The 543,679-nt window shown below is 50.1% G+C and overlaps 10 protein-coding genes and 2 long non-coding RNA genes across 39 annotated transcripts; 6 read left to right on the forward strand and 6 right to left on the reverse strand.

Annotated features, from left to right (window-relative positions):
* Positions 1-318: 318 nt before the first annotated feature.
* On the forward strand, positions 319-62,682 carry CAMK2A (calcium/calmodulin dependent protein kinase II alpha). Of its 7 annotated transcripts, none has more exons than XM_036424045.2 (19): positions 319-590; positions 15,051-15,145; positions 22,109-22,168; positions 27,685-27,739; positions 28,514-28,579; positions 28,674-28,746; positions 32,044-32,146; positions 33,447-33,530; positions 33,644-33,738; positions 34,773-34,895; positions 35,473-35,556; positions 37,447-37,489; positions 39,992-40,032; positions 44,830-44,862; positions 45,839-45,887; positions 52,840-52,915; positions 55,358-55,452; positions 58,972-59,200; positions 59,459-62,682. In XM_036424045.2, exons 1-19 carry the CDS (start codon positions 529-531, stop codon positions 59,460-59,462), a joined length of 1,470 nt encoding a protein of 489 aa, XP_036279938.1. In that variant the 5' UTR covers positions 319-528; the 3' UTR covers positions 59,463-62,682. The 7 variants fall into 7 exon arrangements, with proteins under 7 accessions (XP_036279938.1, XP_045432297.1, XP_045432298.1 ...); XM_045576338.1 differs by having other exon boundaries at positions 353-590; positions 34,740-34,895; XM_045576339.1 differs by lacking the exon at positions 44,830-44,862 and having other exon boundaries at positions 355-590; positions 34,740-34,895.
* Positions 62,683-69,611: 6,929 nt separating this feature from the next.
* SLC6A7 (solute carrier family 6 member 7) lies at positions 69,612-88,635 on the reverse strand. The gene is made up of 14 exons (XM_036424044.2): positions 88,320-88,635; positions 83,307-83,490; positions 81,562-81,693; positions 81,171-81,405; positions 79,240-79,378; positions 77,607-77,741; positions 76,623-76,726; positions 76,380-76,504; positions 75,601-75,713; positions 75,152-75,283; positions 74,591-74,690; positions 74,226-74,326; positions 73,514-73,681; positions 69,612-71,055 (listed from the first exon to the last, which is right to left on the reverse strand). Exons 1-14 carry the CDS (start codon positions 88,350-88,352, stop codon positions 70,846-70,848), a joined length of 1,911 nt encoding a protein of 636 aa, XP_036279937.1. The 5' UTR covers positions 88,353-88,635; the 3' UTR covers positions 69,612-70,845.
* Positions 88,636-94,060: 5,425 nt separating this feature from the next.
* CDX1 (caudal type homeobox 1) lies at positions 94,061-111,181 on the reverse strand. The gene is made up of 3 exons (XM_036424460.2): positions 110,629-111,181; positions 95,617-95,762; positions 94,061-95,076 (listed from the first exon to the last, which is right to left on the reverse strand). The coding sequence occupies exons 1-3, from the start codon at positions 111,068-111,070 to the stop codon at positions 94,858-94,860; spliced, it is 807 nt and encodes a 268-aa protein (XP_036280353.1). The 5' UTR covers positions 111,071-111,181; the 3' UTR covers positions 94,061-94,857.
* Positions 111,182-121,835: 10,654 nt separating this feature from the next.
* On the forward strand, positions 121,836-160,900 carry PDGFRB (platelet derived growth factor receptor beta). 2 transcript variants are annotated; one of them, XM_036424253.2, is made up of 23 exons: positions 121,836-122,308; positions 139,539-139,584; positions 140,730-141,053; positions 141,576-141,842; positions 142,515-142,642; positions 142,747-142,912; positions 143,384-143,576; positions 144,226-144,341; positions 145,662-145,785; positions 146,153-146,364; positions 147,162-147,256; positions 148,158-148,290; positions 148,810-148,914; positions 149,268-149,378; positions 151,304-151,463; positions 152,507-152,658; positions 153,201-153,319; positions 153,912-154,034; positions 154,841-154,952; positions 155,371-155,470; positions 156,039-156,144; positions 157,218-157,450; positions 159,014-160,900. In XM_036424253.2, the coding sequence occupies exons 2-23, from the start codon at positions 139,545-139,547 to the stop codon at positions 159,207-159,209; spliced, it is 3,315 nt and encodes a 1,104-aa protein (XP_036280146.1). In that variant the 5' UTR covers positions 121,836-122,308; positions 139,539-139,544; the 3' UTR covers positions 159,210-160,900. The 2 variants fall into 2 exon arrangements, with proteins under 2 accessions (XP_036280146.1, XP_036280148.1); XM_036424255.2 differs by lacking the exon at positions 121,836-122,308 and adding an exon at positions 135,747-135,758.
* Positions 160,901-175,834: 14,934 nt separating this feature from the next.
* Positions 175,835-203,775, forward strand: CSF1R (colony stimulating factor 1 receptor). The gene is made up of 21 exons (XM_036424256.2): positions 175,835-176,062; positions 179,777-180,037; positions 180,475-180,759; positions 182,503-182,639; positions 183,328-183,487; positions 185,068-185,254; positions 188,403-188,518; positions 188,657-188,777; positions 188,861-189,051; positions 190,579-190,694; positions 196,325-196,451; positions 196,562-196,666; positions 197,180-197,290; positions 197,835-197,985; positions 200,097-200,185; positions 200,267-200,361; positions 201,163-201,285; positions 201,363-201,474; positions 202,386-202,485; positions 203,224-203,332; positions 203,427-203,775. The coding sequence occupies exons 1-21, from the start codon at positions 176,014-176,016 to the stop codon at positions 203,553-203,555; spliced, it is 2,874 nt and encodes a 957-aa protein (XP_036280149.1). The 5' UTR covers positions 175,835-176,013; the 3' UTR covers positions 203,556-203,775.
* A 692-nt stretch (positions 203,776-204,467) lies between these two features.
* HMGXB3 (HMG-box containing 3) lies at positions 204,468-250,040 on the reverse strand. Of its 14 annotated transcripts, XM_045576974.1 has the most exons (21): positions 249,237-249,374; positions 246,507-246,645; positions 245,111-245,285; positions 240,256-240,753; positions 239,252-239,350; positions 237,562-237,693; positions 232,706-232,852; positions 232,434-232,609; positions 230,676-230,851; positions 230,444-230,541; positions 228,383-228,481; positions 226,708-226,857; positions 222,775-223,076; positions 222,145-222,272; positions 215,732-215,863; positions 214,816-215,000; positions 211,343-211,562; positions 209,667-209,800; positions 208,540-208,656; positions 206,779-206,988; positions 204,468-205,824 (listed from the first exon to the last, which is right to left on the reverse strand). In XM_045576974.1, exons 2-21 carry the CDS (start codon positions 246,641-246,643, stop codon positions 205,357-205,359), a joined length of 3,783 nt encoding a protein of 1,260 aa, XP_045432930.1. In that variant the 5' UTR covers positions 246,644-246,645; positions 249,237-249,374; the 3' UTR covers positions 204,468-205,356. The 14 variants fall into 14 exon arrangements, with proteins under 14 accessions (XP_045432930.1, XP_036280135.1, XP_045432934.1 ...); XM_036424242.2 differs by lacking the exon at positions 249,237-249,374 and adding an exon at positions 249,557-250,040 and having other exon boundaries at positions 232,434-232,852; XM_045576978.1 differs by lacking the exon at positions 232,706-232,852.
* Positions 250,041-250,130: 90 nt separating this feature from the next.
* LOC123651804 lies at positions 250,131-255,167 on the forward strand. The gene is made up of 2 exons (XR_006740741.1): positions 250,131-250,506; positions 254,702-255,167. It is a non-coding gene; the product is annotated as an uncharacterized LOC123651804 (long non-coding RNA).
* A 3,126-nt stretch (positions 255,168-258,293) lies between these two features.
* Positions 258,294-272,865, reverse strand: SLC26A2 (solute carrier family 26 member 2). 5 transcript variants are annotated; one of them, XM_045576985.1, is made up of 5 exons: positions 272,611-272,865; positions 268,504-268,681; positions 266,069-266,798; positions 263,217-264,798; positions 258,294-262,241 (listed from the first exon to the last, which is right to left on the reverse strand). In XM_045576985.1, exons 3-4 carry the CDS (start codon positions 266,771-266,773, stop codon positions 263,269-263,271), a joined length of 2,235 nt encoding a protein of 744 aa, XP_045432941.1. In that variant the 5' UTR covers positions 266,774-266,798; positions 268,504-268,681; positions 272,611-272,865; the 3' UTR covers positions 258,294-262,241; positions 263,217-263,268. The 5 variants fall into 5 exon arrangements, with proteins under 5 accessions (XP_045432941.1, XP_045432942.1, XP_045432943.1 ...); XM_045576986.1 differs by lacking the exon at positions 272,611-272,865 and adding an exon at positions 272,085-272,238; XM_045576987.1 differs by lacking the exon at positions 266,069-266,798.
* A 10,788-nt stretch (positions 272,866-283,653) lies between these two features.
* Positions 283,654-330,823, forward strand: PDE6A (phosphodiesterase 6A). 2 transcript variants are annotated; one of them, XM_036423441.2, is made up of 22 exons: positions 283,654-284,291; positions 290,959-291,111; positions 291,770-291,859; positions 292,492-292,632; positions 295,416-295,490; positions 300,301-300,365; positions 302,833-302,899; positions 304,703-304,750; positions 306,191-306,340; positions 306,912-307,055; positions 308,060-308,125; positions 308,354-308,500; positions 309,375-309,482; positions 311,709-311,818; positions 313,138-313,225; positions 313,403-313,503; positions 314,150-314,257; positions 325,842-325,905; positions 326,190-326,264; positions 327,926-328,009; positions 329,047-329,194; positions 330,497-330,823. In XM_036423441.2, the coding sequence occupies exons 1-22, from the start codon at positions 283,815-283,817 to the stop codon at positions 330,574-330,576; spliced, it is 2,589 nt and encodes an 862-aa protein (XP_036279334.1). In that variant the 5' UTR covers positions 283,654-283,814; the 3' UTR covers positions 330,577-330,823. The 2 variants fall into 2 exon arrangements, with proteins under 2 accessions (XP_036279334.1, XP_036279335.1); XM_036423442.2 differs by having other exon boundaries at positions 306,257-306,340.
* Positions 330,824-331,106: 283 nt separating this feature from the next.
* On the forward strand, positions 331,107-351,188 carry LOC118710766. Its single transcript, XR_004985520.2, has 3 exons — positions 331,107-331,245; positions 333,413-333,415; positions 351,176-351,188. It is a non-coding gene; the product is annotated as an uncharacterized LOC118710766 (long non-coding RNA).
* Positions 339,558-435,966, reverse strand: PPARGC1B (PPARG coactivator 1 beta). 2 transcript variants are annotated; one of them, XM_036423439.2, is made up of 12 exons: positions 435,814-435,966; positions 364,873-365,046; positions 358,355-358,570; positions 354,819-354,935; positions 353,182-354,328; positions 352,285-352,321; positions 351,619-351,683; positions 349,755-350,553; positions 346,924-346,999; positions 344,961-345,082; positions 342,017-342,171; positions 339,558-341,160 (listed from the first exon to the last, which is right to left on the reverse strand). In XM_036423439.2, the coding sequence occupies exons 1-12, from the start codon at positions 435,892-435,894 to the stop codon at positions 341,060-341,062; spliced, it is 3,090 nt and encodes a 1,029-aa protein (XP_036279332.1). In that variant the 5' UTR covers positions 435,895-435,966; the 3' UTR covers positions 339,558-341,059. The 2 variants fall into 2 exon arrangements, with proteins under 2 accessions (XP_036279332.1, XP_045432789.1); XM_045576833.1 differs by lacking the exon at positions 435,814-435,966 and adding an exon at positions 434,209-434,531.
* Positions 435,967-503,667: 67,701 nt separating this feature from the next.
* Positions 503,668-534,790, reverse strand: ARHGEF37 (Rho guanine nucleotide exchange factor 37). 2 transcript variants are annotated; one of them, XM_036423964.2, is made up of 13 exons: positions 534,548-534,790; positions 524,100-524,296; positions 521,949-522,072; positions 521,142-521,289; positions 517,907-518,106; positions 516,032-516,162; positions 515,242-515,346; positions 513,159-513,269; positions 511,936-512,265; positions 509,906-510,034; positions 508,776-508,971; positions 507,211-507,368; positions 503,668-506,537 (listed from the first exon to the last, which is right to left on the reverse strand). In XM_036423964.2, the coding sequence occupies exons 2-13, from the start codon at positions 524,283-524,285 to the stop codon at positions 506,331-506,333; spliced, it is 2,025 nt and encodes a 674-aa protein (XP_036279857.1). In that variant the 5' UTR covers positions 524,286-524,296; positions 534,548-534,790; the 3' UTR covers positions 503,668-506,330. The 2 variants fall into 2 exon arrangements, with proteins under 2 accessions (XP_036279857.1, XP_036279859.1); XM_036423966.2 differs by lacking the exon at positions 534,548-534,790 and adding an exon at positions 523,430-523,475 and having other exon boundaries at positions 524,100-524,238.
* Between the last annotated feature and the right edge of the window lie 8,889 nt (positions 534,791-543,679).

Genomic DNA, 543,679 nt, shown 5'->3' on the forward strand with positions numbered 1-543,679 from the left:
CTTTTTGCCCCTATTTAATCCCATCTGAGGGCCCCACAGTTGGAGGTGGGGGAGGTGGGAAGAGAGCAGATCACTTGTGGATGAAGTTTGTTCTCCTCCCCCTCCTGCAGTCATTCCCCCCTCCTCCGCCAGCCCCGTTCCCCCACCCCCCCCACACCTACGGGGTGCTTTGTCCACCTGCCCCAGCCCACACATGCCTGCAGTATTGTGTACAGGTCAGGCCAGGGCGTTCTGGAGCAGGTTTCGCAGTGGAAGGCAGGCAGGTGTTGGGGAGGCAGTTACCGGGGCAACGGGAACAGGGCGTTTCCGAGTTGGTTGCCATGGGGACCTGGATGCTGACGAAGGCTCGCGAGGCTGCGAGCAGCCACAGTGCCCTGCTCAGAAGCTGGGGGCTCCTCAGTTAAGCCGGTTCTAGGCTCTCACTCGGCAGCAGGGGCAGGCGAGTGGCTCCTGGTTCTGGGAGCAGAACAGCAGTGCCCCAGCCCTGGTCCTCCAGCCCTGAGCCTCGCCTGCCCGCCCGGCACCAGGATGGCCACCATCACCTGCACCCGCTTCACGGAAGAGTACCAGCTCTTCGAGGAATTGGGAAAGTGAGTTACACCTTGGAGAGTCCCGGAGGGCCCAGGGGCGCTGTGCCAGGGGCGGGGGTGTGCACCTGGGGTGTTTCCCGTGCTCACAGAGGGAGGAAGGCTGTCTGTGTTTGGGGGGCACTTGCATGTGCAGAGTGTCCAGTACTGGCACGGGCATGTTTGTGGGGACACAGAGGTGCCCAAATCGGCTGGACGAGTGTGTGTATAGAGGTGAAGGGTTGCTGATGCAGGCCAGTGAGGGCACACACATGTATGCGCACATACACATCCCATGACCTGGGTGCACACGGATTCTTAGAAACTCGGGGTTAAAAAGGGGTTTTCCTGTCAGCCGAGTCCAAGGCTGGGATTCCCTGTGAATTTCTCTTGAGGTGGCCAACTGGCATCCCTTTGGGTACCTCTGGTGACAAAGGTACCTGCCAGGTGGTCCTTCCTGACTTCAGATAGCTCCCACGACTGCAGAGCAGCCAACTTCTCCCTGGAAGCACAGCCTTCCCCCCCCCTCCCTTCCCAGCTCCGCTAGGAGCAAGGGCATCGGCACAGCAGGGGTTAATTGCTGAGCGAAGGGTGAGGCTCTCTGGGTGTTGGGAGGAGGGGAAGGGCAGCCGGGCAAGTTGGGAGGGGGCACTGCAGCTGCAGGGGCTAGTGGTGTGAGGTGCACCAGTGCTGGTCCTTGGCAAAGTTGTCCAACCCCAGAGCTCATGTTCTGCCTATGATGACTGGTGTGGAGAGCAGGGTAGGAAGATGGGGGACGAAGAGCCCCTTGGGGTAGCCCTAAGGTTATGGAGTGTTAGGGAAGCATTCCTGGATGCCCCCAGTAGAATCTGTGGAAGATGCAGGAATGGATCCAGGGTAAGGGTACAGTTCGGAGACAGTTTGCCCCTTGGGCAAAACAACTCCGATGCCCTGGGTATAGCGGCAGGAGTGCAGGGAGAGGGGCTCTGTGAGCAGGGCTGGACTGCTGTGAGGTCTGGACTTGCACACACAAGTGTTCACTTGAAAGTGTGGTGTATAAGGACTGACTCTGGCGTACACTCTGTGCACCGAAAGGATGTGCGAGTGTTCAAGTGTGTGCACCAGGAGGGGCTGGTGTGTGAAGCCTGAAAATGCAAGTGTGCCCTGCAAGTGTGGATGCGTGCAAGCGGCACAAGGAGTGCTGTTGGCTGGTTTGCACAGGAGTGAAGGTGTGAGCGTGCGTCTCATGTATGGCAAGTCAGCTGTGTGCACATCAGCAAGCAAATGTGTGTGAGGTCTGGGCATGTGCAAACATATGTTTGTATAAGGATGCACATCTGAGACGTAGGCACAGTGGTGTCCCTGTGAGGTCTGGACATGCATGTGAGGACCTGGGAACATGCACACAGGAAGGTTTATGTGTGTGCGTGTGCGGCCTGAGCCCACAGGCGAGGGTGGGAGTGTGGGTGTTTTGAGTTCTTGCTGGTGTCTGCATATGTGTAGGAGGTGGGCCTGTGGCTGTGCACAAGTAGGCTGCCTGCATGCACACATTTGCACACTGGGCAAGCCTGACACCTACAGGTACACGCCAGTTCCTTCGTACAGACACCCCTGTGCAGACCTGTGCTCACGCTTGTCTGCAGACTACCTGTCTTTCTGAGTGTGTTTTTTTTGTGCTGGGGGAGGCAGCAGGAACAAAATGTGTAAGGCTGCCCTGGAGGACGGAGGCTGTCTGCCAGACTTGCGTGGGGACCCCCTTCTCAGCTGGTTCCCAGTGCCCACTGGCAGCCGGGATTCCCTGGTTAGCGGAGAGCTGCCTGTCAGGGGGCGCTGGGAAGACTGCGTCGCAGAGTGCGGTGAAACGGAGTTAAGATGTGACTCAGGTGCTCAGCATGACAATAAAAGTGATGTTTTGCCCCGCGAGGAGATGGAGACCATGACGACTGGGTACTGTGGGGGCGACTTGGCAGAATGCCTCCTCAGCCCCGCAGCCTGCCAGGGCGCCTGGAGGGACCTGGGCCATGGCAGCTCCTCGGGGGATGGGAGCCCTGGTGTGTCCATGGCAGGAGCACCGAGGGGGGCAGGCGTGGCCAGGCCTTGTTTAATCAATTTCAGACCTCTTCCTTCCAGAATCATCAGTGCTCTTAACCTTTTCTAGGTCACATATTCCTCCAGGAATCTGACGAAAGGCTAAGTCTACATTCCTCAGGAAAATGCGCAAAACTAAGATATGTTGCATGCGCTGTCAGGAGCTTGCAGGACCTCAGGAAGGCTGGGGCTGGGCCTCATGTTAGGATGCTTGCGTTAGAAAAAAGGGGACGAGGACCCGCACCTCTGATGCCTGGCTTAAGAAGGCCAGGGTGCCACAGGGCGGACGGTCTGCTGCTCTAAATTATCATAACAACTTTAGCCCAAGAGGCCAGGAGGGGACGTGCCCAGCACAGGGTATAGGCTCTGGACCTCACCACCCACAGCTCAGTGATGTTGGGCAGGCTGTGGCACTTCTTCTCCCCTGCCCCCCACCTAAAACCTGGAGATGAAAAAGGGCTGAGGATGAGATGAGATGGTGCGTGTGAAGACGTAGTGACAAGCCGGGCACACAGTGGGCCTTCCAGACGGCATTGCTTCTGGGGACTGGAGCACGGAGCATGCGAGCAGGGCCCATCCTTCTGTTTGGTGACTCAAGGTCCCCGCCAGCCGGGACACTGCAGTCACCACCCAACGCTGAGCCCCTGTCCCAGGAGCCCACTTCCAATCCCCGGCAGGGTGACTGGCAGAGACCGCTGGGTGGGCCCTACAAGGGGACATGGGAGCCTTTAGACCTCCTTTGGTGGGGCCCCGGGCTGCCCAGCTGGAGAGGAGGGCACGTGCCTCTTGAGGGCTTCCCGGGGGCCTGCCCGAGGTGGTCTGGCTCGTGGCTGCAGGCCTTCCTTCAAGGTGCCCACTGGTAGGGCTGGCTGTGGATGGAACGGAAGCTGCCCCTCTCCCTCCTGCTGGAAAGCCAGCTGGGGGTGTGGGCTGGAGTCAGTGCCCTGGGCAGGGGCTTCTCAGGGCCTCTCGATGCCGCTGGAGGCAGGACCCACGGCAGCGTGTGAGTCGATAAACCAGGAATTGATTCCAGGTCGCTGAGAGGGCTGAGGTGAGACTGTCTCTTGGACCCAGAGCCTCCCTCACTCTCCCCTCCCTTGACCCCAATCCTCCTTCCTCCCAGGGAATGAGGGAAATGAAAGCCGGACCCTGGGAGCACAGTCGCTTGTTGGGAGGCAGGCTGCAGCGACGCCAGCTCAGGGTCCGGGGAAGGGGTTAGTTTCCAGGAGGTGGACAAGGGGGATGCCTCCTGCAGCCTCTGGCGCTCTCTGGGCTTTGGATCCCACGGCCAGAGGAGGGGAGGGAGGCCGAGAATTGCCCTGCAGCCTGTGTAATCAGCAGGCAGTACAGAAAGAGCCTCTGAAGGAGACAGTGCTTCAGAGAAGGAGAGGGAGGGGGACTGGAGAGCGGGTGCAACCCACTCTTTTCTCTCTAGACGCAGAGATCTGAAATTGTCTCAAGGGCGCGCTGGGGTGGGGGAGGGCTCCCGAGGGCCAGTGAGGTTGGCAGAGGGAGGGCAGAGAGCTGGCTCTGGAACCGCTGCCCCCTCTGCTTTGTATTGTGAACCGGACGTGGGCTGGGCTGGGCTGACCAGGGGTCCACACCGGGGCCCAGAGGCAACTCCCTGCACTTGGGTGTCCAGGGTCCTGTGTTCCCCTCTGGGGACCCACACTCTAATGTCTGCACAATGTTTAGCTCTCTGGTCCTTCCCGAGCTGTTAGGAAGATCGATGATGTAACACTGGGGAGAGAGGGCACCTGGGCATGGGAGCGCCACCCAAAGCTGGGCGTGTGCTTTTATTTTGCTCCTAATAACCTATTACATCCACAGCACTTTGGGGCCGGTGAGGCTGTTCTCCACCCATGAGCTCATCTGGGCGGGAGGCAGGGGGCTTACCTATCCATCTCCCAGATGAGCAGACTGACGCTGGAGCAGGTGGGTGGCTGGCTCGGGGACGGGGGACGGGGCTCAGGCTTGCCTGTAGGTCTCCGACACCTGCATACGGGGGAGGCTGGTGAGAGGGTCCCCGCCTGGTGCTATGTCTGGGAACACTACTCGGAAGAGGGATGGTGGCCTGGTGGGTGAGGGGACTCTGAGCTGTGGTTTGTTTTCCAATCAGGATTCTGCCTCTCATTTACCAGGCCACCCTGGATGGACCCCTTGTCCTCGGTGTCCCTCAACTTTGCCATCTGTATAATGGGGTTGGAATAGCTTTGCAGATGCTGAAACGCCCCTGTTAGAGTTGCTGTCCTCTTTGGGCTCCCTCTGTGGGAGGCACACACGGGGAATTTCAGACTCCCAGAGCTTCAGGACGGAAAGGACCACAGCACAGATGGTGAAGTCAATACCCACAGAGAAATGGTTTGCCCAAGGCCACAGGGCGAGGCCGTGGCAAAGCCAGGGGAGGGGGCCCCGATAATGTGCAGGAGCCAGGGGCCAGAGGCCAAGAATGGGAAGTTGGGGGCGCAGGTCCTCAGGAGGGGGTGGCAGGGACAGGGGAGGGTACAGCCTCTCCTCCCCCACTGCAAGCCACCCGAGCGGCAGGCACGCACATGTTCTGGTGCATGCGGCAGCCCTCCGCCCCCACGCAGCCGCCCCCGCACAGGCTGAGACACACTGACACTGCTGAGCCGCCCGCCTGCCCGCCTCCCTGCACAGGCACACAGTGGCACTGCTGCCAGCACCCCTGCAGGCTGGGGCCCTGGCTCTCTCCGTGAGTGAGGGCAGAGCCCTGGGAGGCAACGCCAGCATCCTTTCGCTAGTGTGCGTGGGCACACACACGTACACACATGCACACATGCACACACACGTGCATATGTATGCATGAGGGCACACACACACTGGCTCCAACTGGGCTTTAAATACGAGTCTACCTCCCAGTGCAGAGAGAGCAAGATGATACTTGGCCTGGCTTCTGGGTGGCGCGCTCTCTCTCTCTCTCTCTCTCTCTCTCTCTCTCTCTCTCTCTTTCTCTTTCTTTTCATCTCCATCTCTATATCTTGATTGCTCCTTCCCTTTCTCCCTTTTTCTCTGTGTCTCTCTGGTCTCTGTCTCTTCTATCTTGTTTTCTTTCTCCTCCCTGCCCTTTGTGTGGGTCTCTTGGCCACAGCTCACCCTCTCCTGGTGCCTGTTGCCCATGTCACATTCTCCTCGGAGCTTCTCTGGGGCACAGTAGGAAACCCCCTATCCCAGGCCAGCCTGGGGCAGCCCCTGAGGATGTCAAAATCAGGCTCTCTGGGTGCTGGTGGGGCATGGCTGCCCCACAAGATGTCAGGCGACGCTGTAAGGCCAGTGGGATTTTCTGTGCTGGAGAAGGTTGAAGGCCTTGGTGTCTTGGGCATCGTGTACAAGGAGGAGCGTCTATGACTCTGGCATCTACTCAGCAAGTGTTTCCTGAGCCTATACTCTGTTCCCAGCAGGCGCCACGTGCAAGACTTGCGATTTAATGGGAAGCTGACATTAATGAAGTCACCCCAGAAATTATTTAAATGCAACCGGACAAGGACTAGGAGCGCAAACGTGGAGCTGTGAGCTACAGAGACCCCCACTAGCTGGGGTGAGGAAGGTATCAGGGAAAGCTCCCTTGAGGAGGTGGCATTGGGAAGCTGGAGGCTAAATACGTTAATCAGAGGACGGAGGTGGAAGAGTGTTCCCCGGAGTGGAAACAGCACAGGCAAAGGCTCTGAGTGTGCATTTGGAACATGTCAGTCCTGGGGAAATGGAGGGTCTCACTCGTCTTAGACCTGCTCAGCCTGCCCCCCACTTTTGGATTCCCAGTGCCTCAGAAGGAACATTAAAAACCTGCTGATTGTCTAGCAGACAGGGCCAGGCAGGCTGTCGGAGGTCTGGAAGCCACATCCAGTAAGAGAGGGCTGAGGGGCTGGGGGGCTTTAGCAGGAAGAAGGGATCCCTGAGTGGGGGGTGTCCCCTCCCCTCATCTCTGCAGGGATGTCCTGGGCTCTGGGGCAGAGAGCAGACTGCCCTGTGTGGCCCCAATGTGTAGAGCAACAGGGAGGTGGATTTCAGCTCAACGAAATGAAGAGCCTTCTCATGGTCAGAACTGCTTCTCTGCCCCCTACATGGACATGCCCTCAGGAGACAGGGGGCACTCACAACCCTGTCCTACCCCCGCACCTCTATTCCCCTCCTGCCCACACCCTGGCCCTCGCCTGGTGAGATGCTTTGCTGCTTGTGTGAAGTGGGAGATGGCTGAGGGGCCAGAATACCCCCAGTCCCTAGTGGAGTGAGGCGTGCACCCTGATGTACAGATGGGAAACGGAGGCCCAGAGAGGGCCAGAGACTCGCCTGAGGTCACACAAGCCAGTGACACAGGAGACTGGGGCACATTATTTGCCTCTTCCCAGTCCTGTGTTTGGCCCTTGGGGCGCCTCCCTCTGAGCCTCTGGGAGCCCTTGGGGTGTGCAGGCGGACGGAGCCAGCCGAAAGGCCACCTGAGGCTGGGAGGGAAGCAGCCCCTCAGCACCCCCTGTCCTGCTCTGTCTGCTCTGGTCCAGTCCCCAAGTCCTGTGACCATTCCTTTCAGTTCCCTTTCTGTAACCCATTCAAGAAAACCCAGGCACAGCCCAAACAAGGAGCTCCTGTTGGTTCAATGTTCCCTGCAGCAAACAGAATCTTCCGGTCCCCAGGCCTTCTGTGTCCCCCACGGGACTTCTGCTGGGTTGGCGTGGGGCAGGCCCGGGGGTGCGGGACAGCTCCAACACACAATGTCCCTGCGGCATCTTCTGCAGCCTGAGAGTGGGCGGCTGCAGCCGGGCGGGAGGAGGGAGGCGCGGTGTCTGTGATGGGGCCTGGGATTTTCTGGCTGCAAAATGCTGTCATTTGTGGAGTTCTGGGCAGAGCTGCTGCCGTGGCGAGCTGGGGAAAAGGGAGAGAAAGCCAAGCAGAGGTGGTCCTGAGCCCCCAACCCCTATCTCCTCTGCTCTTGGCCATTCGGGGACTTGCATAGCTATGTTTTGTTTGTTTGTTATCAAGAAAGGGTAGTGTTGCTTAAAAAGAAATAAAGAAAAGGAGAGAGGGGGCTTAGACATGATCAACAGGTGACTTCACAGATGAGTACACTGAGGCCCACAAAGGTGAAGGGATTTGCTCAAAGTACACAGAGGTTGATGTTGTGGGAACAGGGTAATCCTTTTGTTTCCGAGCAAACCTGACGCCAGTTTTATTTTATTTTATTTATTTTTATTTTTATTTTTTATTGTTTGGAGCATCCAGGAGCCCTCACAGACTCTCTTATGAGCCAAGGCCACTGTTCCCAGAAAAAAATGCACCACCCTGCGACTCACACAGAATGTCCCCCTACTCTAAAGCCTACCTGTGGACCCCCAAGTGAGGGGCCCCTCTGATCTGAGAGTATGGGTATTGGAAAGAGCCCTGGAAGGTGAAGCAGGAATACTGGGTTCAAGGTCTTGGCCTCAGGTTCTCCATCTATGGAATGGGGAGATGGCAGACCTCTGTCGTAAGGTAGTATAAGGCATCCACGCTTCTGATGCAGCCACCTGGAGATGGCCCCTTGTGGAACTGCTCCCATGACCCACCCCAGCTCTGTCCCTTTCCGCGGACATTCTAGCCCTGCCTGTTCTGGGTTCCAAGTGCCCAGGCCTTGCTCTGTGCAGAGTGATCCGATCCGCTGAGGTGGGCCCTGAGTTACTGGCCACCAGGAGGTTTTGGATGCGAATCCTCCCACAGAGAGCAGGTCTGCCTGCATTTGACCAGGCACTTCTGAAGCCACCCTCACCTCAGAGAGGTGGAATACTCAGGTATCTTCACTGATGGTGGGGAGGAGACTGGACATTGGTTGTCAGTGCCTGTCACCACCAGCCAGACAAGATGGAGGAGCTGGGAATCCGGGGCTAGAATTCTGGAGAGAGGGTGCGAGCTCGAAGCAACTTTCCATCTTGAATGATGGCCAAGGGCTTCCATCATTTTTTTTTGGGAGGGGGGGTGTTCACAGTTGTGAAACTGACGGAGAAGATGCATTCTCTGCTCAGAACAATGCACAGACACAGAATAATTGTATTAAAATTGCCCGTGTGTTCACGAATGCCCAGAGCCTCCCCAGAGATCCCTGCTAATGGCCTGGAGGGGAAATGGTAGGAGAATGATGGAGAGAGAACGGTGTTGGGAGGAAGAGGACGAAGGGAACACAATGTCAGGGAGCAGGAGGGGGAGGGGTGCCAGGGAGATGCCATTACCCAGGAACCAAAAGTAGAGGGTGGGGGGGCTTGAAGCTGGGTGGTCAATGGGGCCAAATGCCGCAGGCAAGGCTGGTCAGCAGCAGTGGGGCTGAGGCTGAGGTGGGGTGGGGTGGAGAGGCACTGGGTGGGCGGGCCTGGCACAGCTTTTCTCCCAGGGAGCCCGGGGGTGGGAGCCAGATTGTGGTGGGTGCACGGAGTGTGGGAGGTGGGAAGAGGAGGCGGCGGATGTCGGACGCTTGTTCTGGAAGTTTGGCAGCAAGGAAGGGAGGAAGGAAGTGGCCCAGTCGAGAGAGAGGTTCTTAGTTTTAAATTTATTTGTTTTTAAATACTGGGGGCAGGGTGGCTGTTTATTTTTTCCAGAATGAGGGAGACCTGGGCGTGTTGGGGTTGGTGACTGTGCGGTGCCCACGGGCCCATTAACCATGTCCCTGTCCACTGAGACCCGCAGGCTCTGAGTCCTCGGGGGAAGGTCGGGGGGGGGGGGGGGTTCTCGAGGGTGTGTTGGCAGTGACCGTCTTGGGTAGCGGAGTAGAGGCTCCCACAAATGGCTCAGAAGGAAGCAGGATTGGGGCTCCTCATCTCCATCTTTCAAATAGGGAAACTAGGCCCAGAAGGGTAAGCCAGCTGGTAACCGAGCTGGGTGAGGACCCAGGTCTTTCCACACCCCATGGAATGCTCCCGGTGCTGCACCGAACTGCCATGTCAGCAACCTAGGGTGCTTCAGGCCAGAGAGGGTGATGAGGCCCTGTGGGCTGGCAGCCAGCGATTCCCAGGACACGCGCCTGCCAGGCAGCCAGAGGGCCATTTCCCGGTGTGTGATCCCTGCTTTTCACAGCCCATTAGCACGTTCCCACATTCTCCGATGTGCCGGACCCACCCTCACCGCGCACGCCCTCTCTCCCTCTCTATCTGTCGGTTGGAGAGGTTGGACAGCCCGGCAATGCCCCTTCCCACTCACATTCATGCCCGCACACACCCCAGGGCAGGCTGCTGTGTTTGGGGGGGCAGCCCCTCCTCCCCACGGCCCCCACTTCCTCTACTAGCTGGTCCTTCCCTGAGCCTGGCAAGCAAGGTCCATTTTGTTCCTGAGGATGCCAGCTGTTCGCCTCACCTCGTGGGTAATGATGCCTACAACAGGCGTTGTTTCCCGAGCGTTTACTGTTCTCCGGGGACAGTGCTAGCCCATCGCATGCCTCATTATCACCGAGTCACTGAGAAGGCTGCACAGGGGGGCCCTGCGCTTACCGGATTTCACAGGGCACAAGGGGGCTCCCCAAGGTGAAGGCACCTGCTGGTAAGCGGCCGGACCACGATGTGAACTCTGCTTGCTCTGGTTCTGAAGAACCCGTCATCTACACAGAACGTCACTATCCAGCGCGGATCACTCGCCACACACAGTTATTACAGGAAGCTAGCGACTGCCAGTTGGACAACGCAGACTCATTCCGTCGCCACACACAGCATTTCTGCTGGGCGGCGCTGGTGTAGAATATTAAAGACAGAAAGGCCTCTGCTGGTTAGCCTCCTCCAGATCCCAAGCCCATGCTGCAGATGAAGAAACTGAGGCCCATGGATCCACCCACTTCCCAAGACCTCCCAGCACGACCAAGGCCTGAGATTCTGACCCCCCCACCCCCAGTGTCTCTCTGTCTCACACTCACCCCTCCCTGCCCACACTCTGTGATGCTCCTGATAACGTGGATGCACACATCAAACCCAAGGGTGATGTTTCTGTGCGTTGTCCCACCCAGAGCCATGTGGCGTTATGGACGCCAGGGCACTGACAGGACTGCCGACACACACCTGTGAGCAGACACGCTTTCTTGACCCCTTTGCAACCAGGACACTTTCCCAGGCGCTCCCGGGACCCTCCCATGACACCCTGCCCCCACACAGAGCCTTCCCAGGCAGGCCTCATCCCTTCCTCTTGGGAGCCCTGGTCACTTCCTCCACCCTGCCCTCCCCTCCGGGGCCTCCTCCCTCTCCTTCTCAGTCCCGGTTCCAAGCTCCTGCCTACCCACTTGCCGGCCACCTGCTCCGCTCAGGGCCGGGGGAGGAGTGGGCTGGCTCTTCTGTTTGCCAAGGCAGCTGCCTGCGGCCACTCGCTCACGCTGGACCAGAATGCAGAAACATGCCTTCGGAAGCAGAAGATAAAAGAGGAGGAAGTTAGGGCAGCAGGCTGGCTGCCCCCGCTCTCATTTTCCCTACAGATTTTCCCCTGCCCCTCCTCTCCCTGATCCCAGCCCCTGGGCAGGCGCGGGGGAGCCTTCCCACTCTGGACACGGGTCTGAGGCTGCCCAGGTGGGAAGAGGGGCTCAGGTCCTTCTTCGCCCCGTTTGCAGCTTCATGTGCCTGGCACTGTGCCCAGAGTTTTGTAGTTTTCTCCCTGAACCTCCCCAACATAGCCAGGAGGCGCACACGCTGTTATTGTCCCCATTTATTGGAGGAGACAGAGAGGTGCGGCACCAAGTTCAATAGCACACAGTCAGGTGGGGTGAGTTGTGATAGGACCACAGGGCTTTGTGAGCCCGGAGCCCCTGCTCCTGAGCCACATTCTCTTGCCGTTGGTGACATTGGAAGAGCATATACAGGTGACCCGGGTTCTCTCCACAGCTTTACTAGGAATATGCCTGCTCCCTGAGGCCTCAGTTTCCCGATCTGTTAAATGGGAGACCAGAATTCCAACGGAGGGTCCAGAAGGAGGTTAGCAGTGGAGGTGCATTGAAGGGAGGATGCCTCCCGGGTGTGTGAGGCCCGGGTGCTCTGGATCAGTAGTTCTGCACTGATTTTGATAAACTCCTCCCTCTGAGCATCTGCTGAGAGCCATGCACCTTTGCCCCAGAAAAACAACCTTGGGGGTACAGGACCCTCACACCAGCCCCATCCCCTGCCTGGACCTTGAGTCAGAACATGGGGTTTACTCCAAAGCTCGGGGCTGTGTTTTGAGGAGGAAGTCGAGCCCTCCTCCTGTTTTATGGGCGATGCTCTCGGACCTCAGCTCCTGGAACAGAGCCAGGTTCACGGGGCCTCCGTGCTCAGAGCCCCGTGTGACTCCCACCAAAGCTGATTTCTAGGACGGGGTGGGCATCAGGCAGGACTTCCCCGGAAGGTGGGCAAGACAGTGCCAAGGTGGCTGGGACAACATGTTAGATTAAAATAGATCCCCTGGGCCCCACGCAGAGGTCTGAACAGGGCCTTAGAAGACACATTTTTAAAACACCCGCAAGGGGCTCTGAAGCAGCCCGTAGGAGAACCACTGATTTAAGGTCTTTGCCTAGCATGGGGCTTTATTTCTCGGGTGGGGAAACTCTCTCCCTCCCTCCCAGAGGAATTGAACTCCAGCTCGGACCATGCAGGGCCTGGAAGCTGGTGAGCAGCGCAGAACCCGGCCCTGCACTCGGGAGCTTAGAGCCTCCTCCTCCGTGGCCCTGTCTCTGCCTAGAGACCTGGGAACCAACCTTTCAGGAAGTGGCCCCTTGCCCCGGTCTCTCTGCTGGGGCCTTTGAAAATGGTGGCTGAGCAGGGGACCCGAGCAGGGGCCTGAAGGTCTATGGGTCCATCTCCTGCCTGGGGAGCATGGGTACCTTTGAGAGGCACGTTGGGCCCAATGCTCCTCAGACGCCTGTTCCTATTCCTGACACCCTTGACTGCAAATCCTCTCCCAGCTCATTTCAGTTCGGCTCACTGTTGCTCAAATCTAACTCCTGTTCCTGCAAGAGACATCTGTGGGGAGCAGCCACTGGGTACCCAGGCAGGGGTGGGTGGGTGGTGGTGGTGGTGGAAAAGCTACGTCAGGCCCTGGACTTCAGGAGCTCATTGTCAGCCGGGAAGACCACCTGACCAGCAGCCACACACCTGAGCTGGGGGAGTGGGGGGGAGGTATCGTGTCTGGGAAAGCAAACCAGAGGCTCCATCACAGGAAGCTCCCCAGGGAGGGCGACCGGTCCTGCTGCTTTCCTCTGGGTGCAGGGCGGGCAGGGGGTGCGCACCCCGGGGAGGGCCTGTTGTTGTGTGAGACTCTCAGTCTGCCCGTGAGTCCTGGCTTTCTCTAGCTTCCTCCCAGGTCATGCATCCTAGTCTCCAGCTTCTCATCCTTCTCCACAGTGTCCCACCACTCCCTGCAGGCTCCCTCCTGCTGCCCAGACACAAAGCCAGGGACACGATGCCCAGGGTCTGTGCAGAGAGGGCATCTGTGCCTGCCGGCTGGCTTCCTCGGTGCCTGCCAGCGTCCTTCTCTGTCCCCACCAGCCTCATCTGGGTGGCTGAGATCTGCTCATATGCTTAGGAGGAGACCAACATTTGGAGGACACGACGGAGTGCGCCCACGGCAGAGCCTGGACATGCAGGCCCGGAAACGGCAGGCTCAGTGGTGGGGGGAAAGCCAAAAGCCTGGGAAGGCGGATAGCCGAGTTCTTTGTGCGGCCCCGCCTGGAACTCGCAGTGTGACCTGGTACAATCTACACCGAGCTGCACGGAGGCTGAAGTCCTGCGTCCCACTCCGTACTTAACGCATCAGAATTTGCATTTTAGCAAGACACCCCGCAGACTTGCTTCTTGCCATTCGTCAGCCTGGGTCCAGGGTGGCAATGTTGGCAGCCACGGCCAGTTCCAGCCCCCCAGCCGCCACCTCTGTGAGAGGAAGGGGTTGGACTAGAGGACCTTAGTGGTGGAGGTGTCAGCTCTAGCCCCAACCTAGTTTTGTTTGGCCAGAGACTATGTTTATACTTACAAAGAATAAGGTGCCAGTATTTTTTAAAAAAAATATTTTATTGATTTTTTTACAGAGAGGAAGAGAGAGGGATAGAGAGCTAGAAACACCGATGAGAGAGAATCATCGATCAGCTGCCTCCTGCACACTCCCTACTGGGGATGTGCCTGCAATCAAGGCACATGCCCTTGACCGGAATCAAACCTGGGACCTTTCAGTCCACAGGCCGACGCTCTATCCACTGAGCCAAACCGGCCTTGGCAAGGTGCCAGTATTTTTAAATTGAGACATTTCACATCAATACTTCAAATTCTCTTCTAATCACCAATATTTAGATGCTAAAATCCCAGGAACCTCCTAAAACATATAAAAAGATGTCCTGCCTTACTCTTAGTATGAGAACTACAAATCAGATCTACACGGAGCTGCCATTTGTTCCCAGTCTTGCGAACAGAGATAAGAAAGTTTAATAGCATACCACGTGGGCAAGAGTGAAGGAAAATGGGCCCTTCACCCTAAGTTGGTACCATCTCTAGGACGGGAAGTCTCTCATTATCTACCAAAATTACCAAACAACAACCACTCATTGACCAAACAACACAGGTTCTAGAAGTCTGTCCACAAACACTTGCACACATGGGAAACGTAATGATAACATGCACATGGATGGCTAGTGGTTGCAGCGGTGTTTGTAATAGCCACAGGTTGGAGCTAACCCAATGGCCCATCAACAGAGATTGGCCGGGTACATTACAGCCATATGATTAAATGCAGCATCGCGAGGAGCTCTTTGTGTAATGGGAGGAGGCTCACCTAAGTATCTAATGAAAAACAGAGTATGCAGAGCAGCTTGCAAGATCTAGTAGCACTGTGGTCAGCAAACTGGCTCGTGAGCCACATGCAGTTCTTTGGCTCCTTGAGTGTGGCTCTTCCACAAAATACCACAGCCTGGGCGAGTCTATTTTGAAGAAGCGGTGTTAGAAGAAGTTTAAGTTTAAAAAATTGGGCTCTCAAAAGAAATTTTAATCGTTGTACTGTTGATATTTGGCTCTGTTGACTAATGAGTTTGCCGACCACTGCTGTAGCATTTGCATGGGGGAGAGTGTCTGGAAAGATGCTCTGGTAAGACTGGCTGTCTCTGGGTCCAGGGGTGAGAGGGAGTCTCTTCACTATCTACGCTTTTGAATTTTTTTGAGCTTTGAACAAAAACTATTCAAAGAACAAAAAACTAAACACTTTCAGGGGCCTAGAAACTCTACATGGTTCTAATGTGTTATGATTTGGTGAGCCTAACTTACAGGCCTCTGGAAGGCTCATCCATCACCCATGGTTCTCCTGGGTCTCAGTCCTTGCTTTGTCCTTGGGTCGGCCACAGCACTCCCTCTGAGCTCGGGCATCTCCGAAGGAGGGCTATCTACCCGCCATGAGGAAGCTGCATCAACGCCAGCATCTCCGGGGCCTTCCCTCACCCCTCTGACTTCTCTGTCCTCCTAGGGGAGCCTTCTCGGTGGTGCGCCGGTGTGTGAAGGTGCTGGCTGGCCAGGAGTATGCTGCCAAGATCATCAACACCAAGAAACTCTCAGCCAGAGGTATGTGGGAGATCCATGCCTTCCCACCTTTGGGGGTCTCCTTCCCTTCACCCCTCCCTCTGCCCCTTGGCTTAGAACCAGAACCGGAGTCTGTCCCCTGGGGCGATGCTGCAGGCAGGGGTGAGAGCTCTTCTTGTGGGTCCTACAAAAACAGATCCCTCCCTCCATTTCCCATCCTGACAGATCTAGGCTGGAGGTCAGACCTTTCTGATAGGCCAAGCTCTCTGCCTGGACATCCAAGTGAGCTAGGGTGCCAAGTGGGACTTCCTTTCCCTTCTTTTCTGCCTCTCGCCCCCATTCTCACCTCTAGACCTCTGCACCTGCTGTTCCCTCTGCCCGGTTGCCCTTACCTGGCTCCTATGCTGACTATCAGGTCACATACTTTGAGACACTTCCCTGATTCCCAAATCTGAGGGCATCTCCCCCATTTTATATCTCTCATTACTGTTTACTTTCCTGTGGCCCCCCTCCCCACCCCCCAACCTGGACTTAATTCATTTACTGGCTTGGTTCCTTGTTTGACACTCATCTTCCTCATGACTTGAAGTTCTAAGAGGGTAAGAAGGAGGGGTCTCATTCCCTGTGATATGCTCAGTACCTAGGACAGCGCCTTGTGCAGCCAAGGTGCTCGGCTAGTGTCCATCTAACTCCAGGTGCTCATGGCAACCACACCAGTCTGATCTCTGGTCCCTGATGCCCCCTGGGACAGTGGCTTCCAAACCTGTTCTAGCCATGGGATCTCCTGGAGAGCTTCAAACACTCCTGACGCCTGGGCTCCACTCCTGGCGCGGGGGTGGGGGTGGGGTGGGGGTGGGGATCGTGATTTAATTAGCTTGGGATGTGTGACCTGGGAAAGATCCACAGGTAATCCTAATTTGGAAGCGAGCCTAGATCAGCAGCAACATCGTCACTGGAAGATTGGTAAACATGCAAATTCTTGACTCCAGACTCAGAGTCTGCATTTTAACAGCACATCCAGGCAATTCATGTGGATGGTAAAACTTGGGGAGCTTGCCTAGAAGTCTTGCTTCTTCACTGTGGCAGTAATGACTCGGGCAGTAATAGCGGTGGCCATGGTGAGGGTGTTGGGTCTTTGGTGAGGGTTACCTTCAAAGATTCAATCCCTGGTCTGAACAGTGTCTAAGCTACCTTGAGGGGGATCACTGGGTGGTGGAGGGGATTCTGGCAGGTGGCATGGTGCAGGTGTGGGCTGTGCAGCCCAGGGCTTGTGTGGTGTTGGAGACACCGTGTGCAGGACTGGCATAGTCCAGGTGTTTGCCTGGTGCAGGTGACAGCTGTGTCTGGGTGAGGGCCCAGCAGGTGCGGGGATCATGGAGGCTGAATCAGGATGTTCACGCTGTCCCCTGCAGGCCTTCCAGCAGTCCCTTGTGTTGCTGCTTTTCATCTCTCCGACTCAGTGTGGTTGGGCGCCCAGCACTTTCTCCTAGTTACCACGCTCCCCTATAGGCCAACCAGCGTCCTGCCGGGAGAAAAGCCTAGAGTTGGGATGGGCCACATTCTTCGAAAGCCCAGGGCCCCAGTGGCACGTGGCCATCGTGAAAGCCTGTGTGGAAGGAAGGGAGAGACCTGTCCTGCGAAAGGTCTGGAGCCAGAGCCAGGGGGAGGGACCAGGACGGGCAGGAGGGCCACCTAGAGCGCTGCCTCCTGTCCAGATGGTGGAACTGGCCTTGCTGTTGCTGTGTGACTAGGGGCAGCCTGGTGCCCTCTGTGTTTTGTGTCTCTGACAATCGAGGAAGATGGCCCAGATGTCCCTGAAAAAGAGTGGGGGCAGGACCAGAGTTTCGACTTGGGGTGACGGGTTGATGTTGCCTCGAAACAAGGGAGGATCAGGAACCGAGGTCCTTCCTGGGTGCTGGGCGTCTTGAGTGGGTTCAACACACACACACACACACACACACACACACACACTCATGTATGGGGGAGAATGGAGAGAAACTGCCTCTTTTTTAGAAGGTGACTAAGCATTCCTGGGCAGTGTGTGCAATGGGCTGTGCCAGGCAGTAACTGCCATGCCCCCTCTTTTGATTTCTTGACCCTTTGACTTCCTGGGAGGAAGGTGGCCCAGGCCCAGGTGAGCCTGGAAGGTGGGAGTGGGGATGTTCTTGGAGGAACCTTTCCCAAGGAGCCTGCCAGCTGCCAATGCTTCCCCCCCAGCGGGAGGAGAGCTGGGCTCCTTTTTAGCCAGTTCCTTTGTTTGCTACTCAAGGTGCCTGGAGTGGGCAACATTTTGAGACTGAATATTTGGCAGTGCACGCGAAGTTGCTCCTGCTGGCACTCCCAAGTGCCTTTGGCTGCTCCCGGAGTGTGTGTGTGGGGGGGCGGTAGTGCCCCCCTGGGTGTCTGTCCAACCGCCAGGGAGCTACACTTCCCCTTCACTGGGGCAGTCTCTTCTCTCCAGTGGTTCTGAAACCCAGGAGATACTTGTATATATTTTTAAGTTAGTCTTTTCAATAAAATGCTCATAGGATAGATGATTCCAAGAAACCAGATAGACACGAAGTGAGAAGTAAAAATGCTGCCTGTCCGGATCCCTGCCAAATGCCCTGGGAGCCTTTATAAAACTGCAGCTGCCCTGGGCGGCTCCACCCCCGGACTTGGATGCAGTAGGTGAGGCCCAGGCTCAGCGTTGACAAAACCCTGTCAGCGAGCGTCTGCTCAGCGAAGTCCCTGCCAGGGGCTATGTGTGCTTTCCAGCCCCAGCTCACTGGGCACACCCAGAAAGAGTTCATTGCCGTGGTTGGGCACAGGGGCCTGGCTGGTGCAGCCAGAGGTGACTGGCCTGGGTGCAGCGATCTCTATAGGCCTCACTGTCCACCCTGGCCCTGAGGGGCCACTTCTCGACTCCCTGGTGACCAGCCTCAGGACAGGGGGTAGGAAGCAGGGCCTGTGCTCATTCAGCTGCCCCAGAGCTGCAGGCCCATGTGAGGGAGCATCTCTCCTCTCCTCCTCCTTTTCCTCCCACCCTGCCTGGCACTCAGTCCTCGGGATTATTTATCCAACCTCTCAGGATCAGGAGCCCTGCTGAGGCCTGTGGAGGATGGGGCACTTCCTGTTCCAGACTCCTGGTTCCCGTGCCTCTGGTCCCAATCCCACCACCCACCTGCCTCTGGAGCCCATCTACCCCTGGAGCCCACCTGGGCAGGAACCTGCCCCTCTGCAAGCAGAGAGCCCTGGAGCTGCCTGATTATACTCCCACCACCCCCTCCACCTCTGCTCTGTCCCACCACACCCTGCTGGCCTCCATAACCTACCTCCAGAGTACCTATCTACCTCTGCCTGCTGGTCCCCACAACCCCAACACCTGGAGGCCTGCACCCAGGAAGGGATGGGGAATGTTCACAAGACATGTTGTGGGCACTGGGGGTCGGCCCTTCCAGGGCTGTAGACTTGCTTCCTGCAGACCTCTCACCAGTGTGGGGCTCTACCTACCTGGATGGGTTGATTTAGCAATGAATTAATTACTAGAATGGGAGGCAAGATGGGATAGTCTTTGTGAAGATGGATCGAGGTCCGAGCTCTGCCCATTCTCAGCTATGGGATCTTTGGCCAGCTGGGCTCTAAGCCTGGGAACACGGTAGTGACTGGTGGGCAGCCTCGTGTTCTCATGGCACCTGCTTTCAGGAAGCAGGACCGAAAGAGCATTAAACACAGACAAGCTGGGCAATCTCAGGAAGTGATGAGTGTTGTGAAGAAAATAAGACAAGGTAATGGGGAAGTAGATGAGGCAGAAAAAAAGAAGGCTGCAGTCACGAGAAGGCCCGGGATAAGAGCATTCCAGGCAGAGGGCACAGCAAGTGCAAAGACCCCGAGGTGGGAAGGGTTTGGTGTGCTTAAGGCTCAAAAGGAGACCAAGGTGGCAAGGCCAAGATGAGGCACTGTCTTCTTGGCTATAGTGAGGAGTTTGGATTGTGTTGTAAAGACATTAGGAAGCTATCGGGGAGTTTGAAGCCTGGGAATGACAGGATCTATTTTATATTTTAACTAGAGGCCCAGTGCACAAATTTGTGCATGGGTGGGGTCTAGCTGGCCCGCCCTGATCGAGGACTTTTGGGGCCGGGCCAATGGTGGGGGAGAGGCCACAGGATGTTGGATGGTTGGCCCCAGCCCTGATCAGGCCCGTTGGTTGGACCCAGTGTGTGTCATAGCAACCAGCTGTTCCAGTCATTCTGGTCATTTCTGTCACTTGGCTTTTTTATATATGGATAAGAGCTCCTTGGCTGCTGAGAACTTTTGACAGATTAGGGTTAGGGGTGTGTGTCCATGAGTGGATTCTCAGGGCTTTGAGTTCTAATAAGGCTGGACCATCTAGCTGAGTGAGTTTGATAAAGTGACTGCTTCTTCTTTTTTTAAAATATATTTTATTGAATTTTAACAGAGAGTAAGGGAGAGAGATAGAGAGCTAGAAACGTCAATGAGAGAGAAGCATCGACCAGCTGCCTCTTGCACACCCCCTACTGGGGATGTGCCCGAAACCAAGGTACATGCCCCTGACCGAAATCGAACCTGGGACCCTTCAGTCCGCAGACCACTGAGCCAAAACAGCAATTGACTGCTTCTTTATCACCGTGCCTCAGTTTCCCCATCTACACAACAGAATGAGGCCTCAGAGGTCAAGAGAAATACAATCCCTACATTTCTTGAGGTTTCCTGTATATTATTAGAAAATGAGAACATTTTCAAACAGAGTTATAGAAATCATTGTGTAACATGTATGTTCCCACTTAAGTTAATCCTTTTAGCAAATTGCAATGCAGTGTAACTGTACTACACACAAGATGATTACAAGATTTATAAAAACAACGTGTCCCTAGCATTTTCCACACTGAGGTCTGGTAACCAGGCACAAGTTAGCTGCACGACCAACGGTTTCTTCTTTCAATCCTGGGTATAATTTTGATCCTGGCTAAGCTCACATGGAAGAAACACCAGAATTCTGAATTTGCCCTCCCCCCCCCCCCCCAAGGAGGCCCAATTTTGACCTGCCTCATTTCTGCTTCTGCTGGAGATGGAGGGTGGAAGGGACAGGGTATGGAGCAGGGGTGGGCCCAGCCTTCCTCAGTACATGGGGGATTCCCCTCCTTTGCTTTGGAATTGCCCTTCCCCCACCCTAAAGGGTAAATAAAGAAGGAGGCTGGGAGGGAAGGGGAGTTAGGCCAATGCCCCTGGGCCTACCTCCCCTCCTTAGCCTGCAGCTGGTCGTTAGCTGGGGAGTTGAGCTTACACTCTATGAAAACTTGATTGGATTTAATTGCTTTGCTGATGGAAAAGCCACATTTTGGTATTGATCTTGGCTTCTGCAGCCCTTGGAGGATGGGCAGTGATTGTTCCCATGGAGGGGGTGGGGAAAGGGGAGCTGGCTAGGACTCCATCCTCATCGCCCTCCCTGGTGCTTACCTGCTCTGAAGAGGCCCTTGGGAGACCAGGGTTCCAGTCCTAGCTCCACCTCTGAGTCTTTGTGAGAACCCTCCAGTGGGGCTCGATTTTCCCCTTTGAGAATGGGGGGGCCGCGGGGGAGCAGGCAGAGGTGGTGGAGATTAGTCAGGGCATGGAGAATAGTACAGCACAGGGCTTCAAAGTCACTCCTGGAGTCTGGCTGCTTGGGTACAACACATGGCTCTACTGCTCACGACGGGTGTGACTTTGGGCAGGTGCTTAACCTCTCTGAACCTCTGTTTCTTCCTCTTAAAAGGCAGAAGAGTAATTACACCTCCCTCAAAGGTTTGTAGTGAGGGCTTGAAATGCATATAAAGCTCTGCAATGTGCCTAGCACATGGTAAATATTCTACGTTTGTAAATGGCTCCCCTTTTATTGGTGTTGTTTTTTTAATTAAGGCATTAATGACTGAACAGTGCGTAAAGCACCAGGAAGGGAATTAGAAAATACATTTCCAGTCCCAGTTCTGCCATTGATGAGGCCCTGGCTTCTCAGGCTACAGTTTTCTCATCTGTAAAGTGGGGGCAGCGATGCCCAGGGCCAGGGTGTTGGGAGGACTGAATGGGGTATGACTTGCCCAGCAGCCTCAGGGGGCAGATCCTGAACCGGCCTCTGTCCCAGGTGAGCGGGGAGACCCAGAGGGTGTGGACAAAAGTCCGGGAAGGCAGGTGTGAGAGCTCTGGCTCAGCCACATACAAGTTCTACCCTGCGTGTTTTGCGGGGCTCTCTGTGTTCTCTGCTCGGGAGGTGTCTTCTGCAAATTAATACAGCTCTTCCACAGAGAATACCCACTCCTTCAGAGAGGTTCACTCATTTAATCATTTGTTTTTTCATGCGGTTATTTTTTGAGTACCTACTGGGTGCCAGGCATTTGGGTAGATGCCAGGGGCACAACAGATCAAGTCCCCGTCCATACTCAAGGGTAGAGATAGCAACAAGACAGAGTGAGATGTGCTATCCAGGGGCCCTGAGAGCACAGAGGAGGGGCCCACCAGACTGGCAATCAGGGCAGGCTGCCAGGAGAGGGCGACATTAAGAATGGGTACAAGTGAGTGTTGGCCAGTGAAGGGCCAGTGGGAGGTTGAGGGGGAGTGTTCCGGTGTATGAGGGCCCCAAAGTGAGAGGACTGAGCAGGGTGTGCCCAGAGAAGTGGATTTCAGCGGTTCGTCGTCGGGCGGGAGTGTAGTGTGAGGGGCAGCGCTGGAGGAGGGCCAGCAGGAGCCGGGCCCGGCTTCATGGCGTTTGGGTCTAATACAAGGAGGGGCTCAAGGATGCTCTTCCTTTGAGAGCCCTGGCGCCTGAGGCCCACAGGGACTTCTGCATCATCTCAACCCGGCCTCTCCGTCTTCTGTTGCGTCTCGCTGCCCTGAGAACCCAGCTCTGCCTGAGAGGGCCAGGGGCTGCTCTGGGAGATGGTTATCCTAAGAGGCTGTGGGAGGGGGACATGGAGTGGGTGGAGGTTACTCCTCACCTGGGACTCACCCGGGATCTACCTATTCCTGTTTCAGACCATCAGAAGCTGGAGCGTGAAGCCCGCATTTGCCGCCTGCTGAAGCACCCCAACATCGGTAAGTTCTTGGAGAACAAGAGAGGGGTGCAGGGTGGGGCTTGGCCCTGCTCCCTTGCCCAACCTGGTGTGTGTGTGTGTGTGTGTGTGTGTGTGTGTGTGTGTGTTTTCTGATGAGGTGGGGAGGCAGCTGCTCTCTTTTCTGGGGATGGTGGTAAGAGAGATGGGACAAGAGGGTGTCTTTGACGGTTTCCACGCTCCTCAGAGACCAGCTTGGCTGGGGGGAAGGTGAAGAAAGGGCCCTTCCCCGCGGCCCACGCTGCCGGCAGCCTCCTTCAGAAAAGCTGTTTCAGGAAAACTCCCGGAGCCTTCCATCTCTCCCGAGAGACAAAAATAGGCCAAGCTTGGCCTTGGCCGGTGCAGCCCACTTCCCTACCTCACCCCCATGCTGAGTCAGCCTGCACGGTGGTCCTGCCCACCTGCCCAGCCCTGTGGCTGGCCTCCCCATTCCAGGCAAGCAGCAAGGCGGCCCCTGGGCAGGGATAGAAAGCATGCAGGCTGTGTGGAGGGGCGGGACCCAGGGCAGGCGGACTCCCCTCCCCACCCCTGCACAGACTGAGGGGCTGTTTCCCTGCCCATCGGAGTCCTGAGTCCTGAGGGAAAGAAGTACAGATTCCAGATAAAGTTCTGCAGGAAACGGCTGTGTGACCTTGGGGAGGAGCACTACCCTCTCTGAGCCACTTTCTCCCAGCTTCACAAGGAGAGTGCCGTCGGAACCACCTGAGTGTCGTGTTAACAAGTAGATTCTGGTTCGGCAGATCTGGGTCTGGGTGGGGCCCACGATTTAGCATCTCTAATATGCGCCGAGGCAGTGCCAAGGCTGCTGGTTCACAGACCACGCTCTGAGGAGCGAGGAGCAAGGCCTGGGTGCCCGCTAAGGAATATTCCAACCCTGACAGCCACCACACCTTCTCCCTCCAAGGAAGTGTTTCCCGGTGTGCAGGGCCCCAAGGGTTAACTCTTCTGCTGGAGAGAAGCATCTCCATCTGCTATTTATACCCAAAAAGCACCTCCCCTTCCCTGAGCCCGAGCCTGGGAAGGGGAGCAGGGCCGCACAAACAGCAGCAGCAGCAGTGGAAGCGCCAGAACCAAAGAAGGGGCAGCTGGCAGCTGCGGGGGGCGGGGGGGACACACTCTGATTGGACGCTGGTCCCTGATCTGCTCCGGCCTCACTGTGTGGTGCCCTCCTGTGCTCCAACCCCCAATGGTATCATGGAGGAGATTATGAGTGATCTCTGTCTACAAAATCCCACAGGTCCTATAAAGGAGGCGTGTGTGTGTGTGTGTGTGTGTGTGCACGCGCGTGTGTGTTTTGCTACTTCCTTGCAGCTGTCTTAAGTCAATGCTGCCTCCTCCGATTTGCACCCCATCTCCCTCTCATTCCCAGGTCTAATGGGGAGCAGTAAGCATGGGCTCTGGGGCTGACAGACTAGCTCTCTGTATCACCACCACCTGCTGATGGGGCAGACCCCAGAAGGCCACCCCAAGGAGCAGGGGACAACTTGAGGGGTTAGCAAGTCTTTTTGGGATGCCAGGTACCCTTGTTGTTAGGAAAAGAGGCTCGGAGAGGTTACGGAATTCACCGGAAGTCACACAGCTTGTAAGAGATGTCGCTGGGAGGTGAACCCAGCACGTCCGACTCCAGAGCCTGTTCTCATTCTATTCAGCTTCCCAAGTGGACTGTAGAAGTGTGCTGTCAGCAGGGGTAAAGGGGGGGTGGGGGGGGGCATGTGTGGGTAGAGGGAAAAGTACCTTCCTTTAATTTCTAAGAGAAAAACGATAACTGTTAGAACTATGTCAGGAATGTTAGAGATTCGTGATTTCAGTTACATACACGAAAACTAGGTTACAGAATTTTTGTTCTCTGACAACGTTTTAAAAATTCAGAACAGTGACAGCATAATTCAATGGGCACAGACGTGCCGATCTCTGCCCAGGGGAGGGACTGTCATGTCGCCTGTGGTCCTTGGATTCCGCTTTCCTCCTGGGCGCTGGGCTGAGTCTGTCCTCAGGGAGGCCTCTACCGATGGGCGGAGGTTTTGTGTGTAAGAACATCAGTGAGAGAAGAGGCCCTGTCTGCTGGGCCCGGAGCGGCGTCGGCCACCCCCAGGGACGGAAACTGACGCCCGTGTTCTGCGCCTTGGATGGAGGCTGGAGTCCAGCCCGTGTGGCCCGCCTGGCTGCTCAGAGGGGCAGCCTTTTACAATCAGCACAAAGACACCTCCTGAGCGGAAGTCAGCTCTTCAGAAACAACCCCTCCATCCAGTTCTGTCCATTTCCCTGAACTCCGAGGACCCTCTCTCAAGGGGCTGGGGCTCCTAGTGAGAGGGTGGACCTGGAACCCTAGTTTCTTTGGAGCCCCCCGCAAATGGCTGCTGGGGCAGACCGCAGAAGGCCTTTCTGAGATTGTTCTGGCTGCAACGTGGCTTCTTAGAGCTTTTCACTCTCAGAAAAGGGAAGTCAAAACCTCTCACACCCGCCGGAGCAGAGGAGATAGGAAGGAGTCTGTCACCGAGAGTCCACCCAGAGGATGATGGGAGAGAAAAGGGTCTTTTTTTGGTCATTAATCCTCACCTGAGGATATTTTTTCCATTGATTTTTTTAGAGAGAGTGGAGAGGAGGGGAGAGGTAGAAAGGGGGAGAGAGAGGAAAAGAGAAATATTGATGAGAGAAAGGCATGATTGGTTTCCTCATGCCCTCACAGGGCCAGGGATGGAACCCACAACTTAGGTACATGCCCTTGACTGGAAATCAAACCCAAAACCCTTTGGTGTGTGAGCTGGTGCTTTAACCACTGAGCACACTGGCAGGGCGAAAAGGGTCTTTCCCCACACTTGGCCTTGATTCACTGACAGTGTAGGCTTATGGCCCATAAATGAGAAGACAAGTAATTTTTAAAATATCTCCTAGAACCTCAGCATCAAGGGCTAACACTGTATGATCATGCTTCCATATGATAGCTAATGCCTGTGCCTCTCAAGGACACCTATCCATCTCTTCTTGCACAGGTTTCCTGGCAGCGGAGCCCCAGGCAGGGATTGAGGTACCTGTAAGGGATGGGGATGGGGGCACAGGAAGGAGAAGGGGAAGGAATGGCCTGAGGTCAAATCTAACTGACTTAATCCCAGGTGTGTGTGTGTGTGTGTGTGTGTGTGTGTGTGTGTGTGTGTGTTTCAGGGGGGGGTGAGGAAGGGGTGCAGTGGGGAGGCCGCTGGAGCATAAGTTCCATCTTGGAGTTGTCTCTCCTTAAGACAAGGAGACTGGACCTTTGCAGCGACCTCACCTGCTCACGTTCCTCAGTCATTGGCTGGAAGCTGCAGGTCACCTGCCGGGCAAGGTGGCTCTAGCAGCAGTGGGCGGCGCTCCAGGAAGGAGAGGCAGCTGCGCCGTGAGCAGGCCACCTTCCCAGCAGCGGCAGGTGGCTGCACCGTCTTCCCGAGGGGCCCGGGCAGAGCCCCGGTGCAGGGCTGCTACAGTCTGCACACAAGACATGCAGAATGCTTCGTTCAAAACACATCCACCTTTTAAAAATTATGCCTGCATTTGCTCCGACATGCACTCAAAATCAAAATCAGTGAGTGGGTGGAGGGAGGGATATAAATGTAGTTAGGCTAGAATAAGGAAATGACCATGGTAGAACCCAGGTGGTGGGCACATGAGTGTCCACTTGACTATACATTTAAAATTTTCCTAATAAAATGTTGATTAAAAAAAGTCAAAGCAGGATTATATGTCCTGGGAGACAGCCTGCTTTTTTTAGCTTTGCTTTAAAATAGATTCAAAACGTCTTTCAGGCATTATTTATAAATATATATCATCACTTAAGAATGAAACATTTTATTTATTTGTTTACTTTTTTTTAAACAGAATTTTTATTTATTTATTTATTTTTTATTTTTATTGATTTTTTACAGAGAGGAAGGGAGAGGGATAGAGAGCTAGAAACGTCGATGAGAGAGAAACATCGACCAGCTGCCTCTTGCACACCCCCTACAGGGGATATGCCCGCAACCAATGTATATGCCCTTGACCGGAATCGAACCTGGGACCTTTCAGTCCACAGACCGACGCTCTACCGGCTGAGCCAAACCGGCTTCGGCAAGAATTAAACATTTTTAAAATGTAAATTTGTGTCCCTTTCTCCTCCTCCATCTCTGGTCCCCAGCCCGGAGTAGGCACCCAGTCCAGGGTATTGGATGCCTGTTTCTCTAAACTTTATGTGCAGATATGAGAGCCATAAAGAATTTAGGGAAGTCAATATTGAGTCAGAAATCCACGCACATGGCAAAAATCCCAGTGGCATTAGGGTTCACCGTGAAGAGTAAGTCTCACCTACCCATGACCCCTGTTCACACCTCCAATTCCCCTCTCCACATCTCCATCTCCTCCGGGGAGACCTATGACATACAAGCTTAAACGCATCCTTGGGAAAAGGACAACGTTGGCACACGGTTTTGCATATTGCTTTTCACAGAAACACATGATTGAGAGCTGATTCCGAACGAGTGAATAGATAGCCGCCGCGTGATCCGCACAGCTGTGTAATTCCCCAACGTGCGCTCCATCCTAATCCTCCGGCCCGCACCCGAGCCGTGCACAGCTCCAGGTTGTAGCGCAGGGGAGGGTGTGAACCTGTCCGGCTGGCAGGGTGCAGGCCCCCGAGTCAGCCCCAGGCCTCAGGCCCCTTGTTTCGGGAGCTCGGAGGCTACTTTCGGGCGCTCTGGGCTCCTGGGAGCCTGGCTCTGTCCTTGGGAAACGAGGAGTGAAGGGAGGACAGTTTTTCAGCATGCCAGAACCGGGGGACTGCTGTCACTCCCGCCTCCACATCCTCTATTCTCTGCTCAGACCGGGAAGCAGATCGGGGCTATTCACAGCACTGAGTGAGCACCAACTGTGTGCTTCCAATCCAAGAGTCTCATTCTCATCGTCCAGGCAAGGAACGAGGGGCCCAGAAAGGTGTGGCACCTTGCCCAAAGGCACACAGCTAGCAAAAGGCAGAGATGTGAGCGACAGGATCATCCCATGATGCTTGTTTGCTCAGAAAGGAAACGGAGAAATGGAGCGGGGGAGGAAACCGAACTTTGACCCAAAAAAGAGGTCTGGTCCAGCCAGCGTGGATCAGCAGTTGAGTGTTGACCTATGAACCAGGAGGTCACGATTCGATTCCCAGTTAGGGCACATGCAGGGTGTGGGCTTGATCCCACATTTGGGGTGTGCAGGAGGCAGCCAATCGATGATTCTCTCTCATAATTGAAGTTTCTATCTCCCTCTCCCTCTTTCTTCCTCTCTGAAATCAATAAAAATATATATATATTTTTTAAAAGGGTGGGGGGGAGGCTTAGAGACCACAGACCCTCTCGGCAGTGCGTGAGTGAGTGAGCCCCTGTTCACCTGCATTCGTCAGAGCCCCTGGCACCTCACTGTGCTCAGTGGCTGAGGAATTGCAGTGCTGCTGCCAGAGGGATGAGGGAGGGCAGTGGGCGCTCCTGTAACTGGCTGCCTTGGCTCCTCCCACAGTGCGGCTCCATGACAGCATCTCGGAGGAGGGGCACCACTACCTGATCTTCGACCTGTGAGTTCGGGCCCACCCTGGGATGCACAGGGCACGTCAGGGCGGCCGGAGCAAGGAGGGCTTCTCTGGGTCCCAAAGGCCCCAGACCGGGCTGAGCTCCCTCTTCCAATAGGGTTTCCTAGAAGTGATTGCAAGTGGGTGATCCCGAAACACCAGCACATTAGCTTTGTCTCTATCTGTGGCTACCGGTGATCCAAAGCTTCCTTTTGGAATAATGTTAAAGTTTTGAACGTCAGTCGATTGAGTGGAAAACCATAATTAAATGAGAGGGCTGGTGGTTCCCGGGCTGCCAGAGGCTCTGTGATGACACTGGGTTCGTCCGTTAAAAAAACCCAACAGCCCTGGAGGTGTTGGTCATGGGGGAGAGTGTGCGTGTGGCAGGGACAGCGGTGTGTGGGAAACCTCTGTGCCTTCCTCTCAGCTTTGCTGCGAACCTAAGTCGACTCTAAAAATAAAGTCTATTAAACAGCAAAATCGAGACCCGGCCCTCGGGCTTCTAGGAACCTAATGAATCCTAGTGATGTGTTCTGAGGGTCCCACCCCAGCTCCCACCTGGGCTTGGCCGGGGAAGAGCCAGGGCTGGAGGGAGGGAAGGCAGAGGAAGTGTGGGCTGGAAGCCAGGAAGGGGGTGGAGCGGGGGACATCCCTGTGAGCCCCTCCTTTGAGGCTGAGGTTCTGAGGTGCCCAGGCCCCGCCCTTAGCTCCCTGGAGATTCTCCCAGCAGAGGCGGCACCTGGGGCCTCTGTGGGAGGGTGACTGAGCCTGTGTCCCCAGGGTCACCGGCGGGGAGCTGTTTGAGGACATCGTGGCCCGGGAGTACTACAGTGAGGCTGACGCCAGGTGAGTTCCCCAGGTGGCCTGGCAGGGCATCTCGCCTGCCAGCTTCCCAGGGGAGGCCTGCCTTCCCATGTGACGCCTGCCTCTCTCTCCCCAGCCACTGCATCCAGCAGATCCTGGAGGCCGTGCTGCACTGCCACCAGATGGGGGTGGTGCACCGGGACCTGAAGGTGAGCCGCCAGCCCGAGGGGGCAGCTCCCCAGGGACTGCCCCTCCTCCCCCTGACCTTCCCTCCACCTGCAGAGCCACCAGTGGTGTCAGGTCCCCTTGTTGGGCTGGAGGGAGGCTATTCCCCTCACTGTTCAGATAAGGAAACTGGGCCTAGGGAGGGGGAACATCTGGGCTAGGGACCCAGGCCTCCCGAATCGCAGCCCTGCGTGCTTTGTGCCAAGCAGGTGAGACACGGTTAGAATGCCAAGCCTGGCTGTGGTCTGGTCCAAATCCCAGCTGGGACACTTTCTAGCTTCACAGTGTCAGCTTCTTTATAGTGGGTGTTGCCATAGCAACCTCTGCACAGGTTGGTGAGAATGTCAAAGGAGACAGCACAGTGCCTGGTACACAGATGCGGTTACTCTTGTTTCCAGGTCTCTGGCGGCCAGGGGCAAGGGGAGAATGAAAAGGGTCCTGGGGCCCTCGGGTCCTCTCTCTTCCCACCTGGAGAAGGAGATGGACAGGACAAGCCGATGGGACAGGGGTGGCATCAGCGCACGGTCTTGCTGGGTCAGCACAGACTTCACAGCGCTCCTCTGCTGGGCCTCGTGGCCTCAGCAGCCGGTAGCTCATAGCATCACTCCTTTGCAGAGCAGGAAACTAGGCCTAAAGCGTCCCAGGGATTTGCCTGAGAACATGCAGTTCAGTTGTGTCTGAGCTAAGACCTGGGTGGTCTGAGGCCAAAAACCACTCAATCCAGCTCCTGCTTGTGCAGTAGCCCCTTGAGACAACCCTCTGGGTCCCCATCAAACTTCTGCTTTTTGGTCCTCAGTGACTACAAATTCACTTCTTACAGGGTAGCCCCTGTACTGTTGGGAAATGCTCCTTCATTCTTCCCTGCTATGGGGGTTTCCCCAGTTCTACCCTTTGGGGCCACACACTTCAAGCCTCCAGCTCAGAGCAGCCCTGGAGGCACTTGGGTGGCTTTGTGGTGGCTCCTGAGTGATCCACAGGCTGTTCCCCATTCCCACTCAGGATAGGACTTCCAGGCCCTTCTCACCCAGGGCACCCTCCTTGGGCACCCTCTAGTCAGGCCTGGTTCCTCTTTGGGCTGAAATGCCCTGAGCAGAACCCCTGCCTTCCTCTGACTGCCATGAGTAGTCCACGGCTCCTCACCCGAACGCAGGTGAGCTCCCTATGGCTCAGTCTAGACTCATAGGCAGGAAGGTCTCTGGCCAGACTGCAGGGTGGCTCTCCCCGAAGGCCTGTTCCCATTATAGCTGCGGCCCCTGCACGGGCGGAGGGGGCAGGAGAGGCAGCACAAATTTAGGCCACTCTGGATGGAATAATTAGCGGCACATTCATCAAATCAGGGCAGGACGGCTACTGAGACCCAGGACACGTTGGGAACGCAGTCCCCAGAGGACAAAAGGGGCCGTAAGGAGCTATATTTGTTTGTGGCCCATCTCGCTCTGGGCAATGAAAGGTCAGAGGTGGGGCCCTCTTGGAAATCCAAGTGGCGAAGTGGTCCGAGGAAGCCAGCTGTCCCCAGAGACTTGGCGCCCCAGCCCCTCCCCAGGCAGAAAATGAGTTCGGGTGCCTGTCAGGCACTTGCTGTTGCCACTGTGAAGTCCTCAACGTGAATGATGGAAACTCATTCGTCTGCCACCCAATGATAGGCACTATCCTCCTGTTCTGGGAGGTAAACTAAAGCTGAGAGAGGTGAAATAATTTATCCAAATCCCACAGCTGGGGTCAGAAGCTAGGGCTATCTTAACTGGGAAGTCCACACTCTTACCTTCTCTCCGTCCTAATGAGGGCGATTTCCTGTCTTCTAGACCCAGCAGGAGACAGCAGCCTCAACTCCCCAGAGGCCAGGAGGCATGTCTGAGGCCCCCATGACCTCCATTCCCCATCCCTGTCGCTCAGCTTAGAGTAGCTAGGGGCATGGCTTGGGAACCAGACTGTGCTGTGATTCTGCATCTGTCTCTTATCAGCTCTGTGATCTCTGTCAAGTCACTTTACCTCTCTGAGCCTCAGTTTCCTCCTCTTTCTTCATATGACAAATGCTGACTGCGTGCTTGGTATGTGCGGGCCTCTGTCTTAGGTGCTGGCAATGCAGTGGTGGACAAGACAGATAATTCACATACCAGAGGGCGACAGGTCATGTACAAGCACATAGGCAGATGGGGGAAACACCGTTTCCCTGAAAATAAGACAGTGTCTTATATTAATTTTTGCTCCCAAAGATGCGCTAGGTCTTATTTTCAGGGGATATCTTATTTTTCCATGAAAAAGAATACGGTACACATTTATTGTTAAATGAAAATAAAGGAAATTTATTACCTGTATATGGTACAGTAGTACGGTAGTTGTTAACACAAACCAGACAAACTGTGAATCCTACAGTATCAAGAATTTACTCATTTATTCAATGACAATCATGTCATCATCTTCTGGAACACCATCATATAACAATACAATTCCTGAATTTCTTGGTGAATTTCTTGTGACTCCATTTCTTTCAGAATCAGTGGACCAAATCTCTCATGTTTAGCCTAGGGGGGCCTTATTTTCGGGGGGATGCCTTATATTTCACTCAGAAGGAAACCTGGAAGTAGGTCTTATTTTCGGAGGATGTCTTATTTTCAAGGAAACACGGCATTACAAATCACGGTGAAATCTGTGAAGGTAACAACAAGAAGCTAAGAGAGGAGATACCTGGGTGCTCTTAGGGTAGTCATGGAGGGCTTCTTGGAAGGGGTGGCATGAGGGTGAGAGCCAGATGAAGAGTAGAGGCCAGCACCGTGAAGCTCATAGGGAGGACAAACGAGGCAGGGGGAACAGGAAGTACAAAGGCCCTGAGGTGAGAACTAACATGACTGTTTCAGGGGCTATAAGAATGGGGATAATTATGCCTACTCCAAAGAGTTGCTGAGATGATAAATGAGGTTATGTGTGTAAAGCCCTTAGCCTAGTGGCTGGCACATTGTAGGAACACAGTAGATGTTGCTTCTTCTTTCTTACTGTGGTGGTGCCTGTCCCCTCACCTCAGCCCCAGATCCAGACCCTGAGGGAGGGAGAGGAAGGAGGGGGTGGCTGGTGGAGGAAGATTCTTTCTGTTGCAGAAGACTTGCAGTGGGGTAGTCCTCTCTCTGGGGACTAAACTCAGGGTCCTGGGGTTGGAGCTGGAGGCAGGGGCAGCGTGCCTCTGCTCGCCTGTAAGCCGAGGCCCCTGGTGATGAGGCTCTGGACCTGCTCACTGTCCTCTGGCCCTCTCCTCCCCACCTTTCCCTCTTCTCTCTGGACCTGGGAAGCCGGAGAACCTGCTGCTGGCCTCCAAGCTCAAGGGCGCTGCGGTGAAACTGGCAGACTTTGGCCTGGCCATAGAGGTGGAGGGGGAGCAGCAGGCATGGTTCGGTGAGTGGGGGCAGGGGGGTTGGGGGTCAGCCTGGTGTTGACATGTTGACCTCTAGGGACCTCCGCCAGAACAGGGGCGGGTTGGAGAAGGTGTTAGGCCAGCCCGGGCTCAGGTAGCAGAGTTAGAGGTCCCTCCTCACACAGCCTCTGGGTTGGTGGGTAGGGCAGGTGCAGGGACATGGTTATCAAACAGAACACAGCTTCTTCACATGCACATAGACCTACACTGTTGGCTGGAGGCTTCTATGGGTTTCCCCCACATCCTGGATGCTGGAGACTATTATCCCGATGTTACAGATGAGGAACAGAGGCTAAGAAACCTGGAAAAGGTCAAAGGTGATTAAAAGGGGCAGAGCAAGGTTATAAGCTCAGAGGATGCAGCATGCTCTGAGATTTGGGCATAATTGAGTCTTTCCCGCTCTGCGGGGACGCTTTTTAGTGGGCAGTCTTGACCAGTGGTTAAGAGCCAGAGCTCTGGGTTCCAGTTCCGCCTCTGCTACAGATGGGGCGTGTGATTGGGCCTCATGGCACCTCTCCCAGCCTGTTTTTCTCATCTGTAAAATGGGGGCAATGATAGAATGTTCCTCAGGGTTGTGTGAGGGTTAAATGTGATCAGCATAAAAAGTGCTCAGCTCAATAAATAGGAACACACTCAATAAATTCTTGTGATCACTGTTGGAGTACTTGGGGTGTCCATTATTTCAATCGATCCTTCCAACAATGCTGGGAGGTATTTAAGGGGCCACTGGTCATAAGACACAGGAGTCATCCTGTACATCCTGCCTTAGGTATTTAAAACAGGAATACCTAAGCCTTCATTTGTCAGATGAGGAAAAGGAAGCCTAAAAAAGAGACCTCCCCAAGGGATGGAGGGTAAAGCCCGTGAGGGACAGCCTCCTGCCATCCCAGGACCAGCTCCTCAAAGAGGTAGAGCCAGGGTTCATTCAGCTCAGCATGGGGCTGACTGAAAAGGACATTTTGTCTTGAGTGTCCCCAGGAATTGGTTGGTAGTGGCTGCTGGGAAGATTTGCTAGAAGTTCATGGGGCTGAGTCGGGACCCCATGGGAAGGGCACTGGGTTTGGTCAAAGTCTTCTGCCGTAGGCTCTGGAGTGGGGGTGGTGCCCAGTGTACTTTGTACTTGTGCCCCCTGGTCTAGAGGCCTTGCCCGCCCCATCTGAGGGCAGGAGGTGCTTCTGCCATCTCCAGGGCAGCTCTCACCCCTCCTCCAGCAGGACCTTGCTTTGGTTTACTTATTGCCACCCTCGGTGTGTGTCTGCCTGTCTGTGTGTCTGGGAGCAGGGTTTGCCGGGACGCCTGGATACCTCTCTCCAGAAGTGCTGCGGAAGGACCCGTACGGGAAGCCCGTGGACCTGTGGGCCTGTGGTGAGTCCTTCCAAAGGCACCTCTGGTGTCCTCTCTCCCTGTTCCCATCACTCCCCTCCCCATCGCTTCTCCTCACAAGGGCTGACGTTCCCCTCGGCGCTTTCTCTCCCCAGGAGTCATCCTGTACATCCTGCTCGTGGGCTACCCCCCGTTCTGGGATGAGGACCAGCACCGCCTGTACCAGCAGATCAAAGCCGGCGCCTATGATGTGAGTCTCACTCTTCTCTCCAGCCTCCCTGCCGTACCCTGAGCCCCTTCCAGAGAAAGCCAACGGCTGGTGAGGTCAGGACCCAAGGATGCCCCTCTCCTGCCCTCCAGTCTATCTGGGTCTCCTTGCCACTCTCTAGTTGTGGGCCAGGGGTGAATGACAGGCGGAGTCGAGGGCTGATTGAGGCCAGGCGATGAGCTGCCTGTGTCTTATGACCAGTGGCCCCTTAAGAGGTGGGCTCCAGATGGCGAAGCAGCAGCAAAATGAGGCAAGAGGTTGGGGAGGGGGAGGGGGGGAGTAGGAGTGGGGGCAGATCCTAGAGCCAAGTTCTCTTTCTCTCTCTAGATATAGATTTAGATAGATAGATAGATGATAGATAGATCTATACACACACAAATGATAATAACTGACATTTATATAGCATTCTTCTAATGCTTTCTATGTATTATTATAGTTAGTCCTCACACAAATCTATGGCATAGGTACTGTTATTGTCTTTGTTTTACAATAACAGTGAAGTACTGCGAGGTTCAATAACTGCTCAGCACATACAGCTAAGAGATGGTAGAGCTGGGATTTCAACTCAGGCAGTCTGGCTCTAGTGTCTAAGCTTCTGACTACAAACTATACTGCTCTTTGACATGGCTGGTTTCTATTAAGCTATGTGCCATGTGTTTAATACCATACTTAACCCTCACAGCACCTCCAGGTCACATGACTCGCCCAAGGTCACTCAGCACAGGCAGCAGCCTTGAGCCCAGCCTTGTGATCCTGAAGCCTGGGCTCTCACCGCAGGCCTGCTGCTTTCCAGATAAGGCACATCCTCAGAACAGCAGAGGGAAGCCCCCTTTTCCTAGGCCCCTCATTCTCATTTCTCCTGGGTCAGGGCGTCCTGCCCCAAGTCCTCCTGGTTATGGATGCCCAAGTGGATGGGCAGTAGAACCCCTGCCTGCTCCCCTGCCAGTCAGGGGCTGGGGGATCGCAGGGGTGGCCTGGGGTAGGCTGGGCAAACCTGGCCCCTCTGCCCCTTTCAGTTCCCATCACCAGAGTGGGACACCGTTACTCCAGAAGCCAAGGATCTCATCAATAAGATGCTGACCATCAACCCGTCCAAACGCATCACGGCCGCCGAGGCCCTCAAGCACCCCTGGATCTCGGTGAGCCTTCCTCAGCAAGACCCTTCCCAGGACCCACCTAGACCTCAGGGTTACGGCCTTCATGAAGTCCTGTCCCTGTCCCTGTCCCTGTCCCTGGGGTGAGGGGCTTTATCCAAGAGACACTGACCCTGCTGTGATTCCCAGGGGAAATTCCAATTGGAGATTGGCATCACGACGGTGTGTATTGGCACTGAATGTCTGGTGCACCAAATGCTAAGTTCCTGAAAGGTTTACCAACATCCCCTAGAACAGTGGTCGGCAAACTGCAGCTCGCGAGCCACATGCGGCTCTTTGGGCCCTTGAGTGAGGCTCTTCCACAATAACCACAGCCTGAGCAAATCTATTTTGAAGAAGTGGCATTAGAAGAAGTTTAAGTTTAAAAATTTGGTTCTCAAAAGAAATGTCAATTGTTGTACTGTTGATATTTGGCTCAGTTGACTAATGAGTTTGCCAACCACTGCCCTAGAACAAAGAATTATTCCCTCAACATGGCCAACCACAACCATAGGACGCCCTGCTGAGGGGCCCTTGGGTAGGTCTGCCTTCTACTCACAGACCTCTTCCCTGATCCCTCCAGCACCGGTCCACCGTGGCCTCCTGCATGCACAGACAGGAGACCGTGGACTGCCTGAAGAAGTTCAACGCCAGGAGAAAACTGAAGGTAACGGGTCCTCACCCTCCAGGCCCCCAGTCATGGGAGTAGCGTGGCCTTGGTCTCCACCATGCCCAGGAGACAACTCACTGTCCTTTCCTTCACTGAGTCAACAAACGTTTATTGAACTCCTGCTGTCTGGGTAGGGTGGTGAGCAGTGGAGACAGACACATAACCAGGACATGATGGGCCGTGGTGAGTGCTGTGATTACACGCCCCCAGGCTGTGGGTGTACACAGCAGGGCCATGAGCCAGGTCTAGAGGGACCAGGGAAGGCTCCAGGAGGCTGTCCTGGGCAAGTAGCATACAAGCTGAGGCCCCAAAGGAGAAGCAGGCATCGCAGGGTAGTGTCAGAGTGGGCAGGTACTTCTGACAGAGAGAAAAGCCTGTGGAAAAGGGAACAAGACTTGAGCTTGATCCCTTAGGGCACATGTGTCAAACACAAGGCCCGAGGGCCAAATCCGCCCCGCCAGGCCTTGCAATGTGGCCCGCACCGCGCTGTCATCACTGCACTCCGCTGCATTTCCATCACAATGACAGTTTATGACTGTTCAGTAAACCATTCGGCCCGCAATTTAGGCTGGATTTTAGATTTTGGCCCCTTCTCTGATTGAGTTCGACACCCCTACCTTAGGGCATTGTTTCCCAAACTTTTGACATATGTGTACCCCTTCTATAATTTTCGTAACGCTGAGTACCCCTCGTACTCATGAGCACATAGAATTAGGCGCAGCTAAGCACAGTGCAGTGCATATCCCCACCAAACTCCTGTGCAACATGTACCCCCATCAAATTCTTCCCGTACCCCTGGGGGTACGCATACCGCACTTTGGGAAACACTGCCTTAGGGGGACTGCAGTGTTTCAGCAGAGGTTTCAGAAGTGACATGTGACTAGGAAGGAGGCCATGATGGGGGTGAGGAATGGCCCAGAGACCTGGATAACGGTCGTGACCCTAAGGAAATTACATGGAGACCTAGGTGGGCCCTGAGCTGCAGCCTCTCAGCAGGTCCTGTGTGTTCTCTGGGCCATGACAGCTCCTGGCCTAGACCTTGCCAGGGACCCCATGAGCAGGCAGAAAAAGCGACCGAGGGGTCCCCATCTGGTCGGAAGAGAGAGAAGCCATCAGCATGCCGAGTGACAGATACTGAGGCCCCGGCTCATTGGAACCTTCTCACCAACTGCTCCCGAGCTTGGCACGGAGGCTCAGGATGGGGACCTGGGCCAAGGGTGGTGGCCAGCATGATGCCAGGAAAACGGAGTACTACCCCTAGCCCCTAGGGGGTGCTGTCACAGAAGAAGTCTCGAAGAGTCAGAATCAGGGGGAAAACCATGGGCTGTCGGACTCGGAGTGTCCAAATCAGAGAGCGTCAGACTAGAAGGGCCACTGCCCCCAGCCCCCAGCCCCCTTGTTGACAGAAAGGGCCTTTTCTGCATTAACTTTCCAGGGTCTCAAGCCTAGGGATGTGCAGGTACTAGAGTGAGGTGCTGAGTGCCCCGGAGCGGAGGGCAGACACGGGAAGGGCCCTGGGGTGCAGGGTCTCCTGTCCTTGCCCAGGCAGGACACCTCCTTGGCCTTCAGCAGCCCCCAGACAGGTGTCCCCGGGCCCATGCACCAGCTCTGGCCAGGCCGGTGGGACCTATTAATATCTGCGTCTAGAATGGCCCTGTCCCTGGAGCGGAGCCAGCTAAGGTGGAGTTCACCCTGATTTCTCCAGTGAGGTGGGGGTGGCCCCTGGGCTGTGGCATGGGGGACTGATGCGGGGCAGAGGCTTTGGCTTTGTGTATGAGTGGAGCACCTGACTCTCCTTCGCCACTCATCACCCATCTCTCTGTCTCTCCTCTCCCCACTCACCTCCGGCTTCTCTCCCCACCACACCCTCTCCTCTCACCTGTGCAGGGAGCCATCCTCACCACGATGCTGGCCACCAGGAACTTCTCTGGTAGGTGGTAGGACCTCAAAGCCCCAACAAACACATCCTGCAGGAGGTGGGGACATTGCCACATCGGATACCTAGGTACCCTCCGGCCCAGGGGCCTGGAAGAGCGGGGGCACAGAGGACCCCGTGACTGGGGGCTTTGCTCACGTGATGCAAACCTGCACCCAGAAGTGGAGAAGGGTCAGAGGTTGGCAAGCTAAACGGGCCCATGAGGAAGGAAAGGGTCAGGGGTTCAGTCTGTGTTTCCTGCCTCACAGGAGTGCTGGGGTTCTCAGAATGAGCCAGCCAGAGGGAAGGCCTCTCAAATGTGGGTCCAGGTCCAGGTGGGACTGAGCAGTATTCCTGTTCCCTGTGGTTACAGAGCCCAGTGAGGGCCATCGCCATCCCTGCTTTCTGAAGGAGGAAGCTGAAGCTGGGGGTGGGAGATGGGGGGTAGAGGAGAAGATGTGGTAGGCCCAGGTGGCATCGCTAGGGGGAGGCAGAGCCTGTGATCAGCGCAGGTTTGACCAACCTCAGTGCCAGCGCCCTTAGCCAGGGCAGGAGCCTTCTGCCTTGGCCAGAGCCAGGTTGGTTAGGGCAGGGAATGCCCAATGACCTGTGGCATGTGGTCCCCGAAGAGAGAAGGGGAAGGGATTAGTGTCAGGGTTTAACAAGAGGCTCCCCCTGGCACACTGGAGAGTTCCAGGACCAGCGCTGCCAGAGGCTTCTCTCCGGGGAGCCCGGAGGCTGAGTGGGCAGCTAAGCAGATATGGCAAAGCTCACCCGAGGGGCCCTCTGCCTGGGGCTGCAGCCAGCCTGAGAAGGTGGCTGTGGTCACGTGGCTGGCCCCGCAGCAAGGGGCCGACTCTGGGCGGCTACAGCCCAGGCCTCGTGAGAGGGACCCCCTGCCCATTTAGCGAGCTGGGAGAATGAGACCCAGCGTGGGAAAACCCTGGGACTTCAGATCTGAGCTTTCGCCACTGCCTGAACTGCCTTCCCATTCTTTCCCCAGACAAGGATCCTGCGCTCCTCACACTGAAACATGAGCCACCCAGACAGAGTCTTTTTTTAACAACTGAAGTGCCCCTAGAGAACTCTAATCCAGAACTTAAAAGATGGTGCCCAGGGGTTACTTCCAATCTCTAGAAGTGCTTGCAGGGGGGTGGGGGTCGGGGAGTGGGACAGTGGTGTTTCAAAAATTTTTGGAAAGTGTTTCCAGCACTTAAATATCAGGAGATTTCCTGGAAAAGCCCAGATCTCTGTCTTCTCTTGAAAATAGAATATATGGCCTCACAGAACCCCCCCCCCCCCCCCCCCCCCACACACACACACACATACACACACAGTTTTGCCATAGTGGCTGGATCTGAGAGGGCCCCCTGGAGGCTGGAGGGGCAAGCACTCCTGGCCTCTGAGCAGCCTGGTTCAGCCCACAAGGCCTGTGGGGGAGGGACAGCCATTCCTTTTGGCTTCGGATCCAGAGGTACCCACTTACTTACAAGAGGGAAACTTTGAACGGGAGCCCGGTAGGGCTCATTGGAAATGTGAGGGTGATTGGGAAGCTGGACAGATCAGGAGCCCCCTCCTTCAAAGCCTCTGGGGCTGCCACATCTTGTACGCCCCTTGTCGCCAGCGCACTCTGCAGGCCGCCAGGAGAAGTGCAAGTGGCGCCATTTATTGAGCATCTACTGCACAGAGGCCAAGCGCTGTGCTGAGTAAGCACTTTAGAGACACCCCCATCTCATTTAACACAAAGCATTTGCTTGAGGTCTGAGCAGCTGGATGTCAAGCTGGGCACTCATGCCACTTCCTGTCTGATGCCCTCCCTTCCCACAGGCTCTGGCCAGGAGATGAGGGGAGGGAAAGGGGAATGACAAAAGTGGAACCTCCCTGAGATCTGTTGCTCTGCTTTTCCGGGGGGGGCGCGGGGGGGCAGCGCCAACCCCAGCCTGGAGCTCTGGCGTTTGAGGGGGGAGGGGGAGCTCCGCCAGGATGGGTGCTCTGACAGGGTTGGGCCCCACAAGGGGGCATCTGCTTCTTGTCACTGGCAAAACACGGCTCGCAGCTGTCCAGCGTGAGTAGGCAGGGCTGACACATGACCTCTGCAGCAGCATGGGGCTAAAATTAGAGCAGGCTGGGCTGGGGAGAGAGCTTCCTGATCCGGCCGGGCAGCCGGGCCTCCGGGTTGGCCACACCACACGGGTGGTGACCGGGATCCAGAGGGAATCCCCGGGCTCACACAGCTACTCACAGCCCTGGGACGCACTGGATACCTTCCCCAACCTCAACCCATGGGGCTGGGGGGTCACACTTGCTATTGCTGAGAACTGTGGGAGCCCGGGCCCACTTGGTGGGCCACTGGCAGTCCCAGGCTCCGGAGGAGGGAGGAGAAGCGGGAGGAGGTCTCCCCAGATCGCTGAGCCGGCTCCCTGCCCTCTGGCTGCCCGTGGATGCTGCTCTTCCTCGCACTCTGGGCCCTGGTGCCCTGCCTGGTGTTGGTAACCCTCTACGTTCTCTCCTCCATAGGAGGGAAGAGTGGAGGGAACAAGAAGAATGATGGTGTAAAGGTAAGCCCCCTGGGAGCCACCAGGGCCTGCCCTGGCAGCGTTTCCTTCAAGAAGGCCTGGCTTTCTGGCCTGGCGAGGACCCAGGCCCTGCTGGTGGCGTTCTGGGCAGATGTGGTCTCTCCGGCAGCCGGGCCATCTCAGACCCAGAGACCTGGGCTTCGGTGCCTACCTCTCACCAGGATCAGGGGAGGAAGCCGGGGAGGGAGCGGGAGCGGGGGAGGGTTGAAAGCTGGTGGGAGATGCAGATGGCCTGGGGTGGGAGTGGGCACAAGGAACTGGGCTGTCAGAAGGAGGTTTCTGGGGTTCTCTGGGGCTGGAGGACTGGTGAGCAGGAGGTACAAGGAAGGGATAGAGATGACCATAAGAAAACTTCCCTTTTTCCGAGTATGGGCTGGCAGGAATGGATCCCTGACCCAATACACCCCAGCCCAAAAGGATGGACAGCAATTCCTTTCCACTTTGGGGTCCAGAGGTGCTCTCTTCCCCTGAAGACCTGCTGGTTCAATGCTAAGCATCCCCTAGGCCTGCCCTGTATCCTCCCTCCCAGTCCTGAAGCCCGAGCTACTTCCACACACACACACCCCTGACCCCGCTCCCCTCCTCTCTCTTCTCCCTCTTTCTCTGGGGCCTGGTCCCACTCTCTGCAGCCCCCTTCTGCCTGCCACTGGCTTTCCTTGTGGGTTCTCCTTTCTTGAGACCCTGCCTTTCTCTGGGCTCAGAGCCCTGCCTGGCCAGGGCCCCAGGGCTGGGCTGTGCCCAGGACACTGGAAGGTGTGGGACGTTGTCCAAACACAGCCACCAGGTGGGCTGGTGGCTCCGTGGCTTCATTTGTAGCGGCATTTACAGTCTCGGGTCGCGGGCTTTGGTCTGTCACGGTTACATGGGAGGGATCTGGGCTGGCTCTCGGCGGCCAGGGTTTGGGCCTCCCCTCTGCTCTTAGCCCTCTGCAGGCTTGAGTTTTCCCGTAGGTACAATGGGCAGGTGGAAGGGTGTGGACTCCATGATTTCTAGGATTTCAGCTCTAAAAACACACCAACAAACAAACCTGACAAAACCCTGTCTAATCACTCTCCCTCTCGTCTTGGGTACTGGAGGAATAGCTAAGTGTTTGGTTAGCCGCTGAAGTCTGTGGTTTTCAAACTGAAGTCCTTGGAGCGCAAATGTCCCGGGGAAGCATCTCCAGCAGCAGATGGGGGTGAGATTAGAAGCGGCAAGCAGAGAAGGTTCTGGGCTTCCCATGCCCACTTCAGCCAGAACGGCTCCATGTCACAGCCAGCACCGTGGTGAAGAGATCCTGGGCGGACTTAGCAGCCTCGGACCTTGGCTGGTTATTTGAATCCCCGGAGCCCGTGTTTCCTCGTTCAAGCAAAGAGGGTCAAGGGGTGTCCACCTCGCAGCGCGGCTTGTGAGGATGAGCCAAGATCACGTGAGTCGAGGGCTTAGCAAGGTGCAGGATGTGAGACACATGTTCATGAGGTGCCAGCCGGTGTGTTTATCTTTTTATATCTGTTTTTTTTTGCATTGGACTTCTGGCTTAAGATTTGTCTTGAAAACAAAGTTTGCTCAAGAGAGTATTTGGTAATCCACAGAGCTAAAGCTGACACAGTTTCTACAGTTGACATGCACACATCCCGAGTCCTGCAGTGGGGCTCAGGATTGAGTTTTGGCTCGCCTGCTGTTTGACTTGCCATTTGAAAGGGTAATGGGGGGATGTACCACGTGGGGTGGCCGGTTTGGAACCCCTGGAACTCTCTTTGGCCCTGATTGGTAGACGCTGGGGCACGGGGTTCCCCGGGGAAAATTTTATTTGGGAGATATGGGGCAGAGGCCACAGGGGCTGGTATGCTGTGGCCCAGGTCAGTGGAGGAGGCGGCGGCAGAGGGAGGGCTGTCCCGGTCTGCTTGGCTTGTGGTGTGGCCCTGGCAAAGCCTAACCAGAGCCGCTGCTGTGAGGTCAAGGCCTCCCTCAGGCAGGGTCTTGGGACAAAGCTCTGGTCTGGCTCTTCTCCGGCAAGGCCAGGAGGCGGAGCCTGTCCGAGGGCAAGGCCACGGCATAGTGAGGCCCTCGCTCACTAGTCACAGCGGATGCACTGAGGGAAGTGCCCCTCCTTCCGGCAGCTACGACAGAGACTTCTCAGGGCGGCCTGGGTGGGTGAACAGAAGCTCAAAGGCTATTCCTGGCCCGGCCGTCTCTCTGTAGTGCAGCCTCCTTCCCCTCCAGGGGGTGGGCCGAGGGGAAGTCCAGCCCAGAACTCAGGGCGCCCTGCCTGCCACATGCCACTCTGGGGTCCAGTCATGTTTTCAACGTGAGTGAAACTGGCTCTCGTCAAAAAGCCAAGGGTTTGAATCTGAGTCCCTCCCTTGGGGACCAGGGTCATCGCTTCCGTCATCTGTGCAAAGGAGGAATGGCAATGGAGTCATCCTGTGCGTCTTCAACTGACACATGTTCAGCCAAAGTGAGGAAACATAGATTTCCTACAGCCAAACACCATCCGGGCTTCGCTGAGGAGGCAGGCACTGGTCCTGCCCCGGGAGGACCGCTGGCCAGTTGGAGTTAGAGATACGGGGCAGCACTGTACTGCAAGGGCTTTCAGTGGCTCTTGAGGCTAATTTCGAACATACTTCTCCTTTCCATCATCCTTGCTAACCTTAGAACCATGCTTTTTTCCAGGTGGTTCTAAGAGATGTGACTCTACTTTTGGTGAAAGATTCTTGTAAAATAAATGCTGGCATGCTGGTCAGTGTGGGACTATTGTTAGTATCGTCATTTGTGACTCAGGGAAATTGAGTCTTCCCATTATCAAGAAGCGATGCCCCCCCCCTCCCCCCAAATCACCCCAAGGCCTCCACTGCTATGAGGAGGGGCCGCCTGCTCCCACCCTCAATCCCACTCACTGCCCCTGTTGGTGTCCCATCCGTGCCGTTGTGACTTCTCTCTCCCATGTCCCATCCTGTCACTGTACGTCCGAATCTGATGCGGTCTCTGCTCTGTGTTCCCTCCTCGTGTCCCGCCTGGAACCTCCTGGCCCCCTGGGCCAGTCCTCAGGTTTCTGCTGTCAGCCAAGCTGAGAGGGCCTGTCCCTTCCCCCAAACACTGTGCCTGGCTTGGCTCCATCCGGGAGTGAGGCTGACTCTAGGAGGAGAGGAGAGGAAGAGAGGGAAAAGAATGGCAGAGAAGAGGAAAGCAGAAGAGAGGAGAGGAGAGGAGAGGAGGAGAGGAGAGGAGAGGAGAGGAGAAGAAGGGAGGGGAAAGGAGAGAAGATGAGAGAAGAGGAGAGGAAAGGAGGAGAAAGGAGAGGAGAGAAGAGGAGAGGAGAGGAGAGGAGAGGAGAGGAGAGGAGAGGAGAGGAGAAGAGGAGAGGAGAAGGAGGGGAAAGGAGGAAGCTGAGAGAAAGAAGAAGGTAGGAGAGCGAGGAGAAAGGAGAGAGAGCTCTTGCTTAGCTTCTCTTCGGATTCTCTCCTGAGAGGAGAGGAGAGGGAGAGGAGAGGAGAGGAGAGGAAGGGCTGTCTGAAGGCTGCTGGCTTTGGAAGTCACACTGTCCGGCCCAGCTGGAGCAGGTGCAGGGGCTGTGTCTGGCGAGCCACCCCTGTCGTGTCTGCAGAGGCCCTGGAGAGAGAGCACAGGATCTCAGCCCAGAATTAGACCTGAAGACCCTCAGAATATTGTGTTTCTCCCTGGTGGACCCACCCTAAGGGCATCTCCAATCTCTCCTCTGCTCCCCCCCACCCCCTTCAGTGCAGCAAGGAGAGCAGCCTCGGGTGTGGATGGTTTGGGAAGGGTAAACCTTAGAAGAGCAGCCAGGCTGTGGGTGCCTGAGGCCCAGACAGAGGAGAGAGCAGCACTCAGGGGTTCTGGCCTCTGCTCTGCTGACGGCAGCTGAGAGACCTCGGGCAGATTACTGCCCGTCTTTGGGCCCCAGCTTCTTCTCTGTGCAATTCAAGTGTCAGTCTTGAGCTGCAACCCTCTGCATGAGTCTTTAAGACTCTTGGCTTAGAGCTGAGAGAAGAAGATAATCTACCTTTGTCCGTTCTCTTTCCTTCCCTTGCTTCCGCAGCCAGTAATACAGGGAAAGCTACAAACTCCCTCCAAAGCTAGCGTGGGCTGAATGGCAGGACCCGACGGCTCAAATGTCTGGCTGTGCCTTGGGTTCTCTCTCAGCATAAAGGAGCTGGCTAGGCCAGGCACTGGGAAGCTGTGAACACAAGCGGAAGTCCAAAGGCCAGTTAGAGGACTGGTTCCCGCACTTGGCCCTGCTCTGGGATCTCCTGAAGATACTGTTTTAAACGGAAATCCCAAGACCCCACCCTAGACTGAGTTCCCACACTCCTCGAAGGGGCCTGGTTATATGAGTCTAGGACGCTTGGGGTCCTTTCAGCAGGGATGCATGGGAGTCTAGGAGAAACTGGACCTCACCCCCCCCCCCTTCCCCGACCCGAGCACCCCTTTGTCCTTCAAGAGCTTTAGATTCTGGAGGCCTTAGGCAACTGGCATTGGAGAACCAGGGTTGACTTCCCCCCAGCGGAGCTTGGCTTAGAGGGAGCCCTGGTCCAGGGGAGGGTTGGCCTGGAGCTTGGTGATTAGACTGTGAGACCCAGCAGCTGTGCATGAGGCCCCAGAACTTTAGGCCGAGAGAGGACTGGTCCCACCAGGTGAGCTGCTGCTGGTGGCCCTGATTCCTTGCCCCCATGCCCTGAGGCCCATCCTCCTTCCGAACCTGCCCTGTCGTCCATTCCTCTGCTCTCTGCCGTTTTCATGCTGTGTCTTTTCCTGTCCCATCTCTTCTCCTTGTTTTTCCAGAAAAGAAAGTCCAGTTCCAGCGTTCAGTTAATGGTGAGTGTCTGCCGTCTCCCAAACGCCGGTAAATGCTGGGCCTCGACCCCTCGCTCCTGCCTCCCTCCTGCAGGCTGCACAGGGAACCCGGGGCGGGGAGAGGGTGCTCAGGGCGTGCTCGGTACGTGTGCCTCGTGTGACAAATATGTGTGTTGCGTGTGCGTGTTGTTGGCGTGTTTCTGTTGACACCTCCAACTCCATGGCCCAGACCAGCAGCCCGACCGTAGACCTGAGAACGCTGTTGGGTAGGAAGCTTGATTTGAACCCCATCCCACATCCAGCCCTTGGCTTCTCGCTTCTCCCCGCCCTCTGCTGTGGAACTCATCTCAGGGCTTGGTTTGTGCCAGTTGTGACGCAGGGTGGAGGGGCTTGGTTTGGCCAATGCAGTGGGTGCCGGAGAGGCCCTTCTTGAACAAGGCTATACAGGGCCTGCCGGTGGCAGAGGAGCCACCAGCCCTGCCTCCAGTGGTGGCACAGTGGCCCATGTCCCTCTTCTTCTGATTCCAAATGCTGTCTCCCTCAGGTGTGTGGTTTTTCTCTCCCTGAAAAGCCCAGCTCTCTCACACTGGGCCTCCCTCTCCCTCTCTCTCTCTCTCTCTCTCTTCCTCTCTTGCCAATGTGTGTATTCCTTCCCCATTCTGTGGCCACCATGTGCCTCTCTGCCCCTCTATACTCCCTCTATGATCCCCAAGCAAAACGGCCCAGGGACCCCTCCCAGCCCGTCCAGAAAGGCCAGGGTTCTCCTTGCATCCATCCCTCCATCCACGCCTCCATCACCAGCCACCTGCTTAGCTGGGCCCTTCCCCTTCGTAGGTTCAGAAGTCTGACAGGTTTTCAGTGGAGCTTCCGGATGGCAGAGCCAATGAGGCTTACAGAAACCAGGCTGCAGCATCAGGCAGCCGGGGCAGCCCCCCACTGGCCGCGCCCCCTCCTGCTGGCCAGGCAGGCCTCAATGCCTCCCTGTTCTCTCTGGCAGGAATCTTCAGAGAGCACCAACACCACCATTGAGGACGAAGACACCAAAGGTAGGGGGGCCTTGCGTCTGACGCCTGGGCCCCAAAGCCTCCTCAGGCCCCCTACACTGACAGCCCCTAGTTTGATGGTTTGAAAGGGCCCCAGTGCCAACCCCGTCCTGCTGCTCTGCACAGAACCTCACTCTGGTTCCTTCCAGACTGAGCACACTGTGCCCGGCGTGGGATACTCAGGCCACTCGTGGTACACAGCTGGGCCTTTATTGTAGAGGTTATGCGTGAGCTTTCATATGTGTCAGAAAAGATTAACGTAACACATTCCTGCCATAAATGTATCGCAGCGGTATGCATTTTCCTTTTGAAATAAGCATGTTTGAATTTTTTTAAGTGTGCTGATTTTGAAAACATGAAGTAATAACTGTGAGGAAAGGGAAAGCAAAATGCAGGATGTTCAGTTGTATGGGAATCATGGGAAGCTCTGCCTAGGAGCAACCTGGGATGCAGGTCCTCAGAGGGAGCAAGCCGCATGTAATTGCGATCGGATAGTAAGAGGCGGTAATGAGGACCGTGATAGAAATAATGGCTGTGTTGTGGGCTAACCTGGAAGTGCTTTATGTTGATTTGAACTTCATCATAACCCTCTGGGGAGGTTGTTGTTAACCCCATGCATCCCACAGCCCCAGAAACAGAGGAGTCGAGTCAAGTGTCCCCAGGCCCTATAGCTCATAAGGGTGGAGTCAGGGTTTGAATCCGGGCAGCATGGCTCCAGGGCCTGGCTCATAACCACCATGCAGGGGGCCATGGTGTGTGGAAAGGATGCGTCTTCTGGCCAGGGGACACCGAATAGTTGGATGCGTTGGTGACATTCTGTGCTCCGTCTGCACCCTGCCCTCCTCATCCCCCTGGGACAGGGACACCAGAGAGCTCGGGGTTCCCGCACCTGGGCACGTGTCAGAGACGCCTGGGAGCCTCTGAAATCTAGGAAGACACCGTTGACCTGAAGAGACCGCAGCTGGGCCAGTTTAGACATTTTTCAGTGGTTTAGATAATTTTCCTTGAATAGAACATAATAATGGAGAAAAGACCATTTTATTATGCAATAAGTATTTTTGCACAATTGCAATCCAGGTTTTAAGACAGCTTTGATACAGTAAATGCCATGACTACCTCTTGCGTCTGCCAGGGTACCCTGGAAGATCAACCCCACCTGTGTATTGCCCTCTCTGATCAGTCCCCCTTGTGGGGCACAGGTCGGGGGACTCACTAATGCCATAGACTGGCACTAGAGCAAATTCATTTTCCACGAAGGCACTAGTGCCAACCTTTAAAAATACATGGCCTTGAAGAAGAATCCCTTGTTAGGGTCAAATCAGCATTCTAAGTCCCTCAAGTATAATTCTCCACCCACCCATGGCCCTGCCCCTGTGGATTCGGATTCTATGGTTTTGCATTGGCCTGAGACATGGTGTTTCTGTGACCGGCCCCATAGTTGAGGCTCACTGTCCTGATGGTAAGATTGGGATTTTGGGGAGACTCGCTGTGGTCTCATGATTCTGGTCTCACAGTAGTTAGGGACCATGGAGGCACGCTAGCTCTGTGCTTCTTCACTGGGGTCCATTTGCTGGTTGACCTTGAACAACTTACTCAACCTCTCTGAGCCTCAGTTTCCTTAACAATAAAGAGTTGATGATAATAGTTCTAACCTCCGAGGATGGCTGTAAAGATGAGATGAGATGCTGCATATAAAGTGCTTACACAGTGTTTGGCACATGGAAATTGTTTCATAAATCTTAAATTTTTTTTTGAGGCTAGAGCTTGTGGTTGACAGGAAGCCACATGCCATTTTTGGAACATCCATTTTACTGAAAGATTATTTTAAGACAAATATTTATATATTAAACAGACAGAGAAATATTTGGAAGAGAATGCAAAACTTGTGTGCGCTATAAATGTAAAATATGAGCTGCCACAGACATTTTCCACCTGGGGGAATAGCTCTGGGTTGCATCCCTGAGCCCTACACTTACAGTCATCATTCTCTGTGTTAGATCACTGGGGACATTTGTGAAGCCTTGAATATTATTTAATTCATCTAGTCCCCCCTTTGTTTCCCCTTCTTTTTTAAAAATGTTATTGATTTTAGAGAGGGAAGAAGGGGGAGAGAAAGAAACATCAATGTGAGAGAGAGATGTTGATTGGTTGCCTCCCTGACAGAGGATTGAACCTGTAACTTAGGTATGTGCCCTGACCAGGAATCGAACCTGAGACCTTCCAGTGCACAACCAACTGAGCAACACCAGCCAGGGCGAGGCCCCTTTACAGGAGGAAGTGTGAGCTCAAGGATGAGGAAGGGCACATCGGGTTATCAATGGCAGAACTGGGAGCCACTCCCTGCCTCATTCCCCCACATGTCTGATGGGAGAGACGCCGGCTCAGCCAGGAGCTTCTCCCGTGCTTGGCAGGAAAGAGGAGCCCTGTGCCTCCCACAGCTTCTCCAGGCCTCAGAGAAACTTTCCAGAGAACCATTTTCCGGTGTTGATCTGTTAAGTCTTCTTCCTAAGTGAGAATAGCAGCTGGTGGGGTGGATTCTGACCTACCATTAAAATTAATTAGAAATGTCATCCTCCAGGGAACATTTTCCCACGAGCAAAGGAAGGGACATTAATATTTCAGAGCACCTCAGGCCTTATGCGCAGGCCTCTCCCCCTCCAAATCTCACTGGGCTCTGCCAGGCCTTCTCCCCACTTCCTTACCCCCTCCCGGTCAGCTCCATGAAATATTCATTTCCTCTATGGCCCCAAGAACTGCCTCAGAATCTCAGCAGAGACATTCTGGGAAATATCAGCCAGGAATGCCGATCCCATCACAGCCTTGGCATGCTGTGTGATCTTGAGAGAGTGCCTTAACCTCTCTGGTCCTCAGCTTTTCCATCTTTAGGGGAGCACTCCTGGGCTGTCTGGGTGAATGCCTGGCAGGTGGACGTGCACAGCTTGCTCCTGAGCAGCTGCTGAGTAAACCCCTCACATAGCAATGGGATTGCTGAGGGCACGAGAGGGGCCCAGAACCAGAGTGAATTTATCCAGATTTAAGGAACACTAGACTCCCAGGTTTTTTAATTTATTTTTTTAATTTTTTGTCCCAGAGAATGAAGCTAGGGAGATTCCTTCCCATTAGGCATTGACTGTTGGCATAATTGGTGTCCTGAGTGGCTGGAGGCAAAACCAAGTTAGGTATTATCTCAGGCTATATTAATAGAGGTAGTGTCCGAAGTGGGGAGGGGATAGAGAATGCTACTCCGGACCTGATATTGTGTAGAATCCAAGCCACACCTGGGATTATATGCTTACACTCAGTGAGGCCTCTGAAGAGTAGATGGCCCGCTTGAGTCAGAGCCTCAAACCACATCCTGGAGGCCTTCAGCCCTGAGGAGAGAAGACTGGCAGGGCAAAGGCATACATCCAGGGAGCAGACAACTCAGTGCAGGGCCCCGGAAGGCAGAAGGGAACCAGAACCATAGCGAGGGGCTTCAGGGTGACAGATTTCAACTTGGAAGAAGAAGGAAGCTGGCACCAATGGTGAGAGCTGTCCCATAATGCAGCGGGCTGCCCAGTGGACTGCAAGCCCCCAAATGAAACCCAGACGAAAGCCTCACACATGAGGCCGCTGGGAGGCAGCCTGAGGTCAGAGGCCATCCTCAGGAGGAACTTCCAATTCGGAGACTTGCACACGATAATAAGTAGCTGCTGCAGCTCAATAGTTGATCATCGACTCATGAACCGGAGGTCACAGTTCGATTCCCAGTCAGGGCACATTCCTGGGCTGTGGGCTCGATCTCCAGTGCGGGGGCATGGAAGAGGCCGACAGTCAATGATTCTCTCTCATCATTGATGTTCCAATCTCTCTCCTCCCTTCCTCTCTGAAATCAATAAAAATATGTTTATTTTTTTAAAAAGATATTAACCACAGCTCTCATGTAGGGAGTGCCAGCTTCTGCTCTAAATGCTTTTTATATTGCATCATTATTGACATAAAAGGAGTTGATATAAAGGCCTGGGAACAGTAGTTGGTTCTTAGTGAGGACCACATATGTATCAGCTATTTCTTTTGCTATATTCTTAACTCACATAATCCTTAGAACAACCCTATGAGGTAAGTGCTATTGGTAGCTCCATTGCACAGATGGGGAAACGGAGGCACGGGGAAGTCCCTTGCCCAAGGACCCAGGGCCAGGATCCAAACACAGGGAGTCTGGCTACCGACATCATGTCTTTGACCACTTTGCTAGCCTCTCTGAGATGGCATGAGAGGCAGTGCACAGGGGGCAGGGCATTACGCACAGGCTCATGGGATGTCAAGTTGGAAGCATTCTTAAAATCCAGATGGAGGAGGCCAGGGCCGTGGCACTGGCCCCATGCCTGCCGTGAGCACATGGACCCGCTCTGGGTCACCACCTTGGTTCCGCGTGGGAGAGGCTGGGTGACGTGTCTCCTGGCAGCGGTGGCTTTTTTCCATCCTCAGTCTCCAGCATCTATGCCGGAGGGCAGAGTTGACCAGGAGGTCAGGCTCTTGGGCTCCCTGGGACAGGCCACTAGGCAACTGGGGCAATTCCAGGAAACAGGGCAACATAGCAGCCTTGGTTTGGTGCCATCCACTCACTCTTTCCTTCTTGCTGCCGCTGTCCCAACCCCAGGCAAGGCCCCCGAGTGACCTGGCAGAGCTCACGGCCTCAGATGGACTCATCCCCAGCCCTGGTGATTATTCAAAAATAATTTGTGGTTCATGGTGGTAACAGACATTGAAGATGAGCACCCACCATGTGTCTAGGGCTGTGCTGGGCAGGGGCCCCTGCCCTGAGGGGCATGTGTGGTGAGGAGAGTGTGATGGGCTTTGGAGCTGCAAACGCCGGGCAGTTGGTCCACGGTGCAGACAATAACGTCTCTCACCTCCAGATTGCTCACCTGTGATGTGGAGGTGATAGCCACGTGAAGTGGTGCTGTGAGCTTTCAAGATCCCGCAGGTTGAGCACACAGCACAAGGCCTGATGTGCTCATTAATTTAATAACGAGTTCCCCTGGGGGCAGGCCTGTTCTAGGCGCCTGGGAATCCAGCAGCCAAGGGCAGCCACAGCCCAGCCTCCGTGGAACTTGTATTCGAGTTGGGGAGAAGACGGCATACAGGCTCTGAGTGTCAGGGAGCATGGTGGGGTGCTGGGGCCTCCTGGAAAGGTCCTGGGCTGGGAGCCGGACTCTGCACCCTGTCTGCTCCGTGTCCCTGGGCAAGTCACAACCCCTCCCGGGCCTCAGTTTCCCCAGGAGTGTGACAGGAAGGCTGAGCCCCAGTCTTCAGGGGTTCTTCCAGCCTGGCTGTTCTGTGACTCTGTGTCCTCTGGGTCTGAGGTGAGCTCCTGGTGGGAGATGGGGTGGGGTGACTTGGGCAGTGATGAGGAAAAGGGCAGGGACAGCCTCAGCCAGCATGGTCTCTCTCTTTCTCTCTCCCACATTCCAAACTGAGAAATGGCTGAGTGTCCATCTACCTCACCTGCAGCTGCTCCATAGGCCAGTGAACCGACCGGATTTGGAGCTGAGCTTGAACCTGGGGGAGGAGGGGAGGAGAGGAGGGAGAAGGAGGGCATACCCCTGGGAAACCATGTGAAGCTTCTGGTAGAACTGTCCTTCTGGGACCAAGAGTCCTGGCCTCAAAGTCCTGCATTACTGAGGCTTCATGTCCTCAGGTGTCGGCTGGGGGAAACGGGCCCCACCCGGCTCTCAGGTGTCTGTGTGGCACAGATGTGGCACCATGTGGGAGGATGCAGGAAACGATACCTACACCGTGTACCGACTGTGTGCCCGGCTTTGGTTTGAGTGCTTCGTGCTCATCACCTCATCCCAGCTTCATGCCAAGGAGGGGAGCACTACCATCTCATCGGACAGACCAGGGACCTGCCTTGTGGCCCACAGTCTCACATCTTGTAAGGGCCTTGGTTGGAATTTATTTATTTATATATTTTTAAAAGAGTATAGCCTAAAATGAAAGGTCCTTCTGCATATAATTGCTCCCAAGCTTTTTTTTTTTTTTTTTTTTTTTTTTTCTTTATCAATTTTTGGAGAGAGCGGAAGGGAGAAGGAGAGAGAGCAAAACATCGATTGGTGGCCTCCCTCACACACCCGACCGGGGATCAAGCCTACAACCCGTGCATATGCCCTGACAGGGAATTGAACGGGCACAGGACAATGCCCAATCAACTGACCCACACTGGCCAGGGCCTCGGTTGGAAGTTAGATGAAGCCTTTCTGGTACTGAAGCCTGGGTTCTTTCCACGAGACTTTTGGCACTGAATGAATGAGAGGTGATGTTGTCCCCATTTTACAGATGGGAAGACTGGAGCTCAGAAATCACACATATAAGAAAAGTGACGTCTAACCCTCTGCCGGAAAGACAGCAGCTGTTTGTATTGTTTCGATGGTGGCAGGGGAGGCCAGGTCTCAGCAACTTGGAATCATTATGCCTAGAAAGTTCTGGAAAGCTCAGAGCCTGATTCCTACAGGCACCCACACGGAGCATAAAGCTCCCCATACCTAAGGGCTGAATAAGCCCTGAGACCTTTGTTAGCAGCTCCAGTTTGGGCATGGCTGCTAGGGACAACCCTGACAGTTGACTGTTTTGATAGGAAATTGTATTTGAAGTCAAAACAGGCCTAGGGTGGGAATGCCCTCCATGGCTGCTTTTAGGGGGCAAGGGCTGTCAGCTAAGACACTGGCTCTGTCCCTTGTAGCTGAGGGAACTTTCATACCGTTCTCACCTTTCTGGGCCTCAGTTTCTTCTTCTGTGAAATGGGAGTAATGATACCTACCTGTCATGGCTACTGTGAGGATAACTGAGACGATGTACACGAGGCCTGCAGGCCCCAGGACAGGGTCCAGTCCATGACAAGGACTCAGGAAATGGCAGTTGGTGCTTCATTGCTGTCACGATTGCTACTATTTCTGTGTCCCCTCCTGCCTTTCAGTGCGGAAACAGGAAATTATAAAAGTGACAGAGCAGCTGATTGAAGCCATAAGCAATGGAGATTTTGAGTCCTACACGTGAGTCGGCTGAGCCCATCCTGCATGTCCTGCCTGGATTGTTGTTTCGGGGGGCTGATGGCTAACTTTGGGGTCCGCGTCTCTGACTCGCAGTCACTCACTCTGCATGTGCTGTGAATCAGAATGAACTCGAGTTCCTGTTTTGCCTTCAGACTTTATGCTCTTATTAAGCTTTCTGTTCAACATGCTTCTCCATCCCTCAGTCCTGCTCCTCCTGCTCCCCGTTCCCGTTCCCCAGGACTCTCTTGCTTCCCTGAGGAAAGAGGGGGTGATCTCCACTGCAGCACGGGCCTCCTCAGGAAATGAGCTGGGAAGGAGGAGGGGGAGGCAGGTCCTTCCTTAGTCTTGCCTTGTGGGCCTGGGTCTTCACCCTGGACCTTCTCAGACCTCTGACCTCAGCTGGGCGGGAGTGGGCAGGAATCCACAGAGTGAGAACCTCCAGTGAGCAACGGTGAGCAAAAGAACCTCAAAATGGAACCTAAAATTCTCTAGGGAATGAGGCAGTGTGCAAAAATAACATAAGAGGAAACAGGTGGTATAAGATGTTCTCTCCACACCTGGGCCAGCCCTTGAGGGGCAGCTGTGTGCAAAGGCTGGGATGGAGCGCCCCCTGGTGGTCACCCAGACTACCCTTCCTGGTCTAAAACCCAGAAGCAGGCTCTGAGCCTGTCTTCAGTTGCTCCAGGGACAGCTGGGATTCCAGGCTGAGGCCTCAATCTCTTGGTTAGGGTTGTTAAGGTCTGGGCCCGGAGACCCCACGTATGCTTTCAGTGGACAGAAACTGCCAACTGAGGCAGAATAACCCTTGTCTGCTGGGTTCAGGTGAGGGGAGAACAACCTGGCCAGGTTTGCTCCTTGGGCAGCCTGTTCTTGGTTTCCACTGTGCCCAGGAGCTGAAGTAGGTTTCCCAAGGCCTGGCAGTCACTGTGGGAGGGTTTCCACAGCGATGGGTGGCAAAGCCTCAGAAATCTATTAGTTACCTCTGGAGGAGCAGGACCTTGGAAGGTGCAGGTGTTAGACTGAGGCCACAGGTACACGTGTGTGCATGCACCTGTTCATGCATGCAGGTTTGCGATTGTGTGCACAGGGGTGTGTGCACTGGGTGTTGTATAAAAGCATGGAAATGCGCTAACTCAGTTTTGCAGCGGTCCTAGAAAGAGGTCAGTCAGCCATGGGAGAACCAGAGAGTGGCGCTGGTAGAACACAACCGGAAACGGGGAGAAAGAAAGGTGGCTCCTGTGGACCCCAAGTCTCTCAGTGCCATTTCTGGGGACTCCCTCACTCTGTGATGTCACTTTCTCTGGCATCTGTAGTGTACTCTAGGTTTTGACCCCTTGCCATGCCCTCTGGGGGCCATGGGGCCCTGTGTACCCCTGGATAAGTCCCTCCATGTCAGGAGCCTTGGTTTCTCTACATGTACAGTAAGGTTGAAGCAGATAGTCTCTTTCAAGGGCAGGCATGCCCAGAGACCTCCTGGAGAGGGGCTTCCCCAGGGGTGCTCAGTCTCCTCGATGTTGACAGATCAGACTCCCATGTGGTCTGAGCACAGCCCCCGGCCCCTAGTTAACCCACCTGGAGAATTTGAGGTTCTGCGTGGAAAAGCCAGTTGCCTGAAGTCACAGCAACAGAGCAGTGAGGGCAGCACAGGGACAGAGTGCCCTGCACTTGCTAGGAAAAAACTCCTCCAGTTGTCTTCCGTTCCTCCCCAGATCGGGACCTCTGCCTTTCCTGGGATACTTTCTGTCCCTGGCTTCATTGTCATTGTCACAGGAGTCCACGTTCTGTCACAGAGACCTGGGGATGGGGGAGTCCACTCTCCCTCTCCCCCCAACCCGGCTATCAGGGTCTCTCAGTAGACTGAGACCTGGAAGGGAGCATTGCCCTGAAAACACACAGCCATGCCCCTGCCGCCCTCCTCCCAGGCATTGCTTCGTGGAATGCTGTTTTCCTCATCTCATAGTGAGGGCTGCCGTTCACAACAGGGAATCTTTGTTTAAAGTAGCAAAATGCACGCTCTCCAGGGGCAGACCTTCTTGGTGAGTGCAAGTCACTTAAATGTGAGGGAAAAGGCTCCCAGGAACCCAGGATGAATTAGGAACTCCCCACCCTGGGGATCTGCTGCCGGGGCAGGGACGGGGTGCAATTGGGAGAATAGCCTTTAGGCTGGTCTGTGCAGGGCCCAGCTCTGCACGCACTCATGGTGCTCTTGATTAGAGAGGTTAAGCCGCCTGGCTGGTAAAATGGCAGAGCCACAGCCTGAACCTGGGCCTCCCGGTTCTAAATGGCATCAGCCAGTCAACGGTGTCCCACACTACACAGTTCGCAAAGCCCCTCCCCCACCCATCGGCCTCATGGATCTGGTGAGGTGGGTGCCGTTACTCCAGTTTCACAGGCTCACCCAGGCCGCCCCAGCCCCTCTTTCCTCTGACTTCCTCCCCCCAGGAAGATGTGTGACCCTGGGATGACAGCCTTCGAACCTGAGGCCCTGGGGAACCTGGTCGAGGGCCTGGACTTCCATCGATTCTATTTTGAAAACCGTGAGCAATTCCTTCTGTCTGGGGTGCCTGTTGTCTGCTCTCGTTCCGTGTCCCGCCGGATGGCACAGCAGGGTGACGGGCAGGGCCCCCGGGGCGGCTCAGGAGCCAGCGAAGAGGAGGATCCCGTGTGGACAGGGGTTGGTACCGCCTTGGTTCCCTCTCCTAACCCTGGCCCGCCCCACTGCCAGCTGCCCCTCCCGTGGCTGAGGATGTGGACCTGGGATAAGCGTGATGAGCCCTCTCAGCCCTCTCCTTGCCCGTGACCCTTCCCACATCCAATTTATAGTCATCTTGACCCCTGGGACCACCCCAGCTGCCCAGCTGGTCACAAGCTGGCTTGTGGGTTGTTATGCAAGTGCCCCCTCTCGGTGGGCAGCCTGGGGAAGAGGAGAGGCCCCGAGCTCACACTGCTGTGCCCTGCCTGTCTGTCTGGGTCTCTGTCCGCACGTCTGTCCTCTCTGGGCCTCTCCTCCGCAGGAGAGACCCGGCAGCTTGGCAACCAGGGGCTGTCGGGGCTGAGGCTGGGCCTGACCTCGGGTGCTTTCTGCCTGTGTCCGTGTCTCACCTTGGCCAGGGGTCAGACAGGGGTGAACCACAGCGCATGCAGGTTAGGGTCACGCAGCTCGGGACTCGGAGGAAGGCCTCGGGAGGTGGCATGGCCACCGTCTTCCCGAGGGAAGGCATGTACCACTGAGGTTTCACCAGATGATTTCCGGGTCACGTGGGCACCCCTCCAAACCACAGTGGCTCTCACAGTGAGAGAGTTGGTCCCTTTCTAAATTCTCCTTCAGTACATCCGGCTCCATGAAGGGGAAAGGCCCGGTTGGGTGCTAGTCTGTCTGGAACACCCCGTAACACTTTCTAATTTCCCTCTTCATCAGGGAGAGTGGTCTCCGGCTCAGATCTCTTGCAGGCAGGCGTGCGGAGCTAGGATTACGTAACTTCATTTAATTTCTGCTGGACTTATTAAAATCGGGTTCTGTGATTCTGGTTGACACTGATGATTGCGCCAAAAAGTTTTCTTTTAAAATATCAAATAATAAAGTGAATCGGTTTAAGGAAATATTTTAATGAAGTATAGGTGGCAGTTGTAGGTTAAAATGAAGGAGGTATTTAAATGGCTGATGTAGGATCTAGTTCAATTCTTCATCACACAGAGGGGGAAACTGAGGCTCAGAGAGGGGAAGTGACTTGTCCAAAGGAACCCAGAAAGTCAATGGCAGACCCCAGTCCTGACTCACTGCAGTGCCCTTCCCTTCCTTCCCCTCCCCTCCCCTCCCCTCCTCTCCTCTCCCTTCCCTTCCCTCTCCTCCCTCCCCTCCCCTCCTCCTCCCCTCCCTTCCCCTCCCCTCCCCTCCCCTCCCCTCCCCTCCCCTCCCCTCTCCTTTCTTCCCTTTCCCTTCCTTTCCACATGCTGCCCCTCTCCTCTGTGCATCAGTAGCCATCAGCTGGACACTGCTACCTGCATCCAATCTGACTGAGTTTTATAGGGTACAGAGGCTCAAGAGCACCCCCAAAAAACTGTGAAGAAGAACATTGCATTTTTCTTTGATCAGTCGGACTCTGATTCTTTAAGGCTAGCAATGCCAGTTTAATTTTCACGTGAAGAGAGGTGGCGGGACTCCGCCCTCTCTCCCACTGGTCCCCATGACCTTAGAGCTCACCAAGGCCATCTCTCTACTGGTTTGTCCCCTGAAGATACTGGTTCCCCATGGTGTAATCCAGCCTCTGTCTGTCCCTCTGGGATTGTTCTAAGATTGCTCTAATTCAATCCCACAGAGATACTGTGGGATTGGGCACCACTGTTCTCAACATGTAGAATGAAGGAAATTTGGGGAATATTAAAATTGTAGAACCTTAGACTCTTGGAATTGTAAGGATAAGACTACTTTTAGGTTCTACTGCTATTCTTTCAAAACCTAGCCCAGCTTAGAACAAGTCAGGTTGCTTCTCTGGACCTCAGTTTCCAGGTCTGCTAAATGGACACATTAAACTAGGCCATCTTGACTGCCTTCAGCTCTGGATGCTGTCAAGGATGCTTACGGAGGCTTCCTTGCATTGGGAGGAGGGACACTGGTGACTTCTGACCTCTGAGGTCACTCCCAAGCCTACAACACGAAAGCTGTACATTCTCTCTACAAGCCCAGAATTGTAAAACTACATTAGTCTACAGACCTAAGACCCCGTGATTTTGAGTCCTTTATCCAAAGCCTGGGTAGAGTGTGATTATAATATTAGGGGTGGAAACTATTGGAGGCTTTCTACAGTCATGGGCGGAGGGGTGGGGGGGGAAGAGAGACATTTTAGATTTTTTCAGAAAATCAGTGACTCACAAACCTGGCTGGGCATCAGAATCAGAGAGGGTGGGGAAGGGGACAGGGGCTTTTTAATACTATAGATTCTTGAACTGACATCTCCAAGGATTCACGTGTGCTTTCTGTGGTGTTTGGACTTACCTTTGGGCTATACTAAGGAAAAGCATAAGGGTTATTCCTGTGACCCTGTCCAGTCCCAGCCTGGCTTATTATCATCTTCCTGTGCTTTGTGTTTTATCTTGCTGGGAAAAATTAAGAATTCCTAGAATCAAAATAAGTAGTAGTAGCAGTAGTAGTAATAATAATGGCTAATATTTTCCATAGAGAAAGATGTTTCAGATCTTTCAAAAGGCATGTCTGTCAGGTCTATGATTATAAGAGCTATGCATTTCTCTCTAACTCTGCAAAGCTCCGTGACCTCACCCTACGAACCGCAAATACCATCCTTCCAATCCCAAGTCTAAGGTTCTACAATTTTAATATTCCCCAAATTTCCTTCATTCTACATGTTGAGAACAGTGGTGCCCAGTGAGGGGCCCACAAGCCGTATCTGGACCGCACACATGTTTTATGTGGCCTGCATGTTGTTTTAAACTTGAATTAGATGCCAATAATTAAAAATGAGACATTTCCACATAAAAACTCAGATTTCCTGATTTTCTTGAAAAGTCAGCAAGTATGGCATTAGGGGTCCCGGTTACTCAGATAGCAACCACTAGGGGAGCTGTGTACAGGGCGCCCCCTGTGGATGGAATGTGGTCAGCTAGTCACCAGTGTCCACCACTCTCTATTGTCTCCCTCACCCAGAGGCAAATGGTCAGTTGTCATTTAGCATTTTGTACCCGGCTCAGCCCCTCATTTGTGTACTTGCCTGGCCTCTATAGGGATCGGGGTTCAAGACTAGTCTCAACTGATTTGATCCTATAATCATCTATGTTGTATTTTTCTGTGTCTGAAGACACTATGATTCTAAAATCCCATTTCCCTGTGCTTGAAGTGTCTGAAACCTATTACCCCTAAGCTGGGCTGTGACCTAGTCATCTAGGAGTTCTGCCTTGACACCCAGGTGGCTGAGCCCTGTCACGGAGGCTGCTCCTCGGGAAATGAGGCAGACGGAATGTGCTGGGGGTTGGGGGAGTGAAGGGCATGAGGCAGGAAGTCCCTCAGCTGCATCTGCTCTGCTCACTCCCATCCCCGCCTGCAGTGTGGTCCCGGAACAGCAAGCCTGTGCACACCACCATTTTGAACCCCCACATCCATCTGATGGGCGACGAGTCGGCCTGCATCGCCTACATCCGCATCACTCAGTACCTGGACGCCGGCGGCATTCCCCGCACGGCTCAGTCGGAGGAGACCCGCGTCTGGCACCGCCGGGATGGCAAATGGCAGATCGTCCACTTCCATAGATCTGGGGCGCCCTCTGTCCTGCCCCAGTAAGAGCCCCTCCTTCCTGCCTTGTCATTGGGACCCTCTAAAGGGAGGCCATGGGACGGGGGCGGGTGGACCATGGGAGGAGACCAGGCCTGCTGGTCCCAGGGGTAGAGCTGGGCAGGTCCCTTAGGGGGTAGCTACCTCCATCTAAGGAGGTAGGCCGGGGTGGGTGCCTAGGAAACGGGGGGGAGGGGGGGGGAAGGGGGGAGGCGGCGCCTTGGATGCACCTGCATGACCCATTGCATTATCGTGTCTTACAGTTGAAGGACCAGGCAGGGGCGCTGTACTGCAGAGAGCTACTGGTGTCCGTCTGTCCGTGGAATGTCGCCGCTGGTTCTCCCACCTTGGATTTTGCTGGAATTCCCCCACTCACATCCTCCCACCACCACCATCACCGCCACTGTCATACCTGCATCAAGAGCACCTGCCCACAAAGCCTTCACGTCTTCAGAGCAAATGGCCACATCTCCCTGCCGCCCGCCAGTCTCAGTCTCCGTCCCCAGCCAGGGCAGAGCTTCCTCAGGCCTGGGAGCCCTGGGTGCTGGCCCTGAGGACCCCCCGCCTGGCTGCCATTGGCCTGATTTGCCTTGGCGGCAGAATGCCCAGCTGTTCGTGCACCCAGGAGCTGGAGAGAGGAAGAGGTGGAGTCAGGAGATCCCTGATCTCTCTCCTCTTCCAGGATTCCTCTGGGGAAGGCAGATGAACCTGCAACCCCTGAACCCACTTCCCCCATGGGAGAGAGAGAGAGAGAGAGAGAGAGAGAGAGAGAGAGAGAGAGAGAGAGAGGAGAGCGGAGCAGATGCCAGGAGCCTCCTGCCTCAGACGGCCTCCCTACCTCTTCTCCTGTCCCATCCTGGCCTCCAGGCCCAGCCTGACACTTCTCCCTCAGTGTGCAGAGCGCGATCCTCTCAGGGTGCCCCCACTCTCCTCCTCCTTCCTTCTCTGACGTTTACCTCCATCTCTAACCACCCATTCCACCCCCCCCCCCCCCCCATCGGGCCCGGGGAATTCCAGCTTCATCACAGCCGAGGGAGAAAACCTGAATGCTTTTTGGGGGCAAAAGAAAGCAACGCCTAGGTTATCTCTTCTCCTTGGACCGCATGCCTTTTTATAGCCAAATCCTGTGTGTTTCGTAAATGGGTTTCACGTTCATTGATATTTATGTCATAACTAGACCTCTCAGTGATTGTAAAGGAGGGTTGGGCTGGGTTGGGAAGGGCAGAGGGAAGAGGACAGAGGGATAAGCTCTTTTTCTGTCCGTTCACTTATTATTTTTTTTTAATATCATCTCTGAAATGGGTGTGGTCACCATTGGTTCCCCAGCCTCAGTGAGAGGCACCTCCCCAGAATTTTGGACCCCAGGTTCTTCTCAGGACTGCGTCAGGTGTGAGTGCCGATAAGAAACAGGACGTGGGGGCAGAGAGCCTGGGGGAGGTCCTCAGGATGGAAGGACCTGGACTTTTCTCTGTTTGCCTCCCACACGGGAGTCCTCACGACCACGCTTCCCGAGCGTTCATCCCAGCTCATCTGTGTGCCACCCCCGGCGGCCTCCCCCGGCTCTGGCGGAGGGCCGTGAGCATGTGTCTTCCTCACCCACCCCCTCGGTATCCGCCGGTCTAAGCAGAGCACCGGGACATCTCCTCTCCACGCCTCGTCCTGCCGCCGCCGTGGGCCTCATCGCTCCCTCCTCTTTTCTTTTCCTTCCTCTCGCCCTCTTCCCTGGGGCGGACTCTGATGTAGAAGGCCTTGGCACATCCACGAGGACCTACTGTCTGCACTATTTTCTTTGCATGACTTTATATGCAGTAAGTATGTTGAAAAAAAACACAGAAAAGAAGAAAAATCACAGCAAAAAACAATCTACATGTTTTGGACAAAAAAAAAAAAAAAATAGAGGCTGTATTCTCAGTGTCTGACTCAGAAATATGTCGCTGCCTCTCTGTGCTTCTGGCCTCTGTGTGGCCACATGTTGCCAGCATGAGATACCGTCCCGTCCGGAGGATTTTAGGGGAGGAAGAGCCACATCCCCAAGGCTTTGGAGGAGGCACTGGTTCCCCCAAACCTCCCGGGAGTCCTGGGGGGTAGGTGGAGCAGGACTGATGGGGATATTTGATCCAGACCTTTCTGAGCTTTCCCCGATTGTGGGCTCTTCTCTCAATGGCCGACGCTCTGGGGACAGGTGAGGCGGGCAGGTTGGGGCCACAGGCCAGTACAGAGGCTGCCAAGGCCTCCTGGTCTCCAAGCTGGTCGATCAGTAGCCTCCGTTCTTGGTAGAGACCCTGCTGCCGAGGCCCAGGGGTGGGCAGTGGCTTGCCCCGGGCCCAGAGGGTTTCCCAGTAAGGCCCACTGATCCCAGCATCCCAGCCGCAAAGATGCCTGCCTCCCAGGGAGCTGGGAGCCGCCAGCTCCCACGGCCATCCCCAAGCCAGAGGTGTGGCCTTCACCAGGGATGCTGCCACCCTCAAGGTCAAGTCTGGTCCCTCCTTCAGCCTTGGTTTCCCCTTCAGGTATAGGGGTGACATATTCCTGCCCGGCCTGTGTCGCAGGGCTGATGGGAAAATCCAATGGGGTGGTACCATTGATAGGGTTAGTCACTGGCTGGACTCCCATTCTGAGCCTTGCCAGTCCCCTCCCCCGCCTGCCCTGTCATTCTCCTCGTTGGTGCCTGTCAACTGCTTATCAGCAGTGGACTGCGGGGGGCGCAAGAGCTGTGGCTTGGGGCTCATTGGGATTCCAGTCCCAGCTCTGAGCAGACTTGCTGTGTGGCCCTGGGCACATCCTTTCCCCGCTCTGGTCCTCACTTCCCCACCAGAGGAAACGGAGCTGGAGGACACCAAGGTCCTGCTGACACACCTGCCTGCCATGTCCCTCTCTACGTACCAGGGAAGTGGAGGCAGGCCCCTTTCCCAGGCTGAGACGGCCCCGGAGTGAAGGCCTCGCCTGCGGGGGCGGGGGGGGGGGGGCTGCCAGCCGGTGTGGGCTGCAGGCACCGGCACTGGCACCGGTGTGATCCGGAGGCAGCAGGCAGGGGAGACAGTCAACTCTGTGCTCCTTCCAAACATCCTATAGATGCAAAAAAAAATAATAAAAAAAAAAAAAAATAATAATAATAATCCAGACCTAAGACCTGGCCTAGGTTCCAGCATGCAAACACGTTTACAGGAAAGTGTTGTCCCGGGTTCGGGCCCACGTGGCGCTGACCCTCACCATGGCCTCCCGTCTCCCTTCATGGGAAGACCCTCTGGGGGATGTGTTTGCCAGACTCCCCATGCTGGTTTCTTTGTTACTACTATTTGTTTGGGGTTTTGTTTCAGTTCTTTCTCTCTCTCTCTCTCTTTTTTTCCCTTTTCTGTTTTTAAAAAATATGTGGCTGTGAACTTGAATGACCACTGCTCAAACTTTATGCTATTGGGGGGGTGGGGGGGAAGGAGGGGCGTCTGTTTTATTCTTGGTGTTTTCAGTGCAATAAATAGCTACAAACTTCTGTGCGGGCTGTCTCCCTGTCTGAGTCAAGCACACACTGGGAGGTTGTTTCTAGACCTTCCTAGATGCAAAATAAAAAAGCCAGGTCTTCATTTTGATTGGACCAACGTGGTCACATACTCAGGGCTGAGCAATCACTGGGAGATGATGCCTAGACCACCTGCCACAACCTTAGAGACAGGGATGGGGCTCTCGGGCACCTGGGGGCCCTTGACAAAAGCAAAGGGGGTGGCTCTAAAGAGCCAACAGCAAAGTCTCCCTCAGGGGCCTGGGGCCAGGCTCTTCTCCTCCAGGCCTGGGCTCTTGAATAAGGAGGAGGTTGTTCCAGAAGTCCCTCCCCACCCCTTTCCCTCAGCCCAACATCACAGACAAGCCCCAGGCCTCAGGGCCCCTGGAGAGCAAATTTTTACCCACAAACTCTCTGTGGACAGAGTGCCTGGGAACAGGGGTCTTGGGGCTGGAGAGAGGAAAGGCGGGAGAGGTTCCACTGGCCCATTGGAGGCCACATTTGAGGCCACATTTGAGGCCAATTTGGTTCCTTGAGCCCAAGATACTCAGGCTGAGCCGGGGTAATGCAGAGGCTTTGGTGGCCCACCGTCCTGGTTTGCTGGCAAGGGACTTTCAGTGCCAAGCCTGGGACCATCTTGGGCAAACCGGATGGCATGGTCGCTCTAAGCCATGTCCCCTCAGAGGTATAGATTTCACAGGACCAAGGAGTGTGCCTTCTGGAGCCCACAGTCCCCCCTTGACCATGCTCCCGGTGTCCTGGGGTTCCGGAATTTTTGCACCAGCCACTTTCTGGGTCTATCCTCACTGCTGCTATGTGGGAGGTGGAGGGGCATGTCATGGGCATGTACCCCTATCGCACATGTGAGGACCTTCTCAGTGAGAGCAGAGACCAAGGCTGATTGCAGAGGGGCCTGGGGGCTTCCATGGACACTGTTGCCCTGGAGCCCGCAAATCCTAGTGCCAGGCCGCCCAGCTCTGCCTTCACGAGCCCTGCATCCACAACCTGGGCAGAAGACAGGGCTTGAGGCGTGGGATGCCATTGCAGACACTGGCCAGCAGGTGGAAGCACAGGAGCAGGTTACAGGATGTCCTGGGCCCGTGGGGCTACTGCGCTCTGGACGCTCCCAGCTGACCTTTAACTCTCTGGCAGTGCCAGCTCCATTTAAGACACTATTATTAGCTAACGGAGCATGGTCTTTTATAGTCCACAGGCCTCTCGTCACGCCTCTTGTTCCAGTCACAACAGCTCTCTTCTGAAGATGAAGGCAATGAGAACAGATGCAGAGGCTTCTTGCGAGACAGTCAGGGCTCCAGGGCAGGGTTCCGCTTCCTCCAGGATCTCCCTGCCCTGGCCCGGTTTCGTCTCCGGGCTGCCAGCGCATAGTGACTGGGGTTCTTAGGAACTCATTTGTCCCTTCCAGCCATTGCCTCATGTCTCAGTTGTCTACATCCGCCGGCTCCACCTCCTCACTGCCCCTGTACTCCACTCCAAAACCCACTGTAGATGCTGGCTAGCCCCCTCATTCTCCCGCTCAGCCCAACACCTCCCGCCCTCAGGACACAGCTCTGGTATCTTTTTGGGGAGTCTCCTCTTCTCTCCCAACACACATGGGGGGAGGTCCTTTTAGGGGCTTCCATGGCTCCTCCACCACCTCACTCAGCCTCTGGCTTGAAGTTGCGACCCCATCTTATCCAGGCTCAGGCCACATGCAGCAGGGTCGTCACTCTTGCACGGAAGAGACCCCTGGCAGATCTCTGCTGCTGGAATGGGGGAGAACTGTATGCTGTGGGGGCTTGAGCGTTACACCCACCACTGCAATAACGTCTGCACACCCCACCTCCTCTACGTGAGCTCTGGGCATGGCTTTTCTCTTCACCCCATGAATGAGGAGCCTGTGGTGCAGATGGGGAAGGAACCAGCCCAAGATGGCCCCACATGTGAGGGAGGGAAGTGAGATTCTGAATCTTGGCCACTCTAAGGTCCAGACTGCAGCCAACTGGGCTCCTGTCCCAGAAATCCCTGACACCGCCCCAGTAAGCACAAGCCCTGCAGAGACCCAGAACTCAGGGCAGGCAGGGGCGGGGGCTGGACCTGGAGGTGCAAAGTGTGTGGAAGCCAGAAGCAGCAGGAAGCACGTGGCAGCAGCTGGGGGTTCTGGGGGGGCTTTGTGCAGGTGCCCATAGGTTGACATGTGAGGGGGAGTGGAGGCAAAGGCTGAGAGCTCAGGGCTGGGGAGGAGGCCGAGGAAGACTGGAAGTGTGCACCAACCTAGTGAGCTGAGGGCATGCATGCCTGTCCAGGACACGGGTGGATCCCCAGCAATGGAGATGGCTTTTCCCGCCCTGAGGCCCTAGTAAATCTTTTAGGAAACACTGCCCTCCTACCCCCCAGCAGCTTCTGGGAATGTTTGCACAGGGCAAGGCCCAGCAGGTCCAGTCCAGTGGGAATGGCCTCCTCTCCAGTCCTTCCCCCGGGATGAGCCCCACCCTCCCTTCTCCACCTGGGCCTGCCAAGGTCTCAGAGGCCACTTCCCTCTGGGCAGCCTGGCTCTGCCATCCCTTCCTGGGCCCTGCGCCACGGCTGGGGTGGATGGAGCTATCTGAGGTAGATATTTCTTCCCCTCAAGGAAAGGGGGGAGGGGATTATCATCAACCCCCGCCCCCCACCGTGTGACCTTGGGTGAGTTACATTCCCTCTTTGGCCCTCAGTTTCCTCATTATTACTACAATGGGGTTGAACTTGTGTCCCCGAATATGGGAACTGGGATGGCTGCCGCAGAGTCGTCCGGGGAGTTTGCTAAAAATACAGATGTTTTAGGCCCTGCCCTCAGAGAGTAGGCTATGTTACAGCTGGGCAGGGCTCCAGGCAGCTGTAGTTTTAGTAAGCACCCTGCTTGGGAATTCTAAGCACCCCCTTCCCCAGTTCCCACAGTCACCCTGGAGCTGGGAGATCCAGTTATCGGCAAGCCCCACCCCAGCCTTCCCGCTTCCCCATGGGGCTCTCCTGACTCAACTAGGTCAATATTGACCATAGGCCCCTCCCCTGCCTCTGACTCCCGAGCCACCTCAAAGCCCCATAGCTGAGACCTTGACCTTGGGTCAGCAGAGTCAAAGTCAAAGGAATTCGTGGGGCCCAGAGGGTTTCATTGCTGTCCCACCGCCATCTCCTCCTGGTTTGGCAGGGCATCCAGGCTCCCTGGATAAACCACAGGGCCCCTGACCATGAACTCCATCTGGCAAGAGGAGCCAATCCCTGAGCCCAGCTTCAGAGAAGGGGCTCTGCTCCCCCTGCAGCCCTCCGCGGTGGTCAGTAGCGGAAGGCTGGATTGGGTAGGTGGCTCCCTTCTGTCCACTCTCTTCCCCCAGGCACCTCTAGGGGGCACACTTTTTCGGTCCAACCATTCATTGCAGATGGACACACTGAGGACCCACTTCCAAGGCTCCTTGTCATGGACCTGAAAGGTGCCGGCGAGCCCTGTGCCTCTATCTCGGCTGTTTCTGGCTCAAAGCAACACCACTCCTGCTCTCCTTCTGCTGGCTGGCTGGAGGCAGGGGATGGGCCTGTTTCTTTCTTTCTTTTTTTATTTTTTATTGTTGCTGTTAATCCTCACCCGAAGATATATATTTTTTTCCCCATTGATTATTAGAGAAAGTGGAAGGGAGGGGAAGAGACACAGGGAGAGAAACATTGATGTGAGAGAGATACATGGACTGGCTGCCTCCCGCACGCTCCCCAATAGGAGCCAGGGATCAAGCCTGAAACCGAGGTAAGTATCCTCAGCCGGAATGGAACCCTCAAAACCTTCAGTCCAAGGGTTGCCACTCTCACCACTGAGCACAATGGGCTAGGACAGCTTCTTTATCTAAACAAGGGCCAGCAGGCTCCTGAGAACCCACCTGGAGGGTTGCTGCCTGCCGTGTTTTTCTCTGATCACTTTTTGAGCAGTGGATCCCAGACGGGCTCTGACCAGCGATGTCCAAGGTGGCCTCGGCACCTACCTGCGACTGCTCTCAAAGGGTTGCAGCTCAGAGACGCTCTGAACTTTCCCGGGAAAGGCATCCTTTCCCCCAAAGAAAAGGAATCTTGGAGAGGGTGTTGGGAGGAGGCCAGAGGGGTCAGGCTGCTGCTCGGTGCTGGGGAAGAGGGTCAGGTGGAGATGAGCAAGGGGGTGCTGAAGGAAGCGGGGGGGGGGGGGGGGGGGGGGGAGGCAGGGGGGGCGGCGGTGGACGCCCTCCCAGGGCAGGGCCGGCGTCAGCGAGGCCTCAGCCCCAGCCCCAGCCCCAGCCCCAGGGGGAGTGGCCTGAAGCTCAGGGAGCCAAACTTTCCATGAGCCACCAGCAAAAAATGAGTCTGGAGCAGAGCGTCCACCGCAGACCTGACGGCTCAGCAGCCCGGGGTCACGTGGAATTCGGAGGGGCTGGGAACATCTTAACTCCTTGCTGGCTGTCTCTAGAGCCACCGCCACCAAGCTGCTCTCAGCGTGATGCGGCTTTGTGCAAAGCTGTGAACTGGCATTGTGGGTCCCCAAGGACACACAGGCAGGGAGGGGCAGAGCAGGGAATGAAGCTGGGCGTATGGCTGAGCCGCCTGCACTCCCTGCCGCTAAGCCCTGTGGGGTCCAAGGAACGGGATAAGGCCTTAACTGCCCAGAAGGAAAATGGGTTGTCTCAGAAGGTGGTGAGTCCCAGCGGCCCATGCAGGCTGGCTGGGCTGTCCGGGCTCATCAGAGGTAGGACTGAGCGAGCCCGCTCCCCTTGCCCCCAGCCCAAGACTCTAGAGGTCCACATTCACAACTGGTGGGAAGGGAGGGGAAAGGACTCAAGACCTACATGAACGGCAGGATTCCCAGGGGTGGATGGGGAAGACACTGGATCAAGAGCCTAGGCCTGCAAGGATGAACTTGGCCGGGCCAGCGGGAGGAACACCTGGGGCAGAGCCTACTGAGGATCAAACACTAACCCTTGTGACCCCTGGTTTTGTCTGTTGACCCTCACTTGACCTTGGGAATGCAGCAGGCCCTCATGGTAAGGTTCTCTTCCCCTCTTTCCCCTCCCCCCGTGTTTGCTCTCAGATCCTGGGTTGGAAGTGATGACAGATTTCAGTGCATTCCAGCACCGCTCGAGGGACCACCTTCTCTGCCTTCTCTGACGAGTCCCAGAACAGGAATGAAGGGCCCAGGGCACCCTCCACCACACCCAGCAGGCCCAGAGGCTGCCTCGCAGGGCCCCCACCAGCCTCTCAAGGTCAAGGGGCTACGATCACAGAGATGAGCTGAGGAGACCAGAGCACTGAATGGAGTGGGGAGCCCTGGGACAAGCCCCGCCCCTCTGGCTGATGATCCCCCTAAGGTGGCAGGAGGCCCTGACTGAGCCATGCCTCTGCACATCTTCCGAATCCGTCGCTCATGTTTAAAAATGGGAAATTTCTCATAAAACTTCAGGCATCCAACTCCTCCTTAAAAGCCTTGATAGCTTCCAACCTGGGCCCAGTCTTCTGAGGGTAACTCTCTCTGAAGAGAGGCAGGCATCCTTTACTAGCTCACCACAGTCCCCACCGCTCCCTTTTGCCTCTCCAATCAATGCTAACAGTCAGCTGCCACGTATTCTTCTGCTCACACCTAGCCTTGCTCCCCTGGGCTCCCCGCCAGGCCCTGAAGGCACTGGGTTTCATTGTTGTCAGGACCATCCGGGATTCCTGGCTGAGCTTCCACTCCCGACAGGGCTGTGTTAACTTTCAGGTGCCCACTACGCTGTCATGGAGTCCTCTAGCTGAGGGTCCCTGGTCCCTAGTCAGCTCCCACTGAGGCCTGGGATGGGCGCAGCGGGGAGACTGCGGGCGGCAGAGGGAGGGAAGGGTGGTGCAGAAGGCCAGGCTGTCTGGGAGCAGCGGAAATGGGAAAAGCAGGACAGCCTGGAGGACTGGGCCAGGCAGGGCAGTCCAGGAACCACAGGCCCAGCAGAGGGTAGGGAGCAGGGGGAAGGGAGGCAGGAGGAAGCAGGCAGGGAGATGAGGCAGGGAGAGGCAAAGCTGGGAGTGGTCCAGGTGCCTAGGCTCCTCCAATTGCAAATGCAGAATCCAGGGAGAAGCCTGGACTTGTAGGATCTTCTGGTTCCTGACTCCTAATAAGCATCCGTGTGAGGAGCACAAGCAAGGCCATGGGGCCTAGAGTCTGTCTGAGAGCTGGTGGGAAGGGCCAGAAACAGACACAGGGACAGGGTCAGGGTCAGGGTCACTCTCAGGGTCAGTGCCAGAGTCTCTGTCAGCAAGGCCAGAGCCTACCCCCTGGGTGTGGGAAGAAGCCCTCTGGATTGTGAAGTCCATTCTTACATCCTCTGCAAATTAGCAAGCCCACCTCTCTTCCCCCACCTAAAGCCCCAAACAAAAAGGAGTGGGAGGGGGGCCTGGCCCTTTGTTAGGGGAAATTTATTAATATCCGAAATATGCAGCATGCAGGCCCTTCCTTTCCACCCCCAATCAAAGCCTTTGTGAACACCTGGGAACACCTCGCATTTGAAAGGCTCTGGGCTCTTTTATATGGCAGGTCCCGCCAGGAGGGGGTAGGGAGAACCAGGACGTTCTTCCAGCCTGGGAAACTCTTGGCTCCTCCCAACCCTGGTCTCCCAGCATGCTGCAGGCCCTGGTTGGCCCCAGCTCTGCGGCCTCAGCTGAGTAACCCTGACCGGGTCTCTTCCTCTCGGAGGGCCTGGGCTTGTTCGTATGTATAATGGGGGACCAAGTGGTCTCCTGGGGCTTTCCTCATCTTCTTCACCCTCCTCCTTCAGCCCCACCCACCCACCATTGCCAGAGAGAAACGGCGTGACAGGAGAGAAGCCAGGAGAGCCGGGACAGGAGGCCGCTGAGTCTGTCTCCTTATCTGAGCTGCTGCCCACCTCCTGGCTCTCTGCAGTAAGGAGACAGGGTGAGGGTGACCTCATTGGGTTTTATTGACAAGTAACCAACAGAACACAGGTGGGTTGGGGAGACACCAGGAGAGAGACGGGCGCGGAGGCAGGCATAGCCCCACTGGTGGGGAGACCGCCGTGTGCAGGAGACCTGCTCAGGCATTTTCACCCCACCCTCCTCTCTCAGGGAAGGAGGGACCAGGCAGACCCTCCGTGCCTGGGCATTGAAGATACCAAGGCTTCTGGCCCCAGGCTTGGGGTGTCCACTGCCTTCTGCTATCTCCATCCTCAAGCTCTGGTGACCCCCATCACGCTTGCTGCTTGGGCCACCAGCCCCTCTTGCCCATCCTCCACAGGCCTCTCCCCTCCACCCCGTCCCCTCTCACCACAATGCACACTGACCCAGAACAACATTCTTTCTGAAGCACACACAGACCATGCCAATCCCCTGTCCCCTCCCCAATATCCCTCACCCCTACTTGGATTTGTTGTTACCTAGTACCTTCTCCTCCTGCCACTATTCCTGCTCCTCAGCCCTTGGTCTCCGCCCCAGGCAGTCAGCCCCCTCCTGGGCCCGGGGCAGGAGGAAGAGGCTACATGCTGATCTCCACACTGGCAGGGTCAGCCCCTTGCCCAGAGGCCTCCCCCATCATGCCTTCCTCTTCCTCTCTCTTCCCAGCTTGCCCACCCTCCAAGAAACCTGACCTGCGCACACACAGGAACCAGGAGGGATCTTTCTCTCCCACTCGACTTGTTAACTCTCGATGCCCGGGGCCCGGTGGGCCTGGAGACACCGAGTGTCTGCCTGCTCAAGATTCTGCCTGTGGGAGGCTTGGGCCAGGCTTCCTGAGACAAGGGAGGGGCCTGTGCTCTGGACACAGACGAGAGGGTAGTGCCAGCTGCCACAAGAGAAGGGGAGCTGGCTGGTCAGGAGGCCTGGGGTTCAGTGCTCCCCCCTGCCATGAGACCCCAAGCAAGTCCTCCTCCCTGGCCTCGGTTTATCCATCTGTGAAGTGAGGGCCAAGCTAGATCATTCTCAGCCTGGAGTGTGCGTGTGTGTGTGTGTGTGTGTGTGTGTGTGTGTGTAGGGGGTAGATAGAGGTTTCGGGAGAGGCAGAGACCACAAAGAAGGACTTGCATAGAGGACTGGCATCACCATGGCAACCTCCCACAGCCTCAGGCCTCCCAGAACCCCAGGGGTCGCAGCTGCCTTTGCCCTGGGGCGGGACCTCCTGTCCACCTGCTTCCTGCCTCACATCATGGACTCCTCCTCCTCGGCGATCTCTCGGTCCACCTCGATGGCGGTGTTCTCGAAGCTGGTGATGCCCCCGTACTTGCGCATGTGCACCATCAGCGGCTTGGGCGACTGGCTACCTGGCAGCGTGGCCACGTACATGCCCGTCCGGTTCTCCTCCAGTGACGGGCCCCAGTCCATGGTGGGCCGGCTGGCCTGCTGGAGCCTCTGCAGCAGAGCAGAGACAGCGGTGGAAACAGCCCAAACTCGAGCAGTGCTTCCTGGGGCCCAACACCCGGCACCCGGCACCAGGCACCCGGCACCCGGCAAAGACCTTCCACATCACCTGGGCTAGTCCTTGCAACAGCCCGGGGATGGGGGTACTGTTACCCACCCTGAGGACTGAGTCACACGGCTGGATGAGAGTCTTCCTCTGCCTGCCACGCTCGGCCTGGGTAGAGTTTGGGCACAGAACGTAAGCTCTGTTTCCTCATCTGTAACTGGGACTCATGATGCCACGTTGGGGTGGCTGTGCAGGGTGCTGGGAATGGGGTCAGGCCAATACAGGAGCCCATGCTGGGTCCCTTTCCCTCAAATGCTCAATCCTAAGGAGCTGGCAGCTTTGGGGAAAGAGCCGTAAACTTGGAGAACTGAGGCAGGGATTGGCTCTGACCTTCCAAGTATCGGACCTTCGGCCGCATTCGGACTCTGACGTCTGACCTTTCCCTCTCCGAGGCCCCATTTCCATGGAAGGAGGAAGCTGACTGAGAGGATGAGTAAGCCTGTATGTTCTAGGTTCCTTCTTCCTCAAACCACATTTCTGAAGCCCCCGTCCTGCCAGGAGAAGGGGCTCCAGACTCTCCGAGGAGGAAAGACAACCGGCAGTAAGGGGAGCCCAGGGGGCGCGGGTTCAGGGGCGAGAATGTGTGCTGTGCCCTTAGCTCAGGGCCCAGCACAGCTCTGCACTCAAACATGGCGACCCTTATTAAAACCTACGGAGAGCATGTCACCCCGTTGCGCAGAAACCTGTCCCTGGCCGGGCACCTCACTTGGAATGAAATCCTAAGTGCTCATCACGGCCTCTGTGTCCCGGCCCCTGTCTTCCTCCCCGACTCAGCTCCTGCCACTCTCCCTCCACCCTCTCTGATCCAGTCACACTGACCTCCTTGCTGTCCCCAAACATGCCAGTCCCTCCTGCCTCTGGGCCTTTGCACTAATTGTTTTTCTGCCTGGGACGCTCTCCCCTCTCCATACTGACCACCTTGTCGAGTTAGCCAGGCGTCTGTCAGGACTAGAAGCCCTGGTCTCTGAAGGTCCCACTCTGGAGCTGGACAGGGACTCCTCTGCAGTGCCCCCAACCCCACCCCACCCCCAAGACATGTCTCTCCAACAGGCTGTGAGCAGCTGGGGCAGCAGGGCAAGGCTTGGGAACCACAACCTTCGAGGGATGGAGCCCTTCACCTGAGCACCCCCTCTTCCTCCTTCCCTTCACAGACACCCTGGCTCTCAAGCAAGAAACTGTATTTTCTGCAGTAGCACGAGTGGGGCTCCCGAGGTTCAGAGAAGGCAAGGGGTTTGCCCCCAGTCACACAGCAGCTGGACTCCAGGACCCCTGTAGTCTGGGCAGAGTGGCCACAACCCACTTCTGCCAGGAAAGGGCTCTGAGCCCTCTGCGGACAGCGGAGGGGCAGTGCAGCTGTGTGGGGAGTGGGGAGAGGTGTGCTGGTAGCAGGCTGAGGAGGAGGGTGAAGGGCACAGGAGGCCTGACGGGTAGCCAGGTTCAGTGGTGCAAATATCCCCACCAGTGTCCTCGGGCTATCAATGGCTTGACAAGCAGCTAACGATATTCTCAAATATTTCACAACTGGCTCTCCTGAGGCAGTGCTAGCTGGATCCACACATCTCTGATGGGGGTAGGAGGTGGGGTCCCTGGCTCTCTCTGCTGGCCTAGAGGCTCATTCAGCTTTGGTCCCTATAACAGCCTCTTGCCACCAGAGGACTCCACACCCATGGCCTCAGAGGTGAAGGGCTCAGTATAGAGGGCACCCTGAGGCTCAGAGAGGGACAGGATCTCTCTGTGATCACACAGCATCCCAGCAAGCCCACGTGCCTGCAAAGGATCACTAATCCCCTCTTCTGAGATGCCCAGGGGTCTCTCCACTAAGCCCTGGCCATGAGGAAGGCTCCCGCCATCATCCCTTTCCCAGAAGCCCCACTGCATGGCTCCTGGACACAGGAGGAGGGAGACAGCCCCTTCTCACCCCCACCCATGGTCCTTCAATGTTGCCTTCTGCCCCGAGTCCCATAGGGAAGCTCTGGGCTGGTGACCAGAGTTCAAATCCTGACCGTGCCTGACTCACGGTGGGGCAAGCCCCTTGTCCTCTCCGCAAGACAAGCAGTCGTTGGCTGACATCGGTGGTCTCTGGATTGTGGCCCCCAGAGTCCCTGAGAGATAAGAGGGGTCACGGGGCAGAACTGCAAGCCTACCTCAGCCCAGATAGGTTTGAGCTGATTCATAGCTCAGGGTCCGGGTTAGAAAAGCTGCTCTTAAAAGAAGCCCGCTTAAAAGAAGCCTGCAAAGCCCCGGAGAAGGTATTGGTGTGAATCTTTTCTGTGTTAGCAGGTGAGCCAGGGCCCGGCCACAGATCAGGGAGGCTGGGGGCAGGCAAGGTTGTGGCTGACTCACCTCCCAGAGCGAGCCCTCCTCTCGAAGCACAGCCACCAGCATGCCGGCTGGGATCAGGAGGCAGGACAGCAGGCCCATCAGGATGCCCAGCAGCTCCGCCCAGGCCGGGAAGCGGTAGGTGCCGTACTCTGAGGGCTGGTACTTGACGATGCTGTACACCAGCAGGGCCTGCAGGGAGGGGGCTCCCAGCATCACAGTGCGCCTTCTGGCCCCGGGGCTTAGGCCAGCCCAGGGCGGAGCTACCTTAAGGCCCGGGGCCATCCCAAGGCCTGAGACAGCCCAGCACACCCAGTGTCTGAGGTAGCCCAGTCCTAAGTGGTGCCAGAAACCGTGATCGTCCGTCTTTGTTCTGGAGCCAGGAACTAGCTCTGCTCAAGCTCACCCAATGGCCAGGCCTGAGACAGCCCAGTCTGAAAAACCCTAATTTCTGGGATGGTCTATCCCTGACCTGCTCCCACCCCAAAGCTGAGAAAGGAGAGCCTCAAGGCCCAGCCCTAAGACCCAGAGGCCTGAGAAAGCTGCATTCCTTTTGCCAACCAAACTGAGGACGAGGCCCAGCACAGACACAAAGGCTGGGGACATCCCGGGGGAGGGGAGTAGGCCTGATCCTGGTGCCCAGCCCACCCCTCAGCCCTACCAGACTTAATGCCCAGAGGGACCCTGCTCTCGGCCCTGGGCCCCAGCCAGCAGCCCTCCCACCCACCCCAGTTACCAGGAGGGTGGCCGGGGTCAGGAACAGCCAACAGGCCCTGAAGTAGATGCCCGGCTTGAAGCCCAGCATCATATGGATGTCCCGGCAGAACCTCTGGATGCCTGGGAGGAGAGGAGCAGGTCCCAACCACAGGTGACTCCCATAGGCCCCACCCACAGGTCCCTCCCATAGGCCCCACCCACAGGTCCCTCCCACAGGTCTCACCCACAGGTCCCTCCCATAGGCCCCACAAGTGCCAGCAGCCCCTCCTCCACCCAATGGCCCCCACCCAACACCCTGGCCTTTGGGAACAGGGACCTAATTGCTGGGGGACTCCCATCTCCCACAGGGGGAGCCTCAACTCCGCCTCTCCCAGCCCCTCTCACCATATACCCGGGTGACAGCGAGGCATGTGGTAATCACCACCACCATGAGCCCGAAGCTGGCGCTGTAATCGTCTAGAAGGACCAGCCAGTACATGCCCCCCTGGAATACAAGTCACAGCTCTGGGGTCCCCTCACCATGGCCAGGCTCCCTGCTGTAGCCCCTTCTCTAGGCAGGAAGCAGCCAGGCTGGGGAGGGGAGCGAGGTGAGGGGGGAGAGCCAGCTGATGTCAGCAAACCCCTGTCCACCCGCCACGCCTATTTGAGTCTGACAGCAGCCTTAGATGCAGGCCCCCGTTTAACTGATGGGAAAACAGACTCAGGAAGGTGAAGCCACTTGTCCTGAGCTTACTCAACAAGTGCAGGAGCGAGGCTTGAACCGGGTCTTTCAGACTCCAAAGCCAAGACTCTGGGTCATAGGCCAAGGTGCCCCTTGGGAGAGAGGGTCTGGGATGCTCTAGGTTCCTCCCAGAGAGGTCAAGAAAGTGGGTGGTTCAGGGAGTGCCCAGCCAGAGATGTCCTCCCAGCCTCGCCCACCAGCCACCGGCCCCCACAGCCACTCACGTCCGTGGTGAGGACCAGCCCCATCAGGTACATGGCCACGCAGATGAGCCCTGAGAACACGACCTTCTTGGGTCGCAGGTAGTAGGGGAACTCATCCGTCACAGCTGTCACAATGGTCTCCAGAAAGGCAAACTAAGGGAAGGAAAGGGGATTTCAGAGTTTTGTCTCCACCACACACATATACGCTCACACAGATATGGACATACACCACACAGACACAAACATATATCACACTCCAGACACATTACACATTGACACTCAGACACACAGATACACAGACACACACAAACATCACACACATCACACACATCACAGAGAGACACAGACACACATCACACCCACAGGCATCACAGACACACACAGATCACACACTGTCACACATCTCACGCACACACAGATACACACAGCGCACGTGCCAGGAGGCACCTATTGGAATGGACAAGGCTCACCTGACTGTCCAAACCGAGAGTCAGCAGCATGAAGAAGAAGAGAAAGGACCAGAAGGGCGACAGAGGCAGCATGGTCATGGCCTGCGGGTAGACGACAAAGGCCAGGCCTGGGCCTGGGCCAAGGGCACACGGGGTCAGCAGCCTGGGGCACGTGGCAGGCCCCCACATCCACACTCACACACTCATGGTCGCTTACACCCACCTGAGCAAACCCAAAGATGTCCACTAACTGTACACTTGTGACACTTTACTAACTCCTAGGACACATGCCAGCACATGTCAGTGCTCAATAAACATAAGTTGATAAAACAAATGAATTAGTCATGAATAATGAATAAATTAGTAATACCTCGTTTGAGTACACTTATGTACACAACCATTTGCACAAACAATCCCACTAACACACGTGCTTAAACATGTCCCGTGGCACAAGACACGGATTCCCAAGATCCCTCACAACATCGATTCACTTGCACACAGACATCTCAAGTCAGGATATGACTCATTTGGACAAGCAAAGGGAGTTACTCATGTGACAAATACAAGACAGTCTCATACAGACGTTCCTTCATCTCCGGACACAGGCTAATGCACACTCACTTGTACATGGCCACCCAGAGACCAGCCGAGACACGTTCATTTGTGCGTACTTGCGTGCATGTGTGTACACACTCTCAGCACGCCCATCCACAGCCTTGCTGGTCCACACACAGGCTCCCTTTCCACCCAGCTGTGCCTAACACACATCCTTGCCTACCAGGCCCAGGCAGCCTGCCTACCTGCTTTGGCAACTTGGCCCACAGGCACGTCCAGCTCCTGAGACATGTAGCCCAGCACGGAGAAGATGGCGAAGCCAGCCAGGATGCTGGTGATGGCGTTGCCCAGAGTGACGATGAAAGTGTCTCTGCCAGAAGTTCAGGCGCGGGCGGGGTGAACCTCACCCGGAGAAGCCCTCCCCGGTCCACCCCACCCCGCCCCTCTCGGCCCAGCTCCGGCCCTGGGGCCCGGGAGGCGGCACTGACCGATAGATGTTCTGGTGAAACGTGTTGTAGGAGGCAAAGGTGAGGAGGCCCCCGAAGCCCACCCCCAGGGAGTAGAAGATCTGAAGGGCAGCTTCGATCCACACCTGTGGCAAGAAGGGTGCAGATGGAGGACAAAGAGAAGCAGCTGGCACACCGAGGTGTCAGAGTACCACGGAAACAGGAGGAAGGAGGTGGGGAGAGAGCCAGCCAATAGGTCCAGGGATGGCATAGGGAAGGGCCTGGCTCACAAGTGACTTGGGCTGGGAGCAAACCCAGCTTCACCACTCAGACTGTGCCTCTCACATTCATCTGTGTCTCTCAGGGCCTCAGTTTCCCCACCTGGGATCTAGAAGGCAATCTCTAAGTTTGTTCTCATAAAATTTTCAGGAAATTCACATGGACAACAAGCCTGTGTAACCTTCAAACTTCCTTCCTGGAGTCAGAGGGACCTGGGTTTGGACTCCAGCTCTGCCACTCTCTGGCTGTATAGTGTGGGAAAGACACATCACCTCTCTGGGCCTCAGGTCCCTCTGCAATAAGGAAATGGGAGTAGGCTGGTGATGAGGACTGAATGACTACATATATGCAAAGTGCTGAGAGCATGTTTAGGCACAGTCATTTGTCAATAAGTAAGAAATGATAGCCATCGTTGACTAATATTACTAATACCCTCCATGGGGTTTGGAATCAAACAGATCTAGGTTAGAAGCCCAGCTTTGTCACTCCCTATGTAACCGTAAGCTGATCACTGACTCTTTCAGGCCTCAGTTTTTTCACCTGTGAAATGGGAGAATAATGTCTACTTCATAGAATTGTCACAAACAATAAATGAAGAAGACAGGACTGAGCACAGTGCCTGGTCCTGGAAGCTGACCACGTGAGGGATTCCTACTTCCTGCCCACTCTCTTCTCCAGGGAGCCCTATTTCCACTTCCCAGGTCAGGCCTGGCCCCTCCCTGCACACCCCAGTCCCAAAGGCCTCACCTTGGAAGACAGCAGGTAGTGGAACTGGGGGGTGAGATAGAACTTGATGCCCTTCCAGGCCCCAGGGAGAGTGACTCCACGGATCAGCAGCATGACCAGAATGAGGTAGGGGAACGTGGCCGTGAAATACACCACCTGCAAGCAAGTAGGAATGGAGGGCAGGGTGACTTCCTCTGCCCTGCTCCTCTTCTAGAAAGCCCCATCCTACTCCCAAGATGGGAAACAGCCATCAACCTATGATGCTACTTTTCCCTTCCCTTCCCTCCCTACCTCCCTCCCTCTCTCCCTTCCTTCCTCCCTCTTTTTCTCTCTTCCTTCCTCCCTCCCTCCTCACACTGATCCCCTCAGCAAAGTCCTGTCACTGCTTCCCAAGGCTGTCCCAAATCCATCCACCCCCTCCGGCTCCACTGTGGCCGGGTCCAGGCCACCATCACCCCTCCCCTGAAGGTCAGAAGAGCCTCCTGCCCTCTACCCCCCAGCAAACCCACCCCATGTGGTCATCGGCCAGCATGACCACCAGACTGGACACTCCCAGACTCCCCGCGGTCTTGGCTCGCACCACGATGACCTCTCCTCTCTGTCTAAAGGCTTTCTGCTCCGGCTTCCTAGTCTTTCTGTTAATGGTTCTCTTCCAAACGGACATCACTTCTGAGTACGTTGCAGAGGGACAGTTCTGATTTATAAATGATTAAGTAAACCATTCGGATTTTCAAGTCCTTCCAAACAGCGTTATGGCCTTCTTGCCCTTCACAGCCTAAAGTGGACACCTGTGGCTTCATCAGATGACAGCCCCCTGACTCTCCCCAGCTGGGGCTGACTCCATTCCTGGCTCCTGGGGCAGGCAGGTGATCAAGGCCCAGCACTACACCGTCCTGGCCACAGTGACTGGTTCAGGGATGGGTATGGCAATCAGCTCACCCAGTAAGACTCACTTCTAGGATTCTGCAAATGGGGGGAAGGGGGAACCCTTCAATAAGCATGTAAAGGGTAGCCCAGAGTTGCTGAGCAACCACATAAAGAATGAAGCCTGAGAACACAGCTGAGAGACGGGAGAACCACAGTCCTAATAACATTCATTGAACCCCTTGACCTCTTTTCTGCTGAGGCCCACGTGGCTACTTACAACATCATCCAAGGGCCATACAAAATTACCAACTTCAAATGCGCCTGCTCTGTTTGGTCAAACGCTTTATTAACTCACCCCTAATGCTCGGGCAGGGCCAGACCAAATGGTTTCTCAGAACTTAGGCGGCCCATGGGCCGGGATGTTCCCTCCACTTGCCCCCTAGACCCAGTCATGCCTGAAGCACACACTCTGCATTTTCCAACTGTGACAACTGGGTTCTGGCCACTTGCCTCTCAAAGGGCTCTGAGTCACAGCCACCCTCCGAGCTTTCAGGAAACACGTGCGGAGCCTCTTCAGAGTGCCAGCACCGGGTCAGGACACAAACCTGAATAACACATGGGTCCTGCCCTTGGCAAGTTCCTAGTCTAGCCAACCAGCCTAGCCACTGCCCATCCTCACCTCCACATCTTCCCCAGCTCCATGCCCTTCCCCTTCCCCTCACCCTCCTAGGTTCAGTCCATGCCCTGCCTCTTCCTTGAAGCCTTCACCAGCCCCCTGGGGCCTCACCTTGCCTGAGGACTTCACACCCTTGAGGATACAGAGGAACACGATGACCCAGGCGAGCAGCAGGCAGAGGCAGAGGTTCCAGCGGATCCCCCCGGGGCTGCCGATGCCCTGGCTGCCTTGGATGTGGAGAACGTAGCGGCTGTGGGAGACGAAGGTCTGAGTGTCCGCTGGTCACGCTCCATTAACATGGAGGAAAGCAGCGGCCAGCCCGCGAGGTGATCCTGGCTAGCTTCCGCTTGATTGGGCCTGTCCTCAGACAGCTCTGCACCTGGAGGCTGCCTCTACAGACCACATCGCCCAGGCTGCCCATCCCCTTTGATTTCCATTTGGATTTGGCTAATGGGAGGCCACAGTAGGAGACTGGAGGGCAGGAGGAGTGAGGGGTTAGGGTATTTGCACACACGTGTGTGTGCACATGCTTACACATGCATGCACACACACACATGCATCAGAAGGCCTGGTCTGGCTGTGACTGCCTTCTTCATAGCAAGCTCTGGTTGGGCAGTCTTTCCTCCAAGGCCCCGGATCTCCCTGGCTCCAGTTCCGTGGGTCCCTCTGCTTGCTCCTTGGCTCAGGGGGGTTACAGCTGACCCCCTTGCTAGTTCCTAGTGCCACGCCATTCCGTGTGGATCCCCTCATACTGTCACCTCCCTCCACTGAGCTCCCTTTGCTAAAGTCTTGGGCGAGTGCTGTCTGCTTTCTGCCTGCACACCCCCTGACGCAGTGGGTCCCGGTGCTTCCATGGAAACCCCGGCAGCTGCCCAGCCCCCACGCTACACTTTGGCTTTAAGTTGCAGACCCAAGCTTCGCCTTTCCCACTGGCCAGACATACTCCTCAGCAGGGGCACACGCTCTGGGTGGACTTGGCACGGACAAACAGGGGAGCGGCATAATAAATGTAGGCTGGAGACCAAAATATTTCAAGACATGGGGTCCATCTGGGGGAAGAGTCCTAAGAGCAGCCGTTGGCAGATGAAGGGCTGGGGTCCCTGGTCTGTGTCCTCTGGTCAGCCAATGGATGACATCCTATGGAGGAGGGACTATTTTCATCCCAAACCTTTTACAGAGGCAGAAACTAAGGCCCCAAGAGGTTACTATCTCTGCCAGTACCTTCACCATCGTCAGTATTATCAGCTAGCATTTATTGAGCACTTGCTACCCACCAGGCTGGATGGCAAAATTTATATGCTTTCCTTCCTTTCTTTACTCCTCGTGGCAACCCTCTGAAATACTATTATCATGCCCACTTTAAAGCTACAGCATCAGGCCCTAGCCAGTGGGTAGAGTGTTGGCCTGTGGGACTGAAGGGTCCTGGGTTTGATTTTCTGGTCAAGAACACACGCCTGGATTGCCAGCTTGATCCCCAGTAGGGAGTGTGCAGGAGGCAGCCAATCAATGATTTTTCTCTCATTATTGATGTCTCTGTCTCTCCCTCTCCCTTCCTCTCTGAAATCAATAAAATATATATACACACATATTTTTTTTAAATATAAAGCATCATGCCGAAACTGGTTTGGCTCAGTGGATAGAGCATCGTTCTGCGGACTGAAGGGTCCCAGGTTTGAATTCTGGTCAAGGACATGTACACTGGTTGCGGGCACATCCCCAGTTGGGGGTGTGCAGGAGGCAGCTGGTCGATGTTTCTCTCTCATCGATGTTTCTAGGTCTCTATCCTTCTCCCTTCCTCTCTATAAAAAATCAATTTATATATATATATATATATATATATATATATATATATATATATATATATATGATAAAGCATCAGAAGCCAAATAAATTGTTGAAGGTCACATGGCTGGTCAGGTGAACAGCTGGGATTAGAATGCAGAGTCCACCAAATACTAGCATCTCTGAAGTGAACACTGGGCCCTTGGGGACTCAGGCTCATTTCCCCTCCTCGACCCCCCAGCGTGTGGGCCCCCCCAGACCTCCAGTACTCCTCGCTGGGGCTGACGGTGCTGGTGAGGTTGAGGGGCAGGGCCCCGTTGCCATCCTTGGAGCCTCTGTGCTCAAGGCAGAGGTCTGTGTTCCACCAGTTGCCACAATGCTGCCAGGGCAGGTCGCTGGTGAGGGAGGCGAAGAGGTAGAAGAGGACGTAGGCGATGATCATGTTGTAGTAGATGGCCACCAGGCCCACAATGAGCAGCATGGCCGCGCCGGCACCTGGCGTGGCGACAGGGGCTGCCCTCAGGCCGTGCCCTCCTTGGGGCCGGCTGTGCTTCCCCTCAGAAGCCCTCCCTTTCTGGAGGTTAAAGGGTAGGGGGCAATCACCTGGCCTCCCCCAGGCCCAGACCACTCCGGGGACCCCTGCGGCCTCACCTTTGAAAAGGGGGCTGATTTTCCAGACGGCCAGGGGTCCCAGGCTGGAGAACTGGCCCAGAGAGAGCTCGAGGAAGAAGAGAGGGATGCCGCAGATGGCCAGCATGAGGAAGTAGGGCACGAGGAAGGCACCTGCGGGGAGGGGTGGGGGCAGGGCTGCAGGGGGTCAGCTCCCCTAAAGCCCAGCTCCAGCCCTGCCCCACCCCTGACCTGTGGACACCACCTGTGACCTGAGGGAACGCTTCTCCTGTGGCTTGGGACTGTCTTCTTTTCTACCATCTATCACTGAGGGCCAAGGGTTGGACAGAGATTCACTCACCTCTACAGCCCCGGTGCCTAAACCGGGCTGGGGTCAGAGCAGACACTGAACGAACAAATGTGTGAATAAACGAGTGACTTCCTGCTGAAGAAAGGGCAAACTCCTCAGCGCCGAAATCAAGCCTCCCATCTACCAGGCCCCCACACTCCCACTTAGCCACCTCAGGTGCTTGTGGCTGCCACCTATGGTCCCACGTCTCCCCCCTTTCTTCACATTTTGGCAGCTAACTCCTTAGAGAACGTCCCACCACCATATGGCTCTGAAGGGGCTGCCAGTGGCAGCAGCCAACCCCTGCCCACCTCCTCACTGGCACATATCCCAAGCCAGGCCAATTAGAGACCTTCTCTGCAATTACATATAGATTCATCGGATGGCACTTCTGAGGAGGAAGTCATTCCAGAGTTGTCTCTGGCCACCCAACTGCAAGGAGAAAGCCTGTCCCAGTGGAAAATGAGGCCAGCATACAGAGGGAAAAAGAGTCGGGAACCGGGGGGTTGGTGGGAGGCAGGGGGGTGTGTGCAGAGAGAACTGGGGATATTATGGAGTTCCTGGAGCTTCAGGGCCCAGCTCCAGACCTCCCCTTCCCAGTGATATCATTCATTTGTCGTTGCTTCGTGTACATTTATTTGGATTTCCGTCGCCCTGACAATATGAGCTTCTTTAACAGGTTTGATAGAGATGGGAGGAGATATGGATTGCTGGTGGGCATGCACCGGCTCTGCAGAAGGTAGTCCTGGGTGGGATGTTGGGTCGGCCACTGTGTGACCTTGGGCAAGGAACTGGCCTCTCCAAGCCCAGGCTTCCTCATCGGGACAAAGGTGCCCACCCAGGAGTCTGTTGTCAGGGTTGAATGAGACAGGCCATGGAGAGCATCAAGCCCGAGACTGACAGATGGTGAGTGCTCAACCCCAGCTATTGTAATAAGACGTAGAACAGTCACTTGATGGAGAAGGAGGGACCACAGATAATTTGTTTAAGATGGAGAGACTGTGTTCGCAGTCAGAATAGAAGGAACCAGGAGAGGAAGAGAGGATTCACGAGCGGGAATTATTGATAGAGTAAGGATCTGGAGGAGGTGTGTGGGGGGGAGGGGGGATAATGGGAGTGCAGTGATCACTGACAGGCAGATACAGCTCTTCCTCATGAAGTAGAGGCAGCCCTCCGCCCATCACTCAGGGCCCAGGAGATGCCAAGGCTTAGGGCTTACTGGGTCACACCCATGAGAGAGAGGGAAGAGGAGCCTGGATGATGAAAGGAACAAAGCAGGTGACTTCCTCTTTCCAGTCCCAGGTTGCTATAAAACCACATCCAGCTAATTCTGCTCAAGGTCCAATAGGAGACAGTAGCTAAAGCCACTTCAAACCTCAGTCCACCCGGAGCCTTGACCCATCACTCGGCCACCCCTCAGGCAGACCTCAGCCCGTACCTCCTCCGTTGGTGTAGGCTCGATAGGGGAAACGCCACACGTTCCCCAGACCCACACAGTAGCCAATGCAGGACAGCAGGAAGTCCAGTTTGCCTGTCCAGTTCCCCCGGTCTGCAGCAAAGTCCACATCCAGGTCTACATCACCCTGGTCACTGGGGGTCATCAGCAGGTCTGGAGTGACGGGCTGCCAATAAGAGAAACCAAAAGGGTGAAAGAGCAAGGTGAGGCTAGGATGGAACTGTGACCACCAACCAATACAAGGATATAGACTTGAATAGGGCTCCAAGAAAGACATTCTGTTGGTTCAGATCAGTGGTCAGCAAACTGCGGCTCTCGAGCCACATGCGGATCTTTGGCCCCTTGAGTGTGGCTCTTCCACAAAATACCATGTGCAGTGCAATTGAAACTTCGTGGTCCATGCACAGAAGTTGGTTTTTGGCTCTCAAAAGAAATTTTAGTCGTCGCACTGCTGATATTTGGCTCCGTTGACTAATGAGTTCAACCGACCACAGGTTCAGATGATCAATTCCTCTCATCTGGGCTAACATGGCCCATAAGCAGGAACCCCTCGAGGTTTCCAGTGACTGCAAACTTATGAGACCAGCAAGGTTGCTCGGGCACTAAGAAACCCACCTTGATCTTTGTTTGGCTACCACAGAGGTTAAATCAAAGGATGGTCCTATTTTGAAGATGACAACAATGATGATAATGATGGTGATCTTACCACAGTCGCCATGCATTGAGCATGTACTATGATTATGCAATAAACATTTTACTCCCATTACTTGATTTCATTCTCAAAACAACCCTGTGAGCAAAGTATTCATCTAAACTCCATTTCAACGATGGGGAAAACTGAAGGTCAAAGAGGAGTCCTGCCATGCCTGAGGTTTTTACAAGGCTGGGGAGTGGAAAGCTTCCTGCAGTCCAAGCCCAGATCTTCACACACAGGGCTGAAGTTCAGCTGCTCCATTCTGGGCACCATATTTTAGAAAGACACAGGGAGTTTGGAGCCTGTCCAAAGGGCGGGTGGCCAGACTGGAGGTTGCTCAGAAAAAGCGGTTACTTGAGGACAAGAGGAAGGAACTGGGAAAGCTGGGCATAGAAAGGAGAGGGCTCGGAGGGACCCTGTGCTCCCCTGAGGAAGGGAGTAGATTTATGCGCATGGGGCCTACAGAGGACTGTGGATTTTAGTTCACCAGCAGGAAGTCGCTATTTAGACCCCGATCTGTCTCAGAAGTCATAATCTTCCTGTCACAGGAGGGCAGATGTATACAGAGGGAATGGAGGCCAGCTGTCCCTGAGGGCCCCCGAGTGATTCAAGGAGGGCGGGAAGTCCACCGGCATTCTCCCTTCAGGCCGAGGCTAGGAGATGGATCAGCTGCTTGGAATCCTGGCCCCAAGGGATGTGAGTTAGCACGTCCATGGACTGCCTGGGCTTAGGGCCTGGAATTAAGCCCAGAGCTACCAGGATGGTCTCCTAAAACCCAGAGAGCAGCTTCCATATGTGGCTCCAGGAATGGGCCGGGAGAAAGGGGCAATCCTACCTTTCCTGCTTGCCTCTGAAAGTCTCACCTTATGGCGGAAAGAGATGGAGCTGCAGAGAAGGCCAATGATGAAAGACATCCATGGTTTTCAGAGCGAAAGAAGCCCCTGCTTCCCACTGAGGAATGGTTGTGGGGAAGCAGTGATGCCACAGGGCTGGGAGTCAGGAGACCACAATTCCAGTCCCAGGTCTGTGCCAATTCACCATATGACTTTAGGGACGAGTCTCTTGGGCCTCAGTTTCCCATCCGGACACTGGAGGGATTCGATAGCCGAGTGTTTCACAAAACACACCCTTTGGTAGTCAGTGGAACAAATGATCCTTGATTCAAAGGACGTGGGAAAAGCTGGGTTAACACAGTAAGACAGGCTTCTCTTCACGGACTTGTCAGATCCTTTAATGGACCAATAGGCACTGTGACTCTCCAAATAGGGGCTGGAATAGACAGTATTTCCCAATCCTACTTAAGAAAAGGGTTTCAAGGAGCCGGCCTGCCATGATAGACGTGGGGAAATACAGGTCTAGACAATCTCTACCTCATAGTCTCTGGCTCTGATGAGTGAGGCAAGATTCTTCGCTGGAGACACCTGCAGTGGTCCAGGACCAGGCCAGAGTCGCACGCAGGGGCTCAGGAAAGAGCTACTAATCAGGGCTGTGCTTTCCCCTAACATCGCCCTTCCTGCCACCGGGCCAAGCAGGTGTCTACACACAAATCAGCTGGCGACAGAGGAGGCTTCGCTGGGGGTTTGTCACATGAGCACTGCTGGGATGAAGAGTGCAAGTGTCAGGGACTGGATGTGACTGGCTGAGGTGACAGGGTTGGTGCAATAGGCTCAGGTGGCAGAAATGGGGTAACCATGTTGGGGTGACTCTCAGTGATAGTGAGGAGCATGGGGTGATCCTGCCTGAGGAAAGGTAGTGGTGACTGGGACAGCCTGGCATGATTATGGGTGATGGTGGCAATCATGAAGAACACGAAAAGCTGCTTTTTAAGAAAATGGGCTCCCAGGGTTGAAATATATGCCAGGTGGTTCTTCGGCTGTGAGCTCGGCTCAGGTTAGGGTAGCAGCAGCTCTCAGACCTATCTGAAAACTGCCCCTTCCCCCTGATGCCTTTTCCCTCACCAGCGGGGTGAGCATCAGCCCTCCAGAACCACGATGCCCTCGGAGATAAGCTCCAGGAGGGATGGGATAATGCCAGGTGACACGGGCGGACAGATACTGAGTGGTGAGGCAGGCCTGTCACCCTGAGAGCCCCCCAACCCCATCCTGGCCAGCTGGCAGGAAGGCCCGATAATGAGGTTCCTCTGATCCCTTCTGAGAAGCTGCTGCCCTTTCTATGTTCACAGAGCGGCCCGGCTCTCTGTTTCCATGGTGACAAGAGTTCCAAGAGCTGGATGCTGCCAGCTCTCAATCCCTTCTTCCCCCAATCAGAGGAAGCCTGTTTCTGCTCCAGGGGCAGGGGATGGGGTCCTCCATCGCTGGAGGAGCCCCCAATCCCACTATGGAGTGAATCCCAGGGGCTGGAACAGAGGACGGAACCAGTTCGGAGACAGCGGGAAGCAACCGCATCAATGGGGCAGGACTGGAAGCTTAATGAGTCAGTTCACACTTCGGCTGAGTGTGATTGAGGCTCCCACTCCGGATTACCCCTCCCCTCCACTCCCCACCCAGAGCCAGAAGGAACACACCTGAGTTTGGCAGACCTACACCTCCTCCTTTAGGGACTCGCAGATATAGGTCACCAGCAGCGCCAGGGGCTGGGAGAGGTAGGACCGCCTAAGCCAAGGCTCTCATACCTTTTTCAGGATGAGAGGAGCTAGGAATCCCGAACCCGCGTCATCCGTGTGCAGATGAGTTTCAGGGAGGAGGAGGAGGGAGGAGCCCAAGGTCAAACAGCAAGTTAAGGGCAGAGCAAGACCAGGACCCAGATCCCTGATGCTCAGCCCAGTGCTCATTTCTGAACACTGTTGCTCCTTGGCGGATAACCTGGCATTTCCTGCCTCCCTGCCCCCTTCCCCTTCAGACCAAGGGAGGGGACCCTGAGGCTAGAGGGCCCCACCCCTGCTCTAGGCTGCTCAGCCCACCTTCAGGAAAGCAGGAAGCGACACCCCTCTCTGCCTCGGTTTCCCTGTCTATAAAGTGGGGATCATAAGCCGTGGCTCCCAGAATGGTTGGGGGATTACAGGAGATAAGGCTTCACAAAACATAGCTATTTACATAATGTGTGGCCACAGCAATGAGGGGAGGGATTGCTGTGGGGAGGGGAGGAAAGGGAAGAGAGGAGGAAAATAGCCAGGCAGAACTCAAGCCCCAAGAGACCCTCCAATGGCCCAGAGAAGCTACTCATGTCAGGAGGAGAAAGGACCCACTTATCACCGCGGTCCCACGCAGCTGACCCAGGGTGAGAGCTTAAATACAATAAATAGGGGAGAGCCTTGGAGGAGGAGAGTGGTCAATAACGCCAGCCCCGATGGACAACTGTCTCACATCCACCAGCACCTATGACAGGTCCTGCTTTGGTGCTGACGCGGGGGATGGACAGACAATGGTCCAGGTTAGAGAACATGCCCAAAGCCACAGGGAAAGGGGCATCTGCAGAAACAGTGCCCTGGAGTCCTGACTCCTTGGCTGGGACTGGGAGTGTTTAGCCCAAAGCCAGAAAACATGGCCAATACTCTCCCTCCCCAGGCCGGTGCCACTTGGCTGGGAGGTCCAGCCCCACAGGACAAGGTGGGGAGGGGCAGAGGGCCGGGCTCAGGGCCCAGGAACACATAGGTTTGGCCGCCGCCTCTCGCATGTCAGCTCTCATCCCCACATCCCTTGGGTGTCCAAGTTCCTCACTCCTTGCCTTTGCCTCCTTCTGCCCTGCTGAGGGGCAGCCCGGGTCTTAGCAGGGACACTAAGCTGCCTGGGGAAGGCAGTGGGGAGGTGGGGAGGAAGCAGGTGGAGGGCCCCTGGCAGGCAGGGGCAGGGGCTGGATGGCAGAGGCTGCTTCAGCTTAGAGTGCACAGGGGAGGACCAGGCCCATGTCGGCACCGACCCCTCCTCCCCCATGGAATTAGTCCAGCTCAAGGCTGGTGCTCAGCAATTCTACCCACCCTCACCCCTACCCCCGCCATCATCCCAAGGCGGAGGAGAGATTAGGGGGATTGGAGAGGGGTGGGTGCCTGGCCCTAGCCACCCCTACTTCCGACCTCCTGGGCTGCAGACACCTGTTCCCAGGACCTGGTTCAATGAACCCCAGGCCTAAACACACTACCTCCCGACCCTCAGCCGGGGGTGGGGTGGTATGGGATGGCCCAGGCCGTGACCCGCCCCTCCCTGCAATCCCACTCGGCCCGGCCTTCCCCAGAGCTCAGAATTGGGTCCTGGCGCTCCCCCTCCCCCTGCCTTCCCGGGCCTCGCTGGGGGCGGGCCTCCGCACTCCCCTCTCAGGGGCGCCCCCAGCCCGCTCTGGAGCCCTACCTTTCGCAGTTGAGCTTCCTGGAGCTTCTTCATCTTGGAGGGCAGGCTGCCGGCTTCCCGGCTGGTCTTCCCTTCAGCGCAGCGCGCAGGGAGCGAGCGGCGGAACGGGAGCTGCGCCGCCGGCCAGCGCCGCGCCTTCGCCCCGCGGCTCCTGCACCGGCTTCGGGGGCCGAGCGCAGGCGCTGCCGTCTGTCGGCTGCGGGTGCGGGGCGCCGAGCGGAGCTGCGAACGCCGGTCTCTCCTTACGCAGGGCCGGAGGCTGGGGAGGGGTGCACGGCTGCGCCCGCAAAGACACCCAAATGGACAGGCGGCGGAGGGGTAGGGATGGGGGGATGCGCGTCCCCTCGCGCAGAACTACGATTGGAGGGGGCCAAGCGCGCGTAAGGTGGGGGTGTCCGCGATGGAAATCCTGGGAGGTCTGGAGGCCTCCGTCACCGTCTCCTGCGTGACCTTGGGCAAGTAACCTCCCCTCTCTGGGCCTCTCTTTCCTCAGCTGGGAACGAACAGTCAGTCCGTTGTGGGTCCCAGCGTCCCAGTGCCTCCTCTTTTTGGCTGTGTGACCTTGCCCACATTGCTTAACGTCCCTGCACTGCCACTTCTGCATCTGGAAAATGGGAATAAGGATCTTACTTCCCTGCCCTACCTGGTTTGGCTCAGTGAGCGTCAGCCTGCGGACTGAAGGGTCCTGGGTTCAATTTCTGTCAAGGGCACATGCCTGGATTGTGGGCTCCATCCTCAAGAGGGGGTATGCAGGAGGCAGTCAGTCAATGATTCTCTCTCATCATTGATGTTTCTATCTCTCTCTCCCTCTCCCTTCCTCTCTGAAATCAATAAAAATAAAAATTAAAAAATAAAAGAATCTTAGTTCCCTTATGAAGAATTCAGGGAGATGGTGCATGGAAAACATTTAGCACGGAGCCAGGGACATAGCAGGGGCTCAACATTTGTTACCCACTCCTGCCATTGGTCAGATATTTACCCAATCATCCAATCCACTAACATTTATTGAGTACCTAAAGTGTATCAGATCCTAGACTAGGTCTTAGTTCATCGACACAGTGACCTGGGGAGACAGAGGGTATTATCCCTATTTTGCACATGAGGACCCTGATGCACAGAGAGTTTAAGTTTCTCACTCAAGGGCACACAGCTGGTGAATGACACCAGTGGCAGAGTCAGGCCTCATGGAGATCCCAGGCCAGGAGTGGTCCTGAACATTCCCTTTCCCCTTGGGATGAAAGTGAAGCAGGGAGGTTTGGGCAAGCGCCACCGTGTCATTGTGATGGTTTGTGACCTGGGCTCCTGTCCACCATCAGCAGTATGACCATGGTAATATTATGATTTGCACATCTGTCAAATGGGCCACCTTTCATACAGCAGCAATTTTCAACTTTTCTTCATTTCATGATACATATACATTCATTACTAAAAGTCTGCGGCACACCAAAAAATATATATTGGCTATTGTCATTTTTTTATTGACAATCTAAGGGAAAAGAGGTCAGTGCCCCTGACTAGTCAGGTATTACACATTTGAAAAATTCTTGCAGCACACCGGTTGGAAACTGGTGACTCAGAGTGTTGTAAGGTTCCAGAGAGCCTGTGGCTAGAATGGGAAATTATTAGCTAGAGTGATTATATGTATTGGTTTTTGTGGGACTGAACCAGTAATGCTGGTGAACCCGACATATGCATTAAAAATTGTTCCCCTTTCACTCCTAAAAAATTTTTTTTTATTGATTTTAGAGAGGAAGGGAGAGGAGGAGAGAGACAGAAACATCAATGATGAGAAGGAATCATTGATCGGCTGCCTCCTGCACATGCCCCACTGGGGATGGAGCCTGCAACCTGTGTATGTGCCCTGACCGGGAATGCAAGTGTGATCTCCTGATTCATAGGTCGATGTTCAACCACTGAGCCTTGCCAGCTGGGTCCCTTTCACCCTTAAGAGTGTCCCAGCTCAGACAGTATTCCATAGGGTCATCCTACCATCAGCCAACACGGGGAGACCATTGAGGAGAGTGAAGATAGGAGCTGCTACCCACACCCCTGGAGCCTGGCAGGAGGTGGGAGGGGTTAAATCAAAGCAAGAGCTTGGGGAAAAGACCTGGCCTGGTCCATCCCAAACCCACCTCCCCTCCCCAAGTTCACCAGCCTCTCCTTCCTTGACCTTGGCCCCTGGGCAGGCCAGGGGCTCTCCGGACCCAGGAAGAAGCCGCTTGGCCATGAGTGTGAAGGGAAGGAGCACTCACCCAGCCCTACTGTGTGTACTAGATGAACTCGTATCCGATATAGATTAACTTTTTCTAGCAGCCTGGGAGGACAGGTTTGTGCAGCCCCATTTGGCACCTGAGGACACCGTCTCAGAGGCATGAGGTCTCTAAATCTCTGAGTTTTGAGATTAAACAAGAGGGTCATGGGCTGTGCCTGGGCATCCCAAGGAGGCCCGGCCAGTACCCTCCTTCCTCCTCCCTCGAGGCAGCTTTACTGAACCACCCCCTCCCACTGGCACCCTGGTTTCATTAGAGCCCACAGAAGGCACAGAGAACCAGAGGAACAGGGAACAGAAGCACGGCATTAGCTCCAGAGCCTCTTGTGGCCCCTTCCCAGCAGCCCCTGCTCTCCCTATATCCAGCCCTGGAGGGAGCCAGCCCTGGGGGACCGGGAAGGAACAGGGCCGGGGCTTCAGCCTTCCTGAAGCAGACCTATCATGGGGTGACTACTGAGCATCAGCCGTAGTCACGGGGCACGCATGGTCCTGGGCCCACACCTTTCATATGGGGAAACTGAGGCCCGGAAGAGGAAGGACTTTGAAAACTCACTCTGTGGAGTAGAACTGGGTCAGGCCTAGAGTCTAGGAGTCCGACCCCATCTAGGCTGTACCCTCAGATCACACCTTTCTGCCGTCCTCTCCCCACCAACAGCCACTGTGGGGAAGATCTATACTTTGTAGAAGAAACAAAACCCCAGCATTGGAAGACATGGTCCATATAAGCCAATCTACCCACTGAAGCCCCAGTTTTAGATCGTACAACTGACCACGCAGTCAGCTACCAAGCATGGCGGACCACTGCTAGCACCCCAGAGGAAGTCGGGGTACTACTTGGCAAAGGAACTATTTAGGAAACCAAACCAGTGAGTGCTCCATCTATCCCCCTTTTCCCCTCCCCTCCTCTCTCTCTTCTGATCTCACATCAAAAGTGAAGTGGAGATGTGTGCTAATTTAAGGAGAGTGCCAGATGAAAATGTACTTCCTGTTATTATATAGGGAGATATTTTTAAATGCACATAAATAAACATTTTTAATTTGCTTTAATGTTCAGACTTTATAGCTGTAGAGCATGTGTTTTGTTATACCCGAGAGTGGCGACTGTGAAAAATGAGGGTCCAGATTGCTAGCCCATCTGGAGTGATTCCGAGGAAGTGGTTCCGGAGCAGCCACACTAGGAGAGGACGGCCCCCCAAACTGCCCTGTCCCAGGCCTGCTGTGCCCCAGGCTCTGCCTTCCACCAGCTGGGCCTCTCAGCCACCCAGAGCCAGGATGGATTTCTTGGAGCCCCACAGTCCTCTGTCCCCCCGCTGTTACACACACACACACACACACACACACACACACACACACACACACGGGCTGCTGGAGACTTCCTGTGTGAGAACATGCCACCCCCAGCCCTGAGCTGGGTCCTTCCGAGAGCTGGGCTGTGACCCTCTCTGCTCAGCCCACACCAGTCTCTGGCAATCAGTGATGGCCTCCACCAGACTGACGTTTTCAGCATGGCATGAAGGGTCGAGAAGGGAAATCATGGTGCTGACAGGCATGTTTCTGGTTCAGTAGAAGCCGTGAACAGGCCCAGAGTCTTCAGGAGCCAGGCCAGGCTAGGCCAGATCTGACTTTTGTCTGGACCCCGGGTCTCCCGTATCAACGCAGAGCCTGCCAACCAGCTGGAACCTCCCTTCGCACGGGGGTCTAGGAGGACATGAGAGGTCCCTTTCCTGAGTCTTACACCTGGTGGGACTCTCCCGGTGACGGGGAACTCTACCTCACAAGCCAGCCCGTGGCGCTGCTTAGAGGCAGGTTGTTTTAGGGAAGTTTCCTTTTTCACAGCATTCACACTACCAGGCAGGTGATCGCCAACCCCGCCTGTGGGCCCCACCCAACCCCTGGTCTCCCGTGTAGGAAGCAGCTGCGACTCACCCAGCCTGGCAGGCCTGGCCACTGACCTCCTGCCAGGAAGGTCTCCCGGAGGCTGGGGACAGGCTGGCCCCGCCTCGGATCTCCCCAGCCACCATCTGTCCTCAGCATTGGGGGTGGGGTAGTCAAAGCATCAGTCAGGCCTGGCAGCCTGTCCCACGAGTATGCAACAGCTCTGTGAGCAGGTGGCAGAAACCCAGAACTCACTGCGTGCGAGGCCCTGTTCTGAGGCAGGTTAGAGGGTTTCTCTCCTCCCCCACCCACCCCCCCATTTGACAAATGAGGAAGGAGGCTGTGGCTCAGAGAAGCCAAGGACCGTGCCTGAACTCACGGCTTGGAAGTTGTGAGGCTGGAGCCCAGGCCACCTGACAAAGCCCGCTCCTGAACACTGAGCCACAGCGCAAGTGTGGCCCTCCAGCCCACGGAACCCCACCCTACAGAGCGTGGGGCACTGGCAGGCGCTCACAGGGGGGCTCCTGGGTGGTGAAGCATGGGGAACGCTGGACCCAGAAGGGTCGAGTCTGTAGGACTTCCCAAACATATTGGACCAGAAACACTTGTGGCAAAGCAACTCCCCGGTTCTAGATGGGCACGAGGCCCAGAGAAGGGAAGTGTTCATCTCAGGTCACACAGGAAATGTTTCTGATGACCAGAAAACCACAGTCACTGCCAGCCCCCCTCCCGCCAACCCTCTTCTGCTCCTGGGACCCTGGCCCTTCCCCTGGTACACCTGGTTCCCCTGCTCCAGGTGCCCCCAGCACCTTCAGTGGGGCCACCTCTCCCAGGCCACCACCAGGAGGAGAGAGGAGAGCCTGCCGCCTTGCAGGGCTTGTGTGTGGGAGGGATCCACCTCGTGCCTTGTTGTCATGTGCCCGGAGCAAAGGGCAGGCTGTGCACACCTTTTATGGCCGGGCCACCTCCCAGAACAGTAAACAGAGGGGCAGGCAGCTGGCACGGGAGCCCTCCAGTAGCAGGCTCCTGGCCACCTCTGAAAGGGAGCTGAGAATGGCAGCTTTCCTCAGGGGGTTAAAAAATTATACGTTAAGTTCACACAGCTCAGACTCTTTATGACCATTCCTCCCTGCTTGGCCTGATGGCATCCACTGGTCCTTTAAGCACCTGCTCAGACCTCACCTCCTCCGGGAAGCCCTCCGGACCTTCCAGGAGAAGCTCAGTCCCCGAATCATGCTCTGCTCGCTGAGGCCTAGAGCAGAACTCGGACTGGGCACTTCTGGGGGCACAGCCAGGCCTGGCACGTGCGGGTGCCCAATGAATATTGTAAAATCCTGACCTAAAAATGTTTGAAAACATTCAGAAGACTGCTATATCGAGTGTGATGATTCTGCTGACAAAACAGACTTAAAACTTTACCTGGTCTCCTAGACTTACTCTAACAATGCCATGGTTTCATCGTTCAAATGCATTTTAAAGGTGACCTTGGTGTAGGCCAACGGAGACGGAAAGGGCTTACGCAAGTGTCAGGAAAAAGGGAGGCGTGACTTATACTTAACATTCCCTTTAACGCTACGCAAAATGATTTTGATGCATCTTTAAAAAGAGGGAAAACGTTTATTCTTGAAGCTGTATCCAAGAGATTCCACTCTATGTACAACACTTGCCCAGCCGTAAGCTCTGCTTGGTCCAGAGAAAGTCCTCCGAGGGCCCACCGCGGCCTGGGCCCCGAGGGACAGCCTGGCGAGGTGGGACTTGGCAGGGCAGGCTCTGACCTCTGACCCTTCCAAGGGCCGCCCCCACCCTGGAGCCCCATTGAGAACACTAGTGAGGGGATATGGCTCTGCAGCCCAGAGGGGACACTCGTCAGAGCCTCCCGGGCCCATTCCCGTGGGCTTTTGCTCTGCGTCAGCCTGGAGAGGTTCGGGGTGTTGGGAGGGGGGCAGGTAGAGGCGAGGCTGCAGGACCAGGCAGGTAGGAGCTGATCACATTCCTCCCCACAGGTCAACATTCCATCTTCCCTCAGCTCCATCTCCTTTCTCCAGGGTCGGGCTAGTCCCTAGAGCAGCCTTCTGCCCTTGAACCTACGGAGAAGGAGATAGGGATGGGGACTTATCTTGACTCCCTCACCCAGCCCTCTAGGGATGGAGACCTCCCACCCTGGGTTCCTTTACTCCCCCTGAGGCCTAGAAAAGGAAAACGCCCTTCTCCAAAGAGCTCCCTGCACAAATTGGCCAAGGGCACACACAGGGGCTGGGTGGGTGACTCGTCCAAGGTGACTCAGAAGGTCAGGGACAGGGCTGGGACTCAGACAGGGCCTCCTGCGCCCCGACGGGAGCCACATTCCCAGCATCCGAGTCCCCAGACCCCCAGCCCACAAGGCTGGGCAGGGGGCTAAGGCAGATACTCCTCCTTGACTGGCATTGGGGAGGAGGCCCCCAGGAGGCCAGCGGAGCTGGGGCACAGGCCCCCCAGGGGCGGCCCCGCGGCAGGGGGCGTGACTTCGTGGGCTGGCAGTGGTGGCTGCGGGGGCTGCTGCTGCTGCTGCTGCTGCTGTTTCTTCTTGTTCACTTTGCGCTCCTTGGCCCGCCGGTTTTGGAACCAGATCTTCACCTGTGGTTGGAGAACAGCGGTGGGTGGTGCGGAGACCCAGGGACAGGGAGAGGGAGAGAGGGAGGACAGCTGAGCTCTCACTTCTGGGAGTGGCGTTTGTGGCCTCGCTCCTGCTCCCGCCACCCAGACCATTCGTGGACCCTGAACACACTCTCCTTCCTAAAACACGCTCCCCAACTCTAATGATGAGCTCTCCTGTAGCCTTCATCTTCCCCATCTCCCAAGGCTACACTCTGACACCCCTCCTCCAGGAAGCCCTCCTTGATCTGCCTGTAACTACTCCCTTGTCTGGATTTAAACAGCACTGATCATAGCTACTCAGACCCCCTATTTCCCTCCTGGGAGTTAGGGACATTGGGTTTCGTTGAGGCAGAAGAGGATTTGGCAGCAGCTCAGAGTTTTTGCTGTGCTGTGTGACCATGGCCAGGAGACTCAACCTCTCTGTTCTCCCCCTTTGACTGAGCTGCGTAATCTGCCTGACAGCCTGGAGGCCAGACCCCCCCATGCTGCTCCTGTGGCTGAGGTGGGGGTCCCACACACCTGCCGCTCGGTTAGGCCCAGGTTGGCAGCCAGCTCCGACTTCCGCCGGATGGTGATGTAGCGGCTGTAGTGGAACTCCTTTTCCAGCTCCAGGCGCTGGTGGTCGGTGTAGACCACGCGGTACTTGTCCTTGGTCCGGGTCTTCCCTGAGAAGCAGAGGGCCCAGGAGGAGAGGTGAGTGCGGAGGGGCAGTCTTAAAGGCACAGGCAGGGCCCCCGGCCCTTAGAAGAAGGTCCCTGAAGTGGGGAGGGAGGTGCACCCCAACCCTGGATGTGACAATCATGCCCCCCCAGGCTCAGGCTTGGAGACTTCCTGAGAGGCTAGCACTTCCGGGAGGTGCCGAGGCACAGAGAGGGAACACAACTTTCTCCGGGTTACACAGCAAGCTGCTGGTGGGGTTGGGTTTCAATCCTGGTCTCCTGACCCAGGGCCCTACTCTGATCACCAGCTCCTCCAGCTTTAACCCAGCCGCTTGTGGCCGTGGCCGCGTGACAGAAAGTCCAGGAGCCTGTGGAAAGCAGCTTCCAGGGCGTCCCCGGCCATGTGAGTCAGAAAGCCTGGGCAGACAATCTGCATTTTTAAAAATATATATATTTTATTGATGTTTTACAGAGAGGAAGAGAGAAGGAAAGAGAGTTAGAAACATCAATGAGAGAATCACGGATTAGCTGCCTCTTGCACACCCCCTACTGGGGATGTGCCCGCAACCACGGTATATGTCCTTGACCGGAATCGAACCTGGGACCTTTTAGTCCACAGGCTGATGCTCTATCCACTAAGCCAAACCGGTTTCGACATACAATCTGCATTTTTAATATGTTCCCCAGGTGGTTCCATTCCAGGTCCTCAGACCACAGGTGTGAACACCAGTGAGATGGAGGGACAGCTGGCAGGTGGAGACTAAGGATGGCGGCTGTTCCTTTCTCCTGTGCAGAGGAGAGCAGGGAAGAGCCACTGTAGGCAGGGCGGGCACTTGCCAGACTGTTCTGGGGTGTATGGCACCTCGATTCCTGCTGAGGGTGGCTGCTGGCAACACTTGAGGACCTAGACGTTACCTTAAGAAGAACACTAAGCCCTGAGCTAGGGGTGGATAGGGGCTGGTGTTCCTGAAGCCATCCAGCCTTCTGCCTGTGCCTGGGCACAGAGCGGGAATGACTGCTCAGCTCACAAATACTTACTGAGCCCCTGCTGTGAGTCAGGCACTGGGGTGCATCCGTAAAAGCAAAACGGAAAGATTCAGGGCTCTAGGCGGCGTGAACAGCACGTGCAAAGGCCCTGAGGCAGAAACATGCCTGACGTCTGACGTGTGTGAGAAACAGTGAGGCGTGGCTGGAATGCACTGAGGAAGGGGGGTGGGGGGGTGTCTGCCCAGAGCCTAACAGACCATTGAAAGGACTCTGGCTTTTCCTCTGTCTGGGATGGGAACCATTGCAGGGTCCTGCGCAGAGGAGACTGAAATACGTTTCAGTAGCTGCTGCATGGAGAACAGACTGGCAAGAAGAACCAGGAAGCACAGAGAGACCTGCAATAACCCAGGAGACAGAAGGCGGTGGCTTGGCTTCTACATGGGGCTCAGCCTGGGGCCAGGAACTGGATGGGAGGACCGACTGGGGTTAATGTCAGGGCTTATTTTGGGGCTGGGATCAGAGGTCTGTCTGGAGAGAATATTAAGAGTCATGCTTGGCCTGGCTGGTGTGCAGGCCTGACTAAACACGAGTTTTCTTTGTAAAAAGCTGAGCACATGGCTATAAATAGGAGGCACATGCAAGCACTTTCAGACCGACACATGCGTCCCACCAGGGGATGGGTGGGTCTCTGAATCCCTGTCAATCCCCTCCTGCCTCACCCACAAGTGCCCCCACGACACCCTAGCCTTTACCTCTGTCTGGGTCACAGCACCCCTGTCCTAACTACCCCATACCCCGATCCAAACCCCACCCCCCGCCACCAAGCCCACGCAACTTGGCAGGGCAGCACTGGGCTCCTCAAGAGCCAAATGGTTTTGTGGAGAATGGGAGACAACAGATATTACTGGGCTCTTTTCCCTGGTTTCCTGCCAGAGCAGCGGAACCGCGCCGGACGCTCCCACATGCACGGCCCTCAGCTCCCTGCCCGACGCAGCACGGGACAGCCTCGGCTGGCCGCCAGGCCTGGCCCAGGAAAGGGACAAGGGAGTGGCTGCTAAGGCATGGGTCCAGATGGAGCCCCTCCTTGGCTAGAAAATCCAACGCCAGCTCAAAATCACTTCTGCCTAATGCCACCACCACCAGAGCCCAGAGCTGTGCCTCCACAGCCCTCTGGGCTCGCCGGGCTAAACCCAGAGGCATTATGGGAGTTTAGTCTCCTCCCGTTGTGTAAATGAGGAGCCCTCGGTTCAGGATGGTTATACGGCTGCCAGGGATCCAAATAAGAGAGGCCTGGTGGGGCCGTCCAGCCCAGCCTCCTTGTGCAGTCAGGGTCACTGAAGGCCCTGGCATTCGAACTCGCCCAAGACCACATCCCGTGGCCCAGAGCGCTTGCTCTCCATTCTCATTCACGACTCCCCACCCACCACGTGTCGGGGCTGCAGAACTCGCCACGGAGCCCACCTGAGCGTTGGCAGCAGAAGCTCCAGCAGCACAGCACCCATTTACTTGTACTTCTGGGAAGGGAGGGGCCCGTCCGCAGTGAAGGCAGAGCCCCGGGAGCCCCTGGGCTGCAGCCAGAGGGCCCAAAGGCTGGGGGCCCTGGAAATGCCAAGAAGACCCACAGCCTGAGGTGGGGAACGAGGCTCCCTGCCCACCCAAGCCTCAGCCTGAGGTTCCGAGCAGCGGTTATGCCGTTACCTGTCCCCCGAGACACCCAGCTCTCGCTCCCAGCCTTTCTCGTGAGCAAGCAGGGATCCCTCACACCCATTTCATAGATGGGGGAAACGAGGCTTCAGAAGGGGCCCTTGCTCAGGGCTATTCTGCCTGGGAGTGGTATGAACCTGGGCTCAGGTGCCCCAAGCTCTAGCCCAGCTCTTCCCAGAGTGCAGGCTGGGGGGAGGGGGTGGGACCAGTGGGGAGGGAAGACCCTATCTGCATAATTAGTCCTCTCTGTTCTAGTACGGCTGCCAGTAAAGACAAGACGGAGCCCATAGACCTGGTCTTCCTCGTCCCCCTTCCCCCTCTGGGCCCGGAAGAGGGGCTGGTGCGCTCAAGAACCTACTGACGAACTTCTATTGATAGAGCTGCTCAAAGCACAGAGTTTCATTGCTAAGAAAATGGCTCTGCTTTTCTTTCTCCTCCTCTTTCTCTCCCTCATCATCTTCCTCTCTCTCCCCCCTCCTTTTCCTCTTTCTCCTCTTCCTCCTCTGCCTCCCCTTCTCCTCCTACCCCTCTTCCTCCTCCTCTTCCTCCTCATCCTCCTCACTATGGGGAGGGCAGCATTTTTCTGCACCAGCGGCCTTTTTACCCCTCCTTCTTCTGAGCCAGCCAAGCTCCCTTCTTCCTTGCTCTTGTCCCCTGGCCCTGCCTGCCCAGCACCAAAGTGTGCTTCTCCTCCACCCCTGGCCATTCCATGGACCCTGACAGATCCTTCCACTTCCGGCCCCACATCCCTGTCTGATGGAGTCTGCCTGTCCCTGGCTCCCGGCGTCAGAGAGGAGTCCGCAGGCTGCCGTCCTCTTCTGCTGCCACCATCTCCTCTTAGAGATGGCGAGGCCTCTGTGCTGCGCACAGAACAGTGAGAGCCCAGGGGACGGGCTGAGCGTGGGTGCTGGCGCACAGAGGGCACGGTCCGGGGCTGTGGTCTGGGTGCATGAATGTCCAGAGTTGCCCACAGTGGGAGGCACTGGCCCCAGAACTCCAAGGAGGACGCTTCCCGCCCTGCCAGCCGATCACAGTGACAAGGGGACTGCATGAGATTAAGTGTTCCTACTCCCTTAACTCTGGCTTCAAATCCTGCTCCTTTCTAGTTTGTGTGTCTTGGGGTGTTTGGTAATAAATTATGCTATTATTTCAAAAAAAAAAAAAAAAAAGAAAGAAAGAAAGAAAGAAAATAGCTCTGCTAAAGAACAAAATGTTTGCTGTCACACCGTGTGGTCGGGGAGCCAGGGAGTCCCACAGGAGCCCAGCTCGGCGATGTGTAGTCCCATTGAGCATCGCATATCTCTCACCCAATCATCCCGCCTCCAGGAGCTGATCCCACAGAGAAATGTCCAAAGCTGCAGCTGTTTGAAGCGACATAAGACTGCACATGCTACAAGTAGGGAACATGTTAAATAAAAGATGGCACATCCATGGAGACGAGCTTTATGCAATCATTCGAAAGAGACGGTAAAGCTCCATCTGTACCAATCTGGAGTAACGCCTGAGATATCTTGTTGAGTAAAAATAAAATCAAGATATTGAATGCTGTGACTAATGTTACTGGTTTTGTATAAAAATGGGGACACACACACACAGGCACCCCATCACACGTTTGTGCACCCACAGGGTTCTTTCGGAAAGAAGAGACAAAAAGCCATGAGCAGGAGCTGCCTCTGGAGGGAGAACTGGGGAGCCCCAGGTGGGAGGGAGCTTTAGGGGTGCTTACATTTTTACCACGTGCAGATGTGCACTTGTGTTTTTAATGACAGGATCCCTGGGCTCCAGTCACACAGCTCTGGGCCAGAACTCCCGGATGCCCGAAGCTACCCTCACTTCCTCCCTCCCCCCTCTTATGCGCACCTGTGCCACCCTGAAGCCCAGGAGGGAGGGAGCAGGGAGGTGCGTGAGAGTGGCGGGGTGGGGAGAGGGCCCGGGATCAATGATTTACAGGCCGCTGGGATGCTGGGGCTGAGGGGGGAAGTCCAGGCTCCAGTAACAGGTGTCTGATGGGGGCCTCCTCGCCCAGCCACCTAATAAATAACCCTCTGGGCCAGATGCCAGTGTGAGTGGGCAAGGGGAGGAGGGAGCCCCCAGATCTTCAGGGGTGAGCATGGCAGGGAGAGCCTTGGGTAGCTCACCCAACTGAGAGGCCCTCTCTCTCTCTCTCTCTCTCTCTCTCACTCTCTCTTCTCCCCCCCTCCCCCCCCAGCTTTGGGACTTGAGGAATGGCCACCTATGTGCACCAGATTGCCATGGAGGTCAAGTTCCCCATCCCCTCCATGTGCACAGCACAGGCCCTGGAAGCTACAGGCTAATGGCACAAACACCTGAGCGGCAGCCTCAGAACTGGCTGGGGAGCTGCTTCTTCTTTTTAAAAAAAATATATTTTTATTGATTTCTTACAGAGAAGAAGGGAGAGAAAGAGAGAGTTAGAAACATCGATGAGAGAGAAACATCAATCATCTGCCTCGTACATACCCCCTACCGGGAATGTGCCCACAACCAAAGTACATGCCCTTGACTGGAATCAAACATGGGACCTTCCAGTCCACAAGCTGACGCTCTATCCACTGAGCCAAACCGGTTTCGGCAACTGGGGAGCTTTTGAGAAAGCACAGATTCTAGCCCAGAAGTTCGGACTCAGTGGGGTTGAAATGGGGCTCAGGGATCTGATAGCAGAAGAGCTCTCTGGTGACCCCGACACGTGGCTGTGCTGTCCAGCTTCTCACTGGCTGGGTGACCCACAACAGTCACCCCACCTCTCCGAGCCTCACTTTCTTTATCTATAAAATGGGGATCACTTTTATTCTGGTAAGGGCCAACATGTCCATGGCTCAAGCAGTATGTATACTCCTCTCAACAACCTATGAAGTTGTGCAACTATTATCCAATTTTATAGATGGGGAAACTGAGGCTCAGAGAAGTCCTCACCATCTGCCAGGTGGGATTTAAATGCAGGTCTGGCCTTAGCTGGTCTGGCTTGGTGGATAGAGCGTCGGCCTGAAGACTGAAAGGTCCCAGGTTCGATTCTGGTCAAGGAAGGCACATGCCCAGGGTTGCAGGCTCGATCCCCAGTCAGGGGCGTCCAGGAGGCAGCCGATCAATGATCCTCTCTCAGCATTGATGTTTCTATCTCTCCCTCTCCCTTCCTCTCTGAAGTCAATAAAAGTATATTTAAACCCAGGTCTGTCCGGCCGCAGAGCAGCACCAACACCTGCCACAAAGTGTACGTTCTCCTGTAACCACCCAACCGTGGTATGTCCGGGGGATCGCTGGAGATGGATGGAGGGTGCCCAGCACAGTCGCTGGCGTGCAGTGGGTGTGTGGGGAAGGACAGACCGCATTCGTTTCCAATAGTGGCAGGACAGCCATATGGCAGGAATGTCGGGGAATGATTCGTGCAATGGGCGGTGTGTTAGACAAGACTGTTTATTTATAAGGTCCCTTCCAACTTGGAAACGCAAAGCTCCCAATGTTTGTTGATTCTCTGATTGTGTTTGTTATTGTTGCTGAAAGAATTCTAAGGCCGACTTCCCTGTCTGAGAGTCTAGATGCGGAGCCTCCCCAGCTGGAGGACAGGGGGCAGGAGCCACTCGGCCTTCGCTGGGGCCTCCGCATCCAGCCGGGGCCAGGGGAGGACAGAGTCCAGACGCTGCCTCAAGGGTGGGGCGGGGAGCTCCAGGAAAACCAAGTGGACTCTGGGTCAGCACTTCCTTTGCCCTCCTGTGGCCCTGAGGGATGACACTGCCAGCGCTGGCTCTCAGAGCCTGGGACACAAATCCAGCCCTGGACCCTCTGTCGCCCCTCCCTGGGTGGTCCAGCCCTGCCTGTGCACCCAAACCCCCCCAACACACAGGAGGCCCATCCCAGATCTCCTGCATCTGGACCATCTGCTGGAGCCAGCAGGGCCTCATCCCAGTTCTGTGTCATCTGTGTGGCCTTGAGGAAGTCCCTTTCCCTGTCGGGGCCTCAGTTTCTCTTGTGCATCAGAAGAGGGTTGGGTGTCAGCTTTGAGGGCCCTGTAGTTTGAGGGCCTTGTGCAGCTCTGAGCCCTTCCATAAGAACCAGAAGCCCCTCCTCTCCCCCACCCCTCATGGGCAGCACCCACAGGGAGGGCATAGCCTGCACATCCTCCGGCCAAGAGCCTCAGACACCTGAGGGGCAGGAGGCACCTGTCTGCAGCGCTGGTCTGAGGAGGACAAAGAGAAAGGCAAGCTTTGGGACCTTTGGCAGGAGGGAGCTCAGGGAAGAGGAGGGAGTCCTAAAACTGGGGTGGGAAGGAGAGCCGTACTTCACTGGAAGGGTGGGCCGTTTTCAGTATACTGAGGAGGAGGAAAGAATTACAGATATGCTGCACATGCAAATAACTTTAATATAAAACACGTGAGGTGCTATCCAGATGACATATATAAGAGGGCTGCAAAGAGGGCTGCAAAGAGGGCTCCTGAGGTGGTGGCGCTTCTGGAGACGCCCTGATCCTAGCAGCTTTGCCACTGTCCTGAGATTTGGGGAAGGCTCACTACACGGGGGCGGGGAGGAGGGGGAGGCGGGGATGGGGGGGAGGGGGAGGCAGGGGATGGGAGGCGGGGAGTGGTCCCCAGACCTGGCCCCTGTTGGACCACCCTTAGCTGAAGGAGTTGACAAGTGGCCGAACCTCTTCGGGCTCCCTTCCCCCTGGGGAGCAGATGGATGTGGAAGCAGTTTGCAAAGGGCAAGGAGACCTGAGCTATTTGCAGACTCGGATGTTGGAGGCTCCCTGGGAGAGGGAGGAATGCCGCCTGATGGGGAGCAGCAGGGCAAAGAACACGCCGGCCTGGGTGCGGGGAGATCTGGCCGGGCCTCCGGCTGCACATGTGATGTTCGGTTTGGGGCCGTTTCCTCATCTGTGCTGCCAGGGGCGGGACCTCTGCTGTGGCCGCCCTGACCCGGCCAGTTCCATGATGGATAGACATGTCTCGTGGGCCGTGAAGCTTTCTTTTGGGCTCCAGCCTGGGTCCTGGTTCCTGCTGATTTGCAAGTCCCAGGATGCTCTATCGCAGTTCCTCATTCAAGCCCCGGAGCAGGGGTGAGGCTGGTATGGGGTGGGGAGAAATGGCCTGGCCAGCCACACCAGGATCCTTGCAGCCTCGGGCAAGGTTCTCCTCCCCACTGTCCCCCTCCCCCTCCCAGGCCACCTGTGTGTCATCCCTGCCCTGTCTTCTTCCTGGAGGCCCACAGCTCTAAGAGGCAGTGGAGAGGACAGAGCCTTCAGAGTAAGATGGACCCGATGGCTCTCACCCCCCCTCCTCACCCCCCCATCCCCCCCCGTCCCACCCACAGGCCAGCAGTGTGAACCCAGGCAAGTCACTAGACCTCTTTGAACTAGATCAGTTTACTCATCTGTGAAGTGGGGATAGGAATTCCTCCCTATACACCGTAGTTGTGGAGATCAGATGTGACAATCAACTTAACAGGTAATTATTGAAAGCTAGCTGTGACGAGGAAGATAACAACAAAGAGCACTTCAGCACTGAAGAGACCAGAGAGATTCCACCACGGAGAGTAAGGACCCGTCTGGAGTGGACTGGCACCCTCAGAACTCGTGAGAGGGACTTCCCCACACTTTCCCCTGTGACAGCTACTAGCCACACTTGGCTATTGTATACTTAAATTAATAAAAACAGAATTGAAATTCAGGTCTTTGGTCATATCAGCCATAGTTCAAGTGCTGGAAAGACACGTGCAGCAAGTGGCTAGCATTCTGGACAGCCCAGAAGGACAGCATGCTCATCACCCAGCAAGTTCTACTGGACAACCCTGCCCTTTTCTAGCTTATATGTGACCTTGGCAAACCCCCTTCCCCCGGTGCCTGGCCCCGCCTATGCTCCATGAGGGCAGGCGCCGTGCCACCTTGCTCGCCCCGTCCGGTAGCAGTGGCTGGCACACTGCGAGTACTTGCTGGATCTCGTTGAATGCATAACCCAGACCTGCTGACCTAAGTCAATAGCCCCATCCTTCAGCTATTCAGCCAAAAGCCTTGCTGGCACTTCCCCACTCCCCACATCCAATCCATCAGCTGGTCAGCTCCATCTCCAAAGAACTCCTGTCTGCCCACCCGCACTGCTCCCACAGCCGTCTTCAGAGCCACGAATCTAATGCACACATGCGCTGTTCTGGGGTCAGTCAATAGATGCTAGTTCTATAGATGCTGAGCAGTCAATAGATGCTAGTTCATATAGATGCTGAGCAGTCAATAGATGCTAGTTCATATTATTACCATGGTAGATGCTTGGGATGTATTTATTAAATAATTCATTCCCCTCTCTCACTGGGGGGGTGGCACTGATTAAAAAACACACAAATGAAATAATTGCAAATGGACTAGTATGAAGGAAAGCAAGCATAGAGCTGAGAACTAGGTTCAGTGGCTGGAGGTGGGAGGCATACTGTGTTTAGTTTGGGCGAGGTCTCTGGGAGGAGACAACATGAAGCTAAGACTTGAAGGTTGAGAAGGAGGTTCCCATGCCACCGGTGGGGACGAATATTCTAGGAAGGGAGAAGAGCATCTACAAAGGCCCCAAGGCAGAAGCAAGCAGAGTCAGGGACAGACAGTGCCAGCTCCGAGGGACCCTGTCTGCCTTGTTCTGAATGGAATCCCCAGCATCCAGAAGAATGTTTGGCACAGAAGAGACACTAGAGAATAGTATTGCCCACAGGCCGGCCTGAATGAATGAATGAATGAATGAGGCACATAATGAGCCTGGAGAGGCTAGCAGAGCTGAGCCCTGGGATAAGGGGTTTGGATTTGATCTTAAGAGAAACAGGAAGTCGCTGGAGGGTGTTGAGCCTGGAGCCTCAGCCTGGGCTCTCACTAACACCTGCTCCCTCTCCGTCATGCAGCGGGATCTAGACGGCCCCTTTACAAACGTAAGGGGTGAGTGTGGAAAGAGGGTTTAGCTTGTTAACCCAATGATGGACCTGACTCCAGACGCAATTGTTTCCAAATCCCAGGAACTCCCAGACAGCCCATGAGGATAACTTCCTGCCGACAAGTCAGACACTACTGCTAACAAAGCCGTTTTGGACCTGCGGAAAGACTCCCTCGGCTCTCCGCGGCAGTGTCTGCCAAAATGGGGGCGAGAAAACACTCGACCAAAAACAGCCTTCTGCCACCTCTAACTGGGTCATCCCCCTTCCCAGCTACATCTGAGAGATGAGGTGTCACATGGAGCTTCTGCCTTGAGAGTCAGTTTTAAACAGCTCGGCCCCTGCTGTGCCCACCCTCCCCCTCCAGCCTCTTCTCGCTCTTCCCCGACTGGCCTCCTTTTCCCCACCTGGGCTGGGATGCACATGGAGGGGGCTTGGGCTCCTGTGCGCCCGGAGTTTGGTTTATTAGATAGGTGCTCCTCAGGCTGCAGTGTCTGGGCTGGAGCCCTGTGCTGCCAGTATCAGCTGTGTGAGCTTGGCAAGCCACCTTACCCTCTCTGAGCCTCATTAAAGTTATCTGTAAAATGAGGCTAATAATAGAACCTCACACCTCTCAGGGTTGTTATGGGGCTTAGGTGGAATCACTCAGGCAAAGCTCTTGGCACAGTGCCTGGCACAGTCAAAACCAGTTATCAGGTTTATCAATAGCTCCTACTATGGGCAAGGTATGGCAAGAAGGACGGAACTGATAAAGGTAAACACAGTCAGTGGTCAATGTTGTTAATACAAGGGCCTGATGGAGTGCCGGGAGGGGGGAACCAAGGAGGGCTTCCTGGAGGAGGTGACCTTGGAAAAGGAGCAGCATTGGAACAGGTGAACAGAGGAAAGGGAGGTGGTTCAGGTTGAGACACCTAGACTGGCGAGGCAGGGTGTGTGCTGGAATGCACCTGCTAAGGACGAGAAGAGATGGTCAGAGGTACTGATGGTCACTGAGCACCTACTATGCCAGGCTCGGGGATCTAAGTACCATTGCTTCAAGGTGCAATCCTATTGTTATCCTTATGTTACAGCGGAAGAATATGAAGCTCAGAGGAATGATCCAGATTAGCGTTCCCGATGCTAACACAGCTTCTAACGGAAATTCATTCACAGTGAAGGCCCAGATCTTAACTGTTGCAATTAAGCATCTCTTATCTAGGCAAACCAGTGGGACAGTAGCTACAATAGTGGGTAGGGGGCCAGTTCTCAAAAGGGCTTCAAATGCCACCAAAATGGGGCTGGGTTTTATAGCCATGAAATGCCATAAAATGCAATGGTGATGGGGAGCTATGCAATGCTCTTGAGCAGGAGAGGTGTCTGGAACAGGTAAGTCTGTTAATGGTTTAGAAGAAGACAGCTGGAGCGTCAGAGGCCGGAGTTGAGGGGCCAGTGTGGCTGTGGCAATGGGCCAAGGGGAGGGCCTGGAATGGGGTGGGGAAAGGAGTGGTTCATGCCTCCATGGGCCTCAGTTTCTCCATCTGAAAGCTGAAGGGGTTGGACCAAGATCTAAACCCTGTTGCTGCCGTCTCATCATCTGAGTGGACATCTCCCTGGTTGTGTGGGACCTCCGTCACCCTAACAGGTCTTTAACCCGTGAATCCCTTTGTATGGACAGAATGCTGATCTAGAACCTTCTTAATGGAAGGCTGGTATGTCTAGATGCAAAGGGGAAAGGCAAAAAAAAAAAAAAAAAAAAAAAAAATAGAATCCCCTGTAGTTACTTCCTACCCTGGCCTCAATCAAGTGACCATAATCCCTTGGAACTGTTTAATACTTTGATTGTGGGCTGAAGAGCAACAGCCTCGCCCTTATCTTCTCCATTTTCACTGGCACCTCCTTAGAATAAAGCCGGGACTTAGTCCCAGCCTTAGCCATGCCAATTCCCAGGGGAGGAAGGCTGAGCCTCAGGGAGAGAGGAACAGCCTTTGGCATGAGCTGCCCGCCTGGACAGTCACAGGTCCCATCTCCAGGGTCGGGACCTCAGAAATCGATGTCAAAGCCAAAATGTCACACTTGCCCTGTTCATTCATTCATCCAGCAATATGCATTGAGCACCTGCTAAATGCCATACACCGAGCTGGGTGTCTGGAATGTAGTGGCAGGCCAAATGGTCATGGCTCTAGACCTCACAGATGTTTACCTTCGTGAGTGGGTAAGGGAACAGGCCACCCACAAACACACCCAATAAGTGGATAAATTGCAGTCAGGATTAGTGCTCTACAGGAAACATGGTAAAGATTATTGGTGGGTATGGGGGGGAGGGGGCTCTTCCTTGAGAAATCATGGAGGACATCTCTGAGGAGGTGACCATTAAGCTGAGACCTGAAGGGTGAGAAGTCAAGGAAAAGGTTTCTGGAAAGAAGGAACAACACATGCACAAGACCTGCAGTGGGACACAGCATTTCTGAAAGGCCAAAGGAAGGCTGGAGTGGCTAGTTTGGTGGCCCAAGGGAGAGTGGCCTCGGATGAGGTCAGGAAGGCAGGAAGCTCTACAGTCTCAGAGCTCTCAGGAAGGAGTGAAGATTTTGCCCTAGAAATGATGGAAAACCTTTGGAAAATTTTTAACTGACTCATCCAACATCTATTCTAGTCCAACTTCCACTTGTGTGAAACTAGAACATGCCTTCCAGACTCTGGGCTTCAGTTCTCCACCTGTATGTCTGGTCTCTACATGTCCAGTGCAGATATTGTGAAGGCGAGAGCCTCACAGGGAGGGAAAATGGGCTGGTGACCAGTGAGCCACACTTGCAGGAAATCCAGCTAGGGGCAGGGGAGGGGGACATGCACTGACCTGCCCTCTGCCATCTGAGACAAGAGCACGGACACAGCAAACACCCCTGAGAGAGCCTGTATCTTCCTTGCCCAGAAGGAAAAACTGAGGCCAAACAGGGGAGGAACTTGGCCTCTTTTTTAGGGAGGGTCTGTAACCCCACCCCAATTCTTCCTGACTCTCAGGAGCTCTGGTCAAGAGCCAGCTGCCCCCCACCCCCACCCCCCGGGGCTGACGGGCAGCAGTGTCTAGCTTTCAGAAGGCCAAGGCTCTTGCCTCTCTGGCAGAACGGGTCCCACCTGACTCCTAGGGGCAGCCACTGTCCTCAGAAGCCCCCATGCCTCCCTTCGCCCTCTCGTCTCCGGTCTGGGAGAAAAGGGAGAGAGGTCTTCTGCCTTTAGGCAGAGTTACTCCTTCACCCTTTTTTCTGCCTGAGAACAACAGCATCCACCTGACTTTTGAGGCTGAGTTGGGCTCTCAGCTCCTGTTCTGAGAGAAGAGGTGATTTACCTGACTGACATCACAGGGCCTGCAAGCTCCCCCAGGCCTCTGACCCTCACTGGCCCACTCTCTTTGCCTCACACAGTGAGGGCCTCTCTGCAAGCCCCGCCCCTAGGGAGCCTCCCCATCCATCTCCAAAGCCACCCAATCAGCAGGAAGCAACAGCGGGACTAGTGGAGCAGGAAATGCGGGCTTCCTTCTCCGGGGAAGGCACACAGAACCGCAGGACCCTAAGGGCGTGGCCCCACAAGCCCTCTCTCCTATAATCCAATGCAAGGATCTCAACTGGGGTTTGTGGATAAAGCTTCCGGGGCCCCTAGCACTCCTGAAATGGTCTACGGACTTAGGCAACACTCTTTTCTAGAGCCAAGATTTGTACTTTCCATTCATTTTACAAAGGGGGTCCTCTGGTAACTCAAACAAAGATTCGAGACCCTTCCTTTCCTGTCAATGCTAAGACTGAGACTCAGAAAGAGATGACGGATTTAAGAGAAGCTGTTTAGAGAATTAGCCCAGAGGCTTGGGGGTCAGACTGCCAGGTCTCAAGTCCCAGCCTCACCATTTGCTGGTTAAACAGCTTTGGGCAAGTACTGAACCTCTCTATGCCATCATTTCTCCATCTCAACACCGGGGGTGATAACAGTACCTACTATAACGTAAGAATTAAATGAGCTAACCCATGCACGATCTTGGGTCAGTGCCTGGTCCGTTGTAAGGGTTCTGTAAATGTTAGCTGTCATAATGTAGCCAAGGCCGCTGAAACAAGGGGCGAAGCTGGGCCATAAGTCCCAGTCCTCTGAGGCCTCTGGGGGGCAGTGAGGAGGTTATGTGTCCCTGAGCCTCCCAAGAAGGTGGTCTGACTACAGCCAGACCTGTAGCTACTGATCGCGCCTTCCCCAGCATCTGCCCCCTGGGTGAGCAGGGCATGTGTGGAGACACGGGGGTGAAGAGAGAGAGGAGGTGGGGAAGTCCCAGGCTCCCTCCCAGCTGGGGGAAGGGGAGGAGGGACTGGACATCAAAGGGTGGGCAGGCCAACTTCCCGCCCACCCGGCCAGGTGGCCTTTGTCAGGACAGGCCCCACCACAGTCAGGACAATGGGGTATCGTGTTCACTTTCCGGCCAACAGGAGTCACTGCCGAGCCGAGGCGCAGCCAGTTACATGACAAAGGGGGGAACCTATAAAGGAGGTCAGGCCGCCCCTCATTACAGCCGGGCCTTTGTCCTGCCCCCTCCCCTGCCTTTGAAGAGGCTGGATCAGAGAGGTCTGCCTGGGGGCAGGAGGTTCACAGGCTCAGGAGCCAAACAGCAGCCACCTTCCCAACTGCTCCTGCTTTCCCCTCCCCCAGGGTCAAGAGTTCAGGAAGGACCCTGGGATGGGAAGGTAGGGAGCCCTCCTAGCGCAAATCTAACCAAAGCGACTCTTTTTTCGTCCAGATGATAGGATCCACCGATGTCTTCATTGTCGGGGGACTGGGACCGGGAAAGGAAAGGGCCCTGTCTGCATCCTTACAATCAGGGCACCTTTCCTTCTGGGCTGGGTGTGCAGCCTCCGCTTGGGGTGGGGATCCGGGAGAAGGAACCGGTGAGGACCAGGGCCGGTGTGGCTAAAAGAGCTCTAGGATAAGCGTCCGGAGCAGTGTTCTGGTTCCAGCCGTGCCCGTACCCACGCTGCAGGTACCTCTACTCCTCAGGGCTCAGTTTCCCTATCTAGACAGACAGACAGACAGACAGACAGGCTGTGCTTCCGCAAGCTGGGATTCGGGAGGAGAAGCTGAGAGCGCAGTCCCCAGGGCCAGAGTGGTCGGAGGCTGCACTCCAGGGGCCCAACCCAAGCAGGGCCCGAGCAGAGGTCAGCTGGGGACAGACAGGGGGTCAGACAGGGGGCAGCCGGGCCTCGCCCTGGCACCTGCCACTGAAGCACCCAGGGGAACCGCAGTTGGCACACCGCCGGGGAGGGGTCCTTACCGCTGCCACCGCCGCCTCCGGCCGCCACGCTGCGCCGCATCCACTCGTAGGGCGTCCGCCTCTGCGCTCCGGGCGAGGACGGCGCGCCCGGGCCGCCCAGGGGCTGCGCCAGGAGGCCCGGACCGGGCCCCGGGGGCGCGGGCACCGCGCTAAAGTCCGGAGGGGCCCCGAATGCCAGCGGGACCGGGCTGGCCGCCGGGGCCGCGGGGCCCGGGCCATAGGCCGCGGCCCAGTCGTCCTTGGGCACCGAAAAGGGCGCGCTCCAGGCCGCCGGAGGCGCGGGGGCCGGCTCCGCATGCGAGTAGCCGCCGGTGAAGTCGGGGTACTGCGGGGGCCCCGGGGCCGGGGGCCCGTAGGCTTGCGGGCCCAGGCCGAGGCTCGGGGGCCTGGCGGGGCCGGGGTACACGGGGGAGTCCTTGTCCAGCACATAGCCCACGTACATGGTGGCCGCAGGGAGCCCCGCGCATGCTGGGCCCGGGAGCCGCGGCTGCGGGCCGCCCCGGCGAGCACCGCTCACCTGAACCCGCCGCCCGCGGCCGCGCCCCACCCCGCCTTTTATAGCCCCGGGCCCGCGCCCCGGCCGGGCGGGTTTGCATTTCAAAGCCGGGGGGAGCCTCCGGGCCGCGAATCAAAGGGGGAAACCCGTCGGGGGCGGGGGGTTCAAAAGGAGACAAATTGCCACCCCAAGTGGGAGGCGGACGGACCGGGGTCTGGAGAGGTGGGGACGCGGAGGCGCCGCCCGGGCCCGCGTCGAGGCGCGCGGAGGGCCAGAGCCTCCGGAGGGGCCAGCGGCCCGGCGGCTGGCCCGGCACCTCCATCTTCCCCGGAGGACAGGGACCCGGGCTGCGCGGGGACCCGGGCCAGGGTCACACAGCCACCCACGGGCCTGCGGCACGCTCCGCAGGGACCAAGCTCCAGGGGAGGGCGCAACCCGGCTTCAAACAGGGTTTTCCTGTCTGGAAGGTAGAGGAATTCCTAATCTTTTGGGGGCAGGGGTCATGACCCTTCCGAGTCTCCGATGAAAGCTGTGGATGTTTTTTAACCGGGAAAATGCACATATGCACATACACAAGTTCTTTCAAGAGGTGGGGCAGGGGCATATTTCGGGAGGGACACACATTCCAAGGAATTCTCTAGATTCTCTTGGAGATCCCTGCCCCCTTTATTTTAAAGAGAGGTCACACGAACGTGGAACTGTATAGTGAGTGGCTGTGTACCCGTCACCCAGCTTCAGCCGTTATCAAGATTCCTTTCATCTCCTCCCTTCCTTTTTGTGCTAAAGTATTTTAAAACAAATTTTAAACAGCCTGTCATTTTACCCCCCACCTACTTCCGCCTGCAGCACGTGGGCATTTTCTTATATAATCTGCCATTGTCAAATCTAATAAAATGAACATAAATTCCTGGGTCTTACCCAGCACCCACCACTCTAAGACTGGCAGGCATTTCACCGCAACCCAAGTGGAGGGGCAGGTGGGCAGTGGAGGGGCCATGAGTGGAGTGGGGTCCGAGGAAGAATTCCTGAAAGACAGGGCTTTGGGTCAGAAAGGCTGCGGAAGGAGCCAAGGAGCTGCTCAGGAGCCCACTATGGGGTTGGACCTCTGACATTTCTTGGGGCCCCCAAATGTGCTGGGACCCAGAAGTAGGCAGAATGAGACAGATGCTTATCTATGCAGCCTGTCTCTCCCTTGAGTCACCACATTGGCCCCGGGCAGGTCAGTGTATCTCAGGGCTGGACAGAGGTGTCAGGATTAGGACACCATTGACGGGGCCCAGTGCAAAATGACAATGTGAGGTCCCGCATTCAAACATTACTAAGGGGGAGAGATCAGCCAAAGGACTTGAATGCATGCATATAAGCTTAACCAATGGACACAGACACCAGGGGGGTGAGGGCATGAGTGGGGAGTGGGGTGTGGAGGCAATGGGGGGATAAAGACACATATGTAATACCTTAATCAATAAAAAAAAAATCACTTTAAAAAAGAAAGAAAGAAATTATTAAGAATTTCAAGATGGCAACAGCAGGGAGTTTAACCAAACATAGGGCACTTCTAAACACGGGGCCCAGTATGACTGCACAGGTGACCTTCCCATGAAGCTCGTTTGGAGGGTGGGGAGCTCTGATGAACACAGAACAGGGACAGTAGGCCCAGGGCTCCTCTTCCTGCTCAGAGGAACTTATCCCATTATACAGGTGGAATCACTGAGGCCTAGGAAGGAGAGAGACAGTGCCCAAGTTTATGGGACAACACGAAGGCTGCTTTTGGAGAGGGGAGCAGAGACCGCCTGGGCTGTGGCTGACATGGATGCAGACATGGCTGCCTCAGCAGGGAAGGCCCTCTTCCGTGTCTGGAATTGGATGTGTGGGTAAAATCTTGCTCAGAAGTCATGTAAAATCTTTCACAGGGTCAGCGAGAAACTGGAAAGGCACAGAGAGAGGAGGACAGGGCTCCACTCTCTGATCTGAGGTAACTGGGACTGCTCCGGCTGGAGGAAGAGAAAACCCGGAGTGGCACTGGAAGGTGTGAGTGTGGGGAATGGGACAGGGCAGAACTGGGACCTGAGAAAGAAAGGAAGCTGCAGGCACAGACATAGATTTCAACCCACCCAAAATAAAGTGCTCTCTAAAGGGCCATCCATCAGGAAATGGATTGTCATGAAAAAGAGTGAGCTCACCATCACAGGAGGTATGTAAGTGACTGCTGGAAGCCCCTGGTCAGGGATGCTGCAGAAGAGGCCTACCCTGGGGGGTTAGTGACCTCTGACTCCAAGAATATGCTAATTCAGATCTAAATGGAAGGCTTAAAGGCTGGGAAAAGGCATAGGTATTCATTTGTGTTTATTCATTTGGCAACTATGTATTAACACCTCCTCCTTTGTGAAAACACTGTTAGGTACAGGAGGAGGCCCTGCCTCAGGGTGCTTACAGAAATGGGAAGGGGAGTTGCAGAGATGAACCAAATAACCACAAATAAAGGTAAAATTACATCTTGATGAGGGCCAGGAATCCACAGATTTAGCCCCATTGGAGGAGACAGGAAAGTCTTGCAAGAGAAAGTGACATAGGAATCAAGGCCCTGGGAATAGGGAAGGACATTGTGGGCAGAGGGACAGCGCTGAGGCCCAAGGGGACACTTGGTCCCCGGGAACTGAAGCACCAGTTTGGTGTGTGTGATGGGGGCAGGAGATGGGGGCAGGAGATGAGTCCGGAGAGGGGTGGGGCAAGGCCCAGCAGGCCAGGCATGATGAAGGATGTTATCAAGGGTGAGAGTGGGAAGATGGCTGGGGCTGAAGTGTGGAGACTGAGCCAGAGGAATGAGGAAGATGGTGTCCAGGATTTGGGAAGTGGCTGAGAAATGGGGGGATTTTTCAGCAAAGCAGGGTCTATTTCCCTGATTAGGAAGAATGCAGAGCCAGGGAGCCCTGAGGTGTAGGGGAGCCATCCCAGTTGCTCTGTGGTCCCCTCATGCTGTCCTCTCCCAGGGTGAAGTCTGGACTTGCCTCCTATTCCACACACACACACACACACACACACACACACACACACCCCTGCGCCAGGGTGAGCCTCCCCAGCCCCTGCTCCCCAGCCTGCCCTTCCCTGAGCCCTGGACGTTGGGAAGGATGGGGCAAATTCATTCCACTTTATGGGCGATGAAAGGAAGTACAGAGAGGTCCGGGTCCTTGGCCAAGGTCACACAGATGCAAGGCTGAGGACGGAAGCTGGGTTTCCTGGCCTCGCTGGCCGTTCTCAACGCCCAGATCACCTGAGGTGTCCTCAGCCCAGCCCTGCTGATCCTCCAGGCCACCTCGGGTAGCAGAGCAGGGGCGGCATGGATCCGGAGCATCCTGACCATGGGAGACCCTCAGAGAGCCAACCCACTCACTTGACAGCAACATGAAGGCCCAGAAGCTTCCAGAAGGAAGGTGGAGTTTTTCCTAGGATCCCACAGCAGGTCAGTGCTGTATTAGAAACAGACCCAGGTATTCTGACCCCCAGCACTGTGCCCCTTCACTGCATCTCTCTGAGATCGCAGGGTTGACCCCTTCACCTGTGCTGGATCATAATAACCATAGAATGACTATTGAGCATCAATACGTGCCAGGCACCATGCCAAGTAGTTTGCATGTACAGGTATCCCCCACTTTTTAAAAATATATATATATATTATTGATTTTTTTACAGAGAGGAAGGGAGAGAGATAGAGAGCTAGAAACGTCGATGAGAGAGAAACATCGACCAGCTGCCTCTTGCATACCCCCTACCGGGGATGTTCCCACAACCAATGTACATGCCCTGACGGGAATCGAACCTGGGACCTTTCAGTTCTCAGACCAACGCTCTATCCACTGAGCCAAACCGGTTTCGGCCCCAGTTTATTTTGTGCATCCGTTAGTAAGGCGTGTCCCGAGGTTAACTGCTTCTCTGCTTTGCGCTGTCTCCGCTTTAAGAAATGTTTCACGGGAACATTCTACTTTCCTGTGGGGGCGGGGACCTGCCTGGCGGGGATCTCATCCTCCATGAGGCAGAGTTGGATTGTTATCTCTCTTTTGCAGACGAAGCACCTGCAGCTCAGAGAAGTGAAGTCACCTGCCTGAGGCCACCCAGCCAGGCAGTGGCCTGCGTGGAAGTTCTCTGCTCTCCAGCTGAGCCAGCCCGGGAGGCCAGTGAGCCTGTGTGTGCCTCCCAGCACCCACCACGCCCCAGTCCCAGGGTTTCGCTTAAACAAACAGCTGGTTCTTCCTCTTTCTCTGGCTTCATCACACAAAAAACCCTCAGGAATCACTTATAACTCCCTCTGGGTGGACCTCCCCCCCCCCCCCCATCAGAGACCTGAGCCAGCCTTGATGTGACACCCCCAGCTTCTTCCCAAGGACACTGTGACCTTGTTGGAAAGTCCCAAGGCTGGGTGGCTGCAATGGCAGGGCTTCCCTCTGACTTGCCCTTACCTCGCTGGGCCTCAGTGCTCCCAGGTGGCCACTGGGGACTGGGTGGTTTCGACGGTGGCCCAGTGAGAGCGCTGTGACCGTGTGTGGGTGGAGAAGCAACCCCCCCCCCCCACTCTGTCCACCAGGGCTCGTTGGCGCAGCCTCTTCCTCTCTGACAGCCCCTTATCTCTGGGAGCGGCTGTTTATTGGACCGCTCCTTCCCGCTGGCTCCCCGGGAGGGCCCCTCTTCCCTCTGGAAGTCCTCCGTTAGTTCTTGTTGCTCCCACACCCTCCACCGGGGCCTCCTGGGTGGGGTGCAGAGAGGATGGCCTCATAAAGATCTGGGCGATAACTGAGTTTTTTAATCAGGTTTATGGCCCTGGGAGAGAAGAGGTTCTGGGCTCAGCTTTCTGTGGGAAGTGGTTTACTTAAGAGTAGCTGGTCGGCACCGGGGCCAGCATTGGGCTGACCTGGACTGCGGGCTCGTCCCAACCACCTCACTCTGTGGCCTTGGGCTAGGAAATCTCCCTCTCTCGGCTGTGCCTGAGGTGCCAGCGGGGGTGGTAATCCCCACCTTGTCCACCTTCAAGGGGCAGGTGTGAGGCTCCCCCGTGGGTGCTGGGGCTTCTGTCAGGTGTCTCTGCAGCCCCTCCCTTCCCCTGGTAGTACCTTTCCTTTCCTCTTCCTGCCCCTCCAGAAGCTGGGGCGCCATCTGCTGACACTGCCAGGTACTATGGGAGGGCTCACTGGCTGCCTGGTCTCAATCATGGTCCCAGCTTTGCTGATCCTCCTTCCGCTCCCTGTGGGCAAACAGTGCCCTGGAGGAGGGAGGAAGCCCCCCAGAACACTGCCACTGAGGGAGCCTAGGGGACAGAGTATCTTTATCCGAAGGAGCACTGTGTCGGGCCCTCTGTCCAGAGGAGATAGAGAAGTCAGGGGAGGAAAGACAAAGATTCCAAGGTGAGTCAATGGGCCTGCATGGACTGGAGCCCAGAAGTCCCATCTCCCTGTCAGGTGCATTCCTGCAGCCTCTCAGATGGCTGGGAGCAAGCAGTCAGCCCATGCTGGGCTTCAACAGCATCCCTACCAGCCCCACCCCCCTCGCCTCTTGCCCCCATTAGCAAGTGCACTTCAGTGACCTGATCTCATTGGTCTCCTGTTTAAAATCTTGCAGGGGCCCCTCCTGGCCTTCAGGATTAAAGTCAGACTCCTGTGGGGCCCAAAGGCCCTGACTCCTGGCCCCTGTCTATCTCTCTAGCCTATAACCTGCCCCTCCCCATGTCCTCTCTCTGGGTCTCAGCCATTCCTTTCTTTCTGTTCAAGGACTCCAAGCTCTTCCTGGCCTCCTCACTTCTGCCAAGTTTCTCTACCTAGAACACGATTCCTGTCCCTGCACTATGTGTGTCCTCTTGACCCCAGGCCTCCGTTGAAATATTTCTTCCCCAGGGAGGCCTTAATCTGCCTACACAAGAACCCCCACCTATCCAGCCCATTATCCTCTCTCTCATCACACATCACAATTTGCTATTAGTAAGCTGTGGTTTCCTTGATGTTATCTGGTGAGCTGTAGGAAGACAGGGCACACAGTAGGTGCTCCATGAACTTGGGTTGCATGGATGGTCTTGGAGTCAGAGTCAGAGGCCCCATTCTAGGCCCCATTCAATTGCTGTGTGCCGTGGGAGCAGGTTCCGGCCCTCCCTGGGACCCAGTGTGTCCGATGCGGGGAGAGTTGTGGCTTCTGAGGGTCTTGCTGTTCTGATGACCCTGAGACACCTGTGTAAGGCACACAGGACACACCCTTGTTCCCTGGGGCACTTGGGGCTGAGGCTAGCTGGAAGACTGAGGTAGGCAAGGTCTTTTAAAATTATTATTATTAAGTATATTTTTATGGATTCAGAGAGGAAGGGAGAGGGAGAAAGAGAAATCTCAATGATGAGAGAGAATTATTGACCAGCTGCCTCCTGAACGCCTCCCTCTGGGGACTGAGCCTGTAACCTGGACATGTATCCTGACCGGGAATCAAACCATGACCCTCTGGTTCGTAGGTAGACACTCAACCACTGAGCCATGCTGGCTTGGCAGCAGGTCTTGACGCTCTTATATCCTGGGACCCTGTCAGATCCTTGGTGGCTGCAGTCTGGCCCAGTGAAAGCAGTCCTAGGGGTCTGGGGTAGGACTGTGGCCTGAAGTCCCCACTGGTCCCTGTGCTCAACCAGACAGCCACTCTGCTTAGTGTCCAGGAGGGAAAGGGGCAGTCCCCACTGCATGCCTCTTCTGGCTCCCCAGCTGCAAGAATAAGGACCTTCCTGCTCGGGGTGGGCAGTGGGGAAGCACACTGAGTCAGAGGTCCGGTGTCCTGAATTCCAGGCCCCTTCTCTCTCTGCTAACCTCCTCTTAGTCCCCTGTGTGCTCGGGCCCCAGTTCCCATGTCTATACAATGACTCACTCTTAGGACTCTTGGGGCCCTGATATCCATCCAAAATGACTGTGCTGATGCCTGGGACATGTGTGCTACTTCCTCAGCCCAGGAGGAGCCTGGGGTGGGGGGCGGGGGGCGCGGTGCTGGGAGCGTGGGAGAGCCAGATGTGGCGGCTGCTGGCCCTGCCTGAGTGAGTGCTGAGCGGCCTCCTGGGAAATCTCCCACTCAGGCGCCCTTTCCGGACCCCGTCCCCCCCGCCCCCTGAGAACTGTGGCTTCCGGCTCTTACAAGAATGGGGGTGAGAGGGATCGAGTTGGGGGTCAGTTCAGCTTGGTTCCCTACTTCAGGGAAGAGCATGAGCCTCAGAGTACAGACACAACAGTCATTCCCAGTCCTGCTCACACAGTCACTCCAGTCACTGGGCCCCGTCATCCTGGCTGTAAAGCGAGGGGTTGTCTCAGCTTTCGGAGAACTTCCATGACAGCACCTCCCTGAGAATCTGTCCCCTCTCGTGGGTTGTTCTTGCTTTTCTCTGTTCCTTGCATGAAGTGCCTTCTATGCATCACTTATTCAGGCCTCTCAACAACTCTGTGAAGTAAACACTGGTATCCCATTTGACAGCTGAGAACACTGAGCTCAGATCAGGTCATCTGTCCAGGGTCCCACGGCCAAGAAGAGGCAGAGCCGAGTGGAACTGCCCACACCAGAGCTCCCCTCGAGCGTGCCATTGTGAAGTGGGGAGGGGAAGTGCTGAACCCCAAAGCTCAGAGCTCCTTTCTCCCTCTCCTCCGCATCCCACTCCACCATGGGCAATGCTCCCCACACTCTGTGCTCACCCACTCGCAGCCCAGCTTCCCCTAAGACAGGGCTCCCGGCATCTGGGCAGATGGGGTCCTACTAATGGCTCCTCCTGTTCACAGTGGGGCTGGGGCCATGCTGACCCCCCTGGAATGTCGATGCTATATGGCCCACAGGCACTGCCCATTGCCCACCCTTCAGAGTGCACAGAGGAAAAGGCCCAGAGAAGGAAAGCTCAGCCCAGGGTACACAGTGACGGGTTCCAGCCAGAATGAGGGAAACCCACTATTCCAATCATAACACTTCCAGACACTGTGCTAAGCCCTTTAAGGGCATTGCTATGGCTTTCCTCTCCAGAAGAGCAAACTGAGGCTCAGGAGTCTAAATGACTTGCCTAAGATCACGCAGCTTGGAACTGCACAAGCTGGGATTCGAACCCAGCTCAATCTCCAGTTTCCGAACCTGCCCTGTCAGTCAGGACCCTTCTGCCTCAACTGTCCAGCCCTCAGAGAGTGTCCTATGATGTTCTGGGTGACTCTGCACCCCCAAGCCCCATCCCAGCTGAGAGGAGGTGTAACAGCCCTGATGCCTGCCAAGGGTTAATGGTAATAGGGGCTAAGTGATTCCAGATGGGCCAGCCGGACGGCTGGGCTGGCCGGAAACTGGCGGCCGCCAGCTTCCCAGGGGAGGCACCGCCAGCCACCCCCTCCCCTCTGCATCTCTGGTCCCCAGCTGTCCCCTTGTCCTGGGGCCCATTAGCCTCCTCTCTTTAGCCAGAGTCCCCCAACTCCAAGGAAGTTTCAGATAGGGCGTCCCAGGGGCCTACCGGCACAGAGAGTCCCGTGTACAGTTGGGGAAACTGAGGCTCAGGGAGGACAAGATACAGGCCACATGACAAGTCCTCGGCTAGGTCTCCCAACTCCAAGACTAGTTTAGGGGGGACTAGGGATTGAAACACCTCCTTACTGCCCCTGAGCTAAGCTGTCCCAGCAGATGGGCCATATAAGCACATGTATCCCCATTTTACAGCTGAAAACACTGGGGCTGAGACAGCTCAGATGAGGTGATTTGTCCATGGTCTCACGGCCAGGAAGAGGTGAATGTGCACTTGTCTCCCCATTTTACAGCTGAAAGCACTGAGGTGAATGACCAAGGCAAATACCAGCAAGGCGAGTGGGGGTGGGGGGTTTGTAAAGACTGATGGAGTTTTGGGCACAAGAAATCCCTGTGCGGGCTGACCCTATGGTCTTTAAAGTGCCCTGTATTCCCCTATGGCCCGCTGCCACAAAGCTGGGCCAGGCCCCCGCTCCTGGAGGCTGTCTGGGGTCAGACTGAGAACCCCTCTCCCTGTGTGGCCCAGCCCAGATGCTCTGCTGGGCAACCCCCTCTGGGACAAGACCAAGCAATGACTGCAGGAGAGGTTCCTGTAGTTGACACAACATCCCAGCTCAGGCAGCCCCTGCCCTGTGAGCAGGGCTCGGGAGGAGGGTAGACAGAGGAACAGGCTCTGTCTTGTGTGACCCGGACACTTTCTTTCCCTCTCCGGACTCTGTTCCCTTGTGTATGGTAGTGGGGGTAGGGCGGGACTCAGATCAACGCTCTAAGCCCTTGTAATGGTGCCTGGCTCAGTGGTTGAGCGTTGACCTATGGACCAGGAAGTCATGGTTCGAATCCCAGTCAGGCCATATGCCCCGGTTGCGGGTTTGATCCCCAGTGTGTGGTGTTCAGGAGGCAGCCGATCAATGATTCTCTCTCATCATTGATGCCTTTATCTCTCTCGCCCTCTCTCTTCCTCTCTGAAATCAATAAAAACATATTTAAAAAAAATAAATAAAACGATGCCCTTTGGCATCTAAGGCCCAGGCATTTATGACTGGAGACATCTTATCTGAGGGGATGAGGCTGGGAGAAGTGAGGGGACGAGGACCCAGCAGTGGTCCTGGAGGAGATGCTGGTGGAGGGGATGAGGGGAGCAGGAGGATGGAAATGGAATATAATAGGTACTCAACATACCTGTTGAGTGACTGGATGAGAGTCAGAGAAAGGGATAACCTAGAAAGAAGGCAGACAGGAGAGCAGGTTACCCTGCAGTGTGGGTCTTCTGCTGGGTCAAGTCACCTGTGTCTGCTCCAGCTTGTCACTCACGAGACCTGATTTCTGCCATTGTGGTGTGAGCTTGGGAAGCTCCTTTCTCTCCTCTGAGAGTCAGTTTCCTCATCTATCAAATGGGGGAGGAATCCTTCCCTGGAACCCCAGGAGCTTTGACATAGTAAAAAGAAAAATGTCTTGAAATCTGAAGTAATGCTGCTGACCTTAGACAGGTATTTCCCCCTCTCTTCACCGGTTCACCCCAGGGCCTTGGTTTCTTCCTTTGAGAAGTGATTGACCATCTTGGAAGGTCTTTTCATCTTTTCCAAGTCACCTCTTCCCAGAAGCCCTCTCTGATTTCCTCCTACCTCAGTGAGAGGCCCCTCTCTGCCCCCTGCCCTCCCTGGGAGTACCTGCCTGAGCATTGTCTCTCTCTTCCACCAGCCTGGGTGCCCCTGAGGTCAAGGACTGTATCCTACTGGCTACTGCATTTCCAGCACTCAGTACAGCCTCTGGCACACAGTAGGTATTCAACATACTTGTTCAATGAATGGATGTTGAGTGAATCAACTGTGTAAGTGATTAGAGGTCTCTTTATAGATGGGGAAACTGAGGCACAGAGAAGGGACCCACCCCCAGGTGCCATGGCGAGGGGAGGCTGCCCCCAGAGACAGGCATTAGGCTAGTGGGGCTGGGGCACTCTTTAATAAAAGTGACTCAGCGGCTGGCTGGCGTGGGCTGTGGAATTTCTAAACATCCCCTCACATCCTGAGAGAGCAGGCAACGGGAGGGAGCAAGCCGAGGGAAAAGAGGAAGAAAAACAAGAAACTTGGGGGAAAAGAAAGAGAGGAGGGAAAAAAAACCCTAAAATTGAAAACAGACACACGCGGCGTCCACCCTCCCCGCTCCTCCACCCCCCCCCTTCTCCAGCTGGGCCAATCAGAGGCCGCCCTGCAGCCTTTCCCCCTGAGTAGGGGGGCAGGGAAGCCCACAATGGTGTGAGCTCCGGGGGCTGCCAGCCGCCCCGCAGTCCCCGGCCCGCCCCGTCTGGGACCCAGGATCGCTCATTGCGGAACTTGGACCGGGAGGAGGAGGAGGACGAGGAGAGAGCTGGGCCCTTCTGACCAGCACCCTCCTGGGGCAGCAGCCTGCGTGGAGCGACACCGACAGCCAGACCCAGGGCGGCCCCTCCTGGCTACCCTGCTCCTCCCGAAGGATGCTTTGGGCGTGAGGCCACTCCTCACCCTGCAGCCCCCCACTCTCTCCCCTCTCCAGAGGCTCCCGTGGCCCGCAGCGGTCCCTCCTGCCCTCCGACCCAGCGGCTTCCCCATTTCTGGCTAGCAAAGACTTTCTGGATAACAGGAGAGGGCAGTGAGGAGGACTTCCTGGAAGGGGTGACAGCCCAGGGCCTGGACCTTGCCCACACCAGAAGGCATCATCAGCAAGGTAAGTGCTCGTATTGGGGGGAGAGGGGGGACGGGACCCCAGCCCCTTGTCCTGTCCCCCTACCCCAGCCTGTGCCTTCTCCAGTAGGTCAAAAAATGTAAAATATTTTTAACAAAACCAGATGGGAGGAGACTGGAGGCAGTGGGCAAAATCAGGGATGGAGGAACCAGCTTTCTCCTCCTTCCTGCTTAGGCTGCTTCTGGGGGAGAGTGGCCCAGGACCCCTCAATCCTGCTATCCCCCCCCTCGTCAAATAAAAATAAATCCCGGAAGTTTCTGGGTGGCATGCTGAGGGGGGTCTCCAAAGCACAGCAGCGCCTGGTGGAAACAGGGACTTCGGGGAGGGGAGCAAGAAGGAAATTGGGAGATGGCAAGCAGGGCACACAGAAAGGGGAACTAGCAGGGGACAGGGGACCCCAAAGCCATAGCCCTGTCCCTCAGCCCAGGCCTTGTCCCTAAGAGTCCGTTTGGCTTTCGGCCAGTAGGGCGCCAGGCAACCTCTGGGGATTTAAATGGATTTGCAAATTTTCCAGATTCCTAAGATGTCCTTCCAAACCCCCAGTGGCTGGGAAAGTTCGAAGGGAAGGCGAGGGGGCTGGGGCTTGGCAGGCCATGTTCACGCAGGTGGGGCTGGGGGTCCGGGACCCGGCCCTGGGATGTGGGGGCCCCTCTGTGAAGAAGGGGGATCCGGAGCTGGGCCCTTTCCCCTGGCCCCAGGCCTCAGCTCAGGCCTCGGGCCAGCTCCCTCCTTCCACTGCTTCTCCACTCGACCCTGAAACAAACATCGGACCACAATTCCGCTGTGCATCTGTAGAAAGCCCAGCCCCCTCACCAAGCTTCCCTTGATGGGCACTCACTGCCACCCAGGACTATGTGGAGGGCTTTATACGCGTGATCCCGTGTAATGCTAACCAGCAACTCCCGTCTTTCGGGTGGGGAAACTGAGGCTCACAGCAGCAACACGACTGTACCACACAGCAAGTCAGTGGCAGCGAGCTGGTACAGAGTAAGCTCCCTGCCCTGTCCCTCCCAACTCGTTCCTTGTGTTCCTGTTAACTTCCGGTCAGACACCAGGATTCCCCCAAGGAACTGGCACAATCGTACCTATGGACACGTCCTACACATTCCCTCCAAGGAGCCTTCCCACTCCGCCTCCTCCAGGCAGCCTTCCCAGGTTCCCCCCGTCTTCCAAGTGCTCGCCAGGCCCTTCTCCCTGGTGACTTGTTGCTTGGCCCTTTCTTCCCCTTTGTGTTCTGTTTGCCTGTCATAGATCTTTCAGGCCCTGGGCTTCCCCGTCTTATGTTCTGTCCCTCGTGTCCTCCTCTCCAGCAAAGGGGCTAAGATAATCTCCTCGTGACAGGGAGGAGGGACTGGCTGAAGAGCCTCTGTTCTCCAGTGTGAGTCCAAGAACCCCAGGCCTCCTGCCTTCGCTCAGGTAGCCTTCCAGAACACCGTGCAGTTCCTCCAGGCTGCGTTTGTCTCTGTCAAACGAGGAGGGGTGTCCCTGCCTGCATCTGTGATCCCACAGTGCACAGAGGCCTCCAGCGACAGCTTCTGAAGTCACGCAGCCCTCCTTGCCTCCGCGCTGAGTCCACAGCACACGGGGACAGGAGGACCCCGTTGGTCACTGTCATTAAGTGCTGAGCCCATCCAGGCACAGGGCAGGCCTTCGAGTCAGTATTGCCCCCCCTGCTTTGCCGACAAGGGAGCCAAGGCTTGGAGAAGCTGAGTGGCTTTCCCTGGGTCACACGTTAGAGTTGGTCGTGGGACCACGGTCTGCCTGAATCCAAAGACTTAACCCCCACGCTACCCTGGTCGGAGGGGAGCGTCTCCATCTTCCCACAGAGCCTCTCCTGGCTCCAGCGCCATCAGCAGCAGGAAGTTCTGTGTCGGGCCTGACTTGCTCCCAGGTCCACCTGGCCCTGGCTTGGTCCTGAACGAGGGCCATCTGGTCAACACCCCCCCCCCTTCAGCAGTGCTCGGGCAGCCCTCCCGCCTCTGTGGGAAGAAGAGCTGAGACTTGTAATTGCCCACAGATGTGGGCAGCGGAAAGCACCATGGATTCAGAGTCAGGAGACCTGGCGCTTGCCCTGGCTCAACTCAGATCCCTTGTGTGGCCAACCTCAGGCCCATGTCTTCTTTCTGGGGCTGCATCCGCTTCTGGAAGGCAGTGGGCACCCTGGGTAAACAGCGCCAGGTTTGGGCATCCGCCGACCAGGCATTGTCCCCCATTCAGCTTTTGGCTGACTGCGTGACCCTGGGCCAGTGCTCTGCCTCTCTGGCATTGGTCCCCCACTCTGTGAGCATCAAGCCAGTGTGTGAGCTCCAGGAGCTAACAGCGTAGGTAAGACTGTCAACACGGTCCCTGCACCTCATGGGCTGGACCCAATGTCATTGTCTGGGCAAGGGCCACGCTCTCCTGCCTCCTGCACAGAACAGCTTGGCCATGAACTTCATCTGCAGTCTGCAAAAAGCTATGCCCGTGGGAGGGACCTGGCCACCATTGGCATTCTAAAGGCTCACCGCCATCTTCCAGGCACAGTCTGCCTGAGGCCCAGCTGCTTCTCGGCTGAGGGAAGGGACTCGGGGTGTTTTGCTCAGGACAGGCAACTGAGGGTGGTAAAGAGGGAGGAAGGAAGGAGAGGGTCCCCAGACATCCCTGAAATACATCCCCTGCCTACCCCCCATTTTTTGCACATGGTTCAGACCCTGCAGTCAGTGGACCTGGGAAAAGGGGAGACCTTCCTCCACTACTTTCTGCCATCCCCTACCCCACACGCACCCCCAGGAGCCACCCAGAGGCTCCTTGATTGGAAAGCCGTGTGCACGGGATAATATAACGGACCGGCCCTTTCTGAACACTTCCATCGAGTTTTACATCCGTTCCCTCGAAGCTCACTGAGTATTTCTCAGCGCTTAGAACAGGCCGGCATTCAGTAAGTGCTTAAATATTTGCCCGAACTAATTTAATAATTACATCAACCTCCAGGAGCAGATATAAATTCTCTCTGGGTTCCAGATGAGGACATGCCCAGAGAGGTTAAGTCAGTTGTCCAAAGTCCCACAGCGAGGAAGTTGTGGGGCCGGGACTTGCACCTGGGTGTCTGTCACTCCAGCGCCCTGAGGAGAGGCTGGATGGGACTTAGGTCCCCCCTACAGACCCAGCCTAAACTCTGAGAATGCGCCTCAGCCATGGGGGTGGTCCTGAGACCCTGAAACTCACCTCGGATGCCTCTGGGGGAGTCAGTCCCTCTCGGGGCCTTCGTGTTCCCATTGGTAAAGTAAGGAAGTTGACCGAGGCGATCTCTTAAGCTCCTTCCAGCCCTAAAACAATCCCAGGATTCCAGGCCGATGCAGCCCAGGCTGGCAGCCGCTGTGTACTCAGGGATCATGCATATTTAACTTCACGGTGGAAGGGTTTTTTTCTTACCCTTTTTCTCTGTGTTGCAGAAAGTGGTCAGGATCGATGACCACTAATGGAAAACTGTTCCCTGCAATAACCGGGAGAACTTTCGGACAATGAAGAGCAGCCAGTTAATGCGCTCCGTTTCTCAGGGAGCAGAGCCTGCGTGCCCGTTGTCCCGGGACACTGAGGGAGGAGGGTAGGGAGGTGGGCCTGCTAGGGCGTGTCTGGGATGCTGTGACCATATAGGTCTTTTCCAATGCTCACTTTTTTTCTTTTCTTTTTTTTACCTCATATGCTCTGATTTCAAGAGGAAATAAGGCTTTGGCCAGTGGTAGATGGGCACAGGAGGGAGTCCAGAGGTGAGGGAGGGGAGGCCAAGACGCACTTCTGCTGTGAGGGCTGCAGAACTCACACGCTTGTTGATGCCGGTGCAGAAGTACACCTCCTGTCTTAGGAGGTGGGGGCAGCAGAAGTTGCAGGCAAACGAGCTTCCTGAACCCAGGTCTCAGGCCTGTCCCCCCTTCCCAGATGTTTTCTGGGCACCCCGCCCCGAGTCTAGCCATAAAAGAGTATTTATTGCTTTAGCTGCATTGTTGCTTTCTCTTCGCCTCACTTCAGATCAGCGCTATTTGACGTCTCGGTGCCCGGAACCTTTCATCTGGGACCGGCTTCTCCGCTCTCTGATGGGAAGGGCTGTCCCTGGGGAGGTGGGGGCAGCAGAGCCAAGGGGTCAGACAGCTCCTGAAGGTCAGAGATGAAAAGGATGTTTGTGGACACCGCTCAACTTCCTTATTATATGGGTGGGACACGGAAGCCCAGAGAGGGGAGGATGTGCCTCGGGTTGTACAGATGACAGCGATAGCACTGCGCCCAGGGCCCGGGGCGGCAGGCACGGCCTTCGCTCTATGCCGCCCAGAGTGTGCAGGCTGCATGCAGCTCTCCCTGCGCCAAGGCCACAGGGCAGAGCTTGGGTTGACTAGGAGCGAGGCCGTCCTGATAAGCGGTGGGAATCCCCCTGGGTGGTTTTTGAGCCACGTGGCCTTTGGTTACGTGGCTTCTCCATTCTGGCCATACTTTCCTTTTATGTAAAATGGGGAGGAGGGCTAGGGAGCAGCAAAGTGACCCTAGAGGTTCCATCCAGCTCTGCCCTTAGCCCCTGAGGACCCCTAGCAAGCACCGAGAGGGATAAGCAGACTGGCGGGTGGATGGAAGGGTAGACGGACAGATGGCCTTCCCTTTAGTCCAGGGGGCAGGGGTGACTTCATGAGCACCCCACCAGCGCAGTCCCAAAGGCTTCTGTGCTCAGGAGGGCCTGCACGTGAAATCCTTCATCCTTTTTTAACAAGGGGCCCTGCACTTTCGTTTTGCATGTGGCCCTGCCAGAAGGTTCAGGCTGGGTCTGAGATGGCGTCACCCCCAAACCTGGTCTCGTTGCCTCCTGTCTCCATTCTAATCCATGCCTGCTCACAAAATGCCAACCTGCACCTGCCACTCTCCTAGTAGAGCCTCCCACCCCCCCATAGTGCTTGGGGTTGCACCATCATGGCTGCCCAGCCAGTTGCTAGCCCCCAACCCTCACTGTCAACGTCCTGAAAACTGGCTTCCTTGTACCTTCAGGCAAAGCCCAAATCCTGGCTTGGCACCCCAAATCTTTCCCAAGGTGACCTCTGGCCTCCTTCCCTTCCTCTTCATGGAGGAGCCCCAGTTTCTAGCCTCACAGATGCCTTTCTGCCATTTCTCCCAGTTGACTTGAGATCGCCCACTTCCCTCACCCATGTGGAATGCCCTTCCCTGGCATCATCCCCCAAAGACCCTAAGCCTGAAGGCCACACTCAAGGCCACCCTGTCTCCATTGGAATCATCGTGAGCATGCTGGTTACCACCTACTGAGCACCTGTTGTGTGTCAGGAGCATTTTGTCATCATCTTTAGCTCTCACAGCAGCAGAAAAGCAATCCCTTCTGCCATTTTCCGGGAAATTGGAACTTGGGGAAGTTAAAGTCAGAGGTCATGCAGTTGTGAGGGAGCAGGACTGGCACTCGGTCCTGGATTAAGTGGCTTCGAGCTGGAACTGCTGCCCTGACCGGGCTGGGATCCTGTGCACGTCAGTGTCCTGGGTGGCATCAGGCACAGCGGGCTGGCCTCAGGGCTCCAATTGTCTGTTCTGTCCCCTCCCCAGCCAGTCTCATCACCTCCCTGGGGGAGGAGGGTCGCCCTCGCCTGCCCACCCCAGTTCCCCAGCCTGGTGGTGAGTTCCGACTGATCAGGGGCAACTGAGGCCCCAGGCATGAGGACCAGAAGAGCTGACCCTACCTGGCCATTGGATCTTTCACTCTGTGTCAGCATCTATTGAGCACCTACTGTAAGCCTAATCTAAGGTGACCAGACGTCCCACTTTTGGCGGGACAGGCCCAATTTTTAACAATTTGTCCCGCGTCCTGCGGCGTTTTAAAAAAGTCCCAGTTTTTGGCCGAAACCGGTTTGGCTCAAGGGATAGAGCGTCGGCTTGGGGACTGAAGGGTCCCGGGTTCGATTCCGGTCAAGGACATGTACCTTGGTTGCGGGCATATCCCCAGTAGGGGGTGTGCAAGAGGCAGCTGATCGATGACTCTCTCTCATCGATGTTTCTAACTCTCTATCTCTCTCCCTTCCTCTCTGTACAAAATCAATAAAATATATATATATAAAAAAAAAAAGTGCCGGGATGCGGGACAAATTGATAAAAATCGGGACTGTCCCACCAAAAGTGGGACGTCTGGTCACCTTAGACCCTAATTTCTTCTTAGAAACTTGGAGACATCCCCAAAAATTGGTAGGTAGGTTTCCTCGTTTGTGGGGAAAATCAAACCGAGGGACTAAGACAAAGGTGCAGGAAAGAGCTTGCTGACAAACAGCGGGTTGGAAGGGTCATTAGACGTGGGTCCTGGTCCCGGCCGGGTCTCTGAACCCCTGAATCCCTGGGAGGAATACCCTGCCCCCCACCCCAGCCGTGCCTGCTGACAACACCAATAACAACAGCAGCGGCCCTTCCCGAGGAGCCCTTCTGGGGAGGGGTTTCCTGCGTCTCATTTATCACACGTATCCCTTTGCTGACAAGTCTAACCGGCAGGGTCTCGGCCGTGCACTCCATGCCAAGTGAGTGAGTGAGTGCCTCTCCCCTGAGTGAATAAAGAATAATAATATCGTGACCACTGACTTTGCAGAGGGCTGTACGCCAGGCCCTGCTCTGAGCCTTTTACTTGTATTAACCCCTGCGAGGCCTCCACAAGCTCCCACTTTCAGATCAGAAAACAGAGGCCCAGGGAGGCTGAGGAGGGGTAAGTGGGCGGATTGGGGGTGAATGACGGAAGAGCAGCTGAGCGGGAACAGAGGCAGAGACGGTGAGAAGGAAATGAGACATGGGAGCTTTCTCGCCTCCGGCTCTGCCGCCCGGGAGGGCGCTGAGGGGAATCTCAATGCTCTATAATTGGCACCAATTAATAGCCGGCTCCCCGGGGCCGCCTGCGGGCTCCGGGCTGGTGGGGGAAGGCCGCGTGCGGGTGGGTCAGTCCCAATGGCCTGAGGCCTGCCTGCCCCTGCCCACTTGGCTCTGAGAACCCATTCTACTTGTGGCCCCCACCCCTGCCCTGGGCTGATCCGGGGCTGGCAGCAGCCCGGGGAACAGAAGGTTTGCTTGTCTGTGCCTGCTGCACCCCCACCTCCTCGCCAGCCTCAGCCAGGGACCCCTCTCAGGGGCTCCGTTGGCTGCCAGGGCCTGGCGCTCTCCGTTGCCATGGCACCGCCGGAGATGAGGCTCTGGGGGTGGGGTGTGAGGCAGGGCAACCGAGGGATGGCAGAGGCCTGCAACTCTGGAGCTAGAGAGAGGCCTTTGAACAGTGGTAAGGAGTGCTGGGCCCAGCGGGGCCGGGCCTGGACCCCGGCACAGAGGGCCTACGGCAGAACTGGCACACACCCAGCCCAACTGCTGGGTGCTCCATCTCAGAGGCCCTTGGGCACTCCCCCTGCCGCCCCAGGCTGTCCTCAGGAAGACTCCTCGCATGCACCCAGGGCTGACCCTCAGGCTTTGCAGTGAAGTTGCAGAAAGACTCTCTCCCCAGCTTGACTTTCAAACTCCCTGGTGAGCTGGAGTAGGCCCCTTGTCACGCTGCACCCAGTGAGGGGAGGGACAGGGCTCTAGCTCTGAGGTCCTTCCGTCCCTGAGAGCCTGGTTGAGGGTGAACACACGTAGGAATGTTCCTCGGGAGACAGACCTGCTTCTGGTGGGAGACAAGCAGGCTGGCATGGCAGTTAAGAATGCAGGTTTGGCCCTAACCGGTTTGACTCAGTGGCTAGAGCGTCAGCCTTTGGACTGAGAAGTCCCAGGTTCGATTCAGGTCAAGGTCATGTACCTGGGTTGCGGGCACATTCTAGTGGGAAGTTTGCAGGAGGCAGCTGATCCATGTTTCTCATCAATGTTTCTAACTATCTCTCTCCCTTCCTCTCTGTAAAAAAAAAAATCAATTTTATATATATACATATATATATATATATTACAGGTTTGGAGTCAGACAGGCCTGAGTTTGCATCCCAGTTCCATTGCTTCTGGCTGTGTGACCTTGGACAAGTTACCAGACCTTTCTGAGAGTCAGTTTGGAATAAGGATCATACCCACCTCACAGAATTGTTGTGAAGATAAAACAGAAGTGCGGGGTCCTCTCCTGAAGCAGAGAGCTTAGTCCCAAATTAGTAGGGACCTCTGTTTGTTCTCAGACTGTGGGGCATCAGGACAGAGAATGAAGAAAGATGTCCTGGGTCGGTGAGGTGGTTGGTGGGAAAAAGCAGGACCCGTGAGTAGGAGATACAAGGAGACAAATTGCGCTCCATGTAATGAAAATTTCTGAGGAGCCTAACATCTGAGGAGCCTGAGCTGGCCAAGAATGGAATGGGCCTCAGGTGAGGGGGTGAGATCCCTGTCACAGGGAGGTGCGCAAGTGTAAGATGGATGACCTCTCTGTTTGAAGAGATGGTGGGGGAGATGAGAAGGGGGAGTATTTACAGCCCTCCCAATTCTAAGGCTGTGGGACGCTATGAAAGATGGCACGACTATCTTACCCCCCTTGCCTGCCAGCTTCAGCTTCACCCAGCTGAAAGGAGAGCACAGACTGAGAGGCCAGGAACCAGGGTCAAAGAACAGGGCTGCTGACTCGTGTATTGAGCAGGTACTGTGAGCTGGTACTGCCTTCGCCTCCTGCCTTAGAGAGGCTGTCACCTGGGCGTTGAGCCTGTGTGCTCTGAGGTCAGTCTGCACAGGATTGAGTTCTGGCCTCATCCCTGGCCAGCTCCTCCACCTTGGGAGGATCATTTAACCTCTGTGTGCCTCACTTTCCTCATCTGTAAAACGGAGAAGCAACACTGACCTCATGGATTGCTCTGAGACCATTCCCATAAAGGGCTCAGCCTGGGGGTGGATGAGAGGAGCTGAATTAGCGGTAGCTGTTATTATTAGGTCTAGTAATAATTAATGTCGTTTTCTAATACTTTCTTAAAATCAAATTTATTTAAACAATACAACAAAATTTAATCAACAATATAGTTGCCGTTGTTTTCTACTACTTGTGCCCAACGCTCAGGAAGCATTTTAATCCCTCTGTTGTAAAATTCTTGTGATTTTGATGCAAAAAATTCGGTCAATGCATTTTTGAGGCATTCTTCATTATTAAATTTTTTTCCAAGAAGAAAGTTTTGCAAAGAACAAAACAAATGGTAATCGGAAGGGGCAATATCAGGAGAATATGCAGGTTGAGGGAGAACTTCCCATTCCAACTGGCGCAGTTTTTCAGCAGTGATTCTTGCAGTATGCGGTCGTGTGTTATCGTGGTGAAGAATTACGCCCTTCCGATTAATCAGCGCGGGTTCTTTTTCTCTTAAAGCTTGGGCTAACCTTTCCAATTGGGCACTATACACTGCACTTGTAATGGTTTGGTTAGATGGTAAAAGTTCATAATGAAGAATTCCTTTAAAATTCCACCAAACACACAACATCACTTTTTTCGCATGCAAGTCAGGTTTTGGCGTGGGCTGCGGAGCCTCATTTTTGTCCAACCATTGAGGCCGCCTTTTCAAATTAACATAGAGCACCCATTTTTCATCTCCGGTAACAATTTGCTCTAAAAACGGCAAACGGTTTTGACGAGAGAGGAGCGAACTGCAAATTGTGACTCTTTGATTAGGGTTGTTGTCGGTCAACTCATGAGGAACCCATTTTCCAAACTTTTGGACTTTGCCAAGTGCACGCAATTGATTGGAAATTGTTTTTTGTGAACAATTTAAAGTTGTCGCAAGCTCTTATTGGGTAATTTGAGGATTTTGCACCAAAAGAGCTTGAAGAGCTTCTTGATCAAAATTGGACACACGGCCTCGACCACTCTTGTCATCTAACGAAAAATTTCCCTCGCGAAATTTCTCAAACCAACGCTGGCATTTTCTGGTGCTAACTGCATCTTGACCAAGAGCACTACAGATGTTTTTTGCAGCCTCACTTGCTTTTCTTCCTAATTGGAACTCGTAAAGCATGCAGTGCCAAATATGCTCTTCATCCGCCATCTTCTTAGCCCTAGTTTTGCAACAAAAACCAAACCAAACACAAACTTTTTCAAGCAAAACTTGTTAATTGCACTTCACACGTTCTGTAGATACCACGTGTTTGAAGGTTATGTCAATACAAGTCAACGCCAAGCAAGATTTTAAACGAATGTTAAAACGACATTAATTATTACTAGACCCGACTATTCTTGCCGTTATTGCCAAGGCCTGTAGGTCCTTGTTCTTTTTTGAAGGGCCTGTTGGGGGCTTGGGTTGGGAGCCAGAGGACTCCGGCCCAGGGATCCACTGGGCCTGGGCTCAGCCAGGCCACATGGCCTGGAGGGTGGCTGCGGGGACGAGCAGGGAGGCCGGCGAGGCGCCCGAGGGGGCAGGAAGTGCCTGCTCTTCAGCAGGTGGACAGGGACGAGCAGCTGGCCTCCCTTCCTCAGGGGCCTCCTTCTCGGGCCGGTTCCCAGCCTGTGTGGGAACCCAGGCCCCCTCCTCCGGGTCACCGGCGACCACGAAGCACACACTGAGTGCTTTCCCACGAACCGTTCCAAGTAGCAGGGGCCCACACGGCTCCCCTGCCCCCAAGCGCTCACACTCCAGCAGTGGAGGGGGCGTGCAGCAGGAGGGGGGGGGGCTCAGGCTGGGGGGATCAGTCCGTTCTTTATCAGCCTGGCTCCGATCCAGACAGATGTTTCATTTTATTCTGAACTTCCAGAAAATAGGTCATTTCTTTCCATTGTCTCCCTGGGGAGGCCTCCCGGGGAGAGGAGCACGGAGTGAGTGATGAGTGGGGGGGCCTCACAGGGGCTCTGGGGAGCTGGGAGGGCAGCACCCTCCCTCCCTCAGTCATGATGAGCTGTCTGCAGGGCCAGGGCGCAAAGGCACTTAAAGACGGGGCTAAGAAGCCGCCTCAACAGTGGTCCCCCCTTATCCACGGGGGATGCATGCCAAGTGGGTGCCTGAGACCCCAGATAGTACCGAACCCTATATATGCCATGATTTTCCCTGTACATATGTACCTGTGAGAAGGTAATTGATCAACTAGGCACAGTAAGAGAGTGACAACAATAACTCATAATAAAGAGGAACAATTGTAATAATGCACTGCAATGCAAGTTATGTGACCGTGGTCTCTCTCTGATCACTGCTGATCTGATGATAACGGAGGCAGCTACTAAGTGCCTAGTGGGCAGGGAGCATGTCCAGTGTGGACACGCTGGACAAAGGGATGATTCACGTCCTGAGTGGGACGGAGGGGGGAGGTGCAATCACGTGACTCAGGATGGTGTGCAATTTAAAACTTGGGAATTGCTTATTTCTGAATTTTTCATTGAATATTTTCAGATGGTGGGTAACAAATCGCGGGAAGCAAAACTGCAAATAAGGGAGGCCGACTGTACCCAGGGGTGATGGTGAGCCAGAGGCGGGCCAGGGAAGGGCATGGCCAGATGGGTGTTTCTGAGAGGCTGAGGTGTGAGAAGAGGAGGGAGGGGACAGACCGGAGGGGAAGAGAGGGATGCAGTAGGGCAGCCAGAGGCTGCCTCGCTTATGCTGGAGGGGTAAGGGTAGGGTTGGGGGATCAGAATGATGGTCCATGAAACTGGCACTGTTCTTATACCCACTTGGACGTCCAGACCAGCTAGAGTCCGTGCCAGGCTCTAACTTAGCAAGTTCTGCTGCTTTGTCTGGGGGACCTGGCAGGCCCCTGGCAAATGCGAAGGGCCGCTGGTCCAGCTGCAGCATGGCAGGTCAGGCCTGGGTGACCGAGCTGCATCATGTGTTGTTTGGCCATGTTGCTCTCCCTCTCTGGCTTCCGTGTGATCCTGGGGCTCATGGGGAGATTCATTGTGTGGGATGGAATGCTGAGCCTTCCCTAACAGATAGAAGTGGGTCATAGGATTGATGGGGGCAGGTGGGAGCCCCACAGCCTCAGCCCCTTCCCAGGTTTCTGCCTCCCACCTGTAGCTGACCCTGCTCTCCTGCCTGGCTCCAGGCTGCGGGCTCACACCGGCATCCCAGTCCACTCTGGGTGAAGCCACACGGGCACGCGCGGCCACGCCCAGCCTGTGCTGCCATCACCACCATCACTCTCGCGCTCTCCCGGCTGCTGGCGGGAGGCCTCGATCTCTGGCTCCAGAAGCCTCTTGCCCCCACACACTCCCAGGCCTGGAACTGGCTGCCTTCTCGGAGCTGAGTCATGACATCCTGGCTAGGGCCCCTCCCCAGCATCCCTCCTCCACCCCCCACCCAGCATTCCAACTCGGCACAACTGCCTTCTAGAGCAGGGACCTGGGAAGGGCTCCCAGAACAGCCCTGCCCACCCCATGGACAGATGGGGAAACTGAGGCCCAGAGTGGGGCAGGTCCACACTATAGGTGGGTGACAGAGCAGAGACTAGCACCCACATCCCCTCACTCCCAGCCAGGGATCTGTCCCCTGAAGTGTGTCCCAGAGGCTGTGAAGTGCCCCTGGCATGGAGGAGAGAGCACTGGCCTGCTGGTCAGGAGACCGGAGTCTGTCCCGTTCCTGCCAGCATCCTAACAAGCCGCTCCTCTGACACTGTCTCCAATCCCCGCTTGGCTGGGGCGGTGCAGGCAGCGTGACTCCGATATAAAGGTCTGTGCGTAGCAGAGGAGGGGGACCCTGTGTGGAAGGAAGGGGCAGCCACTGTCCTCTGAACCCTGGGGCCTTGAGCCACCAGATTCCCATCCGAGGCCCAGGCTGGAGGCAAGGGCTGCCCCAACAGGTGAGCTTCTGCTCCCCACTAGCCACCTGAGCCCAGTCAAAACCCTGGGACCTATTGCTGTTCTGCTCCCAGGCTCAGTTTCCCTGTCTGTACAATGGGGCTGGGGAAGGGGTTTGGATAGATGGATGGTCTCCGAGGGCCATGGAGCTCTGACATTCCAATACTAACCCCACGACCCCATGCCAGGCCTCCTCCTCCCTCTGGCATCTTATTCATTCAGAGCATCCCTGGCACCCCCTTCCTCCACAGAGCAGGGCTCCCTCCCACCCCCAGCTCAAAGCCATTCCTGCCCAGCCTGCTCCCTGCTGCCGGACGGAGTGTCCCTGTTCCCTCAGGTGCCCACAGGCCCTCCACAACTCTAACCAGCTCAGCGGCAGCCCTTCACCCTGCCCCTCTGCTTCATTCTCATCTTAGCATTGCCCCGGTATGCACCCACCAAGCCAGAGGCAGGGGTGGGGCTCGTTATGACACCTCTCCCTTTAAACCCCCCCCCCCCAATATCTAACCAGCAGGTCCTGCCGTTGCCAGCTAGATAAACCTCAAACCCAATTGTTTCTCTCAGTTTCACCACCCTCTCCCCGGCTCAAACCAAGTCAACAGAGAAATGCTGGTAAAGCTCAGTCTCTGCTCTCTGTTTCTTGGCAAGTTCCTTAAGTGCTCCCTGTCTCAGTTTCCCATCTGAAACGGGAATGATCACTGTATCTGTCTCACGGAGTCTTCTGAGGAGCAAGTGAGTCAAACGCAGGTCAGGTGCAGCAAATTCACAGCACCCTGGCTTTGCGGCCCGCCTGCACACATATGGATGTGTGTTCAGAGGAGTTTGGGGTCCCAGGTGCACATGTTCTGTGCGCATGTCGTACGTGCACAGGTTGTTTGTCCTGGGTACATATGTCATGTGCCACACACATGTGCACCTCCTGTGGGTGCTGGGAGAGCACACAGGCTGTAGTCTGCTGTGTGTGCATGTGTTAGGCACAGTGGGAGCTGTAGGCGTGCGTGTTTTGTGGGGACGTTGCAGGCGCATGTTGAGGGTCTGCCTGGGGGCCGGCGCTCACATGGCCCGCCGTGCACGGACGTGTTTCTGAGGAGCGTGTGAACGAGTGCGTGGGCAGGAGCCTGTGCTGCGTGTGCACGTGCTCGCGGCGCGCGGCCTCCGCCGCTGGCAGCCGTGCAGGCCCCCCTCCCCGCCTGCCTGTGTCGTGGGAGCCTCAGGACCCCGAGGGAGGGAAGCTGCTGTCGGCGGATGTGGCCAAGATGGACTGGATTTATTTAGATTAAGGCGGTGGGAAAGGAGTGGGGACTCGTGTGTGCAGGAAGGAAAGAGGGCTGGGGCTCTGAGAAAGCTTCGCTGAGCATGCTTGCTCCCCTGGATGTGTGGTCTTTGCTCTGCTCCCCCCAGGGTTCCCCCCTGATTCACTGTGAGGAGCTGGGCAATGGATTATTCCATCTTTGGGCCTCTGTCCCCCAATCTGGCTAAAATACAATAGAAGAAATCATGAGGGCTCCCTGGCACACGGCATTCTTCTCATGGGCAAAAGGGGACTCCCTCTCTCTGTTTCAGGGGCCTCCCTGGGCAGGAGAGTACGGCAGGTAGAGGGATGTCTGTTCCCTGACTGGGACACCCACCTTGTCCCAGGTAACTCCTCGCTGGATGTGCAGCCCTCCCCCTGAAGAAGGGAATTGTTGCAGGCAAGCCTCTCCCTTCCCCTCCCCTCATGCTCCCCGTCCCTCAAATCAGCTGCCTAGCCCTCTCTGGGGTTGGCCGGACCCATGGCAGCCTCTGGGAAGCCCAAAGAGGTCCACACGGTGCTGGGTGGACAGCTGGGGGCATCAGGGGCTCATTGGAGATGGCCCAGGAGGTCATGTCCATGTGCCTCAGGCCACACTCTGGTCCTTCCCAGGCCTGTGGCCTGTTGTCCGTGCCACCCTTCCCCTGCCGCCTCCTGGATTCCACGTCACCAGTTTATCTGTCTGGAAGTCACCTGAAGAAATGAAGCCCAGAGAGGGAAACAACCTGCCAGACTTCACACAGCGAGCGTGTGGCTGAGTGCTCGGGAGATGCAGCCCATGAAATGAGATGGTTACGAATTCTCACATGACTCCAGCCTCAGCAATGCAGCCCCTCCTCCTCCTCACCCCCAAACCACCCAGCAGCGGGAATCACAGCGGCGAGAGCCTTCCCCTGGCAGCTTGAGGGCAGGGATGGCTCTTTGAGACGGGCCTTTGTGAGGGAGGGCTGCTGGCTCCCTGGATGGAGACACAGAGTCCCAGAGCGGGCTAGAGACTCGCCCAGTCTCACGGGGGTCTGAGGCTCCTGTGACCAGAGCCAAATGCCCATTTCGTAAAGAGAGAAGCCGGTCCCAGACCCCTGGGCCATCCACCCTCTCTAAGATGTCTGCACTTTCCCTGAGCGCCTTTGGACAGCCTATCTCTCCTCTTCCCAGAGTCCGATTCTTCTGCCTTTCCGCTGTGTGACTGGGCCATGATTCTCTCCATCTCTGGGCCTCTGCTGCTGGTTCAAGGAGACCCCTCCCAGCAGAGAGCCTCAGGAACTCTAAGCCGCCCCCAGCTTGGGCCCAGCAGGCGAGGAGCCAGGGTCAGGGGCTGCTGGCCCAGGGGGCCCAGCCCACACAGCCCAGGCTTCCAGAGCCAGGCCAGCCCCAATCGCAGTGACCTCCCATCTCCAGGCCAGCCGACCAAATTCCTCCTTTAGAATAATAAACAGTGTGGCCAGCCAAGGAGGCTGAGAGGGGAGGGGCAGGGAGCCTGCAATGGCCCCCTCCCCCAGCCGCGGCTGCTAATGATTTTCTTTGGCTGAGATCTCTGGCAGGAAGGGGGGAGTCAGAGGGGCACCCACCGAGGGGCAGATGGGCCTCTGTGGGGGCTGCTGGCTCCACCATGGCGCTGCTCCCTCCCGTTGGAGGAGGCCTGGCATCCAGCTGAAGGGGCTGGGGCAGGAGGGCTGGGGAAAGGAGAGGGTGCCTCAGAAGGGCTGGAATTTTAGCCTGGAACAACTGGGAGAGGGGAGCAATGAGGGGACCCTTAGGCAGGCTGCTCTGAAGGGATGGGGAGAAGGAGGAGAAGAGTAGACACACTCAGAGAGCTTATCAGGGTACCGGGCAGAGCTGAGACGGGGGTCCTCATGCCAGGATGCTTACCTCTGTCCCAGCAATGAGGAAATGCAGCTTTGTAAGGGGTACACTCAGCCCCATGTCATGTTGAGAGCTGGAGACTGAGGCCACAGAGAGAGTGATGGCATAGAAGGTAACCCTGCTGGGGCTCAGGCCAGGACCACAGCCTTGGACTGGAAACTAAAAGGGGTGAGGTTGGGGGTGCCGTGGGGGTGGACTGGGTGTGGGCTGAGGAGCAGGCCAGGCTGGGCAGCCGCTCAGGGAAGTCAGCAGACCCGCGGCACCAGGAGGCTCCTCGATGCCTCGTCACGTGGCCACTGCCCACGTTTCTTGCTGTGACTCCCATCTGCTCCTGGGCTCCTTCCCGCCCACGCTGCAGGCAGACCCTGGCGAGCCTAGCTCTCGCTGGTGGTTTGGGACCCTTGGATGCGGCGGCCTCGGGAAGAGATGGAACAAAGACGCTCCCAGTTCAGCCTGACTTTCTGGGAGTGTCCCTGCGGTTGCTGCTTTCTGACTCCATCACCGTCTCCCCTCTCTCTGTCTCTCTGTGTCTCCGTCTCTCTCTACCTCTATCAGGTCAGTTCTCTCTGACTCTCTCTCAGACAAGCTCCGCTGTGTAACCACGGCCAAACTCCTTTTTTCCTCAGAGCCTCAGTTTCCCCATCCGGACACCAGGGGTGGGGTGGGTTCAGCAGTCTCCACCGACCTCCCAAGGCTTGCTGTGCAGCGGGGCCGCCCCGGGGCCCAGCCCCCAGCCCCTCTCCCCTGGGCCTCCCCGGGCAGCTCAGGACGGAGGGAAGGGGGGCTAGGTGTGGGGGTACTCCCCCCACATTCCACAGCCCTGACTCCCCCGCTTCCCTTCCCACAGCCACCTCCACTTCCTGTTGTGCTTGTGGAGCTGTGGGAGTTCTCTGGGTTCTGGCTTACCCCCTCCTTCTCCTCCAGGCCTTTCATCACACTTTCCCAAATATTTGTCCTGGCAGATAAGAGCCTGGTATTGGAACTGTCACCCGGAGGACGGGCTGTTAGGGCTGGCGGGCCCCTGGACACCATCCAGTCCAAGCCCCCACTCCCACTCCCGCCCCCATGTATATAGAGAAACTAAGGCTCACAGAGAGGTGGGGGCTCAGCCAGGGTCACCACGGAGCCAAAGAAGGGTCCAGGCTCCTCGAGGCTGTGCCCTAGAGGCGGGAGGGGACCTGTGAGCAGGGGAGACCTCTCAGCCATGGGACCCGGGTAGCCTTTGACTTCGGCGCCACGGACACGAAGGCTCTGAGGCCCAGGCTGGGGCTCTTTCTGCAGGACCCAGGTGCAAAGATGGGCCCTGGCACTGCCTCTGTCCGCCCTGGGCCCTGACTGATCCCTGTTTAACTCTGCAGGACACCATGCTGCTTCTGCATGCCATGCCAGCTCCTGTCCTCAAAGGTAGGTAGACGGGGGGCCTGGGAGGGGCCTGTGGGAGTCACTAAGCAGGTCCCTGGAGCTGGGAGGGTGGAGCACCAGAGCCTGGGAGCCCAGGGGCACTGCTGTGCTCCCAGCCTCCGTGTCCTGCCCTTCCCAGTGGTTCTCAGGGGAGGCCCTTCCGCTGCCCACCCCTCAGCTCACTAACGCCAGTGGGTGCCCTGCTTGCCCAGAGCCTTTGGCCCAGATCCTTTGCTCGGCCTTCCAGCCCCATGCCCCTTCACCAGCTTTCCCACCACTCACTACGAGCCACCCAGCCTCCCATCTCTTCTCAGCATTGCTGGTATTGGTCTGGCATTGGTCTGGCCGGCCTGCTTCCGGTCTGGGACTCCCCACCCTGCTTGGCTGTGCACTCGTTGGCTGTGCACTCCCAAGTCCTGGCTGGGCTTCTCTCAGCACATGCTCCCCTCACTCCTGCCCGGTACATGTACTCGGTTCTCCAGGGGCTGGGCAGCTGACCAGGCAATCAGTGGTCATTGGCCATCGATGACTAGGTAACAGCTTACTAATGATGGCTGACTGGCTTGGGGGTGGGGTGGGGTGGGATGGGGTAGCTGACAGAATCCTCCCCTCGGGGATGTCAGCATAGGAAGTGGAACCAGTCGCTTGGCAACCCCTACCTCCCATCTGCCTGTGTTCCCAGAGGCCTCAGCATCTCTCCTGCCTCAGTCTGCCTCACTCTGAGCTACCTTGCCCCACCCTCCCCAAGCAGGGCCACCTCTGGGCTTTGGGCAGAACCTGGGCAGCTGAGGCAGCTGCAGGGAAGAGGCTCCGAGAGTGACCTGGGAAATAATGCAGGAACTGGAGGCTGGGAATAACTTCCCAAGGATTTCCTGCCGCCTTTGTGAGGACGTGCCCCAGCCTGAGGCTGCTGCTGAAGGACTCCTAGGCTGGGGGTGGACGGGCACTGAGGCCAGGAGGCCAGGAGGCTCCGGGCTGGGGAGCTGGGCCCAGGGAGCTGAGCGAGCTAGGCCTCCACACCATGGGCTCCCGGCTGTGTTTTGATTAGGGGGTTGTGGTTTGCAAGGGCTGTGCCTGTGTGTCAGCTCTGGGAGGGGTGCGGGGGCTCCTGGCCTCTGGCATCTTATCGGACGCCTCCTCTCCCAAAGGCCAGGCGCTGTTGCTGCCCCTGCTGGTGTTGCTTGCACCACAGGCTTCCCCAGGTCTGGTCATCACTCCTCCGGGCCCGGAGCTCGTCCTCAATGTCTCCAGCACCTTGGTGCTGACCTGCTCGGGCCCAGACCCGGTGGTGTGGAGACGGACGTCCAAGCAGCCTCCGCAAGAAATGGTCAGGACCCAGGATGGCAATTTCTCCAGCATCCTGACGCTGGCCAACGTCACTGGGACAGACACGGGAGAATACTTCTGTGCCTACAATAGCTCCCAGGAGCTGGAGGCCGGTGAGCAGAAACGGCTCTACATCTTTGTGCCAGGTAAGGCCCCGGGCCTGCGCTCCCGCCCTTACTCCTCCGCTGCAGGCATCTGGGGAAGCTCAGGGAGTACTTCAGTGACGCGGTGAAAGGCAGCCAGCTTAGACATGCAGGCGAATCGTGGAATCCAGCCTGGCTCAGCCCAGGAGTACGTTCATTCCCACCCCTTGGTCTGAATATCCATCTGCTCCCTGCCAGCCCACCCCATTCCTGGCTCCCAAGAACTCTGCATTCTCAGCTGGTTCCAATACACTCCCTCTTGGCGTCCACGTCCCATCATCCCCATTCTACACATGCCAGGTGCCAGCTGCCATCCAACCGGGGGCCTCCCCACCCTGGAACGGTCCGTGTCAAATGTTAAAGCTCGAAGGGACGTCTGAGAGCATCCTTGTTCTGGAATGGGAAAACTGAGGGCCAGAAAGGGAAACAGGCCCGCTCAAGGTCACACAGCCATTCAGGGGCGCTAGCCGGAAACCCAGCTCCCCCTGACCCTCATTTTTAACCCCACACCCTCACCCCTGGCAGATCCCACCATGGGCTTCCTCCCGATCCTCCCCGAGGAATTTTTCATCTTCCTCACGGAAGTGACCGAGACCACAATCCCATGCCGAGTGACGGATCCGCAGCTGGTGGTGACGCTGCACGAGAAGAAGGTGGATGACCCACTGCCCATCCCCTACGACCACCAACGTGGCTTCTTTGGGACCTTTGAGGACAAGACCTATGTCTGCAGAACCACCATTGGGGACAAGGAGGTGGATTCCGAGCCCTACTATGTGTACAGCCTCCAGGGTGAGCCCCCTCTCTGGCCTGAGGCTCAGCAGGGGCAAGTAGGAGCGTGCACAGAGGTAGAGCCCTTTCCAGCGTGCAGGGCTCCATTTGTCACGGGATTATCATCGCGGCCTTTGAAGGCAGCTCATGTTTCTCCATCTTACAGATGAGGAAAGCGAGGCTCAGAAAGAGGATGGAATTTGCCCAAGGTCCCCGGGATGTGTTCGTGGCAGGGCTGGGTGGTATGTAGGAGTGGGCGAAGGCACAGGCTTTGGAGCCTGTGGGGTTCGAATCCCAGCTCTGCCACTTCCTGCCTCAGCGACTTTGCACAGAGCACACCATCTCTCCAAGCCCGCTTCTCTGCTGTAAAATGGGATTACTGGAAAGATGAAATAGAGCAGAAGACGGAGGGGATCTGGTGTGCAGTTAATTGCCTGGAGAGTACTTTGGCTTCCAGAATGTTATCCCTTCTGGAATGTCAGCTCAAATTTTATCTGTTGTGTTTACTGCGAAAGCCCCCGTGCCTAGAATAGTACTTGGCATAGAGCAGATATTTAATAAATATTTGTTGAACAAATGGATCTTCCACATCAACCATCCCTTCCCTCTCTGGACCCCAACCCCATCCCCACATTGAAGTGCTGGTAGCCAGCTGGTGGTGACTCCCTAACTAAGCCCAACTCTCTCCACCAGCATCATCCATCAACGTCTCAATGAATGCGGCGCAGACGGTCGTCCGCCAGGGTGAGAACATCACCATCACGTGCATTGTGACCGGGAACGAGGTGGTCAACTTCGAGTGGACATACCCCCGCGAGGAGGTAATGCTGGGCCAGGGGCTGAAGGAAGGAAGGGCTGGGCAGTGATGGCCTGCCTCCTTGGACGCTTCCTGATTTGGGGGTTCTTGCCCTGCCTGTCCCCACAGAGTGGGCGGCTAGTGGAGCCAGTGACCGACTTCGATATTCCCCATATCCGCTCCATCCTGCACATCCCCAGTGCTGAGCTGGGCGACTCGGGGACCTACATCTGCAATGTATCCGAGAGTCTGTACGACCATCAAGATGAGAAAGCCATCAATGTCACCGTGGTTGGTGCGTTCCTCAGGCTCAGCCCCAACCCTCGTTCTGAGCTGGATCCACACCCGGTCACAGCCCCGCGGTACCTTCAGCCCAGCTCTAGCCACATTTCAAACCAGAGCTCCATGTCCAGGAGAAACCCAAACCAAGACACCGTGCCAACCCTAATCCCATCTACACTTTCTTCCTTGCTGGAGCCTGGCCCCACCCCAGTGTCCAATCCCAGACTCCTCCCCAGGCCCAGGAAGCCCCGTCCCTAAATTCAACCAGGCTGCAACTCATCTCAGCCACCAGCCTGGGTGAGAACTCCAACTCCAGCCTCCATCTTAAACCTGGTCTCCAAGCCAATGTCAGCCCCAAATCTGGCTCAGTTCCAGCCCCAGCCCCAACTTCAATCCCAGCTCAGGTAGCTCCTACACCCGATGCCCCGCCCCCAGAAGCCCCGCCCCCGAGGCTCAGCCCCGCCCTGACAGCCGCCCCTTGCAGAGAGTGGCTACGTGCGCCTGCTGAGGGAGCTGGACGCTGTACAGTTCGCGGAACTGCACCGGAGCCGGACTCTGCAGGTGGTGTTCGAGGCCTACCCGCCGCCCACTGTCATGTGGTTCAAGGACAACCGCACCCTGGGCGACTCCAGCGCCGGCGAGTTCGCCCTGTCCACGCGCAATGTGTCGGAGACTCGGTGAGCAGCGGCCTACCCGCTCCGTTCTGGGCGTTAGGGTCTGCAGCTGCCAGGCAGCCCACAGCCTTCAGCTACTCCACGAACCTCGGCCCATCTTTCCTGAGCGCCCACTATGTGCCAGGCACCCTGCCAGGCGCTATGCCAGGCCCTGGGAAACACACAGGTCCATGCCTCTTAGAGTTTCCTGTCCAGTGGGGAAGCAGACACTGGTCAGATGATCTTCCAGATGTTTAGTTGTTCTTGCGATGGGTGGAGCCACCAGGAGGCAGCTGAGGAGAAAAAAAGCAGAATGACTGTCCACGAGCAGGTGGACATGCACGTGGGAGCCCTAAGGCTGGAGGTGAGCAGGCTGGCCTGAGGTGCCAGTGTTGGGACAGAGCAGTGTCAGGCCGTTCTGAAGGAGAAGAGATGTGGAGGAGGAGGGACATGCTGCTAACCCTTCATCCCCACCCTCCTGCCCGCCCTCTGGGCGCAGTGGAACTGCCTGTGGGCGGGGGGAGCCAGGAGACTAGTTCTATGGGTGTGAGTCCTGGCCCTGCTACTGACACTGTGTGACCTCCCGGGCCATGTCTGTACGAGGAGGGCAGGGAGGGCTGTATGCATTCTTCCAGCGCTGAAAGTGGGTCTCCTGGCCTGGCCTGCTCCCCAGGTATGTGACAGAACTGACACTGGTGCGGGTGAAGGTGGCCGAGGCTGGTCACTACACCATGCTGGCCTTCCACGAGGACGCTGAGGCCCATGTCTCCTTCCAGCTGCAAATCAACGGTGAGGAGCCCTCCACCCTGCTTTCCCTCCCCTGCCACCCCCCCTCCCCATTTCCTCTCCCTCCCTACACTGTCCACCACTCCTCAGAGGAGCAGGAGAGGAGCCCGGGACTCAGGAGACAGGGTTCTGGTCTTAGGACCAACGCTGACCCACTGGTCTGTGCACACCACCTCTCTGGGGCTCAGTTTCCCCAGCTGCACAAGCTGGCCATTGGGCTAGACTGGTGTTTCAAAACCTCAGGCCTTCATGGGCCAATGCCATGATTTTCCCTTCTCACGTGCCCCTTACACTACACTACTCATTAAATAGGTATTTATTGAACAACTCCAGTATGCCGGTCTGTTTAAGGATCATGAGGCCCTGCCTTTATGGGCTAGTGGGGGAAGACAAACATTCGACAGGGCTAAAATCCCCAGCAAATTATGTAGAAGGTTAGAAGGTAACAAATAAAAAGCAAAAGCTGCCGGGAGGGGTGTGGGGGAGGATGGAGAGCTCGGGGGCAGGGACAGTGAGGGCTACCCTTTTACCAGTAAATAGCAGTGATGGGGTTGGCCTCACTGCGGTGACAGGTGCGTGAAGACCTGAAGAAGGTGAGGGCATTAGCCGAGTGGCTATTTGAGGAAAGGGCAGAGCAGGCAGTGTGGACGGGAGTAACGCAGACAGGAGGCAGAAAGGCCTGAGCAGCCGGAGCAGTGTGAGGGGTAGAGTGGTGGGAGACAGGTCAGAGCTGGGACAGGGCAGTGGTGGGGTGGACAGGACAGACTGTGTAGGTCCTCATGGGCTCTTGGGTGGACTTTTTCTGCGACTAAAACGAAGAGTCACTGCAGGGTTTTGAGCAGAGGAATGACATGATAGTGACGTAATGTTTTGGCCATTGGCTTTCTAAAAATGTGTTTTGAAAGAGAATTTAACCTCTCAGTTGTGGATGGAAAACACTGTTAAGTGTCATAAACATGAAGCACCACTAAATCGACTCCAAGACAACAAAGCAGTGCTATTAAATTCGAGCTCCCTGCTCTTGCCTTCCCAGGGCCCTGATCCGGAGGCCTGCTCTCTCTTTGTTAAAAGGGAAGATTAGCAAGTCTCTGAGAGGTGTTAAAGACAGACTAGCACCCTGCCGGGGCTTCCCCTTTGAAGTACCCAGAAGGGGAACCCGCCGGTTTTCACACGGGGATTCCTGGTATTGAATGTTCACCTGCAGTCTGCGGCTCCCCTCCCCCAGGGGAGACTCTGGACCATGCCCTTCCTCCCTGAGGATCATGCTCACTACCTGTCTGTTCTGACCTTCCCTCCACCTGGCCCCATGCCTTCTCCATGCAGTGCCTGTCCGCGTGCTGGAGTTGAGTGAGAGCCATCCTGCCAACGGGGAGCAGACAGTCCGCTGTCGCGGCCGGGGCATGCCTCAGCCGCACCTCACCTGGTCTATCTGCAGTGACCTCAAAAGGTGAGCAGTACACCTGTCTCAGTCTCCCAGGGAACCAACCCACAGCTGGCTGGAAGGACCCACTGAGGGTCATCTGGTTGAGCCTCTCCCTTCCTCTGGGCACATCGCTCCAGGCTAGCGTCACATCCTAGAAGATGTGGCTTCGTGGAGATGCCCTGCATGACCTAAATTGCCCGCTTTTCCTTAACTTTATTCTGAGGGTCAAAGGGAGGGAATGGAATTTGCGAACCGGGACTCTCAGTTGTGGGGTAGGAGCGCCCCCTGCTGGTCAGTCGAGGGACGGCAAAAGAACCCGCTCAGAGGAAGCGGGAAGGATAGCCCAGAGAGCACAGGGCCTGGAAGCTGATCTGGCTGGCACCCTGGGCAGGTGTCCGCGCGAGCTGCCACCCACGCCGCTGGGGAACAGCTCCGAGGAAGAGAGCCAGCTGGAGACCAACGTGACATACTGGGCGGAGGAGCAGGAGTTCGAGGTGGTGAGCACGCTGCGCCTGCGCCGCGTGGATCAGCCGCTCTCCGTGCGCTGCACGCTGCAAAACCTGCTGGGCGATGATGCGAAGGAGGTCACCCTGGTGCCCCAGTGTGAGTCATCCAGCCCTCGTGGCCCCCGGTGACCCCTCATCCCCACCTCAAGCCTGCCATACTTGTGGCTGTGTCAGTGTGCCAGAGTCAGCATGTCCGCGGGCGCTCCGGAGCCCTGTGAAACTCACCAGAGTATGTTCCTCTGCTTACACAACAGCACAGTATTGCCACACATGTACACTCACAAGTGTATGTTTGTAAACCATGGCTATGCATAGCACTGTCTCCTTATGCCCGGTGTGTGTACACTCTGTGTGTGTTGTAAGCCATGCCCATGAGCATGCCTGACCCTTGGACATGGGTACAGACCCTCCAAGTGTAGGTTTGTAAACATGTAGTGAAGAATGCATGCAGATCCATGTGTAAACCCACGGGTGTTTGTCTATGCATGTACTTGTGGGTGCACAATCCCATACAAGTGTGTAAGCATGCATGTACAATTCCTATGCATGTGGGCCACTGGGCTGGTGCATGTCTGTAAGCATGGGAAGGTGAGCCACAGACTGGCCACCAGGAGCTTACATCTGATCTGGAGCCATGGCAGACAGGCCACACTGACCCCTGCGAGGGCTGAAGGGACAGGGAGGCCAATAGTGATCTGAGCAGCAGGTAGTTACATGGGTATTTACGGGAGACGCTGAAGGTGTGGCCCAGAGGGAGAGGCTGAGGGTCTGACACTACAGCCTGTGGAAGGGAGTGAGAGGGGGCTTCTGTTCTGGGCAGGGTGGGCAGAGGGGGATTTGTGGTACAAGAGGTGAGTGAGAAAGGCAGCTGCCAAGTCTTGTCTCTGCCTCCAGCCCTGCCCTTCAAGGTGGTGGTGATCTCGGCCATCCTGGCCTTGGTGGTCCTCACGATCATCTCCCTGATCATCCTCATCATGCTCTGGCAGAAGGTAAGCCCTGCCCTGCCTAAGGGATACAGATTAGCACACCATTGTATCATACGCCCATCCCCCAATCCTGTCCTTGAATCCCATAGGATCTGGCCATGTCTGGGGCCAGCATGGAGTTCAGGTGTAAAATGATATAGAGTGACACTGGATGTCTGAGCTACCTCCATCCCCAGCAGCCTGATCCAGGCCATCAGGGTTCCCTGCCTCTATGGCTCCCCTGTCCGGGTCCTGCTCAGACATCACTCCTGCCCATCCCAGACACAGGGTTTAGGTTCTGCCGGGAAGACTACATGGGCCTCAGGATCCTTCCAGCTCTTACCCACTGAGACTTCAGGATCCTGCTGAGCTGCATTCTGATCCTATTACTCTGTCATTCCCATGTTCTGTCCTGAGATTTCATCATCCTGTGCTTCTGACATTTTAAGATTCCTGAATTAGGATTGCAGAACCGCACAGTCTATCTTTCTAAGATTCCAGTCCAGGGATTCCAACACTTCATGGTTTCAAGATCCCACCGTTACATCTTTCTGAGATTCCTGCTGTGACTGACCCAGCATGGAGAGGGGCTGTCCACACCCCGCAGAGTACCACTGCCTTGTGCCACGTTCTGGGGCTGTGTGCTCCCTTATTCCCATCTGAGGAGCAGCTGAGGCTCTGGGAGAAGCTGGGGAGGAGGTTATGAGGAGCTGGGCCCTTGGCTGTCAGCTACTCCTCAGCCACTTCTTAGCCCCTTGGCATTGGTTCCCACTGAAGGCCTTGGCCCTAGCCATAACTCGCTGTGTGACTTCCGCTGACCCTCTCTGGGCCTCTGGGTCTCCTGCCTTATCCGTTCCATAAGGGACTGGGCCTCGTGGGCCTCAAGACCCCCTCTGATGACCCACCCCTGGTCTTGGTCCTGCAGAAGCCCCGCTATGAGATCCGGTGGAAGGTGATTGAATCTGTGAGCTCCGATGGCCACGAGTACATTTACGTGGACCCTATGCAGCTGCCTTATGACTCCACCTGGGAACTGCCCCGGGACCAGCTTGTGCTCGGTCAGTCCGAGGAGCCCTCACGTGGCAGTGTGTGGACTTGAGGCGGGCGGGAAGATGATCTGAGGTCTGGTCCCAGCTCTGATGTGACTAGCTTCGAGACTCAGGGCCGAAGGATGTCTTGCCCTTTCTGGCTCTTAGTCTCCCTGTTTGTACAATGGGGACAAGACGATCCCCCAGGAACCATCCAGCATTGAGGTCCTATGATCCCGTAACTGTGTGAGATGAGACTCTTTGTGATGAGAAAGAAAGTACTAATTGAGAACAGGGCTGTGCTTAGTCTACTTGGGAGGCTGGGGGGTGCGGAGAAGCAGTGCTCCCCTCTGGGGAGGGAGGGCGGCTTCCAGGGACTAAGACGGGCCAGACAGCAGCTAGGCCTTGAATGAGGCACCAGGAAGGACTGTGAAGCGCTGTGATTTTAGGACCCTCCTTGGGGGGAACGCCTTGGGGGGAACCAGGGTGGCTGCTGGTGGGAATGCAGCTTCCTGGTGGGCCGGGAACTGAGGGGTCATCTTTTCCCAGGACGTACCCTCGGCTCCGGGGCCTTTGGGCAGGTGGTGGAGGCCACGGCTCACGGCCTGAGCCATTCTCAGGCCACTATGAAAGTGGCCGTCAAGATGCTGAAATGTGAGTCCTGGGAGCGTCCCACCTCCCTCCTGCCCTGCCCCACACCCCCGGCACCCCCAGAGCAGGCCAAGCCCGACTTGGATTCGGATTCGCTGGCACGAGGAGTACAGTCACTCTGGGGCCAGCCTCACTCCAAGGAAAGAGACTTCCAAACCCTGCTCCCACCTCTGGCAGCCTCTTCCCTCCCCTGCCCCCCCCCCCCAGCTCTTCCCCTCTCCTTGCATGTGGGTCCTTGCCACCCTTGGCCACCTGTGTCTGACAGCACAGACTTGGGCAGAGCCAGAATAGGCTCCAGTGGGATCTGCATGGGGCCTCCATGATGGGCCCGGCCTGAGCCCCCCTCTCTCCCTCAGCCACAGCCCGCAGCAGTGAGAAGCAGGCCCTCATGTCAGAGCTGAAGATCATGAGCCACCTTGGGCCCCACTTGAACGTGGTCAATCTGCTGGGAGCCTGCACCAAAGGAGGTAAAGACCCAATTGCCCAGAGGATTCTGGGAAATGCCAGTGGAAAAGGCCTGGCCCTCTCCACCGCTTCTCAGTCCAAGGACATCAGGGCACTCCAGTTGGAGCGTCCAACACCCTCACTTGACAGAGCCAGATGGCTATGGGATTTAGAAACGCACAGCATCACAGCACTGCCAAGGCCAGAGGACTGTTCAGGCCATCAGTCCATGGTTCCCAAATGAAGGGATCCTCTGACTTTTTAAAATTTTCACAATCTATTTTATAATTGAATTTATTGGGGTGACATCCATCTATATAAAACCCTAATATGCAAATCGATCAAATGGTGGAACAACCAGTCACCATGATGTACATTGATCACCAGGGGGCAGATGCTCAACGCAGGAGCTGACCTCAGCCAGCAGGTCCTGACCAGTGGCGGTGGTGGGGGCAGGACTGGCAAATGGGCAGCACCAGGTCAGCCAAAGCGGGTGCAAGCAGGCTACCCTCACCCCAATCACCCTGCCGGTCACCCCACAGAAGGAAGTAATTGGCAGTGGGGTGGCGGGGCCAGTGAGTGGGTGGCACCAGGTCAGCCAAGGTGGATGCAAGCTGGGACCCTGATCACCCCACTGGTTGCCCCACAGATTGGCCCTGATCGCAGGCCAGGTCAAAGGACTTTACTTGTGCACAAATTTCATGCACCGAGCCTCTAGTTGGTTAATAAAACCATACAGGTTTCTACTAGGCAACTCAACAAACATCATCTGCACACTGCATTGTATGCTCACCACCAAAGTCAAGTCTCTTTCCACCACCATTTACCCCCCCCCCCCTTTCCCTCTGGCAGTCACCACACTGTTTTCTGTGCCTGTTTTTTTGTTTTGTTTTGTTTTGTTTTGTTTTTCTTGATATATTTTAACAATTGTCATAAATGATTGCTTATGTGACACAGAGTTGAGTTATGTCCCCAGGACTGGAGACCACCAGCCTGCTAACTGGGAGCTGCCTTCATTCAGGTCACAGAATCAAGCCTTTCTGGCTACGGATGTTTACTTGAAACTGTGATTACAAGTTAGGCTGCAAAAACAGTGTTATTGCCATTTACATTTGCTTATTGTGAGATTTGGGATTTTCCTCAACATTGCACAACTAAAACAAAATACAGAAGTACATGGTACACATAGGCCAGTTTATGTCTGTAGTGATCACCCCATTTCACAACGTTTGTTCCCACTAGTATCTTCAGGTTCCCACAGATTGACTTTAAGTAAACGTATCGTAGTTGAATTTGAGCAGTAACCTGATGGTGAATAATTGCCACTATTTGCTTTATACACTGGGCTCCAACATAAGCTTTAGTTGGAAAACCTACCAACAACAGCTATCATGGAGTGCTTGCTACAGACCAGGTACCGAGCTGAGCCGACAAAGGCATTAACCCATCAACACTCACAACTCTTTGTGTTGGGTATGACTGGCCCCTTTAACAGATGGGGAAAGCAAGGCCCAGGGAAACTCCGTACCTTGCTCATGGTTACAGAGGCAGGTAAAGAACCCAAGTTTGGCAGAAACCAGTTTGGCTGAGTGGATAGAGCGTCAGCCTGTGGACTGAAAGGTCCCAGGTTTGATTCTGGTCAAGGGCATGTACCTTGGATGCAGACACATCCCCAGTGGGGAGTGTGCAGGAGGCAACGGATTGATGTTTCTTTCTCATCGATGTTTCTAACTCTCTATCCTTCTCCCTTCCTCTGTGTAAAAAGTCAATCAATCAATCAATTAATCAATCAATTAATAAAAGAACCCAGATTTGCCTGGAGCCAAAGCCTCTTTGCCATTGTACCAAGCTGCCTATCCCATGTGCAGCCTGTCACTACTCTCATGGTCCTTAACGGGAGCCGCAGCCACCCTGGGGATCGTCCCTGAGCCTGACCCTCCCTCCGCAGGACCCATCTACATCATCACCGAGTACTGCCGCTACGGGGACCTGGTGGACTACCTGCACCGCAACAAGCACACCTTCCTGCAGCACTGCCCCGACAAGCGCCGCCAGCCCGGGGCCGAGCTCTACAGCAATGCTCTGCCCGGCGGGCTTCCGCTGCCCAGGTACCCGGGGGAAGGGAGAGGCCCGAGGAGCACCTGCTCGCTCCCTCCTTGTTCAGTACAGGAAGCGAAGGCTGGGGAGGGTAGAGTGAAGCTGGGGCGTGGCCACCCCAGAAGGTGTGACGGTCACGCTGATGACAGTGGTGGGATCTGCTGCCACCTCCTGGCTGTCTGCTTTGTGCTAGTCCCTGTGCTACACACTGCAGGTGGGACCCCCTTGTCCCTCCCATGCTCCCCAGGCCTGACTCCACCCCTACTCCTCGCTGGAGCTCCCATGCCCTCTGTACACTAACCTCTCAGTGCCCTGAGGTCAACCTAGCCCCTTCCTTCTTCTTTTCCAAAAATAACACAAAAGCAGTATGCAGTTATTGCAGAGACCAGAGTAACGTTTAGGAAAGCATTAAAGACAGTAAGATGCATCCCTGTCCTCCCCAACATTTTTAAAAATATATATATTTTATTGGTTTTTTACAGAAAGGAAGAGAGAGGGACAGAGAGCTAGAACCATCGATGAGAGAGAAAGATCGACCAGATGCCTCCTGCACCCCCCGCCCCCGACCCGGGGATGTGCCCGCAACCAATGTACAAGCCCTTGACTGGAATCTAACCTAGGACCCCTCAGTTTGCAGGCTTATGAGCCAAACCGGTTTCGGCCCTCCCCAACATTTTGACCCATTTTCGTCCAGTCTCTTTCCTACCTGTAGAGACATGTGTTTTTAGTCCCACAGCTCTTCAAGGGGCTGGTGCTGCAGGCAGAGGCTCCATTCAGATCATAGCTTGGCCTGAGCCCTCTGAGAACACACACTGGGTCTTGTGTCATCTTGGCAGGCCCAAGGCCCAACTCAGGGCCCCACAGGTTGGTTTAAAGGGCTCTTGAGGTTATTCACGTGACTGAGACAGCCTGGAGGAGGATGGCTGAGTGAGGGAGAGGAGGAACACCTGGGTGATGGGGCTTTGAGGCCCCCCGCGGTAAGCGGAGGGGCAGGCAGGGGACAGGAAGGGGAAGCCTGTGACCTCTCCTTCGGTGACTCTCCTCTCGCCCTCAGCCACACAGGGGAGAGTGACGGCGGCTACATGGACATGAGCAAGGACGAATCGGTGGACTACGTGCCCATGCTGGACATGAAAGGGGACATCAAATATGCAGACATCGAGTCCTCCAATTATATGGCTCCTTACGATAACTACGTCCCCTCCGGTGGGTGCGCGGTGTCCTCTCACCTGTGCGGCCCTCGCACCTGCGCAGGGATGCCTTCTTGTCAAAGCCTTTCAGATGTCCCACTGGAGAACAACCCTGGGAGGCAGCTGGCCTTGTGCCCATTTCATAGATGCAGACACTGAGGGCAGCCACCTGCCTGAAGCTGCTGTGGTGGAGTCCCAATACGAACCCCAGCTTCTGGGTCCTGACATATACATGCAGCCTACGTGGAGGGGAAGCTGGGGTGGGGGAGTACCTGGCCTCCTGGGCCTTGGGGAAGGGTGATCAGCTCGGAGTAGGCCCCAGGCTGATCTGGTGGCCCTGAAAAGGGCAGGCCAGGCCGCGTGGTCCCGGGCAAATGCTGACAGTTTGTCCGCACATAAAGGCTCTGGCAAAGTAGGAGAGGTTCCAGTTCGATATTTGGAAATTGCTTTCCTTTGGGGGGAGATTACTGCCCTGGACAGTAAGCCTCCAGGGGCCAAAGAGCAGAGGGCCGTGGGCCGTGGAAACACAAGACGTGCTGACCTCCTGCTCTCCTCTAGCTCCCGAGAGGACCTGCCGAGCCACCCTGATCAACGAGTCCCCAGTGCTTAGCTACACGGATCTTGTGGGCTTCAGCTACCAGGTGGCCAACGGCATGGAGTTCCTGGCCTCCAAGAATGTACGTGTGGTCCCAGTGGGCAGATGGAGGTCCTGGGGAGGTGGGTCACCCAGCCACCCAGGTCTTCCAGGTACACGGTCTATACAGTAACTTCGCCCCATCGGGTGGATGAGGACAGTGAATGCCCTCACCATGTGGCCCCTCTCACCTGTGTGCTCCCCCACACCATGTGGCCCCCCTCACCTGGGTGGTCCCCCACATCACGTGGCCCCTCTCAGCTGGATGGTCCCTCACACCACGTGGCCTCTCACACCTGTGTGGTCCCCCTTACCACGTGGCCCCTCTCACCTGGATGGTCCCTCACACCACGTGGCCCCTTTCACCTGGGTGGTCCCCCTCACCACATGGCTCCCCTCACCTGGGTGGTCTTCCACACCACGTGGCCCCTCTCAGCTGGATGGTCCCTCACACCACGTGGCCCCTCTCACCTGTGTGGTCCCCCTTACCACGGTGCCCCTTTCACCTGGGTGGTCCCCCTCACCACGTGGCCCCTCTCACCTGGACAGTGATGCATTTTTCCCAAAGCACTTGACACAGAGGGTCTTTCCCCACAATTGCCCAAGGCCTCAGCTCCCACCCTCCCCTCCCCCAGTGTGTCCACCGAGACCTGGCAGCCAGGAATGTGCTCATCTGTGAGGGCAAGCTGGTCAAAATCTGTGACTTCGGCCTCGCTCGTGACATCATGCGGGACTCCAACTACATCTCCAAAGGCAGCGTGAGTACCTTCCCCACCCCTGTGCGTCTCTGCCCCTCGCGGCAGCCTGGCTCAGAGGGGACCAGGTCAGGGCTCCTCGTGGTCTGACCTGCCCAGCAGTGACGGCTTTGCCCGCCCGGCCGTGTGTGCAGGGACAGGAAGGGAGCCATGAGCTGTGCATGGGGTGGAGCCGGCAGAGATGCTGAGGCTTGCAGGGTGAGCTTGGGCTCAGGTTTGCTGGTCATGACAGGAGGCAAGGGGCCAGCTGTAATGGGTCCCGGGGACTTTGGAGGGAGAGCAGGCCAAATGTGTTCTCCCAACCGTGGCAGGAGGCAGAGGAAGAAGCCGAGGTGTCAGCTAAGAAAGATGAGTAGGTGGCAGGCGGTATTTGGGTAAAATATGATCACCTGCCTCCCATGCCTGTGCCCACTTTCTGCATTGGGGCAGTGAACCCCAGAGCTGGAGGGACGCTGGGCCCCAAGATCAGAGGCAGCCAGGATCAGAGCTGGCACCTGGGCATGTCCCTGGCTCCCACGCTGCCCTGCTAGCCCAGTCAGGGGCTCTCCCTGTCAGGAAGGAAGCCTGTTCCGTGAGGAGCCTCAGACCCTGGAGTGACCATGACCGCAGCTGCGGACAAAGAAACAGCCTCCTGACCCTCTGGCCAGCACTGGGATGGACATGGGAACCGTGTGCCAGCAGATAGGCCCTCAGGGACCAGGGAGGGAGAGGAGCTGTGGGGGGGAGGACTGCCAGGTCTCCCCGCACCGCCCAGGTGCAGGGTGGGGCTCGGCCCCTCCTCACCCTCAGACGGACCCGCCCTCCCGCAGACCTTCCTGCCGCTGAAGTGGATGGCCCCTGAGAGCATCTTCAACAGCCTCTACACCACCCTGAGCGACGTGTGGTCCTTTGGGATCCTCCTCTGGGAGATCTTCACCCTGGGTATGCCTCCTTCTCCCCACAGTCCTCAGCGGCCTGGCAGGGCTCCCTCCCTGACCACTTACACCTCCAGCCTGGAGGGGCTGTGAACAGACTCTGGGTCAGCGATCGGGGCTCAGGTTCATGCCCCAGCTCTGCTGCTTTCTTATTGTTGTGTGTCCTTGGCAAGGATCTTGCCCTATCTGGACCTCTTTACCTCCCCATCTGAGCATCTAGGGATTGGGACAGTGACATCAGAAAGCCTGCTTGGTTCTGGTATTCTTTGGTTCTCTGAATCTGGGGAGGATCGTAGTCTCTCCAGAGCCATGAAGGAGCCATATTTCTCAATCCCAAGGTCACCTTCCCTTCCTCCCAGCCCTGGCACGAGGGTTTCTCATGCCTGAGCCCATGTATCTCTTCTCTTGTCTTTGCCCCCTGGCAGGTGGCACCCCATACCCGGAGCTGCCCATGAACGAGCAGTTTTACAACGCCATCAAGCGGGGCTACCGCATGGCCCAGCCTGCCCACGCCTCTGATGAGATGTGAGTGGCGCGTTTGGGAGAACTTTCTAGGTGCAAACCATAGATACCCAACTTTACCAGCTTAAGCCAACAACAGATTGATCTAGGAAAATCTAGGTCTGGCTGGATCCAGGTGTGCAGCTGAGGTCATCAGCGATCTTCCTTCTACCCTGGGCTCTGCTCTCCTCGGCCCAGCCTCCTATCCAGGCCGGCAATGCCCAGTGGCCGCATCCTGCTGCTTTCACCCCAGCTCCAGCAAAACACCCAGAGCTGGTTGTTGAGGCTGAGCTGGGGTCACATGCACACCCAGAACCAGCCACTGAGCTGAGGGGATGCAGGCTCCTACCAACCAGACCTGGGTCACGTGCTCACCCAGGCGTGGTCAACCCCACTGAACCACTGAACCACGGAACCGGGGCCGGAGGGAGGGCTTCCCAAGGGGATATCCAGGCGAGACAAGGGAAAGCAACACCTATCCACCTCCCTTCCCCAAGTCCTTCATGGCTCACCTTTCTGGGGTGGCAGCCCCCCCCCCCGCCCCCAACCATGCCCTATGTCAGAGACCCTGACCCCTTGCGCCTCTCCCCAGCTACGAGATCATGCAGAAGTGCTGGGAAGAGAAGTTTGAGATTCGCCCCCCCTTCTCCCAGCTGGTGCTGCTTCTGGAGAGGCTTCTGGGCGAGGGTTACAAAAAGGTATGTCGAGGCACGGCAGGGGAGGGAACCAGAGCGTTCTGGTCCGGAAGTCAGACACCGGTACAAGGCTGGTGTAACATGCCGGGATTTGGGGGACCGCCCCGTATCCTCACCTGACCTCAGTTTCCCTGCTGGTACCAATAAGGGATGGACCGGAGACAGGAGTTTATTTTAGCAGCACAGAGTTCTGAAATGAATCCCACGTGGAAGCTGATGCGTTTAAAGTAGAGAAGGGAGCACCCTCCTGCATCCTGCCTCATGCCATCTCACCAGGGCCAAATCTTGCGTCTCCTTCAGAGGCGTGAACTTCCTGAGGCTGGATGACTGCTGAGGGCCTGGCCACTTGGGCCCCATCCAGGCTCCGACAGGGCAGATGGAGCCAGCAGGGCCACACCTCCCTGCCCACAGCAGGAATTAGAGGAGGGAGATGCCTGTCTCCTTTGGCTCAGGCACAGCCCATTCCCGAGGTCCGTGGTCAGCAAACTGTGGCTCGAGAGCCACATGCAGCTCTTTGTCCCCGTGAGTGTGGCTCTTCCACAAAATACCACGGCCTGGGGGAGTCTATTTTGAAGAAGTGGTATTAGAAGAAGTTTAAATTATAAAAGTTTGGCTCTCAAAAGAAATTTCAATCGTTGTACTGTTGATATTTGGCTCTGTTGACTAATGAGTTTGCCGACCACTGCCCTAGGCCCATTCCTTACCCCGATCCCACCCCGGGTCTGGTTACACTCAGGGACCAGTGAGCCGGAGTGGGGTGGTCCCCATTTGGAAGTTTGGGAAACAGGACCCACTGAAGGAGGTTGAGGCAGGATGAGACAGCACCTGTCTGGTCTGAAGTGGGTGACATGTCAGCATCTTGGGTGCTGGTCCACTGACAGCCCCCTCCCTGGGTGGTGCTAAGCTCACCTTGTCTTGTGTGACTTTGAACAATTGTCCTTTCTCTCTGAGCACCAGTTGCCTAATTTCCACAAGATGCGAGGGGCTGGGTCAGCATCTAACTGTTAGACGACCCCTGAAGGCTTTCCTGACCTGGCCTTCTCTGTCTCTTGGGTTCCCCCTGGCCCTCGGAGCAGAAGTACCAGCAGGTGGATGAGGAGTTTCTGAGGAGCGACCATCCCGCCGTCCTTCGGTCCCAAGCCCGCTTCCCTGGCTTCCATGGCCTCCGATCCCCTCTGGACACCAGCTCAGTCCTCTATACTGCTGTGCAGCCCAACGAGGGCGACAATGACTACATCATCCCCCTGCCCGACCCCAAGCCCGAGGCTGCTGATGAGAGCCCATTGGAGGGGTCCCCCAGCCTTGCCAGGTAACCACTGTGGCCCAGGGTATGCAATGGTGTGCGCAGTGTGTGTGTGTGTGTGTGGCACCAGGCTTGCCTTAGAAATAAGTTACTAGAGTGAGCACTTATTCCTGCCAGTGAGTAGAAGGGAGAATTGAACTTGTTTGACCTCTGATGCCCTCAAGTGGAAAAGGCAGATTGGTGAGAGAAAGAATGGGCTGGGATTTATCTGCAAAGTAGTTGTTTCCTTTAAAGGAGCCCTTGTAGGCCTGGCCAGCGTGGCTCAGTGGTTGAGTGTCAACCTATGAACCAGGAGGTCATAATGTGATGTTGGTCAGGGCACGTGCCCGGGCTGCAGGCTAGTTCCCGAGTGAGGGGCATGCAGGAGGCAGCCAATCAGTGATTCTCTCAAATCATTGATGTTTCTCTCTTGCGCCCTTCCTCTCTGAAATCAATAAAAGTCTATTTGAAGTTGATTGATTGATTTCAAAGAGGAAGGGAGAGAGAGATAGACAGAACCTGCAACCTGAGCACGTGCCCTGACCAGGAACCAGAAAGTGCCTTCCTGGTTCATAGGTCGATGCTCAAACAAGAAGCCACACCAGTCAGGCTCTCTCTACATATTTAAAAAACAAATGAAGGAGCCCTCACAGGCCATCTGCTCTCTCCCCTCCAGGCCCCGTCCTAGCCATAATTAGCACCCCAGCTCCCAGGTGTTACTGGGACATGGCCAACTCCTGAGGCCTGTCTTTAGAGCCATGTCTTGGGGGCTCTGGGGAGCTGGTGTGGTTGTAGGTGGTGCCTACAGTTCAGGCCAGAATTCAGACTGGAAAGCAGATTCATGCTTTCCTTTGCCTCGGGATGTGGTGACATTAGAGACTGGGGAGGGCTTTGGAGGAAGTCCCAGCTGCTGTCTGGACGTGCCATCCAGGCAGCGTCCCCCCTTGGCTGGAGAGAAGGGTTCCCCATGAGGCCAGACCCCCACTCCCTCCAATTCAGACCCAGCCCTCGGTGAAGTGGCAGGAGCCCCACCCAGGTCCCAGCTCTGCTTGGAGACCTGCTGGCGCCTGCTCTCTCTGAGTGCTAGGAGCACACAGGACTCAGAAGGCCCCTGGCCTGTGGGAGCAGCTAATAGTCCACTGCAGACAGTGTGCAGAGGACTTAAGCTCAGGGGTCAAGCAGCTTAGGATGTGCACGCTGTCCCAATTTGTGCCCTCGGGCAAGTTGCTTGCCCTCTCTGAACTTCAGTTTCCTCATCTGTAAACTAAAAGCCATAAGCACTTCAGTTTGGAGGTGGTGTGAGAGTTAAATGAGAAAGCATATACCGTAAGGAGTGCAGGAGGTGGAGACATTGATGAGTGAGGAGTAAGCTTTGAGCAGCCGGAGCTGCTGTGAAGCACTGTGTGTGCCAGACAAGGACAGACCCTCTCGGAGGGGCCCTTTCCTCTCCATGCTGGCCCTGCTTAGTCCTTACAAGGACTCAGTGAGCCAAAGTGTGTCACGTGCACAATGCCAGTTCGGACACAGAAAGCTCTCGAACGCCATTGTCGTTTTCCTTCAGCCTTTCACTCACGTGCCTTCTCTCTCTAGCTCTACCCTGAATGAAGTCAACACCTCCTCAACCATCTCCTGTGACAGCCCCCTGGAGCCCCAAGAGGAACCAGAACCAGAACCAGAACCAGAGCCCCAGCCCGAGTCCCAGGTGCAGCCAGAGGCAGAACCTGAGTGGCTGCCGGATTCAAGCAGCCCCGGGCACTCGGCTGAGGCAGAGGACAGCTTCCTGTAGGGGGCTGGCCCCCGCCCTGTCCTGCCCGGAGCTCCCCCTCTACCTCCCAGCACCCTGCGCCTCCCGGCCGGGCCTGCCAGGCCTCCCATTGCTGTGCTACCAGCTTTCGCTCCTGACACGTTGCACCCCAACCCCTGTAGGGGGCTGGCTTAGGAGGCAGGAGACCTGCAGTGGCCATGGCCAGCCCTCTGCTCTGGGGAGGCCATGTGACTCTGAGCCAGAGTTCTCTCAAAGGACTCAGTTGGCCCATCTGTAAGATGGGGAAGTCGGATTTGGTGACGCACAACCTGGGATTCTTCCCCTGGCTGATGGGGGGAAGGAGGTGGAGCTGGAATCCCAGGAGATTCTCAGAGTTCATGAAGTGAGAGGGGAACTTCTTTCTGTTCTGCCAGCTACCCCCCAAAGAGCTCAGCTCTCTCCTTGTACTTTATCTGCCCCAACGCTGGGGAGGGGACCTAGTGTCCCTGGCTCCCGGCTTAGCTGGGGCCTGGCCTCGGACAGTGTTGCCTTCTCCCTGAATGCCCGTCTCCACTCTCCCAGGCCCAAGCTGGTCTGGGGCCGTCCATGCTTCCTGAGAGCTAGGGACCAAGCCACGGCTGGGACATTCTGGTCTGTAGCCATGGGGAGCCACCTCCCCCTACAGAGTGCCCTGTCCATGTCTCCGAGCTCCTGCCTCATCACTGCCAGTCTTACTCCGCCACCAGTCTCCAGGGCCGGCCGGACCCACATCTGTGAGGAGTGTGTGACGTGCTGTGCGAAGTGTCCGCACGTGAGGACCAGTTTGTGGACCGAATGCGCGCCGGACCCGCCAAGAGACCTCGCAGGAATCCCTGGCCCTCGCTGGGCCCGTGTTCCCTGTTGAAATGAGCAGGGTGGACTCACTGACTTCTGGTGCCTGCCAGCATGAACATTCCTGGGGGGTGCACACTTGCCACCCCCCACCCTCCCACAAAGCCAAACACCCCAACCCTCCATCCCGGGGGTCAGCTGGGACCTGAGATTCCAGTCCACATACCACACTCCAGGCGTTCAGCAACCATGCCCCTTCCCCAACTCCAGCATGTCCCAAAAGGCTCGCTGCCTGGGCCTTGACTTGAGAGACAGCAGGGACACGGGAAGACCAGCACCCACAATGACCCCCGGAGCTGCCTGGGGCCAAGGAGGCAGAGAGGGCAAATCAGCACTGTGCTGAAGATTGCCAGGTCTGTGCCGAAAACAAGGCACAGTTAGGGGCCCCAGGGGACCCTGGAAATGACAAGAAGCCTTGGAGGGGAGCTAAGAAAGGGGTACAAGAGGTGGGTACTCTGAGGGTTGCCTTCTCACCTTCCAGCTGCCCCATCCCTGGGGTCTGGCTTGTCACTGCCCAGGCCCACTCACTTCAGTGTCTCTGCCAGCCCCCCAGCCCAGTGGGCATTGAAAAGCTCCAGGAGTGAGGGCTGTGGCCAAGACAGCAGCAGGTAAAGGGGGTAAAGAGGGTGGCACCACCCCCTGCCCCGGGCCCCCAAGGAGAGGGACTGTGTTCTCACTACGGTACCAAAGATGTAATCACCTAGGTTTACAAGTATTTTTAGGACTCACATTAACTCACATTTATACAACAGACGTGCTGTTTTATACGCCATCAGAATTTCCTATCCGTGTACTATTTTGTAAGGGGAAGATTTTAATATTAAACTGGTGCTTCTCACAGACTCGGAGGTCTCTGGCGGCGTTGGGTCCCTGCGTCCGGTTGGTGGCAGGAGTGGAATGGGGCCAACAGGCCTCACCCCGGCCACAGGGACCCCACGCAGGTCCCTTCAGCACTGAGTTCGGCATTTTCACCCCATCACACCCCACCCTACCCTGTGCTGTTAGCTGGGTGACCTGGACCCTGGGCTTCGGTTTTCCAAGTTGGGAAAGGAGAGGGCTCCTCTGGCTCTGCAGGTGCCTGGCCCGGGGTGGGCAGGACTGCTCACAGGCTCAGAAGCCTGAGCCCCTCCCGCCGCCCCACCCCACCCCACACCAGGCCGCCATGTGCTTCGGCTTTGGCTATTAAGCTTCCCCCCGCCCCACCCTCCCATTTACTCTGCCTGGGGCCAGATTGCATCCGCAGTGACTCCGGAGAGGCCGCCAGGACAGCCCAGGATCCAGGCCCTGAGAGCAGTGGTGGGGTCCCAGGTAGGAGGAGGGCAGATGGAGCACCCAAGGGGACAGAGCAGGAAGAAGTGAGGAGACAGGGTGAAGGAGAGAGGAAGAGGAGCGAAGAAGGATGTTGGGGACGTGCAGCCAGGGTGAGGCCAGGGGCGGGAGAGGGGCCTGGCGGTGGCTGTGAGGGCAGGCTCGCCAGGCTGGGCAGAGGGGGGCACACCTGGTAGGCCCTCCGCCCCTTAGTGGTGTGTGGGGCTGCCGGGAGCCAGGCGCCCCGGTACCTGTTGGTCAGCTCAGTTCCTCCCATCGGCTGCACTGCCCGCCCCAACTGGGAGACCCTGGCAGGAGCAGGGGCCAGAGGCCATAGAGCTACCAGGAATAGGGGGCCAAATGAGGGGTTCTGGGCCCAGGTTGGGCCTTCCTGGGCCTCCCACCTGGGCCGTTTGGGAGAGGTCATCTGAGGAAGAACCAGGTTTGTGACTTGGCCGTCCCTCGCTTTCTCTGAGCTGGGGAGGAGCATCTTGTTGGGGGAGGGTACCTTGTTTTGGAGCCTCTTCCTGGACTGCCTCCAGGAGTCTGGGGCTGTGGCTGGTCTGGGGAGAGGAAGGGAGACAGGGCAGCTCTGACTCACGTCCCAGCCCAGCCGCCAACTCAGGAGCAGCTGAGCCAGGTCAGGGGGAAACCCCGCCAGAGGCAGGGCCCAGCCAGGCCAAGCCTACCCTCCCAGGGTCCTGACTTCAGAGAATTCCAGAGTCCGTGACCCCTTCTCTGCTGGCAGTGCTAGCCGATGAAACACATCCACCCTGTGACCCTGTGAAGAGAATAAACAAGCACATTCCAGACAGGGATTACCCTCTCTCTGGAAAAAGCCTTTGTCTGGAGGGCAGGAGGCCTTGCTCCTGCCGCCTCAGGCTGCTCCTTACTGGATCTGGGCGGTTCACCTCCGCAGGCCTCCTTTACCCCAGCTAATGATGCAGAGATCAGGGATGATAAAACACAGCTGAGCAGTTACTATATGCCAAGGCTGTCCTGCCTCATACACGTTTTCTCATTTGACCCTCACAGGAACCCTATGAGCCAGGGACCACTATTATTCTCATACTAGTGACCCAGTTGCATGGATTGGTGCACACTAAAAGGAAATTAATTAGAAGAAATATTTTAATATCGCTAAAATATTTAAATTCTCCCTTTCTCTACAATAGAAATGTCAACCAAATCCTCAATTGACAATGACAGATGGAAAGACATGTGCGCGATTGGCGTCGTTTGGTTAAAGTGTAAAATGTTTGCACCTGGCTATAATGCAAGTTGTGTTCCTGGGCTGAAGGAATTACAAAGAGGCTAGTCACTAGGGAGAGGAAGCTTGGTGTTGCTACATGATGTCATTACCCATGCCCACAGCCACTGTTTCTGGGCTGGGCTGTGGGCCGCATTTTGTGCCTTACAGTCTCAGCAGCGTTGGTTGCAATTTGGTGGGCTGTCACTCCAGGATGGTGGTGGGACCTATGTCCCACTTGAGGGAAGCTGAGTGTTGCTTTGTGGGTGCCAGAACCAAGGCGCTGTTTCTTTGTAAATGGCCAGTGCGCATATTGGCAGATGCTACGTTGAACATCTGCCCCTTGGTGGTCAGTGGATGGTCAGAGGAACACTTAGCATATTAGCCTTTTATATACATTGAGTGGCCAGATTATTATGATCTCTGAACACATAAAAAACTGGCCACTCAGTGTATTTGTATCTCAAATGGGTACCAAAGTATTCTAGACTTTTGCTGGAGATCAACCACCTATTTGCCTTGAGCTTTCTATCAGCCAGTGCAAAGGGGAAAACTGATCAGTGCACAATTTATAGTATCTTTGATATCAAATAAATGAGGTACTCAAGAGAAGTACACTGAGTGGATAGATTATTATGCATTCAGAGATCATAATAATCTGGCCACTCAGTGTATATAGACTAGAGGTCCGACTCACAAAATCATGCAAGAGTAAGGCCTTCACAGCCACAGCAGCTGCCTCGGCCCTCCCAGCCCCATCTTCACCCGGAAGATGGTCTGGATGATCATCTGCTGTTTGGCAGTTCGGTCGATTTGCATATTATGCTTTTATTATAGATTACAAAGGAGAAACCAGTTGAGGGAAGTTGTGAAGTGTCTTCTCAAGGTCATCTGGTCAATATGACAGGGACGGGATAAGGGCCTGGTCCTGGCCAAGTCCCATGTCATTGCTCAGGGAGGTAAAGCACCCAGCCAAGGTTCTAGGACCTGGGAGTGGAGAAGCCTGGGTCCCAACCTGTCTCCTGGCTCCAGGCCTCCCTGGTGCTATGTCCCCAAGAGAGAGGTAGGAACATGCTGGTAAGAGGAAAGAGCTAAGTGAATCTGAGGGCTGGATAAAAAGAATAAAGAAGAGTTTGCTGGCGGGTTTGGACCTCCCCTGTGCAGAGGGGATGGGAGCTGGAGGAGGAGGGGGAGATGTTACCCCAGGTCAGCCCCAGCTGGCTCCTGCTCCCATCTCACCACTCAGGCAGGCCCAAGGGAATGGGTGAGCTGGCATTTTCCTCACAGACAGATGAGCCACCTGAACTGCACTGTTCTTCCGCCAGCCTATTCACAGCCAGGGCCCTTGTTCCTGGAAAAAAAGGGAAAGAAACTGCTGCTCCTGGGCCCTGACCTTCAGTGGATAAGGTGCCTTCCAACCTCCCATTTATGTCCTTTTTTTGAATTAGGGCTCTGTCTCTGAAAGTCCTCTTTTATTTTCGTTTCTTATTCAGCATCAAAATAATGAAAAGTTACCTTTATAAAACATGCAACATTTGCCTGCATTTAAAATATCTACTACCAAGAAACATAATAGAGAAAGAGAAAGTCTTTTTTTTTTGTATTTTAGTAACCTTTCTAGTGCTTGTCTTCCTTATTCAGCAGCTCTGTGTGTAGGAATCTGTCTATGGAGACTCACTGGTAATCATTTAGTTATATTCGTCCAGGTCCCCCATCCCTTATAGCCATACTAACATTTGCATTTTGTGTCTGTAGTTAGGTATATAGAGGCATAATGATAATTTAAAACACAACCAGTACTACCATTCTGCTACTTTTTTTTTAATATATATATATTTTTTTATTTATTTTTTACAGAGAGGAAGAAAGAGGGATAGAGAGAGTTAGAAACATCGATGAGAGAATCATTGATCAGCTGCCTCTTGCACACCCCCTACTGGTACATGCCCTTGACCGGAATCGAACCTGGGACCTTTTGGTCCATAGGCCGACGCTCTATCCACTGAGCCAAACCAGTTTCGGCCCATTCTGCTACTTTTCAATTTCCACTTAATACATCATTAACACACTCCCAGGTCAGTAGTACATACAGATAGCCATTCATTCATTCTGAGAGCTGCATATAATTTAAAAACATGCCTGTGCCATACAATCTTTCACCAACCCCCTACTGGTGTAGTTTAGTGTTCCAACGTTATAACTTAGGCTGGAATGGCCACTGTTTATAAAGCACATTTATAATTGCACAAAAATGATGAAAATGGCATTGTTGAATTCTAGGGAGGTGCTATGGCCTTCTGGAAAAGTCTGGAACCTCTTCTGTCTGAAACACACACAACACACACACACACACACACACACACACACACACACACACCTGCCAACAAGGAAAGAGAGAAGGGCACCTGGCAGAACCAGAAGGCTTCCGAGGCGGGAGCTTTCCAGAGATTCATCTATGGAAGGGGGGCTCCCAGCTCCATGCCCAGAGAGGGCATCGCACCCACTGGGAAACCCCAAGTCCCCCCTCTGCCCTGGACCCTCACTGTTTAGAGAGTGTTGCTATTGATGGCCCAGGTGACACGATAAACCTCCGAGACCAACCAAAGGGAGACCAGTTCCCCATCTGAGGTGAGGAGGCTGCGGCTCAGCCGTGGCATGCTGGTCCGCAGTCACACCCGGCCAGTGTCCTGGCTAAGCCTCCCTTAGGGAGTCTCCAATCCAGTCCCTGGACTAGCGGGAGCAAACAGGGCCCTGGGGTCAGGGTGTTCGGCTGCCTGCTCAGGGTGTGACTCCTGAATTCCTATTGGGGGAGAGGGGCAGTTCCTCCTGGATATGGGCTCTGGGGTTCCTCTGAGCTGTGACAAATTCCCACAGCTTAGAGCCAATCTGCCCCTGCAGCACAGGGGCCGGATGAGGGGGCCTGGCCTAGGCCGGGGACCGTCTCTTCACAGGATCCAGCAGAGACTCAGGGACATCACAGATGCCAGACGTCTCCCTGTGAGCCCCTCCCACCGGCTGTGCCCCTGCCCTGCTCTCTGGGCCCCCTTTGCCTGCCCTGGCAAACAGTTCCCCTTGGGATCCTCTCCTCCCAGCGGCTTGGAGGCAGTTCCATAGTCTCTGGTTTGGGGTTTGAGGGTAATCACGGCAAGGAACGAGAAAGACAGCACGGCAGGGAAGTAACAGCTTCTGTAAAATCACGGAGTTCTCAGAGGGCTTGTTCCCTTTCTGCGGGGACAGGATGGAAGCTCCCACACATGAGCGCTTCTCCTCTCTGTGGCTGGCCTTCCTGGAGCCATCTGTGATCCTGGCCCTCTTCCGCTCAAGCCCCTTCAGGGGCAAAGTCCAGACTCCCTCCTGTGGCCTTCCAAGCCTTTCCTGACCTGACTCACACCTCTCCTGCTGCCTCCTCCGAGAAGTCTTCCTGATCAATCAGCTGGAACTGATTTCTCGTCCTAGTCCATTATTGGTGCCTTTGATGGGCCCTTTTGTTTGACACCCTTAGTCCTTAGATGTCCTATGCACGCTCTCACATTTGGGCTTTACCATGTGTCTCTCCTTCCTGAAATATCCCCCGCTCCTCCCTGTACCTCCTCTCACCTCCTCATTCTCCCGTCTCAGCTTAGGCAGGCTCTTCCTTGTCTCCCCTCTTCAGTGCTCCCAGGATGTCCTGCATCTGCCCCTGTCCTGGTTCCTCTCCTGGCTCTGCCTCCAGGCTGAGAACTCCAGAGGAGAGGGCCATGCCTACCACTGTGTTTCTAGGGCCAAGCACAGAGTAAATGCTCAATCAGTGTTTGTTGGATGCATGTCACCTGCATTAGTGTCTCACTGGAACTGAGTCAATAACATCTCTCCCATTTTACAGACGAAGAAACAGAGAGGCCAGGGACCTGGCTGGGGTCACACAGGTACGAGTGGGGAATGCAATTCCTGGTCTGTCTGGCTCCAAAGCCCAGGCCATCCCTCTCTACTTGACCTTTGAAGTCCCTGGCCATTGCCAAAGGCAATTGGTTAAGCTCTGGGACTGAGCTCCTGGATTCAAGTACAGCTCTGTCACTTATCAGTATGTATGTCTTTCATCACCTGGAGCATGAGATAACTGTAGTGCCCCCTAAGGTGAGAACTAAGCAAGAGGATCTGTGCAAAGAGCCTAGTACAGAGTCTAGTGCAAAGAGGGTGCCCAATGGACAGGGTGGCTCAGAATGGTCCCTCTTCAGGCCCCGGAGTTAGTGCGATTATTAGTAGCATCCCTTTTGGTCTCAAAGGTTCCCAATGTAAGGATAAATCATGTCAATATCAATCCATGTCAGAGTCGTCATCTGCAATATAATCCCACCACCTCGGTGCCAGCAGGACGGTGAGGGCCCTGCCAGCAGGAAGAGCCCTGAGCCTTCTCCTTCCTGGGCCCCAAACAGGGCCCAACCCACAGAGCATTTGCCCAATGTTTTCTGAGAGGAAAGAATCCCTTCTATTTGTTCATCCGTTTACCCATTTATTCACGTGTCCAGCACTGACCGAGATCCCATCTGCCAGGATGGGCTGTTCCAGGGCAGTGGCTGGGGCTAAGGTTGAAGGATCAGAAGGGTGGGCCTAAGCTGCCCCCACCATGGGGTCTGGAGTTACCAGGAGCCAGGCAGGGAGGTGAGGGTCGGGCCTCATTTTGGGCAGGAGCGTGACATGGCCCACATAGTCGCCTCTGGATTTCCTAATCCTTGGGCTGCCGTGCAAACCCTCTCAGACTTCCTCTGCCACAGGAAAGAGTGATGTCAGTCTGGGATCTCTGCTCGTCACCATCCTGACAGCATGGCTGTGACTTCCTCAGCCAGGGGTCTCTAGCCCCAGAACTTCCACCCTTATCCTCTGGTGGTTGGTCATGTTTGTTGCTGGGGGAAGATCCGGGGTCACCTGGGCAGCGTGGTGGTCATTGGCATAGGCCAGATCTCCATCTGCCAGCTCTGGGATTTGGGGCAAGTGGCCCCCTGAGCCTTGGTTTCCTTGTCTGAAAAATGGGATAATTAATAGAACCAGCTTCATGGTGGACAGAAATAAAGAAGGTAAATATGCAGAGTCTGGCATGGTGCCTGGCTCAGAAACAACACTTAGGCAATGTTGAGCCTCTGAATGCCATATTCCCAGGAGGACCGAGTACCTTCCTGCTTGCAGAGCTTTGCAACACAGCATTCATTTGTTCATTCATTCATTCATTTACTCATTCATCCTTCAGACAGCTAAAGTCAGTGGGTCAGAACAATCAGGTACACCACATGCTCAGGAGGCAGAAACACCCTCCCATCTGTGTGATCTCGGGGAAGTGACTTAACGGCTCTGAGCCATGGGATAATAACCGCACGTACCTCTAGGGTTGAGGATTCAATGAGGAATCTCCAAGGAGCGTTTGGCACACTGCGGGACACACAGTGAGGCTGTGATCAACCTTGGAGGCCTGCCAAGTGAGAAATAGGGGTGAGGCCAGGAGGCCTGGGGTGCATAGGAAGGATACCTGCCCACCTGCCAGGGGCAGGGAGGCCTCCTGGAGGTAGGGAGTCTAAGGAGCTCCAGAAGTTAGCTGGCTAGACAGGCATAACATGGCTAGCAGCTTCCTCTAATCTTGGGGACAAAGGTGGGTTCTGCTGAGGTGGCCTAGGCCCTCCCCTCAGGGCCACTGTGGCCTCCACCCACCTCTTCCAACCACATCCCTTCTTCAACTCAACACCCTCCACCTGAGAAGGAGCTCTGGCAGCCTGGGTCAGGGACTTTGTGAGAATCCCATAAAAGCCAAGCATCCTGTCCTGAGAACAGACACAAACCTCACCTACATGTTGGAGATGGTCAGGTTTCCTCAGGGCCATCGGTGAGCTTTTAAGGGCAGTGGCCTCAGCTGAGAAATGAGCATCGGAATCTCCTAGAACCCATTACCTGTGCAAATTCCCACCTTCCAGCCCTCATTCAGGAGGCCTGGAATCTGCATTTTAGCAGGTCCCCCTGTGATTCTGAGGCTGGAATCTCTGGACTATACTTGGAGTCCCCCTTCTCTAGAAGCTCCTATTAAGAACCACAGCCTACAGGATGCAGCCTGAGCTCCCAGCCAGGTGGGAGCTCCCACCTCTGCTCCATTCCTCTGGCTGGCCACAGGGAGCCCTGACTCTTCACCTTCTCTTGCTCCCGCTCCAGTCCCTCTGCTGGATTTCTTTTTAACTATAGGACTCAGCCAAGGCCCAGCTCTAAAGCTGCTGCTCTGAAGCCCTGGCAGACTGTCCATCCTCTGTCCCCCTGTGGCATCCAAAGGTACTCGTGTCACTACATGAAGAGGCTCCCTTTAAATGGTTGAACTTGAAATAGTGAATGTCACATTGATGAGCCTGTGCATTGCTGAAGATCTGATGAGAGTGACGATGACCAAATGTGTTTGGGAGACCAGGTCCCAGGAGGACCTAGGAGATCAGAGTGCTCAACCTGGAGAGGTGGTGCCTCCTGGAACCACAGGGTGCCCTACATTGCTGGGGGCCAGTGGAGGGACAGGGAACAGAGTTGCCTGGGAGTCCAATGTGCAGCAGGCAGGTGCCTCAGGGAAGCAGATCTGTCCCCCGCAGGGAAGCAAGGGCCCAGCTCTCCAACAACAGGAGGCACGCAGGTAACCTCTCAGGAATGCTGTGGGACTTTGGGGAATGGAATTGCCCAATGACCTAGGCAGCAGGGAGTAGTGACTTGGGTGTGAGATCCCAAGATTCCCAATTCCGGCTCTGAGTCTTCCCCAAAGTAGCTATGTGACAAGAGATGTGACCCTCTCTGACCTTCCCTTTTCTTATCTCTACAGTGGAGACAATATGTACTTCACTGAGTCCCTGGTCCATATGAAAAAAATCAAAATGAAAGTGCCGAATAAACAATAAAGGGTTCACTCCTCCTAAGCCAGTCACGAAATTCGGAAGCCAGAAATGAAAAGAGAACAGATTTGACTACTTGCAAAGAAAAATCTGTGTAAATAAAGACACGGAAAAAGGAAGGTAAAGGAGAGGTCATAGGGTTAATAGACATAATGCAGAATATAAAAGATCCCAACAAATCAATAAAAGATAAGCAAATAGAAAAATGGACATAGGATATCTGAAGAAGACATCCAAATAGCCAATACATACATGGAAAAAAAGTTCATTTCACCACCAATCCGGGAAATGCATATACAAAATCTCAATAAAATAAATTTTTTCCTACAGTTTGGGAAATACTGTAAAGGTCAATAATATCTGATATCAGCAGTAATATAGTGAAGCTAGGTTTCCCACACACTGTCTACATTCATACCGTCTTATTTTTGGAGGGCAATTTAACCATGTTCCGCATTTTAATGTACTGACCCTTTGACCCAGGAACCCCCCTACTAGGGTTGGATCCTGCTCAAATGATGGGAAATGTACACAGATTCATGTGTAAGGATGTTGTTTACAATGGGAGGAAATCTAAAGTAACAAAGGCATCCATTCAGTAGAGGAATGGTGAAATTATGATAGCTTCCTACCATGAATACAGTGCAGCAATTTTAAAAACAAGGTATATATCTATGTACGGACATGAAAAGATTTCTAAGACGTGTTGGTAAGTGATAAAACTGAAGCCCCAATGCGATCAATAACGTATGATAAAATATGGAGATGTGGGTGGATGGATGAATGTATAAATGGATACATGGATGAGCCAGTTGTTATAGTAATAGTAATAAGGATAAATACAATATTGAATAAGTATTTGAGTGTAGAATTGAAGTGTGATATCTGAAAGAGTGGAATTGAAGTGTGATATCTGAAAGTATGGAATGGAATGTAAACAAACTGATAAGCACCCTTGAGTGACCTGTATGTAGGAAATAAAGTGATCTGTACCCCTTATGTAAGACCAGAGAGCAGGGCTCCTGTGATCCACTGATATGACACACTGAAGACACCTGAGCACTGAAGACACATAAAAAGAGCAAGCGTTTTATGAGATCAGAGACATTCCTTCTGCTCCTCCACAGAGGGTTGCTCTCCACCTCCCCTGCCTGCACCAGCCAAAGCTCTGCCCGAGCCTCGAGCCCTGAACCCTGAGCCGCACACTGTGAGCTGTCGTGAGAGGCCTCAACTCAAGCCAAGCTGCAGCTGCAAAGTCCTTCATGAACAGTGTGTGTCTGTCAGTGTGGATTCCCGGGTGGCCTGCCCAAGATTCTGGAACCCACCAGGACTCAGGTAAATAAACCGTGAGTGATTCGTGCATTGCATGTTCGTCTCCTGTGTAATTTATGCTCGGTGGAATTGCTAATTAAGTACCTAGGGTCGTACGTGTCAGATTTCTGGCTGAGGCACCCTAGGTCACCTGTGCATACATCCCTTATGGAATTATTGGGACACCAGTGCATGCAGTGCAAACTTTGGGAAGGCTGCATACATACTAGTAACTCTTAGCAATGGTTGTTGCTGGGAAAAGAGCTGTGGTTGGAAGGAGAAGCATTGGGGGGGGGGGACTTCCATTTGGGGGGGGCTAGATCCTATTTGTATATGAGTATCTTACAGTGAGCATTCATGTAAAAAAAAAAGGGGGGGGGTGGGGGGGTAGGGATGTGAAAGTAAATAGTACTATAGAATGGTGTTTGATGCTGCATCCTAAAAGAGTTTGTATAGAATTGGTATTCTTTCTTTTTTAGCTATTTGGTAAACTTCACCAGCAAAATCACTGGGCCTGGAATTTTGTGGGGTTATTTTTGTTAGAAGCTTTTTAATTATAACTTTTATTTCTTTGATAAATATAGGACTATTCATGTTATCTGTTTCTTCTTGAGTGAGCTTTGGCAATCTGTATCTTTCAAGGGATTTGTCCATTTTATCAAACTTGTTAAATTAACTGGGCTAGAGTTCTTCATAGTATTTTCTTATTATTCTTTTAATGTCAGTAGGTTTGGTAGTTGTCAGGGTCGCAGAAGGAGAAATACACGAGGCCAAAAGGGGTAAAGAATTATGAATTTATTAGGTCATCTGAAAAATCAGGTGGCTGAGCTCCAAACTGGGCACCAGCACCCAGGCACAGAGAGTCAGAGATTTTAAAGGATGGGCTTTTTCTGGGCAGAGAATTCTCTGGGCGGGTATGCAGGGGGGAGATAATGGTCTGAGCAAGTGGAATGTGGTCTAAGCGAAAGGGAATGTCAGTGTGAAGTGTTCTAAAGGTCAGTTCCCAGGGGAGGGGATATCGATTCCATTATTTGGACTCAGTTATTTGATCAGATCTAATAGTAGTGAGGCCAATTCTTTCATTCTCGGTATTTGTAATTTGTGTCTTTTAATTTTTTTCTTAGATATTTTCTAATTTTTTTTTTCAATGAAACACGTTTTAGTTTTTTTGTTTGTTTGTTTGTTGTTGTTTTTTTTTTGTGTGTGTGTGTGTGTGTGTGTGTGTGTGTGTGTTTTGTTTTGTTTTTGGTTTCTCTTTTTGTTTGTTCTGGATTTCACTGATTTCTGCTCTTATCTTTATTTCTTTCCTTCTAGTTGCTTTGGGTTTAATTTGTTATTTACTCTCCTAGTTTCTTCAAGTAAAACTCAGATGATTACTTTTTCATTCAATTTAAAATATTTTCCAATTTACCCTGTTATTTCCTCTTTGACTCAAAGTTTATAAGTTTATTGTTTGTTCAATTTCCAAATATTTGACATTTCTCAGATATCTTTCTGTCAATAATTTCTACTATGGTACAAGAAATACTTTGTATAATTTAGTTATTTAAACTTTTTATGTTTTTTGGGTTGGCCCAGAAATGGTCTATCTTAGTGAATGTCCATGTGTCCTTAATAAGAACGTGTATTCTGCAGTTGTTAAATGGAGTATTCTTTCCTGAGCTTTCTCCTGCTCTTTCATTTGGGATATGTTTCTCTCTCTCCCCAATTTGGCTGCCTCTCTCTCTTTGTTTCTATGTATTAGGGAGATCTGCTATGTCTCCCTGTCTTGGCTGGGTGGCCTTATGTAGTAGGTATCTCGTGGGCCCCAGTGACACAGTCACCTTGATCACCTGAGCTGTGTGCTCCAGAAGTGTCTTTTGTGTGAGTGGCGTTTGCCCTCCATTGCAGTTGACCTTTGGTTGCTGTTGTCACATCAGTGAGTGGGACTGACTCTCAGGCTGACTGGCTATGAGGACTGGTCTGCTGTGGGGGCGCAGACCCCATGAAGAGGGACTTGCCATGGCAGGGTCTGGTGCCAGCTGAGACTAACTACCCTGTGGGTGTGCTGCTTGTGGAGCTGGCCAGGTGGGGCTCTGTGGTGGTCTGAAGCTGGCCACCAGGTGTGTTGGTTTTGGGGGGACTCTTGTGGGGCTCCATTGCAGTTCAGTGTGATATACTGCCTGTGACTGGTTTGGGGCCACCTGCTAGGAGCTACAAAGCCATCCATGGCTGGTCACTGCCTGTGCTGGGCTTGGACATCCATGGAAGAGGCCATGTGAACCAAGTGAACTGAGGCTGGCTGCCACCAGGACTGGGCCCGCAGCAGGTCACCAAAAGGCCCAAGGCACTCAGAACTGTCGCGATCGGCCAGCTGCCGGCAAAACTCAGCTGCCTGAAGAGTATAATGTGTTACACAAGCTGAGTGAGGCAACATGTCAGGGAGTTGCCAGGGTGGGGTAAGTGGTGTTTACAAGGTTGATACAGATTTAAATTTGGCCCCGGAGGCCACCCAGCAAAGGTCTGGGAGTACACCAGCATGGGGCCTGCAGACCTTTGCAGGGAAGGGGTCAGTGTCTCAGGGAGCCATGAGGGCAGAGCGAGGGGAGCTCGCCAGGTTAATGCAGAATCAGATGGAATGTGTGGGAGGAAGGCTCCACACAGGGACAATGGAACTTGTCCCTCCTGCTCTTGCCCTTAAGTCACACAACTCAGTTTCCCCCTGTATGTTTCTGGAACCTTCATGCTTGGCCAAAATTCCTTGAGATTTTTTAAAAAGATTGCGGAAATTCCTTGAGAGTTTTAAGAACTACGGCAACACAGGCCCAGACTGATCGTCATTGGAAGAGCCTTGGGTCATGCAGGAGTAGTGACAGGTTTCAGATTGGGTCATACGGACGGAGGGAGGGCTCAGCACAGGAAAACAGTGGTTATCCCTCCTGCCTCACGCTGAAGCCATACATCTCAGGTCCCCCTCTATGTCTCTGGTGCCCCTGGAGCCACTGTTTCTTTGCTGGAGCCCAAGGTGAGTGCCTGCAAGTGAGGATGTGTGCACTGGCCTTTTAAGAAGATGCCTGAGTTCTCACCTTACCGGGACAGGTGACATATCTCTGACTTTCACAGCCAGGTGTTAACGTGGGCTCCTCTTCCTGGCACTGGTGTTCCAGGCTGGAGAGCCGGCCATGGGGCTGAGTCCCCTTGCTTCTAAGGAGGGACCACTGTAGCTGAGATACCCCTTCAGATTCTCAACTGTAGGGCCAGTTTGTCTCAGCCGCCGCCCTACCAGTCTCTACCTGGCTTCATTATATCCTTGTAAGTTATAGGACTTCTGTTCAGGTAGTCTCCAGATAGTCATTCAGGTGATTGTTCTGTAATCTAGCTGTGATTTCGGTGTGGTCCTGGGAGGAGGTGAGTACAGTGCCTTGACCAGAACTTTTTAATTCCATTTGTTGAAAAGATGGTTCTTTTACAAGGAATGGTCTTGGCATCCTTGTTGAAATCAATTAACCATAGATATGAAGGTTTATTTCTGGACTTTCAATTTTATTTTGATGATTCTATACATCTATCCTTATGCTGATACCACACTCTTTTGATTTCTGTAGTTTTGTAGTGAATTTTAAAATTGGGAAGTGTGACTCCACCTTTGTTCTTTTTCAAGATTGATTTGCTTATTTGGGGTCTCTTGAAATTTTATGTGTATTTGAGAATCAGCTTTTCCATTTTCCAATTTTTTTTTATTTTAAAAAGGCCATTAGGATTGCATTGACTCTGTAGAGTACTTTGGGGAATATGCCATCTTTATAATATTAAAGATTCCAATCCATGAATATAAAATGTCTTTCCATTATTTAGTCTTTTTCATTTCTCAGCAGTGTTTTGAGTGTTCAGTGTATATATCTTACTTCTGTTTGGTTAAACTTATTCCCAAGTATTTTATTCATTTAGATGTTATGGCAAATAAAATATATAAAAAAATTTTTTGATTGCTCATTGCTAGTGTAAATACCATGTGGGTTTTTTTTAATGTGTGTGTTGATATTGTATCCTGCAATTTTGCTGAATTTGTTTATTAGCTCTAGTAGGTAGAGTTTTTCTGATAGACTAGAGGTCTGATGCACAAAACTTTGTGCTGGGGGAGGAGGGGTACCTCAGCCCGGCCTGGGCCCTCTCATACTCTCATAGTCTGGGAACACTCGAGGGGTGTTCAACTGACGGCTTTGGCCCACTCCCAAAGCCGCAGTCTTGAAAAAAAAAAAGTATATATAAAATACATTACATATAATTTCAGTACATGGAAAGAATAATCATTTTCCTGAGTTAATGTTATATTGGGAATTTTTTTTTAGTTTTAGGAAATAACTTTACAACCATGTTATTTAGAAATAGGAAAGGAAATACTAAGCAATCAACTAAAAGGAATAAAAGCAATTGTCTCCAGGAAAGGGAAGGGCAGAGGAATGCTATTTTTTCCTAAGAAATATAGCAGCACAATTAGACTCCTTGTTAAAATAAGTAACTTTATGCATCCATGAAAAGGCAGTTCTACAACCAGGCTGCCTGGATCCAAAGCCCGCGTCCACCATTTGGAACTGTGTAATCACAGCAAGTTTCAAGTGTTTGGTCTCTCTGCACCTGTTTTTCCATCTGTGAAATGGGAATGATAATGGTACCGACCACACAGAGTTCTTGTGGGGACCAAAGGAGGTCATGACTGTAAAGGGCTTGGCTGACTGTCTAGCAAATGGAAGCTTCTTGCTGTTGTTGTCAGTTTCTCCCAAACCAACCCAGCTTCCCTTCTGTTTCAGCCAGGTCACCCTGGAAACACGTATCTGTGCTACTGACCGGCTGACTGCTTGACCTTGGCTTGTACCTCCTCCACCAGGGCCCTTTGAAGGTGACTTCAGAGGGCACCAACCTTCGCCAGCAAACTCAGACTCCAGCTGGCCCTGCCCCAGACTCCAACCCCTCCCCCCGGGGGTCATGGCTTTGTTTTCTTCTAAAGACCCAAGATTTCCAAACTCTGTGGTTGCCTAGCCTGCTAAAAGGGGAAGAAAAGGATGAGCCCAGGAGGAGGAGGAGGAAGAAGAGGGAAGCTAGACAAATAGCTGGTGCGTGAGAGGAACGTGTCCAGCCAGTGTTCCTGGTCCCTGCAGCGCTAGCAGCCAGTAGCCCAGGGCCCGCGCACCCCAGCCCTGCGCCAGCCTGCTGCCTCCCTGCAGAAGCCATGGGCCCGGGGCCTCTGCTGGTCCTGTTGGCGGCCACAACTTGGCCTGGTAAGTGCAGAACGGAGGGCCCTGGGTGGGGGGTAGGGGGTGGGGGCTGTGATAGAGAGGTTCCCTGAGGGAAGACTCGAACCCCTGCCCCTCACTGGGTATACCCGCTCTGTGCTTCCATCTCCCCAGCCTGGGCTGCAGGTTTGGGATTATTTGCCTCGGAAAGGTGCTGAAGGGGTGGAAGCAGCCTGGCCAGGGCTGTGGATCAGTCCCAGCGCAGATGTTGACTCGCTGTGTGACCCGAGCAAGCCCCTGCTGCTCTTGGGTCTTCGGTGTCCATACCTATTGGATGGCAGGTGTCGGGGGTGGTGACAGACTAGACTGAAACAAAGCGTTTCAAACGTCACTGTGCATACAGATCGCCCGGGAATCTTGTTACGGCACAGATCTGGCTCAGTAGGTCTCCGGTGCTGCCTGAGATGGCATTTCTACCAAGCTCCGAGGAGATGCCAGTGCTGCTGGGCCAGACCCACCCTGAGCGGGAGGCCCCGCAGAGCCCCGAGGGCTCAGCCAGCTCTGCAGGCCTGCGCTCACTGGCTGTAGGCAGGGCCTGAGTTGGAAAGGCTTGAAGAGGCAGGGGTCCTTCTTTGAGAGGCTTGGGTAAAAGGGTCAGAAGGAGACTGAAGAGGCGAGTGAGCAAGGCTATGGGGTGCTACTGCAAGCGAGTCGGAGGACGAGGTCAGAGCACCCTAGATGGGGAGAGGCTTGCTGTGACCCTGGGCTAGGGATGGTGTCCCAGGCCTTGGTGTGTAGTGTGTACGTGTTTTGTTTTGTTTTTGTTGTTGTTGTTGTTTTGGGGTGTGTGTGTGTGTGTGTGTGTGTGTGTGTGTGTTAGAGATAGGAGTGAGGTTGAGAGAGCTGATGATGGGAGGGTCCTTCAAATAAGTAGGAGGAAGGGACGTTTGGGGCATAGGGAGGACGGAGAAGCTGGGGAAAGAGGGTGAAGCCTGGACAGGTGTAGGAGGGGCCTCGCTCAGCGTTCACTCTGGAGGACGGGGCCTGAGCAGGCCTTCCTTTCCCAGCTAAGCCAGCAGGAGGAAAACTGGGGAGGGGCAAAGCATGGGATGTCAGCCCTGTCCTGTGTGAACACCCAGGGCAACAGGGCAGGACAAAACAGGACGGTGCCTCTGCCTGGCCGCATCTCCAGGAGACCAAGGCACCTGCTAGGTTAGCAAGACGGGGCCAGGGAGAGGGAGAGGGAGGAGGCGCCTGTGAGACCTGACGAAATCACAGATTAGACTGACTCTGACCTTTAAAGGTTGAAAACTTGAGACATCAGAGTGTCAAGACCAGAAGGGAGGTTAGAAATGCAGCAATTGAGGCAGCACTGGGACAGGAGCTGTAGCTCACTGAATTGTCCCAGAGGACGGGGGGCTGAATTGCCCCAGAGGACGGGGTGCTGAATTGTCTCAGAGGATGGGGGGCTGAATTGCCCCAGAGGACGGGGTGCTGAATTGTCCCAGAGGACGGGGTGCTGAATTGTCCCAGAGGACGGGGGCCTGAATTGTCCCAGAGGACTGGGGGCTGAATTGCCCCAGAGGACGGGGGCCTGAATTGTCCCAGAGGACGGGGGGCTGAATTGTCCCAGAGGACAAGGTGGCCAAAGGACCAGACGGGGGATGGCACATACCCAGCCTGTGAGGAAGAACCAAGTTTCCAATGCACACCGTGTAACCCACAGTCCAAGCTCTTCCCTGCAAGAAGCGGCCAGCCCGGGGCCTGCGTGGCTGCAGCTGCACCAGGGCAGCGCCAGCTCTGTGGGCTTAGTGGACAGCCTGCCAGAGTGACACTGCTGCCCTCCCCGCACTGGTCACACTGCACAGGAGGGCTGCCCCCCCCACCCCACCCCACATTGGCCCTGGCAGTATCCACCAGTTCCTCAACCCCTTGTGTTGATCAGAAGCTCTGGCAGGCCCAACCCGCTTTGACTCAGTGGGTAGAGCGTTGGCCTAAAGTCTGAAAGGTCCTGGGTTCGATTCTGGTCAGGGCCACATGCCTGGGTTGCAGGCTCGATCCCCAGTAGGGGATGTACAGGAGGCAGCCAATCAGTGATTCTCTCTCATCTTTGATGTTTTTGTCTCTCTCTTCCTCTACCTTCCTCTCTAAATCAATAAAAATATATTTGGGGTGGTGGGGGGAGAATCTCGGACAGGGAGGCTGCCCACCTTCTGATGGGTACAAACTCAAAATATAAATTAAACCTCCCAGAGTCATTTTTCAAAATCCTCACCTGAAAATATGCTTTTCATTGATTTTAGAGAGAGGAAGGGAGAGGGAGAGAGAGAAGCATCCATCAGTTGCCTCCCACACATGCCCCAACCCAGTATGTGCCCTGACTGAGAATCATGCCTGTCACCTTTTGGTTCCAACCCACTGGGCCACACTGGCCAGGGCCAGGGCCTTCTGCAATCTTTGGCAGAGAAGGAACTTCTGACTCTGGGACTGACAGCAGGGGTGAGCTGGACAGATCCATTTAAGATGCTTGTGGGAAGGACGGTGGAGATACCCTGAATGCCCTCAGGGCTGAAGCGTACGGCTTCCCACCATCAGAGCCCAGCTGTTGCTCTCACCAGGGGCACCTATTGGGTCCGCGGCAGAGCCAGGCCCGAAGCCCAGGGTGCTCTGCCGCCCGGCAGGTGGCATTGCCTCTCCTGGGAGTCTGTGCCCAGAGAGGGGTCAGGGGCCAGGAGGGTCAGGAAGCAGAAGTGAGAGCATCCCCGGGAGAAGGGCCACAGGTGGAGCGGAAACCGGGGGCCCGGCCTGGCGCCAGCAATGTGTTTCCGCCGGCGCGGGCCGGGGCGCCTGGCAGCCCCTTCGAGGCCTTAGATCAGCTCTCACTTCCTCCGCCGCCCCTATTTTCGGCCATGGAGAAGCGCTGACACTGCAGAGGCAACGGGCCTCCTTCCTGGAGGGCCTGATACGGGTTTCAAGTTCTCTTTTCTCCCTCAAAAAAAGTTTCCTTAAAAGAGGTTGGCTCACTCGTACTGAGCACTTATGGGGTGACCCTCTAAAGGCTTTCTATGCATTTAAACATCCCGGCATCCCAAAACATGGGTACAATTATTGTCCTTGATTTAGAGGCAGGGAAACGGAGGCACAGAGCCTCTGAACCATCCCACTGGGCTGCAGACCAGACGTCCAATGGTGGGAGTGGGCACACAGAAGAACTAAAACCTTTTAAATTCTGCTGGGCCACGATCCTACACCTCTTCGTCTTCCCTGTGTGAATTACGTCGGAGGACTTTGCCATGAACTTCCCATCCATCGGTCGCCTCCTTTCCTTGTCTGAGCCCCTGCTTTGAGACAGGCCCTAGGTGGGGCACTGAGTGTGCAGCCCCCTTCAGGAGGCGGGAGGACTCTGCTCCTGGGAGAAGAGCGATGCGGTGGTAGCTGGGAAGTCTGAGCGAGGCAGGGGCTAAGGGCCCCCGAGGGACAGTGGCTGGTGAGAAGCCGAGAACGTTTCCAGCCCTTCTTTCTCAGAGGAGGGGCCTGCTGGGGGCCAGAGACATCAGTCCATCCCGAGCTGGTTCGGGACCGGGGTCTGAGCAATGACCAGAGAGGGGCAGAGACTTGTTTAAGGTGACCCTGCAAGTCACAGCTGACCCCCTGCCCCAGCACCACCCCTGCCAGGGCACCACCCACGTCGGAGGCAGGGAATAGCCCGGGGGCTGTCACCGGAGGCCTCACTTCCATCTGTTCTCTCCCCTACACCAGCTCAAGGGGTCCCGGTGATAGAACCCAGTGTCCCAGAGCTGGTCGTGAAGCCAGGCGAGACCGTGACCCTGCGATGTGTGGGCAATGGCAGCGTGGAATGGGCCGGCCCCGTCTCCTACCCGCACTGGACTCTGGGCCCAGATGCCCCCAGCAGCATCCTGACCACAAACAACGCCACTTTCCAAAACACTGGGACCTATCGCTGCACGGAGCCCGGAGACCCCCTAGGGGGCAGTGCCAGCATTCACCTCTACGTCACAGGTGAGGACTCGGTCCGTTCCCAAGAGGCCGGCCTAGCAGCCCCAGCAGGAATGGGCAGGAGGGCTGGGCCTTAATGCTGCCAATCATAGGTCACCAGCTCCGCATTTATCAAGTGTCTGCCACGATCGAGGACCTGTGGCAGTGCTTCTAATTCGATGTAGTCCCCACAATAGCCCCGAGAGGTAGGTTCCACGTTATGCCCACTTTTCGGAGGCTCCGAGGGGCTGAGTAACGTGTGTGGGAGCTCACACAGCAGCAAGTAGCAGGGCTGGACTTGGCTCCGAAGCCCCCGCTCCTAAGCACCAGCGAGCTTCCCTGGTGTTGGGTGACCACAGGCTAATGATCCCTGTCTCTGGCCTCCCTGGCACTAAGGTCCAGAGTCTGTTGGGCCTGGTAGAGGGAGGGCAGTCGTAACCCTGCATCCCGCTGTACCCCAGACCCCGCGCGGCCCTGGAATCTGCTGTCCCAGGAAGTGGAGGTGTTTGAGGGTCAGGACGCCGTGCTGCCCTGCCTGCTCACCGACCCGGCGCTGGAGCCGGGCGTCTCGCTGCTGCGGAGCCGTAACCGGCCCGTCTTGCGCCAAACCAACTACTCCTTCTCACCCCGACACGGCTTCACGATCCACAAGGCCAAGTTCTTCGAGGATCATTATTACCAATGCAGCGCTCAAGTAGCCGGCAGGACGGTAACATCGCTCGCCATCCGCCTCAAAGTGCAGAAAGGTGCGTGGGCAGGGAGGGGCAGGGAGGAGCAGGGAGGGGCGGGCCAGGCCTGGAGGGCAGGGGCAGAGGCTGGCCACCATGCCCGGGGCAGCTGGGCTGGGCCTGATGGGACGTATGGGTACCGTCCTTCTTGCACGTCTTCCTTCCAATTGTGTCACCGTCACCTGGGGGCCACCTGGTGGGGCGAGACAAGCAAGGGGTGCTGGGCGGGAGTCAGACCACATGCACGTAATTAACTCAGTGGGCAGCACCAGCTCAGTCTACGGAATATGCTAGGAAAGCCATGAACAAGGTGACGGGATCCGGTGTGTGGGGACAGGGGAGGGGATCCTTGTTGAGAGAGTGGCATTTCATTTGAGTGGAAATGTGACTGATGAGAAGGAGGTGGCCCTCAAAGGTGTGTCTCAGCAGGGGAAACAGCAGGCACAGAGTCATGAGGTGGGAAGAAGCTTTTAGGAATGAAAGGAGGGCCTGAAGCTCTCCCATACCCTCAGATGTGGACTTCCCACTCAGTGCCAGCCAGGTGCTGGGCACTGGGCGAAGGAAGGAGGGGTGATGAAGGGGAGGTGGTGGTGGGCAGGTAGGACAGCTTGAACTGGGGCAGGGGAGAGGGAGGGGTGCTGGGGGCAGTGGTGGTGCAGGCTCACTGTTCCCCATCACCCCTGCTGGACTGGGGAACGAGATTCTAGTTTCGGGAAGGACTGTGAGTAAGGCGGCCCCAGGCTCAGGGTCAGAGCAGCATGGCTAGCCCAAGGTCCTGGGCTCAAGGCCACAAAACCTGCCCGGGAAGTCAAAGGACCCCACTCTGCAGACAGAGGCCGCTAGGGTGCTTTCCCCAAACTTCATCTTGCAGAGCCCTAGGCTGCCCTGGACCCCGGTTCTGTCATGACCCCTTCAGACACCTTGGATGTGTCCTGTAGGATTTCTTAGGAAACTGGCTCCGATCAACTTTCAACCACAGATAACAGATATTAATTCAGTGCCTACTTTGTGCCAGGCACTGGGCTAGTGGCTGGGGATACCCACTAGAGAGAAAGTAAATAATATACTAGTCGTGATGAACAAGAAACCCAGCTGGAAAAAGCTGGCTGTGTGTGCGTGTGTGTGTGTGGGGGGGGGGGGGGGGGGGGATAGAGGGCAGGTAGGGAAAGGTGTGAGGCTAACTGGTCACACAAGTCCTTTCTGAGGAATTTTTGAGCTAAAGATCTGAAGAGTGAGGACAGGTGCCCATTCAGAGTGTGGGCGAGAGAGCGAGCATTCCAGGAGGGAGGGCCAGTGTGGCTGCTGTGTGAGCGCAGGGTGGCAGATGGTTAAGAGCAGGGCCCGGAGCCTGGGGATGTGGGAAGGACGTTGACTTTTACTCTGAGAGTGACAGGAAGCCACTGAATATTGGCACAGGAGAAAGGCCCGACCCAAGTTCCCTTCTCAAGTGCTCACTTTGGCTGCTGTGAGGGTCCTGGTGGAGAGGGGTCGGAGGGGAAAGACGGAGACCTTCCAGGTGGCTGCTGCAGGAGCAGAGAGGGGGTGAGGCTGGGGAGAGGTGGTGAACGAGGGAACTGGACTTTTCAAAGTCTCTTTAGGAGGTAAGACCTGGTGGCGGGGAAATGGAAGCATCAAGGGTGCCTCCCAGGATTTTGGAGTGGAACGTGGCAAGGGGGCCCCTGGCCAGCAGCCTGGCCCATGGCAGGGAGCAGAGCAACAGCTCTGGCCTGAGTGCTCACGGGTCCCTTCCCCTGGCCTCAGTTGTCCCAGGACCCCCGACCATGACCCTGGAGCCTGCGGAGCTGGTGCGGATCCGAGGAGAGGCCGCCCAGATCGTGTGCTCAGCCAGTAACGTTGACATCAAGTTTGAAGTCTTCCTTCGACGCGGAAACACCACGGTCAGCCCCCCGGGAGATAGGGGGAGACAGCAGGGTGGAGCCTGCCCATCTCCCCAGGACCAGGCCCTGCAGGATGTAGCCCGGCCCCACCGTTAGCTGGCCCTCTGGGCTGAGCATGTGGCCATGTCCGGAGAGGGGAGTGCACTCACCCAGCATGTCACTAGCCATCATCCAAAACGAGGACTCCGGCTCATGCCACTGAGGATTGTGGGGTGGCAGGGGAGGTGGTACACTACTCTCTGGACCCATGACCTCTGCCCCAGCCTGTAGGCAAGAGCCAGGTGTGGATTCACTTCTGACTTAGCAAGGGGTTCCTGGGCCACCTGTGAAGCCCAGGGATATAAGAGTTACTTCAGAAAGACCTTCTTTGGGAGGGAGGGAGGAAAGGGAATGTTCCCACAAGGAAATGGCATTAGGCTGCTTCTGAGAACTCCCTGCCATCCCACTGTGCCTACCGTGCGTCCGGCTGGGACATTTGCACATAACATCTATTTTCCTCTTCACTGAAGCCCTGGAAGCACTGGGCCAGTATTAGTCCCATTTTACACATGAAGAAATGGAGGCTCAGAATTCAGTCCCTTGCCCAAGGAAAGGAAGATAATAATATTTAAAGGATGAGGATTTGAACCCAAATCTTTCTAACCCCTAAACAACCTTGATATACTATTTCCATTTCTTCTGGCTGCAGCTCAAAATCTTTGAACACAATGACTTTCATGATGACCGTTACCATAAAGTCTTGACCCTCAACCTCGATCAAGTAGACTTCAAAGATGCCGGCAACTACACCTGTGTGGCCAAAAATGCCCAGGGCATCAGCTCCACTTCCATGGTCTTCCGGGTGGTAGGTGAGCATCAGGATGGTGGGGGAGAGTAAGCAGGGATCCTGGGGTGAGGGAGGCAATCAGGGATTGAGGAGAGAGCTGATGGCAGAGAAGAAGAAGGCACTGCTCAGAATATCACTGCTGGAAACTCCTTACCTATGCCTGGGACACTCATGAAACATAAACATGTGAACTATGCTCACCCAATGGGATCATGGGGGAAGTGCAGGGTGATCTACAACAATGAATGGACTTAGGGCCTCTGGAGCTCCCTCCCTCTTCTGCTTCTCCTTTTTTCCTCAGATTCCCAGAGTAGCTTGATTTTAATTTATGCAAGATGTAATTAGAGGAAACTAGTTATGGCTCTTTTAGGTACAGGTAACAGAAACCAACTCAAATGGGCCTAATCAAAAGAGTATATTATAGGCCTTATAGCTAAAAAGGCCATGGAGCCAAAACCAGTTTGGCTTAGTGGATAGAGCGTCAGCCTACGGATTGAAAGGTCCCGGAAGGACATGTTCCTTGGTTGCGGGCACATCCCCAGTAGGAGTGTGCAGGAGGCAGCTGGTTGATGTGTTTCTCTTTCATCGATGTTTCTAGCTCTCTATCTCTCTCCCTTCTTCTTTGTAGAAAATCAATAAAATATATAAAAATTAAAAATAAATTAAAAGGCCATGGATATTAACTTCAGGTACAGTTGGGTCTAGGTGTTCAGATGATGTGGACAAGATTCTATTTCTTTCCAACTCTCAGTTGTACACTTTTTTTGTAGAACACCCCCCAAAAGCACCAGGGATGATAAACCCAGTAGAATGAGGTCTCCTCTTTTCCCAGAGTCCAGACACACATCATGAAAATGAGTGTCATGAATTCATAAACTCACATGCCTACCCCAAACCAATCAGTGGTCCAAAGGTGACGTATTACTCTGATTGGCTGGCCTGAGTCACATGCTCACTTTAGAGCTAGATATGGAAGCTACATTGACTGAATTATCAGAAGAAGGGGAAATGGTTGGGGGCATGTGATAAAAACAGAGGTTTTTTTTTATAGCTATAATATATATATATATATATATATATATATTGTATATTGATTTCAGAGAGAAAGGGAGAGGTAGAGATAGAAACATCAATGATGAAAGAGAATCATTAATTGGCTGCCTCCTGCATGCCCACACTAGGGTTGGAGTCCGTAACCTAGTCATATGCCCTGACCAGGAATCAAACTATGTCCTCTTGGTTCAACCAATGAGCCACATCAGCTTGGAATTACTGCTACAATTTTTTTTTTCAAAAAGTGATAGCCACAGATATATTCAAACTCTTAATTATGCAAATAAGGAGAGAGGATAGGAGTTTTTCCAGGGACTCAGTGAGGAGAAGAGTTTGAAGCCCTGGGCTTCTGTGGTGGGTGGTGGGAGGTGGGAAGATAGATGTCAGAGGGCAAGCACTGGTTAGGGTTGGGGTCTGTGGGCCTGAGATGTTGTAGGCACATAGGAAGTACCAGCTGAATGACTGGATCAATGGGTAGATGACCAAGTGAACAAACAAACCAGGACACCATCCCACTAATCCCAGATTTCTGTGTGTTCTGCTTTCCAGAGAGGGCCTACTTGAACTTGACCTCTAATCAGAACCTCCTCCAAGAGGTGGCCTTGGGTGAGGAGCTCAATCTCCAAGTCACAGTGGAGGCCTACCCGGACCTACAAGGCTTTAACTGGACGTACAGAGGACCTTTCTCTGACCAACAGCCCAAGCTCAATTTTCGCATCAACAAGGAGACATACAGGTACCAACTACAGCTCCCATCTGCATAGCCCCACAGCCGGATGGGGAATACTTCAGCTAGGAGTAGGACATTTGGGTCATGTCTCAACCTTGCTATGTGACCTGGAGTGAGTCCCTTCCCCTGTCTGTCACTTTCCCTGACTATAGACACTAAATCTTAGTCATCTGTGTTTGAGATTTAAATCAAATTTGCATATCCCTCTATCCCACATCTTTGGGGAAATGCCCTCAAGAATTCTACCATTTCTTGGGGATGTGCATTCTCATGGTTATGCAAGGACTCTCAGTCTCTTTCCTCCTCCTCCTTTGTGACTGGTCCAAATGTAGAAGACAATACCTGTGATTTCCACACCTCGGCATGTTTCTAATAATGACTGCACAGGGTAACTGTTGGGATGCACAGGTTTCGGAGTAGGGCAGAGGGAATTCACACCACCCAATCACAGACACATCTAAAGTTCTTTAAAGGCCTGTGGCTACCCAGCCCTGATAATTTTTCACAGGCCACTCCACAGCAGGCTCAAACTCTTCTCATAAAGTGCTATCTGACAGCATCTTCTCTTCTCTAAGAATCCTGTTCTTCCCACATGCACAGCATTCTAGGAATCCCTTTGTCCTGTCTCTTTGTGGACTGTGTTTTCCCACTGGGCCTATTTTCCCACCCAAAGTGGTCTAACCAGATAGCTTTCTAAACAAGTGTTTCCTCTGTAAGGAGAACACTAATAGTCTTTGGTGATTTAAAAAAAAAAAAAAGGTTAAATCAATATTTCTTTACCCTGATCTATTTGAATGAGAGCATATAGTTCGATCAAAGACAAGTATGCAGTGTGTGTGTGATAACATCCCCTTTCATACTCATGACAGATGTCTCTACGCTGCTGCCTACAGAGTCTAGATGTAACCTCAGAGTCCTTCTCAACAGTTTCCAGGCCATATTTCCATCACATTTGGCTCATGAGAGCAGGCCTGTTTGCTATCCGTGGGCTAGAGAATCCCTTAGACACCTTTCTAATCCCAAACTCTCTGGGGTTCTTTCTAGCTCCTGAAGCCCAGACCTCATTGGCTCCTGGACTCTTGCTTGTTAGTCATTAGAATCTACAAGGATGTTTCCTTGTCCTCATCTTCTTCCTCCCAGTTCCTTTATCCTTTATGGCCAGAATTCCTAGCTTCCTCTCACCTAAAGCAGAAGTTCTGAATCTGGAGTCTGAAGACCTCTAAGAAGGGGGTTTATGGACAGATTTCAGGGATCTGTATGCAACAGGAACATTGCAGAAAGGAACCAGGGGGAGCCCTCAAACACAGTAGTCTGGGGCCATCCATTGCCTGCACCCCAAACAGCCACGGCGCTAGGCTCATGTGATGGGTGTGTTACTAATGGTGACTTTGAGTCATCCATAGAAGTTTAGTTTTTTCAGTTTAAGAGGCAAATATTAGTTATAAAAAAAAAAAAAAAATGACCCATGCCAAAACCTGTTTGGCTCAGTGGATAGAGCGTCAGTCTGCGGACTGAAAGGTCCCGGGTTCGATTCTGGTCAAGGGCATGTACATTGGTTGTGGGAACATCCTCAGTGGGGGGTGTGCAGGAGGCAGCTGATCGATGATTCTCTCTCATCGATGTTTCTGGCTGTCTATCCCTTTCCCTTCCTCTCTGTGAAAAATCAATAAAATATATATATTTTTTAAATGGCCTATGTAGAGAGGTTCAGCCAAAGGTCTGGGTGAGAACTTTGAATACCACCCTATATAATAATACTAGAAGCATAACATGCTAAGTGTCTGACCAATCGATCGACCGTTCAGTCAACCCTCAACCAGTCGCTATGACATACACTCACACCCAAGGGGCATACAGTCCAAGGGTAGGTTAGGTTGTTGCTTGGGTCTGGCTGATCAGGACTGGGCAAGAGGGCCGGACATAACCTGGAATCTTCTCACAGTCCCTCTTCGACTGGCTAACCTCTCACGGTTTCTCCCTGGCTGGCTGGCCGGTCCCCACCAGCTCGATCAGGACTGGGTGAGATGGCCCCAATGGGCCCCGATTGCCGGCCAGGCCGAGGGACCCCCACCCGTGCACGAATTTGTGCACCGGGCCTCTAGTGTATTATAGTCTTGGTTCATGGCGGCAGACATTTTATAAAGAAGAGCTGGTAATTTGCTATAATTTATTTTTAAAAATGTTTTCATGGCCTAACAATACATGCTCATTATGGATAGATTTTATTTTTTAAAAAATATATTTTATTGATTTTTTACAGAGAGGAAGAGAGAGGGATAGAGAGTTAGAAACATCGATGAGAGAGAGACTTCGATCAGCTGCCTCTTGCACACCCCCTACTGGGGATGTGCCCACAACCAAGGTACATGCCTTTGACCGGAATCGAACCTGGGACCTTTCAGTCCACAGGCCGACGCTCTAGCCACTGAGCCAAACCGGTTTCGGTTCATTATGAATAAATTTTAAAATAGAGAGTAACAAAACAAAAAAACAAACAAAAAAAAATCACCTGGAATCAGCTGTTTAAATTTAGTGCATACAGTGAGTCAGTGTGTCAAGCACTCCGAATACATAGCCCTTTAATCCTCAGGCCGAGTCTGTGAATTAATTTCCATCAGTGTTGCCTCACAGGAAAGGAAGAGAAGGATCAGAGAGGTTAAGTACTTGTCTAAGGTCACACAGCTGGGAACTGACAACACCAGGATTTGGCCCCTGGTCTCTATAGCCCCACGGCTACATCCTGCTTCTCATTCCTCTCCCAGTCCCTCTGGGCAGGGCTGGAGCTTCAGGGAGGGCAGCTGGCCTGGTGCTAGCGTTTTCAGTAGCGACGGCTTAGCCCAGTGGTGGTGGCGGAAGCAGGAATACTTGGTGGGGCCTGGGATGTGCCTCCCAGGGTCGGTCCTTTGCAGACCTCTCCTCTACTTAACCTCAGAATAAAACTGCTTTACAGATTAGAGCGCCAATGAAGAACATCGGGTTGATGGTTTTCCCATGTCTCCTGGCACCCAGCCTGGGTTCCTGGCTCAGCCAAGGCTTCTATGGCCTGGACACGTCACCAAAAAATAAAAGAACGCCTGTTAGGGTGGTTGTCTGAGCCCGCTGTCCTGGTGGGGACCACACTGGGCTCATCCGGACGTCTGCCCCTCTCATGCAGGTACACCTCCACCCTCCCCCTGCCTCGCCTGAAGCCCTCCGAGGCCGGCCGCTACTCCTTCCTGGCCTGGAACGCTGGAGGCGAGGATGCCCTGACCTTCGAGCTCACCCTTCTGTGTGAGTGATGGAGTGGGGGCTAGGGGCATGAGGTCCTGGAGAAACACGCTAGGAGAGGAAGCTCAGGGCCAGGGGTCAGGCAACCGGTCTTGGGGGCTCTGGGCTGATCCCTCCCTCTTTCACTCCTTTCCTCCTCAGCACCCCCTGAGGTGAGGGTCATGTGGAGCCCTGTCAATGGCTCTGGTGCCATCCTCTGTGATGCCTCTGGGTACCCCCAGCCCAATGTGACGTGGTTGCTGTGCAGGGGCCATACTGATAGGTAAGTGGACCCCTCTGGCCTTCCTCACCTGGAATGAGGGGCTGAGCACCCTGAACCCCTGAACCACACCCTGCTCCTCCCAGATGCGACGAGGCCCAAGCGCTGCTGGTGTTCGAGGACCCACACACCAAGGTCGTGAGCCAGGAGCCCTTCCACAAGGTGACTGTCCAGAGCCTGCTGGCCATTGGGACCTTGGAACTCAACAGGACGTACGAGTGCAGGGCCCACAACAGTGCGGGGAACAGCTCCCACGCCTTCCAGCCCATCTCTGCAGGTGAGCCTCCGTCCGCCCCTCCAGGCGGGACCGGAGCGGGGCCCCGGAAACTGCCCGGCTCAGGGAGCCAGAGTTCTAGCATGGAGCTCGTCCCAGCTGAACCGAGTCCTACCTCTGTGGGTCCCACTCCAGGCCCCTCCTGAAACAGCCAGATGGGGAGTCCAAAACCCCCAGGACTGGAGGTAGGGCTAGAGGGGAGGGGAAGTAGATCGATGTCCAGGGAGACAGCAGCCTGAAGCCAGCACACCCTCACTGGCCCCTCTGCTCATGCCCTGCACTTGAACTCATATATTCCTTTGAGGGTGCGTATTTGGCACCTGCTGCGTCCCAGACCCTCACGGGGTGCAGGGGAGCCGCCACCTCCATGCAGCGGAGAGTCTGGTGAGGGAGACAGGCAACGGCAGGTGCACACAGTCCAAGCCCACCCCAGGCCAGCCTTGGCGGCCTTCTCCATCCTTCCCCGAGCCCCTTCCTGCCAGACACTGTACTATCCTCTGGGGCCACTGTCTGAGTGTGGGCTGTCCGCTGTCCAGCCCCGGCTGACCCAGGCTGCCCCTGTAGAGAGGAAGGGACGCCTTTCTCTGGGTTGCTCAAAGGCTCCATGTGGGTATCCGATCTGTGCAGAGGCCCACAGCACCCTCGGACTTCTGACAAGCAGGTCTTAGCGCCCGTGTGCCGGGCCTAGCAAGCTCTCTGGGCCCAGAGGGGACAGAGTGGGAACCTCTGCCTGGCTCAGAGCTGGCCCCTGAGCAGGGCCAACGCCTCACGCAGCGGCTGCGGCCGCCCTTCGTCTCCCTGTGCCAGGCATTGTGCTCAGCTCTCTGCAGGCATTGTCTCAGGAAATAAGACGATGAACTTGAGGCTTAGGGAGAAGTCACAAGTTCAATGTCACACCCCGCCTACAGAGCAGAGGTGAGAGTTGGCTTCAGGCTCATGCTGTAGGTCCAGGCAAGGTGATGGAAATTACATCTTTCGAAACATTGAGAGAACTGGGGTTACTGGCCCGGGAGGAGGAGACCCAGGGGCCAGGAGCCTGGCTTTCAGACCCTCAGAGGGCCGCGTGGTTCCAAAGGGCACGCAGGGAAGCAGCGGGGACAGCAGGAAGGTGGACTTCGGTCTAAGTCTTGGTCTTTCTGTTCAAGCTGCCCAGAGGTGTAGGTGGTGAACCCTGTCAGGAGGGGTGGTGTGTGTGTGTGTGTGTGTGTGTGTGTGTGTGTGTGTGTGCAAGCCAAGGCTAGACACTAGGCCAGGCTACTGCAGAGGGGATCCTTGCCTTGGGGGCGGGGGCTGGAGGGAGTGGGTACTGTGTGATAAAGGGCTCCCCCAGACACGAAAGGCTGTGGCTCTGGGCATGAGCAGAGCTGGGGGCCCATCCTCCCTGCCCCTGGCTGGGGGTGGTCTGAGAGGATACTTCGTTCAAAGCATTTACTGAGAACCGACCGTGTTCCAGGCCAGGCACTCACCTGTCCTCAGTGGAATCAGGGTCACAGAGGCCCACTCACTCCTCTGCCTCCCCCCGCCCCCCAGGAGCCAGCATGCAGCTGCTGGATGCGCCCCTCTTCACGCCCGTGCTGGCCGCCTGCATGTCCATCATGTCCTTGCTGCTGCTGCTGCTCCTGCTGCTCCTGTACAAGTACAAGCAGGTGAGTCCGTGCAGGGCGGGCAGCCAGGCCCGAGGATGCGGCCCTGGGGCAGCACCGCCAGGCCACCCTCACCCGTCAGCCCCTGAGCACCCACTCATTCTGCCAGCCAGTCATTTAGCCTACAGCTCCTTAGTGGGTGCCTTCTCTATGCCAGGGTGGGCTGAGTGCTGAGATCCTCTGCCCTCTTGGGGTTCACTGTCTAGTGCAGGATGCAGTCGATATAGTCGATTCACCAGGACAGGGAGGAGGAAAGATGCTCTGGGGAGAGGGACAACGGGTGCTGGGAAAGAGTACCGTATTTTCCGGCGTATAAGACGACCCCCTAATTTTACAGTTAAAACATAGGTTCAGGCCTATATTTGCTGTATAAGACTACCCCCCACTTCCGAGGCAACACCAGTTCTTTTTTTAATAGACCGCCTCTCTGACTCTGGCCAATCTGAGCAGGCTTTTTACTAGAACACAGTAGTTGTCTTATACGCGGAAAAATATGGTAAGCACGGGATCCTGGAGGACCACACAGGCCAGGCCCCCAGGCAGCAGGAGGTCTAGAGTAGGAGGAAGGCCGCACCATCATCAGCCTCTTCCTTATTTAATATCATTATTCAGAGCTGTTATTTATCGCACATTGACGTTTAGTGCACAGCCCGTCACGTTGAGTGCACCATCAGTAACAGGGCATTTTTTATGAAGTGTGTTACCTACGCCCTCTCATTCAGTGCCCTCCGCAGCCACGGTGGCGTGCAGATAGTATCCCTAACCCCACTTTACGGGTCGGAGGCTGAGGCTCCGAAAGGTTGAGACAGCTGCCCTGGCCGACTCCTGGTCAGTGGCAGAGGCTGGTCTGTGAAAAGCCAGTGAGTAACCATGATGTGAAATGGTGAGTCACCTGGTTTTGTCCTCACAACACCCCGAGGCAGGGACTGTCGCAGTCAGCACTTTACCATAAGGAAACCGAGGCTCAGGAAGGTTGAAGAACCTGCCTGCCGGAGGGGTTCCAGGCCCCTCCCACCCCAGCTCTGCCGCCTCAGCACCTGGCCTCCCTCCACTAAAGGTCCGGTGTGACCAGGTGCGGCGAGGCCAGGCCAGAGGGCAGGGGAGGGATCTCCTCGCGGTGGGGAGGGGGACTGCTCGGAGGAGGTGGCGGGCATGGGTGGGAGAAGCTCTGGAGGAGGAGGGGAGCAGCAGGAGAGGCAGCCTCGGGAAAGGGGTGTCTCTGGGGAAGGGGGCAATGTGTGTAAAGGGTGGGGAAGCCCGAGGCGAGTTCTGGAGACGTTGGCACCTAGAAGAGGAGGCAGTTGGGAGCAGGTTGGGGTTGGACCTCATCCTGTAGGCTCAGGGCTGTCAGGGGGTTGAACAAGGCAGTGCTATGATCTAGGGGTGAATCACTCCCCCACACCTACCTTGGGGTTTTCAGTGTGAGAAGAGGACGTGAAGAAGATAGGCTGGGTGGATCATGGGGGCATCCGGGGGCTCTCGATGGGTTTGGCTTTCGCTTTCATGCCAGCACCAGCTCAGAGCAGAGCACCCCGAGAAACCAGGGCCCCAGGTCAAGACTTTGGAGATCTGGGTCCATCTCTGACACTGTTTTGTCATATGACCGCGGCTGACTCGCGGCTCTCTCAGGCCTCAGTTTCCCCACCTGTACCTTGGAACTGGAGACCTTTACAGCCCTCTTCCTCTGCTATCCCATGAGCCTACTGATGGTCCGGGCTAAGAATTGGACGGATCTGGGTCTGAATCCTTCTTCTGCCTGTGTCTCTGGCTGTGGAACTTGGAAAAAGTGTTTATCTCCTACAAACCCTCGTCCCAGGAGGAAGTGGCCCGGGGGCCCAAATGAGCTCACGCATCTGGGGATCGGAGGGGTGTCTGAGGTGGGGCATCTCCTTGACTACACACCCACAGTGGTGTAGGGCCTGCTCGCCCACCTCCGGGGGCAGGGCCTCGGTCACTCTGTGGCCACCCGTTCCTTGTCTGAGCGGCTCTGACTTCCGAGTTCCTCCTCATGTGGAACTGAAACTGCCTCCCAGTGCCCCACAGAGCAGCCTCCTCGGCCCAGGACAGCGGCAGAGGTTCCAGAGAAGTGTCCAGTTCCCCTCCAGCCCTTTCTGCTGCGGGCTGCCAGTCCCCGCGGCTTAGCCGTGGCTTAGGGACACGTTAGCCTCTCTCTGTGGGACCCTTTTGGGAACATGGAATCCCAGTCAGCTCATTTCCCACCCAGGAAAGTAAACGGCTCGCTGAGCCCACGCAAGGCCGAGGAGGGCATCCCATGGGACAAGACGGTCCATCCCCGTCTCAGGGCCTGCGGTCCAGTGCTCCTGTTTTGCCCCCTGGGGTTCTGACAATTTGCCCCTTCCCTGGGGACTCAGCCTGGTCCGTCCTCACTGTCCAGGCTCGGGGTTGGGTGGCCCCATCGGGAGGAAGGGCTGTTTCTGCCTCAGGCTGAGTCATCGCTTTTCTGGGCCCTAGAGAGACCGCAGGGTGGGAGGCTAAGGGGGAAGAGAAAGGCCGGAGTCAGCAGGCAGGGAGGCGGGCACAGGGGGACAGGCGGAGGCAGGGAGGAGCGAAGGGGGTGGGGAGGCTGCGGGAGAGACCGGGATTCTGGGGGTCAGAATTGAGCTGTGGGGACAATGGACAAATTGGGGTGAAAGGGGGGGTCCTCTAGGTATCTGCGGGAATTACGAGGTCTCTACCTTCCTGAGACCGAAAACATCCACCCGCCCAGAGCCAGCAGGCCCAGTGGGGAGGCCGTAGGCACTGCTCCGGCTGCAATGACCGCCACTGCTGGTGGGAGTCTGGCTTCCCGTAAGGGTTCTCCTTCGGGGGAGAGGCCCTGGGGATGAGAGCCCTGGAAAGAGTCTGAGCCCTTTCCAGGTGTAGGGCAGAGCTGGGGCCGCCGCATCCCCCCACCCCCACCCCCCGTCTCCCTGAGAGGTGAGGAGGTGCGAGAGGCAGGTCGGAGAGCCTCCTCCTCCAGGTGTGGAGCCTGGCATCCAGGGACCTGAGATCCCAGCCAGACCTCCTCTTTCTCCTCACCCTGGCTGGGCAGCGGTGGGGAGGGGGCTGACTCAGGCCCAGCTGCGGGGGGATAGAGGAAGGAGAAGTGGTGAGGAGACCAACAGGCCTTGGCCACAGGGGCTCCTGGGGATGGAAGTGGCCTGGGGAGGGGGTGGAAGTGGGTCAAAGACCACCCCCCTCTTAGCTCCCTCGCTGTCTTTGGGTTGGAAAGGCGCCATGTGCAAGGTTTGAGTCCTCTGAGATTCAGAAGTCCCTCCTTGCCCTGCCAAGTAGCTCAGTTGGTTAGAGGGTCAACCCAATATGGCCAAGGTTGTGAGTTCGATTCCCCAGTCAGTACACATACAAGACCCAACCAATAAATGCATAAATAAGTAGATAAACACATAGATGTCTCCCTCCCTCTCTCTCTCTCTCTCTCTCTCTCTCTCTCTCTCTCTCTAAAAATAAGTCCCTCCTCTGTCCCATTTCAGACTTTCCTCCCAAGTCCCAGCATGGGAGCATCTAAGTTCCTCTGTGGTCTCCTCCCCCACCCCACACCGCCACCCCCACCCCAGCAGAACCCGGAAGCTCTTCCTTATGTCTAAACGCACATTTCTTCCAAACGACCTCGGAAGTTCTTCCCCGTGGCTGTCCGGAGTCTTGCTTCTAACCCAGCGAGACCCACAGCCACAGGCCCCCTCCTCCCCAGCCCCCACTCATTTACCCTGGAGCTCCCGAGCCGGGTGTCCGGGAAGGAGCCCAGCTGGGAAGCGCAGCCAGCTGGTCCCGGGTCCGAGGGGACTGACAGGAAAGAGTGGGACTGCTGACCCGAGGCCTCCATGTCCTCCACTGCCCCAGGCCAGCTTCCACTTTCCCCCTCCATGCCGTCTTCCATCAGCACTTCCCATGGGCAGCCCCTGGCATGATGCCCCAGCAGCTGCCACTCTGGGCAGGAGAGAGAGAGGCCCCCACTCCTCCTCCCCAGAAACAGCCCTGTGCCAGCCGGTGGTCGGCACAGTATGAAGAGCCTGAGAAAGGGCCAGGTCCTCCAGACACTGCCTGAGAGCTGAGCCTCTCACCACAGACCTGAAGGTCTTCCTGACTCTGGAACCTTCCACTGCTCCCCTCCAGCTGTGTGCATGGGCACCTGGCAGGTGCCTGTCACTCAGACTTGACCGGACCCTTCCCACCCCAGGCCTCTGTGTCTGTCCACTGAGCTCCCTCCCACGGTCACGCGGCTAGGCTGTCTCCTCGGCTCCTGGGGCCTTCCCGTCACTCTCTACCCCACTTCCCTGCTTTATTCTCCTCACAGCACTCTGAAAACCCCCTGCGTGTCTAGTTGCTTATTGGAAGTGATTGTCTGTCGCAGCCACTAGTAGGCAGACTCGGTGGGTGCAGGCACCTTGTCTTGCGCAATTCTGAGTCCCAGCGCCTGGCACAGCGGGTGTTCAGTGCAGGCTTTGAAAGGACATGCTATTCAGATTTAAAAGGAAGGACATTCAGTCCCAAGGTTCATAGTGAACCCTGGAGATGTGCTAAGTGTCACACAAGCACAAATACTGCTTGGTTCCGCTGACAGGAGGCACTGGAAGAGTCAGAGCCCTGAGCTGAGTGGAAGGAATGGTGGGCTGAGTTGTTTGGAGTGTGGAGTTTCAGTTTTGCGAGATGAAGAGTTCTGGACGTCGGCATGAGTGTGTGCGTACTTAACACTAGTGAACTGTACCCTCCAAAGTGATCGAGGTGATAAATTTCATGTGTGAATCTTACTGAGATTAAAAAATAAAAACAGCCAAAACCAGTTTGGCTCAGTGGATAGAGCATCGGCCTGCGAACTGAAAGGTCCCGGGTTCGATTCCGGTTGAGGGCATGTACCTTGGTTGCGGACACATCCCCAGTAAGGGGTGTGCAAGAGGCAGCTGATCGATGTTTCTCTCGCATCGATGTTTCTAACTCTCTATCCCTCTCTCTTCCTCTCTGTGAAAAATCAATAAAATATATTTAAAAATAATAACTAAATAAATGAATGAATGAATGAATGAATAATAAAAACAAACAATATTGCCGAAACAGGTTTGGTTCAGTGGATAGAGCGTCGGTCTGCAGACTGAAAGGTCCCAGGTTTGATTCTGGTACATTGGTTGCAGGCACATCCGCAGTCGGGGGTGTGCAGGAGGCAGCTGGTCGATGTTTCTCTCTCATCGATGTTTCTAGCTCTATCGCTCTTCCTTCATCTCTGTAAAAAGTCAATAAAATATATATTTTTAAAAAATTAAAAAAAAAACACAACACACAAACAATATTTGGATGAGAGGATGGATGGGTGGATCTCGAGTTCCAACCTCCCTCCCAGCTCAGGAATTACCTAAATTATCAGATCCATCGAGGCCCTCAGAGGAGATCCCGTCCACGTCTTGGAACTGAGATTTGGGGAAGGGATGGTCACACGGGGACGCCAAGCCAGGAAGGGTCTGGACTCTCAGCGCCATGAGCACGAGAAGACACGGCCGCTCTCACCAGATATCTCGGGCCCCACGCTGCCTCCTCGCACCGAAGGCCATGGGACTGCCCACTCCCCCTGCCCTCAGGGGTCAGAATGAGATCCAAGAACGTGCCTCCTCCCTCTCCCTCTGCAGAAGCCCAAGTACCAGGTGCGCTGGAAGATCATCGAGAGCTTCGAGGGCAACAATTACACGTTCATCGACCCCACCCAGCTGCCCTACAATGAGAAGTGGGAGTTCCCCCGAAACAACCTGCAGTTCGGTGAGATGGGGTCTCCCGTCTGAGGGCAGCAGGGGCTGCAGGGAGCCCGTGGCCCTTAGAGAAAGGGCCCTTTGGCGCCTAGGGACCTAAGGAGCCTGTGTGTTCAACAGGTAAGACCCTTGGAGCCGGCGCCTTTGGGAAGGTAGTAGAGGCCACAGCCTTTGGTCTGGGCAAGGAAGATGCTGTCCTGAAGGTGGCTGTGAAGATGCTGAAATGTGAGTGACGGGGAGGGGCCGGGGGATTTAGGGGGCCGGTGGGAGGTGCTGCAGGCTAGGCGAAGGGCCACATGCCCTGTTGTCACAAGAGGGATCACGCTCATTTTTGGCCTGTCAGAGCCCGGGTACAGAACCTGGGGTTTGCAGTGAAGCCTCCTGGGTTCCTTCATAAATTCCAGGCTCCCTTTAACTCTTGGGTGTGGGGGGGCTTCTAAGCAGGGGTACATAGAGGCTGGGGTACACAGAGGCCAGCCTGGGCCATGGCCTGGCCACAGCTTGACTCTTTGCCACTTGAGACCAGCTCAGTGACTGGCCATCTCTTCTCTCTCTCTCTCTCCCCCTCCCCCCCTCCCCCCCAACACCCACCTGTGTGCCCACATCTCTCCTCCCTCTTTTGGCTCCTGATTGCTTCGGCGCTCTGGGTACCCCTGCCTGCTCCCCTGCTGTCTGTCTATGTGGCCCTCCATGTCCTGTTCTCCCCCCATCTGTGGGACCTGTGGTCCCTCCTTGCAGCCACGGCTCACGCCGACGAGAAGGAGGCCCTCATGTCGGAACTGAAGATCATGAGTCACCTGGGCCAGCACGAGAACATAGTCAACCTTCTGGGAGCCTGCACCCACGGAGGTGAGGGGTCCTGGAGGGCAAGGGGCCCGTGGGCTTGGGGCCTCCCCGGTTTCTGAGGGCCCCAGGGCACCTCAGTCCATCTTCCACTTCCCACCTCCTCCTCGTGAAGGTGGGGCCCCTGCCTCGGCGTCCTGTAATTCTAGACACCTGAGCTGGTCGAGCTGCTTGTGCAGGCAGGTGGCTCGGGGAGCTCTGAGCAGTGGCTCTCAGACACAGGGGGCGTCAGTCACGTGGAGATGGAGCTAACAGTGCAGATGCCTGGGCCCTGTGGGTCCGGAGTGAAGCCCCAGGGCCTGTCAGGACTCCATGTCCACCCCATCCTCTTCTAGAGCAGCTTGGACCTTTATGGAGTGGCCACAGATTGCCTTTGAGGGAAAAATGCTTTGGCTATAGTTTTTTTTGTTGTTGTTCGTTTGTTTGGTTGTTGAGATTCCTCTGCTTTGGCCAGATGGGCTCCTAAGTCCCAGTCCAGGGTACCTCATTGCCCCTGTCCCATGGGGATTGTGTGAAGGGGTGCACTCACCCCACTTTCTTGGCTCTCTAGGCCCTGTCCTGGTCATCACTGAGTACTGTTGCTATGGAGACCTGCTCAACTTTCTGCGGAGGAAGGCTGAGGCCATGCTGGGGCCCAGCCTGAGTCCAGGCCAGGATCCCGGCTACAAGAACATCCACTTGGAAAAGAAATATGTCCGCAGGTAGGACCCTGGCTAAGGACAAGAAGGAGGGTACGACTGGGAGATGGGGGCTCAGATCTGTCTCCAACACCAGCTCAGGATTGGGTAGCTAATGGCCCTAACATTCCCAACTGCACCATGGGAGTAATCATACCACATTAGATAGGCAAGTGTTTTTCCACTAATTTGAGCACCTACTATGTTCTAGAAACATCGAGGCAAAGATAGGCAGCTCATAGTCTGGTGGGGACAGATGTTAATGAAATCTTCACTGTAACGTATGTAAAAGATCCACCAAGATTGTTCAGGGCCCTAGCCAGAGACGGGCAGATCTTGGGGTAATCGCCCTGCTTCTCCCATGGCTTATGCTGCTGAGGGTTGCAGAAAGCCCTTTGTACTAAGGCAGGTCCTTGTACCAGTGTCAGGTCCCCATACCACCACCAAGTGGGGACAGAGTCTGTGGGTTGCTGGGTGAAAGGGGTACTTGGGCCTCAGTTTCCCCAGGCGACTCAGCAGGAAGATAAACCTCTCAGGGTCTTTCCAGCCTTGTTCTGTAACGCTGATGTTCCTGGAAACCAAGCAGATGGACAGAGAACATGGGGAACCAGGGAGAGGAAGTGGTCAGTTTGTCACACATGAGTCAGAGGCAGAGGTGGAGCCTGGACCCCATGCTGCTGTTTTGACTCCTGGTCCATGGTACCTGAGCCACACTGCTCTCCTGCAAGTCTGTTTTGGGGCTTGTGGAGTCTCAGGACCAGGCTGTTTTGGGGCTGGGACAGGATCAGAATAAGAAGGGTGTACTCTGGGCCCCTAGCCTAGCCACTGTCAGCTGCTAAATCTGGGGAGGCAAAAGGGGAAGGAGGGTATTGCACCCATCCAGTGTCCTTGAGAATGGGGATTGGCTAGATCTACTTCCTCTTCTGATTCTCGGACACCCCTCTGACACTGGGCCTCTGCAGGCTGGAACCTCAGGCCAGATCAAATCAAAATGAGAACCAAAGTAAATTATCATCTTCAATCCTCAAATCTTCAGGTGGGAAAAGGATTCACAGAGTGGAGTGATTAAAGGGCAAATGTTATGTGAACCAGTCTTGCCAAAGGGATTCCAGGTTACATTAATAGAAGTATAGTTTCTAGACCAAAGGAGGGGATGCTTTTGCCAAGGTCAGCCCATAAATGAAACATTAGGTTCTCCTTTGGGGAACACTAGAGCATGGACATTGTCAAGGTACACATCCCTCCTGCACAAGGGACAGGAGGGTGAGAGACCCAGAACTCGATTGGTTGCTATCTTAGAAGCAACCAATCTAGAGCTGTGGTCGGCAAACTGCGGCTCTTGAGCCACAAGCAGCTCTTTGGCCCCTTGTGTGTGGCTCTTCCACAAAATACCATGGCCTAGGCGAGTCTATTTTGAAGAAGTGGCGTTAGAAGTTTAAAAAATTGGCTCTCAAAAGAAATTTCAATCGTTGTACTGTTGGTATTTGGCTCTGTTGACAGAGTTTGCTGACCACTGTTCTAGAGCAACGACTCTCAAACTTGCCTGCCCCCCAAAGAGAGCTGTTAGAAATGCACTCTCAGGCCCACCAGACCGGCTGAATCACAACATGCATTTAAATAAGACTCCCCAGGTGAGTCAATGCACATGAGTTAAAGAAGCATGACTTTAGACCAGTGGGCCTCCATCCGGCTGCATGCTGGAATTGCCTGGAGGGAATGAAAAGATGGAATGGCTAAGCTTTGCCCCTGGGCACAGGCGTGTTTGAAGCTCCACAGATGATTTTAATGTGAGGCCGGGGGTAAGAGTCACTGTCTAGACAGAGAGCGCTCACAGAAGCTCTAGAATATGCTCAGAGCCCTGCAGGACTGTTGTGAGGAAGAGGGAGCCCACTTCTCTGTCCCCTTAGGGCAGAGCAAGGACCAGGAGGAGGAAAATCCAAGGGGCTGACTGGCATTAGAAGACATTTCTAACGGGTGGAGCTGCCCAGAGAGAATAGGCTGTTCGCTCCCACATGATGATCAAGCAGAGACCAGTGATCAGAATGTGGCAGGTCTCTTCCCTGCTGAGTGGCTGGAGGCCAAGGCCCAAGCTAGGCAATGCGTAATGGGGACTGCCCGTGGCCCTCTCTGTGTAGGGACAGTGGCTTCTCCAGCCAAGGTGTGGATACCTATGTGGAGATGAGGCCCATTTCTACTTCTTCAAATGATTCCTTCTCTGAGCAAGGTGAGGAGGAAGAGGGAGCGGGGCTGCTGGGGGGTGGGCAGGGGTTGTGGGGGGCTGCCCTGATGCCTGTCCCCACACCAGACCTGGGCAAGGACGAGTGGCCACTGGAACTGCAGGACCTGCTCCACTTCTCGTGCCAAGTGGCCCAGGGCATGGCCTTCCTTGCTTCCAAGAACGTGAGTTGGGAATCGGGTTCCCCATAGGGTCATCCAGTGGGGTGGGGGCTATGGAACCTCCATGAGTCTGGGGGGTGTGGGAGGAAAGTGAGCACAAAGGGGCAGGTTAGGAGTCAGAGGGCCAGAAGCAAATGGGCAGTGGCCACAGCATCTCGGCTGCAACCTCAGAGCTTTGGGGGTGGGAGCCTGCACCGGAGCCCTGCAGGCAGTCTACGTGCAGCAGGCTGAGGCACACCCATTTCCAACAATAGGCTTTAGTTTTAGTCAGCAGTGGTCATGTGTCAACGGCGTGCAGCATACAGTCTCGGGATAACAGAACTGCATAAATGAGGGCACAATACACTGGCCAGGAAGCAGTGCCAGGGAATGGGAGCAGTGACCAGGTTCTGAGCCTCTGCCTCTACATCAATTAAAATGGGCACCATCACAGGGCTGAGATCAGAGTGGTACAATGTGTGCAGATGCTTAGGGAAGGGCCTGGCAGGGTAGGACTCTGGAAATGGCAGCTGCTGTCGGCCAGCGAAAGTTTAGTGCCAGGGCTCACTGCTTCCGGACCCATGTAGATGCACACCCAGCTCTTAATCAGCTATTGGTCAGGGCAAAAGGCCCCGAGTAATAGTGGTTTCTAAACACTGCATTGTCTGACCATGTGAAAGGTAGGGGCAGGAACCAAGGTAATGGTCAGGACTAGGGCTGATGCTCACTCCCTCACAGAGGATTCTGAGGCCTGGCTGCTCCTCCTGCACTGTGTATCAGAGAGGGGACGGAGAGGCCGAGACTAACCCTGTCTCACTTCCCCAGTGCATCCACCGGGATGTGGCAGCCCGAAATGTGCTGCTGACCAGTGGGCGTGTGGCCAAGATTGGGGACTTTGGGCTGGCTAGAGACATCATGAATGACTCCAATTACATCGTCAAGGGCAACGTGAGTGCTGGGAGGGATGGACCCAGCTGGGGAGAGGGTGAGCCAGGGCCCAAGGTGACTGGGGTCTGCTGTGCCAGGCCCGCCTGCCCGTGAAGTGGATGGCTCCAGAGAGCATCTTCGACTGCGTCTACACGGTTCAGAGTGACGTCTGGTCCTACGGCATCCTCCTCTGGGAGATCTTCTCACTCGGTGAGCACTGGCCTGGTGCAGGCTCAGCCACGGGCGTGTTTGGTTCCCTGCAGTGTCTTGTGCCTCGAAGAGACTGTTAGCCAAGGATGCTTAGGGCCATGGGCAGACCATCCACCCTGACCGCAGGCATTCCCTCATGTCTGCTTGTGCCATTCTGCTTCCTAGAATGCTGTTTCCCCTGGTCCACAATATACGTTACCTGAAGACACAGCTCCCTGGTGCTCTGGAGTGCTCAGCACAGGGACTTGGGCTCAGCCCTTCAACACCCTCTTCTTTTTCTTTTTTTTTAAATGTATTTTTATTGATTTCAGAGAGGAAGAGAAAAGGAGAGAGAGATGGAAACATCAACGCTAAGAGAGAATCATTGATCAGCTGCCCTACACCGGGCATTGAGCCTGCAATCCAGGCATGTGCCCCGACCAGGAATTGAACCATGACCTCCTGGTTCATGGGTTCGACACTCAACTGTTGAGCCACGCTGGCTGAATAATTTTTAATTTCTTTTACTTTCCTTTCCTATCAGAGTTATTCAGTTGGTAAATCCTGACCTTTCTATCTTTTCCCCCTCTTATTCAGCCATTGTTATCCCATTGGGATTGAGGCTTTTATCTTTTCACTTGGATTTATGATTTTTTTTTAAAAAAAATTTTATTGATTTTTTTTTGCCCCCCTCTCAACACCCTCTTCTAACAGCCTCCTTCTCCTAGGGCTGTGCTAGAACTGGGAGGTGTGATGAGGCTGGGTGATGGCTCTCGGCTTCCTAGGACCTAAGCCCTTTGCAGTGCCCAGCATATAGCTCTCACTAAGAGGAGCTGCTGTCTTATCGTGGAACCCCAACCTCATCAAGACATGTGTGGGATGGGGATGGGGATGGAGGAGTACTGAGCATGGTGTGATCTTGACCTTTGCAGGGCTGAACCCCTACCCTGGCATCCTGGTGAACAGCAAGTTCTATAAACTGGTGAAGGACGGATACCAAATGGCCCAGCCTGCCTTCGCACCGAAGAATATGTAAGGAGGGGCCCCAGGGAGGGAGGACACCCGACTCTGGTTGAAGGGCATGGAAAGACATGTGGCCCAGCTTTCCCAACCTGTGTCCCAGAGCCAGGCCTCGTCTCCCAGCAGTGGACTACATAGCAAGGCCCTGTTGAGTTCAGGCTTACCTCTGGGTTCCCAGGCAGCACAGGCCGGTCCTAAATCAGATAGTTTTTGAACTCAGACTCTGTTATTACGACCTCAAGGAGACTCTCATTCTTTCTCTGTCCTGGTGATCTGTGGGGTAGCCGGATGCCTCCCCACAGCGGCCCACCATGGGGAGGCTGCTCCCTGGCTCCCTGCATTCACCACAGGCCCCCTGGCTGCTGTGAAGTCACCCGCTCCCTTTCTCAGGCCCCTCAGCGCAGCCTCCCGTCTCCCAGCCAGGGTGCATTCATGCCGCTGGCAGCCCCCTCTCTCCACTTTAGTCTCTTGCTGCAGCCAAACAATTGCTCATTCTTCCAGCCCACCTTTCATACCTGCTGGTCATAAGGGTAGCCCCTCTTGTTTCAGGAGCTTGAGCAACATGGCATCTCTGAGCTTCTCCCCAATTGTCACAATGGGCACGACGAAGATGCCTTTCTCAAGGGCTTACACAGGTCTTGTGCTAAGCTCATTTGACTAGGGTTCGAGACCTCTGCTGGGCAGGACTTTGTAGGGGACGTGCACGTGCAATGATCCCCAGATCAACAGGTGGCCTCTGTCCTGTCTCAGATACAGCATCATGCAGGCCTGCTGGTCCCTGGAGCCCACCCACAGACCCACCTTCCAGCAGATCTGCTTCCTCCTTCAGGAGCAGGCCCAAGAGGACAGCAGAGAGCAGGTGAGTGCAGCCAGACTCAGGATGGGGCTGGCAATAGGAGGCCACGCGGGGCTGTCCAGTCAGGACTGACCATCCCCGCCTCTCCCTCCCTCAGGGCTATGCCAACCTGCCCAGCAGCAGCAGCAGCGAGCAGGAGGAGAGCTCCAGCGAGCAGCTGGCCTGCTGTGAGCAGGGGGATGTTGCCCAGCCTCTGCTGCAGCCTAACAACTACCAGTTCTGCTGAGGTGACACCGGGGGCACTGCCTGTCCCCTCCTCCGAGCTTCAACTCCTCCGAGGATGGGGCGCCACAAAGACGACAAAAACTGTCTCTCTGGTCATTTCAACAGTCCAGCCCTGAAACTCAGGAATGTGGGACCCAAGAGATATCAGAGGACCCGCTTTCAGGGCCATCACTGCCAGTCCGGGGCTGGGGCTGAGCCCCGCCCCTCTCTCTCTTCTCAACACTGTGGCATGTTCGCTATGCCAACTGGGAGAACCCCCAGCTCACCCTCTTAACCTTAGTCCCATTTCCAGGAATCCCTTCCCCACCCTCTCCCGTCTCCATGGAAATAGACTGGTTTCGCACCTATGACATCCCCAGGAACTGTCCCAATACTGAGAAAACAAGGCTCCTGGGCCTTAGAGTGGATGGACCGCCCCCCCCCCCCCCCCCCCCCAACCAAGTGGAACAGCAAGAGCAGACAGCCGCTCAGACTCCTCGGAGCAGGGAGGCTCCTCTGTAAGAATCTAACTTACAAGCTAGCCTCTGCCATCCGGTCTTCTTCCCACAGCCCCATCCCACCCTGGATCTGGTACTGCTGCAATGAGCCAGTTGGCAGCTAAAGTTTGGGGCGTTCTGCCCAGTCCCCCGTCCTCCTGAGCTGGAAGACGGGCGACCCGTGTGGCTGGCCACACCAAGCAAGCAGCACGCACTTCCCCAAGTTGACTCATCATAACTAACGGTCACGCCGCGGGATGCCGCCGTCAGCATTAAACTAACAGCATTAACACAGCTGGCCTCTGGTTCTCTGCCTCATGGGGGACTGCGGACGCCCTGGGCCCTCTACCATCCCTTCTTCATGTCAGGTGACCAGCTCAGCACTCCAAAGCTGAACCACTGTGCAACCCACAATGAGCATGAAACTGACTCTTGTTTCACCAAAACCAGATAATTTAATAAACTTTATCCTTGCTGGGGAAAGAGGGAGGGGGAAAAAGCCACCTATTCCACTCCTCTCAATAAATTAAATAACACATGGCCAATTCCCGTGCCCTAAGCAAACCCCGGGCACTTGAGCCAGTCCCGCTATTTCCTTACAGCCCATCTGCTTCCCCTTCACAGAAGGGAGTTTTTCCTGCTGTTGCCAGGTGATGTCATGCCACGGCCACATCCCCTCTGTGGTGAGGGTCCAGTGACCAGGGAAAAGGAGGAAGAGGACCCTCTTCCTCAAAGCTCGGGAAGAGGACAGTCCTGGAAGAGAGCTGTGGCTGTTTCTCCCTCCTCTGTCCCCCAGTCTGGGTGCAGGAAAAGTAGGAAGGAAGTGCGTGCGTCCTTCCTTGGGAGAGCCCAAAGGAGTTCCTAGGGCTAAGGAGGCCCCCAAGGCCCTGAGTCAAAGGCAACAGGCTAAGGAGCTCACGAGGCTGTGGAGCAGGAAACAGCATTCCCAGAGGCGGGAAGGGCCACCTTAGCAACCTGCCCACCTAGCGCCCAACTCTGCCTTGGCCCATCCTGCGACCGAGGCCTGACCCGCAGCAGGCCCCAGGCAGCCTCCCCTCAGCCTCCCTTCCCCTGTTGAATATACTATGTCCTCCAAGTGCTTTCTCGGGGCTGTAGCATCCTGGTACCTCTCTCGACCCCAGAAGGTGAGAACCAAGAACCCCAGGCCCCACTGTGCTCAGAAAATGGGAGCTCTTTGGTCAGTGCCAGCATCAGCGGCCCTCCCCACAGGTGAATGCTCCTGCCGGTCCCCTGGATGGATCTGCCTTGGGAAAGGGCATTGCTATGGCTTGAGAGAGATGGTGCAGTCCCTGTACAAAACCTGGCTTATTCTGTCACTGCGGCCACCTCCTCGTCCTCACCCTCCTCCTCCGTCTCCGTCTTGATCTGAGCGACCCCAAGGCGGTAAAGGGTGTCGCGGATGACCACCTCGCCAGGCTGGCAGCTCTGCACGATGTCGTGGATCTGCCGGTTGACAATCTCACGGCTGGTGAGGAAGTCCATGAGGCGGTTGTAGAGGTAATAGTGAGTGGCATTGTCAAAGGCGATGGGCCGCTGGCGGACGCTGTTGGGTTTGCTGTCTGTGATAGAGGCCAGGATAGTTGCGTAGGGTGTCAACTCAGGACACAGGGCCAAAGAGTGGTGCCCAGCACTGGAGTCACCAGGACTGGGCTGTGCACCTGCATGGACGATGCGCCGTGTGGCAGTCTTGGTGACCGGGTGCTGGACAGAGTGCTCGGCCTCCGTCATGTCCACAGTATAATGCTGATCCAGGAGTTCCGGGCAGGACACACTCTAGAAGAGAGATAAGCTGCTCTGACATGAGGGAACGACAGGAGGGACCTGTGTGATGGGTGAGAGTGAAGGCTGTGGGAGGTCATCAGCTCTGTTTAAATCCTCCCGTCAACACATATCATGCCTCCTGGGCAAGTCCCCTCTCCTCCATCTCTGTGCCTCCATTTCCTCATGTGAGAATGGGGACAGTAATCAAAGCAGATGTTGAGTTACCTGAGCTGCTGCTGTTTACTGCAGTGCCTGGTCAACTGAGGCAGGGCTGCAAGGCAGTGGGGAGGGAATGGCTCTCACTGAGGCTCAGACATCTACTGCAGTGTTCAACACAAGCCCCAAGCCAGTGAGCCCCAGGGAACAAGGAAAAGGTGAGTGTGACAATGATGCCCCCTTTCTCCTATTGTCTGTTCTGGGTTCAGCTGGCCTTGGAGGGTACATGCCTCTAGTAAGAGCCATTGCTTCGTACAATGTACCAAAACACAGACATGGGCTCTGTCACGAACATGCTGTGTAACTCTGGACAAGTCTATTTCCCACTCCGGGCCTTACTTCCCCCTTTAATAAAAGGAGAGGGTTGGATTCGGTGTTTTCTAAGCCATTGCGTCTCCATATCATAAAAGACATGCCATGCAGTATATTCATGGTTAAATCCAATTCGGGGTTGATTGGGGCCTTCAGTATATCAAGTGTCCATGATGACTATCAAAGGAGGCAATTTTCTAGGCTTATCAGGAAGGCAACCCTGACCCCTAAGATAACTGTGGCACCTTAAGAGACATGCTGTGGCCACACACACACACAGGGGCTGGTCACTAAAATTTATGGAGTAAATAGTTCCAGAACATCAAGGCAAATACTGATGGAGGAAGAATGCTGGAGAGAAGGACTTACTGAAAAACCTGGGGGGGGGGGACGACATGACCTGCAGAATTTATTCCAGGTCCTCAGAATAAAACTCACCACAGGCGGCTCCATGGGACTAGAGAAACAGCCCTGGTTCCTGCCCCACATCTGATTGGTCAGCTCTGGGTAGCAGAGGTCAGCACAAAGGGCCACCGGTGTGGCCATGTCCACCACATAGACAGGTGGCCAGTGGCGGGAAGAGGCCAGCAGATCCACATGGTCCCGGGCACTCTCGCCCCTCACAAGGTACTTGGAGCCACAGATCACCTACAGGTAGATGGAGGGCACAACACAGAAAGACTGAGTGGAGTCCTCATGGCTTAATCAGGTTTTGTGACTGAAGCCACAGCCATCCTGCCAAAGCCCATAACATCCTGCTTCTGTCTTCCTTCTGTCCCTAAATATGAAGTCGCCAGCTCATCCCTGACCTCCTGAGCAGAGTTGGGAAAGTCCAGTCCTTAGCTGAGGCTTAAAAACTCCCAGGTCATCCGGTCCAACCTCTCCCCCATCCTGCCACCACATCACCCTACCCAGTACACCACCCGGCCTAGTGCTTCCCTAACTGGCTGCATAGCACTGGCAGCTAGAAGCTGGTTAAAAATGAAGTTCCTGGGCTCTATCCCAAAACCAAGGCAGCTGTATTCTAAGCAGCTCCCAACCAGACCCTGATGCAAGATAACACTTCCACTGACAGGGCTCCCAAACCCTCTCCACAGCCAGGCAGCTGTGTGTACACTGGAGCATTCTGCCTCTGCCTCTGCCTCTGCCTCCACCTTCACATCCACCAGACCTGGCTGCCGCCTCCAAGTGATACGGCTCCTACATCACAGCCCTGCGATCTCCAGCTCTCACATGTGTCCCTGTGTTGTCGTGAGATGGCCTCAGGCACATGAACACACTCCTGGGAGCAGGCTCCGCTCTGCCAGGGTGCAGGCATCCAGCGTCTCCCACAGACACAGCTTTGTTGAAGGAGTTGACAACTTGGCTTTTTTTGACAGCCAGGTCGCTCTGCCCACTCACACATCTCAGTGAACTGAAGCTCTGCCAGTACGCGCGTGTGCCCCCCACCGCCACGCCACTCTCCCCCTGCTATGTAGTGCTTGTGCACAGAGTGTTACCCCCTTGTGTTCCTGTGCCCACTCTGTCAAACAACACGAGCTTTCCAGAGTGATCCCAGAGCCTGCCCTTTCCACACCCCCTACAAACAGACAGTGACCTCACACCAAAACCAGGCCATGTTTATCCCATTCCCCATTCAAAACCATTCAGTGGGCCCGTCATTGGTCTCAGAGAAAAAAATCCAAACTGTTGCTCTGGCCTACAAAGCCTTACATGATCTGGTGACCTGGTGACCCCTCAGCCTCCCTTCTCTTGGCTCACTAGGTTTCCCCACTGAGGGTTAGTGGCTGCTCTTCTCTCTGCTGGAACATTCCTTCCTGCACTCGTCACTGGGCTCTCAGTCTTCTCTGGCTGCCGCAAGGACAGGAGGTCCCTCACTGTCACTTCCCTTGTCCAAAGCTGTGGTGACTTTGTTTCCTCACTAAAATGAGGTCCACTAGGAAGGAAAGACATCATTGCTCACCTCTGTACCTTCAGCAGCTAAGGCGGGGCCAGCACACGGCCGGGAGCTCAGTAAAACTCACTGATGATTAACCCCGGCTCCCCGCATGGCCTAAGTGTGGCACCTGACAATCTGGACTTACTCCACAATCTGCCCGTGAGCTCAGTGCCAGCTCCTACGGGACGAGCTGGCTCAGTCAGACGGTGGGCAATGCGCCATGAGCATTCCCCCCAGGCTCCTCCTTGTTACCCTCTTACCTGATGGGGGCACACCTTGTAGATTTTACCCCCTGTGAGATGAGGCGGGGGCTGTCTGCTTCTGGCTCCATTCTGTACAGATTCATAGAGGGCCAACAAGGAGAAGCAGAGCTGGTCCTGGAGAAATCAAGATTAAAAACAGCAGTGAATGCTAAAGGGCCAGGCCTGCGCCCAGCACCACGTCTCCCTTCAATACCCAACGCAAAAGAATCAACCGTCAAGACCGCAGTGGGCCTTGAGCCTTGCCAACCCAATGTCCTCAAGGTAGAGATGAGGACCCCGAGGCCCAGACAGGAGGGTCACAAACAGAGCCAGCCTGGCTGACAGAGCTGCCTCTCTGAGACTTGCATTCCTACTTTTCTAATATTTGAGTCTAAACTTGAAAGAAACATAAAATGTTCAACAGCTTTATCAGTATGAAGGGAAGTAAATAACTTATGAATAAAGCACTCCTACACACACACACACACACACACACAATGAACCATCATAGCACTCACTCTTTAGGAGCCTGGATAGGTGGCAACCAGGCACTGTGCAAAGTGCTTACTTCCTGATAACAATCTCTCGAGGTCGGTATTTTAGTTATTTCCACTTTGCAAAATGAGAAAAACAAAGCTCAGAAATATAAGGTGCTGCCCCGGCTGGCATGGCTCAGTGATTGAGCGTCGACCTATGAACCAGGAGATCATGGTTCGATACCCAGTCAGGGCACATGCCTGGGTTGCAGGCTTGATCCCCAGTGTGGGGTGTGCAGGAAGCAGCCAATGAATGATTCTCTCTCATCACTGATGTTTCAATCTCTCTCCCTCTCTCTTCCTTTAGAAATATATATGAAATATATATATATGATATAAGGTGCTTACCCAAGGTCACACACAGTAGGCAGGAGGCCAGGATGCCCAAGCCCACATTCTGAACCCACTACCATCAATAGATGAACGACCGGAGGGAAAGGCCTCACATGCATGTTACCATCTGACTGCTAATTATCTCCCAGGCCTCCCTGACTGCCAGCACCCTCTGCCTAACACAGGTGCCCAGTCACAGGTGTTCGTATTCCTGGCTAGAAGAATGGACCACCAGCCTGTTCCCAATGTCCCAGTCTACTGCTACCCAACACTCACCTTGGAGTCTTCTGCCCCAAAGGGGATGCCACATTGCCTCAGCAGCTGCTGCAGCTCCTCCTCGCTGTAGGAGCCCATCTCCTCCAGTTTGCAGGTGCCCTCCTGCAGCAGCCTCACCAAGACACTGCCATTGCCTGCAAGAGACAACATGCTGAGGGGAGGGCACTGCCTCAGCCATAGAGGTCACGGGCAGTACCTGATGCGTGAGGATGAGAACAAGGAGGCAAGGCCTACAGTACAGCAAGGATTGGAAGCAGGCTCTGCCCTGGGTGCTGGGAGAGGTGGACTCAAGGCAGATCTTATGACTTCTGCAGAGATCTGAAGTTTCTCAGACTGCTTTGTGCCCATGAACATCTGGGAGATCTGGCAGAGTGCCCTTGCAAAGAACTCCAAAATGGGCCAGCTTTAACCTGTGAAGGTTTTTCAGAATCTCAGGTGCTTACCACAGCCACAGCAACAAGAAGTAGCAACTCCCATTTAAAAATGTTCTCTATACAAGATTCCTGAACCTGCCTCATCAACAGAAATATGTGGGGGCCTTAAAAAAACACTTCCTGCCGAAACCGATTTGGCTCAGTGGATAGAGCCTGCGGACTGAAAGGTCCCGGGTTCGATTCCGGTCAAGGGCATGTACCTTGGTTGCGGGCACATCCCCAGTGAGGGGCGTACAGGAGGCAGCTGATCGATGATTCTTTCTCATCGATGTTTCTCTCTGTCCCTCTCCCTTCCTCTCTGTAAAAAAATCAATAAAATATATATTTTTAAAAATACTAAAAACAAACACTTCCTGGGCCTTGAAGCAGCAAACAGGAGGTCGGCCTCACATCTAATGTTTGAAAACCAGTGGATCACAACATATTAAATACTGAGAAAAATTATTTCAGTGGGTCATATATATTCAGAATTTTAAAAACGAAGTATAATGCACTTGGTAAGGAAAAATACTGTTTTATGAAAGTTTTGCTTTAGTTACAGATACACACACATGTACCTACTTATGAGTATCATGCTGGGTCATGATGCAGAACCTATTTCTTATTGTGAGTTGCAGGTTTTTTTTTAAAGTAGAAGGCTATCCTCTAATTAGATCACTTAATCTTCACAACAGCCCAGGAGATGGGTAACCGTATCATGCTCTGTTTGTCAATGAAGCAACAGAGGCTCAGGGCAATGAAGGGACTTGATGGAGGTCACATGGCTACCAATGCTAAGTGGCAATGCTGGGACTCAAACTCTTGGTGTCAGAAACCTATGCTCTCAACAGCTAGTCCAGGGTGTCTCAATGTATATGCCGCAGGGCATCTGTAAAACTGTCTAAAGGACTGTTTAGAAAGCAGACTCCCTGGCCTCCCCCACCCCCCCACTTATCAGCGAGAACCTTTGGGTTTGGAGCCTTATCAGCATTTCTCGGAGGACTTCCACTGTTCAGCGCAGTGCATCCCTGAAGGCTGACAATGGGCTATGTGAGTCAGTCTTATACAATATGGCTGGCAGCACTTCGAAACTCCACACCATGACTTTCATCTCTAGGAGATGTCACAGGTTGTTTTCTTTCCCGAAGGAGCCCAGGGTGGGCCTGGGCCCGGCTCTGCCATTTGTGCACCTTGCCATGGACAGTGTTCTAGACTCTTGACTGGGCCCTTCCCTGACCCCAGTCAGCCACCAGGTGGCCTTACCAGGTACTGGCTGTACATCCAGGTTTTTGTCTTTCTCAGTGTTGACGACCACAGCTCCTCTCATGAGTGGTGGGAAGAAGGGGGCAATAACAGAGGCATCAAACTTGGTGATAGGGATGCTGGCAGGGAAGGCCACCTGCTCAATCACCTCTGTCTCCATCGTGGCCCAAAAGTCCTCCACGTTTACCTCACTAGAGCCCAAGAACTCAGGCCAGGTGAACTAAAAGGTCAGGATAAAAAAGGTCAAACTGTAGGAGCCACAGAATATTAGCAACACAAAAGCCTACCCTTTTGATACGCTCAGGGCAACCAAGGCTGGGGAGAGGGTTTACAACAGCCATGCACTGCTAGGATGCCCCCAAATCTGACATCTCTGTTACTAACTGTCCTTTGCTACATATAAGCCTGAGGTGTCTGAGTGAGACCACTGGAGCAAGATAGAACAGAATGCAAAGGTCTAGTTCCAAAGCCCATGCCCTTTAATGCCTATATTGGCTGGCAGGAATCATCAGAATAAAATGTAATGATATTCTACCTACTTCCAAGGCCCCGTTGATCTGACCTCCTGCAGAAAGGTCTCCAGGCCTTGCCAGAACACAGCTATCTCCTCTACCTCATGCAGCACTTACTCACCTATTGAAAAAACCTAGTAGTTGAGTTACTCAGTTTTTCTCCTGGTATCCCCCTTATATGGTCCTCAAAGTGTGCCCTAGATCCTATTACTTGGTGCAGTCATTTATGTTACTTATCAATGCTAATACCAGGGCACAGATCTGTATGAACTATATTTATAAGTGTGCACTTTACACAGACTCCCCATGTGCGCAGTTCTCAAAGTATAGCCCCTGGACCAGCAGCAAGAGCATTAAGCACGTGGGAACTTGTTAGGAAGGCAAATTCTCAGGTCCACTCCAGACCTACTAAATCAGAACCCGTGTGGGTAGGGTTGAGCAAGCCCTCCACACTAATAAGACTGAGAGCCACTGTCCAACGTAATTCCTATGTCCACTAATCCTGAGGATTACTGCTCTACAAAAGACATCTATCTCCCCATCTTCCTCCCCTTTCCTTCCCCACCTCACAGGGCACGAGCACATGCTGCGAGTACATGACAGTCTCCACCATAATTTCCTAAGGAACTGAACCCACCCTCTTCATCAACAAGGGACAGGAAATGCCAACTAATATGCTGTGTGAGCAACTGACATGGCTGCTGTCCAGAGGGTCCTCCTCTATAAAGTCCCTGAGGGAAGGGGCCAGCCCGGCAGTGTCCTCATAGACAATTGCATATTTAAGTTTTGTTAGTAACTATCCCATTTTCCCCACAGACACCACACCGCTATACAAAAGGAAGAAAATAAAGTAAGCTCTAGTCTCTAGAAGAAATAACCAATGCCATGGAAGAGAAGACTCATGCACACTGAGAATGAAGGGAAGGCTTGAAGAAAGAGCTCTGGTAGGACTAAGAGCCGTGAGCTTCGTGGGAAAGGGGGCTTCTGTCTATTCTGGAAACCTCTGCAGGCCAATGTGATTAGAAAAATCAGAGCTCAGAGACCCAGGAGGTACAGGTGAGCATGGCAGTCTTTACGAACTCAGACTCTGGAGTCAGACATCCAGAATGAGGCCAAGTCCCAGCACCTCTTCCTGTCTGTATGAGCGTGGGCAAGACCCTCTGGGCTTCATTCCCTTCATCTCCACAAACCTCACAGAATTAGGGTGAGAAGTCAGTATATATTAAAGCACAGAGTAAGAACTTGGCATATGTAATAAAATGCTCAATAAATCGTAGCTGCATTATTGTTAATATTATGATTAGGTAAACAGATTTGAATGAGATCACACACAGAAGCAAAAATTTTTTTCCATTCATTTTATCAACACTTAGAAACCTCCGGCATGCAGTATACTTGTTTTCATATGTCTTATTATATTATATACTACCGTTCTTCAAGTATAAATACTTGATCAACATATGAATTTTTTTAAATGGGAAGAAAAAGAGAATATGAACTAAATCTCAAATATATGCAGCTCGACAGGCTAAAGCTTTTCTCGGAAGAGCCACACCTCCCCTGGTGGTGAACAGGCAGAGCTACAAGCCTGGTGCCTTAAGAGTCACTTCCTGTTCCAGTCTTCGGGTCAGAGTTCAGAGATGGAAACTCAGAACATCTATGAACTCAATAGCAACTATGTGCAGACTCAGACTAACGGCACATGATTGTGGGAAAGAGCTAATCAAACTATGGGATTTTTTAAACCCTTGTACTAGGTTAAGGAAGATTCTCTATTATTTCCAATTTGCTAGGAGATTTATCATAAACAGGTGTTGAACATTGAAAGCCTCTTTTACATCTATTAAAATAACCATATGGCTTTTCTCCTTTAATCTGTTAAGGAGTGAATTACATTAGTGTATTTTCTAATATCGAAGCAATCTTGCTTTCCTGGAATAAACTTAGTCACAATGGATTACTTTATTTGTTGTTAAAGTTGATTTGCTATTATCTTATTCAAGACTTCAACATCTATATTCATGAGTATAATCAGTTCCAATTTTTTCTATTATAGTAAACATCTGGTTTTGCTTTAAGGTTATATGGCCTTATACAATAAGTTGTATATTTGCTGTTCTTCTATTATTGGAATCACAGGTTTCTTGGATATTTGTTAGAATATGCAAACTTATCTGTGTTTGGTGTTAGGTTCTTAATTAAAAAATGTTCACACAAAGATAATAGATCAGATCAGATCCTCAAAACCCTTAAGAGACTCTCATTTCCCCCAGAGCATATTCTTAAAATGGCCCACACGACCCCACACAGAGGCCAGCCTCCTGAACCTCACTTCTACCACTTTCTCCATGGCCACACACGCCAGCAGCCTTGCTGTTGTCCTTAGTGTTCCTCAACCATGCCCCGCAAACCCACCTTAGACCCTTCCTGCTCCCTCTGCCTGGAATGTCCCCCCCCAGAGGAGAACACAGGCTCCAATCTCTATTCAAACACCCTGCTATCAGAGAAGCCGTCCTCGACTACTCTATATAAAAGAGGAATTCCCTTTCCCACCACACCCTGGCTTCACTGTTACCACATTTCTTGTAATTTATTCTTTATAATATAGGCATGTACTTTATTATTATAATAAATTGTTAATGTTTTCTTCCGTTTTACCCAAACCAGAAGATGAGCTCCATGAGCACAGAAACTCTGTGGGGTTTTTTTTAACTGCCATTTCCCAAGTGTCTAAAAAGTGTACCTAGTTCATGTGATAAACTTGTTGAATGATAACAAATGCCTCTATTTCCATCTGACCTTCCTTAGATGAAAACCTGGGCAGTGCCAGGAAAAAGCCACTCTTCTCACACAGGACAGGACTGGAGTCATCTGTCCCTGGGGACATACATCATGCAGGAGGTGGCAGCAAAGTGTGAGGATAGTTCTAAAGGCTAACCCCGGTGACAGAGAGACACTTACCTCCACACTCCTCAGTGCCAGCACGTTTTCTTCACTCCTCTGGGCCAGTTCCACTTTGGGGGCCACACCACAGATGCCACAGATCATGTCATTGTAGTCTCTGACAGTGAGGCACTCAAAAGCCCAATAGCCATTGCATAGCAGCTCTTGCAGCTGGCTTAGCTCCTCTGAGGCCAGCGTCTTCTCTGGAAGAAGAGCAAGAGCTCTCTGAGTAGGTCACCGAAAGAGACCCCGAGGCCACTGGGGATGAGCTAATGGCCAGCAAGAATAGCAATTCTGCGATGGCTTCTCTTGCAGAACACACAAGAGTACTAACCACCCTAAGGGTCAAGCACCCTGGCCTTCAAGTGCTCAGGTGCAACCTGGAGGGCAATTCCAATCAGTTATGTCTGCCTGTACTAAGCACCTACTAGGCACTAGACCATGTGCAGAGCTTCAAATTTTCTCATTTAACTCATGTCTTTCTGAACGAGGAGCTATTATTTTCCTCATTTTATAACTGGAGAAACTGAGGCACAGAGAAAATAACTTGGTTAAAATCACAGTGCCACTAGTGGCAGAGCCAAGGCTCAAACATAAGCCTGCCTGTCTGGCTCTAGTACCTTTGATCTAATACCTCACAGCAGGAAAAATGCAGAACTGGAATCTGTAAGAACGGATGGGATGGGATGGGATGGGATGGGGAAAGCACAAACAGAAATAATTTCTAATAGTAAGGAGGATGGTACCTCAGCATGAGCCTTGGGACCTCCAGAAACTGTGTATTCAAAATGAGTCTGATTAACATGCAGTTGGGCCAAGTTTACCTATGACCAAAGGACAAACTCTTTGGATGACTCTTTCAACCCAAGCCCATCACTGAAAATCCCCAGGGAGCTTAGCCCTAACCTTGGGAAAGGAGGGAGCCAACCTTTACCTGCCTGCTCCTGCACGGACTTCAGCACAGCACTGACAGACACCCTGGGGTCCTCTCCCAGCTTGATCTGGTTTCGGATTGCAAAGAGCAAGTCCAGGCTCACTAGCACCTTGTTCCCCACATTGAAGAGACCTGAAGGTTAAGAAAAGGCAGCAGGGAAACTCACTATAACATCATCCACAATGACAAAAAACTGGGAACCAAAAGCCCAGTCAAGGAACAGTTAAATAAACTATGGTGCAGTTTATAAAATAGCAAATTCTGCATCATTACAAAGAATATGGTAGACCTAAATGCTATGACATGCTGTTGTCTATGATACATTAAATGAAAAAAGCAAATAGTAAAATAACACAAGAAAAAAAAAAGAAGCATTTTCCTACCAACCAGTTCAGTCCTCACAACCTCGCACAGCTGCACGGTAGGGAAAGACCAGGAGTATCTTTTAGCCCAGGGGTGTGTAGAGAATGTGAAACAGTAAAAAACCACCCAAATTTTTGTTAAAAGACTCAGAGAAATTTAAATGTAGTCAGTTTAAGACAAATAAAAGAGGGTGATTTTACATTTGCACAATACATAGTGCACAAAAGCATATTATGGAATATGTGCTCGTATAAGGAATGGGGAAAGTATTACTCATGTCTCCTTTCACCCCCTTTCTAAGCATGATACATTGTGAAGCCATAAAGATCAAAACAATGATTACATAAAAATTAAAACAAAAAACAAAAAGCAAAAAAAAAAAAAAAATCACAATTTTAAAGACAACAGATAATGAGGAATCTCAGAGGGAAAGTGAGGGGTGGGAAGGGTGGGAGGGTGGGAAAGCAGATGGGTGGGAGGTAATCAATCAAAGACCTTGTATGCATATAATATACAATAGGGTGCTGAAGGCCTAGGGTGGGGGCGAGAGAGAGGGGGAGCTGGGCTGGAGGGGGTCAATGGGGGGAAAAGAGGGCATGTGTAATACTTTCAACAATAAAGATTAAAAAATAATAATAAAGTTAGGCTTGCACCAATTAAAATAAAAAAGGAATAATTAATAAACTGAGGAAGAGTTCTGTCAACAAAATAACCCAAAACAGAATGAAAATATTCACAAAAGAAAGTCATGGAGAAAACAGAAAACACATAAAAGACAATCTTCTTAGTAATCAAAGAAATTAAGAAATTATATACCAGCTTTTACCTATTAAATTGATAAAAATTTAAAAACTGCAATATAATAATCTATAAAAAGTTACTACAAAAAATACTTAGGTATAAATCTGCCTTGGCTGGTTTGGCTCAGTGGATAGAGCATTGGCCTATGAACTGAAGGGTCTCAGGTTTGTTTCTGGTTGAGGGCACATGCCTGAGTTGCAGGCTTGGTCCCCAGTGGGGGGCATGCAGGAGGCAGTTCATTGGTAATTCTCATAATTGATGTTTCTATCTCTCTCTCCCTCTCCCTTCCTCTCTGAAGTCAATAAAAATATATTTAAAAAAATAAATCTAACAAAATGTGTAGACCTATAAGCTGAAAAGTATAAAACAATAATAAAAGAAATAAAAGAAAACCCAATAAAACAGAGAGACAAGTCATGGTCATAAATAGGACAATTTAATATTTTTTAAGCATGTCAAACTTCCCCAAATTGATGTACAGATTCAATATAATCCCAATTAAAATTCCACCAAGATTCTGTAGATACTAACAAGCTAATTCTTAACTTTATATTGAAACTAGAGGCCCAGTGCAGGAATTTTGTGCACGGAGGAGGGGAGTCCCTCAGGGGATATCCTACTGACGGCTTAGGCCCACTCCCGAGTCTGGCCTCCCTCTGCAGGAGGCAACAGGGCTAATCCGGGGAAGGCGACACCCTCATCACCCCATTGCTGCTGCCACTGCTGGCTGCCCCAGCTGCCAAGATGTTTTCATCAACACGAATACAGTCCCTTCACCACAAAAAAAAAAAAAAAAAAAAAAAAAAAAAAAGACAACTTTCTTTAGGCATTTTCAAGATGTCTCTTTCATATTTTCTTTTCTTTTTTTTTTTAATCCTCACCTTACGATTGTTTTCCATTGATTTTTAGAGAGCGTGGGAGAGAGGGAAAGACAGAAACATCAATGTGAGAGGGTCACTTAGATTGGTTGCCTCCTGCATGAGCCCTGACCTGTGCCCCAGCCAGGGAGGATCTTGCAACCTAGGTACATGCCCTTGATCAGAATCAAACCTGAACCCTCTGGTCGGCAGGCCAAGGATTATCCACTGGGCCAAACTGGCTAGGGCAGGATATGACATTTCTTAGCCCCTCCAGCAGTGGACCTTCATTTTTTCCCTCCAGGAGTGAGGTGAAAAAACCCTAGATCACCTTCTTGGGTTCTTATTATGCAATTACCAAGAACACTGCAAGTGGTGTATCGGGAGCTTAGCCAATGAGCAGTCAGAAAAGGTGTTCACATGCAGAGGTGGGACTGCTGGCACACCCTGGCTGATAGGCCCTGCTCCCTGCAGGCCTGTGCCACTCATAGCTTGCCTCACCACACAGCAGTCCCCTCCCACCCACTTGCGCATGCAGCCTCCTATTGAGTGTTTGTGACTGTTATGGTGTCCTGGCTAATTTGCATTATATATATATATATCTCCAAAGCAATTCAGGTAAGGTTAAAAGACTCACACTACCTAATTATAAGATTTGCTATAAAGTTATACTAATTAAGAGAGTGTGATAGGGACAAAGAATCCTACCTAATAAAAGAGAAACATGCAAATTGACCATACCTTCGCTATGCTCACAAGCCACGCCCACCAGCAAATCAGGGCAAGTATGCAAATTAACCCAACCAAGATGGTGGTTAATTTGCATATCCAGGCCAGAGCAAAGACTGAAGACAGCATAAAGAAGTCAAGTGCTACAGAAGGGAGTGAAGCTGTGAAGAAGCAAGCAAGCGGGGCGGGGGAGAAGGGCGGGGTGGTGGAGAAGGGAGGGAAGCAGGCAGGGTGGCAACCACAGCAGGAAGCCTGGCTGCAGGAATATTCCTGCAACCAGCCTCTAGTCTATAATAATAAAAGGGTAATATGCTAATTAGACTGGGTTAACTGGCCATCTTCTGGACATCCAACTTCCTTCTGGACAAAGCCATGGTGGTTGAGGGCTAAGGCAGAGGCAGTTAGGGGTGAGATCAGGCAAGAGGTTAGGGGCAAGATCAGATTGGCACGGGTTAGGGGCGATCAGACCAGCAGGGGAGAATAGTTGGGGGTGACTAGGCCGACGGGAGGGCCGTTAGGGGCATTAGGCAGGCAGGTAAGTGATTAGGAGCCAGTCCTAGATTGTGAGAGAGATGTCCAACTGCTGGTTTAGGTCCAACTGCTGGTTTAGGACATCCCCCAAAAAGTCCCAAATTCAAGAGAGTGCAGGCCAGGCTGAGAGACACCCCTTCCCATGCACAAATTTCATGCACCAAGCCTCTACTAAACAACATAAAGAAATGGAACAGAATAGAATGCATAAATAGACCCATATGTATATGATGAGTTGATTTCAACAAATAAATGAAGGACTACTTTTCAACAAATGGTGATATTGGAGATCCACATGCCAAAACAAAAAATGAACTTGATCTCAGACTCACACTTCTTACAAAAATTAATTCACAGGCCTAAATGTAAACCACAAAATTATAAAACTATTAGAAGAAAACAAAGTATTTTTGACTCTCACCCAGGTAAAGAAACCTTAGATAGAACATCAAAAACAGGTTTCTATCCCTGGCCTGGTGGCTCAGTTGGTTGGAGCATCGTCCTGTGCACGAAAGGAGTGCAGGTTCAATTCCTGGTCAGGGCACAAACTTATGATGTGGGTTCCATCCCCAGTCAGGATGCATACAGGAGGCAACTGACGGATGTTTCTCTCTCTCCCTTCCTCTCTCTTTCAAATCCCTAAAAGAAAAAATTGATCAGACAAAATAAAAATTTTGATGAGTTGGCCTTTATCATAATTAAGAATGTCTGTGAAATATTCTATTAAGAGAATGAAGAGAAGCTAAAGATCCTAAGAAAATAACTGTAAATCACTTATCTGGCAAAGGACTTGTATCCAGAATATACAAAGAACTCTCAAAACTAAACAGGAAGAAAATGAACAACCCAATTCAATGGGCTAAAGATCAAAAAGATACTTTACCAAAGAACAAATACAAATGGCAAATAAAACCCATGAAAATCTGATGAACATTAGTCATCAAGTCAATTCAAATTAAAACCACAATGAAATACCAGTCACATACCTATTAGAATGGTTAAAATACAAAAACAAACAAAAAATAGACAATATCAAGTGCTGGCAAGTGGAGCAAACCAGAATTCTCAACCATAGTTGGAGCACATGCAAAATGGTACATACATGTAATCAAATAAATGGTTTGGAAAGTTCTTATAAAATTAAACATACATTTACCATAAAGCCCAGCAATAATCTGACTCCTAGGTATTTATCAAAAAGAAATGAAAATTTATGTTCACACAAAAGCCTGCCCATGATTGTTTATTGCAGCTCTATTCATAACTGCCAAAACTGGTAACAATCCAAATGTCCTTCAATTGCAATGAGTGAACAGATAAACAAATTGTGGTACTGCTTACAATGCAAAACTACTCAACAATTAAAAGGAAAAAAAACTATTGACACATTAAAAAATATGAGTAACTAAAAGGCCTTATGCTTCATAATCAGACTAGAAATTCTATGTTCTATGGTCCTATGATTGAGTTTATGACATTCTGGAAAGATGAAACTATAGAGATGAAGAGCATATCAAATGGTTGCTAGATGTTAGGAGTAAAGAATGGGCTTGATCACAAAGAGAAAGTAGAAGATAGTATTCTGAGATGATGAAACTGTTCTATACACTGAGTGGGCAGATAAGTATGATCTCTGACACATAATAATCTGGCCACTCAGTGTATATCCTATATAATAAAAGGCTAATATGCAAATTGTCCCCGGCCAACTGCCTATGTCCCATCCCCTTGGTCAAACTGGCAGGACCCCACTTATGCATGAATTCATGCACTGGGCCTCTAATACACACATACACACACACACACACACACACAGAGATTGGGGTGGCAATTATACAACTCAATGCATTTTTCAGGACTCATAACTATACACTCATAACTATATAATAACGAAGTAAATTTTACTATGTATAAATTTTAAAATAAAGTTAAAATTAGAAATATGTACATATACATATATATACACACACACACATATATATATACACATATGTATATATACACATATACAATAAATATACATATAAGGTACTACTTACTGGCCTAGACAGAATGCAGGGAAATGGCATTCTATTAATTGTGGGCAAGAGCATAAAATAGTACAAACTCAATCTGGCAATGCAAGACACTGAAAGCATGAATTCAAAATGAGGCACCATATGGTTGTGAGGACAGAATAACAAATACTTTTTAATCTTCAGCACCCAATTCTACACATAAAACTGAAGATTCAAATTATCACAATGGTTGGTACATAATGAATATTCAATAAATGTTTGATGCTGATGAACAGAGAGGAAATGAGTGAATATGTAGCAATTTCACTTTTGAGCATTTGCCCTAGGGAAATAAGGCTGTGTACACAAGATTTAATTATAAAGAGGACTTTAAGTTGGAGTGCCACTTCTTTAAAATGGCCATGTATTTCTCTACTTCCTCGCACAAGAAGATGCCAATGATATACTGCTAAATTTTAAAAAGCACATTCCAAAGCAACATCCAGCACAACCACATTTTTGTTGGAAGAAAAGCTATAAACCTATAAATCCTTCCACACTTTCTTATATTCTGCAGTGATGAATAACAAACCTGGGGTTAGAGGGCATAATGTTAAGAGTTTATCTCACAGTAGTATTAATAATGATTTTCAGTTTCCTCTTTCTACTTGTTGGCATTTTCCAGTTTTTCTATAATCACGATCTATTATTTAAAAAGTAATTTTGCTTAAAGATCCTGAGCTCGGTTGCGTGGCTCAGTTGTTGAGCATCGACCTATGAACTGGGAGGTCATGGTTCAATTCTCAGTCAGGGCACATGCCTGGGTTATGGGCTTGGTCCCCAATACGGGGTGTGCAGGAGGAAGCAGATCAATGATTCTCTCTCATCACTGATGTTTCTATCTCTCTCTCTCCATCTCCCATACTCTCTCTTAAATCAATAAAAATATATTTTTAAAAAAATCCTGGATAATCCTAACACTTTACGAGGTACATGTATACTGGGGCTGAGACATCCAGGAGGAAAAATCCCCATCTGAGAGAAGGTCTAGGGCTCACAGGACCAGAGTCTGACCCCAGGGGCTGTTCTCAAACCTGCTTTGGGGGCCACTGCGGGAAGAAAGGCTGGCACCCACCTGTATAGATGTCCATGAAGCTATGCAGGGCCAGACAGTGGGGATTCAGACACATCTTCACCTGGGCAGTCACCACCTGCAGCCGGTTGGCTGTCAAAAGCCAGCACTCTTGGGGCCCAGCTGGGGAACTAGTACCCAAAACATCACCAACAAAAACAGAATATCAACCTCTTAATCATTAATCAGTCTCCAAGACTCAGTGACGAATAGCAAAATTCTCAAGGCTTTACTGCAATAGGAAAATGAAGGTGCTAGAGCTTGTCACCCAAGTTTTTTTAGGTGAGTGTTCCACTTTGTTGAAACCTGGTCTGTGGAATCATCCTCAAATTTACTATAATTCTCAATTTGTTACCCAATTTAACTAATCCCACTGAACTCCCAAATCCAAGCATTATGCTGAGCAGTCCAGATGTTAACTAAATCTTAAATTGGTGACAATAACTTTTAGGCATTTTTCAATGAATAGATGACTAATTATTAATTAGCAATTGGAAAAGTAAAGGAAACCTAAGAAACACAGAGAATAACATATTCAAAGGTTACAGCTTGAACGTTGTTTGAGGAAAGAAAGTTGTACAGGCCAAGTGAGATGGGGCAGTTAGGAGCAGAAAATGTAAAAAGGCTGCTTACTTTTGTTCCCCTTTAAATAATGGGCTGCTACAGAGAAGGCACTGCGTGGATGGAGACTCATAATAATTTGACCAAGAGGTTTGCTCGATGGTGACTGTCTCCTCACTGACGCTGGACAGAATGAGTCGAGAGCTGTTGAGTTCGTGAATCAAGGCAAAGACCTCGGTCAGCTCAGACTCATTCTCAGGAATCTGCAGGACTTTGCGAAGCAGCTGCAACGTGGACTGGCGTTGGATCTCCCTCTGGGCCGCGCTCAGGGGCTCTGTGACACTCAGCACATCTGGGAGTGCTGAGCTTGCCTCCTGGGAAGAGAGTGGATTGATCACCAAGCACCCAGGGCAAGAAGAGCCAGCTGTGGGCTACATCAGGAGAGCTGTGAGTGGCAGAGGGATGGGCGATAACAGAGAAGTGGGAAACCTAGGTTCCTAACCAGCTCAGCTAATAACTCACTTGTGACTTATGGCAGGAGTTTTCTCCCTCTGGCACTCAGTTTCTCTATCAATAAAATGAGAAGACTATACACAATACACCTCTTAGTAAAGGTTTCAAGTGTCAGCTCACATTCACCAGGTAGGGGATTTGGAGGATAACAGACCTGGTCTTCAGTTCTGCTTATGCTACTTAACAACTGTATGTGTGTGACCCAAAGCAAATGACTTAATCTTTCTAAGCTTTAATTTCCTTGTGAAATGGAGGACCAAAATACTAATAATCTCCTAGAGTAGTTGTACGGAGTAAAGATGATATTGTAAATAAAGCCTGGGATGCAATGAAAATACTACAAATGGTAGTTTTCATATATAAACAAATATCCATAGTAAAGTATCTATCTATATATATAAAAGACTAAGCGACCATTTGACCAGTAGCTATGACATGCACTGACCACCAGGAGGCAGACGCTCAATGCACAGGCATGTAAACATGAAACAGACTGATGAATCTCAGAGGAAGGAAATAGGGGGAGGCCAGGAAGAAATTTACCAAAGGTCTCATGTCCATACTAGAGGCCAGGTGCAGAGGTCCCTTGGCCTGGTTTGTGGAGATCGGGCAGAATCCATGCGCCGGCCTCTGACATCTCCCAAGGGGTCCTGGATTGCCAGAGGGCGCAGTCCAGGCCGAGGGACCCCACCAGTGCACGAATCCGTGAATGGGGCTTCTATTTTATCTTTAATGCTTTGTGGCTTCTAGGTATAAGAGGACTTTATATACTAATCAGAGGCTTCCAGGAACAAGGTTCTGAAATGTTCATTAGGTTCCTTCTGCCAATGCAGCCTGAATATTCCCTTCTCCGTGCTCCCAGAGACCATTCCTTTATTGCAGAATGCACCTTCTCACAGCTGGTAAACTACTGTCTCCCCTCTTAAGTGAGTATAGGGTCCCTGCTTATTTACTAAGTCTCAATACCTGCATGAGGCCAGAGTACACAAAAGATACTAATTTATAGTTGCTGTACATAGTATACATTGCTTTATAGAAGTTATGTGTTTAATAAAAAAAGCTTTCTATTAACTCTACATCCTATAACAACTCATCTCACTGTCTTTAATAGTTTGGTTCCTTATCTTTCGCCTGCAGTAGAGCATAAGCTCCTTAAGCGAAGGGACTATGTCCTACTCAGCTTTGTATGTCCAAAAGCCTGACCAGTGGTAGGTATTCAGTATATGAAATGCCTGAAAGAATAAAGAAGAGCTGAGTAACACTAGAAATGCGTTGCCCTGGGAAGTGTGTGTTCCCCGTATTCACTATGTTGAACCACAGGCTGGTCTATAAGTTGGCTATCCTTTGATACTATCAAAGAATACTATCCTTTGGCTCTGAGCCACAGTTGGAAGGTGGAAAGGAATGAGAACTGTTCCAGCCAAAGATGTTGCAATCTTAATTACAGCTCAAGAAAAATTGCATAGGAAATGTATGGCTGTCAGGAGGTTCCAAAGAGCAATACACACCAAGTTCCTAAGTTTCTGATCTATGTTTTATGTTGTGGAAAACCATGACATTTATTTCTCCTAAAATTAAGGATATTGGAAGATAAGGGAATGGCTGAAGATGAGGGTTCTTGGTATAGTCAACTAATCAAAGACAGAAGAACATAAATGAGAGTGGAATTTGACATAAACTGGCAAGAGGTCCCTAGACAATTCCTGCCTGACCTGGAAAGTGACCTCATCATCCAAGACCTAGAGACCAACACCCACTTCCATGCTGCAAACCAATAATTATAGAAAGGAATGTTCAGAGCATCTACCCACACAGGATGCAATTCCATCCCATAGTTACTGATCAATACATTATTGTATTGTGAATGCAAGCTCCAGGGTTAGAAGGTACGAGGGAAACAGATATACTTGGCCTAAAGGAGATTCTAGTCTCACGATGAATTAAAAAAGGGAGTCAAGACAAGGTGTGATGCTAATGAAGAGGAACAAGTAAACACAGAGAGAATTTGGGAAGAAAGCTCACTGCCAGCAGAGGGCACCAGTGGAACAGCAGAATGTGATGGAAACTGTGGAGCCATTTACATGCTATTTTCTAATTACTAAAATACTATAAATACATGCTTGATGCTCAATTCTGAGTCTTCTCTAGGGCTCATGGCCCTGAGAATAAAATGCCCAAATCTAATACACTTTGCCACCTTACTTTATTGATGGGGAAAACAAAAGCTTCCAGCTCAGGGTCTATTGGTTCCTAGTCCCAGTGTTTTTTTTCCACTAAGCCATGAATGTTCACAGACTTTAGTTCCACTTCCCTTTCTCACAAAGATGGTAACCTCAGAATACCACCTCAAGCACAGAAACAGACCTAGAGACAAGGGGATGAGACTCGCCTGCTAGAAAGGCCCCTCCCCATATGCAAAGAAACCTTGAAGCCTGAAACAACTCTACCCACTTCTCAGTTCTATCCATACAGGCATCCCTCCTCACCTAACCTTCTCCTGGGCCTCTCTCTGACTCAAGGACATTCAGTGGGACCCCAGGACTAAAAGACACCCTGCCCAGTCTAGCATTAAAGATCTTCTATGATAGGGCCCTGACGTGCCTTTCAAGGCTATTTTCATACTCCTCCCCATACACCCTCTCTTCTGGCCAAGTGAACACCCACCAACTCTCTGTCTCTTCACTTTTGCTCAACCTTGTCCGTGAGTACAGCATGCATTCCCCTTCCATCCAAATCCTGCCCATTTTGCAAGACCCAGCTTAGATGTGGAGTGGCCAGGCTCCCATTCAGACCCTGACCATGTGTCATCCTTCCCCTGCAAGGCAGATCAGTTGACATTCCTCTAATTACTCTCAACCTAGTCATTCTATTTGCTGCCAAAGATGTTGTCACTTTCTGTTCACTTAAGAAAACTCACATATGGAAATTCACAAGACCTCTGAAAAAGCCCATTTTTCTCCTGGTTCTAATAATAAAAAGCAAGCCCTAAGGATACCACGTGTTTTATTACTCATATCCTTTGATTCAACTTCAGAGAGTAGGTTTGCTAACAAGGCTGCTAGAAGTAAAGCTCTGTGATTAGCCAAAGCTCTGCAAGGAATGTAAGAGGCAGCATCTAATCCAGTCTTGGAGTTGGCATTCTCTAATTACTAAAATACTAGTAACAGGCCCTCTATCAGACCTCAGAGCTAAAAGAATGTAATCTTTCCATCTCTTCTTCTGAATCCTATTTAAGGCCTGTGTTACCATTCTCTTTGGTTCATGGGGCCAGAAGAGTTTGAGATCAAGGTACCTGGTCAATCCCCTCACCCAGGCAATGGTAAGGAGGTCTGCAGAGAAGGCACCTGCTCAGGTTCAGAACCTGTACCCTGTTCCCCGCTCTGGTGCTCTAGGTACTACCATGTACTAAGGAATCCTTTTATTTCTACCAAAATAGTTTCATTAACAGAGCCCAACCCAAGGCCAAGGGATGTGTTTGGGGAAGGAACTCACGAGAGCCTTGGTGGTTTTCTCAGTCCGGTCTCTGGCAAGGTTAAAACCACAACTGGGGCAAATCCGTGGTTTATGCCGGTTGGTGTAGACATAACTACAAGAGGGATTCTTGCACTTTCCCCGGCCTCTTGATGTAGCCAGGCCCAAATCCTAAAAAAGTAAGACCAATGTTCAATTCTTAAAAAATTGGACAGAGCCAAGAACCAGGATGATCAGCTATCAATAAATCAGAGAAGAAAGTGGCAAATGCAAACCCAGATTTCGACTAATTTCCAAAGAGACTTAAAGCAAGATCCCTTTTCTGCAGTTTCCCATTTACTCTTAACACAGCCTGTATAATTTGGTCAAGTCCTTCTCCTGCTGTCAAATAAGTGAGTTGACTCTCAAAGGTCAGAGATTTGAATGCCTCCAAGGCTCAGGCAACTAGCAAAATGAAGCAGGCCTGTTCTAATGAAGTATAAGAGACTGTGGTGTACTAAAGACTTCCAGCCCTTCCTAAATACAAATTGTAATTTCTAAAATACTGAAACTAAAAGCTCTAGCATTTAGTCTCCTATGACGAGATGCTGTCTAATCAGTCAAGAGAGGGTCAGTCCTGGGCAGTTTTCACCAGATGGTAACCAGAGTGGCCAACTGTAGCCAAAGGGAGGGGGTGATGAGAATATGCATGGCATGCAGAAGGTAGTAATTAAGCCTTTGGAAAAAGAAAACCGAGATCTCAGCGTAAGAGACACATTCTTCTTTAAGATCAGGCCAGACTAGTACTAACCTACCATCCTGTGCTGTTTTGTTTACTACTGAACCCCCAGTACAAAGCCTGGCACAGAGCAGGTGCTCAATATACCTTTTTTTGAGTAAACGACTCTGTATCTGGTAAGAATTTATAAAAATGTAGCTCCTCTATCAAAAGCTATGTATCTTACTCAACTTAGCCAGAGAACCTATCAAAGGTATTTGGCTGGTTGACATTGTAAGGATCAACAAAATTAGAGAATGTTAAGAGCAAGAGAAACCAACGCAGCATGTTAGAGACAATAAAAACTGAGGACCAGAGAAGGAAAGAGCCTTGCCTAAGATGAGAGAGCATGCTAGCAGCAGAGCCAGATCCACTTCTGGACTAGGAATTTTAGACATCAAGTGTTTATTCCACTGTTCCACAATGCTTACCCTCCAAAATAATGACCCCAAAGTCACAAACCTGTGTTATGTTAAAAATAAAAGAGAGGGAAAGGAAAAATCTTGGTGGGAAATGCCAGGCTAAACAAAATAAGTAGTTTTACTAAAGTACTTTTCAAACCCTTTGAAATACTAGGATTGACTGTGATTCTATTTTGGGGAGGAAGAATACATTTCCCAAACTTGTATATGGAACACACTTTTGAGGCTAAAAGGTCCAAAGACTGCTGAGTGCTAAACTGAACCAGATTCTCATCTCCAACTACTTTCAGTGAAATACCCTGATCTCAGCTTTATAGATCTCTCCTGGAAAAACAATTCTAGCTGATTCGCCCAGGAGCTATTATTTGTATTAGTGACAGGGCTTCAGAATCAATGATCTATCCCTGACCCTCTTTTCACTCTTGACTACCACTACTCCTACCCACCAGACTTCTACTCACCCTAAACCACAAAATCAAACCACCTCTGGGTTAACCCACCTCCTGGCTGCACTTACCAGTGTGACAGTGCAGCTGTACTTATATGGAGGAAACATATCAGGCTTGACTTCTACAACTTTCAACTGAGATGTCCTGTTGGCTGAACCATTTGGTAGCTGTGGATCAGAACAAATTATTTAGTGTGTCTGAACCTCAAACTCCTGAGGTTCTGTGTTTGAAAACAGCTTGAGGAAATAGTTCCCAAGGAAATTTGCAGGGCCACACTCCAAATGAGCAGGTTCAAAGACTGCCACACTCTTCTGTGCAGCTTCTAACACTGCACATTAGGAACACTATACATCAGATTTACAAATACTATCAAGTGAAAAAAGCATATAATAGCTATGTGGTTGAATAATGTTGGCAAAGAAAGAAATCTGAAGGATTATTCACTAAAGTACTGGGGGTGAGAGAATATCATGATTGTTTCCCTTTTACCACTATCTATGAAATGTCAAATGTTCTATACTGAATGTAGATGCTACTTATGTAATTAAAAAAGAAAAGATAAAAAAAAAAAATTCTAAATTGAAAGTATTTTGTAATACTGAAATTAAGTTGATTTACAGAACAAAACAATTTCATGTATTTAAAGTTTAAGACTAGAAAAAGGACTTATTTTAACAAATAACAATTTTTTTAAACCAAAGAAAGCTATTTACAGAGAAGACTAGAAGTTTACAAAGTAAAGGGACGAATCTAAGGGCTGGAAATCTACCAAGTGGTGCACTCAGTGCTGACAACACCTGGAGACAAGCAGGTTAGCTTTCAAAGTATAATAAAAGCCAGTGGATATTTTTGTTGGGGCAAATTCAGAACTATCACAAAGGAAGTTACTCAACAGTGCACATGGCAAGGGAGATGGTAGACCAATTTTCCTGTTTTAATTTTGTTCATGACAGGGTTTTCAAACTATAAGCCAGAATCCACTTAGGGGTTGTGAAATGTAATGAGCTAAAACTAGCACTTTGAAAAAAGAAATGGAAAACACCTAAGTGACTGCGAACAATTAAGGGCAATGCTTCATAAAACTTTTAATGTGTGGCTATATGCATATTTAGTGGGTTGTAATGCAAAAATGTGTTTCCTATTGGGGATCTTGGTCAAAAAGCAGTCTGGTGAACAATGCTGATTAAGGGAATTTTGATTATTACTATTCTAGCCACATATGGCAAAGGAACTAAAAAATAAATCTAAGAATAAATGTGCTTGAATAAATGTGCTTGGAATTTTGACACCTGGGAAATTTTAAGTCACTATATATTGTTAAATTGGACTGAACTGACTACAAACCAGTACACAGAGCAAGAGCTATATTTTTGTAGTTTAAAAAATTGTATTAAAAAAGTACACATACACTAGTGCTGAAATGACTTGAAGGCTAAAGGAGTACACACTGGACTGTTAACAGTAGTTAGTTCTGGGTGGCAGAATCTCAAGGGACTTACGTATTTTCTTTCTGTCTTACCTGAATTTTCTGTATTTTCTAGAACCATGCAATCATTTTATAAAGGAGGCTAAAGAGACATGACAACTAAACACAATTTCTAATCTTAGACTGGACCCTGTACTCGAATAGAAACATGCTATAAAGGACATAATTGAATAAAACTGACAGGACTGGAATACTGTATCAGTGTTTCAGAAACAGAATATCCCTATTCTTAGGAAACATATGCATTAAAAAGTAAAAGGCCATTTAGCCATAACTTATGTATATTTTATACATACACATATATGGGAGGACACATGAGTACATTATAAAGCCAAATGGACTAATACGTTATCAATAGGTGACTGGGTGATGAGTACATGGGTGCTGTGTTTTTGCTAATTTTTACTCGTGCAAGTGTTTTTCTAAGTTTTCAATTATTTCTAGATAGTTTTAAAACAGACATTTATTTTAAAACAAGGAAATAAATTAACTAAAAAGCAGTAACTCATTTACGCTAAACTTCCTCCCAGAGGTCCACAGTATAAGAATGAGGACCTGCTTTCTGCATAGGTCTTTAGGACACTAAATGGAGCCCCTGTCCTTGGAGCAACCCCTCCTCCTCAGGGAAGGGAATGCATCTTACCTTCACCTCACCAGAGTTAGATGGCTGTTGGATGGGCTGGCCCAGCTGCTTCAGCGTGCTTGGCTTCAGGCCACAAGTCCTCACAGAGGGAGTCTTATCTGGGACAACCAGGAGCCAAACTGGTAACTTAAGTGCATTCTGTCTCCCTAAGTTTCTCATTACTATTCTCAACCCACCCGCTCCTGTCCCCTTCCCATTACAGCCCCTCTTCCAGGTCTGCCCCACTCCTTACCGCTCAGGGGAAAGGCCTGCCTGGCCCTGGGCAGTCCCATGCTGCTGCCTCGGCCCACGTTAGCTGGAGCCGGGAGAATTGCTCTCATGGGTCTTGCTGCAGCCAATAGTGAAGGTTTGCCCCGTGCTCTGCCTTTAAGCTCTGAAGCTCTGGGACCAGGGTTGATCAGGTCAACTCTGAAGAAAACAAGAAGGAAAATCTAGAAATTCAGGACCAAGAGAAAAAAAAAAAGAAAAGTGCAGTCTCTAAATAGCATTTTATTGGCGGGATAATTTAGTGGTTAAACTGTCAGGCTTTAGATAGAAGGGTTCAAATAAAACCTTGAAGTGCTGTGTGGCCCTGGGCAAGTAATTTCACTCTTTAGTTAACCTCGTTCCTAATATGTAAAATGGGGCAGTAATTACAAATACTTCGTGGGGCTATTATTAAGATAAAAAGGTGGGATTATAAAAAGGTGCAAAAACAGTGCCTAAATAATATAACATCTAATCTGCCTGTAATCAATCTCCCATGTGAGAGTAGAGACCCAGGAGAACAGTCTGTTGTGTGTTTTTTTCCATCCTTGTAGCTCACATATTGAGCACAGAGCTTGCACCATAGAAGGCCTCAATCCACATGTGCTAAAGTGATTTACTTGCCCTAACAAAAGGTCTGAAGTGCACAGCTTCATCCTCTAAGGATACAGAACCATCTCAAAACATATTGTTCAGGATGTTGAGAGTACTGATTGTCTCCAAGAAATGGAAATGGATGACTGAGGATAGGACAGAAGGGTGACTTTTCCCCCAGTATATATTCCTTATAACTTCTGAGTTTAACCATGTGAATACATTTCCCACTCAACAATAAAAAAAATTTAAATTATAATAACATAAATCAGAATTTCTAAACATGGGCAGTATTAAAATTATGGGCCAGAAAATTCTTTGATGTGGGGTCTATCCTATTGTATTGTAGGATAAGTAGCAGCATTCCTGGTTTCTACCTGCTAGATGCTACTAGTAGTAATCCTTACCCTGAGACCCAGTTATAACAACCAAAAACGTCTCTGAACATGGCCACAATGTCCCCTGGAGGCAAAATGTTCCCCATTGCGAACCACTGTATGAATAAATAAGGGCTTTCAGTTACAAGACCACAACCCCCTCTAGGAAGGGGCTATATGGAGAATCCAGTCAAGCCTTAAAAGAGGTAAAAGGGGGGGTGAGGGGGGAGAATTAGCTGACACTTACGGATTTCCTCCCATCTGCAAGGCCTACAATCTTTTTTGGTTTATATGGTCAGTCACTGAGAATAAGATTTTTTTTAACACTCAATCCAAGATTTTTCAAAGATGAAGTGACTATACCCAAGGTCAAATGGAAGCCAGGGACAGAGTCACAAACAACTGAATTCTCCGACCACCATGACAGGAATCTTTTTATAAGGTAGCCTTAATAGAGCTGCTTTTTCCAAATCTAGTATCAGGACTGAATAGTAGTTTATAATATTGCCTATAGCCTGTACCAGCAAGATCCTGATAACAGCTTTAGGGAAACTGACAGGAGAGATGTATAAGGACCTAACAGCAGGGCATGGACAGCAGGGTATAAGGGGAAAGGCAAATCATTCCATGTTTCTAGGCCTTGGTTTTTGTACCTCCAAAATAGGAGCCATTAAGGGCTCTGTGGCCTCCTAGGAATGCTGTAAGGACATGGGACAAAACAAACATGAGTTAGTCTAAAGGCAATCCTATCATGCATAAACACAGTGGTTTACCCTGTAAGTTTTTTAGAAGCAGGGAGTGGGCTGGAAGTGCTGGTCCCCTCGGCTGGTGGTGGTATGTCTGGGCTAGGACTGTCATTCTCAGTTGTCCTCAGAGAGATCTCAGGCTGCACACCACTCTTGACCACTGGTGTCTTAGTGACTGCTGTGCCACGATTCCCAGGAGATTCCTTGACCAAAACATGGGCATCTGAGATGATCACTTCTTCCCACTCATTCTCCTCACCCACTTCTCTTGGAGGAGCTACACTTAAGAGCTGGCTTACAGCTTCCGAGTTCTCCAGAGTCAGTTTAGAGGTGGTTTCCTTAGAGGAATTTTGCTCAGTGAGGACAGGCTGCTGATTTCTTTTAACCACAGAGCCTTTGGAGGAGACGCCAGAAGTCAATTCCACTTTGACTTTGGCTGGCTTTTCCTAGAAAAAAAATTAAAATGCCTTGTATGCATATGCCATTTTACAACTGACAGCACATTCACAAATATTCTCTCATTTGATCCTCATAACAAGAATGAATGGGCAATAGATAAGGAAGCTGAGGCCAGAGAGAGGTAGAAGCTAATGTGAGGTCCCAAGTATGAAACTGGTCTGAATCTAAGTCTTATGACTCCAGGTCCCTTTCACTACGGTATTCAATGCCAGAGTTAGGATAAAGCTCTTCTCCTAACACACTTCTTACTGGCATGCCTCTTTAGGTTTCAGCAAACAAACACTGGCATTTTTTACCTTGACCTTTGACTGTTCAAAGCCTACTTTTCTCTATGTCTATGCTGTCATATTGAGCCCAGAAGTCTTAATTTATCTTGGTAGTCCCTTTATGAGGCTCAGTTAATCACAATGTGCTCACAATCTAAAGAGATACACTTGAAGCTTCCAACTCTGTTGGGAAAAAGTCTATCTTTTGCCCCCAGATTCTTTCAGGTGAACATTAAGCCTGACTTACACATAGGCTACAAACTTCTCCCTGCGTCAGTTTAACTCATATACTTATTATTTAGGGGCTAGAAAATATTCAGAATCACTAAAAATACCAGCTTCTATCTTAGATAGAACTACTTTTAAAAATTCCTTGGAGCTTTAGCTTTTATGCAATCAGCATACACACACACACACACACACACACGTATACACAGGATGGAGCAAAAGTAGGTTTGCAGTTGTTCATATGGAAAGTAATATAATAAATAATTGAAGAATAAACTCTGTGATTCACATACTTACAATTGGAAACCTACTTTGCCCCACCCTATATCTATATACATGCACACTCTAAAGATTTTTTAAATAGTACTTGTCTCCAGGAAAGGTCTCAGAAAGGTTTTTTTCTTTTATGTGTGTAGTGAAAGGCACTGTAAACTAGAGCAGCGTTTTTCAACCGCTGTTCCGCGGCACACGATGTTGCCTGGTGTGCCGTAGGTGCAGACAAGACAAGAATTTTATAATTTTTCACTATTTTGTTTACTTAATATTTCATAATAAAGTAATTATAAAATACTTTCTTTGTGTTTATTTGATTCCTATTCAAGAGAATTACTTTATATATAGTCAATATAGGCACAGAGTTAAATTTTTTAACATTTTCTAATGGTGGTGTGCCTCGTGATTTTTTTCATGAAACAAGTGTGCCTTTGCCCAAAAAAGGTTGAAAAACACTGAACTAGAGGACATGAAACATAAAAGCTGGGTTCCATCTAGGCTCAGCTTCACTCCTAATTACACAAGTGGCCCAAGGCAAGCTCTTATCTGAAGCCTCATTTCCCCATCCTAATAAAAGACTAATATGCAAATCAAACGAATGGCAGTACTAGCATTCACTATGATGTGCACTGACCACCAGGGGGCAGACGCTCAATGCAGGAGCTGCTCCTGATGGTCAGTGTGCTCCCACAGGGGGAGTGCCACTCAGCCAGAAGCTGGGCTCAAGGTGAATGCAGTGACAGTGGGGGGAGCCTCTCCCACCTCCATGGAAGCACTAAGGAGCAGCGAGCGGAGCAGTAAGGAGCAGCAAGCAGGCGGGCGGTAAGGAGCAAGAGGTCCCAGCAGACTGTGAGAGGGCGCAGGCCGGGCTGAAGGACACCCCCACCCAGTACATGAATATCATGCACCGGGCTTCTAATTATAAAATAAGAGAGCTGGGCTCTCAATGTTTGTCAACAGCAGCAAGACAGCCTTTCAGGTGACCCCTGCTCCACCAGCATCTATGCTGTCATTAAATTTTATCACTACCTTCCAGTCACTGATTTGCAAAAACCCCTTACCCTTCCAAAGCCCCTCAGGCAGCATGTCACCTCTAGCTAAGAACTTTAAATTAGACAACCTTTAAGAAATCTCCATAAAGCATTCTCAGATTCTAACACCCACTAGCCCATGAGGATGAGTAAAGATACAGGGCTTACTGACTGCTAAAGAGGGAAAAGTCTGCGGAAAAATAGAAGACAAGTTAAACTGAGCTTCTAAGATGAGATCTTTGAGCAAAACACTGCCCACATAAGTAGACTATTTTAGACGAAGATCCTTTGAAGGGAAACTGGATAACGTAAGCAATAAGCTAAAGTTCTAGTTGGTGATATCAGATTTCCTTACGCAGCCTCCCCTTTTTAGATGTCACCTTTATTTCAAGATGAAACTCAGAAACCTCAATTAGCACCATCAGAGAACCCAAAGGAGTGCAGCACTGAGCTACTGGGCCTTCTACGCCATCCTTTGTCCCATCCAACTCATTGGGAACAGTGCCACGCGTTTTTTTGGGGCTAATTTTAGCCAGTATGAGCTCCAGAACAATACAAGAAAAGGTGAGTCATTTCCTGACTGGCATGGACGTATTTGGAGTTTTTAGAAACTATTTATACTTGCTTCAAAAAATCTGAACTAAAAAAATGTTAGCAATGCTTAAAAAGTGTGGTATGGTGGAAGAAAAGGTGCTGGCATAAGTAGTGAACTTAACAAGTCACTTCCCTTGAATCTATTTCCCCTCAGCTGGAAACCTGGAGTTGAACTGATAACCAAAGTCACTTTTAGCCAAGACCAGTTTGGCTCAATGGATAGAGCGTCGGCTTGGGGACTGAAGGGTCCTGGGTTCGATTCCGGTCAAGGGCATGTACCTTGGTTGCGGGCATATCCCCAGTAGGGGGTGTGCAAGAGGCAGCTGATCGATGACTCTCTCTCATCGATGTTTCTAACTATCTCTCTCCCTTCTTCTCTGTACAAAATCAATAAAATATATTTAAAAAAAAAAGTCATTTTTAACTCTAAAATTCAAAGTACATTAATGCTAAAATGTTACTCTTTTTCTTTTTGTACTCACTTATTCATTCCTATGAGATTTAGAAGACACAATCTACTCTTCACACAGTAACTCATGGAAAAACCTTTGAGAAAAAATTCTGATTTAGCAAGTCAATATGGGGAAGAGTAGCTAAGAAAAAAATTGTCTTCATGTCATAAGTTTGAGCTCAGAAAGAGAACCAAGGCACAAAGTTATTTTAATCAAAGATGGGAAAAAAGACATAAAATGAAAAAGAAAAGAAAGCCGAGTGAAAACATAATCTGAAGTGAAGGGCACAGGGTCAATAAGATTGTTCCATGCAAAAGCACAGAAAATAAGGTCAACAGAGGGGCCTTCTGTGCATGAGTGAAGCCAAGGAAGGTTTGAATACTATCCAACTCAATCTCCCTACTGCAACTGGGGAAGTACATTTTGGGGAGACTATCCAGGGTGGGAATAAACAGGATAGCTTCAGAGGCACACCGGAAGTAGGCATAAGACATTAGACAAAATCTCCTGAGACACTAGAACTAGATCCTTCCTGCCCGTTGAAAGATCAAATTACTAACAATGATAGAGACAATAATTATATTGCTGCCAACAAGGACAGGAATGAAGCCTCACTGAGGATTTAATATATGCCAGGAATGTGTCATCCACTTTACATGAGTAATCTCATTGGATTCCTGCAACAACCCTAATGAGTTAGGTAGTGTTGTTAACTTATAGTTACAAATGAAAGGAAACCCAAGTCAAGAGTAGAAACACATAATGACTTGCCCAAGGTTGCATAGCTGAAAACTAGGGAAGCAGGGGTTTGAACTGAGGAAGCTGACTCCAGTACTGTTTTCCTAATTATTATCCTATTCTGTTTCCTGGAATTGATACTACCCTGAACTTCAACAGAGAGCCAGAGGGCAAAAATCATCATCCCAGTATTTTTAAAGGAGATGTTGTATGGAAATTGCCCCAGATAAACTTAATAAGTACACTGCAATATAAGTTTTATCTACACAAGTAAACCTGGACTATGCTGAATTAAACACATTACAAACACAATCCTAGCCTAAACTATTTTCACAAAGACAATACCCTTTTTCCTCTTCTATCTACCCAAATTCTACTTATCTAGACTATCCCCTCTATAAAACCATCCTGACTATTCTAGTCTTTTTGGCCCTGAATAATTTACAGTCTAATGTAAAAATGTGACAAGCATGTATTATTTATATATTAAGTGCCAAGCATAAAACAGGTAACAAAATACATGTGCTGAATTGAACTTCACAGGGGCATAGCTTTGATACTCATGTATTTATTAAGCATCAATTATCTAGAGAGATGGTATATATTTGGAAAATTAGTCTATGAAAGATCTTGAATATTAGTTAAGTACCTCCACTCTTTATAGGAGCATAGATTGAAAGGACTTCGAGTGAGAAAATGTGAGCTACATCTGAATAGCAAAACAGTCAGTGTGAAGGATGGGCTGTTAAAAAATTTAATCCTAATAGGAAATGAATAAATTAACATGGGATAGTCATCGATGGGAAATTATAAAACCATTACGTTTTTGAAGAATATTTAAAATCATGATATATTAAATGAAAAAAGGCAAGATACAGAACTTGTCTATTAACACACAAAAAAAGGACGAAAATATTAACTAATAATAGATTTTCTTTGGATGGCTTAAGATTATGGGTAACATTTTATTCTTTCTTTTTAAAACAGTCTACAATGAAACTGACTGACTTGTATGGTCAGAAAATGAAAATAAGCATTAATTTTTAAAGTTATCTGTTCTGAAGGAAAATCTACTTTGTGGACTTCCAAATCAGCAATGGCCAATAGATTTTACCTTTGGGATCCACTTCCCTCCTAGGAAGTTACCACATGTAGGGCACTTAGGTGGTTTGTGCCTTGTGACATATGTAAAGGAGCAACCTGGGCTGGTGCATGTCCCATGGCCTCGGCGGGTGTATGTAGTGGTCTGTAAAAATTAAAAAGAAGGGGGAGGAGGGTTTAGAATCAACACCACAGTCTAACCTTTCTCAGATCCTGATGACCATTATCACAACAATGCCAACTTGTAGAAGGATAGGCAATCTATAATAATAAAAGCGTAATATGCTTAATTAGACCAGACTTCCTTCCAGTTGACCTTCCAGACGAAGCCAGGGTGGTCCCAGGTACCAGAGGGAAGCCGGTGCCAGCAGCCAGGGCAAGGAAGGCCTACTCTTACACAAATTTTGTGCATGGGGTTCTAGTTCATGGTATAAAAGGCTGGAGTTGAAAAGGTCTGACTAGCTACAATTAGTGCACTTTTTAGAAATGGAGGAAATGAGTTCAAATGAGAAAAGAGAGCTGCCCAAGGTTATAGTTAGGCACCAGAAAAATAAAGATCGTAATAGCTATTTTTTAAATTGAAACATAACTGACACATAACATTAGTTTCAGATGCCCAACATAATGATCAATATTTGTATATGTTGTATAACAATCACCACAATAAATCTAGTTAATACCCATGAGTACACATAATTTTTTTTGTGATAAGAGTGGTTGCTATTAATTGAGCAGAAAATCACACAGTGCTGAACACTTTACATAGTATCTCATTTAATGCTCTTAGCAATGCTCTGAAGTTTACTACTACTGAGGTTCAGAACGGTTAAATGCTTTGCCTCAAATAGTAGTAACTCAAGGGCAGAGGTAGACCTAGAAACCAGATCTCTCTAATTCTTGGTCCAAGATTTCCATGCACCCACATGCACCCTATGGCTCTGAATACTTCAAAGAATGTGCTTCATCTTCATTCTTTACTAGTTAAAAGAGAGAACCTAGGGTTCAGAGATAAAAATAGTAGACCATGGTCACTAAAAAATGAGAGGGAACTCCAGTAGAAACCAGAATTTAAGTACTATTTTCAATACCTGGTTGGCCATCCAAGTATGCAGAAGGCAGACTTGTTTGAGTTATACTCAGATTTTTAACTATACAGATGGTCAACTTTGTTGTTCAAGGGTCAATTTTATTTGCATATGAATATACTCAGCCACTGGCTCTCACCATCCCTGCTGATTTCCCTTTGAACAGACTATATTACAATGGGTTGTTACACTGCAGTTACAAGTAGAAATTAGCCATAAACCATTTCTAGGAGAATGCTGGAAAGAAAACATTCCCTGTCAGATGTGCTCTGTCACTAATGAATGTGTATTCAGCTATCAAGCCCAGCTTCCCTAGCCTGGCAAAAAAAAAAAACCCCAATAACCTCCCTTGAGAAAACACCAGCTGCCACTAGGCTATCTTTTCCAGGAAAACCTAGGGAAAGGTGATTATGATAATGGTAACAGGGCAAGAATGAGTGTGAAGTGGCGTGGCACCAGGAAAAAAGACCAAGCTGTGGACAGAAGCTTTGCCACCGACACATCGAATGACCAGACAATCTTTGAGAACTTGGTCAGTGCCAGCCTCCAGAGGTCTAAGACTTCTAGGAAACCACTTGGAAGAGAATTGTTACGGAGGTCTAGTCCCCACACACTGACCAGTTTGATAGAGGTGGGATTTTCCACAACCGAGTAGGCAGGAAGAGGCAGCATGATGAACTGTGTGGCTGGCGCAGAGGAGCTGCTCTCACTGGAATCCTGTGGGCACAAGGAGAGAGACAGAGTGAAGTACACTGAGGACCTTCCCCAACACCAAGATCAGATCGAGTCCAATAACCACAATGTGCTTATTTAAAAAAATAAAGAATCTACAATTGTCTCTAGATAAGAAGTTTACTTAAGAGCAAATAAAAGTAGAAAAGAAACATTACTACAGGGAATGTACTATCCTCATTTTACAGATAAAAAACTGAGGATCTCAGATGGATTCAGACCTGGCATGGATTCTCCTGCAGATACCTGCTCTCATCTTTACAGGCCAGAGAGGGCTACAGCATGCTGGTCCTACCTCTCAGGATACCATCCTACCAAGTGTAATAAAGGGCATGGTGACATCTTCCTACTTCAGGGGACCAGGCTGTGGAAACACTGAAACTGCTCTTTCCCCTCACTTGGGCGTGACATGTAAGCTCTGTACAGAGACTTGCCTCTTCTTCCATCAACCTGAAGAGAACTCCCTTCTTTCTACCTACCCAGTACCCAGGAAAACCATTTGAAAATTATCCTACACGGTTCAAGGTGCCACTTTGTTTGTTGAAACAATCTTCAGGAAACATAAAATCCTGACTGATACTAATACCTGACAGATCCTGGCTTTACCTCATGGTAGCCCACATACCATTTCCTCCTTTCTGCTAACGTATTACGTACTGCCTCGTATGAGGAAAGTTCCTCCTATCTGGGCATGAGCAGCTAGCAAGATGCCTGAGAAACAGGAAACAACTTGGAGCAAGCCGAGGGGCAAGAAGGTTCAAGAGGACTGCGGTCCCACTGGAGGTGCCCAGTCAGCAGCTCTCTCCATTGCCACAGCTCCAAATGCATGGTGCTGGCTGCCTGTTATAATTCTCGAGGAAGTAAAAGACATCAGTACCAAAGCCACTTACCCTCATGACTGTTACCACGGACATGCTCTCCCCCACCTGGGGCTGAGGCACAGCCAGGTTTCTGGTGGGGAGGTCTGGTGAGCCATTCACTAAGGTCTCCTCAATTACCAGGTTTGTCTGGTAAGGCTGGTGGCTTTCCCCTACCTCCAGGGAAGCCTCCTCCAGGAGCACATCCTGGCTGAGGATCTCTGAGGTGGTGATCTCCTGTACAGCACCCGGCTGGGCAAGGGCTCCCACCTCCTCAGCTAGGGCCTCCACAGCCATGCACTGCTCTGCCATGCCTGCATGGCTAGGCACTGTCTCCAAGGCTGTGTTGGATACAAGAGATGGTCCTTTAGAGGACACCTGGTTCTGGGCCACACACAGTTCCAGCTGAGGGCAGCTCTGGTCCTCCTGCAGGCTGCTCTTGGGGATGATGATATAATCCGAGCGGGGTAGGATCTTGCGGAAACCTGGGATGTCTGGAACCACAGCAGTCAATGTAGAGAGCTTAGAGTTCTGAAAATGAGGAGGCCAGAAAAGGGAGACAAGCAAAGATAAATTTAGTAAAGTAACATGGAGATTATATATATATATTTGAGCTTTTTTTTCTCCTTGCAAAAGGGACCAGAAAAGACTCTACTCTCTTGACTTAAAATTTAGATACGTTCAGCCTCTGTAACAGCAATGCCATCTTCATTTGAATCACACTATTCCTTGCTCATTCACACAGGAGGCTGAAAACATGGATTAGACTCTGCAAAGGGCACTGATCTTGGCATCCAAAACTGTGAATGGGAACCCAGGTGTGGTATACTCTCGAGCTAATCCGGTCCCCCTTTTTGACTATCTGCCCAAATTGTAAAACGAGGGATCTAATCTAGCTACTTGTGAGTTCCTTTCTAGCTCTGATTCTTTAGGATTCCATAGTAGCAGAAAATTTAAACAACAAAATGTATCATGTGCAATAAAAGAGCAAAAAGCCTCAATTACAAGTCAAGGCCTAGTTGGAACTCAAGGCAGTAAGAGTTCAAACACTGCTGTTTTCTCCCAGATTACAAAGAAAAGGATGGAGAGATCACGGAGCTAAGAGGCCTCCTGAGAGAATGCGCCTTTGGGGGGCTTATCTGACAAGGGCCTAAATATATTGGGGTGGGGAGAAAGGATACAAACATTAACACTGACCTAGGATCTTAAAATTTAGAAAATAATTTCCTAACCAAAAAACAATACCATTAATAAGTTAGAGATACTATTATTATTCCCACGCAGCAATGAAGCAAAGGAGGTACCCTTTCCCAAAACACAAAACTAGTAAGTAAAAAGCTGGGACTCCAGGCCAGGTCTACTAAAGTGTTCTGCTTCCTCTCCCCCTACAAGGCCTGTTTCCCAGACTCACAGTTTATAAGCAAATTATCTGGAGGAGGGAGCACACAGTGGCATCTCCAATACTGTAGGTAACACTAAGCTGTTCCCTGGAAGAGGAATGCCAAGCCAACAAGGACAAAATATCTAAATGGCAGTGGCAGGCAGGCTCCACGAAGGGAAACCAGGTACTAGCAGCACAACCCTGCATGACTACTTGGCACCAAGAAAAAGGTGCTTTTGTGTGTGTTTTTCTCCTTCTTTCAATTTAAGCTGAAAGTTACCCAATAAGAAAAATAGAAAAGTTCAAAGTGAACAGTTAAGTGAGAACTGAAATGGAACAAAAAATATTTCAGAAGCATTCTTTAAAAGAAACACTAAGTCAATTACAAAAGAATCTTAAAATCAAAAGCAATAAAGTCAACGAGTCTACTTAAGGTACAAAGGAAGCACTCAGATGAAACAGGAAAGCAGACAGACTGAATCCTTTATGAACCTTTACTGAAGAGATAATGGAGAAATGATATTCTCAAGTCATCCTTTGAATCAGACAGGTCAGGAGAACAAAACTAACTAGTGACAAATGCACAGGATGGTCTGGACTTAATCAACAGATTCAAGGATAGAGAAATGAGGATGGCCTAAATCAGCCGTCACCAACCTTTTGGACCACCAGCTGGCAACCACTGGCCTAAAAGACATTCATCTTACTAACACTGGAACTATGGGCTCTACTCCTTGGTAGGAGACCCGAGGGGCTGCTGAGGAGACAGCATGCCACAAGTACTCTGCTAGACTTTCAAAGTATGCAGACAGAGAGTCTCACCCTCACACCAGGCAATGTAAAGCAGGGATGGGGAATGTCTGGCCCGTGGGCCTTATAAAGCTGTTGAAATCATTTGGTCTGGCCCTGCCAAGGCATTAGGGGTGAGTTAATTAAATGTTTGCCCAAATAGAGAAGGCTAATTTTTAAGGTGATACTTTTGTATAGCCCATGAATAAAATAAATAAATATCCAAATGGCCCTTCACTGAAAAAAGGTTCCCAACCCCTGACATAAAGCCTCACCCAATCTTGGCATAGTCCAGATGCTCATTAAATGCCACCTTTTCTTATTATATGGTCACTGAACATTTAATCTACTAAAGAGTGATATTTATTGACCAAGTCAGTATGCGCTAAGATACTGATGACCATTATCTTATTTTAAATATTGTGAGTAGATACAATTATCTCCATTTTACAAATTAGAAAACCAAAACTCAAAGATTAAGTGGTTCTTCCAAGGTCACAGCTAGTTAGTATCAGAGCTAATCTATTCATGTTCTGGTGGCAGAGGTAAAATAATGGTAGATAGAAATTAAAAATGGATAACAAAGAATCATTGCAGAGGATTTATTTTATTTTTTAAAAGTCTTAATAAGACCTACAGTAATGTCTTTTTAAGAACCATATCTCTACTCCACTCCTGGCTGGTGTGGTTCAGTGAAGAGAGCACCAGCCTGAGCACCAAAAGGTGTCAGGTTCAACTCCCAGTCAAGGGCATATACCTGGGGTGGCAGGTTCGTTCAGCCCCATGTGGGGATATATGCAGGAGGCAGCCAGCTGATATGTCTCTTTCACATTGATGTCACTCTCTCTTCCTTCTTCCCTCTTTCCCTCCCTCCCTCACTTCCACTCTCTCTGAAAAGCAATAGAAAAAAATATTCTCAATTGAGAATTAACAACAACAACAATAAATCACTACAGATTAGGTGAAAATTTTTTGGTATCATGGGCAAAAAGATTGTTGACTTTATAATGGCTAAACCAAAGGGAGTATGTGTACTTCTTCTAGACTCCACTTCCTTCCCCCCCCTTACCCTCCCACAGTGGTGCATCAGAGGTTTCTCGCTTTAGAAACCAGGAAGCAAAGGCGTGTCTGGGAATTGTTTCCCAGATTCAGAGTTTATAAACAAATTATCTGGAGGAGGAAGTACACAGTGACATCTCTAATACTGTAGGTAACACAAAGCAGCTCCTAGAAGAGGAATGCCAAGCCAATAAGGACAGAATAAATAATTGGCAGTGGCAATGGGCTCCACAAAGGGAAAAATACAGCCTGTTCTGCCAAAGAGTTGCATTCCTGGGGAACCTTTGCTTTATATTATTAAAAAAATAAGTTAAAGACACTTGTTTTCATTTAAATAATGGAGTTAAGGTTAAAAGGTTTCAGCATGCAGTAACAAGGTTATTTTCCTTAAGGTATTTTAATTTAAAAAGCAAAGCAGTGTTAACAGTTGTCAGCTAATTTTGTTGTGAACTAGAATAACAAAATGGCTGAGGGACGCAAACTCAAATGCTTCCTTGCTTATTCTTTAATCCAGTGTTTTTCAACCTTTTTTGGGCAAAGGCACACTTGTTTCATGAAAAAAATCACGAGGCACACCACCATTAGAAAATGTTAAAAAATTTAACTCTGTGCCTATATTGACTATATATAAAGTAATTCTCTTGAATAGGAATCAAATAAACACAAAGAAAGTATTTTATAATTACTTTATTATGAAATATTAAGTAAACAAAATAGTGAAAAATTATAAAATTCTTGTCTTGTCTGCACCTACGGCACACCAGGCAACATCGTGTGCCGCGGAACAGCGGTTGAAAAACGCTGCTTTAATCCATGCACTCAAACCTTCAGCTCCTCCATCATCTTCTGCTTTAACTTTGCATTTCTGCTTCTAGCAAAGTTCACAGCCATCAGTGGTGATACTATACAAAGCAACTAAACCTGTCTCCAAACAGAGCTCAACTGCTGATCATTATACCTGACTGTAATCATCAGAACACTATAATACGTTCAATTTATTTATTTATTTATTTTTAAAAAAATATATATTTTATTGATTTTTATACAGAGAGAAAGGGAGAGAGATAGAGAGTTAGAAACATCGATGAGAGTCATCGATCAGCTGCCTCCTGCACACCCCCCACTGGGGACATGCCCGCAACCAAGATACATGCCCTTGACCGGAATCGAACCCGGGACCCTTCAGTCCCCAAGCCGACGCTCTATCCATTGAGCCAAACCGGTCCCGGCATATTACGTTCAATTTATAATATGACCATTTATGATGTAGGAGAAATGCCTACATGGGGTGGGTAAAAGTAGATTTACTGTCCTAAGTACATGAAACAGAGTTCATTCATGTGTATTTTTCCATACCAACTGTAAACCTACCTTTGTCCTGTATAAAGGAAAATATTTACTACCCACAGAATAAAGGGGCTCCAAGATATGTTAAAATTCAGAAAAGAACCCAAGGCTCACTGCAGATAACTCAGAAAGTGCCATCTCTGTGTATTGCTGCAACCAGAGGATAAAAGAGTACATAGTATCGTCAAAAGTAAAGCAGGCAATATCAGACAAAAGAAAGAAAAGTGACTCAATTCAAAGTTTTCCCAAGAAAAGGAAACAGGAGAACAGAGGTTGAACCAATGGAGAAATCAGTGGGAAAAAATTACTTACAGGATCCAAACCTTCTTTCTCTAGTTTGGCTTTCTCCAAGTAGTAACTCCTTTCAGCCACACTGAGAAGCCTCCAACTCTCGCTAATCTTCTTATTGATCTCAGACTGTGGGAGGTGGGGCAGCTCCTGCTGAACTTTCAGGTAGATGTCATAATAGTACAGGAGGTAAGCCGACCTGAGGAAGAAATGACTTCTTAAGGTTTTCCCTCCTTAACTAGTAAATACTACAATGTTAGTGTTTAATAATGAAGAGGTAGACACAAAACTCAGTATTTCATTTCGAAGCATTTAACTAAATAAGAACTGGAGCAAAGAAACATTTAAATAAGATCCCTAGATGGTACATCAGAGGTTTCTCGCGTTAGAAACCAGGAAGCAAAGGTGTGTCTGATTTACTTCCATGGACCTCTTTTTCTGCAGGGATGTGTGGCTTTAAAACCCAATATGAGCAAAAACCGGCACAGATGCCCTGTCATTCCACCCTCAGGAAGGTTAGCGAGGGGGCTGATTACATAGTCGGGTCACCACTCACACAGCCTTGGGTCATCTCAGGCTGAGAGAGGGCAGCAAGTAGAATTATCAAAGTGACCCAATGCAGCAAGTATTCACAATTAAGAAGGAGAACAGAGCTATAATTTGAATCATCCTTATAGGTATCTTGGTACTATTTATAATGCCACGTTTTTATTAATGATTTATTCTAAATATATTTATGTACTAATAATGGTAATAATAACATGGTTATTTTGTACAGTAAATCTTCCCAAGAACACTGATAGGTTCTTGGAATTGTGGCAAAACAATGTATAATGAAACCAATTTTATCAAAGGCTAGTTAATATAAACCACATGTGTCAAACACAAGGCCCGCGGGCCAAATCCATCCCGCCAGGCCTTGCAATGTGGCCCGCACCGCGCTGTCATCACTGCACTCCGCTGCGTTTCCATCACAATGACAGCTTATGACTGTTCAGTAAACCATTCGGCCCGCGATTTAGGCTGGATTTTAGATTTTGGCCCCTTCTCTGATTGAGTTCGACACCCCTAATATAAACAAAAGTCCCTATAGCATCCCATCAGTGGTATAATGAAACAACATTAAAAAAACTGATGTTATTCGAGGATCTGCTGAGCACAGCTTCCACCATTGGTATGGTACAACTTCTTCTGACAGCCGGGAAACATGACCAAAATCTAGCCAGGAATGGCAACCACTGGCATCAGTCTCCCACTTACCGCTCCCCATCTCCTCTCCCACAGCCCCACTGCCCATTTAGAGACTTCTACTGACATGGCACGCTCAGTAAATATGGGTGCAGCTTTAAAGTCTTCCTCAATATAGCTCTCCAAGCAGCTACTGTTGATAAATGCCAGCCACCAAAACATGTTGACTAACCTGGGTTTCTTGGCTTTTTCTCCATGTATTTTATATTTTTTCTTCTTCTTGGGTGGCCCAGGGGAAGTGTAACAGTAGGATTCCTCAATTTCCTCCATCACAACAGTTACCTCAGTACCATCATATGATGCGTCCATGGCTAGAAGACAAACACAAATGTTTCAAGAATCCACCTTAAAGGGAACAGCAAATAGCTCCTTATCTCTCCCAGGCCTTACGGCTGAGTCATTCCCAAAGTCAGTACTCCTAAGAAATTCCTGGGGGGGCCGGGACTGGTTTGGCTCAGTGGATAGAGCGTCGGCCTGGGGACTGAAAGGTCCGGGGTTCAATTCCGGTCAAGGGCATGTACCTTGGTTGAGAGCGCATCCCCAGTAGGGGGTGTGCAAGAGGTAGCTGATCGATGATTCTCACTCATCGATGTTTCTAACTCTCTATCCCTCTCTCTTCCTCTCTGTGAAAAATCAATAAAATATATTTTTTTAAAAGCAAACGAACTTTATTAAAAAAAAAAGAAAAAAAGAAAAAGAAAAAGAAATTCCTGGGGGGTACTTATTAGACACAGACTTCAAGATTCCCCCTGGCCTTCTGAATCAGATTTTCCATAGGGTGTGAAAATTTACCTGCTTAATGAGTGCCTTAGGTGATTCCTTTGACCCGACAAATGGGGGAACACTAATTTAGCCCTTTCACTTAGAGGTTACTCACAGTAATCCTTTGACTCAAAGATTTCAGTGCCACATTATAAGAATCCCAGAAGTTCCCTTCCTCATCCTTCATCAACTTAAGCAAACTGCTTAATTCACTCATTCATTCAGACATGTAAGAGATTTAAAAAAATATATATATATATATATTTTATTGACTTTTACAGAGAGGAAGAGAGATAGTTAGAAACATCGATGAGAGAGAAACATCAAACAGCTGCCTCCTGCCCACCCCCTACTGGGGATGTGCCCGCAACTGGAATTGAACTTGGGACCTTTCAGTCCGCAGGCTGACGCTCTATTCACTGAGCCAAACCGGTTTAGGCATGAGAGATTTCTTTTATACTCTGCCAACTTGTGTGACTTCGGGCAGGTCCTTTAGCTGCAGGTTCAGTTTTCTTATGGATAAAAAAAAGATGCCTCACCCATCTTACTACAGATTTTTACTGGCAGGACTCAAGGACATCATAGCAACAATCCTATCTGAGAATAGTCGATTGCTTTACAAAAGAAAGGGTTCATTATGAAAGATGAATAAACTTTGGCTGAGGTGCTAACGACCTCCCCAAGGCCACCACAGCAAATAGGACTTGCATTACAGATCCCCCCCCCCCCCCCCCAATTCAAAAACCCAATTATCTAGGCTTTTCATTATACTACACTGCTCCCCAACTCCACTGGCAACTCTCTAAACCAGTAGAGGTCAATAAATATTCTGTGATGACAGAAATGTCCTATTATTTGTGTTCTCCAATATTATGGCTAATGATCATCCGAAAATATGGCTGATGTGATTAAGGAATTAATCTTAATTGTAATGAACTTAAATAGCTACATATGGCTAGTAGCTGCGGCACTGAGTAGCACAGGTGTAAACAGTAATCTGCCAGACCAACATTAGCTCTCTGCCACTGGTCTAAGAAACAGAAAATCTATAACAGCTTTTCCTAGTTAGAGAAAGGCATACAACAGCTGAATGAGTTAGTTGTGGCTACATTTTAAGTTGAGACTCAATCCTTGGAGGCAGAAAGGTTCCCAAAAACCAAGTGAATTTTATGAGAATGAAATAACATGCTTGCTCCTAAAAATCTGTCAGTTTTTGGAGAGAATTTAGGATTCTGGGAAGGAGTTGCGGTAGTAAACCCAGGGCTGACCTGTGTATTACAAAGCCCACTCACATCTCAGTTAGACCTCACTACACAGATGGTAAGGTATCATATGGGGTATAATGAGAAAGACAGCACAGCACGTTGAGTCAGGAGACCCGGATCCAAGGCTAATGCTCTCACCATGTCATCCCTGACAAGCCGTAAATTTCAGTTTGTTCCTCACATGAGACAAAGAGACTGGAATCAGTGACTCCCAACTTTTTGGGAGGCAAGAATCCCTTGGAGGATGCTGTGAAAGCTAAAAACACCTTTCGTAGAAAATACAGACAAAAAAAAAAAATTCACCTAGAATTTTAAAGATGTACTCTAGGATAAGAACACAGTATTCTATTTCCAAAGTTATTTCTAGTTCTGTGTCATCTCTAAAATTATTTCCCTTCCCATTGTAAAACACACACACCCACCCCCACATACTGTCTGTCATAGTGCAACCCTGACAGAGAACATAACCCACAATTTGGCTGGGTAAGAGGCCAGTGCCTTCAATGGGTAAGGGAAGCTAGAGTTCAATTTAACGCCATGCGAGTACTGTACTTTTTTGCCCTTAAGAACTGATTTCTCAGCCCTTCAGAGTCTTGCAGAGAAAAGCAATAATTGCAAGAGAGCACATAGGGTTTTGGCACCCAGAGCCTGGGTCTACGATTGCCTTCAGATCCTAGGCCTCAGTACAGCAATGCCCCTTCCCCCCGCCAAAAAGAAAAAAAAAAAGAAGAAAAAAAAGGCAGGACAATATAAAGGTTAAAACCAAGGCTCTGAAGGGCAGAAAAATGGGATTCTAATTTAAATTACAGATTTTAACAGCGCCCGCAGAGCTCTGTGACCTTGGGCAATCTACTCTAAGTCTTAAGTTTTCTCACCTGCAAAGCAGAGTTACGGGCAGTGCTAGCAATCTGCGAGACACTTCCCGTCCCTTCCTATTCTCCTCCCAACCTCATGTGACAGCGTGGACGGCTCAGCTATGGGCCATGGTTGGACTCTGGATGAGTTTCTTTCCCTCCCTGGGTCCCACAAACCTCAAAGGTGCCGAATACGAATGCGGGAGGAGACTACGGTTCACGGCTCCTACTTTGCAGAAGGCAACGGGGGCTCGGGAGCCACCCCGCCCAGCTCGCTCCAGGTCGCCTAGCCTTAGCCGGTCGCGGCGCGGAGCGGCGTGGCGCTCAAGGGCGGGACTTACCCCGAGGAGCGTGGACACCGCGCGGCTCACATTCCCGGAGGCGCCCGGCCCGGGGGCTCGACGAGCGGGCTGGCCCGCGCCCTCGCGCTCCCCGCTGCCGGCGAGAGGCGGCTCCAGTCGTGACAGTGGCAACAAGGAAGTGGAGGCGAGGGCTCGCGCGCGCATCCCGGGGGCTGGAGGAGCCCAGGACCCGCGGCCCCGCCCGGCGACACACGGCGCGGAGTCGCGACAACCCCTCTCGCTGCTCCTCCTCCTCCTCTGGGTCGCGGTAGGTGGTCTTGGAGGGCGGGTGTGGGAGCACAGGTCACTCCGCAGGGTCTTCCGCGACGCCTGCAGAGGGCCCGGGGAAGACGGCAGAAACGCGGGCGTCGCCGCGGCACCGGCTCGGCGCTGGGGGCGGCAGCAGCGGTAGCTGGAGCAGCAGCAGCAGTAGCAGCAACAGTAACCTCGGATCGCCTGGGAGACCCGTCCCGGCGGCCCTCGCGGCGCACCGGAAGCGGCCGCCGGAGTGCCTGCGTGAACCCCTCGCGCAAGCGCAGCAGCCCAACCCCAGCTGTAGGGGCGGGCCCGTAGGAACAGCTAGTAGATGTAGAGGGGACCGCTAACGGGGACGAACTACTTCCGGCCGGAAGTTCTGGAAGGGGGAGGGAGCTGTGGTCGCTCGAAGTGGGAGGTCCTTGCTCCCCGGCCCCCAGTCATTGGCCTAGGGCTTTCAGGTAACTGGGGCGGGGCTGTGCCGGGAGTGAGGGATAGGCTCCGCTTCACCCCTCAGCTGCGTCGGGTTCTGGGACGCACCACCACAGTCAGCACCGCGGCCGAGGCCCGCCCCCTGCCCTCCTCCTTCAGTCCCCGCTGGTTCAGGATGGGCTTCTCCTTAGTGTTGCACCAAGCCGCCCTCCTCACTGCGGCGTTCTGCCCTCAACCCGTCCCTCTCACCGCTCCCCACACAGGTATGGTGGTGAATTTTCGGGAGTGCTTCATACTGAACTGAATGACCCCATGGAAGGCCCTGGAATCAGATGTGGATTGTATTGTCCTTTCCCGCCGATGTCACAGATTGTGATTGTCCCACATTGGTACAAGTCCCCGCACGACCCTCACTCTTCTTTATATATTTATTTTATTCTTTTCCAAGATCATTTATCCCCTCTATGCCCTCTTCCACTCCCACCCACCCACGACCATCGTATCTTGCAAATGTGTTTCCAAAATGCCTACTCTTGTCTAGCTACCACTGTCACCCAACCTTTTCCCAGTCACCATCATATCCTGCCTGGACTGATGCAATTTCTTCCCACCTCCCTCTTTGTCCTTCTACACACAATAGCCAGACTAATCTTTTTGCACTGTAATCTGACAAATCACCCCCTGCTTAAAACCCTCCGAGTCTTTTGGTTCACTCTTCGACTATAAATCAAGTTTCTTAGTTTTGGACCTACAACATTTTGGTTTGGCTCTTGCTTCATCCTCTTTCCATGTCAATTCCCAGAACAAGCTATATAGCACTCTATAGTATTAACACTTGTGAGCCTTACCTGGGTTTGAATTCCAATCCTGCCACATGAAAGCTGCACTAAGCATGTAAAGTAACAAAATATGTTTATGAAGTAGATCCTCCAAAATTGGTTCTCGTCTCAGTAAATGGCACCACCATCCACTGGATTACTCGGTGCTCAAGCCAGAAATCTGGGAGTTATCCTTGACTCATGCACTTCACATCCAGTCCATCAGCAAGATCTGCAAAAACAGTCATCACTGCACTCCGTTGCGTTTCCATCACAGTGACAGTTTATGACTGTTCAGTAAACCATTCGGCCCGCGATTTAGGCTGGATTTTAGATTTTGGCCCCTTCTCTGATTGAGTTCGACACCCCTAACATAGAGGATGCCATGAATAGACAGACAGATGTGTGGAGGTGGTGGTAGAAGCCATTTCTCAGAAGAGGCAGGCAGCATAATGTCACAACAGCTTTTCTTGTCCTTTGAGGATTCTCATGATAAAAGGTCTAAGCAGGCAATTACCAAAACTGCTACAGCTGGATTGTGTTTATTTTCTTTGTAGCACATAACACACTCTAATTCATCTACTTGTTTATCTCCCCCACCACATTATATTTCATAAAGGTAAAGACCTTCACTATGTTGTTCATCACAGAATCCTTACCACTTGACACTTGAAAATATTCATTAAATGAATGCATGGCTACCATAAACATCTTCCCACAGTGAACATCCTTCCCAGGCAAATGGTGGTAGAGTTTGGTAGAGCTTTGAAGTTCTCATTTTGGTGGAATTTCAGGCAGAACTATGGAGTGGCAGAAAAAATCTGAACCAAAAAAATCTGAGCTATATTAACCTAGATAGACCCCTTCCCTGGGCCTCAATTTCTGCATTTATAAAACAACTCATATAATCCCTTGAATTTATATAGTGCATTGCTATTTGCAAATAACTCTTACCGTCTATTATTTCAGGCTATTCTTATAGTAGATGGAGCAGACACTGTTATTATTTTTATGGAGGCTCAGGAAGTATAAATAAACTAGATTATTTGTAAGATCTCTTCTTGTTCAAATGTTCTAAAGTAACCTCTACAAAAAGTCAATAGCATGAATCCTATCTTCTCTTGACTTTGGCCTTATATTATCATTTCCTAATTGAATTTTTTAAAAAGGATTTTTAAAATTTATTGGGGGGGGGGGGAGAAAGGAGGAGAAAGAAAAATTGATGGGCTGCCTCCTGTATGCCCTCTACCAGGGATTGAGCCCATAACCTGAGCAGTTCCCTGATTGTGAATCATACTGGCAACCTTTTGCTGCATAAAATGATGCCCAACTAACAACCATACTGGCCAGGGGTCCTAATAGGAATTTTTTTTTTTTTAAATTTGAACCCATCTGTTAGGGTCAATTCATTATCTTTAGTTCCTGATCTGTACTCCATTTTGCCTTCTCAGTTTTCCGCACTTGTGGCAAAACAAAACACGAGAAGGAAAAGACACAGCCTGGTAGTTGTGGCCCAATCCTCATTCTGCAAATGTGGCAAACAAGGGGAACAAGAAATGTCAGCAGTTCTCCCTGGAAGAGAAAATGAAAGTTGTAAACTAGACTCAGGCAAGGGGAAAGATGATGTGGCAAAAAAATTGGTATCACTCCTATTATACTTCATCTACATTCTTAAGGGATTGTGCCAAATTTGAAGAAAAGGTGAGGAGGCATTTGTGGAAGCCCAGTGGAAAAGGATGAGGAACACTCTCCATGACGACATCGATAAAGCTGTTTTGCTTGGGTTCAAGAAATTGGTGCCAAAAACATTCTCGTGACTAGTTCTGTCATTTGGAAAAAAGCACTAAATTTGGCCAACATGCTTAGCTATGACAATTTTCAAGGAAGTGTGGGCTGGCTGAACAAATTAAGGGATCTCCAGAAATTGCTTTGAAAATAGTCTATAGAGAATAGTGACAGATTAATGAATGGTCTAGGACAGTGGTTGGCAAACAGCGGCTCACAAGCCATGGTTTGCTGCTCTATTGACTAATGAGTTGCTAACCTCTGGTCTAGGAAAAGATAAGGTTAATGAGTGTCATGCAGGGGAAATTATAAAACTGACTAGTGGTCCGGTGCACAAAATTCATGCACATTAAAAGGGGATTAATTAGAGGAAATAATTTAATATTGCTACTTGCCCTTTCTCTATAATAGAAGTGTCAGAGATGAAAGAAAATTAGTAAAATTTTGAAAATATATGAAAATCTTCCTCCTGTCAGAGTCTGGGGAGCACCACAGGACCCAGAGTCATGTCCCTGCCCACCCACATGCACCTCAAAATCGCATGAGACCCAGACCCAGCTGCACTCCTCCCCCCAATTGGGCTAGATCCAGACCCGGCCAGTTCCACCCTTGTCAAGCCCTGCCAGGCAGGGGCATAGCCTCAGGTCCCCTGGCCTGGTACCAGGATGGGGGGTGTGGCCTGAGGTCCCCCAACCCAGACCAGGGTGAGGGGGCATGCCTTGAGGTCCCCTGTCAAGCCTCACAGTAGCGAAGGAGGGCATAGCTTCAGGTCCCTGCTGATTGCTTGTTAAGGCTTCTTATGGGAACTTGGCCTCAGCTGTGGATGCAGCCATCTTTGTGATGGAATGATGGTCAATTAGCATATTCTCTCTTTATTAGATAGGATTGCTGACTGTAGCCCAGATGATATCTTTAATGTTAACAGGACATAAGTGTTTTTGCAGTTGCTTCCCTAGCACATGCTGGTTGCTAAAGGGGACAATTACAGAGGGGACAAGAAAGCAAAAATAGTAATTGACAGCACTTCTTTGTTGTAATGGGGGACAGAAAGAAAAGATTGTTGATAGGTCAGCCAACCCATATTGCCTTAAGAACAGCCAGCCTGGCTGGTGTGACTCAGTGATTGAGTGTTGACCTAGGAATCAAGAGGTCATGGTTTGATTCTAGGTCAGGGCACATGCCCAGGTTGCAGGCTCTACCCATGATGGGAGCTATGTAGGATGCAGCCAATCAAAGATTCTCATCATTGATGTTTCTCTCTCTCTCTCTCTCCCCCTCTACCTTCCTCTCTGAAATCAATAAAAAATATATATTTTAAAAAGAAAAGCCAGCCAGTGAGTACAGATGACACCGAATCTGTTTTATGAGTGGCTGATGCAAATGGATGAAGTGGGCAGAATGCCAAATCCTCCTGCTGTTTTGACAACTCCACCCACAACATGCTTCCATGCTTGGAAAGGATTCAGGTGGGGTATCTTCCCTCAAACTACTGCTGTGCTGCAGCCACTTAATCTTGGCATAATTCAAACCATGAAAGTGATGTACAGGAGCCACCTTCTAAAACTTTCTCAAACTCAACAGCAGTGCGGATCAAGGAAAAGTGAATATCAAGCAGGCTATTGTCATGATTGCTGCAGCATGGTGGTCAGTCATGCAGTTCACAGTGGTGAAAGGCTGGCAGAGAGCAGGCAGTGTCCCCATAGATTTAACAGGTTCTGCCAGAGAAACAGCAGTCAGTGAACCAGATATTGCCATTGAAAAGTTGTAGCCCTCAGTGGCTATTCCCACCAGTGTCTCAAACGAAGTAAATTTCCATGATTTTGTCACTGTAGATTATGACCTTGTTATCTTTCAGGAGCTGATGGACACAGAGGTCATCCAGGGAATAGAGGCTGGCAAAAATACTGGTGAAGCTAGAAATGAAGATGAGGGGGAGGCATCTTTTTACCACAGCAGCCAAAAATCACCATCACAGAGGCCATCTCAACTGTACAGAAACCTAGATAGTTCCTTTCCACTTGTGTAGGCATTCCTGATGCCTATTTTGGACAGCTAAATGGCATAGATGAATATTTAATGAGAAGAGTAACATAGTCTTGTCAACTCCAAAATTATAGATTTCCTTCAAAGAAAATAATGTAGGCATTATTTTGCCTCTTACTTTGGAAGATGTGACTTTTAAGAATCTTTGAATCTTTAAATTTCTTTAGATAGGATATTGAACTTATATTTTAAGCAATATAATTGTAACAACATTCTAGTCCTCTGAAATAATCAGGAAACTTCCTTGAATGGAATTTGGAAATAAAACTTAATGAATATGTGTGTTCTCTTTTGATTAACCCAGTGGCTCCCAAATTTGTCTGAACCTTAGAATCACTTGAGGATTTTTTTATTTTATTTCCAAAGCCATATACCTGTTCAATTAAATCATGATCTCTGATGATAGGTCATAAGCATTAGCAGTTTTTGAATCCTCCTGGGTGATTCCAATGTGCAAAAAAGTTTGGAAACTACTAGATTAACTGCAGGAAAATCAAGCATCCTATGGGCCTGGAGCCAGTTTCTTCCCAGTAAGTCTAGCTCAGTAGTTTCCAAATTTTAGCTCACTTCAGAATCACTTAGAAGACTTGCTAAAACCCAGATTGTTGGGCTCTACCTCTGGAGTTTCTGATTCAGTGGGTTCTAGGTGGGACTCAACAATTTGCATTTCTAACAAGTTCCCAGCTGATGCTGATGTGGTTCAGAGTCCATACTTTGAGAACTACTGTTGTAGCTGGATCCTAGCATTTCTTTTTTCAGCTGGCCATCTGAATACTCCCATCACTGTTAAAAAAAAAAAAGAATAATCTGTTCCTAATATATACTAGAATCTCAAGAAAGTTGATGGAAAGAAGAGTAAAGTAAGTACTAGAATCTCAAGAAAGCTGGAATCAAACTAGAATCTCAAGAATGTGTGGCCTGCCCTGGCCAGTTTGGCTCAGTGGATAGAGCATCAGCCTGCGGACTAAAAAGTCCCAGGTTGGATTCCGGTTGGGGGCATGTACCTTGGTTGCATGTACATCCCTAGTAGGAGATATGAGGAGACAGCTAATTGATGTTTGTCTCTCATCAGTGTTTCTAACTCTCTATTTGTCCTCTTTCCTCTCTGTAAAAAATAAAAAAATATTAAAAAAATAAAAAGAATGTGTGGCCTAACTTGGTAGAGAGAAGGAGCAGGCAGCCTGGCAAAGGCAAACTCACAGACATGGGTATGGAGTGTAAGAAGCCAATGGTCTACTGGGGCAACATGCACACTGAACTGTACAGAATAACCAAGTTGGAAGTGCAGATTGTGGTCAACTCTAGAGGATGCTAAAATTTAGCTGAATAATCTAGTCTTTTATTTTTTCCCCATTGGTCACAAATTTATTCATAGAATTTTAAAAATACGTTTTTATTGATATTTGAGAGGAAGGGAGAGAAATAGATAGGAACATGCCCCTACTGGGGATCAAGGCATAACTGGGATCAGGAATCGAACCAGTGACTTTTGGTTCATGGGTGTATATTCAATCACTGTGCCACACTGGCTGGACTACTAATATAACTTTAAGCATTTAATCTAATACAGCAGATTGCCTTATTTTTATTAAATTTATTGGGTGACATTGGTTTACAAAACCATACAGGTTTCAAGTGTACAACTCAACAAAACATCTGCACACTATATTGTATGTCAATTGTCCCAAGCAAAGTCTCTCTCCATCCCCCCCTTCCCCTTTGCCCACCTTCCTCTCTCTGAGCTTCCATTTTAGCCACCAGGATATGGCTCTGGAGGGTGTGGGCCACTTCTTCCGTGAGTAGGCTGAGGGGAAGCACAAGGGTGCTAACTGTCTCTTAAAGATGCAAAACCAGTGCGGCAGCAAGGCCTTCTTTCATAAGGTGCAGAAGCTTTCTCAAGATGAGCGGGGTAAAACTCAGGATGCCATGGAAGCTGCCATGACCTTGGAGAAAAACCTGAACCAGGCCCTTTTGGATCTGCATACCCTGGGTTCTACCAGCACAGACCCTCATCTCTGTGACTTCCTGAAGAACCACTTCCTGGATGATGAGGTGAAATTCATCTAGAAGATGGGTGACCACCTGACTAACCTCTGCAAGCTGGCCAGCCTCAAGGCTGAGCAGGTTGAGCATTTCTTCAAAAGGCTCACCCTCAAGGATGACTAGGAGCCTTTAGAGCACATGTGTCAAACACAAGGCCCGCGGGCCAAATCCGTCCCGCCAGGCCTTGCAATGTGGCCCACACCGCGCTGTCATCACTGCACTCCGCTGCGTTTCCATCACGACAGTTTATGACTGTTCAGTAAACCATTCGGCCCGCGATTTAGGCTGGATTTTAGATTTTGGCCCCTTCTCTGATTGAGTTCGACACCCCTACTTTAGAGGCTAGAAGCCTTTGAGGACCCTTCTGCATCCCCCTAGAGTCTGGATTCTTGTTTGAGCTTCTCCCTGAAACCATTAGGCATCTTTTTAACTCTCCTATATTTTGAGCCAAATGTTAAATTTTTTTGCAGCAAACACAAAGTAAACTAAGAGTTATTGATTGCCTATTATATCTCAAACAGTGTTTCAGTTATTAGAATTTCAAGAAAACCATAATACAAAAGGACAAATAGGCTCAGATAATGTCATTCCAATGTTGCAGACCTATTGAAGAACCGTTCATGCTGAGGCCAGTTCTTTGAAATAGATTGTGGTAGCATATCCTGGCCACCAGAGGGCAGAGGTAGACTACATAAAGGAGACAATTTAGCCAACTGAAGAAACCTTAGGAGCAGTCACTTGTAATTTCTCTTAAGTTAGAGACTGAGAGGAAAAGTACTGCAAAAGGAAGACTGAGAACTGTCCTTATCCCTATATCCACACTTCTGCTTCTTCCAACAAATTGAGAGACATCTGGGAAGGACATCTGGGAAGAGGCTTCACTGCAGGTATGGGGAGATGGTGAGAGTGCAGATTATTCTCAGAAAGCGTTACGCTCTATTTAGGAATCCACTCCCAATTCTCTAAGACCTTATCCTCAATTGACTGATGAAAAAAATGTGACTCAATTCACTTATTAAAATGCAGAGTTGGGCAGTAGTAAAACATGAATTAGATTTAGGAGTCATGCAACATGAAAACTGGAAGGGTCCTCAAACAATCTAGTCCTCCTTCCCTCTTCACTGATGGAAAAATTAGTACCCAAAGTTTTGACCTACTCATTAGGATCACAAGCAAAATGAGTTTCTTTATGCTTTGTGGCTTTCTATAAGGACAGATCCTTTTGCTACATTGAGAAACATTAATGACTGAATCACTCTCCAAAGGTATAGAGATGCTATTTTAAAGCTCATGGTGACCTAAATGTACTTCTTAGTTAGAACCCCACCTTGCACTTAAATAATTTAGACACAGAATATTTTATTAGCATAACAATTTATTAGCAAATGAAATAACACATATAGGATCTTATGTAGTAAACATCATGAACATATCCTTCCAGAGAAAAAGGATCTGCTATTAATCAACTCCCCCTCTCCTACAATAGGCTGCAATCATCAATAACTTATTCCATAGAACAGAGGTGGGGAACCTTTATTCTGCCAACGGCCATTTGGATATTTATAACACCATTTGCAGGCCCTACAAAATTACCAACTTAAAAATTAGCCTGCCATATTTCGTCAAACATTTAATTAATTCACCCCTAATGTTTTGGCAGGGCCAGACCTAATGATTTCGCAGGCCTTATATGGCCCTTGGGCCAGACATTCCCCCCACTGCCATAGAGGGTTAAGTATGATTTATGTGGAATAGCATCAAGGCACTTGCTTTAATTAAAAAAGATATATGTGGTATAAAACATTCCTAAAAGTCACTGCCCTTGAATAATTGAAAAAAAAAAAAGGCAGTATACTCTTTTAGTGAAGTGACAAGACTCAGAATTTGGTTAATTTATATATCACCCTGATATTGTCTTAATTTGTATATAAAATTGCAAGGAGACAAAAGGTAGCATTTTAATTAAAGATTGATTTGTTCACACTAATTTTTGAGACATCATGGCAGCATCAGAATTCAAACAGTAATTTCCCAACTGATTTGAATTAAAAGACAACAGCTGTTTCGCTCCAAGTATTATCTTATTATTTTAGGAATGGAGACTGTGGCAGGGGAAGAGAACTTCTTAAAGTAAGTTTATTAAATCTGCAATTAAAAATATTTTCTGGCTTAGGCTGCTTGTCTATTTGCCAATTTAAAAACCTTCAGTTAGAAATTTAGTCACTGGTATTTTATAATAAGATTGTGATTATTTGTCATTTTTCAGAGTCATAAATCAAGTCCAAGCAAAGTTATATGCCTGGTTCCAGTGTAGACTTACAAACAATGTATCTCCAGTAAAGGCATTTAGTGTCGTTTTCATAATTCAATATATCTTCCTATTTTACTTCACTAAGAGGAAAGGAAAATACATACCAAACCCCCTACAATCTAATAAAATGCTTATTTAACATGCTTACATCAAAATTTAAAGTGCAAAAAACTTTTAAAAAAATAATCCTTGTCAGGATAAAAATTATCTTATAAAAATAAATCTCCCCCACTCCCACATCCAAATTCTCCATTCCTAGTTACTAATAAATTTTTTTTAAAAAACTAAAATGTACGTTGAAGTTACAGTATTTCAATGGAATTTTACTTTAATAATAGGTTGATAACAAACCAGCTGGTATATTATTTTGGCCTGTTCCATTATAATTTTCATTCTTGTTATTAGCACTCTAATTAATGATTCCATTTATGATTATCTAAAATCTTTCTACCAGCGTTCTCCTCTTGGGAGCATGCCTGAACCTTTTCCTTCCTCACTCTCCCCACCAGGCTTTGCCTTTCTTCCTCCTCAGCTCCAAGGGCCCTTCTTTTGCTTCTGCAACATGTTTCCTGAGCTCAGGCAGCCCCGCTGATTCACTTCTACTACCCATGTAACTTTCTAAATAAACTTAATCTGAAACAAACACACAAAAAATCTTTACTTTTAAAAAAAAAAGCCAAATTACTTCAGAGCATAAAAGTTTTCTAGATCCAATTTCCTCCTTTTGCAGTTTTTAAGCCATTTCAAATAAGGCATCACTATAACAGATAAAGAAACATTGCAGGGTGCGGGGAGAAACATTAAAGAACAGAAAAAATTAAGCAAAGTCTAAATCCTATGGAATGATGTCCCTGTGGAATTGTTCCCTGAACAGATGGAGGCATCCCTGCCTCCTTCTTTGCCTCGATTGCCTACCTCCTGCTAAGACCTCTGTCCAGGCTCAGTCCAGCTCCTCCATAAAGCACCTCCAAGTGCCAATGTGTGTCACTGAGTTACCACATGGTTCACCTACTGGATTTGGTATCAGAGTCCCGGAACCCTAGAGTTCTGCATAGGTCTTCAGGAAGTGTTTGAGGAATTATCTATATTGATGCAAAAACATACAGTTCATCTATTCCACTACATAGAGGAAAACAATTCATTAAAAACTTTAATAAGGCTCAAGACCTTGAATTTATCATTATAACTCCTACCTAGACTCAATTTTAAGTTCTGAAGAAATACACTGCAGCCCTTTTTTAAGATCAGAGCTAACACCCAGACAAATTACTAAGAGAACACAATATACATTTAAAGAACATTTACCATACTGTAAATTTAGCGACAAATCTGGCTTCAATGTCTACTATTGTTTAAAAGCTAAGTCAGTCTACCCAAATCTTGTTTTCCTTTGGTCTCAATGGAAAATTTTTTTCAAGTAATTGCCAACTAGACATCTGTCCATTTTACTCCCATCAGAGGCACAGACAGTACTATCGTCACTAGTGCTCCACAGTAGGTCAACCTGGGCCTTTGTCCCAACGCCGGCTACTGCATGCTCCTCAACTCTCTCAAATTTGGTGAATCTGTGCCCCTCTCCTGGAAGCAGAACCCAGTTTTGACCTTGCTCTCAAACTAAGGTGTGGCTTCTAATCCTGACCTCCCTACAGTTATGCAGGGTTAACCAGGGATTGGATCCTATTCAACTGAATGCCTCTGTTTTCTCCCTTGTTTAGTCAGAGATGGTCTTTTCAATGATCTATTCCTTTCACCCTTCCTCTGAATGTCAATCCTCAGTCTCTCTGTGCATGAGTACCCTCCACTCCTCTTATTATAGCAAATTAAAAAAATAGAAGGTTGTAAAGTTTTAACGATTAAGTGTGTACACAATACATTTCAATTAAATGACCATTTTAAGATATTCAGAATTTTGTACATTTGTCAATAAGCAATGAGAAATTTTCATTTAGACATGAAAATTAGAGTAAGCAAGATATTTTTGTATCAATAAAACTTGTAAAACAATACATAGTGAACTAAAAGTGAAAGACTTTGAGCAAGAAAGCAAAGGAAATGAAATCCTAGTGAATTAAGCTTTGGTTTCACATTTGATTTCTTCAAACCACCAGGAAAAAAATTTTAAGACATGTACATATAGGCCAAACTCAACCCAAGCAGAAAGTGTAAGATATAAATTCTTAGGAAATCTTAAATGTTTTTACAACTAGTTACCAAAAGCAGAATCTTTTTTGCTTGAGTGGGAGAGATACTAATTAAAGCACAATTAAAGACTTTGCTAAATGCATAAAGCTCCAGAATTGTTCATATCCACAAATGAAGAGAAAGGTTAGATAAAGGTCAAATTCTGTCACTCCATTCTGCTAAGGAGCTTTTCAACTTTTTTATACTTTTTTTTTCTTTTTTACTGTGCTAATGTTTGCTAAATTATAGAGTTGTCTTAAACATGTACTCTACTCTGTCAGGCAGCAGTAGACATCTATAATGGTCTGGATTCAAACTTAGCTTGAGGGAGGAAGGCAAGAAGTATTAAAAACAAATGATTAACCAACAGAAAAGAATGCATAAAAGCTTCCAAAGGAACATCAATAATTAATCTGTACATGTTTTAGTGAAAACAAAGCTAATGCTTACTGCCATGCATTTCTATTTCAGGAAGACTACCAATCCCCAATTGACCCTTGCTAAAATGCCATGGGAAGGAAAGAAATCACTAAGTAACAAATTCTTAAGGGCAACTGCCAATCATTCCTATTTGTAATCTGTCCTTAACAGTTTGCCTCAAGCTCATTTAAAATACTGTATAGAATTGCAGAGTCAGCATTCTGTCTTTTATCTAGCAAGCTTGTCATTGGTAATCAGACATAGCAGTTTAGGACAGATTCCATGGAAAATACACTAAATTACTGAAAACTAAGGAATTACCTGCATTGATTCCAAAAAGAACTATAGCTCATCTATAGCACTACCAAATTCATTAAAAACATTAATAAGGATCACAGACCCTGAATATATCATTATAACTCCTAGACTCAATTTTAAGTTGAGAAACACTCAGAAACAGGAACAGAGATTACAGAAAAGTCAGGGAAGATTCCCATTATTTTTGCTGATTATGAAGAGCTCTTTGCTTAGCTCCTTACAACAAAAAGGTATGATGAAAAACTGACTTACAAAGAATGTTCTGTATAATGTGAAGTTAGCTGGTAGGATTTCACAAACATACTCAACCATCAGTCTTCTGATGGGTCTGTGCCTATGGTTTCCTGCCTTTAGGAAAGGAATAGTACTTTCCTATTAAAAGTCAAAGATCTCACTGCTATCTGGAGGGCAGAGACTGGGTATGGGGAAGTAAAAATAAGAAGAAAAAAAACTTGAATAGTTATTACCTTGTGCTCCAGAGGTCTCTTGATCTGTTGGTCCAGTATCAGACACAACAGTCTTTCCCTGCCTCCTTTCCACTCTCTCCCCAAAGAGCCAATCATATAGGCTAGAGCATGTCTCATGTAAATGCCAATGTCACTCCTTTACCTCCTAGAGAAGGAAGAGTCCAAATGCATATCTCCTCAAAGAGGATGGTCATACTTGGACAGTGTGGCTCAGTTGGTTGAGTGGTATCCTATGCACCAAGAAGTCACTGGTTCAATTCCTGGTCAGGGCATATGCCCACATTGCAGAAGGGATCTGATAGATATTTCTCACATTGATATTTCTATTTCTCTTTCCCTTTTCCTCATCTCTCTCAAAAACAAAAAATCAATAAAAACTTTTTTTTTTTAAAGACGATGATCATGATCATTAAGGTTAAGGGCTACTTCACAGTTCAATAGATATTTAATACCAAGAGCACTCCCTATTTGCAAGAAAGCTTAAAACCACAACATTTTCTTCTGATTCTGCCCAAGTATAAGCTCTGCTGCACTTCTGTATCTACGAAGGCCATCAGCTTCTAAGAATAATGACTAGCCAATAGGTTAAAATTTCAAGTATGCAAGTTGCTACTGGCTAGACATTGTTCTTCTTTTCATCTACTTATCCAATTGGTCACTGGAAAGACTCAGACCATTGGGAAAACATATTCCTTTCTGATTTTGACATTCTTCTGCAAAAGCTATCGCTTCATATACACTATAAAAGAGGCTTTCATCTTCCTTTTTGCAATACTCGCCCCGGGCCAGGGAATCCTTCACAGAGGGATTGCATTGAGCCAGTAGAACTTGTATGCCAATGGCTTCATAATCTCTGCGAACTTCTTTCAGTGTATGGATCCCTGCTGTATCTAAAAATTGGATTGCACTGCAGTCAATCACTATGGTATGGAGTCCCAAGGGATCATGGGAAAGTTGCACTGAAACTTCATCCTGAATTCCACTGAGAGTCACTGTTTCCTTTTTTATCTTTCTCTTTGCTGCCTTCTTCTGAGCTGCCTTCACTAAGATTGGGTTGAGGGTTTTTTTGTATAAAGCAGATTTAAAACATTCTTTGTTTATGTAGTAGAGAGGGGCTACAAAGCGGAAAATCTTGATGCCTGGCTTAGCCTGAAGGTTTTTGTAAGCAGATGTGGATTCAAAAATTCCCGCTTCTTCCACTAAGCCAAGCAATGAACTCTCCGGCTTCTGAGTACGGAGGATGACACAAAACATAGAAAAACAAACACCTATAAGCAGGCCCATTTCAGTACTTATCAGTGCAGAGGAGAGCATAGTTACAAACCAGATAACTGTATCCATTCTGCTAACCCTCCACATCTTGGGCAGATCCTTAAATTTACATAAAGCTCCCCGGAGATTTACAATAGTGATCACACCAAGGACACTTTTCTGAAGGGAATAGAATAAAGGAGCTATTACCAGGAGGACCAACAAAAGAACCAGAGCTGTCACTACACCAGAAAGCTGAGTTTGACAGCCTGTTGATTCTTTAACCAATGTTTTTGCAAGAGCTGCACTAGTAGTGAAACAGTGGAAGAAGGAGGGGATGATATTGCAAAAGCCAATGGCATACATTTCCTGGTTAGCTCTGACTGGGTAACCATGTTTCTTGGCAAACATCTCAGAAAGTGATACAGTGATAGCAAAGCCAATGATAGACATAGCTATTGCATCTATAGCTACACTAGGAATTAAGTTCCAGTCTGGTGCTTTGGGTGGCATAAACCCAGTGGGAATATGTCCAGCAATGCTGGTATTGTATTTCTCATTCAGTTTTCCAAAATGAGAGGCTAATGTCGCTGCCACAACGACAATGAGTTCAGTAGGAATTGGTGCCTTAAGCTTGGATTTGAAGTGCTCATTGAGTTCTTTGGTTGGCAAAAGAACCAAAAGGCACAAAAGGCTGGTGATGAGATCACAGAGATTGGTCTTATGGATGTTTCTGAAGATATGTATCCAAGTAGTGATGAGTGAGCCCACGCCACTACTCCGAGGAAGGCTGAGCCCAAGGAGATACTTGGCCTGAGATGTAAGAATAGTGAAGGAGGCACCAGTGACAAATCCACTCAGCAAGGCATCTGAGAGGTAGACGGAAACAAAGCCCACTTGAAAGAAGCCCATCGCTACCTGGAAGGAAGAGTATACAAGTGTTAAAATATAAATGGAAAAGAGTCACTAAATTCTGTATTACTCTGGCTTTTTTTTTTTTTTTTTTTTTTTCATAGAGACATATCAGAGCATCACAGAATACCAGAGCTAGAGAAAAACACAATCATATATCAATCCTCTCATTTTAGAGACAGGGCTCATTTTACGACACTCAGAGGGCTAAGCACACTATTATTCATTAGCCTAGATGAGACAGTGACTTAGGATTCCTACCTTCTTAAACTCCTAAAACAACTCTCTGTACACTTCCTCTGCTCTTCATCCAAGCCCCAAATAAAGCGAGCTACTCTTCCTCTTCCCTTATTGGTTTCAAATGCCTGCAATAGATATGTAATTCTGGCACTGACTCCTGATGCCAGAAGGCAGGGGCATGATGATAATGGAAGATTAGTGGATTCTATAGGAGAACCAAGAAGAATTTCATTTCTAATCCTTTCTCCTGGTTGATAATTAACAGTGTTCTTCAACTTTTTTTCCTGTGCTACAATCCAAGAGAACTACTATCTTAGCAATTCTATAGGAAAGAGGGGGTGGTCATCTATAGTTTGAAAAACTCCTGCACTCCTCCTCTCCTAATTCCCATGCTGTTACCATTCCTGCCTGCCTGGTAATGCTGACTCTGCCAATAACCAACCTACATAATCTCAAGCAAAGCAATTTTTCCTAACATATAAAATCAAAGAGTTGTATTAGGTGGTCTGGGGTCCCTTTCTGGTCTCAGTTTTTACAACCAGATAATTAAAATCTGGTTGATTGAAATTCATTGGTTAAGGGCAACCTGGAGTTGAGAAAAGAAAAGCAGCTTTATTTTTCCTAGAGTCAAACCAGGGTTTGAATTTTGGTTTTACTCCTCAGATATTTTGAGCATTTAATAAATAATAGTTTTAATTGTTGTGATATCTAAGATCCCTTACAGATCTGAGATTTCCTACATAGTGATTTCTTTTTCTTTCCTTTTTTTTTTTTTTACAAGGTTTAAAATTTAATTAGCAAGTTCCTGTTATGCAAACTCTGCTCATTAAACTAAGTGTCCCATTAGTTAAAATGAGCCCACAGCAGGCGGGTTGGATGTTGGCTGGGGCAGAGGGAGGGGAGACGGGATTACAGCGGCTTGGCTGGCAGGGTGGCCATAATTTAGGCGGGCAGAGCTCCCTCCCAGTCCCTCAGGTGACCTTGCATAGTGATTTCTTTGGTCAGAAACCATAACTCTCATTCCATTGTTTCTTACCTGATAAACTCCAGCCATAAAGGTTACGGTGCTGCCCACTGTAATTGCATAACAACTTCTGTCACATATCCTGTCTGATGTCTGGTTTAATGATGTGCTCCCATTCGAAGCCATTCCTAACGACAGGGCAACATGGGCAGTGTCAAAGCCAGCTTTGATTAGTTCTCGGTCAACTACCTCACCAATCATAAGGCACAGTATTCCAAAAATGCCCACAGAGATGTGACGGGAAGTCCCAAATATGAAATAAATGATGCTTGCAAAAAATGATGTGTACAGACCATAGATTGGTTCTTGGCCTGCTAACAGGGAATAAGCAATGGATTGGGGCACCAACAAGATGCCCACAATCAAGCCGGACATCACATCTCCTAAAATATTTTTCTTCAGGTCATATTTTGGGAGCCACTGCAAAAAGGGAAGGAAACCAAAAATCATCTGTTTTGCTTTGGTTGGGCTGCACTGGCAACTCTTCTGTAGTTTTTTGTTGATGAATTTCTTAAAGTTAGTATTTGATTTCTCTTTAGGCTCCATGTGGATCCTAGGATAATGTCTGCATTGATTTGTGGCTTCAAGTTTCTGGAAGTCAGTACTTGATTCCTTTTCAAGCTCCATATGGATCAAAGATGGAGGACTGTATTGGTCTTTTCCTTCAAATGGGTCCGTGGCGGAAAGGTCATGTTGCTCTGTATTTTCCGAAGACATTTCTGAAGACAGATACTTTCGCCTCCTACCCCAGAGAAAATACAGAGTTACTTCATTAAGTAATTCTCAGTGCTCAACATTTTAACAGCCCTACTTGTCATTCATGAGAGTTAAAAGGAGTTCAGTTTTGTGGTTAGGTATCTTATAGTCACATTTAGTTGAGCCTCATTTGTCTTGATAAAAAACAAATAAACAAAAAACAAAACAAAAAAAGAACCAGACAATAAACAGCCAAGTCAAAGCAAATAATTCACTGGATACAGGACTTCCTGAGAGTAAAAATCATTCAAGGATTCTTTTCCATCCCTGCCTGGTTCCCCCTATAATTTTTTCCTCCAGAGAGGGTATCAGGATGGTCTATTTCCTTCTTTCTATATGCTATCAACTATCTTCTTTTCAGGTTTTCACACCCAGATATGCTGTAAATAGGATCTGGTCCCAAACCTTCATCCACACCTGCAAGTCCCTAAAACAAGGAAAATGGTCTTTTTTCGGGGGGAGGGTGGTAGTAGGGGGGAGAGGCTCTTTAAATAACTCCCTAATTTGCTGAAAATAAACATAAAGAAGAAAAAGCAAGTGAAAGAGTAAAAATAAATGTTGTTGTGGTTTTGTTTGTTTGTTTGTTTTTAAAGAAACTAGGGCAGAATGCATTTAGGCCTTCGAACAACACTCCTTCACTTGGTAGGAAAGAGGATAGGGAAGTTGATACAAGATTATTAAGCATATGAATGTCAAGAGCCTGGGGGGGCTGATTGAGCAAGTGTCTGATATATGCTCCGGAACGTTTTGATCTAATCTACTCTCTTATAGTGTAGAGTCATATCTGCCCCGTTCATGCAAATAAAAGTTCGCTTTACTATTCTAAGTGCACACACTGAAGAGAGGCATAAGGTTGCTCTGTACTTCTACTTGGAGGGTAACTAGGTAGTCTTGCATCTCTGGGTCCTAAACTACAGAACTAATGCCATAAGACCTTTCACTAGTAACTATAGGAAAGAAGATAAAATTGACCAAAAAGAAGGGGCAACTATAACAACAGAAAAATCTTGTAATAAAAGAGGAGAAAAAAGCAAGAGGTTCTCAAAGCATTACACTGTTTACCAAATACTTCACAAATCAGAGTCTTTGTATTAGCTGCTTGGTTAACTTAGCATGGCCATCCACCTCTCTATCAATCATTTTTAAAACCCATTTAAAATTCAACCTCTTATACAAAGCACTGATCAATCTTTCCTAGCTCAAACAAATCATTATACCCTCTCCGTCCCAAAGCATTCTGCATTCTGTTCCAGTACCAACCACCCTCTTGTATTTGTTCAGTAGGATTCTCTCCAGCTCTGGGAGGAAAGGACATCTTTTCATCATTGTAATCATCAATTAATGAAATATTGTAACTCTCAGAGAACAGACTTATAAAAATTTTGGATGAATAAACAAATTTATGACTATAGCCAGAGAGAGATAAAATATACTAGATGGAGGAGTCAGGAAGTTTTCTGTTTTGGAACTGACATAAAAATAGGACCTTGTGAGGTTCTATAAACCCAATATTACCAAAATGTCATAGTCCAGGACCCAAGACCCATTTAAGAACACAAGATACGTAAAACTACCCCACATTTTGTTTAGGATGAATGGTCATCCCACTAAACAAAAGTAAAACAACAGATACTCTGATAGCTTTTTTAAGTAAATAAGGAAAAAAAGAATAGATTTAGATGGCCACATACCCTGAGCAAGTCAATCAGATTGGTGGATACACACCGGTCTTCATTCCTCAATGCAGCCAATCTGTAACTCTCTTCTCACTTCCTACTTTCAGGCCATTCTCTACTGCACTTCTTATGTTCTGTCATTCTGTTTTGGAATAACTCTTGGTGAATTCTGAATCAAAAGGTTTTTCCAAACCTAAGATATGCAAAAGAGACATAAGAAAAACATAACATATAACTATTTAGCACTTAAGTTTATGTGTCTCTCACACTAGAGTAACTAGACTAGAGTATACATTCAAGGACAAATACCAAGTTATTCTCATTTCCATATAACTCACCACTAACATGATGCCTCATGCCTGATATGTATGGCTATGTATCTGTTTATTGAAATGAACATTTGGTGAAGCTTCAAGTAAATATAATGAAGACCCCCCAAAAAAATCTTCCTTATATTCTGTTATCACAAATTATTAGTAATGTTCATTTATGCCTTTATGCAAAAAGAGCCACCATAAATAAGGCTTATATCAATAGTACAAGCACTAAGACATACTGATTCTAGTATAAAGCCCCATATAAAACAAAATAATAAAATACCCAAGAAGAAAATAACTTAATGTAAAATCATGATCAAATATATTAAACTAGAAGCCTGGTGCATAGATTCATGCACCAATGGGGTCCCTCAGCCTGGCTTGCAGGGATCAGGCTGAAACCGGCTCTCCAACATTCCCCAAGGGGGCCCAGATTGCGAGTGGTAATAGGCCAGGCCGAGGGGCCCACCAGTGCATGATCGGGGTGGTGAGAGACTACTGGAGGGCTCCAGGGAGTGTCTAGGATATCTTGGCCAGTCCTGACTGGCCGGACCCCAGCAGCAAGCTAACCTACAGGGTGGGGCATCTTCCTCCTGATGGTCAGTGCGCATCACAGCAACTGGATGAAAGGTTGAAAGGTCAGGCACTTAGCATATTATGCTTTTATTATATAGGACTAGAGGCCTGGTGCACGACATTCGTACACAAGTGGTGGTGGTGGGGCATCCCTTAGCTTGGCCGATGCTCTCTTGCAGTTCAGGACCCCTCGGGGGATGTCCAACTGCCAACCTAGGCAGTCAGACATCCCACGAGGGGTCCTTAGATCTGCAGCCGAGGTGGGAAAGGCTCCCACCACCGCCGCTGCACTCATCAGCTGTGAGCCGGGCTTCTGGCTGAGTGGCGCTCCCAGTGTGGGATCACAGTGACCACCACGGAGCAGCTCCTGCATTGAGCCTCTGCCCCTTGGTGGTCAATGCACGTCATAGCAACTGGTAGTTCCATGGTTCTGTCGATTTGCATATTAGGGTTTTATTACATAGGGTAGTTCCTTGCACAGTAATTCTCTGCTTTCAAAAATATTTCAAATACACCTCCCATTTGCCTCCTCAATAAATTTGAGAACAGCGTATGAATTCTATCTCTAATATGAGCAAACTCAAACTTTAGTCACTTGCTCAACTGGTAGAACCAGATTCCCAAACCTCATCTTCCAATTTCCAAGCTTAACTCTAAAATGCCACATAGCCCCTGGCAGGGAGTGAGCTATAAGGAATTAAGGGGAGAAAAAAAGGGCACATATGTAACACTTTGAACAATAAAGATTTTAAACCAATAATAAATAAGTAAATGGTTAAAAATAAACTACCAGATGGCCTCAAAATTTGTTTCCTTGCTAAGAGGTCTAGGAGCTAGTTCAAAGTAATACTCTGTGGCCAAGTTCTCAACACATTTCTGGATTATGATTAATTTTAATTGGTGAAGGGAGCAAACTGCTTGACTTAGGTTTGGTAAAAAGCTAAGAATGAAGTTACTTTTTACCTTTCATATTACACACCTGCATTGGTAATATTTTCATTTTATTTTGCCATTAGAAATAATGATGTAAAATTTATGTCTGTAGCATACATTTTGGTTAGAATAGTTTGTATCCCAGGCAATAGTCAAACAAGGCAAGCAGGCTCTTATTCCATTTACTTTTGCTGCCCCTCTAACTGGAACGCTAGAATTTTTTTCAAATTCGGCCTTAATCAGTTCCTTGCTAGACACGATATATAAAATAGCAGTACTGCCACCACCATGCTGCTGCTGAGCACATCCCTGCCTTCCACTCCTATCTCCTTTACTTTGCTCTATTTTTCTCCCTGACCCTCTCACCATCGCCTACCATGCACTTACTTTTTTTCTATCTTTCTCATGAGAGCAGTAATTTGCCGTTTTATTAAATTCTTAGCAAATATTATTGAGTGAATTAATAAATGAAAGAAATGGTTTTTTAAAAGGAGTTACCCCTCTCTGTCCATCCCCCCCCCCCCCCACACACACACACAATAACCAAGCTTGTGTCAAGACATTATACAGTTTGGCAAGTATCTGCCTGGGGGTTTATGCTCACTAAAAGTTATGTCAATAATAAAAAAATCACACCTAGTAAACCTAAACTAGATCTCAGCAAAGCCCTGTCATTTCCAGATCTTCCCCTAGGAGGCAGCACATTACAGTACTGTACTTTCTATATTAAACCAGAGATCTATTAAAATGCAGGTTCCCAGGAAAGTCCAAGGATGAGATCTAAGACTCTGCAGCCTAATGATTCTGAGCCAGCGAGCTGAAGGCCAAACTTGAAGAAGTACTGGGTATGATCTGGAGTCAGACAGATCCCAGCTATACGGTTAAACAACATGGCACTGGGTGAAAAACTTCGTTTTACTCAGCATCAGTTTCTCACCTATAAAATGGGGGCAGCATCACCTAACTTGCAGGCGTGTTAAAAAACTAACACAAGTAAAGCACCTAGCACACTGCCTGACATACAGCATTTGCTCAATAAATTATATCTACTAGTCTCTGACCCTTGAGAGTCGTGAAGGGGGGAAAAGGGCATCAGCAGGCGGGGGCCTGTGAGTTTCAGTTACTTGGTTTCCTTCCAAACAGATTTAGCTCTCCATTTCTTGACTCAATTATTTATTTATTTATTTTGAGTTAATCCTCCCCCAGGGTATTTTTCCATTGATTTTTAGAGAGAGTGGGAGGGGGAGAGACACAGAGAGAAACATTGATGTGAGAGAGACACATCAATTAGTTGCCTCTCCTATGCCCCCGACCCTTCAGTCCACCCACCCCATTCTATGCACCCCATTCTATTCTAGTCCGCCAACCAGCTAGGGCTTGACTCAATTTTCAAAAACAGGAACTTCTGCTTAACCTAATACTGGATAATCACATTAGTTCCAGATTTCACATAAAGAGCCCTAGGCACAAAGGTGTGTGTGTGTGGGGGGGGGGGGGCAGGGAGGGGGTGTCAGTGGTAATAGAATAGGTACCAGAAAGGAGTTTAAGTCTTAAATGCTTCTAACTCACGACAGTCCCCAATCCGTGCAAAGGAAGGGCCCAAACCGACATTCTGTGAGTTGGGGAGTACAAGCCCTAGCTCTGCAAATGATCTAGGCAAGGCCCTGGTTCTCGCTCTGTCCTTTCAGTGTCCCCATCTATTCACGAAAGAATCTCAAGTTAGCCTATGAATCTGCAAGAAGTATATACAGGTCCTGATGTATATTTCACCAGGTGTGTGATTTTAAAAAACCAAGACAATCAAGCCCTCTCTGGTGTCCAGGTCTCAGGTGTCCCCATTTGTGGGGGCGGAGAAAGAGGGTAGTGGTGGCAGCTCCTTCTCCTGGGTTTTGCTCTCAGAAACCTGGGTTCCCCATTGCTCGGTGAGGGCTTGGCGAGGGCTTGTCCGCAGAGCAGCACTCTTATCTGCGCCGAGCAGGAGGCGTGTGTGGACTGGAGGGAGGAGCCAAGCACGCCGCCGGAGGAGCGGGGCGGGGCCGGCCGACCAGGTGGGGAGTGGGGCTTTGACACCTGCCCTGCCCCGCCTCTGCCAACCCACGGAATGACCCCCGGCAATTGCCCTCGACGCCCTCGGCGATGGTTAGTCCTGGTTGGTCCGGGCTTCCTCCCAGCACGGCCGGGACCCAGGCCGGGACCACCCTAAGAGCAGCGGCAGGCCGCGCGGAGGCCGGCATCGTTCCCCCCCTTTCCCCCCCCCCCCGCCCCCGCCCCGCCCCGTCCCCTCCCCTCCTCTCACCTCTCAGGTCTGCGCCGCCCCGCGCCCCGATGCCCCGCGCAGCGTCTTCCGCGGTGCGGAGCAGAGGGCACACGACCGCGCGGGCAGTGGCCGCCGGCTCGGAGCCGGCCTCCCTTTTACCGGCTCGTTCCCTTCCCCGCCCATCTCCCGGCCCCAGGAGGCGGGGCCGGCGGCCAGGACGCGGGGGCGCGAGGCCAGGTAGCCGCCGAGGGGTGCGGAGAGCAATCCCCAGCGAAAGCCCGGCCGTGGCAGTCACGTGGCACCGCGGGCAAGAGACGCGGCCGCCGGCCAATGACCGGGCCGGGCTGGAGGGGGCGCCGCCCCCCCGCCGCGTTCCCCCTCGCGATTGGCTGACCTGGGCTGGAAGGCCACGCGTCCCGGATTGTGGGGAGGTCCCTGCTCCCTTCCTTCCCGAGGTGGTGAATCACGAAAGTGGGTGTTCACGGGTCTCCACCGTAACCGCGGAGGGCGGCGAGGAGACAGTGCCCAGAATGGCGCGGAAGCGCTCTGCCTCGAGCTGGAGAGGGATCTGCGTTTGCGAGGAGCATCGTCCTTGTATCTGACGCCTTGGGACCCGGTTCCTTCCCTCTCCCCTCACCCCCCTCCACTCCCCTGTACTGATGGGAAAACGGAAAGGCCGGCTAGAAAGTTAGATTTTCTGACCCGAGTGTAATTTATTATCCATCGAAGGGCCCAAGAGCCAGAGGCTCTTTTTAAAATGTAAAAAATAAAATAAAAGGTAAAATAAATATAAAATGTCATTCCAATTCTCCTCGGTGGCTTTCCTTGACATTTATAGGTAAACTAAAATCGTCCCTATTATCTTTAGGGTACTGGATGTTCTCTGGCTACTTCCGCCTGTGAGTGTCAGTTACCCGATTTTTCTTGTGTCTCAGGTCTTAGCCTAAAGGCCTGCTTTCTCCTCAGCGACACAGTCCTTGCCAGTCACATCCTATTATGCCCTCTTGATTTATCATCAGCCGGAACTGTCCACTCTCTGATTTATATGTATTTTTTTTATGAAAGGTCAAACTTAAAGGCCAAAGTTTGTTGTTAGTTTTTAAAACTTTATTTATTGATTTTGGTATTACATATGTGTCCTTATTCCTCCATTACCCCCCAACCTACCTCCCCAATTCATGCCTTCACAACCCAGTTGTCTACTATGTCCATTGGTTAGGCTTATATGCATGCATATAAGTCCTTTGGTTGAGCTCTCCCTCTTACCCCCACTCTCCCCAACCTTCCCTGTGATTTGACGTTCTGATGTTTCTCTGTCTCTGGATCTGTTTTTATTAATCAGTTTACGTTGTTCATTATATTCCATAAATGAGTGAGATCATGTGATATTTATCTTTCTCTGACTGGCTTATTTCACTTAGCATAAGGCTCTCCTGGCCTATCCATGCTGTTGCAAATGGTAAGAACTCCTTCTTCTTTACTGTAGGGTAGTATTCTATTGTGTAGATGTACCACAGTTTTTTAATCTACTCATCTGCTAATGGGCACTTAGGCTGTTTCCAAATCTTAGCTGTGGTGAATTGTGCTATGAATATAGGGATGCATATATCCTTTCTGATTCGTGTTTCTGTTTTCTTGGGATATACTCATAGAAGTGGGATCACTGGGTCATGGGAGTTCCATTTTTAGTTTTTTGAGGGAACTCCATACTATTCTCCACAGTAGCTTCACCAGTCTGCATTCTCAACAACAGTGTATAAGGATTCATTTTTCTCTGAATCCTGGCTAGCACTTGTCATTTGTTGAGTTGTTGATGATAGCCATTCTGACAGGTGTGAGATGGTACCACATTGTTGTTTTGATTTGCATCTCTCAGATGATTAGCGACTTTGAGAAGGTTTTCATATATCTCTTGGCCTTCCTTCTGTCTTTTGCTTTTTTAGTCTCTCTTTAAGTTCATTATTGGTGTCTAGAAATGCCTTTGATTTCTTGGCATTAATTTTGTATCCTTCTACATTGCTGAATTCATTTATTAAGTCTAATAATTTTTTATAAAGTCTTTAGGGTTTTCTATGTATAATATGTCATCTGCAAATAAGGACAGTTTTACTTCTTTTCCAATTTGGATGCCTTTTATTTCTTTTCTTGTCTGACTGCAATGGCTAGTACTTCCAGCACTATATTGAACAGGAGTGGTGAGAGTGGGCACCTTGTCTTGTTCCTGTTCTTAGGGGAAATGGTTTTAGTTTTTGCCCATTGAGTTTAATGTTGGCTGTGGGTTTGTCATAGAAAGCTTTTATTATGTTGAGGTATGATCCTTCTGTTCCCACTTTGCTGAGAGTTGTTTTTTTTTGTTTTGTTTTGTTTTGTTTTTTATCAAGAAAGGGTGTTGGATTTTGTCAAATGCTTTTTCTGCATTAATTGATATGACTATGTATTGTTAGTTTTATTAGGTTTTTTTGTTTGTTTGCTTGCTTATTTAGCTTTTCATGAATAGACAGATATGACTGGAATCTAACAGTAATTTCAAGCAGATTTGATAATTTACCAGCAGAATAACTTTGATGCTTTTGAAAATATTGCTAAGAGCAGACATCTCAACGAGGGTTGTCATTAGTCAACTGTTCAGCTTGACATTCTTTTTCAATGTTGAGTCAAGAGTGCACGGGAGTGTGTTTTCAAGTTTTCTTTGAAGATTCTTTATATTTTCCCCAGTGTACCTGCTTTTAATTTAAAAATAAACATGGCATTCTAAATTTAGGACTCAAACATATCCTTACTTGATTTTGATGTTGAGTATATATTAAGTTGTTCATTCTTCTCCTTGTTTATAGCCTATGGAAGCATACTGGGTGGTAAAGTAAGAAGACTGTGAAGGAAGCAAAATGGTTAATTTCCCTTTCCAGTGAATCTCTGCATAGTCATTTAAGGAACTCCCTTTCTTATCTAGAGATGATCCTCAAGTTTCTGTCACCTACCAGATACAGGGCTTCCAGAACCAGAAGCCATATCAGGAAACCAGAACACCTGGGTTCACTCCTGACTCTACTACCACTTATGACTAGAGACAAATCACTTCATTTCAATGGGCATCAATGTTCTCACCTTTTATAGAGCCTGTCTCCAGTCTTGAGGGTCAAGTAAGACTCTATAAGCTGCAAGATAAGCAGAATGGCAACAGCTGCCAATTTCTGGATATTTACATATGGATGCATAAACTCTTCACATTCACTTTCTTATTTAATCCTCACAGCAGCTTTTGACAAAAAGAGGTGTTATATTATGTTCTTCCTTTACAAGTGAGGAAATGAGACTCAGAGATGTTAGGTGATTTACCCTAGGTCCCATAGTTAGTGACAATAGCATGATTTTCACCCAGTTACATCTGACTGCAAAGCCCACTCTTAACCACTGCACTCACTGTGTTAGCCAGATGGAAGAATCCAACCCCATGTTTCCCTGGAATAGACAGCAATAAAGACTGGCTCAATTTAATAATGGTTATAATTTTCTTTCTCTTATTTCAGGTGATTTAATCGATATTACAGACGAGAAAAGTGAGGCTCTGAGTATTAAATTACTTAATAAGGTCATGCAATTGACAAGTAGTGAATTTTGAAGTGGCCTTTAGAACTGGGAGCTATCAGATGCATGTGTGTCAATGACCCAATGGAAAGGATGGTTCTGGAGAGGAAGCTTTGGGTCAGCCTGTCTCCCTGCCAGTTAGCCACCCAGGCTGCTATTTAGTGCCATGGTCCATTCTCCCCCTCCTCCATCCTCTCCCCATGTATGGGACTGCATGGAACTGAATTGTGGTCTGCCATTCTTACCTTACCTTGACCAAAGCCCCAGCTCTCTGCAGTGGGAATCTAAGATGAAACAGATAACCAAATCCCTGCTAATGGAGAGCTGGCTAATAATCTGCTTTTCCTTGATAATAGCAGGTCAGCACCCCAACCAGCCAGAACCCAGATCGCTTTACCCCTCCCATCTAAGCCTGAGTATTTTTCCTCCTGTTCACAAGGGTGACTGGCAGGCGGAGGCTTATATTTACAGTCATTACTCTGTTCCAAACTGCTTTCCAATGAGAAACTAATGGTGTAGTAAGTAGGGGTTGTTTGGGTCAACAAATAAGTCATTTCAGGACAGAGGCCACTTCAGGACTCACCTCCTCAGCACTATTCCCAAGAAGTACAGGTCACTTCCTCTGAGGCCCCAAAATAGTGGGCTCCAAACTGACTACCATTATTGAATGGGTTATTCCTAATTTGCTGTTCTCATTCATTCTCACTACTAATGCTTTACTTTAAACACACACACACAGCCCTAACTGGTTTGGCTCAGTGGACAGAGCAATAACCTGTGGATTGAAAAGTTCCAGGTTCGATTCCAGTCAAGGGCATGTACCTTGGTTGTGGGCACATCTCCAGTACAGGGTGTGCAGGAGGCAGCTGATGGATGTTTCTCTCTCATAGATGTTTCTAACTCTCTATCCCTTTCCCTTCCTCTCTGTAAAAAGTCAATAAAATATATTTTAAACACACCACACATTTGTTCTTGGAAACAGGTAACATGCAAGTATATTAAATTAAAAAAATCAGTGTTTATAACAAAAAGTAAATCTCCCTCTAACACTTCTCATTCTTACCCCAGTGTCCCTTTCTGGAGGCAAACAGCATCATTTTCCTATGTTGCCTTCCGGGTTATTCTATATTAGCAGTTCTCAATTCTGGTTGCACATCAGAATCTCTTGGAGAATAGTTTTTATTTTTTATTTTTAATTGATTTTTAGAAAGAGAGGGAGGGAGAGAGAAACATCCATTAGCTGTCTTCTGCATGCCCCCTACTGGGGATCAAGTCTGAAACCCGACATACACCCCGTCAAATAATCTAATCTGGCAACCTTTCGGTACATGGGATGACACTCAACCAACTGAGCAATACAGGACAGGGCTCTTGGAGAACTTTTAAAAGATAACAATGTTTGGGTCCCATCCCCAGATATTATGATTGAATTGGTGTAGAGTGGGATCAAGCATTGATAATATTTTTAAGCTTCCCCCCCCCCGCCCCCAACCAGGAGATTCTAATGAATACCCACAGTTGGCAAACCAGAGTTCTATGCATAAACAAGAATATATATATCTATCTACACTAATAAAAGAGAAAATTGCTAATTGTACCTTCGCTATGTCCACAGCCAATCAGAGTGTGTATGCAAATTAACCCAACAAGATGGAGGTTAATTTGCATATGCAGGCTGGAGCAGTGTGAAGCCTACTATGAGAGAAGGTGTGCGGCAGAGTGACCTCCTGATTCAGACCTTTGAGGGATATTAGGCTGATTGTCCTGGAAGGGGAAAGGCAGGAAAGCCATGTAGTCAGGGAAAAGGAGATTTTTGAAAGCCTCCTCAAGATTGAGATGGGGCCTAGATTTTTCAGGGTCCTTGAGTGGCAAGGATCTGGGCCTGTCCCTGACATGGGAAGTTGGAGCTGTAACAATTGACTCCTGAGCCCAGTGAAGGGCAGAACTGTTGGCCTGTCTGGGTCCATACCAGCTTGGACAAGTGGCACATTTGAGGTAGCAGGGTGGACTGAAGGCCAGAGGGCTTTTTCCCGGCTGGACTGAGCTAGACCAACAGCTCTTCACATGACCCTGGGGTGAGGCAGCAGTCACCATAATTATCAGGATTGAATATTCTGCTAGAATTTTGGTATGGGAATTTGGAACATACAAAATTTGATTTGGAGAAAGAAAGGAAATGTGACTCTTATACCTGGGGTGGAGCAGAATTCACTCTCGCCACAAATATTTAGGTACAGAAAGGGATCTGTTATTTGACGTCTCCTGGCTATCACAAGCCATGTCCCAGATTTGTTTTTTCAGGGATATGTGCTAGGTTCTATGGAAGATGGTCATTTAAAATGGAACATGATCTTTGCATTAAAATATTGACTTTTCCATTATTTTTTTTACTTAAACTATGACATTTTTAAATAGCCAGGACAACTTCTTAAATAATTAGTAGTGAAATTGTTCTGTCTTTCTGGACAAGTTTCTTTCTTTCTTTCTTTCTTTTTTTTTTCTTCCACATTCTCCTTGTAGTGATGTTTTTATTTATTTTTATTTTCATTTTCTTTTACATTTTTTTATTAAATTATTATCTGTGTACATATTTTAACATTGCCCCCCCCCCTCCCATACATACCCTCTCTCCCCAGAGTTTTATGTCCATTGGTTGTACTTATATGCATGTATACAAGTCCTTCGGTTGATCTATTATCTCCCCCAGATCTCCCTACCCTCCCTGCTGTAATTTGACAGTCTGCCTGTTGTTTTACTGTCTCTATATCTATCTTTTGGTTCATCAGTTTATAATGTTCTTTATTATCCATAAATGAGTGAGGTCATGTGGTGTTTTTCTTTCATTGACTGGCTTATTTCACTCAGCATTATGTTCTCCAATTCCATCCAAGTTGCTGCAAATGATGAGAATTCCTTCTTTTTTTATGGCAGCATAGTATTCCATTGTGTAGATGTACCATAGTTTTTTGATCCAATCATCTGGACAAGTTTCTTATTAAGAAGATGAGAATATAATCAGCCCTGGCCAGTGTGACTCAGTTGGTTGAGTATCGTCCCATACACTGAAGGGATGCTGGTTCCATTTCTGTTCAGGACACATGGCCAGGTTGCAGGCTTAATTCCCAGTGAGGGGCATGCAAGAGACAACCAATTGATGTTTGTTTTTTTAATTAATTAATTAATTAATTTTAAATCTTTATTGTTGAAAGTATTACATATGTTCCCTCCAATTGATGTTTTTTTAAATACATTTTATTGATTTTTTTTACAGAGAGGAAGAGAGAGGGACAGACAGAAACATTGATGAGAGAGAAACATCAATCAACCGCCTCCTGCACACCCCCCACCAGGGATGTGCCCGCAACCAAGGAACATGCCCCCAACTAGAATTGAACCAGAGACCCCTCAGTCCGCAGGCCAATGCTCTATCCACTGAGCCAAACCGGTTTTGGCTCCAATTGATGTTTTGCTCTCACACTGATGTTTCTCTCGCTCCCTCTTCCTCTCCCCTCCTCTCTCTCTAAATATCAATTTAAAAAAAGAATATAATCAAGTAAGTGTGTAAGGATTTAAGAACATCAATATTAGAAACAGGCTAAATAACCAATAATTGAAGTATGTTAAATAAATTATGTTACAGCTACCCAAATGGAAATCTATGGGGCCATTAAAAATCACATAATAAAAGAATATTTAATGCACAGAAATGTTTACATATATTGTTCAACAATATATATATGGCACAGCCACAGTTTTGTTTTAAAAATTAGATGATTGGGAAAGAAAGATGTATATCAAAATATTTTTCTGAGTAGTAACCATTCTTTTTATTTACCTGCATTTTCTCAATTTTCTATAACACAAAGAAGTATTACTTTCCAAAGAGAAGAATAATAAAAATTTTGGTTTAAAAAATAGGAAAATAGCCCTGCTAGTTTGGCTCAGTGGTTGGAGTGCTGGCCTGCAGACCAAAGGGTAATGATTCAATTCCTGGTCAAGGGTTCAGGATTGATCATGGGCCCTGGTAGGGGCATGTGTGGGAAACAACGAATCAATGTATCTCTCTCACATAGATGTTTCTCTCTCTCTCTCTCCCCACTACCTTTCCATTCTATCTGAAAGCAATGGAAAAAATAGCATTGGATGAGAATCCAAAGAAAAAAGGGGGGAGGGAGGGGAAGGAAATATATTTGCATTACTTCTGCTTTTTACCAAATCACTGCTTTATATTTAGCTTACATTATCATTATTAATGGCTACATTTATTGCAAACTGCTCATCAACCAAAGTCAATACATGTACTGCCTCTAATCCTCACAACAGTTCTCTAAAGAAAGTATCATTGTTAGTCATTGTTAGCAAATGAGAAAATTGAGACCAGAGATTAAGGTGTACCAGTTAATAATGTGGATTTTTTTTTCAATAAATGGAGTTACATATATGTTGATATATGTGCTATTTGATATGTATACTATATTGTTGTATTGACAACAAGCTTCAAAACTTCATATGTCAAATTTTGTGAAGGTGTTAACATAATAGGTATTTTTACGCTTAAAAATGTCAAATTTTGTGCCGAAAAAGCATTTGCAGGAAGTTTTATTCATTATTTTGAAGAAAAGTGCTGCTAAAAGTTATCATATACTTCGGGAAGCTTATGGTGAACATGCTCCATCTCAAGATACTTGTGAATGCTGGTTTAAAATGCTTTAAAGGTGATGATTTCAATATGAAAGACAAAGAACTTCTAGGTCAATCGAAAAAGTTTGAAGACCAACAATTACATGCATTATTGGATGAAGATGCATGTCAAACTCAAAAACAACTTGCAAAGAGTTTAAATGTTATTCAATTTAAACAATTTCCAATCATTTACAAGCAATGGGAAGATTTTAAAGGAAGGAAAATGGGTGCCACATCAACTGAATGAAAGACAAATGGAAAACCGAAAAGTCATAAATAAAATGTTGCTTCAACGGCATGGAAGTCTTTTTTGCATTGAATTGTGACTGGCAAAGAAAATTGGATTTATTTTGAGAATCTCAAATGCACCAAATCATGGTTTGATCCAGGTCAACCATCAACATCAACTGCAAGGCCAAATCATTTCGGAAAAAAGACAATGCTCTGCGTTTTGTGGGATCAGGAAGGTGTGGTTATTATGAGCTTCTAAAACCAGGTGAACCATTAATATTGATTGCTACTGACAACAAATAATAAATTTGAACCACTCTGATAGTGAAACAACCAGAATGTTCCAGAAGACAGGATAAAATAATTTTGGTTCATGATAACGCACCATCACACACTTCAAAACCAGTTAAAGACACCTTAAAAGATCTTGCCTGGGAAGTATTAACCCACCCACTGTATTCACCAGACCTTGTTCTTTCAGGTTACCACTTGTTCCCATCTATGGCACACGCAATTTCTGAGCAGAACTTCAAAACATATGAAAAAGTGGAAAATTGGGTATCTACATGGTTTGACTCAAAACAAGAGAAGTTCTATTGGGACAGTATCCACAAATTACCTGAAAGATGGGGGAAATGTGTAACTAGCAATGGACATTACATTGCATAAAGCACTTTTGATATTTCTCTTAAAATGATTGTGTTTTCTTTGACTACAAAATCTGCATTATTAACCAGTACAATGTCAAAGTTTGTAAATTACAGGAGAGGATTCAAACTCAGCTCACTCAAGTCCTAAAACCCAAGTATACCCTTCTATCTGTTGCCTTCCTACTAGTATAATCACAAAGCTTGTTTCTAGGAGCCAACTTTACCCGATTTTTCAGGATTCCCCGAAGTTCTTAACTGCTTTTGAGTTACAGATCCCTTTTAGAATCAGAGCTTTCGAAAAGTGCACAGAAGGTTAAGATGCACCTAAAGACACACTTTCACATGGCTCTTCTATTGACTTAGGTTAGACCCTTCCGGTAAAACAAGGAGAACTTCACAGACTCGCCATGCTTCAGGGACAGACCCAAGTAACTGCAAAAAGTCACTAAGTCCACAGGTGGCTGGACTATTAGGAACTACTATCAACTCCAGGTTAAGAGTTAAAACCAATGAAATATGGGATTGAACCAAGGTAGTATGAAATGAGGGCGAAGGCTGTTCTAGCAATCCTAAGGGCTAGCTGATGGGGCCAGAGGACAGGGGGTTCGAAGAACCAGGAGGGGAAAGGCCTTTGATTGAGAAATAGAGGCTAAATCAACATTTAATGCCAGTGAAATGTCCTGAAGGGGGACATGCAGTGCCAAGTTTACTACTGGGGCTGAGGACACACAGATTACCCACTGTTTCTCACCACCCCAGTCAGCCACTGTGCCTTTCAAGCTCTTATGGCTCCTACACCCACTTCCTTCCCTCCATTCTCTTAACCTCCATCCCAGGCCAGTTGCTCATATTTCTGGAAAAGTTGCAACAGCTTTCTTACTAACTTTCTATCCCCATATTCAACTTCTTATTTAAATACTGATGTCTGAATTCCCTCTCTCATACCTTCAATGACAGGGTAATCCCGTTAATATTTGATAGTTAGGATAACTAATGATGATTAGAAAATTCACATTAAAAATAGTCCAAGGGGGCAATTTCACATGCTTCAACTTAATAGACACTGGGTGCACCGTTCAACATATTATCTCACTTAACCTTCACAACAGCCATCTAAATCAACTCTAACTTTACTACACGTAACCAAAGTGAGGTCTAGGAAAAATCAAATAATTTATACAGATAGCAAATGACAGACTCAGTTCCATGTCTAACTCCCCAAATCCCACCTTTGGCAACCTGGAAACTGTCTTTTTATACTAACATGTATCTCTGTTCTGCTGTTGTATTTATGAGGGTCCTTTGAATCCTAAAATAAGAGAATCATTGAAATCTAAAGCTGGGAAAGATTTTGATGCAGAGATTGTGAAATAGGGACCCAGCATACCCACAATGTACATGAGAGAAGCTGCCTGAGAGGTTAGCATGCAGCCTGAAGCCCCAGACCTGGGAGGCTCTGGGGAAGGGGCCATGGAGAGGAGGGGAGAGGTGCCAGGGATGGGAGCTGGGTGAGCAGTGCCTCTCAACTCTAACCATTCCTGCCCTGGGAGAAAGAGAACACAATTACTAGGCCTTCCAATTCCCCAAGAGAAGCCAAACAAATCTAAACAGTAAAGGATTCTGTCAACTGTTGAGAAATACCACATGGGGCAGAGAAAACAAATCTACAGGAGTAGCTGGTCCCTGTGCCATCTACTTTGCAGCTCCTGCTTTGATGTCTGTTTTTTTGTTTGTTTGTTTGTTTGTTTGTTTGTTTTTTTAGTTGATTCACTTCCTGCTCTGTGCAAAAATCTCTTCTCAGTTATTAGTGGGCCAAGGTGAACAGAGAACTCTCACCTTCTGCCATCTGGGGCCCAGTAGCATCTGGAACACTCTGATCCTCGTAATCCTTGTTCTTGGGTAATATTAATGATTTAATCTCCCAAGCTCACTCCCTGTCCTGTGCAGCCACATCTGTGAGATTGACAGACAAGACTCAGAGGAGTCCAGGTGGAGCAGATCATATCCTGACTCAGTATTGCCACAGACGCCCAAACTGTCCTCAGAAGGCCAGTCTCAGCCCCTCCCCGGAAGTAACCATCACACTTCTCAGCCATGGACGATGAGGTGACGGAAGAGGAGGTAGAGAAGTTTCTGGACTCCAATGTCAGCTTTGCCAAACAGTATTTCGACCTCCACTACCGAGCTAAGGTCATCTCAGACCTGCTGGGGGCCAAGGAGGCGGCCGTGGACTTCAGCACCTACCACCCGCTGAGCAGCGTGGAGGAGAGTGAGATCATCTTCGACCTTCTGCGGGACTTCCAGGAGAACCTGCAGGCCGAGAAATGCATCTTCAACGTCATGAAGAAGCTGAGCTTCCTCCTGCAGGCGGACCGCATGAGCCTGTTCATGTACAGGGCCCGGAATGGCATCGCCGAACTCGCCACCCGCCTCTTCAATGTCCACAAAGACGCGGCCCTCGAGGAGTGCCTGGTGGCGCCCGACTCCGAGATTGTGTTCCCCCTGGACATGGGTGTGGTGGGCCACGTCGCACACTCTAAAAAGCTCACTAACGTCCCCAGCACAGAAGAGGTACCCTTACCCCACAGGAGGGAGGGCAGGGAGGCATTATTGGAGGGGGGGGGGACGCGGCTCTGGGGTACCCATGGGATGGGGAGCTGCCGGCCACTAAGATTAGGCTAGTAATTACTTGGTGCTTCTTCCTTTCTTCCTTCCTTCCTTCCTTCCTTCCTTCCTTCCTTCCTTCCTTCCTTCCTTCCTTCCTTCCTTCCTTCCTTCCTTCCTTCCTTCCTTCCTCCCTCCCTCCCTCCCTCCCTCCCTCCCTCCCTCTCTCTCTCCTCTCTCTCTCTCTTTCTTTCTTTCTTTCTTTCTTCTCTTTCTTTCTTTCTTTCTTTCTTTCTTTCTTTCTTTCTTTCTTTCTTTCTTCTTTCTTTCTTTTTATATATATTTTTATAGATTTTTTTTTTTTTTTTTTTTTTTTTTTTTTTTTTTTGCAGAGAGGAAGAGAGAGGGATAGAGAGTTAGAAACATCGATGAGAGAGAATCATTGATCAGCTGCCTCTTGCACACTCCCCTTCTGGGGATGTGCCCGCAACCAAGGTACATGCCCTTGACCGGAATGGAACCCTGGATCCTTCAGTCCACAGGCTGATGCTCTATCCACTGAGCCAAACAGGTTTTAGCTTGATGCTTCTTTTTATTTATTTAATTATTTATTTATGATTTTTTTTTTTAATTTGGGGAGGGAAATTTAACAGTTGAATTAAAAAAATAGTACAGAGAACTGTATACCTTTCATCTAAAGTCACCAGTTGTTTATATCTTGCCACACTTGCTTTATGTCTCCATTCTTTCTGATCCATTTGGGAGTCCATCGCAAACAAATGCCCTTTTAACCCTGGGCACCGGGTTGTGTATTTCCAGACCAGGAACAGATCGTAAATATCCACAGTACAGTGAGCAAATTTAGGAAATGGAACACTGGCACAATACTATTCTCTAATGAGCAGTCAGATTCCATTTGGCCAGTGGTCTCAACCGAAGCCCTGACTCTTGAGTCTCCTTGAAGCTGCAGGAGTTCCCCAGTCTGTCTTTGTTTCCCATGATGTGGATGTTTTTGAAGGGTGCAGGCCAAATGTTTTTCATAATGTCCCTCCCTTTGGGCTTGTCGGACACGTCTTCATGACGAGGTTCAGGGTATGTGTTTCTGGCAGGGTATCACTGAGGTGATGTGGTGCTTTGCTTTGAACGTTCACTCAGGAGACAGGAAGGCCTCATTCCCGGACATGTTAGCCTCCATCACTTGGTTGAGCACTTGGCTCTTTCTTCTAAGAGTCCAGTGTTGTGTGGGATTCTACTGGCAGCTCTGACAAAGACCTCTTTGATCTCCGGGGGCAAATCCCTTGAATGCAGTTCTCCATACAGCCCTCTGCCAAGACCAACTCCTACTCATCCTTCAGATCTCAGCTTGAAGGTCACTTCCTCCGGGAGGCCATCCCAGATCCCTGGTACAGTCTCCTTCCTAACACCCATTATCACAATAAGTAAGTCCTGGGGATCAGGGACCGGGCCCACCTTCTTATCTTCTTTATCTCAGGACCCAGAACCCAACAGATGCCCAGTAATCACTTGGCATGAAAGACTCTCAACGAAGTCATTATGGCATACACTTACTTGACCCTTGAATAATACAGTTTGAACTGTGCAGGTGTTAAAAATTCACATGTAAGCTGACCCATGCAGTTCAATCCTGTGTTGTTCAAGGGCTCAATTCCTTTAACATATGTCTCATCTGAAAGAATATTTGCCCCAGGATAGCCAGGCCCATGCAGTTCTCATTTATTGCCGTACTGGCTAAACCAGGAGCATGTGTTTGGGTATTCCCAAGATCCAGCCTAGATATTTGTGTCTTTATGCTCACCTTACTTCTGACTTTATTTCAAATTAAGGACTTTAAGGTTAAAAAGAGGAGGAGCAATGGGGCTTCAGAGATCATCTCACAGGACGTTTATTTAGTGAATGAGAAGCCTGAAGCCATCAGAACTTGAGGAGGGGCTTGCTCACAGTCACTAAGGAGTTGCTACAGGCCCAGGACTTCACATTTATACATGATGAATTCAAGCGGGTCATTTTTTTGGCTTGGGTCCCTTGGCAAGATAAGAAGCACACACTTGGGCCTGTGGGGGAGATAGTTTTCTTTGAAACACACGGGGCTGGACCTCCCGTGGAATTCCTCTCTCCTTCATCTCCCCTGGACACCCAGTGCTAAGGGTAACGGTTCTGCATCCAGGGAGCTTTCATGGGGTGAAAATCGCCTGTCACTGGATTGGGGTGTGTTCTCCCTTCATGTCTCTAGATTTTAAGTGTAGCCAATATGGACGGTCACGATCAATGACATACCCCGACTATATCTGTTTCACAGAGGATGGAACTGACGCCTGGAAAGGTCGGTTAAGTAGTAACTTGTTCAGAGTCCTGCAGGGAGAAAGAGGCAGAGTGGGGATCAGAACCTGGGCACTCTGGCCTTCGTCCACACTCTTCACTGCCCCACTGTTCTACACCTCCTCCTTATCTGTAAAATGACGGGCACTGGACCAGGTGCTGTGTGCCAAAGGTCACTTCAAATCATATGGCGGAAAGTTAGGGGGTGGAGCTTTGAGGTCTGATCTGGGGTGAATCATGACTCAGTCGCTTTCTAAGAACATGGCCTTGGCAATGGTTAGCCAGTCTGGGCTCACTTCCTAATTTATAAAATGGGTGAGAATACCTACTTCGCAGTGCTGCTGTAGGATTAAAGGAGAGAGCTGTTTCCATCTAGTAGGTTCTGGACACACTGCAATGGCTCATAGTGGCAGCTCCTGCTTCTTGTTACTATTATTACTGTTTTTTCTGTTGGGATGGATGTTGTGCCAGGTCTGCATGGGATTTGGAGAAGAATCCAGTTGTGCCCCCTTGCCCTTCTGGAGCTCTCTATTTAGATTCTATTTACAGGAAGAGCAGAGAGCAGAGGTACCAAGAGCTTCTCTGGACACTGGTGTTGCAGGGCTGGGAATTTAGTCCCCTGATTTCAAAGTACCCAGTCCAAGAGTTTGCTGAGCCCTGACTGAGGGACAGCCTGCCATTTCCTGTTCCACCTCAAGGTTCACTCTGGAAGTCATGCCTGTGTTTCTCTGGAAGTTTTCCAGCCTTGGGCAGTCTCTGGGCTGATGGCTCAGGCCTGGCAGGGAAGTCAGTGCAGGCCAGCAAGCTTTTAGTAGTTGGCATTTGCATGTGTTTGCTTCTCCTGTTGTTCCTGCTTGAGAAATCTTATTCTATTTGGGGCTCTGACAGTGATTGAAGTGGGGTCAGTGTTAAGGGATTTGATGATAGCTCCAGGTAGATAGTGTCTGAACTGAATTGAATTGTAGGGCACTCAGCCGGTGCCAGAGAATTAGTTGGTGGTGGAAAAACACCCTCACATCTGGTTGTGGAAGCAGCAAAGGAACATGGTAATGTGACAGTAAAGGAAAACAGTGAGTTTTTCCTAGACATGGACAAATCCCATGTCTGAGGACTGTCCTCTCAAGGACTCATATCTGGTATCCAGCTCTCCTGCTCTCCTTCTCTTCCTATGAGACTGGGAACCCAGCACTCCACACCAGAAAGAAAATGCAAGGAGAACATGTCCCAATACTCTGCTTCTTACCAAAGAAGAAGCTGATGCCTGGAGAGGTTTAAATTACTGACAGCGTACTGGTGGGCCCCTGCAGCCATTCAGAGAACAAGTCTCTCCCTCCTTGGGTCTCTAGGGTACCACTCATCTCATGAGGGCATCCTACATTATGGTTGAAATTGTGGGTACATGTTTTACATGATGTCCCCTCTATATTGTGAGAACCCAGTGAGGACAATCTCAGCTTTCTTACTAGTCTTGGCATATCCAATCTTCTAGCAAAGTCAGTAATATAATGAATGAATGAGTGAATGAATGAATGAATGAATGAATCAATCAATCAGTGTATTAGTGAGTGAATGAAGTCACTATACCACTTGCCAGCAAGGGAATTGTCTGTAGAACAGGAAAAGTGACAGTTCTAGGTGGCAGGTTGATATGAGGGATAATATGTAAATTGTCTGGCTCTGGGCCTAGTACATCGTCATTATTCAGTAAATAGTAGATCTCATCATGAGACACAATGGAGTTTGGCACTGTGAATGCTTGAAAACAAGAACTGAGGAATCTGGGAATGAGAGTTGGTGTTGCATTGCATTGGAATAAAATCTAAACCCTGTATAGTGGCCTCCAAGGCCCTGCCACGTAGGCCCTGCCCATGTCTCTCACTGCCTTGCCCTCCACTTCCCTTCGCCCACCCTGTACTTCAGCCACACTGGTCTTCTTTCTGTTTCTCAGATCATTGTCCCCGTCCACACCTGCACCCTCACCTTTGGCCTTTGCCTTCTCTATGATTCCTGCTTGAATGTGCTTCACTTGCCTGGCTCCTGTAATTCCTCAGCTCTCAGGATTACCTCTTCAGAGAAGCCTCCCTGACCATCTTTACTAATGAAAGTAGCTCCAGCCTGCCACCCCTGTCCTCACCCCCCTTTTTCTCCTTCAAAGCAATTACACAACCTGGAGGGAGAATGCTTGGTTGTTTACCCACTTTTTGTCTGCCTACCCCATTTCACCAGGGAAGAAGTTTACCCATTTGTTCACTGCTATAGCCCCAAGGTCTAGAATAGGGGTGTCGAACTCAATCAGAGAAGGGGCCAAAATCTAAAATCCAGCCTAAATCGCGGGCCGAATGGTTTACTGAACAGTCATAAACTGTCATCGTGATGGAAACGCAGCAGAGTGCAGTGATGACAGCGCGGTGCGGGCCACATTGCAAGGCCTGGCGGGACGGATTTGGCCCGCGAGCCTTGTGTTTGACACATGTGGTCTAGAACAATACCTACATATTTATAGAAGGTGCTCTGTTCATGTTAACTGAACAAATGGATCACTCTGGGCTTTCCCCAGCTGGCTGTCTGATTCCTAGACTTTAAAAAAGAAGCAATCTGAGCTAAATGGCTCCTAAGGCCCTTTCTGCCTCTGATCATCTGAGTTTCTAGGACACAGTTTAGAACATTTTATATTGCTGAAAATATAAGAATGACAACAATTGTGCAAGAGTCAGTCAACTGGTAGCTTTATTACATGTAAAGGGCATTCCAGGGATGAGAACTCAAAGGGAAACATGGTTCTGGTAGACTTAGTAACATCGGCCTCAGATGCAGGTGAGGCCCACGTACTGCTTTCCCTGGTGGAGGTGAAGTGAATATTGCAAGACTGAGCTGACCTCATGAAAGGAACCTGAGCATGCCCCACACAGAGCTGGGTTCAGGGATTTGTCGGTGTCCTTAGAGAAGGACACGGAAAATGCTCTGCGGTTAATGCCTCTTTGGAGGTTTTGTCTAATCCACCAATGCTAATTCAAGCACAGCATGACAGGCTTCTCTTAATCCCTTTACCCTTCACCTGGCTTGAGACAGCTTCATTGACAACAACGCGGTTTTTCCAATTTATCCAATCCCACTCCATCTGGAAGAAAGCCAAAGATGCAGAGCTTCTCATTCTGAATTTCTGAATCGAGGAAAGATTCTGCACACTCACTCCTTGCAAAGCTCTCTCAGTTGGCTCTGTGAAGTACACCTCCCTCCTCAGAATAGCATGAAATGTGCATGTCTGGGCTGGCATGTGTCCCAAGCAATACTGACTGTTGGTAAACCTTGCAGTGTTACCAGAAAACAGGAAGGTGGATTCTTTTGGAATTAAGACAACAATTTAGGATCTGTCTCCTCTTTCCGACCACACAGACTGCGCCTCCCTATATTGGTCTCCCAGGCTGCTTTAGGGGTGGAGTGCTCCTCTGTACTCTCACAGCTTTGAGCCAACTATTACAATATGTCCTATCACTATTATTGATCTATCAATGAACTAGCTTGAAATTTAGTCTCCCCTGTATCACCAGTGTTTAGCACAAGGCCTAATGCCTAGTGGGCCTCCCATTCAGTTTTGTAGGAGGGGGATACCCATGGGACTGGCTTTGTGGTGCTAGAACTGGACTATAAGAAAAGCTGAAAGGAACAGATTCTTTTGTTCTATGACCTGGACCAACGTCTAGCCGTATCCAGGCTCCCCCAAAAGGCAGTGGAGCTGAGGGCAGGTTTTGGAGTCACACACACCCAAGTAACAAATAAAGTTAACCTTCTCGAGTTTCAGCTTCCCTCTCTATAAGATGGGGCACTAATAGTCCCCATCTCATAAGTTATTGGGAGAATTAAGTTAAGATGGTGCTGTTGAAGCGTCAGGCATGATACCTGCTAGCAATCGTCCTTATACTCACGAAGGTCTTTTTCTCATTAAGTTTCTGTTTTGGGCTTAACTAAACCTTCTCTAAACCTGCCTCCCCAGGCAGTCAACCACCCAAGGCTCCACCCCAGGGCTCCAACGTGCTTTGCTCTTATCTCCTCCGCAGCCCTAAATAGGTGCATCTTGGGCTTTCTTCTCCTGTTGGACTCGAGTGGTTTTCAGGGCAGACTTTCCCTCTGATTGCCTTGCCCCGCTGAAGGGGAGACGATGGAAATCTCTTCATTCTGTTGTCAACGGAGAATAGGGACCCTCCTCCCTCTCCCCCCATCCCTACCGTGGACCTCTGAGGCATTTTATTGTCTTTGCTCTTCATCTGCCCACCCAGCTTGTCTCTCTGCCTCCTTTCAGGATGAACATTTCTGTGACTTTGTGGACACCCTCACGGAGTACCAGACCAAGAACATCTTGGCTTCCCCCATAATGAACGGGAAGGACGTGGTGGCCATCATCATGGCTGTGAATAAAGTGGGTGGGCCCCACTTCACCAAGGGAGATGAAGAGGTAAGAAGGCTTCGGAAAGTGTGGGGGTGGCCATGCTAGCCCATCCTCCCGGCTCATAAAGGCTTCTGAACCTTGCTGTTTGGCTTGGCCTTGGTACCCCATCCGTCAGACAAAGCCATTAGTCTGACGCTCTCTGAGGGAGGCACGGCGGGATCCTGGGCTTTGGAGCCAGGAACATAAGGGCGATTGTTCTGGCTCTGCTAATATCTAGCTGTTTGACTTGGCCAAGTTACTTCGTTTGCCTAAACCACTGTGTTTTTCATTTGTAAGAAATAATGACGCGAGGTTTTCCCTAGTTGGGTGTCTGATTTCTGGGCTTTAACTTAAACAGTTTTAAAATGGAGATTAGCTTTCATCTCTTGGGGTATTTGTGGTGCTCAGATAAGATAACATACATAAATGGCTTAGCACAGGAACTGCAAACACAATAAATAGTAGCTATTTTTCATTAATTCACCCCTATCAACATTGACATTCTATATTCTGTGAGTTTTATATTCTTATAATGCAACATGCTGTGAATCAGCATTCCACGGTCCATCTGCTCAAATTTCCTCCGATGAAGCTTTTAAAATATTCAGGCATTTGCTGATGGTAGAAGTGACCAGAAAAGGATTTCTTTTAATTTTCCCCCCCCACATGCTATTTGATTTTTCAGATTCTGCTCAAGTACCTCAATTTTGCCAATCTAATTATGAAGGTGTTCCATCTGAGTTACCTGCACAACTGTGAGACTCGGCGTGGCCAGGTAAGGGGTTTGGCTCAGGGAATGGGCTGGACAAGTTTTTCTTTTTTACTGAACATTGATATGATTAGGCAGGTGGTAATAAACATGGTTGAGGACCATCACACAGTCTCTGCCCAGCGCCCCTGGTGTTAGGAGGTAATAGATGTTTATGAAGCTCTATTCCAGAGTGATTATATGCACCAGTTTTCAAGTCAGATAGCTTGGATTGGAACCCCTGCTAAGCCACTTACTAGCTGTGAGACCCAAGGAAACCACTTATTTTCTCCAAGCTTCTGTGTCCCCATTTGTAAAATGGGGATCATTATGGTCTACCCTCAAAAGATTATCGTATAGAACAAGAGACGACGTGTGGAGAGCACTTGTGCTCAATCAGTGTTTGTTATTCTCCTCTTCAACAACCTATGATATCAAAGAAGTGGAAAGAGTGGTAAGCTGGCCAATTATTCCACCTCCCTGGGCCTCAGTTTCTCTGTCTCTAAAGTGGGGATGATTACCTTATCTCTATCTTAGCATTATTGTGAGGGTGAAATGAGATAAGCTCTAGAGAACCTGACGGAGTTGCCATTCTCCTCCAGCTCAGGGAGCAGCTGCTTTGTACCTTGAAAACGTTGACTGTCTTGGTATTCCTTCAGATACTGCTGTGGTCTGGGAGCAAAGTCTTTGAAGAGCTAACGGACATCGAGAGGCAGTTCCACAAAGCCCTGTACACGGTCCGAGCCTTCCTCAACTGCGACAGATACTCTGTGGGGCTCTTAGACATGACCAAGCAGAAGGTGAGAAAGGAGCGAACTTTTCCAAGAACAGGTTAAATACACACCGAGAGGAGCCAGACTTGTGTCACCCACGGGAGGATGTGGATAGTTGTAGAAAGTCTGTCACAGTTTTACATTGAGGAGAGGAGCACCAATATTTAAATGAGGGAAGTCAATCTAGAGCACCAGTAAGTAAAAACAACCTGTATCTTCCCTCGTCAGCTGGAAAAGAAAGTGCATGTGAGAAGAAGGTGTAGGAGATAGAGTGATAAAGAGATTTTTACACAGAGTGAAAGTCCAGAAAGAAGAAAGCTACCAACTTCAGGAATTCTCAGAAAACACACTCACCTGTCCCACGGTTCAGAGAGCTCAGGGCTGACCTGGGCAGTGGAAGTGGGGGCAGATGCTTCGGTCTGGTCCCTCAGAATGCTCAGGGGCCAGGTTTGCCCCAGATACATTGGCCAAGGAGAAAGAGCCTGAGAAGGTTCGTGGTATTGTTTTTCAGCTGCGTTTCCCTGCAATAACACTCACCTGGCTCTTTTTTAAAATATATTTTATTGATTTTTTACAGAGACAGAGGGAGAGGGATAGAGAGTTAGAAACATTGATGAGAGAGAAACATCGATCAGCTGCCTCCTGCACACCCCCTACTGGGGATGTGCTGGCAACCAAGGTACTTGCCCTTGACTGGAATCGAACCTGGGACCCTTCAGTCTGAAGGCCTACGCTCTATCCACTGAGCCAAACCAGTTTCAGCTTCCCTGGCTCTTTATCTCTGCTTCCTGAGCCTACTCATGTTCTGCCTTGGAATAACCGAATAACATTCCAGAGTTATTTAGATTCATGATTTCCTATCCCAAAGGTCGCAGGTACAGGATTCTTGTCAGTTTCACTTTCATGCCTTGTCATGCTGAGCATGGTGCACAGAGCAATGAGACTCTCCCAATAGTTGGTTGAATGAGTAGGTAATCCCAGAATCTGGGGTTGGAAAGACCTTAGATCTAGCGTAGCAATAAACCCTCTGATAATCCTTAAGAAAGTAGCATATGAATAGATTCATACAAATGAATGTCTCTTTCTTAAATCCAAGGAATTTCTGAGTAGCCGACTTAAAAAAAACTCCACCTTAAAGGATCTGCCCCCAGGTGCAAGCTGCTCTACCCTGTAGCATTCTGCCCTCCATTTCTTTTAAACTCCCTGTGAAAGAGAAAGTCCATCAGCAGGAATATTCTAATTTAGTCATCCCCCAACATGGAACACCCTAGCAATCAGAGGTGGGCTGAGCTGCCTACAGTCACTCTAAGAACCTATTCCCCCAGGCAGCTAAGCTTTTACCTGAGCTATTGTCATTATGAAAGAAGTAAATAAAGCCACTGAATTTTACACTTTAACTGGGAGAACTGTGTGGTATGTGAATTATATAAACCAAGCTGTTTAAAAAGAAAGTAGAGAGAAAGAGAAAGAGAGGAAGGCAGGCATAAACATGCCCCACTTTTCACCAACCCCTTGCTGACAACTTCTGCTTCTCTTCAGAGCCACTGTTGGGTTCTTAGCACACCCACCTGACAGGTTCTCCAGGACTTGATTGTTCCTTCTATGAGACTGCAAGTTTCTCCAGAGGGCAAACTATGCCTTACCCATCTCTGTGTATCTAGCAGAAAGCCTGTTCTGGGGCTCAGGCAGGGCTCCATTTTATATTTCACACCCTGAATCGAATTTCATCCTGTTGTCAGTAGTCAAGAAGAAGCTGACTCCCTCTGCTTGTCCTCTGGATGATATTAGGATAGGCCAGTGGTCGGCAAACTCGTTAGTCGACAGAGCCAAATATCAATAGTCCAACGATTGAAATTTCTTTGGAGAGCCAAATTTTTTAAACTTAAACTTCTTCTAATACCACTTCTTCAAAATAGACTCGCCCAGGCCGTGGTATTTTGTGGAAGAGCCACACTCAAGGGGCCAAAGAACCGCATGTGGCTCGGGAGCTGCATGTGGCTCGGGAGCTGCAGTTTGCTGACCATGGAGATAGGCAAACCACCATGACAAGATTGTTCAAATAAGAGAGAGGCCATGAGCAAGAGGACTTGGCATCTTACCCACCATACCCCAGCACTCATCTATCACTGAGCCTAAACATTCACAATGAGCAGAGAGGGCACTGGAGGACTGTGCACCTCTGTGTGCAGTGGGAAACCAGTTGAGGAGCAGCAGGGAGAAGCTTGTTGTAGTGTCCCAGTTGGTTTCTTTTCCTGAGTCCAAGTGATGGTGCCGTGCCTCTGCTGGCTGCTCCTTCTCTCTGCCCAAGTCTTCCTTTGTCAGATGTCTTCCATGTCATCTTTCTTGTCGGATCTCAGATACAAGTCTATCTATCCATATTTGGCACCATTGCTTTTTCTTTCTCATTTGTAAAAAAAAAAATATTTTTTTCCAGATTACAAAAGCAATAAGTTCTACTATGGAATAACTGCTAAATAAATTATAGTCTCATTCCAATCACCCAGGGAAAACCAGTTGTTACTCCTTTGCTGTGAATTCTTTGAGAACATTTTCGATATATAGTTAAACATTTGGGTCACATGATTTATATTCTTTTGTCCACCTCACATTTTTCACTTGTCAGCATATCATGGACACCTTTCTAATCAATACATACACATCTGTAGCATCATTGTCACTATATGCTACAACAAACTTAGGTTGTTTTTAAGTTTTCACTATTATAACTTATACTGCAAAGGACATTGTTTTAGCCAAACCTTCCATCATGTATTTTCAAGACCTGTAATTATTGTTTTCTTCATGCCTAGGAATTTTTTGATGTGTGGCCAGTCCTGATGGGTGAAGCGCCACCATACACTGGCCCAAGGACTCCGGATGGAAGGGTAGGTCTCTCTCTGGCCTGCTCAATATGATAGCATGTTGGATGAAATGAAAATGTAAAGCACTATAAAAACTGCTGACTTTAAAAAAATCACATGGGTATTTTTCTTCTCTGGGTTGGGATGTTTCCCTTAAAGTTATAATTTCTCACAAATCCTGTAATTTACAAGGTTCTTTAATATCTTGTTGGAATTTCATAGCAACCTGGTGGGTTGAACAAGAAGGACTCAACATTCTTATTCCACAAAAGAGGACACAGCCCCAGAGAGGTCAAGCAACTTGTCTAAGAATTCACCCAGCAGAAGTTTAGATAATAAGACCTGGAAATATCCTTACTCTCTAATTGAGAGTATATAAATTGGTAACTAGAGGTCAATTCCAATGAATAAGTAAACTTGATTGACTGCATACATTTAAAAATCTAACTTTTTACTTAAAAAAAATTGAATTGGTAGCTTAGCACTTAATAAAATCAAGAAATTTCCCATACATATCTATAGTCTCAGTTTCTTTTATAAAGGTAGAAGATCAGTCAAAACTGGACCCACAATCCCACAGGGTAAATTTGATTGGAGCTGGGTAGCAGCTATCTCTGTAGAATGTGGTCTGAGCTCTCCAGTTTGCCATAGTCTTCTCCTGTGAACACCTGGCCTCCCCTGCTCACATTTTTGTTTCTGTCAGGCCTCTAGGCATTCGAGTTTGTGACCGCTGGTCTCATACCATTGCTTTTTTTTTTTTTTTTTTCAAGATGAGGTACAAACATTTGAGAGAAACTGATATGATATGAATGGGAACATGGAAATGGTCTAGGGTAAATAGACTGAGCCCTCAAATGGCCTATAGAACCTGTGGAATAACTGAATGACCTTAGCTGAGGCCACACAGGGTAAGCAAGCAGCAGAGTCATGCCCTGGAGTAAGTTTTAAAACAATGCTTTCCCACAAGCCCTTTTAGCCTGTTTGAAATGGTATGCCAATTTCTGCTGGGAGGCTTGATCTCACCCAGCCAACCCTAACCCTACTCAAAATAAAGGTGTGTGTGTGTTCACAATAGACTCAAATGCTGGAAATTCAATATGAACACCCTTGCCTGTAAGCTTTATTTACACACCAGAAGAGATTTCAACTTTGGAATCCACATGGCCTGCTGTGCTTTATCCAAAATGACCTTTATCCCTTACTGTCGCCCAGTTTCAAACTATTCTTTTACCCACACAAGTTCATTAGGAAAGACTGAGTCTTCAAGGATTGCATCCTATCCCAGTCTCACAAACTATTTGGGTACACATTTCTTTTTAAAGGACAGCTCTTCATGTTGTTATAGCTGACATGTTATAAGTTTTTGCTCCAAAATATGAGCTGGACTTTTAGCTCCTGGAATTTAGGAGGGGAGGAACTACAATAGAGATCAGCATAGCTTTCAGACATCATCAGCTTCAACTAACTTCAGTTTTAGCAGCTGCTTTGATACTCAGCTCTCTGAGCTGAGCCCTGAGATCAAAGGTCATATGTAACTCCCAGGTGGCCAGAGAAATGTTGTCTTCTACCTTATCTGGCTCTTTACCCTCCAGTACTCTGATCTCTTTAAGATTGAACTGAATAGGGTATTTTCTCACTGAGCGCCAGCCCTATCATTTGTTTAATTCAAGAAGTTTTGGTTTCACTGAAGTAACTAGCATAGTCATGGCTAAGACTTTTCCTTCCCCAAACCCTTCTCCATCTCAAGTAGCACAGGCTCAGTCAATCCTTGCAAGACTATGAGTCATTACATTGAGATGGAAAAAGGCCAGAAGGCAAAGGATGTTGGAATTGGTTGGTTGCTAACTTGTACGGTGAGCTTGGCCAAATTGTTCCTTGGACCTTTCACTTTCCCACTGAGGGGGAGCTGCCACTGAACTCATCTCCAAAGTCAGTTCCAGGTCTTGGGTAGCCAGTGAGGACAGCACACAAAGGCCTAAGCCAGGGCTCAGACACAGCATGATGAGATTGGCCAAAAGCGAATCTTCTGAAAAGAGCATAGGCTTGGAGGAGAAAAGCCCAAACTCAGATCCCTGCTCACCAGCTAGTTCTGTGACCTGGGGGAACCTTATGAAGCCTCACCTTCCTCATCTTAACCGCCTGGCAATCAGGCTGATCCAGGAGGGCCCTGGTAACTAAAGTGAATCATACACTGACACAGTAGTCATCATGGCTACTTGGGTTGACTCTCACTATCTGCCAGGCACTTAATGTGGATTCCGTCATTTATTCTTTTCAATGAGTTTATGGAGAAGGTCTCCTAACATCACTCACTCACTTTATCTGCCACATTCCCATTAAAAATAGAGCTTTTGTCTAATTAATCTCCCCATATCTTGGTCTAAAGCTCCCCACTGGCAGTTACCCCTCACTTTATATCCTTTTAAAAGTAAAAGTGTGTGTGTGTGGTGTGTTGATAATTAAAAAATTATAGAGGCTGATTAGGCTTTATTGGGGGAGGGGGAAACAAAACAAGAAATAGCACTCGTTTTAAAACTAGTACATTTCCACACACGATGATTTGGCTACGGCTATATTAGTGGCTCTTTCAAAGACCCCTGTGTTGTAGCCTTAGCTGCTCAGGTGGAAGGTAACAAAGGTGCTCATTGATGGCTCAGTTTTGACTTTCCAAAGACTGAGCATTCTTACATGAACATGGCCTTGAAGGCAACTTGGCTGAGCTACAGTGTATGGAAAAAGCCCTATTTACCTAGGGCACACTGATCTTTTTATTGCATTCTGTGAAAGCAAATTAATTTCCCTGTAGGTTTCAAAAAACCCACGTCCATTTCTAACCTTTCTAAAGGAGTCTCGTGAACGCCCTCGATAGGACAGGCTGTGGCGCCCGGGGAGCTGGCAGCTTGCCTAGGAGTGGGGTGAGCAGCCCAGGCCCAAGGACAGAGAGCCTTGCAGCAAAGACCTGCTGAAGGTCGAGAAGGTCCTGGAAGTCAGCCTCCTCCTCCTCCCAAGTGGAAACTTAGCTTTTGACCAAAGTCCCAGCAGCTAATGGCAGCCACCTTTGCTTTCTAGAACTGCCTGCAGCATACTGCCTTTTATGACTAGATCCCATGCTTTGTTTGGGAAAAGAGTTCTGGTACCTAACAACAACAGCATACATGCCCTACAGCTGGGGACACTGAGGCTCAGAGAGTACACCTAGGCAAACCAAGGGTAGAGCATGAGCCTTTACTCTAGAGCAGCAGTCGCCAATCTTTTGGACCTCACGGACCACCAGTGGCCCACGGACCACCAGTTGGCAACTGCTGCTCTAGAGCATCTCATCAAGCTGTGGGGTTCATCTAGTCTCCCCTTGGATGCTTCCTACTCGAGGGGGCTCCTGTCTACCCTGGGGATGCTGTCATCCTTGGAAGAGCTCAGGCTTCTGTGTCCTGATTAGCCAAAGTGTGCCTCGTGGGAGGACTTAGTCGCTGTAGCTGCTGGCAGTGCTGGTCACTGAAGAGCAGAGCCTCTCCCGCATGAAGAAGCTCACGATGGCCTGCCAATCAAGTGGACCTTCAGACATCCTTGACTGGACCGGGAAGTTTTCCTTGTGGAGGTTCTGAGTCAGGAGGTTTGGGTGGGGCCCAGGTTCCTACGTGTCAATATTTAGAGCAGTGCTTCTCAAAGGATCTGGAGTAAAGGAACTGTTTTCTTTACAAATTTATAATTCATTTTGGACTGATACTTTCAAAATGTGTTAAAATATATAACTAGAAACAATGAGAATTTAAACAAACATGCAAAATGTAAGTCTTGTGTTTTTTGTTTTTTGTTTCAAGAGACCTAACTTAACTCAGTCTAATTGCTATAAAAGTTTCTAAATGCCAACTCTCAATTTCTGTTTTCATATAATCATGGAATAGCAACAAATTGTTTGCAGATGGGTATCAGTCCAGGGATCCCACTTTGAATGGCTCTGTTCTAGGTGAGCGTGATGCAGAATACAACGCTGTTTTAAGCTGGTAACCTTAAGTGATACAGCAGAATGAGCACTGAGCATAAAAGTCAAGGTTTTGGTCCTGGCTCACTAGAAATGAGTCCTTTCCTCTCTCTGGGCTCATTCTTCCCATTGTTGAATGCTTACTGACTTGCCTGTCACACCTGGGAGCTGAAAGGATCTGACCAGGTATTGGAACTTGCTCTGGAGAGCTAAGGGAAAGGAGCCGTGTCAGTATCCAAATGCATGTTAGGAAGTCATGTAATTGAGCAGATCTATTCTAAGAGAATGGGAGTTTTAATGGTGCAAGGAGGTGGGAAGGATGAAAGAGGTGGAAAATGAGTTAGGAGGCATGAGGCATGATTGGGCAGACAGGTCTGAAAGAGCTGACATAGCAAAGAGAGCAGTTGGATGATAGGAATGAATGAGAAAGGGGGGCGTGACCATAGAGCTGAGTCCTGTATAGAGGCTGGCTGGGTTGACAATGCTTCTAAATGGGACAGGAGCCTCCTTTCAACTTCCCTTTCTCTCTAGACTTCAGCAGCAGTCTCTCTTTCTTCTTGGGCTCAACTTCCAGATCCCCTTAGAACACTTCCCATCCCTCCTACCAGCCCCAGATCCCAGCCCCTGCTTGGCCACTGTGAGCTGTGCCTAAGGAGATGCACAGTAAACCCTGAGAGTCAGATTAGGACAGTGAGCTGCAGAGGCAGCTGGGATACACCTTTGGAAAGTCAGGCTGGTACTCTGGAAAACCACAGAACACAGAGTGAAAAACAGGGCCTGTGTCATGGACAAACCCCTCTTGAAGTTCTGTCTCAGACTGTGGAGGTATATTATTTCTCTATCTCTTTTGCTTAGGAAATCAACTTTTACAAGGTCATTGATTACATCCTGCATGGCAAGGAAGACATAAAAGTAATCCCGTAAGTCACATGGCCTTACCTAACTTCAAGTGGACAGGTAATGCCACCTTATCATGTTACCAAAAGGAAGTGAGAGAACAATTGTAAGTATCCTGAATGGCTGCCAGCGTATATGCCATTTAAATTAACAGAGGGGGAAAGTGAATAGTAATAAATGCTTTAACAAACCAGAAGAAGGCAAAATAAACATTTAGAAAGGACATAAAACAGGTGCAAAAAATACAAAGGTGTTTCAATCTAAACACATCACTAATTACTTTAGATAGCAGTCAACTGAATGTTCCAGTTAAAAGACAAAGGTTGCCATGTTGGGTAACAAAGAAATCCCTCCCATTTCATTGACTCTAAAATGTACGGTTTCCTACTTGTTTACATTTCTGAAATAGAATCCATGACATTGTACAATTGCTGCCACTCAGACAGTAGTCAGATGTAGTTACTATTGCCTGCCTTCAAGAACTTGGTCATAAACATTCATATTGTTATGGCTTCATTTGAGTTATATGTATTGTTGGTTATATCCATATTAAATTTAATTGCCATATAAAGGGACTTAAAGAAATTATACTGGCTGGCATGGCTCAGTGATTGAGCATTGACCTATGAACCAGGAAGTCACCATTCGATTCCCAGTCAGGGCACATGCCCGGTTGCAGGGTTGATACCCAGTGTGGGGTGTGTAGAAGGTAGCCAATTGGTGATTCTCTCTAATTACTGATGTTTCTATCTCTCTTTCCCACTTCCTTCCTTACTTCCTGAAGTCAATAAAGACATATTTAATTTTTAAAAATTATATTATGATGCAGTATTGAAACCAAGTGTTGCTTTGTATGGTACAAAAAGACAGGAAAAAGGTATAATCTATGTTAAAAATCTATATCTAAATTCTAAAAGAGCTGTGTTGACATTAATAAAGTAACTTGAGGCCCATTGTATGAAATTTGTGTACTGGGGTTGGGGTCCCTCAGCCTGGCCTGTGCCCTCTCACAGTGCGGGAGCCCCATGATCGATGGCCCCACCCACCTATCTGAGGCTTCTCAGAGGATTGCCCCAAAGAGATAGGCCGGAGCATGCACCATGTAGAATTGAGAGCACATATATATCAGATTGGTCATAGCATCACTGCTTATATGAGGCCCAAACTGAGGGAGAATGTCCACCAATAGTTGAATGGGTAAATTGTGCTACGGTCACATAAGGGAAAACTCAACGTGAATAAAAAGAATGAATTATAGCAACATGAAAAAGAAGCAAAAATATATACACATATACACTATAATTCCATCCAAATGAAGTTGAAAAACAGGCAAGATTAAACTTGAGAGTACTGGAAAGCATACTTAGATGGTAAAACTACAAAAAAGCAATAATATCACTTACAAAATCAGAACAATGATTATTTGGGGGGTTAGGGAGAAAGCTGCCATTGGAGGGGCAGATCAGGAGCAAACAGGATTTTTAAAAAATATATATATATATTTTATTGATTTTTCTACAGAGAGGAAGAGAGAGGGATAGAGAGTTAGAAACATCGATGAGAGAGAATCATCGATCAGCTGTCTCTTGCACACCCACTACTGGGGATGTGCCTGCAACCAAGGTACATCCCCTTGACCGGAATCTAACCTGGGACCTTTCAGTCCGCAGGTTGACACTCTTATCCACTGAGACAGACCGATTTTGGCCCAAGATTGTTCTTGACTTGGGTGTAGCTTCATGAATATTCACTTTCAAACAACTGGTGAATATTTTAATGCATTTTTCCACTTGTATATTTTTTTTCTCACAATAAACAAGTAAAAGATAATAATGCCAAAAAATTGTAATATTATTAATGAATCAGCATATAAAGCACCCTTGGTATGTGTTTTCCCACTCTCTATGTTATTAAGTTAACTCTCTCTACATAAGTATTAATGGAGGGAAATGTTGGTACCTGTTTTTGCTCAGCAGCCCATAACAATCTGTTGAATGAATGTTGTCTCTTTTCTTAGATAGTCAAACTCAGTGTGCAATCAAAATTTAGTTATCACCCTCGCCTCAGTGTTTAAACATTAAGCATCTTAATGTATTTATTAAGATGCTTAGTCAAGATTTGAGACTCCTTCAGGTATAGTAAAGTAAGCAGGTGCTGGGAGCAGCCAGACAGAACATGGAGGGAGGACAAAGACCCAAATTCAAATTAAAAAATATATATATTTTATTGATTTTTTAAAGAGAGGAAGGGAGAGAGATAGAGAGCTAGAACATTGATGAGAGAGAAACATCGACCAGCTGCCTCTTGCACACCCCCTACCGGGGATGTGCCTGCAGCCAATGTACATGCCCTTGACCGGAATCGAACCTGGGACCTTTCAGTTCGCAAACCAATGCTCTACCACTGAGCCAAACCGGTTTCACCCAGATTCAGATTTTTAGTCCAACTGTCCTTACAGCAAAAGTTACCATCTGTCTTTGGCCTTTACAGGAATCCACCTTCTGACCACTGGGCTTTAGCAAGTGGTCTCCCCACTTATGTTGCTCAGAATGGTTTGGTAAGTAATACAACTTTGAAGCAGAGGAGTTTTAAATCAGGTGGAAGAGTGAAAGGATTTCAGTTCAAGAGTAGGGTGGGGGAGATGATGAGAAGTGGGGATGTCTAAAAGCCGATTCTCTCATTTCTCAATACACTTGAGAGTTGGTCCAAGGAGATGAACAGAATATTAACATTTGAGAAAATATGAAATACACAGAGATAGTCTCACTGACTAAATAAAGATACGTATGCATATGTCCGGGGCAAAGTCATGATTGGCTGGTCTTCCAGGCTCACCATGGACCAAACCCCAACCTTTCATACCAGAGACTTAGCTGCCACTCCCAAACCCTCATCTCTGCTACATTTCCAGCCCTCCCCTGGATAGCAGAGCTCAGATGCTCTGTCTCCCACCATGCCCTACCTGCTCAGGGTCAAGGGTGGAATAACAGCATCCCCTGCTCCAGAGAGAAAGGTCATATATGTTAGCTGCACATCACCCCCATTATTGAACCTGGTTACCCCTCTATTATCTCCCAGATACAACACAGAACTAGATGGAGGTGTCTAAAGACTTAGAAGGATGTAGGAAATAAAATGGAAACCAAGGAAGTAAAAAATTTTAACAAGAAGAGAGACAACCACATGCAACACAAGTGATCTGTGAGCTAAGAACTCAAGCCCATTGGGTTTGGCAATGAGTAGGTCATTGTTGTGCTCATTGAGAGTAGATTTGGTGGTGAGGACAGAAACCAGTGTGTGGTCTGCCGAGGTGTGGATGGGTAAGGAGGAGGCAGAGAATGCAAAATGAAGAGGAAAGAACCTGGATGGTTGCAATGGAAACAACATGGGGTCAAGGGAGGATTTCATTGTCAAAGATGGGAGAGATTCAACCATGCTCGTGGGCTGAGGGGAAAGGGCCCTGGGAGAGGTCAGAGATCAGGAGAGAATGATGGCAACCTATGGCACTGGTCCAAGGAGAGGCCAGGGGGATGGTGCCATGGGCGGGCAGTTCTCAAAGGAGCAGGGACAGCTCACCCTCTGAGACCACTCTGTGGTCAGGCCAATTGGGACAGGCGGGGTCACTGCAAGTCCATACGGTGCCTTTTTGAGAACTAGAAAAAGCTGTCCAACTCAATGGATGAAAAGAGAAAGGCTAGGGAAATGCTTTTGCAAGTGGAGACCAGACAGAATTTCAACCCCCAGACGTCCCCTTAGCCACATGCCTTCGTGCATTACACACACTACACAGCTCCACAGTGGCCCCACAGGCAGGGCCCTAGCGGGATCAGAGAAGTGCCATCTGCGTGGTAGGGTAAGGGGGTCCCATGTTCAGGAGAAGAACCTGGCAATTACAACAGCACCATTTATTCCTCGTTCTACTTTGGCGTTGGTACTCCAAGGAAGGAAAAAAACTTTCCCGACAAAACGAACGGAATCCAAATGTCATTGTTTCAAAGATGTTTAGAGCAGCATTATTTATATGAATAAAAAGAAAACACAGAACACAACCCAAATGTGCAATAAGAGAGGGAAAACAAAACAGGACACTGTACAGCACTTAACAATGGCAATGTGTAGCCTTTACTTTTTTCGCAGTTTGGAAATAACTCAGGAGCAAAGAAGTAATGTTTACAAGAGAGCTTTTCTGTCCTCGTAGCCTCAGTTAATAATTCAAAACCATCTAGAGCGTGTCTACCTGATGAAAAGAATGTGAACGCCTTGGGCAAGGACGCGGTGTTTCTGAGAGAGCAGGCAATGCTTCACCGGGTACTTTGTCAAGTCTAATAACAGCTCCATTATTCCTTTTCACTGCTTTTAGATTTGCAACATCATGAATGCGCCTGCAGAGGACTTTTTTGAATTCCAAGTAAGTAATTTTCATTTCCTCTATTAGTCACATGATATTTCCCCCCTGAAAGAATATTAGAACACATTAGACTCCGTCTACTTTATTGGAGAGCATTCTCAACAAAGGGAAAACAAGGTGGGGGGAAAAGGTCACGTGCCCAAGGAAGTGGGGAGGGAGTTGATTTGGTGAATTCCAAAGTCCCATTCAGCTTAACATTCATTCCCTTGGCTTTCTGGCCTCAGGACCTTTGCTTATGCTGTTCTCTCCCTAGCCATCATCTTCTGCACAAATCCCTTCGGCCCTTCAATGACAAACTCAACTGTTATGAAATTTCAATGAAGCTTTATTTTGTTTTCCCTAGCTGAATATTATTTCTTCCTCCTTGGGATTTTCATGAAATATTGTTTAGTATTTCAGTTGATTTTGTTTGTCCTTTTCACAAATGTTTATTTCACAAATTGGGTCAGGCATATAAGCACAGTGCTACCCTGGTCAAAATGGTGGGCCAGACAGGCATGGTCTTTATCTCCAGGCAGCTGAAATCACAGGCAGGACAAAGCTGGTCAGGACAGGGGCCAAGGAATTAAGGAGTAGAGGACTCTCTCTCTCTCTCTCTCTCTCTCTCTCTCTCTCTCTCTCTCTTTCTGGGGACAGGGGTTGGGCTGACTTAATTTGAGAAGAATCAAGGACTGTGTCCCTGAGACATTATGTTTGGCAGCAAAGGAAAGAAAGATTTCAAGAAAGAGAAGGCTTATTGGAAGAAAGTAAATAGGCCAGCGAATCAGAGAGAGAGACTGTTGTGGGGAGGAGCAGGGGGAGACGCAGACAGAGGCCAGATCATGCAGAGCCTGAAAGCCAAGCCAGGGAATTTTTCTCTCTGTTAATGTACCTCTTTCATGTTTTATGATCCTTCCTCATCTTTTAGACTAATTTCTTTCAGCAAAATATTGTCTTCTTTTGGTCAAAGTTTAGGTCTTTCTTGACCTCTTCAGCTCTAGGCATCCTGTCAATATATGAGTTTCCTATGCTAAGTTTAACAAAAACAAATCTTTAGCAATTAGGAAACAATTAAGAAAGAAAGAATAAAACCACTGCTAGGACAATTATTGAATTACTAGAGGCCCAGTGCATGAAATTTGTGCATGGGAGTGGGAGAGGGGAGCAGTCCCCTCAGTTCAGCCTGCACCCTCACCAGTCTGGGACCCCTCGGACATCCCTCTCACAATCCTGGACCACTGGCTCCTAATTGCTCACCTACCTGCCTACCTGGTTGCCCCTAACTGCCCCCCATGCTGGCCTGGTTGCCCCTAACTGCTCTTAGCGTTTGGTGATGCAAAACCCAACAAGGGTTGTCTCGGTCCCCTTAGCCAATCTGGGCCATGACTCGGCATGCAGTCCATCGCAGCTGCCTCTGCAGCCTGGCACTCAGGGAAACCGACTCTGGTTCTTGTCTTGCAGAAAGAGCCTCTGGACGAGTCTGGGTGGATGATTAAAAATGTCCTTTCTATGCCTATTGTGAACAAGAAGGAAGAAATTGTTGGGGTGGCCACATTTTACAATCGCAAAGATGGGAAGCCCTTCGATGAAATGGACGAGACCCTCATGGAGGTATGGTCTGCAAGGAGGTCTTCTGCCATTGATATTCAGAGCTTCAGAGTCGCTGCCCCAAGTGTGGCCTCTGGGCCCTGTGATGGGAACCCCACTGTGCTGCTGCCCTATCTGTGGAGGGCGGAGAGCTCACCTGTCCATGCGGCTCTGACTTAACTTCCAGGTCTGCTTTCTTCGCTCTCCCTTCTGTACTGCCACATGTTATTAGAGAAACCCACATTCCCTTTTTTAAGAAAATCAATAAACTTTACCTTTAAGAGCAGCCTCAGGTTTATAGTAAAATTAAACAAGAGGTACAGAGCTCCCATCTACCCCCCACATACACACAACACATTCCCTTTTGTGGCATTATTATGCACAAGAATGAAGCTTTATGTATGTTAGTACTTTATTGAAAGTGAATTTCCATTACTTTATCCTCATAACATCTCTTTGTGGAGGGTTTATTAAACCCATTTTATAGCTGAGAAAATGGAGGCTTAGAGTCCTGCCCAAAGTTACAGAGGCAGGGTCAAACCTGGCTGTTCTGCCTCTCAGTTTTCCTTTTATTGTTTTTTCTTTCTTTCTCCAGTCTTTGGCTCAATTCCTAGGCTGGTCTGTCTTAAATCCTGATACCTATGAGTCCATGAACAAACTTGAATATAGGAAGGATATTTTCCAGGATATGGTAAAATATCATGTGAAGTGTGACAATGAAGAAATCCAGAAAATCCTGGTGGGTAAAGCTCCTTCTATCCATGTGGCCAGAGTGAGGGGGGACTGAAAACTCGGAGATGGGGGTGGGCTGAGATGGGCTTGCCAAAGACCCTCAAGTGAAATGGATGAATGGGTGGATCTACCAGTGCAGAGGGGAGTACATAATGGCTGCTGTGAGGCCTGGGGACAGCTGTTCCTTGCTGGGTCACTTCAATTTACTTTCAAGTATTAAAAAAATATTTTAAAAATATTTTTATTGATTTTAGAGAAGAAGGGAGAGGAATATAGAAACATCAGTGATAACAGAATCATTGATCAGCTGCCTCTTGCATGCCCCACACTGAGGATTGAGCCCCCAACACAGGCATGTGCCCTTGACTGGTATCAAATGGTGACCTCCTGGCTCATAGGTCAACACTCAACCACCCAACCATGCCAGCCATGCCAGTTAGTACTTTGACTCCATTTTACAGATGAGGAAATGGAGGATCAGAGGCATTCAGTAACACTGTTAGTAAGTAGCAGAGCTCAAATTTGAATGCCAGCTCCAAAGCCCACGACTCTGAATTTGCTTATCCATGAATGTTAAACAGCAGTCTTGCCCTAGCTGGTTTGGCTCAGTGGATAGAGCATTGACCTGCAGACTGAAAGGTCCCAGGTTTGATTCTGGTCAAGGGCACATGCCTGGGTTGCAAGATCAATCCTCAGTAGGGGGCATGCAGAAGGCAGCCGATCAATGATGCTCTATCATCATTGATGTTTCTCTCTCTCCCCCACTTCCTCTCTGGGGTGGGGGGGAATATATATATATATATATATATATATATATATATATATATATATATATTTTTTTTTTTTTTTTTTTTTTTTTTTTAAAGAACTTCCCCAAAACCAGCAGCCTCTCTGAGTTGGTGGTCCTCTTGCAAGGACTTCAGAGAAAGGAGAAAAATGAAAATGTAAAAGTGGAGGCATTTAGACCTTAGATGCAGTAACCTATTTTTTTCTCTCTGCTATTTTGGACAGAAAACCAGAGAGGTGTATGGGAAAGAGCCGTGGGAATGTGAGGAAGAGGAGCTGGCTGAGATCCTGGTGAGCACTGGCCCTCGGAACACAAGGTGTCCTCTGAGCGTGCCAGGGTGGGAGTGATGGGGGGGAGGATAGGAGAGGGGGGAGAAGGTTTGCAAAAAGTGACCCTTGTAACTCTGCTCTGATCCTCCCAGTAGACCTGGGACTGGGACAGGCCTGGGGGGAGACAGGGAAAGACACAGGAACACTTGATTTGTCCCAATCACTTGACTCTATCTATTCCTTCCATAGCAAGAAGAGCTGCCAGATGCAGAGAAATATGAAATTAATAAATTCCACTTCAGTGACCTGCCCCTGACAGAACTGGAGCTGGTGAAATGTGGGATACAGATGTATTATGAGCTCAAAGTGGTAGATAAATTTCATATTCCTCAAGAGGTAAGGTGAAATCTCTTTGATTTCCCTTTTTCTTGCTTCCTTGCTTTGAAAACTCAGTCTGGAAATGTAAACTTAATCTATTCTTAAAAAGAGTACACCTTTAGCTTTTGGGATTTAAAGTATTAGCCATGTTGCTAATACTTTACAGACGAGTCATTTATCCAAAATGAAACACACAGTTCCTCTGCATTTGGGGTGCATTGGCTTCTTGAGGTGGGTTCTCAGGCACTGAGTTCTGAAGGCTGTGAGTTCATGGGATGCAAAAAAAAAAAAAAATGGTCCTGTAGTCCAATGAGAGTGGGCAACATGGGTTAAATCCATTTAAGAAGGACTTTCCCGCTGCAGAATTCCTGTTGTAAAAGAAGGGTATGAAGATGGACAGAGAAGGTGAAGGTGGGAGTGTATTGTGTGCAGAATTTTCCAAATTCGTTGGATTCAAAGTATTACCCCAAGCAACATCAGCACAGCCTGAGAATGTATCAGAAAGGCAATCTCTCTCTTCCAGCTCTAGCGAATCAGAACTTGCATTTTAACAATCTCTCTGGGTGATTCTAGTAAGTTTGAAAGCCACTGATTTAAAGTCCTCCTTTGTTTTCCTTCCCTGCAAAATTCTTGTTAGCTTCTCCCAGGCCAGCAGCAATCTGGGGCATAGTTTGGGAATCAACGATGAAACCCAACTAGTGGAAAGAAACGGAGTGACTTCTATCCACCTGATTTCATAACGTCCATTCCCATAGTGCTTAGCGGTTGCAAAGGGCTCGCACAGCATTATCCATCAATGACTAGTTCCTACCTCCTGGGGAAGCAGGCGGGGCACCAGGGCAGTGGGGGAGGGGCGGTCCTCGCTGCCTCACTGATGTGTGTGTGTTCACAGGCGCTGGTGCGGTTCATGTACTCCCTGAGCAAGGGCTACCGCAGGATCACCTACCACAACTGGCGGCACGGCTTCAACGTGGGGCAGACCATGTTCTCCTTGCTGGTGGTATGGACATGGCCAACCTTTTGAAGTTCCACACAGCAGCAGCAGTGTTGTTGTCTGCTTCTATTTATTGCTTTTTAAGATTATGCAAAAGAGTACATGCCCAGCATAAATGAATTCCAAGATTATAGCCTCAGTCCAGTTATTTGGAGATAATCCTGACATAGCACCATCCAAATTTTCTACTGGAAGCCTCAAAACTTATTTGTATGTGTGCGCACGCGCGCGCGCACACACACACACACACACACACACACACACACACACACCTTATCCATATATATAAAAGCCTAATATGCTAATTGTCCCTCCGACTATTCATCCAGTCACTATGATGCATACTGACTCCCAGGGGGAAGATGCTTTGACTGGTAGGCTAGCTTGCTGCTTGGGTCTGGCCGATCAGGACTGGGCAAGATGGCCAGATATGCCCTGGAGCCTGGTGGGGTCCCTCGGCTGGCCTGCCCTCTCACAATGGTTTCACCTGATCCCCACAAGCCAGGCCAAGGGGCCCCACCCATGCAGGAATCTGTCCACTACGCCTCTAGTTTTGTTTATAATCAACTAGAGGCCTGGTGCACGAATTCATGCATGGATGGGGCCCCTCAGCCTGGCCAGCAATTGGGGCCGATTGGGGGTGGGGGGGTAAGGAGGTGCTGGAGGCTTGCCGATTGGGGGGAGGAACTGTGGGAGGTTGGCTTGCCAGGGGGAGGGACTGCAGGAGGTAGGCTGGCCATGGGAGGTTGGTTGTGGGAGCGCACTGACCACCAGGGGGCAGCTCATGTGTTGAGTGTGTGCTCTCTGGTGGTCAGTGTATATCATAGCAACTGGTTGTTTGGTCATTCTGTCACTTAGGCTTTCATATATATAGATTAAATACTATTATTCTATAATATTATTTTTTGTTTGAAAATAGATAATTATACCAATCACACTCTTTATATATTTTTATTATGGTAAAATATATATAATGGGAAATTATAATCATTTTTTTTGTTTGAAAATAGATAATTATACCAATCACACTCTTTATATATTTTTATTATGGTAAAATATATATAATGGGAAATTTTAATCATTTTTAGGCACTCTATTTAGTGGCATTAAGTACATTCACAATGTTGTACAGTCATCATTACTATCCATCTCTAGAACGTTTTCACATTCCACGTAGCTCCATGTTCCCCACAATCCTGAGCTCCTGGTGACTGCTATTCTACTTTCCATCTTTATGAATTTGAGTAGAATCAGGTTTATTTTGCTCAGTATACTATTTTCAAGGCTTATTCATGATATAATTGAATGGCTACAGAGAATCCTGTATTGTTTAAATATATATATATATATATATATATATATATATATATATATATATAATTTTTTTTTTTTTTTTTTTTTTTTTTTTTTTTTTTTTTTTTTTTTTTTTTTTACTCAGCACTAGTGTTGGACATGGGCTTTTTTGAGCTTTCCCCCCTTACAGACAATGCTACGGTGTCCTTGGGTGGCTAACGTGTGCTGGTGTTCCTCATTTATGACTCAGAGGATTCAGAGTGCTTTATATTTCATTTAAGTGCTTTCCCATGCAGATTATGATGCAAATCTCTGCCCCAGCTTCCTTGTTCTCATTCCTTTCTCAGGCCAGAGTAGGCACTGGAGCCTGGAGGCAGGAATTCTGGCCCTGTCACCAAATAAAGTGACAGAGACATGGCTTAGACTTGACTTATTTTTTTAGAGTCACAGAATCAGCATCACCTCTCCAGGTTCTTCCCCACTCTCTGCTCTGACACTCAATAAGAAGTTAAGTATTTGAGGGAGACTCATGGGAAGATTCCTGCGGGCTGTGCTTGAACCGGTAGACCAGGTTCGGATGGCCAGCTTTATCAGTCTGGCCATGTTCAAAACCCCTCCGAATCCTACAACCTTGAGGCTGCAACTTTCTCATCAGTCATTTGCCCAATGCCCTTCACCTCCGGTGTGCAAATTGGGATACTGAGGCCCAGAGAGAGATGGGACCAGCAAAGGTCGCTCAAGTTAGGGAGGGTGACCAGCTATCCCTATTTGCTTGGGACAGTTCCAGTTCCAGCATGGAAAATCTTACATCTCTGGCAAACATCTGGTCTCTCTGTGGCCACAGGGATGTTTCCAAGCCTGAGGCCCTCCGCTTGCCCTTTAGCCCTGCTTCCAATCTTATAAGACAGGAGTGAGTGGCACTTCTGATTGTCCTTCCAGACTGGAAAGCTGAAACGATACTTCACAGACCTGGAGGCCTTGGCCATGGTCACCGCTGCCTTCTGCCACGACATTGACCATAGAGGCACCAACAACCTCTACCAGATGAAGTGAGTCAGCCCTTCCCAGCCCCTCTCCCTACCCCAACTCCAGGAGTCATGCCCCAAGTCTGAACAGCTCCTAGACAGACTCACTGGCCAGGGGGTAAGTCCCGCTGTCCACACCTCCCCACTTCTTCCTGCCCTTTGGGTCTGGGTAAACTCCTGCAACAAACCAAATAAACGATCCCCAACCCAAATTTCCACGCCCAAATGCCTGGAGCCTGGGAATATGTTGCCCTAAATTCAAAAGGGACTTCAAAGCTATGATGAAGTGAAGGATCTTGAAATATAGGGATTATCCTGGATCATCTGAGTGGGTCCCATGTAATCAGAAGGGTCTTTATAAGAGGGAGGAGAAAAGTGAGAGAGGAGAGAAGATATTACCACTGCAGTCTTTGAAAGTGGGAGATAAGCTACAAAATCCAAGGAATATAGGCGGCCTTTAGAAGCTAGAAAAAGCAAGGAAATAAGTTCTCCCCTGGAGTCTCTAGGAAGAAAGGCAGTCTGCAGACCCATTTTAGACTCCGAACTGTAGAGCTGTAGATGATACATTTTTAGTTTAAAGCCACTGAGTTTGTCATCATTTGTTATAGCAGCAAAAGGAAACTAATACATTAAACTCCCTCACTGTCTTCCTTCCCTTCCTATCTACTGAACTAATTTAAGCCAAGAGGTTAGTAACTGATAGCCATTCATCCACCTTGTATTAATAATGCTCCTAATACAAGTGTCATAGGCCCTAAGCTAGGCAAAGGAGGTACATGCTGAACAAAACAGGCACAGTCCCTGTCTTCTCAGAGCTTATATTCCAGATAGACTCTGAAGCATAGTCCTTGAACCATGATCTTGGTGGATCCTCATGACCAACTTGTGGGCTGGGCAGAGCATGAATGTTATACCCATATTACAGATGAGGAACTGAGGCTCTGCCTAACGCCCATAACCTGTAAGTCATTAACAAGCACCAGAACATGCTCCTCTGAGACTTCTCAATACTTGCACGCTGCTCCACAGCCAGAGATTGGGGTTACATCTTATCTTGTGACAAGCTAAGTACTGAGGTCACTGCTTGACCCATAGTAAATACTGAATGAATATTTATTAAATGAAGGTGAGAAAAAAACATACAGAATCCGCTAAAGCAAGGACCAGGAGACCTGACGTCTAGCCCCAGCTCCCACTCTCACTGTCTGACAAACTCCTCTTATTCTGGGCTTAGCTTCTCTGCCTGTAGAATCAGGAGGTGGCAGGACTGGGTGACGTCTTTAACCTTCATCTCCACCATTCCATGTTGATTCTCTGTGTGTGTCTCTTTCTTTGCCATTCAGGTCCCAGAACCCACTGGCCAAGCTCCATGGCTCCTCCATCTTGGAAAGACACCACTTGGAGTTTGGAAAAACATTGCTGCGAGATGAGGTAGGAGGAGGGCCCTCTGCACAGGAGCTCCCACCTCCTATGAAGCCGCGTGTGGCCAGGCAGTGCTCTTCCCATTGGCCGGGGCTGCCTCTCCCATCATCCTGGGTGACCATCAGTAGTTGGGTGACTTTACCACTAGCATCACTTCTCACAACTCTCCTCTGATTTTCTCCTTAGGGCTTAAACATCTTCCAAAACCTCAATCGCAGGCAACATGAACATGCAATCCACATGATGGACATAGCCATCATAGCCACAGACCTCGCCCTGTATTTCAAGTTAGTATTTCTTCTCATTTTAAGAATAATAGCAATAGCATGCCGAGACCGGTTTGGCTCAATGGATAGAGCGTCGGCTTGGGGACTGAAGGGACCCGCGTTCGATTCCGGTCAAGGGCATATACCTTGGTTGCGGGCATATCCCCAGTAGGGGGTGTGCAAGAGGCAGCTGATCGATGATTCTCTCTCATTGATGTTTCTAACTATCTCTCTCCCTTTCTCTCTGTACAAAATCAATAAAATATTTTTTAAAAATTAAATAAAAGAATAATAGCAATGGCAATGATTATTACAATAAGAAACACCATAGCTCCAAGCGATTCATATGTACCGTGTGCCAGGCACAACCCTTGTGCTATGGACCACTACTTCTCACCACAGCTCCATGAGTTAGATACTATTGCTCCCATTGTACAGATGGAAAACTGAGATCCAGGGAAAGAGATTTGCTAAGATCAGATAACAAACAAGCCTGACAGAGTCTGGATTGGAAACCTAGGTCTTCACTCCCAGGCCCTGGTTCTTTTAACGTTGTTTTGTTAATCATGTTATTTTAAGAAGCCTCTTTCTGAAACAGCCGATGTTAGAAGCCCAGGCATGTCTTATTTTATGATTTACTCCATTAACAAATCGGTGTGTGTTATAGAAAGAGGACCATGTTCCAAAAGATCGTGGATCAATCGAAGACATTTGAAACGCAACAGGAGTGGACGCAGTACATGATGCTGGAACAGACGCGGAAAGAAATCGTTATGTGAGTTGAGTTGGGGCTTAAACCCTGATCCTCTTATCTCTGGGTCATAAGATGAGCTACTGAAGTGACAGGCCTTGCTGCCCTCAGAAGACCCCTGGGGCACTGTCCATTTTGAAGGCCTTCAGCATCTGGGGGAAAAATGAGGTTATTCCAAACCAGAATTGAAGAAACCGTGGCATATAATTAATCTTTTTTTTTTTTTGGCACTAAAATTCAAAACAATACAGTGTTATTTTATTCTCTGTATAAAAAAAGTATAATATTCGAAGTGTTTCTTTCATATAATTTGGAATTGGTGATAAAATTATAACTTTAACATTTTTTTTTTAACAAAACAGAGCATTGTGCTAATTATGATTTGAGTGATAACCATGTGTCACTCAAAACACGTGGCTTCATTTTAGTATTCCTTTCTATATGGCAACGTCCTGCAGCCTAGCTGCACTATTCATAAACGAGTCACCTGATTTATATAGAATGTATCGTGGCCTTGTTAGCAGGAGGGCTGGTAATGGGACTCAAATAGAAGTTTCCTGGTAAATACCTTCTTTCATGTCTCTCAATGTGTTCCCATGAGTCACCTCCTTGGATGATGGGGCGAGAAGCACCAATGAAAGGCTCTTTGTGAATACGTGGCCCAAGTCCCCTGGCTCCCCCGTAATGGGTCCTGGGTGCTGATGGTCAGCAGAGACCAGGCCTTCTCAAGGAAGTGTCAGGCTGATTGTTTATCTCCAGATGCTTCTGTAGAGATGAGGCTTGATTAAGTCACAAATGTAGCAACCTCTGCATCAGAGAAGGGGCAGCCCCTGGGACAGGCGCAGGGAAGAGGGGACAAGTGACAATTTGTCATTCCCTCAGCCCTGCAGTTGTCCCATCGGGCCTCCACAAGGGTCCCCTGAGTCTTGGGAGCTATGGGACCTGCTCCCATTGAGCAAGAGGCACATTCGGATCTCCGACCAGGGAGCAGCCTCACCTGACATTTCAAAATGGCGCAGCGAGAAGCAAACAAGTGGAAAGAACACCCTGTTCTTGGGTAGGGGGACTTTACACTAAATGTTGTCTATGCTCCTCAATTCAGTATTCATGTAAGGTCATCTCAAGGGGAATGTCTACTTCATTTTTGGGGATAATTGATAGAATTAAAAAGAATAATTTCAGAGTAAGTGTTTCTAAGTGAGACATAAAATTCGAAAGTCGTAAGTTGACTTGTAAATGTGACTACCTAAAAATTAGGGATTTCTACACAACACACACAGGAATGCATAGCTGAAGTCAGAATGCAAGTGACAACCTGGGGAAGAATATCTGCAGCACTTCTGAGAAAAAGAGTGAGAAAAAGAGAGATCTAATTTCTTAGTAAATAGAGTGTCAATACAATCCAAGAAAAAGACTAATCCAATACAAAACTGAGCAAAAGGCATGAATAGTTATTTCCCAGAAAAGAATTACAGAGGAGTGTAAACATGTGAAAAGAAGACTACTCATATGAAAAGAAATGCAAAATCAAATTACCCTGAGATATAATTATCATTTACACTCCTCCAGGCAAAGATTAAACCATTTGGTAGCACATGGCGGCTGGGCAGAAAGAGTGGCAACAGGCAATCTCACTCACTGCTGAGAATACACATGGGCACAGCCTTTACTGTGGGCAACACCCCCAATGATTGTAAATACTCTTAGACCCTGCAATCCACACCTAGGATTTACCCTGTGGTTATCCTCCCACCTGTGTGCCACGGAGTGTGTACAAAGTTGTTCATTTCAGCATTATTTGTAATCACCCAAAAAAAGATGGAAAGCAACTTAAATATCCATGTAGGGCCACAAAAAGTCAGCTAGATATTTTGCCAGCAAATAGGTTGACTCAGGAATAACAAAAAATTGCAATACAGAACAAGCAACCATGGCATACAAGTCTGCTGAAACAAAGAGGAAACTATACTGAGTGGCCAGATTATTATGATCTCTGAACGCATAATAATGTGGCCACTCAGTGTATATCCTATATAATAAAAGGCTAATATGTAAATTGTCCCCTCTACCAGGAGTTCAACCAGCAGGCAGGCCAGCCAACTGCCCATGTCCCCTCCCCCTGGTCAGGCTGGCTGGATCCCACTTGTGCACAAATTCATGCACCTGGTCTCTAAATATATATTAGAAACACACACACACACACTGAGTGGCCAGATTATTATGCATTCAGAGATCAGAATAATCTGGCCACTCAGTGTATTTTATAGAGGGAAAGAGGAAGTCGGGAGGACTACCATAAACAGAGAGCTCCCTGTTATGCTTTGAGGTCTATGTAGGGCATGAGAGCTCCTCCTTCTGGCCTCCCTAGTACATTTTTATTGTTTGTTTTGTTGATCCTCACCTGAGGATATATTTTCCCATTGATTTTTAGAGAAAGTAGAAGTGGAGGGCGGGAGAAAGGGAGGGAGGGGGGGAGGGAGGGAGGGAGGGAGAGAGAGAGAGAGAGAGAGAAAGAAACATGTATTGGTTGCCTCCTGCATGTGCCCCAAGACCAGGGCTGGGGATTGAACCTGCAACCCAGGTATGTGCCTTGACGGGGAATGGAACCTGTGACCCTTCGGTGCACAGATAGGTGCTCTAACCACTGCTCAGGGCCCCACTACATTTTAAATGAAGTTTCTGTTTGCTAATTTTTTGCAAATACCTATGCTACTTTTCACACAATGGAATGCCATACAGCCTTTACCAAAAAAAAAAAAAAAAAAAAAAAAAAAAAAAGGATAGGAAGGATTTCCAAAATACAATTTTTTCAAAAAGGAAAAGGCCAGACTTCAACCACTGAAACAGCCCAAGTAGTGTTAGTAGACTTCAGACTGAGGCACACAACCCCCTCCCGCTACCTCCCCAATCCAAAGGCTTGCGAGATGGGTAGCGGTGTGGTTGGCCTCGCAGGAATCAGTGTTTCTTCCTAAGAAAGCACAGTGGGTGAGGCATTGTCAGTTCCCTCACTCCTCTCCCACTTAACAAAATAAAGGCAAACTTGCCCTTTCTCGAATCTTCCTACGGAGCAAAGACCTCTGTGCCATCAAACAGGGGAACTATTGTATTTGAAAGACTCGAAAACAAGGCATTATTAACCCAAGGAAGGGCTTCAGGCCTTCCCCGACTTATATATATATTTTGTGTTAAAAGCAAAACAAGGCATTAGCAAAAGAGAATGTGGATTGAACAGCGGAGCAGCAGGAGCTGAGACATTGTACAAACTTCCTTCCTTCAGTGAAGGTACCACTGTCAGGGACGGCCCCTGATATCGGGACAAAGATGCCCCAATAATAAGTACTGAAGGTCACTGCACTTGATTTCATCCACATCACTATTGTCTGTCTACCTATCTATTTATCTATCTACCTATCTATCTAGTCTCCCTGCACATCTATCTACTTGGACCTTTCTTAAAATTAAGAATGAAAAGATAAGGTAGATATGATCAGGATACATTCTGGCATGCTTATTTGAGTTGAAAAATAAAATCAGATTCTTTCTGACAGAAACAAGTCTGATTCACTTGCTTTCATTGACCGTAAAAGACTGGCATTTCCAATTATGTTTATCCCACAATTAAATGAGTCAAGTCTGAGCAAACATTTCCACAAATTAAATGAGTTAAATCTGCAGCTTCAGCTTGGCTGTGGTGGTTCAGCGGTTGAGTGTAGACCTATGAACCAGGAGGTCATGGTTCAATTCCCAGTCAGGGCACTGGCCCAGGGAGTGGGCTTGATCCCCAGTGTGGGTTTTGCAGGAAGCAGCCGACCAATGATTCTCTCTAATCATTGATGTTTCTATCTCTCTCTCTCTCCCTTCCTCTCATAATCAATAAAAAAATATTTAAAAAAATATTTGTAGCTTCAAAGTTTTGATGAAATAGTTAAAAATTGTTATTCGATACAAGCACTTTATAAAAAATTTAACACTGGGAGCAATAACTTATAATGTTTTAATAGACTTAACCCAGTCTGAGTATCTTGGATTACCGAAGTGCTACAGAGAAACTGTGAGGGGTGTAAGTCACAGTCATGTGACGAGTCTCAGTCAAATCTTTATGGCATACTTCCCAGAAATTGAGGAAGTGAATGATCATAATGTTAGCTTTAAGCAAAACTGAAGGAGACTCTCGCTGAGTCACCAGCGGATTGACCATTCAGAATAATGATTACAATATGATTGTTAACCGTTAATTTGAAAGAATTCAAAGAATTGGGTGACAGTGTTTTAACAAAACCCCATCCATTCCCAAGGTTTCTAATTACCTGCATCTATACAAATTGAAAAATGGGCCCTGTCAGGTTTGGCTTAGTGGAAAGAGTTTCGGCCTGTGGACTGAAAGGTCCCAGGTTCAATTCCGGTCAAGGGCATGTACCTTGGTTGCAGGCACATCCCCAGTAGGAGGCAGCTGATCGATGTTTCTCTCTCATTGATGCTTCTAACTCTCTATCTCTAACCCTTCCTCTCTGTAAAAAAAAAATCAATATTTTTTTTAAATGGCATAAAATAGCTGTTAAATCCTATCTCAACCTAACAATAAGAAATATTCATTCATTAACTGGTTTGTTAAAAAATTGTCCCATCCTGTCTCAGTAAGAGATAAATCTCCAAAAACATTTACTTGGAGTGTTTGGTAATTATTTCTAAAAATAGGCAACATGTATATTTTATTGTGTGAAAGTAATAAATAACTTAATCTAAAAGAAAAAATTTGCCAAAACCGGTTTGGCTCAGTGGTAGAGCGTCGGTCTGCAGACTGAAAGGTCCCGGGTTCGATTCTGGTCAGGGGCATGTACCTTGGTTGCGGGCACATCCCCAGTAGGGGGTGTGGAAGAGGCAGCTGGTCGATGTTTCTCTCTCATTGACGTTTCTAGCTCTCTATCTCTCTCCCTTCCTCCTCTCTGTAAAATATCAATAAAATATATATATTTTTAAAAAACCTCCTTTAAAAAAGAAAAGAAAAGAAAAAATTTCAACACTTGGAGGCCTATGGTTAAAGAAAAAAAATCTTTATGTAAATTAATGGATATATTTGGTTGTAGATAAATATGAAAAGGAGATCAACGAAAGACTTTTAATATACATGCTCAAAAGATTTTCATTGATATATATACATATATATAGACACACATGCATACATATATATAGACCTACATGCATACATATATACACATGTATGCACACACATATATAAAAAATTAGGATAGCCCTGGCCAGAGTGGCTCAGTTGGATGAATGTCATTCCATGCACCAAGAGGTCACCAGTTTGATTCCTGATCAGGACAGATGCCCAAGTTGTGGGCTCAATCCCTCGTAAGGGTAGGACACCCAATTGGTGTTGGAATTGGTTGTTGTGAGGGAAAAACCATCACCCCTGTCCTGTACTTTGATTATCTTGGCTATGTCAGTGAGCTCCTTCCAGTTGGAGGTCCAGACCTATCTCCTTGACACATACTAGGCTTGTTGACTTTATTAGACTCTCACACAGCTATTTCTTAGATTACCTCCTCATTTGTTTACTCTGGGGCCAAGATTCTAAAATAACTCTTGAGGGGGGCAGGGCTTACTTCCTATTCTTCATAAAACTCTTTGCATGTATTGCCATTTAATTCTGGATTTCTACTCTTGACTAAACCTTGAGTTGAGAGGGCTTAGAGAGCCTCTAGTGCTGGGCTATGAACTAAGTACAGCTTATGAACTAGGAATGGCTAATTACATGCCCTAGCTGGTTTAGCTAGGTGGATAGAGCGTCAGCCTGCAGACTGAAGGGTCCTGGGTTCAATTCTGGTCAAGGGCACTTGCCCGGTTTGCAGGCTCTATCTCCAGTTGGAGGCATGTGGGAGGCAGCCAGACAATTATTCTCTCTCATTATTGATGTTTCTCTCTCTCTCATTCTTCCTTCCTCCCTCTCTGAAATCAATAAAAATATATTTTAAAAAAGAAAAGAATGGCTATTACATTTTTTAATGGTTGAGGGTAAAAAAATCAACAGAAGAAGAATATTTCCTGACAAATGAAGCTTAGAAGAAATTTAGATTTCAGTACCTGTAAATAGAAAAATTTATTATTTTATGGAGGGTTGCATTATGCGTTTTTGTGGGCCCTGAGTGCTTTACCTTCATACCTTCTTTCTCCATTAAGATAAATAAATAAACTAATTAAAATTTTTATATTTTCTGATTGTGTTGATATAAAAACAAATGTAATCCAGGCTAAATTCATTATTATATATTCATCATTATCTCTTTTTTTCTTCTAATTTTAAAAGAAATTAAAATTAAATATTATCACTGGCCCCTAAACGCACCATTCTCACTGGGCCCTAGACCCTGAGCCTAACAGATGAGTGGCCCTGACCTTGTGGTTACTTTCACATCACATCACGATGCAGTTGAGTAGCTGCTGTCAAGATCACTGGGGTCTACAAAACCTAAAATACTGACTATCTGGCCCTTTACAGAAAAGTGGCCAGCTCCTGGTCGAATGTTTTTCAAATGAGGAATGTCAGGCCCAGAGAGACAAGGCCACTTACCAACTGTCACAGGGGCACTAGTGGAGAACCAAGGACTGGACCCCAAGTCCCTCCACCCGTCTCCCGCACACCCACAGCTTTCTCAGGCTCCCTCAGACCTTCCCTCCCCGCAGGCCACACCCGCCAGGCCAGGTATAATGCAGGGCGTGCCTGGGTGCCCGTCCAGGTTGGCTGGGATATTTTCAGCGTCAGGGAGAAGGGCCACTGAGCTGCACTGCTGTGTGGAAGAGACATTTGTTCTGGGGATGGGCCAGGTGAGCAGGAGCTCAGCTTGGTTCAGCCAGGCAGCCCAACTCCTCTGGCAACCCCGAACAAATGCTTAATGCAATGAAGGCAATGATAATGAAGATGAGGAAAATGCGTGCACTAGCAAAATCATCTTAGGATGGATTTATAAAATTGCTGACTTTTTACTGTTTTTAATCCACAAAAATCTGAATTTTGTGATCCAGTCTAATATGATTATCTCATTTTATTTATTTCATTATTTTAAATATATTTTTATTGGTTTCAAAGAGGAAGGGAGAGGGAGAGAAAGATAGAAACATCAGTGATGAGGGAATCATTAATTGGCTGTCCCTTACTGGGTTTCCAGCCTGGCATGTGCCCTGACCTAGGATCAAGCCCGTGACCTCCTGGTTCATAGGTCAATGCTCAACCACTGAGCCATGTCAGCCAGGCTTTAAAAAAAATTATATATATATATAAGATATTATATTTATATTTATATATATATATATATATATATATATATATATATATATATATATTGATTTCAGAGAGGAAGAGAGAGGGAGAGATGAAAACATCAATGATGAGAGAGAATCATTGGTTGGCTGCCCCTACTGTGGATTGAGTCTGAAACCCAGGTGTGTACCCTTGACCAGAATCAAACCTGGGACCCTCCAGTCCACAGGCGGACACTCTATTCACTGAGCCAAACCAGCTAGGGATGATCTCACTTTACAAATGAGCAAATGGAGATTCAAACACATTAAGTCATTTGCCCTGGGTGCAGCAAGTAAGAAGACCAAGGATCTAATTATGTCTGATACCAAAGTTCTGCATAGCATTTTATACTGTTCTCCCATTCAACTCCATTCCCTGCTCTTGACGACTTGCCAAGAGGATATGTATAAATTTCTCAGCATGCAGTGTCTTCATGACATACTCCTACTCTCTTCTACAGGATAACCATGTCCTCCCGAACTCTCCACCCAGACACCTCCCTCTTCCTCACTCTGCATGTCTAATCCACTCCTCAAGCCCTGCTGAGCTTACTTCTCAAATGCCTTGCCTATCTGGACACTTCTTTTTATTACCACCTTCATCTCTTGTCCTTGTAATGCCTTGTCTTTAGGGCACGAGGCTTTGGATTGGCTTTTCTGGTACCCCATTGTCCTCTCCCGTCTCCCTTCTCCCCATCCCCTATCCCCCTTTGCCCCCCACACACCAGATCTCTATCTATTAAACACTTAGGCATGTTTTCCCAACAGCTGGGAGTGATTTTCACACCATCTCTCCCGCCAAGCACAGTAAACGTCCAGTGCTCTCCTGAAGCCACACCTGTGGACTTAAAATGTGGACATGGAGAGGTAATAGAAAGCCAGTGACTCTTGCATGTGAAGATGAGCATTCATTTGCTTAATCTGTTGGACCGGTCGGCATAAGGTATCTACAACACTTACCATTAAGCAAAGGTCCTGCAAAGGCTTCCTCTGTGGGCTGTCTGCTGGCATCCCTGTCCCCTCCACACGAAGCCTCTGTACAATGCAGATCTGACTCCGTCATCCTTTTGCTCTAGCGCTTCCTGTTTGTTTCTCTTAGCATGAAGACACCCCCTGCCACTGCCTGCACTCTGAGGTTCTGCCCCTGCTCAACTCCTGGGTCTTCTCTTCCCCACTCTCCCACCTGCTCCCTAAGCTCCTCCCACCTCCCAGCTGTGAATATGCTGGCCCAGTGGTCGGCAAACTCATTAGGCAACAGAGCCGAATATCAACAGCACAATGACTGAAATTTCTTTTGAGAGCCAAAATTTTTAAATTTAAACTTCTTCTAACACCAGTTCTTCAAAATAGACTCGCCCAGGTTGTGGTACTTTGTGGAAGAGCCACACTCAAGGGGCCAAAGAGCTGCATGTGGCTCACGAGCCACAGTTTGCCAACCATGGTGCTGGTCTTTCTTCCCCCAGGGCCTAGAACACATACTTGCATTAGGATGGGTAGATGAATGCTCCCTATGGTCACCTGCTGGACAGCCCTCTGCACCTCTGACTACTATCTTCTCCTTCCTCTCAGAGAGCTCCTATCCACCCCACAAGGCCCTGCCCCTCTGTCACCTCTTGGAAGCCCTCTGAGCTGAGCTGGCTGCTCTCACCTTTGGCTTACTTTTTTTTTTTTCTTTGCACCTCATGCTTCTTTCCACCACCCACTGAGCACATTGTGTGACAGTATTTTTGCTCTGTTCTTGAGTGACCATGGCCCTCTGTGGGCCTCTCTGCATCCCCGGTGCCTAGCATGGCATCTTGGCCCCAGAGCCCGTAAGGGGGTGGTGCTGATGCAAATGTAATGCCTTGTCTTTAGGATGAGAGGCTTCGGGTTGGCCTTTCTGGTACCCCAATGCCTTCTCCCATCCCGGGCACCCGATCTCTGTTTATGCAACACTTAGGCGTGTTTCCCCAACAACTGGGCGTGATTTTCACAGGATCTCTCCTGCGGAGCACAGTAAACACTCAGTGAAGCCACACCTGTGGACTTACACTGTGGGCCCTGACAGGTAACAGGAAGCCAGTGACTCTCGTATGCAAAGCTGACCACTCATTTGTTTAATCTGTTTGACGGTAAGCACAAGGTATCTACAGCACTGAACATGAAGCAAAAGGCGCATCTTCTAAAGTTGTTTCAAAACATAAAGGCGTTTCTAAGAAATGTATGCATTTCTGGAAGCTTAATTACTTGAGGGTTTGCCTAATTAAAGATATTTAGAAAAGAACCAAGATGGCCACCTCCCACAACCACATCAGAATTACAATTAAAATGTAGAACAACCATCATTTAGAACCGCCTGAAAGCTGCTGAATGGAAGTCCTGTAACTAGAGAAGTAAAGAAAAAAAGCACATTGAGATGGGTACCAGGGCCTGACGCTTGGAACCGATGTGTGTTTTTGTAATCGGGAAGGAGATTGTTCCCGCGGAGGCTGCCCGTAAGGAACAAGGGGTCCCAGCCCCACACCAGCCCCCCAGCCCAGGGTTCCAGAGCAGGGAAGAGAAGTCCTCGCAATTAAGGGCTGTAAAAACCAGCGGGGTTTGGAGTTCAGGGACATGGAGGCTGTTGGAATCCCAGGTGTTCCTGTTAAAGGCGCACACAAACTTACGCTCCTGGCTTCTTCCAAGTTCCAGCACTGCGGGACCCAGACACATAGGGGAGGAACTGGATTTTCTGGCATCCGGGCAGTCGTCCCGGGGCACAGCTCCAGGGGGTCACTGTGCCTGTCATAGGGCTGACTGGCAGCCGTATCTGAGTTTCCATCAATATGGCCCACATTGTTTGCTCCGCCCTGGGGACGCCTTGAGATCCCGCCCCATCCAATTTGCAGCCCCACCCAAGCTGGTTGAAGCAGCTTTTCATATGAAAGGCTTGTCCTGGCTTCAGACTTTACTAAAATCTCTCAAACGAACTGCAGCTGGTGACAGCATGCCCCACATCTATCAATAAAAGACTCAAGACCCAACACTAGTACCAGCCTGCCTGGCTTCACAGCTGGGCCTTGTGTGGGCACCTCCACCCTGAGCCACTGGGCCCTACAGGACACCTACTACATAAGGCCACTCTACCAATTCCAGGAGACCTAGCAGCCCTCCCTAATACATAGAAACAAACACAGGGAAGCAGCCAAAATGTGGAGTCAAAGAAACAGGTCATAGATGAAAGAAATGGAAACAATTTACATCAACATTTTACTAGGAAAAATTTTCAGACACACAGGGAGTTGAAAGAACGTTATGCCCACCATCCAGATTCTGCTCAATATTGTCAATTAACCCCTTTATCTGTTAATCTGGCTTATTTGTTGGATGCATTTCAGAGCAAGTTGCAGACATCAGCGCACTTTCCTGCAAATACCTCAGCACGTATCACATTAACTAGAGGTCAATATTTGTTTACTGCTCTTTTTTTTTTTTCTTTTAAGGCAAACATTACCTACAATGAAATGTGAAGATCTCAAGTGTATTACTTATAAGTGTTGGCAAATCCTTCCTCTACTTCTTAATGCAAAGCTTTCTCACAGTGAATGAGCCACACAAGCAGTGCCCAATGAGGCAAAAGTGGTTCTTGGGAATGAGCAAAAAAACTTATATGTTTCAATGGTCTGTGGCCCTCTAAACAGATATACAGTATGTCTGTGGTAATTAACATTTTGTGGTGGAGCAATTATAGAAAAACTTTGTCTAAAAAGGATTTTTGGCAGGAGATGGGGAGGATGATGGAAAAGGTTGACAGACATTGTTATACTAGACGCGCGAGAAGGAACTCAGAAGATGGGATGAGACTGAAATGAAATTGATGTCTACAAAATGCCTAGAACAGTGTGTGGTATATCATAAAAGCCCAAAATATGTTCATGATAATTGCCAATTTTTATTGTGCGCATGCTAAGATTTTTTTTGGTTTTATTTTGTGTGTGGGGGTTTTTTTGCTAAGATTTTTATACACATTATCTCATTCAATCTTGCACCCACCCCACGCAGAAATTTACCATTATTATTGCAGACAAGCACACTGAGACTCAGAGAGGTTGGTTTAATTGCTCAATGTCCAACTCCTGGTAAACGACAGAGGCAGGATGTAAACCACCGTCTGACTTCAAAGCCCCACCTCAGATGTACTGGGGAAGTGACCCCCCCCCCCCGCCCCCTCCTCACAATGGGGTGAGGTCAGGTACTGGTTGGGGGTCAGGAAGAAGAGATGGGTGGAGTTCACCAGAATGTGCAGCCTTCAATGGCTCTGGACTGATGGGTGGTGTCCCGTGCCCAGGGCCATGATGATGACCGCCTGCGATCTCTCAGCCATCACCAAGCCGTGGGAGGTGCAGAGCAAGGTACGGACTCCTCCTGAGCCGAGAGGAGGGGGGTCCCAGTACTGCTGGCAGCGGCGAAGGCGGCTTGGGATCCCCAGCTCCAGAGGCAGCCCACTTTGCCCCATGGTCCTCCTCCGGGAAGACAAGGAACTCACTTTAGTGAAGTAAAGTGGGGGTGGCGGGGCCGGGGGGCTTTATGCTTTTGTTGATTTGGAAGTCCATGTGGAGTAGGACAGAATGGTGGGACCCGGGCAGGAGGACTGGGGCTGGGGCTGACTCGGGGCTGGGGGGTCTGCCTGTTGCAGGTAGCTCTGCTGGTGGCTGCTGAATTCTGGGAGCAAGGTGACCTGGAGCGCACGGTGCTGCAGCAGAACCCCATTGTGAGTAGAGAGTCCCGCCAGCCTGACATGGTGTGCGGCTGCTTCCCGAGGGACACCTGTGACCTTGCCTTGACAGAGAGACGTGCCCATTCCCCACCCTCTGACACAGAGAGGACCTTTCCCTGACTGGGGACCAGATGCCACTGCAGAGGGCTGCTCCCCGTGCGGCCATCGTCAGCCTCCTTACTGGGGAACGTGTTAGAGGTGCAGATTCACAGGCCCCAACCATCCCTCCCTAAGCAGAAACTGCGGGGGGAGCCCAGCAAGAGTACCCTCCTAGGGCCTGGGACCCTGTTCTAAGGTATATAGCATTAGCCCACTCTGCTAAGTAGAGACCGACAAGTAGACGCCACAACTTGGATTTCCCTTTTAGTTCCAACAGTCTGGGCGGCCACCTCCCGGGCCCTGTTTTCACATCAGAGGGTGCCAGGGGAGAAAGATCTTGTCTGTCAAGCTGAGAACCCACCGGCGTTGATAGTTCACCCTGACCAGACAGTCAGCCAGCTCCCACTGGAGGCCAGTTAGAGGGTTCGCCGAGGGCTCGGCATGAGGTCAGAGCTAGGAGGTAAAGGTGGAGTAAAAGAGAGAGACCTGTGGGGACAGACTCACAGGTGTGGGGATGGGCTAACCTGTGAGGGCTGGGTCCCACGTGAGGCCCCAGGGAGAGTGGCGGGGCTGTGAGGAGCCGGCAATGGACGTGAACAGCAAGGACCGGTGGGATGTGTGACTCTTCTTCCTGTTACACCTTACGTGTACAGAGCAGGGCCAGTGAACTGTCTGTAGCCAGGTCCAGCCATTAGCCACAGCCTGCCATAGTTTTATCTACTCCCCTTCCTGTGCATTTTCAATCTTTTGGCGGAAGTGTTTTAAGGAAGTAACTCTCAGAAGTCATTTCTTCCATGAATACATTATGGTTTGTATCTCCAAGAGACAAGAACTTTATTTTTTGTATTAAAAAAATATATTTTATTGATTTTTTTACAGAGAGGAAGAGAGAGGGATAGAGAGTTAGAAACATCAATCAGCTGCCTCCTGCACCCCTCTACTGGGGATGTGCCCACAACCAAGGTATATGCCCTTGACTGGAATTGAACTTGAGACCCTTCAGTCCACAGGCCGATGCTCTATCCACCGAGCCAAACCGGTTAGGGCCAAGAGATAAGAACTTTAAACAAACACACACAACCACCGTACCATTACCACCTCATGATAATGATTAGTAATAATTCATGAATATCAGCTAATCCCCAGCTCCCTCACTTTCCCTGCTGAGGAATGAAAATCATTTTGTTTGATTTGTTCAGATCAGGACTCAATCCAGGAATAAAGGCCCTCCTGGGTTGTTGCTGTGTTTCTTGTCTCTTTTAATCAATGGTTGTTTCCTGGTTCTCCTTTTTTTTTTTTTTTACCTTCTGTAAGTCTTTATTTGCTGAAGAGGGTGGGCCTTCTGTTGTGCAGTTTCCCACCTGGTGGTGCTATTCAATATGTCCCTCTAGCCCTGTACTTCCTGCAACCTGCTGGTTAGATCTGGAAACTGGATGAGCAGGAGGCTTGGTCTTGGTTTGGCAAGAATGCCTCAGGGCAGGAGGGGCCCTGACCCGGTGCTGCTAGGGGTGGGAGTGGGGGTGGCAGCGCAGTTCACTCCTTCTCTCCCCCGACAGCCCATGATGGACAGAAACAAGGCGGATGAGCTCCCCAAGCTGCAGGTCGGCTTCATCGACTTCGTCTGCACCTTTGTCTACAAGGTGGGTCCTCAGCTTTCTCAGGCCCAGGCCTTTGTCTCTGATAAAGCTGGGGTTCCCAGATGCCAGCCGGAATAATAAACCCTGGCAAGTGGCCGGCCGGTGGTATTTTACGAAGCCCTTCTCCTCTGCAGTGGCCTCTGGTCCCCAAACAGCCCTCGGGGTCTCATGGGACCAGTGACTAAGCAAGGTTTCACACAGGGAAGGGGCAGCATCGCAGACTCACAGCCTCCTCCCTGCCCTAGCGGTGGAAATGTGACGGACGGGTCAGTGTAACCCAGTGTCGGAAGAGAACCTGGAATTTCTCTTTGAGCTCTTGCTCAGTGCCATCGTTCACCTCCCACGTGTTACCTTTACTCAGGCCATGTTGCACGTGAGGAAACACAGGTCAGAGATGAGGAATGACAAGCCCTAGGTCACCGGGGTCAGCCAAGAGATGGGATGAGAGCCAGAGTGCCTCCCCCTGGGCCCAGGGCCCTTTTTGTTGTGTGAGCTGTACTGCTTTGGTTAGGAAGAAGTTCAAGTGCTCCCAGAGGTGAGCAGGTGCCTCTCTGACATAACACAGGCTCATGGGGCCGGGGTGGGGTGGGGTGGTGGTGGCGGTGGCGGGGCATGCTCTGAGCACCAGGGCAGAGTACCGATACTCTCTTGTTATCCTCAGTGTGTTATCAAAGAAGCCTGGGCTAAGGGCTTTATGCGTGTTACCAGCCCTGTGAGGTAGGTTTTATCTCTGCAGGTGACCCGCCCAAGGTCACACAGCTCTTGGCAGGGCCTGGATCTGAACCCAGGCAGCTCTGAGCACAGCCCGCCCTGGATTTGCCCTTCTTCCCTGGGCAAAGCTACCCATCAATCAGCATATCAGTTTGCTCGCCGAAAACTCTGCAGGGTGTGTGTGTGTGTGTGTGTGTGTGTGTGTGTGTGTGTGTGTGAGAGAGAGAGAGAGAGAGAGAGAGAGAGAGAGAGAGAGAGAGAGAAATCTTGTTTCCCCTCCTCCCAAGTTTCTGAAGAGGGAAGGAGATGAGCACTTCTCTTTCCTGCAGGAATTCTCCCGCTTCCACGAGGAGATCACGCCCATGCTGGATGGGATCACCAACAACCGCAAGGAGTGGAAAGCACTTGCTGATGAGTATGAGGCCAAGATGAAGGCTCTGGAAGAGGAGAAGCAGAAGCAGCAGGCAGCCAAGCAAGGTTCTTAGTGGGGGTGGGGTGGGCGGGGAGCCCTGACCCCCATACAGAGTGCTGATGGTGTGCCTGGCCTAGCCTGGCTGCAGAGCCACACACCCGGGGTCCCATTCAGACCCCGCCTTCACCTACTACTGTCCTTATTTTACGAAGGAGAGCACTGAGGCTGGCAGAGGTTCTGTGGCCAAGTCACTTCATGGCCATCGTCCTGCCTTCGGGGATGGAATGGGATTTGTTTTTTCCATCTCTTCCCAGTCCTGCTCCCCAAGTCATTTCCTTTACTGGTTGTGTGGCTCTGGTTCCCCGCCCCACACCAAGCGTCCTCCTCTGCACACGTCCCTGTGCCCATGGTTCTCAGCCCGGACAGGTCTCCTGCTCTGCTCTGCAGTGGGGTGATTCTGAACTGGTGGCTACAATTGTGGGGCCACCCCTCAGGGTTCTGTAAGCCGTGCTTTCACAGCTCCAGGATTGAAATGACAGCCACCGCAGATCTGTATCATACTTACAATTTTCCAGAAAATGGCAGTCAGGTGTCCAGTGGAAGAAGTGCCTTTTGCTAATTTGCACAAATTGTCTCCTGGGCTAGCAGCAGGGCTGTGCTACCTTACAGCCCGCAAGGTGTCTTTTGTTTGGCTGGCATTTGTTCTAAGTGTGAATTTGCTGCCTGTATTTTACAAATGGAGAGAGTTCCAGTTTTAAAAGTTTAGATTTCTGGCATGTCTTTTGAAAAGATCAACACCTGGCCACACCCATCTGGATTTCTGCATAGGAACCATTAGCTGGAGCTGGGTGGCACCCCTCCCACCCCTTTATGTTATTTTTAAAAATATATTTTCATTGACTTCAGAGAGCAAGGGCAAGGGCAAAATAGAAACATCAATGATGGGAGAGAATCACTGATCAGCTGCCTCCTGATCGAGCCCACAACTCAGGCGTGTGCCCTTGACTGGAATTGAACCTGGGACCCTTTAGTCCGCAGGCCAACGCTCTGTCCACTGAGCCAAACCGGCTAGGTCTTTCCTCACCCCTGGAGATGGGACAGGGGAATCTCTCCAGTTTGCCACAGTCCCCACCACACCCTGTTCTCTCTCAGACATCAGTGCCAAGTGTGGGTTGCCGTTGATCATGATTGCTGTTATTCTTCTCAGTATAGAGAAACACTCTTGCTTTCTCTGATTCCCCTTATACTTGGCTTGCCTTCTGCATGTGTGGTTAGTTGCTGGCCTCTGAAAGCCCTTGGTTTTGCAACTCTTGGTCGATGCTGCAGCCTCCTCTTATCTGGTGTGCTGTCTTTCTGTCTGATTTCAGCAGCCACGGGAAATCAGCCCGGGGGGAACCCCAGCCCTGGAGGGGGCGCCCCTGCATCCAAGTCCTGCTGCATCCAGTAGCCCATGGGGAACCCACTGACCAGAATGGCACTGCCCTGCGTGCGAAGAGATCACCCAAGCCACGGGCAAACAGGACACCTCTTGAGAAGTAAGAGCCACAGGATTTGCAAGCTGAATGAGAACTTAGCCTATATCTTACCGAGGGCCTTTCAAGTTCTCAGCCTTGAGAACTTTTGATTGATCTGAAACCAACATTCTAGCTGTCATCGACATCAATTAAATATGTAGTGAATGCCAGGTTCAACTGTCCACGTCAAGTCTTTTTTTTTTTTGTCCTTATGCTTTCATTTCTACTTCATTCTAAACATTTTCAATCATCCTCAAAAGTAGAGAATTATACAATGAATCCCCACCTGTCCCCCTATTCCAAATGTGGCTTCTGCCACATTTGTTTCATCTGTCCTTTTTATATTCTTCAACTTTATCTTGGCTGAAGTATTTAAAAGAAAATTCCAGACATATTATTCCAGACATTTGGGCGTTTTCTGATGCAACCACCTCATTATCACAGGCAACAAATGAACACCTAGACTCCAGGGTGGTTATACTGTGTCCAGACCCTTCACTGTGGAGAGGACTTGTGGTCCCAGTGGCTGTGAGAGCTGCCGGCAGACAGCCCCGTGCCGCCCGTGGGGATTACCTCAGCTGCACGGAGACTCTTCGCCCAAGGTGTGTGGCCTTCCCCTGCGTGGCCTGCAGCCAACGACTGACCCATGCCAGGAGTTCAGGTCTGGCCCTGTTGGCCCAACACGGCACAGCTCTCAGGGCCACCCCAGCTCCAGGGTGAGGTCCACTGCAGAGCTGCCTTCTGGGGATCCAGCTCGGGACAGCAGCTCTCCCCCATTGTCGCAACTATGTCTTTAAGAGTTGGTTTGCTCGAATCTGACCCAGACAAGTTCTACACGTGTAGCTGTCTCTTAAGTGGGTTTAAGTCTTTTCCTTGTGGCAGAGTGTCAGCTGACCCATATTCTGGATGTGTCTGTTTGCTTCCTCTGCCCCTGGTTCTCCTACAAGCCGGTGTTGGCTCTAGGAGCTGAGGAGGAGAACACGGTTCCTCTGAACTGTCCTTAAACCACCTGTCTGCTCTCACCTCCCCTTTTTAGACAAATGAGGAGGTCAAGGGCCTGCCAGGGGATGGGCTGGGCGAAGTTCACAGCACGGTTCCCTGGCTTCCCTCCGGGAGCCGGAGCCCATGCTCAGAGAACACGGTGTACGGGGCACGGGTCCTGGGACTCCACAGAGGGTCAGTCGGAGTTCCTGACGCATGAGCCCTGCCCAGGGCTTCAGTCATGTCAACAGGGAGCTGGGCCCAGAACCCTCACCTCTTACCTCCCACGCGAGACTGTCTGGCCTCCTGAAGTGGACACTCTCAGAGCAGGGGTCTGTTAAGCAAAGGCACGTTCCTACGCCCGTCACATGTAGTGGTTAAGCGGCAGAGGACACAGTGGGCACCAGGAATACACAGGCGGTGCTGCTGGTGCAGGCGCGGTCCCGGGAGCAGGTTCCCTCCACTCTCCATTGTCCCCAGCCTTCCCTCCTGGGTCATGATCCTTGCCACGCACAATGAGGGTTGCACCTCATGTTGACAAAGTGCCTCTCATGTCCTAGGTACTGTGCACGGTCTAAATTCATCCTCACAAACAACCCAATAGGGTGGGATCGATTACTAGCCCCATTTGTCACATGGCGAGGAAGTGACCCAGAGAGGTTAAGAAACCTGCCCAAGGACACCCAGTTGACAAGTGGTGAAGTCAGGACTCAAAGCCCAGCAGCCTGACGCTCGATTCCGGCTTACCATCATTTTGCCTGCAATCTGCTGCTTCTGAGGATCCACCTGACTTAGGGCCTGGAGTCCCTCTCAGCGGGTCATCTTGTTGCATATTTGGGGAGGCAGGGGCCTAAGAGGTGCCTTGCCTCAGCTTGCACATACCAAGGTGGCAGAGCCAGGTCTCAAGCACAGGCTCCCGTTCTATTTCTTGCATCACCGACTGCACCTGCGACTTGGTGGCTTGGTTGCCTCCCTGGCTCAGCACAGTCATCAGGCCCCGGACAGGCGCTTCTCACTCGCGCATGAGTTCCTGACGAGTGGGGCTGGGCACCCTGCCGTGAATGGAGCAGCACCCCGTTCTCCTGGAGGTGAGCATCTAGTAATGGGGTGACAGTTATCGAGTAATCAATCACATAACCTCTCTCAGGACTCTCATTCCTGCCAGGGAACCCGCCGCTAAGTGTGGGCACCCCATCATTTTTAAAGGGAAAAATTACGACGCATTCCCTTCCCACCAAAACAATCCAGACAAATTCCAGATTGAAAAAAATACCCCCCCCCCACACACACAATGACAAAATATTTCTATAGGCAACAAAACAAAACCCACATCAATCTGAGAATCATTTGCACATAAGATGGAATGGCTTACTGTACCTGTTATTTGTATGTGATCCTCCTCACCAGCTTTTCAACCCTCTGGGGGCACCTGGGTGTATCATGCTCTCAGATTGCACTTAAAAAGACTAACGTTAAAAAACAAAACATTAACGCAGCTCCTTTAGGGCAAAATAAAGGCTAGATAGAAGAGTGCTTTGAGACTGAGGACATATACGCACACCCGCAAGGCTCAGTCTTGGAAAAAAGGCCGGGGGTAGGTGAGCCGAGGGAGACGTTTCTAGCTCACTGACAACTGCGGAGGACAATCCCAACCTGTTCTCCGCCGCCTCTGAGCAAATGCTGCCTTAGAGCCGTCAGCTGGTGAGTGTTTCTGCCTGAAACCACAATGTCAAAACATCGCACCCAGCACATTTACTTAGTGTGAAAACGTTGCTACACCCACACAAGGGCGTCCTTGTGCAGAGAGTGGTAGAGCTTTCTAAAAGTCACGGCCAAAGCCGGTCATGGGCCATCTGCTACGCGAGGGGAGTCTGAATGATTCATTATGAGCCAAGAAAAGCGCTGTGAACCTGGGAAGGAAAGAGAAGTGAGCTCGGAAAATTCCGGATGGGGTGCAGGACACGCCTTGACTGGGGTCTTTGCTGAGAAGGTGATGCCAAGACCAGAATCCTTTCCCCAGCCCCTCCGTGAGCATTCAGGACCCACAAAGAAAGACACACCTGGGCAGGGCGGTGGGTGGTATTTCCTTTTTAATCTCCATAGTGTATTTGTAAGTTTATTTATAAGCAGATCACTTCACTATTTACAGTACATGAGCATAGAGATTCTACAGTTTCTGTGATGTAAACAATAGCTCCGCAGTGGGAGTCAGAAAAGAAGCCAGTTTCTGAAGTATTTACAGACGTTAAAATAGAACTTTATACTCACAGAATAATAATACATAGAGCAATCTGGATAAATTACCTATGAAACTATAGAATCTGACAATGTACAAAGACAGGGGAAACATTTTCTCATTCAGAAGGTAAGACGGGTGAATCACACCGGTAATAAAATAAGGACGGCGACGACCACAAGAATTAAAAGCAAAGAAGGTTTTTTCCTTGCCTCTTACGGACAAAGTATTTATATAAATAAGGACACAACCCAACACAATGGGGAAAAATATATAAAAATCCTCTACCAATTAAAAAAAAATAGCAAAACTAAAAACTCGAGATTCCCAATCATTTAGCAGTGTCCTTTAAAAAAAATTAAAATGTAGCTTTCTATTATAAATAACAAAGCGATGTGTCCCTCTGTGTAGGTGAAATTCTTGCACCTTTCTCAAGAAATGCATCAATGTAATTCCATACATACACGTACACACAGACAGGTATGCGGGTGCACACACACACACACACACATACACACACATACACACACACACACACACACACACACACACAGCCTTGCACTCTTGCACCCCAGGCTGTAGTTACTTTGTTGAGCTTCCTAATAAATAATGCCCCCTACGAAGTACCCCTGGGGATACCCAAACCTCACAAGGTTAGCCATTCCCTGGTTTGACCCTGTCACAGAGCCGGAGAAAGCCCTGGCCTCCTATTGCTCAGAATTCTCGAGGGCAGGCTGCATGGTCACACCAAGAGAAAAGGATTTGAGTCCAAAATTTGGAAATGCTTGGAACATGGGGACCGCCTTGCCCAGTGGATTAAGGCTACCTACAAATACTGTTTTTTCAGAAACCTGGGGTTGGGGGGAGAGATCTGATGGTGGTTTCCACATCAGCAGCTGCCCCTGGAAGAAGCAGATGCTCAAACCCAGTGCTAAGACCGTGGCACAAGGAGGTGAAGGGGGTTAGGTGTGAAGTTCCGGAGTGGATTGCACTGAGCCGGACTTCCGGATGGTCACTGTCCCCAGAAACCACCTGGAGAGCAATGTGGTCCACCTCCCTGTCCCACCGGCCAGCCTGACCACACGCCCCTGGAGATTTCCAACCCGTTTCCCTCGGAATCGGAGCATCCCTCAAGAAACAAAGTTGGAAATAGTGTATGACTTTTTATTCCTAACACAAAAACACTTGACGAGATTTTTTAAATACAAAATACAGGAACAAAAAACGAACTAACAACAAAAGTATATAAACTGTTTGGCTATTCGGTGGACCCTATCAGAGGCCATGGCAGCCCCACGCAGAATCCTGACACCCAATCTCGTGGCTTGTCCCGAGGGGCAGCGCAGGCCGCCCAGCAGAGGCTCACGTAAGGCCAGCAGCTGGGTGGCCATGACTGCAGTTACAGTCAACCCCTCCCGGGCCGCTGGCCACGGGGCCCACTCCTCTGCCCACAGGGGAGTTAGTGTGCTGCTCAGTCTGTGTGCATCTAGGTGGCTGCCTGATTCTCCTGAGCAGTGTTCACCGGGCTCTAAATAGTATAGACAGTTCACTCGTGACATCACACTTCCTTCCCAAATTGGGTGTTGTTGGACAGCAGAGTGGCAGAAAGGATTTATTTGCCTTCCATCTGGGTAGCTGGTGGATACAGTCTTTGGCCACTAGATGGCGACTAGACGTTGATAAGGCAAAGTGCTGAAGTGGAAGCGAACCAATCCTTTCAAAAAAAAAAAAAAATCACCCAGAGCAAGGCCAGCGAAGTGGAAAAGGTTTTATTAGGCTTCCTGGAAGGATCCTTTGACAAGAAAAATACAGCACAGAGGGGCTTCTGGATACAGAAACACCTTTTTGAGGTGCTGCGGCCCAGCCCCGGGGACTGACCACCTACAAAACTGTTTTTCCAAGCTCCCGATTCAGGCAGTGGGGTCTCTGAGCTGCTTTCCAGATGTGCAAAGTGTTCTGAGGAGGCAGAGTATCTGATAATCTGTCCCTCCAAACCGCGAAGCTCCAGTCCCCGCTGCAATACCATTAAAGAAACGAAAAAACAAAAGCTGCCTGGAGCATACACAGCGTGATCGAGGCCTCCTGCTGCCCCGTATGTTTTACAATCGTTTGAAGAAAAAAACCAAAATCTGTGAAAAGTGCCTAAGTTAAGCTGTTTTGAAAAAAAAAAAAAAAAAAAAAAAAACACAAAAAAACAAACAACCAGTGTATTGCTAGTATTGTCTGAGAGCAAGAGAGAAACAGCCATGTGGTCAGGACATTCGGGATAAGAGCTGCTTGGTGGGGGCGATGACAAGGCTAATGTGAGGTGGCACATGGCCAGCCACCTAGCCACGCCGGGGTGGGACGTCCCACCCTCCCCACCAGAAACTATGGCTTAGATCTGTCCTGGGGAGCCGGCCTCCGGGGACACAGTAGCTCTGCCAGGACCGTGTGTGTGTGTGAAACGGCTGCTGGTTGGTTCCCTTGCAGAGAACCTCACCCTGAACGTGAGCTGGGCACAGCGAGAGAAGGGCGTCGGAGTCTATTCGATGAACTTAAGCGTTCGTCCAATATTCTCCTATGATGGAGGAGGAAACGGAGGCCCAGGGTCACAGAGCAGGGAAGACACACGGACTTCCGCAGTCTGAGATGGCTTATAGTTAAATGACGTGGTCTGCAAATCCATTTCAATGGGCAGCTGGCCTGTTGCAATTTAAAGAACAAAAAGGTACCGAGGTCTAAACTTCCCTATTTCTAGGGTCTCCAACAAAGAGGCCAGCAAAGGGCCAGCTCTAGGATGGGCTCTCCTGCCCCTGATGTCTCAAAAGGTATCTCCGCTCTCTCCTCCCTCACACCAGCCCTTCCTGAGGCCCCGCCCAGTCCCTAGGAGAGCACCTCACCAGCCAGAGGGACCAGTATTTGCCAGTGCGGACACCTGCAGCCAGGCTGCCGTGCTGTGGTTTTCTCAAAGTGCTTTCATTGGTTCAGTGCACCGTCAGCCTCTGCTTACTTCCTGGGCCGAGTGCAGCAGGCTCCCACAGGCTCCCCCGCCCCGCCCCCCCCCCCCCCCCCCGCCTTGTTTTGGGCTAAGGACATCTCTGTGCCAGTGGGTTTCCCAGGTCCCAAGCCCTCCCTCCATTTACCCTGTGCCTCCAGCGTTGGTAAGCAGCCCCGAGCCCATCTGTGTGTGCAAACGCCTCCGAGACTTGGGACCAGCTTGAACATATTGCACGTAAGTACTCAGCGGTTTCCTTTCGCCCCAATGAGGAAAGGTGAGGGGGGGGGGGTCCCCTCTTCTTTGGCCTATGAAACCGTTAGGTTCACTTTATTTGCTACTGTACATCCAATTTCCTGCCTTGGTCATGCCTGAAGGTGACCGCTACATCGCCAAGTGCTAAGAGCATGACCGCCGTTCTGACATGAAGTGAGTCAGTCAGATCGACAAATCCTCTGGGGTGGCTTCTGCTTCACAGTGGGAATGACCCGTCTCCCGAGCTGCAGGCTCAGCTGGGAAATCAACTGAACTTGAGCCCAGGGTGGGGTTCTGACCTGTCCAGGCATAAGAATCTTGCTGCCCATGCCCCCCCTGCTCCCTCCACTCCCCACCTGCACAGCGGCCTGGGCATGAGTATGGCACGTGCCCAGAAGAAACTGCTGTCAGAACATTGAGGCGCATAGGCTGTGGGCGATGAAAGCTTCTCATTGCGTCATCTCTTCCCACATCAGGTGTTGCGTCTTTGAGCTCAGAGTGTTCCTCCTCTCTCCTCCCGCCCCCGAAACCCTGCCTCTCTCCCGAGCACCTCCCTCAGGCAATGCTGCAGACACCCACATGGTGCTTTTTTACTCCAAGCAGTGTTCTGATTAGGGGGACAGGGTGTGAAGGGGCCAGGGGGTGGGGGCTTTAGCTACACTCCATCCACTCATAATCTTTACCTCTTTGATGCATTTTCCTTCGGTAACCAGAGCCCCCGCGAGCGAGGGTTCTGATTCAGCCTTGTAGCGACTGAGGAAGGAGATGGAAGAATTCCACTTAGCGGTTGGATCGGATATTTTTTTTGGAAAACATCAGCACGGCACACAGAGATGGACAGTACAACCCGCCCTGCGTGGACGGCGACCGACACAGTCTACAGGAAGCTTCATGGCAATCACATGTAAACATCATCGAGGGCAAACACGAGGACAGAGTGACAACAGCGAGGTGGTTGCCAACGGCAGCTGCTCCCTCTGGGCTGACTCCTTACGTTGGTGGGAAAGAGCCCCGGGTGGACTAGTTTTTCTGAAGAGACCTTGGAGTCTCCTCGGTGAGACACAGCACCGAATGAGTCCTCAGGATAGAGGAGGACCACGGGGCCGGTCAGCTTTAGAATCCGTGGCCTTTTATGGGGAGGACGGGGAGCAGATTCTGCTGGATGTCCCTGGCAGGCTTCCTCCCCCATCAGCGGCCCCCCTGCTCTGACCTCAGGCACATCGAGTGCTCTCACCCCCCCCTCACCCCCCCCCCCAACCCCCGCCACCATGCTCAGATGTCTACTCTGCTCAAGGGCCGAGTTTGAGTAACATCAAGAGCCCTGTGTTCATCCGAAGTAAAGGGACGGCATCGGCTGGCCTGGCAGAGGGGAAGAAGCCTGTCCTTCCCTAAATCTGCATTTCTTTACCCTAAAGCACTCCCTGCCCACACTAGAACCCCTGGCCTAGTGCAATCGCGGGAGAAGCCCGTCAGAAGGGCGTAGAGATGGCCTCGTCCAACTCTGAATCCCAAGTTCTTTCCTACCGGCTACCCCAGGGTGAAATCTCAAGGCCCTCCTGGGTGCAAAAGAGGACTCGGGAGGCAGCAGACGGCTTTCAATCCCACCCCATAGCCATGTATCCTGTGCCTACTGAGTGCTAGGCAGTGAGCAGCTATAAAAGGAATTTAAAATGGTCAGGTCTGTGCTGCAGGAAGCCCCTTTAATTGGTCCGTCCTCCTAAGCCCTGCCTCCTCCAAACAGGTTCACGCCTGCTTGTCCTAGTCTCCAGCCTCACCCCAAATTATGTGTCACAGGAATATTGGGAGCCCTGTGCCAGGCAATGATTTCAGGGAAATTTTCTCTCATAGGTCAGGATGTGATGGACAGGAATGAGCCAGCACGAAACCCAGCTGCCATAACTTTTAAGACAATTAGACCAAGATGTCAAACAGGTTAAACTCTGATCAATTAGTAATGTCTGCCTTAAGATTTTAATAGCACAACCAGGCTCAAAGAACTTCAGTGCTGTGGTCAATTAGTTATGTCTGCCACTGGCCAAAGATGTGACTCCAGTGGCACGCATCTGGAGCTAGAGACTACAGAAGCTAAGGCTGTAGAGCTGGCAGGGACCTTGAGGGATCACCTTGCCTAATTCACCCCCAGTCTATGTCACAGAAAAGGAAATGGGGGCCCAGAGAGACCAAGTGACCTGTCACCCAGGAGCTCCAAGTCCCTCTCCCTTCTAAAGCCTGCCTCCTCTTCCAGCCTTCTCTGTGGGCCTGGAGTACGCTCCCCACCCAGGACAAGCTCCTCGGCTCAGTTCACCTACGGAGGTATTTGAAAACCTTAAAAAACTCCACAAAAAACAACCACCAACTATCAATTCTGAAAGGACTAGGCCTGGCGTTAGCAATAGATTAATTTAGCTTGTTTAGTTTAATGACTTTCAATCTCAAACTTTGTTAAAGGGGCAGGACCTGTTTTCTTCTTTTTCAATGTGAAAATTTACCACAGGACACTGGTGTCTGGATGAGGCCCAGCGGGAGCTGCTCTTTCTGCAGCAAAAGTCACACGCTCAGCTCCTGCCCGGCCATGCGCTCCCTCATGAACGGCCCCCAAGGCACCTTAGGAACATCCAACCCTGACATGGCTTCGACATCATCACCCGAGAACCCAAAATGTACAGGAAAGCCCAACTCGCAGGTTTTCTACGTTGAAAAGGAGCTAGGAGGTGGTTTTATCCGCCCCCAACCCTCTTCCTGCTTCCCTGTCCCATGCCACCCACACAACCTGACAGCTGAGGCCAAGGACAGGCCAGCTGGAGGGGGTACGATAGGGTGGTGACTGGTCCAGGAGAGATGACTGCTCCCAGACCACCTGTCTGGGACGCTCCGGGTGTGTCCCTGAAGCTCGGGCGGCGCGGCCACGGGAACAGGCACACCGCAGGACCCGTGGACCAAAACGCACGCCAGAGCTCGGACTCACCCGGTGCTGCCGAATCGGCTGCTGCCATAACTCCCATGATGAGCCTGCAGGTTTCTAGTTTGTTGCCCAAGGTAGCTGACCTCCCCTCTTAGCAGCCCTGGAACGTGGCCTCTGTACCCCGGCTACGGCGGCAGCATGGGACCAGGAATCAGGAGGCCCGGGCTGGTTTTTGCTCTGCCTGTGGGACTGCGCAGGTCATTTCAACTCTTGGGGAACTGCCTTCCTTCTGCACACCTGAGGACTCAAGGCCAGGCAGGGACTCTCCGTGTGAGCTGGGCTCTGATTGTAATTGGACCCAACCCCGCAACATGAGGGCAGGGCAGGGCTTGGCAGGCCAGGCCCCGAAACCTCTCTTTGGGACGGCAGGCCGCCCTTCCTCAGCCCCCCAGCACCCGTGGGGCGTCCTCACAAAGGGAGCAGAGCAGCTCAGTGGCAAACACCTCGGGACAGTGCATAGTTAAAAAAATCAAGGAAGCGATACAATGACCCCAGGCACAGCACATCTGAGCCAATAAATACATTGTTTGAAGGATATACTTTTTTCTTCAATTAAAAACGAGTTTATAATAATCCTGATTCTATTCACAAGTAACAATTTCATCATCACACGCTACGGACAAGAGATGCTATGGCGGATACGGCTGCACGTCTACGAGGGAAGTCAGTCGGGGTGGGGGCGGGGGAGGTGGGTGACCGACCCAGCACTTGGGAGCCGCACCCTGGACAGCCCGTCGGAAGCGAGGACACTAATGTGGCAGTGGAACGTCAACACCATGGAAACTCACAGACAGAAGCAGCTTTGTTCAATGTAAACATTGATTATTTTTTTTTCAAAAGGACAGCAGTTTCAAGTCTCTCTCTCTCTCTCTCTCTCTCATGTGTATTCTCTCATGCGCTCGCTCGCTCTCTCCTTCTCATATACTTATTTTCTTTGAAAGCGTAAACATATTGAAAGGGCCTTGTCTGAGGTATTGAGGTATTCCTCGAAGGTTAAGGCTGTGATCAACGCAGGCTCTGCTGGGCCTCCTTCAGTAAGCTGTCAAAATCCATGGCTTCGTACTTGCTTTTCACAGACGCGCGGAGGGCCTCCTCGGAATTGGAATCTGGGCGAGGGGCGGAGGAGTCGGTGAGTAGGGAAGGAGGTGAGCAACTTGGGAAGGACATACGATCAGAAAATCTGCCACCACGGAGAGCCCATGGCCCAAGGCCTCAGGGAGCCCTGGACGGTGGGCACCTGCTCTGCCACTCTGCTGTCCCGCATCTACTGTGTTGCCAACGGCTCAGGGCTATGGCTGCCCGTGGTAGGATGGGGGCTGACTTAGAGCACCCCAGGGCTCTTTGATCCTAGAATTCTACTTCCCTCAAGAGCCTTCTGCCCATTAGCAAGCCGTGGTGCATGCTGGCTAAGGCAGCCTACAAAACCAGGATGCCCTCCCTGTCTGGCAGTGAACCCGGGTCCCAGAAATGGGCATGCGCCAGGGGGAGTGCTGCCTAGCCCAGACTCTCCCAGCCCCCTGACACTAAGGAGGCTGCAGCGGACTCTCCCCTGCAAATAACTCTCTCCTAGACTGTACTTCTTTGTCTTTCTTCCCTGGCTTGTCCCCAAACGGGGAGGGCATGGCCACGGCATTGTTACCAGACAAGGCTGCTGCCTGTGGGGCTACCATGGAATGCCCCTCTGGGGGTACAGGGCAGCCAGGGGTGCTGTGAGGTCCTGGTGCTGCCACGTGGCTATGGGCACACGATTGGACCTTCCAAGAGGCCCCGGGAGACCTGGATCTCTTTTTGGTGCCGGTCCTAGGACAGGACGAGGTGGCCCAGAGACCAGAAGGAAAGCAAGGCGGCAGCCAGGAGGGAAGTGGCCGCAGAGCCGTCCGCACTGGCACAGGGAGCCGGGGCTAGGAGCTGAGTCCGGATGGGGCATTCGGCCTGGGGTTCACGGAGGGCCGGTGGACTTACCGTAGTCGGTGTACCTGGGCCAGCAGAAGCCCCGGAGGCCCCCGCCACTCAGCCGGAATGAGGGCTCGTTGTGCCTCCGCAGGGTGGCGCCGTTCCGCAGGGAGAGGGCAGCGTGCTCCGAACACCGGTACGTGATGAAGCCGTACTTCTCGCCTCTGTGGGGCAGGACAGGGGACTGTGTCACTGGGCCGGCCTGGCTGACTCTGTCAGACCACCCATGGCTGGATGAGGGGTAGAATGCCAATGACCCACCACCATGTCATTGATCTCCAAACAGAGACAATGACCCAGGTCGCATGACCCTAGGCAGAGACCAGGACAATGGCTAAGCTGACCTCTGCGATATAACAACTGTCAGAGCAGGTGCTTCACGGAATATCTGCCAGCGCCAGCCGCCACACACCACCCACCCCCTCAGCAGGGGCTGCTGCCAGCTCAGTGCAGGGAGGAGGGGACAGGTCAGCGGGCTCAGGGGTCCTCACTCAGGCCTCCTGCCATGAAGGCTGTTGCTCTTCACACTCCCTTTCCCCCCAGGATTCCCGTTTTCTGGGGTTTGCCATGCCTCCTCCCCCATCCCACCACTTCCTTGGCTGCTAACTTGGCCTCACCCTCCTTAATCTCGCTGGCACGCATCTCATCCTTCATGGGAGACACCTGTGACATTTGCCAAGGCTCAGGGAGCCCAAAGTCAGTCCTACCTCACCCCTAGCTCTTCGAATCCTGACCGATTAATCCGCGGCTGTGCAGACTCAGGGCAGAGACGATGTGGAGGTTCCCCTCACCCTATGACAGGCTTACCTACAGCCGGTGCCTAATAAACGCTCCACTGAGTCCCGGGTCCTGACACTTGTCTGAGCCAGGACAACATCAAATCCCCTCTGCCTCTTTAAATATGTCTTACTCATGTGTGCTTTAAAAATATCAACAAACTGACCCTCTTCCTTAAAAATTAATTTGCGCCGAAACCAGTTTGGCTCAGTGGATATAGCGTCAGCCTATGGACTGAAGGGTCCCGGATTCGATTCCAGTCAAGGGCATGTACCTTGGTTGTGGGCACATCCCCAGTTGGGGGCAGGAGTTGTGCAGGAGGCAGCTGGTCAATGTTTCTCTCTCATCGATGTTTCTAGCTATCTCTCTCCCTCTCTGTAAAAAATCAATAAAATATTAAAAAATAATAAAAAATTAATTTGCTTTTTGCTTTGGCATGTGAACCTCATATGGTATCCTAAAGACTGAACAGGACTTTAAACAGTTCCATTTGTATGATGGCTCTTTTAAAAAATTGTGGTAAAAACACATCACATAAAATGTATCATCTTTACTATTGTTTTAAAATACTTTTCTTAATTTTTGAGAGCGAGAGCGAGAGAGAAACACTGATGTAAGAGGGGAAACATTGATCGGCTGCCTCCTGCACAGTTCTTACCAGGGGTGGAGCCTGCAACCCAGGAGTGTGCCCTGAGCAGGAATCAAACTGGCAGCCTTTCGGTGTCTGGGCTGATGCCCAACCCACTGAGCCATGCCAGCCAGGGCCTTCTTTACTATTTTTAAGTGTCTAGTTTAGTCGAGTTAAGTATATTCACGTTGTGGTGCAACAGAAGATCCTCAGAACATCATCTTGCAAAACTGAAGCTCTATACCCACTGAACAGCTCTCCCTCACTCCCTCTCCCAGCCCCAGGAAATCACTGTTCTACTTCCTGTTTCTATGGCTTTAACTGGTATAAGGACCCTGTCAGACAAGTGGCATCACACAGTATATCTTTGTGACTGGCTCTATTCCACTTAGCAGAATGTCCTCATGATCCATTCATACTTATAGCATGTAACAGGACTTCCTTTCTTTTTAAGATTGAATAACATTCCATCCTATGCATATACTATTACTTTCTTCATCCATTCACCCGTGGATGGATACCTGGGTGCTGTCCACCTGTTGGCTATGGTGAATCATGGTGTTATGAACATGGTTGTGCAAATATCCCTGTGAGATCTTGCTTTCAGTTCTTTTGAGTATACACCCAGAAGTGGGATAGCTGGATCCTGTGGTAGTTCTATGTCTAATCTTTTGGGCCATTTCACACTGTTTCCACAGTAGCTGCACCATTTTCTATTCCCACCAAGAGTGCAGAAGGGTTTCCTTTCCTCCACCTCCTTGCCAACACTTGTTATTTTCTGTGGCCATCGAATGGATGTGAGGTATGCCAGGATTTTTATGCAGACACTATTTCCTCATTGAAGCTTTAAAAATTATGTTCAAATTAGGATTTAAAAACTTTAATAATGTAGCTTGCAAGTATAGTAGGAGGTACTTCAGAATTATTTCAAAACTGACCACATTTTTGCCATCTAAGTTGTACCTTTATATGCAATCTAGTTTTGCAGACCCCTGACAGAGGAAACACTGCCTCCCCAGGTTGAGTGAGGAAAAACCGGGCTGCCCAGGAGAACGGACGCTCTCTGCATGGCTGCTGCAGAGAGATGGGGAGGGAGGAGCAGTGTGGAGCTTGCAGAGCAGCGAGGTTCCAATGCATCGATGCCATTCACCCCAACGGGCTGCTGGCTGCCCTGTCTCAGTTTTAGGGAGCAGACACATAGGCTGCAGATCTGGCTCTGCCACGAACCAGCTGCTCAGGTACCTTGTCTGAGTCCCCGATAAAAGGTCAGCCACAGGAAGAATGGGTGTGTATGTCACAGGCACAGAGTTGGGAAGTTTAGAGAATGCATGGAAGCAAACCCTCCGCACGTGTCCCCTGCTATTCCTGGGCTGCACGGTCCTTACTGGTCCTTCTCCAAGTCCAGGCTGTGGATTTCCTCAAATGTGTTCCACAAACCTCCTAGGGCTTCTTCTGTGTGGCCAGCCCTGGATGGGGGCCTCTGCCCCTCTGCACCCCTCTCCCCCCCACCCCCCACCCCCGCCTCTGCCAGAGCTTGGTTCCACCCACCTCTTGCTTCTCGTCAGCACCTGGCACTCCACAATCTCACCAAACACTTCGAAGCGCCTCTTCAGCTCGTGGGAGCTCATGTCGCTGGAGAGATTTCGAACATACACCACTCGGCCTTCGCCCTGCTCGAGAAGGGGGGACACAGAGGGACCCCGTCATTGCCTGGCTTCCCGGTTCCCCCTGGTGGCAGGCTCCCAGGGATTCCTGGCGCCCAGGCCATGACGCCCGGCTGAGCGAGGGGCACCAGCAGGGGCTGCAGTCGGAGAGGCACTGACGGTGGCTCCCCCAGAGGACTGTGCTGCTGGAGAAGGGGCTTTGGGGTAGGAAAGTAACCCCCAAGGGAGCAATTGCTTCCTTGAAGAACATGAGCAAAGACTGAGCCGAGAAGCAGAGGGGCTCATCGCTGTTACTATAACTTCATGCTCAGGAGCTTCCACATTTGTTTTGCATCTTAGACATTTTTGGGAAGTGGGGGAAGGGTGGGGGTGGGAAGGCCAGGTGGTAGCGGCAGTCCTTGGGAGCCAGGTGGTCCAGGGAGTCGGTGGGCTGGGAGGAAAGGGACGGGATAGGAGACACAGGGCTGCTGGAGCCAGCATTCTCCGTGGTTCTGCCAGGGCCTGGAGACACCCTGCCAGAGGCCACCTTCAGGAGAGCTCGGGACCACGCCCAGGGGCCCCTAAAGCCGCCCAGCAGTGAGCAGGGGCAGGGAAGTCTGGCCTCTCCTCTTCCACCTGCGGCTGCGCCCAGCTCCAGCCACTGCCAATGGAAGAGTCGCTTGGACCTGCTTTGATTCCAGCCATGGCCCCAGGAACCTGGGAGCCGGTGCCTCCAGGGCCAACACGGACAGGTTCTGGCTGGGACAGGCTTCCTCCAGGAGCAGGGCAAGGCCAGCGACTCTGGAGCCCTCCCAGGCTCTGCCGTCAGCAGTCATGGGAACTGCGCACCCCACACCAGGACACGATGGGCCTCGGTGAAGCTCAGTGAGTAAACCCCTCGCCTGGCCTCTGGGCATTGCCTGGAATTCACCACACTCTTCCCCACCTTGGCCTCTTGTTCTAAGTCTTTGCTTGGTTGGTACCTCTCATCCCTCAGGGCTCAGCTCCTAGAAGAATCCCTGCCTCCAGACCAGCATACAAATCCATCCTCCCCAGCAGTCAAAACAGTCCCCCAGTCTCACTGTGACGTGATTGCCCTCACGCGCTTCTCCCAACCTGTAATTACAGTGCTTATTTCTTGTTTATGAGCCTGTTCTCGCTCTCTCGTCTACCCTATGTCTTGCTCATTGTAGTCGTCCGGGGTCTAGGACCGTGCCACACATGTCACAACTCCTGCAGGGTCGGTCACACCTGGATTCTAAGACAACACCCCACACTCAGCCTGTTTGCAGACAGCTCTGTCCCTCAGTGTACCCCCTGCCTCCTCCCCGAAGCACCCGTCATGGGGAAAGCAATCGAGAGAGGGTCCGTTTGTCTGTTTGTGCTTGTCTTACGCCCCTTTCCCTTCTTTCCAGTGACATGGAGGGGCTGGCTCACCCTCAAACCGCCCCCCACCCCCACCCCTCCAGCGTCCCGATGAATGGTGTGGGGCAGGTGCTTTGCAGTAGGCTCACCAGGCAGGCTGGGTCTGTGCGATTTCTCTGGGGGAGGATTAGAGAGGTGTGTGGGGAGCAAGGGATGGAGGTTCTCTTGGTCCCTTAGACCTGACCAAGCTGGGGGACCCTTAGGAAGCATAAGGCCCAACTCTCTTGTGTACAGAGGAGTAAACTGAGGCTCAGGGAAGCAGGGGTACCTGCCCAAGGTCACCCAGAAGGTGGGGGCGGGATTAGGGTGTGGCCTGGTGGGCCTGGCTCTGTTTCCCCAACTGCACCTGCCCCGAAAGAGCTGCAGGCCTACACAGTCCCGGTCCTTCCTGACACCCTGCTGGTTCCCATTGGCTCTGGGCTCCGGGGCCCCAGGTCACTTACAATAGCCTTTTCCCGCCGCTTCCTGGCATGCCGGACGCTTGGCGTTCCATCTGAACACGGCCCTCTGCTCTCACATCTGTCAGTGAACAAGCAAAGCAGAGGCACTCACTCTCAGAAGGGACCGTGTGGGGAGGGTGGCAGGTCTATGAGGACCCCCCTGGGCAAGGGCAGCCAGTGCCTCCTGTGGGGCTGACCACGGACACACGCCTCCTGCCACCTTCTGGGACTAGATCGCTGGGAACCACCACCTGCTGCCAGGCTCTTGTGGATAAAAAGGCCCTTTTACTTCATTCCCGTGTTTGATCGGAGGAAGAAACCAATGCATTCTTACGTTTCCCCATTTTCTAGATGAAAACCCAGAGGCTCAGGGGGCAGGATAGGATTGGCTGAAACCAGAATGTGCAGAAGCCCGAGGAAGAGTGAGGTCTGCAGAATCAGACCCACTGCCCGCTGCTGGCTGGTGCCGGGGCTGCCATCACAGCCCCATGTCCAGTCCGGCCATCAGGCTATTCAATCCAGAAGGCACACCTGTGCCTTCCTGCCTGCCCGCATGCTGCCCTCTCCTCTGGAGGGAGCATGGCCCGTGAGGAGTGGCTGGGTCTGGCTCTCCTACATGCTGTCTGCACCCCTGGGAATGGGATACAGCACAGAGGGTAAGAACAGGGCTCTGCAGTCAGACAGCCTGTGCTGGAAGCCTGGCCCTACCGCCCCCCCTGCTGGGTGACATTGGGCCAGGTACGTAAGCCCCCTCAGCTTCAGGTTATCCGCAAAACAGAGAGAACGATGGTGTCCACCTCCTCAGCCTTTTGTGAAGGTCCAATCAGAAATTGCACGGAAACGCCAAGCCCAGGACCTATGTGCATAATAACTGCATGCCCTGCGTTTCTGCTGAACCTCTTTGAGCCTCAGCTTCCTCGTCTATAAAACGGGGAGAGGAAGCAGATGCACTCTCCCAAGGCATCAAAAAGGGTAAGAGAAGGGTACGTGGCCGGCGAACTGTAACGTGCTCCGCAATAACAGTATCACCGTCCACCTGCCATGGAATTGGCAGCGTCCCTGGAAGAGCTGAGAGCGACTGGAAGGTGCCTCGGGGCTTGGGGCTTGTGTTGTTAAACCCGCTCAGAATGCTCGCTTCCTGCCGAGCAGCGTTTGGTGGCGGAAGCACAGGGAAAGCACTGTGGGCCTGGAGAAGGCTGATGACTAACTAGTTTGCCAGGCTCGCCAGGTGCTGAGCTCTGCCAGGCAGCCCAGCAGGAAGGCAGTCACCTTTCTCCAGGGAGCAGAAAAGCCAGGCTGAACTTGGCCTAAAGCGAGTGGAGGAAAGAAGTCATGGGGGTTTCTAGAAAGGCTCCCAACTCTTCACCAGCAAGCCCCGGAGGCAGGCCCTGCCTACACACCCCAGAATCTGTCAGCTCCAACTCCGTCTGGTGTTGGGGGATGGGTGTGACAGGAATAGAACCTCAGGAGCTCTGAAACAAGGAAAGAACGTGGCAGAGAAACTGCCTCAAGTAAACACGGAGTCATTTAGCTTCCAGCAGCCCCGGGGAAGGGGAGGGAGAACGGAGCAGGAGAGAGGTCTAAGGGAGCCGGTCCTAACTGATCATCTGTGCTTATTATAGAGAAAGGCTTTTAGAGAAATCGCTGGGGAGCTCATTTTGAGGAACATGGTCCAGGGCTTCGAAACACTAGTGCCTGGGGAGCTCCATAAAAATGGAATGACAAGGTAGATGTATAAGCACATTTTTAAATGGGGGAGGAGCCTCTGCATTCATCAGATTTTAAAACGGGCGAAGAGCTGCAGGTGTAGATATGCAAACAGGAAGCTGAAGTTTTCTAAGAAAAGGTATCTTTCTATTTCTGAATGCTGGTTCTCGGAGTCATACTCTGGGGACTCTGGGCATCCTCACCTGGGAACTTGTTAGAAATGCAAATTATCTACCCCCAGACATACAGAATAAAAAACTCAGGGACCCAGCGATCCCCTGTGAACCAGCCCTCCAGGTGACTCAACGGCTCTGCTCTAGGCCCAATAGCACCATCTAGTGGTCACTCCGGCGCATCTCAGACAGAGGGTTTGGGACCTGCACCAACCCACCTCAGCTCCCCCACCCCCCACCCCCGCCAGGAAGATCCTGCTGGGATCAGGGAGAGAAGCAACCTGCCTCCAACAAAATATGCCAGACCTCCTCCATGCTTTCTGCACAGCAATCCACTGACTTTTGGACCGGCTCCCTCTGCAGGCCGGTTCAGTGAGCAAAGACGGGATGAGCAAACAGGCTCATGACGCACCATCGCACCACCCGGAGCAAAGGTAAAAGGGGGGTTGACTGGAAAGTCACAGTGCAACTCAGCAGCACTGGAAAAGGGGATAAAACCTCATCCCTGCTTTCAATCCGGGCATGTTTCAGAACACAGAATAGAATCATGCTAATTTTCCTTTTACATGTGCACGTAGGTAAGAAACTGTTTGGGTATGTCTATGTTCCCATAAAAACCTACCCATCTTACAAGTATATAAGCAGAAAACAGATGAATAGGAAGTAAGTTCATCTAGACCTAAGGCTCCAAATGGTGGAAAGTAGAGGTTCTTCCCCTCCTGAGGCCAGGAGATTGGGGCCGCTCCTGGCTGGCACTCAGCAGGCTCTCTGCGTGCCGCCGGGACTAGCCCACAGCCCCCCACCCCTCCCAGGAGACCACCCTCAGGCCTCTCACCAGGTCATGGACCACACAGGGAAACGCAGACCCAGTTTCAAGGCTCCTCCCTCCCCTGGTACCCTGGGAACTGGGGCTTTCAGCTGCCCATCGTCCCTCCAGAGGCCACCCACCCGTACCTGAAGGTCCTGCGGATGGCTGGTGACCGGGAGCGGCAGGATGAGGAGCCGGAGCTGGAGCGGCTGCGGGAACAGAGCTGCCGGCCCGCCTTGCTCGGGGGGCTCTGGTAGGGGCAGTAGTCAGAGCGAGGGGGGCTGACCCCTGAGTCTTCATCATTGTCCTCCTCCTCCTCCTCCTCCTCCTCCTCCAGGAGGAAGCTGCTCTCGCCGCTGCTGCTGCTGCTGTCCTCAAACACGGTGTCGTACTCGGGGCTCTTGCACAGGGCCAGGTCGTCGTCCTCCAGGGCCGTCTCCAGGAGCCCGAAGTGCTTGGTGAGGCTGGCGCGGATCTCGTGGTCTCTCAGCAGCAGGCTGTCCTTGGGGGGTGCTCTTGCGTCACGGCTCCTGCGTTCCTCCCAGCCAGAGGCCTGCGCCTCCGCCCGCGGGGCACCTTGCTGGGGCCCGTCCTCCCGGCGGACCCCGGACGGCTCCCAGGACCTCAGCACCTTCCTCTGCAGGGCGCCCTCGGGCTTGAGCACCTGGCAGTAGTCGTGGTCTCCAAAGGAACAGGAGAAGGGGCGCTTCTGGCCGGCCTGGGAGGCGGGCTGGGTGGTGGCGTGCCGCAGGTGGGACAGGAGCTCGCTCCGCTCCGGGTGCTGCTTGGGCGGCTTGTGGGCCGCCCCCGTGGCAGCCCTGAGCTGGAGGCCCTCCGGGGCGGGGCGGCTGGGAGCTGTGTCTTGGCCCGGGCTGTGCTTGATGTCCGGCTTGAAGGGGTCCTCCTCCGGGGGCTTGTAGGGAGGGGTGGTGGGTGGGGTGAGTCCTATCCATGCGAGAGGAGAGACACGTGAGGTGGGGACAGATCACTTCTCCAAGAGACACCGAAACCCTAGTTTGGGGATGGCAAAGTGGGACCCCACTTCCCAAACGCAACGGGACCGCAGGCATCACTAATCGGTTACCGTGCTCCTGGCTGAGCCTGGGCATGGCCTGGGACTCTGCAGAGTCCACCATCCATTTTTCGGAGCTGACATGATGAAACCCATTTGCCATCCCTTCTGTAGCCTGGCAATGGCAGCCGAAGCCCCCAACCATCCGGGATAACTTCCTGCTCCCCATCCCGTCATTCAACAGGACCTCCCAGCTGCCTCCCAGCTGGATCTGATCTCGTGTCCTTAGTGCTCCTGCATCTGCCCTTGGCCTCCATCCTCCCCACACACAAGAGGGGACTCAGAAAACACCACAGATCGCTTCCTCTCTTGGGCTCCCGAAGTCTACGGGATCAACACCAAACCCCTCAGCCTGGCGTTCCTCTCAGCCTCTTGTGGTTGCTCTTTCCTGACCCCTCAGGTCTGCCACGTCACAATGCCAGGGGACCAGCCTCCTCGAGGGCCTCTGTACTTTCCCTGCTCTTGCCTTTGCTCGTGCTGATTCTGCTGCCAGAGACACCCTTCCCCTTCTTTGTCTCCTCAGCTCCTACCCATCTTGCAACGCCAGCTCAAATGCCCCCTGCAAATCTGCCCAGGCCCCACTTCCGCCCCCTGCACCGCCCCTCTGTGCTCCCAGAGCTCTGCTCATACTTTGGAATTAGTGGGAACAAAACAGTCCTCGTCAGGGTGTGAGTCTGTCTCCAACAGAGGACTGTGGCTCCTTTGGGGGAAGACAGCGGCTCTACCTTTGCTGACCCCGACATCAGCTCACAGGCCAGCCGGCCCCCGAGCCTGCTGCTTCGAACACCCTCAGTGTGCATCTCGAGACCCGGCACAGCCTGTGCCACAGTGGCAGGGAGAGCTCAAGGGGGCACCCCTCACCGCCCGAGGGGCTGCTCAGGGTGGGGGACTCGTTGCTGGGCATGGTGCCAGCTCCCCCAAGGGCAGCCCCGGCTCACCTGCCGTGCCACAGAGTTCCACTGTCAAGGTCTGCTCAAAACTCTTCTTGCCAAAAGGAGGGTCACTGGTGGGCGGGGAGGACAGAGAGGAAAGAGGCCGGTCAGCAGCAGGCCTCACCTCCCCAGCATGGGAGAGGGCGAGGGGACACCGTGATAGAGCCTGACTCTGCTGCCCGTGGAAGTGAGGCCTGGGGAGAAATGCTGGAGACCCCTCCCTCCCCCACTAACTGGTTTTTAGAGGAAATTCAAAGCTGCAAGATAGATCTCCTGGAGAATGGAGAGAGGGCAAGGATCGCCAGCCTCCTTATTTTATAGATTGCGCACCTGAGGCCCAGAAAGGGAGACAGACTTGCCCAAAGCCACACAGCATTTCCAGCTTTCCCCCCATCGAGAAAAGAACTCCCTCCCTGGTCCTGGAGAGGACAGCTTCCAAAATGGTGGAGGCTTTGACTCCCCACCCTTCCCTGCAGAGACTAGTGCCTAACAGCAAACTCCCTTCTACGGGAGCCCAACTCCAAGGGCCCCGGGGCAATGAGGGCACGGGCATGGGGGCAGGGCTAGGCTCAGGGCTGATGGACCACCCAGCCTCCTGCCCCCTACCCCGAAGTACACCCCCAAAAGGACAAAGTCTCATGGAATAACAAACCGATCATTTCCAAAACCTACCTTTGTGACAAGGTCAGCATGAGGCACCTGGAAGAGTCTGAAATGCAGACAAAAGAGAAAAAAGTTAAGATCCCTCAACATGGCACCATTAGCAAAGGAGGAGACCCCAACTGGTACCAAGCACAGCTCCCTTCAAGCACGTGACCCAAAGCCTCTGCCATTTTTAGGGGACAACCCACAGCCTCCTTCATCCCAGGTGTCTCAGCAACACGAGCCCCTGGGAGATTTACTCCATTTCCCAGAAAGAGCAGATGAGTGCAAAGGGCGACCCCTCCTGGCCACACAGTGCAGCGCAGGGGGAAGAGCTGGGAGCCCAAGGCCAGAGACTAGGAGCTCTGGCGCCCATGGATGCGGGACTGACTAGCTGAAGGAATCTCTGCCTCCATTTCTGTGTCTCAAAATGGGGATTATAACAGGGCAATTATAACCTTGCGGGGAGGTCAGTGGGGATCATCCGTGTTAGACCAGTGCCCAGCACAGGTACACAGAAGAACAGAGAACTCTTACTATCATCACCACTACTGTTACCATGTAAAATTCACCTTCATGTGGAGCTGAATTTACAGACACACCTTCTGTCCCATCATCACCCACAGAGTCTTCTTTAGAGCACTTATCACCATAGGCAATGATCTTCCTTGTGTGCTTACTTTTTGGTCACCCGTCTCCCCCACCAAAACACAAGCCCCATCAAGGCAGGCGTCCCCCTCCTCGTTCAGTAAGTGGCGCCTGGCCCCTGACTGGTGTATGGACGATCCCTGAAGATCTGCCCAGCTAGCCCCTTGTACAGAAAGGAAAGTTGAGATCCAGAGAGGAGAAGGGACTTGACCAAGGCAGGGCTCCCGGCTCCCAGCACATCCCACCCCTGCCCCTCTCCTGCAGACGGACTCTGACTACCTCTGGAAGGGAGCCGAGGGCAGCTGGGGTCCTCATCGGTGTCCCCACCCCCACTCTCACAGGGGCTCTCCAGAGCCGGGATCTGGGGTCCCCGGGGTTGCTGCTGCTGGTCTTGGCCACTGTCCTCGTCCGTGGGGCTGCCTTGCTCCCCCTCTGTGTCATAGGCCTCGGGAGCCAGGCTCAGCGAGGGCAGGGCTCCTTCCCCTTGGGGCTCCGAGGGGCCCAGCGACTCATCGGTGAACGTCAGCCAGGGGCCGAGCTCCGGGTTCAGTCTCCTGGAACGCCGCACGGGGCACACCGAGCTCTCCGGCTTCCTCCCCAGCTTGGTCCACGGCAAGCCTCTGCCCGGCCTTTTCCAGCCCCACTCTTCCTCCTCCTCCTCCTCTTCCTTTTCTTCCTCCTCCTCTTCCTCCTCCTCCTCCTCTTCCTCCTCCTGCTGCTGCCGCCTAGCCACCCGGCTGGCATGGCCTTTCGCCTCTAGCCGCAGAGGGCGCAGGCTGCGGCCAGGCCCGCTGCTCTTGGGTGAAGCTGCCACCCTCACCTCCTCCACGGGACACGGGCGGCCGGGGGAGGCCTGGCCGTCTCTGGGCCTGTGCTGGGGCCTGAGCGAGGCGTAGACGGGTGTGGCCAGGCGGTAGGGTTTGCTGACATCACAGAGGACATCTTGAGCCAGAAGTTCCCTCAGGATGGAAAACTTGGCCCACGTGGCTTTGGAGGGGGGCGAGGGCTGGGCCCAGGTTCTGGCCTGCTTGGGGGGGTTGGTGCAGGGCCGAGGGGCTGGCTCTGAGGCCGGCGTGGGCAGCTTCCTCGGGGGGAGGCAGTAGGTGTGCATGTAGCGGATAAGCTGCAGCACAGCCTGCATGTCCTCCGGGGGAATCTGGGCGCCGGAGCTAGCCCTGCCCCGTGCAGGGGAGTCCCAGGGAGAGGCTGGCACTGGCTGGGGGCTCAGGCGGTCCTTGCTCGGCTCCTCAACCTCCTTGGCGGGGAGCCGGGGAGGCAGGGGGGCTGGTGGCTGCAGGCCCCTCTCCGGGGAGTGGGCTTTCGCCTGGGGGCAGGATGGCCCCGAGGTGAGGTGCTTATGCAGTTCCGAACAGCTCCGGCTCTGAGGCTGCGTTGTGGGGGCCTTCTTCTCCTGGGCGCTGTCCACCTGGGGAGGAAGAGAGACCAGAGTGAGGAGGGAGGCCCGCCCTGCTCCTCCCCTCGGCCCCACCCCTGCGCCACTGGCTGGGCTCAGGAAGGTCTGGCCCTAGCTCCTACGTGTTCATAATACAGCTGCCAACTCCCCACGGCTCCCCCAAAAGAGACCCAGCTCCTTACTGTGTCTCCAAACCACGAGATCTGTTTCACGCAGTCACCACATAGAAAAAGCCCCCTTAGGTCAGGCCACGCCTCCCTGGTCCCTCCTCCAGCCCAGAGTCTGGCACTGCCTGGAACATGGGTGTGTGTGAGAGAATGTGAGGGGCTCTTTCTGGAACCCCAACCTGGCCTGGGTCTCATGAAGTGCCCAGCACACCAGGCACAAGGACTGCCTGAGGAGCCAGGAGGAAAGCTGGAAACTCCTAGAGAGAGCTGAAGGGTGCACCCCCAGCCCCAGCCACCGGGGGGCAGGATGGGTTTCAGGGCATGGGCAGAAATACCTTGACACAAGGCCGCTGACTTTTGGACCTGAGGCTGGTCCGGCGCCAGGCGGCCCCTTCCTTCTGGGAATCGGAGCCAGACGCTGGGGAGGATGTGGCAAGCAGGAGCTTCTGCAGCTGCGGGAGAAGCAGAGAGGAGAGAAGCTGGGCTGAGCCACAGCCGGAGGCCATGGAGGACAGAGAGGCTGAAGCCCCAGCGAGCCCCTCAGACTGACCCTGTCATCACAGGCCCTGGGAAGAACATAGCACAGGCATTCAATGACCTAGAGCTGTGGTCAGCAAAATGAGAGCCACATGTAGCTCTTTGGCCCCTTGAGTGTGGCTCTTCCACAAAATACCACATGTGGGCACGCACGTACAGTGCGATTGAAACTTCGTGGCCCATGTGCAGAAGTTGGTTTTCGGCCTGGGCGAGTCTATTTTGAAGAAGTGGTTCTAATGCCGAGCCTCACTCAAGGGGCCCAAGAGCCGCATGTGGCTTGCGAGCCGTGCTTTGTCGACCACTGATCTAGACTATGTTCCCAATATACAGAGTGGGGCGAAAGTAGGTTTCAAGTTGTTTGTATGGGAAGGAGCACCATAACGAACACATGATAATGATGATAATACAAGAATAAACTCTGCGTCTCATGTGCTCACAACTGGAGACCTGCTTTTGCCCCACCTGCACATCGTACTTGAACAGAGTGGGCAGACATGGCCCAAGATCTGGCTGGGTTTCTCAAAGTCACAGATAGCCTTCTTAGGTAATTCATTTTGAAAAGGGTTTACAATTTATTGGGATGCTGGTGTGTGTTTGGGGCGGTTAGACAATCAGCTCTCTGTACTTAATGCTATACACAGAGCGCCTCTGGCCTCCCGATGTTTCTACACAAGAGGAAGCATGTGACACTCCAGCTTGTCTGGCTTCCCTAGTTTTTCCATAAAAACTACGGAGACACTTACACGTCTGCACCCAGAGGGCAGGCACGCAACGTGTCACAGCCGAGCTAGCAGGGAGCTGAGTGCAACTGGAGCCCTACCGGAGATCCGATCTCGGCCACGGCCGTGAGCAAGCCAGGAAGTACGGCAGGTTTTTGCTAAAGCACCGAGTGTTTCCTTGGGGGTCATATCCCCCAGGTTGTCCCAACAAGGGGTGCCAAAGGCCCAGGAAGCAGAGAAAAGGCCATCCCACACTCCTGTAGGAGCTGGAGGATCCCCTTCTGGACCCCAAACCAACACACACACACACACACACACACACACACACCACACACACACACACACACACACACACACACACAGCTGTGATCTCTGACGTGGACAGGAAACGTTCTGTGGACTGGAGGAAAGGACCTGGTTCTGACCCAGCTCAGCCCAACTCAGCATGAGACTGGGGGCAAGTCCTTTCCCTCTCTGGGCCTTGTTTTCTCCATTGGAATAACAGGGACAGGTAGATTAACCTGAACCTTTCTTTTTCTTTTCTTTTCTTTTCTTTTCTTTTCTTTCTTTTCTTTTCTTTTCTTTTCTGTTCTTTCTGTTCTTTCCTTTTCTTTTCTTTTCTTTTCTCTTTTCCTTTCCTTTCCTTTCCTTTCCTTTTTTCTTTTCTTTCCTTTTTTCCCCCCACTCAGGAGTCTCTCTAAGAATATGCTAGAAGCTGCTGACTTCAGAAAAACACACAGGTTTGTAGAGGTCCGTGGGCCTTGGTTGAGCCAATGGTGGGCTCTCTGGCATCCGTGACTCCAGGTTAAGAACTGAGCGTGTGGACACCTCAGGGCCTTTCTAACTCGGACAGTGTTCTAGGAATCTGTTTCCCAGGTGCCTACCTCAGTGCTCGAAACACTGCTCAAAAACGCGTGGAATGAAGGCAGTCAAGGCACAGGAGGGAACTGTCTATGACCAGCAGGGGTCGCTCTCTGCCTCGCAGAGGTGTGGTCCTGCTCCAGAGCCCCACACAGAAATGGTGCGGAGAATTCCTTATTGTTACTAGTAATGGTCGTGCCAGAATCATGACTTAGAGAGCATTTACTGAGCAACATCTGAACACCGCCCAAGCTCCGTTCTAAGTGGTTTAGGTGTATTACCTACTGCCTTTGAGATAGGCACTTCACCTTACAAACCAGGAAGCTGAGTCAGAGAGGTGAAGGACACATTGGCGTTAAACGGTGGGGCGGGGATTCAAACCCAGGAGGTCTGATTCTGATCTTGCAGGAAGCAGGGCCCTCTTGTAGGAGCCACAATGTGGGACTGGACAAACCCATATGTCCATCACATCCAAGGTGCTTACTACATGGTTCACACTCCTTTGGGGAACTTAAAAGAAGGAACGGCGTCCTGGGTTCTCGTGTTCGCTAGCACCCCGACTTGCTGTGCCACAGAAGGGGCCCTCCCCCCTCTGGGTCAAAGGCCTTTCCAGCTCAAAACTCTCCAGGACCCAAGACCTCACCAATTCCATCAGGCGGATTTTCCGGGTCTCACCAGCCTCCAGTAGCCATAGCGCCAAGGAGCGGAGCGGGAAACAGGGGAGTGTAGCTGGACTTCACACCCCAGCACATCTTGGCATTTGTACCCTCAGCCTGAGTCAAGGGCAAATGCTATGAGCAACTCGAGGTCCAGACCCCGTTGAGGGGCTCATAAAAGCTGAGACCTTCTCCCCAGAAAGCTGTGACCCCATGTGCACATTCCCACATTCCCCATAGGCTCACATGGGGAGCATTCAACTTTTGCTGACGGAAGTACAAACCAGTCCAACCTGTTTGGAGGGCAATCTGGAAGTATCTGTCTAAACTGGGGGAAAAAACCAACCATGTCTCTGTAGACCCGAGAATTCCATTTCTAGGAAATGTATCCACTCACATGTGGCAAAGGCCACTGAGCCAGGGCAGTGACTACAGCACTGTAGCAATAAAGGGGTTGGAATAACATAAATATCCATCCACAAGGGGGCTGGTTACATAAGCCTTGGTATGTCTTTACATAGGAACACTATGCAGCCAAGAAAAAGGATGGACCAGAGCTGCCTGTACTCAGCTGAAAGCACTGCAGAGACACGCAGGTATGCTATGAAAGGCAAGGTGCAGAGCAGAATGTAACGCAGGCTCCCTGTGTGTAGTACAAAAATAAAAAAGTGGAAGAGGAATGTCACATAATAGATCCGTAACCACAGTACACTCCGGGGAATAGCGATCATGAGATAAGTAAGGAAGTTTTGCTTCTCACTGTCACATCTGCTTGATTTTTACTGTGGGTGTGTGCATAATATTTAGGGAAATGCTTGCATGTAATTTCAAGGTTTTACAACACAATGAAGGTCAATCCATGAAACCTCCAAGGGCCTACAGCTGTGTGTGAAGACTCTGAGGCTAGCCCAGCTGCACAGATGTAAAGGTGAGGCCCAGGAGGCCTCCCCTCCAGGCTGTCTTCTGTGAACCCCACTGCCCCTGAGGCACAGAGACATCTCCAGGGGCTGCAGTCGGTTTCCCAAAACCCACCATCCCTACAACCCTGCACCCCATCCCAGGCCACCGCCATCTCTTTGATTGGAAATAGGTTCTCACCAGGGAGAGCTCATCCACCTCTGGGGTCCTGGCCGGGGGGCTCTCCAGGGAGGGGCTGGGGGGCGCAGAGGAGGGGGCAGGTGACACTGAAGCGCAGGATGGTGTGTCTTCACCGTCCAGGGCCGGGAAGGCAGCCAGACCCACATCATCTTCGGGGATGTCATCCAGGGTCTTGGTGAGCGCCGCCAGGAGGGCCTCGTTCTCGCTGTCGATTATCTGAAGTCGGGAGCACGAACAGAGCAGAGGGGGAACACGGTTAGTCATGCCTTGGCTCGGCGGTCTTTACGGCAGAAGCCTGCTATGCACACGCAGCTGCGCCATCATCATCCTCCTGCCAGACCCTCATCTGGTTCTCACAGAATGCTGCCCAGGAAACGTGTTATCAACCCCAAGAATCTCAGGTGTTTGGGAGCAGCAGCAGGAGAGAGGACAATGGTCTTGTCCCCGGAGTCCCAGGCTGGGCTGTGCTCCCCCAAGACCTGTCCCCTCTGCCAAGGACAGCAGCTCTGCACCACAGCCTCAGCATTCAACCCTGGGACACAGCCCCGGCGCTGGTCTAGGCCCCTGGTAGCAGCATCCCAGCGGCTCTTCCCCTTGGGCCCAGGCAGGCAGGGGAAAGGCGACAAGGACAACCAGCTACCTTCTCCCGGCAGGTTCCCAGGGCCTGCATGCCTCACTCACTCACTCACAGAGAGGTGTTAGTGTGGTAGTTAGGGGTTGGGGCTCTGGAGCCAAGGCTGAATCCCAGAACCCGGACTTTTCAACTATGTGTCCTTAGGCAAGTTCCTTAGTTTTTTTCACCTGTCAAATGGTAATACCTACATCATAAAGTCATTGTTGAGGACTAAATAAGTTAACATATAAGTACTTATTACTGCCACCACCACCACAACTACTACTCACTACTTACTACTATAATTCATGTGGTAATGATGGTGATGATGGTGATGGTGATGACAGTGATGATGATGATGATGATGATGGTGGCGATGATGACATTGGTAGTGCTGATGATAATAAAGATGATGATGGTGGTGGTAGCACTGTTCTTTCCCCATCTCTTTCCTCCCTCCCTTCCCTAACACATAGGGACTGAATGGCTCTCTGTGCCTGGTGCTGTCTGGGCACTGGGGACACAACATGCTGAGACCGGGACAGCCCCTCATAAAGCTTACACTCCCGTGGAGAAAAGAGTTACGCCAGGAAACAAACAAGATCACTTCAGGGAGCGCGAAAGGCTGGGAAGAAGATAAAGGGAAGCCGTGCTGCAGAATAAGAACAGGGTGAAGATCCGCAGGTTATTTGGGGGGTCAAAGGAGGCTGCGCTGAGCAGATGACACCTACACGAGGAGTCCTGAAAGGTGAGAAGGCACCAGCCAGGCAAGAGGGGGAGGAACGAAGGTTCGAGGCAGAGGGAAAAGCAAGTACAAAGGGCCTGGGACAGAGAATTTGGCTTTGTAAATACTGCCCCACAACAACCTAATGGTGGGGTGCCATTCCAATCTCTGTCTTACAGTTGGGGAAACTGAGGCTTGTAGAGCTTGAGTGAGGTGTCCAGGGTCACACAGCAAATCCAGGACAGAGGCAGGGCACCGAGCACTCCACGCACAGATGAACCAGACCCTTCGTTCTCTGATGTCGAAGATGCACAGCAAAGAGGGCCAGGGAGCACAGTCCCAGCCCCCCAGCCCACGTCCAGGGGCCTGGACTGCGGAGCTCACCCTGCTTCTCGGCGAGGCAGCGAGGACCTCATTTAGTAATCCCTGGTCGCCGGGCCTGTTCTGGCAGCACAAGCTGTCACATGATGCCTCCCCCAGCACTCTTTCCCATCCCAGATCAGGCTGTTTATCCTTTCTTCAGGAAGTTCATCTGAAATACGCATCTCGTGACAGCCTTTTGGCCCCACTAAATCTGTTCCAGGCCTTGCAGCCGGAGCCGCAGCTGAGTGACTCGAAGGGGGGCATGGAGAGAAGAGAACAAACGTGTTTGTCATTTTTGGAACACAGCTAAGAATAAAAGAGAGGTCAAAAGGAGGTTTTCCTTGGGCCTGGCCCAAGCTCTGGGGATGGGGAGGGCCAAGGGTAGATCTGAACCCATGGACTCTGGCTCAAGAATGCAATGGAGCTCCCTTGACTCCTCCCCCTCACCCCACCCCCAACCCAAAGACCAGAGCCCCCCTGTTCCCAGAGCAATCTTGTCTAGCCTGATGGGGAGTTAAGGTCTTGGAACCTGGGGCTCAATGACCGCTCTTGGGGCTGCTCAGGGCTCTGATCTAAGCCTCACTGCTCTGCTGTAAAATGGGAAGCCATGATCCGTGGCCAGCCTCCCTCCAGTTCTACGAGGAAGGCAAGTCTGGAGGCCATGATGGGAAGCTCTTCCATGCCCAGAAGAATGGGAGGCACCCGGACAGATTTTTTGAGTGCACCCATAAAATGCATTCTGGCCACGATGGGAGACCGAGATTAGGGTTTCAAAGAATAGATTCTAGAGGAATGCTACTCAGAAATGATGTCATCAGGCACTGGAAGGAATGAGACTTCCCTTTCACAGAGATGCCCGATGGCCGAGATACTAGGAATTATCACGAATATCAGCGGACCCCTCCCGGATTGCACAGAGACCAGGGATGTCAACCACGTGACCTAAGCGCTTCCACTCCCGTTACTGCTAAGCAGGTGTGGCTGTTCCTTCCTCGCCAGCATCTCTCTTTGCACAGCCCCCCAGGCAACAATGGCCAGAGCCGCACAGGTGGCGCTCACAGGGAGACTTACTTCCTGTTCTTTTTAGGGTGGGGGAATGAAGGCCCAGGGAAGACATTTGTCGAGGTCACACAAGACAGCCAGTCAGAGGAGGGGGTGTGTGCCAGGCGCTGTGCTCAGATGGGACACAAAAGGGCAGAGACCTCAAGAAGGCCAACAGGTTGGCCTCAACAAAATAACTAACAAAAGGCCTCCACCATCTCCTTAGCCCTCCCTGAGAAAAAAAGGCTATTCCTGCTCACAGTGTCATCCCATCAGCCCTGGAGGGCAATATAGTACAGGGGCTGTGCCTCCCCACTCCCCTTCCTGGCCCATTAGCTCGGCTCCCCCAGCTCTGCTTGGAAACGGAGTGTAAATTAATGGAGAGTTAATCAGCGGAGGAAGGGATATTAATAGACGCAGCCCCACCCCCACCTTCCCGAGCTGATTTCAAGCTGGAGGAAAGGCGTCTGTACGGAATCTGGGGGAAACCTTCATTTTGGGCCTAGAGTGCTTGAAGGAATGTCACAGAACAGCATTTAGGCCTCAGGGCGGGAAGGACACGCTGAAATCCTATGTTGTCCTGGGAGGGGAAAAGGAGGAAAACTGAAGCCTAGGAAACCCAGGAAATTTGTTTCCCCCTTTTTTACTGGGAGTTGGTCCATAGATTTCATCTGAATCTAACTCTCCCCCAACAGATTAAGAACCACTGATGGAATCCATGTTCCCTCTTCATTGCTCACGTGGGGAAACTGAGGCCCAACCAAAGGAAGCTAGCTACTTGCCCAGGGCCACACGGCACAGCATGACAGAACAACAAAGCACCTGATTCCTCCAAAAATGCAACAAAGCACCTGATTCCTCCCCCCTCTGAGGGGTTGCCTGTGTGGCCCCAACTGTGGGCCCCGGGCAGACAGAGACGTGGTAGGCACGTCCCTGCCCCGGCAGTACCTGCCCCCGAGGCGTGGTCAAACCTGTCCTAGCAGCTTATTCTTCACTCTCCCAGTCTGTTTTCATAGCAGTGGTGTCATTTGACTGTTAGTTCACACCTGTGACCCAAGGCAGCACTGCTCTGAGTCCCACCAGCCGGTCGGTCGGTCAGTCGGTCGGTCGAGTGCAGAAGCTGCACCAGCTAGTGGCAGGAGGGGGAAGGACCTATGGCCCCCGAGTCCCTGCTCAAGGTTGTGGACCGGCTCACACCTGGCCCTTGGTAGGAAAGAAACATTACAATCGGTGCCTTCCTACGACTGAGTCCTGACAGTGGGTGAGGACCCACACAGACAAATAAATTGCTATTTGTCCTCCCAGAAGCTTGAAGTCTAAAGAACACATATAAACACACACGTGTGCACACATATGCGTGCGCGCACACACATGCGTGCGCGCACACACACACACACACACACACACACAGGATACAAACCCACGAGGGGAAGCAGCTGACCAGCTTCCTTGGAAGGAGGCAACATGAGAGCTGGGCACTGAAGGATGCAGTCAGTTGGTAAATATGTATTAAGCCTGAGGAAGTGCCAGGCTCTGTGCAGAGCGCTGGGACTGTAACAATGCACGATGTCATCAGGTCCCCATGGTCCTGGGGCCGATGAGGGGGCAGGGCGGGAATCAGGCTCCAATCACATAACCACAGGCACAGAGGCGCATCAGTGTATAATGGGTGGAGCTGGCCTACTTTTGGGAGCAGGTGGGGAGCACAGGCCAGCAACGGGGAGAGGGGCTGGGTGGGCAGAGGTTCTGCTTAGTCCTAAGCATCTGTGAGGCTTCTGCCTTCCTTGCCAGCTGGGACTGGGGGGCCACACCAATCTGACTTGTGTCTGAGACCATGTCATGCACATAGTAGGACTGTGGCAGGATCTCTGAGACCATGTTATGCACATAGTAGGACCGTGGCAGGATCTTGCTAGTGGGACCGGCCAATCTCTGAGTAAGCATGGGATGGTCTCCTTGCAGCATTTAAATCCCCCACACATACAAGCATTTTCTGGAAGTTGGCGCCCTCTGAGGGAGGGAGCAGCATAGCGTAGGTCTCATTCCCTTTGTTCACCTACAGAATGAAGGTCACCAGATGGAGCCAGACCTGGAGTCCAGCCCACTGGTCCTCATGGGGTTGGCAGAGAGGCTGGGTAGCAGTGAGGGGTATGGGTTCTTAGGTTAGTCTACACCTTGACCCTTCCTAGCTGTGGGACATTGGGCAAGTTATCGATACTTAACCTTTCTCAGAGTCACTGTCCTCACCTGTAAAATGGGTTATTAATACTTGTATATCAGAATAGCCTGGGGGGAAATTAAACTCCTTACGTTAGCCCACAGACCCTGCATGATCTGGCCCTGCTGATCACTCTATCTCCTGGTCTCCCCTTAGCTTCTACCCCTCAGCCCTTCTGTTCCGGCTCCCCAGCTCTGCACTTACTGTTTCCTCTGTCCCTGCTGTTTGGTCTCCACGAGGCTCCTCCTCCCCACCGTTGAAGCATCTCCTCCCTGAGGCCTTCCCTGATACCCCATCTTTAGAACCCCTTCTCATCCCAGTTCATTTCCTTTTGGGCCCCCAGAGCAATGACCACAGTTTCTTTACGTGTCAGTTGATCCAGGATCCCTCTCCCCTCCAGGCTGCTCCGTGCACTGATGAACACAGTGCCTGACTCACAGAGGCAACGAGATCACCTCCCGGACCCTCTGAGGTGACGCTATGGCGCACCTGCATGGCAAGTGGTACATAGGCTGCTGCTGTTACTACCACAGTGCCAGGCAGGCGCAGGAAGCCAGGTCTTTCCCCCCAGTCTTCATGGGGAGCACACTTCAAGGAGAGAATCATGAACTTGAATGTACCCATCACCTAGCCTCAACAAACACGCCAATCTCCTTTCATCCGTGACCCTCCAGGTCACCAACACACCCACACGCGCAAATGCACGCCGGGCTTGCTGTATTCATTTTTGTGTGGGAGTTCATTGGAGCCAAACGGATGGCCTATGCCAGGAAGCAAGATCTCAAATGCTCCTGGGCTTGCTTTATTCTGAAGCAAACCTCAGACATCCTAGTATTCCACGTGAGAATGCTTCTTAAAGGAAACATCACCCAGTACGTGCGCCCGGGGTTGGGAGCATATGTATACACAGTGGTTCTCAGAACTGCCTCTTTTAAAGACCCTCTGGGCTCCAGTTAAAAAACGGAGGTAACTGTACTTACGTCTGAGAGTTGTTCGGAGAATTAAGTGAATTAATATACGCAAGCAGGGCAGTCCTGCTGCAGAGCAGCTGCTCAGTAAATGTGAGGCATTCCCCTTACGGCACCATCGTGGCTATAAAGCCCTGGCTTGGGAGGCAGGCAGACTGGGTTTGAAGCTAGCTCGTTACTGACTAGGTAAACGGCCCTGGCGACATGCCTTCAACCCTCTGAGCCTCAGTTTCCTCATCTGCAAAATGGGGAAATAATTATGCCTGCCTCACAGGATAGAGAAGAGAACTGAGTGAGATATCACAGGGAAGGGAGAACGTGGAACCTGCCCTGTCCCGCAGAGGGACTGGGTTCTGATTGGGATTGGGGGTGGGAGAGTGGGGAGCATCCCAATGAGGGAGCAGCTTTTCCCAACCTTCACTTTCCAGAGGCCTGGCAAGGATGAGAGCTGCTGAAGATCAAGTGCAGATCCAGGGCAAGAGACACAGTCCTAAGAAGAGCAAATGCAGAAGAAGGTGGTGCGAGCAGAGCCAGGTTTTCAGGGGCAGAGAGGGCCACGCGGGGCAGGGACAGCTGCTCGAGAGGTCATACCTGGAAAAGCTCCTGGTCCTCGGGGCTGTACTGGCTGGGCTCAGTGTCCGAGCTCTCAGGGCACCACTGCAGCTCCCCGAAGCAGGTGGCCGAGTCGAAGTCACTGACATCCAGCTGGGAGAGGTCAAGCTCGGGAAAGTCAGCGCAGAGTTGCTCCTCCTCGGACCCCACATCCTGAGGAGACAGGAAGGAGGGAGGCTGGTCAGAGCTGAGCCTGGCTAACCCCAAGCGGGGACCATCCTGCTCATGATGCTGCCAGTCCGGACCTCCAGCCGCCAAGGCCACTTTGCCAAATGACCAAGAAATGTCAAGTGCTGCCCACTCTCTTGCATCTTTCGAATGTACCAGGAGCGAAGCCAGGCCCTGGCAGCACTATCCTGCCCGCTGTGCTCTCCCCTTCTCCTCTGCACTCCTCTATATTTCTCAAGGCCCTGCCCACGTAGCACATCTTTTCTCTTAGCAGCAATGTTTTGCTGAAAACTTTACGAGGACCTGTAAATAGGGTCCTACTCCTTTCCATGCCTGCCCCCAGCTGGAAAAAGATTTCTGGAAGACAACAATCCCTCCATATCCTATATAATAAAAAGGTAATATGCAAATTGACCATCACTCCAACACACAAGATGGCCATCCCCATGTGGACACAAGATGGCTGCCCCCATGTGGACACAAGATGGCCAGCAGGGGAGGGCAGTTGTGGGCAATCAGGCCTGCAGGGGAGGGCAGTTGGGGGGGACCAGGCCTGCAGGGGAGGGTAGTTAGGAGGGACCAGGCTGACAGGAGAGGGCAGTTGGGAGCAATTGGGCTGGCAGGGGAGCAGTTAGGTATCAGTCAGGCTAACAGGGGAGTGGTTAGGGGATGATCAGGCTGGCAGGCAAAAGCTGTTAGGGGCAATCAGGCAGGTGGGCAGGCAAACAGTTGGGAGCCAGCAGTCCTGAATTATGAGAGGGATATCCCAGGATCGGGCCTAAATGGGCAGTCGGACATCCCTAGAGGGGTCCCAGATTGGAGAGGTTGCAGGCTGGCTGAGGGACACCCTCTCCCGCCTGCATGAATTTTGTGCACCAGGCCTCTAGTTAATAATGAAGCAACAAACATCGCAATAATCATAATGGCAGATGCTATCAAGTGAGTACTATGTTGTGGACAAACACACACCCCTGTTCCCAGGGACTTTACAGGAATATCTGTGAAGCCTAAAATGTAGAAGACCACCCATCATTAGACAACAGGTAAATAAAACCAGTATCACCTGTATCATGGCATCTTATGGTGCTGTTGAAGAGAATGAGGTAGCTGTATAGACTCTTTAAGACATGTTAGACAAGAAATTAAACTGCAAAATATCCGTAGGCATTCCACATGTGTAAAGAGAAAAGCCAGGCTACACGTTTCTCTGGGTACCATAGCACGTATGCAGCACACAAGAAAAGGTCTGGAAGGCCCTGAGCCCACAGCACTGCCTGAACCAGTGCTTCTCAAAGGGCGGTCCCACGACCGGCAGAGGCAGCAGCAGCTGGACCATGTTAGAAATAACGCAGGTTCTCAGGCCTAACCCCACACCCCTCCCTCACCCCGAATCAGAAGGCAAGTGCTTTCTCACCCCCATCTCCCAAGTCTAACAGTTACCAATAGGAGGGCTCCTGCCGATTTGACACTGAAATGGAATATTATAGGCCCAGGGGTCTAGCGGACCTGAATCATGCCCCCGTCAGCCGCGGTGAAACCCTGAGCCAGTCCCTTCACCTCCATATCTCAGCTGCCTCACCTGTAAAATGGGAACCCCCTGCCTGCCTCATAAGGTGAAGACGAAAGAGCGGTATAGGCTGGCATGGCAAGTGCTCAAGCAATGGTAACTCACAGCAATAGTAACAAATTTTTTTAAATAATAAAAAAAATAGCATTTCATGGCAGGCAGTGGGGCCAGAACTGCATGCGAGGAAAAAAAAAAAAAAAAAAAAAAAAAGAGCTTATGTGACAGGAGAAATAGGTTTGGTAAGGCCTTTTCCTTAATTGTTCCCACTTACTGGGCCTCATAAATTATGAATAAATGTATATTATTAGCTCAACTTGACACAGGAAAAAGGCTTTTATTCGAATTTAGGTCAAATGTCTTAATTGGCATTTTGCGAGAATCTGGCATGCATGGGTTAGTAGCACCAGAGCAAACTTCTCTTGAGTGGCCGTCCCCTCCTCAGGCCAGGGAGCACGGTGCTCGGGCAGCCTCTGCCTCCAGGGGCAGCTCCAGCCACGCAAGCCCTCCACCTGCCCAGCCTTTCTCCAGCCCACACGCATTCAACAACCACGAATATGAGCACCGTGTCACCCAGGCCCTGCCAACACCCTGGCCACCATGCCACTGCCGGGTGGGTTCTCAGCCCCCTCTTGGGGACTTCCTTAGAGGGACGGCTGGTTTGGTTTTAGTGTTGGGCTGTGATGAAGTCTACAATATTTGTAAGCCTTTGTGTGGGCATATGTCTTATTTTTTCTCTTGGGTAAATACCTAGGAGTGGACGTGCTGGGTTCCATGGTAAGTGCTTGTGTGGCTTACAAAAGCTACAACTTGTTTTCCAAAGAGGTTGTACCACTGGGCATCTATCAACGGTGTGAGGGTTCCAGTTGCTCTACACCTTCACCAGCACTGGGCACTGCCACTCATTTTAATGGTAGCCATGCGAGTGGGTGCACTTAGGAAATGCTGTGAGCCAGGCACAGGGACACAGAAGACTCGGTTCATTCCTTCAAATGGGGGGACATCTTTGTGAGGGAAGAAAACACATCAATATTTCATTACAGATCATGGTAGTGCTGCTGAAGCAAGCCAGGTGCGCTGATGGAGGCTAACAAGGTGGGTATCTATCTTACTTTTTGGGTAGGGGGGTGGGAGGGTCAGGAAAGGCTTCCGGAGGAGCTGGTATCTGAGTGGACACTGGAAGGAGGAGCCAGGTGGTGGAAGAGGCAGGAAGAACGTTCCAGGCAGAGGGCCCAACAAAGGCAGAGGCCCGAGCAGGGACCAAGCCCAGAGCATGAGGCACTGACCAGATGCCTTCAGAGAGGCAGGTGGAGGCGGGTCAGGTAGGGATTGTGAAAGATTTGGGGTTTGCTCCAAGCACGATGGGGGACCAGCTTAGAAGCAGGCAGATGGGTTCGGCTGGCACAGCATCCAAAGAAGGGCAGGAGGGACACAGGGGGGCCTGTGGGGTAGGCGCAGGGCCTGGCGCAGAGACACAGGGTGCTGGCAGCAGGGGCATCCCTGGCCAGCAAAGCCCCAGCAATAACCTCTGTGGGGAGCTATTCCTTTATGTTCAGGTCCCTGTCATCCCAGGAACAGAGCACCTGGCTCTGTAGGACTTGCTTCCTGAGGCTGAGAAATAACTTTATCAGCAGATTCCCAGACAGGCCAGGAATGAACAGCCCTGAGAGGCTGTCCAGGCGAGTTATTGTGGACAATGTGGGCTTCAGAAGCCCCTTCAAGAACCAAACAAAAGCGATGGAGAGCTTCGACGCTCTCCGTGGAATACGTGTGTGCGGTGCACACGTGTGCAAGGAATTGGTACTTAGCTTGTAAACCTTCAGAGATGCTGCCTAAGAACTCCTGTCTCCCTCCTTCACTCTGCAGACATGGGAACTGAGGCCCACGGAGGATAATGGATTCACTCAGGGTCACCCAGTGAGTATCCTTCCCATCAAAATCATGTCACCTCCTTTAACACCCATAAAACGCCCATGACCACTGCCCTTATTGATCACCCATAGCAGCTCGATACACTCCAAGTGTGTCCAGGACATAAAAATGCAGAAACCTCAGCTCTGCGGCCTTGCTGGTGAGGGCTGAGGCCGGTCTGGCGAAAAACCTTTAAGCACTGTGTGAGCAGTGATCTCCCAGCCGGCTCCATATTTGGAGGTTTCTGAAGGGGCACCAGGATGACCCAGTTCTCTCAGAAAGGTTTGATTTGAGGCCCGGCCGCCTGTACTCCACCACCCCCCCCCCCCCGCCCCCCCCCCCCCCCCCCACCCCCCGTGGAACTGGGAGGTCACAGCACAGGCCCAAGCTATTATTGAGCGCGCACTGCCTGCTTAGGGCCACACGGAGGGCAGTGCAGGCATCTTCCTATCAGCTTCTAAGAACAACCCTTCAGGGCAGGTGTCCCATCCCCACGTGACTAATCAGGAAACTCGGAGATGGAGTCACTAGTACGAGCTTGCCCGCCCGGGCTGGAACAGAAATGGATGGCCTCACAGCCCCGAGGCCAGAGGACGGAGATCCAGGTGTTGGCAGGGTTGGCTCCTTCTGAGGCCTGTCTCATGGGCTCGAGGACAGCTATCTTACCCCTCTATTCATTCCCATGGTTTTCCTCTGTCTGCCTGTCCCGGTGTCAAATGTCCCCTTTTAATAAGGAAACCAGTCATACAGGATTAGGTACCACCCTTGTGACCTCGTTCTAACTCGATTACCTCTGTAGAGACCCTATCTCCAAGTAAGGTCCCATTCTGAGGTCCTAAGGTCTTTTTTTGGAGGGCACGATTCTACCCATAGCACCCAGGATCACGGAAAGGTGAAGCTGAGGTTCAAACCCAACTCTCTTGGCTCCCTACATAGCCTGCTATCACCCTACATCCTGCTTCTGAACGTGAGAAGGAACATTCAAGTTCATTTATTCCCATTCGGAGATGGGGAGACAGAGCTTCAGACGAGGGCTGAGAAAGACCCAAGTCTCACCGCAGGTTCAGGGCTGAGCAGGACAGGTGTGGGGCTGGATATGCTATACTGTGCACCGGCCTCACCTGGACAGCCCCTCCATTCCTCAGCTCCTCCTACCCCCCCCCCCCCAGGTCTGCTCACACCCCTGCCATGGGACCCATCTGGTTGCTGGGCCTTCCGCACCCATTTTCCCAGCAACACCACACCCTGCTCAGATAAGGACCGTGGCTGCCCCAAGCCAGGGAGATAAATGCCCCTGGCAGTGAATTAATGGTGCTTCATCCAGATTCACGTAAGTGGCTTCCTTGGAAGCCCGCGTATCTTGGTGGAAATCGATCTCCTGCTTAAGAAAGAATGCATCTCCCAGAGAAATTGGTGGCTCCACTTTCCTGACTGCAATCAGCAGATCGCCTCGGTGAGTGCCTGGCCCAGCGAGCATTTTCTGAGTTACTGAGTGGAAAGAAGCAAGAGGGGGAGGAGCGGCTACAGGGACAGAGCTTGGCTCCTGGGTCTGTCCCTACTCACGCTGCAGCCTTCCATGAGTCACCGCCTCAGTCGGGTTCTCGCTGCCCCTTCTGGAACAGAGCACGTCAAACAGACAGACCATATGGGCCCTTCTGAACGTGTCTAATCTCTGAGATCCACACAGGCTTAGAGGAAATGTTGAGGTAAAACAGCATTTAATGAACAAATAATTTGCAGAGGGAAGTCAGTGGTGCAGAGAGGACTGTCTTGGAGCGGAAAGAGGCCTAGACAAGGAGGACAAAGAACCAGCCCCTGGCTTTGCACGAACACTAGTCCTTTGAGGTCAGGATATACCTTTTGCTGCCTCAGTTTCTGCTGACAAAACGGGGAGGAAAAAAGTCTCCTACCTCACAGGGTTTTTACAAAGATAAGGTATCCAGCAATGACGGTCAGATACAGCACTTGCAGGTGACATTCAAGTGACATTCACAGCCATGGTCTCATTGGTACCTGCCCAAGATGCAGGAAGCAGTCAATGGTCGGCATCCCCATTTGACTGATGGGAAAATGGGGGCTCTCAGAGGGTCACTGCTTCTCTCTAATATATCTTCTGACCCTTCCCCTCAGTCCTAAACCTACTGGTTCTTTTATCCTGTTCCCTTCAACCTCCACCAACCCCCCAACCCCTGTGTCATCAGCGCTCACAGTATCTGTCGAGTGATCATGACTCTATTTCCTGCTGAGCCTGAGCCTGCCCAACATGGAGCCTTAGCAGCCACTACTCATCGATTAGGCCTGGCCTGGCCTGGCCCTGGGGCCCGGTGACTTGCCTTCTAGGAAGGAAGTGAGGTGTATTCATGAAGCCCCCACAAAGCCATTTCATTATACAATTTTCTCCTCCCCCACCCATTGCCCTTCCCCCACCCAAGCCACCATACCCCTCTACCCGGGAGGTCCACGTAAGCACAACCTGGCTGATTTATGTCCTTCATCCAAGGACCACCCCTGGTTGGGTTGGTTCAGCGGTGATGGGTGGGAGCACCAGGAATTTGCTGGAGCATTTGGACAAGGGGGCCGGAGAGGCGGGCAGTCATCCTTGTCACCAGCCACGAAGAGCCTGACTAAGAGCGAAGCCAGCACGGGAAACGCAGAGCCACGACGCGGAGAGAGGTAGGCTCCCCACATTAAACAAGTAACTTACACACCTGGATCCAACTGTGCCCGAGCCAGGCTGGTGCCCATGCTCTGCGGTTTGTGAGTAAATTTCCTTTCTAGGTTACATGCCAGTTGGAGTTTCTGCTGCCTATCAGTGAAAAAAGTTGTGACTAATTCATCTCTCTTACGTTAAAAACAAAAACAAAAATGAAAAAACCCTCAAAACTGGTTTGAATCAGCGATAGAGCAAAGGCCTGCGGACTGAAAAGGTCCCAGGTTCGAATCCGGTCAAGGGCATGTGCCTTGGTTGCAGGCACATTCCCAGTAGGGGATGTGCAGGAGGCAGCTGATGGATGATTCATCGATGTTTCTAACTCTCCATCCCTCTCTCTTCCTCTCTGTGAAAAATCAATAAAATATATATTTTTAAATATATTTTATTTATTAACTTAGTTAAATCTATTAACTTAGTTGAAAACTTCTAAAGAGGCTTCTAGGAGAATAGCAAGGAAAGTAATTGGTCTTAGTTCCCACAGAAATACTTAGAGCATCCTCTGAAATAAGACTCGGGAATCCTCGACACCAGGTTCGCTCCAGAAAAATTGAGTAGAAAACAGAGGGGCCCTGAGCCCAGCTTAGAAGAGCAAGAGCCTGTACTTAGAGACGGACCAGACCGTTGAAAGGATCTCCCACAAAAACACGCACACACCAGCCTGACATTCAAGACCTTCCTCACGTGGAAGCATCTGGCCCCACACCTGCCCGCACAACCTCGGGGTGCTCAGCCCTTCACAGCGGGGCCCCAAGCCCCAGCTGTGCCGCTGTGAGGCCACCCCACAGAGGGCCGCCAGGTCTGGTGATAGTGGGTTCTCCAGTCTAGAGAGCAAAATGGGGTGCAGTGTTCAGAACGAAGCTACAAAACCAGGCCAGATCCAGCCAACCAGAGAGGATGGCCTGTTGCCAGTGACCTGGGCGGGACAGCTCTGCCTGGGAGGCAGGGCAGCAGGATGGAGGAAGTTGGGGTCCCAGTGCTGTGACATGCCAAATTGGCCCTGGGACATTCACCTCTGATGTGACAGAAGAAGTACTTGGAGCTTGTTGAACTTTGTGGTCATTTGGGGGTGAGGGGGGGAGTGAGGGGGTGAGGTGTGTTCTGTTATTTGCAGCCAATGCTAATCCTAACCAGGCCCCCTCTCAGGCCTTTGGTACAGCGGAAGCCCCCCTGACCAGCCTCCACCGGATCAACCAGCCCGGTTAAGCACCTCCTCCATCTCCCCAGTAAACACGTCCAAGGTGACCTGGAGCCGCAGGAGATGCTCTAGGTCGCCCACACATCTGCTCCCACCACTGGGTTGTTTGTTTACTGAGAATCAGTTGTGTTTCTTCCCAAACCCATCGATTACTATAATTACAAAAATATAATTAAATGGTTCATACACAGAAAATACGAGCACAAAAGAAGTGATTTCAACGGAAACTACGTGGAAGGCTGTGGAAGATTTCAATAAAGTTGAGATGCTTTTAAAAACAAGCAAACAAACAAACAAACAAAAGAGTGTTGTGTCCAGCTGGTGTGGCTCAGTGGTTGAGCATCGACCTATGAACCAGGAGGTCACGGTTCCACTCTGGATCAGATCACATGTCCGAGTTGTGGGCTCAGTTCTCAATCGGGGGGGAGATGCAAGAGGCTGCCAATGATTCTTTCTCATCATTGATGTTTCTATCTCTCTCTCCCTTCCTCTCTGAAATCAATGAAAATGTATTTTAATACTTTTTTTTTGATTTTTTATAGAGAGGAAGGGAGAGGGATAACGAGTTAGAAACATCAATGAGAGCAACATCGATCAGCTGCCTCCTGCACAGCCGTGCCCCCCCTCCCCCCCACTAGATATAAGCCTGTAACCAAGGTGCATGCCCTTGACCAGAATCAAACCTGGGACCTTTCAGTCCACAGGCTGAAAATGTATTTTAAAAAATAAATATAATATGCCCTAACTGGTTTGGCTCAGTGGATAGAGGGTCGGCCTGTGGACTGAAGGGTCTCAGGTTTGATTCCAGTCAAAGGCATGTACCATGGTTGTGGGCACATCCCCAGTAGGGTGTGTGCAGGAGGCAGCTGATAGATGTTTCTAACTCTCTATCCCTCTCCCTTTCTCTCTGTAAAAAAATCAGTAAAATATATTTTAAAATAATAATAAGATAACATTTTAGAGTGCTATAAAAGTATGTGTCGGTGAGATAATAGTAAAAGATTAGGAGAAATTGGCAAGAATCTGGAAGGGCTCTGCACTCATACTTGTTTGGCGAGATCCTAAATTCTCGATCCCACTGACGGAATCCCCACTCTGGACCTGGGAGCCCTGGCATTGGGGGTGTAGTCTACGCAGAGACGTCCTGGATTTTCAGTGCCAGCACCAGTCTACAGAGAAAGACGGGCAAAATGAATGGACGTGACATATGGCTTCATTAAAAGATGCTATTAGGTATTATGTTTTATGATTTTGTGTTTTCACTGACACTTCCCTCGGAATTCCCCGCTCTGTACCTCCGCCTCCAGCCACACCTCCCACTCTCACCAGATAAGGTGACCATTGTATAGGATTTCCACCTCCACAGCCCAGGAAACGAATCCGCACAGTGGACTGCCAAGCTGCAGAGCCAGGGCGTGGGGCCCTGGGAGAGCCTGCATTCTAGAGACCAACGCCTTCTTCTGCAGGTGAAAAGAGCGAACGGGGAGTCACCCAAGATCCGCTTAGCCAGCTCCTTCCTGGCAGGGCCAGGACTCGAACTGGGACCTCCAGGATCCCCATCCAAAGCTCTTTCCAAAACGACCGGCTACTTTCTCAGCAGCCGAGGCCTGAACACCAAAATGCCATCTGTTAGATCTTCCCCTTTTAAAGGCAAGGGAAAGTAAGACCCAGAGTCTCCTGGGACCGGTGTTCTCTTACGCAGGCATCTCCTTCCCCACCCCCTGCTGCCTGCAAGCAGCCCTTTATCCAATGTGTACAGCCGCTCCTAGCGGTGCCCGGGTGAGGTTACCCAGGATGGAACAGCTCCTGGGTATCCAGGCGGGAGGCTATGCAGAGCCCAGACTCCTCTCCCAGGGCACTGATGTCTCAGAAGTTGCCATCAGCTATGCCTCCCCTCCTCCTCCTCCTCCTTCACCCCACTGCATTCCTGGCACATGTTGGGGGCTGTCTTTTAAAGGGTAAAGGCTGCCTCAGGCCTGGGTAGGTGGTGTAAGTTTCATTAAAAAAAAATTTTTTTTATTTTAAAGCAACAAAAGCTTGAAATATACTCTGTGACACATGCAAGCCAGCGAGCTAAGGTGTTTTGGGGCAGTATAATCTACACAGTTGTATTCACCTGTGATTGCAGTCAATTTTACACACTTGAATTCAAGGGCCTCTTGAATTGAAAAGAGAGTGGCAGGTGGAGTGCTTGGTAAACGGCAAAGCCTGTGAGGGATCCATTGTTAAGCTCTGGTGAGGCAGGCCGGCCCTTGGCTCTGCACTTGCTGGTTACGGGGCCTCTGCAGAGACCAGCTCCCTCAAGAACTGTTGGGAGCTTGAGTTTCCACCCCGGAGGCCTCTGTGCTGGCAGCTCCCGCGGCCTGCACTGCCTCCTCTGTCTTCCATCTTTGCACAGCACGGCCGGTCCCTTTTTATCATCCCTGGCCCAGGCGAAGTTTCCTTTCCAGATGGGCCTTACTGACCACTGTATGCTCAAGTGGCTACCCCAGCTCCCTGACCCATCCCTCTGCTGTCATTCCCTCAATGAGTGCTTCTAATTCTCTGAGATCTACCCCTATTTCCCAGTACTTTAAAAAATGATGGCGAAGTCTACATGACAGGAAAGTTACCGTTTTTAACCATTTTAAGTGTGTGACTCAGTGGTGTTAAGTATTTTCACACTGTTGTGCCGCCGTCACCACCGCCCCTCTCCAGAACTTTCTCTACTTTTCAATGATCCACGTGGGTGCTGTGGCCTTCCCTGGAGAGGAGCTGCGTGTGAGCAGGGGCCGTGTCTGTCTGGTTCCCTGCTGTTTCCCCAGCGCCTAGCATGACGCCCAGCACATAGTAGTTGTTCAGTCACCCAGGTGAAATAAACATGGCAGCACCTCGTAAAGGGCAGTGCACAAAACCAAGAGAGGGCAACACAGGCGTTCTGTCTGTAACGGCCCCAGGATGAGGCCACCCGGCCTGGCAGCCTGTTACCAGACAACGCTTTGAGTTCCGTCCAGCTCCGGGGGGAGCAAAACCAATGAGAGCTACTTTCCCGGTTCCAGGCCCCTCGGCGAGGTCAAGAATGAAGATATCCGATCACACAAACCACCTGACATCGACACTCACCATTTCAGCACATCAGCTCCACCGAGAGCAACATTTTATCAGTCGCTGAAGGGCAGGCACAAAAATAGACTGCCAGGATCAAATGCCACCCTCAGCTGCTCTCCTGACACTCGGGGGTGGCTGCAAAGGCCTTAGCATAGGAGGACCTGAGGCCGGGGACTTGGAGGGGGCTCCTCTGTCACAGGAGGACACAAAGATTGGAGGTGGAATCAGAACCAGGATTAGGAGAGTAAGGCACCTGGCTTGGGCATCAAAAAAATCAGTAGTCAAGACAGATCATATTTAATGCAATATTGCAAAAAATCAAAATCAAAATTAATGCAAAAAAAAATCCATGCTGAGCAAAATATCAAAATTCTCAATAAAGATGGGGTCAGTGGTACTGATTTTTCCTTTGGCTTTAGGCACCTCTATACCCCTGCATGGCTCTCTGATTGTTCCTGTCTCTCTCTTATTTTTTTTTTTTTAATTTGGTATTGTGTTCAGCATGGATATTTTAGCGCCCACTGTTATTATTTTAAGACTCTGCATTAAAATGGGATTTATCTTGATTACTGATGTTTTGGTATCCCTGTAAATTTTATGCTTGAGTCATGGCATCTCCTTGACCTTACTCTAATCCTGCCCTGAGTGGAATGAGACAGTGAGAGTTACTATAGATGTGAATAAAATGAGATTAGATCACTCCCCAGTTTCTGTATCTCTACAATGGGGTCCATAATGCTCTGGTTGTTGGGGAATGAACTGATCCAGACTGGTCCGATGAGGTATTTTGGATGGGAGAGTGTTTGGGAAAACTCTAAAATGCTATAAGGAACTATCATTAAACTTTTATCAAAGGTATAATCAATGATCCAATGGAGTGGTGAGTAGCATTCAGTTTTGCAAAATACTTGCCCTATTTATAAGGGAAGGAATGAAGTTTGATAAAGGAATAAATTTTAATTAATAAGAGAGAAGAGCAGATTCAAGGTTCTCCCTGCACCCAGGACACCCCCTTGGCCCCCCACCGCCCATCACACTTACTCAGGTTCTGATCCCCTTTCTGAAGTGAAGGAAGGCGAAGGGTACCACTGGCCCTGGGAAACCTGCCCATTCCACACTGATTGAACGGGCAGCCATCAACTGGCAGGCGCCTTCCTTTTGTGGAGTTTCCTCCAAATCTGAATATGCCCGGGGGCAGGGGAACTGGCACAGGGCAGCCATCCTCAAGTGTCAGGTGGACAGGAAAAAGTCCTGCCTTCGGATAATGAAAAAGTTCTGGGAATGGAGAGTGATGGCTTTGGACACCATTGTGGATGGACTTACTGCCACTAATTGCCCACTTAAAAATAGTCCAAATGGTAAATTTTATGTTGTGTATGTTTGCTACAATAAAATAAAAATAAATCTTAAAAAAGTGCCAGAGACCTAAAAAAGAGAAAGAAAGAAAGAAAAGAAAGAAAGAAAGAAAGAAAGAAAGAAAGAAAGAAAGAAAGAAAGAAAGAAAGAAAGAAAGGAAGGAAGTCAGAAGGAAGGAAGAAAGAAAAGTACCCGGCACACCCAGTCAGCAGGTGTTCTCTGGGGTCCTACAGTGTCCGTGTTCTTGGATTCTATTTATGTGTCTCTTACCCTGCCTGGCAGGGGAGGCTGAGGGAGTGGGGCCAGGACTCGGGTGGAAAGCCCATTTTGTTTTTTTAAACCTGTTAACACTGTTATAAATAACCCAGAAAGAGGCAGAAAGGGGGTCCTGGCAGGAGCGTGAAGGTCAGGCAGCCCCTTCATGGCATTTGAGGAAATGTCATGCTCAATAGGCCAGCATGGTGCCAGCTCACATCTCCAGCCCAGCGCTGACTGTAGCCTTGCCATTGTGCCAGGAGCCCATGGGGTGGCCCTGCCACCCAGGAAGGGCAGCTCCAAGGTGGCTGGCTCCTGCGGGATCTGAGCAGAGAAGGGACTGAAAAGGCAGTAGAGAGCTAAGGACTCCCCAAAGCCCAGTGGACAGGGGCTGAAGTCAGCTCCCCGAGAATCCAGGACCAGGGTTCTGCCACTAATATACTAGTCTCAGCTCGTCAGCCAACACACGATCTGACCTGCAGAGAGATGACTCAGCAACATTCAACCCACAACTGCCCCTGCTGAGGCTGCTGCACAGCGTGGGAGCCAGGAGGGGCCTCACAGCCCATCTGGCCCTGTGATTCCCACGCTGGGCTCCCAGGGGAACCCCCTGCAGGATCTCCACCCCCACAGCCCACCAGGATGTAGGGCTTTGAAGTGGGAGGGATTATGAGGAAGCTGATGAATTAGGCTTTCCATTTTTATGAACTAAAAACCATACAGGGCAACCCATCACACTCTAATTTAGCCTGAGTGGATTGAACATTATGAACTTGGCAAAAAAGCAAATACATATAAAACCAAATTTCCATTTCTCTCTTACATATTAGAAATTTGGTGATATTATATTTTGCACATGAATTCTATATCCACCCATGCCCATGGACTCATAGCTATTATTCATAGGTACACACTATTTCATGGGCAATTTAAGGGCTTTACCAGGCTAATTTGAATCCTCGGACTAAGAAGCCATCCCCTCAGGAGCGGTATCCACCCTTCAAAGTGCCTGAGTGGCACATGAGAGAGAGCCCAGCAAAGTGGACATTTAAAATCCAGCCATTCTGCCCTGGCCGGGGAGCTCCGTCGGTTGGAGCACTGTCCTGCACACCACACATGTTTCTGGGCACACACCTAGGTTGCAGGTTTGATCCCCAGTCAGGGAAAATACAGGTGGCAACCAACCCATGTTTCTCTCTCACACGTCCTCTCTAAAATCAACTTTAAAAAAGAAAGAAAATATATCCTCAGGCGAGAATTAAAATTTTTTTCTTTAATTCACCTATTTTAGCCCTGGCTAGGTGTGACTCAATTGGTTGGGCACTGTCCCTTGCACCAAAAGGCTGCCAGTTCGATGACAGGTCAGGGCACATGTCTGGGTTGTGGGCTCAAGCCTCAGGAAGGAGTGTGCAGGAGGCAGCTGATGAGTTTTACTCTCACATTAATGTCTCTCTCTAAATAAATTTGTATTGTTTTAAATTCACCTGTTTTACAGAAGAAGCTAAGGCTCAGGAACGTAGCATGACTTTGCTAAGCAAAATGTGAATCCAGACTCAACCCCCAAATTCTTTGCTGCCACAACTTCCAGCTGTCGATTCAGGTTGACCGCAGCTGATAATAACACAGTGGGGCGGGGGAAGAGAGCTCTTTCCCTTGCTCTGAGCAGGTTTATCTACTGAACTTGGAAATTGGGGATGGGGGTTGGGGGAGGGTTGAATCTCAAAGCCCTGCTACAGTAGTACTTTGCAAGACTTTATGAGTTTAGGAAGCCCAGGTCACTGGTTTGGACTACGGGAGAAAGAGCCACGGCAGGGGACATATCCACCATCGGCAGGGAGTTTGAGGCAGAGTTGAGACTAGAGATGGTTGCTTACTTTCTGCATAAAAGCCTTCCCTGACTTCTCCCTGACAAAAACCAAGTCCTCACTTGGCTGCAAGGCCCTGCACAGCCTGGGCCTGCTTCCTCTCCCACCATCTCCTGGATTCTCCTGCCTTCCCTGAGTGCAGACAGAGCGGTCTCCTTCTCCCCTTGGGCTCCACCTGGGACACCTCTGCCACATACCCAGCATCCAGTCTCTGTGGCAGAGTCTTTCCCCAACATGCCTCACCCGGTCCCTGTAGATTGCATGGCCATGTGTTAGCCACAGCATGAACCCAGGGGCTGTCTGTGTCCCCTTAGAATGCAAGCTACACGAAGGCAGGGTCCCGGGCTTGTCCTCTGTTGACTCCAGCACCTGGAGGAGTACCTGGCACAGAGCAGGTGCTCCCTAAACCTTTGTGGGGTAGGTGGGGGCAGGTGGTGGGTGAGTAGAGTTCCCATTTCCCAGGTCGATTTGGGTATCTCTGCTTCACATTATTGTGATGCCTGCAAGGTCTTCCTCTCATGCACTCCCCTTTACTGGGGGAAGAGGGGTGGTGGTGGTGGTGGGGGGGTGGGGGTGGGATTAGTGGTGGTGGTGGTTTCCTTCTCCATCCATTTATTCCCTTATGGAAATTTCTGCCTTTCCTTTTCCAGTAGTCAGATGATGAGAATCCCAGATCTCTGAGCTCCCAGATAAAGCTGGTGGGAAACAGATTCTCTTGGGCCCCAGCAGGCCCTCCCTGGTCACGTGGTCAGCGAGGGCTGGAGAAGGGAGGCCGAGGAGGCCTGCTTAGCAGATCCACACTGACTCCTGTCCCACGTGGCCACAGGTGAGTCTGCCGTATGTAAAAAAGCACGTTCACTGAGCACACAGAGTAAATGTATGTCAAACAAACAAACGTCTTCATTCCCTTCTTTCCTGTACTGGAGATGTGTCCCGTGGGGTGGTATTACCACAGCTTCCCCTGCTGTCCCCCTCCCCTGCCCCGCTTCCCTCTACCTAGGGCCAGTCCTCTGTATTACGCACTAGCACTAGCGATGGAACTACAGGCACTGAACTGAAGAAGGGGAGCCATCTGACAATGCTCATCACCAAAGCCTGATGGAAGGCAGGCAGGAAGTGTGGCACTCTCCAATAGAGAACAGTGAGATCTGTCCGAGAGTGAGGTTCCCACCACCCCATCACCTAAGTGCCACTTGAACCTGCTTCTCTGCCCTACTAGGTTCCTCCCACCTACTGAGATTGGGGGTCTTGGGGCTCATACAAACCCTTGATGCTGTAAACTAGACATTCTCCCATAGGATCCTCAGAATGGGGCAGAGGTCAAGGCATTTTTCCAATGGGAAAGCTGAAGTTCAGAGAGGGGAAGCAACTTGCCTAAAGTCACACAGCAAGTTAATGAGGGGGCAATACTAGAACCCTGAGAATCCTGACTCCTAAGTGAAGCAATAGTGGAGAGCACTGATTGGGCATCACAAGCCTGAGTTTTATGCACTATTGGCAAGGGGCCTCCATTCCCCACATTCCAACAATGGTCAGCCTTGGAGACCGTGGTCTGTCTGCATGGAGTCTGGGACGTACAGAGTCAGCCTGGGATGTCTAAGCATGGTGGAAAGCCTGTGGAGGTGGCAGGCACTGAGGGATGGAGTGTCATGGTGGTTCTCGCTGCACCGATGTTGTTGGGGAGGCAGTGGGGTGGTGGGGAGATCTGCCAGCTCCTTGTGACGCTACCCAAAGCGTGGTCCCCAGATCAGCAGCACCAGCCTCCCTGGAGCCTGTTTAGTTCTGCAGAACCTCACGCTGAGTCCCTGAACTCCTGAATCAGAATCTGCATTTTAACAAGATCCCCAGGTGACTCACATGCACAGTGTGGGAAGCAACATATTTTAAATCAGGAGTCAGATCATAGCATGTGACCTTGGGTCTGACACCTATGTCCTTCGAGCCCCAGTGTCCCCATCTGTAGGGTAGGGACGATGTGTACTCCTCATGGGACCACTGGGAGGGTTATGTAATAAGATCACGCATGCCCACAGCTTAGCCCAGTGCCTGGCAGGTAACAGCTGCCCGACCTGCCCGTTTCCTTCCTGAAAGACCAGAAGGAAGGAGGCCTCGGTTTCCGTGCCATGTCCTGCCTGTACATCTGGGAGGTGAGGAAAGACCCCCATGGGGCAGCAACAGATGGGGACAGGGTGGGAGCAGAGGGAAAGAAGGAGAGGAAAGGAAATAAAGAAGCAAAATAAAAACAAGCAGCAGAGACTGTGTGACTCCCCAGGGGGCAGGCGACATGTGAAACCCAGAGATGTGGCCACTGCAGCTCCCGTCTTAAAGCAGGGCTGTCCAGCACTGCCAGAACCCAGCGGCTGGGAGGGAGGGATGAGCGAGGAAGGGCCATGGGGCTGTGTCCTTGCGGGTCACACATGACAATGCCTTTTCAGCCCAGCTCTGAACCAGTTCTCTGTATGGCCGGGGCAGACCCGATGCTGAGGGTCACTACAGCAACAGACAGAAGCCGAGGGCTTGGGCCCCGAGGACACCAACCCAAGGGACTGTCAGTCCAGAGGAGCTGGACAGTGCGGGCCGAGCCATGTGATCTTCGCTGAGTGATTTAACCTCTCCGGGCCTCGGTAAAAGGGGATTAAAAATAGCCCCAGCCACTGCCTTAGGGTTTTAACGAGCATATAATGAGAAGGGCTTTGCATAGTGTCTGGTGCAAAGCAAGTGCTCAAAAGACAACGGCCATTAGGGAGATGACTGCATGGGAGTCTTGAAGCAACTGCTGGAACAGCTGCAGCTTCTCTGGGGTAAACTCCTCAGGCTCTGATGGACTCAGTGCACCACCATCAGCTCGCCCCTCAATGGCAGCCACAGCCGCTGCTTCCACTCCAGCCCTGTCTAGGCTGCTGGACACAGAGCAGCCATAGCCATCTTCCCAAAATGCAGATAAGCCTGCTTGGGATTTCCCCCAGATAAAAGACCAAAACCCTCCCTCAAGCCTGTGATCTGCGATATCTGATTCCTGCCTACCTGTCCTGTATCATTTCCCAGAATTAATACACCACCCTCTACCCCAACTTTTAGTCCCACTGACTTCGTTTCACCCTGGCATGTGCCAGAATTCACCACCACCACCACCACCACCACCACCACCACGGGGCTTCTGCCTGGAACATGATCCCCACACGTGGATCCGCTTTGCCTAGTTATCTCCTATCTATTCTTCACACCTTACAGTGTTTCCCAAAGTGTGGTACGCGTACCCCCTGGGGTACGGGAAGAGTTTGGTGGGGATATGCACTGCACCGTGCTTAGCTGCGCCTAATTCTACGTTCTCATGAGTACGAGGGGTACCTACTCAGCGTTACGAAAATTATAGAAGGGGTACACATATGTCAAAAGTTTGGGAAACTTGCATTGAGCCCCAAAGATGAGATGAGGAGCCCTATTTCACCTGGTCTCAGCCTTCTGGAGGTCCTGAGCCTTCTAGAGTAAGGTGACTAGATGTCCTGATTTTTAACAATTTGTTCTGGGGTGTTTTTAAAAAGTCCCAATGTTTGGAAAAAAATCGGGACTTTTTAAAAATGCCACGGGATGCAGGACAAATTGTTAAAAATCAAGACTGTCCCGCCAAAAGCGGGATGTCTGGTCACCTTATTCTAGAGCCTATCACAATTGGTAAATATGTATTTGCATGGGCATTAATGCTCACCACTGTATTCTCAGCACCTGGTGCATAATAAGTGCTTAATAAATACTTGGGGAGTGAATGAATAACCCCCTTCTCTGGCCACCACCTCACCCCTACCTCCTGGGAGGTCCCGCCTTCCCTCTCACTTGATATCCTAGGCCTTAACTCTCCACACACGTGGGACGGTCCCCCGTGCTACCTGATCCTCAACTTACATCCATGACTGGCAGGCCCAGCACCAAAGACCCAAATGTTTCTAGATCTGATTTTCTTGAAAGCAGCGTTGGGCCAGGGCCAGGGGAGATGTGTGCTGCCAGCCTCAGCAGTAAACGCTGATGAAGCTGTCTGGACCAGCTAAGCCGAAATGAGAAAATGCCAAGATTTAAAAGCACCGGAACCCATTTATTTATTGTTGTTCTTGTGTTTCCCGGCTATTTTAAGCTTCCGATCGATCTGTTGGCCCTCCTCTCTCTAAATATCACTCCAGAAACACCAAGCATGCACCTGGCCTTACCCGACAGCCTCAGCTGCCCCCTGCCCCATCAGACACACAACAGCGACACCAGCAAAAATGGGGGCCTGCTCGCATGTGCTCCCCGCCTCTGTGAGGGGTGAGTGCTTTCCCTAAAGCCCACAACAATCCTAATGGGAGGTATTGTTAGCTGCTTTTGAAAGGTGGGGAAATGGAAACTCAGAAAGGTGAAGGAACTTGTCCAGGGTCATACAGCTGCAAAGTACTAGGATTGGGATTCAACCCCAAATCAATCTCTCTCTCCCTCTCTCTCTCTCTCTCTCTCTAATATATTTTATTGATTTTTTTTTTTTTTACAGAGAGGAAGAGAGAGAGGGATATAGAGTTAGAAACATCAGTGAGAGAGAAACATCGATCAGCTGCCTCTTGCATATCCCCTACTGAGGATATGCCTGCAACCAGGGTACATGCCCTTGACCAAAAAAGAACCCAGGACCTTTCAGTCCACAGGCTGACGCTCTATCCATTGAGCCAAACCAGTTTTAGCTCAACCCCAAATCTTTCTAATTCAAAGATCAGGCTTGGTTCTAACCACTTGGCAGAACTGCTTCCCTCACTCCCTGCCAAAGCTCCTCTTGCGTGCTATGGGTTTTCTCATCTGGTCCACGCCTTTCCAGCTACCTACCAGGACCACACCACAGTCAAAGTCACCTGCCCCCATGTGTATTTCCATGGTAAGGTCACCAAGTGGGGCTGTTAAGAAAAAAGGGGAAATTAATATTATATGATCCTGTTGGTACTTAAAAAAAAATAATACACCCACACAAATGGAAGGACAGATGGATGGTTTAGATCTTCAGAGATTATTGCTAAAAGACAACACAAATATTAAGAGTTCAGCCATAGGAATAAGGAGTTGGATGGAGACAGAGGGAGGTCAAACAATTATTACTTTCCATTTTATGTGTTTCTTTCCTCTTTGAAGGTTTTATTTTTATTTAGTCATTACACATGCATCTGTTCATCCTGCAAAGCCCAATGCAGATGCCACCTTTGCATGGATCCTGCTCCGAATGTCCCAGCTTTTCCTTCTGTCAATTCCTACCGTATTCTGTCTGCATCTCTCTGGGCTCATAGGCCCCTGAGCCTGTGTCCTCAACATGCATGTTCACATGGGAGCCTCCAGCCAGGCAGGAGCCCCAGGGCTGGGGTCAGTGTCTCAGGCCTCTGGGGTCTCCCCCGACAATGAACCTGAGCCTCTGATGAGGTGGGGGCATGGACGGCGCTAGTGAATGAATAGCTGTTTTGCTTTCTATCTTGGTCTTTGGCCTTCTGAAGACAATGAAGTTGGAGACTCTATAATGGAGCTTGGGGGTGGGGAGGAGAAGAGGAAAGCAGAGAATTGGAGGGTAAATTCAGCTCCTGGAAGCCTGCCCAGCGCTCGTTCCTGGGAAATGACTCAAGCACCACTTATGCCAGCAGACAGTCCATTTGGGCCCTGAGGTCACCAAACCTTGTCATGGTCCTGCTTATTAAATATAGAGGCGCGTGAAATGAAGCTGCCACCCTGGTGCTGGGGCTCTGAGGAAGGGACAGAGTCAGGGATAAGAGGCTGAGTCTGTCCCCTCTTCCCCGGTCCTGACTGCTCACCTAGGAAGCATGGGGCTATGGCTACACCTTAGGTTGGACTTGGCTCTTGGACTTGGGGGGAGCTTGCTGATCATCCTATCTCTCCTCCCAGGCAGCAAGGTGGTCCCTGCCCTCCTCAGCACCCAGCCCCTGCCTGAGAGCCTCTGAAAACTCGGCAATACTTGGCCCATGATAATCACTGTCCTTTGTTGAGCCTCTCTTTCGTGCCATGCATTTTACAATCATCTCATTCATACTGTGTAACTACCAAGTAAAGACAGGTGGACACACTGGCCAGTCCATTTCACAGATGGGGACACTGAGTGCCAGAGATGGTAAGTAATGTGCTTGAGATCTCGCAACTAAGCTTGTGACATTGGAACCGGACTAAAGCGGCAGCCAGGGAAGAGCTTCACCTAGAATTGCATTGGCTGAAGCTACATGGCTGCAGGCAAGCCACCCGACAGCCCAGAACCTCAGTGTCCTCATCTGCTCAAAGGCTGCCAACAAGGAAGCATGAGCATCAACTGAGCTGAGTCACGCTTCTCTGTCTCCGATCGCATAGCCACTGGGGACACAGGGGTGGGCTGAGACACACTCAAGGACACAGGATGGGCATGGTACCTCTTCTCAGACTTCCGTTTCCCTCCCGCAATTCAGCATCACAGAAAATTAAACATTTTCACTAGTAAGGAAAACTACCCTCTATTACTAAAAAGCACAAGTGTGTTCTAGGAACTGGAATGCAAAAGCTGTGTTATTTTTTTTCAGATAAAATATGAATGGCTTTTGTGCTGTAGAGTCTGCTTAAACTGGTTGTGGGTTTCACTGATGGGGCCATGGTGGAGGCAGTGACAGGACTGTTTGAACATCAACTTTGGAATCAGAAAGATCTGCATTAATGTGGGCTCGGTCACTCACCAGCTGTGTGACCCCGGCCATGATACTCAACCTCTCGGAGCCTTAGCATCTCTATCTGTAAAATGGGAATAAGATCATGCTTTAAAGCGGGAATCCTTAACTTGTTTTGAGCCATGGTTTGCACTGGCAATCTGGGAAGCCTAAAATAAAATAGGATTATAAAGGAAACCAACAGTATTTAAAAAAACATTCATAAACTATTAAAAAGAGGATATTGATGGTACAGTAATAAAACAGGCTTCCTTATTGCTGTAATATCTAGTAGCAAGTGCAAAGATGATTGGTAATTTCAAAGTAGCGATGAACATAAATAGTTGTAGATGCCTGGCATAACTGTAATGTGTTATGAAAATATCAATGATTTCCATTGGTGACAAAAATCACAGGTACCACTCATGCTTTTATGGTTTGTCACCTACATTCACCATGAAAGAAAACGCTAAATTTCACTTAGAGGTTAGCCAAAATAAAGATGTAATATTTTTTTCCACCCAAGTCCACAGACCCCCCTGAAATTTATCCTCTGGGATTGGTTGACGGACATGAGGTTAAGAAGTTCCGTTGTAAAGCATGTTACACATGCCTGGCATGCTCTGTACAGGTTCTTCAGGGCTAGCTGCTTCCAGCTGTGCCAGCGTCTGTCCCCAGACACAATAGGGACCAAGGTCCCACCTGCATGCCTTTGGGAGTCTTCCAGAGAGTGGTTTGAGCAGCCTTGAACCCTTCGGGAGCTCAGGGAGGGATGTGGGTCATGCCGGGCTGTTGAGTGAGTGGGGGAGGACCTTAGAGCTAATCTAGAAGCTTAGGGCTAGAAGAGGGTTAAGCCCCAGTTCGATAGGCACTCAGGCTGTCTCAGCACAAAACAGGCTGTGTCATGCCTGTGTCCTCAGCTGCTCCTGCAAAAAAAAAAAAAGCCCTTTTAAACCTGCCTCTTTGACACCTCCACTTGGGGGGAGGGTCTACTGGCATCTCAAGCTTATATCCAAATGGAATTCTATTTCCACCCAAGGCAACGTCTCCTTCCGTCCCCTCCCTGTCAAGTAAATAGCACAACCTTCACCCGGCGGCTCAGAAGCAAAACTTAGGATTCCTCTCTCCCTCACCTTCGCATTCAATCCGTCAGCCAGTCCTGTCCATGTCCTCTCCCACGTACTCTTCTCTCCATCGCTGCTGTCACCAGGCTATAGCTCATGCTGTCACCATCTCTCGCTTAGACTCTTCCAATGCTGCCTAATGGGCCTCCCACTTCCATACCTGCCCATCTCATCCCAAGCTGGTCTCTCCTAAAGTTGCCAAAACAACCTTTAAAAAATGGGCATCAGACCATGTCACCCCACTCCCTATTCAAAACTCTTCAAAGACTCTCCGATTGCATGTAAAATAAAATTCAAACATCTGGGGCTTGCAAGGCCCTTGCCTATCTTGCCAGCATCCTCTCCAGCCACTTTCTGCCTCACTCACTATGTCCCTGGCATCTTGGCATTCTTTACTTCAGAGCGTAAAAGCCTGTCACTGCCCCAGGGCCTTTGCACAGGCCATTTTTGCATGGCTGGCTTCTTCCAACACTTTGACGAAAATGTCATGTCTTCAAAGAGGCCCCCCCCCCCCCTGACCACACCATCCCTTACTACTCTGGTGCACTCTCCAGCACGTGGCCATGTCTTATTTTCTTCACTACCCACATCACTGAAATGAACTTGTCCATCTTTTCTTGTTTGTTATCTGTCCACCCCCACTCGCATGGACACTGCTAATACCAGGAACTAGTCTGTCTCGCTTCCTCCTCTATGTTGGCACGTATTAGACACCCTTTAGATTTTACTGAGGGAGCTTGTTTTGCGTGGGAAATGGCCTGGGCTCTTGACATGCACTGTCATTTAATCTTCACAGTTGCTATTATTTCCATTTTACAGAGAGAGGAAGAAACTGAGGAGGCCCACTGAGGTTCCTCAGCTGGTTGAGGTCCATCTGAGGCCGAAGCCAGGTTCTTGATCACTGCACTAAACTGATGTAAAAAAAACAACAAAAAAACAGCCTTCCAAAAATGATCCCTCCACAGAAGACAAGGGAAGGGTGATTCCACAGAAAGATGCAGAAGAGCAGGGCTAAAGCGATGGTATCCCCAGTCTTATGATGCTGTGGCCTCATCCTACTCAGAAGCCATTCCTTCCGGGACCGCTCTGCCTAGAGCAGCAGCTGGCAGGGATGTAGCACCTGGACTCACCTCTGCCTGCAGTGCCCTGGAAAGTCCCCACTATCCTATGCCCTCACCTGCCTCTCCCAGGACTCTAATCTTCACACCAGGTTTCCAGAGCTGTGGAGTGTCCTCTTAGGAAATTCCCTAGTCACACTGGGGCCCAGGAGGCCGCAGATGGAATCGTAGAACCGAATGTAGGAAAAGACCTTGACAACCACATAGTCCCACCTCCTCCTTATGCTTTAACCAAACAGTAGCTGCAGGTACTTCCTGGGGTAGGTTCCCTCTGTATCGCCATTTCACAGATGCAGAAACGTGAGGCTGACAGGCATGCTCACTTCCCCGGGAGACACCCAGGTAAATAAGTCTTTGAGCCTGGATGTAACCCAGGAAATCTGACTCCAGGAAATCTGTGATATTTAACCCCCATACTAGAATAAACACAAAACCCTTTTTGCCTTAGCCAGGTTGGCTCAATGGATAGGGCATCAGCCCGCAAAGCGAAGGGTTCTGGGTTCAGTTCCATGCAAAGGCATGTATTTTGGTTGCAGGCTCAGTCCTGGGCTCTGGTCAGGGGGCATGTGGAGGCAACCAACTGATGTGTCTCACATCAATGTTTCTCTCTGTGTGTCCCTCCCTCTCCCTTCCAGTCTCTCAAAAATCAGTGGTAAAATATCCTTAGGTAAGGATTAACAACAACAATAAAAACCCTTTTTGATTCAGAGCCTCTTCAAAGGAAGCACAAGTGCCAGAATTAGAGAACAGAATGAAAGGGGCCTTTAGCACTGGTTCTAACGCTCCGATTTACCATGGGAAGAAACTGAGGCTCACGCCTGTTTGACGCTGCTTCTGGTAAATGCCCCGAGGCGAGGCCCTGGACACAAGGCAGGGCGTAGAGGTGGCACGCTGGGGGGGTGGGAGGCACCGAAACTCCCCCCCCCCCCAACGACCCACTCCAGGACTGTGCACCCCTGGTGCCTGCATTCCAATCTGGTTACGGCAGGAAGGGCAGGTGCTCAGCAGACAATGCTGCATCCACAGCAGGCGAGAGGCAGCTGTCGTGCAGGAGCTAGTCTTCCACAGAACTCCCTGTTTCCATTTTAGCCCTGTTGCTATGGGATGGGCCAGGAGGGGACAGAGGCCTCCTTATGTAGGGCAAAGCAGGAACCCTTGCCCCACCCCCCCTTCTAATGCAAAGGCAACGGACACAGAAAAGACAAAATAAGCAACTGCCCTTTAAAGGCAAACACATCTCTGCCATTTTCCTGCTTAGAGGTGTGTGTGTGTGTGTGTGTGTGTGTGTGTGTACTCGTGCACAGGCGTATGCTATAAAACAGTAAATCAGAACAGAGTGCTCTGGCCTGGGTTTGAGACTGAGAGCTGCCACCTATGTGCCCAAGCCAAGTCCTCTTGCCTCCTCAGGCCTCAGTTTCCCCACATGGATATGCAAGAGTCCAACTAGACACTGTCTGATGTCCTTCCTGGGCTTAACATTGGATAATTCTATGAAATCCAGGCAATCCGAAACCTTTCCCGTTCAATTAAAGCCCCAACACATGAGTGACAAGCCATGAGCCAGTCTTTCTGCAAGTCCTTCCCCAAGAGATTTCACACCTCCTGGTCTAGCTCTAACTCGGCCTGAATTTTAACCCTTCCTTCATAACTCCCATCATTAGGGGCTGGCAAATGCTTTCTGTAAAGAGCCGGGTAGTAAATATTTTAGGCTTCTAAGCCATAAATAGCAAACTGCTCAGCTCTGTGGCAGCAATGTAAACATAGCCACAAGACAACATATTGTAGAAACAAACGGGTGTGACTGGGTTCCAATAAAACTTTATTTACAAAAACAGGCAGCTGATTGCATTAGGCTTCGGGGCCTTCGGGGCCTTTTTATGAATCCTCAGAACTATTGTCTTAACCACCATCCCCTCCATGTGGTCCTTTGCCCTGACACAGCATTGCTCCTCCTCTTGGGGCCTTGGGGTCTTCGGAGCTGCTGGTCTCTGCCCTTCAGTCATCACCTCTGGCCTTTGGGTTGTTGGTCTTCCTGCTGTGGGCCTGCTGTCTTTAAGCTCCACTTCTCTCTGCTTGGGCACCATTTCTAATCTGCAGTGGACTGACTGATCAACCAGCTCTCCACGCTGACGCTCTGTCTAAACTAAGAACCAGTGGCCTCTGAAGGAAAGCCCTTAGGAACAACAGTGCCGGGTCTCCACCGCAGTGGTTTTGGCTACCACAGGCTCTTTTCGCTAGAATCCGAAGGCGGAGGCTGTGGGATGAGATGTGTCTGAAGGTATGAGGAAGCCGGGCTGTGAGCTGTCCTCCCCACAAACATCTGTTGCCTGCATGCCAAGTGCAGCAGTGCAAGGGCATTTTTTCCAACAAGGGGCTACTTATGCTGCTATTAATGGAGCCCTGGAATGTTCAGAAGACAGAGGATGCTCCGATGAACCAACTTCCTTCAGTCCTTCCCCTGGGACTTGTCACTATAACCACTTCTCCCTTCTGACAGGAAAACACCTCCTACGAGTCAGGGGCTCCTCCTGGCAGGCAGAAACCACTCTCTGGCCAAGAAGACCCTCCCTACTGCCTCCACCCAGTTCTCAGGAAGATGATGAGGAAAGAGCAGGCAACAGCAGCTGCCCCCGCAGGCTGTCCTGGGGGAGACCCAGCAGACCAGCAACCCCGAGGGAGGGAGGGCACACCCACTGCCAAACCCAGTGGCCTGGGCTTCACCTCGCCTCTGGCTGCATGAAACTGAGAATGTTCGGTCCCAACGCTGTGGTCATTTCCTTTTAGCTGCACATCTCTGAAGGTCTCCGTGAACTTTTTCCACAGAGCCCCAAGGGCAGATCCAAGATACCAATGGGTGGAAGTCATAGTTTTCACCTTTTGAGAAACAATGCTTTAATGAAGGAGGTGACAGCCTCCACTTTGTTGTGATTTATAGAGGCCGCAGAGTAGATTACGAAGGGTGTGCACGCACCCAAAATGCACACTGCTTCAATTAATATAACTGTATATCAAGTCTGTGCTCTCCCATTTCTTATCCTTCATCAGTATATTCTTTAAGGCTCACAACAATCCTCACGGCAGAAATTAAGAGTCCTACTTTGCAGATGGGGAAAGTCAGGCTCAGTGATGAGAGGGGAAAGTAGGGTAGGAAGCCAGGATAAGTATGCAACTTCCTAGCAGCAGTGTCTGCACAGAACCATGCTCCCTGAAGGACACTAGAATCCGAACTCCATCCCCCTCCATCCCAAGGACAAGGAATTCACTGGGGAAGTGGTCTGGGTCTCTCCTGGACCCTTCCTGTGTCCGGGGCAAGCTGCTGACGTGAGGAATGATGGGATGAGGACTCCACATCTTAGATGCCCCAAGAAGAAAGGCTTCTGCTCACACACACACCTCACCCCACCAAGGATCAGAAGTCTCCACCAGAGACCAGGAAAAGCCCTGCTGGCTCCAGGACTTTCCACGCTAATTCCCATTTTACAGCTTCCTGCCCATCTCCACCCTTTACTCTAAACACCTGAATGTTCCCACTTCAGCACCTTTGTCCATATCTTCCACCACTCAGCCCGCTCCCGCCTTCCCTGCGATGGCGACTTTGTTCTCTGCACCACGTCTTCCAAGCCCTGCCCTTCCCAGTATTGCCCAAGGCCACCCTCTGCCCCGTGTCCACCCCTCCGAGGCTTTAGCATCGTTTCCCAGTGGGGAGAATTGGAACCCAAGGCCAGGGAATTATGGCATGTGTCTTGGGGTCAGCTGCAGGGGCAGAGGGGGGCGTCCTGGGACCAGTAGGTACTCATTCATCCCGTGTTTTTACTGAATAAGTGACACTTTATAGATTATCCTTTTATATTTGAACAGAAAAACCACCAGGCACTGGGATATGGGCTGGCACTCGTTATCTTAATCTGCAAAAGGCTGTAAAAAGGGGGGAGAGGGACTGAGTAGCTCTCCTTGACTCCTTAACTCATTGGGTTTTTAGGGAAGAGTCTATCTACAGAGGAAAGAAGAGCATTCCTGCAGTGAAAACACACACACACACACACACACACACAAAAAAAACAAAAACAAAAACTCCCTTCTCCCTCCAATATCCTCTAATCACCACCCATTCTGCAGATACTAATTTTTGCTCTAAAAGACTAGCCTCTCCAGGCAATGAAATCACAGAATCGCAGCACCAAAGGAGACCTTGCACTTGGGTGGGGCCATCGCCCCAATCTGGAGCAGGAACAGTCTTTGCATACCTTCTGGGGTGGGGAACTCATGAAGAAGCTGGGGGTCATCTTTAAAAACCCGTGAGAGGGAGCTCCGGGCATATTGCAGGGTCTTTGGCTGCCCCAAGAGTTGAGGCTCTGGGAAGGAAGCCAAGGAGAAACCTCATAGAATCAAAGGACAGCTGTTGTTTTTATTGAGGCGTGACTGACATGTAACATTATATTGGTTTCAGGTACACAACATAATGATTCAATATTTGTACACATTGCGAAATGATTACACCTCAGTAAGTCCAGTTAACATTCATCACCACAGTTATACACTTTTTTTCTTGTGATGAGAACTCTTCAGATCTACTCTCTTAGCAACTTTCACATATGCAAAGCAGTCCTGTTAACTATAGTCGTACGGCACCATACATACAGGATTTATTTATTTTATAACTGGGAGTGTGTACCTTTTGAAGTCAGAGACTAAGCATTTCCCAAGGTGTGGTGCCTGACCCCCTGCTGCAGAATGTCCTGGGGAAGTCCTAAACCATCTCTGGAGGAGACCTGGGAATCTGCTTTGGAAGCAAGCTCCCAAGTGATGCAGCAACCATTGCTGCCCACTGTCCAGACTCCTGCCCCAGCCCAGGAACCTGTCTAGGTCACATATTCCTTTTGGATCCCCAGGTTCCATTTCTCAGTGGCGTCACTGAGAGCCACTCCTAAGAGAAGGAATGCACCCAGGGTGATTGACAGGAAAGTAAAACACCAACAAGCTTTGTTAGTCATTTCATCTGGTCCAAAGACAAACCCTCTCAAGACAGCCTCATCATAGCATCAGACTCTCTTCAGACTGTGCCCCTTGTATCACCATCTCTAAGCCTCCAAGGCCCCCAGGAAGCACACAGGCTACAGAGCGGCTCACTCTGGATGTGGATGGTTCAGGTTGTTGCCGCTTAGGCTGCCTGTTGAGCTGACTGTGGACAGGAGGTGGTCACAACAGCATCTGTCAAAGGAACCCCCTCAAAGGGAAGCACAGCTGCGTGATGGCGCTTCTGGACCCAATAAGTTCCCTATCTTGAGGTGGGGTTGTCGGGGTGTGTGTGTGTGTGTGTGTGTGTGTGTGTGTGTGACTCTGAGACAGCTCTCTTTCACTTATAACCAGAACAATCCAGGCAGTTAGGTACTCCCGTTCTGAGGTGGGTGGAAAAACAGCCAGCAGGCATGCAGCCCCGCAGCTTCTTCTTATCCATAGCTGCTACCGAGGGGAGTGAGCCTGCGTATGTTGGGATAGAGTTTAAAAGGTTTAAAAATCATTGAGTATAACCTTGTGGGTTTTTTCTGATGTCTTTTTTCTTTTCTAGGCACCTAATAATATTGATAAGTCGAGGGGGCTTGTGCTCTGCTTCTGAGGCCTGGGAGAGGATTCTGTTTCTGTTGGCCAGAGAAGGCCTTTATTCATTCATTCCTCTGTTCATTCATTGCTTTATTCATTTTCCTGACATTTATTAGTACTGCTGCTGGATGGTCTTCACTCCAACCCTCTGATTTCTTCTCCACCTATCCCACCACCTAGACATTCCTCCTGACTATCTCAATTTCTGTTTTTTTGCAGCCGGGGTGTGACGTGAGGCTACGCCTGTGACGGGTCTGGAGAAGCATCTGCACAGATACACCTGCCTCTGGCTTCTGGCCCCTGTCCTTAGAGTGTCTTCTCACAAAGAATGGGTATCAGGCTCAGACCTCAGTTTGCCTTTGCTCTGAGCCAAGCCTGGCCTAGACCCTTGCGCAGCTAGCCTCATAAATGTGGGGGGAGGGCGAGTGAAGGATTCTATTCTCTGGCCTCTTTTAGTGTCAACCTGGGTTGGAGTTGCCACCAGCCCCCAACAGTCACAGCTGTAAGCCAACAGCAGGCTCCAGAGACACACCTGGACCACTCATGTGGCACCATCAACTAGAAGGCAAGACCAAATGCACAGTAGGCCCTTTGTAAATACTTGGCACTAAAACATACGGGGAGAAAATAATTTCTGAATGATAAAGATTTATGAGTCACTTGAACTATCACGTTCCATCATCAGACTGTAAACTACGAAGGCGGGAGCCCCTGTTTATCGGGTGCTTACTAAGTGTCAGGCCCTGTGCGGTATCACTGGAGACAGTAGGAATGATCATTCCACCCTCTCCTTCACAGAGGAAGAAACCAAGGTTCAGAGAGGCCCAAGATCACCCAGCCAACAAGAGATGAAAGCCAAGATTCAAACCTGGGTCTGTCTGGCTACAAAGTTCATGCTTTTAACCTCTGCCTTTTTCCTGTCCTACCTTTAGAACTAAAAGGGCCCCTGGATAAGGACATAGGGCCCAACCCCTTACTGCACAGGCCAGACTGAGGCCTCAAAGGAAAAGGCCTGCCTGGGACTGGGGTTCCTGCAGCTCGGGGTGAGGCCTCTCTCCAGACCTCCTGAACCCTGACTATAATTATGGAGAACTCTCTGTCACTGAAAGTATCTACACTGATAAAAGAGTAAGATGCAAGTTGACTGTACCTTCCCAATGCCCACTAGCCAATCAAGAGTGAGTATGCAAATTAACATAACAAAGATGGTGTTAATTTGCATACTTCCCACACTGCCCCATCCCAGCTGCTCTGGGCCTCTGGGCAGTGTGGGAAGGCAGAAAGGCGGTTCTGGGCCACAGTGAAAAGGTGGCTCCAGCTGGAGCGAAGGCAATGCCAGCAGCCAGGGGGAAGGAAGTCCCATTCTTGCACAAATCTTCGTGCATTGGGCCTCTAGTTATATATAAACACCTTCCTCTTTCACAAACAGCTATTTCAGTGCTGACCTGTGCGAGGCGACTACCTAGCACTGGGACTATAGGGGTAATAGAAAGATGGGGTCCCACCCATTCAGTCAGGGGGGAGCCCAGGTGATCAGAACATGAGAAGGAACTGAGAGCTCAGTTGGCTGGAATGGGGGGTCAGGGAACCTGGGAGGGACGAGGGGAAGTATGTGGGGCCAGAGCCTGAAGGACTTTGAGGTCACGGGGCAGGAGGGTAGGTACAGTTCACTTTTGCCCTAATATCACGGGGCTCCTCTGAGGGGGTTTCTGCAGGACAGTGACATGACAAACCTCGACTCCGGCTGCCATGGGGAGATGGGGACACATTGGCAGCAGGAGCTCCAATTAGGTTGCTATCTCATGGGCAGTGTGACAGAGTGGCCTCTGAGGGAAAAGTAAAATGAAGAGAAACAGGTAAATTGGATAGATTGTGATCTGTATTCTGGGGTGGGAGTGAAAGACTTGGTGACCCGAAACCGGTTTGGCTCAGTGGATAGAGCGTCAGTCTGCGGACTGAAAGGTCCCAGGTTCAATTCCGGTCAAGGGCATGTACATTGGTTGCGGGCACATCCCCAGTGGGGGGTGTGCAGGAGGTGGCTGGTCGATGTATCTCTCTCATCGATGTTTTTATCTCTCTATCCCTCTCCCTTCCTCTCTGTGAAAAATCAATAAAATATATTAAAAAAAAGAAGAAGAAGAAGAAGAAGAAGAAGAAGAAGAAGAAGAAGAAGAAGAAAAATAAAAATAAAAATAAAAAAAGAAAGACTTGGTGAGGCCAGGCTGTGGGCAGAAAAGAAGAAGGTGGAATTAAAGAGGGCAACCTGGGTGGAAGAGGGAGGGGGAATGGGGATGGGGTGGGGGTGAAATGCAATCAGGAGATCCACCCTGGACCTGCTGGGTTTGGGGCAACTGAAAACAGGTGAGCAGTGCATCAGCCCTGGCAGGCAGTCTCCTGCGCCCCCTGCCCAGGCTGGGCCGAGCACCTGTGTGTGTGCATGTACACAGTGAGGGTGTGACTGAGGCTGCTGCAATGCTCCTATTTATATAATGCTATAGAGCACCTTCAGACCCTCTCTAATCCTCTCATCTGGTCCTCAAAGCATCCCGGTCAATTCTCCCCATTTTACAGAGGAAAAACCCAAAACCCAAGAGATCAGATGAGTTCCTCAAGGTCACAGCTCCAGCCACGTCTGCCGTCTGCCAGGCCCCATGCAGTCACCATGAAGGTCACTGATCCCCTTCCCTACTCTCTTTATGAAAAACTCTGCACAGCTTTAACTGAGTTGCCAGTCAAGCAAAATAGGGCAGGTGTGCTGATTGGTCAAGACAAGTCCCCTAATGCTGTTGGTGGGTGTGAGTCTCAGTGAAAATTAACTAACTGGCTTCTGGGGTGTTAGGTGTGGCAGGAGGGAGAGGCGTGTCCCCAGGGTGAGGAAGACCTGAGTGGGCCGACGGTCTCTTCGCTCTGTTCCAGGACCCAGGAGTTCCAGTGCCCATTCCAGAACCTCTGCCTTAAGCACCCTGACCTTCCGTCCAACCTGTGAGCTCAGAACCAGTGGCCTTCACACAAGCCCTTTCTTCTCTTCCTCTTCTCTGTCCCCTCCCCACCTCTGTCCCAGCAGGCACTTGGCGGCACCCCAGAGGACTGCTGGGAGTCAGAAGGGAATGTTGAGAATCTGGCCAGAACCCAGGCCAGCTCTGTGGGTTCACGTTAGGGCACCTGTTAATGTGCAGGACCCTGTAGCCAGCCATCCTGTGATTGGCTGGAAAGATCTGGCATCTGGCTATCCTAGCACCCAGGGCCCCATGACCCCCAAATCCCAGCTATAAATAGATGAGAACCTGTCAGCCCCCTTGCAAATACCCAGCCTCCCCATCCTCTTGGCCAAGAATGAAAGGGCGCCTTGAAAGGGTGCAGAACCCAGACACCAGCTCAGTTGCTCTGGACCCAACCCTTCTGCCGACCTAAGGGAAAATGCTCCATCCTCCAGAAATTCAGGGATCTGGCAAAGCCCAGGTTCACTCAGCCCACATCTTGCTTCTTTACCCAATAACTATCCTGGTGTAGCTACTGCTTTCAGCCTCCAGATTTCTGAATCATTTGAATCATACTTTAATATGCTGCCACCAACAAGGTATTCATTAGGGACCCACTGTGTGTGTGTGTGTGTGTGTGTGTGTGTGTGTGTATGTGTTAGGGATGCTGGTCTTTTGCAGAAAAAAAATTTTTAGAGCTTATTTACAGCTTTGAAGATATTAGACCAACTATTGTCCCTTACCTTACACAAAGGGAAAAGCTTTATTCAAGGTTACATGGTAAATGACTTGCAGAGCAGGAACCCGACTCGCAGGTCAGCAATCATGCAGCCTCAAGATGATCACGAGCCCTACTCCCAGCACTACTGGGGTTTTTGCTTATCCCGTGCCCATGGCCCGGAGTGCCCTTCTTGCTTCTCTCTCCTCTTAATCTCACCCCTTCTTGGGTTTAGCCCAATACCACCTCCACCAAGAAGCCATCACAGCTGTCCTGACCCCCTCTCCCCACCATCACATACACTCCCCTTAATACTGCATTTACTGAGTCATTTGTGTGGCCCTGACCAAAAATGTCACTAATAATTATTTTCCTTTATTTAGGAGTGGTGAATAGAGTCTATTTCTTAGGCCAAATCTTAACAATTAATAATAACTGGGTAGGGATTGTGAAGCCATATCCAAAATCAGCAGGAAAGAGTGTGGCAATTGATTAGTGATGTCTGCCCTGGCCATAGAATAGGTCAACCCTCATTCCAGGTTTTGCTATCCCTGCTTTAGCACTCATTCTTCACTCTGTTGCCCCAAAGACCAAATTCCTTAAGGCAGAAGTCCAGCTATATAGATCAGTCAACGTCAGCTGTAAGAATAGGATTCTCCACTCCCTGCCCACCACCCAATGTCAGCAAGGAGGCAAACAAATGATGCAGTGGGGAGGGGGGAATAATTATCCCCTGCTCACATCTGGATGCATCACACAAAGGATTCTATAGCCACCACCTCAACTAATCTGGAAAAGAAGCCTGAGAGGCAGGCAGATGTTCTCTCTCCTTTTTCACATGAGGAAACTGAGGCACACAGAGGTTAAGTGACTGCCCCACCTTCATGCTACAGGAGTCGGCAAGTTCAGACCTCCACCCAGGTCACAAAATGGCAGCCAACCAGAACTGGCAGGAAGCATCCAGTCCAGTGCCCCAAAGGACAAAGGACAGCCAATCTGTCAGGTGACTGCCCACTCCTACTTCTCATGACAGGAAACTCCCTAACATCCAATGCAGGCCGGCCCATTCCATCTGGGGGCAGCTCTGACTGTTTGGCAAGCTCCTTCTTAGCCTGAGCTGGAACCTCTCCTCATGACCTCCACTGGCCAGTACCACCCTCACCCATGTCAAATATTTGCAGGCAGCTCTCGTGCCCTCCTAGAACCTTGTTTCCTCTAAGTAACACACTTCTATAGCACCTGCCGTGGGGAAGAGCAGCTGGTTTAGAGTCATCTTGCTCTCCATTGCTTTCTCTGAGAGCACAGCTGTACGCCTACTTTGGTGACTGAATCATCTTCTCCTTCATTCTAGATCTGAGACTTCCATGAATACAGCCAAATGTTTGAAACCACCAATAATTTTCTGAGTTCACCATGCTTCACACTGTACATCTCTTTCCCAAAATACCCTTTCTCTACAAAACTAGAACAAACTAGAATAACACTGTCAGAGCAAAAAGGGCCTTAAAGACCCCTAGTTCAAACTCCTCAGCTGAGTGAGAAGGGCCATGTCTGTTTCGATGCTGAGATGATGAAGAGCCAGACTAGAACCTAAACATCCTCCTCCCAGTTTGGCTTCTGCCCACCAAACACTAGGTAATGTTTGACTTGAAATCCTGCACCCAATTCAAGGTCAGGCGAGCCGACCTGGGTCATACAGAGGACTGCTGACAGGTCAGGATGAGAATCTGGACTCTGCAGGCCTGGGGCCGGGCCTTGGGCTCCCGCTGGTCTCCACACAGGGCTCATCCTGTGTTAGCACTCATGCTTGGCGCTTTGCCCTCCTGGGTAGGCTGAGGATGCTCCAGCCTCACGTGGCTGTTCCTCCTGTCCTGTGTGCCCTCAAACAGGAGGTCTCAGAACTCATTCCTGGAACAAGCCTTCCCTGAAGGCCCTGTCCCTCATTTTTTCCTCTTTCTGCATCTGCTCATTGTCCCAGAGCTTGTCACCATTTTGTCTCCATGTCTCTAGAGAGCATAATGGATGCAGCAGTCTATCCATCTTTTCGTGGAGTTGTATCTTCAGAGTCCAGAATAATTAGATGTTCAATAAAAACCCAAAGTCATGAACATTCCATGGTTACTGAGGAGGTCCAAGGATACTTTTGGGGAAGGGGATACCAAAAGTTGGCCTTGAGGACAAAAGACGTGTCCCCTCCCCCAGACACAGGGGTGCCTGTTGTTTTCCAGTTACTGAGTACTCATGGTACGCTGGGCACTTACACTCATCACACAGTCCTAACCACCCTCATCGCCACCTAAATGATGGGGAGACTCAAACTCACAGACGCTTAGTGACGTACACCCAAGATGTGGCAGAGACTAAAGAAATTCAAAATTCAGGTCCCCTGAATTTTGACATTTGAATTGTCATATAGATTTTGGAGTCGGCTTGAAAATTGCTATCAGCTTAAAAAATGCCTGCTGAAATTTTTATTGAAATAGTTTTGAATCTATATACGTATATTAATTCAGAAAAAAAATAACCTCTTAAAATTATTTAGTCTTCCTATCCACGTATGCGGCATATCCCATTTCTTTGAGTGTCCTTCCTTATCTCTCATTAATGCTTTGTGGTTTTCAGTGTATAAGTTTTGCACATCTTTTGTTAAATGAATCACTAATTACTTTATATTTTAATATTATAACTTACTGTTTTTAATTTTATTGTTTATTGCTTGTATACAATTGTTTTTATTGCCTATAAATAATTAATTTTTATGTATTCAGCATGCATTCTGAAAACTTGACAAACTCACCCATTAGTGTTTGTACCTGTTTTGATTATTTAGTATTTTCTACAAATACACTATGCCATCTTCGATAATGACAATTTTATTTATCTTTTCCCAATTTATTTGGAAATTTTTATTGCAGTGGCTAGGACTTTTATTACAGTGCTGAAAAAAAAGGCATTGAGAGCAGGTGTTCTTAACTTTCCCCCTCCCCTAAACATAGGGGAAAGCATTTGAACTTCACTATTAAGTATGTTGTTAACTGTTAAGTTTCTTAATAGAAGCTCCTTTTCAGATTGAACAAGTTCCTTCTATTTCTAGATTACTGGGAGTTTTTAATCATGAATAGACAATGAATTCTGTCAAATTTTTTTTAATTTTTTAATTTACTAAAATGGTAAGTTCCACTGATTGACTTTCAAATGCTAAAGGAACCTTATATTTCTGTGATTAATCTCACTTAATTATGCATGATGTATTAACCTCTTTCTATAAATTAAATTTGCTAAAATTTAAAAAAATAAAATAAAAACATAAGAAAATTCAGACCTCTTCCATGATCTGCACTGAGATTTGGAGCCTGGCCCTTATCTGGACTTTACCTCGTAGTTAATGGAAATCGAGGAAAGACCCTACCAAGGAGGGACTGACATGAGCCCTTCAAATTGTGACATTCAAAAAATAGACTTATTGGGGGCAACTGCTTTCTAGGGCACCTACTCCATAAAAGACTGGTCTGTGAATAAACTCCGTATCAGACACTAGGCACAGGTCATCTCTCTCCTGTGAGATGCTTCTAGAACCTCTGGATACGATTTATATATACAAAAGGCTAAGTGTCTGCCTGACCAGTAGCTATGATGTGCACAGACCACTAGGGGGCATAAGCTCAATGCAGGAGCTGCCATAAAGCGCACTGACCATTTAAAAATAAACGGCTCCACTGACCTGGTGCTGGCAAACTAGCACTCAGCTTCCCTCAAGTGGGACATAGGCCCTGCCACCACCCTGGAGTGACACCCCACCAATCACAACCCACACTGCCAAGACCCCATGGTGCAAAATGCAGCCTACAGATCAGCCCAGCCCGGAAATGGTGGCTGTGGGTGCCAGGTAATGATAACAAGTAGCAATGCCTTATTTCCTCTCTGTAGCAACTAGCCTCCTTGGAGTTTCTTCAGCCCAGGAACACAACTTGCTTTATAGCCAGGTGCAAACATTTTACAGTTTAACCAAATGTTTGTCAAGCATTTTCTTGTGCCTCATCTCATTTGATCCTCACAGGAGTAGATAGATAGGAGACTAGGTAGAATTCTATTTTCATTAGCAAGATGTGAATAGTGATATTAAAATATTTCTCTTAATTAATTTCCTTTCAATGTGCATGAATCTGTGCACCAGGACACTAGTCTTTCCATAAAATCTTGGAAACTGAGGGATGGTTCTAAGATGACAGAGTCAGTCATACTCCCCTTTTTTATTATTTAAATTTTTATTGTTTAAAATATTAAATAAGTCTCCTTTTTCCTCCATTGACCTATCCCCCGCCACCCCTACCCCCTAGCATATGCCCTCACTTCCCCCTCCCCTCATCTGCGTCCATTGGTTATGCTCATTTGCATGCATACAATTCCTTTGGTTGATCTCTTACTCCCTCTCCCCCCCACTTTCCCTCATAGGTTGGACTGTCTATTCAATGCTTTTATGACTCTGGTTCCATTTTTGTTCATCAGTTTGTGTTGATCATTATATTCCACAAATGAGTGAGATCATGTGATATTTATCTTTCTCTGACTGGCTTATTTCACTTAGCATAATGCTCTCCAGTTCCATCCATGGTAAGAGTCCCTTCTTTTTTACAGCAGCGTAGTATTCCATTGGGTAGATGTACCACAGTTTTCTAATCCACTCATCTGCTGATGAGCACTTAGGCTGTTTCCAAATCTTAGCTATTGTAATCTGTGCTGCTATAAACATAGGGGTGCATATATCCTTTCTGATTGGTGTTTCTGATTTCTTCCTAGCAGTGGTATTAGTGGGACAAATGGGAGTTCCATTTTTAATTTTTTTTTGAGGAAAACTCCATACTATTTTCCACAGTGGCTGCAACAGTCTGCATTCCCACCAGCAGTGCATGAGGCTTCCTTTTTTCTCTGCATCCTCACTAGCACTTGTCATTGGTTGATTTATTGATGATAGCTACTCTGAAGGGTGTCAGGTGGTACCTCGTTGTTGTTTTGATTTGCATCTCTCGGATGATTTGTGACTTAGACCATGTTTCCATATGTCTCTTGGCCTTCTGTATGTCTTCTTTCAAAAGTGTCTATTTAGGTCCTTTGCCCATTTTTTGATTGGATTGTTTACCTTCCTTTTGTTAAGTTATATGAGTTCACTCCCTTTTTTAAAACAAGGAAACAGCCGAAACCGGTTTGGCTCAGTGGTAGAGCGTCGGTCTGAGGACTGAAGGGTCCCGGGTTCGATTCCGGTCAAGGGCATGTACCTTGGTTGCGGGCACATCCCCGGTGGGGCTTGTGCAAGAGGCAGCTGGTCGATGTTTCTCTCTCATCGACGTTTCTAGCTCTCTATCTCTCTCCCTTTCTCTCTGTAAAAAAATCAATAAAATATATTTTTTTAGAAATAAAATAAAAATAAAACAAGGGAACAGAGGGCACGAGTGCCAGGTCTTGCCTAAGATCCTAAGCCACCTCTGGACAGTTATATATAGAGACTGTCTGGAGGAGGAGGGTGTTGGTGGGAACCTGGGTGAGAAGGGCAGAAGAGCTGTGACTTGTAGGAAAGGGGAGCTTCACTCTGAGGTCCCAGGAGACTGAGCCAGGGCCAAGGGAGGGAGCTGAGACTGCAGCTCATGTATCCTAAGAAAGCACCTGTGACAGTCAGTCTGCCCAAACATGGCCACAGGCAGCCCTGGAGGCACTGAGGGCACTGGGTCTGGGCGTGCGCAGACACAAGCTGCTTGGTAGGATGGGAGGGACTGCAAGCACTAGGTGGTGGGCAGTCTCCATGAGATAGCCTTGAAAGTCCCTTTGACCAGAGAGTCTGCTCTGAGCCTCTCCTCATTCACTGTTTCTGGGGTCCCTCTTGCTGCTGCAGGTCTAGGAAGCCTCACAGACCCCCTCCCCCTCCTGCCTGCCAAGGTCTAGGCTGAGGGTAAGAGACTAAAGTTTTCCTGCCAGGAGTGTGTGGGCCTCCCCAGCACCTTAGTTTGGGGGCATCTGCTGAGACCCATGCATGTGAGCATCTGGATGCCGTGTGTGTGTGTGTGTGTGTGTGTGTGTGTGTGTGTGTGTGTGAAGAAGAGAGTTTTAAACCCCCATATCCGAGTGTCCTCATGGGAAGCGGGAGCTCTGGGAGGAGGATGGGGCGGTGCAGCCCTCATGGGGAGAGAGGACCAAAGAAGGCAAGAAGTTAGGACAGAGGGGCGGGGGAGGCCACAAGCAGTCTCCTGAGGAGACCCAGGCTGTAAAAGGAGTGAAGAGGCCTCCGTGATCCATGAGGGACGAGGCAGACACTTAACTCTTCCCTGCCAGCGTGGGACCGTAACAGAATTTCCCAGCACATTCCGGGCACAGAGCCAGCAAACCCCCTCCCTCTCCCGGCTGTCGGTATCACTCCAGCCAGGCCTTACTCCTGAGCAGGGCTGGCCATGGCCCAGGGTGGGGGGCTTTGGGAAGAACGTGGGAAAGCATGAGGACGAGGGAAAAGGGCTCTAAAGACGGTGAGAACGGATCCTGACTCTGCCAACCTGGGCAAGGTTGGCATGTGCTTGGGGACTTCTCTCAGAAGTTTCTCCATCTGTAAAGTGAGCAGCGTGTGTGTGTGTGTGTGTGTGTGTGTGTGTGTGGTATGTGTGTTTTTGATGATTGAGAAAATTACTCTAAAGCCCTGGCGCATAGGAAGAGCTCCATAAAAAGTAGATAAAACAAACCACAGAACTTCCTGGGCCATAATGACAACAACAAAAATGGATGCCGACTGAGTTCTAGCCCTGGCCTCGCTGCTTAATTAAGACAAGTCCCATCACCTTTCTCAGGCTCTGCATCTGCAAAATGGAGATGATAACCTTCCTCATGTGAGCCCAGTGCAACAGGCCAGGAAGTGGTTGTTTCTGTTGTCAAAGAGCTGGGCAGAGGGTGAGGTTAGCACTCAGGGCTAGGCAGGAATGTGGGGGGCGGGGGGGTGCACGTGTGTGGGTCTATGCACGTGCAGAATACAAACAGCCCAGAGAGCCTCACCCTGTCTGCTGCCAAAGGGAAAAGGTTACTATTCCCATCCTCAGCTGAGAACCACACAGCCCTGGTTCAAACCTGCCTGAAGCCTCAGAGCTAGGGGCAGAGCAGGGATAGGAACCCGGGTCTAACTGCTCCTGTCTCTGTTACTCTACAGTGCTGGTCTCTGGGTGGGTCAGTCCCAGGGCTCCTGGATTAATTCAGTGCAGCCTAGCTGTGGCTGGCACCAACACCCACCTCACACATGATCTCAAGATCCCCTGGTCTACAAGTGCCAGCCATGGATGGTACCACTGCCCTTGGGGAGGGGGAGCCTTTGGGAGTCCAGGTTGGTGCAATGATTTGATTTGGAAGCCTGGAATGCAGTATGTCCTGGATGCCTGGGCAGTCCCGTACAACAAAAAGCTGTCCAGCTTGAAAAGCTTTTGGGAAACACTGAACACAGGCAAACTTTTCATGGTGCAGATGGGGAAACTAAGGCTCAAAGAGAGAAAGGAATGTGCTCATGGTCACACATAAGGTAGCAATGGAAATGGGGCTCTTCCTACTCCCATTCTGTGCTCTACTCTGCTGTCTTTTCTACAACACCTGTAAGGGTTAGAATGCAGCGCAGAAGGGGGTCCAAAAGAAGTATATATGTAGGAGGAAGCTAATAATGATGGAGGAAAAGGGGTAGGGTTATGGTTGGTCAGGGAAAAGAGGATGTGATGGGAAAAGGGCTGGGCAGTCAGTGCTCTCTTGATGCTAACCACTAGGAGGCCTCAGGCAGCTTGGTGGTGTTGGAGACCATTAGGAGGAGGCAGGGAAGGGAAGACAGGAGGACCCATCAATGATTTATTTCTACCTCACTTGATTTACTTTTCTTGCAAACTATACAGTGTACCTGATGCCCCAACTCACTTCAGTGCTGCCTGTAGAGAGAGGTACGAGGAAATGAGTGGATTGGAGAGACCCAGAGCCCTGAGCACTTCCTAGCTTCCATGCTAGGACAGAGGAAGAGGAATAAGATATGCCCAACTGCAGACTCAGCATCTCTTCCTAGATTTCTTAGAAAAGGCCTATCTCAAGTGTCAGCTCCGACTGAAGCACTGTGTTGCAAAGGATTCTGAGGCCTGTCCAGATCCAGAGGGAAACATGCATTGATTGATTAGTTCTGTCTGCCATGAGTGCTGAAAAGGAAGTGTCAGTTCCTGTACCATCTCAGGCTTGACTTTCTCCCTTCCAAGAATCCTCCACAGGCTCATTCTATTGCATCCCTCAAGCAACCTGGGTAGCAGAACAAGAATGATTGGGTCCCGCCTGGCCAATGTGGCTCAGGGTTGAGCGCTGACCCAAGCACCAAGTCACTGGTTCAATTCCCGGTCAGGGCGCATGATTGAGCCCCTTCGAAAGGAAGGAAATTGAAGGCCTACAGGTCCAGGGAAACTGTCCAAGGCTACACAATGAGTCAGTGATGATTACAGAGACAAGAACCTGGGACTCCCTCTCTCTTGCTATTACTGCTCCATCCCTTGCTCCCTGGGGACCCACAGAAGTGCCTTCTCAGCAGCCTCATGGACCTGCATTTATGGCTTCTGTAGGAGGGGTGAGAGTTCAGCCACGTGAGGCTATCAAGAGGCTATTAGAGGCCTCCACGGCAAGGATCGGCCCTACCTCACCCTTACACACCCCTCAACTGCCCATGAACACACCCCACCAAATGAGAAAAGGGGAGGCTGGTTCAGGTGGAGCTGTGTGACCAGTTCCATCCATCTCTGCCACTCACCCACTCTGGGACCTGGCCAAGTCCCCATCCCACCCTGAGCCTCAGTTCCCTATCTGTTCAACGAAGGTGCATGGCCCCAAATGCCAGTATGTGGACCAGCCACCTCAGAGCCACCTATGCATGGGGACTTGTGAGCACACATAGGCCAATCCCAATCCCTGGGCGGAGCAAACACCTGGGCCCAGAGCCTGGAATCTACACTGGTTGCTCAATGGACTCAGATCTAGGGACAGAACACAATCCCTGGGCAAAAGGCCCTCACAGCTCCCAGACCAGCATTCTCACCTCCATGACTCCATTGAGTGGGTCTCAGCCACTTTCTGAGTAGGCCAGGGCCTAGCTACGGAGGAGAGTGTCCATGACCGATGCAGGGCAGAGGTGAGAGGGAAAGCAGGTGAGGCTCAGAACCTGCCCAGTCAGATCACATGTGGGGCAGGGACCCAGTCGCACTCATCCTTGAACACCTGGCACCTGAAAAGGGCCTGGCTTCTAAGGGATACGGTCTGCATGCTGAATGAATGAATAATGTCACAGCTGGAACCTCAGAGGTCATCCCATTCCTCCCTCAATGCTCAGATGTGACAACTGTAGTCAGGCAGGTCATCATGGGACCAGACCCCAGGAGGATGACAGCAGCAGCAAATCTTTATTGAGCCCTTATTCAGTGCCAGGCCCACTTGTAAGGACTTTATCATCTCACTTAGAGGATTCATCCAGTGGTGTTAGTGGGGTATTAAAGTCCCCTACTGTGACTGTATTGCTGTCAATCTTTCTTTTGATATTCTCCAGAAGGTTTTTGTTTTTGTTTTTAATGTAATTGGGTGCTCCTGTATTAAGTGTGTATATGTTTACCAGAGTTATACCTTCTTGTTGGATTGCTCCCTTTAGTATTATGAAGTGGCCTTCCTTATCTCTTGTTATGTCCTTCACTTTGAGATCTAATTTGTCAGATATAAGTATTGTTACTCCAGCCTTTTTTTTCCACTTCCATTCGCCTGAAATACCTTTTTCCATCCCTAAGCCATCAGTCTGTGTGAGTCCTTTTTTCTGAGGTGGGTTTCCTGTAGACAGCAGATATATGGGTCATGTTCTCTTATCCACTCAGTTACCCTATGTCTTTTGATTGGGGCATTTAATCCATTTCGATCATCATTTGTAAACAGAAAGCATAAGAGAGTACAGACAATATAAACAAATGCTAGAGAGTTCCAGGGAAGCAGAGTTCAGCTCAAGGAAGGGAACACATAATCAGATGACCAAAGGGAAGGCGATATGCCCAGTGGGAAACAATGTCCTTGGAGGTGACAGCTGAGTAGGTACGGCATTTCCAGGAATGCTAAGAGAGGCGTTCTCCAGGTGTGAAGAAAGGCAGACTGAAGGACATCCACAGAAATTCATGATTGGAGAAGATTCTAGATTTCAGGATTTCGCTATGCTGAGAACCAAGCCTCTAGAGACCCCTGCAGTTTGAGACCTGACTCTGCCATTCAATAAAGCCTGAGACCCCCTGCCCCTGAGACACCCCAAAGCCATCCCACCACACCTCCTCAAGGCTTCCAGGTGGACCCAGAGAAAAAGGCAGGCAGACTTGTCCCTGGGGAGCCCTAAATAAACCATCATTTCCAAACAACAACTTTACTATCAAGGAATCTCTACAGACAGCCTCCCCCAGAGCAGGGGAAAAGGCTGGAGACACAGGATTGTCTCTGTGGGCTCTTGCAAGTTCCCTGCACAAACACCCTGTCAGGCCCAGGAGCCCACCTCCCTGAGCTTGACACCCCAGCCCATACCCTTCCGTCCCAGCCAGGCCAGCGTGGGAAATGGACCGAGACGCCCTGTGTCACAGAAAGAGGACTGTTGTTCCCCAGCGCAGGGCAGACTTCCTCCCCTGGCGCGGGGCATCCTTGCCAGGGGCCAGGAAGTTGCTAGGACAGCTCTCCACCCACTCCAAGCAGGGATCTTGTCCTCATCCCCCCACCAGCCATGCCAGGCCAGCACCACCGGCCAAGCTGACTTGGAAAGAAATGCGCTGGTTTTGCTTATTCCTCACGCCTTGCCATCTCCCCCTGAGGGCGGGCTGGGTCCACATTCAGGTTCTCAACGTGCAAGCAGGTACCTGCCTCTCTCTCTGAGCCACTCGGAGAACGTCCACCTTCCCCAAAGAGGCCAGCCACCTGCCCTGCGGGGGTGAGGAAGGAGGGGAACTGATCACTGCATCACCTCACACTTGCCTTCCGGAGAATCCAATGAAACCATGATGGGTGCTACTGTGCCCTGTAAAGGACAGGGGCAGAACCCTAGAGAATGAGCCCAGGTTGGGAGTGGCATGTGGCTTCTGTAGGCTGGCTGCAGACAGAAACCCAGGGCACGTTAAACCCTCGGGGATCCAGGAGCCGGAAGGAGACTTGGTCTGGGTTTGGTTGAGAGGCAGGAAGAAGATGAATACTCCCGGGTATTTATAGGAAGGAAACAAAAACACTCGCTCAAAGTGACAACTGCACTCCCTGCAGCATTAATTACAATAATCAAGACATGGAAACAACCTAAGTGGGTGAACAGAGAAAGGAGAAGTGGTACATACATACAACGGAATATTATTCAGCCATAAAAAAAAGAAGGAAATCTTGCCATCTGTGACAACAAAAGATAAGTCAGACAGAAAAAGACCAATACCATAATATCTCATTTTTATGTGGAATCTAAAAAAGACCACAAACTCAAAGACACAGAGACCAGATTGGTGGAAGCCTGTGGCAGGGGCGGCAGGGGTGGTGAGTAACGGTAGCCAACAGGTACTTCCAGTTATAAAACCCCGATGTAATGTACAGCCTGGGGACTAGAGTTAGTGGGAAACGGTATTATATATTTGAAATTTTTACTTGGGGGGAAAAAAAAAAAGATTAGGATCACACACAAGCTTTGGAATCGAGCCAAAGCGAGCCATAAGTTTAATAGGAGAAAAAAAAGATCAAGAGTCATCCCAGGACCTGGGGCCACGATGACACTCTCAATTCCACTGTGGCTCCCCCAGAAATCCAGAGTGGAAACTGCAGGATCAGGGCCAAGGGCCAGAGGGAGGGAGGCTGCAGGGCCAAGGAAGGAGAAAGGGAGCTGGGGGCAGGTAAGTCACCTCCCTGAAGGGGCTTGAAGGCTAGAGAGAGCGCCAGCCAGAGGACAGGAGTTACAAATTCAGCTCAACCCCCACACGTCACCAACACTGTCCCCCAAATATAATAGGGGGCCTCCAGAGACAGTGAGCACCCTGACCTTCCACGTGTGCAAGCAGCAGCTGGAAAATGCAAGCCCTGCCCCGGAGGATGCTGGATGAGATGCCTGCTAAAATCTCTTCCACTCTAGCGAGAATGTTGGAATCCTCCCTCAGGGGCAAAGAGAAGGCTGGGGCCTGGGAAAGCGGGAGAGACTTCTAGAGCGGCGGTCACAAACCTTTCAAACCTCACAGACCACCAGTGGTCTATGGACCACCGGTTGGTGGAAGACCGCTGTTCTAGAGAGAGTCCCCGGTGAGTGAATCTGCAGGGGGGCTACTGCAGGGACTCCTGACCAGGTCACTGCACCCGCTCCTCCAGTTGTCACTGCCCTCGCATTTACACCCAGCATCTTACCTACACCCTGGCAGGAACCCAGAGAGGTTGAGGGTCTGGCCAGAGAACAGGATGGGAGTGGACTGAGTTAAGGGAGGAACAGCAAGACAGAGGCAGACATCCTAGTTGTGAGAGCAAACAATGAGTGCTCATGGTGGCAAGCTCCATGCAAAGTTCTTTAAGCGCGCTTTCTCCCAGCTCACCCTCAGGGCACCGCGATGAGGCTGCTGCTCCTGGCATCCCCAGGGGAAGCTGAGCCCCCCTCGTGAAGGAGGAGGAGCCTGAGGACAGCGGGGACCCGCAGCCTGTCAAAATAATAAGCCACAGAGGAAGGATGAGACCCCACGCCGCCTCTGCAGAGCCAACGAAACCAAAACAGCATTGTGAAGTGTGAGGAGCCGGATGCTGGGCCAGCGCCAGTCACTGATTCACCCAGGTGCCCGTGCTGCTTTATTAACTAGAGCAGCAGGAAGTAGGCCCCGATTCCAGAAGCTTTCCTGCTCTCCCCCCTAGCCTGCTTCCCAGTCCAGGGCACAAGCCTTTTCTTTCACATTCACTTTACGATGGACAGGCTCTCCTTGAGTGCTCAGCTAGGTGTGCACCTGGGACCAGGTCAACTGGGACCTGCTACCCCTCGGGGCAAATTCCAAAAATGACTCCGCTCCTCTCCTCCTCTCCTCCCCTTCTCGAGAGGCAGCCAGGCCCAGCAGGCCTCCGTCCCTTTCTATCTGTGTGGCAGGTGCATGAGATTGTTAGTAGGACAGTGTCTGTCGTATTTGCATAGCATTTGGGCTCCACTTCTATTGTACTCCACAAGGTACAAGCAAGGCCAATGCCAAGCGGATCCCAGACTTCCGCACACCTGCTGCCACCGCCGTGAGGGACAATGACATAAAGGAGGCATGATGATAGCCACGTGGCTGCTGCAGACACATTAGGTCCCTTCATTCTCCTTTCGTTCTCACACCCTTTAACACAGGGCCAGAGGCTCAGAAAAGCCAAGCCACTTGCCCAAGATCACACTGCATGTTAAATGGCAGAATCCTCAGACCCTGCACTTACTTGGGTCTGAGTGCAAAGCCCTGCCCTTAGCTACTATTCAATACCAAGACCCTGCCTCTGGTTTCGGGGCACAGAAGCTAGTATCCAGCCCAACACCAAGTCCCACCCAAGAATTCAATATTTTCCTGCCTGGGCCCATCAGACTCGACTTCCTGACTGATTGTTGGTCATTGTGGTATGCTGGCCCAAGGCTATGTCCAGGTGCTGAGCAGAGATGGGGACTGGCTCTGCATATGCCTATGGAAAGAACCAGTGGGCATCCTGGCCATGGCCTTGACCCTTGCAGCATCTCCAGTGTTGTGTGCCAGTGTGGCAAGGATCCTACTTTGTCTGTCCTCCCCACCCCCTAGCTCCTTGCATGAACAGATGCTCCATCCCATGGGGTGAAGGAATTTCAGGGAAGGAAAACACTTCTCTACACTCAAAGTTCTATTCATTGATCTAATAATCACATAGACATGAGACCGATTAGCAACAGAAAATAATGTAATTACATACTATATGTATGGAACCCCGCATACATGAGAGAATCAGACACACACACACACACACACACACACACACACACACACACATACCGCATGCACGCCCAGTCCCATAGATAAATCAAAAGAGGTTATCTGGTGATCTCTTATGATAAGCAAGGCCCCTCATCCAAGTTCTACTAGGTAGTTCAGGGTGGGCAGAAGTTTCTCTTGAGCCTCAAAATAACCCGCATACCACAGAGACACATCTTGGGGTGGCTCATTCTGAACCCTGACAGAATCTAACATGGAAGATGTGGTAGGAAAGCCCTGCGTTTGAATTCCAGTTCTGCCACTAACACACTGCCTGATGGGTCGGCAGCTTAGTCTCTGAGCCTCAATATCCAGAGCAGGTGTGGGTGGCCCCCAGCGTGGGGGGCTCTTGGCTGCCAGACCCTTCACCACCTCCCTAGGAGCGCCCCACGCGGCTGCTGGAAGCCAGCCTGGTGAGGGATGTGAGTCATTCTTAACCAAATGCACTTCCTCTGGTGGGTGAGGAGGAGGGGGAGCAGCAGGGGTGCCACTTTGCCCTGAACCACCCTTCAGGTGCTGCTTAAATTCCATCTGGCCCCTGCTGCTTAAGGCAGGTGACTTAATGGTGGCAGCACCTCTTCCCTCAGCTCCAGGGTAGCAACTACTGTTATGGCTGCTGGATAACCCTCCCACATCTACTCCTAGGGGGCAGGGAGGCATTTCCCATTTTTACAAAAAAAATGAAGACAAAGGAGGAGTCAGTGACTTGCCTGAAGGTATGAGTAAAATCTAAGTGACTCGCTTGAAGACAGACGAAACCACACACAGAAAAAACAACACAGAATCTCAATCAACATCCTCTAGGAACACCACCAGCTGTCATCAAAATAGCGGGTTAAAAAATGAAAGCCCATGGCCGGGACCAGTTTGGCTCAATGGATAGAGCGTCAGCTTGGGGACTGAAGGGTCCGGGTTCGATTCCGGTCAAGGGCATGTACCTTGGTTGCGGGCATATCCCCAGTAGGGGGTGTGCAAGAGGCAGCTGATCGATGACTCTCTCTCATCAATGTTTCTAACTCTCTATCTCTCTCCCTTCCTTTCTGTATAAAATCAATAAAATATATTTTTTTAAAAAATGGAAGGCCATGGACAAGACCTTCATAAACCTTAATATCGATGAATGAGACTTTAATGAAGATCTAGCATCTGGTATAATGCTAAGTGGAAAAGTCACAAAGGCAATCTGACTTTTTTGTAAAAGAAAAGTGTATATGGCAAAAAAGACAAAAAATATTCAGGGATGGTAGCTTCTAAATAGTGAAATTATGGGTGGTTTTTATTTCCTTTTGGGGGTTATAGTTCTTTAAAAAAAAACAACTTTATTATTTTTTAATATATCTTTATTGATTTCAGAGAGGAAGGGAAAGAGAGATAGAAACATCATTGATGAGAGAGATCAAGCCTGCAACCCGGGCATGTGCCCTTGACCGGAATCGAACCCTAGACCTTCAATCCGAAGGCTGACGCTATATCCACTGAGCCAAACCAGCTAGAGCTAATTCTTTTACAATAAAAACTTTTTAAACATTTAAAAAACAAAGCAGAAGTTACTCATATAAATCAGTCATTGTGAATGTATAAAATTAATGGCCAATTCTTCAATTAATTACATCTGTAAGTAAAATGTGGAAATTTTATAATTTGTAAATATTTGTTAACATTTTTAAAAGCAGGCTATAGCCCCACAGTAGAGACACAGAACATCATGGAACCTGGGAGTAGAGTACAAAAGGCAGAACTAGTGACCACTCAGGAGATCCCATATGGATTCGGATCCCCCAGCCTCAAAAGACCTGGTACTCATCTTCTGAGGTATGTCTCATGGCCGTGCTGACATGTGCCATTTCAGTGACAAATATAATCATAATGACAGTATTATATGCAATACACAGGCCCACTTCTCCTATGGCAATAGTCACTAAGCTCTAAGATAGTGACATGGTCTGTCCTATTGTGATTGTGCCCCTAGGACAGTGGTAAGCAAACTCATTAGTAAACAGGGCCAAATATCAACAGTACGACGATTGAAATTTCTTTTGAGAGCCAAAATTTTTAAACTTAAACTTCTTCTAATACCACTTCTTCAAAATAGACTCGTCCAGGCCGTGGTATTTTGTGTTAGAGCCACATTCAAGGGGTCAAAGAGCCGCATGTGGCTTGCGAGCTGCAGTTTGCCGACCATGCCCTAGCACCTTTCACAGAGCCTGACACGGACTATGGCTCCACAAGTACTTGTTGAATGAATGAATGTCAAAAGGATGCAAGTGAATAAGGAGAGACGAAGGTTACCCAGCCAGAATCCATGCCACAGTGGGATATGAGTTGGCGGAGTGACCTTTGGCCTTACACCATGTTCCCTCACATGTCCATCATGGTCCCCAACACCAGCTGGCACAGACCACAGACAGTGCTATGTGTGGGATGAGGGGGTTGGGGGGTAAGAATCATGGTATAAAGGGGAGAGGGGAAGAAAAGGTCCCTATCACCCAGGCTCTCACTAGGAGAGAGTAATCCACGTGAGAAAACGCCCCAAGCTGCCTACCTGGGCAGTTGGCGTCCATGAGAGTCCAACGCCTGTACATTAATCTGTGTCACTCCAGCTCTGTGACCAGCAGCTCCCTCTGGCAGGGCCTCCCTTCCTCCTCTGAGCCTGTCTCCTCCACCCTTCCACCCTTCCCCCCTCCTCTTCCCCCTCCCCCGCCCCCAGAGGCTACCCCTGCTGGTTTCTCTGCATCCTGACCCTGCCCCAGCCCAGCTATTCCAATTCTAAGAACCTCTTTCTTATTAAGCCACCCAATTAGCCCCCACTGACCTCCACTCTCTGCAGCTATCTGAGCAGCCAGGCGTTAAATCGCAGATCCAAGAGTGGAAATTGACTTTGTGTCCACCGTGGCTGTGGATGCTGACACCATTAGATGGAGAGCCAGTGAGGAAGTCCTCATTCGTTAAGACAGCCTGCTGGAGCTACTCAGAACTCCGGAAGGCCTTGACTCCACAACTCACAAAGATCTTGGAAGATTTTACTCATTTCAAAGATATACTACAGCTCAAGCAATGACCTAAAATGCATTTATTCACTCACCTCACCCAGGCTCACTTGGTGATCCCCTCAGGTGGGGCTTGCTCTGATTTATAACTAGCACATCACCTGTTCGGAAAAGATGCTCAAACACCGCAGGCCTCCCCTTGGATCTGGTTTGCTAAGTCATGGATATATTTCATGAGATGACAACCTCAGCCATTCAAGGCCATCGACCTTGCTGTCTTCAGTGCCTTGAACCTCTTTCCCCCCAAAAGTTCCTTCGTTTCTGGTTTCTCAGGCCTCAGAGTGACTATCACATCAGAGGGCTTTCCAGACCACCCCTCGTCGCAGGTCCTTGTCTTACTGAGTCCCTTCTCAGGACTTATCCTAGCTGAGGTCATCTGGCCTGTTGCCTGCCTCCCTGTGCTAGCTCGAAGCCCTGGGTCTAGCTCACTTGTATCCCCAGGTCCAAACTCAGTGGTGGCACAGAGGAAATGTGCATTAAATACGGGCTGGATGAGAGGGACATGCCCATTGGCCAAACAATAGGTTGGACGTCAGATAAGGCAATGGGCCAGAGGGCTGGAGGGCCCAGTCAAGGAAGCTCTGATCACAGGTGAGTGGGTGAGGCCCACAGGAGGTCTAGAGAGGCAGGCTGAGTCAAGTTCCCCAAGGTTACTAGAAGTGACCTGCTGACGCTATAGGGACAGGAAAAATCCCCGAATCCCCTCAGCATGTGTGTCCTGGAGTTTCTAGGCAGGGGCCAAGCAGAATCTCCATCAGAACCTAACACTGGCCAGAAGACTACATTGCCATTATGACCAACAACAACAAGAAACATAAAGCAACAATAAATTAGGTTGTACCTTCCCCAAGGGCAGAGCCCCTGCTTCTTATCTGCTAATTCCTCAACATCTGGACAGGGCCGGCACATAATAGGCACTTCTGTAAATACCTTTTTTAACCACTTATTCTTTTATTAAGTGACTTCTGCGTGGTAAGTACTTTTTACACAAATCAATTGGTTCTTTCAATCAACCCTGTACAGCCCGGAGCCCTATCATTACCTCAGAAAGGTGAAGTCAGATGCCCAACCATCAAGGGAGGGCAGGGCAAGGTCTTGAACTTATGGTGTCAGTTCTTCCCCCCCACCCCCAGTGCCTGGCTCCCTGACTATAGGCAGCATTCCTCCTGCAAAGCCCAACAGTAATAATGACACCATCAACCAAGCCCTACCATGCGCCAAATGGAGAACCACTGTGGTCACAGTAATCCTCTCAACAGCCCTCCACATTCCACAGAGAAAGCAACTGTGGCCCAGCAAGTGACATCTCCTGGTGTACAGTCTGCAGCCAACAGCAAGTATTGTTCTGTTCTGAGGTACCGGCTTCCCGGGGCTGAGCCATATCGTAGTCCCATGGCAGGGAAAGGTTGTTGTGGAAGCTGGGACCATTTACTATAAAAATCAGGCTGCTCTCAAAAATACTGCATGTCACCCTTGTTCCTAACATAGGAACATTCTAAATCCTACTACAGCAAGGCAAGGACCCCGTTCCCGGTCAGGCCCGCCTCTGGCACAACACTCCAGTGGGTCCATTCTCTCTGGACTCCCTTTTTGCCCACCTGTTTAACCACACGCCTGGGCTCAGAAGGTTTTAGGAATCTAAAATCTTATCACTCATTTGAAATTAAGTAGATATTAATGTGATGCGATGTTTTCACAGCTTTCTGCAGTTTATAAAACCACTTTCCCATTGATTGTCTCATCCATCCAACAGCCTTGCAGTAGAACTAACAGCCTCACCTTTCTGGGAGACAGTGAGTGACTCAAGAGAGTGTAGGTGAGTTGGTCCAGGTCCCACAGTGGGTAGGTGGCAGGATGAGGATCTAGATTCCTACCCGAATCCCAGTGGGTTTTCTCCTCCAAGCCAACCTGCCAGACGGGGAGGATGGAGCCTGAGAAGGTCCCAGGGTATTGTGAGGGAATGTTGGGGAAAATGAGTCCGTAAATAAAGAATTAACAGCAAAATAGGTAATTCATTGGAGAGGATACAAATACCCCAAAGAGACACCAGATTGACAAAGATCAAAAAAGTTTTAATACCATTCTGTGTTGGTGAAGGTGGGAGGAAACAAGCATTTCTTATTCATTTATTTGGGAATGTAAAACTGATGTAATTTCATGACGGGGAATGTGGGGCAATATTCATTATAAATTTAAATGCTCCTACCGGTTAACTGGACAGTACCCCTCTGTGGTTATTTACCCTATACACCTGCTCACATGAAGACAAAACGACACTCAAAGATATTCATACAGACTACTAGTAACTCTAAATTAGGAATAACCTAAATCCCCGACAGAGGACTGGTGAAAAGAACTGCAGTCGAGCCAAAAAATGAAGTGGATCTCTCTTTGAATACTGGTATGAAATGATCTTTAAGATATGTGATTAGAAAAAAAGCAATTGGCACAGCAATGTTTTTAGTTTACTACCATTTGGGCAAAAAAATGGAGGCAGGAAGTCAGACCACACACACACACACACACACACACACACACACACACACACACACTGGTCTGCATGGTTTATCTCTGGAAGAACATGTTAGAAACTGATACCATGGTTGCTCTGGAGATAGGAACACAAGAATGGGAGAGGGGACTTCTATTTGTAACTTTTACAAGGGCTTCCATTGGTACTTTTACAATGTTTTTCCAGAAGGATCATGTATTACATGTTCAAAATAAATACAAAAGCAAGTGTATTATCTCTTACCCACTGAACAAGACTCGATGTTGAAACCAGTATGTAAATGAACTTGTTAGGTAGCTGGCTCTTCCTGGGGTGTGCTCAGCATGACCCTGCCCCCCAAATCTCTTCCCCTTGGGTCGGCTCCAATGGCAGCCTGAATCACAAGGTGGATCAGTTAACACTTCAAACAGCCTGGATGAGTAATAGATTCTAAATCAGGAAGCCTGGGTTTGAATGCCTTCTCTCTCAGCAAGAGTGTTTATCTTGGTCTGTACATACTAACAAATGTATATATAGACGGTTGCGGTACACATGCAGTGTGTGGAATGGATGCCAAATCTCGGGGGTGATTAAATTCTGGGGTTTAATGGTGGTTGGTCATGGGACATGCATAGAGGCAATCAGACAGTGCTCAAGCTAGATACACAGCAGCAGTCGCTGCGGTGGTCGCAGGCTGGCAAAGTCCTAGCTCGGCCTTCCCTCTGTTTATGACTACAACTTGCAGAGAGCTCTGAAATCCGTGGCTCGTGCATCCTCACGGCAATGCCAGGATGTTTCGCATTTCATGAAGAGGAAGAGAGGTGGGAGAAGGTCACAGGGTGAGCAATAGTTAAACCATGACTACAGCCTAGGCTCGCTCCCTCTCAAGGTCATAGGCAGAAATGAGCCCACAAATGACCTCCAGGAAACAGGAGAAGTGTATCCAAGGAGGGAAACGGCTGGATATGGGACCTATGTTACTTAAAAAAAAAAAAAAAAAAGGCACTGCGTTTGATGGATTAATTCTCGGTGCTGGGTTATTGGTTTTTGTGTGTTTTTTTTCCAAATTGCATTCTCTCGAATTGCAGTAAATTAACACTTGCCACTTCTGTAATAAGAAAATACAACATATATAAAAGTTTTAAAAAGCAGATATTCAATTGAAAAGTGGTCTCACTTTCTCTAAGTTAGTCCGTAATAAAAAAAATTTTTTTAATTATTATTTAACTTTTTTATTTAAAAAGATTTTTAGTATCCATTTAAAAATATAAATTTATTGAACAACCAACAAAATATAAAATGAAAAGAGGAATTTAAGACAATCAGTGATTTCTCCAAAACACTCTGGGGTTAATGGTGAACTATGAAGCAGTCAAACAATTTTTGTTTTAAATTCCATAACTTTTAGCTTCCCTTAAACCCTGACAAAACTGCTTTTAAATTAACTTGCTCTGTGAGGCGCAGAGCAGAGCTCCCCTGGATGTAGGCAGAGCCTGTCTTCCAGGCTGAAGCCGGGCCAGGCCGCTGTGGGCACCCAGGGCACCCACCATGTGCACATGGCCCTGCCCGTCAGTCCGGCCCGTCACCTAATCCATCGGCTGCAGAGCGCGGCAGCTGGTGAGGGCCGGAGGGAGTTAGGTAGCTCTGGTGTTGAATTGCCTGCTGGCCGCATGTTATGGTAAGCATGGCCGCTGTTTTTCCACTTGATGTGAGCTTTCTTTAAATAATTGCAGGCCTCAAGGTTGAGCCAGCAGTAGCTCTGCTGGGTCCAAAGCCCAAGAACCGGCATTCTGAGCCTCAAAGAGCACCTAAGGCCAGGACTGCAGACCCCGGGTATCTGCGAATTCACCGACACCTTGTCTCCTTTATTAAGATAGGATTTAGCTGAAACAGAGAGCTAAAAGGCAGCTTTCCAGATTAAAAAAAAAAAAAAAAAAAAAAAAAAAAAAAAAAAAAAAAGGTCCAAGATGGATAAAACAGTACTGTGGGGAAAGGAAGAAATCAATTTTAGATAGAATCTATCAGTAGAGGATTTTGAATAACTGGCTCCTTGAAAAAAAAAAAAAAAAATCTGGCCTGCAGTTCCTGATTTTCACCCAATCTTTCCACCCCCATGAGTGACTTATTCAAATGTTCCATGATTCACTGGGGAGGTTGGAAATTGGGGATTCTCTCGCCTGGAGTTCCTCCTCCGTTCCACCTTCTCCTCCTTCCAAGCCCACTCATTTAAGGCACATGATCCCATGACAAATCTCTTCCAACTTGCAGTTCAAAGAGAAGTCAGTACCTGTCACCAGGATAGGGGGTACAACGGGGGAGTCCAGAACCTGCAACTGGCTTTGCACACTGGATGAGGGGAACCATGTTGCCCGTTCCCTCGCTCCTCCGGTCTTCAGTAACCAACTTCCTCCCTCTCTATCCACGGCCTGGCGGCTCTGCCCCAAGCAGAATTTACAAAAGTAAGAGACAGCACCCACGAGAGTGAAATAATGAATCACAGCATGGCAGAGATGGCAGGGGTGGGGGAGATGGCAGAGATGGCAGGGATGGGAGAGATGGCAGAGATGGCAGAGAAGGCAGAGAGAGGTGAGAGAGATGGGGAAACTCAAGTCCAGAGAAGGGGCCAGTCTTGTCTAAGGTCATACAGCAAAGGGGGACAGGCAGGACCTGAACCCAGAGCCCCAGGTACAATACTTTCACCATCTCCAGTGCAGCTACAAAATTCTCTCAACAAGACTTTGTCTCTTCCCAACTCTAAGGTCAAGGGGAATCTATGGAAGCCACACTCTTCTGGGGGAGTTGCAACTATTGCAAAACCACACAGTAGAAGGATGTTGCAACTCCAAAAAGACTGGGGATCACTGCTCTGAGGAGATAATCCTGGGAACTCGGTCTAGACAAGGCACAGACTTGAATGGCTGGGGGCCCCGGTCAAACACTATCCCTCCTCCTCCAGGTGGCCTCGGTGGGTCACAAGTCCACATTCCCGTCAAGTCCCTGCAACAGTGACCTTATTGGGCAAGATACTTCAGTATCCCTGGGCCACAGTTCCTTCATCTGTAAAATGAAAACGAAAACCCTCGGGAGGATGAGAACCATGAATATGAAAACGCTCTGTGAATCTCACAGTCACGTGCTAACGGGATAACAGGAGTAACAATAATTATAATTATGGTAATAATTACCATGATTGCATTTATTGAGGGCTTACTCTGTAGAGCTACTAACCTTCTTGCGTCGTACCTGGTGGTTGTGCAGACCTGCCCCTACCAGCCACCAGGTATGCAAGACGGCAGCTTTATCAGGCCAAGGACTTGAGTCAGGACTGCAGGTGGGAAGCTGTGCCCCAGCCTTGCACCTACACTGCACGCCTAGGGCCTGGGTTCGAGCTGCCCAGATAGCAGGGCGATACCACTCATTCCATTCTGCCCGTGAGGCCCGGGGAAAACCTAGTCACTGTCAAAGTCACCCTCCCCGAGATTTCCCCACTCCCCCAGAGCAGCCTCCAGCTAGATTCTTGGGCTGGAAATCGTGGTGCTCCGGCTGCTGACTCTTCCGGGCAATTAGTGTATCTGTTTGTTCTTCATCCTCACGGGAGTCTCCTCCAGCTCATGTCTCCCCCCAGTCATCGCTGCTCATTCACCAGCCACAGGACGTGCTGGGCCTTATGACAGGCTGGTCTCTGTCTAGGATGCCCTTCCCCATCGTGTCAGCAGCTCCTGCTCATCTCTCATACTCTTTCTGCTATCCAAGCTGTCTGGACACCACCCCCACCCCTGCCTCTGCCCTGGCCACCCTAAAAGGCCACCGCAGATCTGTTCTTCTCAGGACAGCGAATGGGCCCTGTTCAAATCTGCAATCTCAGCTTCCCTCCCAGAGGGAGTGATGGCTGCATGGATGGAACAAGAGGCATCCAATGAGAATCCGGGGGTCTGAACCTCATGGGGCCTTCCAGTTTCCTCCAACAAACTGCCATCAAACCGTTATTATTGTTACTAACACCCAGACACTGCGTTAGGCTCTACAGATAACGTACCTTCTTGTCATTTCAACCACCCAGTGAGATACATACTATTATCCCATTTCACAGGTGAGGAAACCGAGGCCCTGCCATAATCCATTCAGCTGCTAAAGGGCAGGCCCTGCCTGACTCAGAGCTCTGGCCTTCATCACTGTTCTGGCCTGCCTCCCACTGACCCTCAACATCCAGGCCTGGGCTGAGTCTATCACCTGGGACTGGCTGACACTGCTCCTCCTTAGTTGGTCCCGCAACTGGATCACTAAAAGTTCACAGTGAGGTCATCTGAGCAAAGGAGGCGGTCTTTTCTTGTCATTCTGGGGTGGATTCTAAATCCCTCTCCTCCCTCTCAAGCTTTTCCCCACATCCTCCACCCACTTGCTCTTCCCACATCTTGATTCACTAATCTGGGCCTACTTCCGCTCTGTGGAGAGGGCCTCTCTCTCTTTAGGTTCACCTGCTACAGCGCCCAGCCTCCAGACCACCCCCTCCTGCACCCCCAGAGGTGGAAGGCTGCCATATTCCCTCAGAGCACTGGTCCACAAAGTTCAAGCCAGGCAGCCACGCCCTCAGCCACGAGGGCAAAGAGCAAGGGCTGGAGAAGGCTGAGCAGGTACCCGTGACTGCACCCTCAGGACCGGGAGGAGTGGCTGCCCAACCCTAAGGAGAAAGTGGTGTGAGGTCAACAGGGCACTGGGGCATGGCTCCCTTAGGGCAAGGCCCTAGTCACACCAGCCTGCAGGGCCCCTGGGGCCTTCCACATGGCTTGGTCAGCAAAGGAGCTAAATCCCCAGGCCCACCACTCACCCTCTGAGCCTCAGGACCCTCATCTGAAGAATGGGGCAAATAGGATTTATCTCCTGGGGTTGTTGGAAGTGAGCTCAGCACAGTGGCCACTACAGATTGAGCTCACTCATTCAAGAAACATCCAACAAACAGCAACCAGGTACCGGGCCCTAGTCTCGGCCCTGGGGATACTGGGGAGCCAGACAGGCAAGTCCAATTGTCATGGAGCTTCCGTTCCCACAGGGGCAACGGGTAATCAAAAGAAAGTGTCTGGGAGAGGTACATGCCTTAAGAAGACAAACGGGAACTGGGTAGAAAGTGGATGGAGCGGGGTGGGTGTGGGGTGAGGAGGGGCCTCTCTGAGGAGGTGATGTCTCAGCAGATGTGGAGGTGAAGGAGCAGCAGGCCACGGTGCAGCCCCGCATTCCCGGAAGAGGGAACAGCAAGTACACTACTTCTATTATCACAAAAGCCACGCCCTGCCCATTGAGCAAAAACAGAAAAAGCTGGTCGAACAGTAAACTCGGCATCAGGATAAGTGGGTTCTAATCCCCTTGTCTTGCTTTCCCTAAACCGCCCTACAGCCTGGGGCATGGAGCACCCTCTGATCTATAAGGGTCCCGATAAATAAAATGATCTTGATCTGAGCGTCCATAGATGGCTTGCATTCCTCCAGGTTCCCTCCTTTCCCCCTCTTCCAACCCACTCACCTCTGGGGTCATTGTGACCCCCCTGCCACCACCATCACCACCCACCCCTGAGTTGTCCCACAAGCAGATACATGGCTGAGGATCAAAGAGATCAAGATACAGGGATAAAGACAAATATTTGAAAAGTGATTCACTTCAGGATCTGATCAAATCCTTCCCTGGGCCTCCATGTCTTCATCTACAAAATGGGAATATTCCTCTCCTCCAGCCTACAACGCAAGATTGATGTGTAGAACAAATGGATATGCCAGCTAAGGAAGGCACCCTGCTTTACACAGGCCTTATAAAATCAGTATGGCATGCTCATCTGCATCCTAAGTGCTACCCTATAATCTGACAAAGGCAGGAAAGACAGAGGGAGGAGGGGACTAACCAAGTTAATGCCAGACACTCTACAAATAGTACTTGCTTGTTTAGGACCAAAGCAGGGGCCGCCTTGAGAGGGAGCTTCCTGAAAACAAAGAAGCTTAGGGCCTGCTTTCAAAGATTCTCAATCAGTAAGTAGAGCTATTATTATTATTATTATTTTAACTACATTGTTGATTCTGATATGCACTCATGGTTGACAACCACTGATTAGTTCTACCAACGAAAGGAAGGCAGGGCCTATGCTGATTCCCATTTGGTAGCTAACTAGAGCACAGAGCAGCTGTCTCACTCCGTGGACCACACAGCGATTAAGTCATAAAGCTAATATTTGAACCAGATAATCGGTGCTCATTAATCACTAAGCAACATGGTTACTTGAAGCCAGTCAGCGTTTTTAAAAATTGATTTGAGAGAGAGAAACACTGATTTGTTGATCCACGTACTTATGCGTTCATTGGTTGATTCTTGTATGTGCCCTGACTGGGGATCGAATCTGAAACCTTGGCATACGGGGATGGTGCTCAAACCAACTGAGCTGCCCAATCAGCTTTTGCCACATACTTTTTCTCCCACCTCATGCAGCCTTGGAAATGCAAAAGACAGCATTCACTTTCGAAGAAACTCTTTATAGCTACACCAACTCCTTCGTCATGTGGCATTCTAAAGGAATAATGTGTTCTTGCGATAGCTAAGTTTATAGCTGACTATGAAACTTTCCCTGTTCTTAATAGACCTCCTATTTCAGATGACAGTACCTAAATGTATGTCACCCTTCCTTGCTTCCTTGCACAGAGAACATCGAATACAATACACCTTTCCTTGGGGAGGACGCACTGTCACGGACCCATTCGCTCTGTACTTGCATGCAGTGAGGTACTCAAGACCAAGGGGCCTCGTTGGCCCCTTCACTTAAAGGACCCAAATGGCATTTGGTGCCACAGCCCATGTGTTTCTGACTCTAGTGGAACCACACCCCTTACCCGTGCCTGCAGAGACACACACTAACAGAACTAACCTGCTGGTTCTAATGTCACAGTGACCTGGACAAGACTGCCAGGCTTGTAAGAACTATGCCTAAACTAAGAGCTAATTGGTCCTAAGCAGAAAGGGTGAGGGGTGATCAGATGTGGGAGGACCTGAGTCTTATAGGGAAAGATTGGTATGGAATGGAGTTCATCCTCTTGGGCTGGAGAATGGGTCACTGGTCTCAAGTGCTCCCTCACCCCTTTACCTCCCTGGATCCCCCTTTCTTCCTCCAGAGTGGAGGCCAGCCTGCCCAGTCCTGCTGGACCCACTGGGCCCAGTGTAAGGTGCTGGTTTCAATCTCTTTGGAAGGCATAGGGACATTTGACCAGATGCCTCCCTGCAGATATTGAGACTCCGGAAGCTCTGAACTCCTCCCTAGTTGGGTCTGAGCAACGCCCTACAACAGACTGGATTCCTAACAGAGGTTTAACATTCCACAAAAACCTGCCTGCTGGAAGTATGTTCTGATAGAAGGTCTGGACACTCCAAAAAGCGTTTGCCTTTCATTCCTTTGTGGGCAAGACTAATCTTGGAGACAAGACAGTGGAGTCTTGTGGGGACTGGTACAACCCCTCTCCCCCACAAACTCCCTTCACCCATACATCCCAACTCAGCTCCAAGCACAGAGACCAGGCCTCTGGAGCCAAGCAAATGGTTGGTGAATTTTCTGAAAGATCAAACAGAGCGTGTTTAGTCATTCAATATTCAACAAATATTTATTGGGGGGCCTACAGTGTGCCAGGAACTGTGAAGGCACTGGGGGCTTGTTTGTCATAGTATCAACCTCACCAGGTAGCTGAAGAGTAAACAAGAACTTGATGAGGTTCCTTTCCTTAGGCAACTCCAGTCCTGGCTGGGTAGAGAAGAGTAAAGAATCTATATATATATAAAAGCCTAAGAGACTGAACCACTGGACTGAATGCTATGATGCGCACTAAGCACCAGGGGGCAGGTAATCAATGCAGGAGCTGCCCCCTGGTGGTGGGTGCGCTCCCACAACCAACCTCCTGTGGCTGGCCAACCTCCCAAGGTTCCTCCCCCTGGCCAGCTGGCCCTAATCTGGGCAAGAAGGCCCCGATGACCCCAATTGCCATCCAGGCCAAGGAACCTCACCGTGCATGAATTCGTGCGCCAGGCCTCTAATAACTCCATAAACAAAGGTTATTACAGCCTGGAATCAGAGTTTTGCATTTAACAAAGTTCCAGGAAGGCCAGGGATGGGACAACCCTGGCACACAGGGGACCCTGAGTAAATGGTCATCCCCTTCCCATAGAGATCCCCCCAAAGCAAATCCTCTTCTGCAGCCTTACCTCAGCTCGAGGGATGCCACTCTCAGCCAGCCCCTTGCACTCCACCTTCCTCCCACACCCCACTCACTTCCACTGAGCCCCCCACCGGAGCCTAGAGCAAAGGCCTCCTCCCTGCTACCCAGCACCCCCATTTTAGTCCTTTCTACGTGCCCAGCCAGATTAGGGACACTGCAGTGGTTTAGGCCATGGGCTCTGAAGCCAGGCAGAGCAAATCCCAGCCTTTTGACTTACTATCTGCCTGGGTGATTTAGGGCAAGTCCTTGGACTCCTCATAGCTTCAGTTTTCTTGTTTTTCAATCTCACCGACCTTACCAGGTAGTTGAAGATTAAACAAGAACTGGGAACACCTAACCCCAGTACCTGGCACATTCCAGATGGTTACTTAAGGTGAGCTATGTTCTATGATTACTGTTATTAAAAACAATACTAATGAAAACTTTGGCTGACTCCTCAGTGCCTGCCAAGTCCAAACTCCTCACCAGGACATTCAAAGCTCTCCCTTAAGCTCACTTCTCTTCTGTTTTGTTTTTGGTAGGTTGATGGGCAGGGTGATAGACACAGAGTGCAGGCAGAGCATACAAACTGGATCACAGAGCAAAAAGGGGGCCACTTCTGAGAGGGGGAGTCTGGGGAGGTGTCCTTGAAGGGGATGAGGACAAATGTCTCATGGTAGAGACTCTCCTGGTTGCCTAGTCTAGGGAAGGAACTGCAGAGTAGCAACAGCATCGCAAAGTCTGGATTTGACCTCAGTCTACTCAACTGAAAATGGGGATACCAGTGGGGACTGCTTCATGGGGACTACTCCTCTGAGATTAAATGTGATTGTACAATACATGTGACTAATTCACTCAGGGCCTGGAAGAATAATTGCTTGAAAGGGTTAGCAGTTGTTAGTTATTCTTATCACCATAATTGTTAAAGGATGAGGTTGAAGAGGACACCAGGCTGGGAACACCTAACCTCAGAGTCTATGTTAAGAATATTATGTTGTCCTGATCTTGCAGCAGTGGGCCACACAGTATTTGATGAGTAGTTGCATGGATATGCATTTGGGGCCTTGAATGCCATACCCGGGAGTCTGTTTTACAGGTTGTGCAGGGTGGGCCTGCAGATGTTTTGACCTGGGGTTGCTGTGGCATAGGATCGTGGCCAGGCATCCTTGGTGCTAAGGAACCAGGGCAGGGCCTTCCCCAGTGTCCTGGGTACCACACTTCCCTGAGAGGAGCCTGAGACCAGAAATAAAGGCTCAAGCAGCCACGTTGCCAAGGCTGTTTGCCATGGCAACATCAGGGCCCGGTTTCTGCCGTCTCCTCGCTCTCCCTCTGCTACATGACTATGTTCTGCCAGGCAAGCACAAGGAAAAAACACAGCCGCAGAGCTGCTGGGGAGCATCCATCTCAGCCAAGCAGGGCTCGCCCGGCTGAGTTCCCAGACAGTGGGTCCCAGACAGTTGAATCCCTGCCACACAGAGCCAGTCCTGGCCACGCAGACAGTGGATGGGGGTCTTGTCCAGCCGGGGCTGGGTGATCTGAAGGCAACCCTGCTCTGCTCCCACTCTGTTTTCCTCACTTCAAGGTAGGGGCACTGAGCGAGATGGTCTCTAAAGCTCTCTGAACTCCCAGAAACCTCAGATTTACATTAATGCATTTACCTCCCTGTCATGATCATCATCATAGTGGCCAACATTTACTGAGTGCTTACTGTAGGCCCGGCACTACTGCAGGCATTATTCATCCTCTGCAGTTATCCTAAGAACCTACTATTATGATGTCCAATCTTAGGAGGCAACTGCAGTCGGAGAAGACACGTGCTCAAGGTCACACAGCTAGCAAGTGAAGACCCCTGAGTTAAACCCTTGGCAGTTAAACTCCAAAGCCGGAGCTCTTAACCACTATCTGACATTTCTTCTCTCACTTGAAGTGGCATCCAACTGAATTTGGTTTCCTCAAAGCCAGTATTATAACACTTGCTAAGGCTGGATGGATTGCTCTTCAGTCCCTCCCCTCCCCCCACCCCCGGAACCCCAGAAGTTTAGAGGAAAGAACATAACACTCAGAAAGAGGAGCCCAGGGGCCCAGACAGGATCAAGGGCCTAGAGTTTGGGTCCCCATGACACTTGACTGTTTTTAATACTAATAATGGCTATTGACTGAGTATTTGTAAACACTTGACAGGCATCCATTAGTCACTAAAGCCCTCTGAAGTATGTGATACTATTAGTCCCATTACCTAGATGCAAAAACTGAGGCACAAAGAAACCTCATGCCAAGGCCATGGAGTTCAACCCTGGGATGCACAACCCACAGCTACCAAAAGGAATTATTAGGGCAAAAGTCTGTTTTCTTACCTAGAAGACTGAGTAGTCATTACAGCCTTTGAGGATAACTGATCAATGCCTTTGCCCTCCCATTTGTAAAAGTCACTCTGGTCTCCTCTCCTACTCTAGACCTGGCAGCAACTCAGTTTCTGCCCTATGAAAAGGGCAGGGCGGGAGTCCATGAATCCAGCTGCCACCAGGAGCCTGGCAATCCTATGCCCAGCCCACCAGAGTGACCTCAGGCCAGGCCCCTCCTCTCAGCTCTGTGAACCCAGGCTGCTGACCCTGCAGCCCCGTCTCTGCCATGGGGTGGTCCTGAGCATCTTCTGAGAAAACCCAGGGCAAATGCAAGAGGGGAGGTGAGGCCTCTGGGGTGAGAGCAGAAAGTAAATGATGCAACCTGTCCAGGGCTAGTGGGTGGGCTGCACCCCATGGTCCCATAGCCACCACAAAGCCCAGCTACCCTGCACAACAGTCTCTCCAAGACTACTCACCCACCCTGTCACACACACACACACACACACACACACACACACACTCACACTCACACACACTCACACACAGAGAGAGAGTCCTGATGCTGCAAAAGAACTGGCCAGGGAGTCAGGGACCTGGGCCTCCTACAGCTGGGTATCTTCTCCTGGGCCTCCGTGCCCTTTCTTTGGGTAGATCTGATGCTCCCTAAGGGCCTTCCCAAGCCTGGGAGGAGAGGGAGCTGCTTAGGGGCCAAGTTTCAAATCCCAGGTTAGATGCTCACCACTGCAAGACTCTGAGTGACTTACCCTCTGTGCCTCCATTTCAGCACTTACTAATCAGGGAAAATAGAGCCACACTCACAGTTTCTGGGAAAAACCATGCCATAGCACTCAAAAGTCTTCTTGCAGATGCACTCTGCAGAAGTCACTGGTGACAGGTGTGGCGTGAGGGTTGGTGGACAAGCCATGGGTCTAAAATGCCTAAAGCCGAGTGATGAGGCCACAGGGATGTCCTACACCATTTCTGTCACTGGCTCCTTCTGCACACATTTGACAATGTCCACAGTAAAATGTTTAAAATACCAAGTTCTTTCCCGAGAACCTAACACCTTGTCATATGAAACTTCCTTCTGCTCAAAACCTCATCTCTTTAATGGGTAGCCACAATGCTAGTCTAGGTTAAAAATACGATTTCTTGCCCTCCTAGAGCTGTCAACCTGGTTGTAAGGATAAAGGAATTCAGGTACCCCAGGACAGTAAGTGGCACCCTCCACGTCGGAGGTACCCGCAGAAAAACAGGTAGCTTAAAAGTTAAAAGGCTTTCCAGAGAGGACAGGTGTGAGCAGAGGCTTAAAGAGCAGGTAGACTATGAATGCATTATGATGGTGAGAGTGGGGGTCTGGGGAGGATATTCCAGGTCATTCCACAATCATCGATTCGTCTGTCCCTTCTCAGGAACACATGGACTGAAGATGCAAAATGAGAAGCAGTGTCTACCCAAAGAGGCCTAGCATAGTGGTCAGTGAACAGAGGCTCAAGCCACATGCGGCTCTTTGGCCCCTTGAGTGTGGCTCTTCCACAAAATACCATGTGCGGGCGCGCACAGACAGTGTGAATGAAACTTCGTGGCCCAAGCACAGAAGTCGGTTTTCGGCCTAGGCTAGTCTATTTTGAAGAAGTGGCATTTGAACACTCAAGGGGCCAAAGAGCCACATGTGGCTCAAGAGCCGCAGTTTTCAGACCACTGGCCTAACATATCTGTTCCCTCAGGAAGGATGTTGAATAACTACCATGTTCAGGCACTTGTCTATTCACTGTGGGGAAAACACACTGAATGAAAGAAACAACAGTCCTGCTCTTGTGGGGCTTCACGATCTAGAGTGATTTCCTGAGTAGCACTTAACGTGGCCTGGATTAAATAAGATGCATCTATCACTTGGGGATTATTGTTAGGTGCTTTACATTCATTTTGTCATCTGATGTCCATTGACTCGCTGCAACAACCTTATAAGGGAAATAATATTTATCTTTACCTTTACAGGTGAGGAAAGAGATGCTCAGAGAGGTTATAGGACCCATTAAAGGTCTCCCAACCAACAATGTGTAGAACCCAGGTAGGCTGACTTCAAAGCGAGTGCATGCTGCCGCACATGGGATGCAGCTATGCCCGGAAGTGAGCGAGAAGGTGTCGCCAAAACAACGGGTTGGGAGCTGAGGCTTGCAGGATGATGGAAATGGTGGGAATGGAGACAGACACACAGAAAAGAAGAGATTGAGCCGAGGCTTCCAGGAAGAAAATTCATAATCCTGTGTGGACCAGGATCCCAAAGGGAAAGCACACAACTGAGGATAAAGGTGGGGGCCTAACTCTCCAAACTTCAAGTACCTGAAGGCCCTTGAACATCAGGTTTACTTTAAAAACTTTAATTTAATTTAATTTAATTTAATTTAATTTAATTTAACTTAAAAGCACTGGGAGCCATGGGTGATGTGTGAGCTTCAGACATGCACTCTAAGAGAACTGATCTACCATCAGGGTCAAGAACAAGTAGAAGAGCGTAAAGTCTAGTCTAGTGTGGCCAAGATCTGTTTGGTAGTAATTGCAGGAATCTACTTATGAATGGGCAAGGACCTAGACCAGAAGAGGGGGAGAAGAACAGGAAGTTTAATCCATCAACTGCGATCTTTCATCAACTGAGTGTCCATAGGATGAATACGAGGTGTTGGCTATCTTGGAGGAGAGAGAGTAAACAACTCTGCTCATTATCTTCGAAATGACTTTATTTGGGTTTTCTTCACCCTCGCATAACAAGAATTATGCTTCCCATTTTTTACATAAAAAAAAGATTGAATGGGCTAGCTGGGGTGGCTGGGATTGCTCAGTGGATTGAGCGTGGACTCATTCGCCAAGATGTCAGTGGTTCAATTTCCAGGTTGTGGGCTCAATCCCCAGTGGGAGGCATGCAGGAGGCAGGCGATCAATGTTTCTCTCACATGGATGTTTCTATCTCTCTCTCCTTCTCCCTTTCTCTCTCTAAAACCAACACACACATAAAAAAATAAAATAAAAAAAGACTGGAGGATGGGAGTTAGCTCTTTCTGGATGCTGCCCTTCTAAAGTGCTTCAAAGAGAGAATGCCAAGTTTTCTGAGTAGCAGACAGATGCTCATTTTACATATATTACCTAATGCCCTGAGAGTTAGGGCCTATCAGCCACATTTCACAAAATGAGAAACTGAGGCCTAGAGAACTCAGATTTCTGAGTTCTGTCTTCACTCTACACACTGTGCCTCCATTTGCTCAAGGCGTTGGAAATGCAATGAAGACAGAAATAGAAAGCTGTCCCTATCTTCACAGAGCTTGGAATTAAGCAGTCTGGAAACCTCACCCATGGATCCTGCTTCTTCTACTTACTCTACAGGTAGTGTAGGTGGAGGGTCATCCACTGGACAGTGAGTTCTCTGAGACCACAATCCTCCCCCATTTAATGGGGATATAGCACCTACTCTTTGTGGAATCTTTATGAGAATGAAGCCTAATGATGCACATTGAAAGTCCCACATCCAGAGGATGCTCAATAGATGTCGCTGCGGATGATGATAGTGATGAAGTGTTCCCTGCAATGCTCTTGCTATGGCCTAACTTCCAAGCCCAGGCCCCCATCTGCAAGGCTGCTTCTGACCCACAGCAGTATCCTCTTATTCCAGAGAGAAGGAAATGGATGACTCACATCCTAGGAATGGGGGCGCTTCTGGCTGGCTTGCACCCGCTGGGAGAGGATGGCCCCAAGGGGAAGGGGAAATATGAGCCCCCAGGGGCCCAGTTGCTGGGCTATTGCCTTTCCTGGGTTCATAGGCATCCTGAGCATTAGCACCAGTGAGAGAGCCCCAGGGAAAGTAGCCTCTGGGCTTCTCATAAAGCCAGCAAAGGAGGGGTCTGGGCTCAGGTGAAGGAGTTACTCCGCTGATCTCACAGGTGAAGGGTGGACAAAGGCACCCAGCAAAGGCTGCCACATCAACTTGGTCCTACAGGTAGCTAGGCTAGAACTTGGACTTGGAAAAGAAACTATCCCAGACCTCGAAAGTGAACACTAGGACGTCAACCCATTTTTTCAATGCTCCATGTGGTTGGGGATGTGGTGGGCGCGTTCTAGGAGCTCCAGTCCAGTTTCAGAACAAGGAGGGGAGAGGAGACCCATTGAAAAAGGCCAAATTTTTACAAACACAGCATTTTACAGAACAGAACCATAAATTATCCATAATCATATGGGGGAAAGGTTGAGCATCACAAGTAATCAAAAAAAAACACACACATTAAAACAGTAAGGGTGACAGAGAATTTATTGATAAACAGACTGGTTAAAATGAAAACACCAAGAGTTATCTGGGAATGGTGAACCAGGCATTCCCACACAATGTTGGTACGTGTGTAAATCAGCACAATCTTTCTAGAAAGCAATCCAGAAAATGTGTTTACCAAACGCCTGCATAGTTCCTTTGACAGAGTAATTTCACTTCTACGAATTTAAAAGAAGGAAAGAAGACATATGCAAAGACATTCATTTCAGCATGGCTTACAATAGCAAAAACATAAGAACAGCTTAAATGACTAACAATAAAGGACTGACTAAATACATTTTGGTTCAATCCTCAAAGAAATACTATATAACCATTAAGATATTACAATATTAAGTAGGATATTTATTATTGAGGAAAGGTAATCTCAGTATATTGTTTGGAAGTGGGGGAGGGAAAGCAAGTTATGACAGTGTGATTCCGAGTTACAATTAGTATATAAAAGAATGACTCCATTTTTCTACAATGATATCATCAATAGGAATCAAGAGGAAAGAAAAAAGTCTGGAAGTATACATTCAAAATAACAGTGGTTCTCTTTGGGTAAGATGACATGTTTTCAATCTCTTTCTCTATGCTTGCCAGTATTTTCTACAAATTCTACAATTAAATATTTTCCAATGATAAGGGGTTGGGCCATATAAAGTTCCTGCCAAAGCTGACATTTCGGACATATATGATTGACGTCCCAAGTGACTTCAAACAACCCATATTTAGTGTGGGCTTACGGTATGGCCTTTGGGGCCTAAGTCCTTGCCCACAGCTGCAGCCCTCTGCATTCCTCTCTCTTCATACTCGCTGCCCAGCTGTCTCCCCGGCCAGCCTGGGAGCTTCCCCTGAAATCCATGTCCCTCGCCAAGAGCTGAGCACAGGAACTCAGCACAGTGACAGGTGCCACGGGGACACAAAGAGACGAAAGGCACAACTCTAGCTCTGGGATCTCACTGGGACCCAGGACTCACACACAAAGAGCCTGGTGGTTATAACACAAACTAAGAAGACACAGAGGAAAGAGAAAGAAAGCAGGGCAAGCCAGGCGGGGAAGGCCTGCGAGAAGGAGCCATGCAGGGTTGGGCGGGTGGGTGGATGAGGGCATTGCAGGCAAGGGGCACAGCCTGGGCAAAGGTGAAGCCAACCCAAAGTCCTTTTGGAATACATGTGCCAAACCTTTCCAAGAAGCTTTCACAATCCTCGGCCTGCTGGATTTCTGAACTTTGGCCCGAATGAGTACAAGCTGCCTCCCTAAACAGAACTCTTCCCTCTGCCTAAGCCTGGATTAGCCATCAAAGGCCCCTTAAGTCTTTTGGATACAAACAGGTATATCCCCTTTGCCTTCACTTACCCCACCCCTTCCAAGGGGAGAAGAGGACAGAGAGGAAGGGTCTGGGGATGAGACAGAAGGGCAGAAACCAGACATCTCACATACAAGGAATGCCCACCCCCACCACCCAGCAGCCTTCACTTCTCTTACCGACACACCAGCAGCCCCATTTGACAGATGGAGAAAAGGAGGCTCCCAGCGTGAAAAGGGCTTGCTCCAGGGTCACCCAGCCAGAGAGCGGGGAAGGCGACTCCACTCAGGCCTTCTGACTCCAAGTCCAGTGCTATTTCGAGGTAACACACAGGACCTGGAGTCAGGAGCCCTGGGTGGCTCTGTCCACCCCCTGGCTGCATGGTCCTGCACAAGTGGCTCGCTCCTCACAGCCTCTCTATCCCCAACTGTAAAATGAGGAGGCTGGCGACGGCCCGCCCCCACGTCCTCTTACGCTGAGCTTCCTAAGCCTTCTAGGGACGGCTGCAAAGCTCTCCCTATCAATTACACTTCCCAAGTTGGGCCGGCAAAGGATCGCCAGAAGATCCTCAGCCTGTCACGTGGTTCAATAAAAAAAAAAAAAGCGAATGTCCCAGATTAACTTTCTGATTAACTTGCTGACACCTGATTACCCAATTTTCTGGTCTCCTTGGGTGAAATATCCCTAACCTGGATAGGCCCTCTCTGGGCGGCTCACGGGGCAAATAATGAATTATGGGTGACCCAAAGCACACTGAAGACGGGGAGTTAAAACCTGGAGTCGGGTCCAAAACGGTCAGTTCTTGCTCTGGGCCCCTGAACAAGTCTCCGGCTATTTCAGGCTTCCTTCACCCGCGTCTGAGTCCAGAAGCTTGGAAACACTCCCAGACACGGGCGACGGCAGCGGAGGGCAGGACTTTCCCAGGGGCGGCTCCGTCCCGCCCGCACCTCAGTCCCCCTGGTCCCCAGCGATCCGCTGGGGGTGAGAGGCCAGGGGAGTCGCGGCGGTGGCGGTGCTGGGACCGGCACCTGCAGTCCGCGAAGACCCGGCTCTGCGCTCCGGGCGGGCGTGACGGCGCCGTTGGCCGAGACCAAAGCTCCCTCCACTGCGGTTCCGCCGGAGGGAAGGTGTGCGTGCGGCGTGTGCACACACACACACACACACACACGCACGCACACACACACACCCGCGTGCACACAAACACACACACCCGCTCCGCACACGCTCCGCCTCGCCAGCCCCCCTCGGCCCGACCGGAGCCCACCCCAGCGCACCCGCCACCGACCACGAGGCCCCGCGGCTCCCCGGCGCTTGGGCGTCTGCAGGGGACCGGGCGGCCTCCTCGGGCGGGCGGCGGGCTCCCTCGGGGCGACACCCGGCCACGCCGCGCCATCCCGGCCGCCAGCCCGGCCCGGAGCCGCCTCCCGGAGTCTGCCCGGAGCTGAGCCTCTCGGTGGACCTCTCCGCCGCTGCGTCCCCTCCGAGTCGCGTCTCCCCGGCTGGGAGTCAGCTTGCAAGCCTCTCCCCGCCCACCCGGTCCCATGACAGCTGCGGCCGCCCAGAGACAGGCGGATTACAACAAGAAGCAAAGTTTCCCTCTCGGCCCTCCTGCCCCCGCCCCCCCCCGTCTTCTCCCCCCCCCCCCCCCTCCTTACCCCTCTCCCCTTCATGTTATGCAAAACGAGCCGGCCCGGCGCTCCGGCTCCAGGTACCACACTGGCCTCCGGGAGCCGCGCCCGCTGCCTCCGGGCGGCCCCGCTCCTCGCCCCGGCGGCGTGCGCCCGCATCCGGGGGCTCATCCTCCGCTCTGCAGCATCCCCATTCTCCCGGCTCCCCGCAGCCCGGTGCCCAGAGAAAAAAAGCAGACACTGCGGGGCCAAACTTTATGCTTTCAACAGGATGGGGTTGGGTAAACCACAGGGGGGAGGGGGGGCGCGCGCGCCGTGTTCAGGCATTTTCCGCGGCGGCTTAAACCCGCAGCCCCCGTCCCCTGCCCTCCGCCCCGGCCTCTCAGTCACCTGTGTCCTCGGCGCCCACTCCCTCTCCCCCCCCCCTCGGCGCCCCAGAGCACCCTCTCCTGTCACGCGCGTGTCGCCGGCGGGGCTCCCAGCGCCGGGCACGGCCGCCTCGCCTTCCCTTCCCCCAGCACCGCCGAGCGCGCACCGGGGCCGCGCGCCGCGGGGGGACCCAGGCGCCCCCAGACAGCGATCCCGCCCCCATCCTGCCGTCCCCCGCCCCCTCCCCACCACCACCACCACCCCGGGCGCTTCGCCGAGCAGCGCCACCAGGAAGGTGCCATCCCCGCCCGCATGTCCACGTGCCCCTCGGACCCCTGCGCAGTCAGCGGGCCACTGGCTGCAAACTCCGCGCTGCGGGTGCCGGTGGGGAGCCCTGGGCCGACGGGGAGTCGAGGGGGCACCGGAGCCTGGAGGAGCAGGTGACTCCGCGGGCGGGGGCAGGCGCCCGTGCCGGGGCCACAAGTCCACGTGAAAGTACGGCAGCAAGTGCCGGGAGCCTGCGGGCGCGCCTCCCGCACCCGGAGCCGGCCCGGGGGTCCCCCACACCGTGGCGCCGCTCCACCTCCCCAAGGAAACGCGGTGCACCCCCCTCCTGCCAGCAGAGCTGGGGGGGGCGGGCGGATTCCAAGACACCAAGGCTAGACCCTCCTCCGCAGCCTGGCGCCCACCACGCTCCGGCCGGCGCGGGGGGGCGCCAGCCCCCTGCCTCCTTGGCTGAGAGGCTCGCAGGGTGCACGGACCGGGGCTCTGCAGCCTGGAACCCCGATCCCCGCGATGCGCCCACCGCTGTCTCCCAGCTTCCGCGGCTGCGGCGGCGGCCACCCCCGCAGCCCCGCACGCCGGGCCCGGGCCCGCGGCCCCAGCGGCCGTACCTGCGTGTCGGCGGCGAGATAGTTGAGGAAGAAGGAGGAGAGCTCCTCGTCCAGCAGCGCGCCGCAGTCGTTCCCCGCCATCTTCCAGCCGCGGCTGCAGCGTGCGGCGGAGTCAGCGCCGAGCCGGCCGGGGGAGGGAGCGAGCCGGCGGCGGAGGGAGGGAGGGGGGAGGCGGGAGGAGGCCGCGCGGGCGGCGGAGGGCGGAGCTCGGGCCGCGGCTGCCGCAGGGCCGCTGGCTGCGGGGGCGGGGCCGCGCGGAGCCCCAGCCCGCCGGGGGTCGCGCCCCCAGGTTCTGGCTCCGGGTCTGGGACCGGGATCCTAGCCGGCAGCCCCCGGCCCGGACCTTAGCTCCTGAGACGGGGTGGCGGGCCCCCAGCCTGCAGCCCGGTTTCTGCGCAGCAATGCGGGCAGCCCCCAGGTTTTGCCAGAGCGAATCACGTTGCCTTGGCGCTGGGCGGGTCCATCTCAGCAACCTGCTTCTGCACGGATGGGGAAACTGAGGCCCCGGGAATGCCGAGGGCCGCGATTGGAGCTGCAGTACGCTTCAGTGGATGAAAAACAAAGCCTGGACCAGACTACCTGAGTTTCTCCAAAGCCGGAGAAGGAGGGATACCGTAGTTCAAAGGTGGAGAAATCAGGGAAGGCTCCTCAGAGGGGGTGGCATTTTTATCGTTAAACTGAAGATGTTTTGATTTCCATTCTGTTACGTTTGACCTCTCTCTCTCTCTCTCTCTCTCTCTCTCTCTCTCTCTCTCTCTCTCTCTCTCTCTCTCTCTCCCCCCCCCCCCTTCAATCCCCTAAACCCCTTCTAAAACAATAAAAGAAAATCAATAACCTCTCTTACCAGGGCCCACAATATCCTGAAGTGCCCAGGCTTCTGCTGACTTCCCCAAGGCCATCGGCCTTCTCTAAGTTCTTCGGATGAACCACCTCATAATGGGCCTCTACACACCCAGTAATACCCCCTGCCCAGTGACCATTCACCTAATAACCACATCTTCAGGGCATCCTCCCCGCACTGCCCTCAGGCTGTCAACCCCATCCTTCTTTCCCCACCCACCCCCACCATGTTGTTTTTTGTTTTGTTTTGTTTTGTTGTTAGCTCCGGAGACCTTCATTTAAAACACTGGTCCCATTTGCCATTTTACATTTGTTTCCGTGAAAATGTGGTCTACCTATCTCTCCTGACTAGACTCCAAGACCCGGGGAAGCAGGGCTTGAACAGGGCTCTCCACTGGCCATGTCTCCACTGCCTGGCACAGAGTGGGCAGTTCATAAATAATGTGCTAGCTAAAAACCAGGGTGGTTTTGATTCCCACCACCCACTACGAGCACCACACATTGTATAGATAAGACACCTGCCCAGAGTCAAAAGTGCACCTATTCTGAGTGCCTGAGCCAGAACCTGAGCCGGGGCTTCCTGGCTCCAGCCTTGAACTATCATCATGGCCTGCTGTTTGCCAGGCAGGCGATGAGGGCACGGCCGGGATAAAGTCAGGAAGGCGGGAAGATTTAGACCAGGTTTATTGGGCATGCCTGCCTCCTGCTCTCCCCCGACCTCCACTCCCAGGCTGCCCCACCCTGCCCTCGCGTGGACTCCTTCCTAGCCGGAGGAAGAATCGGGGAGAGTCCCAGTACACCTGCTCAGACTTGAACACGGGGCAAGAGAGAGCCTCCTTCTCCCATCTGAACTTCCCAGAACCGCAGGGTGTGATTTCACCCTTTGGGCTTTAGGCCAGCGCACTTTTAAGGAACAATGGATCCAACAGAGCATTCGTATCCAGCCTGGGAGTCAGGAGTCCTCGGTGCTGGACCAGCCCTGCTGGGTTTAGTTCCAAGCTTGGGCAACTCAGAAAGTTCAGCACACGGGCCCTCTAGACAGACTGCTGAGTGTTGAACCCCAAGTCATTTCATCTCAGGCCTCAGTTTCCTCATCTGCACAAATGGGGATCGTAGAGTTACTTCATGGGGCTGTTATGATGACTGAGCAAATAATATATGGAAATTGCTTGGCATGGTGCCTGACCTCATGGGAAATACACAAATCTTTCTGGCCCTCGGTTTCCTCATCTGTAACAGTGGCAAATACAGTATGTATCCCTTGAAAGCACACTGGTCGGTGTTCCTTGCCTTCCTTCCAGCGCTTACGGGCTGCTGGCTACCTCGGACTCCAGGAGATCTAGATTTGAATCCTGATGCTCAGCAGCCGTATGCCCTTGTCACTTACTTAACCTCTCTGGGCCCCTGTTTCCTCCCCCCGGGGGTCTTGGGAGATTTGCACGAAGCAATGCGTGTAAAACAAATTGCTTCACTCTGAGCCTGGCAGAGAGGAAATTCTCATCCCCACGGTCACAGTCACCAGTGCCATCGCCATTAGCAGTAAGGACTAGAACTCTCCGAAAGCCCCTGGACACCAGTCGGAGCCCTGCAGGACCGTCTCCAGCGATGTTTCTATGAGATCCAGCCGCAGGTTGTGGCCCTTACAGCCCAGAGGCCAGACTGGGAGGGTTCCCAAGGCCAGCCATCTCCGGCCGTGACCTTGCAGAGCTGCCAGATGGGATAGGGCCTCCCAGGGAAGGCCTCAACAGTGCTCACCCGAAGGTGTTTGTCTAAAACTGGGGTTGATAGAAAAGCCAGAAATTGCCCAGCTTCAGGAACTTTCCCCTCAATCACTATGTCCTCAGGATGGACTTCTGGCTGGCAGAACCTCACCCGAGATATCTAGCTTCCTTTTCAGAAGCCTCTTAGCCCAGGAATTCCTTCACCAAGGCCACCCACAGCACCAGCCTCCTCACCCCCCCTAGTCTGGAGGAATTGGAAATTCTTCATTGAGATGAAAAGCTCTCAAGAAATCTAAGGCGCTAGGCCATCGTCTGCAATTTGCTTACCCCCTCTGGGGCCATTTCCTTACCTGGAAAATGAAAGGGCTGGGCTAAATGACCCTCTACTGAACCTTCCAGCCCGAATAGGAAGGCAGTGTTTATAGGTAGCGGCCTAAACTGTGCCGTGTTTTCAGTCCTGGGCGGCATGTGCCAGACACCTGAGTTCCTATCATTTTGACAATCTCGAGGAATCAGCATGTCCATCCTGTGGCTGAGGAAGCTAAAGCTTAAAAGGAGATTAGCCCAAGGCCCAGCAGTTAAGAGACACGCTGAGATCTGAACCCAGGTCTGTGCTTGGTCCAAGGCACAGTCCCTGGAAAGGGATTGAGAAAAGCCTCACGCCAGGTAACCACTCCCAAGAGCGGGGGCACATTTCTTACTTATGACTTTCAAGTGAAGGACAATAATAACGCCAAGCCTGGGTTCCGTGTGGCCCAACTGCTATCTCCTCAGCCTTTTTATGGGCCTCGCCTTTCCCGAGATTAGTGAAAGTCCACCCTGCGCAGACTCCGGGTGAAGCCCTGGCTCCTCCAGGCTCCGCAGAAATTTGACTTGAATATTACAGTCACTCCCGACAAATGCTCAAAAGTAAAAACATCAGCATTTTTTCCCTTCCGGTAATAGGAGAATGCTTTCCTCAGACACACACTACAGCCGTGGCTCTCCAACTCTGGAGGGCATGACAGTCACCTGGACTCTGTCGCTAGAGATTATTATTGAGGAGTAGTAGGTCTGAGGCGGGCCTAGGAATCTGCATTTAACACGCTCCCCCTCAATGACCTGTGGCAGGAAACTACCCATCACTCAGCAGATTGTTATGGAGCCCCTACTATGTGCCAGCCACTGTGGTAGGTGCCATGGGAAAACTGGTGAACACAACAGCTGCCATCCCTGCCCACCTTCTACTCAACACTAGGGCTTAGTAGATTTTTGCTGAATGAGTGAGGGAGGTAGGACGTGAGTCTGGATAATCACAAAGGTTTCCTGCCAGCCACCCACAACTCTGTAATTCCATGACCCAGGCCAGGGAGCCAGACACACACCAATTTCCCAGCTTCTGTCCAGGAGGCAGGGACTCCAGCCAAGATGAATTTTAAAAGGCACCTGTAATGTATTGTTCATTCTGAAAGCCATCTCTACCTTCCATTGAGAGTGATCAGACTTAAGGACTGTGGAGGGGCAGTGCAGAGCATGCTACCTACTGGTTTTATTGTCCAGGTTCAAGAATGTGGAATAGTGAAGTCGGAGGCATAGAAACGTGTCCCCCCCCACCCCCCCATCTGCCCACACAGCAAAAAATATCCTAGACAGGGCCCTTCGGAAGCCCATTTGATAGATGGAGAAAAAAAGCCCCAGATATGTGAGGTTTATAAATAGAAGCATAAATACTATCTGTTTTATTTATGTGTGTATCTGTGTGTGTGTGTGTGTGTGTGTGTGTGTGTGTGTGTGTGTGTTTGTGTGGCAGTGGGGGTGGGGGGGTACCAGAACAGCAACACTTAAAGAGACAAGTCAACTGACATGAAAGGGCAACATCTAAATTTAGTAGCCCTCTCAAATAAGGCAAACCGATGGCAAGAGTCCTGGACTACCTGTTGTTTACACTGTCACTTACCGGCTTTGGGACCATGGAAGATCCTTGGTGAGGATCATCCTGTCTGTGCTCTCTGACCTAGAGTTTTGTGTGGATCAAGTTCACTTACAAAGAGCTTTGAACGTTGCATTCATTATCCTAAGGCATCAATAATGCTCCTTTGGGGGAATTTATACTAAGGGTCTGATTCAAACGATGGGAAGACTATAGCATGGTGCATACTTTTATGGGTATATGTATATATACTTTGATTCAACAAATAGAATCAAAGTATATATATTTTAAAATCTGCTACATGCGGGCACTGCTGCAGACCCACAAGTGATACAATCTTTGCTCATGTGTAACTCACAGCTCTGATCTCCACGATGTTCAGGAGAGAGGCCAGTCAGCATGCAGTTTGTTGGAGAGGCGTGTGTGGGGAAATAAGTTCTTCCATGGAGGAAGCTGTGGGGCTGGAGAGGATGAGGGACCAGTTAGGAGGTGAGAGACCGAAGCCAAGGGGAGAGGTGGAGACCGAAGCCAAGACAATGAAAGGAGGAGAGATGTGGAGGAGAGGATGTGTTTGAGCCATTGTTTGGAGTGGGAAGCAACAGGCTTGGGTCATGGGTAAAAGTGGTGTGTTCTGTCTTCAGTGGATTATGGGTATTAAAGGAGAGGCAACTTGTGTGTGTGTTGAGGGGAGAGGGGGGGAGGAGGGGAAGAAGTCCCTGTCTGAGGGTTTTCAGATGACTATGGACCATCCAAGTGGAGGCATACGGGCAGAACACACTGATGCCAAGCAAAACAATGGGAAATAACCTCGACATTGAGGAAGACAGACAGCTGGGTTGTGCATGAGTTACGCACAGTAGACAAAAGCTCACACGTGCACAAAGAGCTGTGTTCACTGCAGTGTTTTTAATTGTGGTAAAAACAAAACAAAACAAAACAGAAGGTACTAGAAAAATGAACTGTGGTGAGATCACACACTGGAATATTAGACAATAGTGAAAATCAATAAAATCTACACGAATCCAACACAGATAAATCACAAAAACAATGCGTGAGATAAGCAAGCAGCCTAAGGACACACACAGGATTATGCCACTTATGCAATATTTTTAATAACACTCCATAATGCTGCCCAATACCTGGGTATGAAGTAAGAGCATGAAGATGGGACCGCAGAGACCCAGACCAGGATTAGGAAAGGCAGAGGAGAGGGGGCGCCAGAGCTGGCATCAGGGGGTGCGGCCTGTGCAGGCACACGGGGCCCTGCACTAAGAAGGACCGTGCTGCGTGGAATGCTCTGTTGTCACCGTCATAAAATTCATAAGGATTTTTGAAAACATCCCTGCATTCTCATTTCGCTCTGGGCCTTGCAATCTACGTAGCTCGTCCTGCGAGGATTGGAGTACATTGCACGGAAGAGAGCTCTAATGATTCCTGTAATGCTTCATTTCCTTAACAAATCTCAAAAATATTTTAAATATTAATATTTGCTGAATCTGTGCAGCATATTGTTCCTTATGCTCTTCTGTATGTGTGAAGTCATTTACAATATAAGAGCAGTGACAGTGCAGTTATGTGTGATGAAATACCCTGCAGACGGTAGAACACTATACGGAAAACGCCCAGAAAAATTTGTACAACATGAAGTGAAAGGGGATTATAAAACATTTGTAAATGATTATAGCTCTACGCATAGATGCACATGTAAAGTGTGTATTTTAGGGTGATGTAACTGTGAACCAATGAAAGATGATTAGGATGGCGGAAATGACTTCTTTTAATATTTTTACTTGTGTTGTTACAATTTGTTTTTAGAAGAAATAAAGTAAAATGTAGCTGGCTTCCTGCTTTTTATATTAAAAGCCAGCCCCTCTGATAAACTGTTTCAGGTGCTAAGTGTGTGATTTAAGTAACAGGCACCCACTGGAACAAATGTTTTGTTGACTCAAGATCTCAACATAAAGGAGTAGCTATGAGGGTGGGCCTGTCGTGAGTCTCCCTTCAAATAAGCTCTGACTGGGTGGGACTCAGATTGGAGTCCCTCCGGCACTGAACTCACATTTGGATAATTTTCTTCTCCACTCCTACACTCAGATTCCCGGTCTGCACAACGACGGGCTTGTCCTGGATCAGCCATCCCAAACCTGCCTCAGATGGGCGTCTTCCCGGGCCACTGCCCTGACGCTGAGGTGCTCTGATCCCCTCTCCCGTTTGCAGGAGAAATCATCTGGGCCACGTGGAGCTTGGCAGTGGAGGTGGTTGGAATCAGGATACTGAGAGGAGAATCCAGGTCAGTAGGCCACCCCAGGACCGCTTTATATGGGGTGGAATCTCCTTGGCTCCTGGAGCAGCCAGAACTGCAGAGTCCTAGGGAAAAGGCATAGCCTCACAGGCATGGCAAGGGATAGAGGGCACAGCATGGCATTATGGGAACAGCATGGTATCATGGGCTCAGCAGCACAGTACCATGGGCTCAGCACAGCATCATGGGATCAGCATCATGGGCATAGCAGAGCATTATGGGTACAGCCCTACTCTTTAGCTTTCCTGAGAATACTGGCAGATACCACAGGAATTAAAAAAAGAAAAAAAAAACACACAGTTTCTATCAGAGTTACTATATTATTTTTCCATTTTAAATTACACAAGTGGCCCATATTTATTTTATTCTTGCATAAAGAGTGTAAATTACACAAGGAACAGCCAAGTTTCTGGGACCAGCCCACCCAGTACCACTCCCTCCTCAGAGGAGCCCACTGATCGGTTTCACGAGTGGCCCTTCAGACCTTTTCTTTTATTTATATACTTATTATGTATAAAAAGGCTCAAAGTATTGTGTGGGAGATTTTGTTTTTAATGAAAATGGAACCTTATTGTAATGACTGTTTTGTGATTTTCTTCTTAATGTGTGCAGGTCTTTCTGTATCAGTATGTACAGATCTACCTGGTTCCTTTACATGCCTGTGTGGTACTCCCCAGTGTGTGTGGGCCACAGCCCTGATTTGTACCTGTTACTGTCCTAATTCTGGATTTGTGTTCTCCAGGTGGTTATATGGTCTTGGTGATGTCACTGATGAATATGCAAAACTGGGGATTGAAAAGGAGGACAGTGGACACTTTCCTTCATTCATTCAATGAATGGAATGCTTACTTTGAGTATATTCTTCACCTTTTAATACAGAATCAAGCCAGATCTGCATGTAAGAGTTTAGCAAATTATATTAATCATGTGGCTACACTATTTGAAATTCTTCATCATTCTTTCATCAGCAAACTACATTGTGTCAGGCATTCTGCTAAACTTTGCAGAATATTAGTTGCAACTGTTCTTGTTGCAATGACGGAAAGCCCTACTGAAACTGGCTTTAACAGACGATGTATTGGCTTCCATAATTAACACATTAAAAGGAGGAGTGTTGCCAAGAAGATGTGGATGATCACTTCTCGGTTCTGCTTCCCTATGTGTCTGCTTCATCCTGCGTCTTGGTGATGGCAAGGTGGTGTGCTCCAACACTAAGACCCATACCTTAGCAAGTCCAACACAAGGGATTGTCCCAGTTGTCCAGCAAAAGTCCAGAATTCATTCTGATTGCATCAGTTTAGCTCAAATGCCCATCCTTAAGCCAATCCCTGCCTTGATTGGCCAGCACTGGGTCACATGCCTATTTCTGAATCCAGGAATCAAGCAGTTTTATATAAAATCTCCGCAAGCCAAGATTTCTTAACAATAGACCATTAATTTGAATGGGAAAAATTTATCTCTTTTTGCTAACTTTTAACTGAAATTTAGCATTTCCTTCTATTATAAATGTAGCAAATAAGTCATAGTAAATTAGTAAAAGTACCTATAACTTTATCACCAATTGAAATCACAGATATTTCATTTTATATCACAGTTGTCATAGATATCTCAAAATACAATTTATGTTCATCACTGTTTTTATTTTATTTTTTATTTTTTTATTTTTTTAAATATATTTTATTGATTTTATACAGAGAGGAAGGGAGAGAGATAGAGAGTTAGAAACATCGATGAGAGAGAGTCATCGATCAGCTGCCTCTTGCACACCCCCCACCGGGGATATGCCCGCAACCAAGGTACATGCCCTTGACCGGAATCGAACCCGGGACCCTTCAGTCCCCAAGCCGACGCTCTATCCATTGAGCCAAACCGGTCCCGGCTCATCACTGTTTTTAAATGATGGTAGTTATTAGACCAACCAGATCTTGTTATTTAATGTGTTAATAAAGAAATATATTACTATATTATAAACTTGTTCTTCTAATCATTTGATACACTATTTCAATATAATTGACTTCTTTTAAATTGCATGTTGTTGATATTATGTAGTTAAAAAACATCCATCTGAGGAGAGGTCACTAGGCTTCTATAGACTGTCCAGAGGGCCATGACACACAGAAAAAGGTGTCAATATAATATGGGGAAATCAGGCGCCTTTAGCAGAGGGAGAGGTGTTGAGTAGGCAGAAATGACAGATGTCCACTCCACAGGGGTACAGAGAAGTGTCAGATGTGAGCCTGTTAGAGAGAGAGAGAGAGAGAGAGAGAGAGAGAGAGAGAGAGAGAGAGCTAGAGAGCCAGCTAGAAATGGATGTGAGAGACACATTGATTAGTTGCTTTCAGCACAGAACACAGAACACGATAGCGGGGGTGGGGGCAGTGAACCCACAACCCAGGTATGTGCCCTGGACCAGGAATCAAACCCAAGAACCTTTGATGGGCAGGCCGACATTCTAACCACTGCACAACACTGGTCAGGGAGGTGGGTACATATTTTTGATATGAGGTGCCAAGAGGAAAACAGTGAACTTGTCCTCATTCTGTAAACTTCTTGAGACGGGGAATGTGTCTGTCTGATTCATGGCCATCTCAGCGTCTGGGCCACTCAAGTAGGTACTCAGTGTGTGTGTGATTAATCAGTGACATTATGCCTGCATCTTTGTGATGTTAGAGTTAAGGGTGGAAGTTTCCCTGAGCCCCCTGTCCTACCTACCCACTCACTCTCCCTAATCACCCCTAGCTGGAAGGAGTGCACTTCCTCATCTTCCAAGCTTACCTTACCTCTACTGAAACACTAATACTTTCAGTGAGAAAAAATTATTTTATTCATTGTTTTAAATATATTTTTACTGATTTCAGACACACACTCGTGTTACCCTTGTAACAGTCTGAGCCTTTTGTCATTGGTGCATGCCTTTTAGGCCATGCGAGTCCACACGGGTCCAGGCTGAGGGGAGAGGGCCACATGGTTGAGGTGCTTTGAGGATCTGGATTTGGCTGCATAAGCTTCCCTGGGTTTGCTCAGCTGAGTTCAACACCAGACAGCTTGATAGTCTGGTGCCACCACACCCAAATCTGAGATATCAGCGAACCGAGAGAGGGGGAAGGATCAGCACCTATTCTGCAGTGAGGAGGTCAATAAAAATAAAACTCCTCGATTCTTTCTGCTTCTAATTTTTCTACCTAAGTTCTGCTCAACAGTGCTGAGCTTGAGCAGGTTTGAGCTGGGCTTCTGTGCAATCATCCCTAAAAGAACCCTAACACATATAAGCCCATTACTAGGTATTAAAGTGGGTGGTACTGACTATAAGTGCCAGAGGAGATCAATGAGGGCCTGGAGGAGTGAAGGAGACCACCCGCTTACCTCCATCTCCATTGCCACAGCCTCAGTCCAGGCTGCCATTGCTCCTCACTGAACTCTTCTGCAACCTGTCCTTCCCCATCTACCAGTGTTTGTCTCATTTTAAATCTTTCTGTCTTTGTTTTGACAAACCTTTAAGTAATCAGTACATAGGTGGTCCCTCTAGTCAGGGACTGGGCCTTAATATTAGATAAATCAGACCTCACCATAAATGACATAAAGTAAGTGATCAGGAAATATTTGTTAAATTGAAATAAAGCCATAGAATGTGGAGATTTCTAACAGCAGAAAATATTGTTTTTAAAATTATATCTATCTATCTATCTATTTATTTATTTATTTTACAAATAGCAAGTAAGCATATGAAAAGATGCTCTACATCATTAGTCATTAGGGAAACAAATGTCAATCACAGTGCAATACCAACACCCATCTGAATAATTTTAAAGTGTACGATTCAGTGGCATTTAGTATATTCACAGTGTTGTACCATCATCACCACTAACTAGTTCCCCACGGTGACTAAAATTTAAAAACATATCAAGTATTTGCAACAATGTGGAGCAACTGGAACTCTCAGGCAATATTGTCAGGAATACAAAATGACACACATGTACAATGATGCCACTTTGAAAAATGGGTTGGTAGTTTTTTAGAAAAGTTAAACTTTTACCTTCTATATGACTCAGAAATCCCATTCTAGGTATTTATAAGATAGAAATGTTTAAAAAGTAGGTGTACATAGTGCATATGTAAATTATCATAGCAGCTTTGTTAGCAATATAACAAAAACTGGAAAGAACCTACATGGCAGGTTGAATAAACAAAGTGAGTGAATGAATGAGTGGTGCCAAAAGCCATTCGATGGAACACTAGTCAGCAATCAAAAAGGAACAGGTTGCATGCAGTAACATAGACGAAACCTCAAATGCATTATGCTAAGTGACGCATACCATACTCAAAGGACTAAATAGTATAAACTCCTTTCAAGTGGAATTCTAGAAAAGACAAAATTATCGTGACAGGAAGTAGAGGCCAGGGGTGGGAAGAGTAGATTGGCTGCAAAGGAGCACGAGCAGACTCGGACACAATGGAAATGTTCTGAGCTGTGTTGTGGTGGAGGCCACATAACTATATTCATTTGCCAAACTCACTGAATTTTCCACTTAAATCGGTGCATTTTGTCATATGTACACTATGCTTCAATAAAGATGAGCTTAAAAATTCATACCTATTGTTTGTTTTAAATACAGATGGCTCTTTGAAGTCATGAGTATCCTGTCCCTGGAGAATTCTAAAGACAGGCCAAATGAATATCTGTCAGGCATGTTGGAGAGGGGATTCCTGAGTTGGTTGGAAGCCCAGAGCAGCTGGCCGTTAGAGTACTCAGGGTTATGGAATTTAGGCGTAAGGTCAATATTGCCTAATGAATGAGAGAATGAATGGCTCTCCACTCCTAGGCCATTGTTTTTGGCCTAGGAATGGAGAGCCATTCATTCTATCATTCATTCATCATTGACCAAACACATACCATAGGCCTAACACTGCTCAACAGTACTGAGCTTGAGCAGGTTTGAGCTGGGCTTCTGTGCAATCATCCCTAAAAGAACCCTAACACATATAAGCCCATTACTAGGTATTAAAATGGGTGGTACTGACTATAAGTGCCAGAGGAGATCAATGAGGGCCTGGAGGAGTGAAGGAGACAACCCACTTACCTCCATTGCCACAGCCTCTGTCCAGGCTGCCATTGCTTCTCACCCGGATGATTCCAGCAGCTCCCTCAGTGGTTTCCCTGAGTCCACTCGAACTTCTCACACAGGAAATTCATTCCTTACTTAGGAGGGACTTTCCGTGGCCACCTGAAATCTACAATCTGACCCATGGACCTCCCGCCTAAAACTCCTTCCAGGGTGTCTCGTTGCCCCTGGGTCAAGTCCAGATTCCTCAGGGTGGTTTATAGGACCCTTTGTGACCCAGCCCTGGGCCAAAGGAAGACTGACTGGGTGGTGCTACGGCATCCCTGTGTCAGGTGTGGGAAGAAGGACAGGCGAGGATGGCATGGAGAGATGTTTAGGAAGCAAACACTGCCTGGGTTCTGGCCCTGGCTGCACTGCATTGGTCTGTGCCACCTGAGCCTCAGTGTCTCCCATCTTGGCTGATGGCACAGGTGGTCTCCGAGGGCCCTATCAGGGCCTGAGCTGTAAGTGTATGCTTCCTGGCTGCCCCTCTGCCTCTGTCTCTCTGGGTGTCCCCTCGCTGAACAGACATGTTTATAGAAAGATTTTTATCTGCAGATATGAGTCACAGATTACAACTGGCTCCATCTGCAGGAGGCTTCACAGCCCATCCTGCTGACATGATTCTCTGCCCAGAGAGTCATGTTACTGACCTGAAGTGCAAAAGGAAACCTGGTGAGTGTCCTTTGAAATGAGAGAAGGAATGCACTTCTAACCACTGGCGCTCTCTTGAACATAGTTCCTGGAATCTAGCAAAAGGGAGTGAACCGGGGAGAGAATGCTCCGATTTTTTTTTTTCTTCCAGATATTTCAGATGGTGTGTGTCCGAAGCACTCAGAACACGACTGGGGAGGTGTTTCCTTCCAGTCAAATGGAAAGGTCACCAAACTGGCCGTGAATCAATGGGCCACCCCGCCTTGGCTTGACCTTGACAATGTCACTTCAGCTGCAGCTCAGTTTCTTTACCAGCCAGTCCGACGCAGCAGACAGCTCAAGCTCATTGAATACTTCGCATTATTTTTAATTTCATAAGCATGACATGTTTGTTAAAGAAAATGCAAAGCATAAATAATCGTAAAGGAAAAGCATTCCTTAACCTCACCATTGTAACAAGAACAGATGTTTTTTTCTACTTTAACCAAAATGGGGTTGCAATTGCACATTCGGTCCTGCACCCAATTATTTCCATCAACAATATATTGTGGACATCTTTCCACATCATTAAATTTTCTTCTACGTTATGATACTCAGATGTGACTGGATACCCATGGGTATTCTCTGATTGAGGCCGGTCTCTGTATTTCATTTCATCCTTCAAAAAACACCCAATCCCCAAAGCTCTGCCGGGCGCTGTATAGTTTACTGAAGACTTTGTGAGCCGTGGAGGAGAGACTTACGTCGCGCGTCATCCAGTAAACACCCTCAAACACCCCACTTGATCACTCTGTTCTCTCTAGAAGCTGGCTTTCCCACTCCCCGCCACCACAGCCTCTCAAAACCACTGCCAGCTCTTCCAGTCCATTTGTACATGCCTCGCAGCAAAAACAATCGTCAGTGGCATTCCTCCAGGATGTCCCTGGGAAATTAATTTACAGCATTTATTTATTCATTCTTTTAATAAAACCGAACACCTATTCCATGACAGGTATTGTTTTGGGTGCTCAGCGATTCATCATTCACCAAGAGAAAAATAATTGGGTTCTTATGGGACCTGTATTCTTCACTGTTTACAGCCCTATTGAAGCAAGTCTCATAATAGGCTTCCACAATCTTCTGTTTTTGGGACACCTATGTCATTTCCCGCTCTCCACCTCCCCATGGCAAATAGCACTGAGGGGAGCATCTGGGTGGTTTAGGTTTGCAGTGCACTATTTTTAAAAACCTTTTTTTTGACAGGTCTTGCTCTTGTGAAGACAGTCGAAAAAGATTGTACTGAAAAGAAAAGTAAGGGCCAAGAAAAAAACATTTCCTCACTGTTACCTAGTTGACTACTGGGTGGAAAATAAGAAGCAGCAAGGAAAAATACCATGTCCCTAGAGCCTGAGCCACATGAGCTTTGAGTCCTTTCCCCTTGAGCAGCAGCTGTCATTCACAGAGCACTCACCACGAACCACCAACTCCACCCATACATGTCATTGAACTTCTGTAAGAATCACCCCCATTCCTCAGGTGGGCTCCTGAGAGCAAGTGGCAGTCAGGGCTTGGAACCAGGTGGGTCTGATACCAAATCCCGCACTCAAAGTACTCCTCTACCCTGCCCCCACCCCCCACACACAAACACTCTGTGTCTGATTCCAATGCTAGCAAACTTATCTTAAAAATCGCATAGGAATTGACTAGTGCTTCTGGCAAAAACCTTTCCTAGGCAGGCCAGTAGCTGTTAGTCTAAGTGGGTGTTTGTTTGTTGTTAGCATCATGGTATCTTAATCATAAAGATCACGCTCGGCGACTTCGTTGCATGTTACAGATAATCTCATGTGCTATTACCTCACGGGCCCCTCACAACAATGCTTACACTTCGAGGCCTCACCAGAATCTGTGTCTCTAGAGAACCCTCTCCAAAAGCCTCCAACCGACACGTTCCCCTCCTGAGCCTCACGGGCCACCGTAGACAATAACAATCCAACCTGTTGTTCTTTCAGGCTGGACTGTTATTGTCTGCTAGAGGCTCAGTGCACGAAATTTCATGCACTGGGAGGACGGGTCCCTCAGCCCAGCCTGTGCCTATTTGCAGTTAGAGAGCCCTCGGGGGATGTCCCACTAAGGGCTTAGACATCTTAGCGTGGCCATGGAGGCAGGAGAGGCTCCTGCCACCACCGCTGCGCTTGCAGCCATCAATCAGCCTGGCTTGTAGCTGAGCGGAACTCCCCTGCACTGACCATCAGGGGGCAGTTCCTGCATTGAGTGTCTGCCCCCTGGTGGTCAGTGCACATCATAGCGACCGGTCGTTCCTGGTTGTTCTGCCGTTAGGGTCAGTTTGCATATTACCCTTTTATTATATAGGATGCCTGAGAATAGTAACTGTCTTTTTTACCCCTGACATCAGGCATGAGGCCTGGCTCACAGCACCCACTCTACAAAAGTTTGGAGGCACTGTTGCTCACACTAGGTTCCTGGAGGGGAAATGAGGATTCGAAAAAAGGGTTTGGGGAGGGGAGAGGACTAGAAGAGGCTAGAAGAGGTTAGTAGGGGCTAGAAGGGGGGGGGGAGATAGGAGGACCTATGCAATACTTTCAACAATAAATTTTTTAAAAAATTATTTCAAAATAAAAAATTATTTCAAATTAAAAAAAATAAAAGAAATCAGGGTTCTAACTCCATTTCTTTACCATAAGATTTTATTCCCTATCCCACTTGCTTTGAGCTCAGCTTTTTCAGGTAGCATGAACTCTGCCTGATGTAAAAAATAAATTAACAAAATACTAGCAAACAGAATCTAGCAATATATGATAAGAATTAGACATGATGACCAAGTGGGATTTAGCCCCAGTAAGAAATGTTGAATTAACATCTGTAAATCAATTAATGCATATGCCATTTATCCATAAACTAACAGATAAAAACCACACGATCATCTTGATTGATGCAGGAAAAAGCAGTTGACAAAATTCAAAACTGTTTCATGATTAAAAAAATAAGTTAAATAAATAAATTAAATAAAATAAAAAAATACTTTCTGCAAATTAGGAATAGAAGAGAAAGTCCTTAACTCGATAATGTGCAGCTACAAAAAACCCACAGTGACATCATACTTACTAATGAAATATCAAACGGTTTCTCCCACATCAGGAACAACGCAAGTCTGCCCTCTCTCACCATTTCTATTCAACATTGTACCGTGAGGTCTTGCCAGGGCAATTAGGCAAGAAAATGAAAGAAAAGGCCCCAGATTGGAAAGAAAGAAGTGAAACTATCTCTGCTTCATTTACCTTTTCTACTAGTATTTCTTCAGCATGGTGGGCGGGAATTAATTCATTTCAGCCATGCTTACTAATTACCTTAAGGAACAGGAAGGCCTGTACTGCACTCTGGGACACAGAGATAACCCCGATTTGGGACCCGTCCTTTAGGAGTGTCTAGGCTGTTTGAAAAGATGGGGTCAACAAAGCTCATAAAACGAGGTGGAAAGTGACCAGAGCACAGATAAGGAGGGTCCACGGGATCTCAGAGGAAAGGGAGTCATTTCTCTCTGGGGCTGGATCCAGGGACGGTCACGGAGATGGATTTCACCAAGTTAGCACCGTAGCAAGAACAAGGTTGCCTGGTACAGGTGCCAGGAACAGCCCGGCGTGCCTACAGTGGGTGGTGAGTGAGGGGAGAGGCAGGATACATCCGGGCAGGAGAACTGGAGTCCAGGATGCCACGCTCAAGAGCTGAGGCTTCAGTCTGAAGTGTGGGAAGCTTTTGAGCACAGAGAGATCTGAGCAGATATCATTGGAGCATGTAGCCCCCATGTTTCCTTCATCCACTTGGTGGATGATAAAAATCTTCCGGAGAACTTGATAAAATACAGATTTACAGACCCAGCTGCAGAGAACTTTGAGTCTGACTTTCTGGGAGGTGTTGGTGGGTGGCTGGGTGAACGAGGGAGTGACAAGAACGGTTGGATCCATTCCTCATATCAAGGCTGAGCCTCCCCTCATGCTAAGTCCTCTGCTGCTGGTTGTCAGAACCTGCCTTCCTCAGGTGTATCAGGGTGGGGTGGTAGACACAGCGTGGGGATCTTGCCTGTGGTGTCACGTGTGAAAGGGTCAACTGGGAACTACCTCCCACCCCCATGATCCCAGCACCAGTGAACCCGCCCGGGACACAGGGGACCATGATTGCCTCCCTCCCCTCGGCCTCATGGGTGCTGGAGAGAAGCAGGCTGGCCAACTGGCAAGAACTTTGGCCTAGTGTTATCACTGTTCCTAAGAATTTCAAAGGTCTTTTATGACCATGAGGACAAAAGTCAGCTCCAGCCATTAGCCACTGATTAGTCGTCACCACACCTTGGGCAAGATCCTTGCCCCTTCTACAGAGAGTGAGGTCTCAGGGTTATTCTAACAGGCTCCTCGGGGATGCCAAGACGTCTTATCAGACTCCCAGAGAAAGCCAGCTTCTAAACTGAATAAGTGTGTGTGTGTGTGTGTGTGTGTGTGTGTGTGTGTGTGTGTGTGTAGGGATGGCTCACTGTCCTCTCCAGCAAGGGACAGATTTACACTTAAAACCGGGATTCTGCCAAGACCGATTTGGCTCAGTGGATAGAACGTCGGCTTGGGGACTGAAGGGACCCGGTTTGATTCTGGTCAAGGGCATGTACCTTGGTTGCGGGCATATCCCCAGTAGGGGGTGTGCAAGAGGCAGCTGATCGATGACTCTCTCTCATCGATGTTTCTAGCTCTCTGTCTCTCTCCCTTCCTCTCTGTACAAAATCAATAAAATATATATATATTTTAAAAACACACACACACAAAAAATACCTGGGATTCTCAACAACACAATGGTTATCACGTGAGGCAAGGGAGGTGGTAACTAACCTTAAGCATAACTAACCTTGTAAACACTTCACAGTACATACATACTGTATATCCAATCGTCCCATTGTGCACCTTCAACTGACACAATGTTCTATGCCAATTATATCTCAAAAAAATGGAAAATAAGCAAACAAACAAGTCAACAGTAAATCAAACCAGGAGTCCTCCTCTCCAGCACGAGTGGCAACAGCAACCCGTATCAACAACTTTCAAAAGGTCTAGACCTTCCGTCCAGCAATTCCATTTCCAGGAACCTCTCCTAAGGAATTAATCTTTAATGTGGACACGGCTCTGGACACAGACGTGTTCATTGTAGCATTGTTCACACTGGCTGGAAAACGAAGTCAGCCGTGGCGATGCCGGCCATAGATGAATTGCTAGCGCCGGTGGCATTGGGCTGTTGACAGGGCATTTGTCCTGCATTGTCTCACTGAATCCTTGCAGGAGCCCCACCAGGTAAATCCTGGCATTAGCTCCGTTTTGTAGGTAAGGAAACGGAGGGGGCGGGGGTGGGGAGTGGAGGGGGGGTCTAGAGAGGTTAAGCAACATGCCCAAGATCGCATAGCACAGCATAGCCAGGATTTACAGAAACCTGAACCAAAGCTTCTGTTGAAATGATTTTTACTAAAAAGAATCAAAATTGATATATGGAATGATCACACTATAAAACAACAACAATAAAAATGACTCTGGGGTTTATGTTTAAGGACTTCACAGAAATACTCCATAATATTACAGCAGTTCTCTTTAGGTGCTGGGTGTGTGGCTGTGGGAGCTGGAGGTTCTGCTTTACACATTCTACATTTTTGTAATTCAGTGGGGGGGGGGGGGAGGAACCAACGTTTTGTTCATTTTTAAATTGGAATTTAGAATTGCAAATGCAAAAACCTGGTTCTGAGCTGGATGGAGTTAAGACGCCAGAGAAGCTGTCCAGAGGCAGCCAGATCTTCTGGCAGCTCCCAGCGGGCATAGAGACTTCTGATGGGCCCACTTTGGTCTGACCCAGCGTCACCTCAGAAATGTGCGGGGACAGCAGAGCAGAGAAGCTGAGAGAGGGAAAGGCTCGGAAAAATCCCAGGAGGAAACTTCCAAACCCTTGGGCTCAGACCATGGGCACAACCCGGAGATTTTCCAACCACACGTCTGAGGACAGCGAGGCTGGAGTCATCCTCTTTCCCTCTCTGTCTGCGGCGGGGGGACAGGCAGGCAAATATCAAGGTCCCTGCAAGGCCACACCTGACGGGGGGGGCGGGTAGGCAGGGCAGGTGGTCTCTGGGCTAGCCCACTTCTCCTGTGTCCCCCAATATCTGTGTGCCCCTTCTTTTTATTTTAATCCTCATCTGAGGATATGTTTTTAATTTTTTGAGAGACTGAGGAGGGGAGAAAAAGAGAGAGAGACAGAGAGAGAGACACACACACATACAGAGAGAAACATCAATCTGTTGCCTCCGCACATGCCCAGACTAGGGATCAAACCCACAACCTCTACACAATGGAATACTATGCTGCCATAAAAAAGAAGGAATTTTTATCATTTGCAGCGACCTGGATGGAATTGAAGAACATCATGCTGAGTGAAATGAGCCAGTAAATGAAAGAGAAACACCACATGACCTCACTCATTTATGGATAATAAAGAACATTATAAACTGATGAACCAAAAGATAGATATAGAGATAGTAAAACAACAGGCAGACTGTCAAATTACAGCGGGGAGGGTAGGGAGATATGGGGGAGATAAGAGATCAGTCGAAGGACTTGTATGCATGCATATAAGTACAATCAATGGACACAAAACTCTGGGGAGGGAGGGCATGTATGGGAATGGGGGGGGTTGGTAAGATATGTACACATATAATAATTTAATTAAAAAAAAACAAAACCCACAACCTAGGTATGTGCCCCAAATGGAACAGAACCCACAACCTCTTTTGGTGTACGGGACAATCGAGTGGCTCAATCAACTCAGCCACCCAGCCAGGGCTGTGTACCCCCTTCTTTGAAACGGACAACCAATGCTTGCTCAACCTGACACAAAGCATGAATAAAAATTCTCTCGAAAACTTTGGGTTGTTTTTTTTTTGTCCATTATACTATCAGAGTAAAACACTGTGCTTGTTGAACACACACACCTTGAAAACAGCCCACGGCCCTCCCAGGGCGGAATCCGGAAGCCCTGTGCCCTCTGTGTGTCCTCGCTCCTCCAGCCGGTCCCGAGGGCTGGGGACTGTGAGCGGCTTGGCAGACAGCACAGGCCGTCTGAGGGCAGCGGGAGCGTCTGGGCCAAGGAGGCTGCTGAGAGCAGGCCAACGAGAAGGGTCCAGGGCTGCTGGGAGGTCAAGGTCAGGCCAGTATTGCTTCCTCAGCTGCCTAACACTGGTGGCTTTATGCTCAACAACTCGGTTACTTGCAGAGCTTTTCCAACAGAATAAATGTCATTAGAGAAAGTGCAGGAGGAAAAAGAAGAAGAAAAAGAAAAGTTTAAGAAAAGACCAGTTCTCTGATACTTTTATTTTATTTAAAATACCTTTTATTATTAAACATATTTTTCCTTTGAGAATAAGCCATGAGGAATGTCCTGTGTTTACTTTAAACATGTGTGTTGTTTGAATGTTAAGAGGAATACCTGCCTTATTTATGTTAAGTACTGTCTGTTGTTAATTTGGTAAATACAGAATAGGGTAGAAACAAGCAAGTGTTTTGTTCTGACTTAAAAATATTTTGTCCTATGTTTTGAACCTTCGTGTTTATGACATAAAAGCAGCAAACAAGTTTAGGTCTTTAAAAGCACGCGCCACCAAATTCAAAAAGCACAGAGAGGGGTGGCTGCCACAAAGGAAGCCGCCTTCCCTTCCTGTCCTGCTTCCCGGCCACCCAGTTTCCCTCCCTGGGGAAACATACTCTTGAGGTTTTTAAATTCATTTTTAAAATGAACTAGAGAAATCGGAACTTTTGTCACGGTAGGAATAGGGCCTATAAGCCCCAGTGATATCTGCTCAGATCTCTCTGTGCTCAGAAGCCTTCAGAAGCTTCTCACACTTCAGACTGAAGCCTCAGCTCTTGAGTGTGGCATGCTGGACTCCAGTTCTCCTGCAGAGAGTATCTTTGCATTCACAAATGTAGGTACATATGTTCTTCAGTAAGTGTGTGTGTGTGTGTGTGTAGCACTATGTTCTGAAATTCGCTTTTTACACAATATAGCTTCAAGATCTTTCCAAAAGGCCCGTAAAGAGCTCTGTCGGCTGGTAGCTTCAGCCTTAGGGACAAAAGGGTCCTAACTGATGTCTACACAGAAACTCCAGCCACTGGTCTCCAAGGAGGTGAGACAGACACAGAGCGCGGGTGGTTCAAAGGCCCTCCCTTTTCCTTCCTTCTTTTCTCCTTCTTGCTTCCCCAAATGAAAACAGCTCATTGTGGCTTTATCACTGATTATTAATGCAAAATATACTTACTGTAAAATGACCAGATATATGAAAAGAAGAAAAAAACAGAGTGAAAGTCACTCCTACCATTACCCAGAAAATCCTAAACATGTTAGCATCTATGCTTTCAATTATTTTTCTGGAATATACACAGTTTTTTTCAATATTTTAATATTTTAAAGTGAATATTCAGTGGCATTTAGTATATTCACAGTGTTGTACAATCATCACCACTAACTAGTTCCCCGAAATTTTCATCACCCCAAAAGGAAACTGTACCCATTGAGATACTTTCTGTTCTCCTTTCCCCGCCCCTGGTAACTGTGATTTGCTTTGTGTCTCCATGGATTTGCCTATTGTTAGCCTTTTATATAAGTGCAATCACATAATATGTGGTCTTTTGTGTCTGGCTTCTCTCACTTAGCATATTTTTCAAGGTTCATTTATGGCACATATTAGTACTTTATTCTTTTTCTATAGCCAAATAACATTCCATTGTGTGGATATGCCATAATTTGTTTGTTCATTCATCACTTGAGGCACATTTGGGTGGTTTCTACCTTCCAGCTATTGTGAATAGTGTTGCTATAAACATGTCTGGATAAGTTGTTGACTAAACAGTTATTTTCAATTCCCTTGGGTATATAGTTAGAAGTGGAATTGCTGGGACAAATGGCCATTCTATATTAACTTATTTAGGTAACACCAAACCATTTTCTACAGTGGTTGCACCATTTTACATTCCTAACAGTGACTAATTTCTAATTTCTCTAAATCCTTGCAAACACTTTTTATTGTCCACTTTTTGTTTTTATTATAGCCATCCTAGTGCTTATAAAATGCTATCTTATTGTGGTTTTTATTTATATTTCCCTAATGACTAACGACAAGTGATACTAAGCATCTTTTCTTGTGCTTGTTGACTATTTGTATATGTTATTTTTTAAATCTTTTTTAAAAATATTTTTATTGATTTTAGAGAGGAAGGGAGAAGGAAAGAGAGAAACATCCATGATGAGAAAGAATCATTGATTGGCTGCCTCCTGCACTATTGGGGATCAAGCCCATAGCCTGGGCATATGCCCTGAGTGGAAATGAACTGTGACCCCCTGGTTCATAGGTTGGCACTCAACCACTATGGCCAGGCTGCATATATTTTTTGAAGAAATATATATTCAAGACCTTTGGCCATTTAAAAATTTGTTAGGCTGAAACCGGTTTGGCTCAGTGGATAGAGGTTCGGCCTGGGGACTGAAAGGTCCCGGGTTCGATTCCGGTCAGGGGCATGTGCCTTGGTTGCGGGCACATCCCTAGTGGGGGGTATGCAGGAGACAGCTGATCGATGATTCTCTCTCATTGATATTTCTGACTCTCTATCCCTCTCTCTTCCTCTCTGTAAAAAATCAATAAAATTAAAAAAAAATTGGTTAGTTTACCACTTTGTTGTTTAGTTGTACAACTTGTTTACATATTCAAATAAATAACATCAGGTATTATAATTGGCAAATATTTTCTTCCATTCTGTGGGTTTCTTTCCCCCTTCTTGGTAATGTCCTTTGATACATAAACATTTTTTACTATATGGGTGAAGGAAGTCAAAAGATACAAACTTCCTGCTGTAAAATAAATAAGTCATGGAGATGTAAGGTACACCATAGCAGCTTTAGTTAACAATACTGTATTACATATCTGAAAGTTGCTAAGAGGGTAGATCTTAAATGTTCTTACCTCAAGAAAAGAAATGTTGTAACTGCATGTGGTGATGGATGTTAACTATACTTACTGCGGTGATTTTTTTTCCACAATATATACAAATATAGAGTCATTATATTGCAAACCTGAAAAGATTATAGTTACATGTCAATTGTATTTCAACTTTAAAAAAATTTTAATTTTTATTAAATCCAATCTCTCTCTCCTTTCTTCTGTTGCTTTACTCAAGATTATGAAGATTTACCTCCTATGTTTTCATCTAAGAGTTTTTATAGTTGGAGCTCTTATAGTTAGGTCTTTATTCACTTCAAGTTAATTTTTGTTTATGGTCTAAGGTGATGATCCAACTTCATTTTTCGCTTGTTGATATCCAGCTCTCCCAGCATCATTCGTGGATGAGACTATCCCTTCCTCCCCCTCATTGAATGGTCTTAGGATCCTTGTGAAAAAACAATTTACCAAAGATGTATAGGTTTATGTCTGGTTTTTCAGTTCTATTCCATTGATCTATTCATAAGATTTTCCTTATGCCAGTACCACACTATTTTGATTATTGTAATTTTGTATTAAGTTTTTAAGTCAGGAAGTGTGCGTCGTCACACCCTGTTTTTCTTTTCAAAGATTATTTTGGTTATTGGAGATTCCTTGCAATTCCGTGTGAATTTCAGAATCAGGTTGTCGGCTTCTGAAAAATAGAATTTGTGGGATTTGGGGATTTTTTTTAGAGACTGTGTTGAATTTATACATTGCTTTGGGGAGTGTTGTCATCTTAACAGTTTTATGTCTTCAACCATGAACACGGATATCTATTTATTTAGGTCCTCTTTCATTACTTTCAGCAATATCTTGTAGTTTCAGTACTCAAGTCTTGGATCTTTTCAGTTAAATTTATTTTTAAGCATTGTATTCTTTTCTGGTTACTATTGCACACGATATTTTAAGTATGGCAGAATACACATAACAACATTTACCATCTTCACCAGTTTTAAGTGTACAGTTCAGTGGTATTAAATGCATTCATAATGTTGTGCTCTCTTCAATGTTATCCAATCCCACAATTCTTTTCATCTTATGAAGCTGGAACTCAATACCCATTAAACAATAACTCCTCCTTCTTCTCTTCCCCCCAGCCTTGGCAGCCACCATTCTTCTGTCTTTATAATTTTTATTACCCTAAGTGACTCATGTCAGTGGAATCACACAATATTTGTCTCTTTGTGACTAGCTCAATTCATTGAGCACAATGTCCTCAAGGTTCATCCATGTTATAGCATGTGTCAGAATTTTCTTCCTTTTTAAGGCTGAATAATACCCCACTGTGTATATATACATTAATCTGTTCATCTGCCAATGGACACTTGGGCTGCCTCCACATTTTGTCTTTGTAAATAGCACTGCTATAAACATGGCTGTACAAATATCTCTTCAAGATCTTGTTTTCAATTCTTTTGGGTATATACCTAGAAGTATACTGGATTATATGGTAATTCTATTTTTAATTTTTAAAGGAACCGCCATAACTCTTTTCCACAGTGTCTATACCACTTCACACTCCCACTAATGGTACACAGGAGTTTACATTTTTCTGCTCATAACTTTTAAAACCAAATATTTTAACTTAACATATGGGCATCTTTCCAATTCAGGGAATAGGGGCTACCTAATCATTCCATAGCACTTTTTGAATATACTACCATTTGTTTCAACAATCCCGTAATATTGGCTATCTTGGTTATTTCAAGTTTTTAACTATCACAAATAAGGAGGCAATGAGCTTCATTATACTGCACATCTTGGTGCAGGTATCCAATTATTTCCTTTGGGTAAACCCAGAAGCGGACTTACTAGGTCAAAGGAGAGACATACTTTTAAAGCTTGGGTGCATGTTGCCAAATTGTCCTTCAAAAATGTCAGACCAACACCCACTCTGAACAGCAGGACGAGATGCCTCTTCCTCACACAGGGTCCAAAACCCTTTCTCCAGTGTCACTACCAGCGGCCCTGACACGCTCCTTCACTGGGCAGAAACCCCAATGGGATCGTAACAGTCCCACTTCAACAGAGAGCTCCTCTCCGAGGTCTGGAAGGACCCTTAGCAAACCTTGATTGCCATTTCTATTGTAAAGACAATTTGTCTGGATTTTTTTTTTTTTTTTCATCTGTTACTTGTCTGTTTCTAGATGGTAAGCTGCATGTGGCAGGGACTGTGTCTGGTTTGCTCAGCCATGTCTTGTCAAGTGCCTGGCACAGGGAAGATCTCAGAAAACGTGAGCTATCGTCAGGATGGGGTCCAAGAGAGCTCACTACAAGCCGAAACTCTGTGAGACTAGGTACAGCCTGCTGTGCCTCTTGTGCTAGCATGGTATCTGGCAGCTAGGGGCTGCTCAGTATTTGTTGGGTGGTTAAGTAAAAATGCCCGGCCCTCGAGGGTCAATGGTAGTGGCGGGTCTGAAGACTCCTAATTCAGGGCTCTTTCTGCCTGCTACCCCCTCTTACTCACTTTCAGTGTTTGCCCTGGATTTCTGCCTGTATGGTCCCTTGGTTTCTGTGTGTCAGCGAAACAGTCACACTTCTGCTGCCAAACAGACGAGCGTGGGGCATCATCTGTCAGCAGCCCTGACGTCCCATCTAACATTCTTGAACGATTTTCCAGTGTGAAGACCGGGGAGGGGATTTCCCCGTGCGTGCCCGGCTCCGGCCCATCTGTACCCCCTGCGCCTGTGTGCTGTTCTGTGGGCTGGAGTCAGCAGGAGAGCTATTTTTGACTAAGTGGCTACCTAACCTTACATAACCCTCAGCGATTCAGGCCAAGGTCATTTGGCTTAGCGCATGAAAGACACTTCAGAGATAATAATCTCCCTTCCCCAGAGCCCCTCCTGAGACCCAGAGCTGAGGGGGTAGTGCCCCAATGGTGTCTGCGGGTCTCCTCTGCAAAGCCCAGATCAACTTTTGTAGCAGCCCTTGGGAGAATCCTCCAAGTATCTGCTTCCCCAAGATCCTGAGCACTCGGGTGGAATTACAAATCCAGGAAGCAGGGTGTTGGGATCCTACTTCTCTAACACGCGTCCACTCTTGCTTTTTCCCCTACCACGGAGGTGTGTGAGCTAAAGGGACTCGAGAGGGCTCCGGGATGGGGAAGATCTTTCTCTCTCACAGGGGAGAAGTGATAAATCCACATTTTAATCTCAATTTTGTCTTATTGGAGACGCAATAGGATGGCATTCAAGGTCCTTTCCACCTCACCAGCACGCCCTTAGCCAAAAGCCTGACATACAACAGCTGCTCACTAAATGCTTAGGGGACGGAATTCACCACCTGCTCCCTCAGACCTGCCACACCCAGCTACCTGCCAACTCCAGTCCTGCTGACTCCGAACCCTTGCACACGCTGTTTCCTTCACCTGAGAAGCCCTTCATTTCAGGCTTTACCATCAGGGCGCAGTTCAAAGCCCAAGACCACCTTGCAAGAGCCCCCTAAACAGAATATGTTACTGCTCGATCGACATTTCCCTAGCATGCTGCTCACACTTCCGATCTGAGACTCTTATAACTGATTATGAACTCATTCGTGTGTTTTTTCTACAAGACTATGAGCTCCTTGAGGGCAGGGTCTGGCCCTTAGTTGTCACTGTTCTCAACTAAGTGGATTGCTGCCTGGCACGTGTGGGGCTCCTGGTAAACATCTATTTGTTGGATGGATGGATGGATGACTGGAGAGCCCAAGGAGCCCTACAGTTCACAGATCTAGCAATGGCTAGCTGAAGGCAAGAGAGGCGACATTCCAAACACTCAGGAAGTCAATATGGTTTTTCTTGCCTAAAAAAATGTTTTTAATCTCACAAATAATTGTTCAGTGTAGAATACACAACACAGCTGCAAGAAATTCACCTTTAACATTTTAGAACATCTTTTCAGACTTCTTTCTCCTATGGTATCCTCCCATCAGCTCCACATTGTCACAGCAATGGGACCTCACTGCACTTATTGTTTTGTTTCCCTTAACAATAGGTAAAGGATAACTGAGATTATCAGCCCAGTTCCCTTTTCTGGGAAATAAAGTTCTTCTTTGTTTCATTAAGGAGCTCCCATGTTAGTCAAGGAGATTCCCTCCACCATTCTTGGTTGATTGGTCGCGTCTCTTGCCTTCAGCTGGGCCAATCACAGTGCCTAGCTGCCCTGCTCACAGTTGACTGGTTCTGATTTGGGAATTTGACCTAAAGTGGCCAATAGAGTCCTGGCTTGGGACTTTTGGGTTAAAGGCTAGAGACAGTTTCAGGTAGGCTCTTTCCGGTGTCCCAAATCGTGTTTCCCACGATGAGTCTGCAGTGAGAAAGTGAATGCGCAGGAAGAGGCAAACATGGCAGGTGGAGAGGGAGCCTTGGAGCAGCCTGAGTCCAGATTCGAGCTGTTTAAGGTCTGGCCACACTGTGGTCCTTCCCAAAACTTGGTTATCCAACTCCCCTTTGGATTCCATGGACCAACAAATCCTCCCTGTGCTTTTTCCTTTCTGAGATGGATTTCTCTCACTTGCCGCTGAACAGCTCCTAACACACACACACACACACACACACACACACACACACCATAATTCCATGTCAGTAATATACATGCACAGCTTCATTTTTACTGGTCTGGCTATCCACTTTTAACCAATCGCCTGTTGTTGGCTATCTGATTGTGTCCATTTTTTTCATTGTGATGAGCAGTGCCATAGTAGACATCCTCATAAATTCATCTTTGCTGGCACGCATTAGTTTATCAGAATGAATTCTTTGAGGTAGAATTGCTGCAGCAAAAGACAGTCATGTTTTTTAAGGCTCTGTGACACAGCTTTTGGTGCTCTGTGACTGTCGCCTCTCCCAGGATCAGTGGCCACACCGTTGACACTGTCATTGGACAACCTCATGAGATTACAATATTTCGGACTGAGTTGGCCTCAGTATGTTTGACCCTAATTAGTCCTTTGCAAGGGATGGGGGCAGGTTTTGGCTCCAATCTGCCTGTAAACTGTGTCCAAGTGTTGTGTTAAAAAAGTAGGTATGGGGTCAGTCATGGTCATGAGCATTTTCAGGGATTTTGAAACACAAGGACAAGTCCCTGAGCGCACAGTGGATGCTGGGTCTCCGAGCTTCAAGGTCATCAGCTGGGTCCCGAGGGTTTATTCCAGAAGGCAACGAGAGAACATGGCTGTGAGGACATGTTTGGCGCCTGATGCTGGAAAGCAGGGCACAGTCCTCAGTCAGGGAGGTCATAGGACAAATCAGTCAACCCTCCCTGTGCTGAAAGCACTGTGTCAGGTTACAGGGGACAAGAAGGCAGACTGAGTCCCCACTGCTCTGGAACTCAGTCTGGTGGCCAAGACAGATCTGAGCGTGTCCTACTATAAAGAGCAGTGAGGGTCACACCGGGCAGTGCTGGCAGCCTCGGGTTAGCAGGTCAGCAGCTCATTCTGTTCAGGGAGTGGGCACGCCTTCCTGAGAGAAACGGATTAGGCCGAGATGTGAAGAATGTGTCGTAGTAAGCCCAATGAGGAGTGAACAAGCACCCAGGCAGAGGCAACAGATATGAAAAGTCCTGGAAACAGGGACGCACAGGGGGCATTCAGTAGACAAAAAGGAAGTCCTGCATGGCTGAAACCTGGGGAACCCAGTCAACAGAGTGAAAGTGAGGCTGCAGAGTTGGCAAGGCCTCTTCCCAACCAGGCCTTGTGGCTGATGCTAGAAACTCTTTCCTGAGGGTATGGGGAGCTCTGGAGGGTCCAGCTGGGGAGAGGTGTGATCAAGGCCTTCAGGGAAAAGCAGGAACGGATAGAATCCAAAGGTCACAGGGCCCATGTTTCTGGCACTTGTGGCCTGTTCCAGGCACCCAAGGATTAAGGGCTAGAGACAGCTGCAGGTAGACTTCTCTTCCATTCTGCTTGGGTATCAGACCTTCTAGTTCAGCCCCACTGCAGTGAGAACCTGATCCAGGGCCTCCACCAGCCTTCTTATCATGGCTGATGTCTCCTGCAGGTCAGCCAGGCTCCTACCCCAGGGCCTCCTCTTTTAATAGAGAAATAGAGCGTGTTTGTGCAACAGCAAACACCGGAATATATCTCTACTTTCTGCCGAAAGAAATAGCATTATCCCAGTCATCCCCACTTCCCTCCCATGTAACAGTCTTTGTCATGAAATTAAATGGAAGGAGATAATGGAACTGAAAGTGCTTTGTAAAAAGGAAAAAGGGCTAGAATGGTGGCTTTTGATTTTTCTCTCTCTGAAGCAGCAGAAGTCTTTTTAATCAAATGAGTCTTATAGTATACATTTGTATATTCATCTGCTCCCATGATGTTGCCTTTGGAAACATCTCAAATTTACATGTCCAAAACTAAGGCCTTGGGTTCCGCCATCGATCTTTAAATCAGTGCCTCCCCCACTTTCTCCTTCTTTATTATGACACCTCCTCCCACCGAGGTGCTCATGCCAGAAGCTAGAGAGACAGCCTGGATTCTACCACCCCTCTCCCTGCTCATAGCCACCTACTCTTCCCTCCACCAACCAGTCCCATGGACTCTTCTCTCCCATACATTCTCATCTCTCCATCGCCGCCCCCACCACCCTCTGGGCCACCCATCACTCACTTGGATTCTGCAAAATAGCCTTACCTTGTCTCACCCAGACTGTGCTGGCCCCATTTTCAGTTAGCTCACTGCTCACACACTGGCCAGAATGCAACAGACAGCAATCATAAGTGCTAAGCTGGATGAGTTCGCCTACACTGAACACACCTGTGTAACCAACACCCAGGTCAAGAAGCAGAACATCACCATCATCTCAGAAGCCTCCTAGGTACCCCCAATTCTTCTCCAGGATAACTACTCCCCTGAATTCTAACCATAGATTAGTTTCTCCTGTTTCTGAACTTTATGTACATGGATTAATGCAATGCTTAGTGTTTTATATCTGCCTTAATTCACGTGTCATTCTGTTTATGAGATCCATCCACATTGCTATATGTAATTATAGTTTGTTCATTTCCATTGCTGTGTAGTGTTCCATTGTCTGACTATATCACTACCTATTTAGTTGAGTAATGAGAGTCATTTGAGTGGTTTATAATTTGGGGCTATTACAAAGAGTGCAGTTGTCAATATTTTTATCTTTGGCGCACCTAAGTTCTACCTAGGAGTAGAATTGTTTCATCACAGGATATGAATATGTCCACAGAGTGCTATTTTTGAAGTACAATCAGAAGCATCATTCCCTTAAACCCTCCCTGGCTTCCCCTTGCCTTTAGAACTAAGTCCAAACTTAATGTCAACCTCCATGGGGTCTTGCATTCTCTGGAATCCTTTGACCTCTCACTCCCCACCTCAAACATTGCACAAGCCATAATGATCTTCTATTCCATTCTTGAAGCCTACCCACTTGATGTGCCACCATTTCCAACAGCCTAACTATGACTCATTCTTTATGTCTCAGGTCAAAGAGAATATTCTTCTAACCCCTCCCATCTAAAAGAGCAATCATCACTATTGTCTCCATCGCACCGCTAGTAATGGCACTTCACCACAATTTGAAATTGTCTGGTTGTTAATGACTGCCTCTCCCAGTGGACTGTAAGCAATAAGAGACTAACACTGTTGTGTTCACTGGGCAGGAACATAGTAAGTGTTCAATAAATGTCCATGTGGCATAGAGAGTGGATAAGAGAAGAACCAAGGTCTTCAAGTCACACAAGGACAAGCGTGCAAATCTCGTGTGCCTTTAGGCAAGTTACCTAAATTCCCTGGGCCCCAGTTTCCTTCTCCATAAAACAGGGATGATGACGCTGGTTTCTGAGACAGGTTTCAGGGACAGGGAGAGAATATATGTATGTGCATTGCCTACAGTGTTGGGCACATGGTTAGTGCTTTCCACGCACCATCTCCTGAAGCTTCATCATATTCCCAGGGGCAGGCACTGCTGTAAATTCCCATCTTATAGATGAAGAAATTAAGAAACTAAGGTCTAGGGAGGTCAAATCTTTTGCCCAATAATTCTGGCTCCAGATCCTATGGCTCCAGATTCTGGCCCTCGCCCATTACAATAGCATGTGAAAGATCCATGAGGACAGATGAAAGAGCTGTGGTGAGCTCTTAACAGCCAACAGCCCCATTCACCCCCACTTTTCTCCTTGACGTCCATTCTTCCCCATGAAACCCAAAGGTTAGGAGCACAATATGAAAATCACTGGGTTACACAAACATCCGTGGTTATTAATAGCGATGAAGGAAACACAGAGAGATGATTACATAAAAAACTTAAACTTCCATATAGCAGAAGACATCACGAATGGGGTCAAATGGTAAATGAGGGTGTCAGAGAAGATATTTAAACTTCATACAAAAAAGGTTTACTGTCCCTGGTCTGAACATGCTCCTGCAAATAAACTGGAAAAATGCATATGACCCAATGGGAAACTGGGCAAAGAATGTGAGCAGCGTACAAGAGGAAATGAAAATGAGAAACAAACATGTGTGTGAGTAGGGAAATGAAAATTAAATAATGAGCCCCTGTATGTATCCTAATATTGGGGAAAAAATTAAAAATATTGGTAACATTTGTGGCTGATGCAGGCATAGAAAACCAACACTAACATACCCATTGTTCAAAAAAAAAATTTTTTTTAAGCAAGTCTTTTAGGGTAATTTTCCCAAAATACTATGGGAAAAGAAGAAATGTGTGACAACTTCCAGACATGAAAACAATAATAGTGATACAGCTAGATAGACAGACAGACAGACAAGAATAGTCATTGCAACATATTTGCAGTAACAAGAATCTAGAAATACCCTGATTGCCTCAACACAGTGGCTTATTACAGAGCTATTTAAACAAACGAGGTAGATGCTTGTGTGCCAACGTAATATTATCACTACAACCTATAAAGTGAAAAGAGGATGTTAAAGAACGATGCCTATGATTTGATTCCATGTTCATAGAAAACAAAATAAATATATGCAAATCACCCGGGATCCCTGTGTAAGCAAAGAAAATTGTAGGGAAATCAAATTTCTAATTACAGTGTCGAGAAAGTTGAATTGGGAGGGTGTTAGTTTTGCTTCAACCAACAATTCAAACATCTTAAAGTTTGAATTGTTGCAATGAGCAGTACTTTATTAAAAATTAAATTTAAAAGCCCTGCTCATTAATAATGACTTTGTGTTGTCTGCCTGTCTACTCTTGTAAACCCTTTTCTGCTTTAACACTTACTTACCTTGCTCCAGTTCCTACAAACAGCTGCTGATTGGAGAGAAGGTGCTCATTGTCTTATGAAGGTTAACCTCTTGGCTTGCTCTGCTGCCCAGCTTTCTAGGGGAAAGACACTTGCTATTATTATTATTCTAAAAATATATGTAAGTTCATACTTTAATTATAAAATATTCTGCGGCTGAAAAAATGCTAACCACCATCTGAGCCTTTAGCAAGTCATAATCTTTTTGCTGGTGGAACATTTGATCTTGGTTATAGGTGGCTGCTGACTGCTCAGGTGATGGTTGACTGGCAACTTCTTAAAATAAAACAGCAATTAATTTGCTGCGAGATAAATAAATATAAGTTCTGAATATGCAACACATGCACATGGTAGAAAATTTAGAATGAATAACAGAGTATGTAGTGAGCACTGGCTGGTATGCTCAGTGGTTAAAGCATCAGCCCTAAAGAACAGAAGGGTTTCAGGTTCTTTCCCGACACGTGGGCACCTGTGGGAGGCAACCATTGATGTGTCTCTCTCATATCAACCTTTCTCTCTCCCTCCACCACCACCTCCCTCCCTCCCACTTTACTGAAAAGCATTGGAAAGCTATCTTTGGGTGAGGGTTAAAAAATAAAAAATAAAAGGTATACTAGTATATATTAAAACATGAGCCTCATTCCCTCCCTCATATTCTAACTACCTGGTTCTACAGCAGTTTCTTGTGTATCCTTCCAGAGACATTCTAGGTATATACTAGCAAATACTGTCTCTCATCACCTGAAGATTTGCTTTCATTTTTATTGATGAGAGAGAGAGAGAGAGAGAGAGAAAGAAGAGAGAGAAACATTAATTGGTTGCCTCCCACATGCACTCCAACCAGGGATTGAACCCACAACTTACGTGTATGCCTTGACCAGGAATGGAACCTACAACCTTTCCGGTGCATGGGACAATGCTCCAACCAACTGAACCACCTGGCTGGGGCTATATTCTCTCTCTCTCTCTCTCTCTCTCTCTCTCTCTCTCTCTCTCTCTGTCTCTCTCTCTGTCACACAAACACACACATACACACACACACACACACATAAATGTTGTATATAATGTCTATACACACAAACAAATATGTTCATATGGAAGATACCTTTGTATTTCTTCCAGCCAGAATCTGATTAGTTCCAAAGTTATAGTTCTCTCCTGCTTGAGAAGCTGAATGTCCCCAACTGAGTCAGTTCCCCATCCATCCATCCATCCATCCATCCATCCATCCATCCATCCACTACCACCCACTAACAAGTACTTGGTGAGCAATCACTCTGCACCAGCCACCTGGCCAGCAGCTGGACTTAGAGAGGTGACAGTAAGTTATGTAGATGAAAACAAGGAATAGAAAATTAACAAATTTCATGCCGAAACCGGTTTGGCTCAATGGATAGAGCGTCGGCTTGGGGACTGAAGGGTCCCGGGTTCAATTCTGGTCAAGGGCATGTACCTTGGTTGCGGGCATATCCCCAGTAGGGGGTGTGCAAGAGGCAGCTGATCGATGACTCTCTCATCGATGTTTCTAACTCTTGATCTCTCTTAAAAAATAAAATATATTTAAAAAAAAAAAAAAGAAAACCAACAAATTTCAGATGATGAAATATGCCGTGGAGAAGCTCATTCTCTGCTAAGAGAGGGGCAGGGGCAGGGGCAGAGGGCAGGAGGAAGAGAGTGGGGAGAGGGACCTATTTTATATAGAGGAGCCAGGGAAGAGCTCCCTCAGGAGGTGACATTTAAGCTAAAAACTGAATGACAAATAAGAGCAAATGTTACCCGTTTCCTGCTCTGATGACTTTCCAATGAGATGTTCCCCGGCAGAGTTTCCGCGAGATCCTCGTGGGGAGAGGGGGTCTCTGAAGTCCTGGGGCGTGCAGTCGAATCTGCCACTGAAAGCCCGGCGAGTCTTGGACAAATTATTGAAGCTCTCTGTACCTCAGTTTCCTCCCCTGTACTATGTGGTTATATAACATGCGGTACCACTTTCATAGGATCATAGTGAAGAGTAAAGGAGTTAAGCATCGGGGGGCTGACCAGGCTAGCACTAAGAAAGTAAAAAGAAAAAAAAGAATGATCGCAGGCAAAGAGTTCTCAGACAAAAAGACAGAAGTATGATCTATTTTCAAAAAAGCACTAATAGAAAAATTTCCCGTCAAAATAGAAATTCTTGTTCTGTGATAGAAAATGCTAAAAGAATGAACAGCCCATTTGGCTCAGTGGATAGAGCATCAGCCTGCAGACAGAAGGGTCCCAGGTTTGATTATGATCAAGGGCACATATCTTGGTTGCAGGATCCTCCCTGGCCCAGGCCCTGGTCGGGGCTCATGCAGAAGGAAACCAATTGATGTGTTTCTCTCACATCGACATTTCTCTCTTATTTCCTTCTCTCTTCCACACACTCTTTCTCTGAAATTCAATGGGAAAAAATATCCTCGGGTGAGGATGAGAAAAAAAAAAAGAAAAGAAAAAGGATGAACAGACATATCATAGTCTGGGAGAAAATATTTGCAAATCACATATCTGACAAAAGGCTGATGATATCCAGAATATAAAAAGAACTTTCAAAACAAACAACCCAATTAAGAAATGAACCAGATACTTAACCAGACACTTAAGATAAATTATAGCAAAAAGACACATATAAAAAGATATGCAGCAGCATTAGTCATTAAGGAAATGCAATATAAAACCATGTGAGTATTACTATATCTATTAGAGTGGCTTAAAACAACAAAGCGAAATTCTGACAATACCAAGTGCTAGCAAGATACAGAGAAACTGCAGCCCTCATGCACTGCCGGTGGGAGGGCAGAGTGGTACAGCCACTCTAGGAAACAGTTTGGCCGTTTCTTATAAGCTAAACCTACACTTAAACACTGTAATCCCATTCCTAGGTAATTACCCAAGAAATGAAAACTCATATTCACACAGAAACACATGTTTGCCAGCAGCTCTATTCATAATTACCAATAGCGACTCAAACGTCCTTTGAGAGGTGAAAAGATAAACTGTAGTAAGTCAATACCGATAGAAAGTTATCAGGGGGGAAATAAAAGGTACAAACTACTGATACACACAGTGGGAAAGAAGCCAGTCTCAAAGGTGGCACACTGCATGATCCCATGCTTGAAAAGACAAAGCTAGAACTACGGAGAGCAGGTCAGTGTGGTCAGGGGTAGGGTTGGGGGAAGGCTGGGACTATGGAGGGGCAACTCCAGGTGGCTGGGGGTCAATGGAAATTATTTGTATCCTGATTGCGGTGGTGGTCACCCAAATCCACATATGTCTTCAAATCCATAGAAATGTACACAAAAAGTCAGTTTTATTGCATGCTAATTTGAAAAATAAGCAAAATTTTAAAAAATGATCGATATGTTTATTCTACAATAGCTCAGCCACTTACTTTCAGTCCCTCCTACCTCATTCTCTGCAACTAGATACTTCTTAAAGAAACATTTCTACCACTTCCATGTTTGAAGACATTATTCATTTGGCTTTGTTTCTCTGCATAAAAGGTAGTACATTTTTCTTAAGGACAAAAATGAAGGGAGAGAGGGAAGATAGAGAGGGAAGGAGAAATTAATGCTTTACAGAAATGTGTGAGGTAGAAAGCAAAAGCCCTCAGGAATCCCACCGTCCAGAATTCACTGCTGGGAGAAGCTTTCCGCCAGAACCATTTCAAAGCAGTCTCATGCAGTTGTTTCCTCACAAGGTTCAGAGCCCATCGGGTGGGATTTATTCTGATGGATTGCTCAGGGAAACAGGGAGGGCCCTGGGGAAATGACCTTGAAAGGGGAGCATCCTGGACGCCAGCCCATTCTCACATCCAGTCAAAGCGTTTCACAGTTGGACAGAATCTCAGGGTGATCTGGCACATTAAAGGTCAGCTATCATCCCTTCCTGTCCCTCTCCACCCCCAAAAAGGCTCCGTATCTCATGCAGCCTCTGCCCCGCACCCCACGCTCCCCTCTGTGTCCTGCCTGCCTCTTCCCATCCAGCCAGCTCCACTTGCAATCACTGTTCATTTAGTCAACAACCAACAAATCACTCATGCATCTGTTCCTTCCTTCATTCCAAAATACCTACCGAACACCTCCTATGTGCTGGACGCCATGCCGAGTCACAGAAATACCATGGCGACCAAGACCCACACAGCTCCTGCTCTCCCGGAGCTTCCATTCTAGTGAGAGAGACAGCAACGCAAGACAAAATGAGTCCGACACATAGTTCAATAACAGCTACTCAGAGCCTAGGAAATGGAAGGACATGGGATGGTACGAACGGACCTGGCCAGCCCAGGCTTCCTGGAGGAAAGGGGCCAATAAGATGAGACCCTGCAGGATGAGCAGGAGTTGGCCATGGGCAGAGCAAAGGGAAGAGCATTGGAGGTGGAGGGAACAGCATGTGCACAGACCCGAGGTCTGAGTGGCTCATGTGTATTGCGGGGACCGAGGGGAGTTGGGGTCCCAGCCGTGGACAGGGCACAGAAACAGCTCTCGAGGGAAGTGTTTTGCCCCTGGCTGTGTGGCTCCCCTTGCCTTTTCCCTTAGGGTCCTGCATCTGAAACAGAATGCTCCCTACAGAGGGTACGGGATCTGGAGTCAGACTGATAGAAAGCTATCAAACCGGGCTCCATCGTTCACTATGGGCCCCAGCTTCATGTCTCCATGCCTCCTTTTTCCAGCAGTAAAACGTGCATGCAGCGACGGCATGTGAGGGTGTAATGGGGTGATCACACACAGTCATGGGAAGCTCTGATCGCTATGTTTGGTGCTTCGGCAGAGCTCGGTTCGTGGGAGCTAGCGTCGCTGTTGTTTTTACGGGCACGAGGGCGCCTGGCCCCGGAGGAGCTGTCTCTCTGTAGTCAAATATGCGGTGAACACAGTGCCAGGCGGGGTCTGTAGACAGAGGCCCAGGGAGTGATTCCATGGGAAAACGACATTCTTTGAATCCGTCAAGTATGTTTTCATTTGTCAATGACATCGGCTGAAGAGGAGAGAACAGAGAGGTACCTTAGTTAACAGATGGGTGCTGGCGGTTGTCTGCAGCCCACTCCCACCCCCACCTCCTCCTCTGCAGTCTGGACTCCGTGGCAAAGGATTCCAACGACGCTGGCGGTAACGAGAGCCCCACGAAGTCCTCTCTGGGCAGAGGAGTCACGGGTTCTGCCTTCCCAGAAAAGCACCTTTGCTCCAGTGGGAGCATGCCTCTGGGCTGATAAAGACTCGCCCTGTCCAGTTATGGGTAGGAATATTGCAAGGGGGTGAAGCTATTTTTTGCCACACGCTCTATCTCTTGGGCAGGCACAGTGACACTGCTTGGGATCCAAATAGCCCAGCCTTAGAAGGTCACGGAGCTGAAGGCCAGAAGCCTGCTTCTCAAAGGGCCAGATCGGGATGTGGGGGTTATTGGCATCACCCATGGGGGGTCCTATAACCTTTAGCTGTCACTCCTTCCATCCCCTAGCTCAGTCCCAGCCCACTGTCTGCAGGACTCGTGTTGAACTGGTTTCCCCAGGAGGAGAGTCCGGTGGGTGGCAACTGCCTATTTTTAGCCTATGATTCCCCAAGAAGGCGGTGGGCCACTGCGGAGCAAGGGGAGGGAGGAGGGAGGAGGGAGAGAACTTCAGGGCCTGGAGGGCCAGGGAGGACAGGGCTCAGCTAAGGGACAGCCTCCTGCAGGGTCAGGGCCAAGTCCCCTCCCTTCTGGACCCACTTCAACTCAGGACCAGGTGGGACTCGGAGTTCCCCTTTTCTTTGTCCCTGAGGGCCTAGGGACTCAGGGCTTTCTGTCCCTCTTTCGAGACACCCCCATGTTCTTGATCCTTTGGGGCTGTCACACTTTACCAAATAGGACTCCTCAACACCCCTTCCTCCTGCCTCTGCAGAGGTGTTCCAGGCACATCCCGAGGGCCTGCCTGTCACCAGAGAAGACACTTACACATGTAGAGTCAGAAGGACAAACCTCACTGCTTCTCCCTATAGGCAAAAGGCCTGAATAATGGAAGGACCAACAAGGGGAAGTTATAGGGGCTTAGAAACTTTTAAAACCCTGAAGTCATCGTCACTGGCTGCTGGTTCCTGTCTCTTTTCTAAGAAGTTCCTGGAGTCCTGGGACCTCATCTTTGCCTCTGTGATCCAGAGATAAATGCATCTACCCCTTCCTCTTCACTGCTACCTCCAGCCTTCCCTCGACCCTTCTCCCCAGCATACCCAGGCCCTGCCCCACAGCCCGCATGAGTCCTGCAAACGTTTGACCAAGCTGGCTTCACCACATACTAGCCGTGTGACCTGGGGTCACGGCGGCCTGCCTCCTGGGACAGATTGTAAAGCTCTCTTGTGGGGTTGTGCTGAGGACCAGCAAGAGTGCCTGTAAAATAGTTAGCACATAGTAGGTGCTTACTAAACAGCTGCTGTTGTTTTATGATCATGCACTAAATGGTGTAGAAAAACCTAGCTTTCTTTCTTAACATCTTTCATGCTACACCTGATCGTTCTTCATATTTATAGAGTGCTTTAATCATTTATAAAGCACTTACACATCCATTAGCTCATCTGATCCCCACCAACCCCTCCAGCAGGGCTAAGTTATTTCTACATGGTTATTATTCCCATTATACAGATAGAGACACTCACACTCCAATAAAATATGGGCCGTCATTGTGCCGTCAGTGCCTGATGCGGGGCCTGGCACAGGGTAGGTCATCGAAGCAGAACCCTCTTGAAGGCAAGGCCCATGGGCTGCGATCCTGTGTGCCACTCACTCATACGCTGGGCTTTGGTTTCTCCAGCGGGAAGCTACGTTTTAGAAAGATGAGGGGCCTATCTGTGTGTAGTCATGGGAAGCAAATCCCAGAGGAAGTGGGAAGTGTTCCAGAGGAGAAATCAACATTCCCCCCGATATTGCCGCAAGGGGAAAGGCTCTGCTGCCTTTGGAAGCGACGGGGTGGGATGAAAATGTAAGCGAAAATTAAAATATTTGCCATCTTTATTCAGGTCAAAAATCGTTTTATTAATTTAGGAACATAAAAATGGATTATGTATAAGTTGATCTTTGCTGCAAATTATCACAATCAGTGTGTTACATTTCAAAGTATAATTCTTGTTGTCAGGCAATAATTTTAAATCAGCAGTTGACTTTTAATATATTGAATTAAAACATGGAGCTTTCGCTGCTCAGTTTTTTTTGTTTGTTTGTTTGTTTTTTTGTTTTTAATGTTTTTATTGGTTTCAGAGAGAGGAAGGAGAGGGAGAGATAGCAACCCGGGCATGTGCCCTGACCAGACTGGGAGCTGATGACCTCTCAGTGCATAGAATGGCGCTCAACCCACCGAGCCACACCAGTCAGGCTCAGCTGTTCAACGGTAAGAGGTCTCTTTATTTGCCTGTTGAAAAAAAGCAGCACTGGCCACACCTGGCTTCAATAAGGCCTCTGAGGGTCTGAATCTTAGGATCGATAAAGAGGCCACACATCTTAAAGAAAGTGTCCAGGACAGTGTAGAAGGAAAAACCCCAACTCGCTGATGACAGCAGCTATGTCTTGGAACTTAGCTCATCATTGTGAGTGTGTGTTTGTTTTTTAGTGACTGTAACTCAGACTTTTTTTTTTCTCTCTCTCTCTAAGAACAATTTGCAGTGCTCTAATTAGATTGTTGAAATCTAAAGGGAAGCTGGTGTTTCTTGAGCATCTGCTATGTGGCAGCCACGGATCGAAGGACTTTCCATGCCTTGGTTCATCAATCCCTTCTGACACGGGTACTTTTAGCATCCCCATTTTTCAGATGAGAAAACTGAAGTTCAAGGAAATGAATGACCTGCCGAAGGTCCCATGGCTACCAAGCGGCAGAACTAGGACTTGAACCCTGGTTGAGAGCAAAGCAGTGGGTGGTTCGGCATGAAAATCAGGCTCCCATCACCCCTCCTCGTTTAGTGCAGTTCCCGCCTCACAGTGAATGGGGACCACACCCCTCCTCCGGCCTCACCATCCCAGGAACCACTTGGACCCTCCTCGTGTTCTTCCCAGGAGCACTATTGGGACCTAAGTCGCTGATGAAAGCACACCAGAGCTCCCAGAATGCTGCTTTAGATTTTTGAACTCAGAGCGATTTTGAACTCTAAACTTTCATTTTCAAAGGACCCTCCCCTTCTTCCCTTTTCTAGGTGATGAGATCACAGGGGCAAAAAAAAAAAAAAAAAAAAAAAAAAAAAAAAAAAAAAAAAAAAAGTCAATTTCCAATTTCCTCCGAACTCCATATTTCTCAGTCATGCTCTAGCTGGTCTGTCTCGAACCTTGTGAGGAAAATTAAAAAAAAAAAAAAAAAGGTTATGTTTCTGGCCCTTCCCTGCAACCGTTTGCTCCTCTCTTACTGACGGAGGGCTAGAGCCCGTGGAAGGCGCTGGGGGCTCAGGCAGAAGTCCGCACTCGGCTCACCTTCTAGGGGTGACAGCTGACCAAAAATAACCCCAGGAAACAAAGAGATGAATAAGTTACACCCACTTCCCTTCAAGGTCACCCCTGTTTTTCGGTCAGGCAGTGCCAGTGCCCAGTCCAGCTCCCCGCCACCAGAGCCTGGGGCTTGGGCAGGAGCACACCCACCACCACTGAGACTGAAAGTGTAAGAGGAAGCCCCCACCCGGGCACAGGGTTCCCAGTCTTGCGACAGATAGTGGCCACCCCATGGCCACAGAGGGGCCGCTTCCCCTTGTTGACCCGAGTGGCCGCCCTGTTCTGTGCCTCAGGAACTTGACTGAGGTGATGCTGGGTACAGTGTGACTTTCAGAACCTCCCCCGTGGCTTGATCTTCAGGCATCACTCCGGGAGAGCGAAGTCTACCTGGTCGTGTTTGGACAACTTATCTTAAATATTTTATCTTTGGGGAGATTTGGGTTTCAGGCTTAATTTCCTCAAGGAGCCGAAAAGGTCTCCAGAATCCGACGGCACTGATCGCACCCCACACCTCTGGTTCCTACCTTCCAGGCCGGGGGGAGTCTGGGAGCCTGACGCAGGGCCCTCCTCACTGGCCTGCACCTCCGAGTCCAGGAGTCCTCCTCCTGCTGATGTCAGCCGGTCTTCAGGGCACGGAAGAAGCAGAGCAGACACACACACACACACACACACACACACACACACACACACACGTTCTGACTCCCAGCTCAGTGCTCTCCGCCATCCCTGTCCCCAACCCTCTGTCACTCAAGCCCTCCCTCTGACCCTGTCCGTATCCCTGGACCACCTGGACCAGGATTTATTCAGTAACCTGTAAGAATTACTAAATTCGTTTTAAGAATTCCCCTTTGCTTAAGTGCCTTCATTGAAAAATGAAACGAGATCATTGCACTTCTTGGATATCTGGTTTCACTTACCGTAAGTGGAGGGCAGGCCTAGAAAATGCAACCAAATCTTACCAAACCCCTGTGGGAAGGCTTTGAGCCTGGGCCTGCTCTCTCCTTGTAGAAAAGGGAGAATTCAAGTGTCCGGTGGCAGAGACCGACTAGCACCCACTGAGGCTTTCTCCTGGAGGGACTGAAGGAGACCTGGGGAAGGGCGACCTTTCTCGCTGTGCGTGAGCCTGGGCCGGGCCTGTGTCTTGGACGCTGTCCACCAATAGCTGTGGTCTCGCTCTTGGGGAAACCTGTAGTGCGACACCCCTTCTTGGAGAGCAGAGGATTCACCCTGGGCAACTCTCTATTAATACTTGGTTCCCCCGAACATCACCCCAGCAGCCACCCTGACCTGTCTCAGAAGCTGTCCGTGGCATGTCCTCCTATCTGCCTCCCGCTGTGAGGTCCCAGGCTCATCCCTGCCCCTTATGGCCTAGCCCAGTGGCTGGCAAACTCAGCAGAGCCAAATATCAATAGTACAACGATAGAAATTTCTTTTGAGAGCCAAATTTTTTAAACTTAAACTTCTTCTAATGCCACTTCTTCGAAATAAACTCACCCAGGCCGTGATATTCTGTGGAAGAATCACACTCAAGGGGCCAAGGAGCCACATGGGGCTCGCGAGCCGCGGTTGCCCAACTACTGGCCTAGCCCAAGCTCATTGCTCTCACCCAGGCTCTGCTTCTGCCCCTGCCTCAGCCAGACGTCAGAGCTCTGCTTCACAGCTGCAGCCCCTTTCCCTTTCTCCCACGTCCTCACCTCACTCTGTGCTCCACACTCCGCAGGTGTCTTTCCACAGCTCAGATGCTGCCTCATGGCTAAACCCCTGCGTGTCTCCCACTGTTCTCGAGACCACGACTGTCCTTGCAGGCCCTGCCTGCCTCTCCTGCCCACACCTCTCCCAGACTCATTCCTCCCCACCTCCCGCCTCCGGCTCTCTGATGGCGCCATGTGGGACTTCTTCATTTCCAGGCTCCCTCTTGCTAGGGAGCTTCATAAACAACATTCCCTGTGCTTGGAGCACTGCTTCACGCCATCACCCACACGTTCTTCCTGTCTCAGCTTAAATGTCACCCTCTCCTGGCAGCCTCTCCAGCTCTCCCTGAGGCAGTCCCCTCCCCTTTGATGCTCTGGGCTTCTCGTGTTTCTCACTCTGTGGGGATCACCTGTGTCTGTCCGCCACTCTAGAAACAGTGCCTAGCCCAGGGCCAGAATTGGGTGGAGCCACAGGAATTCCTGTTGATTGTTATCTATCCCCTCGCCACCAACCACACACACACACACACACACACACACACACACACACACCGCTTCCTACTTGCCCTGCCCCTGTCTTCATCTAACTCCTTGGTCAGCAAACTGCGGCTTGAGAGCCACAGGAGCCACGATTTGCTGCTCTGTTGACTAAAGAGTTTGCCGACCACTGGGATAGGGGCTTAATCACAAGGAACAACAACAGCCTGCTATTATATTATTGGAATTGAGAGTCTAGGTCAGTGGTTGGCAAACTCATTAGTCAACAGAACGCCAAACCTCGGCTCAAGAGCCACAACTTGCGGACCACTGACTAAATCCACATTGTCCCAGCCTTGATGCCCCAGGCCGCAGGTCAATCCCCTCCCCTCCCATGAAGCCAGCCCTAGATAACTGTAGCCCAGGCAGAATTGCCTTCCAGAGAACCCCTGTGGCAACAGCTTATCTGATGTATTGTAAGTGGAACACAGTGAGAAAATGATGTCCTTTAAAACTCGCTGTTATGACTTTTGCTTTCTAAGAGGGAAGGCATCATTCCTGGGGACAATAAATCTCTAAACTGTGCACTTCCTTAGAGAGGCTGGTGGGAGGAGAGGCAACAGGCTGAGATTACAAAGCCTTTTTTGGTTTTTCTCTGCAATAAAGGTGGGGTCGTAAGAAGAAGGCCTCTTTCAAGAAATTACTTGTTTTTTGGGGGGAAATAAGTAATAGTTTGCACATGGTACAAAATTCAAAAAGCAGATGGCCCTAGCTTTGCACACATCATGAAGGAATCTTTGAAAGTGCTCCGATAGGTGTGGGTGGGGGTGGAGACTCCATTGCCTCATTGGAATGAGACAGTGAAGGACACTGCATTCCTGAGGGAGCCTTCAGGGGAGGAAGAGGGGACTCTATGGGAGAACGACCAACCATCCAAATGGAGGTCTAGCTGGCCAGCACTTTGTCGCTGTTGCTTGCCTGTTAGCCACAGAAAGCCATCAGTACAGATGGCTACACTCAAATCCCCGGAGAGAGGGCTTGAGGGGCAAAGCGCGAAAAGATAGGTCTTGGTGCCCTGGAATTAATCCGAGCTGCAGAAAGAGTAGGAAGCTAGGGCCTGGGAACTTGCAGGAACCTTAAGAGGGTCCCCTCCCACAGAGAAGGGACATAGCTCCAGCCAATTTTATTTAACCTCAAAGAACATATGATCTCAGCTTACATGGGAGTTACAAGGAGCTTTGCTTTATTATATCATTACTAGAGGCATAGTTCATGACATTTGTGCACTAGGGGTGTGGGGGCTTCCCTCAGCCCAGCCTGTGCTCTCTCACAGTCCAGAACTCCTCGGGGAACATTGTTTATGAAGTTCCCTGGAGTGGGCCTAAGCCAGCAGGCAGACATCCCCCGAGGGGTCCTTAGCACTGCCTCAGAGGCAGGAAAGGCCCCCCACACTGCTGCTGCACTCACCAGCTGTGAGCCTGGTTTCTGGCTGAGCGATACTCCTTCTGTCGGGGGCAGCTCCAGGGGACAGCTCCTGCGTTAAGCATCTGCCCCCTGCTGATCAGAGTGTGTCATAGCTGCCGGTTGTTCCACCATTTGGTTGATTTTATTATATAGGATGGCTTTCATTTATTAATACTCTGCATTCCTGACTAGACTATAGGCTCTCTGCAGCCAGGGCCTGGGGCTCATTACTTCTTGTTCCACACCTTATTTCCCCTGCCAGTAACAGTGAGCTCAGCACTGAATCCATCTTTGTGGCAACCCACAACATTCACATTGAAAGAGGATTGTGACCAAATGATTCAAATCGACCCCCTACAGACACACACACACACACACAACTTGGAAACAGCCCAGAAGAGGGCGAAGGAACCACCAATGTGCTACTTTGGGCAACCTTGACTAACTCAGCTTTTGTTCCCACACCCTTCAATCAAGCTCAAGAAACCACAGAGCAATCTTTATGACTGTTGTACTAGAGAGATTGTAGGGAGTACAAATAAGGCTGTTTCTAAATAATTCCCAAACCGTTGAGATATGAAGGTTGTAATGGGCAGAGGCTGGTATGGACCGGGGAGCCAGGCCAAGCAAGATTGCCAGAGGCCTTTGTAACTGCTTACTGTGGCTGTACTGGTCTGGAACCAGCTCCAAGTCAAATACAAGTACAAGGAGGAGGCTCAAACCCCGCCTGGTGAGCCAGGCCTGCCCACCTTGCAGCCTCCACTGGGGAGATAAGGAAGCAAAGACGCAGAGAGGTTAACGCAGTCACATGAATGTAAATAAAGTGGTCAAGAATTAACCTCATTAGGAAAGACCTAATTCCTAACTTCTTCAAGGATTCAAGCTACTGAATTTCTGCCAACCTTAGCTTCCAGAGGAAGAAAAAAATGCTCCAAATGATGTCATCATGATAATGATAGTGTGGGACTGCCAGGGTCTCAGGGGCAGAATTGCTGGCCGTCAGTTGGTTACTCTGGATTCTTGGCATTGTTTAGTTAAAATTTTTAGTTTTAATTTTTTGTGGGTGAACCAGAATGCTCATGGCATGTACTGATGTGTCATTTTACAGGGCCCAAATTTAAGTCACAGCACTGGGAAGCTGGCATACTGGAAGGATTAAAGCCAGTAAGTAAGCCCAGCCTGCTGCCCAGCGGCTACATTTCAACATTGCTGCTTTGATGCCACTTGTCATCAAACTAGAATTCTCAAGAGACAATATTTTAAAACAAACAAACAAAAACTGCATTCTATAAAATACTAGAGGCCTGGTGCTTGAAATTTGTGCACAAGTAGAGTCCCTAGGCCTGGCCGGCGATCAGGGATGATCAGGTTCCCTGCCTCATCCTTCTCTCGCTCCCTCAGCACCCCACTGCCACTGCTGGTCACCCACCATGTTCCACACCACCTCCTGGTGGTCAGTGCATGTCCTAGTAAGCGATCGAACTTCCGTTCTCCCTGTTGAACTCCTAGGGGGACACTTTGTATATTAGCCTTTTATATAGAGAGATGGTTCCTTGAGAAATAAGACAACTCGTCTTGCTGATAGAAAGCAAGAGTAAGAGCAGTTTTAATTTATGTGGGTCTTTAAGCCAGAAAATGGAAGTTTGGGATAAACTGGCATAGTGAAAGATTGAAGACCTAGAGAGGGCCTAGACATATGAAAACATACTCAAAGTCACTAATCATAAGAGAGATACAAATCAAAACAGCAATAAGGTACCATCTCACACCCTTCAGAATGGCTATCATCAATAAATCAACAAATGACAAGTGCTGGTGATGATGTGGAACCTTTTGCACTGCTGGTGGGAATGTATACTGGAGTAGCCACTGTAAAAAAAAGTATAGAGTTTCCTCAAAAAGTTAAAAATGGAACTCCCATTTGACCCAATAATCCCGCTTCTAGGACTATATTAGAAACACCAATCAGAAAGGATATATGCACCCATGTGTTCATAGCAGCACAATTTACAATAGCTAAGACTTGGAAACAGCCTAAGTGCACATCAGCAGATGAGTAGATTAGAAAACTGTGGCATACTATGCTACACAATGGAATACTATGCTACTGTAAAAAAGAATGGGCTCTTACCATTTGCAATAGCATGGATGGAACTAGAGAGCATTATGCTAAGCGAAATAAGCCAGTCGGAGAAAGATCAATATCACATGATCTCACTCATATGTGGGATATAATGATCAATATAAACTGATGAACAAAAATGGATCCAGAGACAAGGGAGCAGCGTAGAGATCAACCAAAGGACTTGTATGCATGCATATTAGCATAACCAATGGGCACAGACACTGGGGCAGTGGGGGCTTGCTCTCGGGGGTAGGAGTGGCGGGGGGGGGAAGGGGTCAATTGGGGATAAAGGAAACATATGTAATACTTTAAACAATTTAAAAAAAAAGAAAGATTGTGCTGAAGCTGGTTTGGCTCAGTGGTAGAGCATCGGTCTGTGGACTGAAAGGTCCCAGGTTCGATTCCGGGCAGGGGCATGTACATTGGTTGCAGGCACATTCCCGGTAGGGGGTGTGCAAGAGGCAGCTGGTCGATGTTTCTCTCTAATCGAAATTTCTGGCTCTCTATCTCTCTCCCTTCCACTCTGTAAAAAATCAATAAAATATATTTTTAAAAAATAAATAAATAAAGATTGGACTCAGTGGGTGTTCACATCTCAAAAGTGACAAAGTTCATCTTTTATATACAGTAATTTTTAAAGCAATTTATTAAACCATAGCAGTCAACAGCAATAACAATAAACAAACAAACAAAAACCCACCTCTCTGGTGAACAGAAGAAATTTTACAATAGTTGAAAAAGCATGAAGATGTAACCATTGATGGAAATGAGGTTCTGGAGTAAGGCCGTTACCCAAGCAAAAATTCCCATACATACACACTTAGGGTTCACAAAGGTCTCAAGCTATTAGTCTGGAAAACACTGGAGGCCCACTGGGAAGTCTGGCCTCACCCCATCAACCTGCTCATTCTTCAATTTTTACCCCCACTCCCAGACCATCCCAGTTAGGCTGACATGGTGGCATGCCATCTAGTGGTCAAGACGATCGCTGCAAGTAGCTGCCTCAGGCTGTATGGTTTGATTTCATTACACCATCTTTCATTCAATGGATTGTTATTGTGTGTCTGATAACATAATAGAGAACAATATAGACATGGTCTCTCCTTCAGGAACCTCATAGCCCAGTGTGGGGATCAGACACAATCTACAATATGAAGGCAGGTTCATGGAATATTATAGGGAACTAACAGTGCGCAGAGGAGGGTCAGGGAAGACTTCCCAGAGGCAGTTCCACCAATGCTGGGACCTGACAGATGAGTAGCAGTTCATTAAGCGAAGGGGGATGGGGGTGGAGGGGAGAGTGAAGAGACAGTCTTCCAGGCAGGGGGAACAGCACTACCAGCTCACACTGGGCTTTAGGCTTTGTGAAGAACTTTGAACTCCATCCTTGGGAGCAGTGAGAGCCATTTGCCTTCAGAAAAAGTTAAGGAAGCATATAGAATTTGAATTGCTTCCAGGCCCTGGCTTACACCTCTTCCTCATATGGTCCATGCCCTCACAACTACCCCTCCTCCAAGAGTGGCATGGTGTTGTTCTTTGATTTTTTGTTTTCTCCCAGGCCCGAGTTCCTCGTCCCACATGCCCTTGATCTCTCTTTTCTGTCTGTCAGCAAAGAAGTTTTTCTCACATTGTAATCATCGCTGAGCCAGAGCAGAGATTCAGCTCCTGCAAGAATAGCTCTGGAAATGCCAAATTCCTTTGAGGGCCAAAGTCCTTAATGGGGGGACAATGGCTATTCTCAGGGTGAGGTCCTTGGGACCCTTGTACATCAGCATCCTCTGGGGTGTTTGATAAAGAGGTGGCTTCCCAGATCCCAGCCCAGGCCTGCTCAGTCCTCACTCAGAGCAGTGTGGGCACGGGAGGGGCCCCGTGCCGCAGGTGACTGCTGCTCAGCTCGGTCAGAAGCACAGGTGCAGTGGGCAAGAGCACAGGCTCCGTGGTCCGGTCCCAGCCCTGCCTTAACATGCGTGTGGCTCAGCTTAGGCTGTTACTTCATCTTAACCTTAGGCCAGTTACTTCATCTCTCTAAGCCACTGCTTCCTGTTCTTGAAAATGAGAATAATAATCATAAACGTACCGGATAGGGTTATGGAGAGAAGTAGATGTGGTTAAAGCATGCAATGCACTTGGTTCAGAATCTGGCATACAGGAAGTGCTCAATAAAGATTAAAGAACAGAAATGATCATGTCTTGAACCTCTTTTCAGTCATAAATGGGCATGGGGGGTTAACTGCAGCAGACCTAGATAATCAGGGGCCAGAATCTGGGATTGAACACACCCAGAGGAGTGGGCTGGTGTGGAGGGAAGGAGGCCTAGGATGGCTCCCCCAGAGAGGAGGGGGAGAGCCAGCAGACCAGTCAAGCAGACTGTCTTGGGGCAGCTGGGAAAGGGTAACAGAGGGTCCCAACTGCACAACAAAGGGAGTGAAAGTAAAATCTCCAAGAAATATTCAGAGAATCTGATAGGAAGCTCAGCTCTGCCAACTCTAGATAACAGTCATAATTCTTGCCACTATAAATCTGCATAAGGGGTGAAAAAAGGACTATTTGGTTCATTTCACTAAAAAAGGCCAGGGATAGTTGAACCTGCTTTGTAGCAGTGTCATTGTGAACCAATCCCCAGTCGTTGGCTCTGCTGCTGTCTGTCTTAGCTCCATCCCCAGGCAGACTTGCTCTTTGTAGTGGCCAAAGCCAACCAGCAGCTCCAAATGTGTTTTTGCAGATAGCAACCCAGGTAAAGAGACCGCACTTCTGCAATTGCTCCAGCAACATTCCTGAGGCTGACAGTGATTGGCTTGGCTTTGGTCACATGCCCATCTCTGAACCACTCACCGTGACCAGTGAAATGGAATGTTCTGATTGGCCAGGCCTGTATCACGCATCCAATCTTGTGTCCAGGATTGGATCAGCCCCACCCAAACCACAGGAAATGAACTTGAAGAGCTCCCTGAATAAGATAGGGGCCCAGTTTCTGGAAGAAGGGATGAGAGCAAGCCTAACAAGGAGTATCCTCAGTATGTGTATGAGACACTCGTGCAGTTGGCTGTGTCTGGAGCCATGTACCCGGGCACCTGAATATTCATGTAGCTCTGCTGTGGCTGCCACAGACGTGGTCCTTGGGTGGGAGACTGTCGCAGCACCAGGCGGCAGGTAGGAGGAGTCTCTCCTGAGAGAGCGATGGCACCACAGATGGTGCTTGCTGAAAAGGCAGTTCCAGGGAGCAGCAGGCACAGCTGGTTTGCACAAGCCCTCAGCTCCATTCACCTGGTGCCCTTCAAGAGAGGTTGTAAAGGACAAAAACTCAGCGACCTAATGGGGGTGGGGTGTAGGGAGAGGCTAAAATGCCTTCAGCTCTCCAGAAGGCTAGAGCTTCTCCACCAGGGCACCCACAGTCTGCAAGAAGCTGGCAGCCATGGCTGGGGAGGCGTTAGGGGTAATGTCCCTGCTCAGACACTATTGCCCTCCTCCCCTTCTTCCCAGGCCATCCCACCCCACTCAGCACCTCTGAACTATGCATTCCTTCTCTGAGTGCACCCCTCACTCCCGATACACATCTCTTGGACCCTTGTATTCATTCAGCAACTAGATTGCTGCCTGCAGTGGGCCATGCCCTGTGCCTGCAGCTACATGGAGTCCCTAGGCACAGTGCACAGCTTCACAGAACACCCAGCGTTAGAAAGTGTGCGTTCTTTATTTTTAATTGCACATGCTATACATGACATAATTCTCCTTGTAAAATATTCCAACAGCATGCTTACTACTGAAGCTGCTTGACTCCCAACTCCAACCAGCCTTTCTCAAAAATACTTAGGAAGTATTTTAATAGCCATACAGCAAATAAGTAACCTCAGATACTTGTCTACAAACGGACGTCCTAATATGTTCACATGCAGAAATATAGTGCTTTTGTTTTGTGGATGTTTTAGAAATAGGTCCAAAATGGGTACCCCATGGAAAGTCTTTCTCTGACCCTATCCCCCAGCTACTCAATGGTCTCTCAGAGCAGCTGGTGAAGGTCACCACTTTCCTTCAGATAAGCGAGGCCAGAAGTCAGCAAACCTTGTCTGTAAATGGCCAGATCATCAATATTTTAGGCTCTGCAGGCCTACGGTCTCTATCAAAACTAGTAGACTCTGCCATTGTATTGAAAAAGTAGTCATAGACAGACAATGCACAAATGAATGAGCATGGCCGTGTGCCAATAAAACTTTACTTATGGGCATTGAAATTTGAATTTCAGGGCATTTTCACACATAATGAAATATTATCATTATTATTCTTATTTTCTTCCAACTGTTGAAAATCTAAACACCATTCTTAGTTCACTGACTACCAAGACAGGCAACAGGCTGGTTTCGGCCCACAGACTGTCGTGTGCCCACCTGGTCTGGCCACAAAAAAGCAAGTGTACATGAGTATTCTTTCCCTTCACTTTCACATGAGGGGCGAATGCTGCACACATGTTCTAGATCTTGATTTTCTCACTTGGTAATATGTCTTAGAGACCTTGCCACATTAGTTCATACAAAGCTCGTGTTGTCTTCTAAGCCTTGAAGAAATTTAACTGGCACAGGGAGCATTTTGTGACCAGCAGAACCTCTAGGTCAGGCTGGAACATGTTTCAGAACACGTCCTAGGACCCTGGGAAGCAGGTCCTTTTGCTGGAAACATCCACACAGCACCATTCAAACAGAACTGGGGGGAAACTTGGGTGTGAATTAAAGCCATCCCATCAGAAGTCTAAGGCCCCAGCTAGGGAAATGACTTGCTCCGGGTCACACAGCTAATTGGGTGGGAAGCTACGAGTGCAGCCCAGGTTCCGATTCCAAGCCACTGCTCTTTCTCGGTACGTGTGGAATCAAAGGATTCACCTCTAAACCCCTCCCTCAGCTCCTCTACTCCTAACTGGAGACCATGGCCTTTTCCAGAAGGCAGCATAGAACGGAACTTAAGGGCCTTGGTTTTCAAACCAGACAGCCCTGGATTCAAATCCTACCTCAGCCCCTGAGGCCTAGGAACTTTTCCCTTTGAGCATCAATGTCTTCTTCTTTGACAGTTAATGTTATCTGCTTCACAGGATTGTAGTCATATTTAATATTTCCTATGTCGCAGTTTAATATCAGATTTAAACGAGCCAAATTTATCACCAGGTTATACAAAAGCACACAATAAACAGCCTATTATTTTCCCCTCTAGTTCTCTTCTTGGTGAATCAGCTGTAAGGGTATAAAGATTAATTTGTCATAGTGTAGGAAACACGCTGGTCAGACACCCTGGAGGTGGGTGGGTCACTGTTGCTTCATCTGGCTTGAGTTAGTTGCTGCCTCAACGAATCACCATTCATAGCAGAGGGACTGTCCGCACCCGCCTGTATCGCCCTGTGTTAAATTAGAAAGAGCTGAAAATGAGATTTCCTCGGAGCTCAGCAGTCTCTCAACCTCGGTCGCTGTGGGAATCACTTAGGGGAACGTTTCCAAATGCCAAGGACTGGGCCCCATCCCCTCTCTTATCCTGATCAGATTGTTTGGGAGTGGGGTCCATGCAGTTTAAGCTGCCCCAGTAATTATGATGGGAGTTGGGTGTGAGAGCCACTGGTCTGAAGACCACTCTGCATGTATCTGAATCACACGGAGTGTGGGGTCCTTCCATTCCGTAGGTCTGGGCAGGACCTATGCTTTTGCATTTCTAACAACTTACCATGTGATATTGATGGTGGCGATCCGGGAACACACTTTGATAACTGCTGATGCCGATGAACCTGAGGGGACCTCTGTGGGTGATTCCTTCCCAGCATTCTTTCCCCTTCGGGTAAGAGCTGCTGACTTGCCTTTAGTGAACTACCCTTCATCACCTCTTAGGCCATAAGGTATAGGTGATACTCATCCCACCTCCCAGCTTCAGGAGTGGGAACATGGCCAAGTCTGGGCAGTCCACAGGATCCATATCCCAGCTCTCGTGAAAGACTGGTTCACCCAGGGGCATGCCATTTAGCAGAGTCCGGTGAGGCATAGCCCTGGGACTTGGCCGGAGCCCTGGGGAAGAGGCACTAGGCTAACAAGACGTAAGCCTGGAGCTGCTGCTGACCGCCTGTCTTTGCTTGAGAAGAACCTGCCTGGGGATGAGGCAGCCACAGGAAAGCAGAAGAGACGGAGAGACCAGGTCCTGATGACACCCTCCAGCCACGCCTGACCCTAGGCCTGAAATTTTCAATTATATGAGCATAAATTCCCTTTCTTGCTTAAGCCAGTTTGGGGTGGGTTTTTGTTCTGTGCAACTTAGAGTGCTGACTACATAGGGCACTTAAGTATCTTCCCCCCAGAGAGTGGGGCTCTAGCCTCATCAAGCAATGAGCTTCAAAAAGGCTCCAAGTTGAGCAGCAGCATTCTTAGAGGTCACTTAGTCCCACCTCCTCCTTGTTTATGTGGGGAGACCTGGGGGACAAGGAGGGGCAAGGACTTGTCCTAGGTCACGCATTAAACAAAGCCAACGGGATATCAGCCTTTGGTTCTGTCAATAAATACAGCCCAACCAGTGGGGTGATAACAGCCAGGGTGTGGTGCCAAAACACTGACCAAGTCTCCTTCTCAAGGACACCCTCTTTCTCCCCCCAGCCCCACCCCAGGGACAAGGACTCACTCTTTCAGCATCAAAAGGGCCTTATTGCCCTTTTCTCAGTGTCTCACTTTTCCTAATTACACTTGAACCAACAAACCCATAATTATTGTTTTTAATCATATTTAATATTATTTTAATCATAAATGGAGTGGATGAATATGCAAACAATTTTCAGGGGATAAACATGCACAAAAAGGGGGAAATGAAATCCTCCAATAATTTCCCCACTTGCACTGATACTGAGATTTCGGTAGCGTGTTTTTTTGTGTTTGTTTGCTTTTTCTATGAAAACTAGAGGCCCGGTGCACAAAATTTGTGCACTCAGGAGGGGGTCCCTGAGCCTAGCCTGTGCCCTCTCACAATCCGAGAGCCCTCCCAGTCGGACATCCACTGTGGTGGAAGTGGGAGAGGCTCGCGCCACTGCTGCTGTGCTCACCAGCCATAAGCCTGGCTTCAGGCTGAGGGGCACTCCCCCAGTGGGAGCGCAGTGACCACCAAGGGGCAGCTACTGCGTTGAGCGTCTGCCCCCTTGTGGTCAGTGCACGTCATAGTGATCAGTCATTCAACCATTCTATTTGCATATTAGCCTTTTATTATATAGGATTTATATCAGGCAAGGTGGGGATTAGCTCTGGGGGACCCAAACTATTCTCCTGAGGAAGGAATAGGGATGGGGGGAGGCTTGGAAGTGAGAGGGGAGAGTGATCTTCCACTCCTGGGGGTTGTAACAGACAGGGCTCTGGTGCGAACATCAGAAACGAAAGTGAAGGGGATTTCTTCCAAAGGCCGGTGGAAGCCTGCATAGCTGATGAAAGACGGCAAAAGCAGGCGAGGGTCAGCAGAGATTAAGGGAACTCTGAGAACCAGGAAGCAGGAAGCAGGCAAAGCAGTCATTGCCTCTAATGGGGACAGAGGCAGGGATGCTATCAATGACCCCACAGCTGCTATTGCCACAAACGGAATGGCCAGAAACCATTCCCTTGTCCTTGCCAGAGTCAACATCTTTAGAAAAATCATTGTAGGTCACATGTCCTCACTGATTCATTCACCCAGGTGGGGAGAGGACCCCTTTAACTTCAACCGGAGGAGGCCGTCTGTGGGAGGAAGGAGCCAAGAATGACCTCCTGTCTTCAGACAGTCAGGGAGCGCCAGTTTCCCTTAATGAAACTGGAGTGCTTTTAGGAGAGGAGTGAGTTCTGTACTGTCCCAGACCAAGAGCCTAGAGTGAGCCTAGAGAGAGCCAGCACTTGAGGCTACAGCTTCTAGGGACAGTGTGCGTGCGAGTCAGGAGTCCTGGTCCTTGGTCCCAGCTTGGCCATTAGCCTGCTGTGTGATCCTGAACAAGTTGCTGGAGCTCTCTGAGCCCCATATCCCTCCTCAGGTCAATAACCTCTGCACTGCCCACCCGAGGGCCTGCTCACTGGTTTGAATGAAGTTAAGGTTGTAGAAATCTCGAAAAGACAAGATAAAGAATTATATATTTTTTGTTTTTATTTTTTTTAATATATTTTATTGTTGTTTTACAGAGAGGAAGAGAGATGGATAGAGAGTTAGAAACATCGATGAGAGAGAATCATCGATCAGCTGCCTCCTATACACCCCCCACTGGGGATGTGCCCGCAACCAAGGTATTGTACATGCCCTTGACCGGAATCAAACCTGGGACCTTTCAGTCCGCAAGCCGACACTCTATCCGCTGAGCCAAACCGGTTTTGGCGTGGATAAAGAATTATTAACAAGATGTAACATAGGGAGATCTGCTGCTGCAATTTTGGCTTTTCTGTGTCTGCAAAGTTGAGATACAGAGCTCTGGTTTAGAAAAATAGCTCTTCAGGGATGTGTGTTGTTGTGTCCCTCTCTCTCTGATTCCATGTTTCTCTGTCTCTCTGTCTTTTCTTTCGACCCCTATTCTCTGTCTCTCTCCTTCCCCCTCGCCTCCCCCACCTTCTCCCACTCTTAGCCAGGCCAGAGCTGAGGCGTCCTCACCAGTGTCAGCTTAGGGCCCTTTTAGACCAGTTCTTCCCTCCCTGATGGCTGTGGTTGGCAAGACCAGACCAAATCAAGACAGCCTGTGTTTTTCTGAGGCTCCCATCCAGGATTGGAAGGCGGAGCATTTCAGCCTCTTGCACGTCCCAGGAGTGTGTGTGCAAAAGGGACCTCAGTGACAGGTAGGGGCAGACAGACCCCAGACTGCTGCCCTCAGCTCCTGGGGAGGAGAGTTGTGTGGGGATGCTCCGGCACTTGGTGACTGATGGCTTCAAGCCAAGGCAGGCAGCACTGATGCCCTCAGCCCGGCCCTGCTTCCTGCCCAATCCGGCCTCTGCCAGCTGTCCTGCCGCTGCAGCCTCTGGGGTCCCATTCTGACTCCCACACCTCCTCACTGTGTAACTTCGGGCAAGATGTTAACCTCTTCTCACCTTGATTTCTTTGTCTGGAGGATGGAGGTGATAAGAAGCGAGTTGTAAGGATCAGGTTGATCAATAGCATCGCATGGAGCAGCAGTCGGCACACAGCCTGCCTGCCAAATCTGGCTCACCATCTATTTTTATGTAACCTGCAAGCTAAGAAAGGAGTTTGTATTTCTAAATGGTTGGAAGGGAAAAAAAATCAAAAGAGTAATATTTTGTGACACTGAAGATGACATGACATTCAAATTTCAGTGTCTCTAAATAAAGTTTTATCATGCCCATTTATTCATGTACTGTCTGCAAGTGCTTTTAGACTGGGTAGTTGAGACAGAGACTCAATATCTAAAATACTACTGGCCCTTTACAGGAGAAGTTTGCCTATCCTTGGCACAGGTTTAAAAGTGCAAACCGCCTGGGTTCGAATCTCTGCTCTGTCCCTCGTTTTGTGACTTTGGAAAGGTCACTTAATCTATACATGCCTCCGTTTCTTCTTCTGTATCATGGGAATAATAATTGTTATTATGGCTTCTTTTTTTAAAAAATATATTTTATTGATTTTGTACAGAGAGGAAGGGAGAGAGATAGAGAGCTAGAAACATCAATGAGAGAGAGTCATCGATCAGCTGCCTTTTGCACACCCCCTACTGGGGACATGCCCGCAACCAAGGTACATGCCCTTGACCGGGATCGAACCCGGGTCCCTTCAGTCCCCAAGCCGACGCTCTATCCATTGAGCCAAACCAGTCTCGGCAATTATTATGGCTTCATTTTGAGGATTGAATGAATTTATGTCTGTAGAGCACCAGCACCATGTCTGTACATAGTATTATGGAAATAAAAAATGAAATCATATGTATAAAGCACTAAGCTTATATTGTGGGTTTTGGAGTTGGTGGACAACTGTTGTTTTTTCTCAGACACTCGAATGAGGACCTCTGATAAAAGCTGGTAGCATACATTGAGGGAGGTGTGCGGGGGCGGGGGCACCGGGGAAAGACACATGAACCACAAATTGGATTCCCAGAGGCTCTGTCTAGATCAAATGCACTGAGTTACAGGTGATAATTTGGAGGCATAAACCTAAACCTAAGTGAGGCCAGTTACTCTACAATGATATCAACGTGTGTTTTGTTTTGTTTTCTTTGTTTTTTGTTTTTTGCTACGTTGAAGGTTCTTTTTTAAAAATAAGAGCTGATTTCTTGTCTCCTCTCTAACCACTTTACCTCCCCAAGAGGATAAGGTTTTTGACTCGTGGAGTCTTGAAAAGCAGTTGAAAATGGAATCAGTTTTCTCAAGGGGGACGAGGGATTGGAAGACTTGAGGTGACCAGGGAGACATGTCAGCAGCACATGTGACATCTTTTAAATACCCAAGTGAGTGCAATCTCAGGCTGCATTAACGGAGTAGGTCTTATAGGTGGAGGGAGGTGATGTCCTTCACCTTACTCTGCCCAGCCTATATCCTGTTCTGGGCAATTTAAAAGGAAAATGGACACAGGTGGTGGTATCCCCAGACCTTCTCATCAGTTGCACTGGGTTTCTCCCCACCCTTATCATCCCTGGTCACCAGGAGCAATTGATAAGTGCCATTAGCTTCTCTCTTCCAAACATTCTCATGTATGTAGGACTCACCCAGTTCTCTCCTGGTGAAAGCATGCCTGGAAAACGAGTCCTGCCACAGGTCAAGAATTCTACTTTATCAGCAGCTACAAAAAACATTAACCTGGGCCCTGGGGGCAGAGTTCAGCTGTTTGGCAGCTCCTGGCATCACCTGGCCTCAGGAGATCCCGCGTCCCCCAGTGGTTTCAGAGACTGTGCGGTCCATCTCTGATTCTTCAAGGCCCTCTGCCATGTATCTGCAGCCTAATTTCCCAACCTCACCTTCCATTACCCCCTTTACACATACACAGCTCAGCCAAAGGAGAGCACAGTTCAGCTTTTTCAAAAAAAAAAAAAATGCTATATTAGTTGTTTTTTCATTGCAACGGGCAGAATGCCAACTCAGACCGGGTTGACCAAGAAAGGAAAGTTTATTGGCTCATGTGACTGAGATATACAGGGTTGTCTGGCATCAGGCCCAGGTGAATCCAGCAGCTTAGGGTCTCTCTGTCTTTGTCTCTCAGCTCTATGTTAGCTTCATTCTCAGACCAGCTCTCCCCTAAAAGCTTGCAGCTCAACAGCCTAAATAGAAATAAAACTTCTCTCCCCCAAGAGTTTAAGCCTAAGGCTCAGGAATTGACTCTCACAGAACAGACTGGGGTTCTGTGAGAACAACTGTTATCCCCATTTTGCAGAAGAAGAAACTGAGGTGCATATATAGATTAAGTGACCTTTCCAAAGTTGTAAAATTAGTGATGGGACAGAGATTTGTCCACCCCAAATCAAGGCCTGAGGCAAGAGGCATTAAACACAGTGACTGAACAGACCTAAGTCACATGCCCAGGCTGCAGGGGAAGAAACCACCTAAGAGTTGGGATACCAAGGGGGTCAGTGTTGTTTACACCACAGGGCTTGAGAGTGGGAAAGAGTGAGTCCCTAAGGGACTATGTGCATTCTGCAGTTAGGAGCCGGAGAAACTGGTGATAGACAGGCAACAGCATGTGCCCACCACGGCAAACGTGGTATCTGTCCTCCCAACAACCTAGCAGACTGGTAGTAAAGGAACTAAAGCCAGGAAGAGGACTCTGAGTGCTGGAGGGCAAGTCCCGCATAGCTGTGGGAGAAGACTGGAAGAAAGGCTAAGGGAGCCATGGGAAGGATTTTGAACTTTGAAAGTCGACCTTATTGCAAGGATCATGGCTAATGAAAAGTAAGGTGCCTGTGGAGCTTGGGCCCAGCCAAGGAGCAGGAGAGAAATTGTGTTCAGACACCACCCAACACCTTTTCCTTCCTCCCTCCCCTCCTTCTTCCTTCCTTTCTTTCTTCCTTCTTGAGGATCCCTGTTCTATTCAGGTGTGCACTTAGCACAGGTGAACATGATTGGCCCAAGCCCATCATGATGCTCCCACCCCTCTTGCCAATGATTGGATGAGGTATGAGCATGTGATGAGATTCTGACCAATGATACACAGAGCGCTTTTCAGAACAATTTTCTCCACTGAAAGAGAAACACTCAAAAAGAAAGTCATGTCTGAAAGTGGAGCAGCTATCTTTTAACCAAGAAGAGAGCCAGTCGAAACCAGAAGAAAGCAGAACAGAAAAATGAAAGGTCCTGAGCCCTTGATTATGACACTGAACCACTGAATTATCCAACCCTAGAGTCATTCTATTTTGGGACTTCTTAGAATTTTGTGTAATAACTCTCCCTTATTGTTTAGGCCAATCCCATTGGTGTCCTCTCTTATTATAGCCATAGCACATAAGTGACTCAAATAGGCTTTGTCTATTGAGAGCGCTCGCTCTCTCTCTCTCTCTCTCTCTCTCTCTCTCCCTCTCTCTCTCTTTCTCTCTATCTCTCTTTTTACATTTTATTGTGTGTTTTTTGTTGTTGTTGTTTTTACCGAGAGAAAGGGAGAGGGATAGAGAGTTAGAAACATCAATGAGAGAGAAACATCAGCTGCCTCCTGCACACCCCCCACCGGGGATGTGTCCGCAACCAAGGCACATGCCCCAGACTGGAATTGAAGCTGGGACACCCACACCATCACCCCCTCCCCCCCGTTCCCACCCAGTCCACGGGCTGACGCTCTATCCACTGAGCCAAACTGGTAGGGCTATTGAGAGAGTTCTTAAAGAGATGGGATTGAAATTTCCAACACCAGCCATTGAGGCTCTAGGCAAGCCACATGGCCATTCTAAGAAGCGTAGAATGGTGGAAAGATGTGCTTCAGAGACTCATGCTTCCAGATCCATGCCCTTAAACACATTAATTCACCTCTCCGAGCCGCCGTGTTTTCATCTATAAAATGGAAGAATACTCTGCAACTTTATCAAGTTGTGAGGATTGAGATCATGCATGGGGTTTTAACATACAATTACAATGGCTAATTATGGAATGATGACTTTTGTCTACATATCCTTGGACCAGGATCTCAATGATGTCTAACAACAACGTATAAAATAGTGACATTTTACTAAATTCCCTCAAAAGCTTTTTGAAAAGTCCATATTTCTGGACTGCGTTCATGGAGGTCACATTCAATAGATCTGTGAATTAGTCGGGATTCTCTCAGTTGCAAGTGGCAGAAACCCAACTCAAACTGGTTGAAAGGGGGGTGAGGGGAGAAGAAGGCAATTTATTGGCTCATGTGTCTGAATAGCCCAGGGGGATAAACGTTAGACATGGCTGGTTTCAGGTGTTCACAACATGTCAGGAGCCAAGTCTATCTGTCTGTCTCTCGTCCCTGGTCATGGTTCGCCTGTGTTTGCTTCATTCTTAGCCAACAGTTTCAACCTGACAGCTACCAGCCTAAGGCATCTGGGAAAGAGAGCATCTCTTCCCCTACAGCTCTGCCAAACCCCGGAGCTGCCATCCAGCCAGGCTGTGACTTCGGGCTGACCGTTTTGTCTCTGATTGGCCTGGTCTGGGGAACATGCTCACCCCTAGAGAGCAAGTGAGCAGCCAAACCACATGAGTTGTGTGTGGGCAGGGAGGGCTCTGGAAGAGAGCACAGAGGCCATCCTCCGGGGAAGAGAAGTGGGTCTGAGCAGGCAAACATGGCTCAGAATCCCTATTTCTTACCAACTCACCCAGTTGGTTCTGATGCACAGATATATTTGGAAAAGATGAGGACACTGGTTTTAGGACTTCTCAGAGCCACGGTATCCTTTTTTTCCTAGGAAATCTTAAACAGGAGAAAATAAAATAGATGCAAAAATAGCCCCGAGCTGGTGGAAGGAGGGTTTCAGGGACTTCCCATCCCCCCATCCCCTCCCCCAGCAGCCCTGAAGGTCCCCAGGGACTCCCCTGAGCTCCCTCATTTCACTGCTCTTTGAAGTCCCTTTCGTTCTGATTCCAACCCTGTATTTGGTGAACAGGCAGGGCAAGGGCAGGGAGAGTCCCGAAGACCTCACTCCTCCAGCACCCACGCTGTCTCCCCTCCAGCTCCCACCCCTCCCTGAAAGCCAGTGCCAGAGGGTGCATAGGAACAGGAGGGGCCTGTGGCTGACTCAGAAGGGGCATCAGACAGGCCACATGGGGATGTTTCCAGCTTTGGAAGCCCATCCTGGCTGGAGGCCAGCCGGCTCCGTGGGCTCTGCAGAGCACCAGGCCCGGGTGCGTGGGCGTTGATGACCGCCTGTCTGCTGTGACAGAGGGGACGATGCAGCGCCGGCATCAGCTGCAGCAGAGGGAGTGCCACCGGGACACACTGGCCGGGAGGAGACGTGGTGGAGGATGAAGTCAATTTCACACATTATTAGTCAGTCCCGGGCCGACTGAGGCCGTCCTGGAACTGGGCTGAGGCCCCAGCTCTCCCTCCTCCCTTCACCAGCAAGAAAGGCTTCTGTCGCCTGAAATTCTTCTTGTTGAAGGTGCATTTTTTTGTTGTTGTTGTTGTTCTATTCAAAATCCCTAAGCATTCAGACAAGGAGTTGGGATCCCTTTTATTCTGCAAGAGAGGCCTGGAAGGCTGAGAGCTGAACAAATCTGACGCGTGTGGACCAGCGAACACACAGGGCCGCCAGTTAAATCTGAATTTCAGATAAACCAATGGTAATTTTCCCGCAGAAGCATAACCCATTTGGCACACACTAGCGAGGACGTGGATTTAGCATTGAACAGTATGGATAAAACCCCTGCCTTTGAGAAGCTTACTTTCCACCGGGTGAGTCAGGCAACAAACAAGGAAATAAGAGGGATTAATATGGTGGATAAGGACAGTAAGGCAGGGTGATGCGACCATGAGGGACAGGGATCGAGGTGGGAAGCTCCCCAGGTGCAGTGGCCAATGAGGCAGCAGGGAGAAGCTGAGGAGAAGGTGGCCTGCATGGCAGACAAGAAGCTGGGCCTGGGCAGATGTGGGAGAAGGCGCCCCAGGGAAGGGAAGAGCCAGTGCAACGTCCCTGAGTCAGAAACAGCTTAGAGTCTTTGAGGACCAGGAAGAAAGCCGGCAGGAGCGCAGGAGCGGGGAGAAAACCACAGTACATGGCAGGCGTGCGAGGGGGGTTGGAGGGATAGAGGCAGGGCCCATCACACAGGGCCTCTAGGGCAGAGTTAGGGGTTGGGGTTTGGTTCCATTTTTTGTTTTTTGTTATTTGTTGTTTGTTTTTTAAAATTGATTTTTTACAGACAAGAAGGGAGAGAGATAGATAGAAACATCGATGAGAGAGAAATATCCATCAGCTGCCTCTTGCACACCCTCCACCAGGGATGTGCCCGCAACCAAGGTACATGCCCTTGACTGGAATTGAACCTGGGACCTTTCAGTCACAGGCCAATGCTCTATCCACTGAGCCAAACCGGTTAGGGCTGGGTCCGTTTTAAGCAGAGGTGTGACATTCTCTAACTTACTTTTTCCAAGAATCACTGTGCTCTGCGGAGAGGGGGCTGAGGGTGAGGAAAGGTGGGAACTGAGAGACCCGCAGGAGGCCCTGCAGGAGCCGGTGAGAGGTGACGCTGTGGCACCTGCAGTGGAGAACGTGGAGCAGGGGACTGGGACCAGGTTGGGGAAGGGTTTGGAGATCTCGCTGAAGGATTCAGTGGGAAGGGCTGAGGAAGGGAGGCATTGGGGTGAATCCCGGGTTTTCATGGGAACTAAGTGGATAAGGGCACCATTTACTGAGGGCAGACCGAGGGCAGAGTAGCTTTGGGGCTGTGGCCGCAGGTTAGGTCTTTGCTGGTGCTGTGCCTTATAGAAGGCCAAGAAGTGTGACCGACTTAGGGGAGGAAGTGATGTAATTCACATTCCACATTCAACTGTATTAACAATAATGTATTAACCACACACTGTAACACATGAAGAAACACAAAAGCACAGCATTGGCGCAATACATGCCTCAGAGAGTAAATCGGGACCTCTGCCAGGTCCCTGATTCTCTGGTTGGGGGTGGGGACACCAGAGCCCTAAGGGGACTGCCAAACCTTGGATCTTTGGCCTGGGAGGTGGCCAGGGGGCTGCTACGAGGGGAAAGGGATGGATGTTGAAATTTTTTCAATAGTTTGTGTATGTGTCATTATAGGTGGGTGTGTTTTGTGTGTGTTTTTTTTAATTTATTATATAGTTGCTGTTCTGACCTATGGCTTCTTTCTTTTTTATCAGGAAGGAGAGATGAAAAAGAATGTGTGATAAAAAAATATTCAGAAATGTATGGGTCGGGGTGGGGGGGAAGCAGGGGGAAGGTAGACCCACAAACTCTGGTCTTATCAGGAAGGCTACCCACAATGCTCTGAGGAAGAATGAAGTCACGATGGCCGACTAATCACAGAGAGGATCTGAGGACGTGGCCACCGTTACAACCTTTGGCCTCTTATGACATCCACTTGCTTTCAGTTTGGAAAGAGCGCAGGCAGTGAGGGGCTCTTTTCCAGAGTCTGAGGGGGTGAAGGGTCAGCAGACACGGCATTAGAGGAGAGTTGAAGACACGGGGAGTGTTGGCCCAGAAAACGGCCTGCAAAGCGGGAAGGACTACGGAGGAGGGGCGGGAGGGAGCAATGCCGCCTTGTGTGATCGGGGTTCAATCATTATGAAGCTCCCAATACAGGACCCAATGCTTCCATCCTTATCCCATTTCAACATCCCAGCAGCCCTTTGAGGTAGGGCTGTTTCCCGGGTTACCCACAAAGAGGAAAGTGAGGTTTTTAAGAGATGAAGTAACTTGTAGTAACTTGCTCATCGAGGCCACACAGCTGGTGAGTGTGGAGTCAGGATTGAAACTCAGGTGCTTTGCAATGTGAAGTCTGGGCGTCTGACCGCCCCGGCCTCTACCTGGGCCCTTCTCCCAGGTCCCGCCCACTTGGCTCCATAGGTGCCATCCTGGCCTTGGGTGGGAGGGTTTAGGGGCAGCACCTCCAGGGCTCGGTAGGAAGCCCCCTGCATGAGAAGCCCAGCTCTCCAACTTGTGTCCTGCCATGAACTCCATATCTTTAGTGGGCCTGACCCTAGAGTCTGCAGGGCGGCTACTGCATCCTCAACCCAATATGGGGCCCTGCTGCCCACTCTGTGACCTTGATCTCTGCCCTGCCTGGACACTAAGAGATACTTGTCATCAAGTGCCCCCTTGGGGCTCCAACTGCCTGCTGGGTACTAGCTGCCTCCCCTGCACCCCTAGGGAATGTGCCCTGGGATCACCATGCCTCCCAACCTGCCAACTCCTTCACCTGACCTGACCCTAGTAGGACTGGCAGCTGGATCTGTGTCCCCAGCCCTGGCTCTGCCCCAGGGGGGAGGCCAGGACCTCCATCCCCACTGTGACACCAGCTTCTCCCGTGAAATGCCTCCAGAACGAGGTTCGCGGTGGCTGGGCTGATGGAGAGGTTCGTGTCCGTTCTTCAGCTTGCAGCTCTTGGCACGCAGGGAAATGTGTCAGGCACCGGGTTCGTTGTGTAACTCCCTCCTGTAACACCCCACAAGCCCCGGGAGCCGTGACAAGAAGCCGCAGAGAGTGCTGTCAACACGCTGGCCTCTCCCGGGCCACAGGCTGGGCTGATGCGCCCAGAAGCCCAGAGACCCCAGGATCAAGACACGCAGCCTCGTCCCCGTCCAGAAGCCCCACTGCCCGTCTCCTTTGCCTGGACTCTGCCCACCCCTTCCCGAACCAGGGCCAATGCCGATGCTGCTGAGACACCGTGACGAGAAGGAGGTGACCCTCTCCCCCTACCCATAATGGCCTGGCCCTGCTCTCACACAGCGGGCCCGGGCCCTCCTGTGTGTGTGTCTGTGCTGGGCTCTGCGGGAACAGCCTCAGCTGGTCCAAACCAGGAGCGGCTCAGCAGACTCCCAGCCACCGGACCTGAGTGTGACCCGCTCTGCTGTTGTGTGCCGCCAAGACACGTCCCCGAGTTCTGGGCAAGGAAAGCAGGATGGTCCCCTGGCGCAGGGAAGGTACAGCCCACCGGGAGATGGTGCCGTCCTCCATGGGGGCTGGGCAGCCTGAGGCACAGAGGCACCTGGGAGCCCCACAGTTCCACCACCCAGTCCCACCTGTACCCCCAGCTGCTGAGCAGCGTGCCAGTCACTGTCCGCTCAGAAAGAGAACCACTCTATTCATTCTGGTCAGAAGGAATTCCATACACTTCACTCCACAGGTGAGTGAAGATCTGAGATGTGCCCCAGAGACTGAGAGCAGAAAGACACTCCAGTTCATAGGCTGCAGGGACATGGGGAAGAGGCAGTGCCAGTAGTGTCCAGTATCTGTGGCCAATGGACAGAAACGGGACACACAGCCAGACCTGTCCAACAGGACCTGAGGCCTTGAGGAAGGGGCTGTCCAGTGGGAGCTAGAACCACAGAGAAGACCAGGCAGAGAAGGGAGGTTCGCAGATGCTGAGGGAGAAATACCTTGGGTTCTCCCCGCCCCCTGCCTGCCAGTGCTTCCCATTGGCCAAACGCACCAGGAAACCACAGGGCAAAGGGGCCTGGGAAATGTAGTTACCTAAACTACTGAGCAGAGCAGGGCAGGGAATGACTATGAGCACAAACAAGCAAATAGCCATCCTCTGGAGATGTGAGATGCTCAGAGGGTAACAGCAACTCCTATGCCCACGCTGGTCCAACCTCCCGGGGCTCAGGGCTTCCCAAACCTGCAGCCACTGCTTAGAGCTCTTTCCACTCACAGGGCCCAAGGATGCCCAAGCACCTGATGACAGACAGATGGGCCTGAGGCAGAGAACCAGAAACACCTGAATATCCTGGATACACTGGGGCCGCCAGAAACCTCAGGATTAACTGAACAGCAGCTGCTGATGCTCACAAGCCCAGCCATACTCAGAACCTATGCCAAGCCTGGCCGCCTCCTTCTCTTCACTCCCTAGTGAGGAACCCGGGCCCCCAAAGCTGCTGGCTCCCTTGGAAATACTCCAAGAGGATGCTCCTGGCTGCAAGGCCTCCAGCAGTATCAGTGTGCCTGGTTATTCCCTGAGCGCCTGCCCAGCATGTCCGGGTGCAGCGGGCAGCAGGAAGCCCTATGGCTGCAGAGAGGCGGGAGAGTCTGGGCCACTGGCACCCGTGAGCATTGTCCTGGATGAGAACCCTGGCCACTCTGACCCAGCTGGCGGGACCAGTGACAGCCGAGGAGGGAAAGTCTCAGGAATGCCTTCGGAGTGTGACAGCCAAGTCCAGCCAGGCCTTCGGGAGCCAAGACCAAGGGGCTTCGTCGACACAAGGGAATGGCCAGGCCTTGTCGCCATCCCAGAGGAAGATAGGCCCTGCAGACCTGTCTCCAATGTCAGGCCCTCCCTTCCAGTCTCCATAACAACGATAGCTGTGTTTGCTGAGCTAAGCGATTTTACATCAGTATCTCATTGAATCCTCAACAGAGTCTTGTAAGATAAGTGCAAGGGAGACCCTCACAGGTGAGCCAGAAAAATATGGTGCACAACCTAATTTGTGCACCATATAAAAGCTTGAGACAACAAGTAATGGTGGCATAAAAGGAAACAGTTCTTCCCAGAGATCTAACAGAGAAAGGAATGTGTGGTGAGTAAAGTGGGAAGACAGGAAGGCATTTCACAGGAAATGTAAAGATATGAAGCTAGTTCTTCAGAAGAGATCCTCCACCAGGGCAGTCACTGACACTCCGGCAGAAAGAGGGGGCCAGCTGTAGACTTCCCTCACATCCAAAGAGTCAAACAAAACCCCTCCAAGTTCTAACCAGGCCCAACCCTGCCTAGCCTCTGAGATCAGATAAGATCGGGCAAGCTCAGAGCGGTATGACTGTAGACCCTGTAGCTCAGCTGGTTAGAGCGTTGTCCCAATGTGCTGGGGTTTCGGGTTCAATCTATGGTCAGGACACATTCAACTGGTGGACTGATGGATGCATAATTGGGCGAAACAACAAATTAACCTCCCTCTTTCTCTCTCTCACCTGGTTTCTGGCTTTTCTCAAAAATCCAGGCTGTCTGGCACCACTGGGCCCTCATTCTGATGTGGCAACATAGGCTGGAAAAGAAGCTGCTCCTTTTCTCTGAGCCTATATGCTTGGGAGCAGCACAGTCTCCACCACTCCCTAACACCTTTCACCTGGTCCTTCCTGTGATTTGCACCATCTGCCCAGTTGGACTCCATGGAGCCGTGGGTCCTTCCACGGCTGAATGGTAGAGTCCTGCTGCCACCTGGTGGTCACAGTTCACATTTCCTCGTTGCACAGCCTTGATGCTCCTCATGTGATACCATTTGCTCTGATTATTTCATTTACTTCTCTCACCCACCCTGTGAGGACAGGAATTGTACCCGTTTTACAGATGAGAAACCAGAAAGGGTAAGTTCAGAAATTACCAATAAGAAAACAGATGAGCTCTGGGAGAACACCTTGTAAAGTATATGATCGTCTACTAAGCTGTACACAAAATAATATCAAAGGTAATTGAAAAAATAAATACTATACGTAAGAGGAAACACATGAGCAAGGTCAAGTGAATGGGTTGTTCGGGATTCTAGCTCCTTGTGATGTTGCCAGGAATGGAAACCGGCTCTGTCTATACCCTTGTCGTGGTATTTAGTCTCTTCCCTGCCACAACAGGCCTTAAACTGACTTCTATACTGGAAGGTAGGTCCTGGTGAAGGGAGCCAAGACTCCTAGAGAGAAGCCAGAACTCTACCATGAGCACTTTAGAACTGATTGGGGAGGGCAGGGGAGACTGGGACCTTATCAAACTTCACATGCAGGTAAGTGCGTTTGCTACTGCCTGTGGGCAGGTAGGCCTTGAACTCAGGTTTTCTAAGGCAAAATCCTGGACACTCTCACACCACCACACTACCTCCCCAGGCCTGAGAAGGCCTCTCTTTCGCCTCCCCCCGTCCTATTTATCTCCCATGGCCCCACACCTGCCCCAACTCTTCCAAGACGCCTTCATGACCACCTCCCTCTTGTCTCCTGCCCTGTGGGGCCAGATAACTGTGTGATGCTCATATGTCTTGCTTCTCCAGCTGGTTGGGATTCCTCAGAGGCAGGGCTTCTGTGTTCCCCTCCCCTCTGGCATGTTTATCAGAGCAATAGGTATAGAACATCTATTACCTGAGGCCCGTGCACACTCAGGGAGCTTCCCAGATGCACCAGAGCTTGCACCCTAACATACATCACACATCCCTGGGCCTGTCACTGCTCTACTTTAAACCTTTTAGTGCCTCACCTCCTCCTCAAACCCTCCCCCCACCCCACCCCCTGGCTGCATAGCCCTCAGAAAACCAAAGCTCCTTACCATGCCGACCTCTCTATACCATCTCTCACAACACCCACCACCCCTACACACACCATGTTCTCACTCCACAGCATTTCAGTTTCCTGACCAACAGTGCTAGCTCTTACCTCTGGGCCTTGGCACATGCCCTCCTTCCCACCTTCGCTCAACCCTAGTGACCCATCAGGCCTCGGCTTGGATATCACTTCTCTCAGGAAGCCTTTCTTAGCTGCCAGGTCTGAGTCAGGGATGGACAACTCTCCCATTCCCCCAGCCCCAGGCTCTGGTGGCATCTATTATTGCCCCAACACCCACACTGCATGTAACACTGCTGACTGGCCTCTCTCACCGAACTGTGGGCTTTGGGAGGCCACAACTGTCTGACTTCTTGCTGTATCCCCACCAGCTAAGGCCAACTCCAGGAGGCACCCAAGGTGTGCTAGAGACACTTTTTAAGTGAACACAGAAATGAATGAGGTGCCATTTTTAGGTGTAGCAAGTACCCAGAGAACAAATGTCACCCTGGAGAATCTGAGTATCCAATGGTTAGAGACACACAAATTCAAGAGGTGTTTTCATCTTTGAAGTCCTTTATTCCCATTGGTTCATATCAGTTATTCACCAAGCTAGACCTCATCACATTAACCAAGAATCCACTCATCCTTCCTTTGATATTGTAATCTTGTCCTCGTGTCCAAAACTGGGCTTGGGCCCAGAAGGTTAGAGAGGTGTCACTCCGCTGCAGGGAGCAAGGGATCAGTCTTCCACTCTTAGAAGTATTGTTCAGTTCAAAGGCAAATACCTTAGCAGGCTCAACAGTGAAATAAACAAGACACAGTGCAGTGGTCCTAGGCATTGGGGGGGGGGGGGGGGGGGAAGGGGAGTAACACATTATTGAAGTCCCCTGGAGAAAATTCAGGCCATTCTCCATCTTCTCAATATGCATTTTCTCACCCTTCAGTGACTTTCAATCTCATCCCCTGGTCCACGAGAAACCATAACCCATGTGCGACTGATACATTTTTATTTTCCCTTCATGAGATCCATTTAGTTCCAAGTGTATTTCCGTTTCCTCCCCTGTGCCTACAAGAACATCCAATTTTGTGCAGGTCCCTTTTAACGGCACTTATTAAATATACATTCTGGGACCTGACAGAACAGGCTGTCCTGTTTCAAACCACTTCTAAAGCTGCCTATTCAGAGCCACTGAGCTGGCACCAGGCACAGAGGGGCACGTCCTGGCTTACAGAACTCTCTTGTCCACCACTGTGTGCCTAGGACAGAGGTTCCCAACCTGGCCGCACACCCAGCACCTGGAGAACATCCGGAGGTCCTGAGGCCCAGACCACTCCCCAGGCCAATTCCATCAGAGTCTCCGGGTGGGCACAGTGGAAAGCTGCCCAGGTGGCTGCAGTGAGCGGCCACGCTGAGAATCCCTGAGCGAGGGTTCTAGCCCAGGGCAGGCTCTCGGTAGGTACTGTGGGACCACAGACGGATTTATTTTATTGTCTGCTCCCCACTGCTTCCTATTTGTATCAGAAACCTGAGCAGGAGAGAGAACGGAAAATAAATCAAGAGCATCTTGTAAAGTGAACTGGAACCGGGAAAGGAATTGTGGGAACTAGCTTCCCTTGCATTATGCATTCTTCGCGCTTTCACAAGCCCCGAGGCGGTGAGGGGCAGACTGTCTGGCACAGGCGTGTACTGGTAATCTCAAAAGCCCTCCACAATCCAGGCACTGCGGTTATAACAGAGATGTTCTTGGAACTAAGTCTCAGCTGCCACCTGTTTTTACAGACACACTAACTTGGGTTGGCCCCGAATTTTGTCGTTTGTATTAAAGACCATGCTGGGTCACCCTCGTGTTCTTCTGTGAGCCTCACCGTTTATCCTAGCCCACACTGACATCCTAGAGGTGATTCAACAGCAGCTGCATCCAAAATTGCCCCAATGGGTCATTCTTTATTGAGGGGCTTCCATTTCCAGGTTTTAGGAAGTGATGACAATAGATTCGATCTCACCAAGTTCACGAGTTTGGCTCCTGAATTGCAGCATTGAGAAGGAGCCTGCGGCAGACCCTGGGTTTATGGGAAAGGACGCCACGTGGATTAGCAATGCCTGCCATGAGCAGGAGAAGTAGCAGAATGAATGCTGATGTGGGGGCCAACCTTAGACCACTTCCGGCACATCCTGCTACCCACGGTAACTCACATTTATATACACAATCTGCAAGGAGCTCCCCATGCCCTCACCTCGCGCCAATCCCACTGCAGTCCTGTGAGTTAGGGCTTTATGGATGGGAAACGTGGGGTTGTGTCCCAGTCACCTGACATCAGTCTGCTGCTGCTCCAGGCCCTCAGTGGCCTCCTGAAACCACCGGGGTTTCCCCGCTTCCAGAAGCAGGAAACCAAGCCATGACCTAACCTTCCCCACCCACTGGGCCTGCGATCACCTGCTTCAGTTTCCTCTGGGATTTGCATGTCTCTTTGTCCCCTGTTCAGAGAACACAGCAAAGGTGTGCAACTGCTTGGCAACAGCCTCGCACACCCCACCCAACACACCCTCCAAATCTCTCCCCTGGAACGGGCTCTGAATGTACCTACACACATTCCAGAACTGTGACCTGGCCACACCCACTCCCAGGCCTGGGCGAGACTGTCCTGGAAGCCTGTCCGCTGTCCCAACAAGAACCTGCTTCCCAACCAGAGAGGGGATCTCAGGGGTTCACTGCCCACGATACCTCACTCCCAGCATGGAGAACTAAAGATGACAGGTGGGTCAGCTGCAGTGCCTCCTGGTACCACATGTAGGAAGTGGACTGTCAGGTCAGCAGCCCTGGGCTTCTCCAGCGCCCCTCCCTACACCCACAAAGCACACGGGTGACATTCACCAAGGTGGCCCTCTCCCCTCTTACAGAGAGGAGCCCTGGTAAGACTGGCCATTAGCTACAGCAAATCCTCATCACCGTGACCTGCCATCCTCCACGCGGTGACTCCAGGCTGGAACAAGCTCTTCATGAAGACATCTAAGGCGTCCTGGCTGGAGCCCTCTGTGCCCGCCCACACCAGGCATTATGCAAGGGCAGCGCCCAACCCTTCTGGCTGCCTCCTGGGTGCCCTTCACCCACCGCATGCTGGCTTCTCCCCCCTCCACCCTGCCTGCTCTTTCTTCTCTTCCCTCCTGGGTCACAGCCTCTAATCCTCCTCATCCCTTGGCAGCTTGGGCTCCAAGGAGGGCAGCCTAGGAGGGCAGACTCCAGCCCCAGGGAGCCGGGCTCGGGGCCCTGGCCAGGAAGCTGGCAGGCACATATCCTCTCCGTCCGTCCACTTCCACGAGGCTCCATTCGGGGTTCCCCTTGTTCTGGGGCTCCAGGACGGCCACTGGCTGGCCCGCCTGCAGGCTCACTTCATGGCTGTTTCTGGCCACAAAGGGGTACATTGCGACCATCTGAAACGTGGGAGTGACACAGCAATGGTCAGGGTGGGAAGATAGACCCCGCCCAGGAAGGCTGTTGATCCCTCCCAGCCAATCAGTCCCCACTGCTGGGCAGGCATCGCCTCCCGAGCACATCCTTGGTCTCTCTGTTTCTGCTGCTCCCACCGCTAACACGCACAACGTGGCAGGCTCTGTCCCAGCGCTTTGCCTGCTTTTGATTGTCACAATTCTGACTTCAAATGCCCCATTTTTCAGATATGGACACTGAGACTCAGAGAAGTTAAGGAACTTGTTCAAACTCACACGGGTGGTTTTTAACGTGTCCACATGGCTGTGCAACCATCCCTACTGTCGAATTCCAGAACATCCTCATCACCCCAAAAAGAAACCCCACACCCGTTAGTGGTCACTTCCCATCTCTCCCTCCCACAGCCCCTGCCAACCACCGACCTTTCTGTCCCTGAACATTTCATATGCATGCAGTCATACAAGGCACGGCTTCCTGTGTCTAACTACATGTGGGAGCATGCCCTGGCACTTTCTTTCTCTGGGCCCCACCCCTGGCCAGGACACTGGTGTGGCCACCCACCAATCAAGGCCCCAGACTCATTGGTAGTGGCCCCTCCAGAGAGGAGGAAAATCAGAGCCCCTCTCCAGACAAGCCCCCCTGCACTCCCAAACTCACCTGGGTCCCGGTTGGAACAGCGGCAACCAGGCCTGGGCTGGGCTCCGGTGTTGGATGCCGGGAGGCCTCGCCAGGCCCCGCTTGCCCCCTGAGCTTCTCCTCCCGGGGGACGATCTGGTACGGCTCCAGTTTCCCAGCCGGCACGTACCCTCGATGTCCTGTGGACACAGCGAACGGTAACTGGCTACGGGCCACCTTCCCCACCCCTTTGCGTGAGGGAAAAAATCACTGCCATGCATGGATGACAATGCCACCAACACAGCTTCTCGGCACTAAAAGGACATCTAGAAACCTCTCAGCCCCTCCTCCTCCCCGGCACTAGCTGTCTTTACACACCCCCAGTGACAGGCAGCTCATTCCCTCCTGAGGCGGCCCACTCGGCTCTGAACTCTGACAGAAAAGCAGTTCTTCTCGGTCTGTGTTGAAAGCTGCACCACCGGCCCCTTTCCCCTGAGGCAGCTGCTTCCTTACCCAGGACAGCCTTTCCAAGGCAGACACTGCCTTTCTCATCTCCAAGAGCCCGGCTCCTCCTCATGTGGAACTACTCCAGTGCTGTTCTGGCTGCTGTCATAGGAATGGCCACCCTAGGTGCCAGGCCGGCACTGATCACCTAGTCTTCACACCAACTCCCCATCTTGCTGCTGAGCCCGCTGGGCTGGGGAGGCTCCGACACTTCTCCAGCTCTATGCAGCTAGTGAAGCGGTGGGACTGGGGTCCACACTCAGTCCTTGTCCCCCTCTTTCCCCCTCTCCCCCCACCAGGAGGCTTGCTTTAATCTCCACTCAGTTGTTTTCAGCTTGAGTCATGTGACTGTTCTTCCACCATTTCTGCTGGATTTATACTCTTCTTAATGTTTTTGTAGACTCACTTTTTAAAATCTGGTCTTGTACTACACAATAATAAATAAAGTCATGGGTTTATATACTAGTTATTTTTTTTCCCCAATAAAAGTAACATCCTTAAGTAGCAATGGTAATAAACTGTCTGATGGGGGAGGGACTGTCCACAGATCCCTCCCATCATCCTGTGTAACCCCAGCCTCTGGGCCACATATTCTTTGGAAGTTGCTCCACTGGTCCATCTCTTCCTGGGTTCATGGTGCCCCTTGCTTCCTGCCTGGCTACACTGGGGCACCCAGACCTGAGCACCACACCCCTAGGGTGTGACCAGTGAACAGGAAGATCCCCCTCATTCTGGACATCAGACACCTGTCCATGTAGCCAGATCCAAACACCCCCTTCTCTGGCTCACAGGGTGATGCTGGAGTTCTGTCCACCCTCTGGTCTATGAGGTCCCCAAGGCAGGGTCCTTGTCTCCCTTGCGCAGCGCCCAGCACCCTGGGTGCTGGATAATAGATGTGGCGATGGAAGACTGAATCCCTCTTTTGGGCCTTTCATGCACCACCCTGACCTGGCTATGCTCCAAGCCCTGCATTTCGCCTGGGCTCAATTCCCTCATTAAATTTGCAGGCCAGACTCTGACCTCTGAGGGCTCCTGTGTCTCCCACTGGTCCTGTTGGGTGGCTTTCCCAGAGGGAGGGGAAGGGCCCACAAAGTTCCACATACCCCCGGTGTCCACCAGCCAGCGGCTGCTGTTGCCTTTGGTGTCCTTGTTTTGCAGGAGGGCCACGATTTGGCCCCGAGGCAATGACAGGTCCAGAGTCCTAGAGCCGCTGGTGTTGCTTGTCACCTGGTACAGCTTCCCGGGGCCGTACTTGGTCAGGAGAGCCTGCACCTGGCGTTCAGCCCCTGGAAGGAGTGGCTGGGAGAGGAGGGATAGACAGTGCTTAAGTTAGCGTGTCAAAGCTGCGGCCGATATCTGCCCAACAGGCAGTGGATCAGATGAGGAACACATGCAATTGGTATCCAAGGGAATCTCACCTCATTCAACCTCTAAAACCCCTAGCCTGTTTTGCTCAGTTGGTAGAGCATCAGCCTCAGGACCAAAGAGTCCTGGGTTCAATTCTAGTCAAGGACACATGCCTTGGTTGCAGGCTCCCCTTGACTAGAATCAGTGAAAAGAAAACTTAAATGTCTTAAATTTTTTTGTAAATTTTCTTTTTTTTTAATCCTTGTTTGAAAATATTTTTATTAATTTTAGAGAGAGAGGGAGAGGGAGAAAGAAAGAGATAGGCAAACCTGGACTGGTTGCCTCTGGCATGCACCCCGACAAAGGGTTGAACCTGCAACCTGGGTATATGCTCTGACCAGGGAATCGAAACCCTGACCTTTCAGTAAACAGGACGATGCTCCAACCAACTGACTACACTGGCCAGGACTTAAATGACTTCTTATTTAAATATTTTACTCATTCTGAATGCTGGTATTTGAAGCAGGTGCAATGAGAAGGTGAAAAAAGAGACAGCAAATTTTGATGAAAATTTTGAATAAGTTCCAGGTTTTTGGATGTTAAATGCCACTTGTTCATTATTATGCCTAATTTCACTTAATAATAAAATGTTTGGGCTTTCTTATTCTTGACCCATGGGTTCTGTACTGATGCTTATTGGCCATGAAGAGCATGGGTGAATGGGAATGGAAATCCCAATCACCCCCACCCCCAGCTCTCAGGGAGAAAGGAGAGAGGGAAAGGGAGAATGTATCCTGGGTAACAGGAAACATTAAAACTACAAAAAGGGGAGGAAATAGGGAATTGAGCCTCACCTCATTACAGAGGATCAAGGAGGGTCACTTACTTGAACAGTGGGAAGTGTCAGCTCCTTCTCAAAGTTCTCTTGAAAGGAGTGAAGCTGCTGACTGGTCTGGCCCAGTGCATCCTCCACCAGTTTCCTGAAGGCTGGCTCCGAGAGGTGGTGGTGGGGCAGCTGGGTAGGGACAGATACTGTCAGCCCACAGTAAACCCCAGTGTGTTAAGATGGGCCTTTGTGTCCTGGTCAGCCGTCGTTTTTGTCTGCCTAGTGCTCCACCTTCCTTTGAGGAAGTGTCCTTCTATGGGGTCCAGTAGAACTGCCCACCCTGGTGCTCTGGCCACAGAAGTGGCAGTCATGGTACCCTGTAGAGGGCCCCTTGGGAATGCACATGGATGACCTTTAAATTCATGTCAGCTGAGTCTGAGGTGACTGGCATGGCCATCTCCCAGAAACAGCCTCCTAAAATGTCGGAGACAGTAATCAGAACCGATTTCTTATCTTTATCCACGTGCTTGGAATGAGGAACAAATCTCGTCCTTGTACCAAAAAATGAGGAACTTACCCAGGTCCCAATGAATAGGAACTGGGCACACCTGAAACTCCTTTTGACCTTAAACCCCCCTTTGGAAATCAATAAATACGCTGTGTTGTCTGTGGTGGGGGTGGTTGTCCCTTCATCAGAGTGACAGCCTCCACCCGGCACCCAGCTTGAACCTATTTCTGTCTCTTTTCTCTTTTTTCTCAATCCCCAGCTCCTCCACTCAGAAACCTGTCCTTCTCCCCTTCCATGAGGAACACGAAAGAAGGAGAAGCACCCACCCTTCTCCTAGGCCCCATGATTGGCCCAAGGATCGGACAATGGGTCCAAGTGGGGCAATGGATCCATGTGGAGTCTTTCCATCAGATTTAGGCCATGAAGGCTGGGAGTGAGAGGGTCATTCTTCTTTGGATCCTGAGATGGAAAGGTAAGAGCTTGGAGCTGTTAGGAGCCATCTCTCCCACCACATAGAAAAAGGCCGGCATGAGAACAGAGCCAATCCAGAGAGGGAAACAGAGCTAGGGGTGGAGTGAAGTTAGCCCTGCGAACATCATCTGTACTGAATGCAGCTGGGTCTCCACCTCCATCCGCTCCAGTTATGCAAGACAATACATTCTTCTCTATGCCTGACCTGGTCTGGAGCCCGAGGAGTTCTGTTCAGAGACTTTAGCCTGTTAGGCATCTCTTGCACTCTGATCAGATAACCTCGGAGTGAGTGAGACTCCACAGCTAACAAAGATGCGTCCTCGCTGTTAACAAACTTGCTGCTCTCGTTCTGATTGAGAGCCTCCTTTCCCCCATCCCCAGGATGCAGACAGACTGAGGGTCTACCACGCAGGTCTTTCCCAGGCTCCAAGGATGAGTCCATCAATCACGGACAGGCCCCAACAGTCTACAGACCCACCAAGACGTGCCCTCTTCCTGCTTTTATAAAAAGCAGACGTGACCTTCCCTACCCGCATCTGTAACACTCCCCAGCCCAGCACATCCTAGCCTGAATACAACGGGGTCTGGAGAGAACCCTAGAGGGCAAGAGGAGAATGAAAATATCATCTAATCAGATTTCCCCTCTGCCTTTAAGAAAGATTAAGGCTTCTTCCTGCAGTTGGTTCAGGCCTAATTCAATTCAAAACGAGTATCTGAGAGAGAACTCTATCCTTAATGCTGTGAGGGCCAAAAGGAAGAAAAGCTTACAGTCTCAGCCCCCCTCAAAGAGGAGAAACAGCTGTGTCCATCACCCCAGGAGGCGGGTTCTGGAAGCGCTAGTCTCCCAGCAGAGCCTCTCTGCTTCTGAGTTCCAGAGCCTGGAAATGGCCTGGAGTTCCTGTCCCATCCTTGCTTTTATGATCTGACTCTACTAATGGAAGGAGAACAGGCATGAGAGAAATCCAGAAGGTCCCCACGGCCTCCTCCTCAGCACCTGATGGCCTGTTTGGAAGGCCCAATCTCCCTCCTGGCTCCTGCAAAAGATAGCCGAAGGGGCTGCGTGGCCTTGCCTGGCCATTCCCCAGAGGTGCCACAGTCCTGGAGTCCTCACCTGGGCCGCACTGCTCTCTGCCCTCTGCAGCACTTGCTTTGCAAGGTCCCTCTGGAGAGCCATGAATGTGCCCAGGATCTGGCCCAGCCACCGCATGGCCAGCTGGTTAAATTGCGGGAGCTCAGCCACCAGCAGGGAATTGAGAGCCTGGTACGTGTGCCGGGCCGCCTCCTCCTCGTAGGTCACGCTGCCCTCCTCTAGCAGCTTCTCTTCCAGCCGCTCAAAGTCCAGAAGTTTGTCCAGACGTTTCTTGATCAGGTTCTGAGGACCGGCCAGTGCTTTGGCCAGGCTGCACAGCGGCTGCCACACCAGGTCTTCGAGCCGCTGCTTCTGTGGGAGAAGGGAGCTTGGGAGTCCAGGAAGGAGGTGGCAGCGGGTGGGCACCGGGAAAAGGGAGCTTTGAAGGTAGGCAGGCGTTGGCTCCAGCCCTCCCCCCACTGACTAGCTGTGGCCTCTAGCATGCTATCTAACCTGTCTGGGTCTCAGAGTGCCCATCTGAAAAATAGGAACAGTGCTGGTAATGAGGTTAGCAGCGAGCCTGGAACAGAATAGGTATGTAATATGTCACTTCTTTTCTTTAAAAAAATATTTTTATTGATGAGAGAGAGAGGGGGGGGGGAGAAACATCAATGACGAGAGAGAATCATTGATTGACTATCTCCTGCACACCTTCTACTGGGGATCAAGCCTGAAACCCAGGCATGTGCCCTTGATTGGAACTGAACCTGAGACCTTTCAGTCCACAGGCTGATGCTCTATCCACTGAGCCAAATCAGCTAGGGCTAATATGTCACTTCTTAATAGCGTTACTATGCTTGGATATTGAAAAAGATTTTGTATAGAATGGTGGTCAAAAGCACAGACTTTGAGGCTCAGATCCAAGCTTGTCACCGACCGTCAGAATAACGTGGGTGGCCAGCCCCTCCGAGCCTCAGTTGTCATTTGCAGAATGGGGCTATTCATAGTATCTACCCCTAAGCCCGAAAACAGTGTTGTGAGGATTAAATGAGGGCTTAGCTCAGTGCCTAGCAGACAGTAGGCTCAGTAAACATTAGCTGGGGCTATTTTTATCGTTAAACACACTAAAAATAATCTCTGCCTTGCTGACTACCCAGGGTAGTTATGAATGTGACAATGTGTGAAGGACCTGACATCTAAATATTACCCTTATAGGTTCTGTCACCTCCCCAAAAAAGAAAGAGGAAGGGAGAAATTCCACTCACAAACTCAGGGAAGGCCTGGAGCTGAAGGTCTCTTGCCAGGTTGCAATACTGCCCCACAGGCCCCGCGGGCATGTCCAGGTCATATTGCTGCGGCCGGAAGCGGAGGAAAGCCTGGACCAGTACAAATGAGAGACAGAAAATCATGACCCGTCACGGACATCTCACACCTGCATCCCCTCCACCGGACCCCTGAAGAGCCTGTCCAGGCCGTCTGCACCTCCCCTGTGACAGGGAAGCACACCCTGTTCTGTCCTTGGAAAACTTAGTTGATTAGACAGCTCCTCCTAGACTAAGCTGAGCCCAGCTGGCATGGCTCAGTTAAATTGCGGGTGAGCGTCGACCAAGAACCAGGAGGTCACAGTTCAATCACCAGGCAGGGCACATGTCTGGGTTGGAGGATCGATCCCCCGTAGGGGCATGCAGGAGGCAGCCGATAGATTATTCTCTCTCATCATTGATGTTTCTATCTCACTTTCCCTTTCCCTTCCTCTCTGAAATCAATAAAAATATATATTTTTTTAAAAAAATGAGAGAGAGAGAGAGAGAGAGAGAGAGAGAGAGAGACAGACACTAAGCTGACATCTTTCTCCTTATTCCAGCGCTTCCCAAATTCACACATCTGCACACCTCCCTTCGGATTTTTTTTTTTTTTTTTTGCCATGTCTATATTCTACACTTTTTTTTTTATATTAACACTTTTCTTTATATCAGCTAAGCATTCCTACTTGAAACAATGCATTTAAAAAAACAAACACCTTAGGACACTACCCTAAAGGGAAAACCAGTAATAACTGCCATAAATAGTCATGGAAGAATAACTGCTGTGAAACAAAATTATTAAGTCTGCCTGGATGTCACTGACGGCTGCAGGCTCCGAGCCCAAGACTGCCTCTGCTGTATTAGCAGCATGCCAGCCAGGGCGGCTTTTCCTGGACTCAGAGGAGGAACAGAGAGAACCACTCTGTCCCTGTGAGATTCCATGTCCCATAAGTCCTGCCTCCGGGAAAACGCAGCCCGAGAGCCTCCAAACATGGCCCTCCCCCATAAAGCAGACACGCCTCTCCTGAGCCTCTGGCCTCTCTCCCTCGGGCCCTGAGTGTTTCCCTTGCTTCTCCCTGTGCTGATTGGATCCTTCCACGGGGGGGCCAGGATGAAGCAGGAACAAGCAGGGAGATGTGTCCACAGAGGAGTGTGACACGACCACCCGCCTCCTTGTACGTACTTCCGGGAATGCCACCCCAAGTCCCATTATCTAAATAGCCCATTGTCCTGTGACCAAAGCTGGGTTTGCGCACATGGACATGCCTGAGAGCAAAGCCACGTAAGAGGGACACAGGAGATGGAATGAGTCAGCATCGGTGACAGGAATGAGCAGAGGATTTGGGCGCAAGGAAAATAACATGCCGGATGGGCATGCCAGCTGCTGTTCCTGGATTCAGTTTATAGAAATATATTTCCTCGGGCCTGAATAACACTTACATTTTCATTTCATGAGCTGTTCCCATGGGCACATTGTGAGATTTCACCTAAAAGTCTGAATTTCCAGTTTTCTTTTTTTGTCTTACAATCAGAACTGGCTGACCAGGGCTCACAGCAACCACTCCCCTGAACCAAGTAATAAATGCCCCTTTAAAATGTATTCATTCATTTGTTCAGTCAGTCATTCAAATTCCAAACATTATTACATATTGACTTAATTACCAAAAAGGCCTCATAAACAGACATTAGGCTTTGTATACACGGACACTTCGCTCAGTAATGTTACCTACTTGGATCCTCGCCCCTGCTCTGGGTGCTAGTCTGACAGGGTTCTTCTGAGAGCTCTGACCCCAGTGACTTTTTATCCTGCCTAGTTGGAACCCCAACCCCTGACAGCTCAGTGGGCTCAGAAGCTGGCCCTGTCTATGGCCTGTCGGCTGAGGAGTGCCTGCCCCTGGGCCCGCTTCTGGCCTGCAGCCGAGGGAAGACTCTTCCATTTGGTTCCTGCAGCTGGTACCTTTGCCAGCTTGTCGATGGGCCCTGCACGCCTTCTGCCCAGGGATCCCAACCCAGCCCCTCCTATTATTAACTGCAGGATGCTCACCTCCAGATTGTCCAGGTAAGCTGCCACATTGTTCTTCAGCTCAGTCACACACAGCGACACCCAGTGGAACCTCTCTTCCAAGTCATCAAATTCCTTGTCTTCTGTCTGAGAGTCAAGTTATTCTTGTGAGAGCCATGAAAATCCACAAGGGGGCAGTGTGCACCACATACCTGCATCCTCAAGTTTTCACTGGGGACCACCTTTCCTCAGACCTGCCCCAAAGCTGAGTGGGACAGTTAGAGGCAGGGAATGCAACTTAGTGGTTTTCTATTCAGACCACAGAATCAAATACACAAGCATATGAGTCCTGGTTCCCCTGCTTCCAAGCTGTATGACCTTGGACAGGTGTTTTACCCTCTCTGAGCCTCTCATCTGCAAAATAGGGGGGGAGGGGGGGGGGGAGATAGGAACACCAACTGCATTGTATGGACCAAGTAGTGCCTGGTACTTAAGTACACTGTAAGTACTTAATCAGCCTGAGCTGCTATTGGCACCCATCAATCAAAGCTGGTTCCATGCCCAGACCCAGAGATTAGCTCTGCTACCTGTGTAAAGGGGTCCCAGAGAGAAAGCAGTACAAGGTGCAGTGGAGAAACCCTCCCCCAGGCTCCACAGAATCAAGTAGGGTGCCAACTCTGCCTGTACCTGGCTATCAATGCTGGGAAGTCATTCCCTCTCTTAGCCTCAGTTTCCTTAACTCTGAAAGCGGTCTAAGCACCCGGACCCGTGCACACCCTGCACAGTGTCGCTTGTCCCTTGAGATGTGACCCTTCCTCCTGCCCATGCTCACCCTCAACACGAGCCCCGCCTCCTGCTTCAGCAGCTGGCTCAGCCGGGTGGTCTTCTTGGAGAGGGTGTGCGTGTTGATGCGGGCCAGCCGCTCCCGGAGGGTGAGATGCTCCACTTTGTTGTACTTGGAAGCTGCACCAACAGAGAGGGAGGGCGTGGGGACAGAGGCAGAGGCAGCAAAGCAAGCATCCAGCACAGCTGGCTAGGCACCTGACTGGGCCCTCTTCTCAAAGTCAGGGTCACACCCATGAAAAGCTTGTGAGTCAGGGAACACAGACGGGCTGAGCCCTCACTCCGAGGTGTGAGCCCCGGCTGAGCAGCCTGCTTGACTTGGATAATTCGCCCCTCTCAAGTCCCAGTTTCCTTATCTGTAAATGAGGTCAGCCAGCTCGTGGGATTGCTGGGAGGATCACCTAAGATGATAGGTCTAAATCTACTTTCTAAAGAAGAAGCCAAGTGAGAGGTGATTTGCCTGAGGTCCCTCAGTCACGGTTAGTCTGGCCAAACTGGGCCCATAGTTTCCTACTCCTGGCTCAGAACTTCCTGCTGATTGCCTGACCCCAAGCCTGAGTTTTAAACCTGGCTCTGTCCCTTATCAGCTCTGTGACCTGGAGCAAATGACTGCTTCCAGTTTACCCAACTGTGATATAAGACTAGCAGTGCCAGCCTCGAGGATCAAACAAGATAATAAATGAAAACCATGTCCTAGTTAGCCCTTAGTATTGTATTAAGCCTTAGCTAAATTATTATACTGTCTCAGTTGTGCAAATGAGTTTCTCTCTCCTTAGTACATTGCTTTATTTTTCCCCCAAACCTTTCTGTTTTAACAATCTGAGAGGCAGGAAAAAAGCCATGTGAGGACACAGAGAGAAGGTGGTCTCTACAACCAGGAAGAGAGCTCTCACCAGAAACCAGCCCTGAGAGCACTTTGATCTTAGACTTCCAGCCTCTGGAACTATGAGAAAATAAATGTTGTTTAAGCCATCAAAAAAAAAAAAAATCTGAGAGGCAGGACCCCACTAATCCCCCTTCCTGGTCTAGGTATGTATACAGCCCTTTGCCTCCCTAACCCTCCCCCCGCCCCCCAATCATTTCTCCTCCACAGTATAGCAGCCATGTGGTTTGGATGGAACTGCTCCCACTTTAGTTCAAGGGGTGGGTGCTAAGTGCTATAAACCAATCCGTATAATCCCATCCCCCTGGTGACAGTGATTTGCTCAAAGAACTAAGCCAATCAGCTCATGGCATTCCCCTAACCATAGTGATTGATTCAGGGTGAGCACATGACCCAAGAGGGTCCTATCAGAGTGAAGCTCCAGTTTAATTTTTATGTCTAAGAGGAAGAAGGCCCTGTCTTATCTTGGGGGGTGTGGTATGCAAATGTGTGTCTTTTTTTTTTTTAAATATATTTTATTGATTTTTTACAGAGAGGAAGAGAGAGTTAGAATTATCAATGAGAGAGATTCACCGATCAGCTGCCTCTTGCACACCCGCTACTGGGGATGTGCCTGCAACCAAGGTACATGCTCTTGACCGGAATCAAACCTGGGACCTTTCAGTCCGCAGGCTGACGCTCTATCCACTGAGCCAAACTAGTTTCGGCCAGATGTGTATCTTGAAATAGCAACAGCCATGTAGTGCTCTGAGGGAGGCTATCTGAAGATGAAGGTGACACTCAGTAAAGAACAGAGACAAGAGAATTATAGGGAAACTGACCCAGCAACCTGATCAAACCCTACCCAAAGGCCACTTACCTCCGGACTTGTGATTACATGAGCTACTACCTGCCCTTCACTGGGGAAGCCAATCTGATATGAGCTTTTTATAACAGGAAGTTTGCTCACTGATGTACCCTCCAAATTCCCCAAGATCTTACCCACTTCCTTGCGCCTCTTGTACTCGTTGATGTTGGTGTTCACGTCCTGGAGGGCAGAGGTAGCCCTCTGGAGGACAGAATAGGCACTGGCATCGGGAAGTGTGTTCTCCAGAATTTTCTGCAGCAGCAGTGGGTACTTGGTAATCCTCTGCAGAGGGATGACCAGTAAGAAGCTGAGGCCTGAGGGTCCAGCTTGTGGCCTGAGGGAGAAGGCTGGTATTAGGTAGGTAAAGCCCACCCTTGGGGGCATCAGGGGGCCTGCCATTGAACTCACTGAGGGCTCTCAGACAAGTCACCTCCTTCTGTGGCTCTCAGTTCCCTCATCTGTAATGTGTGAGGTCCAGAAGTTAGATGGATGCTGCTGGTTTTCATTTTACCCCCTTTATGGACCTTGGTTCCCCATTTGCACCAAACCCAATGATCAGCTTTCTACCCTCAGCTTATTCATTCACCCAACAGCAAGCACAGATGGCCGCTCCCTCTTTACCAAAACACTTTGATTTGGCCGAAACCGGGTTGGCTCAGTGGATAGAGCATCAGCCTGCAGACTGAAGGGTCCCAGGTTCGATTCTGGTCAAGGGCATGTATGTACCTTGGTTGCAGGCACATCCCCAGTTGGGGGTGTGCAGGAGGCGGCTGATCAATATTTCTCTCTCATCGATGTTTCTAGCTCTCTCTCTCTCTCCCTTCCTCTCAATAAAATATATTGAAGAAAAAAAAAAAGAAACACTTTGATTAGGCCTCAGAGACTCCCTCTGTCCATCTCCTAATCCACAGACCGCTCTCTTGGCCAACTCTGCTGGCCTCTCTCCAGGGCTGGGGTGCTCTGTGGCCTCCTCTCCTCCCGCTTCACCCACTCTCTTTCTGACTTCATTTAGCCCTATGGCCTTAAACACATCCAAAACTCAGATCTTCATTTTTAACTTCTGCCCAAAGTTCCAGATTCCCATGGCTTATTTAATATCTCCACTTGGAAATGTCCCAAGCACAACTCTCTATATTGGGCATCCACATGATAAACCATTTAATAAAAATGATTCTGCTACTTCACAAAAGAAAAGCCTTTAAAATTATAGGAGCTTAATGTTTAGTGATGCACTTGAAATATGTAAGGGAAAAATCATAACATCTGTATTTTCCTTTAAATAGTTTGGCATAAAAATAGATGAAGCAGACAGCAAAAGATTAACACTGTTTCATTTCAGGTAATGGGTATGAGAGTATTCATTAAATTCTTCTATTTTTCTATATGTTTTAAATTTGTCATCAGAAAAAATAAAAAATAAAGTACAGGAGCTAATAGTGCCAGGTCCCTTTTGGAGCCTGGTTACGACTGGATGTCTCTCTCTCCAATCCCCTTTTGATGATGGCTGGTATTTGCAGAAAAAGTGCCCAAGTCAATGGCACCTGGGACATCCAGGTTATCTCCAGCAGTTTTTCCTTGACCATGACCTGTAGCCCTCAGCCCTAGCTTTCGAGAAACTCAAACTTCAATGTCCAAGCATGCCTCCTCCATGAAGACTCACAAGTGCTGCTCATGACCATTCTCTGGCCGCCCTTTCTATGAGACCTTAGCCTCTTGCTCTTTTTCCTAAGGAAGAAGCTTCAGACTAAATGGCCAGGAAAGCTCAGCCATGAGGCTAAATATAGGCGAGCAGGTGGGAACCCGCCACTCCCTTGCAGGAAGTGGACAGTAGGATCAAACCGTCAGGACACACCTACGCCGACCATCTGCTCTCACCAAAAGTTTCCTAGTGCTTGGCTGACCATGGGCAAGGGAGGTGGAAGCAATTGCCAGATTTTGGCAAAATTTGTCCTCTGGCTTTACTTTCCATAGGAAAAAGCCAACTGTTCATGAGGACAACTGTCACTTCACGAATCAGACAGCAGGGGGGTCCTCAAAGAGATGACCACATCTCTTCTCCGCAATTATCAAGTAACCCTGTCACCGCAGAGTAACAGCAGCCCCTTACCTATAAGGCTTTCCTAAGGTAATTGGGAGAAAAATTTGTATGCAGCCTTTCAGAAGGCAACAAAAATGACAAGATAATACCTAGAACTAGGGGAATGGGAGGAAATAGTCCCTCTTGGTGGGAGTATCAATTGGTGAGATCTCTTTGGGTTGCAGTTTGGCAGTACATGAAATGTACAAACCCTTTGTTCCATCAGTCTTACTTTAGTAATCTACACACATAAATATCAACTCATGTGAGCAAATTAGAAGTTATTCAGCAACTATATTTATGATAGTAAAAATTTGGTAACAACTCAAATATCTACCAATAGGATAATGGTTAAATAAACCATAAACCTGCCCTGGAAAAGAACTCAATGCAGCTATTGAATTTGCTAGTATATGAATAAAGGAATTATGCAAAGATCCATTACAATGTTTTAAGTGGTTACCTTAACCTTGGGGATTGCAGTTGTAACTGAGTGGATAAAGGAGGAAGATTGGGAAGATCATTTTTACTGTATAAATTTGGATGTTTTAAAGATTTTTGAACCATGTGACTATGTTACCCATTCAAAATTTCAATTTAGAAAATTGTTCTCTACATATATCTATCTGCAGCTTCCACCCACTGGTGTCAGCTCTGGCTGTGATGCCACCAGGGCAGTTCTGGCCTTTTCCATGGGGCAGAACTTCAGCCATCTGTAGAAAGGCCTCCCCAGGTGTTACAGGCCTGCCTCCTAACACTGTTGCTGAGAGCATGTGGTTCCCCCCGACCTCACTGGCTTTCCTATGCTAGTCAAAAAGGGTGTTCACCAAACGTCTATGCTTCTCCCCTCCTAGACACATGGCAGAACAGCACATCCTGGCCTCCTGGTAGCTGGATAAAGCTATGGGATTAGTTCTGGCCCATGAGTTATGAGAAGTGATGGATATCATTTCTAAGCTGGAGCATTCAGTTACCAGCATTAAACCCTCCAGAGTTCCTTTTTCCTTTGCCACAATTAGTGACAATATTATGACCTGTGGCTGCTGTCAGCTTGGATCCCAGAGAGAGGATAGTGCAGAGCACAAGTCACTCTGCAAGGAGGAAAAGGAAGGCATAAACCTTTGTGGTCTGAAGCCATTGAGAGTTGGGAGTTGTTCGTTTCTGTAACATAGCCCAGCATAGCCCTTGCTGAGACACTCCTGAAGCTGTGTGAGCAGCACCAAATGGAGGTGAGATCTCAACAGTCCCTGGCCTTGGGGTCCATGCAAATTCTCACTTGTCATACTACTCACACCACTGCCTCAATGATGGCCTGGATCTCCCGCTGCAGCTCTGGCTCCCTTCGGTATGACTCCACCAGCAGCAAGGCCTGGTCATAGTTGGCACAGTAGATCTTATAGACTCGCTCCAATTCCTCTTGGAATTCCAGGAACAAGTTACCTGACAGTGGAAAAGCAACAAGAAGTTCACAAAGGCATGTCTGTGTGGCCCTTGCTTGGGACAGGGCGGTAGTGAGGAAGACAACCGCCAGCTTACTCCACTTTCTCGCCTTGAGCAAGTTAACTCATCTTCCTGAGTTTCCATTCGTTTCATTTTACTCCCATCATTTTGCCAGAAGGACTGGGTGACAGAATGATGCCGAGTTCAGGCTAATGCACTGTGAGTGCTTAACAAATGGTAGCTATAATTAGAGCAATAGTATTGATAAGACTCATATTTGTAAGGTGCTTTACAGTTGACAAAACATGCTCATGTTATGTCTTTACTGGGACTGGGTGTGCCAAGTACAACCACTAAGGCACTAAGCACGCTATGTAGCACAGACACGTGATAGCACAGCCCAGGATGGGTTTCCAGCTCAGGGAGAAGTAGGGTCAGATTTCCAGTCAGCCCTTTTCCAGTTGTGCAACCTGGTGGGTTGGACTAGATATTATTTGAAGGTCCTGCCAGCTCTGACATGCTAGGTTTCAAGGGTTCCAAACCCAGACTCCCATTGAGCTGCATTTCCCTGAAACTCTGGACACCATTCAGCAATGACCCCTCGCTGAGGACAACTCCACAGGAACCTAAGACTGACAGCTGCCCTGTCTTTTGCTTACCAATGAGCTGCACTTGTCTCTCCTCCATGGCGTCTGTCCCCTGCAGATCCTGAAGAAATCTGCTGTTCACCTTGATGATGTCATCGATGTTTGAGAACAAGACATCCAGATCTCCCTGTGGCAGCTGGAGGGAACAAGGAAGCCATGGGAGGTTGCTGGGAGGTCAGTGGAGGGACTTGATTTGTAGGCTTTGGGGAACAGTCCAGAACACTCAAGCCCCCAGGGGCCCATCACTCTTGGGAAGATTGCCCCAATGGAATGTTTGCAAAGACTTTGCAAATTTGTAAATTAGGTTATTACTATGCTAGCTTTCTATTTCTCTACAAGAGAAGAAAGGGCACTCAGCATGGAAGGAAAGCTAAGCTGGGGTTTTACCCTAAGTCTGCTGCCAACTATCATTTTTCTTTCCTCAATTTCCCCATCTGTCATAAAAGGGTGGAAAGTTGGATTTCTTTCCAGTTCTGATATACCTGACACCTTCCATGGTGACCTTGAGATGTATTCTGAACTCCAGCCCCTATTAACTAGGCTATACCACTGTTATAAAGGATGCTGGACCCTGGCCAAATTGGCTCAATGGTTGGAGCATCGACTCTCAGACCAAACGGTCTCGGATTCAATTCCCAGTGGGGGCACTTGTGGGGAGGCAACCAATCGATGTCTTAATCTCTCTCACATAGATGTTTCTCTCTCTCCCTCCTCCTCTCTCCCTTCCACTCTCCGAAAATCAATGGAAAAAATACCCTCAGGTGAGAATTAAAAAAAAAAAAAAAAAAAAAAAGGATGCTGAACATCTATAGGGTGTCCCAAAAATATGTATACACACTTGGAATAATTATAAAAGCAGTGTTTATTCAAATACATTTCATTTTAAAAATTGAGCTCTCAGCTATTAAAGTATGTATACATTTTGGGGGGATATCCTATATTTATGTGCAGGGACATACACAGGAGATAGATATGTACAAAGAGACGTCCTGAATGCATAACAAAGTGGGGAAAAACGACCTGTGGAAAAATACCTAGAGTACGATCTTATTTTTTTTTTCAAATAAGTAATAATCTATTTTTGTTTGTTTTATACCTACAGAAAAAAAAATCTTAATTTCTGGAGAGTAAAATATGAGAGAATTTTCACCTTCTACATTACCTATGTTAGTATTTCATTCATTTAAAAAACACTAATTGTAGCCCATTATTTATATGTCAAGAGCTGAGATATATTACCCTAGCTGGTTTGACTCAGTGGATAGAGCGTCGGCCTACAGACTGAAGGATCCTGGATTCTACTCCAGTCAAGGGCACATGCCCCATTGCAGGCTCAAGCCCCAGTAGGCAGGAGGCAGCCAATCAATGATTCTCTCTCATCACTGATGTTTCTATCTCTCCCTTTCCCTTCCTTCTCTGAAATCAATAAAAATATTTTTTTAAAAGAACTGAGATATATTAAATTAAGTGGTCTTTCTTCTCAAGGAGTTTACATGTTAGGGAATTCTTGAAGTTTTATAGAGAAAGCTTGTATTATTTCTGCATTCAGGGAGAAAAAGGCATAAAAATGAGTACTAATGCCCAGACTGGTTTGGCTCAGTGGATAGAGCATCGGCCTGCGGACTGAAAGGTTCCAGGTTCAATAATGGTCAAGGGCATGTACCTTGGTTGAGGGCACATCCCTGGTGGGGAGTGTGCAAGAGGCAGCTGATTGATGATTCTCTCTCATCGATATTTCTAACTCTCTGTCCCTCTCTCTTCCTCTCTGTTAAAAATCAATAAAACATTTTTTTAAAATAAATTTTAAAAAATGAGTACTAAAATAGAAAGCTAGCATAGTAATAACCTCTCCCTCCCACCATCCCCCAAATAAGACAATGAGAATGTAGGTCGGTTTAAGCAATCTGCTCTAAACTTGATGAAGGGCTATTTTACCCATTAGCTCACTTAATCTCTGAGGTGATTATCCCTCTCCCCATTCAGCAGATGAACATACTAAGGCTCCAGGCCTTGCTGAACGTTCCATGGCCAATAAATGGAAGTAAAGAACTTCACATCCACCATGACTTTCCATCCACCAAGCGTGTTCCAGGAGCCACTATGAGAACCGAGGACCCATTTTGCCTCCAGAAAGACAGGTTGTGTGTGGCTCCACCGAGGTACCTGCTTCAGGCGGCTCCTGATGTCCAAGGCGCAGAGCCGGAGCATGTGCAAGTAGGAGATCTCGGTGTCGATGAGCTCCCTGATGGCCAGCCTCTGGTGGACTGACCACCTGTCCTCAGAGACCCGGCTTTCTCCATCCGGACTCTCTGTCCTGGAGGATGGCTCATCGGCCCCACGATCGGCCATGCCAGCAGGTTCTGGGGAAGACAAGCACATACCAACTCATTTCCAGGAGCTCTCCTGGGACATGCTGTCTCTAATCCAAAGCTAACTATTCACCCAGCAGCCAGGAAACATCTTTGGCTGCACACAGAGTCAAGATGAACTGTGTGTTAGCATTTGTGGGAGGTATCTGAACAACCTTAAAAGATAGAACACTACTCAGGACATGGTTGACATTTTAAATTCATGGCCAAGGACAATGTGCTTGTCTGGCTTTTCTTCTATAATATTTTTTTTGCCCCAGCTCTTGACCCAGATTTCTGTATCTGGTTCAGCTGAGTCCCTCTCTCTCTCTCTCTCTCTCTCTCTCTCTCTCTCTCTCTCTCTCTCTCCCACCACCCATACTCCAAGTGGTTCCCTCTTCTCTTGACCCCTGTCTTCCCCATGCAGGCCATATTACATGTCATCTGGGCTATTTCCACAGCCTCCAAGATCAGCTTCCTATATCCAAACCCCTCTCCCACCTGCTGCCCCCTACAACCATTCATCCTGGACAAGGTTCCAGTTTAAATTTCCTGAAAGCAAGCTTGTAATTACAGTAGTCCCTGCTATGAGATGTCTCCTGTGGCTCAAGGTCCCGCTCCAACCTCATTTTCCCCTTCCTAGACCACTCCAGCGAAAAGTTACATGCATTTCTCCATACATGTATGGTCGCTTCTGGCCTCCTTTGCTTTCGCACCTGCTGAGCGCCCTCCTGTCTATATCCTCCAACATTCACCTTCTCTGAGGCCTTTCCTATCTTCCCAGCTAGATGTACCTTCTTTATCTCCAAGTTTAAAAACACAAATGGCAATAGACAAGATGGCCTGAAAACCCTCCCTACCACAAAATATCAAAATGCTAGATCAGCTATAACAAGCTTCCTTTTTGCTGTACGGCACTGCTTGCAAGAGAGTAAAGGAAATCAGCAGGGCAGGAGCAGCTGAGCTGTGCAGCTGTCCCAGTGGCTGGAGTGAGCAGGGCAGAGGGCATTGCCGAGCTCAGTGAACTAGGGATTCAGGCAGTAGTGCCCAGGCAGGATCAGGAGACAATCCCCTTCACAGAACTGGGGTTCCCAAGGACTCTGGTGAAATGGTGGATCTAAAAAACAAAACAAAAACAAAAACAAAAAAAACCACCATTCCCCGACCCACACAGGCCCTTCCTGTAGTATTACTAAGAGATTCATTCCTGTAGTATTGCTCAGAGGCCCACCCTGTGGCCTGCTCCTCCATCTCCTCACTAATTTGGTAAACATGTAATGCCCCCCGGTCAACCCCTTTCTGGCTGAAAATAAATGGCTTGTGTTCTCTCCAATTAAACCCTGATTAATTCAGGTAAGCACACATAATACTCAAAAGAAAAAATTTAAATGGCTAATACACCATTGAAAATATGCTCAATTCACTAATAACTAGATAAATATGAATAATTAAAACCACAATGAAACATTATTTCACTCCATCAAATTGGCAAAATATAAAAATAAAATGTTAATGATACTGTAGATGGAAAAATTGGTTGAAGGGTACATGGAACTCTGTATTATTTCTTACATCAACATATGAGTCTATAAGTATTCCAAAATTAAAAGTTTTTTTAAAAGCCTCAGCTAACATTAAATCCCCTTTGATACTCCTCCTAATCCCATTCCTCTGTCACCTTTTCCAGAAGTTACTACTATCCTGAATTATCTGAAGAAACCCAAAACACTGATTTGAAAAGACATATGCATCCTTATGTTCATTGAAGCATTATTTACAATAGCCAAGATATGGAAGCCACCCAAATGTCCATTGATAGATGTGGTACATACACACAATAAAATATTACTCAGCCAAAGAAAAGAATGAAATCTCTCCATCTGTGACAACATGCATGGGTCTAAAGGGTATTATGTTAAGTGGAAGGAAATCAGACAGAAAACGATAAATGCCATATATAATTTCATTTTTATGTAAAAAATAAATGCATAAACAAACAAACAGAGAACATTTTGCAAGTTGCCAGATGGGAAGGGGGCCAAGGGTCTGGCTGAAAATAAGAGATTAAGACATGCAAACTGCCAGCTATAAAAACAGTCACAGGGATGTAAAGTACAGGAATATAGTCAATAATATTGTCATAACTATGTATGGAGTCAGATGGGTATTAGACTTATCAGAGTGGTCACTTCGTAAGTTATATAAATGTCTGATCACTATTGCATACATGAAGTTAATATAATATTGTATGTCAATTGTACTTAAAAAACAATACACTATTTTAAAAAGATAATATCACACCAGGAGATTGACATTGATGGTCAAAATACAGTCCAGTTCCATCACAAAGATCCTTAATGTTGCCTTTCACCCTTGGCACCAGCCCCACGCCATCCTTTACCCCTGACAACCAGGAATCTGTTCTCCATTTCTGCATTTCAAGAATGTATGTAACCATACAGAATGTATATATGAACCACACAGTATGGAGCCTTTGGGACTGACTTTATTAAATCAGCACAATTCCTTGGAGATTCCTGTAAGTTGTTAGGTGTAGCAATAGTTCCTTTTTATTGCTGAGCATCTAAGGTGTTTTATTCATTTTTAAAAACTAAAGTAAATATGGGAAAATGTTATAATTAAACAAAACTAGGTGGGAAGATCATAGGCATTTGTTTATTGTTCTTTGTTCTTGTCTTGATAGTTAAAAATATTTCCTAATATTTAAAGTGGCATGCATCCCATTCAGCCTTGTACTTGGGTTATTTAAGGCTACGCCTCATCTTCCTGGCTAGACACTAAGCTCTTAGAGATAAGATGAGCACCAATTCATCTTGTGTCCTCCTCTACGCCTCATGTTTGCATGCATAAACGGTCCTTTTGGATGCATTAGTAGCAGAAGTTTCTGTTCTGTGCCATAAACTGAGTGTTTGAGGACAGCTGTTCAGAAGGCAAAGGGCCTAGAAAGGTCCTGGAACACATCTGTTGCTACACAGATCTATTCCAGCTTCTGATCACCGCCTGTGGTCTGCTGAGCTGTCCCTGGCCGGAATCACTGCCATTCACCACCCCGTGCCCAGCTTCTCTAGAAAGATCCCCATAGGATCTCAGGAGAACTTTTCAGATCCCACTCTTCATAACTGTTACTACATAAACAAAAACCATACATAATACTTTATAGGGAACTTCTAAATATTAAAAATAGCATTAGTTAATTGCAATCTAAGACCTTCAAGCAGGTCTGGCAAAAGCTCTCCATAGCAACTATCTGTTTTATAGACTTGCCTAGTCCAGACATCTAGAAATGTTTTATTTTGTTTTTTAAAAACAGAAGGTAGATCAGTGGTTCTGATGCAGAAGGGATAGGGGCTTAAGGCATGGTGGCTACTGGGTGCAGGGTTTCTTTTGGGGCTGATAAAAACATTCTACATCTGTTACGGTGATGGTGCACAACTCAGTGCCTACTCTAAAAACCACTAATTTGTACACTTTAAATGGATGAATTAAATTGCAATAAAGCTGTTACCAAAAAAATATTCTCTGCTGGCAAGGATATGGAGAAACTGGCTCTCTCGTAGGTTGTTGGTAGGAATGTGAAATGGTACAGCCACCCTGGCCGGTGTGGCCAAGAACTAGAAACAACGAAATGTTTTTATAGGTACATATAATAGGTGAATGGTGTTTTTTTTAATGTGATAAATCCAATATCAGTGAATACTCAGAAGTAAAGTGAACCATTGATACACAGCAATAATGTGGGTGGCTCTTGAGGGTGATCATGCTGCCTGAAACAAATCAGTCTGAAACGGCTACATATTGTGTGACTCCATACATGTAATATACAAAATTATAGAGAAAGAGAACAGTGTAGTGGCCATCTGGTTAGGGATGAGGGTGAAGGGCAGGTAACTGTTCTATTAAAACACAGCACCAGAACGGACTTTGCGATGATAGAACAGCTCTATTCTCTTAACTGAGGTGATTACACACGTAATAAAATAGAACCATCATCACATATATAGTACACCAATTTCCTGGTTTTGATATTGTGCGATATTTAAGTTGTAACCATTGGAGGAAGCTGCAGAAGAGGACACAGAACCTCACTGTACCAGCCTTACAACTTCATGTTGATCTAAAATTGTTTCAAAAGAATTAAAAATAAACAGAATCGTCTATAGCTTAAGTGATCCACTATCTTTGCAACATTCTCAGGATAAATGCAGCTTAAAAGCCCAGGAGAACAGGCTGGATGCCCTTGTTCCTTTTCCTGGTGGGTGTAGTAGGGAGACTTGCCTTAGAGAACACACTCAGGGAAATATGGCTTTCCCTACAGTCCAGTCCACGCCCCATCCTGAGATTGCCTTGATGCCCTATGAGAGCCAAACAGGAACTAAAATTGGTCTGGCATCAACTGCTATTGACTCTAAGAGAGGATGATTAAACAGTTAACTCGTCCTAACCGGTTTAGCTCAGTGGATAGAGCGTAGGGTCCGAGGTTCGATTCCGGTCAAGGGCATGTACCTTGGTTGCGGGCACATCCCCAGTAGGGAGTGTGCAGGAGGCAGCTGATCGATGTTTCTCTCTCATCGATGTTTCTAACTCTCTATCCCTTTCCCTTCCTCTCTGTAAAAAAAAAAATCAATGAAATATATTTAAAAACAAAAACAAACCAGTTAACCCCCTCCTCCTCTCTCTTCTCCTTTATCCACACTGGCACAGAAGAATTTGGACATTCACAACAAATATTTGGAGCAGCTGCTTGGTGCCAAGCATTCTCCTAGACTCTGAGGATACAAAGATCAAGATAAAAATGACTTTACAATAAATCCTTAAAGGTGTAACCAGGCTGAAATATCTGGCTATTTGTTCCATGTTTCACTCCTCTGGAAGAAGAGGAACTAAATAAATAGGATGGACAACCTGATTATTTCATCCCTTCAAGACGAAGGAAGTAACAGGGGAAATTAATACTCCTAACCGGATTCTGACTTTCATTTCTCCACTTCTGAAAGAAAGTAAGATCTATATGGAGAAGTGAAGTTCTTTTAGAAAGTAAAATGTCATGGTAAAGAAAGTTGAACACCCATCCTCTTACCTCAAGTTTTAGAGGTAGGTCAATTTAAACATTTAAGAGGAAATAAAGGAAGTAAAACCCCCGGGTTGAGGCTCTAGGGGTTAGGGAAGGCTGTCAAAAATAAAGTGCAAGCATCATGATAGCCAAGACCTCGCTGAAGAACAAAGGGAAGAAACAAGAGTGGCCACATGGGGATCCTGGTTCATGAGACTGGTTTATAAAGATATAAACACTCCTCAGAGGGCAGAGTAGCTTTCAGAACTCACACACTCAAAGGAGCTAGAATATAGAAAATGATAAGAACTTCTAAAGCTCTGCCCCTACTAGGACTGCCAACCACATTTTAGGGTTCATGTTCAGAAAAAGTAAGAAATGGGCACACATTTGATGGCTCTGCTTCCCTCTTGGCCCTAACGAGTGACGGTAGGAGGCACTATGAAGATTCGGAGCCCAGACCCTGGAGCCTGAAACCCTGATTTCAAATTTGGATTCTGCAATCAATTGGCTGGCTTTCCCGGGAAAATTATATAACCTTTCTTATAATTAAAGTGTCTAAAAGAGTGCCCGGGATGTTGTAAGCTCTCAATAATAGTATCTGTTGCTTTTGCTATTATTGTTAAATTGGAAACCATTGCATTACCATGGATCAGATGAATAAAGAAGCTGTCTAAAGACACTTGACTGGTCATGTTGAAGCAGATGGTGAGAACAGGTCATCATGATAATAAATAAGAAGAACGACACACCTGATGGAGAGCCTGATGGAGAACACAGCTGACACCAAAGTGATGGAGCTGAGAGATAGAGGGACATGAGACTGAGCCCTGATGGCATTACTCAGGCCAGCCATGATGAAATCTGATTCCTTTTTGACTTTTTAATATTTTCACCCCCACCCTGCTTTGATGTAATCCATGCTGAGTTGAGTTTGGGCCACCTGATTAAAACAGATGGTCTGTCAACCCTTGGAAAAGAAAACAGAGCCCTTGGAGCCAGCAGAGCTAACAGCAACAACAAAAACAAAAACAGGTCATGCTAAGCTATCCTGATTTCTTGACGGAAAGTTAACTAGATCAGTAGATGAAAGGAATGCTGTAAGCTAGTGAAACTGGTTCAGCAAGATGTTGATGTCAGTCTCTCCTGACATCCTTACAAAGAAGGACTAAGGAAAAGAAGGCTGAAGGTGGGAGAGGCAATAGGTCAGTAATATAAACTAATGGATAAAAACTACCAAATTCAAAGAGCATTGATCAGTACCAACCTGTGTGATCTGCCCTGTCTTATTAAGGATATCCCTTAGTGCTTTCCATCTCTAAGACCACCTGAATTTAAACCTCTATCACCTTTCTCCTGACTGATTGCACAGCCCAAGAGTGGAGTGGTCATTAAAAAACATGGAATTGCTTGCTTTACTTCCCTGCTGGAAACCCAGACAAATCCTCCCTGACTCTCATCCCCCTTCCAAAGAACCACTCCTTCCCATCAATAGTTACCGTATTTTTCGGACCATAAAACGCTCCGGACCATAAGACGCACCAGTTTTTAGAGAAGGGAAATGAAGAAAAAAAGATTCTGAAACAAATAGTGTCCAAAAATATTTTATGTACATTAAAACCCAACATCACAGTCATAAACACATGTAATCAACCTTGTAAAGTAAACAGCAGCATTTAGAACCATTTTAGAGCCGGGCAAGCACACAGAGACCACACAGAGCCGGGCAAGTAAAAAAACTTTTTTTTTAAAGTATATGTGTAGGCTATATTTGGACCATAAGACGCAGGGACTTTTCCCCCCCACTTCTGGGGGGGAAAAAGTGCGTCTTATGGTCCGAAAAATACGGTACACTTTTCTTATTTTACGTGTTTTACTAGTTAATTCAGTAGAGTATAAGGTCACAAGGCCAAGGGTCATGTCTCTTTTATTCATCAACATATTGTAGACCTAGTGTCTACTATAGCTTTAGCTCATAGTAGGTGCTAAACTAGTTGAATTAATAAATGACCAAAATGGATAAACATTTGGCAGAATAATGATCAAATAGCCAATGACACTATTATAAGTGGAGTTAGACTAATATGATCATACACACAACTTTTTTTTAATATAATAAATCTTTATTGTTCAGATTATTACAGGTGTTCCTCTTTTTTCCACCCCCCCCCCATAGCTCCCCTTCACCTGATTCCCCACCCCACCCCATGCCCTTATCCTCCACCACTGTCTTCATCCATAGGCGTACACACAACTCTTGAAAGCCACCAAAAGTTTGAAGTCAATTTTATATATATGGAATTGTACAGCATATACTCTCTTATTTTTTTGGTCTGGCTTCTTTCAAAAAAATTGTATTTAAGTTCATCCTCATCCATTTTGTAGGATGTATCCTAGTTCATTACTTTTTACTGCTGAGTAGTATTCATTATATGGCTATACCACAGTGTGTTTATCCACTGGTCACTTCCCATTTGTCTATTACAATAAAGCTGAACCTAGGAATGGAATGTCTGTGTCACATGATATGTGCATATTCATATTTTTAAGAAAATGTAAATTTTTTTTATATACTTCACCTGAGGATAGTTTTTATTGATTTTAGAGAGAGAGGGAAGCAGAGGGAGAAAGAAAAACACCAATGTGAGAAAGAAACGTCCATCAGTCGCCTCCCCTACATGTCCCAATTGGGGATCAAACTCGCAACCCGGATGACACTCCAACCAATTGAGCAACACCAACCAGGATGAAAATATAAAACTTTTAAAGTGGTGGTGCCGCCGAAACCAGTTTGGCTCAGCGGTAGAGCGTGGTCTGTGGACTGAGAGGTCCCGGATTCGATTCCCGTCAAAGGCATGTACTTTCGTTGCGGGCACATCCCCGGTGGGGGGTGTGCAGGAGGCAGCTGGTCGATGTTTCTCTCTCATCGACGTTTCTAGCTCTCTATCTCTCTCCCTTCCTCTCTGTAAAAAATCAATAAAATATATTTAAAAAATAAAAATAAAATAAAAATAAAGTGGTGGTGCCATTTTACATTCCCACCAACAGTGTATGAGTTCCAGTTCTTTCACAACCTCATTAACACTTGGTGTAGTCAGTCTTTTTAATTTTAGCCATATCTAATAGGTATGAAGTGATATCTCATTATAAAGTTAGTGTGTGTTTCCCCAATGATTCATGATCTTGAGCATCTTTTCTAGTGCTTTTTTGCTACCCACACATCTTCACTAGACATCATGGGTGGTTTGTTTACTTGTTTGTTGAAATTACAAAAGAGGCTCTCACTCATTACATAACTAGACAAAGACACAGAAATTTAAAAGAATAGTATCCCACTACTAATCCTCACTGCCCAACACATGTGATCAAAGGTGTATAGGAATCATCAGGAGCACTTATTAGTCATGCACATTCTTTTCCCTAGCTATTTGCCCTAATCCGTCTTTCCCTGGCTATAATTATAAGGCCTAAAATGGTAGGAAAAAAACACAACCCTGTATTTAGTAAAAGCAGTTCTTTTTATAGATAGGCCTGCCCGAGGCCCTGTCCCCACAATTTTGGATCCGAAGATGTTTTAATTCTTAAGCTTGTCAATAAACAAGCTATAGACTTTGGAAAATCACGGTCAACAAATGCCATTTTGCTTCAGTTGCAGCATCCAAAGATTCCCTCCTCCCATTAGTTAAATAAAAAGTCATTTATTTGATCAGGAGGAGAATCAACCAAAGCACTGTTTTCCATAGCAAGCAGCTGACCCAATAGGGATGTGAGCCAACTGCCAGCAACTCCAGTATCCTGGCAGGAACTCAGCTGAATCTCCATTGCCAGGCAGGACTGGATATTACCTAGGTTCCCACCTATGTCTTCCTCTTTCCTCTCATTTAAAAATTATAAGCGCTAACCCAGTCAAAGAGGGTCAATAAACAGTGTTTGCTAGAATGTCTGGTAGTGTCATGGGTTTTTTGTTTGTTTGGTTTGGTTTGGTTTGCTCTCTCTCTTTTTAATGTCTTGTTGTTTCTACTTTTAGCATTTGACCTCGGGTCAAATATTAAGTCTACTGCATTATCCTAAATAAGTGCACTCTAACTTAAATGACTACCACCAAGGTATGTGCCGCCATTTGTAAGTCATAATAAGCTTGACTTTATATTCTCGGGTTTATAACCTTTTAAAGTTTATTTTATTTTGGATACACACCAATTTTCTCCAGGTTGTCACCCTTTCCAAATGGCACAGCAGTGATTCACGGGGCTGTGGGCACTTACTACGTGCTCAGTACTCTGCATTCATTCTTAAGTCTGTCAGTAGACTGAAATATAAAGTGGACAATCTTATCTCCATTTTACAAAGAAAACTGAGCCTTGGGGAGGATCAACTATATGTCCAAGATTACACAGCTGGTCACACCAGGACACTGTCTGGGCTCCAGCAGATGCTCTGTAACCAGCCTTAAAAGAGAAGATAAACTATTCTGAAACTGCAGCTGGGTGACAGCTTTTAGCTATTCCTGACAGTAAGAATGCTTCATGTCAAATTTGAAATTGTGTGCAAAGTTATAGGTGAATCCCTCTGTGGAGAGGGCACCAGACTTCTAAGGGGTCAGTGATCCCAGGTTAAAAACCAATGCCTGGGCAGGCTCACTTCTCCACTCCCTCTAAGGTCCAGGGGCTCCCTGGGCAGACAGCGCTGCCACAGTGCCCGGCGTTCTGGCTTCCAGTCCCAGCTTTGGCACTGTTTTTCTGAGGGCACTCTTGGCCAAAGCAACTCACCCAATGAACATCAGATCTCCCATTCGCTTGTCCCCTGGCCTTGCCTGTCTGATTATAATGATACTTCCCTTGGCAAGGATTCTTTAGCATTGTTTGTATTATTCCATGAGTTCTTACTAAAAGTCGGCCTATATCCTACACTGAAGTAGGCAGGGATAAACAGAAACAAGGCATGATGAGGTTTTTCTAGACCAGCTCACCTCTCAAGGGCCCCAGTTTGCCACCTGTAAAGTGACTGACTCTCTTGGGTCCCATGGGTCAGGTGGCTCACGTCCCCTAAGGCTCAAGACACAAAGCTGACTACAGAGCAACCTGGGACTGTGCATCTCTGCTCCCGAGCTCCACCACCACCCTTGCCAGATCTGACAGCAGCCTTTGCCTGCTCCCCGCACCCTTCCCGGGCCCTGTGCCAGGCAGACTCACCGCGACTGCAAGGTGCCGGAGCTCACGCGCGCGCGCGGAGCTCGGCCGCCGGGGGACTGCGCGGCCAGGGCGGCGGGGCGGCGGGCGGCCGGGACCCAGGCCACGCCGGGCCTGCGAGCGGCGCGGGCTGACACCGCTCTGCCCACGCTGCGCGCCTGCGTGCGTGCGGCAGGAGGGCGCGGCCCGGTCCAGCCTTTGTTAATTATCTGAGCGGAGCCAGGTTGTTTTCCTCTCGCCGCTCCAGGGAGGCGGCCCCGCTGCAGCAGCAACACCCCTGAGCGGCCACAGCCAGGCGCAGAGCATTACAAGTGGGTGTTGCTGCCATGCCCCGGGGCACACCCACCCAAGGAAGGCTTCTCGTTAAGCAGCCCTCTCGTCGGGTCTTTCTTTTGGTAGTCACCCCAAATACAGGGGCGGGCACTTAGGCCACCCAGTGGGAATGTTGATGCCTGGATCACTAGATAGCTGTACTCTTTGCTGGAATTGCCTAACGTTAGGGCGGGACCTTGAGTTAATTCTGCGCGTCATCTGCTCAGTACCTCTGGTTCTTGTCCCAGCTCTCCTGGGAGCCCTGTGCAGAATTAAGACAAATCTGCCAGCCCTCCTTCCCCCTGCACCCTATTTTCTTTTTTTTCTTTTTTTATGATATGAAGGTGTCCATTCTCTTGCTAGTGTGAATGGGACACTGTTCTGAAACTAAGTATTCAGCAGTCAACTCGCCCTCTTGGGGGTGGGTCAGACATTGAAGACACACTGAAAGTGATAATTGCTATGAAATGTATGCGAAGTTTCATATCAGAGCAACCAAACCTTATTTATGGAGTCATGAATTGAATAGATTCACATTTCTTTTCTTTTTCAAACATTTTTTTTAAAATTGATTTCAGAGAGGAAGGGAGAGAGAGAGAAACAAAGATGAGGACCATTGATCAGCTGCCTCCTGCATGCCCCTTAGTGGGGATCACAGACATGTGCCCTGACTGGGAATCTAAGGGTGACCTCCTGGTTTATAAATCTACACTCATCCACTGGGCCACACCAGCTAGTCTAGATTAACATTTCTAAATTCTCTGGGTTCTAATATTTATTCTTATCCTCATTATTAGAGCATATATATATATATATATATATATATATATATATATATATATTACTATTAGTGACAGCAGCAGTAATATTGCCAGGTACTATACTGAATTTTACTTGTGTTTTTTCATTTATCTCTTTAACAACTTCCCTAAGAGATAGGTTTGCTGCTGCTGCTGCTGCTTATTATCTTTCTGGGTTCTAATATTTATTCTTATCCTCATTATTAGAGCTTATATATTTATTACTATTAATGACAGCAGCAGTAATATTGCTAGGTACTATAAAAGCATTTTACTTGTGTTTTTTTCATTTATCTCTTAACAACTTCCCTAAGAGATAGGTTTGCTGCTACTGCTTATTATCTTTTTTATTATCCTCCTTTTAGAGGGAAAATCAGGCTCAAGAAATGAAAGTAATTTGCCCACTGTCAAACAGTTAAGTGACTGGATCAGTATTCAAATTCTGACTGTCTGAGGCCTCAGAGTCTGAACCTCTACTCCACATCCATAAAAATATGAAGCCCAGAATGGTGCTGTTACCTTGAATGTGATAGATGAGAACAATGGAAGAGGAGGGGGTGGTTGTAGCCTGTAGATGAGAAAAGCAAAGGAAGTTGAGAGCTTTCTTAAAGAGCTGTCCATGGGTTAGACTTGACCTTAGAGATCACTACCATGAACAAAGCTATAGGGAGACACATTGCAAATATGTGAGGAAGAACTTCTCTATCAATCAGAGCATTTCAAAATTGGCATGTCATCTGGAGAGGGCGAGCATCCTTTTAATAAATGTCAGCATTCAAACAGATTAGGGATGCTTCAAAGAAAAGTCAAGTAAAAGCTAAGGACCGGTTTAGATCATCTCTAAGTTTCCTTCCAATTCGGAAGGAAGTCAAAAGGAACTTGAGTCCTATAGTGGTTAAATGACTTGCCCAAAGTCACCCAAGGAGTGCAGACCTGACCCCCAAACAAAGTCTCACCTTGGATCAAACTTCCTGCTGTGTGTGAGGGTCTTGTGTAAACTCCTATAAAGTAAGTGTGGTGTATGTGATCAGTCTTTCCTTGGATGTGTGGAAACATCTGCTTTACTTTAGTAATGTGAGTTCTTCTTCCTTAATTGTGCTGAGTATTCTGTTTTCAGATACAAGTGTCAACCCTCCTGGGAAATTCCTGTATTATAGGGGTTCCAGAGGTAACAGGGTCCCCACTACCCTGGAGAAATCTTTATTTGGTCATTTAAGGAAAAGGAGACAAACTGGATAGTATTTGTATGTGGAACTGGTGTTTCTTTGATTCTATGTTAGGACTCTGCATTATCTGGAGTTAAATTACTTTTTTTTTAAAATATATTTTATTGATTTTTCACATAGAGAAAGGGAAAGGGATAGAGAGTTAGAAATATCGATAAGAGAGGAACATCGATTAGCTGCCTCCTATACACCCACTACTGTGGATGTATTGGCAACCAAGGTACATGCCCTTGACCAGAATCGAACCTGGAGCCTGGGACTCCAGTTAGGGCTGGAGTTAAATTTCTAATGCACTGGCACTAATTCCCCATCTCTCATCCTCATCACAAATATTTTGATGAGCAGCAATCTAGTTGTCAACTTCAAAAGAGACATTTTTTATCTGGCTGCTGGCTCAGTTGATTAGTATGTGTACCTTATACCAAGAGGTTGCAGGTTCAATTCCTGGTCAGGGCACATACCTTGGTTACTGGTTTGATCACCAGTCGAGAAACATAAGGGAGGTGGCTGGATGATCTTTCTCTTTCTTTCCCCCTTCCTCTCTCTAAAATCAATTAAAAAAAAAAAAAGGTATTCTTTTTTTTTCAGTGCTCTAGAGAACTCCTTGTTTTATTTTTTCTACTGGAAACCTCTAATAATGAAATGCAGTTACCTTTTGGGATTTATTTCTGAGACATTTATAAAGAAATGGATATCGCCGGGACCGGTTTGGCTCAATGGATAGAGCGTCGGCCTGCGGACTGAAAGGTCCTGGGTTCGATTCCGGGCAAAGGCATGTACCTTGGTTGCGGGCACATCCCCAGTAGGAGGTGTGCAAGAGGCAGCTGATCGATGATTCTCTCTCATCAGTGTTTCTAACTCTCTATCCCTCTCTCTTCCTCTCTGAAAAATCAATAAAATATATTTTTTAAAAAAAGAAAGAAATGGATATCACCTTGCCCCCAGTGATACTAACTCAAAGATAAAAAGAGTTCCCTGTCACTTCTACTCTCAACAGAGAGGTCAATGTTTAAATTTACTTTTTGAAAATAAAATATATTTACCGGGCTCAAATTTGAAAGTATTGTCAGAGCTATAGCTTATTGGTCTCTCAGTGCCTGGCATATTGCCTTGTATATAGTAGGTGCTGAATAAGTGCTTATTGAGTGAGTGTGAATTAACAAGTTGTGGAAGACAGAGAGGTGGTGTAGGGTGGGGCAGCAGACATTTTACCTGAGGTACATGAGTTTAAAGGAAGCTCAGACAAATCTCCCAGACCAATTGCAAATTTTAAAAATATTTTTATTGATTTTTAGAGAGAGAAAGAAACAACGTGAAAGTAAAACATCAATCAGCTGCTTTGCTGCACACCCCCCACCTGGGATCAAGCCAGAAACCTGGGCATATGGCTTGACCAGGAATCGAACCGGCAAACTTCGCTGCACAGGACAATGCCCAACCAACTGAGCCATACCGGCCAGGGCCCAGTTGCAAATTTGACCATGACTTTATCCAATAGCATCATACTCTTTTGGGTTGAAAATTACCTAAAGACTATGTGTTAGCCAGAGTCTTTAGGTTGCAAACAACAAAAATTGAATCTAGTTAACTAAGGCAGAAAAGAAAATTTTTGAAAGAGTAGAGGGAGCTCAAAGAATCAATGAAAAGGCTAGAGAGCCAGGCTAGGAATACAGGCAGGCAACAAGGAAGGCTAGACCCACAGAGGAAACTATGCCATGAGATGCTACTGTTGGGCACTAGTAATGCCCTGGGACTGGGTGCCATAGCTGGCCCAGCTACAGTCACTACTACAAGATACTGGATTTCACTGCATAAATTTTACACATTGACTGCTTTTCTTGACTCGTATCTCTGGCATCACAATCTGGAGGGATTGGCTCATCAGTCATGCTTGGGTCCCAAGCAGTCAGTGATCAGGAAAAACTGATACCAAGGCCTGCCTCACACAGTGGCCTATTCCCCAAACATACAAAGGCAATTTGAGGGCTGGGCAACCAGAAATATGACCAATGCCCACTATGCAGTCATCTGTCTATATAAAAGGCTAATATGCTAAGTGTCCTTCCCACCTTCCAACTGGTAGCTATGATGCACACTGACCACCAGGGGACAGATGCTCAACACAGGAGCTGCCGTGATGCACACTTGTCATTTACAGAGAAACAGCAGTGCAGACCTGGCCAACAAAGCAACATTGGGCTTCCCCTAAGTGGGACAGAGGCCGTGCTCTCTATCTTCTTTCATCTCTGAAATCAATAAAAAGATATTTTAAAAAATAAAAATAAAAACTGCCTATCTCGCCCAGCTGGTGTGGCTCAGGAATTGAGCTTTGCAGGTCACAGTCGATTCCCAGTCACAGCACATGCTTAATCCCCAGTGGGGGGCATGCAGGAGGCAGCCGATCCATGATTATCTCTCATTGTTGATGTTTCTATCTCTCTCTCCCTCTCTCTGAAATAAAAACAACTGCCTACCTCTTTTAGAGTCTCAGTCTTGGGATCATATCTATTTTTTCATTCAATTTTGTGAAATCTACCACTCTAATTTCTACAATAGTAATAAAAATAGATACCTTAGTTCTGAAGCTTAGGAGAGTCTCACTAAGTTTACTTTGCTAGAACTGCATTATTATTTTTTTTTAATATATTTTATTGATTTTTTACAGAGAGGAAGGGAGAGAAATAGAGAGTTAGAAACATCGATGAGAGAGAGTCATCGATCAGCTGCCTCTTGCACACCCCCCACTGGGGATATGCCTGCAACTAAGGTACTTGCCCTTGACCAGAATCAAACCCGGGACCTTTCAGTTCCCAAGCCAACACTCTATCCACTGAGCCAAACCAGTCTCAGCTAGAACTGCATTATTAAATAAATGCCTCTGTTCTAGCATTCGGCTTTAAGGTCATCAAGAAGACATGACCGCCAGTTTGACCTGTGAGCTGGACCTGGGCAATTGGAGGCTCCCCACTTCCTGCCCTATGCTCTCTACTTGTCTTCCCTGAAACTAGATAGAAGCTGCCCAAGGACACAGCCTTGAGATAGTAATGTGGTGATGAGACTATCTAGGCTGGGTACATGACTAAACTCTGTTAAGGCCTCCTATGTACATGATTGACCCCAGTTAAGGTCTTCACATGAACTTTTAAGATTTGGTGATGAGCCCTGGCCAGGTAGCTCAGTTGATTAGAATGTCATCCTGATACATCAAGGTTGGGGTTCAATCCCTGGTTGGGCACATACAAGGATCAACCAATGAATGCTAAATATTATTCTACGTTCTTTGACTCCAGCCCTTTTCTGGGCATTTACCATTTGACTGTTCAGATTCAATTAGGCAGTTCAGGCCATGCATGATATCAGGCTACAGAAACAGGATAAAGTAGTAATAGCAAATGAGCACATCCACAAGATGGCAGCATTGTATAATTATTGAAAACCGGGTGTGACCACGTTTTTGAACACATTCTTCAGTGGCATGTTCTGTGATCTATTAAGTGGATGCCTGTTTTTATAGCTTCACTTACTGGTGAAATATATGGGCAGATTCCTTCCTCAGAAGTCTTACTGTTCTGAGATGCATGGACCAGAAAAATGAAAGAGCAGTTCATCTGGGAGTCAGAAGAACCTGAGTTCTGACACAAGATAGCCCCAACTCATTTAGTGCACTTGGGCAAGTTAACTAAGATCTCTGGGCCTCAATAGTCCTATTTAAAAACCTAAAATGATGAAATTACTTTCTCCACAATATTTATTTTTATGACATAAGATGCTGTATAGTCCTGGCCTGTGTGGCTCAGTTGGTTGGAGCATCATCTGGTACACTGAAAGTTTACTGGTTTGATTCCCAGTTAGGGCATATCAGGATGCAGGTTTGATCCCCAGTGCTGGTGAGCCAATCAATGTTTTGCTCTCCTACCCATGTTTTTTTCTCTCTCTCGCCCTCTCCCTTCCTCTCTCTCTAAAATCAATAAAAACATATTTTTAAATGCTGTAGAATTATTACCAATCAGGGTAGATGCAATCTGAAAACTCAGCATCTTCAAGTTGATTGGAAGAAAGGTTCTGATGCCTTTAGAATCGCCTAGAATGTTTCTTTCCTATGACACATCTTAAAAGCCTAGGATGGGGACCTTCTCAGAAGGAATAATATATATAATTCAACCAGTTGTGGTAGTATCATAGTTATTACACTTTTTGTTGTTGTTATATTTGCCTTATTTGGGCTGTGGACAATAATTGTGAAGGTCCTACTTCAGCTAACAGCCTTTTCCCCTCCAACAGAAAGGTTAAAAAAGGTCATCTTTGGCTTGAATTGCCTAACAATAATAGCAGGAGAGTATATTTGTACAAGGATTATAGCTTAAACAAAGTGCTTTTAGATATCCTATTTCAACTAGGGTAGAACCTATGGCAATCAATGATTGTGTTGGACAAGAAAATACAGGCTTAGAAGGTCAATAGAATTTGAAATTCTAAGCAATGAAATATTAAAAAGTATTAATTTCATATAGATTACAGGGGGCTGGCCTATGTTGCTCATTTGCCTGGCCTACACAACAGATAAGAGGTTCTTAGGAGTTCAGATCAGGTTAAGAGTCCTACAGGAAGTAAAAAGGGTCTAGAAAGTCCAGGAGGTAGCTAAGATTATTATTAAATCGATGAAGTGGCTTCAGAATCTCAAAAGATGAGAGACAGGAGTAACTAACACTGGCAAGGCAGGAGTAAGCAGCATTGTCTAGGAGGGATAGTTGGTAGGGACAGGAGGATAGAGGTACATAACTGAGATCAGGTAGCCAGGATCAAGGAACCAGTTAGAGAGCCAGAGACTACTTGGTTTGAGACTCACCAATGGAGGAGGTGGGTGTCAGCCCTCAACATTGTGGGAGTTCAGACACAGTTGAAGGTCTGAACCCAGACCCTGACTGAGCACCAACTTGCAGATATGGACACCGAGAGATCAATTGAGTGGCAGATGAGCTGAGCCACTCAGTTGGAAGGGGGTGATTTAAATTGAATGTAGGTCTGCTAATGTGCTCCCTGTTCAGACCTAGCACGGTACCAGGGTCTGGACAGGACACACTAACTTCGAGGATGAACAAGCACATATCACAGAACAGTGGTGTGGATGATGGGGAGTTCTCAAAAGTTCTCAAAAGTTCTCGTGATGTTGGATAAGTTACCACACCTCTTGCAGCTTCCTCACACACAAAATGAATATAACAATAGCTGGTTTACCTACTTCTAATACTGGCCATGCACCAGTTAGTGCAGCACAAAATACTTCATGAATTGTAAAGGGCTATATAAATACAGTGTGACTTTTTTGCTTTGTGCATTGGGGCCCTACAATCCAGAGTTCCTCCCTCTCCCCTGGCTTTTTTATTTATTTATTTTTCAATCAAACCCCTGGCTTTGTTGACTATAGTAAGTCTTTCTGGGGTGATACTAGGCTTAGCCAGAATCAAATGCAGCAGCTATTTCATTTCCTGTGATTTCTATCACTGATGCCTGGTATTAGCATGGAGAGTTGAGAGTTAACAGGATGTGCTCTTAGGACTGGCTTTTTTCAGGAATGGCAACTCAAGCATCTTCCAAATTTAGTCTCACAAGGAAGAATAGATTACTATAGTGAGTAATAATGAGTCACAAGGAGCACAGTTCCATGCCCTTGCTAATGAACAATGCAGAAGAAGATAACAGGGCTGAGAAAGAAAAGGGGGGCAGAAATTGCAGAAACTTCAACACACTAATAAAATGCTCCCAAATAAAAATAGCTAGCACAAATATCCCCAAATGCCATGCATCACAGTGCATTTCCAGGAATTAATGGTTCATCTGATTAAAACAGAGATTTTAAAGTACAATTTGATTACTTAAATATTGCCAGGCCAGACAGAGTGACCAGAACAAGATAATGGAGTCCGGTTGGGGAACACAGGGAAAATTCAGGAATTACATCATTTATAGTGCTTTTCAAGTCCTGGCCTTAGCAAGCTTTTCAATGAGTGCATGGAACATTAGTGATTTTCATTTCCTCCCTGTCGGGACATATCTCTGGCATTTAAATATTACGCTGCAGCCGGGACCAGTTTGGCTTAGTAGATAGAGCGTCGGCCTGCGGACTGAAAGGTCCCGGGTTCAATTCCGGTCAAGGGCATGTACCTTGGTTGTGGGCACATCCCCAGTCGAGGGTGTGCAAGAGGCAGCTGGTTGGTGTTTCTCTCTCATCGACATTTCTAACTCTCTATCCCTCTCAATTCCTCTCTGTGTAAAATCAATAAAATATATTAAAAATAAATAAATAAATAAATAAATAAATAAATAAATAAATAAATAAATATTACACTGCAGAATGTTCACTGTAGACAAAAGAGTTAAAGCCATAGGCATTAATTCAATGCAACTCTAAGAGGCAGGGGTGGGGCTAGTGGAAACAGTAATATAACAGGAGAAAAACTAGCTTTGCTTGATTTTCACTATTAAATACCATTCCTTGCCAAGAATAAGACTGTTGAAAAGTAAAATCATTTCATACTTTTTCTCTTTGAGAATAAGCAAGGATTTTTTTTAAGACTAAGAAGGACCATGGAAGCGATGGATGTCAGCCTTCAAAATTGTGGGAGTTCAGACTCAGCTGGAAGACAGGACCCAGACTCTGACTGATCACCATGCTGCAGAATATGGACACTGAAAGATTATGTTTAAGCGAGGCCCCTCCCTCATCTCCAGAGAGAGCTGTACTGAAAACTAAGATACCATTATAGTTGGCCCTTCACATCCGTGAATTCAAACATATC

This window comes from Pipistrellus kuhlii, unplaced genomic scaffold, assembly GCF_014108245.1.
Source record: "Pipistrellus kuhlii isolate mPipKuh1 unplaced genomic scaffold, mPipKuh1.p scaffold_m20_p_8, whole genome shotgun sequence".
Taxonomy (NCBI): Eukaryota; Metazoa; Chordata; class Mammalia; order Chiroptera; family Vespertilionidae; genus Pipistrellus; species Pipistrellus kuhlii.

Excerpts from the sequence above, each read along its gene's own strand:
- CAMK2A (XM_045576338.1), top strand. The coding sequence starts at position 529 with ATGGCCACCATCACCTGCACCCGCTTCACGGAAGAGTACCAGCTCTTC. Across the intron at positions 32,147-33,446 it reads GGAGCAGCAGGCATGGTTCG|GGTTTGCCGGGACGCCTGGA; the intron begins GTGAGTGGGGGC and ends GTCTGGGAGCAG. Across the intron at positions 34,896-35,472 it reads TCAAGCACCCCTGGATCTCG|CACCGGTCCACCGTGGCCTC; the intron begins GTGAGCCTTCCT and ends TGATCCCTCCAG.
- SLC6A7 (XM_036424044.2), bottom strand. The coding sequence starts at position 88,352 with ATGAAGAAGCTCCAGGAAGCTCAACTGCGAAAG. Across the intron at positions 77,742-79,239 it reads GTGTGAAGTCCTCAGGCAAG|GTGGTGTATTTCACGGCCAC; the intron begins GTGAGGCCCCAG and ends ACTTGCTTGCAG. Across the intron at positions 75,284-75,600 it reads CTCTCGGTTTGGACAGTCAG|TTTGCCTTTCTGGAGACCAT; the intron begins GTGAGCCTTGTC and ends TCCTTCCCTTAG.
- CDX1 (XM_036424460.2), bottom strand. The coding sequence starts at position 111,070 with ATGTACGTGGGCTATGTGCTGGACAAGGACTCCCCCGTGTACCCCGGC. Across the intron at positions 95,763-110,628 it reads CGGAGGCGGCGGTGGCAGCG|GGAAGACCCGGACCAAGGAC; the intron begins GTAAGGACCCCT and ends TCTGCTTCTCAG. Across the intron at positions 95,077-95,616 it reads TGGGCCTAACCGAGCGGCAG|GTGAAGATCTGGTTCCAAAA; the intron begins GTGTGTGGGACC and ends CTCCAACCACAG.
- PDGFRB (XM_036424253.2), top strand. The coding sequence starts at position 139,545 with ATGCTGCTTCTGCATGCCATGCCAGCTCCTGTCCTCAAAG. Across the intron at positions 144,342-145,661 it reads CTTCCAGCTGCAAATCAACG|TGCCTGTCCGCGTGCTGGAG; the intron begins GTGAGGAGCCCT and ends TTCTCCATGCAG. Across the intron at positions 145,786-146,152 it reads ATCTGCAGTGACCTCAAAAG|GTGTCCGCGCGAGCTGCCAC; the intron begins GTGAGCAGTACA and ends CACCCTGGGCAG.
- CSF1R (XM_036424256.2), top strand. The coding sequence starts at position 176,014 with ATGGGCCCGGGGCCTCTGCTGGTCCTGTTGGCGGCCACAACTTGGCCT. Across the intron at positions 197,291-197,834 it reads GGGAGCCTGCACCCACGGAG|GCCCTGTCCTGGTCATCACT; the intron begins GTGAGGGGTCCT and ends TTGGCTCTCTAG. Across the intron at positions 203,333-203,426 it reads AAGAGGACAGCAGAGAGCAG|GGCTATGCCAACCTGCCCAG; the intron begins GTGAGTGCAGCC and ends TCCCTCCCTCAG.
- HMGXB3 (XM_036424242.2), bottom strand. The coding sequence starts at position 246,643 with ATGGACGCATCATATGATGGTACTGAGGTAACTGTTGTGATGGAGGAA. Across the intron at positions 240,754-245,110 it reads AGAAAGAAGGTTTGGATCCT|AACTCTAAGCTCTCTACATT; the intron begins GTAAGTAATTTT and ends CCTCATTTTCAG. Across the intron at positions 230,852-232,433 it reads GCTTCTAAAAAACTTACAGG|AGTTGACCTGATCAACCCTG; the intron begins GTAAACCACTGT and ends TGTTTTCTTCAG.
- SLC26A2 (XM_045576985.1), bottom strand. The coding sequence starts at position 266,773 with ATGTCTTCGGAAAATACAGAGCAACATGACCTTTCCGCCACGGACCCA. Across the intron at positions 264,799-266,068 it reads TTATGGCTGGAGTTTATCAG|GTAGCGATGGGCTTCTTTCA; the intron begins GTAAGAAACAAT and ends TCTTCCTTCCAG.
- PDE6A (XM_036423441.2), top strand. The coding sequence starts at position 283,815 with ATGGACGATGAGGTGACGGAAGAGGAGGTAGAGAAGTTTCTGGACTCC. Across the intron at positions 291,860-292,491 it reads GTGAGACTCGGCGTGGCCAG|ATACTGCTGTGGTCTGGGAG; the intron begins GTAAGGGGTTTG and ends GTATTCCTTCAG. Across the intron at positions 325,906-326,189 it reads CGTGGGAGGTGCAGAGCAAG|GTAGCTCTGCTGGTGGCTGC; the intron begins GTACGGACTCCT and ends TGCCTGTTGCAG.
- PPARGC1B (XM_045576833.1), bottom strand. The coding sequence starts at position 434,466 with ATGGGACCGGGTGGGCGGGGAGAGGCTTGCAAGCTGACTCCCAGCCGG. Across the intron at positions 365,047-434,208 it reads GGGAGCCGCGGGGCCTCGTG|GATGTGGGGTCCGAGGAGGA; the intron begins GTCGGTGGCGGG and ends CTGTCTCCTCAG. Across the intron at positions 354,936-358,354 it reads AGGTGGATGAGCTCTCCCTG|CTGCAGAAGCTCCTGCTTGC; the intron begins GTGAGAACCTAT and ends CTTCTCCCGCAG.
- ARHGEF37 (XM_036423964.2), bottom strand. The coding sequence starts at position 524,285 with ATGGCCGATCGTGGGGCCGATGAGCCATCCTCCAGGACAGAGAGTCCG. Across the intron at positions 521,290-521,948 it reads GAGACAAGTGCAGCTCATTG|GTAACTTGTTCCTGGAATTC; the intron begins GTAAGCAAAAGA and ends TTCCACTGTCAG. Across the intron at positions 515,347-516,031 it reads AGGCGGGGCTCGTGTTGAGG|ACAGAAGACAAGGAATTTGA; the intron begins GTGAGCATGGGC and ends CTTGACTCTCAG.